The sequence below is a fragment of the Callospermophilus lateralis genome, chromosome 16, assembly GCF_048772815.1.
Source record: "Callospermophilus lateralis isolate mCalLat2 chromosome 16, mCalLat2.hap1, whole genome shotgun sequence".
Taxonomy (NCBI): Eukaryota; Metazoa; Chordata; class Mammalia; order Rodentia; family Sciuridae; genus Callospermophilus; species Callospermophilus lateralis.
In genome coordinates, this window is record NC_135320.1 from 72,409,201 (window position 1) to 72,958,775 (window position 549,575).

Here is a 549,575-nt window from a genome sequence, read left to right on the forward strand (position 1 = left end):
GGAGGGAACAAGGTCAACATACAAAGACAAGCAGATCCACAGTAAGAGGAGACGACATCATTTGAGGAGATGGCATCATTTGAGTCCTTTGAGTGAAGTGGGCCTGAAGCCTAATGTCTCAGTTATGAGATCCAGTAAATTCCCTGAGATGAGTTGGGCCAGAGTTGTTTTTTTTTTTTTTTTTGGACATCTGTCACTTGTATTTGAAATTCCTGACCAAAACTTACATCGCTAGTATGTTTTCTTTAAAAATTGTTTTAAGGCCAGGTGTGGTGGTATACCAGAAGCTCGGGAAGCTGAGGCAGGAGGTTCTCACAAGTTCAAAGCCGGCCTCATCAACTTAGCAAGGACCTAAGCAACGTAGAAAGACCCTGTCTCAAAATAAAAATATAAAAAGGGCTGAGGAATGTGGCTCAGTGATTGAGTGCCTCTAGGTTCAATCCTGGTACCAAAAGAAAAAAAAAAAAGTTAAAAAATGTTATTTACTATTAAATAAAGATTAATTTCTAATGTGAAAGAAGAGAATGTGTGTACATTTCTGCCTCAACCACACATATCTTTGAAGTCTGGCTTACCTGCTTTGAAAAGCCCTTGCTGATCCACCTCTTCTTCCTGCCCACCTGTGAGGGCTGGATGCCCTCATTTTTGTTACAGAACACCTGGGCATTTCTTGACTACATCACATTGTATTGAAATGCCCTGTTTCTAGGATTACCCGTCCCTGTAGATGACAGTCTCCCTGAGGACCAGGATACCGTCACATACTAAGTACTTACACTCACAGCTGTGTCTAATGACTATATTAAACCTAGAGCTGAAAATGTGTACCCACAACTTATTATCACCACCTTGTGGTAAAGGTCTAAACTACTCTTTCATTTCCTTTGGAATATATCAACCAACCACCAAGTACCTTGGAAAGGGAAACCAGGGAATGTGCCTATTCAGCTTACTAAATTAGAATAAAATTCTCAAATACAAAATTACTGAAAGGTTTCTAAGTCAAAACTATCCAAAAATAGTACTGTTAATTTTAAATAAATCTCAAGAATGGTCAAATCACAGGAACATATTTTGGCAGATAAAGCTTGATTTATATTGTACAATTTTGCCATATTGCATTCAAGGATTTTTAAAAATTAGATTCATTTTTATATTAAAATAGTCAGAGGCCAGTAAGTTTCCAGTAGTTTCTCTCCTTGAGGTGAAAAGCAGTTTCTCTCCTTGAGGTGAAAAGCAAGGCCTGCTGCAATCACAAATCCTCAGCAATCAGTGATTCCAGCTGGCTGCATTTCCGTGTCAAAACTAAGTTTGTCCTTTGGGAAATGAGCAGACAATAACAATAAATCAAATATGAAATTTTCCACTCTGCAAAGAGAAAAACATACCATTAAAATCATTGCTAATAGGTGAACATTTGCAAGTGCTATATTTTGCATTTTCTTATATTCCTAACATCCCCAATCCCCATCCTATTGCTTCTCTGGTAATAAACACTCTACCCTCCATTTTACAAACTTCCTTTCCTAAATGATGATACCAGCTCCTGAAAAAGCATTCTCTAGCACTTTCCCATGATTGCCTCTGCCATCTGACAGGTGTGTGTCTCTTAGAGACCTATTCATATTAATAACAGCTTGAGACATATTCATGTTCTATACAATTTATCCATTTAAAGTGTAAACCTCAATTTTTAATTTTTTTTTCATAAAATTGTGCAACAATCAATTTTGAACATTTTCTTCACCCCAGAAAGAAACACTGTACCCATTAGCAATGACTCACCCCATTCCCCTCTCAACCCTAGGCAACAAATAATCAACTTTTTCTCCAGATAGATTTGCCTCTTCTGAATACTTAATTTAAATGGAATTACATAATATGTGGTCTTTTGGAACAATGTTTTTAAAAGGTTTAATAATGTTGTAGCGTGTATCAGTATTTTATTTCTTTTTATTACTTAATAATATTCCACTGTATTTATTTATCCATTTATCAGCTGATAGACATTTGGGTTGCATCCACTTTTTAGTTTTTAAAAATAAAATTTTAAAGAAAATTTGGGTACAAGTTTTCAAGAAATAGATTTTCATTTTTTTTTAAATACATTTCCTAGGATTATAACTGCTGGCTTATATGTTTAATCTTTCAATGAGCTGAGAAATTATTTTCCAAAGTGGCTATACCATTTTACATGAATAGTGTAGGAGGGTTCCTGATCCACATTTATAATTGCCTTTATTTTTAATATTAGCCATTCTAGTAGAAGTGCTGCTAGTTCATTATGATTGTGATTTATATTTCCTGTTCAGCATCTTTTCCAGTGTTTACTGGCCATTAGTATATGCTATTTTGTAAATTTGATGTCTATTCAGATCCTCTGCCCATTTTAAAATTGGTTTGTCTTTTTATTTTAGAGTTGTAGGAGTTCTTTATATGTTCTAGGTACAATTCCTTTTGCAAAAAAAAAAAAAATCTGATTTTGTAGTTGTTTTTTTTTTTTTTTTTTCATTTTCTTTTTGTCCTTTGAGGTGCAGTTTTTAATTTTATTCAAGTCTAATGTATCTACTTTTTTTTAACCTTATGATTTTATCATATAAGTGTCAAATGAAGGTCACAAAGATTTAGATTTGTTTTAAGAGTTTTATTACTGTAATTCTTACATTGAGTCTTTGATCCAATTTGAATTAACGTTTTGCATGTGGTTGGAGATAGGGATCCAACTTCATTACTTTGCATATGGTTACTGTGGCTCCCCCGTTGTTCCAGCACCTTTTGTTAAAAGACTGTGTTCTTTTCTCATTGAATTATCTTGCCACCTTTGTTGAAAATCAATTTCCTGTGAATGTAAGGGTTTGTTTCTGGATTCTTGATTTTTATGCTTATGCTTGTACCCTATTGCCCTGATTGCTATACTTTGTAGTATGCTTTGAAATTGAAAAGTGAGGATCCTCCAATTTTGTTCTTATTTTTCAAGATTATCTTTGTAGACTTTGGTCCCTTCCATTTTATATGAGTTTTAGGGTCAGCTTGTTAATGTCTACAAAGAAATCAGCTGGAATTTTGAAAAGGATTATATTGTTATCTGTATGTAGATCAAGTTGGAGGATATTGCCATCTCAAACACATTCAATCTTTTATACATGTGCATTGCATTTTAAATGTTTAAAATATTTATTTGCTTGTTTTTATGTATAAATGGAATTTCTTGAGTGTCATCTTCAATTTATTCACTGCAAACATATACAAAAATCTTTTTAAGTCTTTTATGTGATCTTATATACTTCAATACTGTTTATTAATTACAATATTATTTAATGAATTACTTTGAGTTTCCTATATATAAGATCATGTATTCTGCAAATAGAAGTAGTTTTTTGGTGTTTTGTTTTTTTTCAATCTAGATCTTTTATTTCATTTTCCTGCCTAGTGATTCTGGCTGGCAGTTGTATCACAATGTTGAACAAGAGTGGACAGAATGCAAACCTTTTTTTTTTTTTACCTGGATATTGGTGGGGAAAGATTTAGTCTTTAACCATTAAATATGATATTAGCTATTGGGGTTTTTTTGTTAATTTTTAAAAAAAATTTTTTAGCTATTTTTTTAACTTTGTATTTTATCAGTTCTAATCAGTTATATATGACAGCAGAAGCTTTTCGTTTGATTGTACACAAATGGAGCATAACTTTTCATTTCTCTGGTTGTACATGATGTAGTCATACCACATGTGTAGTCATACATGTACCTAGGGTATTGAGGTTTGTCTCATTCCACCACCTTTCCTACCCACCTGGTCTCTTCCCCTTTTTTCCTTCCCCTTGGTCCAATCAAAGTTCCTCCATTCCCCACCCCACCCCCCATATGGATCAGCATCCATTTATCAGAGAGAACATTCGGCCTTTGATTTTTGGGAATTGGCTTACTTTGCTTAGCATGGTATTCTCCAACTCCATCCATTTACCTGCAAATGCCATAATTTTATTCTCTCTTAATGCTGAGTAATATTCCATTGTGTATGTGTATGTGTGTGTGTGTGTGTGGGTGTGTGTGTGTATATATATATATCACATTTTCTTTATCCATTCATCTATTAAAGGGCATCTAGGTTGGTTCCACAATTTAGCTATTGTGAATTGTGCAGTTATGAACATTGATGTGGCTGTGGCTCTGTAGTATGCTGTTTTTAAGTCCTCTGGGTATAGACTAAGGAGTGGGATAGCTGGGTCAAATGGTGGTTCCATTCCAAGTTTTCCAAGGAATCTCCATACTGCTTTTCAGATTAGTTGCACCAATTTGTAGTCCCACCAGCACTGTATGAGTGTACCTTTTCCCCTACATCCTCGCCAACACTTATTGCTGTTTGTATTCTTAATAGCTGCCATTCTCACTGGAGTGAGATGAAATCTTAGAGTAGTTTGGATTTCTCTAAATCTTAGAATAGTTTGCATTTCTCTAATTGCTAGAGATGTTGAACATTTTTCATATGTTTTAGGATAAAAATTAGCTACTCTCAGAATGGAAAATAAAAATCAAAACCTAGAAGCACATTGTTAAGTATTAACATGGAGTGGTGATTATGGGGGAAGCTTTAACATTTCAATATAAACACATCCCATAAACCAGGTGCCAAAACTAATGCCAGAGAGCTTTATTTAAGAAACTTCACTTCATCTTTCAAGTACCACAAGGAAGGTGATTAAAATCTCTGAGTCTGAAGTCAACCTTGTGGGATCAGAAATCCAATTCTGTCGCTAACTAGCTGATTAAATTGAAATATTTAACATCTCTGGGCTTCAGTTTCTACGTCTGGAGATTGGAGATAATAATGATACTTATTAATGTAGGAGTTCAGAATGGGCTTACCTGCAAGTAAAGGAACACCAGACAAAAGTAGGTTAAGCAAATAAGGGTATTTTTACATAATCAAACTTCTAGTCAGTGAGTGCACTTCAACAATGTCAGGGATGGTATCTGTGATTCCTTTGGCCTTTTCTTCAGGAGCACAAGATGGCTGCTGCAAACCACACATCATGTCAACAAGGCAGGCAGCAAGAGGGGCCAATTGGAACTAGCTACGTGGTCCCCACTTGGGCAGCAAAGCCAAGGCAAAACCCCACAGATTTTTATTTATGTCTTCATGGCCACACTATATCATATACATCCATTTGAGATAGATATATGTAGGAGACATTCTTCACCCACTCAAAATCTATAAGCAAGTGAGAAGAATTACTGTTAGATAAGCACCTAAACAGTGTCTGCCATGTTATTCTATGAGGCTAGGGGAACTGAGGGAATTCATGCTCTTAACACAGTCCAGGTACTCATCTACTGCAGTAGAGGTTACCTGGGTTATTTTAATGTTTGTTTTTTGGCAGACAAAGAGTTTGAACAATTTGTCTCAAACACACGGTTTCTATACAAAAGAGCAAGATTCAAGAGCAGCCCTGTGGCCTCCAAAACCTAAGCATTAATAATGTAAAAAGTCATTAGAATACCCAGGTAGGAGCTTTTTAAAATATTCCTTTGTTCCTGCATTCCTCTGTATACTCTAAGACTCACACATTTTTTTTTTCTTTCATAGATATATTAAAGTATACCTCTGCTGGAGCCCCTGCAGGATTAATGGAACAAGAAGTGAAGAACAAATCTAGTGTTTAGTCTTCTGAATCACCAAGCAACCATCTATAATGCAGTAAAAAGACATGTGCATTTAACAGAAAACTTTGTATTTAACCAAAAAATTGCCATGAAGCTCAATTGTTCGATTAAGTATGGAAACCAAATACTGACCTTTTAGGATAATAATTGGCTTCTCTCAGAATGGAAAATGACTATGAGAATCAAAACCTGCTGTGTGAACTATCCCCTCAAAGCAAGATATTCAAAAGATGTTAGAAGCTTTTGCCAAGAAAACAGACATCTTTATTTTTCACTTGAAATTTACCATCACTAATTAAAACCACAACATTTAAAGACTGATGTCTCCTTGCCCCACACCCCAGCCACTGCATGAAAGAATTAGGTTCATATTTGCAAGGTGTAAGGAACATGTAAGACCTGGTGACTTCATATAGAACAACTTGGTGAATATAATTACTGTGTACAGAGGTGTCTGGACAGCAGATTTTCATCAATGCCAGGACAAGCCTGTATTACATTATTAGAAATGGAGAACACATGGTTCCAAATCTGTTTTTCAACCATAAAACGAGCAGAGTATTTGTAGCTTTATTTCCTTGCAGAGGATAAAGAGAAGCTCCATGAAGACACAAGCTTCAACTATAAAGCATTGATCGCAGTGGTTACCAGACCTGGGAAATTCAAAACTGTCAACTTTCACCTTGCCAAATAAAACCAATTGTAACAACCAACAACCAACCAGCAAACTAACCACCTTCTTCTTCCTCCTCCTGCTCCTCCTCCTTCTTCATCATCATCATTTCATAGAAGGACTTTTTAATACCAAGCAAGAACAATGGACATGCTTATTCTCAAAGTAACAGGCAATATTTAAGCACAATGAGTTTCATCAAAGTCTATTTTTAAAAAATTATTGGATACGAACAGATTAGCATTCGGGAATCACAGGGTCAGTCTCTGCATTGTTCTCTCTGTCCTAGATCCATTTTCCAGGGATTGGATTTTAAGGATAAGAGAGCTCTCTAGTATAAGATTATAAGCAGGACCCAGAATTTTCAAGATGCATGCAATGAAAAATTGTCATTAGAAGTTTTTAGAGTATATTTTTTAATTGGAGCAAAGAACTTGACAAGACTTCTCATACTCCCCACATGTATATGCCCTAAAGTATCTTATTAGTTTTAAGACTGAACTTATTCATACTAAAGATTCAAGTTCCGGTTATTGGTATTTTTTGCAAACACCTTCAACATACAACATAGCCTCCCTGAAGGCAGAGGCCTTCTATTCTTCACAGGATCTCCCACCCAGCAGGAATCTAATGGTGCTTACCTACTCCAAGTGACTCAGCATGATGGTGAAGCCTGTAAAAGATCTAAAAGGCAATCAGCAGCTGGTGAACATCACTGTGAGCTAGTTTTTTTGGGGAAAAAAATAAATCTGTCCAGAGTTAAGAGAAAACAGTTTACAGAAAATTAAAAACTTTCATGCTCATTCACATATCTTAACTATAGTATTTTGTCCATATGTACAAAGTATATGCAGATGGTGTGAGGCTGAAATATTAGTCTTCAATAAAGATTTTCTCTATGCATGTAAGATTGGGTGACTTTTTTTATTGGTGCATTATAATTATACAAAGTAATGAATCCACATAATAGTGAGATTCATTATGGTATATTTATGCACATAACATAACCTGATCGATTTCATTCCCTAGGTCCTTCCCATTCCCTCCCTTCCACCCTGCCTCACTTGCTCTGTACTACTGATCTCCCTTCTATTATTACTGCTATTTTAGTGTTGTAATTATACAGATGCATGTAATTATACACTCATATGCACGTGTGTGTGTATGGTTTGTTGTGGTATATTCATACATGGACACAGCATAATTTGGTAGATTTCATTCTTTGGGTGACTTTTTTCAGGTCACAACACAAAGCTCTCAGAGTTGTGACACAGAACCCAATTCTGTTTCCCAGAGTCATGATCTCTCTACATTGATCTCTCTGCTTTCTGATTGATATTTGACAAAACCAGAGTTCATGTTAAGTGCAAAAAGTGACTTGCAGTGGTACTGAATGATTAAGAGAGAACAAGCATCTTAAACAGGATAAGGACATGACTTGTGCACTCAGTGACTCAAGTCAAATGGAAAGGATCCTCAGATACCCAAGTAACATCTTTTAGGGTAATTTAGCATCATAAAAATTTTCAATTTTTAATTCATCTAATTTGCTGAGCCTTTCCACTTTCTCTACCACATTCATAATATCTAACATGTATATTATACAGAATACCTTCTATAGTCAATTAGGTATCCCTATTGGAGAGTGAAATAAAAGCCCTCTCTAGAAGCTGCATCTCAATGCTTGTGAGTAGGAAAATGAAATAATATATTTTATATTAAATATATTTATATTTATATTTCGTGCTCCTTTGCACAAAACCCTGCACATTTAACCTACACACTGACATGAAAACTTGCAATTGTCACATTAAGAATTCCATTGAATGTACATCAGTGTTAATCTAATCAATGTTCCAAACAACTATCATTGTAACTCAAGAACACAATTCCTAGCAACTATAATGAAAAAGAAGTGAGTGAAAGATTAGTTCTGATTGGCATTATCCTTGAGGATAGGGGCTATCTGTCTTCCCGACTGTTTTAGAACAAAGAAAATAGTGGGTATTCAAAATACTGCATGTGTGAGTGTAAGGAACAAAGGAAGGAAGAGGAGGGAAGAAGAGAGAATAAAAGGAGGGAGAAAAGAAACAATGGTTGTGTAGTTGGAACCTGAAAATCTCATGTCAGAGGAGGCCTGAGTGGGGTCTCTGAGCAAGGCAAGATGCTGAGAAGGGGAAAGTAGTGGGCAAGTCACCCAGGCCATGCAGGCTGTGCGCTGTCATACGCCTGAGGGCTGTTTACATAAGACCCTGATACTCTGATTTCTCTTCAGATCATATAAATCTTTCGCCTTTTACATAAGACCCTGGCACCCCTAAGGAAGATGAAATCTATCCATAATGGTGGATATTCCCTAAATGTATTTATAGTTCATCAATCGTGACTGATTTGGCTTTTTCTTCCAGAATATAATTTAGGTGAAGGTAGTGGTAGAAACTGAGATGAAGTGCTGTTCTAGAAATGATATCTAGGTTAAAAACTTGACCCTTCTTCTCATTTAGCTGTCCAACAAGCTCCTTGAGAACAAAAGTGGCATCTGTCTTGTTCATGAATTTACCCCAATGCCTAGCACACAGACTATAGCTAACAAATGCTGGATGATAAATTTTAATCACAAATTACATACTTGTTATGTCATCTATAAAACAAGGACATCAGCACTTATTTTACATGGTACACTGAATATGAAACACAACAATGCACACGAAGCAGGTACCAGGCACAGCACAGACGGTTAATTATTAGAAACAATATGAATTTGTTTATTTTAAATAATGAAACCAAGCAATTTTCTGTCTTGTAAGCTGACAGACACTAATGAGAATCTGGAGAGAATACTGTTAGCCCAAGAGTTTCAAACGTGAGCAATACTTTCACTAGGGGATGATAATATAAAGACAGGTAAGGAGTTCATGATTGTTCCAATGACTGGGCATGCTATTGGCATGCAGTGGACAAGAACCAGAGATGCTAAATATCCCATAAAGCATAGAGCAATGCTACATAAAACACCCAACATATACAATCATGCTGTCATGAAAAGCATCACATTCTTTGAGATAATGATGTCTACTGGTTTCCTACCATCTTTTACTTTAAAATACTATATCCACAACAGGAAGTATATCTTAAAAGTACTTGCAAATCAAATTTCCACATTGTTCTCATACATAGAAAAATAAATAGCAGGTCCCATCATATTATAAAATAAATTCAATTAAAATGTCACAATTGCCAGGAGTGGTGGCACACACCTGTAATCCCAAAGGCTTTGGAGGCTGAGGCAGGAGGATTGCAAGTTCAAATCTAGTCTCGGCAACTTAATTTTGTGAGGCTCTAAGCAACTTAGTGAGACCCTGTTTCAAAATAAAAAGCTACAAAGGGCTAGGGATGTGGTTCAGTGGTTAAATGCCCCTGGGTTCAATCCCAGTATCAAATCAAATAAAAAGGGCTGGGGTGTATATCAGTTATAGAGCACTTACCTGGTATGTGCTAGGCCTTGGGTTCAATCCTTAATACTATCAAAAAAAAAAAAAAAAGTCATAATATTCTTATGAAGGCATAAAAATTTCTAATAATAAAAAATAAAGACAAAATATGGCCCTATAAGCAGAAAATATGTCTGTAAAAATCATTAAGAAGAATTTCATCTCAACACAGAAGCAACCAAGAATTTTTTCCTGAAGAAAATCAAATAAAAGCAATTTTGAAGTATTCCTATATTTATCCTTTTATTTATTGTATCTTTCTGGCCCTATATCTCATATAGTAAATATTTGTGTCCCCTTAAGATTTGATTCTTTCAAGGGATGGGCTAGCTGATGAATGCCAGCTAACAGAAAGGACTTCTGTTTCCTTCTAGGTGGTGGCCCAGCTGCAAAGCAGAGTTGGCCTTTTCCTGAGTGGGGTTCCAACCACCCCTCTTCCTGGACCCTCCCCCGCTGATTGCCAATAGCAGTTGGGGCCAACTTTCTTGGAGATGGACACAATACCTTTATTTATCTATTTTTATGTGGTGCTAAGGATCAAACCCAGTGCCTTGTGCATGCTAGGCAAGCACTCTACCACTGAGCCACAAGCCCAGCCCCTCTGACTTTCTTGGTGTGAACTGTATTACAAGTTTATACTTGGATTTGAGGAACTGTGAACAATAGCAACAAGTTTTTGTTTCTTATATGGTTGAAGAGAACAATGTTTGACTATTAAGTGATTATAGTAAATAGGGCTCAGTGGCATCTCTTAAAATAATTGAGATTAGCAGAGGTCATCATTGACTTAAAATATCATTATATCGATATTTACCCAACCCAGGGGTCTTAAGAGAAAGAAGCTCACAAAGTAGTCTATTAAAGAATTGGAGAACCATACCAATAGATAGATGGGTAGCCATATAAACAATATGAAATAAGCAAGAGAACAAACCATCCCAAAGAGCCCAATAACTGATTTCCTTGACACCACAGTGGAGTAAATGTCTGAGAAGGAATTTAGAAAGTTCATAGTTAAAATGTTCAATGAACTAAAAGAAGATAGAAAGTGAAATCACAGAGAAAATACAGGAAGTGAAAGATTATTTCAAAATAAAGAGAAAAAGATTCTAAAAAAGAACCAAATGGAAATCACAGAAATAAAAGAATCAATAAACCAAATTAGGGGATGTAGCTAAGTGGTAGAATGCTTGCCTTGCACATATGAGGCCCTGGGTTTGATCTCCAGCACCACAAAAAATAAATAAATAAACAAATAAACAAATTAAAAATTTAAAAAAATAAATCAAACTAAAAATTCAATGGAAAGAATTACTAATAGATTAGAACATTTTAAAGATAGATTTTTCAAGCCTTGAAGACAAAGTATATAATCTTGAGTATAAAGTCTACCATAAAGAAAACAGTGTTAAGAGAACATGAACAGAATAGTCAAGAAATCTAGTATAACGTTAAAAGGCCAAATTTAAGAATAATTGGGATAGATAAAAACTATGAAATACAAGCTAAAGGGATGCACTTTCTTTTCAACAAAATAATATCAGAAACACAGAAACCACTCTAACACATGGAGATTAAAGAATACATTTTTGAATGATGAAGAGATAGCACATGAAATCAGGGGAGAAATAAAAAAAATTCTTAGAAGTAAATGAGAATAGTGATGCAACATATCAAAATCTCTGGAACAGAATGAAGGCAGTTCTAAGAGGAAAGATCATAGATTGAGCTCATACATCAAAAGAAGAGAAAGATACCAAATAAATAAACTAACATTACTTCTTGGATCCTAGAAAAAGAAGAAGAAACCAACACCCAAGTCAGTAAAAGACAGGAAATAATTAAAATCAGTGCCAAAATCAATGAAGCTGAGATTAAAAAAAAAAAAATAAAAGATAAATGAAAAACAAAGAACTGGTTTTGTGAGGATAAACAAAATTGATAAACCTTTAGCTAAACTAACCAAAAGAGGAAAGACTCAAATTAACAAAATCTGAGATGAAAAAGGAAATATTACCACAGACACTACTGAAATCCAGAGGATCATCGGAAATTATTTTGAAAATTTATACTCTAATAAGCTAGAAAATCTTGAAGATACTGACAAATTCCTAGAGACACATGGCCTACCCATGAGGACATAGAAAACTTAAATAGATCAATATCAAGTAATGAGATTGAAGCAGCTATTAGAAGCCTTCCAACAAAGAAAAGCCCAGGACCAGGTAGATTCTCAGCGGAGATCTACCATACCTTTAATGAAGAACTAATTCCAATCCTCCTCAAATTATTCCAAGGAATACAAAAGGAGAGAACAATGCCAAACTCATTCTACAAAGCCAATATCATACTGATACCAAAACCAGAACAGAGATACACCAAGGAAAGAAAACTTCAGACCAATCAATGTACTTGATGAACATGGATGCAAAAATTCTTAATAAAATACTGGCAAATCACATACTAACACACATTAAAAAGGTAGTGCACCATGATCAAATGGGTTTCATCCCAGGGATGCAAGGTTGGTTCAATATACAGAAATCAATAAATGTAATTTACCATATAAATAGACTTAAAGGCAAGAATCACATGATTATCTCAATACACGCAGAGAAAGCATTTGACAAAATATAGCACCCATTCATGTTTAAAACACTAGAAAAACTAAGGATAGAAGAAAATTACCTCAACATTGAAAGGCTACATATAAAAAACCCAAGGCTAACATTACTCTGAATGGAGAAAAACTGAAAACATTTCCTCTAAAAACAGGAACAAGACAAGGATGCCCACTTTCACCACTTCTATTAGTTCAAGTCCTTGAAACTCTAGCCAGAGCAATCAGGTAAGAGAAAGAAATTAAAGGGATACAAATAGGAAAAGAAGAGTTCAAATTATCTATGTTTTCTGACAACATGATTTTATATTAAGAAAATCCAAAACACTCCACCAAAAAAGACAACTAGAGCTCATAAATGAATTCATCAAAGTAGCAGGATACAGGATCAACATTTAAACCAATTACATTCCTATATTCCAACGATGAGTCCACTGAAAAAGAAATTAGGAAAACTCTCCCATTCATAATAGCCTCAAAAAAAAAAAAATCTTGGGAATCCATCTAATAAAAGAGGTGAAGAACCTCTACAATGACAACTATAAAACACTAAAGTAAGAAACTGAAGTCCCTAGAAGATGGAAAAAACTCCCATGTTCTCAGGTAAGCAGAATTAATATTGTCAAAATGGCTATATTACCAAAGTACTATATAGATTCAATGTAATCCCAATCAAAATGCCAATGATATTCTTCACAGAACTAGAAAAAGCTGTTATAAAATTCATGTGGAAAAAGAAAAGACGCAGAATACCAAAAGCAATCTTTAGTAAGAAAAGTGAAGCAGGAGACATCACAATCCAGGATCTCAAATTATATTACATTACTGACACCAAAACAGCAATGAAGACCAATGGAATAGAAGCCATAAGAGACAAACCCACAAAAATGCAGTTATATCATACTAGATAAAGATGCCAAAAACATACATTGGATAAAAGATAGCCTTTTTAGCAAATGGTGCTGAGAAAACTAGAAATCCATATGTGGTAGAATGAAATTTAACCCCTATTTCTCATCCTGCACAAAACTCAACTCAAAGTGGATCAAAGACATAAGAATTAGACCAGAAACCTTGCAATTCCTAGAAAAAAAATGTAGGTCCAACACTTCAACATGTTGGCTCAGGAAGTGACTTCTTTAAGACTTCGAAGGAAGAAAAATAAAAAAAACAACTAGTGGGATGGCATCAAATTAAAAAGCACTTCACAGCAAAGAACACAATGGAGCATGAAGAAAGAGCCTACAGTATAGAAGAAAATCTTTGCCACATTTTTCTCAAATAGGGCATTAATATCCGGGACATATAAAGAACTGAAAAAACTTAACCAAAAATAAATTTTATTTTTTTTTGATTAATGGGAAAAGGAACTAAACAGACACTTCTAAAAAAGAAAGAAAGAAAGAAAGAAATACAAATGGTTAACAAATATATGAAAAAATGTTCAACAGCTCTAGCAATGAAGAGAAATGCAAATTAAAACTACACTGAGATTTCATATCACTCCAGTCAAAATTATCAAGAACAAAATAATAATAAATGCTGACGAGGGTATAGGGAAAAAGGTACACTCATACCTTCCTGGTGGAACTGCAAATTAGTACAACCATTCTGGAAAACAGTATGTAAATTCCTCAAAAAACTAAAAATGGAATCACCATATGACTCAGCTATCCCACTCTTTGGTATACATCTAAAAGTTTTAAAATGAGCATATAATAGTGACAAAGTCACATCAATTTTAAAGCAGCACAATTTACAACAGCCATGCTATGGAAGCAGCCTAGGTGCCCTTCAACTGATGAATGGATTTTAAAAAATGTTATATATATATATATATATATATATATTTTCCACATACATACACACACATACAAGGGAGTATTACTCAGCCATAAAGAATAATGACTTTATGGCATCTGCTAATAAATGGATGGAACTGCAAATTATAATACTAATAAGCCAGTCCCCAAAAAGTCAAAGTTTGATGTTTTCTCTAATATGTGGAAGCTAATCCAAAATAAGGGGTCTAGGGATGAAACAAAGAGAATAGAAGAAAGATCAGTGGAGAAGACAAGGGGAATGGAATGAGAAAGGATGGGATAGGGAAAGACAGTGGAATGAATCTGACCTAATTTTCTATGCACGTATATGAATGTGCTAGAGTGAATCTCACCATCATGTATATCCACAAGACACTAATTAAAAAAAAACTAAGAAAATAGCAAAACATCAGTAGAGTAGAGGGAAAGGAACAAGCAGAGGAAGAAGAGGGTTAAGGTAAGTACTGGGGACTGAATTAAAACAAATTATATTCCATGGTTTTATAATTATGTTAAGATGAATCCTATTGTTATATATAACTAAGAAAAATAAAAAAGAAAATTAGTTTGTAAGTAGTGTTTAGAACTCATGGACATAACATGTTCTATTTTAACTTGGCTTGTAGTCACTTAGTTCTGGTAATAGTTTACTTTATTCATTTTGAAATTCTGTATAGGCAGAACTTTATGTTCAAGTATAGACAGCAGAATGACATTCAGATAGCTAAATAATTTCACTGAGGAAAAATAAATGATGTAGGTTCTTATCAAGAACTTGTTTTAACATAATGAAGACCAGGAGAATAGAGGAAGGGTATCAGGGGAAGGGAGGACAAGCAGAGGTATCAGGAATTAAATTGATCAAATGATGTTATGTACATGAACACATATGCCACAACGAAACTCACTCTTCTGTATAATTATTACGCACCAATTAAACAAACAAACAACAACAAAAAGTCTTATTTCAGCCAGCCACAGTGTACCTGTGATTCCAGCTACTCAGGAGAATGGGGCAAGGGGGTCATAGGTTTGAGTCAACCTGGCAGTTCAGACCCTGTCTTAAATAAGGAGGATGGAAGTGTAGCTTAGTGGTAAAGTACATGGGTGAAGCCCTAGGTTTAATCCTCAGTACTGAAAAGAAAAAAATACTTCCATTCTGAGAATTATCTAGGGTAGCTATTACCCATTTACCAAATCATCCATTAAAACAACCTCAGCATGGCATTTGTGGAACCATCTGATTTTGAAGTACTGTATACTAATCAGTCTGTTAGAATAAGTTATCTGGTCATGAATAAAAGACCAGAGTAAGTTCCAGTTCTGTGCCATTAATCAGCTGTATGGCCTTAGTCAAATCTTTAACTCCTTTATGCCTTAGTTTCTTTAAATCTATAAAAAGAAGTGATCTCTGCTATCCTATTTAAAACAAAGTCCATTATTGTGAAAAATTTCTGCTTGTGTCTATAAAATTTTTATGTGGTGCTGAGGGTTGAACCCAGTGTCTCATGCATGCTAGGCAAGCGCTCTACCACTGAGCTACAACTCCTGCCCTGGTTTTACTTAGTATAGTTGATTCTGAATTACCTACCCTTTTTCTAAGAAATATTTTAGAGAAGTTTTAGGCCAATGGTTTGGAAGACTCTTTTGTTCATGCTAAGGCCCACATCGATTATTTTTACAAAGAATTGAATGAACAGTTCAGAACTCTTCAGATAACCATTAATCAGAAAATTAAAAAAAATCTTTCTATTTCCAATTCAAATTAAAAACAAGCAAGTACTGGGCACCATGGCATGCCTGTCATCCCAGCACCTTGGGAGATTGAGGCAGTAAGACTGTGAGTTCAAAATCAGCCTCAACAATTTTGTAAGTCCTCAAACAACTCAGTGGAGACCCTGTCTCTAAATAAAATATAAAAAGAGCTTGGTATGTGGCTCAGTGGTTAAGTGCCCCAGGGTTCAATCCCTGGTACCAAAAATAAAAATAAAAAGCAATTAGGTATTACCTGTGTGTCTCAGTCCTCTGCTGCTCAGTTACTGTCATCCAATCAATGGACTAAAAGGCATTTTGCAGGGCCAAGTACCACGGACTTCACCTGATCATTACTTTTATATCTGGAGCTTCAACTATATCCTCCTTTCTGTTTTAAAACATGATGATCAACAGTTTTGAAATCAGTTTACAATTTCCCCTTTTTCATATGAATTGCTCAGAGGCAGTTATCTAAGTAACAAACTAGGAGAAATTCTCATGATAGAACCAAAGGACATATTCTTGCTTCTCTTTACCATAATTCATGAAAATTACCTTTTGCCAATGAAAACCCAAAACCTTGCAGTCTGAGGCCCTAATAGTCAGTGTTGACTAGGTTAGCATATTCACACAGGGAGGAAGCATTGTGACGTGGCAAATAGCCAAATAACACCCCCAATCTGGTGGGTAGGATTGTACAAGGGTCCCCTGACTATTGAAAAGTCCATCTATTGCGTGTTTTTTTGGTTGTTGTTATTTTTTTTTTTTTCCTGTACTGGGGCTTGAACCCAGCAGCCTTTGCATATGCAAGGCCCTGGGTTTAATCCCTAACACTAACCTCCCCTAACCCCTACTCCAACCCCCCAAAAAATATATAGATAGAATAGATAGATAGATAGATAGATACATAGATTACCTCTCAAAAAGATGTACTGCCTTTTTTTCAGCGCTGATGTTGGGCGCTTGGGACCAAAAGCCAGCCTCCTGCATGTTAGACTGGAGCTCTACCACCCAGTTACAATTCCACCCAGATGCACCAATTTTTCATTCTAACAGGGAAAAGTGCCTATTGTCCCTTACCTTCTCCACTTTTTGTGATTTTTGTTGTTATTAGTGAATGGTGATCTTTGTCAAATGGGATAAAAGTGGTATCTTTTAAAATGTTTATTTCTTGGATCACTAATGAGATTTAATATTTTTATGTATATTTGCTATTAATACTTCCCATTTATAATTTCCCTGTTTTCTATAAAAAAAAAAAAATTCTAGTTTTCTTGCTGAGCATTAGTCCTGCTGGTTGGTCCCTTGCCCTAAGACCCGCCTATTCCTTAGCAAAAATGGAAATGGAAGAAAAACAATGATGAAACATTAAGGCACTGGAAAAGCAGGAAATAGGTTAAGGATATAAGATAAAAGTGCAGAACAGTGGCCTCCAAAGCAAAGTGCTTATATGCTTGGCTTATATTTACATATATAATTGATAATCTGTTTATCATGCCAGAATATCATATTGTGTCTTTTAAAGTTTCTGAGCCCTGAGTATTCCACTGGTTTATATAAGCTGTGTGACCTCTGGTTTAACCTTCTTATGCCTAATCATTTGCCTATCTTATGTGGTTATGGTTCAAGTTAAATTAGTAATACTTAAAAAGTACTTAAAATGTTAGCATGGTATACGTAAGTTTTTATGGTCTCCTAATCAGATTCTGAGAGAAAGGAAAAAATAGAAGTAAATTATTAAAATAATTTGAAATATTAACAAATTTTTGTTTCTAATAAATCAGAACTGAGTTTGTATTGGCTTCAGTGTGTTATGTTGTTAGTATGAAGTAATTAAAAGCATCAGAGTAACAAATAATTCAGTTATTTACAATAATTCAGTTCATCTTTATTTTAGCCTTTTTATATTTTATAATAAACATAATATTAATAAAATCTAAAAAAACATACATTAGTAACGCACACTAAACTTTTTAAAAAAGTAAATGGAATAAACAATCAAAAATGTTTGGAAAACACTGATAAATCAAGAGAAGTTTGTTTCAGCAAGAAAACAGTCTGGGTAGATAGGTATTCAGTTACTGCTTTAAAGTCAAGTAGATAATTACTGAGTTAAAAATGTTTGTACAAGGAATCCTGATTACTCAGAAATTTTAAAAATCCACAATATTCAGAAACTTTAAAAAGCCACAATGTAAATTATCCAAGAACAGAGGAGGCTCTCAGTAATTATGTCCCTTTATTAAACACTAAAATATTTTTGAGTAAGTCCTGAGAATTGGCAAAATTTCTAAAACGAAGGACTTTTCTCAATAACTGATTGAGAAAAATCATACTTTGGCCTTGAAAATAGTCCAAATAGCATAAATTATCAGAATAATAATGAAAACTTATGTCAGACAAATAGACATTAAGTCAAAAAACTGTAAAATGAGACAAAGAAAGGACATTATATAATGATAAAAGAGTCAATTCATCAAGAGGATATAACACATGTTGGAGCATCCAATATATAGAACAAATACAAAGGATCTGAAAGGGAAGAAACTGCAATACAAAAACAGCAAGGGATTTCAGTACCATACCTTCAACAATAAATTAATCATCCATCAGAAAATTAATATAAAAACATTGCATTTGAACACCATTTTAGGCAAAATGGACCTGATAAGTCATATACAGAATGTTCCATGCAATAACGACAGAATATGTATTCTTCAAACATATATTGAATGTTCTCTACATTATATTAGGGCATAGAATGAGCCTAAGCAAGTTTAAGAAGATTGAAATCTTTTATCTTTTCCAGACCTAATGGTATGAAACTAGAAATTAAATATCAGGAATTTCAGAAAATTCACAAATACATGCAAACTAACATGACCAACCTGAACAACCAATGCGTCAATGAAGAAATTAGAAGGAAAACTTTAAATTATCTTGAGACAAACAAAAATGGAAACACAACACATCAAAACTTATGGGATACAACAAAATCAATTCTAAGAAGGAAGTTTATAGCAATAAGTTCATACATTTAAAAGAAAGATCTCAAATAAACAACTTCATATTACTCTTCAAGGAACAAGAACAAGGTTCCTCAAAAACCTAAAACCAGAATTACCATATGATCCAGAAATCCTACTCCTGAGTATGTACCCAAAAGATCTGAAATCAATTTGTCAAAGAAATATCTGCATTTCCATATTCGTTTCAGCACTATTTACAATGCCCAATTCATGGAATCAACTTGGTATCCATTAATAACTTAACAGATAAAGAAAATGGTACATATACACAAAGAAATAATATTAAGTTTTAAAAAGGAAGGAAATTTTGTCACTTGTGACAACCGGATATAATTAGAGAGCATTAAACTACATCAAATAAATAAGGCACTGAAAGACAACACATGAATCTAAATCAATTGAACTCACAGAAGCAAAAAGAATAGTGGTTACAGAGGTGGGGTGGGGGTGATGGGAGGTATGGTCAAAGTTCAGTAAGATAGAAGGAATAAGGATTTTTTAAATTCCATTGCACAATTATGATGAACAGTGAGTGAGTGTACTATATATTACAAAATTGGTAAAATCAAATTTTAAATGTTCTCACCACAAAAAATAAGTATTTGAAGGAATATATTAATTAATCATCCCACATCATATTCTTAAATCATAGCATCACTGTGTACCCCATAAATCTGTACAATTATAAATTGTTAACTTATAATAACAAAAAAGACTACTTATTCCTCAGCCTTTTCATTTCTTCCTTGGAAGAAATCCTTTCACAATTCTCTCCTGATTACAAATTTTGGACCACTATCATTGGTACCTTTGACCTTTCTCCAAATGTACTTCCAATAAGTGTACAAAATTTTATTCTAAATCCTTGAGGAATTTAGAATAAATTGAGGAAATGAATTTTTATATCTCTAAGAAGTAAATAATTTGGGTCATAGAGACAAGCAAAATACACTCATATTTTAGGATTACAATTCTGTTAGCAACTCTTCCTTAGTATTCCCACATACCCTTCACCCAGTTTTCCCTATTGTTAATATCTTATATTACCACAGAACATTTGTCAAATCTAAAAAACGACTGTCCTACTACATGTAAGTGGTTGGACTAGGTATACTTTTAAGTAGCTTATAAAAAAGAAAAATTTATCTCAGTTCTGGACTCTGGGAAGTCCAAGATCATGTAGGATGCTAGCAGATTCAGTGTCTAATAGGGGTTTGCTTCTAGATTAATGGGTGTTGTCTTCTTCCAGTGTTCCCCTCTGTCTGAAGAAGCAAGCTAGTTCTCATGGCTTTCTTTCATAATGGAAACCCTCATGACCTAAAAAGTTCCCACCTTCTAATACCATCACATTGGGGGTTCAATTTCTAACATCAATTTGGGGGCGGGGGGGGGGCAAAAACACTCAAACCATAACAGCAACATCAGTACATTAATGAAATTCCAAAATGCACTAGAATTTCATTTGTTCTTCCACTAAAGTTATTTTTTTCTTGCAGGATCCAATCCTGGATATCACAATGCATTGTTGTTATGGTCTCCTTAGCCTCGTCTGGTCTGTGAATTTCCCAGCACTGTCTTGTTCTAAATGATGTGAAAGCTTTGAGATTAACGGACAACTATTTTCTAGTGTCCCTCAGTTTGTCTGTTACATCTCTTATGATAAGTATGATTAGATTGGGTAATCAAGATTGTAGGGTTTTTTTTTTTTTAGTTGTTTAATATTTTTTAGCTGTTTTGTAATATTTGTTTTTATGTGGTGCTGAGGACTGAACCCCATGCCTCACACGTGCCAGGCAAGCACTCTACTACTGAGCTACAACTCCACCCCTGATTGTAGGTTTTTATACCTACAGGTCAGTGGCCTTCTCATCATATCACACTAAGAATTCTATAAGATATTAATATAACTTGTCACTATGATTACTTGGTTAAGATAATTTCTGTCACTTTCTTAACAGTGAAGTTCCTATTTTTCCCTTTATGTACTCAATTCTTAGAAGCAAGTCTAGCACACACTTTCACAAAGGGGAAGGTGCTTGGAGTTTAACTTTGAAATAAAGTTCTGCTTAGACCGGTAAACATTTGATCTGAGGGAATTTCATTTATTTATTAAAAAAATAGAAAGGATGAGAAAACTAGTAGCTTTCCAGTCATTTCAGATAAGGATTTCAAAGTAAGGATGATATTTTGATCAAAATTGTCTTCTTATGAAGTTGCATGACTTTGGTGGTAGATAAGTAGCTTCTCTAATCTCTATGAAAGCAACCAAAAGAAACACAAAGAAGCCAGGCATGATGGCGCCTTCCTGTAATCCCAGCAGCCTGGCTTGGGGCCAAGACACGAGGATTGAAAGTTCAAAGCCAGCTTCAGCAAAAGCAAGGCGCTAAGCAACTCAGTGAGACCCTGTCTCTAAATAAAATACAAAATCGAGCTGGGGATGTGGCTCAGTGGTCGAGGGCCCCTGAAATTCAATCCCCAGTACCAAAAACAGACCCCACAAAGAACAAGAAGCAAAACCATACCAAGGAACTAAAAGAAATGTGAATCTCAACCCATGACACATGAGGAAGGGCTGCCAAAGTACACAGGGTGCAGGAAGACCATGAGAGAAGATGTTCATCCTCGCAACTCTCAGGCAAACTTAGCAAGAGAAAAGATGTCATACAAAAGGCAAAATTAGAAAACTAGTACATGAAGATTTGAAAAGAGGTAATAATACTTCCATCATTTACAGATGTAATTATTTTCAAGGACAATTGAAGAAATGCTTTAAAATGTTGCAAATAATAAGAATTCAGGCAGATAGTTAGGCACAAGTTTAGTATAAAGGAATAAATAATCTTATAGTGAAAAAAGACAATTTTTAGAATATCAAATGATAACTTATAATGATTTTACAAGAACTATTATATTAATAGTAACATTGACATCTCTAATATGAATCAATAGCAGGATATCAACTCTAAGTTACTTCCTGATTTAACCACAAACTACAAAAATAATTTTGAGGAGAAACTAGAAAAACTGATTTCATATTAATACTGAAAATAAACCCATAAAACGGAAAAAAATCACAGGGTGGAAAACTGATAAGTATACGACAAGGAGTACATTTTACAACATATAAATTAGAAGATAAATCAAAGGAAAAAAGAAAATAGTCCACAAGAAGAAACAAAAAATTCTGAAAATGAAAAGTAATAAAACATTAGTTATATCACAGTTCTATAATAATCTAAACAGTATGGTAGTGATAAGAAGACAGATCCATGAAATCAGCTATAAAATAATTTAGTAAAGAATATATTGAAATCTAGAAATTAAAGACAAGAGTTTTAAACACATGGTGTTGGGTAGCATTTGGGAAGGAAAAAAAAAAGTGGATCCCTAATATTTTATCAAAACAATTCAAGATGGAATCTAGTTAGACAAAGGATATAAACTTGAAACATTTTAAAAACTAAAAGAAAAAAAGAGGGAAATTCTTTTATAATCATGGAATAAGAAAAATTACTAAAGGCAAAAAAAAAAAAAAAGAATAAAATGGAAGAAAAAAAAACCCTCACTTTTTTTTTTGTACTCTGTTCCAAAGATTTGAAGGCAGCAGCAGACTATCTTACATGAGACTATGTGTCTTTGTTTTTCTATGTATCTTATTTAGACATTTGGCTTCAAAAGTCTAGTAGATTTAGGGGCTGGAGTTGTGGCTCAGCAGTAGAGAGCTCGCCTACTATGTGCTAGAGGCTGGGTTCAATCCTCAGTGCCACATAAAAATAAATAAATAAAATAAAGGTATTGTGTCCAACTACAACTAAAAAAAATATTAAAAAAAAAAAGTCTAGCAGATTTAAAGAAAATCCACAGGACACCAGAGAACTGAAACGATATAATTATATCTGAATAGCATTTCTGTTCCTCTCTTTTGTTGCCATTGTTGTTACAATGGCTTTGCATTAAAAATATTAAAAGCAAAAAGAAAAAAGAAAAACCACCACCAACAAAAACTGTATAAATATATATATATACTTGTAAATGTATATGGACTAGCTATAGAAAGGCACTAAACACTGCCAGCAATGACTGCTTCTATGGAAGGAGGGAAGCAGACTGAGATGTTTACCCTGGAAGTTTATATTGTTTGTGTATAATTACCTATTTTCAAAAACCTGAATAAAGTAATTTTCACATTGTCTGCTCTGAACTATCAGCCTAAATAATCGAGAGTGAACTATAGAAAAAGTTCTTCACAAGAATAATACAAATATCCAATTTTGCAATAGCACATATAATAGATCCTAGTTTAAAAGCACAAAAGGTGCTTTTAAATTATAATAGAAAGCTATTATTTGCCACTCTTCCTACAACACAAATAACTGAAAACTTGTCTGTAGAATTTTCAAAGCTGCGAGTTCTACGTACAGTACCACTGTGGACTCTATCATAAAATATCCCGTTTTCCAAAAATAATTTCAGTTGGTCAACATTCAATTAATTAGAATCTTTAAATACCTGTCATTTAAGCACTTCAACATCTGAATATATTCCTTTGCATTCACATTCCAAGCCATCTGTGCTTTCTAATTCCCAAATATATCCTCACTTTGCTCATGCCTTTGAAGATACTGTTTCTTCTGCTGAGACACTTTTGCCTCACCTTTACCTAAATGATCCTTGCTATTGGGGCCAGCTCAAATTCACCTATTTGCAAAGTGCTCTGCAAACCATGTGGATAATACATACACAATAAAAAAGGAAACAAACAACATAGAAAGATACAAAGGCAGAATGGTCAATTTAAAAAGTTATTTATTAAACAAGTTAAATACAACTAAAAGTATACTTAAAAGTTTAACAATATTGGATCCCTTTTGAAATATCTGTTCAGGGAACAAGTATCTTGTCAAACTTTTTAATGACATGGGAAATGATAAAAATTGAAGATATAAAAAGCATTCTTAAACAAATAATAAAACACGTGGTAAATCCAGAAGAAAAAATAAAAACACAAAACCACACAGATTATTAAACCATGAAACCAAAACGTTTCACATGTTTGCAAATGCTTCTGTTACACTCACATGAGTACTGAACTGTCTTCATCCAAATTAATAAACAAATAAACTCACCTTAAGGTCATACATTGTGGTATACGATTTTAAAAAGAATACATGTTGGGTGTGTCCACATCTAACAAAACATTTTACATATGAACCTATTCACTTACACTTAATGGAAGACAAAACAAAACTTATAATTTAAGCATCTTGATTTGAGAACAACTGTGGATTTGGTATCTCTGTTAAATTCCAACATCATAATCACCAAATATGCTATCAAAAGATAGTTATTCCAATTTTTGCTAAAAAGAACTTCTTCCAAAAATTGTAGTATTTCAGGATAAAAGGAAACACAAGATATTCTTTGTTCATAAATTACATTGCTTAGTTTCTACTGTTAACACAAAAAATAGTGCAAGAGGGAAGACTCCTATAGAAAAGCCTCTGTCTTTTCAGTAGTTTCAAATGGCATTATACAATATTTCACTGGAAATAGTGGTTACACCACAGATTTGGCAGTTGCTTCTGTTTAAACCATAACTCTGCCCCATAACATCCATCAAAGGTTTTCAAACATAATTGGTTTTGGCAGTACACATAGAGATCATGATGTGAATGGGGACTGCCCAATGGACACGAGGGCTTTCGTAAAAGAAGTTTTCTCTGTGTGTCTGTGTGTTTTAAGTAGGAAACAGGCGATGAAATAGTTTATCCAGAACCATAAAACACATCTTCCTAATTAAATCTCAATTGTATAAATAATATAAATCAAATGTCTAGAACTTAAATGGATTCTCAATTTATGTAAGAAAAGCAAATCCTTTCCTGCCTTTTATCATTCTCCACAGAGGATAAAGCTTTAGTTATATACATTCTTCTGGACACAGAGGGAAAGGGCTCTTTGTCCCTTTTTCAGTCTGAAAGAGAGGAGAACGAGCAGACCTGCCACTGGCAGGGCTGGAGTAAGTGAAAGGATCCTTGTCCTTTTCTTTGCTGTCGTGCTTATGCTTGTGTTTATGTTTATGTTTGTGCTTCTTCTTCTTTTTCTTATGCTCATGGTGATGGTGGTCACTGTGTTTGGAGGATGTAGATTCCTTAGTAAATACTGAGAGTGGAGCTGTTGCCACTGGATGCATACTCATCTCCAAAGGCGATTGTTCTTTACCTTTAAGATTAAAAATACCAAATGAATTCCTGTTGATACCAAGGAAGACAAAACTAAAGTAAGAGGAAGCTGATGACAGTATTATGGAAAGGGAGATTCCTAAGTACTTATCACTTCCATCAGGAATGAGGAATATCAATAAGATATCCAACCAGTTATACAAAGTTTTTAGTATTTTTGGCCATGAAGTTGAATGTTTTAGTTTCTTAGTTTATACAAATTATGATATATACCAATGCATATATTAAAAGATGACCAAATTACCTTTCAATATTTTTAAGTATTACATGGTATGTCACAGATTAAGATCTACATTTGTCAATGAAAATATAACTACTTCCAATACAGTTCTGCCCTATGTATTATATGTAGAAATGGCAGTATTGATTAGTGCCATTGAAAGAACTATTCACTCACAAACGTGTTAGTTACTGACAATGATATTTTAGTGAAAACTGAACATTCTTATGGTCCCTTAATACCATTTCTGGGAATAGATGGGCAAAAGTAAACTCTCTGAGAGGATTCATATACACAGTTTTAGAAACCCAGAAAAGACATAGTGTCATTGAAAAAGAAAGGGTCAAGAATTGGGAGACTCTTGCTCTAGACTAGGTTGTCCTGCTAGTCTTTAGTGTACTTTATCTCTTAGAGCAGTAAGTCCCTCATCTAAAAATCTAAATAGAACATTCTCTCCAGTTCTAACAATCTACCAACCTAGGACTCTATAATAGTAGTTCCGAGACTTGAGTAAAAGAATTTTCTTCTTGTCCTTTGACCATGCTTTAAAAAATAATTACCTCTTATGTTACTTCAGGTTAATGGCATTGCTTTAGATGCAGCCAACTAAGGAAAAAGTCTGAGATTCATCTCAGATCCCATCTCCTTCAGATCTAACTGGTCACCAAATCTTGTTAATTCTCACAGCCTCTCTTAAATCAGACCCCACCCTAATCCTGTCTGCAACTGTATTAATTCATACCTCTTCATCTCATCTGGATTACACCAATAGTTTCATATTAACTGATTCCTCTGCCTGAAGTATACCCTAACTATACTTTATACAGTAGCACAGTAGGTTATTTGGCAATATCTGGAGACTTTTTTTTGTTTTTGTTTTTTTCAACCAGTATGGGGATAGGAAATGTAACTTGGCATTGTATGAGCAGAGAACAGGGATACTGCCAAACGAACAATCTACAACCCCCTACCCCACAACAAAGAATTATTATGCCTAAAGTATCAATGATGTCCAGGCTGGCAAACCCTGTTCTATAATAATCTTCCTAAAAACAAAGCTGACCATGATATATACTTAAAAGGTCAGTTGGTTCTGCTGATAATATATAAGCTTGGGACTGCAGTGTAGAAGTCTCCCCCATTACCACCCAAATTAACAAAGAAAAAAAATTCAAACTAAAAATAATCCAAGCTTTTCATTAAAATAAGCTTCAAGGTAACTGTTTGTATTTTAAAAAGTAATTTCTCAGCACAAATTCTGATCCAAACCAGCTCCAAAACAGTAGTTTTCAACAAAGTAGGACGTTTTCTAAAAACTATACCATAGCACTAATTTTACAGACAATTCACAATGTGTCCTAAAGTTACCTTTCCAGTCTTATCTTCCACTCTTCCTCTAGGCAAAAGAGAATATTTGTAAATATTATTTCCTTGTGCTTGGAATAACCTCCCCTTTTTATTATCTGGCTCACATACTCATTTAACAAATATCAGAAACTATAGGGGAACTAGAAAAAACAATGATAAATTGGATGGATCTTAGCTCTTCTGGAGCTTACAAATCAGAAAAGAAAAAAGAAAGTAAGTACACAGGACTTAAAGATACAGGAGCCCATTAGGGGACTTAAAGTATTTTGGAGGCAGAACTAGAAAGACAAAGTTCCCCAAAAAGTAATAGTAAAGATGTAACCTAAAGGAGGGTTTAGAGGATCACTTTAGTCTCTTTAATCGTTTAAAAATAAATTCAAATGTCTCTTTGGGATGTTTCCCCAATGTCAATAAGGAATTAGTTGTTTCAGTTCCCACAGTATAATACAGATAAGGAAAATAAAGTAGTGAGATTAAGTAATTTGCCCAAGGTGGTACTGACAGATCTGAGCTACAAACCCAAAAAGCCTGATTCTAAAGTCTCCTCTTAACCCTTTATGCTATGGGCGCGCCCTGCATGCAGACAGACTAGAATGTTTCTTTTTACCTATTAGTCTCTTCTATTAGCCTGAAAGTTTCTTGAGGGCAAGGAGTAGGTCTTTTTCCTCTGTGTCCCAGTGTGCACACAGTGTCTGACATCCCCTACCTGACCCCACTCTTGATAAAGCTTGCTAAACAAATTAATGAATTAATATAACAAAATTATATAGGGTTTCTTTTCAAATAGGATGTCAGCTGAACTTAGTCCTTACATAATTTGAGGTTCACTAGTTTTGATGGGAGGGGGATAAAGTACAAAAACTATTATAGATTATAATTTCTTTTTGGAAAGCTAACACTATTACTTCTGGAAAAGCTAAATAATTCTTTCTATGGAGAAGCAAGTTTGCAATATCTGAATCTTCTGTAATAACTAGTACCTAGATATTCTCTAGAAAAAGAAAAATAATTGAGATCATCTGAATCAAATGTACTAAAATGTGATCTTAATTTCAGTTTTAAATAAATTAGATGGGTATCCTCCCAAAGCTATTAATACAAGAAAACAGCTCCATGCCTAACAGAATGCAAAAACTAGGCAACAAGGAGAAGTAATAACAGACTTGAAAGCCTCAAACGATTTAGCTCCCAGCTCATCATTTAGTTATTCTACATAACAGACTTCTGCAACTTTCTAATTTGCTGTCTGCACTCCTGGGAGACTGAGGTCCTTTTCTGGCTTGAAAAAAAGTTTCTTCATCTAATCCTAAGTACCTGCCAAGCTACTTGGATTGCAGAAAAGCCAATAATTATACTGGAACCTGTAGTTCCCAGCAGAGGCAAGTACCAAATGAACAACTGAGTGTTTGTGGTGTACTCTTTTCTAAGGAATATTTAGAACCACTTTGAAAGTGATTCCAATCTTTTGTCTGCAGGTCCTAAAGTTTAAACTAAGGTTACACTGATCATAAATCTTGCACTTCATTTGATTTACATAGGGTCTATTTAAAAAATGGATTAGAGCTGGGGCTGTGGCTCAGTGGCAGAGCACTTGCCTACTATGTGTGAGGCACTAGGTTCGATTCTCAGCACCACATAAAAATAAATAAAGGTCCATTGACAACTAAAAATATTAATTTAAAAAATGGATTAGAATACAAGTTAAGAATACAGGTATTAGGAACCAAGGTCCTAGGAGAAATCTGATTCCAGGTCCGAGGCAGAATATTTATTTACAAGATAACCTGAAATATCATGTATAATAGGAAGGAAGTTAAAAGTCTTGCCAAACAGATTCATGAGTCAGCTTAAGAGGGCATTAATGTCCAAAGACAATTTGAATGCTGATAAAGATAATGATTATAACAGACTCAAGTGTCTCACTGAAGGATCCTAGTCAACCAATTCATTATCTTTAAATGTAATAAGTTTGTTATTTTAAAAATTATTGAATAAATAGAATCAAATATTTATTTTGACTTTTCTAAATAATTTATATCATTCTGTACAAATGAGAAAGAATTTAGCTTTATAGAAGTAGCAGATGAGTGGATAAAGAAAATGTGGTATGTATATACCATGTGACATATATATGTATTACTCGTAATTTCATTCTTCTTTATGGCACTGTTGATAAACGGATGGAACTGGGGAATATCGTGCAATATCACCATACCACCATAAGGACATGGTGGTAGGGAAGAATAGAAGGACTTTGGATTAGACAAAAGGGAATGAAGGGAGGGAGGGAGAATGGGAACAGGAAAAATAGTAGAATGAATCAGACATTACTATTCTATGTGCATATATGTTTACACAATCAATGAAATTCTACATCATGTACAACCAGAAGAATGAGAAGTTATACTCCATATATGTATAACATATCAAATTGTTTTTTAAAAAAAAGATGCCCTTGGGGAGGGAAAGGGGAAATACTGGGGACTGAATTAGAGCAAATTACATTCTATCCTTTTATAAATTATCTCAAAATGAAATGTAATGTTATGTATAACTAAAATCAATCAATAAAAAAGAAGGGCTCGTTTTTTTTTTTAAAGTAACAGATGAACAAGAATTTTACTTTATAGAAACAATCCAGCTTATAAATAAAAATAGAAGATGAATTAGAATATCACTATCTTGCAACCCTCAGGAACCTAATGAATCTACAACCTTGAACATTTACTGTGGTTAACCTCACGAAAAGGAATTGACCTGACACTGTATGCTTCCAGATGAAGAACACACCACCACGTGTAAATATGAACCCAATTACGTTCCAGTACAACTACTAATACTATAGAGACTTCTAATATGTTATACAAATAGCAAAATACAGACTTAAAAAAATACAGATCAAAAGCCTGGTTTCTTTAACAAAAACACTATAAGCTGCGGTGGGGGGCAGGGGACTGGAGAGAGAGGGATTGGAAATTTTAGAATAAAAAGGATATATTAGCAAATTGAAATGTGGACCTTACATGGACACTGATATAAACAAATGAATTGTTAAAAACAAAGCCAAAATAATGGGTTGGGGATATAGCTCAGTTGGTAGAGTGCTTGCCTTGCAGGCAGGCACAAGGCCCATGGTTCAGTCCCCAGCAACAAAAAAGCACCAAAAACAAAATAAGTGTACCTATGAATCAATTAAAATTGAAGCAAATTAGATATTTAATAGTATAAAAATACTAATTTTTAGGTATAATAATTTTACTGTGCTTATAAACTTTAAAATTTTTATCTTTTAGATACATATTAAATTGTGGATGGTATGACAAGATTTACTTCAAACTAATTCAGAAGGGTAGAAATGAGTAAGAGTACAGATTAAATAAGACTGACCATGAACTGATCATTGTCAAAACTAAGTTAAAAGATAAATGAAAATGAAGTTCATTGTACTAGTCTACTTTGTTGTTTTCCATAATAAATTGTTTCTTAAGAAGTAATTAGGGTAATTTAGCAATATATATGAAAATGTTAAGTGGCCATATCTTTGATATAGGAAAGTTCATTTCCAGAAACTTATACCACTAATATGTTCATGAAAATGTGCGAACACAGAGAAATTGTTTTTAATAGCAAAACATCTGCCCACATTATACTATCACCACAAAAAAAATTGTTAGCTCTTAGCTCTTATGTTTTTTCATTTGTTATAAACTGCATATATTTGCTTTTTCTCTATCCTTCTTGAAAACCTTTACCAGGTCTAATCCAAAGTGATAAGAAATACAATTTCCTTCTCATGTAGATCACATTAACATTCAGATTAAGTACACATGAATTTACTTTCACAATAATATAATGAGGTTACTCAAGGACTTTCATGAATATGCATGTATTAATCATTTCCTGGACAGAAACTGACACACAATTTTAGAGGTTTATAAAATGCTTAGAAACTTGAGGCCCAACCACAGTTAAGTGTCACTCCTTTTTAAGCTAATGAAAACCATTTTAGTGACCTAAAATATGTATTTCTATTTAAGATAGCAGATAAATCAGAAGAAAATAATACACATAATTCAAAATACTACAATTTTCCTATTTCATATTATAAATAGAAAACAAAAGACATATTCAGAGTTTTGTTGTTCTGAAAAATTTTTCCCGAAGACCAAATAAAATACACCATGAATAAAGGTTATTGCAGCAAATTTAACAAATGCAAAACAAAGAGAGAGAGGCACTTACTATAAGTTTAATATAGGTTTTTAGTTCACTTGATAAAACTGCTACTGAGAAACAGTGAATAATCTGCTAATTAATCTATTAAATTTGTTCATATTAAGTGCTTGGATTTAATCAAAAACCTGTAGGTTCTATTAGGAAAGGTATGAAGTAATTTTTTTTCCTCAATGCTTTAAAGCAATATAAAAATAAAGTGTTGAATTATACCATGATGATTTAAGGATAAAAAGATCAAAGTCTAGGGCTGGGGTTGTAGCTCAGTGGTAGAGCACAGCTTCTCATGCATGAGGAACTGGGTTCAATCCTCAGCACCATATAAAAATAAATAAATCAAGATACTATGTCCATCTACAACTAAAAAAATTAAAAACAAAAAAGAAAGATCAAAGTCTGTTTCTCATATTTAGTACCAAAGAAAGACCTACAGGGAAAGTTTCCAAACTTAAAAAAAAAAAAAAAAAAAGCTTTAACTTAAAAAATCAAGCACTAGAAATATGTTCTTCTGATTTGCACAAGAAGAATTACATAACATAGTGGCCAAAGTTAAGCAGCTGCAGGAACTTGCCTTCTCTTCCCCACAGAAACTACTAGGAATTCCCAATGCACCTTGTTCCCCTCACCTTCCTCTCCTCTTAATCACTGTAACACTGTAGCAACCTGGAGATAGCTCTGTCACCTTAAGCCTTTACAGTGGTGGAGAGAGAGCTGCAGTAGTTGGAAGGGAGGGGCTTCAGTATGTTCAGCCTATCACCAAGAGTACCATTTAGCCCTTTCTGCAAATTCCCTCCCTTACCTTAGCAAAGGGAAAGGAACACTCAGGTAACAAGGAAAACACACTTGCTACTTTTCCTTTCTTACCCTAATGGCTCAACCTACTACCCACATATGACTGATTACACCCTAATATGCCCTTTTATCATATACAAGGAAAGGGAAAATTGTGTATATGTGAGACAGGAGGTAGGGTGAGGTTTAGAAAGTAAAACCATTACTGTTCTCTACTAAACAGCTTCCATTTCCTCTTTTACCTAAATCCTCATTCCTTTTCTCTGTCTTCTAGATGAATTCTGCAACACATTTTAGTTCTTAATTCCAATTTGGTTCCCTGGTCCTAAGCTTAAGAAATCTGAGACTTCATCTCAGCTCAGGAACAAACGAGGCAGGGACCCAAACAAAAAAGCTTTAAACCCAAGGAAAAGTATAAATAAGCAGACTACAGGATGCAGCATAGGAAAAGTTTGAACTGGAAAGTACATACTCTCCCTATGAAGTCCTCTCAGTTAAATCTTCAAGAAAAATCTAGATTATGTGTGATCTCTTCATTTTTAGTCAACCCATTAAAAAATTTTTGTAAGAATTACCCAGATTAAATAAAAGACATTTCACCTGGATGAGCTGAATGTGCCTCCCCAAACCCATGTGTCCTTAATCTAGATTCCAAAGACTGAAGAGAGATCACCTTATTGCTGCTCTATCTTTCTCTCAGGAGCCTCTCATATGACTTTCAATCTCAGAAGATCCCCAGCTGTTACTGGGAGACAGGAAGAGAATACATTCCTTTTTTACAAAGAATTTCACATGACTTTATTTAGGTTAGGCTGAAGTTGTGCTTCTGACCTCCCAAAGATGAAGCTGAGTGGCCTGCTCTCACAGAAACTTTGTTATACACAATGGCTAGATTTGATACTTCTATTCTCCATCTGTGGTATGTGTTCAAAGGGCTTTTGGTAGGCTAGTTTGGGAAAGTTACAATATCCAACATTATCAACAATGTATTTATGGAAAAACTGCATTCAAAATTCTAAAATCAATACACATAAAAACAAACTTTTGGGGCTGGGGTTGTGGCTCAGTGGAAGAAGAGTGCTTGCCTCACATGTGTGACGCACTAGGTTCAATTCTCAGCACCATATATAAATAAAGGTCCATCGAAAACTAAAAAAAAAAAAAAATTAAAAAACAAACTTTTGGAACACTACCCTTTGTAAAATGCATGTTTTCTAAAATCTAAATATTGCTGTTGAGTTTTAAGAGATGCTCAATGGTTTTAGGGTACTGAATAGTCCAAATATACTTAAAGGAAATTATAAAGGCATATCAAAGAGTATATTTAAAATTAAAGTTTAATAGATCAGTCTACATAACTGCCATATATTTTGCCTTATGATATAAAATAGTTCTACATGGATACCAATCAAGGCTAAAATTAAACACTTTATTATTTTCCACCACTAGCCTGTATCTGTCTCTCCCCAGGCTTCTCATATGATGCAATGAGAACTACAACAAAGATTGGGGGTAGGGGGATTTTAAAAAGCAATATGGAACAATGATACAAAGCACACTAGTGGACATAAAAATGTATTAAAGTTTGCTTCTACATAGGTCTGTGGGCCACATCATTAAGAAAATCCAAACAATGTACTGAACTTCTTTTTGGACTAGAAACTGATTTGACTCTTAGAAATTCAGACAGAACTTATTTTTTCATAGGAAAAGAAGGCAGGCAGAAGCACCATAAACTATATCAATAAGTTTTAATCCCATATACTTTGTAATTAAAAAAAAAAACAGTAGAAAATTATTCATGTCCAGTAAAAGTTTAAAAAATACATTGATGATAAGGCAAAACTATACCAAAACCAAAACTAAAACCAATACAAAGCCCTGAGTGGTTGAGTGCTTTGCTTGTCTAGAATGTGTCAGGATCCAGGTTCCCCCTCTAGTACCAAAAGAAAAAACAAACAAAACCCCACAAAACAATAACAAAAAGAAAAAACAAAACAAAAAACAAACCCAGAACACAAAATCAGCAGAGGCCAAGAAATGAGAAATGTGAAAATTCATTCATCAGAGTAAACACCAAAGTGCAATAGTCTGGGATCTCAACATCAAAATATTTTGAAATGTCACTTTTATTTGAAGTCGCCTTTTAGTCACAGTGACCCCTAAGCTCTTCAAATGAATAAACAGTACTCTACTGCTTATACTGGAAAATAATTTTGGTTACATATCTTGTTTTTCACTCCCTGTTTCTTGAAAACTTGAAGACTGATGAATCTTTATTTCATGGTAGCTCATCATCATCTAAAGTTTATTACTCTTTATTTGGATTTTAACCTCTTAGTAAGTAACATAAGAACAGAATAAACAGAAAAATATGTAAAACCATGGAATAGGTAACAAGTACATCTGTATTGAATTACCTTTCATAAACTTAAGCCTAATTAGTATACAATAATTTAAAAGATATAACATTTGAATTTTCTAGGTAAATCATCAAGTCTTCATAAATGAATCACCAATCATGAACACTGGGTATATGGAGGGAATAAGCAGCTGATTTTCATATTTTATAAAGTTATAATGAAACAGATTTGATGGTTTCTACTTAAGTTAGTATTTGTCATAATAATTAGAAAATGTACTATAAGAGCAAAATATTAATTTAAAGGATATATATAATGGTATCAGGTGGAATGATTTTTATTTTCATTTATTTTTCTGTTATTTTCAAGTTTCCTGTAACAAAAGTACATTTCTTTTGAAACAGAAAAAAGTCTAATTTAAAAGTCTTTAAAGTTAAATAAAGTCAAATGTACTTTAAGGAAAGCAACTCCTAAGATCTATATTTTTAAAGTATTTTTTCAAGTTATTAAAGTAACTCTATGTAGTTTACAGATTTGTTCTTGAGGGGAAAAAAAAAAAAAGGAAATTAGTCGATTGATTTTTACCTGTTCCCTTACGTGTAAGTTCCATACTCCATGGGGGTTTTGTGGTAGCTGTGCTATCACAACCTGATGAATGCTGAGGCATTAAAGCAGATCGAGAGCTAGCTGGTCGATATTTGGAAAGTCCTAAAATGCCAAACAAGAGGAAAAGGATGGATTTACTTCCTTGTTTCCTAAAAGCTGAAAAAAGCCTGATGGGTTTTTATAAGTTACCCTTAAAACTAGAGGCAGTGGAACCACAGTAAAATTCTGATAATAAAAAGAATATCCTTTAAAAACTACTAACAATCCCATTTAACTTAATCCTTTGTCACAGGTCCTGTAAGTTTAAATCTGAAAATAATACACATTGAAGAGAGACAATATGGTGGAATGACTTGGTAAACATATAAATTAGATTCTATATTCTATTACAGAAACCATTTCATAAATTTTTTTACATGGAACTTTGCACATAATAAAATGTGCCCACTCTCCCAAAAATCCACTAATAAATTACAGTATAAAATTTATTTTAAAATAGATCAAAATAATTTAGGAATTACAGAAGACATTTAAGAAAGGAAGTGAGTAGGCATGGCTGCTCACATCTATAATCCCAATCCCAGTGGCTGGGGAAGCTGAAGCAGGAGGATTCCAGGTTTGAAGCCAGCCTCAGCCACTTAGCAAGGCCATAAGCAACTTGGTGAGACCCTATCTCAAAATAAAAAATAAAAAGGGATGGGGAGGGGCTGGGGATGTGGCTCAAGTGGTAGCGCGCTCGCCTGGCATGCGTGCCGCCCGGGTTCGATTCTCAGCACCACGTACAAACAAAGATGTTGTGTCCGCCGATAACTAAAAAATAAATATTAAAAAAAATTCTCTCAATCTCTCTCTCTCTCTCAAAAAAAAAAAAAGGGGGGGGGGATGGGGATGTAGCTCAGTGGTAAAGCACTTCTGGGTTCAATCTCCAGTGCCAAAACAAAAACAAACAAAAAGCAGATAGTGGTTTAATGGTGTAACACGATCAGTACCTGATACCAAATTTATCAACAAGTATCTATTTGTGTGTTAATTCCTTCACCTATAATATGGAAAAGTTCTAAGATTTGGATGTAGTTGGCCATTACATGTGTGTGTCAGTTCAGGCAAATCATTTAAATATCTCTGCTCAAGTTTACCACTTAAGTGAGCAAAACAGGTCACTATTATTATTAAGATCTCTTACAATTATAAAAGCAAAAGAATTCAGGACCTATTAGTTTCCAATTATATCCTAGGCTCATATTCTATGTGAAACCAGTTCTCAAATTCTTTAGTTCATCTTAGATTACCAGATCATATAAAATAATATAGGTCCCATAAATAAAAAGACAGACAAGCAAATCAAGGTGAATAGTGGGGACTTTAGAACTTAAAAAAAGTAAAATTAAAAAAACCTCACTCAAGCTGGGTGTGGTGGTGCATGCCTGTAATCTCAGCAGCTCGAGAAGCTAAGGCAGGAGGATCTCAAGATCAAAGCCAGCCTCAGCTAAAGCTAGGCACTAAGCAACTCAGTGAGATTCTGTCTCTAAATAATATACAAAATAGGGCTCAGTGGTCCAGTGCCCCTGTGTTCAATACCCGGTACCAAAAGAAAAAAAAAAATCTCATTCAAATGTAAAAATTATTATAAACGACAACTACATGGGGTATTAGGATTTTCAAATAAGAAGAACATAAAAAAGAAGCAACTCAGGAAGGACATAAAAAGAAGAAAAAGAATAGTCATATTCATAACAGAAAAATGCATTAAAAGCAAACCTGAATAATAACAGTTATTATTATTGGTACTGGCAACTGAACCCAGGGGTGCTTAACCACTAAGCCATATCCCCAACCCTTCTCATTTTTTGAGACAAGGTCTTAATAAATTGCTGGGATTAGAGATGTGCACCACCACACCCAGCATTAAACCTTAATTAATCATTTTAGAGTTCCTAAATAAGAATCTTAACTTATTACACTGAGGATAATAAAACAGTACTATGACAGATATGATAATGATACATATAGATTAATAGATTATACCTTATGCATCCATATTAATTTTAGAAACAACGTTGAGTGAAAAAAGCAAGCCATATTATCATACCATTTTCATAAAAATTCAAACAATAAGAGCAAGTAAACACAGAATAATACATCTGTGCTGTATACTATCAAGAAAAGCAACAAAACTAAATTTAGAAAAAGAAAATTCAAGATAGTAGTTAACTACGGTGCAAAGACAACAGAATAGAACTAGGACAGAAGTCTACAGGAGCATCCACACGTGCACTATGTTGTACAGGTTGAGAGATGATCAAGTTCACAGATACTTGTTCTATTTATTACTGTATTTCATGACTTATGCACAAGTCATATCAAAAGCTTTAATTATTCCTTAACAATTAAAAAAATGTTTACATATACTGATATAATCTCTTCAAAAAGTACCATGGGCATGCACAAAGCAATAGGTCCAATTTCCAGCACTGAAAAAAAGGCGGGGTGGGGTGGGGTGGGGGAGAGCACCATGACAACAAATAACAAGAGATAAAAAAGCTAGCCTGTAGTGTTAGCTACTTGGGAGGCTGAGCTCAGCCTCAAGGGATCCCTTGAGCTCAGCAGTTAAAAATCAGCCTGGGCTGCATAGTGAAGTGAAATCACCCCTCACAAAAAAAAGCTGTATGAAAATCTTAAGACGAATATCTCACAATATAGCTACTATTCTTTTCAATAGTATTTCAGGAATATATACTAAGAACATAATTTAAAAAGTAAAAGTATCAAAAGCTTTCTTGTAAAGATATTCAGTTCAGAATTGTCTATAATCAATAAAGACTAGAAACAACCTCAATATCTGCCAACAGGGAAATAATAAGGCAAATTATAAGCATTATCAATTCAATAGTGTCTTGGGTAGTATTTCCAAAAGAAAACTTGCTTTGAGAGATACATGCAAAAGTCTAGAATATATTACATGGAATAGGCAGGCACAAAGAGAAAGTAGTGTTATGGGCAGCACTAGATTTAGTTTTAAAAAATTAACGTAAATATAGTTACATTATTAAAAACTCAATGAGACCTAATTTTTCATTTCAAAGCTGAGTCTACCACACATGCGCACATACACTTAAAGAAATTAAAGCTATTGGGCTGGGGTTGTGGCTCAGTGGTAGAGTGCTCTCCTAACATGTATAAGGCACTGAGTTTGATCCTCAGCACCACATAAAAATAAATAAAATAAAGCACCTACAACTAAAGAAAAATATTTTTAAAAAAGAAAAGAAATTAAAGCTATTGTAAGGAATCTGATAAACAGGTTTTACAAAAAACAAGTGCAAAAGCACACAATATTTTAAAAAATTAAAATTAAATCAAGAGAAACACTTAAAATTTTTTTATTTTGCTTATGTGTTTTAAAATCTGGTATCATCTAATATTTTGTACTGGCTGCCTTTTCAATTTTATAGGTTTCACTTGAAAACAAAGCAACAAACGTTCAAATGGAGATATCATGTGAACTCCTTCTTCTCAGTGAGAGTAGAATATTAATCTTACCTGGAGTTGATGGTCTTTCAAGCATGTTCAGATGATGGGAGATGAAGGCCTGACTATCATGAACAGTATCCATGTCAATCTCCTCCTCATCTTGAGAATTTGAGAACTAAACATAGGCACACAAAACAAACAAAATAAAAAGAAGCCATTACATCACTTTATATTTAGATCTTATCTTTTAGAAAAAGTGGCAGAGGCAATAAGAATATAACCCCTTATAATCTTAAAAGGAAAAGCAGTCTCTTTTCCTCAAAAGGTATTTAGAGAAAGGAAGGATTAGGTGGTCCAGCCTCCAAAAGAAGCTGATTTAGAAATTACTGGAAATGTAATAGCAACTAAAATCTACTCCTATATTGTGGGAAGAAGTAGTGAGTTGTGGTGAAACGTGCACACATAGTTCCTTCCCCAAAGAGAGAAGAAATATGTGATAATAGAAGTTAAATAATTGGATGAAATGACTTGGAAGAACATTTGGGTTGTTTTATGATTCAGTCTGTCCCACATGTTCCTGTTAAGGAAAAACCATTCCAAGTATTCAAAAAGATTTATGAGAATGTGAATACCCTACACTGTTAATACAGGTTGAACCTGTATTTCTTACTCTGATTTTGAGTTTGACTTTACTGCTATCCTCATTCTTCTCCAGTATTTGACCAGGTTCTAGTGGGGACCCCAGTGGTGTATCAGCCTTCCTCTTCACTCCCTGCTGATGAGCTGATACATTACATGATGCTTCCTTGGCAAGGTGATCATCTTCCTGTGGCAATATTTAAGATCAAAATTAGACTTGTAAAGACAAGTAGCTCATATTATAGCTGAAAACTAATAGCTATAACAACCATGCAGATTAGAGCACGCCCAAAGGCTAAAAAATGGGCTTAAAAATATAACCTTTTTCTGTGTGTTTTACTTTTGGGGTGAGAATATAAGTATTTAAGTGAATTTCCAGAGCTTTTCCAAAAGAATGTCTTTTAGTGTCACTTTCTTCATTTATCCTAAAGTGTGAATGTGCACAATTAACATATGGGCAAGAACTATAAACTATTTATTTCCACAGGTTTATAAATATCTAAATCTAAAAGAGCTCCTTTTTTAGACTTGTTTTTCCTATGTAATAATTGGCCTTACTTCTTTAAAATCAAACTCTAAGACACATGTAAAATTTACAACAAATAAGTGTGGTTACATTTCAAAAAAATTTAGGTAAATAAGTTTAAAAATTACTTAGTATCATAGAGAAAATCTGAGTATCAAAATGTTAAAACACCAGTAGGGCTTTGCCATGCAAGTAATCTGGTCTAAATATTGGTGAAAAATGAAGCTTGAAATACTAAAGACACTGTCATCAGTAAGAAAATTGTTTCTGGAAAACTTTGTTTATAGTCAAATAATTAATATCTATCCTATAAGTCCTTTTACAAAAAGGCTGACAATTGTATGATGTATAGTTAGAAAAGCTTTTCTAAAGGCAAACACACACAAATATATAAAAATTTTTTAAGACAGTCTTCTCCCAAATCGGCAGCTTATTTATTTACCTGATCATTCATTCATTTATTTATTTTCATTCAATAAGCACTTGCCAGGCACTTACCATGTTTAGAATTGTGCTAGGTACTACACAGAGCAAAAATTTAAAAAGACAGGGCCTTTGAGTTCAAAAAGCTTGCCATGAGCACATTTGGACAAAACAGATTAATATGTAATAGATTAACTATTCATTTTTATTTTCTACTACTCAGAGGAGAAATTCTATGCTCAAATATTTTTTTAAATGATTATGTCATCACAAAAGAGAGTAAATGGACTGATAAAATGCTAAACAAATGTTAGCTACAGGTTTTAAAATGGCACTGTGAACTGTTTTAGTTGCTATAAAATTTACCAGTTCACAAGAAGCAATTCTTTCCTCTAGATGGCTCTATATAATAAAACTATATCTTCTGTATGTAATACTTGTGATTCTTACAGGATTCTGAAATCCAACTAGCTGTGCATGACTGCTTGGATTATTCGCAGCTTCTTGGTTGCCTGCTACAGCCTCTGGAATTATAGTAGGATTCAAGACAGCTTTTTTCTCCTTCAGATTAAGAACCAACCCAAGCTCTGGTAAGGGTAAACAGGAAGGTCTACTGAGGCCAAAAAGTGTGAAATACAAGTCCACAGCACCACACCGCAACCTCCAGTCATGTGAAGTACCTAAGATATAAATAATAAAGAAATTTTATTATCACACCTTTATTCTTACAAAATGAGTACTATACATCAACTAAAAAAATCTAATATTCTAAAAACATTTTTTTCCCTCTGGCTTTCAATACTCTTTTACTTCTTCCTCACCAGTAATTAGTTATACCACATTCATTCATTCTCTGTCCAACTTGTCTGATTCTCTTCATCAACAGACTGTCAAGCAAACATCACTCCATAATCCTTCATGTACCCTATCACAGAAACAAAGTTTTAAAGTATTTAAAGTATTAAAACAAATACCTACTGCTCTCCTACCTTTTATATATAACAACTATTTATATCTAATAAAACACATTTCAACCTATCTTTTGATTGAGTCTTTTTTTTTAATTAATTTTTATTGTAGGTTGTTCAAAACATTACATAGTTCTTGATATATCATATTTCACACTTTGATTCAAGTGGGATATGCGCTCCCATTTTTACCCCATATACAGATTGCAGAATCACTTCAGTTGCACAACCATTGATTTACATATTGCCATTCTGGTGTCTGTTGTATTCTGCTGCCTTTCCTATCCTCTACTATCCCCCCTCCCCCCTCCCCTCCCCTCCCCTCTTCTCTCTCTACCCCCTCTACTGTAATTCATTTCTCCCCCTTATATTTTTCCTCCTTTCCCCTCACTTCCTCTTGTATGTAATTTTGTATACCCCTGAGGGTCTCCTTCCATTTACATGCAATTTCCCTTCTCTCTCCCTTTCCCTCCCACCTCTCATCCCTGTTTAATGTTAATCTTCTTCTCATGCTCTTTGTCCCTACTCTGTTCTTAGCTACTCTCCTTATATCAAAGAAGACATTTGGCATTTGTTTTTAAGGGATTGGCTAGCTTCACTTAGCATAATCTGCTCTAATGCCATCCATTTCCCTCCAAATTCTATGATTTTGTCATTTCTTAATGCAGAGTAATACTCCATTGTGTATAAATGCCACATTTTTTTTATCCATTCGTCTATTGAAGGGCATCTAGGTTGGTTCCACAGTCTTTTGCTATTGTGAATTGTGCTGCTATGAACATGGACGTAGCAGTGTCCCTATAGTGTGCTCTTTTTAGGTCTTTAGGGAATAGACCGAGTAGGGGAATAGCTGGATCAAATGGTGGTTCCATTCCGAGCTTTCCAAGAAATCTCCATACTGCTTTCCAAATTGGCCGCACCAATTTGCAGTCCCACCAGCAATGTACAAGAGTACCCTTTTCCCCACATCCTCGCCAGCACTTGTTGCTGTTTGACTTCCTAATGGCTGCCAATCTTACTGGAGTGAGATGGTATCTTAGGGTGGTTTTGATTTGCATTTCTCTGACTGCTAGAGATGGTGAGCATTTTTTCATATACTTGTTGATTGATTGTATGTCCTCCTCTGAGAAATTTCTGTTCAGGTCCTTGGCCCATTTGTTGATTGGGTTATTCGTTATCTCATTGTCTAATTTTTTTAGTTCTTTGTATATTCTGGATATTAGGGCTCTGTCTGAAGTGTGAGGAGTAAAGATTTGTTCCCAGGACGTAGGCTCCCTATTTACCTCTCTTATTGTTTCTTTTGCTGAGAAAAAACTTTTTAGTTTGAGTAAGTCCCATTTGTTGATTCTAGTTATTAACTGTTGTGCTATGGGTGTCCTATTGAGGAATTTGGAGCCCGACCCCACAGTATGTAGATCATAGCCAACTTTTTCTTCTATCAGACGCCATGTCTCTGATTTGATATCAAGTTCCTTGATCCACTTTAACTTTTGTGCACGGCGAGAGAAAGGGATTCAGTTTCATTTTGTTGCAAATGGATTTCCAGTTTTCCCAACACCATTTGTTGAAGATGCTATCCTTCTTCCATTGCATGCTTTTAGCCCCTTTATCGAATATAAGATAGTTGTAGTTTTGTGGATTGGTTTCTGTGTCCTCTATTCTGTACCATTGGTCCACCCGCCTGTTTTGGTACCAGTACCATGCTGTTTTTGTTACTATTGCTCTGTAGTATAGTTTGAAGTCTGGTATAGCTATACCGCCTGATTCACACTTCCTGCTTAGCATTGTTTTTGCTATTCTGGGTCTTTTATTTTTCCATATGAATTTCATGATTGCTTTCTCTATTTCTACAAGAAATGCCGTTGGGATTTTGATTGGCATTGCATTAAACCTATAGAGAACTTTTGGTAATATCGCCATTTTGATGATGTTACTTCTACCTATCCATGAACAGGGTATATTTTTCCATCTTCTAAGATCTTCTTCTATTTCTCTCTTTAGGGTTCTGTAGTTTTCATTGTATAAGTCTTTCACCTCTTTTGTTAGGTTGATTCCCAAGTATTTTATTTTGATTGAGTCTTTATACTAAAACCAGTGTTAGTTTCAATCTATCAGAGACATCAGGCAAATTTGGTGAAATGTATGTAATACTTACAAACCCATAGAAGAAGAACAATAACCTGAATAAATAAAAATGACTTAAAAAAGACATAGGTTTGGGGTGTGCTCTGTGGTAGAGCATTTGCATAACATTCACAAGGCCCTGGGTTCAATCCCCAACACAGGAAAAAAAGGAATTACAAATATCTAAAATATAAGCAGCATAATGATAATATCATCACTACACTTGTCTAACAACATTTTTAAGTATACAATATAAGCCAGATACTGTGCTTAACTCATTTTAATTCTCAGTTTACAGGAGTTGATATAATTATCATGTGCATTTTATAAATGAAAAAAGTTTAGAAGCTACACAGTGAGAAAATAACTAAGACTCAACTATCTGCAAACTGGTTTCAAAGATAGTGCTCCTAAGCAGTGTTATCCTACTTCTTGACCTCACTCAAATAAATTAAGTTAAAACTATAATATACCATGAACTCCAGGGTGCAGACGAAAAACAATATGCAGTTTTAAAAAATGGAGACTGATTCTATATGCACTGACTGCCCCTGCAAGGATAAGAAATTGGTTACTTATGGGAAAGGCCACTAAGTGGCTATGGAAAAGAGGTGGAAAGTTTAAGTTTTCACTACTACGTAACACTTTGTAGGGTTATATTAATAGCCCTTTAATCATCTGAAACACTTTAAAATAAATTAATCTTTTATTTCGTTAACCTCAGTGGGGAGCAAAGTGAGCATATTCTTAACCAATATTATAATACCCATCACTGTAAAAGTGTGATATTCTACTTGGAAAAAAAAAAAAAAAGGCAAAAACTAAAATCTTCTGTTCTTAAGTGCTATTGAATTGCAAGTCTGCTATAAAATGAAAATACTCTAATAATAAAAATTTCTTTAAAAATCACTGCTCTCTTACCAGAATTCATAAGTTTCCAAAGTTGATCTACCAGGGCTTCATTGCATAATGGAGACTCCATGTTCTTTGTAAATGGTGGATTCTTAGTCAACATATTTAGAATCTTATGCCTGAAAGAATAAAAAACAAATTAGTTAATTAATTTTTGCTGACCATCTATTGACTGATACTGAGTCAGAGATACCACAAAACAGCTGAAAATTATGTGTACTTCTTCCTTGCTAATTTGCCACTTTCCATTAGGCCTAGTTTTGTGACTAGATTAGTTTGATTTCAGAAGACTTTGAGTTACATCCTAAATACTTCCTACTTGTTTCAATTAAAAAAAAATCTGGTTGTTTTGCTTCTAAATCAACTAACTGTGCAATAAAAAGCTTCACTACACAATCTTAACCAATCTTTACCATAACATTTTGTGTGTGTGTGTGTGTGTGTGTGTGTGTTAGTAGGCCTTTGCATATTTTAAGCAAGTACTCTACGACTTGGTTATATCCCCAGCCACTTTTATAATTTTGAGACACAGTTTCAAATGGCACAGGCTGAACTGACTTTTTCCTCCTGCCTCAGACACCCTAGTAGCTGGAATTATATGCTTGGGCCACTGTTGAACTGACTTTTTCCTCCTGCCTCAGACACCCTAGTAGCTGGAATTATATGCTTGGGCCACTGTGCCTAGCTACACCCACCCCATGTTTTAAAATAAACAATCTACTCTCCATAGAAACATGTACAAAAAAGAAAACACACATAGACTGGTCAGTTAAGTACATCTTAAAAATGAGGCAAAAACCCCCAAAACCCACAAAATACATAATAGACCTAGAAGTCTACACTTGAGATAATAAAATGAATATAGACATCATTATTCTATCTTTGTAGAGAATGTGAGGGAGCATTTTAAATGCGGTACCTACAAAAAGATTCTTCAAATTAAGCTGAGGTAAAAAAGAGTCAATTAAGAAAAGTATTCTCATAGGGGTAACTGTTAAACTCTACTAAGTCATTTAGTCAAAATACGGCATATGATGAAGAAAAAATTTGAAAAAGAAGTATCTGATGGTATGAAAATAAGACATCATAAAGTATATAGAGAAAAGACAAACCCAGGTCTAAGATCAAGGAAAAATTCAAGGTTTAAGAGTAACTGGAGAGCTGGGGTTGTAGCTCAGTGGTACAGCACTCGCCTAGCACGTGCGAGGCCCTGGGTTCGATCCTCAGCACCACATTAAAAAAAAAATAATAATAATTAAATAAAAAAAGAGTAACTGAAATTCTACAATATAAGTGAGAGGGAAAGAAACTGAATTTTATCCTTATGGTGCTTAGCAAATCTTGAGAAAAGGTGAATCTGGGAATTTTTTTACATTTAATTGTTGGTGGTAAGACACCAAAATAGACTTGAAACTAGGAAAGAGATGGGAAGAAAGCTGATCTGTAAGTGATAATTTCTTAGACATTAAATGCTTATTGGCTATAATTTCATATTTATAATACTGAGATGTGGATTCTGTTAAATACACTTTGGGGCTATGAAATTAAAGACTATAAAATAAGACTGCTAAAAGACTACAAGAACAAAAAAGCAAAATGTGGTTATAGATACAACTATGAAGTGTGGTATGAATTTTTATAGATATCTACTTTTGTCTTTATGGATAAATAAAATTCCTGTCCTTCAAGAACTATTACTCCATTTCTAAGAGTATAGAACTGTATTTCTGGGCTTGGGCCACTGTGCATCCTTAAAATGTGAGTGAGTCCCAATCTGGTCAACTATTTTGACCATCTCAGTTAAGAAGGTTCTTTCATTCTTCATCAAGATTTTAAAATTTTTAACTAATTGATTTTATTCTTTCTGTGTGTTGAGGGAGATGTATTCTGGCTGTGCTGATTGGTTCAGTGATATATATACATACACTTATTTCTTTTTCTTTCATTTGTAGTATTTTTAAAAAATGTAATTATTTTTTCCTAGCATAGTCAAAATTTTGAGGGTTCAAGTATTCTAGATTGTACAATTTGATTTGGTCCTGTATTATTTTCATTTGTTTATTTCTATTGTTTCTCTTTTTCTCTTCTCCTGCTAACAGCCAAATTCTGTTGTTTTTTGTGGTACTGACAATTAAACCCAGGAGCACTTAACCACTAAGCCACATCGCTGAGTTGCTTAGGGCTTCAATAAGTTGCCAAGGCCAGCTTTAACAATTTTCCTACCTTCTGAGCTGCTGAGATTACAGTCATGTGCCACCGTGCCTGGCCAAATTCTATTATTCTCTTTCCCAATACTTTGCTTTCCCCCCAACCCCTTCTATATAAACATCACATCTACATTTCTTCTGCATTTACTCCGTTCACTTTTTAAAAAATTTTTAAATTTTTGTTATACATGACAGCAGAATGCATTACAATTAATATTACATATAGAGCACAATTTTTCATATTTCTGATTGTACACAAAGTAGAGTCATATCCTTCATGTCTTTATACGTGTACTTAGGATAATGATGTCCATCTCATTCCACCGTCTTTCTACCCCATGCGATCTCCCCTGCCCTCTCCTTTTCCCCTTTGCCCTATTTAGAGTTCATCTAATCCTCCCCACCCCCATCACATTATGAATCAGCATCCTTAAGTCAGAGAAAACATTTGGCATTTGTTTTTTGGGGTCTGGCTAACTTCACTTAGCACTAATATTCTCCAACTCCATCCATTTAACTGCAAATGCCATGATTTTATTCTCTTTTAATGCTGAATAATATTCCATTGTGTATATATACCACATTTTCTTTATCCATTCATCTACTGAAGGGCATCTAGTTTGGTTCCACAGTTTAGCTACTGTGAATTTAGTTCCAGAAGATCTTTAAAGAAGAATTAATATCAATATTCTTCAATTTATTTCAGGAAATAGAAAAAGAGGGAGCACTTCCAAATTCATTCTATGTGGACAATATCACCCTGATTCCAAAACCAGGCAAAGACACATCAAAGAAAGAAAACTTCATTCACTTTTTGGAACTGTAAAGTCTTTTCTCACTTCCTAACACATTTACTTTCCCCCTAATTAAATGTACTTTTATTATCTTTCAGAACTAATTGATTTATATAATTCCTCCCCCACCATTAATGCTAATACAGTCATTACTGCTATAGATGATAAGGTTGACACTTGCCATTTGCTTCAAAGCCATATTCAGTTCATGGTTATGGTTTTTACTGTTGACAATTGCCCGAACCAATCTTTCTTTTTTATTGGAGGCAATTAGTGTTGAAGACTTCACAGTAGGGACTAGGTATTTACTAAACACTGTATATTGTTTGTTGTTTGCAACCCTTGTTCTGTTGTTTATTTCACCCCATTCTGTGAGGTGCTAAGAACCTATGGGTACACTAAAAGTTCATAGGTTAGAGATTCTGCTGCTGAACTAAATATTCCTTAACATTACTTCTACTCAAGGGAGGAAACCAAAGACTCAAACCAATAAGGACTCAAGGAGGGAAAAAAAATGGAGAAGGAACCCAGGTCCCATTCCTTGGCATCTACATATACATCAAAAACAGAGAGAAGTCCCAGAACAAATAAGATTAAATAATAAAAGAATACCCACAATAAAAGAGGTAGAGGAGTCCATCTGAATTGATGCATAAGACTACGACATTTGAAAACATGAGAAAACAGGTAAACAGATCTCTCAAAATCCACAATCCCCCAACAAAGATCCAGCTGATACTAAGGTGGGTGCAAGCCTAGAGAAAGATTATTTAAAAAAACCCCATTCTTAAAATGTTCAATGAACAAAAGTAAGACATAAGGAAGGAATTGAGAGAGCAATTACAGAAGATGAAAGAAAACTTTTAAACAGAGTGAAAAGACCAAACAGAATTCCTAGAAATGAAAGATACCATCAATCAAATTAAAAACTCACTTGAAGGCTTCACTAACAGATTAGACTGCAGAGAATATACAACCTTAGCCCTTGAAGACAGAACTTTAGGCCTTAAAGAGAGGCTATATTATGATCTTGAGTACACAGAAGGCAATAAAAGAGAAAAAATTATAGAACATGATCAGTATATAAAAGACATCTGGGATAACATTAAAAGACAAAACCTGAGAATCACTGGGATAGAAGAAAACATGGAGATAAAAACTTAAGACATAAAGAAAATTTTCAATGAGCTAGTTACAGAAAATTTTTCCCATATCAGAAATGGTATAGACATTCACATACAAGAGGCTTACAGGACCCCAATTAGACCTAGTCAAATGAAAAGCTCACCAAGACATATCATAATCAAAATGCCTAAATAGAAAATAAGGAAAGGACACAAGAGAGAAACATAAGGTCACATGTAGAGGCAAACCAATAAGGTTCACTTCTGATTTCTCAGCTGAGATCCTAAAATCAAGGAGGACCCCAAAAGAAAACAACTTTCAGCCAAGCTCAATTTCAAACTCAAGGGGGGAAACAGAAACATTCCATGACAAGAATTAACTAAAAGAATTCATGAGCACCAAACCAGCACTACAAGGAGTACTCAAAGAAAAACTTCACACATAGGAATAGAAAAGGAATTCCCAAAGCCCATAAACAGAGGAAGTTAACAGAAGAATAATCCACTAAATGAGCTCAAAACAGGATAAAATATAGCCGAAAGAAAGAAAAGAAAGAAAGAACGAACGAGCGGAAAAACACAAACACATATCCAGACTAATGCTGATTGTTAATAGTCTCAAAGCCCCAACTAAAAGACACATATTAGCAGACTGGATCAAAAAAACAAGATACAACAAATCACAAGAGACTCATCTTAAGGGAAAGACAACAGGCTGAAGGTAAAAGGATGGAAAAAATATTCCATGCATGGTCCAAGAAAACAAGAAGGAGTAGGTATTCTCTTATCCAACGAAGCAGAATTCAAACAAAAATTACTGAGACAAAGACCACTACATTCTAGAAAGAGTATAATCCAACAAGATGATATAATGAGGGTAAATATTTAAGCCCCAAATGTTGACACACCCAATTACATGGGAAAAAAAATTCCTTGAAATTAAATTCCATGACACAGACTCTAACACAATAATACTGGGTAATTTCAAAACACCCTCATCACCAACTGGTCACCAAAACATAATATCAAATAAAGATATCTCCAACTTAATCAACATTATAAATAAAATGGAACTAAGGGACATCTACAAAATCTTCCACTCCAAAATAGCTAAATTTACCTTCTTCTTAGCTGCACTTGGAACTTTTTCCAAAATAGATCATATTCTACACCAAAAAGTAAATCTTAGCCAATACAAAAAAATGTGATATAGTCCCACACATCCTATCAGATCATAATGGAATGAGGCTAGAATCCAACAGCAAGAAAAATAATAGAAACCACATAAACCATGTAGACTGAACAAAGAAAAAATAAACCAAAGAATAAATCAAGAAATTCTTATAGGGCTGGGGATATGGCTCAAGCGGTAGCGTGCTCGTCTGGCGTGCGGGCGGCCTGGGTTCGATCCTCAGCACCACATACCAACAAAGATGTTGTATCCGCCGAGAACTAGAAAATAAATATTAAAAATTCTCTCTCTCTCTCCTCTCTCTCTCTCTCTTTAAAAAAAAAAAAAAAAGAAATTCTTATAAATGAACAAGAATACAGATACAACATATTAAAATCCCTGAGAGAATATGAAAGCGGTTCTACAAGGAATATTTAGAGCACCGAATTCGTAGTTAAAAATTAGAACTAAGTAAATAAGCTTATGCTCTACTTCAAGGCCTTAGAAAAAGAACAAATTAACCCCCAAACCAGTAGAAGACAGAAAATAATTAAGATCAGAGACAAAAATGAATGCAACTGAGCATGAGAAAACAATACCCAAGGATCAATGCAAGGAAGAGTTGGTTCTTTCAAAAGATAAGATTGAAAAACCTTTAGCCAAACACAAAACAAGGGAGGGGGGTGTGGGGAATAATAGGAATCCATTGGATTAGACAAAGGGAAATGAAAGGAAGAGAAGGGGGAGGGGAATAGGAAAGACAGTAGAATTAATTGGACACAACTCTTCTGGCCATGCATTTGAATACACAACCAGAGTAATTTGGCATCATGTACAACCACAAGAGTGGGATCCAAAACAGAATAAGTTATTCTCTATGTATGTATAATTTGCCAAAACACATTCTACTGTCATATATAACTAAGAACAACAGTAACAACAACAACAACAACAACAAAAACCCTTAGGCCAACTAACCAAAAGAGGAAGAAGATACAAATCAATGAGATCAGATATTTAAAAAAAAGACAAAAATTAAGTAATGAAATTGAAACGGCAATTAAAAGCCTTCCAAAAAAGAAAAACCCAGACCTGCTGGATTCTAAGCTGAGTTCTACCAAACCATTACAGAAAAACAACAATCTTTCTCAAATTATTCCAGGAAACTGAAAGAAAACATTCCTAAACATATTTTATAAAGCTAGTATAACCCTGATACCAAAACCAGATAAAAACGAAGAAAACTACTGACCAATATCTCTAATGAACACAGATGTAAAAATCCTTAATAAAATATTAGCAAACTACATTCAAAAATATCAAAAAGATAATATAACATGAATATTCCAGGAATGCAAGCTTGGTTCAACATATGCAATCAATAAATGTAATTCATCACTTAAACAGAATTAAGGATAAAAATCACAAATAGACACAGATAAGGCCTTTGATAAAATCCCACTGCCAATCGCCATAAAAAATGAAGCTAAATCAAAACAAAAAAAAATTAAACACTCTTTCAGGATAAAAAGCAGTCAATGTAAGTTTATCCCCTTGAAGAATTGATGCATTCTATTCATAAGTATGCTTAATTACAAAATGGGAGGATAATTCCATGGCACTATTAGTATAAAGCCCACATAACTATTCTTTCTACTAATGTACAAAAGGAAATATGAGCATAGAAATAACTGAAGAGCAATAAATCAGAATAGTAAGAATTATTGTTTTCTAGCTATAACAATTATAAGCTACTATACAGCTTTCTTCTTAATATATTGATTCTGCATTTTTTCAAAATTTGTATATTTTAGAAAGTCACTCTCATTGAAACTCTGTAATTCCAAAATTTTAAGTTTTAATTTAAAACAAACCTAGGTTTACATATTTAGTTAAAAGCTAAGTATCTAAATTTATTCTTTTAATTTTAACAGACATATTAAGTCAAAAGCAAATTTCATGGGAAAAAGAAATGCTAATAGTTTGTCAGGTGATTATAAAGACTAACCAAAATGCACTTATTTAGTTTAATTGGAAAAATATAATAAAAAGCAGGCATAGAATCTGAAAATTCTCTACTAAGAGTAGATTATACAAGAAAAATGGTCATCCCTGTCCCTACATTTGTGACATCAATCACACAGAAGACCACATACTTTCCTAAACATTCTTTTCCTGGTTGTTGGTTCTAAGATTAAACTCAGGAGGAGCTTAACCAGTGAGCCACATCTCCAGCCAATTTTTGGTTGTTGTTTTTGTTTTTTCTGAAACAAGGTCTCACTAAGTTGTTCAGGCTTACTTTGAACTTGTGATCCTTCTGCCTGAGCCTCCCAAGTTGCTGCTGGGATTACAGGTGTGTGCCATGATGTCTATCCTTAGCCATTTTTATAGATTATATATCTTAAAATTTTTCCAACTAGTTGTCACAACAGAAATAAAATAAGTTTAAAACATACACACACACACACACACACGTGTGTGTGTGTTTATGTAATATATATGTGATTAGAGAAAAAAGGAAAAAAAATCCATTTTTTTAAACATGTATTTGACCAATTATGTACAAAGCAATGTGTTATGTGTCAGATATACAATGGCAGAAGGAGATAAGGCCTTTCAAGAGTTATAACCCAGCTGTACTCCAAAAATAATCAATAATCAAACTATAAAATTAATACTTAATAACTAGTCCAGAGAGTCAAGGAAGTTCCCCTGCATCAATGATATTCTAAAGTGACAAACCTAATTATGAAAGGGAAATAAAAGAAAAAGAAAAAAATTCATTTTCTTTGCTTCTGACTTTAAGATTTTACCTCAAATTCCTTTAGATAATTTTGATCACAAATCAAGAACTATAAAATTTATCTAACTCTAACCAAAGGAGTAATTCTGATATATATAATAATAAAATCAGGAATAGAAAATCTACACACTTTAAAATTTTTAATAAAGTACTTTTTTTTGGTGGTGGTGGTATTTGGGATTGAACCCAGGGCCTCATCCATGCTAAGCATGAGCTCTACCACTGAGCCACATTTACAGCCCTAGTAAAGGCAATTTTTACCATGAGTTTAATAATCCACCAAAGACCATAAAAATAAAATGCTTATGTTTGGGCCAGGAGAGGAAAATGCTACTGATTTTAAGAGAAAAACTTATCTGTCTTAATATTAAGAATTCTGTCCAATTAATACAAACAAATATAGACATTCTATATGGAAGTTATATAATGAGGTTTTAAAAAAGTAATATCAGGATGAAGAGAAAAAGAAAAAGTTCATATTCAAAGTATACAAAATGGGGCTGGGATTGTGGTTCAGTGGTGGAGTGCTTGCCTACCGCAGGCGGGACCCGGGTTCCATCCTCAGCACCATATAAAAATAAAGGCATTGTGTTGTGTCCATCTACATCTAAAAAAAAAAAAAGTATACAAAATGGAGAAACACAAAAGTCCCAAACACTTAAAAATATGTTGAATTTTTATAACTATGTGTATAAACTACATGCTAGATGATATTAATGTCCCTAAGTTTCCCTGATAGTGATATAAATGAACCACATCACTTGAGACCAAGACAAGAGGAATCCAAGCTCAAAACCAGCCTGAGAAACTTGGTAAAGACTTGTCTCAAAATAAAAAAATAAACAGATAAAAGGCTGCAGATGTAGCTCAGTGGTTTAGCACTTGCCTAGCATGTGCCAGGCCCTGAGTTTAAGACCCCAGTGCCTGAAAAAAAAGCTAAAATAATAAAAAATATATATTTAAAAAGACTTTCTATTCAAACTATAAATCACAGGATTCTTAAAATATGAATGCTTCTTAACAGTTTCAAACAGTATTCCAAAAACAATTGTTTAGATTATATGGTATACAGTTTATACAGTAATTTTAAATATTACAAAATTATGATAATCTGCTACAAAGTCTTTGAAAGAAATGTCTTTAAAACAGATCCCAGAAATATGTGTGTTAATCTAAGTTATGTTAATGTAAACTGAAAACAAATGAATGAATACCCGATCCTACTGGCTATCAGCAGGATCTTTATGATAAAACTGCCAAATGCACATACTCTGTTGGATAAAACAGGAGGCTGGTTTCCCAAACCTGTATTTTAAAACAGGTAATTATGAGGGTCTTCTTTTTTCATTTCAATCTTATATTAGCATATTGATCTCAAGGAAAACATACTTAAAATACAAGTTAGATCACAAATCAAGAACTATGAAATCTTAAAAATTCTTTTTAGTTATAAGCAAACTTTTGCACAAAGAATTTAACAATCATCATCACTTAAAGTACTTAAAGTAAAGGTCACTTAACCAAGAGCTCATTATTACAAACAATGTGAAAAATTTTTTAAAATATTTATTTTTTTAAGTTATAGGTAGACACAGTATCTTTATTTTATTTTTATGTGGTGCTGAGGATCGAAACCAGTACCTCAGGCATGCCAGGCGAGCAACTCTCTCTGAGCCACAATCCCAGCCCCAACAATGTGAAAATTTGTTAGTCAAAGACCAATCTCTGTGTTCACTTTTCATGCCCACATGCATTCTGGTGAGGTGATTAGAAGGTAAGGTTTTACTTTCTGTCATTTTAGGAGATTGTAAGACAATTAAGGTCTCAGAGTCTTATGTCCTCATTTCTAGTTGGAAAGCTATAATTTATTTTTCAGCTTTAAATTCTGTTCTACAAAGTCATAATATTAAACCAAACAAAAATCTGTTAACTATTTTCAAAGAAAAAAAGACACAGAAATGGTTAAATGGACTCATCTCAATATCCTATGAACATACTACCTTGTAAAAGAAAGCAGCAAAAATGAAGAAAATGACTAGAAGAGGATCTAAAAATAAAAGTAATTACTATGTCAGGATTGGAATTTTATTTTTTCCTCATATTCTAAAATTTTAATAATATTATCTTTAAAAATATTCTAAAATTGAGATTGTGAGACAAATAGGAAAAAAGGGACCCCCAAAACACTGCTCTTAATTACTCACAAAATTGTAAAAATCAATGAGTACAGAGGTCTTATAATTTGGGATTTGTAAGGAATAAAATCCATATTCACTACAAACTATTACATAAGCTTTTCTTTAAGTTACCATAGAAAACACACTGAAAATTACAGGGAATAAACTTTGTTAGCAATCTATTTTAAAAAACGTTTTCTTAAAGGCAAATCAAATTTTAGAAAATGAAATTTTAAAAAAGATACAAATATATTCTTAACATGTTCCCATATTTTCAAAAACTCAACTCTTCTGTATATAATCTGAAATTATTCAATTTACTTCAGGACTTACAAAAATAAAGTATTATAGTACATAAACTGACCTCACATAGGGTACAGGGTCATTCTGAATCATATTAAGAAGCCACTGCAATTCTTCATAACTCCTGTCCACTGAAAATAAAATTGAGGAAATATAGTTGTAGTTAATTAAAACAAATTAAAGTACAAGTGATAAGCAGGGAGTTTATATTTCATTCGTAGGATTCTGCTTTAGCTGGATTTCCATTCAAAGTTGAAGGCTACAATCAAGCTCTTATACTTTCTTAGATTTTTTTATGCAATTTTATATTGCATAAAATTGTATAACATTCTTAAGAAAGAAATGTTTCACAAATGTAAACTAAATTTTATTTTAGAAGCATTGTTAGACATCACTAGTTCATTTCACACATTCATCAAGTTTGAGTTATAATCTGATTTATAGCCAGGTCAGTGGAAAATTATCTTTGGGAGTTTTCTTCTTAGGTTTAAATTTTGTAAGTATTGTGACATACATAACCAAGACACAAAATAGTATCAACTACATATTCTTTACCAAAGTTCAAATCAATGGCAAACACACCATAAAGCCAATTATATTTTATTGAGTCCTAAATTAAAGAAGATTAACTAGATAAAATCTGTGTGAACAGAATTATTTCTTAAATGCTTACAGAGAGGCTTGATACCCATTGGTATCTCAACTGTATTATAGAGAATGATCAACTTTTTTGTCCACACAGTTTCTTTCACTTTGAGACCAAAGAGTAGTCTTAATTTCTCAGTACAATATAAAACACAATAAAAAAGTGCTATTAATATAACTGACATAAAATTATTCACTATTACTATTCATCTTTTCAACATGTTTCACTTTTATGATTTGAAAAGCTTTTAAATTTTATTCCCAATAGTCATTTCTTTTAATTTGACAACCAACGTTTAAACTTAAAATTTATGTTAGTATTTTTATTTTTTTATTATTAGTTGTTCAAAAACATTACAAAGCTCTTGACATATCATATTTCATACATTTGATTCAAGCAGATAATGAACTCCCATTTTTACCCCATATACATATTGCAGATTCACATCGGTTACACATCTACTTTTTACATACTGCCATACTAGTGTCTGTTGTATTCTGCTGCCTTTCCTATCCTCTACTATCCCCCCTCCCCTCCCCTCCCCTTCCATCTTCTCTCTCTACCCCATCTACTGTAATTCATTAAACTTAAAATTTAAAAAATAGTGAAGTCTGGGGATTCATGGTTTACATTTAAGCAAATTATATTATATTTTAATCATTAGTTTAACATTTTTTTGGAAACCATAATATTAATATCTACTTCATTTCAGGTTTATAAAGACATTATATACCATTCATACATCTTGGGAAACAAGTTGGGCATACCAGCAAATTTGTTGGACCTTAAGACTTCCTTTTCATAATTGGATGAGAAGTTTAGCATACTTAAATTTCTTTACTCTTCCCATATTTTAAATAATCTTGACTTCTAGATGTAGACTACATTTATATGTTTCTTCGACTTGCATATTCTTTTAAAAGAAATGTTTTACAATTGTAAACTAAATTTTATTTTGGAGGCATTGTTAGACATCAATAGTTCACTTCACATATTCACCAAGTTTGAGTTATAATCTGATTCACAGCCAGGTCAGTGGAAATTTATCTTTGGGAGTTTTCTTCTTAAAATGTTATACAGGAGATGTACTTCTAATTCTATAAGGCTACCTTAACACATTGTCACTATTTAAATCACAGTTTTCCCCTAAAACTTACATAGCAATTTTTCACTTGTCTTTGAATCTTCATATTCTGAAGAATTTACAGGCCACACTATTCTTTTACCTTGTACAAAAATATGGTTCTGATATTCCTAAGAACTTTTTTCCTTAACCTGAAAAATTGAAATTTCATCAAAATATAGCTTATCCCAATTTAATTTATACCCTTTCAGAGATTTCTATTATTATTGCTTTTCTTCCAATCCATTTAATTTTTCATGACTACTTCTTTCTTTACGTTTTCACTACTTTTCCTCATTTGAATTTTCAAAAATGTTTTAACATATATTATTCTTTTATTCATTTTTTGGCCTTCTTTTACATCTTTTTGACTTTGTGGAAAATTGCCTAATTTCCCTACTGAAATTCCTGTTTATGTCTTCTGCTATTTTTGGATATAATTTTTTTCAAGGGTATACTGCCTCTACTTCTTGAAATTTCAAAAAAAAATCTCCATTAAAAAAAAAAACACATACAATTAAATCTATAGAAAACACTGACTTCTCAAAAAAGCCATAGATACCTATAATTTTGTTCTTTTCCCTCATTTACCAATTTTTATGTGAATTCTACATTTTATCAAAAATTCTTTCAAATTCAATGTCACAAATTTAAAATTAAAATATCTATATTGTAGACTTGCTTTAAAAAGTACTTCTAAAATGACATAGCGTCTATCTTTAAAACATTACCTTTAGTATAATCAACAACTGCTTCCAAAGCTGCTATCCTGATGTCTACAAAGTGACCGTATTCAGCGTAAGACTTAAAAAGAGCTGGATCACTTGGCACATGTCCATTCTTCTGAAGTACCCGTATGGCTCTCAAGCAACTATGAAAGAAATTTTCAGTTAACTACTTTCATTGAGGTATTTTGAAACAAATTTTGTTTTCTAGATAGCAGAAATTCCTTTATCATAGTAAATTTAAAAAGAGATGATTTGAATCCACATTCGATTTTGTAATATACAATTTTTTCTATGATAAATTTTTTAAATAACCAGATCCTACTTAAAGAAAACAAATTTCAAAACTTATGGAAATTTAAGTTTGATGTATCATTACAACAGAAGAACTGTTCAGAAAGTATTTAGCATAAAATATCATTTAAGTTTAGTATTTTCTCCAAAAGCTTTAATAATATAGTTTAGTCATTTTATAATGGAAAGTTATATTATAACCTTATTATATAAAAGGCTATATGTAAACTGAATATAAAAATATATAAGATAATCATGCGTAATTACAAAGTTCTATAATTATAAAAGGGAAACATTTAGGTTATTTTCAAATATTAAAAATATATATGTAGATAAAAGAATCACAGAATTAAATTTTTCCCTTTTATTTTGTTTCCCAATTTATCTGATGAAAATAAATTTATTTTATACTTTTGTAGAGGGCTTGCATCACATGTGTGAGGCACTGGGTTTGATCCTCAGAGCCACATGAAAATAAATGAATAAATAAAGATATTGTGTCCATCTACAACTAAAAAAATATTTTAAAAACAAATAAATACATTCAAAGAAAAAGCAAAGAAAATTTAATGCTACCTGACAGTGATAGTATGTCTATAACTTGGAAGGAGTTTTTCCATATTCAAAAACCTGGTGATTTCTTCAAGAATTAGTCGCACATCAGGATTTAAGTTATCCAGGGTTCTAACTTCATTATTCACACTAACTGCAGGTGTAACAGAGTTGGCCAGAGCATCAATCATTTCTGCACGATAATAGTTATCTGAAAACTAAGTCAAAGAATAATTAACAGAAGAAAATTCTTCTAATGAAAACTTAATATGAATTACTTAAAAACACAATTTATCTGAAGATCTAATCCAGTTCTCTAGTAAATATTAAACTCTGGCCTTTGCATAGATAGAGTCATACTTCAGAAAAAGAGTAAAAGAAATTTATTAATCAGTGACTCACTACTTTACCAAATAAATATTTACTCTGTAAGACACTCTCATAGCAATCTAGCTAGATCCTCTAAAAGGAAACCATGGTCCACAGGTCCTCCTGTAACACAAAGCTTCTAATCAGCTATTTAATGTTCTCCTTTAATATATAAAAATACAACGAAGGATCACCACATATTTGAGGAAGGCTTCAACATGAAAAAGAAGTACTATGATAGGCAGGAAGCTGTGGTTCAATCTCAGTAGCACAGAAAGGGAAAAAAAAAAAATGCTGGGCATGGTGGCACATGCCTGTAATCCCAGCAGCTCTGGAAGCTAAGGCAGGAGGATCATAGGTTCAAAGACAACCTTAGCAACTTAGTAAGGCTGTAAGCAACCTATTGAGGCCCTGTCTCAAAATTTAAAAAAATTTTAAAAAGGGATAAGGATTGGCTCAGTGGTTAAGCACCTTTGAGTTCAATCCCTGGTACCAAAAAAAAAAAAAAAAAAAATTTAAAAAAGACATAAGAAAAGAACTCAGAACAAAAAAGCAACTTGTAAGATATAGAGCATGGAAGGACCAGAAAAAGAACTTCAGTAAGGGACAAAAGAAAAATTCATGAATTATCATTAATATTATTTGAGTAATTATCAATGATATGTATTCCAACAGCATAACATTCCTTTTTTTTTCAGCTTCCAAATTGTTATTTTATCAGATTGTTTAAACGTTAAATTTATTCTCATTTGCAATCCAAAATAGTTACTTGAAGTCTGCTGGTGTGTGTGTATATGTGTGTCTGTCTGTTTACTTTTGTTGGTTATTTGTCTTCTAAACTCTTTGGCACAATTTTCTGGGGGCGTTCAGACTGCCACAATTCAAGTCAGGAGAGCTTTTCTTTTGTGCTGCTAATTTCAAGCATTTAAATTTGGGTTGTGGCTTTTTTGTCTTTGAAGTCTGCATTCTTTTTTTTTTAATTTATTTTTTTACATGAGCTCTATTATTATTATTATTGTTGTTGTTTGCATTACAATTCTTAATACACCTTTATACCACAATTTATCATATCTCTGTATATAAGATATGTTGACACCAAATTCACATCTTCATACATGTATTTTGTGTAATAATGAGGGTCTCCTTCCACCATCCATGCAATTCTCCTTCTCCCTCCCTTTCCCTCCCACCCCTCTTCCCTATCTAGAGGTAATCTTCCTCCCATGCTCTTCCTCCCTATCCCATTTTGAGTAACCCCCTTATATCAGAGAAATGGATGGCATTAGAGCAGATTATGCTAAGAGTAGTTAGCCAACCCCCCTCCCCAAAAAAAAACAAATGCTAAATGTCTTCTCTAAAGTCTGCATTCTTTATTTGTAACAATTGTACTTTTATTTTTTTTATATCCTCTAACTCCAGAGTTTTATTTTTCTCCCCCTTTACTCCTACTTCTATATTCACAGTTGAACCATATTATTAGGAAAGGCACCCTGATGAAAAGATCAAGATTAGGAGCTCTGACCATTTGTGTTTTCCCTAAAATAATTAAAAACAAAAAACAAAAAAACCTAAAGAGCATCTTTCCTTTTTTCCCCCTCTTTTTTACATGTCTTGTGCAGCATCAGTAGACAGAACTTCGGTTCATTTTATGAAATGCAACATCTAACCCCTTGTTTTCTGGGAAAAAGAAACTGCAATAAATTTAAGTTGATAATATAAATATCACCTCACTTCACACATACTCATACACAGACTGTAATAATCCTTCACTCGCCTTCTAGCCTGCTCGTGTACAATACCATGTGGCAAAGGTACAGCCACAGGTGGGCTTGAGAACCAGGCTTATTCCAATAACATTACTTTTAAAGAAAGAAATATGCATAGAAAAGGACCAAATATTAAATTGTGCCAAAATTCAGAAATCCTGCCAGTATGACTATGGGCTGGGGTTGTGACTCAGTAATAGAGCACTTGGCATGTGTGAGGAGGCACTGGGTTCGATTCTTAGCACCACATATAAATAAATGAATAAAATAAAGGTCCATCAACAACTAAAAAAAATATATATATATAAATTTTTTAAAAAGGAGTGTTATATGTACATACACATTCATACACATACTTTCTGACTTACACACATATACACCTTCTTAAACACACTTATCGTCTGATTCAGTAAGCATCCACAAATAATTTTAATGTATAGTCAGAATAGCCACTAGCAATAGAAAATAAACTGAACTTTCTTTCCAATTTCATTAACTCTGATAATTCTATGCTTCAGCTTTGCTAAGGAACTGTGTATGAAGTGAAATAATAGGAGAAGTAGTGCTATGTTGGGCAAGTACTCTACCACTGACTATACCCTCAGTTCTCCTGTTTGTTTTTTTTTTGTTGTTGTTTTTTTTAAAGAAATGTAACCATGCTTGTTTTTTATTACTTTTTTTAAATTAAATCTAAGCTTGATTTTTCAAAAATGTTGCTGATGTACGGTGTTCATTTATCAACTACTTAGTAAATTCTTGGTACCATAATAAGTGCTTTTCTTACTGTCTTATTTTTTATAACATTATTTCATGGCTATTTTAATGTAACATTCATAAAGGAAAAAAACTTCAATGAAACCTAACAAGAAAAAAAAATGGGCTTAATAAATATAAAAAACAATTTGGAAGTCAAATCCCCAAAGATTAAAACAGTAATTAAAAAAAATCATGGTAATTATGTTTCTATGGGAATACTGAGTGCTTTCCCAAGTAGGCCACACAGTTTAGACTGGTAGGTAGAAAAACTTTCTTCAAATTAAGAACTTTGAAAGGAAATAATGAGAAATATAAAGTCCATTAGATTAAATTTCCCTGGAAACTAGTTACCCAGCTATGTACTGACTAAAATAAAACATCAGATGAAATTAAAGATTTTACCCAGTGTTTTATTCCAATTTAGTGTTAAGTTAGATGAAAATCTTAGACACTTAAATGAAACAATAATGCAAGAAAAATAAGCAAATGCTTGTTACAATGGGTCTGACAACACAAGCTACTCATTTAAAAAAGCCAGACCCATGAAAAAGGTAACTAAAAATTATCCTTGGAATTCTATGATCCTAATGTCCCTTTTCTGGGTGACACTAATGATCATCTTATCCCAGCGATAAAGTCAAAAAGTATTTAAAAATAGCAAGAAAAATGAAACCTGTTGAAATGTATTCTTTTAAAACACTTAAGTTTTAAGGAGACTTTTAAAATTTGTTCTTTATAGATATACACGATAATAGAGTATATTGGGACATATTATACACACATAGAATAAGAATAACTTTTTCCAATTAGGATCTCATTATTGATCGGTTATATATTTATAAGAATAAGAAAGTTATGACTAATTCATTCTATTGTCTTAAGAACATTTTTAAAATATTATTTAAAAAGGCAAAATTTGTCTTCTTAATTTTCATAAAAAGTCATCTTGTTTTAACTAGAGATCATTATGTTAAGTGAAATAGCCAAACTCAGAAGATCTAGAGTATATGTTCTCTCTCATATATGGAAGCTAGAAAGGAAAAAGGAAAAGAGGGAGGGTGAATCTTATGAAAATTAAAAGGACATAAGTAGAGGAAAGGGACCAGTGGGTGGGAGGTAGGGAGATAGCAAAGAAGGAATGGGGAGTGATACTAGCCAAATTATATTGTTACATTGTAGACATGTATGAATATGTAACAATAAATCCCATCATTATGTAGAACCACAATGCACCAATAAAAATGTGGAAAAAATAATCTTTTAATAGTGCTGACTTCATTTTTTTACTGTTACAGCATTTTATTAAACTTCATAATTTTGTTCTACCCGTCACATGTGTCTTTGTATGTGATATTCCTTCAATCCGAAATGACCTTCCTAAATTAGCCCTATTCATAGACAGGGAAAGTCCTATTCAGCTTTATGATTCAGTTTGAAGCTCACTACTTCTCTACAAAACTTCCCTACATATTTGGAAGCTGTCACTACTTCCTGAGATGCCCCAAGAAATTATGTATACTTCCATCATGGAAGTTATCCTGAATGATTTGTGTTTACTTATCTGATTACCTACTAGATTTAGTCCTTGAGGGCCCAAAATTAGACCATGATTATATAAGAGTTGTTCAATAAATGTTTAATGAATAAATGAAGTTCCAGAAGATGTCAACTGTGTCTTCTATTTAAAATTGTACATTGCCTATTATAACATATATCCACAAAAATGCTTGATTATTAGATTGATAACCAGTAAGATGAAAAAACCTTTGAAGGATAATATCTAATAACAATTGCTAAGTAAATGAATACAAACATAAAATGGTTAAAAAAAAACACAACAACATCAAATAAACCAATGAACAAGTTAATCCCAAGCTTCCAAGCGGTAACTGCTTATAAAAGGTATCATTTTATTTATTTTTATTAAAAGAGTATAAATAATATTGTGCTGCCAGACTTCATCAAACCAAATTTTAGCTGGCTCTCCCAAATACAATGCACTGCTATCTCCCTACAAGAAATTTGAGGAACACTTAAAAATTCACTGGTTATTCTAATAAGTAATGTTTCTAAGACTTTAACTCTAGAAATTTCAAGTATCATGGACTCAACAATGATTATACAGACAAATCTCTCTTTCCTTTCTTCCTTTATTTATTTATTTTTTTTGGTGGTGTTAGGGATTGAACCCAAGGCCTTGCACATGCTAGGCAAGAACTGCACCACTGAGCAACACCCCCAGTCCCCTAAAAATTTCTTTAAGAACAAAGTATCAATGGTTAAATTTATAATATTCATTAAGAAAAGTTTCTTACCTTATTTTTCCTGTTGTCATTGTACTTGATTAAGTCTAAAATAAATGTTAAGACTTCTTTGGGACAAAGGTTATGAACATCCCTTAATAAAGCCATTGCAACTGGCATAGTCTACAAATTAAAAGAAAAAATTTTAAGCATATAACCCAAATTTTTCATTATGACAATTTTTTTAACTATATGTAGAAAAAAAATTACTCTAGAGTTGACATACATATGTGGATAGAGCCTAATCCTTTGGCTCCCACTTATTCCCATTGAGAACATCTCTCTAAGCATTCTAAGAACTTGGTAGGAAACCAAAAAAGAGAACTGTATGACTGGATGTACTATGTAGGACATGAACCTGTGAGTTCATTTGCTATAGGAAAATATATTTCATGTAAATTATATAAACTCAGTTCTGAATGATACAGTAGAAAGGAATAGATTTTAGCATTGGTCATTATTCAACTCCTAACTCCACTACCTACTACCCTGTAGTGTTATTTATCTAGTTGCTTACTAAATAGGAACCTTGTTTACCTGTAAGCATTTTTAGGGTTAAATAAATAGTGGTTGGAGTTAGATTGCATACAATAGTCCTCAATCTCTATTATTCTCCAGTACTACCTAACCCTGAGACTAAGGAAAAATAGTATGTTATCTGAAACCTAACCTATCTTTTCCCCTTTTCAAAATTTTCAAGTGCAATTTTTCTATGTAAACAGAAACATGATTCAAATAGTGGTACACCCTAGGCAAACTGCAGATATCCTTAGTACATGGCAAGATTTGCACTATCCCATCTAAACTAGGAGGACAGAAAGAAGAATGGCTCATTTTTCTTGCTCGAAGGAGCAAAGGCAATGGAAGCAACAACAGTGTTCAGATTCTGTAAAATAAACTGAGGGAAAGTTTCTTTTCCATAGAAATATCTATCCTACACAGTTCTGTTCTCTCTCTGTCCCATCCACTACAAGTATTATAAGAAAAGTCAATTAGGCTAAAAAGGATTAGCTTTCCAAGTTTTTTGACTGCAATAAGAAATATATTTTATAACACAATCTAACACATGCACACACATTTAGAAGCAATGTATATAAACTAAAAAATAAAAGGCTTATAATGAACCTCATCACACATGATACATTTTGACACTGGTTATTCTGTTTTATTTAAAAAAATAAAAAGCAAACAACAAACAAAAACTTCTAAATTAATTTCAAGGTCCCTCACAAACTATCCACAACTCTAATTTGAAAGATATTCAGAAGTCCAATAGTGTAATCCAGAGAATAATTAAATAGACACAGAAATTAACTTTCACAAGTCTGTGAAACAGCCAAGAACTGGGCAATATGTTTGAGTACTTATTATCCAATGTTCAGTTCTTAAAAATAAAACAAGATGCCACACACTTCTTTGATCACACCTATTTGCCTTTCCCTACAGCTGGGTCATCATCAACCTATTCTACTAATGAAATTTATATAATTATACCATGATGGCCCCTCTCAACAGGCACCCCAATGTTACCAGAAATCCTTTACTATTCATTATATTGTACATAAATCAACTTGTCTAACATACTCCTCAATATATCTTTTTACTTATTTTTAATGTGCTTTTCACCTTCTTTAGAAAAAGGAATGTTCCTATCTTTTTTACAATTGTCCATGTGTAAACTGGTGGTGAATTATAGAACTGGGACAAAAACTAGAGGCCTATGCTGTATCGTTCCTGACATGGATATGCCTGTCACATTCTAGAAGGACTGCAATCAGAAAGCCTTACCAATTCCTCCATTCACCAGAGAACCAACCAAAGTCAAGTCATCCATTTCTACTCACTTGAGTACAATATAGATAGTGAGTTACTTGTATAAAATTCATTTTTAAAACGAGAAAAAAATCAAAATTAAAGTTCTGGAAGAAATATTACAAGATCAAAAGCAGACTTGTAATTAAAAAAAAGTAAACACATTATCTGAACAGTTTCCAAGTTAAACTACAATATACAGATTATGGCATTAAAGTCCTAAAGGCAAGCATAAATAAAATTAAATGTAAAATAAATCATTAGAATAGAACATAAACTGTACCTTTTGTAGAAAATAACTTTGAAAGCTCATGAAGTTGTTTGTTTTCACAATATTTGGACAAGTTTTACAACAAAACATTCTAGTAAAGAGTGACTTCATGGCTGGTGGTCCTGTCCACGTGCTCACCATTGAATTTGCAATCTGCAAATAATCAGAAAATGAAGTATTTTTCCATCACTACTACAAACATATTTTTAAATCAATAAAATATCTTTACAAAAGCCAATACTATATTTCTTTTAAATTAATAAAATTCGAGCCAGGCACAATGGCACACACCTAAAATCCCAGCAGCTTGGGAGGCCGAGGCAGGAGGATCACAAGGTCAAAAGCAGCCTCAACAACTTAGCAAGATCCTGCCTTTACAAAATAAAAAAAAAAAAAAGGCTGGGGATGTGGCTCAGTGGAACAATGTCCCTGGGTTCAACCCCTCTCGTGAAAAATAAATAAATAAATACACACACACACACACACAAAACTTGTCCTTTTATTATCATCTCCAAGAATATATACAAACCCACCCTCCAAAAATAATTCTTATGTACACTTATAGTTATTTTCCACAACTTAATTTCTAAACTGCAATAATCAAGAAATATGTTTGCAAAAGGCTTCTTCTCTGAGTAAGTTTGTCTCCATCCACTTAAAATGGACTTATAATTGTAATATTTTAAATTTATCAGGCAGAAACATCACCATAAATTTTAAATAAGGTTTTTCAGTATACCCAAGTAATTCTTTTAGAATGCTTTACCAAAAAAAAAAAAAACGTATCTGGCTTCTGATGTGTTCAGTGTATATAAAAAACATGTCTGAAAAAATAAAGTTATGATTAACTTTAAGTAACATATTCCTCATTTAAGTGTCACAAAGATCTTTACAGAAGCAATAAAATTTTATCTCTAAGATATAATCATGATTTTCCTCAAATACGTGAGAACACAAGAATTGAACTACTCATTTGCTATCATTAAACAAAACAAAGCTAAACTATTACCATCTGCTGAAATGTAAGATAAATGAATTTAGCAGTCAGAAAGGGAAGAGGTCACTATATCAGAATGAACTTTTTATAAAGATGCTTTTTAAATACCTGTTAACCAATACTTCTGTCTAAATATTTGTCTGCATTCTTCTGGTTTTCATTTTTTCTGCCTTCAGATTTTTTTTTTTTTTAATTCTAAAGACAGATATTTAGTGTTTTTAAACAAAATAACTTTTCCAGAATGTTAAATTGTAGAGCCAATCAGTAGTAAATTACATGTCACAAATATTGGTTCCTAAGCCAAATCAATGTGAAATAACTGCTACAGAGGGATAATTAAGATTGATTTCTATAATTTAAAAAGGAAAACTCACACCAGATAATCTTTTTTAAATATATTCTTTGCTTTAAAAATATAATTGGCGTGAGCACGGTGACATATGCCTGTAATCCCAGTGATGTGGGAGGCTGAAGCAGGAGCACTGCAAGTTCAAAGCCAGCTTCAGCAACTTAATGAAGTCCCACGCAACTTACATGAGACCCTGTCTCAAAATAAAAAGGGCAGGGGATTTGGCTCAGTGGTTAAGCACCCCTACGTACCAAAATTTCCAGTACCAAAAAATGAATAAAGTTGATTGGTCATTTAATACAACAGAGAAAATTCTCTTTGGTTTTAAAATCTGGTGTTTCAGTTTGACAGTCATCACATTTTTGTGCACATGTGCTTTTAGGTTAAAACATGTTTCTTCCAAATCAGTCCTGCTAAGTATCTGGCAGAAGCTTTCAAAGAACAGTTACCAAGTAAATTTAGACTATGGTGAATTGTAATTCATTTTCAGAAATTAAAAAAAAAAAAAAACCATACGATACTCATCTTGTTTTCCTTCTGCTTATATAATCTCACCTTTGCAAGACAGAAGCAAGCTGCCATCCTTACTCGGTAGAAACACTGCTCTTGTTCTAATATGTCAGTGAGAGCAAGCCGAGATGCTGGAGTAGGAAATTTTTCCAAAGCCAAGATGGATTCCTGCTGTGCAACAACATCCCTCTCATAGCGGAGTTGATATTGCCACATAAAATCAGCTTGCTCAAATTCTACCTTTCTCAATACTGACATATCTGGGTCTATCCTTATCCACAGCAAAGGGGAATCAGCACTGAAATAAAATGCAATTTTCTATTTTATTTATTTTAACTTAAAAAACTTAATCCTTATTCTTAGAAAATAAAAACTAAGAAATTATTAATCATATTCTCCTTTAGATATAGTATTTAAACCATTGAGTGAGTTTCTGTATGTTTTTAAACTGTACCAACAAATTTTTTATTATTTTTCATATATGTCAACTTTCTCACAATGTTTAATTTACATAAATCTTAATAAAAAGATCTTTTAAGGACAAGTCAACTGCTATCACATAGGATACTGAATCCTTCATTTGCCATCTGAAAATATTATTTTTGGCATTTTTATTTGTGATTATGTGATGTGAAAAAGGAAGATGATATGAAATCTCTCTATTTAACCTTCTATTTGATAATGGCCTCCTAAATGATAATGGCTATGAATACTACTTTTTATTGGAAATCAATTTGTGACTAAAAAAATGAAAACATCCATTTAACTAAATTTATTCCTTTAGTTGACTTTTAATATTTTTAAATGCTACATTAATAATTACATTTCTCAAACGGCAAGTTCTGAAACTATAATTCTAAAGAATGAGTTTATCTGCATGTATTTTTCAAGTCATAAGCACAGCTCTAAAACTGAGTCTATGTCAACAATTCACCAAAAAAATACCATCTGTAATATTAATTCAATTCAACAAATACTACAGGGTGTTTACTATAGGCAAGGTACTTGCTACGGAAAAATTTAGATTAACACTGATATTAACACTGATATTCTACATGTAAATAGTAATAAACAATCTGGTGCCCAAGTCAGTAAATAACTACAGATGTTTATAAAAACATACAGGCACAGGGTAAATGAGCAAAATAACAAAGTTTGAGTTATATTACCTTTAAAAATGAAGCACTGTCAATCAATAAATATTATACTACATAAAATAAAAAATGTTTTTTAAATTTTTCTAATTTGGTTGTATATGACAGTAGAATGCATTTCAATTCATATTACACATATATAGCACAATTTTTAATATCTCTGGTTGTACTCCACATAGAGTCACACCATTCTTGTCTTCATACATGTACTTAAGAGTAATAATGTCCATCTCATTCTACTGCCTTTCTGAGAACGTTGGTTTTTAAATTATGTTTTCGCAAATACAGGGAATCTCAAAGTGTTCTGGAGCATTATCCCCAAGATAATATCATGTGACAGTCATTACTATACAAAATACCAGGTCCCACAAGTGAAGTACTGAGTCAGAAACTACATTTTAAGATCCCCAAATGATTCATAGGCACATCAAAGTTTAAGCAGCACTGCCTGAGAAGCCACCTAAAAGGAGCAAATAGACTGCTCACTTGAGGCTTTCTCAACTCCCCCACAATCATGCTGCATTTCCTCTTAATTTCACTCAACCAGTCCAGATATATAATCTGATCTCTTTTTTGAGTAACGATTTTATAAAAATTGTTTCAAGCACAGAATTTATATTAACCTTAAATTTTTTTAAAATTACTCATTTCAAGGATAATTACATACTTGTAAGTAACTTACTCCATTGCAGAAAGATCCATGTCAACTTCTTCTCCATTCATTAGTGGAATTTTTTTCTTCTTATTCCTATATTTAAGGAAAAGTAAGTTTGAAAACTAGATTTTCGAAGATAAAGAACAGCTAGAGATCTAAAAAAGAACCTCACATAATATTAAAGATGTTCTAATGAAGAATGGATAACAAATGTAAAGGAATTTAAAAACAATAAAATCTATTCTGAAGCTAGAGAAAATACTAAAATCTTTACCAGATCAAAGTTTAACAAAAAGCAGAAATATATAATTAAATGTCAACTGCAATCATGTATATTCTCAAGAACAATTTTAAATAGAAAAAAAATAAGAGGATTTACCAATAAAGAAATCCTTTACAACAAATACAAAAAAAATAACTAGGCCTGAAATAAGATGTAAATCATTTCAAACTGAATTATGTGCTTCATCTGCAAGGCTGTGTCCTATATAAAATGAAGTGATTAACTATTAAAACATCTTAAGAGTATTAATTAACACTATAGTTGGATCTGAAATATCTCCCAAGGACTCATGTGTTAAAAGCTTGGACCTCAACTGATAGCACTATTAGGAGGTAGTGGAAACTTAAGGGGGTAGGGCCTATTTGGAGGAAGTTCATTGAGGGTGTTATGTTGAAGGGCATTTCAGTACACAGACCCATTTCCACCGTAGACCCATTCCTACCGTCTCTCTACCTCTTGGCCACCAAGAAGTGAGCAGCTTTACTTGATCATGCACTGCTTACCATAATATTCTGCTTTACCACAGGTCCAGAATCAATGGTGCAAAGTGACCATGGACTGAAAACTTTGAAACCACAAGCCAAATGAATTTTTTCTCAGGTATTTTGGCACAGCAATAAGGAGACTGACATAGAAAATGGTGCCGAGCAAGGAGGTCCCTGCTGGGACTATTTCTGACCATGTGGTTTAGAAGTTTTTGGAACTAGTCTGCAGAAATTTGGAAGGGTCTGGAGATGTAGGTTAGAAAAGCCCTAGAATTATTGTAAGCAGTGTTTAATGGACTAGTCTAGTGAGGGGTGGAAGACCAGAATGCTGATAGGACTATATACTGTAAAGAGCATGTTCATGAGGCTTCAGATGTAAATGAGGACTCTACTGAGAACTGGACTACAGGCCACACTTGGTATATTCTGGCAAAAAAATCCTGTCTAAATTTTCTCTATGTCCTGCGACTTTTTGTGACACTGAGTTTAAAGAGGGGTTTCTATGATAACTGAAAGGTAGTTGGCAAAGTGGTTAATCGCTGCCAGGCTCCTGGCGATGCCACTTCTATGTGTTTTGCAGGAGGAAGCACTTTGCCTGTAGGACATCAACGCAACCTTAATGAAAAAGAATTTATTTCCTCTTTCACCATGTCATATTAGTAATCCAGAAATACCACTGTGGGAAACAGTCTTCAGGAAAGCCTAAATGACTCATACAGTCTCAATAGGTCATCCACCTGAACTTACCCTTCAAGTTCAACTTCAGTTTGATAAAGTTATATAAATTAAAGAGTTAGGAACAGTCAGTTTTGGGAGAATGCTCTATGTAAAGACTCTGCAATAATGTGTGGACTTTTGTATTGAATGATGTTGAATTCAGAGAGGTGAACTAAAGTAGATAAAGCAAAAATTGTAGCCTGTGATGGTAAAAATATTGGCTCCAATACTTCAGAATGACTAGAAAAAACATTTTTAGTACATCTACTGTTATTCATCACTTTTTGAAAAGAAGCAAAGAAGAAAAAAATTACTCTAGCACTGCATGAATGATTACACTGTGCTTTAGTATCAGAGAATTCCAGCATATATTATAGCTCAATATTCTCTTACATTATACAGTATGAATATAACTTTTTTAAAAAGGACAAATCAAAAGTTACTGCTGTAAGAACATTCTTTAATAAACTAACTTTAAAACTTGAAGAAAAGAAAAAAAGATGATGAACCAAATCTGACAGAGGAATTTTCAAGGCAGCACAGCATTCAGGCAATAGCATCAGTATTGCTGGTAGCTTTTAGCCAGATATACTGTGAGAATAACAACAAGGAGTAAAGAAAGATTTGAAAAACTTGCAGTTTGGCCAGAAAACAGGCACTGGTGAAGTCAGGGCAAAGGAAAGTGTGAGTGCTTAAGAGATTAGCACCTTTAAAAAGAAATCAACTACTTTGCCCTGGGATAATAGGGAAGATGCCTAAGGGCATCTCAGGAATTGGCCCGGTTCCATCCACTGCAGACACAAGAATGTTAACTGTAAACCTTTCATTTGAAAAGAAGAGTAGGGGGCTCCCAGGTCCCCAGGGAAGCCTCAGAAGTTGTTTCCCTAGGAATCATTTCACTGTGTTCAGTCATCTGTGCACAGAGGTCTCTGCAACCATGGTCCAAGCATGCCTGGCTACAGCTCATTGATGGGACACCTTACTGTCATCCATGTGATGCTACATGCCTGGGGCTTACAGAAATGCAGAATGCAAGAGCTATAAGGTCACAGAGGTTTCCACCAAAGACCTGGAAGGCCAGGCAGTATGTGGTAGGGTCAGAATCCCTGCAGGAGCCTGTTATGGTTAGGATAAGAGGTGTTCCCCAAAAGCTCATGTGTAAAACAATGTAAGAAGGTTTATAGGAGAAATGATTCCAGTTATGAGTCTTAAGCCAAACAAACAATGAATTAATCCCCTGATGGGATAAACTGAGTGGTAACAGAAAGTGGATAGGATGTGGCTGCAGAAGGTGGGAATTAGCAGCATGCCTTTGGGGCATATATTTTTTATCTTGCAAGTGGAGTCTCTAGGCTTTCTGATCATTTTGTGGGCTGCTTTCTTCCACCACCCCCTTCTGCCACGGTGTTCTGCCTCAGTTTGAGCTACAAAGAATGAAGCCAGCCTTCTATGGATTGAGACCTCAGAATTGGTGAGCCCTCAAAATAAACTTTTCCTCCTCTATAATTGTCTTTTAGTCACAGCAGCAAAAAAGCTGAGTAAAAGAGACCCTGAGAGGGCCATGCAGAAACCAGTGAAAGTGAAGCCAAAACTGCAAAGGAGATTCCAGGAAGTTAAGAGATTCCAGGAACGAATGTCTGCCAGGGAATGCTGCAGCAGCAAGCCAATGCAGCCCAAAAAAATGGCCATGTGGGATGCAGTAAGCAAAGCCACAGGAAAGGGGCTGCACAAGCCCTTTGGGGCCCTCAATGCCAGACATGGGATTATAGGATTTAATGGTGGCCTCCTGGATTTCAGTCTTGCTTTGGTCCAATTCCTCCTTAGTATTCCTTCCTTTTGGAATGAGAATGTTTATCCTATACCTTTGTATATTAGAAGTATGTAACTTTCTTTTTGTTTGTATAGAGGCTTACAGCTGAGAGTTTACTTTGAGCTTCAAAGGAAACTATGAACTTTTAAGTAATGCTAGAACTGTTAAAACCATTCGGACTCGTGATGATTAAACTAAATACATTTTACATTGGGAGTTGAACATAGGCCTTTGGGGAGCAGGGGTAGAGTTTTATACTTTAGATCTGAAATATCTCCCAAAGCTTGGTCCCCAGATGGTGGTACCATAAAGAATAATAAAATCCTGTCACCTGCAGAAAATGGATAGAATGGGAGAACATCATGTCAAGTGAAACAAGCCAGACACAGAAAGATACATGTGACATGTTTTTTTCTCATATGGGTAAACTTTAAAAAAAAAAAAAAAAGATGATCTTAAAGAAGAGGGATTAATTATAGGGTCTGGGAAGTGGGAGGAGATGGACATGATCAATGCACAATATAAGCATGTAAGAAACAGCAAAGTGAACCCCATTAATTTGTACAATTAAAATGTGTCATAATTTTTTTTACAAAGCATAAACCTAAATTGTTTTCCTTGAGTGTTTCCTAGCTTCAAAGACAAAACTTCCATCCTCTTCTCCTACCTGCTCCCTCCCCACAAAATAAGTACCTCAAACCTAAATTTAAAAAATTAACGCCATGCCAAAGCAATGGCACATGCCTGTAATTTCAGCAACTTGAAAGCCTATGGCAGGAGGATGGCAAATTTAAAACCAGGCTCAGAAACTTAGCTGAAACCCTGGCTGAAAATAATAAAGTATTGGACATATAACTCAGTGGTAAAGCATCCCTGGGTTCATTCCCCAGTACCTCCCACACACACACACACACACACACACACACACACACAGTATTAATTCTAAAGATAAAAAGTCATTAGAAACAGAAAACAAATGAAGACTATTTGGTAATGCTAACTTGAGGTAAAATAAAAAGAATAGATAACACGTTTAACGTTCTTTACTTTAAAAAATTGGAATACAAAAGGATTTTTGTTTTGGCATTTTTATCTGTGAGATTCATAGTTTAACCTTCTGTTTTTAGCTATGATTCAATGCCTACCTTCTGCTTTTGGAATGGCAAGGTATATCGTGTTTAAGGCTGTTTTCTTCAATTTGCAATGTATGATTGAAGGATCCATCTAATTCCTGTACTGTCACTTTAAGTGGTCCCTTAAAAAAATACAAACATACTGTTTGAAAATTGTGCTAGAAAAAACATCAATATGTATACTTACGTGTATAGACAGACACATGTATAAAGATATAAAACAATATTATCCAAGATGTGTATCTACAAACACACAAGAGCATCTGGTGACAAAGAAGAGAGGAAATGGGAGAATCTGAAACCTGCTCTATAGCCCCTCTTCCCTTCATGAACTCATGGTATTTTTCAATTCATTCTCTGCAAACAAAATTCTATTATGAAATTTCTAACCAGTAACCTTATACCTAAACCCTTCCTATACTGAAAATGGAGAGCAATACAAAAGGCCCCTTTGGAAAAACAACACTTACCACATACTTCTGAGTTCCAGGAGATGTATAATCTTGTTTTATTTCCAACTCTAAGACATTTCGTTTTCTATTAAATGCAAAACTTCCATAAAATTTTACCACTCCACTTTGGTCTCTGAAGAATTGTAAAGGAAATTTTACATGCTGAAATGAATATATACTAAACAAAATAAGTTATTCACTGTAGTTTAAAAATTTTCAAATGTATTATCAGGAGTTCAAAGCTTGAAAGCAGACTTTATTATAAACCAGGTGGCAAAGTATTCAAAAACCTTGTGAAAAATGCTTCCCCAGATTTAAACAAAATTTTTGAAACACTGAGAAATTTGTGTTTTGAAAAAAAAAATTCTACCAGATTATTAAAATGTTCTTAAAATGAAAAATGCAAAAACTGCAAAATTCCAAGATACCATTCAAGTTGTGCCAATTTCTAACCACATCTAAAAGTCACCAGACCATTTCATCTTACAAGTATGCTACAGGCTGTCTGGTAGATTATTAACCTCATCCACTAGCAAACCTATTTTTTTTACTTGCATATTAAAAAGTACTTAAAATATGACAAATTTTATAAAAATAAGCATGTTTGTGTATATGTGTGTGTGTGTGTGTGTGTGTGTGTATCTCAATGATTAGCAGCAGTTTTAGAGGAAACAATTCACAATGCACAGCCATTTCCACTATTTTTTTACAAATATTAACAGTTCATACATACTCCCCCTACACCCCAAATCCCTCTTCTTTCATCTTCCCCTTAAACATACCTTACTCCCCACCCCACTCTGTAGAAATGCTATTGAAAAGGATACACCCACTGCTTTATTAAGGGCTGGATATCTTTGCCAGAGACATTTGAAATAGATTTCAAAAACCCAGATGTGGAAACCAACATCTGACTCCACATATGTGACTGGAACTTCTGAGATGAAGCAGTACTTGCCAGGCTTAGCAATTTATTGAAAACCTTTAACAATAAAAGTATCATTTAGTAAGTTCATATAACACTGCTTTCTGTTGTATACTGTACCCACTTGGCATTGTAACCTCATTATAGCCAACTGTAAAAGACAATAATTTCACAACTTCTTATATAGATTGTTCTAGTTAAAGACTACAAGCAACAGAAACATGAAAAGATTTAAACAGCCAGAATACAAAAGCATTCTAAATGTAAACATTATTGAATATTAATAATACAGTGAACAAAAAATATTGTGTTTACTAAGAATTAGATCAACATCTAGTATCTACAATTTATTCAGTTGAGTTTTATAGAGAAACTAAAAATTAAGGACTTCAGAATATTCATTAGCAATCTAATACACTCAAGTCTTAAGCATAAGTCTTAAATTTTGTGCCTCTTCTATTTACAAAAGGTGGGGAGACAGCTGGGGGTGTTCATCAGTGTTAAAGAGTTCCCCCCAAGCATGTGTGAATTCCTAGGTTTGAGCCCCTGAACTACAAAAATCAAATAAAAAGTAAATACACAACCAGAGAAATGAAAAATTGTATACCACTTGTGTACTATGAATCAAAGTACATTCTGCTGTCATGTATAACTAATTAGAATAAATACATAAATAAATTATTAAAAAAAAAAAGTAGGTCTAGGGATATAGCTCAGTTTGTAGAGTGCTTGCCTTGCATGCACAAGGCTCTGGGTAAAATCCCCAGTATCAAAAAGAAAAAAGAAAAAAAAAGTAAATACAAATAGTCACTAGGATTTATACTACTGTAAAAAGTTGAATGGCTCTTTATAGATCATTTTCTCATTTAATATTTCCTTTTTCCAACCTAAAGGCAAAATGAAGGATAAAAGAATTAAACTTAACTTTAAGGTAAACTTAAAATGCTTTCTCTTTCTGTTTTGGGAGACTAAGGAAGAAGTATTGCAAGTTCAAGACAAGCCCCAGCAACTTTATGGCCCTAAGTAACTTAGTGAAACTATGTCTCAAAATAAAAAATAAAAAGGGATGAATATGTGGCTCAGTGATAAAGTGCCTCTGGGTTCAAGCCCCAGTATCAGGGGGAAAAAAAAAAAGGCATTAAATGTTGTTTTTTCCACCTGCCTCTCAGAATGCTACTATCATTTATAATGTACCTATATGATCTCTACTATCTCATCTACCATACTGTTGACTACTTACGCCTGAACATGTTTAAAAGTATGGCAGAATTTAACAATAGCAAAAAATAAGCACCTGTTAAATGGGTTTGTTTTTTTTCTATTGCTAGTATTTTTAAATGGAATTTCATCCTTATTCTTTAATTACTGCAGAATACAAAATAATGACTAAATAGGTTTGACCTTCATCTTCACATCCTAATTTCATCTTCATAATAATCATGTGCTAAGTAGCTTAGGTACTGACACCATTCTATTCCTGAGAAATGCAAATTAACAAGTTATTTAGTGGCAAATAACAGTATAAACCCAGATTCCTAGAGAATAATATTCATTATAAACATATAAATTTATCTCTTCTATTGTTAAGTTCTTAATTTTAGTACTTACTTGTAGCATAAATTCCATGCTGATTCTATTTTCAATCAATCTCATCACAAGATGGGCTTTACACTGAAACATAGTGTAGTATTCCCAGGAGAGTGTATGTGGATGCTTTATGGAAAAGTGTAGATGGGATGCTGGACTAAAAAACAACAACAACAACAAAAAGATTTATTTAATAAAACACATTTGACTATTAATTAAGCACTAAATTTCATGGCCACATCAAAAGCCTCATGGGAATACCTAACATATTTCCTTAGTACCAAGAAACATCTAAAAATCAACTTAACTAGAAGAAAAGTATGGGGCTGGGGATGTGGCTCAAGCGGTGGTGCGCTTGCCTGGCATGCGTGTGGCCGGGGCTCGATCCTCAGCACCACATACAAAACAAAGATGTTGTGTCCGCCGAAAACTAAAAAATAAATATTAAAAAATTCTCTCTCTCTCTCTCTCTCTCTCAAAAAAATAAAAATAAAAAATAAAGAAGAAAAGTATGATATTTTCCTAATGCACTAAAGGAAAACTTGAAAAAACGGAAATACATGACAAACTCATAGATGGGAAGACATAATACTGTATATATAAATTCTCACCAAATCCAGAAATACAATCAATGCAATTCCAACCAATATCCCAATGCTAAAGCATGCAAAAAAATACATTCAAGGTAAATTGCATAAAGTATAAATCTACCAATAAAAAAAAAGAAATTTTTCTCTTCATAATTCCAGAGTAGGAGAAATTTTCCTAAGAAAAATGTGAAATCTGAAGAACATGAATACCAGATTGACTATGTAAAAATTTGAAATTTTGACAAGATAAAAAAGATCATTAGTGAGAGAAAGGTACAGTCTAGTAGAAAAGTAGAATTTCTACATGATCATATACCTTGAAGAAGAATTGGGTAATCTGGAAATTACCAATTTTTAAAATTTGAATCAATATATTACCAAATTATACTCTTTGAGTCAATATATAAATAGTGGCTCTCCAAAAATTCACATTAAAACTTAATCCCAATATAACAGAATTAAGAGGAGTGACCTCTGGGAGATGATTATGTTATGAGGGCTCCCCACCCTCCATGAACAGGATCAGCACCTTAGTGAAAGGGTCTCAAGGGTAAAGGAAACTTATTTGCCTATCTGTCCCTTAGATCATGTGATGACACAGTGTTCCTCCCCTCTGTAGGCTGCACAACAAGATGCCTTCTTGGAGGCAGAAAGCAACCCTCCTCAGATATCAATTTTGTCTGTCCCTCAAGCTTGGACTTTCCAGCTTCAGCTTCCCCAGGGTTAATAACCATGAGAAATAATTTCCACTGTTTATAAATTAGCACCTATGTGATCTCTAATATCTCATCTACTATATTAACTACTTAGTTACAGTAGCATAAACTAAGACAAGTACTATGTGTGCTTAAAAGCATGGCATACTGGAGCTGGAGTTGTGGCTCAGTGGTAGAGCGCTTGCCTCACATGTGTGAGGCACTGGGTTCGATTCTCAGCACCACATATAAATAAATGAATAAAATAAAGGTCCATCAACAAAAAAAAATTTAAAAAATCGCATGGCATATTGAAATTTAAAGTATTTTTACCAATCCAATATTTATAAAATTATTTTTATATTTTACTTATTACTTTCAACCTTTTGGGCACTGTGGGTTTATAAGCTTTAGAAATAAACAGTAACATGGCAAATGCTAAGGCAAAATGGAATAGTATGTAAATCTTAAATGGAATGAAGCAAGTTAATGTAGTTACAGAGATTGTTTAGCAAGTATACTTGATTGTAAAAAAAAATACAAAGTAGAATTCATGATTTTTTTTTGTTTGTTTTTGTTTTTTTAATGTCAGTTACAGAAAAATAAAAGCCAAAAAAAGTCTTGATGATACATCAAATTTATAATCATGGTTATTTCAAGGAAACGAACTGGTGGGGTTTTCAACAGTGGTAAAAGAGGATTAAAAAAGAATCTCTTTATTCCAATACTTCTAAATTTTCTTGAACTCTTGAAAGAATATTTTTCACGTACAAATTTTTAAAATTAAACATATAACAAAAACTAATAAATGAGTGGGACTAATATAAAACCACTGAGTGTAAATACTAAGGAACAATGGGAATGCCCTAATTATACTAGGAAACTGGAAGCATCAGGCACTCAGGAGAAGAAAATAAAAGAAATTAAAATATACTGAGTGCTTATTATATATATAGCTTTACCTCAAGAAATCCTTCACAACCAACCACTTTAAGGTGAATCATTACTGGTAATGTATAAATACATTAAAACACACACATGCACATACACATAAAGGTTATGTAATTTTCTTTAACTGCAAATTTAACAATAAAAATCTAGTTTGCCTAACTCTATAAATTCCCTATACTTTGGAATATTATTCAGCCATAAGAATGAATGATCTTATAATTTTTGCTGGTAATTGGATACATCTAGAGACTACCATGATAAGTGAAATAAGCCAATCTCAAAAAACCAATGGCAGAATGTTCACACAATGGGGGCAGGGAAGAGGAATAGAAGTTAGGTGGATTAGACAAAGGGTAATAAGGAGAAGGAAATAAGGATGGAAACAGAAAATACAGTAGAATGAATTAGACATAACTTTTCTGTGTTCATATATGAATACACCACCAGTGAAATGCCACATCATGTACAACCACAAGAATGAGAGCCTAACTACAGTAAGTTATACTTCATGTATGCATAATATGTCAACATAAACTCTACTATCCTGTGTATCTAAAAAGAACCAAAAACAATAAAATAATTAATTCCTATTCTTCCCTATTGACTTAATTTTATCTCAGTGACCATCTGCAACAACAACAACAAAAAGGGCTACTACTTACAAAACTTTAATTATCTTAATCTTTGCTGTTCTCTGAGCACTTCAGGGACTATGATTAACCCTATGAGTCCTACGTAAAAATTTGCTTTTAAATTACTAAAATACATAGGGTTATAAAGGAAACTAGTTATAATGATATAGTTAATCAAAATATTAAAAATTATGATACTCCACTGAATATGCAAGTTTACTTATTAAAAAAGAACAAGATCTAGCAAGAGTCTGCTGTAGTAATTTTGAGGTAGTGATGAATACAAGGATATATAAACATATCTGCTACCAGCGATAATGTGACAGAAAAACACCTATGATTTCTACTGCTGACAAAGTAACACATACTGTTAATACTATCATAGTCTATTGCAAACATCCCTAATGAAGGAAATGAAAAATTTTAGTTTATGGTTAGGAAAATTAGGAAATTTTCACTTCACTTCAATCCATAGTCCTTTAGAGAATCTATGAACTTTAGATGAAAATCCCTGCCAGCAACACTGTGTTGTTATAAGTGACTATCTTGAGAATCACAGCCTCAGGAAAAGAGTCTCCTGTGTATCTCCTTTGCTAGCAAAGCAAAAAACTTTTTTCCTTTTTCTGAAACCGTGTCCTCATTATTGGATTGGCATCAGGGACAAGGACCAAGTTTTCAGTAACAAACTGGTAACCTAGATGGGACTTGAGAACACTTCCCTCTCCAGTTTTCTTGAGCAGGTCTAGTATTCCCAGCAATCCCTCTTCCATACTGAGGATTCAAGGTGGCTGGTCAGCTTGTTGAGAGCCAATGGCTAGAAAATTAGGAGACACGTTGAGTCTGCCTCAGGCTGAACAGGAGGAGCTGTTCCCATGAGTAAAGGGAAGGACTGAGGGACCATCTAAGCAGCTATCAAGCTCTTTTGGCTTTAGAAAATTCTTGCCTTCTCTCTCTGAACTGTATAGGTTGCTCCATCAATTGTTCAACTGCGAGAAAAAGGAAAATGAATATTGTAAAGTCGGGACACCCTTGGCCATCTGGATGATTTCTGCCCTATGTATTCCTTGTCCAGTCACCCACCAACTGCTACCACAGATATCTGGACTGCCACGATACTAAATATCCTTAACTATCATTGTCCCACCTGATAAAAGAAGAAGGACTTTGTGTCACTTCTCTCCAACTTTGCTCTCTAGAAGGAAGCAACTTGGAGATGTAGTCACTCATTTTTCCATAAAAATGGAATGTAGAAACTGACAGTAGGGAAATGTAACACTGCTTCACTTCATGCATTGAATATAAACATTTGCTGCCCTGCCGCTGTGACTTATTTTTAAAACAGACATGTTTCTTTCTTTTCTTCTCCCCTTCTTCCTCCCTAATCCTTTCTTTCCAATCTGGGGAGGGAGAGGGTAGGATTACCTTTCTTCCTCATTCTAGGCATTCCTGTGTTTAAGCACACACAAGAATGAAGTAATCAGGTGATGCCAGAAGATCTAAGAAATCTCCCAAACTAACAAGCAAATTAAGACCCCCCCATCTAGGGTACACCTAGAATGTAGCGTTTTGAATCCCCCGATAGGCAGATTCCTTTAGGACCAGAGTCCCATTTGTTTCTCCTTTCCTAACAGAGTAATAAAGCTTTTTTTTTCCTTTTTCCAAAACAAAAACAACAAAAAGTGGCTGTCTCTTTTAGTGACTTGATAAAACAGAGAAGAAAGGGAGAAGAGTGAGGGAAAGAAAAGAAGGAAAAAGGAATAAATGAGTGTCTACTTAGGTAGCTACTCAGGTAATAGGTAGGGGTAGGATGTCTTGATGCTAAAATTATCTACTTAGACTTAAAAAAACAGTGGTATAAAAGCAAAATACTCGTTTCCATTATTTTTAAACTTTAATAAGAACAGTATGACACAATAGCATTAAGAAGTAATCACAGAAAATAATCTAATTTTTTTTAAAGTCTTTTTTTTTTTTAGTTTGAATCCATTTGTAGCCATCTCATGAGATAAACATAGAAAACAAATGAAAGGAATATTCATAGCATTAATAGTTTTGTATACTATCAGTACTTCTTTGGCCTTGCATGGGGCTCAATAAAAACACAAATGATTTAAGAGTGACCCCATGAAATAAGGCTCATATCTTGGAACAGAAAACTTACTTATCCTTCTCTTTTCCTCCACCAAATATGGGATGTAGTAAAACTCCCCCAGTTTTTAGTTCATATGCCACTATTTTATCTAGCTCCTAAAAAAGACACAAAAATAGGAGTTAAAAACTTTCACACATCAAATTTTAGAAATAAAGCATAAATTCTCTTTCCTGGCACCAGAATATAAATTTTATAAGATAAATGAAATGCATCTGCAGAATAGTTAATGTTCTTATAAATAAAGCAAACTATACAGCTGGCTGAATGCTAAAAGCCAAACAGCATTCTTTACTTTGTGACTTCAGGGCTGGCCAGTAGCCTGGCAACTTTTCCTTATGGCTCTTCTCAACCTCTCTGACCTGTCTTCCAACTTTATTTTTTCCTTCTCAGTATTTTGTTTCTGAAGACTTAGACAAGTAAAAAGAAAAGGGGATAAATTATGTTAGAAATCTATAATTTTAAAACATCTCTAGTCTTCTCTAATATGACATAAATCAAACTCATGAATAACTTAAACAATATAACAATGCTTGACACAAGTAGGATGTAATTTTTTTTCTCCTTCTGAAATGAAGAACTGGCTCTAACAGTTCTGAATGTGTAAATTCTTTCAACAGTTCTAGATGTGTGAAGTCTTTTTAACAATTAACTTTTGGGCTTGCCTGAATGATAAAAATATATAAAATAATAAAATGGGGAAAGTGAAGGAGGCTATTTAATGAGAAAATTACAACTTGGATTTTTATTTACCCGAGAAGAAGAATTTATAAGCATGACATAATTAAAACACATATGACTAGAATGGAATATGCAAAATAGATGTTTTAATTTTTTCTAAATGTCTAAATAACGGGAAAAAGGTATAACAATAGAGAACATATAAGCATTAAAGGGATAACTAGCCTGTAATAAGCATTCATCATGTGCAAAACGCCATGCATGATATAGTGTGCCACAACCCTTGACAACAGGGTAAACACTATTTCACTCCTTACACAGATGAAGCTTAGAAAGATTAACCAGTCACAAAGCCAGACTAATTTGCAAAGCACAGGTACAAAAGACCACTATGAGGAGCTGGGATATATCTATTGACCAACTTGATGATTAGAGAGTTTAAATATTCTTCTCCTTAGGGAAAAGTTGTTAGGGGCCGACACTGACAATAAAAACTAGATAAAATAGATAACTAATTTTTTTTTTCTCAGTGAATTGACACTCATTTTACGAAGGAAAATTAGAGATTTTTCAAGTTATGTTTTACAGTCATTAAAAATAAAGCACATTATGGGAGCTGGGGTTGGTAGAGTGTTTGCCTAGCATGTTGGGAAGATCTGGGTTCAATCCCCAAACCAAAAAGAAAGCAAAACAAAATGAGCACATATAACTTGGAAACCAGGAAAATATTAATGTATCTTACTGACTTTTGAATGTGTAAGGGATCTAGCTATTATTACCTCTTTAATCCAATGGTGGTACTCATTAACACCAAAAGTTTTCTTCATCCAAAGTCCATAAATATAGCCTGAAATTCCCTTCAGCACCCATTCATCAGACCTAAGCAAAAAGTCAACATATAAACTTATTTTTAATCATAAAACTCTTCAGATGAAGTAAAAAAGAATAATGCAACTAGTATGAACCTCCTCCAGCCTTCTCAAAGAAAAGGAAAGTGATTAACAAATTATTGGGCTCCTAACTTCCTCTGTCTGATTTGCCCATTCATTATGCCTTTTTTTTTTTTTTTTTTTTTTACATCTGGCTTAATCTTTAATTATAAGACTACTTTCCAATCTTATTTCAAGTATAATTTATCAATAGATGAGCTCTATTTCAACAGTGTCGCTTCTCTCCTTACCAACTCTGCTCTGACCATCTGCCTCTTTAGAAATACTTGTGAATAACAAGGATTGCACTGCTCAGTTCAACATTCCACTTTCTATTACTGCTAATCCAATGCATAATTTTCTTTTTCTCTCTTTTTTGGGGGGCAGGGGGAATTGAACTCAGAGGGGCTTTAACACTGAGCCATATTCCCACCCTTTTCATTTGTTTGTATTGTTTTGTTTTGTTTTGAGACAGGATATCACTAAGTTGTTTAGGCTAGCCTCAAACCTGTGATTCTCCTACCTCAGCCTCATGAGTCTCTGGGATTACAGGCGTGTGCCAATGTGCCCAGTTCTATGCATAATTTTCAATGGTATCCAAAAAATGAAGTTGAACTATTAATTACTGTTATGTTTCTCCAGAGAAAAGACAACTGGCATCATTCACTCATTTATTCATTCATAAATATATCCATCTGTCCAGGCATCTACCTATCATGTTCAGGCACCAATCTTTAATTAAACTATATAAAATGTTAGGAAAATTATAAATCAGAAATGTTCCCCTTTCCCATTTAGTCAGAAAGAATAACAAGCCAGGATTTATACAATATGTAGAGTACAAAATGTTTGCAATTGGAAATTGTAATCTTCAAGAAATTTTTTTGTATTCTTTCAAACTCATCTCAAGCTAAACAAAAATAGAAAGGTTTGGTGGCTTTTTTTTTTTTTTTTTTTTTTGGCAGTGCTGAGGATTAGACCCAGGGCCTGGTACAATGCTAGGCAAGTACTCTATCACTGAGACATACTTCTAGTCCAAAAAAATATTCTCATCTCTCCTTTCTTTCAAGCAATGTGGTACACAGTTGAATACTAGCAAGGAACTCCCTATATCATTAACACTATTGTAGAGAATTATTTTGCTTTAAACATTACCTTGAACATTTCCAACTGCTATGAGCACTAGCATCAGAATTCTCACTGTAGTTTTGTGCATATTTAAGTTTATTCTTTAAGAAATTGTGTTTAAAAATCTGACTTTATTACAGAAGCAATTATACTGATTTTTACAGCCAAAAAGCTAGGATGAAATTTAAATTAATTACTTTTCTAAGATATACACAGAGAATAGTATCTTTTAAGTTAGTTATCTATAATTAGAGCAAAGGTCAGCTTACACTGCAAGAAAAGAGAAATAAACCTTTCTGATTCAATTTCTTATTTGAATTGAACCCAGAGGTAATGTAAACATTAAAATGACTTACCAAGACATTCTAGATATGAAACATCCAAAAAACTGCTGGGCCAAGGACTGGGCTAAACACCTTCTAGTCAAAGGTGTCTCATCTATAATCATGGCACTGTGTAGAAGATTTGTGCTGAAATTTAAATGAAGAGGAAGTTAATTAAAATCAAGAAATCATTATTCAGTCAAAATAAAATAATTTATAATAATCACATTTTTAAAATAATCGAATTAAAGTTAAACACAAAAGATAAAAACCAGAAAAGTTTCCCAGAATACTTTCTAATCTTTTCAGAACTTGGCTCAAATTTATAGTCTTAACTGCTGCTTAACACAGGGAACAATGCTGGGCATAGTGGCACATGCCTGAAATTCCAGCAACTGGGGAGGGTGAAGCAGAGGAATCTCAAGGGCCACCCTGAGCAACTAAGCAAGAATCTTTCTCAAAATAAAAAATAAAAAGGACTGAGGATGTAGCTCAGTGGTAAAGCTTCCTGACTTCATCCCCAGTAACAAAAAACAATAAAACAAAAAAACAAAACCTTTCCTAATAATCACTAACTTTGTTTTATTATTTATCTTTAAACACATTATCTCATTGGACTTTCCAAACAACACTCTGAGGAATGCCCATTTTACACATGAGAAAATTTAGAAACAAGGAAGGTAAAATAACTGACTTTGAAACATAAAACAGACATTTGGAATTTTCCAAAGAAGGAATAAAAGAAGAGAGGCAGGTAAGGAAGTTTAAGAAAGAAGGAAAAGGAGAGAATGAAAAACAAGTCCTCTCTACTTTTTTCCATGAACAAGTTTCTGATGATATCAGCATATTTTTAAATATTACTAGAAAAACTAAATTATGGGTATGATTTTTAAAAATTTATAAACAAAAAAAGAGACTAAAACACGCAAAATATTAACATCTATTAATTCTGGATGAAGATAATGAGTCTTTAAAGTTACTTTAAAATTTTCTTCATGTTTTTCTACAATTTTGAATTTTAAAAACACAATATTTTCTTCAACTCAATTACATTTAAATTAAGGGGAGAAAGTTCATACCTCACAGTAACGCTGCCCATAAAATCAGAAAGCTTTCCTCATATCACTATTCTACTTTAGGCATTTCAAATGTGAAGAGATACCAACCTAAAAATGCTCATGGAAGCATAAGCAGCCACTTCAACATAAGCCTCATCAATGAATACAGTCTTAAAACACGAGTATGGATATCGACATGTAAGAATTTCTTCATAAAATTCAAAAACTTCATGAAGGTATGACGTGGTATGTTTAAGCAATGGAAGAAGTTGGGGTAAACAAAAATGAGTAACCTGAAAATAAAAAGCCAGGGAGGTCATCTAAATGTAAGGGTTAACTTTTATATTTTAAATTTCCTAAATTTCAATTCTCTCTCTCTCTCTCTCTCTCTATATATATATATATTATAAATTTCATAATCCTGACAGCAAATGCTATGATAAAATATTAATTATTTTTTTAATCACCTTTACCAAATATTCATTGTATTGAAAATACTAAATTCATGATTGATTATAAATCTGTGAACTGCTTAGACCTATTAAAAATAAAACTCTGGTTCCAAATTAAACTAAAATTTCTTCTGATAGGAATACATAAAAAGAATTTTCAAAACCTACCTCTTATTTATAAATATCTAACCTGTTGAATACTATGCATTTTATAGCACTCTCTTAATAATTTTTCTTTTGCAGGTGCTGGGGATCGAACCTAGAGCCTTGCACATGCTAGTCAAGTGCTCTATCACTATGCTATATCCCCAGCCTCCCACCCTAGTACCTTAGTTAATGCTAACCAACTGCATATAAAGAACAATTACTATATTTGGCCTCTAAAATCTCAAATACATAATGAAAGCTACAGAAGTTTATTGGTATTTAGGAGATAAGAAATGCTCACAATACAAGTAGCAATTTTGGTTTTCTTATTAGGTAATAGTTCACCGGTCACCGAAGTATCACTGACTCATATGATAATTCTATGCCAAATTAATGACTTCAACAACGGCACAGAAGAGAATACCCAGGAAGGTTTCATATAAGAAAAAGAATCTGAGGTAATCATTTTAAGTTAGATAAAAGTTTGGTACATCACAACAGGAAAAGTGAATATCTGAGATGGAGAAAGAACTATGTTATAATAAATAGACCATTTCAAATATATTAAAATTTTAGATTTTTTACAACATGGTGCTTAGTATTCTAAAAGATTCAAGTATAATCTGATTAGAGTATAGACTGATGTCTACTAATTCTGTTCGCTATTAATGTCTTCTTTTTCCTTAACATGTGTTTATGAGTGTTCAAGTCCCATCTCTGGAATCTGGAAAATCACATATTCAAAATTAAAAAGCAAGCCTGGTATAGCGGCCCACGCTGGCAATTCCAGCAACCTGGGAGGCTAAGCCAGGAGGATTGCAAATTCAAGGCCAGCTTCAGCAACTTAATGAGACCCTGTCTCAAACTAAAAATAAAAAAGGGTGGGGATGTACCTCAGTGGCAAAGTGGCCTTGGATTAGAGCCCCAGTACCAATAAATAAATAAACAGAATTTTAAGCGCAAGACTTATTCTCACTTCATTGTATTCAGAAAAGAGAAAAAAAGACTGAGGCAGGGTTCAAAGTCTAGTCAGCAAACTCATGAAGACTTCTTTCCTTTTGAGAGGAATTCATTCAAAAATTCATGTCATTAAAATGTAATTAACATAGTTTCTAAAAATAAAAAATAATATATATTTTCTCTCTAGTGATATTCTTGATAGCTGGAAGATGAGTTAAGAAAAACATTATTTCATTAATACTCTTCATTTAACAAGAAGTGAAAGGATAGAAGAGAGCAAGAGGGGAGAAGCTATGACTTACCTCATGCATATACGGATCTACAAGTATTTCAAAAGGTCCAATGGCCAAGGAAATGTTTGATGCTGCTGTAGGAATGGTAAGCATGTAATGGAAGGTCTTCTTCCTCATATCATGGGTATACACTGTCTCTACCAAATCTCCATTGGATATAGCCACCATAGCAGCATCTACTGTAAATTCTAATTTCCATGTACATAATTCAGAGTATGAATCAACACACGGGAACCAAAATCTAGAACAAAGATTGACAGTATAGAAAACACATTGAAAGTGTATTCTACATTGTTGTCTCCACATCCAAGTTATTTTACCATTTCTAAAAATGTATAAAAAGATGAATCTGATTAAAAAAAAAAAACTTCCAAAAATCATTTGGCAATATTTAAAAAATATATTGTGTGGCAACTCCAGTTCAAATGATAAACAGTTAAGCAATTCCTACTTTCCAATTTTTAAGTTAAAAATATTTTTAACTTGTAAAATCACAGTTATTTTTTATGTAGCATTCATTTGCAGAAATTAAAAAGTTTACAATTAAGTTTTATTAAACATAATTAATATTCAGAATCTAGTCTATAAGTATGGAAGTTGCTTTTTGATATTATGTGATATACTGCATAATTTCACACTGAGTACTAATAAAACAAGATACAAAATTTATTTGACTGTCAATTCAGGTCAGGTCTTATTATGGTGTCAGGGTTGGTATTTGGTAATGAAATATAAATGGGCTTTGAGAAGTTAATAATCTAAGGAGAGTAAACTTACTATAAAACATTCCAGTAACGTGTAGCAAATTACATAGTATATGAATGTATGAACTACAATTACACACAAAGATGTAGGTAAATTTCACTATCAATTTTGAACAAAAACAGCCAAATATAAAAGGCGTAATACATATGACTCCATTTATATCAAATTCAAAAACAACTAAACTGGCATTTTAGAAAATAATATAGTTGGAAAACAGAATGCTCTGTGGAAACAATGAATGGAGGCAAGCACAAGGGATGTCTGTGATGCTGGTAATGTTTTTCATCTTAATTTGAGATATGGATTAAATGGGTTCATCACTTGTGAAAATTTATTGAGCTTTACACTTAAAATTTCTGTAATTTTCTTCATTTTTTTAAACTTCCATATAAAGTTAAAGAATCAAGTAAGATAATTATTTTAGAACAACAGACTTGCAAAAGAAAGAGGAAAAGGAAAGACACAAGACTGAGGAGGAATAACTAGATTAGGAAGAGGTATATGTTTGGGGAAATCAAATTCATACTTCTCATTTTACATTAAATGAATATATTACATGTACATTTATGATAAAATAAATTGAAAATAAAATTAACTGAAATATATAAGAATTTATAATCTACCTTGTGGAATTTTGATACCCGCAAGAGAAGACATGAGCACCTCTCTCTGCCATACTCCCCTCTACACTGGGTACCACAAAATGAAGACCTCCTTTTGGCTGATCCAAAGAAAAATTAATGTGTATCTTCAGAACCTTTAACTCTGCAAGAAATAAATCCACACATCTGTTGATATATAAATAACAGTGATCTATATAAAGAGTTACACTGAATATAAAATGGGAGTCAAAGCCTGAATTTTATATTAAAAACCATACTACGCACCTTAGTTAGGCCTATTATTCTCTCTCCACTTATATTAACCCAAGAGCCTACCTCTACCAGTGTTCCTACTCCAATCAGTTTAATTGATGCTTACTGCTTTTCACAAAATACTGCTGCTCTGGTTATATCACATCCTCCTCTCAACATTTCTAACAACATATAATGCTCAAAGAAAAAAGTTCAAAATTCCCACAATGCACATGCAGGCCTTTTCAATCCAATCCCGAATTTTCTTTTCAAGTTTTTTCTTCTTTTATATTTCCCTAAAAATTGTTCACTATAGTTGACTCTGGAGAGCACAAAAGAAAGACGTATACGAACAGGACTACCCGAGAATTTGCATTTTCTTTTAAGCTTTTCATTATGTTTGATAAACATGTATTGCTTTCATTAATATTTTTAAAAATTTTACTTCAATTTATCTCCAAATATTACAATCATTTCAACAATGATAAACTTTAATGGCTGGTCCCTATATTGTATAACCTCCCTGAATTCTCCCACCCCCAGTCATATAGAAAGCAAAACCAAAAAGTCTTTTAATTTTTTTTATCTCAGTTAATTTTTTTAAGGCTAAATGAAGGCAGGCAAAAGCTTTTTATAATAATTATAATGGCTGAAAATGTAAGATTTAGAAAGAATATGCTCTAAAGTATATAGAGTAAGTACCAGGAATCCTATGTTCCAGTTTTGACTTCACTAGTAATTAGCTAAATGAAATTCAGTAGGCCACTTACTCTCAGTAGACTTCAGATTATTATTCTATAAAATGAAGAAGCTGAACCAGATTATTTTTCAGGATCTATCCTGCTATAAGATGCTATAATTCTAAAATGATTTAATATGGCATAGGCTCTCAAATCTTGACAATTTGTTCTGTCCATCTTTTTTTAAAGTAAAAATTTTAAGTTTAAAAAACAACAGTGATAGTGGCATGCCTATAACTCCTGATACTAAAATAGCAGAAAGACCGCAAAGTTCAAGGCTAGCCTGGACAACTACTCAGCAAGACCCGGTCTCAAAAAAAAAAAAAAAAAAAATTTATAAAAGGGCTATAGATGAAGTTTAGTAGTTGAGTGCCCCTGGTTTAAATCCCCAGTATCACAAAAAAGACAAAGTTTCCAACTCCTCTTCTTCCTCCTATATATTTAAACTGATTTATTTACAATTTAGATATCATTAATTTTCAAAAATTTTCTAATCTCTGAATTTTACATGAATTTAATGTAGTAAATATATTCTTGGTACTTTACCATCAACGTGCTTCCATAGCTCTGATGGAACCTTAATGCAAAGTTCTCCATTTCCTGCATCAGGATCCACGGCACTAACTGCAGCTGCATATGCATTGGAAAAATAATTGAGATTCCTCCTGGAGAAAGAGGGGAGAAAAAATGATTTCTAATAACAGTAAGTTACAAATTTCACCAAGATTCTTCTTAGATCTCATTTGACACCAATTGTTTTTAAGCATAATGTAATTCATAAGAATTACGATTCTTACATAGCTCCTAAGAATACTTTTTATCCAAGTTAACTATTGCTCTACTCACCATGTTAGAAACTATTAAACTACAAAGATAATGACATATATATATTTCGCTCACTGTTACATGACTATTATCATGAAACTGACACATTGACTGATGTGCCGAGAAGGCTCTTGAATGACTATTATTACGATCATCACATTCTTCATTAATTTTGGAATGTCAGAGTCACTATACTTTTCTACATTCTGAAAGTAAACAAACTACTCAATATATTAAAAATATTTTTCTATTATGATAACTATGTAAAATAAAAGCTGTAAAACTTCAGAGGCAACCTAAAGACGAACTGTGGTTTTTCTGGTGCTAGGGATTGAACTCAGGGCCTTGCACATGGTAAGCACAGTTTCTACCACTAAACTACATTCCTTGCCAATAACTGTGTTTTAACATATCATCTATTTCTTTCATTATTATCATACAATAAAAATGACCTTTTTCTTTCCTTTTGGTATACAGTTCTATAAATTTTAACACATGTAGATATAAGTAACCACCACTATAATCATGATAAAAAACACTGCCATCACCCTAAAAGAGTGCTACCCCTGTGTCAAATAAATGGAATCACACAGAATGTGACCTTTTGAAACTGGCTTGTGCTATTCAGTATGTCTTCGAAATCGAGCCAAGTTTTTAGACATATCAATATTGTATTCCTTTTAACCAATTAATAGCATTATATTGCCTGACTCTACCACAGTTAATTTATCCTTTCACCAGCTCAAGCATACTTAGGCAATTTTCAGCTTTTGGCTGTCACAAATAGAGCTGCTATGAACATTTGTATTGAGGTTTTTGTATCAATATAAGTTTCATTTCTATAGTGTAAATAAAATACTTGTGAGTGACACTGCTGAGGCATATGGTAAACATGTTTAACTTTCTAAGAATCTGCCAAACTGTGTTCCAAAGAGTTGTACTATTGATATCCTTACCAGCACTATATGAAAGTATTAGTCTAAATCCTCACTAACATTTAGCATACCATCTCATTTTAAAATTATTTCATCTACATATTACAATGACTTTTCAATAAAATTTAAAAAACATGAAATTTGAGAGATAGCGACAGAACTTTTATCCCATTATCCCCAGTTATCTGTGAAATTCAAAAATAAAAATATGAAGGGCCAAGGGTGTAGCTCAGTATTAGAGTGAGCTTAGCAAGCATTAGACATTGGGTTAAAAAAAAAAAAGAAAATATCCTTTAGACAAAAAGTAATCCAGATTTAAACATTACACATTAGAGTGCTTAATTGTTCTTTATTAATGGGTAATTATTTTTACTTAATCTCATTTCCTGAGAAAATGTAAACGGTCCAAATAAAATGGGTAAGTTATCTTAAATGTACTCTACTGGGAAGCCAGTCATGAGGAACAATCTTCTGATAGTTTGGTTTTAGTATAGAAATGAAATGTCTTCTTTCACAACTCATGAACTCAGAAATTACTAGAGCAAGATTATAGGCTTTTGAATTTTCAGAAAAATTCTATGATTTTTGCCCTATACTACCACCATCTCCAACTCCCAGCTCTCCTCATGGAGACACAACTTAAAAAGGAACAATGCTATAAAGGAATACTAAAAAACTAGTAAATTAAAGGAATCAAAAGAATTCTAAGAACCTATTACAGGTTAAGGACTCCTAATTCAAAAATCTAAGATCCAAAATGTGAAATATTTTGACCATCAGGGATGGTCAACCAGTAAAATCTATCTATGTAAATACCCCCCAAACTGAAAAACTCCAAAATCTGAAACATTTCTGATCCTAAGTATTTCAGGTAAGGGATAACCAATTCTTATTTATTAAACCATATTAAATTAAAATAACCTGATAATCCTTTGTTGAATAAAGAACATTTGTTTTTTAAAACTATAGGTGCAGATTTTTGCAACAGATATCAGCCATATTGGCTACCCATCCACAGTTTCCTGTGGCAAAATCTGTTTATTTTACAACTAAGAAGAGAGAAGTCTAACAAAGCAACAGACAGACACATACACAAACACACACACACACACACACACCCCAAAAAACACCCACAGCTCCTTTGGAAGTGAACTATATCTATATCTATTTTATAACACATAAGATTCAAATTTTAAAAATGTATTTGGAAAAATTTCCAAGTGCTAAAATTATTTTACTGGAAAAAAATTAACCAAAAAAGGGGGGGGGGGAGGAGAAATGTTACATAACCAATATGGTTTTTAATTCTTAAAGGCAATTTAACAAGTCAATTAACATACAGTTGAATAAGCAGAAATGTCTTTTCATCTCTTATCTGAAATTTTCCTTCTTGCATATCCTTCTACAGTTCAAAGATGCTAAATCTGAGAGCACATTCTATCAAAACTGAGAGGAGCTGGTGCCTCAACTTTAAAACAAATAAGAAAAAATGTGATAAAATAGTACATTACTTGTTTTGAGTATTAAGACATTTAGGGCTGGGTTTGTGGCTCAATGGGAGAGCACTTGACTAGCATGTGTGAGGCACTGGGTTCAATTCTCAGCACCATATATAAATATATGAATAAAATAAAGATCCATCAATGTCTAAAAAAAAATTTTAAAAAGACATTTAAATGTATTAAGATCAAATTTTACCATGGAATTTTAAGTTTTATTTTTTAATTTCAAAACCACTACAAGTTAATTCTCATTTTAGTTTTACTGGAAACTTTATAGGTACATTAAAGAAAAGTTATTTTAGAAACAAGAAAGATAACCGTAGTGTCTGGGAACATGCTAAAGATGTTAACTAGCTGTATTTCCCAAAGTTTCCTTTAAAAATATAATGTGATCCATGAGACATATTTTTTATATTCAATTGCCAAGAAAAGTAATATTTCTCCTGAATAATTGGTATGTTTCTGTCTTGTGTCTTCTGAGTCTCATAAACAATGTTTCCCACTTTGTTATGACAACTAGAAATGAGACCAAACCTGCAGTTTTCTTCTAAGAATCTTGTGGTAACTTAACAATGTGTATCCACCAACATCCATTTGTTTATCCTTTATGCCAATTCCATCATCTACCTTTTACAACTTTTGTCTAATAAAACTCTAAAACCAATTCCAAATTCTTTTTAAAACAAGTCATGGGATAATAAAATCAGAAAAAAAAATCATCTCTCTTTAAAGAGTAGTAAAGATTTTGAAGTTAGGCAAAAAAGCAGGGGATGCTAGTTAAACATTTACTAATGACCATGGCCAATAAAATTCTGCTTCTAGCTGGAAGGAAAATTTAAACTATATCTTTCCTAATTTCCTAACATAATCTTTGAAAAGCTTCTCCTTTATCATTTCCTTTATTTTTAATACTAAAAGTGATAAGGTGCCAGGTGCAGTGGCACACGCCTGTAATCCCTGCAACTTGGGAGGTTGAAGCAGGAGGATAACAAGTTGGAGGCCAGCCTCAGCAATTTAGCAAGCCTGTTTCAAGATAAAAAATAAAAAGAGTAGGGAATGTAGCTCAGTGATTTAAGCAGCCCTGGGTTCAATTCCCAACACCAAAACAAAACAAAACAAAGGGATAAACCATCATCAATATCACTAGAGAAAAATTTTAGGAGGTATATCAAAGTAAGTAGCAAAGTAAAGTTTGCTTCCTTAATGTAACAGGATATCCACTATAACAGATTATTTGCTATGAGTCCTGAGCATCAGAAACAAATCATTGGTAAAGCATATGTGCAAATAATATGTTTTGTATCTGGCTTCCTACCCTATCATCAAATGCAGGGTTCTAGGCTAAATATGATAGATATGTTTTTCCTCTAGAAAAACAATTAGTCCCCTTATAAGCTCATTTTAAAGATGTCCTTTCCATTCATTAGAGGTAAACACTTAGTACTCTAAAGGCAGATTTCTTTTCTCCTGAAGAAAAGGGGATAGAGAAAATCTTGTAATGAGCCTTTTTATGTAAGTTTCAAGGGCAACTGTAAAAACAATGTAATTTTAAGAACTCACCTATGTGAGATGGGAAATTATAGGAGTAACTCAGAGTCCCTGGACTTTTCAACACCATTTTCAGGTCTCCTCTCTGAGTTTGAAAGATTCTGAAGCAATGATTACTGAGATCTTAAATATGTCACAAGTTAAGTTTCCCTTCTCAACAGTCCCCAAACTCTTATGGCAGTGTTTCTCAAGCAACAGCTTACAGCAGAATCACCTAGAAAGCCTATTAGGACACAAATTGTAGAATGCTGACCACAGTCTCTAATAGGTCTGGGTTAATGCTTGGGAGTTCACAGTTCCAACAAGTTCCTAGGTGATGCTCATGTCGCTCAATTGGGAACACAACTGAAGAATTGATTGATGCCTTAAGGCAAAAATTATATATCCTAGACACTCAGGAGGTTGAGGCAGAAGGATTACCAGTCTAAGATCAGCCAATTCTAAATAAAAAATAAAAGAGAGCCAAGGATATAGCTCAGTGGTAGAGCAGCCTGGGTTCAAACACTAGTACCAGAAAGAAAAAAATAAAAATAAAAAGATTACATACACTACACTGGTTAATTTTTTAAAATATCATATTGATTAAGAAGAGTATATGACTTTTGGTATCTACCTCCAAATACCAAGAATCACAGAAATGATATGACACAATGTTACTGAAGCTTTGAAAAAACAGTACTCTCAAATGTATTTATAATAGTAATGGACATGTTTTCAGGGCAGCAATACTGGGTTTGAACCCAGGTATACTCTACTACTGAGCTACATCCACAGCCCTTTTTCTTTTTTTGAGAACAGATCCTTCTAGAGCAGCTAAAATTACAGGTATACACCTCTGTCTCCAGCCTACACATAATATTTTCATATGATATTTTAAAACAGACAAAATATTCTATAGACTATTTTAAGTTAGTCTTTGACCTAAGAATTATGGTGACCACCCAACACACTGAAAATCACTTTTATTTTTTATTAAGTAAATAGTTTAAAATAATTTAAACCAGGAAAATGGCTAATAAGATTTAACTAAGTTCTTTGGTAAGAATAAAGGAAACTTGGCACCATACAATACTGATAACAAAACCACCTGAAATACATGTACAAAGTGGGGGAAAAAAATCCAGAATCTAATAATAATCTGAAAAAACAAGTAATCCAATCATTAAAAATAATAGCAAAAAGATTGACAGAAATGTTGACTTTTAAAGTGTACAACTTACTGTTTTGATTCATTGTGACAAACTTCTAAGGTTGGATCATTATAAATAAAAGCAGCCTCTAAATCATTGATCCTTACTCGATAGATTCTACACTGTTTGCTGTTCAACTTGATTCTATTCAAGTTTGCAACTGTAGGAAATATAGTCAGTTCCACAAAGCCCTAAAAGATAAAGAATAACCGCTTTATTATAAAGATTGGTATGTTTTAGAACATATACCTTTGACTTCTACTACTTAGAAACATACTATCCTCCAGGAATAACATCCTAAATAGCTACATACACACAAGTTCTCTACAAATATTTTAATTTTAACATGATTGTCCTAGTGAAGAATGGGGTCTGAGTTATGTATACTATACCATCTTAGTTTTCATATGAACTATCAGTAAAAATTAAGTTAATACAAGTTAATACAAGTATTCAATACACTCAAATACAACAATTTTTAGATAGACTGCAACCCAAACAGAGAATAAGAAGAAGAAAATAAAAGAGCAGAAAGAATCAAACAGGTTGGTAAGTGAAAGAACATGGGGAGGCAAAAAAAAAAGGAGGGAAATAAAAACCTGTCTTACTGAAGCCAACAAGTGTGAGTCCCGGCTTATAGGAGGTAAATCAGGACATGTGAAATAGCAAGTGCTAAAAGAAAATCTCAGGCATGTAGGTACTTCAAAATGCAGAAGAGTTTCCTACCAAGTAGTCCGTAGTTCTACCATGTTAGCTATGTGGTATGCAATCTATCTGAAGCATATACCTAAGAGATGACAGACAGATAAATAAATTGACCATTCACCATTTGTTGATTTGTTCAATCAAATGGGAAAGACAGACAGATGAAACATGGAGTACATCACCAGTGATTTTAGTATAACTATTTGAAAACTAATATACTCAAACATGAAATACGAGAGAGTATAATACAGTAACATTTTAGGGGCTGCAAAGTGAGCAGGAAAACTTAAGAGGATATAATGGGGATATCTACAACGAAACTCAAGCAGTCTCCAAAGAGAACTAGATTACAATGGCTTCTACTCTATGACAGATATTATACTGTATACTTTCATTATGTATTCTCTATTCCTAATACCAACTCTGAGAGATAAGTGCTACTTTATGCTTTTTACAGAGAGGCTCTAAGAGCTAAGTGCTATTGAAAAGTGCAAAAAATAAATTAACTTTTTACAAATAAATGAATAAAATTTTTAAAAAAATTATCAAGTGAAGAACTCACAGATACATTTAAATGATCCCAATAGATTCCCACTATTCCATAATGCCCCTGGGCACAAAGGCTTTAAATATTTTATTTATTTATTTGTTTGTTTGTTTGTAGTTATAGACGGACCTCACACATCTGCTAGGCAAGCACTCTGCCACTGAGCCATAACCCCAGTCCCTTAAATATGTTTTGAAACAACCTTAAACCCAATTGTTCAAAAGCCTGGAATTATACAGACCCTCTGCCCCCTATTCCCAAAGAGAATCACACACTCTTAAATTAGACCATCTATACAGATCCATGTGGAAGCAACATAGAAAACAGGTCAAAGGCAAAAATATTGTTAATGAAGGTTTTATGTTTAAAAGTGTAAGCCATGAGCAATTCTAGCTGGAAGACCAATATTTTCTTAAATCAGTAATTCAGTCATCCATTGACCACTCCAAATAAATGAGCTTCAATTATTTGAAAACCAGCAAGTAGTAACAACACAACAATGTCAAAAGTGAATTGGAAGGGCTGGGGATATGACTTAAGCGGTAGCGCGCTCGCCTGGCATGCGTGTGGCCCGGGTTCAATCCTCAGCACCACATACAAACAAAGATGTTGTGTCCGTTGAAAACTAAAAAAAAAAAAAAAAAAAAAAATAAATATATATATTACAAAAAAAAAGTGAATTGGAAGTGTCATCAATATGTACTTGAGCAAGGGTGGGTAAGAAAATGATTTGGCTTTCTACAGTAAGGTAAGTAATAACAAAAAAGTAGACAGAGAATATTTCAGGAAGACAGGGAAAGCATGCCCTGATACCACCTAACCTCTACAAGCCTCCTGTCATCATTGGCCACTGGTATAAACGCAAGTTCCCCAAGTATTCTAACCTCATACTTTTTTCATTCTTGCTGCTTGACCCCTTCTGACCATTTCACAGCTTAACCATACTGTGTTTTCTATCTTTTCAAAAATCTTCTTTTCACTTTCTATCCTTAAATGAAATATCTCCTGACTCCCCATTGACAATAAACTACTTATTCTCTCACTCACTATAAATTAAGATTGGGGAAAAATACAAATTCTCACTGTTACTTCTAGGCCATTTATAGGATTTTATACAATACACACTACAAGAGCCAGGAGAATGGTGTTATAGTTAAATGAATGTGTTATGGGGGTAAACTCCTATATTCAAGTATCAGCTCCACCATTTAGTAATTTTATGCTCTTGGAATACTCTATTTTTCTGTGCCTCATTTTCCTCATCCGTGAAACAAAAATAATGATACTAACTACCTTGTACTGATATTATGACAACTGCACAATTTACTACATGAAACCTACTTAAAATAGCTAAGGGACATTGGTATGGCTCAGGGGCAGAGTGCTTGCCTAGCATATGTGAGGCCCCAGGTTCTATCCCTAGCATCAGGAAAAACAAAATTGTGGTTGGCATTTAGTATTTGCTTAACACCTAAATGTTTATATTCTTTTTTTTTTCCTACTTCTTGTTTTTTGTGATCACACTAATACATCCTCCACAATTGATTAAATCCCCCTACATTCACTGAACACTCCTTCCTAACATATCTTTGCTATCTTTTTAAGTGACTTCAATATAGGTTTATCTGATCCTTCCAATAACACCACTTTAAAGTTCCTTAACCCCAGATCCTACAATTTTCATTTTCATTCCTGGACAAAAATCAAAACCACAATCTGAGTCCAGCACAGTGTAATCCCAGTGCATGGCCTGGGAGGCCGAGGCAGAAGGATCACAAATTCAAAGCCAGCCTTAGCAATCAGTGAGACCTTAAGCAACTCAGTGAGACCCTGCCTCTAAATAAAATAGCAAAAAAGGGCTGGGGATGTGACTCTGTGGTTAAGTATCTGAGTTCAATCCCGGGGTAAGGGTGAAAAAAAAAAAAAGGAATCACAATCTGAAAGGTACCTCATCACAGCTCAATCCTGACATCATATTCTTGACTATCCAGGACAAGACACCTATTCCTGATGATTACTTCTCTCCCAGTCCTTCTGTTCGATCACCTACATGATTAAGAGTTTCTCACCCCAATCCATTCTAGTACTTCTGGGGTTTTCTTCACTGCTCCCCCCTGAATCCTAAACTTCAATCACTTTTCTGCCAACTACCAATTCTACTCTGCTGCTGTGTTCCTCCTCCTTTTCTCCCTAAAATGATCCTTCTACTAGTCCTCTGGAGTTCATCTCCACATTTTTACCTGAAATATTACTCTGCTTATTATCTTTGCCTCAAATTACAATCTTTCCTCTCTGTAGAAATTCTCCCATGAACGCCCATGAACACGTTGAAAACTCACAAACAAATCCGGGCACAGTGGTACATGCCTGTAATCCCAGCAACTTAGAAAGGTGAGGCAGGAGGATCCCAAGTTCAAAGCCAGCCTCAGCAACTTAGGGAGGCCCTAGACAACTTAGTGAGACCCTGTCTCAAATAAAAAACAAAAAGGAATGGGATGTGGCTCAACTGTGAAGTGCCTCTGGGTCCAAACCCTGGCATCAAAAACAAAACACACAAAAAAAACACCTCACAGAAAAGTAGGCACAAAATATACCATAGAAACAGACTGGGTAAAGATAGTGGGAGGTTTTTGTTGTCATTTTGGTTTGGTTTTTTTGAGACAGAGTCTTGCCATGTTGCCCAGGCTCGTTTCAACCTCTCAGGTTCAAATAATCTTCCTTCCTCAGACTCAGTGCTAGGATTACAGGTGAATGCCACTGCACCCAGCTTAAAAAGAGTTTTTGATTCACAGGGAATCTAAGGCCAATGATTACTGGGTCTAGAAGAATGAAAACTAAAGGTAGTTTATGATGTTTCTCAATAATATAAAAAGTATAGGTCTAATAGGCAAAAACTTGACTCAAGGTGCAAAAGGAGGAATTTATGACCTCTTATTCAGTTCCTAGACCTCAGCCAGTTCACAGTTCCAGAACAGAGCCCTTTGAGTGAGTTTGATGAGAGGTCACACAGCCTCTAGAGTTTATCTTCTAAGACTACCACAGAATGGCCTGTAGCCGAATTGCCAGGTACTGATTCATTCTGGAGAAAAGAAAATTTCCAAATCTTCCTTGAGTTATTATATCTTGGTTCTGATCTGACGTGAATACTAAAGTCCTGAAACATTACGACAGTCCATTAGTCAGACTAAGTTTTTAGAGGTCAAATAATAAGTGGTGTTACAGACCAAGTCAATCACACAGAAAGACTTCTCCAATCCTATAACATATACTATATATTTTATTTAGTAGTTGGCAAATATCCTTATTGGATACCTATAAAATGGAGTAAGGGCTATTATGGTAAGGTTAAGTGGAGACCACTGGACAAACTATTTCTTTACTACAATATAGTAAACCAAAGCAACTAAACAACCCTGGGGAATTGCAGATTAGTGCCAAAAAAGACTGGAAAAATGCTGATACCAAAAGTTCCTCTCTGCCAGGATGCAGGTAAGCAGAAGCTTCATTGATATATTACTATTTTATCCTTCTACTTTCCTTTAGGAAAGTTACTTAACCTCTATTCTTTCAGCTACCTCACTTATAGTTACAATTAAAATATTGTCTACTTCATGAGATTCTGGTGAAGACTCAATTACTTAATATACATACAATTTAGAAAAAGTTTCTACCATACATGTTCACTGTAATTCAATCAACCATGTCAACTCCTTCTATTCCATTCTCATAAATGCTATTATTCTTGAGGGTGTCACCATTTCCCCACCAGACTACTGTAGTAACCTGTTATACAGACTCCAAATTTTCATACCTTTTCTACACAATTCATACAACATTATACACCTAAAGTATTCTACCACAAGATACAAAGTAAATAATAATATGTGAGGAACACTGCAAAAGAAACACCACAAATGGCCAGGAGTGGTGGCGCAGGCCTGTAATCCCAGAGGCTGGAGAGGCTGAAGCAGGAGGATAACTGTTCAAAGAGTTCAAAGCCCACTTTAGCAACCACAAGGCGCTAAGCAACTCCATGAGACCTTCTCTCTAAATAACAAAAAATAGGGTTGTGGATGTGGCTCAGTGGTCAACTGCCCTGAGTTCAACCCCCCAGTACCCATCCCCCCCAAAAAAATAAATACCACAAATGAATAGATGAACTTAATGAAATGTTTAGAATCTTTACAAATCTTGACCATATCTCAAATATTATATTCGAAACTTCACTAAAAAGCAATACCACCTAAACTAGGTCAGCTAAGGATCAGAAAACAAAAGAAGTGGCATATTAGAAGCTAACTAAAGTGAGTCCACTCATCTTAGTTTTTTCACAGAAGAGATCTCACAATGGGCTTACTGTTATTTCATGCACAACTCTAAAAAGCTTGGTTATACAAGCTTTCATATTCCACAATAAAGAAATAAATTGTAATCAGGCAAAAGAAAAGAGGAGGAGAAGGATTGAGAAATGTACAGAAGGACCTCAGAATCAAACAGACCTGAATTCTAATTCTTAGCTAGTCTTAAAACATCATTATCTGAAAGAATACACAGTGTTCAAATACTGTGAAAGGTACACTTATTATTCATTATAATTTTCAGAAAAAACTTACCACAACAGACTTCCTCTGGAAATTTATGTTGTTGATGCAGACAACTTGATGGGTTGTATATTAAAAAATACAAAAGGATAAAATAATTCTATTATTACATGAAAGCAAACTCTATCCAAGTATTAGTATATGTTCTAAGCATGCGTTTGCCTTTGTGTGTGTATAAAAATCATATAATCCACATAAATTCAAAAATTACACGTTAATCTTTCATTTAAAAACCCTACAAACTGGAATGATTTGCTTGTTTTAAATCTAGCACCAGCCACAAAAACCAAATTTCTTTAGGCAGAAATAATTTAGCACTTTAAGAAAAAGATTTATTAAATCTGCATGGTGAACTATATCTGCTAATTGACACTGCCATCCATAATGATCACCCTACAAAGACCACTTCCATCACAGCGAGAGGACTCTCGTTTTCCACCGTTTCCAAGGCCCACCAAGTCGGTTTCAACCAATTACAAACTAAATAATGAGAAAAAAAGGGGGAGGAATGAAAAGATACTTATAATTTATATGGCCTTGGGCTTTCAAAGCCCTTGTCTCCTTTCTTCCTGTTCATTCTGAAGGGCTCCACACCGGTCGATGGCATATAGCGGCCCGCGGGGCTGGGCTTCCCGGCTTCCCCGGGGGCTGCGGGGCATTACCGGTCTCGGGAGCCTAGCTCTTCCCTGCCTCGACAGTCACGCCCCGCGTCCGGGACACCCTGGGCACCCAGACCGGGCTCCGCCGATAGACTAGACTCCTTTCAGCCTCCAGCGCCCAGCTTCTGTCACACGGACGCTCCTCTCTGCAACCGCTCAAAGGGAGCGCCAGCCGACATGCTACCGGTCGCCTTTAACCTCTGCCGTCAGCGGAAGTGGGACGCCTCCGGGGGCGGACCCGGAAGTCTCCCGTCAGTGGGCGGTGCTTGCGCGATAACGCGGGAATTTTCTCATTTCCTTGCGATTGTTAAAACTTAGGAGAATGGAGAAAATAATGGATGAGAGGAGAAGCGCAGTTAGGGAAGAGACATTAAAGTTCATTATTATTATTATTATTTTTTGTACTGAGGACTGAACCCAGAGGTGCTCAACCACTGAGCCACATCTCCGACCCTTTCTCTTTTCTCTTTTTCTTAGTACCGGGGATATAACTCAGGGGCACTCGACCAGTGAGTCACATCCCCAGCCCTATTTTGCATTTTATTTAAAGATAGGGTCTTGCTGAGTTGCTAAGTGCCTTCCTGAGTTGCTGAGGGTGTGTTTGAACTCGCAGTCCTCCAGCCTCAGCCTCCCCACCGGCTGGGGTTACCGGCATGCGCCATCGCTCCGGGCTAAAGTTTTTAAATAAAGGTCTACCACACGCAGGTTGTGAAGTGCGGGGGAACAAGGTTTGCAAAGAGCCTAGAATAAACAGGGTAGGGGCCAATAATTGGGGCGCTTCTCAAAACCAAGAGGAGGGATGTGCTTCTGGCTTGCTGTGTGGAGACACCACAAACTCAACTCATTTATACCCACTGATTTAAACTGTAGGTAATGTCCCTATACTACAGGTAGCCTGACAAACCCGGAGTCCATAGTAGGCACTGCTGACTCAATATATGCTGCGTGTGCCTTTGTGTATAAAAATCATATAATCCACATAAATGCAGAAAAATGTATTGAAAAAGATTTTTCATATTCTTATTGGTGAATTATAGCTGTGCAAAATAGTGATTTTTTTTTACATGCTCTTATATAAACACAAATATAAATTAATCAATACCATTCCCCAGTATTTCCTCTTTCCCTCTTCCAGTCTCTTTATTCTACTGAACGCCCTTTGATCTGCATATTTCCCCAATCTTTCTTTTCCTTTTTCCTCTCTAGCTTTCACATAAGAGAGGAACCATACAAGCCTTGACTTTGTGAGTTTGACTTATTTCTGTTACCATAATGGTCTCTAGTTCCACCCACTTTCCTGCAAATGACTTCATTTTTCTTTATGGATGAACAAAACTCCATTATGTGTATGTCACATTTTCTCTACTCATTCATTCATTATTTGGCTATTGTGAATTATGCTGCTATAAACATGAGTACACATGTATCATGGAGTATGACCACTCTAATTCTTTAGGATAAATACCAAAGAGTAATAGAGCTGGATCATATGGTGATTCCATTCCTAACCCTTTGAGAAACTTCCAGACTGATTTCCATAGCACGTGTACTGATTTACATCCCAACAATATTGCAAAAGTGTTCACGTTCTCCACATCCTCTCCAGCCAGCTTTTATTATTTGTATTCTTGATGATTGCCATTCTGAGTGGTGTGAGGTGAAATATCAGTATAGCTTTAATTTGCATTTCCCTAATTGCTAGTGATGTTGGACATTAAGATCATTTGCTCATTTATTAGTTTATTTGGCGTTTTTGTTGTTGTTGTTTTGAGTTCTTTATATATTCTGGACCTTAAATCTGTCAGAAGAGTAGCTAAAGATATCCCCATTCTGTAGATTCTCTTTACATTCTTTATGGGTTTTGTTGCTATGCAGCTTTTTTTTTTTTTTTTTTTTTTTTTTTTGGTGGAGGGTGGGGATTTGCTGGAGAGCTAACCAGTGGCACTTAACCATTGAGCCACTTCCCCAACCTAAGTCACTGGGATTACAGGTGAGGTGTATGCCACTGCACCCAGGGTGCAGAAGCTTTTTGATTTGATATTGTCTCATTAACTCTTGTCATTCTTTCCTGAGCTTTAGGGTCCTATTAAGAAAGTGGTTTCCTGTGCCTATATATTGGAGTGTTGACCCTGTGTTTTCTTCTAGGAACTGCATAATGTCTAGCCTAATTCCTAGGTCTTTGATCCATTTTAAGTTAATTTTTGTGCAGGGTGAGAGATAAGAGTCTAGCCTCTTCTAATATGGAAAACCAGTTGTCCCAGTACCATTTGTTTAAAAGGCTGTCTTTCTCCAGTTTATGTTTCTGGCACCTTTGTCAAAGATCAGATGACTGTATGAGTTTGTCTTTGTGTCTTCTATTCTGTACCACTGGTCTATGTGTCTGTCTTTATGTCAGTACAATGCAGTTTTTGTTACTATATTTCTGTAGCATACTTTGAAGTCAGGTATTATGAAGCCTCCAGCATTGCTTTATTGGTTTAGAACTGCTTTGGTTATTCTGGGTCAAAAGACAAGCCTTGACCTTGTGAGTTTGACTTATTTCTGTTACCATAATGGTCTCTAGTTCCACCTACTTCCATTCTTCCAAATGAAACTTAGGACAGTTTTTTTCTAATTCTGTGAAGAATATCATTGGTATTTTGATGGGAATTGCATTGACTCTGTACATTGAATTTTGGTAGTATAGCAAATTTAACAGTATTAATTCTGCCTATCCAAGAACATCAGAGGTTTTCCATCGTCTTATGAAAAAAAACATATTTTGAAGCCATCATGTTACATTTCACATGCATGAGAAAAAAGCTGGTAAACTTCAGTAACAGTTAAATCTTGTAATTATGTATTAACACTTTTCGAACCTTGGACCAGATTTAACTTGGCCTATCCTTTCTTTCTGTCCTACTGGAAAGCTTATTAACTAAAATAAAATTTGGTCTAAACAAAAACAAATTTTATCAAGCATTCCAACTCCAACTAGAAATTACCAGTAGTTTTCTAATGAGTTTTATTTGTGCCAGGATTATAAACCGATCTATAAGATTGAGGATTAAACCCATTTTGTTTAAAGTGCATGTATATACCAGCTAAGTGAACAGGGAAGCAATTACCAAGCCAATTTCACAAATCTTAACAATATACTTAATAGCACCTAGTGACATCCTGTTTCTGTGAAAGGTTGAAAGTAGAGAAGAACTCAATTGAGAAATAGCATGTAAGTGACTAGATCTCTTCTAGACACTTATTTTCTTATCTAGAAAACTTTTAAATAATGAGAACATCAAATCCTAATTAAAGGTGTGAAATTTATATACAAAAAGCAATATCCTTTCTATAAATAGAACCATGTAGACATCAGAGACTACAGAATTACTTTTCTATTAAATATAGGAAATAATACTTTCTTGTGCTCTTGTTTACACTGAGTACATACAACAAATGTAATCTGAAGAATATTAAAATATCCTGTTACACTTAAAAAGTAAGTAGTAATAGTTTCAAAACATTAAGATGAGAACAAAAAAATGCATTCAAGGAGTAGGTTTTTAAAAACCAAAATAAAAATACATAATAGAATCTTTTTCTTATATCTAGCAACTTTATAAAGCAATTCAGTTCCAAAGAAAAAACTCTTGTTCAAATTTTAAGTAATGGGTCTTCTTGAATTATAAACTTTAATTCCATTTTGCATCGAAGAACGTGAGTATTTAGTGAGTAATGCACCTATGGTTTGCTTCTCTCCACACAAATCTCTGTGGGAAGGAAAAAATAAATGAATAACATGAAAATCTTAAGAAGCATAATATAAAGTACTAATTATTTTATCTTTCTTCCCCTTAATCCATCTTTCAAGTAGGCATAAGGGTATGTTTTGCGGGGAGAAACAGGGTGGGGATTGGTTAAGTCTTAATTGAATGGGTACATTACATTATTATTTTATTGAATCTTCACAGTAGAAGTAAGAGTGATATATTATTTAACCCTACATTAGATAAGAGGAAGAGGCTCAAAGATGATAAACAACAGTCAAATTTTACCACCAGGTCTTTATGACTTCAGAGTCCATGTTTTCTATAATATCATACAATTTCTAAGGTTAGAATTCCAAGCAATGTGATACCCTAGAGTCTGGAATGAGAAAACCTAGATACTAGGCCACCTGTGTGAGCCTGTCTATGTTACCTGCCCTTTTTGAACTTGAGCTTCCTTTTCTGTACCTCAAAGAGGAGAAGATTATGTCCAGAACATAATGCAGGGAGGGAAGACATGATGAAAGGGGAAAGGCCTAGATCATAAATAACCATGAGGACATGAAAGGGAGCTGTGACTTAATTCTAAATAAATAAGAAGCCCCTAAGAGAGTTTTAAATAATAGAAAAAAAGCATAACGTGATCTAAGTTTTAAATAATAGAAGCAACAAGTCAATGACTAAGAAAGATGGGTGGGGGTATGTGGAGGGTTCACTATATTATATTGCTGCTTTTGAATGCTTAAAGCTTTTCAAAATAAGTAGCATAAAGAAAGGAGAGGGAAAGTAAGAAAAGTAGAAGGAGAGAGCCCAGTTCAAAGATGACCATCAGGATTTACTCATACTTTGCCCCAGAAAGTGAAGGAAGGCAAGGACAAGAATGGTTTCTAGACTTTTTGCTTGAGTAATGGATGAGTGGAGGTGCTACTCACTGAGATGAAGATGAAGAGTAGAGGCAGGAAGAATCAATGTTCTATTATGAAATTCCTATTAGATATCCAATTGGACATGTTAAGTAGGCAGCTAAATATAACAATCACAGAAAAGGTAAAGTATGAAGATAAAATGAAAAAGTCACTAAATTTAAATCCAAGATGAGGGCTCCAATGGAAAAGCATGCACAGAAGAGACAATAACCAAGAATAGAGTCCTAGAGCACTTCAAAATTTAAAGATGGGGAAGAAAGGGAGAAGTCAGCAAAAAGACTTATAAAAGGAGCTGCCCTGGGGAAGAAAGGAGAAACCCAAGATGTTTCAAGAAGGGGAAAGTGGCCTACTGTGTCAAACAGTGCTAAGAGGTCAAGTAAACAAGGACAATTGGCCACTGCATGTAGGAAGATGGAAGTCACTGGAATCAGGAGATGTCACTGGGTAAAGGAAAAAAAAAACAGAAGATGAAAAAGCAGAGAGTAAATATACACATTTTTAAAAGGTGTCTTCTTGTAAAAGAGAACGTATGTAGCCAGTGTTTTCTTTCAAGACGGACAATACAGACAATATTATAGATATTGGGCTGATGGAATGATCCATCCAATCCCAATAATAGGGAGACACTGATAATAAGAGTGGGAAAAGGGGATAATTAAAGGAGCCATGTCTTGAAGAAGACAGAGGAAATTAATCTATTGCAGAGGAAAGACTACCCTTAACAGCAGGGACAGTTCATGCACTGCATAGGAAGGACTGCAAAAGAAGAGGCGCAGACATGAGGAACTTGCAGAGTTGACACTGGGATAAGGTGGTGTTATGGTTTGGATGTGAGGTGTCCCACTAAAGCTCATGTGTGAGACAATGCAAGAAGGTTTGGAGGAGAAATTATTGGGCTATAGCCTTAACCTAATCAGTGAATTGATTCCCTGATAGGGATTAATTGAGTGCTAACTGAAGTGGTATGATGTGGCAGAGGAGGGAATTGGGGCATGGTTTTGAGGCATATATTTGTATCTGATGAGTGGAGTCTGTCTCTGCTTTCTGATCACCATATGAGCTACTTCCCTACTTCCTGCTGACACACTCTTCTGCCATGATATTCAGGCTCACTTCAACCTCCAAGGAATGGAGCTGGCTGCCTACAGACAGACAGAGACCTCTGAAACCATGAGCCCTTAAAAAAAAAAAAAAAAAAACAAAAAAAAACTTTTTCTCCTTTACAATTGTTCTGGTTAGATCTTTTAGTTACCTCAGCAAAAAAAAAAAAAAAAAAAAGCTGACTAAAACAGGTGATTCTGTCTAATTGCTCTGATGTCTTCAAGAAATAATGTCATAAGCTAGGCACAATGGCATACATCTATGATCCCAGCAACTTGAGAGGCTGAGACAGGAGAACAGCAAGTTTGAGGCCAGTCTGAACAACTTGCAGAGAGCCTGTCTCAAAAAATAAAAACAGGTTGGGGACGTAGTTCAGTGGTAGAGCACCACTGGATTCTGTCCCCAATACCATGAAAAAATAAAAATTGTAAAATAAAGAAGGTCCTAAGCTGAGGGCAAAGAAGAAACAGGAGATGTTGCTGGTATGTAGAGATAGAAAAAGATGTAATTGAAGTTCCAACAGCAGAACAATTTCAATGAAGAGATGGTGCCTAGCCAGGGGCTTTGGTAAGTTCCTCTTACATTTTTGGGGGTAGATGGAGGGGGACCAGGGATGAAACCCAGGGGCAATTTTACCACTGAGCCACATTCTCACCCCTTATTTATTATTTTGAGACAGGGTCTTGCTAAGTTTCTTAGGACCTCACTGAGTTGCTGAAGCTGCCCTTGAACTTTCAATCCTCCTGGCTCAGTCTCCCAAATTGCTGGGATTACAGGCATGTGCCACTGCATCCGGTTTCACTTACATTCCTTTTTTTTGGTTGTCGATGAACCTTTATTTTATTTATTTATTTACATGCAGTGCTGAGGATCCAATCCAGGGCAACACACATGCCAGGCAAGCGCTCTACCACACTGAGCTACAATCCCAGCTACTCTACTTACATTCTTAACCGAAAGTGATAGCCCCATTATGTTCTCTCTGAGAAATTTTAGCTGCCCAGGTATAAGCATGGAATAAGCAGAAAGTTGTATTAAATCTTTGTAGATTTTTACCAGAGCAGTATGAGGAAGAGAGGGCACAGTGAGAGAGTATAAATAGCAGGCGTTAGAGACACTGGCCACAGAATCTAAGCTGGGTGAACAGAAGAGAGATGATCTGTTAGGTGTGACACATAGGGATGAAGCCATAGTGTTAGTGGATCTCAAGTGTCCGTGCGCTTGAGATCCTCTAAACAGTGACTCAGGGTTAACACATTCTGCCACAGTTTGGCTTCTACCAAAATGTTAAAAAGTAAGGCAATAAATAGGCGGCAAAGAGAGGTGACTAGAGTTTTAGTGAGGTATATATTCTGTCCCTCAAAGAACTGTAATTTTGTAGGAAGGAGAGCAGAAGTGTTCTAGGAGTTGTAAGGAACAAAGCTAACACATATGCCACCTCCAGGACCAGTAATCATGGAGACTACCTGAGCAAGTGTGGAGGGAAGCAGTGTTCTCAGGGAATGCAAAATAACAGTCCTGGTAATAAATCTAAAACGCTATGCCACTCTTTGTAAAAAGAATGACCCTCAAAATCCAGTTTTCATAAATTACTTACCGGATATATGGAGCAATGTCTTCTTCTGTCCACTTCTCCCTTAGAGAAAATAGACTATTAAAACGTTCCTGATTTCCCTCAGGTAAATCATCTACTTTCAGCATAAATATGATTTCTGGTCTTGAGTGTCTATCCACCAGTGCTAAACCCTATAAGAAATGACAACAACAACAACAACAACAACAACAATGGCAGTTAAAGTAATGATCTAATATTCAAACATGACTCATTCTTTTACCACTAGATTTAGCTTAGCCCATAGTATTTAAAAAGTCAGCTACATGAAACTTACATGAACCATCCAGGGATTTATAATAGTCTTTTTCATGAAAAGAGTTCCTTTAAGCAGTCACCTCTTCTCCTTGTATTCCAGCTTCTACTACCATCAATTTATTAAAGTAACTTTAGTTATTTTTTCTTTTTAATAGTGCTGAGGATCAAACCCAGGGCCTTGCTCATGCTAGCCAAGTACCATACCATTGAGCTACATCCCTAGCCCAAGACAGCTTTAGTTATTAAGGTCACCAGTGACCTGTCCTTGCCTAATCCAGTGGGCTCTTTTCCTGAATTCATCTTACTGACCCACTGCTTCTTGTTAATGTTGATGACTCCTTTATCTACTCTTATAGATAAAGGAGTCATCACTGAGTAGATAAAAGAGTCATCACTGACATCACTCTCTTATTTCCTGCATTACTTGATATGGTAGTTCCCTGGGCCTCTATCCTGACCCCATTATCTCTTTCACTGTCACTCTTCTGGGAAACCTCATATTAACCTGTGGCCCTGCATTACCTGCTAATGACTAACATTTGTATCTCACTCTCCAATGTCTGAGACCCAGACTTTTATATCCAAATTTACAGAGGAGCTCATGTTGTTTATCACACCACCCTGCTATAGTCCCAGTGTGTTAGGAAAATAGGAAACCTAGGTATCATCGTAGATTTTACTGTTCAAACCCCAAACCTAAGTGGTTAACAAATCCTGTAGATTTAGGGCCTCAAGATTTCTCTATCCATTCCCTATTGCCTATTTCTTTGGCCAACACTCTTTTAAACAGGAGTATTTAAGTGCAGAAAGCTTGGAATGTTCTTTTTCATAATCTATCCAAACTTCTATCCATCTAACTTCTTTATTGTTATAGTACAGGCTGAACATCTCTAATCAAAAATGCTCAAAAAGTTTCAAATTTTGGATTTGGGAGTATTTGGGATTTTGGATTAGAAATGCTCAACCTGAAGAATTTATGCAAATATTCCAAAATCTGAAAAATCCTGAAATCTGAAACAGACTTGGTCCCAAGCTTTTCAGGTAAGGACACTCAACTTATATTTTCTCCAAAAGGCAAATCTGATAAGCACTTGATGAGGCAACTCTTCTAACCAATGTCACTGAACGGCCCCAGATCTTTCAGAATTGAAGGGTTTTTTACACAATCCATAGTGTCCCTAACTATCTCGCCAGCACCCTTCATTTAGCCACTATCCATACTAACGATACCCCAATTTTTTTTTAAAGAGAGAGAGAGAGAGAGAGACAGAGAGAATTTTTTAATATTTATTTTTAGTTTTTCGGTGGACACAACATCTTTATTTTATTTTTATGTGGTGCTGAGGATCGAACCCAGTGCCCTGCGCATGACAGGCAAGCGCGCTACCGCTTGAGCCACATCCCCAGCCTGGTACCCCAATTTTTATACTTCTATACCTTTGAAAATACTCTCTTGGTACCTGTCTCTGCCCTTCCTACCTAGAAAGAAAAAGTTCACCCTTCCATACCCAGCAAGTAAAGCACCTATTACTTCAAACAATCATCTGATTGACCAGTCTGATTGATAAACTCCTTTTCTTTGCTCTCATACATTCTGTGCATGCGTTTTCGGTGGCAACAATCACTGTTTGTAAGAACAGATTTACTCATGAAATGTGCACCCCACCATTGCCAATTCCCAGGCCAGCTCTCAGCACCTGTATGGTGGTTAGCATCTAGTTTGGTACCTAGACATAAGAGGAACTTTGTAAACATGGAATAAATTCTTTCATTTATTTTCCAAGTACTTATTAAATATACTACATCCCAGGCAGAATGCCCCACATGGGCAAGCAACAATAAACAAAATGCTATCAAAGCAGACAGTGAGAAACTATGTAATTAAACACTTTTCCAAAGCTAAGGGGTAAGTGTCATGAAGGAAAAACTACAGGGCACTACAGAAGGAGGAAATGGGAGGCATTTTTTTTAGAAAGAAATAAGTAAGAGTTGGTCAGGTGGAATTAGAGTGAATATCATTCTAAAACAAAAGCCTTATATGAAGGTCCTAATGTAAGATAAGAGTTTTAATGATCTTTAAACCTTCAAGGAGGCTGTTATGTGGTAAGCCAGAGAGAAAGCAAACACATAAAGCTTTGGGCAGATCAAAAAGGGCCTAGGGGCTGTGGTTATGGCTCAGTGGTAGAGCGCTTGCCTCGAACGCATGAGGCACCGGGTTCGATCCTCAGCACCCCATAAAAATAAATAAAATAAAGATATTGTGTCTGTCTACAACTAAAAAAGTATTTTTTAAAAAAGGGGGCCTATAGGCCAAGATACAAAGTCTGTATTTTACATCTTAAGTGCAATGGGCAATCATTAAAATGATTTAAGCAGGACATTCATCTAATCTGACTAGCACTGTTAAAAGATCATTCTAGGGCCTGGGGATGTGGTTCAATGGCAGAGCACTAGATTAGCATGCTCAGTGGCCTGGGTTGGAATTCCAGCACCATACATACACAAAATTCATTCTAGTAGTACCACAGGAAGGGACTGAAGGTGGGGAAAATGAGAAGTGCAGGAGCCTGCTGAGGGATGCTACTACAGATGCAGGAGACCCTGGTAGTTTCAACTAGGACAGTGGTGATGGAAATGGAGAGAAATGGAATAAAATGAGACACAGTGGGTAGGAAAAGAGATTATCTATGAATGGGCCCAAGGGATATTAAGGAGGTGATGGAAGTGTTCTAATACTGGATTGTGGTGATAGCTATAGAACTAGTCAAGTCACTAAAAATCATTTTAGTTGATTCATTTATTTTTGGTGAGGATCAAACTCAAGGCTTTGTGAGTGCTAACACAAGCTCTTCCATTGAGCTAGCTCCCCAACCCTTAAAGTCATTTTTAAAAGGTAATGTTATGAAATGAAAATTATGCCTCCATCAAGTATTGGGAATTCTAAAAGGACTCTGAGATGAATTCAATGGGCATTATAATCCCCTTGGTGTCTAGGAAAATAATCAACTCCAAATTCAGATCCAAGACAAATACTATCTCCCCTAGTAAGTAATCACCTATTGAATCACGTAGCAACTTTGACTGATATTACCTTGAGCTGATCAAGCCTAGTTATCATTCCTTCAGGAACACTCTGTTGCCACACTTCTTGAAACTCAGCCAGATTGAATTTCACTGCATTCTGAAGTAACATTTGTGCTGTTGCTCTGCATATTTTATCAGCACTCAAATCAAAATAAACTTCACCTAAGGAAAAGATAGTTTCAAATTATCCACTTACAATTAAATGTAGCACTAATGTTTTCTTTTCATCTATACTACTTCTAGGAAAGAATTATACACCTCCACTCACCTCCCACAGTCCCACTATTATTTTTAACACCAGCATGCTTTAGAAAGGTATACAAATTTTAACATACAAAAGTTAAAATACCCATTAAAATACTTTAAAAACTTACCTTCTTCTGTATATTTCTTCCCATAACATTTAAGACAGTGTTCTATCATTTCCCTGAAAAATTTAAAACAATCTTTGACAAATTATCAACATTTTTATACACTGTATTTTAAACCCCATTGCTAATTAGAAACTAAGATAAAAATTTGAGATTTGAGATACTAAATTATTTGGATGCCAAATAAGACTTTATTTAAATTGGGAACTAAATAAAATATACTGGGAAGCTGCTACATGCCAAGCCCCAGGCTAATACATTTTTACATGAATTATGTGAGCACAATTTTATGACTGTAAAATAGCTCAAACATAACAACTCTTTCTATTTTTAAGATAAAAACAAAATAGAAAGGAGAAAACATGATGTAAATTTATTCAGCCAGTTACCAAATTTCCCAAATCCTTTTTAGTTCTATATTTAAATTATTTTTATATTGAAATACAAATACTCTGTCCCCTGGATTTAGTTTTGCTCTGGAAAAGAATTTCCTTCCCCTTAAAGAAATCTGGAGGGACAAGTAATTAAAACACTTACCCTGGTTCCAATGGTCCAAGTTCCTGAAGGCATATGTTCAAAGGAACTTTACTAAAAGACCAAGATTCAGAATCCACCAGCTGAGTTATATGATTCAGAAGTTTCATCTCATAGTCAAAGTCAAGAATCCTCCAATAACCTAAAAATTCCAAAAGTTATATTTACCAAAGAACATTTAAACGAATTAAACATTAAATGAATTAATTAGCTAACATATTGTTAATACAGCAGCAGCATTCTCTTGCCCATTGCAAAAAAAAAAAAAAAGGCACTAAAAGTCTTATTTTCTTTAAACAATGTTTTTTTTTTTATGGTTTTCTCCCAGGTTTTGTGCTGGTGGGGATTAAACTCAGGACTCCATACACGCTAAGAACTCTACCATTGTGCTATAACACCAGTCCTCTCAATCATTTAAAATCTGTCCTGGGGAAAATCAACCGATTTTTATATAGTATTTTTTATATGACCAACACTGGGCTTCTTCAAGATGTTTAATATTCTTTTTTGTAATATTTATTTTTTAGTTTTAGATGGACACAATATCTTTATTTTACATTTATGTGGTACTGAGGATCGAACCCAGTGCTTCGTTCATGCTAGGTGAGCACTCTACCACTGAGCCACAACCCCAGCCCCCAAGATATTTAATATTCTATTATCTCACAATAATTTTCTTGTTCTGTGAAAGTAAGGAAATCTACAGCTGGTATAGCCATTTCATTAGCGAACATTTTCAAACAAATGAAGCGAGGGTCATAGATTCCAGGGTAATCTACAGGGTAATCTCTGCTGTGCAGCATTGCCAGGTTATAATTCCCCGGTCATGGCTATTTTGCAGTGATATTCTCATATTCATAAAAATGTTTAGCTCAATTGAGATATGGCAGACTCTGATACAGTATGGGCAAAGGAAAATAAACACTGGACACTGAGATACATTATCCCTGTAACTGTGCAAGACTATAAAATGCCATATTAAAATTGATAACACAACCACCAGCCCTGGAAAAAGAAACTGAGCACACGTCCGTCCACCATTTCCAAGAGAAAAGGTTTCTATTTCTATACTGAAAAAATAAAAGCAACATTAAAAAATGGATTGTGTGATGTAAAACTAGAGGAGAGAGCTAGGAGTAATCTATGTATCCCTCTATCAAAATTTTATCCATTCCCATGCAATCAGTGAATAATGTAGAGGGCTACAGAAGATACATGGTTTATAGCTGGGTGCGGTACCACACCCATGTAATCCCAGAGATTTTGGAAGCTGAAGTAGAAGGATCACAAGTTCAAAGACAGCCTCAGCAACTTAGCAATGCCCTAAGCAACTTACTGAAACCCATTCCAAAATAAAAAATGAAAAGGGCTGGGGATATGACTCAGTGGTAAATCCTCTCTGGGTTCAATTCCTAGTACCAAAAAAGAAAAAAAAAAAAAAAAGAATAAATGGTTTGGTTTGCCACCACCCCCCACCTTTTAAAACTAACATTCAAGGCATCCATACACCATACTAATTAGCAGCAGGTATACTTAATTAGAAACTGTTTTAGATGCTCTAGACAGAATGAGTCTCAAGAAACCACAACAAAGGGCTAAGTGATACCAGTTAATTCCAAGTTGTGTGAAGTTGCTTTATTCAACAAAATTTGCCACATTGAGGGGTACAGTCTCACAAAAGTTAATCTTGTTTGGAAGATTATAAGCAAATTGAATCGTGTATCTACCAATACATGCTGATTTCCTCATCCATAACACATGGGGACAGAATTAAGCTGCTTCTCTAGGCAATAATAAAAATAATTTAAAAATTAAAAAAAGAGAATGCATGCAAACATCTACTGAGGATCACCACAGATCCATGTGCTGAAAAGAAGCTCCGATAAGGTATTGCACGGTTTCTCCATCAAGCCCTCCTGTATCCTTTATACAGGCTTAAATGATAAATACATGCTTAGAAATACATTAAAGAAGAAACACAGCCCCATCTCCAAGCAATTTGTAAATACAATGAGATTATTAAATTAATTTTAAACTAGGAATTCAAATACATGATTCTTTGCCATATCCTATCACTCAACATGTAGCCTTGGACAAAGTCGTTTTTTAAACTTTGTCCTAGGCCTTAGTTTCCTTACCTATTAAAAAAAAAATAATAATAGACTGCCTGATATATCAAACCCTTTCTCAAACATGGTTGTTCTATTACCACTTAAACCAAAGAAAAAGGCTACAAGGAATGGTTAAAGTCACTGGTAACCTTCTGTATGATGATCACACATAGACTCTCCCATACCCAAAAAGACAAATCCCATCCTATTTTCTTCCTCTTCTTCTTTATTTTTTAGTTTTTGGTGGTACTAGGGTTGCAAACACAGCGCCTCATACGTGCTAGCCAAACATTCTACCACACAGCAACATCCCCAGTCACTAATATTATCATATTTGAACACAAAAGATTAAATACGCCAGGAGAAATGGTGCACACATTTAACCCCAGCTACTTGGGAGGCTGAGGAAGGAGAATATCAATTTCAAGGCCAGTCTTAGCAACTTAGTGAGACTTTGTCTCAAAAAAAAAAAAAAAAATAGCCAGGCTCAATAGCTCACACTTGTAACCTCAGCAATTCAAGAGGCTGAGGCAGGAGGATCACATGTTTAAAGCCAACCTCAGTAACTTAGTGAAGCCCTAAGCAACTTAGCAAGACCCTGTCTCAAAATAAAACATAAAAAGGGCTGGGGATGTGGCTCAGTTGTTAAGCTCTCCTGGGTTCAATCCCTGGTACCAGAATAAATAAATAAATAAACAAACAAACAAACAAATAAGCAAGCATGCAACAGGGCGAAGCTGTCCAAAAACTTCTCGATTCATACCCAAATCTATCTTTAAAAATGATAATAATAAAAAATGCTACCTCCAATCTCACAGGCATTTAAAACTTCTAACTGGGTCATTATTTCTCCTTCACTTGCCTGAATTCGATCAAGCAAATCTTCAGTGGTATACTGAAACAAACAAAAACATTTTAATGCTTTGAAGAATAATATTTTAGATTCCTCATTGAATTTTGGGAAATAAATACGTAGAACAGATTAAGGCAATATTTATGGACTAGTCCAGTTTCTTTTATTAATAAATAATGCTTATAATACAAAATCAATAGAGAGCAGAAAACAGAGATAAATGTTCGTGTCACTGAAATTGGTAACAGTTTCTTTCTTTTTTTGTCATGCTGGAGATTGAACCCAGGGCCTCATGCATGCCAGGCAAGCACTCTACCACTGAGCTTCATCCCCAGACTTCACTGAAATGATGAATTTTTGTATCAAAGCACTATCAAGGGGCTGGGTTGTGGCTCATCAGTAGAGCGCTTGCCTCACTGGGTTTGATCCTCAGCACCACATAAAAATAAATAAACAAAATAAAGTTATTGTGACTATCTGCAACTAAAATATATTTTTAAAAAGACACTAACAATGCAAAAGAACAAATATTATATGACTCCACATCCATATGATATATTAAAAGTACTTAAATTCAGAGACAGACAGTAGAATGTGGCTGCTATTGCTCAGGGAGAGGGAGGAATCCATTGGGGAATCCATTGTTTAATGAATACAAAGTTTCATCTTCCCAACATCCTCCATTAGGAAGATGATAAAGTTCTAGAGAAAGATGGTGCTTAATTTGCACACCAACATGAATGTACTTAGTGCTACTGAATTTATATTTTAAAGTCATTAAAATGGTAAGTGTTATGTTGTATCTATTTTACCACAATAAAAATAAATCAAGAAATTAAAAGAACAACCTGCCAAATGGGAGAAAATATTTGCATATGATATATATGATAAGGGTTCATAAATAAAAGACAAATAATTAAAACACAGGCAAAGAAAGTAAGTAGATATATTTCTCAAATGATATACAAATTAAATAAAATCATGAAAATGTGCTGAGTATCATTAGTCATCAGGGAAATGTACTTCAAAACCACATGAGATACCATTTATTTATTTACATATATATGTATATTTTAAGCCTACAACACCCAGTATTCCCATGTGTTCTCCCATTCAAGAGCTGACCAGGCCCAACCCTACTTAGCTTTCAAGATCATAAAAGTTCAGGTATGGTCAGGGTGGCATGGCCCTTGAAAAGTTACCATTTTAAGCCCATCAGAATGAGTTTAAAATTTTCATAACCTTTAAAAAGTAAGAATTTCACCATGAAGTGCACCTTATAAAAGTTTTCTAAATTTCAAATCAAGAACTGAAAACAGGAGTCTTACTTTTGAGCAATTTGAATCCTCTTCTTTTTGACTGTCGGGTCCTTCATAGGTATTTTCCATTAGAAGTTTCTTTAGCTTCTTTAATTTAGGTCTGCATCTTCTCAATTCCCAATAGTTATTAGAAAAACCAAAGATCTAGAAATCATATCATAACCTCTTAGGGTCCATTCTAAAAGAGAGTTCATAAGAAATTCCAACTAACCCATCTTTCCTGACCAAAACCAAAGAAAAAGGAACCAAAGTATTCTACTTTTTATCAGGAAGATACCCATCCAGTTGCATCAAATAGATGGATAGATATCTTTAACAAACATCTTTTCTCAATGTCCAATTCAGAAATTGCTGCCAACAAATTGAGAATCAATAACTGAGCATCACATCTCAAGAATAGTCTTAGAGGGGCTGGGGTTGTGGCTCAATGGTAGAGCGCTTACCTAGCATGTGTAAGGCCCTGGGTTCGATCCTCAGCACCACATCAAGATAAATAAATAAATGTATTGTATCCATCTACAACTAAAAAATATTTTAAAAAAGAATACTCTTAGAAACTAAAGTCTGCCCAGAATAGAATGTGCAGAATGGTCACAATTCTGCAAATCTGGTAGAAGCAAACTGAAAATGAACATGGTTATGAAAAACATAGTTATGAAAACATATAGTCTGAAAAATAGAAAATAGAAACATTATCATAGTCATCAAATAATGAAGGAATATTAAAAGGAAAAGGAGGTACCCTCCTTCTATCTTGCTCAGTTTGGGGAGGCTTTTGTTCAGTGCAAGAATTTCTACTATTTCGAATTACAGCTAATTTGATTGCTGGACTTGTTGAGAGCCACAGCAGAGTCAGAATGGCACCTGGCATATTACCAGAAGGAGTGGTTGAGAGGTGACGCCAGGGAGCCATTAAGATGATGATAATTAAGTTAAGCTTCTTCTCATGCTCTTCCTCCCTGCTTTGTTCTTAGTTGTTCTCCTTATATCAAAGAAGACATTTGGCATTTGTTTTGTAGGGATTGGCTAGCTTCACTTAGCATAGAAGAAGATTAACATTAAACAGGGATGAGAGGTGGGAGGGAAAGGGAGAGAGAAGGGAAATTGAATGGAAATGGAAGGAGACCCTCATTGTTATACAAAATTACATATAAAAGGAAGTGAGGGGAAAGGGGAAAAAAAACAAGGGGGAGAAATGAATTACAGTGGATGGGGTAGAGAGAGAAGATGGGAGGGGAGGGGAGGGGGGATAGGAAAGGCAACAGAATACAACAGACACTAGTATGGCAATATGTAAAACAGTGGATGTGTAACCGATGTGATTCTGCAATCTGCATACGGGGTAAAAATGGGAGTTCATAACCCACTTGAATCAAATGTATGAAATTTGATATGTCAAGAGCTATGTAATGTTTTGAACAACCAATAATAACAATTTTTTAAAAAAGGCTAAAGAAAATTAAGTTAAGCTGTGTATAATTGCTGTGACTGGATGATGCTGGATTGAAACAGGCTGTGTATTCAGTTGTATATGGACCCCTGCTCTCCGGCAATAGGGTGGCTCCTGCTGCCTCCTGCTGTTCTAGCAGAGCCCTGTGGAGGGTGGAGGAAGTTCTGGGGGAGGGAGTTCCGGTTGGTGTGGTGTTCCTGGAAGGGCCAAGTGGGTAGCGGTCTCGGGAAATAAAGGACTTCCTATTTGAACCTAAAAGTGCCTCGTGTAGGCTCGGTTATTTTGTGCCCAGCCAAACTACAGCATGGACTTGTGACAGAGATCTATCACTTGAAGAAAACCAGGTCACAGAGGCTAGATGATGAATGAATATGTTATTTCCCCCTAGGTTTTCAGGATAGCCCAGTGCCGAGCACTGTTTGCCCAATAAATGTTTGCATGAAAGGAGAAAAAGCTAAACTGGATTATCTCCAGGATGCCTTGCAACTCTGAGATGGAAGGACAGGGGATGCTTCTATTCTCAAAATAGGAAAAGGCTTGACTGACAAGATGAGGCTACAGCCTGAAGGAGATGCTGCTGAATCTAAGGCCTTCAAAAGAAGAGGTTGGTGCCAAACAAAAAAGATGGAGTCTAGCCGTAGTTCAAAATGGCAGCCATCTGACTATCTCCAAGGCACAGATGTTGGCATATGGTTTCGTGTGGTACAGGAGAGGAATCAGGTTTGGCCTTATGTTTAAATTAGTTGCCAATAAAAAATAAAAAAAAATTAGAAGATTTTATCCCCAAAACCTAAATTTCAAGAATAACTGGAAAAAAAAAATCACAATGCTGGGCCTGCTTACCTACAAGTCAACTGAATAATGGCCATCCATCTACTTAGGGCTTATGGTGTCCAATTTGCCACAGACCCAAACACTACTTGCTACTCCTGGGTATCCACTACCTTTTGTCAACCCCAGCCTTGCTGATGTGCATTCTCATCTAGTCCTTTTAGGCATTTCTCTGCTGGGAAGAGCTACCATGGATTATGGCTTTGGTTAGTGGATTTTTAAGTTTTACCCAGTCTCATCAACCATAATTCCCACAACAAATAAGAGCTCAAAGATACTTGTAGATATATTATGTTCTCACAAAAACACCAACCAACCAAGTTAGTAATGAAAAATATAACATCTTTTACAAAAGAATGAACTATTAATATATCTAGTTAGTTACAGTGAAAGATTTGTAACCCGACAGAAACCAAAATAAAAATTTTACTGGAAATTCCTCTATTCCAGTAACATCACATGAATCACCAAAGCTTCCCAGCATTTTCCCTTTTTTCCTCTCCAGTTCTATTTTTAAGAAAATAGTTGGCCTAAAGTCATCCTGAAAGAATTAAGAGCTATGCTTTGATTGTTACATGTGTAATGACCTAGACAGGATGGAGACTTTTGTTTGGTAACTACCATTAGTATTCTCCAAAATAATTAAAAATTTGTTATACTTGGCTGCAGATATTAATGAACTAAACCACACTTAAAGCATACTTCATTCAAAAAATCATTTTCTTCACTTTTCTCCCTTGTAACTACTTCCACATACACTAGTTATGACTTGAGGGAGTTTCTTTTCAAAACACATCCACAACAAAATTCACTGAAATTAGGTAAAACTTTTTGAATGAGTCACCTAATAGCAAAATCATCACATCAAGAAAAAAGATCAATTTGAGACTTAAAAATCAAATTAGGTGGCTGGGGAATGTGGCTCAGTGGTAGAGCACTTGCCAGGCATGCATGAGGCCCTGAGTTCAAACCCCAGTACCACAAAAGAAAAAAAAAAAAGAAAGAAAGAAAAGAAAGAAAGAAAGAATTAAGTTGAGAAACTAAAGACAAGTTCACAATACTTCAAACAAAATAATAATAATAATAATAATGCTGAAAAACTTTTGAATTTCATTACAGAGGGCCAAGCAAGATGTTGCACACCTGAAATCCCAGCGACTTGGCCTTGGCAGGAGAATGGCAAGCTTGAGGCCAACTTCAGCAATTTAGTGAGACTCAGTCTCAAAATAAGGGCTGGGTATATATAGCTCAATGGTAAAATGCCCTTGGGTTAAATCCCCAGTACCAAAATAAATGAAAAAGTAGAAATAAATTTCATAACACAACTTCTGCAATTCCCCACGATTATACATTTTATGCCAAAAGTTTTAATAAAAGGCAAGATTGGCACATGTGTCATCAACCTCAGATTTATATAAATGAGGGGAGAGAAAACAGTACCTCAGTGTGAATAATGTTACACTGTGTTTCCTCCATCTTCAGCTGGTCTGGAGTTTTACAGCCAGGAATAAAAAGCAACATATTTGAAGTATCTGCTATTTTCAAGTCATATGTTTTGTCTTTACTGCACAACACAGCTTGTTCATCTTTATCTCCCCGAATCACAAGACTGCAGGAAAACAGAGGGAAAATACATGGTTTAGGGCTGGGGTTGTGGCTCAGTGGAAGAGCATTTGCCTAGCATGAGTGAGGCACTGGGTCCTATTCTCAGCACTGCATATAAATAAAAAAACAAAAAAAGGTCTATCAACAATATATATATACGTACATACATATATATATGTATGTATGTATGTATGTATATATATACATATATATATGAAAACATGGTTTATTGAGACTCCAGTGGACATCTTCATTTTAACTCACTTCCCGAATGTTCTGGCTTGCAGAATTTAAAATTAAGCCTTGATGCTGTGTCCAGCCTTGTGGTACAATCATGGATTCCAAAGAGCAAATACTGGACCAAGTGAGAGCCAGACAGGCGCCTGGTGCCTCACTAAGGAAAACAATAACTAAATATGGGCAAGAAAGACCTAAAAGGCTACAAGGCCAAATGTCACCCAAAGACACCTTTGTGCAAGCTACTGGGAAGACCATAAGTATCTAGAGGCTTTAGTCAATGTCTCACAACTTTCTAAAACAGGCTAAAGTTGTGCTTATGAAACATGTGCATAGGAATCTGGTTATAAAGCAAATTGGGATATAGTAGGTCTGGGATGGGACCTAAGCCTCTATTTCTCTAAAGCTACCTAGGATAAGCACACTACTGCTTTGATGCCCACTCAAATGTTTTCGGTGTTTTGTTCTGAGCAATCAAAGGAGAACATCCTAGCCTACCCATTAGCTATGTGGCAAAGAAACCTCGGCCTTATGAAAAGAAGATTGTATGCTGAATGAAAAATAGGACAAGGATATGTATACAAATGAAAGACTCTGAGAAATGGAATTTAACACAGCTGAAGAAAAGCAAAAAGATAAGGATGAAGATGAGGAGGAGGAAGAGGAAAGACCAGATGATGGAGATGACAAGAGTTGATTCTCAAGTTTTCCTTGTGTATGGAACATTAAACTCTCCTGTGCACAACTCACTTATTTTAAACAAATAATTACAAATCTAAAATAGAAGACTGCAATTGTCTTTGTAACTAAGCCGTCAGTTAAGTGAAAAGAATGTGGTAGATTCCTGTTGCTAATAGTTAATAGGCCCAAATGTCTACCCTTTAATGTTTGTTTCTACATTGCACTATCCCCAATAAAATGCACAAGTTTGTCAGCTTAACCAGATAAAGAGAAGGTTCTCATACCTGAAGTCTTTTTGATCTCCATTAACTGAGATGGAATGGAAACTAATAAGAGAACTCTTTCAGTTCTCTTAAGAGTACTCTGATTAATACCACAGATTGGTCAATTGACTAGAACACTGTTTGAAAGAGTCAGATATGAAGACTGAAACACAGCCCAAAGGGCCCAACTAAAAGGAACCTACAAATATGTATGTTGGAGAAAGAGAGGCACAAAAGAAAATCAATTTGCAGGAGTTGGGACTGCACCAAGTTGACAAGCAACTGATTGAAGGATTCTCTAGATTTCTCAAGGCTGCCTTCACAACTACCAACTTCTATTTTTTGTTGTTGTTGTTGTTGTTTGTACTGGGAGCAAACCCAAGGCCTCTGCATGTTAATCAAGCACTGTACCACAGAGCAACACTCTCAATACCTGACTATGTTTTTTAATCCAAGAGGTTGGCAGCAAATTTGCAGCTGACCTAGAATTAGAAATAGCTTTAAGTCCCCATTAAATGACCCCAAACAAGTCTGCTTGGGGCCCTAGCTCAATTATCAAGTCATAATTAAGGCTTTTTTTAAAAAAAAAAAATTATAATACCTTTATTTTATTTATTTATTTTTTATGTGGTGCTGAGGATGGAACCCAGGGCCTCACACTCTACTGCTGAGCCACAACCCCAGCCCCCCATAATTAAGGCTTTTAACTTATTGCCTAAAGGTCCTATCCATCGTTTGAGTAAAAGTAATATAAGTGGGAAACAAGACGTCTGTAAAGATCAGATATTATCATTGTACTTTAAAGTAGAACGGCAACAGAATGTATCAAACATGACTTTCCTATGTTAATATATGAGTTCAAGAGCAGTGTAACTCCACATCATGTACAACCACAAAAATGCTAAGTTTTACTCCATCTAGGTATGATGTGTCAAAATGCATTCTACTGTTGTTTGTAACTAACAAGAACAACAACAAAGTAGAATGACAAAGCTTCCGGTGGAGTCCCTGGCATCACTGTTAATGTCTTCAAATTTTTAGTGGGGTTCTAGTTGCCGACAATTCCGCTGACACAGGCCTCCAGGTTCGGCTGACCCAGTCCTATTTATCACCTCAGCCCAGCTAACTGCAGGGCCATGCAGGGGCTGGGGATCCTTCTCGGGAGTTGGCAGCACGCGGGATATCAGGCCACCAGCTGGCTGTGAGCCTCTGGCACTTCTCCGGCCCAGATTGCTCCGCCTGAATTTCCGGGTGAAAAACAATCAGAAGGCAGCTGGCCGCAGGCGGGCTCCGCTGCGGGGCGTCCTGGGACCCCGGCCCCCGGCCCCCCGGCTCACCTGTGTCCGGCCTCCAGCTGCTGGCACAGCGCGGGCTCCAGTTCCAGCAGGCAGAAGTCGCCGGCGGCCGCGCCGCTGGCCCCCAGGCCGAAGCCCAGGCAGTGCACGGTGGGCAGCAGCTCGGCGGCGTTCAGCTTGGCGACCTGCAGCGTCGCGTCCACCTCCTCGCGTGTCCTCATCGCGGCGCGGCGAGGGGAAGGCCGAGCACCAGGGTCGCGGGGGCGGGGGCGGGTGCGACGGGCAAGAACTAGACACTCAAGCAGCAGAAGCCGGCCAAACGGACACGAAATATACACTCTTTCAAAAGCGCGCCAAGGCGCTGGAGACGTGTTTCCGGGGCGGAGCGCGCCGCAGTACGCGGGAAGATCCCAAAGCTTCAGGGCGCGCCACCCCTAGGAGGCCGGGTCAGTCTACAGAGTCCTGACGGCTGGAAAGCAAATCGGCTGCCTGCGGGCGGGCTGCGTGGAAGTTCGCGGAGCCGAGCTGAGACCCGGCGGGGCCTGACACAACCCTACCCAGTCCTTCCCCGCCCTACCCCGCCCCACTCCGCCCCAGTCCGTTATTCCCCGCCAGTGCTCCCGGTCCTGGCACGTAGGATTTCATTAACCCTTTAGGACGACCCTGCGAGGTGGGGCGTGGTCATCCTGTTTTCTGCAAACGAGGAAACAGGACCTTTGCCCGTGGTGGCAAAGACAGGAGATGGCAGAGTCTGATTCCAGCTTATTGTATCATGGCTCTAAAAGCATCTTGCGGGGGTTTTGTGCAAAGGATGCACCACCAAGAAACAGCTGATAAGAATCAGACTGGGCATCCCACGTGTTTGTGCCCAACGACCATCCTACCTGGGAGACAGTGACTTGGACTAGTCTACCCATTCGTTTGTTTCAGCTCTTCAGATAATATGAAAATACTAAAATAGGGAGTCTCAGGTCTGTGAGATGCTTCAGTTGGTGGTGGAAAATTTGGTTTATTACTTCTTCATTAACCTTCTCATTCTGCTCACCCTGCCTCCAACACTGGGGATTGAACCCAGTGGTGCTCTACCACTGGGCTGCATTCCCTGCACTTTTTATTATGTGTTTTATATTTAAGCATTATAACTATACATAATAGTGGGATTCATTACGCCGTATCCATACATGTGTTTGGGGGCAAGGGCCTGCTGCAAAACAGGCCGCACAGAGGTCCCCTCACCAGCTCTTGAATCATGACACACAGATTTCAGACATGTGGCTCAGAGTACCAGGCATAAATTTGTTAGAAGGGGATAGAAAAAGGGACCTTCTCAATGGAGACAGTGGGTCTTCTCAGAAGGCCAGAGTGCCCCTCTTGCCCTCCAGGGAGGTTTCCAGAGAGTCCTAACAGGTCTACCTTTGACTTTTGACTGAGTGGGACGAACATTCTTTCATTGTCTCATGAATGAGCTTTTGGGGGCCCCTCATCTTCAAATCATAAAAAACATATGGATCCTGACCTTCTGAGTTTGATTTATTTTACTTAGCATGATGTTCTATAGTTCCATCCAGTGAATGACATAATTTCATTCATCTTTATGACATCCTTCTTATTTTTTATTTTGATTTAGGGTCTAGCCAAGTTGCCATGGCTGACCTCGAATTTGAAACCCTCCTGCCTCAGCCTCTCTGGTATAGCTGTCACGTGCCACTGTGCCTGGCAGCCTACTCTTTTAAAATATAAGAACACATAAGGAAAATAATAAAACAACATGCTGAATAGGAAGGTGATTACTTCATGAGCATATATTATTAGGAAGATAATCAACCATTGCAGATGCACTATTAAATAGGAAACATTCTCTACAGCTAGTAGAGATCTTACATTTTCATTAGACAGGCTTGGCTGGAATCCCAACTCTACCCTCAGAGCTTTGTGATCTAAGGCAGTTTGCCTATTTTTTTTTTTAACTGCACTTCCTTATTCTGAAATTCATGTAAAGTACAATCTGTTATGATTGGGAAAATGTGGTGTATATACACAATAGAATATTACGCAGCCATAAAGAAGAATTGACTTTATGGCTTTTGCAAGTAAATAGATGGACCTGGAGACTATCATGCTAAGGGAAATAAGCCAGTCCCTAAAAATCTAAGGTCATATGTTTTTGCTGATATAGGGACGCTAATCCACAATAAGGCAGGAGAGGGGAAGAATAGATTCTGAGTAGATTAGACAAAGGGGAATGAAGGGAAGGGTTGGGGGATAGGAAAAGGAAAGACAGTGGAATGAATCCAAAATTATTTTCCCATGTACTTATATGAATATGCCATAGTGAATCCCACCATTATGTACATTCATAAGAATGGAGTCCTAAGTAGAATGATATATATTTTTTAAACATTTTTAGTTGTAGATGGACATGATATCTTTATTTTTTTATGTAGTGATGAGAATGGAACCCAGTGCCTCACACATGCTAGGCAAGCACTCCACCACTGACCCACGACCCCAGCCCTAGAATAACATATATTCCTTGCTTGAACAATTATATCAAAATGAATTTTACCATCATATATAACTAAAAAGAACCAAAAAGTCTTTTTCAAAAGTACAGCCTGGGGGCTGGGGTAGTGGCTCAGTGGTAGAGTGTTCACCTAGCACTTGGGAGGCCCTGGGTTCAATTCTCAACACATCATATAAATAAATAAAATCAAGGTATTGTGTCCAACTACAACCAAAAAATAAATATTAAAAAAAATTACAGCCTGTTTAATAAATGGCAGCTGAAGTTTTGGGGTTATTCCCCCCTTCTTATTTACTATAGCTAGTTATTTAATAATTTTATTTTAATTAATGATATTCGATCATTACCATTAATTCAATTGGACCTAGGTTCTCTTAAAATAGAATGATAAGGGGCTGGGTTGTTGCTCAAGCACTGGATTCAATCCTCAGCACCACATAAAAAATAAATAAATAAAATAAAGATACTGTGTCCATCTACAACTAAAAAAGATTTTAAAAAATTAGAATGATAAGGTTGGGACTATTGCTCAGTAATAGAGCACTCTCCTAGCATATAGAGTTGGTTCCCCAGCCTAGCCAATAAGTAAATAAAGCAAGCTTGCAAACTGTATCACCTTGTTTTAACTTACAATAACTTTAGATAAAAGTCCTAAATTACAGCTAAATTTATTTTATTCTGTGGGAAATACAATCACTTAAATGGTAGTTTCACATATTTTGTGAAGTAGATTTTTAAGGTTTTGCTTATATAACAATCAAGATTTTTTTCCACTAGGTGGTGATATTGTGTCATGTTTCATGAAGCAGCCTGCTTCTCTATTTTTCCTCTGTTGCCTTAGAAAAGCAAAGAAATCTTTACTGTTTACTGCGTCAAGCACTAGACTGAGCTATAGGGCAGGACCCCTTCTGGAATGAGATTCTTATGACCTATGACAAACAAGGTAGACCAGAGAATTTCTTTGTGGCCAGCTCTTACACAGAAAGGTGAAGGAAAGTTAAAGTAATATTTTTAGGTTTTATGTCTGGCTTAAAGTCTTTACTTTGGGGTACTACTTTCTGATCCCCAAACAACCTGATAAGGAATGTTTCAATTAAATGATTTAACAACTATAACATATATGTAAGTGGTATAAGTAGTACCTGGCACATATTAAGTGCTCTACAAAAGTTTATAAATAAAAATTTTTAAAAAGCACTAACTCCAAGCTGTTTTGATTTTTGTTTGTTGTTGTTGTTTTTTTAATCTATTTTACTTTAAATATCAGTATTTTATTTTGGTACTCATGGTTGAACCCAAGGGTGCTTTACCACTGAGCTACATCTCCAGCTCATTTATTTTTTATTTTTCAGGCAGGGCCTCACCAAGTTGCTTAGGGCCTCATTAAGTGACTGAAGCTGGCAATGAACTTGTGATTCTCCTGCCTCAGCCTCCTGAGTTGCTGGAATAACAGGCATGTACCCCTGTGCCCAAGCAAGTATTAGGACTTTCTATTGTTGACAGCCTACAAAGTTCTGAGCTTCCTTTCGTTCAGAAGGAAGGGATGGCTCTGCCATCCAGCACAGCCCTCCAGTGCACACACATTTATATCAAAGCACAATCATTTTCTAGATTATCTCTCATGATCAATGAAGGTAGATATCTGATAACTTCTTTTTCTTCCTTTGTGGTATTTTTAATCCAGAAATAAAATGGTATTTCCACACACAAAGTCCCTGAACAATAGTTCAAGTGCATTTTCTGTGCCTAAGCTTTGGGTGAAATAACTCCACTTAGGAAGGAGGAGAAAATCAGAGTGCAATGGTGCCCAACTTAATCCCAGGGACTCGACTCTGGAGACTGAGGCAGGAGGATTGCAAATCTGGCACCAGCCTGGGCAACTTAGCAAGACTCTGTCTCAAAATGAAGAGAGCTTAGAAAATAACTTAGTGGTAGCATGTGTGAGAGCCCAGATTCAGTCCCAGCACCACATAAATGAAAAAAGAAAAAGGAGGAGGAGGAGGAGAAAACTGTGGGGCATATTCTTATTTACAATCTAGGTAGACAGAGAAGATACTCACTCAGGAAACAAACAGGGAAAATCTAGGCCACGCTGTGCCAACAGAGGTCATGGTAGTCCCACGGCTCTGATGTGTTCAAACTCAGGATTGACAGCGCGGAGGAGGAGAGAACAGGGATCTCAGAGAACCAGCAAGCTTTCCCTTTCTTTTATGCACTTGATAGCGCTGGCTAATTGTCCAAGCCTGCCAGGGGACACAGATAACACCATTATTGCATTTGCCAAGCTCCCTCACACTTCCTCTTTCAATCCTGTGAAGAGGCTGCCATCCTATTCCCCAGTAGTGAGAGCCTGGGAGTTCTCAGCAGCTGGTCTGCCTGGAGGTGATAACCCCGCCTTCAAAGGGCTTAAGGAAGACTCCAGTAAAGCACATCAGAGCATTGGCCTGTGGGAAGAACTGGCGCTCAGGGACTTGCCCCTGTGGAGAGGCAGCAGAGGGAAGGAACTACCCAAGTGGCTTCTAAAACCAGCAGAGCTGGGTTCAAATCCAGGCCTCACTGGTTTTTGAGGCCTCACTCATTTGCTCTACTCTGGAAGTCTCCCCTTCCCCTAGCCTCAATTTCTTCTTCTCAAAAGTGGGAAGAAAAACAGTTCAAAGGGTTATTTTGAGGAATAAATGCTTAGCATAGACCATACTTTGTGAACATGCCCAGGAGCTCAATAAATACCTACTGTTATAACCTTTAAAAAACTCCTATCTAACTCAATGTTTCCTTTAAAGCTAACAGATGTAATTATCATTTCGTTTTAATGTACTTAGTTTGCAGGTAATATAACCTTTTTGTGTGTATGTAATTAACCAAATATCAATATGTTGCCCTTACCAGAATATATGGAAGAAATGTAAAAGGGAAATCATACATAATAAAATAATGAATACTTCAATATTTAAATGAGCATAGAAGACCTAAGGAGGTAATCATACTCAGGTGTTTATAATAATTTTACTTATTTATTTAATTCGTGGTCCTGGGGATTTAACCCAGGTGTGCTCTACTACTCAGTTACACCCCCAGTCCTTTCTTATTTTTATTTTGAGACAGGAGCTTTCTAAGTTGCTGAGGCTAAGCTTGAGCTCACCATTCTTCTGCTTCAGTCTAAGGAACAGCTGGGATTACAGGTGTGAATCACCATGACCAACTTCAGGTTGAATAATTTTTAATTAAGAGAATTAAGAAAACATTTTGTTCAATGTTTCCATACTTCATGTATGCATTTGTCATTTTAAAAAGGCGAAATAATTTATTCCTACTCAACACATACAGATGATCACTGTGAATGCTGCATTTACTGAATACAGAACATAATTGTGCCATATGCAGTGAATGTCACACAAATGAAATCACTTTATGAAAATTCAGGGTCAGGTTTGGAATAGAAAAAAGTACAGTCTTTTCTCAATGTACACAATAATTGCATTCCTGATAATTCAATATTATATTAAAATTGTGCAAAATGACCACCTAAGACAGACATTCCGGATTTGGGACAATGCTTTGTGAGGTGCTGTCCTAAGTAAACGAGAATAACTAGCATCTCAGTCCTTCATGACTAAATGTCAGTAGCACACCCCCACCCCACCCCCAATAGGATAAACAGCAACTTCTGCCCTAAACTTCCCAACAAACTCTCAGGAGGTAGCCCTTTCCCTATTAGCAATCCACAATCATTTCATGTCATTGTGAAAAGAAATCGGCAGGTGGCAGCATACACCAAAGTATCAAGCATTCAAGTCCTGCAGGGAACCAAAGTTAAGACCCAGGGGATTTCCTGGGAAGGCAGAGTTGGAACTGGAGAACAAGCGACCTCAACTTTATTTGTAATGCTTTCTTTCCATTCCTATGAAGTCAAATATAACAAAAATATTTAAAACGGGGGTGAATAGGCTAGGCATGGTGGCTTGGGAGGCTAAGGCAGCAGGATGGCAAGTTCCAGGCCACTCTGGGCAACTTAGTGAGACCCTGTCTCAAAATAGAAAAGGTTGAGGATGTGGCTTGGTAGTTAGGCACCCCTGGGTTCAACCCAAATTAATCAATTAATTAATTTAATGTGTGTGAATAATGAAGGTGAGGGAATTTTTTATTTTTACTATCTTTACATTTATTTTTAAAAGACAATTCTCCTAACAGGATCTAGCAATGGAAGTATCTTGACAGAATACTGCCAAATCAGTTTTCTTCTAATCACAAGAAGAATAAAAATTATAGCAGCTAAAGAATTGGGATTTCCACTAATGGTTAAGAATAGTCTTAAATCTGTAAGAAGATGTAAATTCACAGGAAGGTGCAACACACTGCTTGGGAAAGTCCAGGAAGATCACATAGAGATGGAGGCGTCTGAGTTAGTCTATAAGATCAGGCCAGAATAAAACAGATGTACATTAAGAGGCATCAGTAACACTCATGACAACTAGTCTATTATGAAACTTCATAGGTGGCCCTATTCTTTTGCATATTTTATAAATTTAAGCCCATCCCCTCACACTGCCACTCGCCTTTAGGAAAAGTTTAGTACACCAGTACCACTCACAGTGTGGTCAGCCAACTGGTGGCCATTACTTGTGGTGAAAAACAACCAGACATAACAACATTGAAAAATCAATTAGAAATGTGTAGAGCAAACTGGGTGTGGTGGTGCGCGCTGTAATCCCAGCTACTTGGGAAGCTGAGGCAGGAGGTTCACAAGTTTGAGGCCAACTTTTGCAAGTTACCGAGGTCCTAAGCAATTTAGCAAAACCCTGTCTCAAAATAAAAAATACAAAGGGCTGGAGATGTAGCTCAGTGGTAAACTACCGCTGGGGTCAACCCTCCAGTAAACCTTCTCCCCACCCAGCCAAAAAAAAAAAAAAAAGAAATGTGTAGAGCAATTTGACAGAATATTTCCATTTATTGATCCCTACAGAATTTGGGATTTTGCTTTATAGATAGTTTTTAAAATCTCATTTTATTATATTTCATCAAAGTATCGGGCTTCAATGGGCTGAAAACACAAATACATCACACACCCACACACTACATACCACCATCAAAATTTTGAGAAACATTAGCCCCCAAAGTACCAAAACATACAGAAAGCATGAAAGAGGCGAGGAGACCTGGAAAGCTCACATTTAGTAATGTCCACCTAGGGCTGGGATGTGGCTCCGTGACAGAGTACTTACCTAGCATGCATGAGGTCCTGGATTTCAATCCCAAGCACTGGTGGGGGGGGGGGGGTTGTGGGGGGAACTATCTACCTTTAATAAAAGCAGTTATTAAATTTCATTTAATTCTCCCAATAATCCAATGGGACTGGTGGTATAATCTTTACATAAGAGGACAGAAAATTCAGAGAAGATGATGAACTTGCCCAATTAGAGCCAGGAATCAAACCCAGATCTGTCAGAATTTAGCTCTTCCAGAATCTTCATGCTAGAGTAATTGTCACATTGGTGTCCTTCTCTCTTCCATCAATACTCATAGGTCACAGCTGACTCTGGGACCACTTGCTCCAGGGCTCCTGGTCACAGGCATTGGTGCTAACAAGTCCTCAGGAGTCAGTTCATCAATTTTCCCCTATATTAGGGAAAAGAGTTTTTCTCCTTACCCAGTGAGGCATGTTATATCTCATGTATCAATGAAAGGTTAAAACAATAGCAGCAGAGCAATTCTCATTTCCTATAAACATCTACAACCATCTACACACTACAACAACAACTATCTTGTCAAGTAAGAAAAATTAATTATACTCTCTCCTGCTTATTTTCCCGACTCAATTTTTCCTTCCATATGTTAAGGCACTTTTCAGAAGGAGCAGCCTAAGGATGGAACCCAAGGTTTCATGCGTACTAGACAAGCACTGAGCTACCTTTCCCCAACCCTTTTTAGTTTCTTTTGAGACAGGGTCTCTGTAAGTTGCTGAGGCTGGGCTTTAACTTGCAAACCTCCTGCCTTACTCTCCTGAGTTGCTGGAATTACAGATGTGTGCCACTGTAGCGGGCTTAAGATACTTCTTTTTTAACTTAAAAAAAATTTGGTTACTGAAATGAATCTTTAAAATTTTAAATAATGGAAATTTTATATAATGCTATTCATTTAAGCCACGTGTTATAGGTTAGATATGGTGTGTCCCCCCAAAGCTTAGGTGTAAGAAAATGAAAGAAAGTTTAAAGGTAAAATGATTAGACTATGAGAATCTACACCTAATCAGTGTGTTAATCCTCAGATAGGGATTACCTGGTAGTGTCTATAGGCAGGTAGGATGTCCCTGGAGGAGACTATAAACCCTGGAGGTTTATATTGTGTCAGTGGTAAGGGAAGCTGTCTCTCTCTCTGCCTCCTGGTGCCATGTCCTGAGATGCTTTCCTCCTCAACACTCATCCCCCATGATGTTTTGCCTCATTTCAGTCATAGAGCAATACAGTAATCCATCTGTGGATTGAGATCTTTGAAACTGCCCCAAATAAACTTTTCTTCCTCTAAAATTGCTCTTGTTTTGATGACAGCAATGAAAAAGCTGACTAAAACAGCACATAACAGCCCTATAAGGGAGAAATTACTATTCCTGTTTTGTCAATAGGAAATTGAAGCCCCCAAAAGTTAAGTGACTAGCAAAGATTACAAAGTTATAAATTTTGACAGAATCAGGATAGAAACTCAGCATTTGAGTGAGAATCCCCAAAAAACGATTTGCTTGATGTTGTCATTTTAGCACTGGGAATTAAACACTGGGAATACTAGGCATATGCTCTACTGCTGAGATATAAATCCAGACCCCAAGCAAATTATTGATATTCTATATAATAATCACTGAATTAAAGCATTAACTACTTCTGTTAAATGATTTTTATGTTTTATGCAGAATGAGGCTCTTATTTATTTATTTAAATTTGTTATGTATAACAGAATGCATTAGAATTCATATTACACATATAGAGCACAATTTTTCATATCTCTGGTTGTACACAAAGTAGAATCACATCATTCATGTCTTCATATATGTACTTAGTGTAATGATGTCCATCTCATTCCACCATCTTTCCTACCCTCATGTCCCCTCCCTTCCCCTTCCTCCCCTCCACTTTTCTCCTTTGCCCTATCTAGAGTTCATCTAATCCTCCCATGCCCCCATAACCACATTATGAATCAGCATCCTTAAATCAGAGAACAGAATAAGGCTTTTAAAATCACATGTAACTGAAACTATGACTCCCTGGGTCTACATTTCCACCATGATTTACTTAGAAAGTTAAGAACCTTAAAGAATTTCTTTGAGCAAAAGAGTTGCCTGATGTTTAATGTTGGATATGAGAGGGAGTGTTATCCTGGAGTCTGACTGAGCACCACCTTGGGAGTCAGCAGAATTAGGGTTCAAAGGCTGCCTAACCTTCTATATAAAAAATTTAGATAAGCTTTACCTGTCTGTGCTTATGCATATTTTTCTTTTTGGTGCTGGGGATCAAATCCAGGGCCTCATGCATGGCAGGCAAATACTATGCCACTGAGTCACATTCCCATTCCTGTGATTAAGTTTTGTTAGTTGTAAATTGAAATCAATATTTAACTCTTAGGATTTTGAGGATAAATTAAACAATATAAACAAGACGCCTGTGGTATATAAAACACATGATGAATGCTTAATGAGTTGTTGCAAGTTTCAGTTAATGTTAACACGAACATTGCAGCAGTTTGGCAAAGACTTGTATGATCTTCCTTTAAAAAAAAAAAAACAAAAAAACGTGCTGAGTGAGGTGGCATATGCCTGTAATCCCAACAGACTTGGGAGGCCAACTTAGAGGGCAGCCTTTAGAAAGAGACCCTCAGTAACTTAGTGAGACTCTGACTAAAAATTAAAATTAAAACGGGCTGGTGAGTTAGCTTAGTGGTTAAGCACCCCTGGGTTCAATCCCCAATACCAAAAAAGAAAAGGAAAAAACATGATCAAACAAACATGCCCTCCCCCAAAATAAAATACAATACACTTGTAGAAGGGTAAATATAAATACTTTGAAATAGCAGAATTGATTGTGTGTGTGTGTGTGTGTGTGTGTGTGTGTGTGCGCGCGCGCGCGCACGCGCATGTACGTATAAACATGTATATGTAGAAGTTGGTTTTCAACTTCCTTGCATTTTCATTCTGTAAACAACGTCTCCCTGCTTCTCCTTCTTTTTTGTTGGCGGTGCTGGAGATTGATCCCACGCTACCCATTTGCTAGTCTGTAAACTTCCACTACATACCTGCAACTGAAAAATTATGTCTCTCAAGATAGTTGTGGAGTTCGATCCCAGATCTGTTTAATTACAGGCCAGCGTTATGTATTGATCACACCGTCAAGTTATGTAAGTTGTCTTCGGTGAGAGTGGTCCGGGTGGAAGGAATGCTTAATTTTTCCCTGCCTCGGGGTTGTGAAGGCTTGTAATACCTGCGACTCCGGGAAGCTGAGACAGGAGAATTGCGAGTTCAAAGCTAGCCTCAGCAAAAGTGAGGCGCTAAGCAACTCAGTGAGATGCTGTCTCGAAATAAAATTCAAAGTAGAGTTGGGAATGAGGCTCAGTGGTTGAGTGCCTCTGAGTTCAATCCTCGGTACCACTCCTCATCCCAATTTTTTGTCCATGTCCTACAGTGACATTTATATCCTCTCTTGTGCACTACTGGGTGTACTGTTCTCATTCATTCTCTGCAATTTGGGCATGGGCAATATAATAGAAACGCAGGCTTTCATAGCAAGACCTTTGTAGGGTAAAGGAAGGAAAGTCCCGGGAATTCATCCACAGCCAGCACACACAGTCCTGAGCCTGTGCCCAGCTCAGATGTTGATATTTTCCTCCCTCGGCCCCGCCCCCAGCCACGAGGGGCTCCAGCCACGCCCCCAAGCTGAAGTTTCTGGGGCCGGACTCGCCTAGTGCCTCCGCTAACTCACAGGGATTCCCTCCCTAACCAATCACGTCAGAGCATTGGGACTGCCCCGAACAAAGATGGCGGGAGAAGCCTCGGTGAGGGCAGACTGATTCCAACTGCAGAATCCGAGGCGGATAGCCCAGGCAGTGGTAGCGGCGTGGCCCGGACCATGGAGGAGGGCGGCAGCACTGGCGGCGGTGGCAGCGACAGCAGCACTAGCGGGAGTGGTGGGGCGCAGCAAAGGGAGCTGGAGCGCATGGCTGAAGTCCTGGTCACTGGAGAACAGTTACGGTAAGACCAGAGACAGAGAGGGTGGGCTTGCTGTGGCACTGCCAGCCCGTGCCCGCTGCAGTCCTGCACGCACGCGCGCCGTGTGTGGTGGCTTGCGAGTCTCTCCGGGCTCTGGGACAGGTGCAGACGCGTGGACAGTCCACGCTGCGCCTCGCCTTGGTGCTGCAGCGGCTGGACACGCACAGCGCGCGAGGCTGTCCGGGCAGGCACAGGCGAGCGGGTGGTGCGCGCTGCGCCCTAGCCTGGTTGCTGCAGCCCTGCGCCGGGATGAGTAGCCACCACCCGCTGCGCGCTCCCTCCTCCGAGGTACTTGGGCGCTGCCAACGCTCCCTGCTGATAGCCTGCACCTTGTCCGCCTGGAGAACCGAGGGTCGCTGTGGGGTCCGAGCTAACCCCTGCCCCTGTACTCCTAGAAGTCAGCCCAGTGATTGCTTCTGTTGTTTTCCTTTTTTGTGTCTGTTGGCAAGTCATACCTTATTCCTCATCTGTAAAACGGAGTCCACGCCTCCTTTTAGGGTTGCTGTGGAAGCTAAACAGAATTTTTCAGAAACCCAACCTATCTATCCTTTAATTGGCACATCATAATTATCGTTTGAGTCCGCCAGGGGGCGTGGAGGCACCTTGTCTAGTGCCCTTCTGCTGTGCCAACTTTCTCAGAGGTCACGTTTTGGGCCATGGACTCCATTGATCGCCCCAAGTCTGCAGCAAGAATTAGAATTTGTTAGGTCTCACAACACCCAGAAATGAGCGATGGTTTTCAGGGTCCTCCTGCTATTTCCATCACTTCCTGTTCTGTGTTTGAGGATTGTAGTTATGGTCAGACTGGTTCTGCAGCTGCCCTTCGTGTGGCCATAAATCAGTTTGCCAGTAAAAAATAATCTATCTTTGCAGTGTTTCAGCCTCGACTTGCACGTGGGCCCCTGGCCCCACCAGAACCACGTGGGCCCTGGTTCCTTTTAGGTCTTAGTTTGAATTTCCCAGCTCATTTTGGTTTCTAGATGACTGTTTCAGGACCTGATGGAGAATCTTGCAAACATTCCTGAAGGTTGGTAGACACCAGCTTGCAGCGTTTAGTTTGAGGAAGTAAATTTTGGACGTCAGAATTCATGTTACAAAAGACAAATTGCACATTTCTATACCTTGTAGAATTTTTTGACTGTATAGTCAAAATTAAAGGGACTAAAAACTTGTTTCCCTTCAAGAATGTTTTCTTTTTTTTTTTTTTTAAAGAGAGAGTGAGAAAGGGAGAGAAAGAGAGAGAATTTTAATATTTATTGTTTAGTTATCGGCGGACACAACATCCCTGTTTGTATGTGGTGCTGAGGATCGAACCTGGGCCGCACGCATGCCAGGGGAGCGCGCTACCGCTTGAGCCACATCCCCAGTCCCTCAAGAATGTTTTCTAACTAAAATCTGAAGTAAAGCTCTTCTGAAATGATCTAAAATACTTTGTTTTTAATAGTTTGATTTCTTTGTTTTTCATTACTGTATTGTCTTTTTTAGAGTTCTCCCTTGGATAAGGTTACTTGCTTTTTATTTCTTTTACAAATACTAGGTTGTGTAGTAACTCCCTTTGTCCAGCAAGCTCTTTGTCCTTCAGAGTGCAGCTTAAATGTCCTTTCTTATGGGTCTCCAGAGCATTTGTACTCCCCTCTTCCCTGGCTCCTCTCCACCCTGCAGCAGATTTGAGGGTCATCTATGGGCAAGTGAGTGAAAAGATAGAAGGCTGTCACTCAGGAGTTAGAACTGAGTTTGAATTTCTGCTCCACCACTCATTCCAAGGGTCATCATTAGGTTTTGAGGAGGCCTTTGAGTTGGAGTGAATCCTGGCCATGTTAGCCCTCCACTAGTATAGGACCTTGGACAAGTTATTTAATTTAGAATGATGATAATAATGAAATTTTCCTTGTAGGTTGTTATGAAGACTAGATGCATTAGAACTTAAAACAGAGCCTGATATGTAAGTATCATATCAGCATTAGCTATTGTAATTAATTCATTCATTTCTCTGGTAAGATGGCAACAGAGATAAGAGTATTTTATGGGACGCTCCTGAGAATTGGCCCTGAGCTTCCTGTAACACCACATGTCACTTCCAGTTACATAAAACCTGGCAGGAAGGACTAGAGCTGTTATGAGCATACATTACAGACCCAGGCTGCCTGGGTTCTTGTTCTGTCTCCACCATTTATTAATTTTTGTGACTTTGGGACAATTTACTTTTAACCTCTCTTGCCTCTCCTCTATGGAAAAGAGATTCTTTTATATAGACTTTCAATATTTTAATTGATTTCAAAAATTTTCAATTCCTTTTAAATCATTTTTTATAAATGACAGTAGAGTGAATTTTGACATTATACATATATGGAATAAAACTTCTCATTCTCTGGTTGCATGTGATGTGTAATTACACTGGTCATTACTCTATATGAACATATATGATAGAAGTATATGACATATATATGAAATAAAAAACATACATGAAAGATTCTTAGATTTAAATTTCCTTATTTTATTGGTATTGGGGGTGGAACCCAGGACCTCAAACAAGTTAGGTAAACACTCTACCACCGAGATCTATCCCAGCCCTTTTTATTTTGTTTTGAGATAGGGTCTTGATAATTTGCCCAGGCTGGCCTTAAATTTGTAATTCTTCTGCCTCAGCCTCCCCAGTAACTGGGATTACAGATGTGCACCAACACATCCAACTTAGAAAGGGAAGTCTGGTGACAGTCCTCCCTCAGAAGTTTTGGGAGCATGAAGTGAGATGCTACATGTAAAAGTTTTAGTAAATGTTAGTCATTTAATTTTACTTTGGAAAATTTTAATCATTCTATTTGTTATTTCAGTCATTTTACTACTGTGACTAACACATAGTAATTTCTTAATAAATGTTTGAATGAGTGTTGTATGTAATCCAGTACACTTCTATTAGTACAGCTTAATATGATATTTAATTAACACTTAGGGATCAGCGTGGCTGTATGCCTGGCTTCCTGATTACTGGAGAGTGGAAACTTGATCATCTTTTTGCTACTGTCACAATGTGTTCTTCTGTCCCCAGCTTGCTCTCTTAACTGTATGATTGTGGCCACTTTGTGATGACCAGGCCTCTGGCCTTTAATTGTTTCACAAATACCCCGGGTTCACCTCTGCCTTCTCTTGCCTTTGCATTGGTTTCTGGGTCATCATTGATAAGGTTGGGATCATGAGGAAAGAGGAAGCCATCGATTGAGATGTGAGATAAAAAGTTGTGCTTCTAAACTCAATTCTGTTCACTTCCTTTTCCTTTCTCTTTATTTTTGTCTGGTCCCTGGGGCAATTCAGTGAATCTTTGCAGCCCTTACACCCTTGCAGATTGGAATACTATCCTCCCACATAAGATTTGTGGTGTTGGATCAGATGGGGTACGATATGGGAAGGCTCCCTGTAAAATAAGTCAATAGACCCAGAAGAGTGTTGTTGTGAATATTATCTGCTCCAGATGGGAAGCTGGAGGCTGGCTGCACGATGCTCACACTTTTCTGCAGTTCATTGCATAAGAATAACACATCTAACATCTGCTGCTTTCCTTTCCATCTCAACTGCAGGACCCTTTTCCTTCCTTTATGCTTTTCCCTTGTCTTCAAAGATTTTGCTTCCTTGTCCAATTGTTTCCTATGTTTTTGCATCTAGGAATGCATTTGGATCTCTGCCCCCAGGTTGGGTCATAATAAAAACGTCAGATAGTAACAAGTGTTGGTGAGAGTGTGGAGAAATTAGAATTTTCTCACACTATTGGTGGTGATGTAAAATGGGATGGCCATTTTGGAAAACAATTTGGTAGTTCCTCAAAGATGAAACATAAAAACCCAGAAATTCCATTCCTTGGCATATACTCAGAGAAGTGAAAGCATCTGGCCACACTGTTATTCATGAAAACAGAAACAGCTCAAATATTCATCAGCTGATGAACGAATAAACAAAACATGATCAGTCCTTTAGTGGAATGTTATTCACCAATAAAAAGGCAAAGTACTGATGCATGCTACAACATGGATGAACTTTGGCAAGATCACCCATAAAAAAAGCCTGACTCAAAGGACAAATATTGTATGACTCCATTTCTATGAATTGTCCAAAATAGGCAAATAAATAAAAAGACAGAAAGTACATTGGCAATTGTCAGGACAGCAGAAGGGGGAATGGAGGGTAACTGTTAATGAGTATGGAGTTTCCTTTTGGGCTGATGAAATGATCTAACCCTGATTTGTATGATGGTTGTACACACAACTCAGGATATAGTTAAAACCACTACATTGTGTACATTAAATGGGTGAATTGTTTGGCATGCAAATTATATTCCAGTAAAGCTGTTACAAAAATGCATTTAGATAAAACATTGGGATGGGAGAAGACAAAAAATATTAAAACTTTTTAGTTGCTGTATTTTTATTGCCCCCAAAATACAATGATTTTTTTAAATCACTAATTAAATAACATTATTACAATACCACTGGGATATGTGTGTGTGTATATTTTTAGTGGTGTATAATAATTATACTTAATAGTGGATTTTTTTTTTACATTCTTGTACATGTACACGATATAACAATATAATTTGGTTGACTTCACTCCTTAGAACTTCCCCTTCATTTCCCCTCCTGGTGGGACTGATATTTTACATATACATTATCATAGTGTTTTGTTGACAAAAGAACAGAGAAGAGGTACTAGTCAAGAAAATATTCTCTGAGTGTTCTTAATTTTTTAAGCTCCTTTTTAAGAAAGTATTTTTAGTTGTAAATGGACACAATACCTTTATTTTATTTATTTATCTTTATGTGGTGCTGAGGATCAAACCCCATTCCTCACACATGCTATCAAGAGCTCTACCACTAAGCCACAACCTCAGCCCCAAAATATTCCTAATTTTAAGGTAATCAACCACATATAAATAATTCATATTAAATGTCTTATGCTATGATTTTTCAAATCATTAGTTATTTTTATGGGTTTTAGATGTAAACCTATTATTTTGAAATTTAGTTATTCATTTGTAACTATGATACTAATTGGGACATCCAAATTCTACCTCCTGTTTCTTCCATGGACTAATCCTGGAGGTACTTACAGAGAAAGATGTTTGTAATAGAGCATTTTAAAACAAAGAAGCCTAAAAAGATTAGTTTTTTCTTTTTGTAGTAATGGTGAGAATTATCCTCAAAACAATAACAATAACCAGGAATGGTGGTGCATTACCAGTGATCCCAGCTACTCCATAGGCTGAGTCAGGAGGATCCCAAGTTAAAGGTCAATCTGGGCAACTTAGCCAGACCCTGTCTCTAAATAAAATAGTTTAAAGGGGCTGGGGATGTAGCTCAGTGGTAGAGCATCCTTGGATTCCATCTCCAGTACCACCAAGAGAAAAAACAATAACACTTAGACAGCAGGTGCCTAGGTCTCTTCTAAATGTTAATGGCTTAACTCTTCATAGCAACTCTGTATAGTAATTACTCTCAATACCCACATTTTACAGATGAGAAAATGGAAGCACAGAGCATTGAAACTGGCTATAGGTCAGTCAGCCAGAAAGTGGTAGAGCTGAGAGTCTCTGCTCTGAAGCAGGATGTCAAGCTGCAATTTAACATTGTCTCATCTAGTGACTCAGAGGGTTAAAGAAAATAGAACACTAAAATTTAAAACAGAATCATGTGTATGAGACTGGCACATTTATAGTGTGACAACTTTTGCAAACAAAAAAAAGTCGACAAATGGTTTTTCCATTCTGTTGGGGAAAATCTAATTTATTCCTAGAAGTGTTTATGTTTTGACAAGACAGGATTCTCATTTTCTTTACTAAATATTAAACTGGGTCTTTTTTGCCATGTGGTTTTGAAATTTGAATTTGGACTTCATTTATTCTGAATTTTGTCACCATTTTAATGGGAGGATAAATTGCAGTTAGTTCACTGTTTTGCCATGGGTGAGCATGGGAGCAGGATGGAAAAGAGAATTAAGAATATAAGAGTAATGCTTAAGTAATGAGAGAAAATGTTTTTAGCATTTCAGTTATTCTGTTCTATCTAGACTAATTATTCTAATTACAACAATCTTATGCAGTCACTAAAGCCAGTTCCCTAAAAGCAATTTACTAGGCAATGAGTTTTAGCAACATAGGAAATCACAGTTTTTTCAGAATTTTTGCTCTAACAGACTGTGTTCCAAGCTTTCCTTGCTATTGCCTTTTTTATAAAAAATATGTTCACTAATGTATTGTCTTGCTGTCCTGGATTTGCTTTGCAAATGTCAAGGCACTGTGCAGATAAAAGGTAAAAAAACAAACAAACAAAAAGACAATTGATTCCAAAGACCAACATGCAATAAATCAAATATAAGATAAGGAAATTAGAAAACACCAAATAGGCAAAGGAGGAATAATTTTTTGGGAGGAGGGCGTACTGGGGGTTAAACTCAGGGACACTCAACGACTGAGCTACATCCCCAACTCTATTTTGTAAGAGACAGGGTCTCATTGAGTTGCTTAGTGCCTTGCTATTGCTGAGGCTAGCTTTGAACTCGTGATCCTCCTGCCTCAGCCTCCCAAGCTTACTGGGAGGAGAAATGATTTTTTTAAAACTTTGAACCTAACAAACTCTTCAGGTTCTTTAGAACCCTAAGTATGTCTTAGTGGGTTGGTAGCCCTTATTGATGACATCAATCCGGAAGCTTAGCTCCACTGGATACTCTAACAGAAGGGAACTGCTGGCAAGCTACCTCCCCAGCAGCTGCTACTAAAATCTAGGTACCCAAACATGGGGGTGATGCAATTTTATTCTTTTATGTAACAGAGAAGTCAAGAAATTACTGCCTGTACAGATTCAAAAGTTGGTGGGGGCAGGGGGGGGGGAATGGAAGCTAAGTGTAGAGTATTAAATTGCCTTTGGGTCAGCATACAGACCCCTTTCCTGAGAATGTCATTTCTGCTTCACAAATTGGATCTGAGGTCAGGGAACACAATCCTGGTGGATAGGAGACATTCAGCAAAGGCTCCTTTCTTCTGTGGAGGGAGAGTATATAAAACTACTTTGTAACTTGCAAAAATATGCAAATGAAAGACACCTAGTAAATGTTCAATAAATGTGGAATTTTACCCCTTTGCAGTTATTTTTACATATAACTTTTTTTAAAAAAAATGACCTGAGTATTACTTGTTTATGGATGATATGTGTGTGGTTGTTTTTTAAAAGGCCAGTGCTGATGTTCAAATTATGGCTTCTGTCAGTTTTGGAATCAGTAATCCTGAAAATAAGTTAAATAAGAGAATTCAAGGTGAAGGAAGATCACTGTCTTCTCCTGTTATTTTTAGTACTCATTTGGATCAGGAACTTATTTCCTTTTATTAGGTTGTGACTCTTAAGTGGTGAGTGTCCATGAGTTCAGTGATTAGGAAGAGAAAGGAAGCAGCAGTCAGTCCCTATGTGTATGGAATATTCACACCTTCCCTCCCTCCCTCCTTCCCTCCCTCCCTCCCTCCTTCCCTCCCTCCTTTCCTTCCTCCCTTCCTTCCTTCCTTCCTTCCTTCCTTCCTTCCTTCCTGCTGGTGATTAAACCCAGGGGGGCTCTATTACTGAGCACATCCTGAGCCCTTGTTAATTTTTTGTTTTGAGACAGAGTCTTACTAAGTTGCCCAGGCTGACTGGCCTCAAACTTGGAATTCTCCTGCTTCAACCTCCTGAGTCACCAGGATTGTAGGTATGGCCACCATGTCTGGCATGATCATGCCTTTCTAGCAAAGAGTGGTAGCCACCAGATCTGAGTCTTTAACTAAACTTGGAAGCTTATGTCAGGGACTATTTTTATGGATTAGTAGATACTTGGGGGCCACAGTGGAGATGCTGTGGGGGGAGCTGGCTTAGTGGATCAGGCAGCACGCTTGCAAGCAGCTGTTCCCATGGTGATACCAGCAGGAGCAACTTGAACTATTGTCAGCAGGGCTGGCTGGAATGGTTTCATCCTTTGAAGTGTTCACAGCACTAACTTACTTACGTCTGCACACAGTCATTTTTTCTGTGTCTTTTATGCTTTGGTTTGTTTTTGCTATACTGGAAATTGAATCTAGGAATGCTTTACCACTGAACTACATCTCCACATCTTTTAATTTTTTTTTTTTTTCATTTTGAGGCAGAGTCTCACCAAGTTACCCAGGCTGGCCTCAAACTTGTGGGTCCTCTTGCCTCCAGCCTCCCTAGTAGCTGGGATGGCAGGGGTGCGCCTGGCACTTTGCTCTATCTCTTCAAACATTTTAAAGATTTGATAGGGAAGCCAAGATGGAGCATTGAAACACACCAGGGAGTATGGGCTAAGATACCCTTTTGCATCCCTAGTTTTAGATACCAGCTGTTGCTGTGGTGTAGCGAAAGGGGACAAGTGCCGGGGCCTGCAGCTTGAGGAAGCCCAGGACAGCTGCAGAGGCAGGGAGCTTGAGCCAGGAAAGGCTGAGGTCTGTCCACTTCTAACCCCCAGGCTGCTTGCTGATGGTTCTGTAGTTTGATTTGATTCTGTCTCCTTACAGTCCTTCTACTACAGATTTCTAATTCTACTATTTTCCTAGGAACTCTCTTTATTGAGCAAACTTAACTTCTTGAAGGGGTGTGTACGCTAGAGGAGTGGGAGTTGCAAGGATGCCTGAATGAAAAAGACAAATGTCACATATTCTACGAATCTTAGGTCTCATGCCCCAAATAACAAATTTATTTTAATATCTGGATTTGCAATAAGTATTAAGCTCATATTAATAATTATTCAATATAATGCAATAAGCAGAAAAACCTGAGAAACATTGCAATGAGATCATTCAAAAATCCAAGCATGGGTGAGCTGAAGATGCTTTTGGACATTTGGGTCAAAGAACATTTAGAAAAGAGAATTGTGCCTCTATCATAGGGAAGATAACTTCCATAGAAACTCTTGCAGGGCCAGGGCTTAAAAGAAAAGAATCACACAGCCCTTAAACACAGGATGTGGGATGAAAAAAACAGCCTGTATTGTGGGAAACTGGGCCAGAAGTGGGCTGTCAGGTTCTGGACTGCCCTGACTCTGAAGTGTTCTTCTGACCTAACAAGCCTGTGGTAAACCACTTGATCTGGAAATTTGGGACAAAATCTTAGAGGTGATGATAATCATCTAGAGAAGGGGCCTACGGATGATAGGGAAGTGTCGGGTCCTGGTCTGTGCATTTACTTTTGTATTACGTCCTTGACTCCTTACAATAATTCTGTTACTGCCTTTTTTAAAAATGGAAGAGATCACCACATAAGCAGTTTGCCCAATGTCACATAAGTGGTAGGTATGGAACCTTGTTTTGGTTCCTTGATTTTGAATCCAGGGCTTTCAGAGTCCTAACAAGGTGCAAGCAACTGTGGAAGTAACCAGCCAAAATATCAAGAATTAAGGTTCTTGCTCCTTGCCTTCCAGCCGCAGTCTATGGTAGCAGGCATAGGGAAAAAGCATCATGGGCATAATAATTTGAAAGTAATAATTTGAATGGACAATGTATACGTTGGTTTAAACAATGAAGGGCATTTCTTAGTTATGTAACATTAATTTCAGGTGAGCCTGGGTCAGAATTTCAGGTCTCAGCTGGGCACGGTAGTCACACCTGTAATTCCAGCAGCTCTAGAGGCTAAAGCAGGAGGATTGTAAGTTGAAAGCCAGACTCAGCAACTCAGTGAGGCCCTATCTGTAAATAAAATATAAAACAGGACTGGGGATGTGGCTCAGTGGTTGAGTGCCTCTGAGTTCAATCCCTGGTACAAAAAAAAAAAAAAAAAAGAGAGAGAGAGAGAGAGAGAGAGAGAGAGAAAGAAAGAAAGAAAGAGAAAGCCAGGTCTCCAGATCTCTATCTCTTCAATTCTTGATTCTCCTCTGTGCATTAGCTTTGTCTTGATGGCGACAAAGCTATTGCTGTCGTCAGGCCGTGGCCATCAACCATGTGATAGGAGATTTTACTATCACATTTATCTTAACTTCAGCTTTGATCTTTTTAGACCATCTTAAATCAGACCTGCAGGATCTTAAGGCAGAGCAGCATCCAGCATTGGTTGTCTTCACCTCACCATTTGCAGTTTTGTGGCCAGGAGGATGGTGTTCCCCTGGTTATCTTAGATCAGTCAGAATCCCCCTTGGTAGCTGCTGTCCTTTGAAGAGGGAGTGAGTGAGTGGCGGAGTGATAGGTAAGCACAGCTTCCTCTGCAGAAGGTCATTTGGGCTTAATGATGAGACACCAGAGGAGAGTATGATATTATTAAGGCAAAACTTAAGGAGAAATACTTTAAAGCTGGGAGGGAAGGAAGTTTATACACAGACAAAAAAAACACAGAAAAGCCTCAGAACTGACACAGAGTGGGAAAGGTCGGGAGCCGTTGGCATGCGTCTTGGACCTGACTGCTTTCAACATAGTTCCCTACAAAAGTCCTCCAAGATGGTGGCCTGTTGATCATCCCCACATTTGCCCCCTCTGATTCCTCATTTGGAAGATACGGCCCTGTTGTTCAAACATTTACTCAGTGATAGAGGAAAAATAAAACTCTCAACACATGACTACAGTTGCAAATGGCTCAAGTTCAGTTGGAAGGAATAATTTTTGTACTACTTGAATTTTGATGTCTTTCCAAGAAACACCTCCACCCAGAGAGAGTCCCAGCCAAAACTGTCTATAAGTTATTTCTTTGTATAAGCAAAGCTGCTCGAGGAATAATTAAGATGCAGACTTTCTGGGAAAGTTGCAAAATAGTGTTTACTTATATAACTCAGCAGAGGTCACACGTGTCAATATAATTTGTCAATATTTTTTCTTCCCTCTCTATAAATTAGAAATGGAAAGTACCTTTGATGGCCACGGGGGCATTTTTTTTTTTCTAAATTTGATTTCAGCTTTTAACTCTGTTTACCATTGCACTGACATAACATTCTTCACTCTGGCCTTGACTTTGTGCTTCATCTTGCTGTAAACATAATAGAACTAAATAGAAATGAAACTGGTTTTATTCTTGGTTAATAATGTATGAGTTTATCTTTTATTTTTTAAAAATATGTAGCGTGTGCACAAACCCTTTATGCTGAAGTATTGACAAGCAATTGTGACATAAACAGCATGATTTTTCTTTACTTGTGTCAGCTGCGAAAGAGAGAAGCTCCAGTTAAACCCACTGAGAAGCATCTGCTGTCTAAGAAACAGGGCTCAGAGTTGGCACATGTGTCTACTTGTTCATCACTGGCTGACTTCACACTAGCCAGAGCTTTAAGCCTAGAGGAGCAGAGTCCAATTACTGAGGACTTTATTATAATTTACACTCGTGTCTTTCAACTGAAGGTGCAACAACTAGGGCCAGAAATTCCTTAGAAACCACTCTTCCTTATGGGCCGGGACTTATTGATTCTTATATTACCATGGAACAAACAGTCTAATTATTGACATGTTTAATTAACCAAAAGGGGTCACTTCAGTGATCTCCCTATTAGCTCTATTTTGGGTGGTTATTTTGCTGCTAGATTGCTTCTTTTCTTAAAGGGATAGGAGAGGAAGTTGGTTTGGCTATTTATCAGTTCTGAAAGAATGTTTATTCATGGAGGCATTTGAAATCTGTGAGGATTTGAAGATTTTCTGGACATTTTCAGTTCTTCCATCTCTTCCCTGTCCCATCTGTATTCTTAGATTTCCTGGTTGAAGCCAGATCTTCTGGGAGTGCTGGGGGCAGGGTTATAATAAAGATCTCTTCTCCCCGGGTTCTTGAGATTCAGAACATCTCCCTGCCACCTGTAACTTCTGCCTGATACAGAATTGATCCTTCAGCCTCTGCCAGAAAAAAACCTCGGTGGCCTGTACTCAATCTCTTCCTAATGAGCTTCTAAATAAATGGGCTGAGGGTGGGGGCCCATCACTGTAGCACCCCTGTATATGGATTCTAACACACATATTGTGAAATCATTGCAATCTTTATTGATGGCTTATGTGAAAGGAGATTTTACTGTCACATTTATCTTAACTGTCCTTAAAAGACCATGTACCTATAATAAAATAGGACAATTTGTTTTACTTACTAAATGAAAATGCTATTATTAATAGAACATAGCAAGAATTAGTTAATGAAGATGTCTAAGGTTCCTGGGAATTCAGCCTTCATGGAGATTACAATGCAGTGTGTAAAAATGCTTATTTAAAACTACACTTAGGGGGCTGGGGCTGTAGCTCAGTGGTAGAGCGCTTGCCTAGCATGTGTGAGGCACTGGGTTCCATCCTCAGCACCACATTAAAAATAAATAAATAAATAGATAAATAAATAAATAAAAATAAAGGCATTCTGTCCATCTACAACTACAAAAAAATTAAAAAGATAAAACTACACTTAGATCTATTCAGAGTCTTATTCAGAGGTTATATCTGAAAAATGCAATTAATCACTTAAAACTACACACATCAGAGTGCAGACATTTATGAAGCATTAGGCTGCATGGCTTTGAGACTCATGTCTGAATTACCTGCTTAACCTGAAGTGCCTTCCATGGTACAAGGTTGTCCCAGTGAGTGTGTGTTTTTCACAGGGCAGATGTTTTCTTCTCCAAGAGCCTTTATGTCTTACTTGATAATTCTCCTAGATGAAGATCAAGGCATTTGGTGACCTATTTTCCCTAACCCCTGAGACTTTAGGAATGGGAGAGAAGTTTTCTAAATCAGAAGGCCAAATCTCACTGACCAATTTCTTATTCTAGTGCCTTGAAAGAATGGGTTCTCTCTCTGCCGTGAGCCTCTTGGAACCTTGTGCAGACTGTCACCATGGGGGCTACAACATTTTTGCCCCCTTATATGGTGAGGTGGGAAAATATATAATATGTTATAGTGCAGATTAAGAAATGGTGTTTTAATCAACTTTTTGTAAACAAAAGACCTGATAAGAGCAATGTAGAGGAGGAAAAGTTTATTTTGGCTCATACTTTCAGAGGTTCAGTCAGTAGTTATTCAACCAACTCCATTGCTTTGGGCCCAAGGTGAGGCAGGACATCATGGTGGAACTGTTGGCAGAGGAAAGCAGCTTAGGACATGGAAACCAGGAAGCAAGAGAGAGCAGCTCACCAGAAACAAAATACAAACCCCAAAGGTATGCATGCCTCCGGTGACAAGTTTCCTCCAGCCACACCCTACCTGCCTGCAATTACCACCCAGTTACTCCATATCAGTAAGTTAATCTGCAGATTAGGTTACAGTGCTCATAATCTAATCGCATCACCACTGCACATTTCTTGTTTTGTCTCCATCTTTGGAGGGATGACTCATATCTAAATCATAACAAATGACTTTATTAGTAATCCACAAATACAGATAATGGTCAAGAAGGGAGGGACTCCAGGTCCTCCACTCTCTTAGTATTCTATAAGAGCTAGGTATGAATTGGAAGATTCCTGGCACACAGTGGGTTTCTGTTCCACAGGGGGAACCCTGTATCTCTGTCACTGTATTCCTGTAGTGCAAGCATGAGAATGACTGAATGACCTTATCTCTGCTGGGCATTTACTGTAAACTCAGGCACTGAAGGGCCTGAACTGGAAATGCTGAGTATCTAGCACCTGGAAATCTTGGGGGCTGAGTTGAAGGCACAGTCTTTTCTACTGGGGAAAGTCCCTACTCCCTGTCCACCAGCACACTGCCTGACAAATCAAGCTGAGCTTCTGAGGTCATATCCACAAATCCTGCATGTCCCTCCAGCCTGGCAGGACTGTGCACTATCCAAGGTGAGGTATGGCACCTCATTCATTCTTACATCCAAAGCTTCCTTGCTTAAAGGCCAGAAAGAAGCATATCATTATTTCAATGCCACACTTGCATTTTTTACTTACCCTGAGGTTTTGAAACAAGGAATTTTGCAAATGAGAGTGTTAAGCCAAAGGTTACATTAGGTTATATCTTTTAACCTTTGACTATTTTTAATTGCTTAACACTGAACTTTCATCTGTTTTTCTTCTGCCAAGATAGAAGGATAAATTATTCATTGGGAGCAGATTTTAAATTTTATTACTAGGCTATCAATTGCAATATTTGTTGGTTTGGTGTTATTTTAATTTTTTTTAGCTTTTTCAAGAAATAGTAATAGTATAATGATAGCTAGTATTTATTGAGCTCATACTGTGTGCCAAGTAGTATGATAAGAATTTCATGTGAATTATATCATTTAATTTAAGAGTAGGTAGCATCTGTTCCATTTGTGAGTTGGGGATGCAGAAGCTTAGAGCTTAAGAAACTTGTCCCAGGTCACAAGGTGAGCCAGTGGGAGCTGGAATTACAATCCACAGCCTCATTTAAAAGTCATGCTCTTTGATGGTTCTGTACACAGTTGGGCTCAGCCTTAAGCCATTGAAGCATGGAGGTCAGAGGTAGAGCATGTGACCATTGTGGACATGGAGCCTGCACCTTTGAAATTTGACTAATCTCTGAATATTTCTGTCTATAATGGACAAAAATTAAACTTACATATATGATAATCATGCCAGCTACTTATATGAAAATGATCTCATTAATTCATTAAGAATCAAGAAATATTTAAAAGCTCTAAAAGCTTAGGTTGGTTATATAAATAATTATTTTTCTCTGCCATGTATGTCTAGTTACTGGTGAGTATGAATATAGAAAATATGTCAGATTCACTTTCATGCGTATTACTTGGAGTTACTATTATGCATTGTTGATTAAAAATACTAGTAATTGTGAATATGAACCTACTGGTCATATTTTAGGCTCTGGAAGAAAACTTATCTCTGCTCTTTTGTGTGAAATTTAACCCTAGGAAAATGAATATTCTTAGACTGAATATGCTATACATATATAGAATAAATTATCCAGTAGGATTTCATACAAGAAACATTTTTATGTATTTTAGAAATTATTTAGTACTGTGTAGATCAAGAATATCTTAAGATATTGCTCAACTTCTGTTTAGACATAGAAGCCTGAGATATTTTCACTTAATTAACTGTAAGATTCTTACTATAGATGCCATCTCATAAAGACTTTGACTCATTATCCTCAAAAAGTAAAAGATTAAAATAGCAAAATAAGCACAGGACATTTAGTTTAACACCCTCGCACTTTCTTTGTAGGCATGGACAAGGCCATAATTTTATGATCATAGATTTTCACACCAGATCTCGAGATGTGGTGGAAAATAGGACCTGTAGTTTAGGGGCTGATTTTAGGGTCAGAAGAATACAAAATTCTAAGGATCACAGATTCTTGGAATCAAGATAGAAAAAAAATATAAAGATCTTCTAAGTTCTAAGGGGATGTTTGGGCATAATGCTACAATTTTCAAATGTCCTGAGAGAAGGTTCATTTGGGGAAAAAAGAGGATAAAGAGTATTTTTAAGGGGAATATGTAATCTTGCATGGTTTTTGGATAAATGGGCTCTCTAAGCAGAATCAGAGGCTGTCTCTAACTGAATTCTATTGACTAATGCAAATTAAAGTTCATAGTTTCCTTTTATGTAAAATGGGAAGAGTAAGTAGTGTGTTTGAGTTACATGCCTAGCATGTAGGAAATGCTCATTGTTAGTTGTTACTGTTATTAATAATGACAAACAGGCTAACATATCTCAGTTAATATTTAGAAAGCACCTTTTCTTCAATTATGAACTGCAGGTACAGAATTTATTCATGGTATTGCACACAGGACTTAAAAATGATATATGAAAATCAATCTTATATATGTCAAAGATAGAAAAAAACTATGGCTGGTAGGCCATATGTGGCCCACTGCTCACTTTATAAATAAAGTTTTATTAGAATTCAGCCATTTTATATTATGTACGCTGCTTTTGTGCTACAACAGTAGTTAACGGCAACAAAAACTGTATTACCTCTGAAACCAAAAATATTTACAGTCTGTACCTTGATAGAAAAAAATTGTATATTGAAAAGTGGAAAAAAAAATTGTATGTGTATGTGTGTGGTTTGTGTATAGATACACAAGGAAAACTGCCAGACGTTCCTGACGTTCTTCAAGTGAGATATAAATCCTTGGCAGACTTATAAATTGATGTTTATGTGATCACTTCCATTTTAAAAGCTTTATATTTTACAGTAGGAAATCAAGCATAGAAACATTCTGATAATTTTGACCAAGGGTCAATAAGGCTTTTACTTAAATAATCAGTCATGTGGATTCTAAACCTTCATTTTCTAATTATTTCCCCCTTGTCATGGATGTGTAATACCAATTTCATTGATGGAAAAGATAACATTAAAGTATTTGCAGCTACAAACTGACTTTCTATGCAGTTGTGGCAAAAAGTCCACATTTCTTCTGATGAAATTCACACTAGACAACGTATGGGGCGGGTAGTTCAGTGGTAGAACACTTGCCTAGCATGCAAAAAAGACTCTTGGTTCAATCTCCAGCCCTGGAGAAAAAAAATAAAGAAAAGAAATGGAAAGATGACACATGTGTTGCTGTTTGAACCAAATGTGAAACTTGATTTTCTCCTATCATTTTTGGCCTACTGTCTATCAACCACTATAGATCTTGAAGTGTTGCCATAGGTATAAGTCATATTTCCCTTTTACTTCCCCTTATCTAGTGATATAATGCTTTCTTTATTTTGTATTCTCTGAGCAGCTGCTTGTGTTGATGTTATCAGACTTCCTCACATCGCTAGACATGAAATTAGAAGCTGTCATTAGGTACCTGGATTGCAGTTCTCTACATGGGAGTCTCTACTTCTCTAAATTCTTGTTCTTGGTCACAGATCTCATCTAGGAAATGAATGTTGCCTGAAAAAGGAATTACTTACTCTTTTTATTCATTCCTTTACCTTCTTTAACTGGAAAAAAACAAATCAGCTGGACCCAGAAGGCACGCCTGCATTCATTCAGACCCAACATACTCTTAGTGAGGTGAATGCTTTCCATCTGTGCAACAATCTGTAGACGTTGAGATTGTTAGCCAAAAATCTTGGTTAAATAAGAAATTTGTTTTCAGAAATATGTATTCTGGCATTGGCAATTGGAATGGCTTTTAGTTTGTAAAACTTGTTTGATTTATTATTTTTTTCATGACAAATCTGTTATGAAAAAAATTATAATTTTTTGCTCGGAGAAACCTGCCAACGTATTTCAAGATTATGCAGCCTTCATCATTTAGAAGTTCCTAAATGTCTCTGAAAGTCTCTTACCTATCTAATTTCAGAAACTTCCAGCAGTTCGTATGCTGCCCTGATGTGATTCTGGAGCATATTTGCACACTTGTGCAGTTTCTGGGATTTCAGAGACTGGATCTTCAGCCTTCCCTTGAACTTGTAAAAGCCTCTTTATCCTTCTGGTTAAATCCCTCTTTACTTAAATTAGCTAGAATTAGTTTCTGTTTCTTTCCTTTCTTTAGTACTAGGGATTGAACCCAGGGGTACTTTATGACTGAGCCCCACCTCCAGTTCTTTTTATTTTTACTTTGAGACAGGGCCATGCTAAACTGCCGAAGTTGACCTGGAACTTGTAATTCTCCTGTCTCAACCTCCCTATTTGCGGGAATTGCAAGTGTGCACCACTGCACCTGGTTCTAGGTTCTGTTTCTTATTTACAATCAGATATCACAGTTGACACAAAAATTGGTACCAGAAATCTAACAAATAAATACTGTGTTAAAAATTATAGATGTCTTTTAAACCCATTTTTTATTCTTAGCTTTTGCTAGAAGCACAAAATGGGGATATTTATTTTAAAAATATTTCCTGTTAAAAAGTGTAAATGAAAGCTAATTCTGCTTGGTATAGAATAAACTTTCACATTTGTATGTGCTCTAATAGATGAAAATGTTTGACTTCTGACAACATATGTTATATAGAGGGTTCTGTTATTCTATTTTTGTACTAACTTATAACATTTCCACTGTTCTAGGAATAGAGTGAAATATAAATAAATATTTATAAATTGATCTCTAGTGAAAAGGGAAATTGCTTTTATTTTTCAAGCAATGTTTTTTTTTCCCCTTTCAATTCTTCCTTTGAAAATAGAGGAACTCTGAGATTTGAGGAATTGAACTTCTGTGTGCTTTGGAATTGACATTGAGCAAGAATAGTGTTTTTATTAAATTGATTTTATTTATTATTTGCAGTTTATTTATTTATTGCAGTATTGGGGATTAAATCCAGGGGTGCTGTACTGGTGAGCTACATCCCCAGACACTTCCCCTCCCCTTTTTAAAGTATTTTTTTAATTTTAATACTTTTTAGTTGTCAATGGACGTTTTATTTTATATTTATATGCAGTGCTGAGAATCGAACCCAGTGCCTCTCACCTGCTAGGCAAGTGCTCTACCACTGAGCCACACCCCAGCCCACTAATTCTCCCTTTTTATAAACTTTTGAGACAATTTGTCCCTAATTTATCAAGGCTGGCCTCAAACTTTCCATCCTTCCGCCTCAGCTTGCCAAGTCACAGTACACTAAGTGCCTGATTTCTTTGCAGGTTTTGTTTTTGTACTAGGGATTGAACCTAGGGGCATTTAACCACTGAACCACATCCCAGCCCTTTTTAATATTTTAGTTAGAGTCAGGGTCTTGCTGAATTGCTTAGGACCTTGCTAAGTTACTAAGACTGGGCTTTGATCTCATGGTCCTCTTGCCTCAGCCTCCCAAGCCACTGATTACAGGTGTGTGCCACCATGCCTGATTTCTTTGCAGCTTTATCTGTATGCATGGACAAAGACACAATTCTATTATGAACCAGTTACCAGTTTTTGGTCTTTGTATATTTCAGTGTGTCACTTCAGCGTGGTGTTGAAGTTGCTAAACGTTTAGGTGCCAACACAGACTTACAGTTTGGAGTCAGCTGATTATGTAATCACAAGTAAAAAGATAACACAAAACATACTAAATTTTAAGCTTTCACAAATGTTGTTAGAAATCCATGAGAATTTCAGCTTCATGGATTCACAGCAGCTATTATAGTTGATGGCACAAATGCTCTCTGAAGAAATGGGAACAGGCATGCTTAGTTTTTGGTCAGAAGAATCAAATAAAACATTTGCTGGGGGAGGTTGACTTGTGAGGAAATGCCGTTCTTTCTATAACAACCTTCCTTTCCTAAATCTCAGATTTGTTGTATTTGTGATACACATTATGAGCATTAGCTAACATTTAAATAGCATGTTAGTTGGGCATGGTAGTGCACACTTGTAATCCCAGAGACTCTGGAGGCTAAGGCAGGAAGGTCACAAGTTCAAGGCCAGTCTGGGTAACTTAGTGACAAGAGACAGAACTCATGTTTAAAATTTTTCTATTCCAAGTTCTATATGCAAATAAACTTACAATGTTTATGCTCCTAGAGGACAACTGAAATATTTTTTACTGATGCCAAGTACTTTGATAAAGAAACACATTCAAAGTCTTAAAAATGCAGATCTCTTAAATTGGATAATTATTTCACACCTATAATTAAATTCTAGAAGTTCTGATATGTTCAAGTAGAATTATTTTTTTAACTATGTGAAGTTAGAGAAGAAATCCTGAGATTCTATCATTCTGAAATTCACACTGAATCATTATATATATTTTACATGAAAGAACCTTGTATGGTCTCTGAGGACAGGGTCCCTGTGTTTTATCTTGTTTGTCACTGTATACTCAGCGTTTGGCACAGAGCCAGTATATAGCATCATGGGTGTTAATATTTGTGAACAGGGTTGAGATCCAAAAAACTGAAGTAGTTGCCATAGTTACACATTAATGAAGGTCTTCCTTAAGGTTGGTCACACCATGGTTGAATAATGTGCCATCTTCATGTCTTCAACATAGTGAAGTTGTCGAAGTTGAGGGAATTTAGCAACCATCTCTTTCAACCCATTTACGTGGCTCTTGCTTGGCCATCTGATTTGGTACCTGAGTCGGAATTAGAACTGTTGGTCTTGGTTCAGCCACCTTCCTTCATCATGTCAACTCTGAAAATATTTATGAGGAATCCAGACTAATGAGGTCTCTCAGGTGGCCCCTGAGCTGGCCTCTGTCAAGCTGAGATAGGACATGAAACTTGTAGCTCCGTCCTGGACCCTTTTCTCTCAATCCCACAGGCTTTTCCAGAGGACATTTCCACCCAAACAGCATCTCTCTGCATTTCTGATTTGTGCCTTCCACTTTAGCGAAGCTTAGTTTCCAACTTTAATTCAGAATGGAAACTGGGCAGCCGTTACTGGTGAATTAGAAATGTGTAGCGTTCTCACCTCCTAGCTGTACATTTTCTATTTAACTGGGGATCAGGAGCTGTAGTCTAACATCTGGAGCATGAACACCCTTCCTAACCTTGGAGGGGTGAGGTGTGGGCACCTCTGCTCTTTGAGGGGTTGGTGGGAAGAAGGGAAATAGAGTACCCTCTGTTTGATTGACTGTGTGAAACTTCTGTTCTCTTCAAGTTCCTTGCAGCTAGAAAGAAAAATTGTGAATACATTTCTCACATGGTTTATAAGAGTAACTTATGAGCCTGGCACTGTTGTAGCCCTTGAGAACAATGTGTAATCTGTGAGAACCATGCCCTCCAGGAACTCACAGCCTGACGCCAGCCATCCAGGTTCAGGTGCAGAGGTAGGAGGAAGAATAGCTGTAATAGAAATATGTCTGTAATAGAAAGATGTCCCGTATGATGGGAGCTCTGGGTGGAGGTGACAGACTCCTCCTGGGGGAGAGGGGATGGCAGAGACTTCCTCAAGCAGGTGACAGCTGAGCTGGGGAAGAGAGAAGCTACCAGGAGCACAGTGAGGAAGAGAGCACTTTAGTCACTTTAGCAAGGAGAAAGATTTGCCAGTGTGACATGTCCTGGCATGTTCTTCAGAGTCCTAAGAGTTCTGTCATCCAGTGAGTTTCCAGTGTCTCAGCTTGCCCCTCCTTATCTGTGTAAATATCTTGATGTAGATTTCCTTAATTTAGGCATGTTAATGTAACAGTTATATACATGCAATTCTCTCCTAATGTGTTTGTATTGTAAACAAACATAGAAAAAAATTTTTTTTCAAATCTTTTAAAGTTTAAGATTAATTAATTAATTAAACATAGACATTTCGGTATTTTCTAGCTTTTTCCCAGTGGATGGTCCTAGGCCCTCCTTTAGAAGCCATTCTTTAGACTCTAAGCTATACGACAAAGGTCAGTTATGTAAGATTCACTACTGTATCCCTCAGATCTTACAGTCTCTAGTATTACTGGGAACCCCATAAATATTTGTTGGACTGAGCTTATTTGTGGTATTGCCATACCACAAGCCTAAGGTGATGAGACAGTAGCAAATGTGTCCCAGGCTTTAGTGAAGGAAGCACTGTCAAATCCTTTCCCAGGACTCTAAGCAGGACTCGAGAGCTGAGTTCAAACTCCGACCCTTGCCATTTGTCTTAGTGTAGTCGAGTTCATCATAATTTCTCTGTGTCTCCTATGCATTCTGGGTGTTCAACTGGGCCAGTAATATTCCTGTGCATTACATGGTGCTTGTGGTGTGTAATTAATAAAAGGGATATTGTGACTCACTTGGCACAGATGAAAGGCCTATCAAAATGGTAAATAGCCCTTATATAAGCAGGCGGAGAGAATGAGGCTATTCTTCCTCCTACCACAGCTCTTACTGGTAATGATAACAACATCAATAGCATATTTTTCTGTTTGACTTTTGAATCCAGGGGTCTTTGATGTTGTAGTAACAGAACTGTCTTCTTCGCATGGCAACCAACAAAACACAGAATCTGAGATAGCCCTCTAGTGAGTCAGTGGATCTGAACAAGCTGTAAGGCAGTGGACCAGAACTTTCTATTTTCAAAGCACAGTAAACATTTTATTATGCATTAGTTAATTTGAGGCTTTGGGGGTGTATATAAGGCACAGGTTATTCCCAAATACCAGAGAAACCTGAATATATCTTTTTTCATTTTTTTCTGCAAGAATAATTTTCTCATTCCTATGTGTGCTCCTATGTATAACTGTTAAATTAATATGCCTAAATGTTTCTCATAACATTTTGTCTTTAGTCAGCCTACAGATGTTTATTGAAAGCCTGTAAGATTGGCTTTTGATAGTCTTGAACAAGATATAAAGAAATAAACAGCATGATCACTGCCCTCAAAGAGACAGCTTTTCTTTGTGTGTGTTTTGGGGATTGAGGGAGATGACTTAGGTAGAGAAAGAGAAGAATCCATGAGTTGATGGAGGGCAACTGAACAAAATATCACTGTGGTAAAATAAGAAAAATACTTAGTCTTTGTCCTCTGTTTTAGACCCTGAATCCTTAGTGTTTCTGAAGTTATGGGAGTGTCCAGTGTTATTTCTAACACACTCTTCTGATCATAACTGTGTCTGTGCTAGTGAAGTGACTTACACATATGTGACCCCCTCAGGATGGGGCTGGTCACTAGAAAGACCAAGTGACCAGAGGATCAGAGGGTTGGAACTTTCAGTCCTACCCACCAACCCTCCAGGACTAGTGAGAGGTTAGAGATTAAAAAAAAAAAAAAAAAAACCTGGACTGAAGTCAAGAGAATAAACACAGTCATTGATGTTTACTGTGGAATTGATTATATAACACCAATAAAAAGTTTGGAAGTACCATTGGATGGAACGTAAAGACTAAAGAACAGTTGATTTTTGTGCAGGGCACTAGAACAGAGACCCTACGCCTAATAGAAGAAAAAGTAGGCCCAGATCTTTACCATGTTGGCCTAGGATCTGACTTCCTTAACAAGACTCCTAAAGCACAAGAAGTAAAATCAAGAATCAATAAATGGGATAGACTCAAATTAATAAAGCTTCTTCTCAGCAAAGGAAACAATAACGTGAGGAGAGAGCCTACAGATTGGGAGAAAATCTTTACCACATGCATCTGAAAAAGCATTAATCTCTAGGATATATAGAAAACTCAAAAAACGCCAAAAAAAACCAAATAACCCAATCAATAAATGGGCTAAGGAACTGAATGGACACTTCACAGAAGAAGAAATACAGTTGATCAACAAATATATGAAAAAGTGTTCAACATCTCTAGCAACTAGAGAAATGCAGATCAAACTACACTAAGATTTCATCTCACTCCTGTCAGAATAGCAATTATCAAGAATACAGGCAACAATAAATGTTGATGAGGCTGTGGGGGAAAAGATACGCTCATACATTACTGGTAGGACTGCATATTGGTGCAACCACTATGGAAAGCAGTATGGAGATTCCTCAGAAAACTTGGAATGGAACTGCCATTTGACCTAGCTGTCCCACTCCTTGGTTTATATCCAAAGGACTTAAAATCAGCATACTATAATGATGCACCCACATCAATGTTTATAGCAGCTCAACTCACAATAGCTAAATTATTGTGGAACCAACCTAGCTGTTGCCTAGGTTGGTTCCACAGTTTAGTATTGTGAGTTGATACATATATTCAATGTATATGGGTATATACATTCAAGGGAAATTACTCATCTTTAAAGAAGAATTAAATTATGGCATTTTCCAGTAAATGGATGGAGTTAGAGAATATCTTGCTAAGCGAAATAAGCCAATTCCATAAAAAAATAAAGGTAGATGTTTTCTCTAATATGTGGATACTAATTCACAATAAGGCGGGAGACACTAGAGAAGAATAGTATTACCTTAGATTAGATAGAGGAAAGTGAAGGGAGGGGAGGGGAGGGGATGTGGGGATAGGAAAGATACTAGAAGGAAACAGACATTATTACTTTGATTCTACAACATGTACACTCAGAAAAATGAGAAATTATATTCCATCTATGTACGATATATCAAAGTTCATGAATGCATTCTACTGTCATGTATAACTAATTAAAACACAAAAAAATTTTTAAAAAAGACTAAAGAACAGGTCTAGGGTTGAAGCTCAATAGTAGAATGCTTGCCTCGCATGGATGAGGCACTGGTTTTTTTAAAAAAAATTATTTTAATTAGGTATATATTACAGCAGAATGCATTTTGATTCATTGTACACAATTGCAGAACAACTTTACATTTCTGTGAGGCACTGGGTTTGATCCTCTGCACCACATAAAAATAAGTAAATAAGGTATTGTGTTAATATATAACTAAAAATATTAAAGAACAACAAGAAGAAAACTTGCATGTCCTCCAAGTGCAGTAATGCTTTATTATCTGGATTTGTTTTGTTTTTATTACTTCTTTCTTTCTTTTTTGTTTTTTGTGGTGCTAGGGATTGAATCCAGGGCCTTGTGCATAAGGCAAGCACTCTACCAACTGAGCTATATCCCCAGCCCATTTACTACATATTTTTTAGTGCAAGGCTTTTTCCTTTCTTTTTAGTAGTAATGGTCGCCTTTTGATCTTTAGCTTATGCATTGAAGAAATGCAGAATGAACTTTGTGCAGTGGTGCAGACCAGTAATCCCAATGATTGGGGAGACTGAGGTAGGAGAATTGCAAGTTCAAGGCCAGCTTGAGCAATTTAGCAAGATCCTATCTCAAAATAAAAAACATAAAGGGCTGGGGATATAGCTCCTGGTAGAATGCCCCTGGGTTCAGTACTCAGTAACCTCCCCCCCATTCCCTTCACCCTTTCCCCCTCCCCGTCCTATTGAAAGGTCTGCAGCATAGAACTCAAATATCATGATGCATTTTGGGAACAAATGGAATTTATTCTCATTTAATGAAGTGAAAGTCACACGATAAGCCAGACATTTAAAAAACAAACAAAAAACCTGGGACTGGGGTTGTGGCTCAGGGGTAGAGTGCTTGCCTAGCATGTGTGAGGCACTGGGTTTGAGTCTCAGCACCACATACAAATAAATAAAATAAAGGTCCATCAACAACTAAAAAATATATTTTTTTAAAAAAACTAATTGCATATCCAATGCAATGGATGGATTTTATCCACTGATACATGATTCAACATGGGATGTTACACTGGCTGAGTTTGGTTTGGGTGAGAACTTCCCTAGTCTTCAAAGACCATGTTAAATACATCAGGAGAAGATTTAGGAAGCTGGATGGTGTGGTCATTTCAATAAATAAAATATGGTGGTGAAAACAGGAAAAAGAATATTTTTTATGTGGTAGAACTTTGTTGTTGTTGTTTTTTAATTTATTTTTTAGTTGTAGTTGGACACAATACATTTATGTTATTTACTTATTTATATGTGGTGCTGAGGATTGAACCCAGGGCCTCACACGTGCTGGGCGAGTGCTCTACCACTGAGCCACAACCCCAGCCCCAAGGTAGAGTTTTTGAAATCCAGTAACGAAGACAAGGTCTTGAGAAAAAGGAAAAAGAAGATTTATTGCTTTGCTAGCAAAGGAGAAATGAAGAGGACTCCTATCCCAAAGGCTGTGATTCTGCCCATTCGCAGGAACAGGGGGCTTTTATAAAGGTGATTCAGAGAAAATGAGATTCAAGAGGAGAAATCAGGAAGGAGAAGATCATGGAAAAGAAGATCAGGGAGAAGTTTAAGGAAAAGAAGAACGGGAAAAATAAAAAAAAAAATATGTAAGTTTCGAAGCCACAAGGGATATAGGGAAAGCATTAAGTGAACCCCTGTTACAGAGGGTTCTGTGATTCTCTAAACATGGACATGTTCTGTTGTATGTACTCAGCAGCTCATTTCCAGCAAGTATAGCGGTTGTATTCAGACCATCATTTTTTCTATTAACAAACTAATACAAAATGCCTATTCTTTGGCTTACTTTCTTTCAGAAGTTGGGAGGTGAACTCAGGGCCTTGTATACGCACTAGGTAAGCATTCTACCACTCAGCTGCATCCCCAGCCCCTGTTCTGTGGTTACTTGATGTCAATTTATCAAAGTGCATGTTTTATTATTGTTTTAGTCTTAAAACCTGTTCATGGGTAACTTGAGTTGCTATTGAAGCTCTTGTCCCTGAACTTTATTGAGTAATCAGTGAGAAAGTTAAATGGCTGATGAATGGCCACTCATTTGCAGGACATTTTAAGTTTCAAGGAGGAACAAATGAGATCCTTAACTTATCCAAATACTTCTGGGCAGCTGTAAAGTGATATAAATCAGAGTCACCAAGGAACAGTCCACTACGCTAAAATAGAAGCCCCTTAAAAACCAGGACAGCCTACTAATTCTCAAAACACAAATATTAACTTTTTGGTACCCAGAGCTAGAGTTTGTCATGTTGGATTTTTTGTTAACCAGAATCTTTCACACAATAAAACAAGGGATGGTATGGGAAGATATTGGAAACAGATACCCATACCCGTAGTAGGGTGAAGTTCAATTAAGTCTTTCAAAGGCCCTGTAGAATCCTAATGATTTCCCAAGAGTTCCCAATGAGCTTACCTGCTTTGCCTTTGCTAGCCTGATTAGTAGAGTTTAACTTTTTAGCTGTTGCCAAGTGCCACTCCAGTTCAAATGACAGCTGTCAGGAGAATGTGGCTAAGGGCTGATGGGATCTTCAGTTACCTAGCTATCTTTAGAAGATACTGTGTTTGGCTTAATGAATACTCTATTTCATAAGTAGCCACAGGTGTTTGGAGGCATGGTAGGCATTCTTGGGGCTCCAAATAAGGTTTGGTAAGTTTTTAGATTCTTTATATAATCATCAGCAGATTTTTGAATACCTGCTCATAGGAGTTATAGAGAAAACAGTGTTGGGGGTGCTTATAAAATAATGGAGAACCCATGAAAAACCTGAATGTGGAAGAAAAAAAAAAACCCACTACAGATAAAACCATGAATGTAACTAATAGCAACCATGCAGAGATATTCTTATTAGTGAGGTTGAATGGACTCTTCTAGAGAGTCTTGGTTGCTGGGTATGGTGGTACCTGCCTGTAATCTCATCTTGGAAGGCTGAGACAGGAGGATGGCAACCTGCAGACCAACCTGGGCAACTTAGTCAGATCCTATCTCAAAAAACAAAGAGCTCAGTGAAGTGCCCCTGGGTTCAATCCCCAGTACTGCAAAAACAGAACAAAAAGCCAGCAACTTGGGAGACTGAGGCAGGAGGACCACAAGTTTCAGACCAGTCTCAACAGTTTACTGGGACCTTAAGCAACTTCAGAGCTTATCTTATCTCAAAATAGAAAATAAAAGGGACTGGTGAAAGCACAGGAAAGGAAATACAAAAAGAAAAAGGAAATGGAGGGAGACCTCATGGAGCAGCGATGGTTTATTCATCCCTGGAGAGGCACATCTTGGTTGCAGGTGCAGGGGGTGGGGTGGGCGGCAGCTGGCTCCCAAGAGGGTCTGGTTTTTATAATGTGTAGCAGAGCTAGGTCATGGAAGAGTTCTTTTTGCAGACAAGGCCAGGTAATGGGAGGAATTTAGGGTGGGGCAAGAGGACTGATAGGTAACCTTCAACTGGGACTGCAGCTCAGTGGTAGAGCACCTCTGGGTTCAATCCCAGGTACCAAAAACAGTTGAGTGGTGGTGAGAAACATTAAGTTCTGGGTGGTGTACACAGCATTGCCATGTGCAAGCTATTAGCAACTGATTTCAATCACCAGAGAAAACCTCCTCTGTACGCAGGGGTTAATCATCTCTCTCTTGTCTTTTAGATCTTCTCAACAGGTCTTCCTGTGACCAAAAGTTTTGGTTCTTAGTGTTTGGAAGTGTGTGTCCCCACCCGGCACTGACACCCTTGGGTTCCTCTTTTATGGGTACTGTCACCCTTTCACAGAGGGCTGCCTCTACACTGATGCCTCTGTCTCACCGAACTTCAGTGACCACAGGTGCCTTCAGTTTGGGCTCCTTGTCCTCGGGGCTGACAGATACTGAGGTCTTCTGCCAGTTTCTTTCCTGTCTCCTTGTCTGACTCCCTTGCTGAACTCTGAGCTATCAGTTGACACCCAGAAGGCCCTGTCCACCAGCCCGAGCCCCACCTGTCCAGACAGTAGATAGAGCTCCAGCAAAAGCTCGGCCCCCTGCTGTGTGTACTCTGGAAAAGTCCAGCTCTTCCTCAAGAAAGCCATTTTAACATCTCCTCTCCCAGGGAACCAGACCAACATTCAGGTGGTCCTGAGACTGCGTCTGCATAGAAAAGCAATGGCAGAAACCACTAGAAGTGCTGCTGGCTGTGTTCAACCTGGAAGAGGGTGTACAGGTGCCAGAGGGCCAACACTAGGACTAGAGTTGTGCATTCTGTACCGTGCTGTTGTTTCTGGTCAGCGTTAAATAAAGATGGACACCCCACCCCTTTTATTTGGTGTCATTTAGCCCTATCCCAGATGCTCTGGCAAAATATGAAAAAGGAAAAAAATTGTAATATAGTTGAAGAGAGAATTAGCGCAAAGAAGTGTAAAGCAATACGAAACAGTACATGGGTAAAAATGAGCACTGGAGAAAATAGATCCTATTGGAAATTGCATCCTGCTGGCTAGATGAAGGATGGTACAATGGAAGGAGGTTGAAGTGAACTTGAATTTGGTGACATAAGAACATGTCCTCCAAGGGGCTGGGGTTGTGGCTCAGTGGTAGAGCGCTTGCCTAGCACATTAAGTCACTGGGTTCGATCCTCAACACCACAAAAAAAAAAATAAAATAAAGTGATTGTGTCCATCTACAACTAAAGAAAAAAAAATTAAAAAAAAAAAGGAAGAAAATGTCCTCAAAAGGAAACAGAAGTCTAGAAGTCGAGCGCAATGGTGCACACCTGTGTTTCTAATGACTTTGGAGGTTGAGGCAGGCAGATCACAAGTTTGAGAGCAGCCTCAGCAACTCAGTGAGGCCCTAAGCGAGTTAGTGAGACCCTGTCTCAAAGAAAAAATAAAAACGGCTGGGGATGTGACTCAGTGTTCAAGTGCCCCTGAGTCTAATCCCCAGTAGCAAAGATTAAAAACAAACAAAAACAAAACAAACAAAAAACCATTCATTTAGAGACAGAGGCAGAAGGTGAGACATTTGGCTAAGACAGAGAAAAGAAATAGGAAAAAAATAATGTGGGATAGATTTTTACCTATTTTGGAGACACATATACTGTATATAGTATATAGTATATACTGCCTCTATACGGAGTACACATTTCATGTGGAAAAAACAACACCTGTTTCAGTTCCATTGCCCTCAAACTACAGAAACTAGCCTATCATAAACAGTTTTTTAAGCTATGCCTGGTATGCAGTTGGGAGTCAATAAATGTATGTTGGTTGAGAAATATTTTTTACAAGCTCCTTACCCAAAAGCCACCTTTAGTATAGATACAGATGTCACCGATAACACTTTTGAAGACTCAGAATATTTTTAAATCCTGAGAAACCTTGTGCATTATCGTGAAAAAAATGTGCAAAACCCAAAGCCAGTGTCACTCTGGCAGCCTCAGCATCTGTCCTGGGAGCTGAAAATAGACGATGGTAACCCTACACGGTGTTTGCACAGCATGCTTAGCACAAGATTCCCTTTAATACGCTCATCCTTGTTTGGAAGCCCAAAGGAAATGAAATTTGCTGTTCTGTGTTTCCTGGCCCTGTGGTTTGTGGTTGATCTTTTCAGTACAAAATGTGCCCAAAACTCTCTGTTCTATTTTGATCCTGTGAGAATTTACCCTGGAGGCTCATCAGGGTGTCTGTGAAAACACAGAAGTTATGGGTTGAAAGAGATACATGGAGTCAGCTTCCTCATTTTCCAGATCAGGAAATGAATTGGGTCCTGACTGGAGAGACCAATCTAGATGCCAAGAGACTGCTCAGGTACCTAGATAAAAACTGCACACACTGTGGCTTAGGTGTCCTGACTCCTCCCAGAAATGACACTCTACCTGACTCCTTCTCTTCTGCCCACTTATGGACCACGGTCAGGGCAACTTCCTGAGCCTGGCTTCCGCTGTGTTCATCTTTGCTTTCCAGTGGGACAGCTCCTGCCTTCTAAATGAAGAGCCTTCCTATTTTAATTTTCCCCTGTCAAAATGGGAAAAGGTGCAATACCTGCCATTAGTTAAACCAGCTGATTAACTATTCACCTTGTATAGGAGTGAGCTTATGTTCCTCAGCCAGAGAACTGTCTTAATAATTACACAACAATTTTTAAAACACTGTCTTAAAAACAAACAAACAAACAAAAACCTTTATGCCTTTTTATTGGAAGGAAAGGCCAGGCCACTGCCCAAAGAAGAAGCAAGCAGGAGGGAAATGCATTTAAAAGGAAGGGACCTAAAAGCAGGATAAACCTGGTTCTGAGTTGAGTTCACTGATCTATGGGCCTTGGGCCACAGGTTCTGATTCTCAGAGAGGGGTACTTCGGTTCCCGGAAGCCGGCAGGGTGGGGAGGGTGTGTCCTTGACCACACCCTGCCTGGCTTAGATTTACTTGCTCAACTTCACCTTGCTTCCCTCCTTCCTGTCATTTCCCATTATTCTTCTGAGGCTGCTGTTTTTCTTTTTTCTTTCTTTTTTTTTTTTTTTGGTAGTGGGAATTGCCCCCTGGAGTGCTCTACTGCTGAGGTACAACCTCAGCCCTTTTTTATTTTTATTTTGAGACAGGGGCCTTGCAAAGTTGCCCAGGCTGGCCTTGAACTTGCCACTCTCTGAGCTCAGCCTCTCACCTGGGTCCCATTATTCTTTTATTCTGTTGACTCCTCAACACAACTGTTGGCTCTGTTAGATCCCAACCCAGTGATATGCAAAAGTGTGGTCCCTAATCTGCCTCACTCAGGCACGCATATTCTTGGGCCCACCCAGACCTATTGAATTAGAAAAGTAGGCTGTGTCCCCAGTGTCCCCCCTCCTCCAGCCTTGTTTCAACCAGCCCTTGAGGTAATTCTAGTGCTGACAATCCAGATCATCTTGCCTGTGTTTTTCAGATTTCATGGTGGTAGTGGTGGGATGTATTGGACAATATTTTGGGTATTTGATGATATTTTGTACTTGATCTTTCTATTTATTTTCCTTTGTCTAAAATAGTCCCTGAGGTACTGTCTTCTCTGGGAAGAGGTTTCCAGTTTCCATCACTAAATGTTTGGTTGGGAGGCAGCATGTTGCTGAAGAATGAGTGTGTTCTGGGGCTGGAGATGTGGCTCAAGTGGTAGCGCGCTCGCCTAGCACGTGTGAGGCTCTGGGTTCGATTCTCAGCACCACATTAAAAAAAAATGAAATAAAGATATTGTGTCCACCTAAAACTAGAAAAATAAATATTTTTTAAAAAAAGAAGAAGAATGAGTGTATTCTGGGTGCCACCACGGTTTAAGTTCCAGCTGGGAAAACTTGAGCAAGTCACCAAACTTCTCTAAATCTCAGTTTTCCCTTCTGTAAAAACCAATATGAGGGAAGGCGTGATCTGGATTTGCCTGCCAGTTCTTTCCAGTTAAAACACTTAAGTGACTTTAATTATCAATTTGGTTTTCAGAGAAGAGTGAGGTTGAGCCTCCGGTGTAGTGGTGTAGGTCTATAATCTCAGTGACTCTGGAGGCTAAGACAGGAGCATTGCTGTCTTATTTTGAGGCTAACCTAGGCAAGGTAGCAAGACCCCATCTCAAAATAAAAAATAAAAGGGGTGGGGGATGTTACTCAGTGGTAGAATGCCCCCAGTTTTCAGTACCTCCAAAAAAAGAAGAGATGAGGTTGGCTCTAGCAAGTGTCAAGGAAGAGAGGGTCTCAACCTATTTGTAGGGAGTGAGCAAGGAGTCCCTCACCTCCAGTGCCCTGGATTTAACCCGCCACTCCATTAGCAGGGCTGTCTTTCTAATTCTTTATCAAAAGAGGCCAGACTCTTCAGTAATTACTAGCCCACCCTGATTTTTCCCTGATTCATGACTACATTTGTTTTGCAAAATCACCAAAATGCATATTTAGGGACTTCTATATGCTTGCAGCAAAAAAGACAATTAAATATATATTACATAATAATAACTGTAATGGGAGTTGATATTTATTGAGATCTTCTTGTGTGCTGAGAATTCTACATAGTTTGTCATTTATTCCTCACTATAATCCTATGAGTCATGCTTTATTATTCCCATTTTAAAGATGAGAAAGTCCAGTCACCAAGAAGGGACACTGAACTCTAGTGTCCAAAGTTAGAGGGAATAATGGATGGAAGTTGTATTTGAACCCTGGCTCTCCAGCTCCATAGCACTGCTTCTGTGTGAATAATTAATAGTGAATGAGGAGGACAGAAGTTAATTTGCTAACGAATGTAACTGAGCCCCTTAGACCTACCTGGGAACTTTAGTTTTCTTCTCCCCCAGTTGCGTTGTCACCTGAGCAGCACCATTTATTGGCTCACTGTCAGATCTTGGGATCCCGTGTGAAGGGAGGGATACAGTGTATCCTGCTGTTTGGGAAACCCTGCTCTAAGAGAACATAGTTCACCCTGTGTTTGTAGAAGTCAGGACAAGCATCCCTTCATGACAGAGAGGGACAACAGGGACAGGGGCCAAGAGTGGAGAACGCCGCCCGGTCCTTTACCAAGACAGCCGGGGCTGATGGACACTGTAACCAGTATTGGTCCTGTGAGTCACGCCATGTCTTCAGCAAGTTCTCCGAACCATTCTGGACTTGTTTTTTCTCCTATAAGAAGGCAATTAGAGGCCCAATGCTCCTGGGCGAGGTGTGTAGACAAATAATGGCCTGTTTGTAAAACAGAAATTCTTGGTGCTTCTTGGAAAGGTGCTTCATGAGCAGGAAGAGCACATTTCTTCTGACTCATCAGAGGACAGATCAGACCTGGAGATATGGTGCGCTTTTGTTTCTTCAGAAGGAGAGAGCTCTTGAGAAAGAGCTCACGTGGAGAAAGAATAAGTGAAAATCACAGGTTTAACCCACGATAAAGAAAGCTGACCTAAAGAACTTCCCATCCTGACCCTGTATTTTCCCTCTTATCTCAAGAATGAGGTCAGAGATTAGAAAGGCCTCACAAGCCTTCAGGCAAACATCATGGAGAAGCAGATGTCTCACATGAACTGACCTACTCTCTGAACGGTCTAATCCTCTGCCCATTTCCTGCCCCCTGGAGTGTCATGTTAATCATATGACATCCTCTGGATGCAAACGTGAGGACAGGGGGATGACTTCTTTTGTAGGCATTTCTGTTGAGTTTGACCTGTATATTGGTGGCATTGTCTGTGATGTGTAAATTGCATAAGTTCTCACTTTTATTATGGCAGTTGGACATACCTAGAATGTTTCTTCTTTGAGCACTGCTCCAAACAGATGCTCCTACCACCAAATAGTTGATGACCTGAAAGCTCTTTAAACATAGCAATCAGAAGATCTGGGTTCAAGTCCCGATCTCTTATTATTAAAATGTGACTTGATCAAGTCTCTTAACTTTTTTGAACTCCCTTCTTTATCTATCAGATGAGCCTGACATTGCCTTCCTGTGAGGCTCAGCTCTGGTGGTGTATGGCTCCATCCAGATGCAGCATATTACTGTTATTTTGGCTGCTGATACTCCTTCATCATGATTTAGAAGGGATTATGTGATATATGAGATTTGGAATAAAAATTCCTTCCTGGGTGTGTTTGCCATCTCGATGCATTGCCATGACCTGACACAGCTCACAGGGGATTTTGCTTTGTGTCGACTTCACACGCTCCCTAGAAGGAATTGGTGTAGAACTTTGATTCTGGCTTTGTTCTTCATTCACAGAACAATTGCCTACAACCTCCTGAAAAGGATTTGCTAGTGGAATGTTTGGCATGAACATTTTTTACAACAGTGAACTGCAGCTGGGCATGGTGGCACACACGTGAATTCCCAGCAGCTCAGAAGGCGGAGGCAGGAGGATGGCAAATCTGAGGCCAGCCTGGGCAATTTAATGAGGCCCTGTCTCAAAAAAAAAAAAAAAAAAAAAAAAAAAAAAACAAAATTAAAAAAAGGCTGGAGACAGAACTCAGTGGTAGAGTCCCCCTGTGTGCTAAATAAATAAGCGAAGTGGGTACTGCCACTTTTAGCCTGTTGTGAGTGAGTGAGTTAGTGTGTGTGTGTGTGTGTGTGTGTGTGTGTGTGTGTAGTCCCAGACCAGTTCCTTCTGATTCACCAGAGTCACACATGCTCTGTTTACAGTTCTATACTCTTTCCTTCCCATTCCTGTCCGGATTCTATTGTTCTGGTCAGGCTGGGAGCATTCAAGTAGTTTCTTGAAGCAATACTACAAAATGTGCATTATGATCCTATTTCATATAAAAATATACTTATCAAACCATATGTGTGTGTATATGTAGCAGATTTCTGCAGAATTACATAAGCAACGATTAATATCAGGTTTTTTTGGGAAGGTGGAGAGCAAGGAAAATGTCATATCAAAGTAGATACTACAGTATACATAAGCACACTTTCCTGTCAGCTAGCTTCAACAATGATCAGTTTATTGCCAGTTTACTGGCTTCAATAATCCAGGAAGGAGGCTTTTAATTTTCATTTAGTATGTGTTGAATTTTCTCTCCTATGAGAATTTATTTTGATAATTTAAATTTTTAATTATAAAATAAATCCTAAAGGTAATGCAGTTGTGTTAAATTTCATTTGTCCTTTTAGTCTCAGAGCCTTTCAAGGATAGTGACTTAGAGTGACTTTCTCTGGGTTCTCAGGTCCCCAAGGACACTTACTGGCTGTGGCAGAACATGTGGAAAGGACAATAGCTTTGGCTTAAGGCACACCTGTGTTGGGGCTGTTGCCCACATCACAAGGCTCTCTGTTCTGTTTGCTGGGTTCTTAACTCAAAATGTTGACTTTGGCTGAGATTTATGACACTGTTTTTAAATGAGAATATGTGCTTTCAGTCTCTCCTCTGTTTTCTGGGTCCTGCAGCCTGCTGCAGTTCTCTGTGAGCTATTTTTTGAAAAACAGTTTCCACATTTCTTATCAGATGGACAGTGATTTTGTAGGTATTATTAACACCCTGCACTCAGTAATGTTTGTTCTCCTAGGGCTGAAAGAGGAAATTGTCTGATGCAATTTTAGCAGCTGGTTAGCTAGACCGGAATAGAACATTACAGAATCACCTTGAATCTAAAGCCTGTGAACCAACTGACTGAGATGAAGGATGGAATGGTGGGGTTTGGTCTTTCTTTCTTTCTTTCTTTCTTTCTTTCTTTCTTTCTTTCTTTCTTTCTTTCTTTCTTTCTTTCTTTTCTTTCTTTCTTCCTTTCTTCCTTTCTTCCTTTCTTCCTTTCTTTCTTTCTCTCCTTCCTTCCTTTTTGTACTGGGATTAAAACCAGGGGTGCATTAACGATTGAGCCATATCCCCAGTTCTTTTTATAATTTGTTTTGAGACAGGGTATTGTTAAGTTGCTTAGGGTCTCACTAAGTTGCTGAGGCTGGCCTCTAAATTGTGATTCTCCTGCCTCAGCTTTCTGAACCACTGGGATTACAGGTGTGCACTACCATGCCCTCCTCTTTTCTTTTTTTTGATTTAAATTCCATGACCAGTGGGATTGAAAATGCAGCTAAACTGAGTGTGGTAGCGCATGTCTGTAATCCCAATGGCTTCAGAAGCTGAGGCAGGAGGATCTCCAGTTCCAAGCCAGCCTCAGCAATTTAGTGTGGCCATGAACAACTCAGTGAGACCCTGTCTCTAAATAAAATACAAAATAGGGCTGGGATGCAGCTCAGGGGTCAAGTGTCCCTGAGTTCAATCCCCGGTATAACAACAACAACAACAACAACAAAAATGCCATTAAAACAGAGTTGGGTTTTCTCCCCAGTGTGTTGAGTATGGGTTGCTTTGGACTCTGTTAGTCCAAAGACTATTTTGTCTATGCTTCCCACAGTGCTGAGAGTATAGTATGTGCTAACTGATTTTCCCATCTAGGATTGGTCCCCTACCATTTGCTGTGCACTGGAATTGCAACAATAAATAAGCAATTGTCCCCTACTGTCCATGATCACATATATCTGTAATAGGTTGGGATGAAAGCTCTACTAGTGGCACTAAAATACCTTGTAGGAGAATGGAGGAAAGAAGGCTGCTTCCTGGTGTGGGGAAATGTTCACAGAGGAGGTGCCCTTGGAAAGCTGACCCTTGAAGAGCTGGTAGGGTTTTTTTGAATTGCTGAAGGTGGGAAGAGGGCGTATTCTAAAGCATGGTGTCCTCAGGAGCTCAAGGCGTGGAGAATCAAGAGTGTCCGAGAAGTGAGAAAGAGGCAAGGCAAGGGAGCCTCAGAGGGGCCTGGGGTGAGAGGAGGGGCTGCTTGGAGCCTGGGTACTGTGAATTTTGGATCTAGGGAGTCAAGGCTTACTCAGCCATCTGAGGGGCAGGGTTGTGTCCTGGTTATTAAAAGGTGCACAAGGCTCCAAAGAGAAACTGGAACCCTCTAAGGAGCCAAGGCACTCCAGAGCCTGCTGTCCCTGACCACCCCTTGTTGGAAGCTTCAGCGACCTTGTCTCCCTTTCTTAGCTTCTCTGTGCTGCCCCCTCCCCCAGCCATTTTCTCATTCCTTTTTTTTTTTTGGTACCAGGATTGAACTCAGGTGCATTCGACCACCGAGCCACATCCCCAGCCCTATTTTGTAATTTACTTAGAGACAGTCTCACTGAATTGCTTGGTGTCTCACGTTTTGCTGAGACTTTGAACTTGAGATCCTCCTGCCTCAGCTTCCCGGAGCTGCGGGGATTACAGGTGTGGGCCACTGCGCCTCATTCGTAATGGTCAGGTTTCCTCGACTTCCTCAGTTTCTTCTCTTTTCTTTTTAACCTTTGTTCCACAAATTCTAGGTATTCTGGGGCTGTGGAGGGTGTGTTAGAACACCAGGGAATACTGATACTGCCGGTTACCGGTGACGAGTCCTGCTCCCTCACAGGTTGAAGTGTAACATTAGAGAAACGAAAGCATATAAAGCAGGGTTTATTTAAAAAGGGGTGTCAGACTTCTCCCAGAAGGGAGAAGGGGGCCATAGCTGGGATCCTGGTATCCCAAGAAGCCAGGGTGTTTTGCCTTTTTTATGTGTCCTAGACCTTTGTTCTCCTCTTCCCTTTTCCCCTTATCTCTCTCCTTCCTGTGTGTGTGACTAGTCCCAGGAGATGCTCAGGTGCCATGGTCAAAAGGTGAGAAGCACGTGGGTCTGGAGGAGCCAAATTGGAGTTATCTGGGCAGGAATCGGGCGTAATTAACAACTCCTATGGGGAGGGACAATCCCTGAGACAGGTTACTTTAGCAACAGGTTGGAGCAGGGGCAGGTTATCTTGATAAGGGTGGAGGAAGGGCTCTGAAGGAATTAGCAATTCAATTCCTCCATCCTCTGGATCTGACCCTTGCGTGTCTAATTCTGGCTTCAATGCTGTGGATTGCACAGCAGAGCTGCCTCTTAATCAGAGCACCCTATCTTGCTCTTGATTTGCTGTTTGGGGAAGTTTTCACTGGAAGAAAATGTGCCATGGCATAGAGTATGAAAACCTCAACTCTGGTTTAAATCTGGCAAGGGGTCTTTGGGCTTGCTGTACTTATTACTGTAAGCTGGACTGGGGAGGATCTTGTACCCTGTGCATGTGTACAGGGACCACCAGAGGTCAAGGGCACTTCCACTTAGATCCTGCCCTATGCAGACAAATGAGCATGTGTTCTGAGCACTAAAGAGTGCTATTCATGAGAGGCTGTGCTCTGTAGAAATTTGTCTTTTCCAACAAGGCTACTCTCTCCCTTTCTTTGAGATATGTATTTTCAGGTTTTGAAAAGTTGTGAAAATTTGAAAGAAAGAAGTTTAGTTCAAGTAAAAGGAAATGTTTTTCTTTTTAAAACAAATGATAAGAAGCAAAACTTTGGCAATCACTTTACCACTGAGCTACATCCCAGCCCTAGTAGTAAACCTTGAGAAATCAATTACTCTAAAAAGCGGAGATATAGTTTTTAATTTAATTTAATTTTTGCAGTACTGGGGATGGAATCCAGGGCCTTGCACATGCTAGGCAAATGCTCTATCAATCACTGAGCTACATCCTGAGCCCTTTTTTTTTTTTGATTTTTGAGACGGGGCAATACCAAATTGCCCAGGCTGGCCTTGAACTCATGATCATTTTTGCCTCAGTCTCCTGAATACTTGGGATTACTGGTGTGCACTACCACACCCAGTTTGTGATATGCAAATTTCAGTGCTCATTTTCAGAATTCTGTGTTTCTGACTATAAAAGAAAAAAGATGGTAGCACAGTTATTGAGCACTTTTAACCCCTGGTAACTTGTCTAAAAATATCAGTGTTCATATAGCCAATATCCAGGATCTAAAAATTCTTTCTCTTTCATCTTATTTCTGCTCAGTTTTTGTAAACATGGAAAAGTACCAGGGTCTGGTGGGGCAGAAGGGGGAGTGTGCCACCCCTGTCCCACTGCAGGGTGGGAGTCAGTAGGCATAGAGACTTCTCCAGAAGGGCTCCAAGCTCAGGGGTCGTGAAAGGACAGTAACTGAAAGGCTCTGTTCTGTAGTATTTAAAGATAAACACTACCTAATAATTTTTTAATTTGGAAACTTTACAGGAGCTAAAACTCCTCTCTTGGCTCATAACTTATTCCTCCTCCTCCAAATTATATGGAAGCTTATTCCACATTTCAATTTCTAAGTAAATTGGTCTTCATTATTCTTGGATTCCTGACAGACATCATGTCTAAGAATTAATGTTTTGCATTCTGCCACTCTGTGCATGTTAAACAAATTACTCATCGTCATTGTCACCGAATTAATTAGAAGGATTCATGTGATGACTTCAGCACACTTATGTGAACTTTTTTTTTTTTTTAATTAGGGCCCATTTATTTTTTTTACTAATAATTACAGCTCTACATGGGTACCATTTGTAGTTTAGAATTACCTGCCTTCAGGAGTTGTCACGAGGATCAATGCCCATGAAGAAGTTTCAGCTGTGCCTAGCACATAGTTGGGCACCAGTATCTCTGTTTTACCGACGCGTAGAACTCCAATGCTTGGAAGTTGATTGTCACAGAATTACTGACAATCCAAGTCTTTGTTTTGCTGAAATGACACTTGGGGGTTAAACCTGTGTGCCCAGAAAAGAACAAAGAGCTATGTGGAATGGTTTCCCAGGGGTCTTCTGGGTCTATACCTCCAGAAACATCATCCCATAACTAAAACATGACCTATTGCAAGAAAGAACTGAGCCTCATCAGCTTGCCAAGAAATACTTGGACAGTCTCTTTTTTTTTTCTTGAAATACCCAAACTTTCCGTAGATCTAATATGAAGGTGGCTATTTGAGTTGGTTGCTGAAACTTGAGTATACTGAGCAAATATTAGGAATTAATTTTGTAGTTAAAATATATATTTCTACCTGCTTTAATTTCTTTGTTTTTTCCTCCTTCTTTTATTAAAGTCTTTTTTTCAATCAGAATTTCAATTTTTAGCTATGTAATTTGTTTGTCCTTGCAGTTTGTAATTCATTCATTTGACAATGATGATCTTACTGCAGTTTTTTTTCCCTAAAAATTTCTTTTCATAATGATTTCATCTTTGAGTTCTTATTTTACTGAACTCATGTTCTTTTCAGTTGTTTTTTTTTTTTTTTTTTAAATCAGAATAGGGTCATTTCTTTCGGTTTCCTAAATTGTTTTCTTTTAGACTAGATTCTTATTTAATCTATTGCATGATCTCTTCCTTTTTTAATTTTTGTGAATTGTTATTCAATTTTGCATAGCTCTTTTTTTTTTTTCATCATGTTTATGTTTATGTTTAACACAAGCAGCTCTGTCCGTCTTTGGATATGTTCTTTTTTCCCTAGTATCTGTTCTAACGTAAGACAGATGACACCTCTTTGACCCGTTTCTAGGTTATCTCAAAATGAGGGGAGGGGAGAGGGGATAGGAAGGGGATGGGAAGGGCAGCAGAATACAAGAGACACTAGTATGGCAGTATGTATAAACGTGGCTGTATAACCAATGTGATCCTGCAGTCTGTACACGTGGGAATAATAAGAATTCATAACCCATTTGAATCAAATGTATGATATATATGTCAATATCAATGTAATGTTTTGAGCAACTAATAAATTTCTGATGTTTAAAAAAAAATGTTATTTCCCCACCTTGAGCTTCTCTCCACCCAGTGGGGATTGAACCCTGGATGTCTACCACTGAGCTACATCCCAGTCCTTTTTACTTTTATTTTAAGACAGGGTCTTGCTAAATTGCCAAGGTTGGCCTTGAACTTGTGATTTTCCTGCTTTAGCCTCCTGATTCTCTGGGATTACAGAAAGGTGCCCAACCTGAATTAATTTTTCTTTTCTTTCTTTTGTGTGTGTGTGTGTGTGTGTGTGTGTGTCTGTGTGTGTGTGTGTGTTGTTGGGGATTGAACCCAGCTCCTCCTAAGCTACATTCCACTGCCTTTTCTACTAGCCCTGAATCAGAAGACAGAAAACTCAGGTTTTCCTGTTTTTGATTTTCTTTTTTCCTAAGCAGTGAGAGCCCACTTTGCCTTCCCTGGTCACTCCCAGAATTTCTTTCTTTTCTTTTTTTTCCTTAGCTGATGTTTTTAAAACGTTATAGAGTTAAGACCTGGTATTGATACCGCCAGTTACTGGTGATGAGTCCTGCTCCCCACGTGTTGAAGTATAACATTAGAGAAGCATGCTGAGGCAAGCATATAAAGCAGGGCTTATTTAAAAAGGGTAATAGGCTTCTCCCAGGAGGGAGGAGGGGGCCATAGCTGGTATCCTGGTATCCCAAGAAGCGAGGTGTTCTGTCTTTTTTATGTGTCCTAGGCTTCCTTGTTCTCCTGCTGTCTTCCCTCTATCTTTCTCCTTCCTGTTCATGACTAGGCCAGGAGATGCCTAGTGGGATGGCCAAAAGGTGAGAAGCAGATGGATAGGGGAAGGTCCGCCTGGAGCTCCCAGGACACTATTAATTGACGACTTTATAACTCCCTGTGGGGAGGGGCAATTCCTGGGACAGGTTACTTTAGCAACAGATTGAAGTTGTGGCTGGTTATTTTGATAGGGTAGAGGAAGGGCTCTGAAGGAATTAACATTTCAATTCCTCCATTCTCTAGATCTGACCCTTGCCTATCTGCCTGTCTAATTCTGGCTTCAGTGTGGTGGTGCATGCCTCTAATCCCAGCAATTTGGGAGGCTGAGGTAGGAGGATTGCAAGTTCCAGGCCAGCCTTAGCAACTTAGTATAGACTCTGTTTCAAAAAAAGGGATAGGGATGTAGGTCAGTGGTAGAACACCCTGGGTTCAATCTCTGGTACCCAGGAGGGAAACATTAAGCCAGATAATTTAAAAAGTAAAGCATAGCAAAATTTTGGCTAAAAGTGGCCAAAGAAGGAAAGCAGTAAAATCTAATTGCATATTTTTTCTCCTAGTACTGGGGATTGAACTCAGGAGTGTTCTACCACTGAGCTACATCCCCAACCCTATTTTTCATTTTGAGACGGGGTCTCTCTAAGTTAGAGAGCCTGATCTCCTGCCTCAGCTTCCAGAGTCACTGAGATTACAGGCCCATGCCATAATACCCAGCTATTTGGCTGAATAAGATTCTGTGGTTTGATTTCACTCCACCCGCTTTATAATTTATAATCTACAGTTTGTATTTCCTACCCTGTCCTCAGCACATGAAATCTGTGGTCTGGCCTCAAGCACATGGACCAAAGTATTTTCTGGAAGAATCAGATAAACATGATGAGTCAAGTACTCTACATAACTTTCACAAGTAGCTTCCCTTGAGGAGAAAGCCCTGAAGACACAAGAGTGCCCTCTAACATCCTAATATACCAGCTTCCATGTTTAATAAGACACATCCCAGATAATATGCAGGGTACTTAGTAGAATTTTAATTGAAGATCCAGTGAATAATAGGGTTTTTTTTTTATTATTATAAGTAGGTCTCATGTAACATTTGGAATGTTTGTATGAAAATTTGTTGTTTCTCTGAAATTCAGATTTAACTGAGTTTCCTGGATTTTTTTCCTGCTTAAATCTGGCAATGCTATTCCACCACTACTATTTTATAAGCATATTTTCTGGGCCTACTAAATTCCTCCTCTTTGATGTTTTCCTAATATTACTGACACCCTCATCTCTTTTTCTAATAGATTTATTGCTGTGCCCTTTCTGTAGCCAGTCTTACTAATATGTCTGGACTTCTAGTTTTTAGATGATAGAAATTTACAAATGGTGGGGTGCTGAAGCTGTAGCTCAGTGGCAGAGTGCTTGCCGGGCATGTGTGAGGCACTGAGTTCAATCCCCGGCACCATATAAACAAACTAAATAAACAAAATAAAGATATTGTGTCCATCTACAGCTAAAAAAAAAAATATTTTTTAAAATATGGAATTTACAAATGATAGAGCATTGTGAAGTAATTAAGCACAATTAACATTTACTCTCAGTTTTTTAGCCCTTAGTCGAGGATCAGTAATAAAGTACACAAAACAACCTTTTAGTGACCAAAATAGATGTCATACATTCCGTGCATGACGTGCTTGTTCTCTTTATTCCTAGATGTTCATATCAAGCTTTTGCTCAAAATCTTTGAGTTCTACATAAATATTTTTACACCAGCTAGCTTAGTGGACCCTGGCAGAACAGAAGCAGGAGATTAAGGGAACTGTTGGAGTTCAGGAACAAGGACAGTGATTTGCATGACAGCAGAACACAGGAGGAGACCAGAGAATGAAAGACCTTGTATCTGACTCTAGGAAGTTCTGGGACAACTGGGTGCAGGATCAGATAGCTCTAAATGCACCAGTTTTGTAACTTTCAATGCCACAAAGCCATTAAACCATTCACCTGAAGGATGTTTTAGGATGATTTTGGTATTAGATACCTAATTAAACTTACTTAAGCATAAAGGAATGTATTAGTTCGTGTAATTAAATCAAGGTTAGGCAGTGTCTTAGCTTTTGCATTGCTGTGACCAAAATACCTGACAAGAATGACTTAGAGATGGAAAAGTTTATTTGGGGCTCAGGCTTTTAGAGGTCTCAGTCCATGGACCTCAGACTCCATTGCTCTGGGCTCAAGGTGAGGCAGAACATCATGGCGGAAGGGCCTAGCAGAGAAGAGCAGCTCAGCTCATGGCAACTGGGAGGCAAAGGAAGAGAGGGGAAGGAGCCCGGGGAAGATGCACCCTTCCAGGGCAGACCCCTGGTGACCTCCCTCCTCCAGTCATGCCTCCCCTGCCTACAGTTACCACCAGTCAGTCCATTTAAACTAGGGTGGAATTATTAGTTTATAGTTCTCATAATCCAATCATTTTACCTCTGAATGTTCCTGCATTGACAGTAGCTTCTGGGGATACTTCCTATCCTAATCACAACAGTTGGTTTTATGAACTTCTGAATTCAGTGCTCAAAATTGTTTGAAACATTTCCCTCCCCCATCTTTTTTGGGTACCAGGAATTGAACCCAGGGGAGCTTCACTACAGAGTCACATCCCCAACCCTTTTTATTTATTTATTTATTTTAATTTTGAGACAAGTTCTCACTGTGTTATCCAAGTTGGTCTCAAACTTAGGATCCTCCTTGCCTCAGCCTTTTATTTCTTCTCTATTTTCTGATGCATGAATCTGCTGCCTCAAAGTTCCTAAAAGGCAGGTGGCAGTCACTCATGAGTATTTGTTGTATGAATGGAGGAGTGAAATTATGGTGGACCCTGAGCAATTTGTGATGGAGAGAGAGTACCTTGTTTCAATAAGTTTCTAGAGTTTTTATTTGTGGGTTGAACCAATAACACCAGAGGTAGAGGGAGAAAGAGGAAGGGAATAAGGTAAAGTAGAAGATAAGAGAGCTTTCTTTGATCTCCTGAATAGCTGGAGAGTTGTAGGTTGGCCTTGTGTTTTTTTCTTCTCACATTTACCTGTATCATCTCTAGATCTCAGGGTGGAATCACCTCCTGGAGCCTTTGAGCTCTGACAGTATGGAAATCACCAACTGACATGAAGATATTTTAGTACTACTCTGATGCATTTAGAGCTTCTGTTTTGTTAACTTCTCTCTGGGATTGGTTTAATTATTCATGTGGTCTTCCAAATTCCTAAAGTAAATTGTTCATTGTTTTTTCTAGACTCAGGCTGCATGAAGAAAAGGTCATTAAAGATAGACGACATCATCTCAAAACCTACCCAAACTGTTTTGTTGCAAAAGAATTGATTGACTGGCTGATTGAACACAAAGAGGCTTCTGATAGAGAGACAGCAATTAAGCTCATGCAGAAATTAGCAGACCGGGGCATTATTCATCATGGTGAGTGAGGTGGCTACAGTCAAGGTGACTTGAGAAGAAAAATAGGGCTAAATCTTTCATGAATTTAAGAAATGCAAAAAAGAAAAAAGAAATGCATATTTTACTTTAAGTTGTCTTTTGTGTACCTCTTCCCAGTTGCATTTCTGTCCTCCTGCCAAGAGGTATTGGCTTATTTCCATGTACTTTTTTATACTTTTCCTTTCTATGTATACATCTCTTAAGTAGCTTGTCATGTTGTTTTAAGTGTTTTGAGCCATTATAAGGATGCATGTTTATTCTTCTGTGACTCAATCAATACACTATGAGATTCACTCATGTTGGTAGTATATCTGTTCATTTTGCTGCTATCATACACTTATCCATTCCTCTGTTGATGAAGATCCAGGTTGTTTACGTTTTTGCCATTTCTCTCAATGGTTCAGTTAACCCTCATGAACACATTTTGAAATCTCTCAGCCTCGTTTGGACCCATGGATGTGCTCCTCTTCTCCGGGCTGGGATACCAAGCCTCCTCCTTTTTGCCCAGTTACTACTTACTCTTCAGATTTCCATGTACAGACTTTTCAAGGGAGCTTTGTTTCCCCAAAGTTGGGGCCCTGGGCTCTCCTTTTCCCAAAGTTGGAGTCCTGGGCTCCTAGGCACTGGTCTCTCTTTACCTCCTTTTTGTTTGTTTGGTTTTTTCCCAGTACTGGGGATCAAAAACAGGGTTGCTTTACCAGTGAGCTTCATCCCTAGCTCGTTTTGTTTTTTGAGACAGGGTCTTAACTAAGTTGCCCAGGCTGCATTTGAACATGTTGAGGCTGGCCTCAAACCTGTGATCCTTCTGTCTCAGCCTCCCCCTGGGATTACAGGCATGCACTACTGTGCCTGACTCTCCTCTCCCCTTCATGGCCCTGTCACACCATGTTTTAGCTCCATGCTGTCATTTCTCTTTGTCTCACTAGATTGTGCATTCTTTGAGGCTAATGTCTGCCTTAATATCATCTTAAGAAGAGTCTGTAGAATAAATGATGAGTTTTGTGAACCTCTTAATAGATAATAATGATGATGATGATGATAGCTAGTCAAACTGAGCACTTACTGTGTACCAGGTATCGTGCTAAATGCTGTGCATGTATTTACCCGTACAGTAGCCATTTGTGTGCTTGCAGAATTAGGAAATGAAATGATTCTTACTTAGCAACTTACATCACTTGAGTAATTAAATACAGAGTGATTCGTTTTCCTCATTTGCCTCTCTGTACATGTTGTGTTTCAGTGTGTGACGAGCATAAGGAGTTCAAGGATGTCAAACTCTTCTACCGCTTTAGAAAGGACGATGGCACCTTCCCGCTGGATAATGAGGTGAAGGCGTTCATGCGAGGACAGAGGCTGTATGAGAAGTAAGTGTGTGGGGACCCCGAGCTGTCATCCTGACTGGTAGAGAGAAGCAGGGCGGTCTCCGTCTTCTGTTGACTTCAGCCTGGCTGCTCCACGGGGGCTGGTTACATAACTGTTCCTTTTAAAAGGAGAAAACGCTATCACCCATTTGCTTTTCTCTGCCAGAAATTAAGTTGATTTCATAAGATTCTTAATAAAGAATGAAGTCATCTTTTCTATATTTAAGTCAATTTAACAAAAACTCCAAAAGTGAAAACAAAGGATGGGGCTTGGCGCTCCCCTTCGGTGAGGCCGGTGCCCTTTACCATGTGTGAAGAGGAATGCTGCTGCAGCAGCAGGAGGCTCGGGCTTGGAATTAGCTAGAAAAGCAGAGTCAAGGGCAGGAGAAGATCAGGGCTCATCAAGGGATACTTGAAGTAGCAAGAACTTCAAGTAGCATAATGTCTACAGGAATCATCTTTCTACTCTTCTTTTATATATACACACACACACACCAGGGATTGAACCTGGGGCACTCAACCACTGAGTCACATCCCCAGCCCTTTTTAATATTTCATTTTGAGACAGGGTCTCATTGAGTTGTTTAGGGCCTCACTTTTGCTGAGGCTGGCTTTGAACTTGTGGTCCTCCTGCATCAGTCTCCCGAGTTGCTGGGATCACAGGTGAGTGCCACCATGATCCTCTTTCTGCTCTTCTGAAGAGGATTCTGTTGTTGGATCTTGAACCCCCAGGAGTCTGTCTCTGAGCTGACCTGCTACTCTGTAGCTTCTTCCTCATTCTACCTATCTTGTTTTTTCCCCCCAGGGTAACCATTAGAGACAGGAGTGCAGAGGACTTAGCTCAGGGGTGGCAGGTGTGTCTAACATGTGCAAAGCCCAGGCTCAATCCCCAGTACCACCACCACCAAAAAAAAAAAAAAAAAGCAGAAATCAGAAGCCATGCCACATCCCAAGTGTGTAGCTCAGATGTCTGGGACATAGGAAGACCCCATGGGTGACAGCCATTCCCGATGTGAACTCAGTATTGATGACCACCCTCAAATCTGTCCTTCCTGTGCTATGTGCTCTGTCCGACTTCTGTTTGCCTGTTTCTGTGCTGGTCTTGTCTCACTGTTTTTGGTTGGTGTTATATCTTATTTGTTTTTGGTACTAGGGATGGAACCAGGGGTGCTGTACCACTAAGCTATATTTTTTATTTTCTAAGAATGGCCTTGAACTTCAACCTCCTGAGGCACTAGGGTTACAGGTGTGTGCCACCACATCCAGCTTGTCTTACCATTTTATGTCCCAGTATGCACTAGCTCTTCAGTCACTTATTTTTTTAACTTAAAGTATAGAAAATCCCTCATCTCCCCGACTCACCTGAAGTTGAATGGAAGGATCCACCAGCACCTCTATTGGAATATTTGAGCTTCTACTTGATGTTGTTTTCTTTCACTTTCTTGGTTCCATTTACAAAATTCTAAGAGGTATTAGATATTTAGATACCATAACTTCAAACTACGATTCTGTGTTGCCAAAGCCATTCATGCCCTCTCCCTGCAGCTTATCCTTTGAATCTGGATATCCACACTTTAGGACAAGTATTAGCAGTAATGTTAAAAGTCTAGAAGAAGGGTTAGGGCTATAGCTCAATGGTGTAGTGCTTTCTAGCATGCAATGAGGTCCTAGGTTTAATCCCCAGCCTTATAAGGAAAAAAAAATGTGAAAATGTCTGGTGTCAGCTTTTATTGATAACATGAAGATTACGATGGCAAGATAATAATAAGAAGAGTTCAAGTTGTTGATGCCTTCTAGAAAAGAGACTCCAGCCTCACCTTCTGTTGCTTCTCCTCTCATCCTATCTATGCATATTCACATGCATATCTCTGGACTATCTGAATATTCTGTCTGCCTTCTGGAAATATATTTACTCATTGATTATTTAACAGATCTATCTTGAGCCTTTACCCCATGCCAAGCACTGGAAATGGACCCTGAGCTGGGCTTGGTGGCCACATGCCAACTTGGGAGGCTAAGTCAGAGGATTGCAACTTAGAGGCCAGCCTCATCAAGTTAACAAGATTCTTTCTCAGAACAAAATAAAATAAAATAAAATAAAATAAAAAGGGCTAGGTATATAATTCAATGGTAGAGCATCCCTGGGTTCGACCCCCAGCACCTCCCTCCCCACCCTGCCATACACAAAAGGTAATGAAGCATAATGCTGGTGGTTGTCACTGTCAGAAAGAAAAGTAGACCTACTGAAGGTGGTGAGGTGTTTTAGACAGGGGGGTCAAGGAAGATGTTCCCGAGGAGATGCCATTTGAATAGCATGAGTTTTGCAGATGTCTGGTGGAAGGTGACCCAGGCAGGGGAACAGCAAGGGTAGAGTTTTTTTGTTTTGTTTTGATTTGTTTTGGGATACCAGGGATTGAACTCAGGGGCACTCGACCACTGAGCCACATCTCCAGCCCTATTTCATATTTATTTTAGAGGCAGGGTCTCACAGAATTGCTTAGCACCTCACTTTTTCTGAGGCTGGCTTTGAACTTGAGATCCTCCTACCTCAACCTCCCAAGCCACTGGGATTACAGGTGTGTGACACTGCACCCAGCTGCGTGAACTTTTTGATGGGTTCCTCAATATTGCTGTGCTTTTTCTGTGTGCATTTTACTTTCCAGTCATTAATATTCAGTGTCACAATATCTAAGGAAATTTATTTCTTCAAATTGCTTGTGAAACTAGAACTAGGAAAAAGTAATTTAATAAGTACTTAACCTTGGATGACCTAGCTGCCTCCTAGCAATCCTTGGCAGTCCCTTCTGGTGGCTGGAACACACCTGGAACAAACTTGAGGACCTTTGGAGCTGACATTTCTGTTTACCTATTCTATCTGTTATTTTTAGCATGTATATTTTATGCACTTTTCTTGTTTTCTAGGCTTTTTGTGAATTTTGTAAGTTTTAGATACCTTTTTAAAAATAACATTAGAAGTTGGAGGTAGAGATGTAACTTGGTAGAGTACTTGCCTACCATACCCGAGGCCCTGGGCTCAGTTCCTAGCTTCTGAGAGAGAGAGAGAGAGAGAGAGAGAGAGAGAGAGAGAGAGAAAACAACCATATGAATAGTTGGTTTTGTTTATAGCTCATTGTTTCAATTATTTTAATTTTTTAGTATTGACATTTTGCTCCTACATTCTTTTTTTTTCTTTTTTATTTGTTTTTTACTTGTAGGTGGACACAATAACCTTTATTTTGTTTTTATGTGGTGTCCAGGATCAAGCCCAGTTCTTCATGTGTGCTAGGCGAGTACTCTACCACTGACCCCCAGCCCTAGCCCCAGTTCCTACATTCTTTTCAGCAGAATACTTATTTGGGATATCTCTTAAATTTATACATGAAAGATTTGCAAGATGTGTCCCTTTTGCTACTTTCCTTCTGAGATCTTAACAAGAGATATTTGCTGATTGCTGACTGTGTATCAGACTTCCAGACTAATCCACTTTACTTAATTGTCATAACAATACTGAATTAGATGATGCTGTTGTCTGTTTTAAGAGTAAAATGTGACAGGGAAAGTTAAATCTCTTATCCAAGGTCATTTCAGTAGTAAATAACAGCTGGAGCCCAGACCCTAACCTCTTTGTCACTAGGCTATTAATAAATTCTTTGTATTTCTATTAGTAGAGATTAGATGAATGAAATCAACATTTACTTCAACATATAGCTTCCCATACAGAAGGATTTGTAAGTTGTCAGGGTGAAGAACTTTCTGTAAAACTTCACTAAAGATAGACCAGGATGTCGATTTGGGGAAATGAGAGCCAACTCTTTCTCCTTCAGGGTAGGTCTGCAGGGCATCCTGTAGATCTGATCAAGGCAACAGCAGCGCCTTTTATTTGCAAACTAAGTTCCTTTAAGCACTCTTGTTAGATTACGTCATCTGAACTTCCTTACAAAATGGGGTCATGACCTCTTCATCTTGCTTTCAGAAGGAGCATCAGAGACCCAAAGCAGTGAAGTCATTAGATATGAGGTGACACAGCCTGAGAGAACGGAGGGGGGCCTGTACCCAGCCTGCTGCTGTCTGCACCCTTCCCACCAACTCCGAGGGACGGAGGGACCGAGGGACCGACTGTATTACCCATGTTTCCTCTTAGTTCTTCTCTTGCTTATTCTGTTATTAATAGGACTTGGAAACTCAGTGGTTTCTGGCTGAGGTTTTACTGAACTATGATGATTTTAAGGTGCCCTGGTTTTCTACTCTGTGGCGGTGTCTGCTGTTTAGTTGAACAGAAACTCTGTTTTGAAACTAAAAATTCAATCACTGCTGGCTCTCTGTGTTTATGTCCCCCAGTTACCTAATATCAGGGATTCTGGAACGAGTGACAATAAAGAGTTCAGAAACTTCCCACTGTGATGAGAGTTATAGGGGAGAAGGAGACAGGAATCCTCCTGCATAATAAGTGACAGTGAAGGTGGGCTTTGGAGTCATAAAGCCCTGGTCTCCAATCCCAGACATACATATTGCTCTGTGACCTTGAGCAGGTTGCTGTGGTCAAGACTCTGATCTGCTGTCTTCAATGACCGTATGACCAGAATACAGAAGGGACAGCTGGGAAGATTATATATGAGATTTGTCTGTATAGTATGTGGCATGGAACAAGAGATTAAGAATTTCTACCTGCTCTATTAGAGTAGTAAATAATAATATAAATAAATGATACCTGTTATTCTTGGTTCATCATGTCATTATAAGATGCAGCCTAGTAAGAACCCAGGAGCCAGGCTGCTTGGTTGTAGATCTTGGCTTTGTGCCTTGGAGCAAATAGCTTCACCTTCCTCTGCCTCCATTTGGCTGTCTAGTAAATGGAGGTACTGATTGTACTGACCTCATAGGCTTCCTAGGCGATAAAGTGGACCAGCATGTACAAGCACACAGCATAGAGCCTACCCCCAAGTGGCGTGCATGCTGCTGCTCATCTGCTGCCAGCTTGGAAAAAAGAGAGAGGGAGTGCCCTGGGTTGATGCCCCAGCTTGTCATTTTGAGGAATTCATCTAGGTGCATTCAGGGCAGAGTGCACTTTCATGAACACGCACCACCCACGTGCACTATGGCCTGTGGATGGCTAGGCGTGCAAGGAGTGAAGCGGAACACAGCCTGTCTCCAGGAGAGCCTTGCCTGTCCACTGCATTGCACATGGGCGTGTGTACCTGAGACAGCCAGCACACAAACAGAAGGCACATTCTCCCCAGCAGGACAATTTTTAGTTTTCAAAGAAAACTTTTGTTAGCAGGATAAATATGCATAACTTAAAAGAGCAGCACTAAATCTGTGTACGCTGCCTTCAGAGGCTAGGAGGTGTGGTGCATCCTCTAAATGGCAGAACTAGTCATTTAGCAAGTGGCAAAATAGATCTCTTTAAGAGAAACACTGAACTCTAAATTATCAAGTGCTGGGCTGGGGTGCTCACCTGGCACACATGAGGACTGGATTTTAATCCCCAGCACTGCAAGAAAAAAAATACTTAAAAAACGATATCAAGGGCTCTGTATACTGATGAATAGAATTAGCTATAAAATAGAATATGACTTAGAGGTACGATTTGCACTTGCCTTACTAAATGTAGTAGTTGAAATGCACATTTTCAGCTAACCATGATTTCATCTTTAAACTTAGAGGGGATATCTCCATTCTTATTTGACCTCAGTCTTCATATGGAGTTAGAGCCCTTCTAGGGCTGGTTCCTGGAGACATTTGTCTAGTTTTTCATCCAAAGGGCCTTGGTATTCTTAGCAGCAGGAGTTTCTCTCTGCAGCCCCTAGTGGTCCATTTATCCTGCAAAGGGGTTTAAACCCAGCTGAAGAGTTGGTTTCAAGGGCCGGTATGCCATCAGATCTTTGCATTCCCACTGCTTCCTTTATGCTCTCTTCCAAGGACAGAAGAGTAATGAAAGAGAGAAGCTGTATCCAAAGCGCAAAGCCCCTTGTGTGTTTTATCTTATCAGAGGTTTCTCCATCATGTGCCCCAGTAACACTCCTTTGTTCTCTCCCAGTGCCTGGCACAGTAAATATTTGTTGAATGAACAAAGGACTCTCCATGTTGTGACAGCTATGAGCTGCTGATCTTGTAGTGTGAAAGAGCCACAGAGAGCTGGCTTTTAATGACAAGCAGCAGCAGCAGCCAGAGGTTTAGCTTGCCTGGCTTCTTAGAGTTGACAAAGCATTTTACGCATTATTTATTTGATGCTCTGTACAATTCTGTGAGCTGTATACCCAGTGGGCATAACCAATCCTGTTGTAAAATGGGAAGCATGAGTTATAGAGAGAGTTAATAACTGATATAAACCCTGAGAGGGAACTGGAATTAAAAATAAAGGTCTTTAAGCTTTCCAGCTATTTATTCTATTTTGTTCTATTTTCAATATGGAAGTGGTTTTGTTTATTGTTTTTTTGTACCAGGGATTAAACCCAGGGCTCTTTATCACTAAGCTACATCCCCAGCCCTTTTTATATTTTATGTGGGACAGGGTCTTGCTAAGTTATGGAGGGAGGGTCTTGCTGAGGCTGGCCTTGAATTTGTGATCCTCCTGCCATACCCTCCTGAGTCACTGGGATTTTAGGTGTGTGCCACGTGTTTGATTTGTTTTGTTATTTCAAACTGAAATCCCAAGTTCTATAACTTGATTCAAAACAAATGAACAAAAAAAATTTAATGGTACCGGGGATAAAACCCAATAGCACTTTACCACTGAACTATATCCCCAGTTCTTTAACTTAAATTAAAAAAAAAAAAAACTTTTACATTTTTAAATTGATTTGTTTAAAAAAATTTGATACAGGGACTCACTAAGTTGCTGAGATTGACCTCAAACTTGCCATCCTCCTGCCTCAGCCTCCTGAATTGCTAGAATTACAGGAATGCACCATTGTTTTAAGTCTGGCTTGATTCAAATTTTATCTTTAAATATTTTAAAACTATTTTGCAAACTATAATACATTTTCTTTTTTTTTCAATATTTTATTTTTTGGTTATAGTTGGACACAATACCTTTATTTTATTTAATTTATTTATATGTGGTGCTGAGGATTGAACCCAGGGCTTCCAACATGTGATGCAAGCGCTCTACCGCTGAGCCACAACCCCAACCCCAATACATTTTCTAATATGTGCATATTTGCATTTTACTTGTGCCACCTAATTAATTAGTGGTTTAATAGAATCTCCTAATTAACATTTTCTACCTTCTTAGGTTTAAGTTTCCTAAGGTTACAATGTTAGTGGGTTAAAAGCTATTAGGTTTTGTAACTATTTGTGTGACCAGGAATGATTTTTCTTCTTCTTTTTTTTTTTTTAATTTGGTGTGGGGATCTAACCCAGGGCTTTGAGGCAAGCACTCTACCAACTGAGCTATATCCCCAGCCCTCAGGAATGATTTTGATAATGTGTAACTAATGTCAAGAACTGATAAGAGCTGGGCTCAGTGGCACATGCCTGTAATGCCAGTGACTTGGGAGGGTGAGGCAGGAGGATCACAAGTTGAAGGCCAGACTTAGCAATTTAGTGAGGGCTTAAGCAATTTAGTGAGACCTCAAAATAAAAAAAATAAAAAGAGCTGGGGATGTAGCTCAGCTAAAGCACCCCTGGGTTCAATCCCTAGTACAAACAAAACAAAAAACTGTTAGGGGTCTGACCTTTTACTTGCAAGCTACCAAATTTGCCTGCCATTTCTTCATGGATACGGTAGACGATAAGAAACCCCTGGGTCAGGACAAAGATACCTTATTATTCTTAGTAATAGCAGTAACCAGAGTATTATAATTTTGTTGACTTAATTCTCAAACCTTAGTTCCTATAAAATAACACAATGAACTCTGGGGACATTGCACACCCAGTGGGTTTCGTGATAGAAGAGGAACCCTAAGCTTCAGGGACCTGAATTTTTTTTTATCATGCTCTTCTTCAGACCCACCTGCCCTCAGTTCCAGAAGGAGATATAACATTGTTGCTTCTTTGGCAGAGAAAAATCTACCTTTTTTTTTTTTTTTTTTTTTGCTCTAGGGAGAGCCATAGTCTTCCAAGTCTATTTACTGTATAAGCATCCTTGAGAAGCTAGTCTGGAACAAAAGCTGTTAGTACTTCTATTTGTAAAACATAAAAAAATGAGAGAGATTCATGGAGAATTCTCTCTCAACAACTACAACAAAATGCAAAAATTGAATTTTGTAGCTAAACATTGGGATAGAAATGCTTATGCCCCTACTCCTCTTCTTATTTCTATATTTTTTTCTGTTAATCAAAAATGTTTTATGGGTTTAATTGTTTAACTTGTAGTCTCAGCTACTCCGAGGCTGAGGTAGGAGGACCATGTGAATCTACAAGTTGGAGAAGACCAGCCTTGCCAATGTAGTGAGAGCCAATTTTTTTAAAAAGAAGAAGAGCCAGGTGCAGTGGCACATGTCTGTGTTCCCAGCAGCTGGGGAGGCTGGGGCAGGAGGATTCCAAGTTTGAGGCCAGCCTCAGCAATTCAGCAAGGCCCTAAGCAACGTAACAAGACCACGTCTCAAAATAATAAAAAAAGGGCTGGGGAGGTAACTCAGTGGTGAACCATCCCTGGCCCCAGTAAACTCCCATCCCCCCAAAGTATTTTTCAGACTGAAGCTTTTACTTCTCAAAATTTCTTTAGGTTCAGTCTAGTAGCCATAAGGAATACTGTTTAATAATAGTGAATGATATGCAGCTTAATGGATTTTTAAATGAGCTGGAGGAAAGTGTCCATCACTTGGCTCACACCAACTCCTTGCATCTGGTTTTGGAAATCACATTTTCCTAGTAATACACCTTCCCCCTGCTGTGTAATACATGGCAATAATGTTAGAACTTCGTTATTATGCAGATCAGGCAACAGGCCAGCTGTGCTTGTCAGAAGTCATCAGCCCTAGGTTGTCATCGGCAGATTTCTAGCTCTGGTTGATTATTTAGAAGTGACTTGATTTAAAGGTAAACACACTGCTGTTCAAACAATGGCCTGGACTTGTTGACAGCAGAGATTGACTGTACTGGTAACTTCTGCTAAATTGTCCTAATCCTGTGTAGTGTCAGGGGTACAAACCAAGTTTCTGTAACATTGATTTTTGCCAGTCAACCTCTAGAGCTACTTTTCAACTTGGTAGAATGCAAAATACCATTTAAGATTCCTGAGCTGGAGAAGTATGGATCAGAGTTCTTCTTCTGCCACTTAAGACAAGACATTTGTCCTTCCTGAGTCTGTTTTTTCTTCTGTGATCTAGAAAGAAGATGCCCATTCAGAGGCTTGTTGTGAGGACAAATGTGGTCAAGTCCAATGGAGTCTTACTAAAGCAGGACCATTAGGTTTCCGATATGTAAGGAAATACATAGACTCAAAAATATCCTGTTATTGCCAGGTACGGGGGCACACATTTATAATCCCAACTACTTAGAAGACTCTGGCAGGAGGATCGAAAGTTTGAGGCCAGCCTGGGCAACCTAGCAAGACCCTGTTTCAAATAAAAAGGGCTGACGATGCAGCTCAGTGGTAGAGCACCCTGGGTTCTGCAAAACAAACAAACAAATAACAACAATAAAAATCCCTCTAGAACTGGATGTGGTGGCACATGCTTGCAATCCCAGCAGTTTTGGAGACTGAGGCAGGACGATTGTGAGTTCAAAGCCAACCCCAGAATTTAGTGAGGCTTTAAACAACTCAGTGAGACTTTGTCTCTAAATAAAATATAATAAAAGGGCTGGGGATGTGGCTCAGTGATTAAATACCCCTGGGTTCAATCCCCAGGACTAAACAAACAAACAACCTTCTGTTACCCAAGTTGCATCAAAACCCAGCCTTTCTACAGTAGAGTTATATTCTACACGATGTTCAGCCTGTATATGGGACATTTCTGTCTGTCTTCTAGATCTATTCTCAGCCCTTTCCAAGTTTCTGTGTTCCCAGGAGGCTGGCCTATATGAACAGCTTTAACAGGCCTCATTGTCTTCTGCCTCCTGGTTTGTCTCAGTCATTGAAGGGACTAGCAGGACATTCCTGTTTCCTCTGTACTATTGAAGGCCACAGCTCTTGCCAGGCAGTCCTCTCCTTATTCTTATCTATCCTCTGTGGGCTCTGGATACCCTACCTCCACCTGTACCCATAACCCTTGGGCCTAGAGTTTTTAATGGCTGCCCACCCATTGAACTTTACCATCCCTCCTAGTTTCCGTTAACCCTTCCCAAAGCTTTAGTAGTTCCTGTATTATAAGCCGTCTTCCATTAATCATTGGTATGATCTTTTTTTTCCTACTAGGACCCTGATTGACAAAGCCTGTGAGACTCACTTAGGGAGTCAGATGAGTTCTTATCTCCTTTCTCTAGGAGTTGACAGGGAGGCTGAATTGCCTTCCCCCTATGAGTGGAAAAGTTACTTGATCTTTCTGTGTTGTTGTTTGGATAGTGTACTACCTGTAATATCATAGTTGAACCTGACACATGGAACTCTGAGTGGCTATATTTGTAGAGGAGAAGTTCTGTATTATGATGAATTATTCTGGCTCCTTTCCTCTCTGCTGTGTTGCCCTGGGTGCCAGCCTGCCGCCATCTCTCCAGGGTAATTGGTGTTTAATATTTTAGTCTCTCCAGCATGCCTGAAAACCTCTTTGAGGGGATAGACCTTGAAACCTTACCCCATGATGAGATCTCAGTACCCAACACAGAGCATGTACTTCTAAATGCTGTTGAAGAGATGAAAAGACAAATGAATGTTTGGTCATTCTTATTTAGAAAAAGAGTCAATGGGCAGCCTCTTTCTCTCTTTCCTAAACTTAGGGATACTGAAGTGTAAATAAGATGGCAAGTAGATTTTTACTATTCTGGCCAGGCATGGTGGAACATGCCTGTAATCCTAGCAACTCAGGATTAAGTTCAAGGCCAGCTTTAGCAATCTAGCAAGGCCCTAAGCAATTTAGTAAGCTCCTGTTTCAAAAAATAAAAAGGACTGGAGATGTGACTCCAGGTTAAGCCACCCCTGGGTTCAATCCCTGGTACAAAAAAAAAAAAAAAAAAAGTTTACTATTATAAGATCATTCTATTCATGTTTATTAATTATAGCTTCTGATTGTATATATTTGGAAGATATTATTTATTCAGGACTTCTGTGTTCTACACACAATCCTTTTGGGGGCAGGTACCAGGGATTGAACCCAGGGGCACTTAACCACTGAGCCACATCCCCAGCCCTTTGTATATTTTTATTTACAGACCAGATCTCACTAAGTTTCTTAGGACCTCATTAAGTTGCTGAGGCTGGCTTTGAACTCACAATCCTTCTGCTTCAGCCTCCCTAGTTGCTGGGATTACAGGTGTGCATCACCGTACCTGGCTATAATCCTATTTCTTACACGTAATTTCATTCAGTCCTTCCCTTACCATCTAGTTTACTGGTAAGGAAAGTGAATTTGAAATGGGCTAAGTAACATGCTTATGATCTTTCAGTTACTGGCCAAAAGTTGCTCACAGGGCTGGATCTTTATTTTCCCATAATTGGCATTGAATTTTTCAAATTTTAATTCCTTGCAGTGAACCTGCAGAGACTGAATACCATGTCCACCATGTTGAGTCCAAAGACCCCAGCTCTCACTGAGTGTTGGTGGATTCCATCTGGAAGAGATTTAGAACCATGGAATCCTTTCTAGACAAAAATCACTCTGGCTGAATCAAGGGGGAGGAGGCAGGGTGAGCCCTCTATGGTCAACAGGCTGCAACAGAGAGCACACACACAAAGCTGAAGTGAGGGTGGGACCCTCTGAGAGAAGAGGCACATTGGCATAAAGTAAAAGGGAATATCGGGGAGAGATACCAATGGAGCCCTGGCCGGGAGTTTCTAAAGACGGAGGCTCCCTTGTGTGATGGCTTCTTGTTAAGTGCAGAGATGGTTCCAGGAGGTATACTTGCTGCGTTGTTTTTCTTGCTTTGTTTGCTAAATGAAAACATCCCTGCTTAATTAAGGTCCCTTCACACACAGCTTGGGAGGGAAAATGAGGGCATTGTTCCACCAAACGGGAAAAGCACCAAATTGACAGAAAGCACTTATTAATTTCAGAGCCCCTAAGAACAGTTTTTCATACCCTGAAGAAAGAACATCCAAATAACATTTTTAACTTTACTAAAGTAAATTTCTAGCTCAACTGTGAAGTTAAATGTATTGAAATGTAATATCCACAAAGTCGACATCTTAGTAAATTTTCATAAACTGAACACACTCGTGAGACCACCACCCGGATGGCATTTTTTAAAAAAATGTCTTCTGTATTCTACTGTGGCCCAATAAATATCCCAAACAAAATTACCTTTGATATCAGCATTCGAATTCTCTAGAATATAAAACTTACTTTTAAGTAACTTAACTTTGCCTTTTCTCTCTTTCACCCATCACAAGACACCACCCTCCTGCAGATACCCGGACATGGCCTCCCGGCCAGTCTGGACTGTTTTCAACCTCTGTAAGAATCAACCCTTGGGGAGGGGTATGTGGTACTTGTATCATTGCTCATTGCAACTGTGTGCCAGGGAGTATGGTAGATGCTTAAAACAGATTATCTCTAATTTTTACAGTGACTCTGATAAGTATCATTGTCCTCATCACTTTGAGAAGAAGTTTACTATCCTAGAAACCAACTACAGCTTGGAAACCACAGTTCTGAGATTTAAATCTAGGATGGCTTCCCCTTGTCTCTCCCTCTCTGGAGCTGTGTGTGTTGACAGGCCAGGAGGGAGGAGAAGGTAATCAAGTGGATCACCCCCACTCCCTTCATCTGGCCCTGGGGTATTGATTTTACTCGTTTTGTTTCTTTTCTGCCTAAAACAGATAGATTCAGAAATAACTGAATCACATCCTGCTTTTGTGGATCCTGCTTTTCCCTCTGGTCATGCTAAGTGGTGGCTGAGTATCTGCCCACACACAGTGGCTCCACTTTTGTGTTTCTTTTTCCCATTTCCCTGCACCAAGATAAGCCATTGGTGCTTTGGTGCTGATGACCTCTTGCTGGGTTCCAGCCAGAAGGACAGGTCAAAATTCCTACTGAAAAAAAAAAAAATAATCCCAGCTTTCAGAGAATGTGTGTACTCTGCTTCTTCCAGATCTTCCAAAGTAGGAACTTTGCCTTATCTATTGTGTTCCTAGTGACCAGCATGGGTCAGGGTATCTATCCAGTAAATGCCTGATACATTTGCTGAACTGAAAAGCAAGATTGCTGTAGTGGAAAGTAAGAAGGTGACTGATCCCATCATGCAAAAGGATCATTATGCTGTCATTTTTTTGTTTTGTTTTGTTTTGTACTGGGATTGAACCCAGGGGCTCTATACCAGCTCTTTTTTTACATTTTTATTTTGAGACAGGGTCTTGCTAAGTTGCCGAGGCTGGCTTGAACTTGCCTGCACATCTCCCCAAGTCCCAGGGGTTACAGGCATGGGCCACCTTGCTCAGCTCATCTTTGCTATTCTGATGGACACTCCTGGGCTCAGCATTTTTCTGTGGCTCTTCTCACCTGTAGGGTAAGAAGCCTTTCTGACCTCATCACTTTCTGGTACCCATGCATCCTTCTCTCTGCCCTCCCCTCCTTCCCCTCCCCATCCTGCCCTGACACCTTGTCCTGATTTTCACTCCTACCAAGAATTTGTACTAGCTGACCTCGACTCTGTGCCCTCTCCCTGGCTCCCAAGGTCATTCTTGGAGCTGGAACGCTCCCTTTGGCAGACTTGGTTATTTTATTCTCTTGCTTCTCCTTTCTCCTCATATAGACCTCCACCTCTGTTAAAGCACTTATGTGCTTGTCATAGGTTTGTTGATGTGGTGGTGGTGGTGGTGGTGCTGGGGATCGGAACTAGAGCCTCACACATGATAGATAGGCACTCTACCACCAAGCTACACCCCAGCCCCTGGCACATGGGTTTTTAGTGTTTGCTGCCCCATACAATAGTAAGCAACTTAAGGGTAATGGCCATGATTTTCATTGCTTTAACTCCTGGGACACAGAATTAGCTCAGTAAATATCTGCTTCATGAATAGAAATGACTTTTAACAGCTTTTTTTGAGATATAGCTTGCATATTATACAATTTGTTCATTAAAGCCTATAATTCAATGGTCTTTACTATATTCACAGATGCCTCGTCCCTAGTCAACCACTAGTCTACTTTTTCCCTATAGATTTCTCGGTTCTGAACATTTTATATGAATGGAACCAAGTAAGGTATAGTGTTTTGGGACTGTCTTTCTTCACTCAGTGTTTTCAGGGTTTACTCATGTTATGTTTCAGTACTTTGTTTCTTTTTATAGCCAAATAATATTCCATTGTATAGATAGGTGACATTTTCAGTTTTCCCACTTGATGGTCATTTGAGTTGTTTCTTTGGGGCCATAATGAATGATGCTGTTATGAGCATCTCTGTGCTAGCATTTTCTGTAGGTAGATGTTTTCATTTCTCTTGGACATAAATTTAGGAGTAGAATGACTATATCAAATGAGTAACTGTGTGTCATGATTTGAGGAACTGTGAGATCTCTCTGAAGTGGCTGGACATCTTACGGTTCCTACCAACAGTGTAGGAGGCTTCCATTTCTTCAATTCTTGCCAATACTTGTTATTATGTAGCTTTCTTAATCTAGCAAAATAATGGATGTGAAATGGTATCGCCTGGAACCAGGGGTACTTTACCAGTAAGCCATATCCCCAGCCCTTGTTGTTTTTAATTTTGAGGTAGCAAAACTCCTGAAGTTGCTTACGGTCTCACTAAATTGCTGAGATTGGCCTTGAACTTGTGATCCTCCTGCCTCAACCTCTCGAGCCACTGGGATCACAGATGTGTGCCGCTGACATCCAGCATCTTTCTCTGTACTTATTAGCCATTTGTGCATTGTCTTTGATTGGTTCAGATCACTTATTTGCTGTTTTATTGGGTTATTTATCTTTTTATTATTGTACTTTGTGGCTTCTCTGTCTATTCCAGATACAAATCCCTTATCAGAGATATAACCTGAAAATATTTTCTCCTATTCTATGACTTATACTTGCCTTTTCGTCTTTTTCACTTCTCTGCTGGTTGTTTTGGTTTGGTGGTTTTGTACCAGGGATTTTGTTTTGTTTTGTTTTTGTACCAGGGATTGAACCCAAGGACACTACCACTGAGCTATATCCCCAGCCCTTTTAGTTCTATTTCAAGACAGGGTCTCATTAAATTGCGAAGTTCTCGCTAAGTTGCTGGCCTCAAACTTGCCTCAGCTTCCCAAGTCTCTGGATAACAGGTGTGCACCACTGAGCTCCCTTAAGCCACACAAGTTTTAAATAATGATTATCCCAGTTTAATTTTTTTTTTTTTTTTGGCATGTGTGCTTTGGTGTAAAATCTAATGTTTCTTTGCCAAACTCAAGGTCATGAAAACCCCCATTTTTTTTTTTTTTTGGTAAAAGTTTTATGGTTTTGGCTCTTACAGTTAGGTCTTGAATCTATTTGGGGGTAATTTTTAATATATAATGTCAAGTGAGGGTCCAAGTCTGTTCTTTTGCATGTAGCTAGTTGTCTCCTCACTGTTTGTTGAAAAGACCATCCTTTCTCCATGAGATGGCCTTGACACTCATCAAAACTCAGCTGACAGCCAGGCATGGTAGTGCATGCTTATAATCCCAGCAGCTTGGGAGGCTGAGGTAGATCCAGGATCTCCAGTTCAAGGCCAGTTTCAGCAACTTATCGAGGCCCTAAGCAACTCAGTGGACCCTGTCTCTAAATTTAAAAATACCCCAAAGTTGGGGGGATTGCTGGAGATGTGGCTCAGTGGTGGAGTGCCCCTGGATTTAATCCCCAGTACCTAAGAAACAAACAAAACAAAACTCAGCTGACCACAGACTATCAGGATAATTATTTAAAAGCTATCTTAAGCTTTTATGATTATACAAGATGGTGGTTGACTAAGGAGAGAAGGGACACTCTCTTTCTCTTTTTATTGGCACAGAGGATTGAACCCAGGGATGCTGAGTCACATCCCCAGGCTTTTTTATTTTGAGACAGGGTCTCTTTAAGTTGCTGGGGCCTCTCTAAGTTGCTGAGGCTGGCCCCAAACTTGAGATCCTCCATTCTCAGCCTCCTGAGCCACTGGGATTATAGGTGTGTGCCTTGGATCCGGGCTGTCTTCCCTTTATTTGATGGTTTGTTTTTGGTAAGAGGGTTTGAACCCAAGGACCCTTAATCACTGAACCACATCCACAGTCCTTTTTATATTTTAATTTAGAGACAGAGTCTCTCAAAGTTGCTTAGGACCTGCTAAATTACTGAGGCTGGTTTTGAACTCACCATCTTCCTGCCTCAGCCTCCCAAGCTGCTGGGACAGGTGAGTGCCACTACACCTGGCTATCTTCCCCTTTTATATGGCTCCCACATGCTGGGTCCTCTAGTCACCTCGCCTCTTCACTTATATAAACATGGTCCTGTTGTCCTTGTATTGAGGTTGTTTTTTTTTTTTTTTTCCTTTTTTCAATATGTGTACTCAGTTTTTATCACTTTCTTAACTCTCTTAAATATGTTCACTTACTTTCTCTCCTTGGTATTGTATTTCATTTTTCTTCATCACTTCACCTTACACCTCCTTAATTTCCTCCTTTACCCCTCATTTTTTCTTTCTTCATTTTGGGTGACAGATCCTCTGATGGTGACGAAAGCATCCAAAATAAATAATGGCCATGTCTCTGAAAGAGCTTTTATAAAACTCAGCTTCCCTTGAGAGTTGTTCGAAAGGCTTAGGAAGGTTTGGATTGTTTGGATTGAGGGCAAGGGTGCTTGGTTTCTCTCCTTTTTGTGTAATTTATTGGTTATGAAACCGCCGTTGAATGTAGCCTTTTCAAATAGCCCTGGACTCAGAATCTGCACTTGGCCTCTGTCTAAAGCTGATTCAAGTTCTGAAAATGACTGTTAAGACAACATTAAAAACCCCAGGGAATGTGGAAATCACAGTTTAGGTTTTATAATCTCAGTCTCTTTATAACATAAAACCAGTACTAAAAAGTTCTTGGTTTTCTTCCAACTAATTTAAAACAATAAGCAAAGAGGAAGGGATATTATCTTTCAAAGACAATACTTTCCATTACTGTTTCTTATGGTTTCTGTTTAGTTTTTGTCAGTTGATAAGAACATATTTGTGGAGCATCTAATGTATACTTCTTCTCTGAGTTTAGTTTTCTAAGAAATAAAAGCATTTAAGGCATGCTATCTCACCTTTAAGAGCTTCTAGTTTGGCTGGAGGGAGGGGTAAAAATAGCATATTGAAAATTGAACCAGGCATGGTGGCACGTGCCTGTCATCCTAGCAACTCAGGAGGCTGAGTCAGGAGGATTGCAAGTTCAAGACCAGCCTCAGCAATTCAGTGAGATCCTGTCTCAAAGTAAAAAATAAAAAGGGCTGGGTATGTGACTTGATAGTAAAGCATACCTGGGTACAATCCCCAGTATTTTTTTTAAAAAAAAAAAGAAAGAAAAATTGAGCCGAGTACAGTGGTGCACGCCTTTAATCCCAGTGATTTGGGAGACTGAGGCAGGAGGATTGCAAGTTGGAGGCCAGCTTCAGCAATTTAGTGAGTCCCTAAGCAGATTAGCAAGACCCTGTCTCAAAATAAAAAGGAGCACTGGGGAGATGGCTCAGTGGTAAAGTACCCCAGAGTTCAATCCCCAGGACCAAATAAACAAAAAATTGAGATGATATGTATGTGTATATATATATACATATATATATATATATATATATATATATATAGCCTTAGGATTTAATCAGGTTATTTAAAGTGCAGTTGCACTATCTCATTTTTTTTGTACCAGTGATTGACTATCCAGGGGTACTCCATTATTGAGCTGTGGCCCCAGCCCTTTTTATTTCTTATTTTGATACAGGATCTCACTATAAGATTGGCCTCAAATTGGCAAGCTTCCTGCCCTAGCCTTGTGCATCACTGGGATTACAGGCGAGTCCCACTGCACCAGGTCATTCAGCACCTTGATGTAAATGAGCGCCTGATGTCCCTCTGCCTTTCCTTCAGGCTGCTGCAGCCCCTCATCCCACAGGACTGATCACAGGGAGCTGGACAGCAGCCCTCCTTTGTCCCTGAAGCCAGGTTCCCTTGCCTAGTAAACATCCTGTATCACTGCACCAGCAGCCCTTGTTTTCAAAGACTAGCCCAGGTTTCTCCAGGGAAGGGAAAAAGAGAGGGGAAGAGCATGAGGAAGGGATACGGCAGAGAACGAATCTGTGCATGTAGTGTGGAGAGGGGTGAAGGGAGGAGCAGAGACTTGGTGGTGGAGTGTGGAATGCTGTTTTGCCCTCCCCGCTTTGCTTTTCCAGTATGCATTGCTTTTACTCATAAATATTAACTGAACAGCTTTCTGTTTACTGGTTCTTAACCTAATTATCATGAAAATTATATCAGTTTATCCATATAATATCTGTTTTACAGATAATGGCATAATACTTAAAAATACCAGTCCTGGGGTAAACATGGATATTTTCCTGTTCATCACACAAGTCAATAATAGATGTTCAAAACTCTTTGTGGGGAGCATCTACAACATCTAAATGTTTAGTCTAAACTTTGGAAACTAGTTTATTATATTGGGTATAGAAATATAACCCCCCTTTTTTTTTGCAAGGTGTAATGGCACACCCCTGTAAATCCCAGCAGCTGGGAAGACTGAGGCAGGAGGATCCCAAGCTCAAAGCCAGCCTTAGCAACTTAGCTAAGGCTCTAAGCAACTTAGGGAGACCTTGTCTCAAAATATAAATAACAAGGGCTTGGGATGTGGCTCAGTGGTTAAGTGCCCCTGGGTCTAATTTCCAATACCAAAAAATGAAAAAGAAATATAACCATTTTCACTTACATTTTGTCAGGAACCACACATCTGGTTAAACATAAACTTAACCTTAATTTAACTTCTTGATTGATAACATTTTTCCCAGTTATAAATGTAGTACATTTTCTTTGGGGCAGATTTTGAGTAATAGAGAACTCTATTTGGCAAAATTATTCATAAACCACCTTCAATCTTTGAGTGAATTAATTTTTAAGTTTTAAAGCCAAATAACAGTTATCATGTATATAAACAATTGATTATTGTATTAACTCCTGACTTTTTAACTCTTTCCCTAGTTTCCGCTCCTGTGCACCATTCCCATACATTCTCATTTTATATAGGGTCTGTTCAGATCTTTTGAATTTTTTTTCAATGTACAAGGAGATTGCTATCAGCTTGTTTCTATTCCTGTACTGGCACCTAAATGTAGCAGTTCCTTCTATTGTATGCTGCCTTCCCTTTGGTTAATGTGAGTCTGGGAAATCTGACTCAGATATAGATGCAGGAAAGGTTGAAATCAGTTCACATGTACAATCAGCCTGCTGAATGCTTGCAGGAGACAAGAATGATGAATGCCAAAACATGTGTAGAAATGGTTCTGTGCTTTGAGGAGGAATTATTGTTCTTGTCTATAAAAATAATACAAAAGCTTCATTCATTTTGATGCAAAGAAAGTTTTTTTAATCAAATAATGGCTCCATCTATAAAACTTATATAGTAGTTATCATCATTGTCAACACCATCATCATCATCATGGATTAAATGTATTCAGTGTTTGCTGATGTTATGCCAGGCATCATGATTTTTATGTCTCATCATATTTAAGGTCACAATTCCCTGAGTTGGCACTGTTACTACTCCCATTTAAAAAAATATTTTTTAGTTGTTGATGGACCTTTATTTTATTTATTTGTATGTGGTGTTGAGAATAGAACCCAGTGCCTCATGCATGCTCAGCAAGCTCGCTACCACTGAGCCACAACCCCAGCCTATTACTACTCTCATTTTACACATGAACAAAGAGAGTCAGACAGACAACCCAACAAGTGTGCAGAGTTAAAATCCGTCTGATTTTAGACCATCATACATGTGGACTCATGGACTGAAATGTCATTATGGAACTAAGGACTACACAACTGTTCATAGCAGTGTTATTCATGATAATTAAAAATGGGGAAAAAACCCAAAATGTTTACCAGTTGATGAATGGATAAGCAAAATGTGGTATACCCATGAAGTGGAATATTATTTGGCAATAAAAATCATAATTGGTACAATGCAGATGTAAACATTATGCTAAGTGAAAGAAGCTAGTCACAACAGACCACATGTGGTATGAGCCATTCATATGAACTCTCCAGAAGAGGCAGATTCAAAGCCAGAACACCGATTAGTGTTTTGTCTAGAACTGAAGAGATGGGGAATGACTTAATGGGCTTAGAGTCTCCTGCTGAGGAGATGAAAATGTTGTAATGTGGATTGTGGAGATGGTGGTACAAGTTGTATATATATTTAAAAAAAACCCCACTGAATTGTGTACATAAAATGGATTAATTGTATGGTGTGTGAGTTATATCCAAATAAAATTGGGAGGAGGAGGAGTTGACATCATTTCATCCTGGTAGCCTCTGCTTCCTCCTCCTGAAGCCCTGTGGCACTAGGTAGGAAGTCCAGGCTGCCTTGTTAGGCAGAGGAGCACCACAGAGGCTGACCTCCAGCCCTGGCCACCCTCTGCATGCAGTTGTGTGTTACTCCAAGCCAGAGCCATCCAAAACTAAAAGATGATTAAATGATGGTTGTTTAAAACCGCTGCATTCGAGGGTAGCTTGTTATCAGGCAAAAGAGGATGGGGACCCATTGTATGTCAAATTCTTGCCTGAACACTGTGACTACATAATAGTAACAAAATCAAATCCCAAGAAAGACTGGGCCTTAAAAAGGGGAACCGGGATGGAGACATATTTCCTTGATTAAGGGGAAATGAAATAAGGAAGAGTCAAGGGTGCTAGGGCATGTTTTAAATGGCAAGCCGAAGCCACCCAGGCCGCCTGCCAGCTGCTCTCTTTCCTGAAGCTTGCCTTGGCAGAAGCAGCGAACCAGCCACTTTGGACTCCAGAGTCTACCAGCTCCTTTGCGGGAACTCTAGAGGACTGGCAGATCTTGATTCTGAAAGGAGAATCCCTCAGCTGCAAGGGGCAGAGTCATTACAAGCAAGGCTAAAGGCCAGGAGTCTGTCTGCAGTGGCGAGTGTCAGCAGTACAGACTCATTTCCCCCCTCACTGGTGCTGGGGATCAAATCCAGGAATTTATGCACATTAGACAAATGTTCTACCACGGAGCTACACTCCCCCACTGGAACTCTCTTGATTTGCCTCATCTCTACATAGACTCATCCTAAGGGGGTCCTTTTCTTTCTTTCTTTATTAATACATGTGCTCACTGTGTTGTCCAGGGTGGCCTTGAACTCATACTCCTCCTGCTTCAGCCTCCTGATTAGATGGGATTGTAGGAGTGCCCCACTATGCCCAGCTGCAGGTTTCTTAGGGGGAGTCCTGGGGATTGAACCCAGCAGGGCTTAACCACTCAGCTACATCCTCAGCCCCTTTTTATTTTTTGAGGCAGGGAATCTCAGTTACTTGGGAAACTGCGGCAGGAGGATCACAAGTTGGAGGCCAGCCTCAGCAACTTAGACTCTGTCTTAAAATGAAACAAAAAATAAAGGACTGGAGATATAGTTCAGTGGTAAAGCACCCCTGGGTTCAGTTCCCAATACTTGCCCCACCAAATGGATGATGACAGGAAATGCCTAGAAATGAGTTTAATTTATTCATTCAGCCAAAATTTTTAGTAAACCTATTATGCTAGGAAACAACCATGAACTACATAAACAGGGTCTCTGCTCATCAAAAGCTTACAGTCATGGGAGCAGGCGATTCCCCAAGGGCTCTGGAAGTGGCATGGTCCAGATTTGTAAGAATCAGAGATTTCTCAGAAGATATAATGTTTATAATGGCAAAACTGAGGCTAGTTATCCAATTTTTTTGCTCCATTCTTTGAAGGTCAAAGAAATGAAGGAAGGGTGGTATTTCTTTTTTTTTTCTTTCTTTCTTTTTTTTTTTTTTTTTTTTTGTGGTGCTGGGGATTGAACCTAGTTCTTTGAGCATGCGAGGCAGGCACTTGATCAACTGAGCTACATCCCCAGCCCCAGGGTGGTGTTCCTTTTTGGAACATGCACATGAATCTCAGATTCTCATCACCAGCGCAGGCTCCCAGGTCTGGCAACATGTGGCTTTTTTTTCTGTGTAGTTTATTTCCAGCACCCTCCACCATTCCTTATCTTGCCCTCAATACTTTCTGAGCTGTGTGATGTGTCCCTGTGTGTGATGTTTCACATATTATCGCCACCTTCTGTTGATAGGAATGTGTCCCAGTTATCCATTCCTGCAAAGCAGATCACCCTAGAACTTAATAGTGTTATTTTTCCTGATTCTATGGGTTGGCGTGGTGGTTCTTCCAGTCCTTTCTCCAGGGCTTGCTCCTGGAGGGCCAGCTGGTCCAGGATGGTCTCATTCACATGTCCAAGAGTTGGTGTTGGCTGTTGCCTGGGCACCTTGGTTCCCCTCCTTGTGCCCTCTCCTTTTCCAAGAGGCCACCTGCTCTCTTACATGGTGGCACTACAATGGAACAAAGGAGGAAGTTGGCCAGGCCTCTTAAACTTCACTTTAGAAGTCTCTATAATGTCACTTCCACTGCATCCTGTTGATCAAAGCGAGTCTCAAAGCCAACACAAGTTCAAGGGAAGTTGAAACAGACTCAGCCTCTCGATGGGAGACACAAGGCAGTCACAGTAGAAGGCAGGTGAGAGGAGCTGTGTGGCCTCCGTGCACTTGATCACCTATAGAATGCCTTCATGATTCTGACACTTGTGTTGCCCTTTACCTTCTAAGAAGGGGCTTGCTAGTATTATATTAAATAATACTTAAATAGCTCTGAGCTCTTATTGCCCACCCCAACTTAGCTGTTATTAACCCCAGGCAAGCAGCCTACTTCTAAGTATGAACAAAAGTGCAGAAGAGGATTGACTTAGAGAGGGATTTAAATAAGGAGTATTTAGATGAGGGCATCCTGAATTAGAAGATTTTAAATGAGAAATTGTAGCTTTTATAAATTCTCTTTATATAAAATATATATTTATATTCTTTAAACTTTTAGTGTCCCCCCCCAAAAAAGACTTTTGATGATAGCAATAACCCAGTGAGAAAAGTAGAACAGGCGTTATTTTCCTTATTTAATATGTTTGGAAGACACTGAAGCAGTGAGAAATGGCATGTGGCAGTCTGAATTTGTGGCAGTCTGAATTCGGGTCCCAAGACTGCTGCCTGCTAATCCTATGCCCTTCTGTGACTTGTATTTAACAAAACTCCTAATTCTTCTGGGAGGAGCAGAGGGAGTTTGAAAGAGTTTCTGTTTCCATCAGTTCATAGCCTTTAGGAACAAGGCCGTCGTGTCCTGGTGTGGGCATTGGGGGTTACTTAAGTAGTGCAGGCCTTGGCATTTACAGTGACTTCTGCATTATAAAGTCATTCACTCACGTGTGATTGTTACAACAGCTCTGTGAGGGTGTCATTGTACTCCTGAGGAAAATGAATCTGGAAAAAAATAAAGAGGGCTTGCCTGATGTCTTAAAGCAGCTAAGTGAAAACCTTATCTGATTCCTAGACCAGTGTTCACTCTGTAGCATGGTTGGGCTGTAGGTCAGAAAGCACCGAGGATGGACACCATATGGCACTCAGGTGTACTGTGCAGTTATCCCTTACAGTGAGGGCTATTGCCCAGTTTTCCTCATCTGGATGAGAACTGAATTTTTCTTCTGTAGATGAAGAGGAAGCTGGATTACAAAGATCTCTAAGGTTTCTTCCTGCTCTAAAGTGAAGTGGTTCAATTTGTATTGCATATTATAGTTTGAAAGGAAACGAAGCTTTTAAAAAGAAAGACGAACTTTCATATGGAAGACAGAAATTACCAGGCACAGTTTTACAAAAGAAGATGATACAGCCTTGTGTTTGGTTTTTGACCTTGGTATTTGATGAGATTCTGTTTTTCATAAAATTTTGTGGATGAACATGGACCCTACCCTCCTGGAGCTTATATTGAATAGGGGAGGTAATCCTTATCTGGAAATCACACAAAATGCAGAAGATTCTAATAGAGAATGAGAAGATTCTAATAGAATCTTCTAATAGAGACCTGTCAATAAAGATGTGAAGGATAGGAGTTAAATAAGCATGAAAAATGGAGGCAAGATGGGGAGAAGCAGGAGAGAACATTCCAGCATTCAAAGGCCCTTTGGTAGATAGGGTATGGGATGTCTGTGGGACTAAAAGAAGGCCAGTGTCCCCAAAGAAGTGAGAGTGATTACTCATTTAATACTGGGGATTGAACCCAGGGGTGCTCTACCACTAGGTTACCTTCCCAGCCACTCTCCACCACCACCCTTTAATTTTTTTTTTTTTTTTTTAATTTCAAGACAGGGTTTCAGTAAGTTGCCCAGACTGTCCTCAACCTTGTGATCCTCCTGCCTCAGCCTCTCAGATCTCTGGGATTATAGGCATGTGCCACCAGGCCTGGCCACAGCAATGATTCTAGTGAGAGGGCAGGATTTTGCATGCATTATAAGCCATGTAAATGACTTTGGTTTTTATTTTAAAGGCAATGAGAAGTCATTGAAGTATATTTTCTTATTTTTTCTTTTTGGTTCTGGGGATTGAACCCATGTACTTTACCTGAGAGCTACATCCCCAGCCTTTTTTAATTTTTAATTCTTTTTTTTTTTTTTTTTTGCAGGGGTAAGAGGCTACTCTTTATTTTTTTATTTTGAGACAAGATCTTGCAGACTTGCTGAGGGCCTCGCAAAGTTGCCCAGTCTGGCCTAAACTTTGCAATCTGCTTGTCTCAGCCTTTTGAGTGGCAGGGATTATAGGCATGTACCACCACACCCAGCTCACTAAAGTATAATTTCAACAGTGGCAGGACATTATCAGATTTGAATTTTTGAAAGATGATTTTAATTACCATATCAGGATGTAGGTGTATAAAGTTGGGTTGAGAACAAAAGTGGATGGATAGATACTCTAAGAAAACACTGTCATTATTTCATGGTGTTTTCAGCTAAGGTGGTGGCAATGCAGAAAGAGACATACATGAGAGAGATTTAGGAAATAAAATCTGCAGTTCATCTGACAGATTGTGGGGGTGGGAGGCTGGTAAAGATGTAGGTATTGGGGCTTTTTTTTTAAATTACTTTTTCCTGTTCAGAGAGTAGAAGCACTCACTAGCACAGAACCTGATTGGGAGGAAAAGACAGGAGCTCAATTTTTGTTAATTTTGAGGTGTCTTTTAAGCATTTATATGGATGCAAATGACTGGAGTTGGGTGTAGAGGCTCTGTCTGGGGATGTATATTTGGGGATCTTTGAGGCACAGATAGTAACTGAATCTATAAGGATGTTAGAGTTCACCCAGGAGATTATGGAATGAGAAAAGAAGTATTTGGGGTTTGAATATCAAATGATTCCAGCCTTTACATTAATGCATAATGTATTATTCCAAAACTTAAAGTTCAGGGAGATGAGGAGAAACCAACACAGATGCGCTGAGAAAGAGGTGGGAGTGGAGGAACAGGAGAGGAATATAAGTGTGATGTCCCTTTAGCTGTGGTCAGTAGCATCTAATGGTACTTATGTCAACCTTAAAGAAGACTTAGATTTATGTTACATTGTGTCATATTTGCATGCATAGGAGAATGCTGATGGCCCCAGTGAAGCGATTTTGAAGGGCAAAATCCCAAGGAGTAGAGAAATGCTTAGGAAGCGAGTTAGGTGAAGATAGGAAGATTGTAAAGGACACGTAGCTGTCTTAGCTCAGGCTATTTTAGCAAAATTACCATAGATTTGGATGGCTTAAACAAACAACAAGTGTTTGGGAATTTCAAGATGAAGGTGCCAGCAGACCCTGTATCTGATGAGGATGGCCGACTTGTCATTGCATCTTTGTATAGATAGAGCAGAGAGAGAGAAGCATGCTGTCTGTGTCTCTTCTTGCAAGGGCACTAATTCCATCATGAGGGCTCCAACCACATAAACTACCTTCCAAAGACCCATCTCCAAACCATCACATTAGGGATTATTCAGCATATACAAAGAATTGGGGTGTGTGTGTGTGTGTGTGTGTGTGTGTGTGTGTGTACGGGGGGTTACAAACAGTCTACAGCAGAAATCTTGTTAGCACAGTGATTTGAGAAATAGATTATGTCTTTAGGAAAGAAACACTAGCCTTTTTAGAAAGGTGGGGTGGGGCTACTACTTTGCAAGGTGACTATCTTGAATATCATCTACGAATGGTAAAGTCTTAGATTTTATTTCCAGTTTTTTTTCCTTATTACCAGAAGAAAATGCATCTGTTCACTTCTGAGCAGATCCTCTCTTAGAATTTACATTTGTGGCAGCACATGACAGCCAAATCTGTCTGTCTGACAAGTGCCGTGATACTTCACAGAAGTCTATGATTTAGGATTTCAAATGAGCTACGCTCCTTTTGTGTTGGTTTTTCTTTATATTTCTTTCCCCCTTTTTTCCTCCCAGGCTGATGACCCCTGAGAACACACTCTTACAACCCAGGGAAGAAGAAGGAGTCAAGTATGAGCGCACCTTCATGGCATCTGAATTCCTGGATTGGCTGGTTCAGGAAGGTGAGGCCACCACAAGAAAAGAGGCTGAGCAGCTTTGCCACCGGCTTATGGAGCATGGCATCATACAACATGGTGAGTGTATTGGTCAGCATTTGCTGCAGTAACAAACAACCCCACTATCTTGTGATTTATAACAAGCACGTTTTTTCTCAGTCATGGTTCTTTAAATCTGTTTTACCTCTGCTTGGGTATAACTTGGCTTGCCTGCAAGCTGAGAGTCAATTTCAGATATATGTATCATGCCTTCTTGTTCTGGCACACAGTCTAGAGGAACATCCACTGTCTGGGGTATGTTGTTTTTACAGATGAATGCAGAAGCTGAAAAGGACAGGCAGATTCTTGTGATGCTTTCAGAAGCTTCTACTCAGATGAGAATGTAACATCACAAACAACTCCATGGCCTTGGGAAGTAGATATCTTGGGAGGAGAAAATGAAATTTTTCTGAACCATGATACAAGTAGCCACAGTGAAGGGTTAATCAAAAGAGATTTCATAAAGTTTTCATTTTCTTTATAGGGCTGAATCATAATGATGCAATATAACCTATTGGTTCAGAGCTGTATCAGTTACCTTTCGCTACATGACAATTTATCCTAAAATTTAATGCATAATGTATTATTCCAAAACTTAAAGTATCAAACAACAATAACTTTTATTATCTCACACAGTTTCTGTGGAATTTAGGAGAAGCTCAGCTGGGTGGTTCTGGCTTGGGTGCCACCTGAGGTTAAGTCAAGACATTGGCCAGGATGATAGTCATCTGAACATCAGCCAGGCTGGAGGACTCACTTCCACAGTGACTCACTTGTTGCCAAACAGGTTGGTTCTGGCTGTTGGCTAGAGGCTTTAGTGCAACACTGTGTGGACTTCAGCAAGCTGCTTGAGGATTCTGGTGACCTGATAGCTTGGCTTCCCCCAGAGAGGGAGGAGCCAAGAGAGTGAAAGGCAGAAGCCAGGGTGCTTTTTCTAACTGAGCCTTGGAAGTCAGACTCTGCCATTTCTTCAGTAGTCTATTGGTTACATGGTCAGCCCTGTTCAGTGTGGGAGAGAAGGCAGGGATACCAGAACACAATGACCACTGGAGCCATCTTGGAGGTGGGCTGTCGCAAATCGTAGCCTCCCAAATCCCAGCCCCACCATTTGCAGCTGCTTACCTTCCCCTGTCTCAAAAATTGGGATAATCTCATAGGGTGGCTGTGTGAATAAATGGATAGATGTAAAGCACTTGGATCAGCGCCCTGCTCTTAGTAACTGCTTAGTCAGTAGCTATAAAGGTGGAGGCTTGGGGCTGGGAGGAAAGAAATGGGAACAGGACAGCATTTTGCCTATAGGCAACATGAGAGGTGATCCTTGAGTTACTTTTTCCCCACTCCCTTCCAGGCCTACATAGGATTTCTATTCCAAGATTAGGAATTATAGACTTGAAATAAACTTTAGAAATTATTTGGAGCAATGTTTTAAAACGTGCAGATCAAAACCCCTTCGTGGGTCCTGAAATAAGTTTAAAGGATCATTTCTAGCATTAAAAAAATTTAAAATAATATAAAATAACTTTAAATAAACTAGACTAGGCTCTTTCAAATCAAAGTATGGTCCATGAACCTGCAGTATCACCTGGGAATGTGATGGAAAGGCAGAATCCCTGACCCTACCCAAGTCCTGCTGAATCCGATCTGAATTTTAAGATGATCACAAAATTGGAATGTATATTAAAATTTAAGAGGAACCAAATTTGATTTAACTAGAAAATAATGGGGTATATTTTATAAAATAAAGATAAATATTTTTTGCAAATTTTATTTTAGTTAGGTATACACTATATAAATATGTAGATAGTATAGGTACCGCATGTTCTGTAGTATCTACATTATATGTATATGTACTATCTAGATAGTATATATATAGTACAATATAGATATAGATAGTTATGTAGTATTCAAGCATGTATTGAATTGCAACCGAAAAGCACCGTGTGTTGGGGTCAGATGCTTGGAAAGCCACTGCTGTGGAGGCATTGACTGGAGTGGCACTGGACATATCCCAGGCGCTTTGCTCCCATGTGCTACTGCCACACTGAACTCACAGCTGTGGATAACCTGCCTCCAGTGGAGCTGAGTTCACTGAGGGAGGGAAGATGAAAAGAAAGGATGGTACCAGTGTGGTCCCTGAACTTCAGAGGCTCAAAGTCTTGTTGGATGAGAAGATGGTTATAGAAGCAATTAGAGGACAGTAGAAGGTGCACCATATATTTTTTTCCATTTGTTTATTGATTTTACATGGTGCTAGGCACTGTTCTAATCATTTTACCCTTTATTAATTTATTAAAACTGACAAGATAGCTATTAATCTTTTAAATCTTATTTCATTGTGGTAATTAAGAACACTTAATGTGAGATCTGTCCTCTTCTTTAAGGGTACAATACAGTATTGTTGACTATAAGACAGGTATTCTTACTATCTCCATTTTATAGATCAGGAATGAAATCACCAGTAGGTTATATAATTTGTCAGAGGCCATTCAGTAGTAATGTCCAAATGGACATTAATGCTGGTAGGTGTGAACTTGGAGTTGGTTGGAGTGATAGGGTTTTCCCGGTGAGCCATGGTATGTTTGAGTTACAATTGGTTCTGCCATCTTTGCTCAAGCAGAAAAATTCAGGTGATAACCAGGTTCTGTGAGAAAACCAGCCTCTTGTACTATGATTATGACTTCTCTCATGACTCATACTGTGCATGAGAGAAGATAGAGGATGTCATGAATTGTTTCCAGATGACTTCAAAGGAATGACTAATTACACCTCAATTACAATGAATTTTATATGCTACAAACATAAGTGCCATAAAGATGCAATTCAGGGCTAGGGATGTGACTCAGTAGCAGAGCACTTGCCTAGCATGCACAAGGCCCCAGGATCAATCCCCAGCACCACAAAACACATACATACATACATACATACATATAATGTAAAGGATAAAATTAAGACTTTGAGAGCAGATCTTAACCACACCAGTTTGCATTCCATGATTTTAGGAGCATTGAATAGTCTGTATAGCAGCTGGACTCATCGAATACAACACAGCAATTCATTGCTGGATTGCTAATTTAGAGTTACAGAAATGTAGCCATCATATCTATATATGTTAGGGCTCATGATAAATACCAGTTAGTGTCTTAAACTAAGTGAGACCCTGTCTCAAAATCAAAAAGAAAAGGGGCTAGGGATGGAGTTCAGTGGGTAAAAGGCCCTGGATTAAATCCCCATTACCAAAAAAAAAAATAAAAAGTGTTTTCATCAATGGAAACCAGTTGGTATAAAAATCAGGCCCACTTATGAAACTAACTAGCTTCACCTATGAACGGTGAATGACACTCTGTTATCAAGGCTGAAAATTTGTTAGTCATGTAATTCATTTGCATGCATATTTATGTTATGTGTTATGTCTGTGTGATTATATGTATATACTTATTTTTGGTACTGCAGATTGAACCCAGGATGGCTTTTCCATTGAGCTGTATCTGTAGCCCTTTTATTTTCCATTTTGAGACAGAATCTCAACATAATCTTATCAAATCCTCACATCAATTCTGTGACATTGATATTACTATGACAGTTTTATGGGAAGAAATCTGAGGTCCAAGTCTTTAAGATCTTTTTCCCAGGGTTGCTTTGCTGACCAGTCCCTGCTAGGCATTCAGCCTTAGAAAGAGGCTTGCCTATATCCAGTAAGCATGTAGCCAGATGTGGGCTGCCTGGCACCGTGGCAGGAGCACAGTTTTTAGTACAGTGTCTAACTCTGATGGCCTTCAAATGCTAGCTCCTGTATATGATCTGATCAATTCCAAATCATAGCTAGCATTTATAGAGCTCCTACTGTATGCTAGCAGTCACTGTTCTAAGCCTCTACGCCTTTACTCTTTTATTTGTCTGCATACTGAGTTAGTTAGAGATGAGGTTAAGTAAACTTGCTGAAGATGAAAGCTAAAAAGTGATAGATTCAAGATTAGGGATCAAGCCAGTCTAGCTTTAGAGGCAAACTCTCAAATACTAAAGAAGATAGGGTGCTAAATGTAAGTCATAGGGCACTAGGGGAAAAAAATTCAACTTTTATTATATTAGCTCGCACAACTTGGCAGAGGTTGCAACTATAAAATACCTTTAGCCCATAAAATCTAAAAATTCCCTTTCTCCAAACAATGACTAGGTGCTTTGAGATTTTTGTGTAACCTTTGCAAATGGGATGAACACGCTTCTTTACTCATATTAGACACCCACCACCCCCACTGCCTTAGCTGTCATCCAGCTATCTCAGCCTTAAAAGGAGGGAGGTGGAAACTGGATAATCATGTGGGTGAACTGCTCACAGCTGCAGCAGCTGACCCTGGATAATCAGGCTATTGCTGCTGTGTCCAGGCGTATAATTTTCTGTTTTAGAACTTTAGCTAGAGCACTTCAACAATTTTAACACTCCAGAAAGCCCTCTTTCTTTTTCTTTTGTTTTAAAAAAATGTATTTAGATAACATTGTGCAACACATAAAGTAGTTTCATGTGAATTAATTTTTCCATTCCCCCTGCTGCCCCAGGGTAGTAAAGATTATCCCTTCCCCTGGTGGAAGAAGACTGCTGAGACATCTACTCTGAAAGCCATAAAGAACTTGGGAGGATAGATGCTGTCAGGAACAGACGGAATGAAGGAAATAGAAAGCAGAGGCAGCTCAACAGTAACCCAGGTTTATTCAGGACAGAACTGCAGTTGGGGGCCCAGTGGAGACTAAGATCTGTCTTCCACTGAGGTAATGACAGGCGAGTAAGGAAGGAGGGGATTTTTGCGATTAGGCCTTTACCAGGTTAGGGGTTGTCAGGGAAGAGTTGATTCAGGTGTTTTTCAGGATTTCTCAGTCCCAGATAACAATTTCCTTTCTTTGCATGATAATGGAGTATTGTCTGGAGGACTGGCCAGGCTGCCACCACTCTGGTTCTAAGATTGAGGCTAAATTTCCAAATGGGGTTGCCTGTGTCAAGTTCTCCTTAACAAATGCTTGATCCTGACGGGAATCAATGTCATCTTTCCAGTAATCAAGGTCATTGACAGAGTTCAGCTTAAACCTGCCTAGAGAAAGACAAATAATGAAGAGAAATGAAAAAAAGGAGAGAGGGAAGGAGGAAGAGAAGATGAGAAGGAATAAACAGGGAGGGAAGGAAGGAAGGACTGATGAAGGTTAAAGGTAAGATTGTGTAGGGGAAGAAAAATAACTTTCTACCCTTTGTGAGTTGTTGTTTGTTTTTTTTTTTAAACTGGGAATTGAACTCAGAGATGCTTAATCACTGAGCCACATCCCTAGCCCTTTTTTTTTTTTTTTTTTTAAATTTTGAAACAGGGCCTTGCTAAATTGCTGAGGCCTTGAACTTGAAATCCTCCTGCCTCAGCCTTCCGAGTGGCTGGGATTATAGCCTTGGGCCACTGTGCTGTGCTGTTCATGAGTTCTTCACTGGATTCTTGTAACAACAGGAGAAAAACAAGTTTAGTAACATGCATACCTCTTGTATACGTGGGAGATAACCCGGAGAAATGAGTGGACTTCTAGGGTAGATCTCAAAGGCGTAGTTTAAACTTTAGACCTAAATACCATCCTTATCTGAAACAAGAGAACAAAAAAAAAAAAAGGTAGTGAACACCTGGCTAAATGAAAAGGCCAGGCCCTGGAGCACAGCGCAAACAAAGTAAGGTTTGTTCCGTAGATTTAAACCCAGGCCTTCTCCATTGGCTCAGAGTCCCTCCTGGCTTAGTCATCCTTCCCTGTGCAGAGGGAGACATGCTTATGCTTACACATGGACGGTTCTTTTATAAAGGGACAGATTTTCCCAGCTACTGCTGTGTCTGCTGATCCTAAAATAACTAACTCAAAATAATCCTCATGGCTGCCTCTCCCTCTGGAGATGGCCTGCATACTCCCTGGAGCGCGTCTGTCTTCCTTGCTTTACTCCCAAAGGCCTGTCTGTCTCCCCCGCCCCCCACCTCCACCCCTTGATTGCCCCCATTCTCCCTTGAGTATGTATCTGCTTTCCTAACTAAACCGCTTTCTCTGCCTCTGGGGGAAAACAAAATTCTGATGTCAGAGAGGCATGTTGTGAGGTGGGATACTGTCTCCTGCAGTCATATTTTGGGATAGCATATTGTTTCCTACAGTGGTATTTGGGGATGGCATTTCCTGAGCATCATCAATCGCAACGTGCCCAAGCCACTGAAGAGAAGCTATTCTAACACTTGACAAAATGGTGAGAAAATGGTAAAGGCATCTTTATTCCAGACTCCTGCAATGGAGGCATTGTGGTAGGGGAGAAATGGGCTGAATTCTAAGCAGACAAGGACAAGTGAGGATTTATAGCATGATGACAGGGTCCCAGGAGGGAAGATCACTAGGAGGAGACATCACTAGGAAGGATTCTTACTAAACTGTCCTTCCAGGTTGATTTTTTTTTTTTTGGTACTGCGGATGAAGCCCAGTGGTGCTCTACCACTGAACTGCATCCCCAGCCCTTTGTATAAATGTTTATTTTGAGACAGTATCTCAAAATAAAGACCAGTTGTCCAGGCTGTTTTGGACTTGGAATCCTCCTGCCTCAGCCTCCCGAGTCGCTGGGATTCCAGAATGCGTCCCACCTGGAAGGCCCAGTGTTGTTGCTACAGGCAGGCCAAGGACTCACACATCAAAGATGGGAGATGAGGACCATGAAAAGATACTTCAGATACCAAAGGTGGGAGGATTCTTGCTGAGATAGTTTAGCAGGATTCTTTGCTAAGACTGGGATGGGCCAGCCAATGACAATAGGATAGGGATTGGGAGAAGCAGCAGCAAGGTCAAGGCTGAGTAGAAACAGGGTTCAAGGAAGCCGACTGAAGTTTGGTGGAGGAGAGAGTTTTTTGTCAGAGCTGACCTATCCTTGCTTGCCTACCTGCTCTTCCTTTCCACAAGGCCCTCTTTACTCAGCCTCTTTCTTTGGCATGTGGTGACCTTTTGCCACTTCCACCATCAAGAAATGGAGATTTTCTTCTATTACAAATGGAAAAAATATACCTTTCTTTACCCTTACTTAACTAGTGCCTAGGTGTTTTTAGGACAGAATTTTTCTCCATCTTTGTATCTCCAGTGACCTGGACTTTATGTATATTAATTATCCCTTGACCAAAATGCTTAGGACAAGAAATGTTGCAGGTTTCAGTTTTTTTTTTTTTTTTTGTTGTTGTTGTTGTTTGTTTTTGTTTTTGAGTTTGGAATATTTGCATAGACTTTATCAGTTGAGCATCTCTAATTTAAAAACCCCAGTCCCTAGTGTGTACACACACACATACTCACACACCAAAAAAAAAAAAAAATAAAATAAAATAAAATAAACAAATGAAAAAAAGTCCAAAATGCTCTGAAATTCAAAACTTGATGCTCAAGGGTTTTAGATTTTTGAAGCATTTCAGATTTGGGATTTTTAGATTAGGAATGCTCAACTTGTAATAGCCACTCAGTAAAAATGTATTGAATGAACAAATGATAATATTGACCATTTGTTGAGAATTTGACATTTGCTAGGCACAGTAGATGTTTATACCAGCTAGAGGTCTTTGAATATAAGCGGTCCCAGTCATCCCAGACTCAGTTAAAGAAAACACTGAAAGAGCAAGCTACTCTAAGAAGAGGAACCAAAGCAGCTACCAGGAACCAGTGTCTACATGGTAGTAGTCTATCCTTCCAGCCTCTGATGGCAGATAAATCTGCTCTGTTTTCTGTCTGTTCAATTACTCTTATGATGCAGATATTCTAGAGAGGAACCCAATTGGCTGATTCTGGCTCACTTGTTCCTCCTACCCTTGATCTTGAGTAGGCAGGACACTTTGATTGACAGACCTTCTAAGTGGGATAGATGGAGTAGTTGCATCAAAATCAAAACAACAACAACAACAAAATGCAAGCTCTGTTACTAAGGGAAATGAATGCTAAGCAGGTGAGCACAGTAGCAGATAAGCTGGTTTAAAAAAAATTTAAATTACATTTGACTCTAATCTTGACAAGCAGTCAATAAACTCAATACTGTCAGCTTATTTCTTTTGATGAGGATGTTGAGGAAATTTCAAATGATATAATCATTCTCACCTCTAAAATATTAAACTTTGAATTAAAAAAACTAAAAATGGGTAAAATATTTTCTCATTCTACTTTCAATATTTAATGTTTCAATCCATAATCAGCCACTATAATCTAATTTTTATTTTCTCAATTTAGAATTTCTGGGAATTTTCCACTGTGCTCCCTCATGTGTTTGGCTGTTTGCCTTTTTATTATAGCTGAATCCAAAGCAGGAAGAAAAATAGACAGCCAGAAATTTGTTGTAATATAAATATAAGAGAACAAGGTTGCTTGGTAAAGTCATGCACTGAGACTTTGGCACACATTATAGTGTTGATTTTGGTTAAAGGAAAACAGACCGGTCACTGTATCAGGTCTTAACTTTTTACAATGTGTGAAAGGACTAAAAGGTGCCTACTCTGTATAATTGTCCAAAAGAAAAGTGGTATACATGGAACAGAAGTGTTTCTTTTGTGAAGTGCCATAACTGTATTTCTTTTCTCCTTGACATTAGTATGGTTTTGTCAGGGGTCTATAAACTAATCTCTAGATTCATATCATGTTTGGCTCCCAGGCCTGTGTAACTGCCCTTTCCTGCCTTGCCCCTGACAGCTTGTCACCCAGTGTCCCTTGCAGTATATAGTTCTCAGTTTACCCAACCATGCACTATTTCCAAGAGGAAATCTTTTGCTGGGAATCAAACCCAGGGCCTCATGCATGCTAGGTGAGCACTCTCCCACTGAGCTACATCCTCAGCCCCTATAAGAGGAAGTCTTAAAACACAAGCACATATGCTGGGGATATAGCTCAGTTGGTAGAGTACTTGCCTTGCATGTACAAGGCCCTGGGTTGTAATCCCTAGCACCAGCAAACAAACAAACAAACAAAAAACAAGAAACAAACAAACAAAACACAAGCACACAATCTTTCTACAGTTCAAGTAGAATCAGCTGTCTGTATTCTTGGTTTCTCACCGGTAGATTCAACCAACTATGGATGGAAAATATTTGGGAAAAAATTGAATCAGTATTGAACACATACAGTGTGTCATCATTCCCTAAACAATATATTTTAACAACTATTTACAAAGCATTTACAGTGTTTTAGGTATTATAAGTAACCTAGAAATGATTTAAGTACCCAAGAGGATGTGTGTAGGTTATATACAAGGACTATGCCATTTTATATGAGGAACCTGAGCATGCATGGATTTTGGTACTATAGATCCCCATAGGTACCAAAGGAGAACTGTAATATGGGAAGTACATAGTCTACTATTAAGTACTTAGCTTGGCCTTATGTGATAATTTAAGTATTCAGATGGGTTTAAGTGGTCATTTTTAGTGGGACACATAAGTTGAGTTCTCAGGTTTATTAGAAAAACATACTAGGATCTCTCTGGTGGACTGGAAAATTCAAAGTATGGATTCTGATAAGATTGCCCCCTTTCCTCTTGGTGGAGGAGCACTGTGATGTTCAATTCCATTTACTGAGCTTGACCACAGCCCCCAAAGAGGCAGGGCTCAGGGGGACAAGAACTTGGGATCCTTTCCTTTAAGCAGTGAATTGTTCCCATGCTGAGAGCCATTAGCCAAGTAGGTATGACAATTTCCTTGCCAGCATACCCCATGTTGCTTACAGGAAGGACTCGTGGTAAAATGGACTTGCCTTGGACATTTGCAGTGACATTGCATGTAAGGTGACCTTGCTCAAGGACCAGGGCGGATCAGGGTTTAGGGCTCTCCTTGGGTTTAGGGAGGTTCCAGGTTTAAGGTTATTCCTGCTGGGAATAGGGCGTATCCTGCTGCCTCAGGCGCCTTGAGTTCCCGTTGAGTTCTCGTGGGATTCAGAGAGTATTTGGGATTTTCCCCCAGAACGCGTTTTGTGGAGTGCCGGTGTGAGATCGGGAATAAAGAATTGCTGTTTGAATCTACAAAGCTGTGAGTGGCTCGTGATTTTGTGCCCAGCCAGACTGCGGCATTCCCATACTTTCCATCACAGGTCTTTTTTCCTGTCTTTGTATCTTGTGCCAATCTGGGATGAGTGCCTTGGGTCAGCCTGACCCAGCCAGGAGGTTGAGGGCTTAGTCAGGGATTCCAGTGGGGACTTAGGCTCTCTTTGGCAGTAGACTTGTAATATTTATTCTTGCAGCCATCCTTGTCAGTCTGCTGTCACTTCTTCCTCTAGAAACTCTACCACCAGCCTTTTGTGGCCTGATTCTGAGTGTCTTGCCATTTTACACATTCTCTCAACTGATAATTCCGTCTCATTACAGCTGGGCTAGACCTATTTCCTGTTTAGACCTATGGTTCTTTGGAAAAATTGCTCCTACCTTCCCCCTCCTTGCCTGATGCATAGTTCCACTCCAGCTAGGAATGGAAGTTCAAGTGTATGAATCTCTTGGAGTAACTGACCGTATGTAAACTCTGATGAGTGCAACTATGAAATGATTAGGTTGAAATTTACAAAGGCATTGTGCATGCACGTACCCACACATTGGTCCTGCTTATAATTGGATAAATATGTGTTTTTAATCTTTATAATAATTTTTGATTTAATTTTCAGTACCATTTAAAAAATTATTTGTATGCTATTTTAAATTAACATAAAATTTTAACCCTAACATTTCGTGTAGTGTTTTTGTTTTGTTTTCTAAAAAGCTTCCCTCTTTCTTTCTCCTGAGTGTTGACATTTGACCTAAAAAAGGGCACACACCCTCACCTTTCCTTCTAATCGAGGAAGGTCTGCAAATCAGGATTTGGTTGTTTGGTTTTGGAGGGTTTTATTTATTTATTTATTTATATTTATTTATATATTTATTTTGTGTGTGTGTGTGTGTGTGTGTGTGTAAGCTAGGGATGGAACCCAGGGCTTCACAAATATGAGGCACATGCTCCACCATTGAGCTACATTCCTAGCCCTAGAATCTGTATTCTTTAAATTTTATTCCAACCATGTCCCCAGCTATTTCCCAGGTTTCAGTCAAATTGGAAGTTGCTAAAGGCTCCATGCCCGCAGGGAAGGGGTGAGTGCTGATTTTGCCTCACTGGCGCACTCCTCTCTCTCTAGTCCTCCAGGTTGCTTAAATCATAAACTCATGGAGATTCCTATTGAATGGGTACATAATGTGCTTCCTCAACAAAATGAGGGAAATGGGATGGGAGAGAGAGAGAGAGAGAGAGAGAGAGAGAGAGAGAGAGAGAGAGAGAGAGAGAGAAAGAGAAAGAGAGAGAAAACCACCAATGCTCTTAATTATTTGCCTTTAGAAGCTCAGGACAAGGGTTATCTTCTCTGCAGGTGCTGCACCTGTTTAAAGGGATGGATGTTATTTGTTGGTTGATTGGTCCATCTTTATGGGAGAGTAGCCTCCACGTCAGTGCTACCAAATGGAAATATGACACAAACCACAAATGCAGTCCACATGTGTAATTTTAAAATTTCCTAGTAGCCATGGCAAAAATGTAGGAAGAAGTTAAATTCATCTTTGTAATACATTTTGAATCACTATCTCTAAAATATTATCATCTCAAAATGGAACTAAAATAAAATGTTAATCTTGAGAGTTACATGTTTTTCATCTATAATCTTGAAAATGCAGTACTTATTTTATACTTAACATCAGATTCACCATATTTCAAGGTGAAAGCTCAGCAACCATATGTGGCTAGTGGCCACCATCATAAGGAGTCCAGTTCCAGACCTTTTGGAAACCAGCACAGGGCAGGGTAGCATCCTCTTGAATGCAAGTTTAATTTTTCAGTCCTTTATCCCAGGAATCTTTCTTCCTCTGTGGTTGAGACTATGGAGAGCTGTATTTTGCAGTACCACTTTGGAACTAAAGAAGTGGGGGACCAGCCCCAGAAGCAAAAGCAAATGTTCTGCAGGTGCTGCACCTGTTTAAATCCTCAGCACAATGATTCCACAGTCAAGTTTTCTTACCCATTTTATTGATGAGGAAATGGAAAAGCACAAAAGTATTAATTACCCCAAGAAGACACAGTATGTGAATGGCAGAGACAGAAACACAACTATAGCCAGGAGCAATGGTGCATGGCTATAATTGCAGTGACTCTTGAGTCTGAGGTTAGTAGGTTTCAAGTTTAAGACCAGCCTCAGCAATTTAGTGAGAGACCCTGTCTCAAAATTAAAAATGAAAGGAGCTGCTGGGAATGTAGCTCAGGGGTTAATTGCCCTATGTTCAGTTCCCTATACCATAAAAAAAAAATAGACCTCCAGTGTCTTACTTCACCGTCCAAGTTCTAAGCCACTATCTCTACGATAAACAATTCCTGTGTTTGTTGAGGTTCTCATAAAGAATTGAAAACAATGTCCTATAAAACTGCCAGTGTATGGCTACAAGACTAAATTTACACTCAGTTCTATGCTATCATTTGTATCTTGGAGTCTATTAAGGTTTATTATTCTATTGAAGTTTAATTTAAAATTTTTCTTTTTATTCTTATCTTTAATTGAGGGGGGGGCTCTTTATCACAGAGCTGCCTCTCCAGTCATTTTTATTTTGAAAAATTTTTTTTTGAGAGAGAGAGATCTTCCATTTCCAATACCAGAAAAAAAAAAAAAGTGTGTGTGTGTATTTTTTAGTTTTCGGTGGACACAACATCTTTGTTTGTAGGTGGTGCTGAGGATCGAACCTGGGCCACACGCACGCCAGGCAAGCACGCTACCGCTTGAGCCACATCCCCAGCCCTTTACTTTGAATTTTGAGATAGGGTCTTGCTAAGTTGCTGAGGCTGGCCTCAAACTTGCGGTCCTCCTGCCTTCACTTCCCAAAATGCTGGGATTACAGGTTTGTGCCACTTGTTCTTACCTTTGATTTTTTAATATTTCCACAAGTCAAAACTAGTTGGTTACCATTATTTAGACTGGGACTGATCTTGTTAGTTCTCATGTTTTTACATAGAAAAGATTTATCCAAGATATGATCCAAAATTCAAATAATTCCTTCTCAAATTCTATTCTTCTTTGTGGGGTCCTTTGAAGTTTTACTGTAAGTGAAACGACATTCTCTCTCTCTTTCTCTTTATTTATTAATTTTTTTCCTGGCAGAGCTGGGGACCAAGGAATCTTGTGCATGCTAAACAATGCTGTACCACGGACCTACCTCCCCAGTCCACAGCAATATAGTCATATGTATGCTTGTGTCCCTGCGCACGCGCGCATTCACACACACATACACACACACACACACTTTTTTTTTTTTTCTGCTATTGGAAATGGAAGATCAAGCCCAGAGCACTTTGCTACATTCTTACCCCGTTTTATTTTTTATTTTGAGACAGGGTCTGTCTAAGTTACTCAGGTTGGTCTCAAACTTGCTATCCTCCTGGCTCAGCCTCCCAGGGATCACAGGCATATGCCATTGAGTGTCCAGCTTAGGACAGCATTTTCAATGGTGTATCATTGAGACTCTGTCTTCCAGAGAGCTATTAGTCTCCACATGTTTTCTTTCTCCCCTGCCTTCTGATTTAGCATCATGGCATCTTTGAGTGGGAGACAGTCTCGTGGGGTAATGAGGGTATGGGGTTTGAGTCCGTCAGTGTTTATGAGTGATAACATGCAGAGCATAGACAATATATGCTTGGCTCATTAGTTAATAACTCTGGGGACCCTTTGGCAAGTTTATATGTCTATTCTCCACTTCTCCCATCTTTAAAATGGGAATAGTTATAATGACTCTGATAGTGATGCTATGAGAACTAAATGATAGAACCATCCCCTGTGCTTTAGCACATGGCCTGGCAGAGTGTTACTGGGTTGGCTAATCATTATTATCATTGTTTTCATTCTCAGTCTTCCTCATCAAATTCCTTGGGGGCAAACTTTAATATAAAGTTTGATGACCTCATTCACTTCTGGACTTAAACAATACCTCTTACACATTGTCTGAATACCTCTTACACTGAAGTGCTTTGAATAGGTGTTTGGATTTATGCCAACAATTTCAAAAGATTTAAAATAGATTTGCAGATTTTTTTTCATTGAGTCATGTATCTGAGATATTCATTTGCTTGACAAAATAGATTTTGTTTTGCTTTTTTTTAGGATATTTTTACCTTTACTGCATGATATAGTCTCTGAAAAATCTAACCTATGCTCTGCATGTTATCACTCATAAAGAATGTTGTCAATATTTGAAATACACACAGCTACCACTTGCTGATGCATAGAGAAGAATGAAGCATAGTTTGACCTTCTGTCTGTTTAATACCTTTACGTTTCTGCCAGGAAGACACAGAAGTAGCAGAAACCTGTATAATCAGAATGTCATGTTTGGTTTCTTCTGTTACCTTTGTTAAGGTGACTTTGAATCCTTTTTCCTTTTCTCTTTCCCATCTTCCCTCTTCCCTACAATCAATTAAATAAATTTTAAGTAGGATATAATTTGGTGTATGAAGTGTTTCATTTTAATATTAGCTAGGAGAACTTTATGCCCTAAAAACCAATTTCCTGCTTTTACATCCTCTTCTTAATGTTGTCAGTTCTAAGGAAGTAATTATTTTAGCCTCTGACTCACTGCTGCTAATGCCTCTTGAGAAGCTTTATACCCCAAATACCTAACATGGTCCTTGTTGAAGTAGGCACTCAAAAACAATTGCTTTATCTTCTTGAACCAAGAATTTTGCTGCTTCCGATGACAGGGCTCCTTCAATTACTGCCTCCTCTCAGGATGATATGAGGTGGCTAATTTTGGCCTGTGATTCAGCTCAGATTTTCCTGAAAAAAATAGCTTTCTAATTCATTCTTAATTCATGTTTTCTTCCAAACACATGGTTAAAACCACAATATTAATATTTTTTTCAAGTTTGGCAATTTTTGTTTTAAATATATAGTATTAAATTACATCAATTACCTGGGTTCTGTAGGCCTTTGGTGTATTAGGGGTAGGGAGACAAACCACTGCAGATCCAGCCTGGACATGTGAAGCAGCTTAGCGCTTACATCTTGTTGGCAGAGAGGGTATGGGTTTCTTCTATGCAGAATCCATTTGCCTTCTAGAAACACCGAGAATGAAGAAAAGACCTGCTACCTGCTTATCCTTGGAAGTTTGTCTGTACTCTCAGGCAATGTCTGTAGTACTTGGTGGATCTTTTAGAACTCAGTAGAAGCCAGGTGCAGTGTCACACAGCTGTAGTCCTAGGTACCTAAGAGACTGAGGTGGGAGGATTGCTTGGGCCCATAAGTTTGAGTCCAACCTGGGCAACATTGCAAGACCCCATCTCAAAAACAAATAAATAAATAATAAAAAACAAAAATCAAGATAAAGAGGTCAACAGGAGATGTAAAAGCAGAAGAAAAGGGAGCAAGTGGTTATCACTGACCATACAGAATGATGCTTCACCAACACAACTCCACCACCAGCCTCGTACAGTTTAGTGAGGTGATGGGCCGTGGCCACCCTGGCTGTGGAGGAATGTAGGGTGATAGTGATGTTGGCAGTGGCAGCTCATGAGCTTCTGTCTGTAAGCCTACCTCGATTCCCTTTTTAACTTTGACACTGGTTTGTAGTTGTAGTCATAGCTCCTTTAGTTCTGTCCTTGCTGTTCTCTCTTATTGCCTTTGCTGTTGAGGCCCCCTCTTACTCCACTAAGTTGCCTACGTGATCCCAAATCCAATATTGTCTTTTATGGCTTTTTGATGCTGAGGTTGCAGCTGAGGTCTACACTTGCTGTGTGGTTGTGAGACTGCTGGGCTAGTTCACTGATTTCATCAAGCCTGTTGGGTTAGGTCACTTTACAGTAAGCATTTCACGAAGGGTAAAAGTATATGACCTTCCTCCTTTCAACAAGATAAGTAGCCTAAAATGTCTTTTATACTCAGCTGAACTTGTAGAGCTCAAGGTGAGTTTTTATCTTTGTCCTTAGACTACATGTGAATGGAATGGAAGCTGATTTCCCCCCTCTTACATCCTCAGCTTTTCAAAATTTCTTTATGTCTGCTAGGGTCACCCTGATGGATAGCTTATCATATATGAGAAAAGAAAACATCTGTATTGTATCATCATTATTTTGGTAGGCCAAATGACATCTCCCTCATGCTTTTTGTAAGTCAAAACATCCAGTCAGCAGGGATCTGTTTCTCTTTAAACAAACCTGAGCTCAGTGCTTCCAGAGCCCCACACATCCTAAGCAGTAAAATTCTCTGTGTTTACATGGCCCCGGCTTTCTGGCTATGTCTGCCTTCCCTATTTCATACCCCAAGCCAAACCCCTAGAGAATTCCACCAAAGCAAAGGATGTCCCAGAAATTATAAATCAAGTAACAAAATTAGTTTTTTTTCCTTTTTTTTTTTTTAAAAAAAAGTTGTCGATGGACCTTTATTTTATTCACTTATTTATATGTGGTGCTGAGAATTGAACCCAGTGCCTCACACGTGCTAGGCAAGTGCTGTACCACTGAGCCACAAGCCCAGCCCCATACAAAATTTGTTTTTAATTATAGCTGTTGATAAGATCACAACTGTGGGCTTCGAACATGTGTTTCTTCTCATTGTCTCCTGTTTAGAGATGAATAGTGTTTAAAAGGAAAGAATAAAACTTATCAAACCGTATATGTTGCAACATTTACTATAATATTAAGATCTTCCATAATCTGAGAAATGGACACCGGGAGCACCTATAAGATTTAGAGTCACCTGTGAACTGTTCTGCTTGATTTTTTTTCCTTCCCTCTTTTTGTTTAGATCATGCATTATTTTTCTGTTTATTTTAAAAGGTTAAGTAGCTTGTATAGCAAATAATTTTTGTATTGAACATGAAGAATATCACATTGAAATGTAGACAGAATTAACTTTCTCTATTTGGAATATAAACGATTACATTTACCCATTGTTATTTCTTGGATCTCTGCTTATATAAATTATAATTATAAAAGAAATGTTTGTCTTAATATTGTTAAGCTTACTGTGTCTTAACATACTCCTTTATTTCTTGATTTCCTTTGACTTCAGAACTTTAAATATCTTCAGTGGGATTCTTGCTAAACTTGCTCTGGATGTCCAGTTAAGAGATCATATTTTTCATGCATCATAGGTGACAGAATTGCACATGAGAGAAGGGCAAAATGTACTCTGAAAGAAGGGCAGAGAAGAAAGGAAATGGGTTCTGTAAAGGAAGGTAATGATCTAAGGCTGAAAGTCTTTAAGACAAAGAACATGTGAAACCCTGTAAGTTGGGCTGGGAATGGAACTCAGTGGCAGAGCACTTCCCCAGCATGCACAAGGGCCTGGGTGTGATGCTCAGCACCACCAAAAGAAAACAAGAAAAGAAAGAGAAGGAAAACACCATATAGAGAAAGAAAATACCATATATTAGTTGCTATGCCATATCTCTTGCATGAGTTACCCCATTTCTTCTTCCTATAGAAACTGTGCAGAAAACAGTGGAGATTTGAAATGTTTAATAAGTTGCCCAAATCACTCACTCAGCTACTCAGCAAACTGGGATTGAAACCGAGACTGTCTGACTATAAAACCTGAATTTTTCATGGAGAGGTATTATTTTGTAAGACTTTATTTAACATAAGGGAGTTTTCAGTAAAGGCCTTGTTTAATTGTTTTGTTTTGATATGAAATAGTGTCTCTTTTGGCAGACTTTGGTGTTAATGAGCTTTCCAGTGGCAGATCGCTCTTGATCACAGTGCTGAGATAGACAGCTGGGACCATGTGTGACTCTAGCAGCACTTAGCACTGGTTTGTGGAGTCAGTGAATTGGTGTGATTTATTGAGGCTATGATACAGCTGCCAACCTGCACTCCTTCAACTTTTGAAGCTACAATCACATGTTCCATCTTCCAGTTACTCACACAAAGCAAGTGCATGAAACTCACGTTAAACTTTTAATGAGAGAGAAAGGATAAAGAATACCTTCAAGGCAAAATTAAGTATTGACAATAATGCAGGCGATTTGTGCACCTGTCCCTCCTCTACTAAGAGGAGAACTTGACTCATGTGCCAAGGCGCACAGCTGGGTGGATGAACACATGGTGACCTTTGTTTCACAGAGGGACAGTGGCTGCTCCTGAGGCATTAAAACTCAAGTCAGTCTTTGGAAACTGAAGTGGGGCATTCAGTGTAATGGCTTCTAAAATTGAATTTTCATAAGCCAAATGGCAGTGTATCATCAGCAAATGATAACAGTAAAAACAACAACAGTGGTTGTAAAATAATTAAAGTGCAATTTGTTGGGTTCTTACAATCTGTTTGGCAATATGTGATGATTAAAGATTATTTAAATTTAACCCTGTCTCTTTATCTTAGACAGTATGTTTTCCATTTGGCTGCAGATGGTGTAGAGCTGAGGAGGTGGAGGATGGAGACTGGGAATTAAACACTAGATTGGTAATTAAAGCTGGAGGAGACACATGATTAGATTAGCAGGCGAATTTCCACTGCAGTTAAAAAATACCTTTAATATATTTTCATGTGTTATGGAATTTGTTTGTATTCAGACTATTTTTTAGGATTTATTTATACCAGAGCCTACACTTTTATGTAATACACTGTGCCAAGAGAAAACAGTAGGTATTAATAAGTATATATATAGATCTGTGTATTTGCAGGTCATAATTTAAGATGTCATTGCTAAAGTCAGCTTGAGGGTTTTTTAAATCAATAAATTCAGAAAATATGGCCAAAAATAAATAACTTATCTCTAAACTTTTATTATAGTATTACTCAGTGTTGTGACGGAAATTTTTGTTAAAATCTGACTGTGAACAAGGGAAGCAGTAATTATAGAGATCACATCAAAGTATAATTGGTTTATTTCTTGGTCCAGATAGCATTAGGAGAGCATCTTGTGACTCTAACAATAGATTATTTACTGAGAACATGTAGAATTACCACTGAATTAAGTGTATCTTTCTTTAAGGCCAATATTATTCATTTGACGAAAGTGAATAGTTTATCATCATTTAAAGACTGTGAATCACCCATATGAATCATTAGGTTAAAAGTTGGCTGGAATATTCTCATTACAGGGATTTCGAATTCTGAGACTCTGATCAAGTGCCTTGTAAGCCCAAGGCATTTTACGAACTGGCATCGGCTTTAAAGGTGCTAATAAATTATTCTTCCGTTTCAATTTCCATTCCATCATTCACATTTAATCTCCAAGATTAATGTTTAACCAGCATAAATATACATTAACAAATGTGGGTAACAATTACAGTTACAACCCTAGATTGCACTTTTGGTGTTGACCTAGAGAGGATGTAATAATGTTCATGAAACACCAAAGGAGGGCGTGAAGAAGTTAGCATTATTGATTAAATGGTTAATGTGAATTGTACTAGGTTACACTTGATTATTTTCCTAGTGGTTTATGGAATTTTGAATCTCACAATTTAAAAAAAGTTGCCATTAATGAGTATTTTTTAAAATTTTATCTTTTCTCCCTCATTTTGTAAAACACTAGGTGTGAAAAGTACCTGACGTATAGTCTACCTAATTCCATAACTGTTAGCTAAGTATATGGATAGATGCTGGACAATAAAAATGTAATCCTGGTATAATTTTGAACAAAGGAAAAGCCTTCAAACTAGGAAAAACCAAATTCCTGTCCTTCCTGTCCTTTCTTCCCAGGGCCCAGCAAGCCCTTCAGGAACTACAGGAGCACACAGATTGGTTTGGGTGGAACTCCTGCACAGACGGCTGCGAAAGGGTTCAGAGTCAGCTCTGTTATGTGCGTGGTGCTCATCCTTCTTACCCATCGTGCTCAAATCTCTTTCAGCCATTTATCCAGTACCTTCCCTGAGCTAAGCATATATGATAGTCTAGGATTTGAGGATGATAGAGTGGCTAAGCCAGTCTGGGCTCTCAGGCAGAGTGACTTAGTTGGGGAAAGAGGTATGCTCTCCCTCTGCCCATCTCCAGAAAACCCTTGTAACACAACAGTATGGTGAGTGTCACAGTCACAGAGAGATGTCCAGTCACTAGGTGTGTATGTGACAACACACTCCATGATGAGCCTGAAGAGTGAATGTTGGAGAAGGTGGCATTTTACCATCACTTTAGTCTTTTCTAACGGTCTGTGGCCTGTGACTTGTACAATTCTGTCAACGTGTGGCCCATGTTGATTTGGGCTCAGAAGTTGTAGCAGTGTGGCCTTGGGCAAGTTACTAAACCAATTTGAGTCTCATTTTTTCCACAATGAAATGAAGGGAAGGAAGAAAAAAAAAAAAAAAAGGAGCAGTCACATTTACCTTGCAAAGTGATCATGAGGCTGGGGTCTGGGTCAGTGGTAGAGCACTTGCCTAGCATGCACCAGGCCCTGGGTTCAACTCCCAGCATTGCAAATGAAACAAAAGAGAATGAAATTGTCTCTGTGAGAATGAAATTGTCTCATAAAGTGCTTAGTAAAATGGCCTGTAGTAAGTGAACAGCTGTTGTCACTGTCATGACTAAACTTCACCAAGGTTAGCAAATGAAGCTACGATCACTGCCCCAAATAGCCTAGTGTTTAGGGGGAGAAACAGGGAGAAAGTGGACAATGACAGTGTAGGGCAGTAAGTGTGGTGATGAAGGGGACACAGGGGCCAGCAGACCACCTTGAAGAGAATAGCTCAAGTTGGGGGTGAGGTCAGGGAAGGTTTCCCTGAGGAACTGCTCAGCAAATTTTTAAAGTGCATGACACATGGAAGCAATTGGGACTGCAAATTGTGTAGAGACCACAAGCCCATGTGGTAGCTATAGAACTAACCTCTTTCTAGAGGCTTCTGCCTCTGTTGTCGGCATCTTCTGGCCTCTGGCTGCAGTGCTGGGTGGCCCCAGGATGCCAGGCATCCTCACCGACTCTTTCTTCTCCCCAGTGTCCAACAAGCACCCGTTTGTGGACAGCAATCTTCTCTACCAGTTCAGAATGAACTTCCGTCGGAGGAGAAGACTGATGGAGCTTCTCAATGAAAAGTCCCCCTCCTCCCAGGAGGCTCATGACAGCCCCTTCTGCCTGAGGAAGCAGAGCCATGACAATCGGAAATCTACCAGCTTCATGTCAGGTACGCCGGCCCCATGATGTATGTGAACCTGTATTTGCCTTATGAAAAATGGTAGAATTATAATTCTTCTTTGTGAAACTGTTTCTCCAGCAGATTTTTATTTAAGAATAACCAAGAAGTATGCAGATAAACAAAACAAAAAGCAAAAAACAAGTTGTTCTCAGGCTTAAATACCGTGAAGTCTGTCTTATGAAATTATGTACTTGAATTAGAGAAGATCACTCGAGCTCATTCATGCCTTATTTACTTTTCATTTACAAACAACTCTCTTCTTCCTCCTTTTTTATCTTTTTATTTTTTTTATACTAGGAATTGAACTCAGGGCACTTTGCCATTGAGCCCCATCCCTAACCCTTTGTGTTTTTAATTTTGAGACAGGGTCTCCCTAAGTTGCTTAGAGCCTCTCTAAGTTGCCAAGGCTGACCTCAAACTTGTAATCCTCCTGCCTCAACTTCCCAAGTCACTGGGATTATAGGTGTGTGCCACCACACCTGGCTCACAATTATATGTCATCAATGATCCTCCTTCTTTCTTCCTTCCTTCCTTCCTTTCTTTTGGTACTTGGGTTTGCCAGGGCACTTGACCACAGAGCCACATCCCCAGCCTCTTTTATTTTTATTTTAAGACAGGGTTTTGCTAAGTTGCTCAGGGCCTCACTAAGTTGCTGAGACTGGCTTTGAATTTGCAATCTTCTTGCCTCAGCTTTCCGAGCTGCTGGGGTTTCAGGTGTGCACCACCATACCCAGGAATGACTAGGTTTTCTAAACCTTGACTTTAAAAGGCTATTTTAAGGACAAATAAAGGAGTTATATATGTGTGTATACAAAAAACAATTAAAAGGCAACTGATTGTCAACCCAACATCAAGAAGTGACACAAAGAAAACTAGGAAAAGCAGCAGCAGGAGCTCATAAAGCACACAACCTGTGGTAATGTGTAGAATCAAGCTGTCTCGGGTTTACAGTTACTAATTGTATGTCACCAGTGGTGTGATTGATATCCACAAAGATAACTTAGAAAAGGTGAACTTGAAGAAAGTGTCATTTTGTTTAAGAGGGTGAGATGCTTAAAGGGGTGTTTGCAACTTCTCGGAAAACTTGGCTTTCACTCAAGGAACTTGTTGGCTGAAGGTCTGGAAGTACTGGGCCTCCCCCAGCACTAGTGGAAGTGTCCTGTCTTGGTTCTGGGTAGGATTTGACTGAGAACACTTACAAGTGTGTGCAGAGATGTTTCTAAGTCCCAGGTACTGAAACAAGATAGGTCGGGTGAATTTTCTCATTTAATTGTTACCACAAACCTAAGAGGATTTTTCATATCTTTATTGTACAGGCAGAGAGGAATTGAGTGGCTTACCCAGGGTTTGAAGTGGCGGATGGAGTTCTCTTGGCTCCTATGTTTACTTTCTCCTGGCCCTGACCTAAGCCCCAGGCATACCTGGTTCGTCAGACATTGCTGGGCTAGAGGAAAGAATGAAGCAAGAGCTGCAAAGGGAAAATAAAAGCTAGCCAAAGATCAGCAGCCTAAGCCTGTGCTCCAAGGTCAGCCTGGACCGACTCAAAGGACACCTAAAGTTGTGTGTCTTCTGAAGGTTGTAGTCTAATGCAAATGCAGAGTTAAGTTCACTTTTGCACTGGTACAAAGGTTTACCTGTTCCTCAAGAGGCCTCAGCAGACTCAAACACATGAAGCTGTTGAGAAGGAGGCTGTAGTCATCATAGTCCCCCAAAAAGCTAGATTTATTTTTTGCTTCTTGTGCCAGGCAGTGGGCAGAGTGCTCTCCATAGCCTCTTTCTTTCATTTGTGGCCCTTCCCCTGCTTGAGAGCCAGCCTGTTCCACGGCAGGAAGAACCAAATCAGAAAATTGAAGACACTGCCTCAAGTAACACTTTGAAAGTATGAATATGTGCTCTCTCTAGTTTTTGTTTTGAGAGAGAGAGAGAGAGAGAGAGAGAGAGAGAATTTTTTAATATTTATTTTTTAGTTATCGACAGACACAACATCTTTGTTTTGTAAGTGGTGCTGAGGATTGAACCCGGGCCGCACGCATGCCAGGCGAGCGCGCTACCGCTTGAGCCACATCCCCAGCCCATGTGCTCTATATTTTAAGCCCCTTCTTTCATGATTCTGAATGATAAATGATTTGATATGAAGTCAAGAGCCATTTACTATCACTGTTTATTTATCACACGTGTAGCCAGCACTGAACTTACACCCTGGCCAGGAACGCTTGGGTTTGGTCATTCCTGAAATAATATCATACTTTCATGGACATTCTATAATCCTTCTGCTTGCACTAATCCTGTGAGCTCACATGGTTACTTTACATCAGGGAAATCGAGGGTCAGAGAACTGAAGACAGTGGCCAAATTGTGCTGTAAGTGGCAGAGCTGCCCCTCAAGTTCCTGCTTTTCTGACTCCAAGGCCAGGGTGTGTTTTCCTGGCCAACGTGCCTTGCTTTGCTGGACCTTGCCTCTGGAAGAAGTGTGGGTGCTCCAGGGAGCCGAGGTGGCCCCCGCAGTGAGTGTGTCTGTCTTCCCTTCTGCAGTCAGCCCCAGCAAGGAGATCAAGATCGTGTCTGCCGTGCGGAGGAGCAGCATGAGCAGCTGTGGCAGCAGCGGCTACTTCAGTAGCAGCCCCACCCTCAGCAGCAGCCCCCCTGTGCTCTGCAACCCCAAATCCGGTGAGTTCACGAAAGGCGGTCCTGCTCCTGGCTATGGGGACTGGGACAGATGTGCAGGCTTCTCCCTGAAATGGAGGGACAGTGCAGGAATCTTGTGAGAGCTGGCTCTTAGGGGAGAGAATAGAACTGGGCAGAGGAGAAATTAGATGGCGAGTCAGTCTCAGTGAAGGCTGCATTGGACCCCAGTGGAAGATCTGTGCTGGGTGGCCCCGTAGAGTCACATGGAGTTGTGTTGAGAGGGCTGGGCTTTTTACCCACCCACAAGTTAACCAGATTTTAAATGTTGCTATCCCAGAGAGGAAGCCATGACTGGCCAGTGCCACTCTCTTCAGAGAAGTGGTTCCCAAAGACAGCTGAGGGCCATCTGCTGTGAGCTCTCCCAGCAGCTGGGAGGAGCCCTTCAGCCCTTGAGGGACAGCTGCTCACTGTAGTAAGAGAAACAGCGCTTCCCCAGGCTGGAGGGTACAGAGACACGTCAGAGGCTCCTGCTCTTAAGGAAGAATGGATCTATGCAGATCCACCTGTCTCTGGAATTCCTGGGTACCTTACACTGTTAAAATCCACTCATCAACCTCTATGGTCTCCGTATGCCTGAGAAAAAAATGTAGGTTCAAAGAATGTTGAATTTGTACTAAGAAATAATCCTCCCTTGACCTCATCACCCAGGAACCTGCAATCCATCCACATTACCCCTTTCTCACTCCCCCTACCTGCCCGGTCCTCACTCTTCTTCCCAGGAGGAGATGGTATGTGACATCATTATAGTCATCACCTGAGAACATCCTCACCTCCAGTTGTTCAGTGCACTTTCCACCTTCCCTTCAGTGTGTCCTTTCAGGGGACTTTGTTCCTTCTGTTCATGTTTCCCCAGTATCAGATGTTGGGGATACAGAGACGAGAGGCCATGACCCCTTAGCTCAATGAGAGCCTCATCCCCGTGGAGGAAAAATCAAAACATAATAAGATGAAGGGCTAAAAGATGTTGTTCAAAAGGTTTAAAGAGAAACTGGTCATCCAGTGCTACTGTCTGGGAAGGTGGCTGCTTTTCCTGATCTAACTTTTGTTTCCCTGCCTTCTGAGAACTGGTGGCAAGAATAAACTTGCAAGCAAATGAAGAAACTTGCTTCCATCCTGGTCCTGGCTGCAAAATTATTGAATACCCATGTTCTACTGGGTTTTGCTGTTACTGGAGTGTGCTTGTAAGGGAGAATGAGAAAGGAGAAGGACTTCCTAGAAAAAGGATATTCAGGGCTTGCCTTGTGTGTGCTAGGCCCTGAGTTCCATCCCCAGCCCAATAATAAAAGAAGAAGAAGGATATTTGAAAGCTGGATAGAAATCTGCAAGGCCTCCTCAAAGTTAAAAGCAAAAGATCTCAGTTTCAAAAAAAAGGACAGTCATGCTATCTCCATTTTTCCATATATATTTGTGTGTGTGTGTGTATACATATATTTATATTTGTGTATATACATATGTATATATTTGCACATGCTAAACAAGTACTCTACCACTGAATTACATCCGCAGCCCCTACCCGCAGATGGATAGGTAGATTAAAAAAACTTTTTTTTTTTTTTTGATATCAGAGATTGAACCTAGGGATGCTTAACCACTGAAGCACATTCGCTGCCTTTTTTACTTTTTACTTAAGACAGGGTCTCACTAAGTTGCTGAGGCTGGCCTCGAACTTACAATCCTCCTGCCTCGGCTGATATTACAGGTGTGTGCCACCAAGGCTGGATATTTATTTTTTTTTGATTGCATATGATAAAATATGAGCAAAGGGGTAATTATTTAAATTAGCAACACATCTGTGTGCTCCAAGGTGGGTTATACTATTTCCTGTTTTCCCCTTTCATCCAGATCAGAGGGAAGAATTCACCGATAAGTGGGCAGAAAAGGAAGCTGCTTTTCTTGAGTCTCTGAGGCCTGGAGCTGTCAGGACTGAATAGTGGCTCCTGCATCTCACTTCTTACCCATATTTTGACAAGCTTCTCCTTCACCCTTGTGAAGGTGGTCAGTACTTTGTGAGCTCATCTATGATCTTTTTTTTTCTCAAGCAGATAAACAGGTCTTCAAAGTAAAGAATTTAAAATTAACCACCCAGAAATATCAATATGTATTTTTTGGTAGTTTATAAAAAAAATGCCTTAAGCCAGACATTCCGCCCAAAAAACTATAGATATTATGACCATAATCAGTATCCTGCTGAAGTGTTATCTTCCAAGGATATGAAAAAAAGAACTCTAAGGATATTTTTTCAAGCCTCAAAAGTTTCTAGTTTTTCAAAGTAATAAAGAAATAAAGTACATTAAAATAAATGGTCAGTGTGATGGTGTCCTGTATTCAGATTCATAAACTCCATGAGGATTTGTGGGGCATGGAGAGGAATTGTCTGCCAGGATTAAAAAATATCTCAGCCTTCCAACATGGACCACTTTTCTTATCTCCTTTCCGTCTACTGAGAGATTCTGTTCCCAGCTGGATATTTAACCTACTCCCTTTTGTTTAGTGAACATAAAATCATTTGCTGTTTTATAAGCTTCTGAGAGCAAAAGTAGTAATCTCAGCCATCTGTCATCTCCGCAGAAGCATTTCACTGCCTTTAACTGAGAGATCTTGTTAGGCCTGGGCTGCACCCAACAGACAAGACCCAGCTGCTTGGAAATCACTCATGCCTTGCCCCACACTCCTGCCCACTTGTGAAGGGCTGGTGTCTGACCTCTGGTTGCCACTTGCAAAGGGAATTAGAGCTGGCACTTGTCCAGGCTGGCCTGGCTCTGGCACTTTCCATTTCTTTGTGGCACTTAAGTCCCTGATTTTCATATAAACTAGAATGCTCTCTGTCCCCCATCAACTATTCTAGAAGGAAGGGGAAATCCTTTCTCCAGTTCTTAATAGGCATACAACAGATGATAAAGTTATTTGTGGGTGTTTTTTATAGCTGGCGGGTCAGGAATTGACTGCTGGCTTTTCCATCTTGGTAGGCAACAGCAACAGGTGAGCCGCTGAAAACAGACATCTTAGGATGAACAGACACCACACCACAGCACTGTCTTCCAGAGCTTCTGAGCCCTTCTGTCTACCTACAAGACAGCATAGTGCAAGGGGTCAGTGTAACACAGTGGCTGAGAGTGTGGGCATGGCCATGCAACATCTGACTTTGGTCCTAATTCTGGAAGCTGCTAATTAGCTTTAGGTCCTTGGCCATAAATACTTTAACTATTTTAGGTTTGTTTTCTCACATATAAAATGAGGATACTGATGAACCTAACTCATTAGTTCTTGTGATAATTAACTGAATAATGGGTTACCTAGCATGATACTCAGGACATGCTGAATTCTCAGAAAAATTCACCAGTTTTATTACTATGGGCACAAGGCAGTATTATATGTATCCCTGTGTTCCTATGTTATTTAGGAAATGAGTAGAGCTTTAATGCATGGGACAAGGGCAGTGTGGGAATGGGGCTGGATCGGGTTAGTTCTTAAAGCTTGACTATCAGACTGCTAGAGCTATTTTTTCCTACCTTTGAAACATATAAATGCATAATAGATTTATAAGAGAGAAATGGGAAAAATAGAAAACATGACATTTTCCTTTATAGGAAAACTTTGACCCTGTCCTTTGTCCCTTCTGCTTCTATTCCTTTTGCTACCCACCAACTCCTTAGCTCTGTGGGTGGGTTTAGGGTTACTTATTTGCTGATATTTTAGTACTAACAGTGGGGCAGGGGCTTGGCCACTGTAGTTCACTGATGGTCACGTATCTGCTGAATGAATGAAGGAAGGTCTTTCAAGTACTCATTCCCTGACCCTGTGTCTGCTTCTCAGTGCTCAAGAGGCCAGTCACTTCTGAGGAGCTCCTGACTCCTGGGGCACCGTATGCAAGGAAGACGTTCACGGTATGCTTATGCCTTGTTTTGTCTCCTGTGATACTCATTTTTCTGTCATGTCAACATGTTGATGTGTAGCTCATGGACTGAATTGAAAACTTGTCCTAAATTTCCTTTGTTTTTCACGTGTGTCGTGAGCAAACTATGTTAACATAAACAAAACACATTTGTGTCTTTCCAGACTACCACAATTTATTGAATAACAGTAAATTCACAGGCTATACCATGCTGATCAGTGGCAGTTCACTGAATATTTGTGGGTCACCTGGTAGTCATAAGCCAGGAGATCACAGGTTCTTTTACTCTAATCTTAGTTTCTAGTATCTGTAACACTCAAGTTATACTTTATACAATTATATATACAGTTTACAGAAAGGTCAAGAAGAAGTTAAGGTAGCCATTGGGGTTCAGGAGGCTGCACTGAGAGCAAAGGCAGAGAGAGACATGAATGCAGAGTCAAAGAGTCAGTGGAGGTGGTCGGGATACAGAACTGTCAAAGCACAGGAACTTATGCTAGGCCAAGGTCTGCCTGGACAGCAGGTTCACAGTGTCAGCTTGAGATGTTAGCTTGGAGTGGGTGTGCTTGGTGATTGCTGGCAGGAGAAACTATGCTCTGCTAAAGCCCAAGGACAGAGATTCAGAGGTTCATCACTGTGGGTTTTCCTGGGCAAGCTTGGGATGAGTGACAGGTGACAGGAAAAGGGTGCTGTCGTGACCAGACTCAGGGTTCTCTTCCAATTTGGGCCTCAAGTAGGGGGTTGCTTCATTCAGTAGTCTGGGGTGTTCGATTAGCTCATGAGCCTGTTTTATTTTTCCCCCATATGAGTTTGATACACCTGTCCATGTGCTTCTGATTAATTTGATGAGTCCATAGGTGGCCATTTTTTTCTTTTTTTTTAGAGAGAGAAAGAAAGAATTTTTTAATATTTATTTTTTAGTTTTCGGTGGACATAACATCTTTATTTTATGTTTATGTGGTGCTGAGGATCGAACCCAGAGCCCTGCACATGCGAGGCAAGCGCACTATCAATTGAGCCACATCCCCAACCCAAGGTGGCCATTTTTATTAGTGCGATTAATTTTTCAGTTTGTGGCTTATGGTTGTTTTATGTTTGTCTGTTTGTACAAACAAGGTATAGACTCATTCTACCAGAGCACTTAAACTCAACATTGCGTAGCTTATGGCAGATTACAAAATGGGGCAGCTCAGGTTTAGACCCAGCCTGAACACTGCTGTTTTATATATCAAGAAATAACTCAGAGAGGGCACAGCCTACTCTCCATATTATGATAGTAGGCTTTTTTTTTTTTTTTTGGCACTAAGACACTAAAACATAAAACACATTAGGACTTTACATGATTTACATGTTATTCACATAGTATTTTAAATTATTTTTGATATGTCTTTTAAAAGAGATTTCCATTATGCCCTTATGCTAATGTAATTATGGAATTCTAAGGCAAATGGTAGTTCAAATAATGCTAACAATTTCTTCTGCATTACACTTAATTTTAAAAATCACTTAAAACAGAAGAACTCTTGAATAAATTGTTCCACTGTAAGGAGTGGTGCCTTTTACAATATCAGCAAACCCTGAGTTGTGAAGGCATCTAATTTGGGGCCCTGTGTGGCTGTGAGAGGCTCCTGAAGACCTACTGGGGGAAGGCCCTGCAGCCTTAACTCTGCCTCCCTCAAGGCCCAGAGGTTTTCTTCAGAATGTGGAAGTCTTCTGATTGACAGCACCTCCCCCATCCCCTTCCTTTCAAATTCCTCAAATGTACATCAACTTCCTCTTTTATGCACTTCTCTTTCCTCTTGTTTTCTAACCGTTCCATTACCTCAGGTAGAAACACACACACACACACACACACACACACACACACACAAAAGCTTTCCACAATCATACACAATGCAAACATTTTTTGATGGCTACTTCTGTTGCTGAGCTGGAGGACTTAACGTGCATTTGGGAGTCAAATTTTGAATAATAAACAAAATAATAGCAAACCCTAAAATCACTAAAGTGCCTAAGAATCTTGAGAATTTCCACCAAATTCCTGCTTTCCCCAGTCTCCAGCTTTGAAGAGACGGTGGATTGTATTTGTTTTAGGCTTTTAGTTTTATGCCAGCATTGCTAGTAATTGATTGCGAATGCGAGCACCCAGGGAATGTAACTGCCAATTATATTAGTTATTCTATAGGAAAAGGTTATGTACTATTTCTAAAATAACTTTTAGATTGGAGTCTACTTATAAATTGAGAACTTTATGTACCTTTCACTTCTTTTTTCTCTTCCCTTCTTTGTTTCTGTTGTTGGTACTTGGAATTGAATACAAGGGTGCTCTACCACTGAGCTATATTCCCAACCCTTTTTATTTTTCTCTTTTGAGATAGTCTCTCTAAGTTGCCCAGGGTGACCTCAAATTTGCAATCCTCCTGTGGAAGTCTTCAGAATCACTGGAATTACAAGTGCATGCCACTGCGCCTGGATCACTTTATTTTCTTGGTATAGAAAATTGTTTCAAGAAATACTAGGCTCTTCATATTTCTCATTATTATAATTTAAATTGTTATTCCAGACATGAGTGACATAGCTAGATAATAGTGTATTGTTTGGATCCAGATGGAAAAGACAAACTTGGGGTAGAGATTGGATTTGGAGAGAAATTTCAACCATGTTTTTAAGATCTTCTAAACTTTCTACTAGATTTTGATATTGAATCGTCGAGCAGCCTAAGAAAGAGGCAGTCTGCCAATTATTTATTGAGTAGTGCCCTCCCAAAAGCAACTTCCTTCCGCCAAACAGGTTCTGTTTCTCAGCCACATTTTCCACAGAGCTCTGCCTGCTTTCATGATAGAAGCAAAGTATTCCATCCCCTTAACAAGGTGGCGAGGAAGTGGAGAAAGATGTGTCATGGCACATGCTTAATCCTGTGCTGGTTTTCTGTCTCTTGGCAGGACAGGCAAATTGCCAGGGACTGCCTGTTGATTGCTAATTGTGGTTTTCTTCTCTAGATTGTTGGCGATGCGGTTGGCTGGGGCTTTGTGGTACGAGGAAGTAAGCCATGCCACATCCAGGCTGTGGACCCCAGTGGCCCTGCAGCGGCAGCAGGAATGAAGGTACTCCCAGGTTTTTCTGACTTGGTTCGTATCTGTCCTGGGTTTGGCCTGCATTGGCTGCAATTCTGTCATGGGATCCAAAGCCCTCTCAGGTTGTGTCCTTTCTGTTTCTTAATCTCCACACCCTTTACCTGTCCCAGGTAACACTTCTAGCCTTATTTAATTATTTGATGCCATCTATACTTTCTCTCCCTAAGTGCTTTTGTTCCATTTTTGTCAAGTTTTCTTTTCCCTTTCTGAAGACAAACTTGGGGTAGAGATTGGATTTGGAGAGAAAAAATAGGGTCGAGATGAAGCCAACCAGGGAAAAAGATTTGCCCACTTCTTGCCTCTGCTTTGTAGTCTCCAAACTCCCATTGTTTTTCTTTGTTTTTTTTTCCACATTTCTCTTCTTAATGCTGAATTTGGAGGAGAGGAAATAAATATATATATATACACATATTTATTTATTTGTTTGTTTGTTTTCAGCAGGGAGGGATGCTGGGGATTGAACTCAGGGGCACTCAACCAATGAGTCACATCCCCAGCCCTATTTTGTATCTTATTTAGAGACAGGGTCTCACTAAGTTGCTGAGGCTGGCTTTGAACTTGTGATCTTCCTGCCGCTAGGATTACAGGTATGCGCCACCATACCCAAGTGTATTTATTTTATTTTTATATATTTACATAAACATATGTATTTCTTTTTGCTTAAATCTCATATTAAAATCTGCTGTTTATATTGTAGGCAAGGTCCATTCTGTGGATTATGTGCCATGAGTAGGTCATACTAGACTATAATGAGCACATATTGAGAAAAGAAGTCATGGAATTTGAAGAGAACTATATTCATATCTTGATTCTGCTAGTTACTGGCTTTTTGAGCAAGTTTGGTGACATCTCAGAACCTATTTCCTCTTCTCTGAAATGGCATTAATCTTTCCCTTAACTCTTTTATGGATTATATATGTGGACATACTTGATAAAGTGCAAACAGCTACACAAATATCAATTCGATATTGAATGAACTGAAAGATTTTCTGGCAATAATTTTACATATTGTTTGGTACTGAAGTGATGTGTGTCCAAGAAAATTTGGAAAACACAGACAAGCCTAAAAAAAGTTGAAATTGCCTATCATCTTTCTTAATCCAGAAATGACAACTATATAACCTTCTAAAAGCATACCTTCTGGATGGATAATTAGCACCCTGTAGAGTAGTACCATTTGCGTTTTGATTTTTATTTTCCTAGACTTCTTGTATGCATATATGGAAATACATTGTCTTTATAACAGAAATTAAAGAGAATATTGAAAGCATTGGTTTTTCTCAGAGCTTCGAAACACCTTTATCTAGCACAGTTTTGTTCTGTCATCTGTGAAACATTTCCCAGGGCGTATTGATCTCAGTTATCTGGGACATGGGAGGGTTCAGCAAGCTGGAAAGCTATAGATCACTCTCACCATTCACTCATCAGTGCTTTCATCCTCTCCCATCAGGCTTTTTCTGGTGCAGCAACAGGCATGATTTGATTCTCCACCTGTCTGGTTTGCAGCATGTGCCCTCTGGCGTTGGTGTACACACTGGGGAAAAAGAGGGAGCAAAGAGCTTCACCTTTAGTGCCAGTCTAGGTAATCAGGCTGGTATGATTAGGTGCTGGCCCTGCACCCTGATTTCACAACCTTGTCCGAATGGGGGAGGCACAGGCCTGATGTGCCCTGTGCCCCACGGCAGCTTTGAAAACCTCAGAAGACCTTCCCTACCTTCTCAGTACCACAGCAGGCACAGCACCAAAGAAACTCAGCAGGAAAGTTGGCTAGGAACATAAAGGGCAAGCACTTGTGTCTGTGCCGAGGCTGAATTTCTCATTTTCTAATGGAACTCTTGGCTGTGGGAAGGATCTTACATTTTATTTCCACAGTAAAGTACCCAGTATGGATGATTTTGGCAGAGAGCTTCGATGCTGAGCGTGCATTCGTTCACATGAGGACTTGGCTCTAAGCACATTTCCTTTGAGGAAAACAGTAGATTTATATTGCAGCTGAAGAACTTGCTTTGCCTAGCCAAGTGTATAGGGAATTTAATTGATTTAATTCATCTCTGTCAATTAACATGCATAATTGGCATGTCAGTTAATTAACTATTTGCTGTATGTACCTGGATAAATGGGTTTCCTGATATATGTATTTTTTATTTTATAAACTAATACATCATATGGTTTATATTTTTATTTTCATTGGAAGTTTATAATGGTTTTCCTATATCCTGGAGCTGTATAGAATTCATCAGAGTAGCTCTTCTACAATTGCATAACATAGCACTCTTATTCAGCAGAATGTTCTATCCTGAGCTTCTCAAAAGTAGCTTTATTTGTATTCTATCCCATTTTATTTTATTTGCAGTACTGGGGATGGAATCCAGGGGTGCTGCACCACTGATCCATATCCCCAGCTCTTCTTTTAAATTTTTTAAAATTTTGAGACAGGGTCTCTCCAAGTTGCCAAGGCTGAATTTGAACTTGTGATCCTCTAGCCTCAGCATCTGGAGTTGCTAGGATTATAGGCTAACACAAAGCAGCCAGCACCTTGCCAGGGTAATTCTTCCTGAACAGGAAGGAATAAGCCACAGGAGAATGAAAGTCTGAAATAATTAGTGAAGAAATAAGACAAAGTCAGAATTAGTTTTAAGGGAGCGCCAGATGGGTTCTCCCAGTCCTGGTGGAAGCTGGAACAGAACAGTTAGAAAACAGCTCCGATTCTTTCTTTCTTTCTTTCTTTCTTTCTTTCTTTCTTTCTTTCTTTCTTTCTTTCTTTCTTTCTTTCTCTTTCTTTCTTTCTCTTTCTTTCTTTCTTTCTTTCTTTCTCTTTCTTCCTTCCTTCCTTCCTTCCTTCCTTCCTTCCTTCCTTCCTTCCTTCCTTTCTTTCCTTCTTTCTTTCCTTCTTTCCTTCCTTCTTTCCTTCCTTCCTTCCTTCCTTCCTTCCTTCCTTCCTTCCTTCCTTTCTTTCTTGGTTGTTCAAAACATTACAAAGCTCATGACATATCATCTTTCATACATTTGATTCAAGTGGGTTATGAACTCCCATTTTTACCCCAAATACAAATTGCAGAATCACATAGGTTACATGTCCACAATTTTACATAATGCCATATTAGTGACTGTTAAATTCTACTACCTTTCCTATCTTCGATTCTTTATTTAAGGGAGAGCATCAAAGGCGGGGATAGGTTTCAGTGGGTGGAGTCTTGCTTCATGGTGTATTGCAGTGGACAGGTTGATTGGCATCTTAGGAAGCCACACCTATTTCTGGGAGTCTGTGTGGCTAGGTGGCTGCAGCAGGTCACCCCATCTCTGGTGCTGTGTGGAACCTGGCGGAGCTGAATAGAACTCATATGTATCTGGGCTGTCTTAACCAGCAGAAGTGCTACTGGAAGTTTCCAGATACCAGACCTTCCTATTCATTGACTACAATGCCAGTTTGGTCCATACATAGTCCACGATGGCTCTTGACAACATGTGTGTGCCACCTCATCCAACTTAAAACCATTTTAAACTGCACACACTTCATCTCCTTGGAAATTAATAAAACAAATCAGCATATTAAAATTCTAATCTTACAGAGGGCTAATTTTGTTTCAATTGTTTAACAGCATTTTATCACTTAAGAGAAACACTCAAATGGAGTCTTTATTGGTTAAGATAGCTCTCAAACTGTTAGAAGATGCCTTTGGCCAAACTGTATTGGAATGAAATTTATAGAGAGATAGTTTTGAATTGCACTGTTGGTTTGCTGGTTAAATGAAAATGATGGTGAATATCATGCCCTTTGAATAATTTAGCTGTGTTTATTCATTAGAGATACTTTGTGCATGATTCTGTGATCTAAAACACTTAGTAATCTAATATTTTACCACCTGTGTTAGTAATAGAATGTTTCACTTCTATAATGTAATACTAAATGCTTGTTTTCACCAACCTGTCTTGCCATAAGGTTTTGATTTTGCGGTTCTCTCAAGGGGTCTAAGGGAAGGTCTGCTTATGTCTCTACAACTCTAGAGTGGAGTATGAAATATGCAAAGTGTCAAAAGTGTGGTGCACCCATGGCTGCACGTTTTCTATCTGCTGACTTTTCACTCATCTTTGGGATTTCATCAGCAGCTACTGTTCCTTTCAATACAAAAGGGGAAGGGAGGAAACATGAAAAGGAACACAGTTTCCTGAATATCTTCTCTGCCTGTTCCTTACTGGCCCTTCTCTTCATGAGCCCATTTAATGGCTACAGCAAAATACTAATATCCTGGGGGAGCAGCAATTTCAGGATCTCTGTCTTCTCTGTCACTCCAGTTAACTCCATTTCTGGACCACGCTATGATCACCTTGTCCTACATGATCCTCTAATAAATGGCCTTCTTTCTAACCAGGCAGACTTTTTACATTTCACTAGTATCTCATGATCGCGCCTATGTCCAGCTCTTAAGTAAATCTAATTAATTGACTCTGGCTATGAATGCTCTAATGGCTTCCTGTCACAATGAGAATAAACTCCAGATGCCTTTTGTGGACTGCAGAGTCCTTGATCTGGTTCTGCAGATCAGAACCTCATCTCCTGCACTGTGTTGCTTATAGCACCCCTGACCTTCTCTTTGTGCTTCCCAAATATCAGGTTTGTTCCTACTTGAGGAAAGATGGCTGGTTCCATCGTTGTCTTTCTAATCTCAGGTTACATGTTGATTTTTCAGAGAAGCCTTCCTTAAATATCCTGTGATATTCCCCTATCTTCCACCAGCTGCTCTTAATCAGATCATCCTGCTCTCTTAGTCATTTCAGTCTGCTGTATCAAAAATAATATAAACTCGCGGCTGAGGTTGTAGCTCAGCGATAGAGTGTTTGCCTAACACGTGTGAGACACTGGGTTTAATCCTCAGCACCATATAAAAATAAATAAATGAATAAAATAAAGGTATTATGTCCAATAATAATAATATACACTGGGAGGTGTAAATGACAAGCCTTTGTTTGGAAAGTCCGAGATCAAGATACTGGCGGATCCATTGTCTGTCAAGGCCTGCTACCTGGTTTTCAAAGGCCGCCTTCTTGCTGTTTCCTCACGTGTCATAGAGCAGAGAGAAGAGCAAGTCTTCCTGTCATCTTCTTATAAAGGCACCAGTCCCATCCACTCTCATGACCTAATCCCTTCCTGAAGGCCCCGCCTCTGTGTTCTTCTACAAAAGGTTCAGGGAACTTACATTCGGAGCCACCTGTATCATGAACTTGGGCCTTTCCCATATATGGTCTTGACTTTTGAAGGTGGGTGGGTTACAGTCTCTCTACTTCACAAGTGAGGAAACCCAATTAATTCCTTCCTGGTTACCAGTTTGTAGATATCAAGAGCTAAGATTCAAATCCACATGCTTCTCATAGTATTAGTTCAAGAAATACAAACCGAGGCACAGCCCAATAGATGACATGTCCCATTAAAATCTTAAACCCTAGGTCGACTGCTCTTGGATTCATGACCTTTCATGTCTCCTGTGCAGAGACTGTATATTCTATTCAAAGTACATTGGTAAAGTGGTCACATGTTCATCTGGGTTGGCTTGAAGAAGATCAAATGAGTAGTTTTAGTCCCTGGCTCTGGCCCCTCACTTAGGTGAGGACTAGATCTTGCAGTGTCATCCAAGTGAAAAATCTAAAATACTCACTTTCGTTAGTTAAATGAAACACTTGTTAGAGCCAACAGTTCAGCCTTTAGGCTATGAAGGAATCTGAGCCATATTTACAAGTAAAGGACAAAAGATATCCTTGCTTTTTTCTGGAAAGTTTATTTTTCTTGTGGGAATAATTAAATCTTGCCAGAAGCAGTATTCCAGTTTTCATGCTGCCCCGTGCCAAGTCTCAGAGGGATTTCAAGACTCCTGGCTTCTTTTCTTGTTTCCTGCTGTGATGAATTGATGGATATGGACTGACTCCATCTCTTTTCTCTGTTTACTTACTTCTTTGCATGTTTATATAGAAACAGAACTATCTGAGTCAGAATAAGGAATTAGTAGCCATTATATCTTTTTTCTCCCTTAAAAATTGACTTGTTTTTTACACAGAGAGAAAAAAATTTCAAAATCCTGCCCATTGATCTTTCCTCCCCAGGGACAGAGTGCTGTGTTATTTCATGGAATTTACCTACTGCACCCATAGAGGCCAGATTCTTACCTAATTAGCCAAGTCAGTTTGGGCACTAAAGTAAATTATGGAATGACCATCCACAGAGATTTTTTTTAAAATGACTTCATTTGATGTTTTTAAAAGTAGCTCCTTTCCAGGTGACATCAGGGTGCTCGGTGCCTTGGCTGGCCCTTGCAGAGGGTGACAGGAATAGTGGGGACGAGAATTCTCCGCTTGCCACCGGGCAGGACTGGGAGGGAAGAGACAATTCCTTTGCCTGGGAAGGACCTGCCAACAAGCGAGGGCCACTTCCCGGGCTCAGCTCACATCATCTCCTGCTCTGTCCCCTTCCTTAGCAGGGAGCCTTCCCTGTGCCAGGCTCCAACAGTCCTCAAGTGCACATTCACCTCTACCATGTGCTTGGCATTAGGTTAGGCCATCCTGGGATTTACAGTTGAGAGAGGAAAAGAGACATTAAGCAAACACTTCCCCTAATGAAAGTAGAATTATTGTAGGAAAGGAAAGGGGGAAAAAAACCTGATGCTTCTGTTTTTGCAGAATAAAGGAGGAATGAGCAGGAGCACTCCTCCACCTTCAGGGGAAAGAAGGCCTGAGCTGAGACCCAAAGAATGAACAGAAACTAGCTAAGTGTGTGTACACCCTGCATGTGTATGGGTGTGCACAGGATTGGGTGTTCACATGGGTACACACACACAGGTTTTATTCTGTATGGAGGGAACCCAGAAGGTAGCATGGTGTCTTGCAGAAAAGAATGAAAGTCATAACCAGACTGCAGTGTGAGGAGAATTGGGAAGGAGGGAGCTATGGGTTAGGGAAGTTTCTTGCCTTTTAAAAAAATTATCAGCCCCATGAGGAATATGTTTTTTTCTAGTTATCCCTCCCTGTGAAATGTAGATCCCAGTGATTTACAGAGTGCCTGTTCATTATGTTCTACTGTATATTTGTATACAGTGTGTGTGTGTATACATATATATATTCTATTATATATATGTCTATACAAATGCACATATGCTTTATACTTAAAAATAGGATAAGCTGGGTGAAACAGGTCACAGCTAAAATCCCAGCAACTCAGGAGGCAAAGGCAAGAGGATTGCAAGTTCAAGGGCAGTCTCAGCAACTTAGCAAGGTTCTAAGCAAATTAACAAGATCCTGTCTCAAAATAAAAAATAAAAAGAGGATATAGATCAATGATCCAGTGTCCCTGGATTCAACCTCCAGTACTGCCAAATCAGTCAAAATGATTTAATCAACACACACACACACACACACACACACACACACAAATACATACATATACACATATATATACATTTTTTCATACTCTAAGAAGCAATATTTATTCTTTAGGGGCTATGTCCCCTTTCCTCCATGAGAAAGCATGATTTAGAGGAAGGAAGAGGCTCAAGAGCTTTATAAAATTATGTTCTGAATTGAGGCATAGTTTTCATGCATTAATGCACATGGCTTTTTAGTGTGTAGTTTACAGGTTTGGTCAGATGTGCACGCTAGTGTCACTACCAGTCAGACTGTAGGACATGTCATTCCAGGAAACTCTTCACATCTCTTTCATGTCAGCCCCTCTACCAGAGGCAGCCATGGATATGATTTCTGTCATAAGTAATTGGGGTTTTGGAGTCAGATGGATCCCGGCGCCCCTCCTCCTGCCTGTGTAAGGTTTGGCACATCATTTAGCTTCCCCAGACCCCTCTCTCTTGTCTGCTGACTGAGGACCTTTGTGGCTCTTCCTCAGGGCTAGGTGAGGGGTTGAGGGAAGTGGTGTACAGAGCCCCTTACCAGGCTGGGCACCTGGTCCTCCCCTCCATCCCACTCTGAATAATACATGGGTGCATCTCTAAGAGCCCAGCTACAGCCAGTTTATAAAATAAAGCTGAATGTCTCTTCAGTCTTGGACTTTGTTTAGTGCCTCTGAATGTCATGCTTGCCAGTCCAGTTGCCCTGTGCTCTGCCCTGCCCATTCCAAGGTCACTTCATGGTCTAACATAACTGCTGACGTGATAGTGATTAGGTTTGCATTCTAGCCACACTGAAGGGAAGAAAGGAAGCGGAGGGCACTGCCCCTCATTTAAAAATACTTCTTGGGAGTTGCACAAACTACTTTCCATTTCCCCACATTTCTATTCCTCACCTCATCTTGAGAGCCACCATCATATTCCGCTGGATATAGGGACACAGGCTCTGCCTGACTAACTTCATCTTGGACATTAGTAGCCCTGTCCCCACATGCCATTTTCCACTTCCAGAAATGTCCAGGAGCATCTCTGCTTCTTCTGGCCATCTCTCATTCTTTTCATCTGGCCTATCTCTTCCCCACTCTCTTCAGGCCCATGTCCACCTTCACCTAGAGCTTGAGACTCAAGTGTGTTATTGCCACTAGGTCATGTGATGGATAGTCCAGACTTCAGTGTCAGACTCCTGGGTTTGAGTCCCAGCTTCACCACTTTTTCTTAGTAACAAGGATAGTTGCTTAAAGTCTGAGCCTCAAATTCTTCATCTCCAAAAGGGGGCTTATAAAAGTCATGAGCAAATGTAATTTGTGTTCTAGACCATGGGACCCTGTAATATGGGTCATGCTAAACAGACCAGAGCAGAATATCTGGTGTCTCTTCTTCTAATCCTATCAGGACTCCCCCTTTATGACCTCATTAACATTAATTACTTCCTTATTCTAAATACAGTTGCACTGGGGATTGGGGTGTCAATATATGAATAGAGGGATAGGGTAAGGGGAGCACCCCATTCAGTCCATAGCATTGACCAATCCAAGCGTCTTGGGGATTAAAGACAAGCACAGTAGTGTCTTTATCTACTAGGATGAGGAAGGTGGCTCAGAAGATTCTATAGTTTCAGACTGTATATCTGTTTTGATTAAGTTATGAGTGACAAAATCCTTCAAAAGACATAAAATCCTTCAACATATATAGTTACTATTGTCATGTAACATCTGGAAAGAAAGCAGCCCATGGCTGAATTGTGTCTCTGTGATTTTGATCACCTATTTTGTCTTTTCACTGTGTTCCATCTTCCATTTCCAAAGTCACTTCATGGTCTGACATAACTGCTGACATAATAGTGATTAGGTTTGCATTCTAGCCACTCTGAAGGGAAGAAAGGAAGCAGAGGGCACTGCCCCTCATTTAAAATACTTCCTGGGAGTTGCACATACTACTTCTTTTATATCCCACTGGCTAGAATATAACCACACATGGCTTGGATGCAAGAAAATATGGGGAATGGACATTTTATTTTGAGTGGCTGTTGCAAATTCACATTGTACTTTAATTGGGGACTATCCTCCAGTCCTAACCCCTAGAGCCTCAGAAGTGGAGTCGACTTTATTTGGAAACAGGGACTGAGGTAAAGTTAAGATGAGGTTATTAGAGTGACCCCAATCTAATATGACTTGTGTCCTTATAAGAAGAGGAAACTGGATGTAGGGACAGATGCACAAAAAGATGATGTGAAGAGCCCCAGGGAGAAGATGTCCACATAACAGGAGTGATGGAGCTACATGCTAAGGAATGCCAAGGATCGCTTACAAACTTAAAAAACAAAACAAAACAACAACAACAACAAAAAAAAAACAACCTCGACAACCCAAGGAAGGATTCAATTCTAGAGCCATCAGAGAGAGCAAGGTGACACCTTGATTTCACACTTCTAGCATCCAGAGCTGTGAGACAAAATGTTCTTGTTATTCTAAGCCATCCAATTTGGGGGACTTTGTTACAGAAACCCTAGGAAATAAATACAGTTGTCATGTCCAGAAAAAAATGGGGGTTCTATTAATAAAGAGAGGATAGTGGATATTGGGGAACAGCTAATAATTTCTGTCATGACCTCCCCCCCAAAAAACCTGCACAAATATCCTACAACACATATTTACTGAGTACCTACCACACGTGATGCCCTGTGGCAGGCACCGGGGATCCAGTAGGGAGCAAAGGCAGCAAGGTCCCTGCCTTTGGGGCTTCAGGTTTAGTGATGAGGCAGCTATTAATGACCTGCAAATATCTATTACACACAAATATTTAGTTATAAACTGTGGAACATGTATTTGAAAGGAACATTCCTGAAAGCAAGGCTTCAGTTCCTACTTTACAGATTTTTGCGTACTTACACATTTCATCCATTGTCAGAGTTCCACAGTGACAACTCTGAAACATGCATCCAGTCTGTCCTTTTGCCTTTAGCTTCAGAATCCCTTAATTCAACCCACTGTACTTTCTGCCAGATGAAATGATATTATCATTGGTATTACTGTTAGAACTCGGGGTCCTCCAGAAGAGCCTCTAAGAGAAAGTGAAATGACGGAAACTGAAGTGGGAACATTGGTTTGCCACAAGGTCAGATCCCTGGAACAGATATTCTGGGTATTGAGTTGATTGAAGGCTTTGTTTTGCACATTCCTGAACCTCCTCCACTCTCTTCCATCTCAATAAATAACATCAACATCCACCCAGCTGCCTGGGCCAGAAATCTAGAAATCAGCCATGCTTTTCTCTTTTTCCTCTAGTTTAAGATGCTTCTAAAATGTATCTTGAGCGAACGAGTCTCATTTTTGTTTTCTAAAAGGATTTGAGCATGTCAGCAGATGTTCAGTTAATATAACGAATACAAAAGTCACAGATGGCACTGAACCTATAGACATTACTAAAAAGGTATTTTTTTCATTTAATGATTGGGAACATATTCTCCTCTTTCAGTAGGTTTAATGGATAACTGATTAAAGCTCTAAGATATATTAAAGCAATACTTGCTGAATGATATGACGCACCAAGCACCATGCTAGGTATATTATATCTGTCTTACCATTTAAGATAATAATCCTCAAACATAGTTATTGTCTCCATTTTTACAGATGGAAAAAAATAAGATTCAGAGAGGCTAAGAAATTCACATAAGGTCAAGACTTGAATATGAATTCATGTCTGCTGGGAACTTGATCCTGTGCTTTGGAATTGTTATTTCTCATGTATGGAGCTGATTATCTCAAATGAAGGCACAGGCCAGAAGTTCCCTTTGTATTGTAGGGATTTAGATAGTCTTGTAGCCTGAGCACAATATTACACTGGGGCCACTCTACATGGGCTCGTACTGTAAAGCCATATTCTCCAAGAATATAATACCAATAGATGGCATTTTGAGGAAGTGATAAGTTCATATCAATAACATTTTTTAAAACTGAAAGTGTTGTGTTTTGGAAACAAGGAAGAACATATGCTTGTCTCTGATTTTTCTGTACCCCAAGGATTTGAGCAGCTCAAAACAGTTCACCTTTAGGATACATTTGAAAAATCAGCATTTTAGCAGGTCTCCTGAATGAATATTTGCTATTGATCTGATCTAAAAGCCTGAAGCCTAGCCTCCCAGGAGACCATGTGTAGATCCTGATGACGCAATTGTAGAGAGCCTTAAGCAAAGTTTGGACACAGCATCTGCAGACACTTTGTTCCACTCAGGGCTTAGCATCTTTTTTTTCCTTACTCTGTGCTTTGTGTGACAGTGGCTCACATTCTTACTCAGGTTGAATGCCACAGTTAAGACTTTTTTCCTTTTGCCCCAAGGATTCATTTTCTTCCCCATCCATCCTCCAGCACAACATGCTTCTCCCACCAGCACCATTGTGGGATGAGACATCAGCAAGCACAAAAAGCCTCCAGACTGGCAGGGCCTCAAGGATGTCCCAAATCCCACAGGGCTGGTCTTCTGAGACCACTTTCCAACCAACTTGATTTTTAGGAAGTAAAGGCAGCATTGACAATGTTTAATGGGCATTAGCTCAGCTTTTGATTTTGACTCAAATCTAGTGTTTTACATTAAAGAACTTTATAAAAGAACTATAATAGGGTAAAGATATCTTTGCCAAAAATGTTTGAAATCCACTCATAACTAAATGGCTATGGAGTTTCCAAGGCATTATTTCCACTACTAATAATCAGAAAACTTAAGAGTTGAGAAGGTTTCTTTGATTCTTTTTTTTGGCGGATAGAAGCAGGGATGGGGATTGAATTCAAGAGTGCTTAACCATTGAGCCACATCCCCAGCCCTTTTTTATATTTTATTTAGAGAGGGTCTCGCTGAATAGCTTAGGGCCTCACTAAGTTGCTGAGGCTGACTTTGAACTCGTGATCCTCCTACCTCTGGAGCTGCTGGTATTACATGTGTGTGCTAGCATGCCCGGCAGATTCCTCTGATTCTTAACATTATTTGGAGATCATGTGCCTCTTTGAGGATCTGATGATAGTTATAGACCTTAATCCCAGAAAAAAAAGTCGTGCATATGTGTGTGTTACATTTGCACAATTTGATGTTTTACATGAATCATACAAAAATTTATTTGGGGACCCAGGTTAAGAACCCCTGGTTTGACCTCTTCAATCAACAAAAGCAAGGCCTTCAGAAGTGAAATTTCTCAAACAGGGTCAAGTGAGATGAGCAGAAGTAAGATATGATCAGTTCTGACCATGATGTTAAGTGTGGGGGAATAGACCAACTGCTGTGGTTGTGTTCTGATGGTCACTCATTTTATATTATTTCCATCCGTCTTCTTCCATCACCGTGATTACAATATCTGATATGAACTGGGCTGTTTTACATTTACATTATGTTCAACTGTTATAATAATAACAGTATCGATAACAATAGTAATAAAATGATGCTTGCTTTTGTAAAACGTGTGTGAGGACATCACGTTTCTCATTGTAGTCTCACAGCTTCAGGAAATAGAGATGAGGAAATACTGCTGACTCCATTTTACACATTAAAAAATGAAACCCACTGAGCTGTTCATGGCCAAGTTGAGAGTCAATGCCATGAACTGCATTTTAGGGTACTGGGCTTGATGGAATATAATCATCTTGTTTAAAGCAAGGCATAAACAAGAACAAGGATTGCCCAGACCAGGGCTTCTCATCTCTCACTATGCATCAGAACCATCTGGGAAACTCCTAAAAAGTACTCAGAGATATAGACACGGTTGATCTGGATTAAGCCCCAGACGTCAGCTCTCTGTGTAAACTCCCAGGTGATTTTCATGCACAGCCAAGTGTAAGGATGTCTGTCCCGGATCTCTGGAGAGGAATACAATGCTGTTTGTTCTGCATATTGCTGGACCAGGGGCTACGTTGATTTTCATGCCTCAAATTCAGATGGAAAGCGGTGTCCTATGACTTGTTTATGAAATCTTTTGTTTGATGTACTTTTGGTGTTGGGGTATTTCCTTGCAGAGTATCAGTTACACACATTGGAAAACTTTCTAGCTCTTAATGTCAAAATTCTCATGGAGCACACCAAGCCAAGCAGCAGCCCCTAATTCCTAATAACAGTCTCTAGAGCCAAATATTGCTCATGCCTTCATCCTGGTTGCTTTGAATCATCACAGCTGGGCCATGTGGCATTTAGGAAGCCGAGCCTGCCCCAACTAGCAGTGTAAAACACAGTTCACATCTCAGGCACCATACCTAGGGAGGCTGCCAATGAGCACCTGTGGTCTTGTACCCTGGGAAGATTCTACTGTGTCCTGTTTTTGTTTTTTTTAAGAAGCAGAGCCTTTGTGAAGACAAGAAAAATATACTTCCTAAGGAAAGCTTAGGACTAATTTGAGGAGGTCAGTGTTATTTATTCATATATGTTCTGGGTCTTTTAAAGTGTGGATGTTCCTCCATAAAAGGGTAAATATTTACTTTCCCCACATGTGTCAACACCTAGTCCTATACCCTCTCAGTGTTGGCAAGAGTTTGTGCAGACTGGTAGAAAGTTCACATGCAGGGTTTTAAATGGGGCTCACTGTTGGGGCAGGGAAAGTGTGGGATGTCAGCCATCTGGATAAGGAGTGTCCACAGAGCCCTGTGCATCTCAGGATAAAGCTACATTTGTGACAGCCACGTGTGGACAGCTGTGTAATCACTGCAGACAAAATAGGACCTTAACTATACTGGGTTCTGGGCAGGGTAGCCACCTGCACATGTCCACCCTGGGGTTAATGGGATTCAATTCTACTTTCTAAAACCAGAGTAATCCAGACCAGGCATCGATCTTATCTTTATAAGCCCAGAGGTTCCTGACTGTCCCTGCCTTGATCAGGCCTGGGGAGGCAGTGGCCCACATGTGGAGAGAGGTCAGCTCTCTTTAGGATTTTCAAGTCTTGTGGAAATAGCATCTAAATGGAGAGAAATAACTGGAAGAAAAGGTCATGTTTGATTTCGAGGTGGTGTTGCTGCTTTGATACTGTAATGGTGGGTATGTGCCATTAAACGTTTGCCCTTATAATGGGATGTGCAGCAGAGAAAGTGGTCTCTATTGTGACCACGGACTCTGGGTGATAATGATGTGTGGTGTGGCCTCTTTGGTTCTACAAATGGACCTCTTAAGAGGAAGATGTTGATAATGGGAGAGGCTATGCATGGAGGATTATAGGCAAGGGGATATGGGTCTGTGCTTTCCTCCCTATCTTTCCGTGAACCTATAACTCCTCAAAAAATAGTTCACTTAAAGTCATGTTTGTATATGATTCAGTGCTCCATTTTGCTGTAATGAGACCCTGTCTGTCCCCTGCTGTTTCACCATTCACCTTTGTGTCAGTGATTGGAAGTCAGCTGACTGTCCACCCCAAGCTCTCTCAGAGCTCCTCGCCCATACTCCGTCTCATCCTGGACACTGCAGCAGCACATCTCATCAGCATGGTCATGTTTCCAAGCCCCTCCTTAATGTTGCATCTCCTATTAATCCCCTTCCCCATGTCTGTCCTTGCCATCATTATTCTCCTGGCCAGCCAGGTTTGATATCTGGAATTCTCTTGTGTCCTCGGCCTCCATCCTCATTTGTCAGCTGTGTCTGTGCAGTGAGCTTCCATTTTTATGCCCCCTTTAGTCTTCAGCCTGGGTGACACGTTCCTTTTGACACTGATTTTAGTGGGTCTGAGCTTTTCTTAGCAGAGGCAGCAGGTGATATGAACAGGTGAATATAGAGTGGAGGAGAATAAGAGCAAGTTGGAAGTTACCAGCACTTCTGCATTTATCTCTCACTTCATAGAAGAGTGACCTCAAGTAATAACCCATCAGCCTCTCTGCATCTGTCTTAGGAACTTCTCTTTTTATAATACTTCTTCCATATGCCCTTAGTCCCCAGAAAGCACCTGGGTTGCTTTTGATTCCCAAACCTTCATTCTGCAATTCTTCTTTCTGGGTGACACTAACTTTCATTCCTGAAGGTTGTAGAGTAGGTTCACAAGGGAAGCTAGTGACAAAGAGTCTGGAAGACTCCGGCCTCATCAGCTGGTGGGATTTTGGAAGCCACTATTGGTCAGTGGTGCCATCAGTTGGGGAGAAGAACTGGATGTGAAACAATAGAGACCAGGGACAGGTACCCGTGTGTCCACCCTTCATTGCCATGAACCACAGTAGCCATGAGCAATGGTAGCTGTTTCACTTCCACCTTTCAGATATTGTGCACAGTTCTCTTGTGGCCAAATTGAACCTGGAACTGCACAGGAAAGGGAATCTGAGAATCTGGGAATCTAGTTCTAGATTAGCCAAGTTGATACCACAAAACTCCACCCTCTTATTTGTATTCATGTTCTTCTGCTACAACACATAACATTCATCTGGTCACTCCAGATGAATTTGGGTTGGCACGAAATAATTGCACACAGACAGAAAATACTCTTTTCTTTGGGTTCTGTGACGGCTCTCAACCTTAGGGATCCATTGGAAAAGAGAAGCAGCACACCTCAAACCCTGATTTTATTGGAGGAGGCTCTTCAGAAGACCATTCCATCCATATAAGGCAGAGGGGTAATGTTAGAAGGGGCAGCCCACTCCCACTGGGTAACATCTACTCCCAAAGCTTTGCTCCTCTGCTCAGCAGAGATGGGGATCCACCTGCTTCCATTGCTCAAACCTAGGGGGCTCTCAGCTCCTATGTGGCAACTCCTGACATTCTTCCTAATGGCCAGTCCAGAAAATGATCAGTATAGGAAGAAGGGGTAGAGAGAATGAATGAGGCTCATCCAGAGAGCAGTGGTGAGGATGCCCTGTTAAAGGAAGTTGACAGCTTTCCTTGAGCATCAGACCTCATACCTACTACCAGAGATGGAATTCTACATCCAGAGTGAGGCTGCTTCCACAGTTGTCTCTGTGAGCTAAACCGTCTCTGTCTTATTCCCTCTGGCTCTTTGAGACAGGGATCCGAAAGGATGAAGTTTTGAAGAGAAGAATCCTTTTCACAGTATTTTCTCTCTAGCCTCTAAAAGAACTGGTCCCAGCAAACCCTAGTTGTGTACTCGACATGGTTTACTTCAGCCACTGTAAGAGACAGAAGAAATACGACCAAGCTAAATGTGGCTGTCTGGAAAATTTTCTGGGAAACATTTTTGAATGTCCAAAATGTAGTTGGTTTTCCAGAGTTAGACTATAAATTAATCGCTTTCTCGCATAGAGGCTTAGTAAAGGAATTTGGTCCTGGCTAAGATTCTAGTGGTTTAGCATTTAAAGTAACTATTATAGACCTGGGAACTAGCCTAGAAGGTAGAGTGCTTATGTAACTTCAAGTCTAGTGGATTCTAAAGGGGATAAAGGAAGGGACCACTTTTTGTTGTTCATTATGTTGGTTACTGTGCTAGTTGCTTACTGAGTATTGTCTCCTTTACTCTTTCTCGCAACCCTGTGGACTGAATATTAATTGCATATTATTGTTGAGGCTGAAAGAGTTTGAGCCACAGCCATGGGTGGTGCAGCTGAGTGTGAGAGCTAGAAGCCAAAACAGCTCAGGTTGGTCTGGCTTCAGAGCTCATGATTTCCCCATCGTACCCTAGTGCCCTTCAAATGGGTTGAAATTATTTTACTTTCCTGGTCCTCAGTTACCAGAGTGGGTAACGTATAGCATAAGGTAACATAAGTTTCTTTTTTTTTTTTTTAGTTTTATTGATTTTATTTTTTTAAATACATGACAGTGGAATGCATTACAATTCTTATTACACATATAGAGTACAATTTTTTATATCTTTATATATGGAGTATGTTCATGCCAATTCATGCCTTTATACATGTACTTTGTTTTGTTTTGCATTACAATTCTTATTATACATATATACCACATTTTTTATATCTCTGTTTATATATAAAGTATGTTGACACCCAATTTGAGTCTTCATACATGTACTTTGGATAATGATGTCCATCACATTCCACCACCCTTGCTCATCCCCTGCCCCCTCCCTTTCCCTCCCACCCCTCTTCCCTATCTAGAATTCATCTAATCCTCCCATGCTCCCCCTCTCTACCCCACTATGAACTCTCTAGGAATATCAATTTGAGGAACTTTATTCCGCAAATTCATACAGTTCTCTGTGACTGGTGTCCAAGGCTTCTAAGAATGATATGATCCAGATGACACACTGTCCCACACCTACTTTCAAATACTAGACAAGGCTTCACCCCCAGTATCTCACCAAATCAGCATGGAACACTTTCTTGAACCCTAAGTACAAGTTCTTGAACTGGGACAGTCCTGAAGTGGGCCAGCTTCATGGTCCTAATGATAGCCATGTAATGGTGGAATAAGGAAGTGGTTCTAGAACAGAAACCAGCTTGATCCTTCCTCTGTGGGCATCCAGGAAAGGATAGGTAAGGATTCTTAGTCCAGCTCTGACCACACCCAAAAAAGGGTACCCTCTGGTCAATCCTATTTGAATTCTTTTGTTTTTCCCATTAAAACATTACAAATTAGGTGGCAACGTCCTTAGGCATATCTGCAATATGCATGCCCCGCCCCCATTTTGTTCTTGAACCATATCAGAGCACGGCCACCTTAGAGGAAGAATGAGAAAGGTTGACTCATTTAGAGGTTAGATCCTAACACCAACACACTACAGATCATCCCTTGTGGGTGAAGTCATATATGAAAAATGCCTTGTGCTTATGAGAACAAAGTTATAACTCAATTAGTTGCCTGATGAATAACCTTAATATTCTGTATCTTGGTGAAGAGTCACTCTTTTAAAATCTTTGGAGGGGGAAAAAAAGTCTAATAATTTCTGAGTGTTAAAACAGTTAATAATAAACATTTTAAAGCCAAACAGATAACTGGGTAAAAGGTTCTTATGGAGAAAGGAATTTGGGATCAGGGAGGAAGGCTGACCTCCTGGAGCCTTGCATTTGAGTCGACGTGTGGAGGATGTGCCTCCCGCTGTTGGAACCTCCCCTCAACCCACTCATAATTGCAGGGAGTTCTGAGGAGCTTTCTGTATCCAGAGTAAGCCAATTTTGTGGTGGCTATTATGGTTTAGATATGTGACATCCCCCAAAAGCTCATACGTGAGACAATGCAAGAATTTTCAAAGGTGATATGATTAGATTATGAGAGGTGTAACCTGAATGGAGGATTCATCCGATGATATGGATTAACTGGTGGTAACTGCAGACAGGGAGGGTGGGATACAGTAAGTAGGGGGTGCATCTATGCACCTTGTGGGGTTTATATTTTGTCCCTAGAGAGCGGAGCTCACTCTCTCTGCTTCCTGTGTCTTAAGTTGCTTTCCTCAACTTCCCTTTCTGCTATGATGTTCTGCCTTACCTGGGGTCTAGAGGCATGGAATCAGTTAAACATTGACTGAATCTCTGAAACCATGAGCCAAAATAAACTTTTCCTCTTCTGAATTGTTCTTGTCATTTGTTTTATTGACGCAAAAGCTGACTAGGAGCACCTTAGGAGTGTGAGAGTGAGATTTCATCCTAAGGTGATCGGAAACGTGCATACATTGCTTCTTTCCAGTGACTGGACTTTTCTTATGGCTTTGGGAAAGTGCCACATTGAGAATATGCTGTATGCCTTGAAATGCAAGCAGGCCTTGCAAGTGGTCCTAGAACAGTCCTGGGCTGCCTGTGGGAAGTGGACGTGAACTGTCAGTATGGGTCACAGATCCTCTATTTGGCTTGATCCATATCTCTAGAGAAAATCCCAGGAAAACAAATCTTTTTGTCTTAACTTTGAGAATCAAGTTCCACCAACTGAGCCAGCATTCCCCATTCTTGCCCCTCCTTTGGGTGTACCACAATCCCCCTGGGGTTGATTTACCCAGCTGGGCAGAGTGGACCAAGGGTAAGCCTAGATCTGACACACACCAGTGATTGATGGGTTCAAATGGGGCAGATTCTGTGCAGGGCCAGCAGGCACTTTGAATTTCTCAATTTGAAACAAACATGCTTTTGTGTTGCTTTGAGTCACTGTCATTGTTGTTTTATTGTGAAAGATAGTCACTCTTATGAACAGTTGGCCTTCCTTCAAGGCTAATTGTGCACTGTTCTTTGGGGACACTACATAGACATATAGCATGCTTAAAATGCATGAGGCTTAGAGAAAGACTAATTCCCTGGGGAGAGAATCCTGTGCTTGTCCAAGAGCTGGACCTCTACCTCCTCCCACACCCGTCACTCCAGCCAGTGCATACTTGGAGAAGAGATTTATGGGGCTGAAGATACAGCTGCAAGTTTTCTTCTTCTTTCTTTCTTTTTTTTCTCCCTCCTTTTACCCCTAAGAACAGTGTTCTGCTGTCCTGGCTATTCTGCTAGAGACACAAACACACAACTTATTTACAACAGCAGCATCTGAAAATTCTAAGTCGTGTCCTTGATGAGTGTGAATGTTTTTATAAGCATAAAGTATTCCATGGATGTAATGAATTCCTACTTACCAGCAAATCTTGAGCTGGCTTATGTCTCTAATATTTTGATGAAGGACCATCTTTGAGTCTAATTACACTGTGCAACTGTTTCAGCTCTGAAACAGCTTTGTTAATGTGAATACCTTAGGGACAGGACCACGGATTCCACAGATTCTGCTCTGACCCCTCTGTTTACTTTCAAAGTATACTAATGGATTACTGTGGCTTCTGGATTCTCTGTCTTTGTAGGGTTCTCTTAGATTGGAGAAAATTCTCTTTTCATTTTTTAAACATGCTTCATCTGGGGGTTGGGGCTGTAGCTCAGTGGTAGAGTGCCTGCTTCACATGTGTGAGGCACCGGGTTCGATTCTCAGTACCACATAAAGATAAGTAAATAAAGATACTTAAAAATAAAATTCTTCATCTGAGTGAGGCCATCACTTGACAAGTTTGCATTTCCCAAACTAGAATCCAGACTGGCTTTCCTGAATAAGAAGCCTTGCCTTCAACAATTTGCTTTCACTGGGCTATATGGTGGAAGAAGGATTGCGTAGGAAGAGGAATGAAAGAGAAAAGCCAACATTTATTTAATATTTACTGGTATTAAACACTGAGATTAGTACTTAATCAGATTTGATCCTATTAATAAACTTGATCCTTACTTTACATATGAGTAAAGTAGAATTCAGAGTTTTCAACTTGCTCACAGTCACAAAACTAGTAACTTATAAAGGTAGGGGTTAAAAGGAAAATGTTATTGAACTATGTAAAAATGTACAAAGTATTTAAGTACATCTACAGTTATTACAAACTGAATTGCTAGTGTAACCACTACCAAGGAATTCTAAATCATGGACTAGTTATCTATTTTTGAAGTCTTTATAAATTAGTCATTACCATAAGCATGATATTGTGTACAATATAGAGCGGAATTGCTGATCATAGGCTATATATATGTATTACCTATGTCTAAGGTGACCTTCTGTGTAATTGCTCTATCCTTTATTGAAAATGGGACAGAATAGTCTTAACTGTTTTTGTGTAATTGCCCATTTATCCTTTGAATTCTGTGAATTTTGCTGTGTGGTTTATGAGACTTTTTTTAGGTGCATAAGTGTTTTCAATTTTTTTTAATCTTCCTAATAAAGGTTCAAACCTTTGATCACTATAAAATGTTTCTCTTTTCTATAGTGCTGTTTTGGTCTTAAGTCCAATGCACATGTATGGGGGTCAGTTACTAGACTTTTAGTCCTGTCACATTCTGCCTACGGCTATGATAACTGTCTTAAGGGAAGAGAGCTTTGTAATATGTCTTTTTGCTTTGTTTGTTTGTTCATAAACCTAAAATGCATTAAGTGCACGAAAGAAACTCTGATCTCATGTTCTTCCATTTGCTTGGCACTGAAACTTCAGTTTACGTATCTAAGAATAACATTTCCTTTACAAATTTAATAGAAACAAATGCCTGGCCTAGTTCTTGGCACATAAGTATTTAATAAACCAAAGGCACTTTTAATAGTAAACATGTTGTTCAATCACCATTTTCTTTTCCACATAGAACATTAGAGCTAAAATGTACTTTAAATTTTCTAAAAATGTTTTTTTCCTATCTAATTTATCAGATGAAGAACTAATACCCAGAGAAGGGAAATAGCATGCTCCGTAACTCAGTTTATTGGGTGTAGAGTTGAGATTAGAATTTATCTCCTGACTCCCGCTTCTGCGCTACTTTTCTTTTACCCTGTGCTTGAGGGTCCTTGGAGAATCCCTCATCAGAAAGAGAGGAAGGAAGGAGAGAATAAGAATATCCCCAGGGATAAACTCCATAGGAAATTGATTTTTGCTGTGGATAAACCAAGTTTTAGATGCACTTAAAGGGTGTTTATTATCAAGCATGGTGACATCTATGCTGTGTTGATCATGTTATACCCAATTTCTCACCCACCTACTCAAGACAGATGCTATATTTAATCTTTTGCTCTTCTGTTTCTATTATGAAGCAGCAATCACCACAACAGCAAAAAAAGCATTGTGAGTGGAATTGTTCATGCTGGGTGAAGGCAGAGATTAGGTAATATAATCGATTGTATGACAAACGATGTGGTTTAGGGAACTTGCTGGCTGAATTATATGTAGCATTGCCATCAAAGGTGATTGTACCCTTCTCTATTCCTCTGGAATCTTTAAGCTCTTCATCCAGAAATCATTAATCTTCCCCTCATTGTTGCATCCTGGTTAATTCTAGCAGAGGAGAAGAGCTGCCAACAGTGAGAAGGACCTTCCTCGTCCTCCTTCAGGTTATGAGGAAACACGGTTATCTGAACTGTCTTTGGAGATAAGATGGCACATAACCCTGCTGGATCTGACTTACGTTTGCCTGAGTTATTGTTTTCTTTTCTTTCCCTCCCTCCCTCCCTCCCTCCCTCCCTCCTTCCCTCCCTCCCTCCCTCCCTTCCTTCCTTCCTTCCTTCCTTCCTTCCTTTCTTTCTCTTTCTTAACTAGGGATTGAACCCAAGGGCATTTAAACACCGAGCCACATCCCCAGCCCTTTTTATTTTTTGTTTTGAGACAGGGTCTTTTTGCTAAGTTACTCAATGCTATGCTAAATTGCTGAGGCTGACCTTGAACTTGTGATCCTCCTGCCTTAGTCTCCCAAGCAGCTGGGATTACAGGCATGAGAGTTATTTTTAGGAGAATAAATATGTCCCCTACCTGTTCTTATTTATTTTCTTCTCTGTATAAGGATGATAGTGGTAATAATGATGACCATGAAATGAGCAGTGTTCCATATTCAGGGATAGTAGAAGGAAAAAGCAAATGTTGTGTTCTTGAGAAATTAATTATGTCTAAGAGGCACTTAGACACCATATCAGAGTAGAGTGTTCATCCATAGGGTGTTAGTGCCAGTTTTAGGGGAGTGGCTAGCTGATTGCAGGATGCAGAGTAATCTAGGATGTAAATCTTCAAGTTCAAGGTCAGAATCCTGGCTTCACCACTTGTAGCTACACTTGGGCCAGTGAAGTAACTTAAGTTTCCATTGTAAAATAAGAATAAAAATAATTAACTGCCTCAGGAGGGTATGATGAGAATTTTAAGTGAAATCACACACATCAAGAACTTTGGAAGAGGGCTGGGCATGGTGGTGCATGCCTGTAATCCTGGTGGCTCTGGAGGCTGAGGCAGGAGGATCACAAATTCAAAGCCAGCCTCGGAATTTAGTGAGATCCTGTCTCAAAAAATATATAAAAAATGGGCTATGGATGGGACTCAGTGGTTAAGCACTCTTAGGTTCAATCTCCAGTATTTAAAAAAAAAAAAAAAGGAAAAGAAAAGAAACTTTGAAAGAAGGTTAGGCGTTCTTAGCTATTATAGCACTGTCCGTGCTGATTAGCAAGTTGTGACCTAAGAAGTGGTCTGGGGTAAGGACTGCTGTGGAATGAATGTTTGTGTCTCCCAAATTAACATATTCACACATTGAAATCCTAGGCCCCAAGGTGATGGTATTAGGAGGTGAGACCTTTGGGAAGTTATGAGCTCACGGAGGTGGAGGTGGAGCCTTCATGAATGCCGTTATGCGCTTATAAAAGTGTCCTGAAAGAGTGCTCTCACCCCTCCTGATATGAGGATGGGAAGGTATCATCTGCAAGGAAGCCATTGGCCCTCCCCAGTACCTCTTTGTTGGTGTGGTGATTTTATAATTCCTGCCCTCCAGAAATGGGAGACAAGTATTTGTTATTTGTAAGCTACCCTGTTTATGGTACTTGTTTTCACCTCCCAGACAGATTAAGTTGTGGACCAAATGGCTGGGCTTTCAGAAGTGTGCATTGGAGAGGAGAGATAGTGCTTTGGGGAAATGTGTCTGCCATTGCTTCACATTATTCAGGATCCTATTATGACAGTCACATGTACGATTTGAAGCAAAGATTAAGGAAATAAGAACAATCAAAATATAACTTGTTTTTCTTTCTGAACACTAAATTTCAATATTTTTCAAATATTTCTTAATTTACTCATGACTCTTTTTGCTGTGGTTTACCCCAGCCTTCTTTTCTTTTTGATGTTTTGGCCTTCAAAAATTGTAACTTTATTCTCAGTAGGCCTGACCATAGTATTAATTTGTGACATCAACAGTTGAGATATAGCTCATAAATGTCATTAAAGGTATGTGTGGACTAACATGACAGCATGTTTTACTTTTTGTGTTGTGTTTTGGGAAACTTAGATGTTATCTCTGATTGTGGCTCTAATCTTCAGCATTTTATAATTATTATTAGCGTTGAAGCCTAAAAGGTAGCAAAATTTGACTCAAGTAAAAAACTGAAATGTGATTTTTTTTCTCTTGTTTGAAGTTGTTAATACTCATGGTTAAAGAATATAATGTTGTAAGACAGGTGGGATGAGCATTTAAACTAAGGATGTTGGAAACATTTTGACTAGATGCTTTGCAGCACTGTTTCTCGAAATGGTACCTGATATGCTCAATGAAAATGGAAATTCTCAGAGCACACTCCTGGAGAGTCTGATTTGGTAGGTCTTGGGTGAGATCTGAGAGTCCACACTTGAGAAAACTCCTCAAAGTAACTTGTATTTGCAGTGCAGTTCGCAAGCTAGCATTTTATATCTGAGTGTGCTTTTTGCTTAAGCAATTGGCATTAAAAGTGACTTAGATAATGTTGATTGCACACATAGCAGGAACAGCTACCATGCAACTGCCCCCAGCCCCCAAAAGCCTTCCTTATCATTTGCTGCATTTCCTGACCTAAGAAGTGTTTAAGAGAAGATAGGCTGGATGGCTGGCAGGGTCTGATAGAACAGGGTTTCACTTTTAATGGGATCTTGATCAGGATGATCTCTAGAGCACAGTAGAGCATTCTGCTTGGTTGAGAATTTTAGGTTTGCTGCCTGGCATCTGGTTCCTGCTTTCTGTCATTTAGATGGACAGGATTCCCCACCCCATAACTAGGAACCAGCTCTTCCTGATTATTTTCTGCATCTGTTTCTGTCTCTTTTATCTCTCTCTTCCTTCTGATTTTGTCTCCAAAACTTTATCTGCCTCTATCTCTCTAAACATTTTCTGTAATCTTCAGAGAAAGTCTGAAGCAGCTCACCCTTCAATCATTTCAAGATCAGAAAAGAAAGAAAGAAAGAAAAACAAAAGAGGCAAAGACAAGTCAAAGTGCATTCATAAGAATGAAGCAGTGGCAGGGTGCACCATTCTGAATGGATACAGATTGCCAGGGCAGGGAGAAGACCTTCTTGTAATTGTAGGTGCTGTGTTTCTCCCCAGCCTCGCTCCCACTTTGGATGAATCAAGTTGAGTAATTGTGGGACTTCAGCCATGTAAGAACAAATGTGCAGTTGCACAATCCCTTGGGAACTCAGCCTGTCCAGAGGGTTATCATCCATCTGCCAGGACTGGCGCAGGGAGAGGAATTAGAGGCAAGATTATTTAGTTGATTTGGCTTCCTATCAGGAGGAAGGCTGGAGTTCTGCCTAGGTATTTGTTCCAACCTGATCACACCCTGAAATGTGCTTAGTCCTGCCTTCCTCTTGTTAACTCTTACAAGGCCCACTCAATTCCTTACACTTTTCTCCACTGCTTGCTTGCTCAGAGACATTTCTTTCCTAAGCTTACTGTGACAGACGAAGGTGTTGTTCTTCTTTTCATTGATGATAACATGTTTCGTGTCGCTTCATTTAAAAGTTAGCAGATGGGAGAGACTGGATCCTAAACTTTGCCAGGTATGGTAGCAAACACCTGTAATCCCAGCTATTCTGAAAGCTGAGGCAGGAGGACCCCACATTTGAAGCCAGCCTGAGCAATTTAGTGAAATTCTGTCTCAAAATAAAAAATAAAAATGGCTGGGGATGTAACTTCAGTGGTAGAACACTTGCCCAGCATGCGTGAGGCCCTGGACTCAATCCTCTGCAGCACACACACTCCTGGGAGATGAGTTACAGAGCAGCTGCACAAACTCATGATTGATCGCTTTTCTAAGAATTGGGGAAATGAAAGAACTGCAGCCCAGTCTTTGAAAATAGACATGATAAAGATGATTATAAGGAAAAGTGTTCTGAACACGCTTGAATTCTCATCTGAGCCCTCCAGCCCAGGTAGGGGGTAATATGTTCCTCAGGTGGGCCATTTCAGAGGCACCTGTTCTCTGTATTGGGGTCTGTTTGCTTTTTAATACAGAGAAGTCATTTCCCCCCAAGCTGTGTACTTCCTGTGGTTACTCATAATGCATGTTGATTTGCAAAACATAGTGTACCATGGATGCTAATTGGAGGTCCATTATGACTGAATACCTTACACTGTAAGACTGCAGTTCTAGATCGTTTTGTACATTTTTAGTAACAGGACATTGGAACTGCAGGAACCACAGTGTTGAGAACACTTGGGGAGAGATGACGTCTTTCTGAAATCTAATTCTAAAAATACTACCTTGAATATAAGCATGATAAAGGTTTTGAAGCCTTTTTTTCTTCCTTTAAGGAAAATTGTGAAATAAGTGTCTAACTCTACATGTTGTTGAGAATGACAAATGATACACATAGCAACCCAGTCCTAATTGAATAAAAACCTTCTTAAAAAGTTGAAAGATCCTAAACATCAAAACTGTAAGAGATTTGAGTGGATCTACAACTATTTAACAGTTAAAGAGAAAAAAAATACCTATCTTCCACTCTTCTCTGCATCCCTCAGAATTCACGTGTACATACTGTACTTCATAAATTTGTATCTGTGTAATGCTGTGGATTCATATGGAGTTTAAATTCCAGATGTGGTACTTAGCTGTGTGACCTTGAGCAAGTAACTTGACCTCCCTGACATTCAGTTTGCTCACAAGGATTGTATTGGGAATTATGGGTTGCCAATGAGAGATACCAGCTATGATAAGAAAAAAAAAAAAAAAAAAAGAACTGATTAGAAGGATATCAAGTACATAAAACAATCAAAGGCAAATCTAGAGAACCACAATTGATAAGCAAGGGACAGGAATAGAGATGACCTGGAGACCTAAGAACCAATGCAAATGAAGTTTGTCTTTAGTGTTACATCCAGATTCAGTGCTTCAGGGAGAGTGAGTGTGAATGGCCAAGCTTGAGTCAGGTGACCCCATGAATGAGGGAGGTGACAGGGCACCTCCGTTGACATTCCTATCCATATTGCCCACAGTAGAGACAGAGGGAAGGTGATTTCTGAAAAAGATATCAAGCTGATTTTAGGATGACAGCTGGGTGTCTGGCCAGAACCTAACATATGTCACTACATGGTTATTAGGAAATTTCTTTCTTTTTTTATTGGTTTGTTTGTTTGTTTGGTATTGGGAATTTAATCAAGGAGCATTCAACCACTGATCCACATCCCCAGCCCTTTTTATTTTGAGACAGTCTTGCCAAGTTGCTTAGGGCTTTGCTAAGTTGCTGAGACTGGCTTTGAGCTTCCTGTGATCTTCCTGCTTCAGCCTCCAAGCCACTGAGATTGTAGGTGTGTACCAATGCGCCCGGCCAGGAGGATTTTTTATTAAGTATTTAAAGTACCTGGATTGGTGCTTGGAAAAGAATATGTTTTATTCTCCCGTCTCCTGTGTGTGTGTGTGTGTTACTGGGGGGATTGAACCCAGGGCCTCATGTATACTAGGCACTTATTCTACCACAGAGCTATATTCCCATCCCCAAAGACAGGTTTTCAGTCAATGGACAGACTTTACTGAAAAGTTGCCCTCAATTTTGAAAGGACCCTACCTGTGATATTCTGCTTCTCCAACTAAATTGTGAGCTTCATGAAAGCAAGGACTCTGGTGGTTAAATCTTTTTTTTTTTTTTTTAAGTTCTTCACACTCACTTTGGTTCAAGATGTCTTAGCCTTTTCCCCTTGGTGGCAGAGGTCTCCCCTTGATTGTTATACTCCCAGAGGTGTACCCAGGTGTTGGCACAGGTAAAGAGGATTGTGGGGTATGAGCTGTTCACCGGGCATTTGTTCTAACCCCCTATTGCCCCTGCTACTTTGCAAGGGAGTGAGAATGTCTAATTGCCCAGTCTTATTGCCTTATTTTATGAGAAAGCAAATAAGTCACACTTTGGTATTTGAGAAATGTGCCTATGTGTGCACATGCATACAAACCAAAACCCAGAAATGATCCTCTCCCTTTGCCTAAAATTAAATTTAATTCAAGCCACCACTCACCAAGATTTATGATGTTCAGATCATAAATAAAATCATAAATAAAAGGAAACCCCTTACCCTTTAGCAATCACTCCCAGGTCCTACCCCTGTTCTCCAGCCCTCTGCAGCCCATAGGACTCAGCCACTCTAAACGTTTCCTACCGATGGCTCCTCTGAAGTAGTCCCTGGAGGCATGGATATGGGGTATATATTTTGTATCTGGCAAGTGGAATCCTCTCTCTCTGGGCTATTGTGACTGGCTTCTTTCACTTTATATGTTTTCTAAGCTCATCCGTGTTACAGCGTGTGGTTTGTTCCATTTTATGGCTGGATAACATCCCCTTGCATGGATACTCCACATTTCATTTCTCCTTCAGTTCTTGAAGCTTCAAGCCGCTGTCTCTTTGGCTTCTTTTCTCTGCTGGTTCCAGATAGGGGACTTCCAACTCAAATGCCCATCAGCTAAGCATAAGTTAGGAAGTAGAAATTACGGTGGCAAATGAGAGGGTGGCGTATGCCCCATTGAGAAGGGGCTGCCCTTACCCAGCCCCTGTCCAGTGGCCATCCAGGCCTGGTGTGATCAGGTCTTCCCCTTGTCCAAGAGAGGCCCCAATCTGGATTTTATCTGAAGAATTTCTATTTCTTTATTGTTGGTCAATTAAAACAAACTATAGACAAAACCCAGTGTGGTGATGACTCATTCTGAATGTGACCCTGTGTGATGCAGAGACACATTTAATCTTGGGGAACCTGTGAAGGGTGAGCTGGAGCTGGACTTCCTGGAAATTCTTGCCTTCAAAATGACTGGATTATTTGGCAATACAAAGAGGAAAGAAGAATCAAGCTCTAAAGACCAACTCTCTGGTATGGGAGGGGGTGAAATTCCTCCCATTCTTTGGCTGGAGAGTCTGCTCTGCAGAAGAAAAACAAAAAAACAAAAACAAAGCTCAGGCTAATGCCTATGTGAAATTAGAGCTAAACTGTCCTGTGCATTACTGTGACCCACTTGGGGAGGAATTAGAACCTGCTGCATGATCTCCATTATGACTCTGACCTTGACCATGGATGACAACTGCTGATTTTATATAAGACATGCCCTGAATCCAAGAGGAAAGACTAATGAAAAGGAACAGGAAAACTGGTGATCATGGGGTGGCCTTGGGCAGGTGAAACACCTTAGTGATGTAAATTGGGGAGTAGAAAATTCAAGAAGAAATAGCAACTGTTCACTGAGTAAATAAACAGTCTGCTTATGACCTTCCACTCTCTATTCTGTTTTGTATGTGACCTTGAAGGGAGTGTTTTTAAGGAAAAAGATGAATAGAACCCAGCACTACTGTATTGCTTGGTGTTAAGGAAAAGGTTTTAAGTGCATTCTCTAATCTGAACCTGTGAGGATGAGCATGTTTACCTGACTCTTTTAAAAATAAGACATATCATGTTATTGTTTGGATGTGAAGTGTCCCAAAAAACTCATGTGTGAAACGATGCTAGAAGGTTTGGAGGAGAAATGATTGAGGAGGAATTAGTCCCTCATGGGATTAACTGGGTGGTGGCTGGAGGCAGGTGGGGTATGGTTGGAGGAAATGGTTCACTGGGGGTGTGGTTATGGGGGATATATTTTGTATCTGGCAAGTGAAGTCCTTTCTCTCTCTCTGCTTTCTGATCATCAAGTGAGCTGGTTCCGTCTGCCACAGTCTTCACCATGATAACTGCCTTTTCCTTGAGCCCCTAGGAATGGAGTCTTCTGTCTGTGGATTTGGACTTCTGAAACCATGAGCCCCTAAATAAAACTTTCCTTCCCTAAAATTGTTCTGGTAAGACCTTTTAGTCACAGCAACGAAAAAAATGACTAAAACATATTCTGAGACATAGAAGAACAGAAGTGATTGGATTAAAGTCGTCCATCAAAGGGGCCAAGGCTGTCAATCTAATTGTCGGATTCTAAATCCCACATCTTTTCTGCAGAGGCAGAACTGACCTTTTAGTACTTTCAAACTTGGTGTACCTAAGTAGTAGGTATAGATTGTTTGGGACTTAATATAATGTTTAAATTTAAATTGAAATTATCCTCTGTTATTGTTTAGATGTGAGGTATCCCATCACCCTGCTCCCCCCAAAGCTCATGGGTGAGACAACACAAGAAGGTTTAGAGGTGAAATGATTGGATTATGAGCTTTAACCTAATTGGTGGGTCAGCCCCCCAATAGGTATTAACTAAGTGGTGCCTGGGGCTGGTGGGGTGTGTCTGGAGGAGGTGGGCCATTGGGCATGCCTTTGGGGTGTATATTTTGTGGTGTGGAGCAGAGCTCTCGACTTCCTGGTGACCATGACCTGAGCCTCTTTCCTCCACATCTCTTCCACCATGATGTCCTGCCTTATCTTGGGCCCTGAGGAATGGAGTCAGCCACCTGTGGACAGAGACTCCTGAAACCATTAGCCCCAAATAAACTTTCCCTCCTCTAATTTTCTTGTCATATCTTTGGTCACAGCCATGAAAAAACGGACTACAACACCCATTCAGAAAACACCTAAAGGGAAATGGTAGTTTCAGAATGTTTTTGTATTTTCCACATTGTTTGGTTGAATCCTTCAACACTAAATTAATTAATAACCAGTTAGGAGCAGGAGCACACATTAGTTACTCAGGCTTGTACTAACAGGAGTGAGATGATGAGAACCACAGATATGGGACTCATCACTCAATTAGTTCATCTCAACCATCTTCCATCCTTCCTTTTCCTTCTTTCTGTTTCTATCCCTTCTCCTGCTTGCTGTCTTTTCCTTCTTCCTATTTTCTTATTTTCCCAGTGAGAGGAGAGATTTATATGGAGCAAGAAGACCTTCAGACTCAATCCTAATTGTGCTGTTTTATTTATGCATTTAGTTATTCAGTTCATTCAACACTGAATATGTATAAGTACTGCTGCTATAACAAATAAGCACAGACTTACCAAACTTAACTGATATATACAGAGTGGGCGCACATAAATGAACGGTGCTTGTCATTGTTTTGTGGTTCCCTCTCCTGCCCATAGGTTACCACTCACTGTAAAAGTTAGCCTTTGTTAGCCTCATCCACTTTTCTGGGGATAGGAAGTAGGGATATGTGTAGAATTTATCATTACAACTGGTACACTTCAGCCAGGTGTGATGGCACATGCCTGTAATCCCAGTGACTCCAGAGGCTAAGGCAGGAGGATTGCAAGTTTGAGGCCAGCCTTAACTACTTAGGGACATTTTGTCTTAAAAAAAAAAAAAAAAAAAAAAGTAGGAGTGGGGTGGGGATTGTGAAAGTGGCTTTCTTGGTAAAGTGCCCCTGGGTTCCATACACAATACTGGAAAAAATGACTGGACCCCTTGACAAATGGAAGGAAGTACTAGGAAGCACTATTAATAATCATGTAGAAACAATATTTATAAAAAGAGAACTGTTTAGAGAACACTGGACCATAGGGTCTTCTTGTCTACTGAGTCCATATGAATAATTACAGCCATAAAAAAAAAACACAGTGACTGTAAGGAGACATTGCATCTCCACAGGTTTGGAGCACTGTAACGAAGCTTTGTGTATTTCATCTTCTTTAATTCTTGCAATAACCTCATAAGGTAGGTAACATCCCTATTTTAGAATTGAAGGAAATAAAGCTCAGAAATTTAAATAACCTAGCTTAAGGTTCTGAGTTAGGATTTAAGCCCAATTTTGTGAAACCCTAAAATAAATGCTTCTTCACCAGGCACATTATTGACGTACACCTGTAATTCCAGGAACTCAGGAGGATGAAGCAGGAAGACTGTAAATTGTTTGCCAGGGCAACTTAGACCCTGTCCCAATTTAAAAGGGGGTGGGCCTAGTATTGTAGCTCAGCAGTAGAGCACCCCTGGGTTCAATCCCCAGTACTGAAAATAAAAACATAAAATACATGTTTTTTCCCATCACAATGCCAGGAAAAATGTGGCTTTTTGGAGATTGTTGAATTGGAGTTGTCAGTGGGTTTGGATGGATATTTTAAGAATGACTTACCTGTTATGGCTGCACACTATCTTTATGAAAGGTCTGTAAAAACCTTGCAGCTATAACTGATGTTCTTTCTTTTTCTTGTTCCTTTAGGTCTGTCAGTTCGTCGTCTCTGTCAATGGGCTCAATGTGCTGCACGTAGACTACCGGACCGTGAGCAATCTGATTCTGACAGGCCCACGGACAATTGTCATGGAAGTCATGGAGGAGTTAGAGTGCTGAGCAGCTGTCCCTCCAGGCCTCCAGTGGCCCATGGGTGACCAGAGTGACACAATAACACAATGACAACACTTCATGCGAATGGATGGCTTTGGACATAGGACATTTTTCTTTGTGCATACACATCTTAAAATTGAGTTTCATACACTGTTTGAATGTGGAAGAACCGGGTAACACATCTTTTTTAAAAAAAGTCAATGTAGAAAACATTTGGGAACTAGAGTTTTCCTACATGATGGAATTGCCTTATTAGATTTCTAGGTGTAGTTCTCATTCATCTTTTTTTTAAATCTTAGTTTGCAGAAAGTTGTTAAACTGTTTTTCTACCCAGAATAGCAACATGCTAAAATTCCCCTTTTAGGAGTCATTAGTTGTTACAGACTTTAAATTGTACTTTTAAGCTGAGCACAGTAGTATGTACCTGTAGTCCCAGCTACATAGGAGGCTGAGGCAGGAAGATGGCTTGAGCCCAGGGATTCCAAGGTCACAAGGCATGATCCCATCTCAAAAAACAAAAGCAACAAACAAACAAAAACTTCCACCCAAATTAGCAGGGAATTGTTTAATCAAGGGTCTAGATTTCACCAAGCTTCAAATGAAAGTGACATCCATAGGAATATGACCTGTTAACCAGCATTTCCAGAAAGGTTCTAAAGCATTTAAGTGATTAAAAGCCATTATAAAATGACAAATTTCTTAATTACTGCCTTCATATCAACTTTTAACTTAATGTTAATTAGGACATTAGATTTAAAAAAAAAGAAAGAAAACTTGTCATGCTGTGAGCAGGTAGATAGGGAAATATTGATCTTTTACTGAGATGATTATTCTTCTTATGAGCCTAAATCATTTGGTTCTATAAATCAGCTATAACCATTTTCTAGAATTAATCCTAAATATATTGAATGTGAAAAGAAGAAGTTTGTGCATAGACGACACGTGAAGCTCAAAATCAAGCCTTCTAGCAAGGGTTTTACTTTGCAAGTGTCCACTTTTAAGGTAAATATTCTAGAACTCAGCTTCTGTGTGATAAAACTTGAAACTCTAAATTGCTTTCTCAAGCCCAAATTGTTACTGGCCTTCTAATGCAACATATTCCAAGGACATGACATGTTGCTCATCAGGGGGATTATTTTCACTGAAATTGCCATCTGGGGTAGGGATTTTTCATCTTCGTTGTACATATGCATGATTCCTTTTTTGATCTAGGAAAGAGTACATCTTGCGTCTTGGTATGTAGAGGTAGTTCCTCAAAGTGCCAAATGAGGGAGTCTGGGAATGCTAAATTCTTTTTATCTTTTCCCATAAACAACAAGATTGCTTTCTTAATATGCTCTAACAAAGTAAGAGTGTTGTACCTCAGTCATTTCTTGGTGATAGGTTATCACCATACATAGGTACCAGCGGATGGGAAAACATGCTGAAGATTTTATACACATATATATATATATATATATTTTTCCTGGTAATCCAACTTTTCTAGCTGTAGTCAGAGGATAGGATTTTGAAGTGATATTGAATGTCTAGCATTAATATTGTCAGTGTATATTTGAGAAAGATGATTGCCTCCACGTGTGTGTGCGTTTCTACTGCATGTCGGGCTCTGTGCTGTGGTATTTGCGGTGTATGATTTCCTTCCTTCCTCATCACAGTCTTTTGAGGTAGATATCACCACCCACATTTTTTCCGATGTGGAAACTAAGTCTGAGCAAGACTGAAGATGTTCTCTAAGCTCAAACAGCTGCCCAAACTACTGCATCATCCAGCCTGAGTTCAAACACCAGGTAGTTTCATGCTAAAGCCCGAGTTACCCCTCCCCTCCAAACGTTCCCCATGTAGGGACCTTATATTGGAAGCTCTCCTATGCCAGGTGCCATGCTAACACTGTACATGTTTGTCTTTAATGAGCTGTGAGGTCAAGGCCAGAGTTATCCCCATTGTACACGTGAGGAAACCCCCTTGTAAAGAGGTTAGTCGTATGCCCAAACCACACAGCTAGTCAGTAGGAAAACATACCACCTGGGTTTTTTTTTTCCATTTTTTATTAGCTGTTTATATGTGTAGTAGTTGGATACCACCTGGTTTTTAACAACATTTCTTGTAGCATCTTTTAAAGATGGGTCTTAGATGCTTTGTTTCTCCAGGTCTTCATTAATTGACAAGAAAAGAAAGAACGCCTTTCAAAAAATGCCGTCTTCTCCCCTGCTGCTTGTACATTTTACTGAGATCCCAAGGCCCACCGTCTTGAACCCTGGGAAATATAACTTCCCTTTAGCTAATCTGAGCACCAGAGAAGCACCTGTACTCCACACAGCCTCCTCCTGCCAGGGAGCGCAGGCAGGCAGGCAGGCAGGCAGGGAGAGCAGGTTTTCTTCTTTGGTTCTCATCACCCTCAGTTTAAAGGCCAAATGCCAGAGGGTCTCTTAAGGCCACAGGAGCTTTACGTTAGCCACTCCTCGGCCCACCCCAGGGTCCTCGTACATGAGTCGCAGTGAATGCCCCTGTTTCCCAGGTCCTCATCTCACTCTCTTCAGGGGTTGCACCTGCTGTTTCTCTTTCCTAGAAGGTTCTATCTCCTTCTTTACCCAGGAATCTCTTTCTTCTTATTAACCCACCCCTTACATATTATCTCCTCTGAGAAGCCTTTGTTGCCAGTTTCCTAATTCTGGCATTCATGCCCCTTCTCTGAATTCCTACAAACCTTGAGTAAGTCCCCACCCCAACCCCGTTATAGTACCAATGACATTCCTTTGAAATTGCTCTGCCTCCGGACTGTCTCCCAGCCTAGAAGCTGAGCATCTGCAGAATAAGGATGTCTTGGTACCCAGGAGGATATCCCTTTACCTAACATGGTTCCTGACACAGAGGAGAATTCCAGCTGTTTATTGTTGCCCAACAACCTCCCCCTAAATTTTTTTGCTCCCGACCCTACGGGTTGTCGTCGGTTGGGGCAGAATTAAGCTGAGGTGGCCCACCACTGCCCCACATTTGTGGTTAGTGAGCAGGTGGTGGAGGCTGCTTGATCTTGGATGGTGCTGCAGTTTCAATCTTGAAAACCCCCGAGGTCCCATGTGTTGATCCCCAGAGTGATAATATTGGGACAAGGGTGGAAACTTTTGAGAGGTGGAACCTTGTAGAAGGTCCTTAAGTCATAGGAGTATGTCCTAGAGAGGGTCTGTGAGGCCCTAGCCCTTCCTCTTTTTCTTCCTAGCCATCAGTTGAGCACTTTTGTTTCACCATCTACTCCTGCTGTGATATCCTGCCTCACCATAGACCCCAAAGCAATGGCCGATTGATGGCCTGGAACCTCCCAAAATGAGCTATAGTAAACCTTTTCTCTTTATAAGTTGATTATCTCAGGTATTTTGTTATACTGATGGAAAGCTAACACAGATGGTCTTATGCATATGTCTTATAGTGGGCTGGGACTGTGGGCCAAATTGCCTACATTTCCACTTCATTTGACTATTCCCCAGAACTAGCCCAGGCTGAGATTAAATATACTGCAATACCTTTCTTCTACTTGCTTAGAAGTTACATAGTTTAACTTCCAGACCATTTTATGAGCCAAAAGGAGTCATAAAGTTAGTCCAGAACTAAGGGGTGGGAAACAAGATGCCTCCTTTTTATGGGTCAATTTCAAAGAATTTGTAGCCATTTTTAATCCACCTAGAGTGGGACACCACCCCCCCCTCCCCCCCCCCCCCCCGCCCCATTTGTTAAATAAATCCCAACAGGTAACCTAGCTACAGAAAGCTGTTCTCTATCCAGATGCAAATTACTAGTCAGCATCCTGGGTAGAGTACAATATTGAATCAAAGCTGTTTCTAATGAAAACTTCAAGTCAGAAAATCCTAAAATGATAGTGCTATGGGAGGCCATGTGGGGCATGGCTCAGTCTTTTCATTTGATGACCAAGGAAACAGAATGGTCACGTGACATGCTCAGACCCATGAAGCTTGCTGGGTGAGAGCTTAGGCCAGAGGCCCTGCTCCTCCAAACCAGGGCCTTTGCAGTCCTGCTGTGTAGCCCAGGGTAATGTTGCCAGAATGGGCCTTTGGCTTGCGGGTATTCAGCAAAGGAAAGAGGTCTGTAAAGGCAAGGGAATAGAGTTTTAATTGATCTGTCTTGAATTGTTAAATCATATCATAAAACAATAAGTATTCTACCTGATATTTTCACAGTTTTCTGCTTTAAAATTTAAAAATCCATTTTTAAATGTAGCACAAAAAATATCTTAAATGAATAAGAGCAATGTTTCTAGGAGCTTTTATTTCGTGTGTGTGTGTGTGTGTGTGTGTGTGTGTGGACTGTGCCTTCCCCACATAGGGCACAGGTATTGTGTGAGGTTTTACTCACACCGGGGGGCCTCTGATATCTTTCTTTGCTCCCTGAAAACACTTTTGACTTTTCAGGTGTTTGTGTATGTGATGAGTTTATCTTTTGGTGATGGGAAGGAATATAGTTTTTGTTTCTTCATTAATTCAATGTGTGCAAATTTGAAAGCCATGTTTTGTTATAGAGAGAAATGCAGCTACCTTCTGGGTTGAGTCTTGAGGTTTTATTTGTAATCTTTGTTAAACAATTGTATAAAATTAATAAGACGTTAAGTTGAAAAATGGGGAATAACTTGGAGATGATAATCATTATGTGTGTGGATTAGTGTGGTCGACTTCACACCATCTTATAAAAGGTGGCTATACCACAGGGACAGGTAATTCATATTTAAAATGTTACTGCTGAAAGTTTGTTCATATTGGAATCTCACATTTTTAAATACTGTTTCCTTTCAAATGTATTGTGAAAATAATCTGCTGTCTTAAAGAGAGACCTGTTTTAAATTGTTGAGATTAACTATTCTCTCCTGTTGAGTATTAATCCTGTTTATTTTTTTTTATTATAAATGATCAGAATAACTCTAGAACATGTTGGTTTTGCTAATTGGTTGAAATCTGTCACTGTCATTGACCATGGTTTTAATCACTTAAGGCAGATTTTCAGGTGCAATGTGTCTTTCTTCATTTCAATACCAAAACACAAATGCGCTATGTACCAAAATGAAGTTCATTGTCAAAGATAGCATATGGTATTGTTAAATGAATTAATAAATGTACTTAATATATATCTTTAAAATTGGGTTGAGATTTATTTGCCCTTTATTAAAATGGTAGTATAATACTTAGAATTATTTTATAAAAAACAGAGGCATGTGGCATGAAATAAATGGAACATTTTTAAAACAATGACTTTAGGGTTTCAGCTTTTCCTGTCATTTAAAACAAATTAGCCAATTTTTGTTCAAAGAAAGGGTTGCATTATAAGCTGATCTACTACTTACTTATCAGAGAAAACACATGGGACTCATATCTAATTCTCTAAGGTAGCCAAAAATGCCATTTTTAAACCTACTTCTTGATGGATGTTTTCTGGAGGTCTTTTGCCTGGAAAAAAAAATATGCATTAAAAAGTTTTTTTTTTCTGTACTATATTTGATTCAGAATAATTTTCTCCTATATAGATACCCTATATGATGGGTATTGTAGGATGTTCTATATGGAAAAATACCATGTACTTGTCATTTTAAAAAACTGATTACAATGGATTAGGAAATAAGTTAAATAATTCTGTGTTTGGGGGGATGTAAAGTTTTGGGGGGTTACTGGTTATTCACACTATACTCAGAGTTAACCAAAAGGACATTTAATTTTCTATTGCTTATTCACTTATTGATTCATTCAGGAAAGCTTACTGAGGACTTGGATTTTAGACACTGCACGTAGGCACTGGGAATACAAAGGGAGCAGACATACAGCTCATCCTTCAAGAGTTACCTTTGGGCTTGTCTCTTAAAATTACTCTCTCTGTAGATGGGGGAATAAGAAAGCAAGGTGTTAAAACAACTGGGTTTTTTTTGTTTTGTTGTTTTGTTTGGGGTACCATGAATCAAACCCAGGGGCACTTAACCACCGAGCCACATCTCCAGCCATTTTTATGTTTTATTTAGAGACAGGGTGAGCTAAGTGCCTCACTGAGTTGTTGAGGCTGACTTTGAACTCGTGATCCTCCTTCCAAGTCGACGGGATTACAGGCGTGTGCCACTGCACCCAGCTAAAACATCTGGTTCAATGCTAGAGAGCACCACCCAACTCAAGAACCACAATACTGATAATACTTTAATAATTTAATTGTATTTTTCTTCCCACTCCTGTCTCTGACTTTCCTTTAATCAAGGAAAACACAGTGATGAACATGAAGTTTACCATTCTTCTTGCTTTTTTTGGTTCTTATTAATTGTTTAGTTTTTTTTAAATAAATTTACTAAAAGAGCATCGAGTTTTATGTAATCTGCAATTTGCATTTTATTCTCCAGGTTTTTGTGTATAGTAGTTCATTCCTTTTTCACAACTCAGTAAAGTCTGTGCCACAAATTCTTTAGTTTCCTGTCACTGGGCATTTGAGTCATTCTCATTGCTATTGTCATAAGTGTGGTTGCTTTGAACATTCTCATGCCATCTCCAAACAATAGAGGAGTTTCTCTTAGATGTCCACTTAGGAAAAGAATTGTTGAGTTGTAGGAAATATGAACGTCCAACTTTATAGAGTTATACTAATGAGCTTCCAAACTGACTCAAAATACAAAAGTGGTGTATATTAATATCTTCTCCAACTCTTCATGTTTTGAGATTTCTTGAGGTTTGTCAAATGAGTGTATGTGTGGTCGATGATACTGAGGTTTCTAAGGTGCTGCAGAGCTCGTAAACTAAAGCACAGACTTACCTAAGTTTGCCATCCTAATTTACTATATGTATGCCTTCATCATATGCAGGATGTCTTCAACCTTTGTATCCTACAACTCCATGAATCAATTGAGGCAAGGATTATTGAGAGTTTGTATAATATATTCGGGAACCTCCAACAAATAATCTGTTACTCTACATTCAATTGAGTGTCTTAAAAAGGCCCGTTCTGTCACTTATTTTTTTTACATTTTTTAATTTGTACTTTTTAAATATATACATGATAGTAGAGAGTACTTTGACATCATATATACATGGAGCATAACTTATTCTAATTAGGATCCCATTCTTGTGGTTGTCTATGATGTGGAGTTTCACTGATGGTATGTTCATATATGAGCATAGGAAAGTTGTGTCCAATTCATTCTACTGCCTTTCTATTCCCATCCACTGTCCTTTCCCTTCCTTCCCCTGTGTGTAACCCAGTGAACTTCTATTCTCCACCCCCCAACCCACACACACACACACACACACATTGTGTGTTAGCATCTGCAGATCAGAGAACATTTGGTCTTTGTTTTTTGGGGGGATTGGCTTATTTCATGTAGCATAATGGTCTCCATTTCCATCCATTTACTGCCAAATGCCATAGTTTCATTTACCAACTCCATAGCTTGGCTGTTGTGAATTGAGCTGCCATACACATTGACATGGCTGTGTCACTGTGTTACGCTGACTTTAAGTCCTTTAGGTATATGCCAAGGAGTGGGATAATTGGGTCAAATGATGGTTTTGTTCCAAGTTTTCTGAGGACTCTCCATACTGCTTTCCAGAGTGGTTGTACCAATTTGCAGTCCCACGAGCAATGTATGAGTACACGTTTCCACGCATATCCTTGCCAACATTTATAATTACTTGTATTCTTGATAATTGCCATTCTGACTGGAGTGAGATGGAATCTCAGTATAGTTTTAATTTGCATTTCTCTAATTGCTAGAGATGTTGAATATTTTTTTCATATATTTGTTGACCAGTCATATTTCTTCTTCTGTGAAGTGCCTGTTCAGTTCCTTTGCCCATTTATTATTGGGTTATTTGTGGGTTTTTTTATATTTTTAAATTTTGGGGTGTTAAGTTTTTTATATATCCTGGGGATTAATGTTCCATCTGAGGTGCAGGTAGCAAAGATTTGCTCCCATTCTGCAGGCTCTTTCTTCATGTTTTTGATTGTTTCTTTTGCTGTGAAGAAGCTTTTTAGTTTGATACTATTCCATATATTGATTCTTGATTTTACTTCTTGCGCTTTATGAGTTTCGTTGAGGAAGTCAGTTCCTAAGCTGATGTAATAGAGTTGGGCCTATATCTTCCTCCTCATAGGCCCAGAGCTCTGGTCTAATTCCTGGGTCCTTGATCCACTTTGAGTTTTGAGCAGGTGAGAGACAGGGATTCAATTTAATTCTGCTACATATGGATTTCCAGTTTTCCTAGCATCATTTGTTGAAGAGGCTATTTTTACTTCAATGTGTATCTCATTCTGTCACTTTGACTATTTTTTTCTCAGTTACTGAGGAATAAAGAGATTCACAGGTTAATAGAAAACATAGCTCTGAATTTTGGATTGTAAATTGGGAGGAAGCCAAAATAAATTTGCTTTTGGATCCTTATCTTACTCAGATACCTAGCTATTGAAATTAAAACATATGTGGAAATGACTCACCAAACATAATCTTTAAAGTTTAAAATTTCCTATAGAATAATTTCACAAACAACAATATCTATTTCTTACCCTATCCGATTCCCAGCAGTTTTACAGCCTGGTAGGAAAGCAATAAAAACAATCGACATGTTTTCACTATTGTAGGTCATTGTATCAGATGGCAAAGCTCTCCGGGGGTATTGGAGAGTTCATCTTGATGATAGAGGTGGTTTCCCCCCAATGCCCCTTGAACACACCTGAACTGAGACATCGTTCTTCATTAGAATTACATGAGCAACACACATCCTTGTGCTTCTGTTTGCATAAGCTTTCTGTGGTCAGAGCGGAAGCACAGGCTACTGCTTGCCGTGTACGTCTGATGAACGTACTGAGCAAAATAAAGGAAGGTTTGTAAAGAACTTGGCTCAAGTGTCTCCTTTCTTTAGTTTCCAGAAGTTGACAACTCTCTTTTTCCTCGGCAGGTTATTCTGTCTTTGTGGCTCTCTCTTTGAATCCGGGGACTCCATATCTTACTCTAGATGTCCTTTGCTTCCTCAGAGTTAAATATTAAACTCATTTCTGCGAGTCTGAGTTGCCTGGGTCCACAGAGGTCAATTCATAATTGGGGCTTTATGAAGGTGGACAGTGACACCTTTCCAGGTCCAGTCTGACTCGATGGGACATCGGGTGACTAGCACTCAGGTAACTTGGGAAGAGAGAGAGGACGTTGGCTCTGTGACCACAACTTGAACATGGATGTGTGAGTGTAGCCAAAACTGTGAGCCCGGAATTTTAAAAGACCCAGATGTTTCTGCTGCTATGAATGGTAAAAAGCAGAATACTAGCACCTACACCTGAAAAACTCACGAGCTGCGTGACATGGGGACACTGAGGCTAGTTAAATATTAAGTAGGGAGCCCCCCAGATCTGTTATGTAGCGGCACAAAGGGAGGAAAGCAAATCTGATGAGCTGTAAGGAACATGGGAGTCTGAGAACATGAGACCAGCCTGTTGTGTTAAACAAAGAACCCTTGTTTTTTTCAGATTTTACTCCAGCCAGTTTGAGCTACATCAGTTGCGAGAGCTTTCTGGTGCTTTAGGTATTGACGTGGAATGGGAAGAGGTTGGGTACTATCTTCATTAAAGTTCATGTTCTTTCTTTACGAGCAAAAGAAAATCCACTCATTTTCTTCCCTACATCCACCTGTTTCGCTTTCTTCCCACCAGTACTGTACACACTCCCAACTTGTTCTATAAGTGCAAAGTGCAAAGAAATGAATAAGATAAACTTTGTTAGAATCTAAGAGATGCTTTAAATTTTCTGGTAAAAATTGCTATTTTTTTATTCCCAGACAAACAGTCTTAGAAATAACTGATAATGGGGGCTGGGTTTGTAGTTCAGCGGTAGAATACTTCCTACCACGTACCTGTGAGGCACTGGGTTTGATCCTCAGCACCCCATAAAAATAAATAAATAAAATAAAGGTATTGTGTCCATCTACAACTAAAAATAAATGTTCAAAAAATAAATAACTGATAATGATAGTTACTATTAGTACTATTACACTGAGGATGCTGCCTAATGGTAGAATGCTTGTTTAGCATACTCAAGACCTTGGATTCAGTCCCCAGCACTGCACACAGACACACACACACACACACACACACACACACACACAGTGGGGGGTAGGGGGTTACTAGTATTTATTGCACTCTAAATACATGTCAGCTCCTCTGCTAAATGTTTTCTACAGATGATCTCATTTAATCCTCACAATTCCGTGAAGTATGTATTAGTAAAGTTCCCATTTTACAAAGACTGCAGTTCTTTAGTCATTAAGTCAGTGGAGATCACATATTGGCCAAGTGATGGGGCCAGGCTTGAAACCTAGCCCCTGACTACGGAGGGAATCTGCCATCCAATTTGAGCATGAGATTACACATGCACAGAAATGGAGAGAACAATCTGGAATAAGAACTTGCTCCTTGAGAGCACCCTACTTTCTGCTGGGGAGCTACCCAGTCCCCTCCTGAGCCATGAGGACCTAGGCTTATTCCTCTAACCTGGTGCCTGGATCGCATCCTTGCTTTTCATCTGCACACATGGTGATTTTATCTGCTTCGCTCTTCCTTCTCGATATCACTACTATCACTTGACTCCTTCCAAGAGTCTCCTTTGCTCCAAAACTGGGGGTGCAGTAGCTTTTTCTCTAGCTTCCTTGACAGTTGCTATTCTAGAAGCAAATGTTTTCATATGTACATTTCCTTTCCTTTCATTTCATCTAGCACAATCATCTTTGCTGGACCCCTCTGCTGTGTTAAATATTAAGTGCTAATCACTAGAAGCAGCAATGAAAAGTAACCTGGCAAGTCCACGAGTTCTAGTGGACAGAAACTGCATTAGTGAATACTTATATACCCAGGGCCTCATCGTACCCCGACACAGGAGCCACTTGATGAATATTTGCTAAATAAAAGCATGTGTTTGTAAAAATGTCCCTCAGTTTGCAGTGGTCCTTAGTCTTCCCTAGAATAGAAGTCTTGCTGATGCCTGTTTCCAGCCTCCTTTCTTAAAGATGGCCTGTCAGAGACTCCACTCCCCTTTTCAATCATTCTTGGAAGCAGGCTTGTGTGTCTTCGCTTTCTCTTGGTCCTCCTTAAGGCACCAACAAGGCCAGACTGACATCTGGTGGAGCACAAGGGGACGTGGAGTTCAGAGAGAAAAAAATGGTGAGCGGATAGAAAAGATGGAGGAGAAAGAAGCAAAGGAACTTTTTTTTTTTTTTTGAAAGAACAGACCTTCAGGATCACCTATCCACCACAAAAGGAGTCCAGGCAAATCCCCCACATTCTAGGCTATGAGAAAGAACATGGTTTTCATTTATAGTAGCAATAGTTAAGTGTCCACTATGTGCAATGTAACAGACATGCTAAGTGTTTTATGCCCTCTATTAAGTGTTTTATATTTACTTTGTGTACATTGTCCAAGCAACCACTTTCTAATGCAAGTCAGCACTTGGTAATGCCTCCTACAGCGCTTCAATCCTGCCCTAAACTCTGACCTTTGGCTTCCTCTTTGACCTCCAAACATGCAAAACAGATTACAAAGCAGGCTAGTAAAGCTGGAATTTTCACCCACAAATGTTTGAAGGGGAAAAAAAGCATTCTTAACAAAGTTGTGGCTGTCTTTTAATTCCTGACAAATTCTTTATTTTGGGATTTGTCATGCTTTTCTTACATGAATGAAAGAAGTCAAAAAGAATATGTTAGTTTTCATTTAGAAAGATGAACATGTTAAAGGATTCTTGGGATCTACCTCAGTCTTCTAGCTAGGTTATTGACTCTCACCGAGTTTTATTAGGAAAGAACGTGACTGTGAAAAAATCAAAGATTGTTAGTGCCCACAGAGGAGGAAGAATAGGAGGAGGAGGAAGAGGAAGAAGAGAAAGGGGAGGGGAAGGGGAGAGGAGGAGGAGAAGAAGGAGAAGTAAACAAATCTCAAAGGACATGCACATTTATGGTTTCTTAACATAATGCACACCATTGTTGGGGGCTTCCTGACTCTAGTCCCAGTTATGCAAGGGGGCTGCCAGGATGTACACATCGGCCATCAATCAGTTTCAACCAGGGGCTGAAGTGCTCTTCTCATTCCTTGGAAATGACTGTTCACATCAACTGTGTTTGGATGACTTGGAGTGATGTAAACCTCTTACTATGAAAAAGTAAGTCAAGAAACAAAGAATGTATTGGCTTGTCCAGCAAATTTTGTGAGGGTCAGACAATGGGAGGGCTCTGTGAGGGCTGAGACCACCACTTGCATGAACAGAGGCTGCCTCTTTTGTGCCTGCTGGAGTCTCCCCCACTCCTAACCTTGCCACCCCAAAGAGAATTCTGCAAAAATAAAAACACGGCTCACAAGGCTTCTCATACAATATGCTCCTTTCTTGGAAACGTTTCTTTATAGTTAGTGTCTAGGCTCTAGATAAAAATCAAGTAAAGCTTCCTTTTTAAAAAATTCATGCAGACTGGGAGTTAGAGTGCAAGGCTATTTCTTTTGATTCTCCTTGCCTGTTGTGCTCCTGGACCACCAACTGACTTTGGCCCTGTCTTACCCTTTCCTTCCCCATTTTGACTCAAAATCTGTTATGTTTCCCTATCAGCTTTTTCATCCGTCTCTCCCAGCACTCGTTGAATGTTGAACTCTGTCTCAGGGATGCTGTCTAAAATTGGGCAAGAATAAATATGAGCTTGGGTTCAAAGATAAGTAATGGAAGAAGCACTGGGTGAATCCACATGGAGAGGCTGCCTCCTATGGTCGGTCTGTGTAAGATGGCAAACAGGAAAAAGAGTGAAAGTCAGCACCCTGGCAACAGAAAGATCGCAAGCCCAGGTTCCATCTGAATTGGAGAAGGAGCCCTAAATCATAATCTGGACAAGGGGAAATGCATTAGGAGAAAAAAAAAAAAAAAGAAGGAAGAGGGCGCAAGTTCTTTTATCATGAGCAACATTGTTCAGAACACCTTTCTCCTCTTTACCAGCTCGGTGGTGTCTTGTGAATCAACCTCAGTTAAAGTTAAATCCCGGAATTGAACAGATACCTCTTTATACCCTTACAATGGTGTCTTTTGTATCAATTCTATTTATATATACTGTTTTGTCCTATCATTGAAGACCCTAGCAGACTCATCTTGGTATATCCTACAATCTCTTGCATATAACTCCATAATAAAGTGATTCATCTTACATGAATTAAATATGAGTTAAAGACAGTATTCATCCAAGCGCTGTTTTAATATGCTAACTTGGGCAGTTTCCTCGTAGAATGTGAAATGCACAAAAAATGATATGAGTAATTGTTGGCATCCGCTGTTTTCGCATTTGCCTTGTTTAATCCTTACCAAACCTCATAAAGTTGTTATAAAATTAAATGAAATGAGATAACCCAATGTAAAAAGCTTAATATGTGTTTGGCATATCAATGCATAATATCATTATATAAGTTATAATAAGTATATAATATCATTATGTGGTTTTATTTTAACACACATCAACTGTAAGATGACTTTGTGGTAGACTGACTAGACACTTGCTCACCAAATCCTGCTTCCTCCTTCGGGCACACAGGAAGTGTACATTTCCCTGCTCCTCTTGCATGTGGGTGGGACAGTGTGACTCAGTTCTGGCCAATGCTATGTGGTTAGAAGTTAGCCCTACCATGTCCTGTAAAACCTTACACTCACTCTCTCCCCTTTCAAGGGCCTGAAGAGAAGGATTCTTGGATTGAGGAGATGCTTGATGGAAAGGGCTTGGATCCCTGAGTTGTGCATGGAGGAGACCATCCTGACTCACATGAGGCAGAAATGTGCCAAACCACTTAGATTTGGGGAATTTATTTGTTGTTATAGTGTATGTGAGCCTATCCTTATTAATACAATATGTATTTATTTTGACAGAACTAATTACCGAATAAGGCAGAAGATTTGCACATAAAAAAAATCTTCAAAACTGTGGGATTTTTGGAAAGCTATACAGCATCATTCTGCTAGAGGTTAAGTTTCAGGTTTTCACAGTGACAATAATGGCTGAGCTGGGACATAAATCAGGTGTGCCTGACTCCAGGACCAATAACTTTCTTCCTCATGTTTTCCATCAGTTTGAGGGGAGAGCCAGAAAAAAAAAATGCCTTCTGCTAGCATCAGTGCTAAGGCTTAAGGTCTCAGGGGCCAAATGAGGGTGAACTGTGGATTAGCCACTAGCTTTTGTAGATGAAAAATGGTGGAGAGCTCTAGAGGCAGTGCTGAAAGGTCAGAGCGGTGAGATGTGCATTACTAAGGAGATCAAATCGTGAGGTCAGAAGCCAAAAGGGGAACAGGGCAGATGTGTAGAGCCCTGGAATTGACATCAAGAAAAAAGAAACCATGGGAAGATGTTGGAAGCTGGTTCTAATGTGATATTGACTAAGGGGGAAGCCATGAAGGACAGGACCCAGCAGGGTGGATTTAAGGCAGAGGAATGAATACATCGGGAAACCTAAAAAAAAAATTCTACAAACACCAACCCCAAATTTTTACTCAATCATTGCAGAATGCAGAAATGCAGAATACATATAAATATTAGCTTCATCATCACTGGGGGTGGTCATATTTGTGGTTCTTCATTATTCCAGAAGGATCAACTATGTCATCACCAGTTCTTCTGAGCACCAGTCACATTTGTTACATAAGAGTTCATTCATCTCTTGTTGGTATAGACACACAAATAGCTGGTTAAATAAGTAAATGCACATTGTTAAATATATATTTGGTCTCTTAGAGGGTGGATTGCCTCTCCCTAATTTCATGTAGTTATAACGGAATATCTATCATGATACCCACTGTCTCCTATTGAACCAGTGGGCCCCAAACTCAACTTATGCCATTTGATCCTTTTCCAGGACAATGAATTTTGAGCTGGATAATGCAATTATGGAAAACACAGTTGAAGCTAATTCATCCAGGTGGTCTCTTAGGCTAACCTTGGCTCTTATCCTTTCTAACCATGGTCCCAGAGCTTCCAGATGAAATTTGTGCACTCTGCTGACTTTGGGGTGAGGTATGAAGCAAAGGAACTCATGATCAGGCCATGATGGTTGGAAAGGTTTCGGAGGGTCCAAGAAGCCAATTCTACAAAGTAAGTGGAGACCAAGCATCAGATGTAGAATCAGGAATCTGCCAAGGAGTTCAAGAAAAAGTGTAAGTAATCAAATCCAGAAATCAGTTTGGAAAAATTCCCTGATTAATTTGGGAAATAAAGGTAACTCAGTAAGACTTTTTTGTTGTTGCAGTGACAGAAAACCAGTTTAAATTAATGTAAGGGAGAAAAGACTTGATTGCTTTAACCACATCGCACAGAGATAATGATTAAATAATTTATGGGACACTCTGAGAATGAAAGTGAGAGCTGTTAATGATTGAGCTGAGACAACAGGGTGTAAGCTAGAACTGCCTGTATAGACTGGGAGGCCTGCTCATTTTAGTACAGAAAATCAGGATGAATACAACCTAAAAAGCTGCCGAGTTTCTCTCCCCCTTTCTTTGCTGCTTTTTTTCTGAGTATCTAGAGCGAGCTATTTCCAATAAGGTCATATAGCAAGGGACACAGCTGGCAGAAGCACCAGGCTCGAATTCTTTTTCCTTAGTTTTGGGATACTAGGGATCTGACCCAGGGTTACTTTACCACTGAACTACATCTTGGTCCTTTTTATTTTGAGATGGGTCTCAGTGATCTCAAACTTGCAATCCTCCTGCCTCAGCTTTCTGGGTCCCTAGGATTACAGATGTGCACCTCCTTGCCCCGCTCTCTCCAGGGTTAAATGCATACAGCTTACCAGTCAGAAAGGAAACAGTGCTGTTCCATTTGCTCCACTGAGAAAATATCTTGTCCGTGAATTCCATGTAGTCTGGCCTACTTCACATGAATTTCTGGATCCATCTCTGAAAAAAAGATGGATTTCTACCACAAGTTCATCTTGGCTTATATGTCCTTCCTGCTTGGAGGACATGGGAGAACAATGATTAACAGTCCCAATAGCTTGAAGCAGCATTTCCCCAAAGAGAAAGGCTGTTGTTATGGAAGACAAAACCATAAATATCCACGAAGACAGTCTTTTTATAGAGTGCCTGCTGCCAAGTCCGCTGGCAGTGAGAACTGTTAACTGTTACATAAAACATGCTGGAGCTACCTGGGAATAGGGTAAAAACCTTGTGGCCCTGGAAGCCCTTTGAAATCTGCCTTTTTTAGGGAGGGTCTGGTTTGGGATTGAACCTAGGGCCTCAGACATGACACACTTTCACAGTGAGCTACACCCCTACTTCACAATCTTTTTAAACAAAAAGTCATAGGCCTGTCCTATTCACTTATTATCCAGTATATAATACTCAATTACAGATGTGTGAGGCCCCAGAGCTGAATGCTCCCATGAGCAACAAGCACCTTTCAAATGAAATGACAGTAGGAGGTGACACAGGAAGGATGGATCTGGATTCTGCTCTGCTTTTCTCATTTGGCTTTGCCCTGAAAAGCCATTGGCAGAGCCATGAAGACACTGGGCACCTTGAGTTTTAAATGGAGAGTTAGGGAACAGGAAGGAAAGTAAGGACTCCATAGAAAATGATTGAAAGAAGAGGTTTGGTAGAAACAACTTTCTTTCCATCCCAGATTCGCCAAGCTCCTAGTTCCGCATCCACCACATACCCTCCTTCAAATCCATTGCTGAAACCACAACCATGTATGATGAAATTTGGAACAGAAAGAGGTGCTACTTTTCATCCTGGTATGATCCTTCCCCCTGTGAAGAGTTTTCCTTCATGTTAAAACTCATCAGAAATCTGCTTTTCCCCGGCTCAACCCTTCCCTAGGAGAGGGAGTGGAAACATGTGTGGGAGGCTGTCTAGATGGCGATGGGTCCCACACCTGCAATGAGGTGGCTCAGCCCGGCGGAGGAAGGGGAGCACAATCCAACAGAACATGATTCCACAGTGGGCCTCGCCACTCCAGGGAACACAGCATTTGCTGGAGAGAGCTCTTTAGCCTGCAAGTCAGCTGTGTCTTCCAAGAAACTGCAGCCTTAACTCCAATAATAATTAACCAGCTCAGCCCAAGCCCTGTTGGAGCAGATAGGATTATTCTGGCCACAGTACTGAACAACACGACCATCTGCTGCAAGCCCTGCCCTCTGACAGTAGCTGACAAAACTGAAAATGCTGGAAGCCATAACCATTGTTTGGGGCTCCACATTATAAAAGGGAGAGTCTACCAAGGGCTACTAATAGGTACAGTCTCTCTTGCTAGGCTCTAAGGATCTGTGCAAACCACAGAAATTCTTCTTGGAATTAAAAAATGTGTGGCTAGAAAAGCATTTGTTAGCATTTGGTTTGTAATAAATTACTAACAAAATACGCCATAGGCCACCTTGGCCCAGGGTTCAGGATAATGAGACAAATTACTGGTAATTGTTTTAAGCATTTCAGTCATGGTGTGTGGTCAGTGTGTACATTGCCTGCCCGATCTTGTTATTCGTTCTTTCGAGTGTTTCTTTCTTCTGTCATCGTTCAAGTCAGAATCTTTGTTGTTATGCTTTTTATTCAAGTATTTAGTGCTAGTTGTGTTTGCCTTCCAGACTGAAGTTCTCATGTGTGCCTGGCCAGTAGTTCTGGACTGAGCCTCTCTCCAGCACAAGCCCTCTGCTAAAGAGAGATGCCTCCTCCCAGGTCCTGCTGCCGTCCTCATGGCAGCCCACATTTTAAGAGAAAGGACTGACTTTTTGGACAGAAATTGCAAAGACCCTGCTTAAAAGAGATCATGTGATCAATAGGGGCATGTAAATATCTAACCTCCAAGTCCCAATTCATCACAACCCCTGAGGGGATTGTCTGAGGGCTTTGTGATGACATTTCATATTTCACCTGTTCTCTTTGCTCCTTTAAGCCTTCCTTTGTCACAGATATCATTCTGAAGTGTGCCTTCCCCAATTAACTTCTAGCTTTTTTCCCCCCAGAACTGGAGATTTGAACCTGGGTTTCACAAATGCCAGGCAAGCACTAGTACATGGATGTCTATCTCAGTCTGCTTTCCAGCAACCTGACCCCAATACCATACATCATAAACTCTGAAGAATGCATTGGTCATAGTCGTACCACTAGATGAATTTTTACAAAATGAGCCCACCTATATAATCAGTCTCCAAATCAAGAATATACCACACAAGTTGGGTGTGATGTACACACCTGTAATCCCAGCAACTGGGGAGGAAGAGGCAAGAGGATTGCAAGTTCAAGCCCAACCTTAGTAATTTGGTGAGTCCCTAAGCAACTTAGCAAGACTCTGTCTCAAAATAAAAAATGGCTGGGGATGTAACTCAGTGTGCCCCTACATTTGCAATCCTCAGTACCACCCCCCCCCCAAAAAAAGAATATCCCACATGATTTCTTCTCATCACTTATCACTTCTAATAGATTGATTTCCCTTGCCTGTCCTAGTATTTTATATAAATGACATCATATCATACATTCTCTATCTAGCTTCCATTGCTCAATATTTTGTTGGAATTTGTTGGTGCTGTTGCATGGGTTTGTGAACAATTCACTACCGTTGCTGTCTAGTATTCCACTGTGAGGATGATACAGTTTGTTTTTTAGCTTTTTGGTTGACAAACATTTGAGTAGTTCCACTTGGAAGCCAATCTGAGTGGCAGCATAATGAACATTCTAGAAAATGTCTTTGGCTGGGCCTAAGCACTCTTTGTTGTAAGGAATTTCATTGTTTAGTTTTAGTGGGCACAGTTCTGCCAAACAGTTTTCCAAAGTGATGATACTAGTTTATACTGCCATTTGCAGTACAGGAACATTAGGACCAACACTTGGTGTTTTCTGTCCTTTTAATCTCAGCCACCATGGCCAGCTGTGTGGTAGCTGTACATTGAGGCCTTTATTTGCATTTCCCTGGAGCCAATGAAAATGAGCATATTTTTACGTGCTTATTGGCTATTTGAATAGTTCAAAGTGTTGCCCATTTTCTGTTGAGTGGTCAAGATAGTCTTCTCTTAGCCTTTGACCACTGGGATCCCCTACAGAGGCCATCTTTGGTAGAGAGGGAAGGAGGAGTATTTTGTTAGAGGACAAAGTTGGGAATAGGTAAAGAAAACGTGCAGAGGAATAAACAGATGATAAAGCAGGGCTTCGAAGCTGCTGGAGAAAGGAAGTAGACATGAGATTCATCCACAACAGCAAAGCCATAGACTCACGTGGGGAACAGTAGATGGAGTTGGTGGAGAGAAGCTGCCGACACAGATGGGGTCCAGCTGCTGGACTCAGGAAAGCCAAGTGGTGGCTTTGGGCAGGTGCCAGCAAGAATCACAGGAATCCACTCAACATATGAGACTCTGCACACATGAGAAATGTCCTCCTGATTGCCAGAATAGTTAGAAAAGGCTGTTTCCTGGATAGTATCCAAAAAAGAGATTAGCGTGAAAAAGAATAGTTGTCGTTGGTCTTGGGTAGCCGGTGGACTTATGAGATGAGTGAGTGGATAGTGTGGTTTTCCAGCAGAAGAGAAGGTACAAAGTTTTTCAGGCTCAGTCAACCACCACATTTGAGCAATAAACAACAAGGGCAGAGTGACCTAGAACACAAAAACATCGTTATCCAGGCAGTGCTGTCCCGGGGAGCAGCCCACAACCCTGACTAGCAGGAGGGGCTTGGAGTCAAACCCATAGTGACTTTGAGGCTTTTTTTCTGCCTTTCTGTGAAACTGACCCTTCACGTACCTGTCCCGACCTGATGCAGAGAATTTTTTTTTTTTTTTTTTTTTGATACACAAGTCAACTTTATTAAAAGAAAGCAAGTAGCACACACTGGCAGAATAGAATGTGGGTGGGCATTAGAGAGGAACTCACTGGTTTGATCTGGGCATCGATATGTAAAATCTATGGTTTGTTTGTTTGTTTTGTGGTATTGGAGACTGAACCCAGGGGCGCTCTACTACTGAGCTACATCCTCAACCCGTTTTATTTTTTGTTTTGAGACAGGTTCTCAATAATTTGCACAGACTTAACTCAAACTTGGGATCCTCTGCCTCTTGTCATAGGCCTGATGCTTCTGTGTCCCAGCTAAAATCTATAGTTTTATAGACATGATCTAAGAAGGTGATTTTGGTTCTCCTTTCTGTTAGTTACATGACATGCTTACTGGGTTTTTTTCTTTTTTAATTTTAATTTGTTATATATGACAACAGGATGCATTACAATTCATATTACACATACAGAGCACAGATTTTCACATCTCTGGTTGTACATAAAGTAGAGTCACATCCTTCAAGTCTTCATACATGTACTTAGTGTAATGATGGCCATCACATTCCACCGTCTTTCCTACACCTATGCCCCCCTTCCCCTTCCTCCCATTTGCCCTATCTAGAATTCATTTAATCCTCCCATCCCCTGCCCTGCACAGCATATTATGGATCAGCATCCTTAAGTCAGAGAAATCATTCAGCATTTAGTTTTGGGGGATTAGCTAATTTCACTTAGCTTTATATTCTCCATCCATTTACCTGCAAACGCCATGATTTTATTCTCTTTTATTGCTAAATAATATTCCATTGTGTGTATATATACTATATTTTCTTTATCCATTTATTTACCGAAGGGCATCGAAGTTGGTTCCACAGTTTAGCTATTGTGAATTATGCTTCTGTAAACATTAATGTGGCTGCATCCCTGTAGTATGCTGTTTTTAAGTCCTCTGGATATAGACTGAGGAGTGGGATAGCTGGGTCAAATGGTGATTCCATTCCCAGTTTTCTAAGGATTCTCCATACTGCTTTCCAGATTGGCTGCACCAATTTGCAGTCCTACCAGCAATAGGACTTTTTCCCCACATCCTCGTCAACACTTACTGTTGTTTATCTTCATAATAGCTGCCATTCTGACTGGAGTGAGATGAAATCTTAGAGTGGTTTTGATTTGCATTTCTCTAATTGCTAGTGATATGAACATTTTTCATATATTTGTCATTGATTGTATATCATCTTCTGAGAAGTGTCTGTTCAGATCTTTGGCCCATTTATTGATTGGGTTATTTGTTGTTGTTTTTTTTTTTTTTTTTTGATGCTTAGCTTTTGGAGTTCTTTATATATCCTAGAGATTAGTGCTCTATCTGATGTGTGAGGGGTAAAGATTTGCTCCCAAGATGTAGGCTCTCTGTTCACCTCACAGATTGTTTCTTTTGCTGAGAAGAGACTTTTTAGTTTGAGTCCATCCCATTTATTGATTCTTGATTGAGTCTTATTAAGGAAGTTGGGGCCTTATCCCACATGATGGAGATTTGGGCCTATTTTTTCTTCTATTAGACACGGGGTCTCTGGTTTTATTCCTAAGTCCTTAGTCCATTTTGAGTTGAGTTTTATGCATGCTGAGAGATAGGGGCTTAATTTCATTTTACTACATACGAATTTCCAGTTTTCCCAGCTATCTTTTCTCCAATGTACGTTTTTGGAACCTTTGTCAAATATAAGATAACTGTAATTAGGTGGGTTAGTCTCTGTGTCCTCTGTTCTGTACCATTGGTCTACCAGTCTATTTTGGTACTGTTTTTGTTACTATTGCTTTGTAGTACAGTTTAAGGTCTGGTATAGTGATGCCACCTGCTTCACTCTTCCTGTAATGATTGCTTTAGCTATTCTGGATCTCTTATTTTTCCAAGTGAATTTCATGACTGATTTTTCTATTTCTATGAGGAATGTCATTGGGATTTTAATTGGAATTGCATTAAATCTGTATAGTGCTTTTGGTAGTATGGTCATTTTGGCAATATTAATTCTGTCTATCCAAGAACTAGTTAGATCTTTCCATCTTCTAAGGTCTTCTTCAATTTCTTTCTTTAGCATTCTGTAGTTATCATTGTAGAGATCTTTCACCTCTTTTGTTAAGATGATTCCCAAGTATTTTATTTATTTTGATGCTATTGTAAGTGGGGTAGTTTTCCTCATTTCCCTTTCAGAGGATTTGTTACTGATATACAGAAATGCCTTTGATTTATGAGTATTGATTTTGTATCCTTGATGCAGAGAATTTTAAAGCTATGTTGGATCCTGCTTTGGATCCAGTTTGATCTGAAAGAACTCTCAGGTCCCTATGAATGACCCTGGAAACTAGGATCCCATTTTATTCTTTTCAGACCCCCATCCTGGCACTTGTGCTCTGGAAAAGATCTTACTATTTTGCAACAATAGGTTCTCTTGAGAAAGAGTTTATATTAGGGATGGGAGGGAAGGGAGATACTTTCCACAGACCTAGTTGAACCTATGGAGCCTATAGGAACCTTATGACCTATTAGCTAGCAGATAGGGACTGCAGAAAAAAAATGTTATTTCGTGAATTCATTTAGAGAGGTTTTTACTGAACATCTGCTATGTCCATGGTGATTTGCCCCCTGTGGACACAGTAGACAAGAGTACCTTCCTGGAGCTTTTTTGTTCTGGTGGGTCAGGTGGACAGTAACCAGGTAGCTGCAATAAAATATAGCATCAGGGAGGTTCAGACACCTTTCCCTCGGAGAGAAACTTGTTCAATGTTTTATAGAAGAAATAATTAAAAGACTCAAAGCCCAGGGTCTCCACCAGTGGTTCTCAAGTGGGACTGCTTTTGCTTTCCAGGGATATTTGGCAGTATATGGAATGATATTTGGTTATTACAACTAGGTACTATGAGCAACTGGTGGACACAGGGACACAGCTAAACATTTTATAATGTACAGGACAGTGCTCCAAAGTGGAGTGATTCGGCTTGTTATGTCAGTAATGCAGGATTTAAGAACTTTGGTGCCATGTGGGCCAAACATTAATATAGTTCCTAAACATTCTGCAGTGCACAAGGCAACACCTCCAGCCCTGCACACCACAAAGAATTATCTAGTCCCAAACTTCAATAATTCTGTAGCCAAGAAATCCTGTTCTGCATGAATTCCTGGCTCTTCCTACTCCAGTTGATTAGTTCCCGTGGACCAGACCTGGTGCTAAGAATTTTCATTGTCTCATCTGCTCATCAAGAAAGAACAACGAGTTCTGTTGTTATTTCAAAATGTCCCAAGTTAAAGAACCTCTTTATGAATCATTATAAATAGATTTATGGAACAGAAAGACCTTCCTATTTAAAGTAGATACATTCACACCGGATGTGGTGATACTTGTCTGTGATCTCAGTGATTCAGGAGGGTGAAGCAGGAGGATCGCCAAGTTCAAAGACAGCCTCAGAAATTTAGCAAGGCCCTAAGCAACTTAGTGAGACCCTGTCTCTAAATAAAATATTTTAAAAAGGGCTGAGGATGTGTCTCAATGGTTAAGTGTTCCCGGGTTTAATCCCCAGGTCCAAAACAAACAAACAAACAAACAAAATCCCCCAAACTCTTAATACTGGGAATACATAATTGAACATAGGTATAAAAAGGTAGAAGAAATGTCTAAATTTTCAATGAATGTTGCAGTTCAGTTTCAGGGAACTTGACATGACTCATGATACATGAGTACAAAAATATAAAATAGTGTCATCAAGAGCTTTTTGCTCTATCTGAAAAAAAAAAAAACATGGAATGCCAAAATAGTGTCCTAAAATTCAGAAGTGTCTTCCATGTAGCTGGCAGCTGGAAGTTGTCTTTGCCCTATGGCTTCCCAGTGAATCAGAAAACACCTGAAAGTCTGGATCTATCTATTGCCACGTTGTCCACTTAGGCCAATACCAAACCAACAACCACCGTGTTGAAGAATTACCAAAAGAAACAAGAAATTCGTCTTATCTATTTCAAAGGCAAGAAACATTGGAAAGGTTTGTGGAGACGCCTCTCCTCTGCTGAATGCAGCCTGCAACCTGGCTGGTGAGCTGAAGGGGAACTGTGAAGAGGAAAGAGGGAAGGGCAGATTTGGGAATTGGTGAATCTCTTGTGTGTGCCTTCTGCGGTGGTGAGAGAGGAGGGACAATGGTCTTTTGAAGAAAGAGACTAGTTTGAAAAATTCTCTCCGCCCAAGGTCATGTATTTTTTTGTTTTATTTTGTTTTAGGTAAACTCAAAAGCTTTAATAGCAGGCGATATGGACATGTGGGAAGACACAGGACTGAGGCAGTGGGAGGTAGGGCTATGTGAGCCCTAAAATGCCTGCTCCTTCTAAGACATTCCAACTCCATTAATGTTTGTGTCAAAACAAAATAAAACAAAACCACAGCCTTAAGTGAAATGAAACACCTCTGCAGGCCCAGGACCCTCCTCAGCCCACCCGTTTATAATCCCTGCGAACCGGGATCTCAGCGTCTTCTGAAGGTGAGGATTCTCCCATTGAGTGCTGCTGCCACTTGCCACGATATTCCTAGGTACAGTCTCACTGGGGCAACTTACCAAGAACGTTGTGACAATTCTTCCTGAAGATGAGGGTAGAATGAATCATGTCAATATATTCAGACTTGGCTGTTTAGCAGGCTAGGGTTTAGAATATATGCCAGTAAATAGAAATTAAAGGCAATTTTGTACTAATCAAAGTCTATCTGGATATGAACATACATTGGCTTCTAGAGTTATTTAGGGGCCGGAGATGTAGCCAAATGATAGAACACATGCTTATCAGTCACAAGAGCCTGGGTTTGATCCACAGCATCAATAAAATAAAATAAAAATTTTAATTTTCCCTTTTTACTAAAGCTAACACCATTAAGCCAATAATCATAATATACATTTTCTCTCCTTTCTCTATGTTGGGCACCACATGCTTCTTCCTTCTTTCCTTCCTTCCCTCCTTCTCTTTTTCTTCCTTTCACATTTAATCCTTGCAACAACCCTCTAAGGTAGGTGGTGTCACTCTCCTCATTATACAGATGAGGATGCTGAGGACAGAAAAGTTCACCTGTTCTGTCTCATCATCCCAGATGTGAGATAAAAACTTAAATATAGAATAGAATATATTAGATAATTGTATGATATTCAGCATAATATAATCAGTTTATATTATAATTATAATTATAATGTGATTATTTAAATTGATATAATAATATATATGTACTCTAGATTATGGTTTCCAACCTATGTGAATGCCCCTAAGTCAATTTGGTTGAAATGATCACAGAATGACACACTTGGGACTTCATGGGAGAAGCAAGTTTCCAGTCATTCAGTAAGTGGCAGAGATGGGACCTGATCTCAGGAGGTGTGGCCAAGTTATCATCCATAAATCCAACTAACTATTATCAAATCTCTTCTCCCCCCAGGAGTTCTACCAGTGGGGGGAGTGACCCCAGAGCCTTAGACCTACAGGCACCCCTTGTTTTGTTTTAGGTAAACCTGGCAGGAAGAGATTTCAGAAGATGAGTTCTTTGTAGTCTCCTGAGATGTTTCTTGTGGAGTTATCATTATCACTGCTGAAGCCTCTCAGAACAATGGCAGGGGGTTCAGAACAAAGGTCTAATTACCTGCTGATGACTATTCATTTCACTGGGCACGGGGTGTGCATGGGCAGGGCGCCAGGAGTCCTGCTATCAGGAGCGCATGATGCACCCTGGGTGGATGAGTTAGAAGTGATGGCTGGACCTCAGGGTGAAGGCTTCCCAAACACTGGAGGACCAATGGCTTCCTTTTGACCTCCCAGACAGTGTGTCAGATACACAAGGCACTTTCCATAAGGGGTGAAAATGCTCTGGGGTGCAGAAGTTTAGGATAATATCTGGGAATTAACAAAAGTTTTTGAGACCAATGCCATGCAAGCTGTTTTCTGTCTCACTACCCCAGGGACTTGATATCAGGCCCCTAGTGAAGTAAGGACATAAAGAAACTATTAGTAAATTCAGTAGAATAAAAGAGATAGACTAATAGGCACCCTCAGGAAGGGGAGGCAGCAGTGCTGTCCTGCTATGACTTAAAAAAGGAATTTCGGTCCAGATCCTAGAGCCTAAACATGGATGCTGAGGAACTTCCGGACCCGGGGGCTTAAACATGGATGTGCACCTGGGGAACCTCTGGATCCGTGGGCCTAAATATAGATGCCTGAGGAACTTCTGGATTGGGGGGCCTAAACATGGACGCTGAGGAACTTCCGGATCCTAGAGCCTAAACATGGACGTGCACCTGAGGCACTTCTGGATGCTATGGCCTAAACATGGATATGCGCTCAAGGAACTTCCAGATCCAGGCACCTAAACATGGACGTGTACCTTTAAAACTTCTGGATCCGGATCCGGGGGCCTAAACATGGACATGCACCTGAGGAACTTCCGGATCCGAGGGCCTAAACATGGACACCTGAGGCACTTCCAGATCTTAGAGCCTAAATATGGATGCTGAGGAACTTCCGGACCCAGGGGCTTAAACATGGACATGCGCCTGAGGAACTTCTGGATGCTGCAGTCTAAACATGGACACCTGAGGCACTTCCAGATACAAAGGCCCAAAGATGGACGTGTACCTGAGGAACTTCTGGATCTGGGGGCCTAAACATGGATGTGCACCTGAGGAACTTCCGGATGCTACAGTCTAAACATGGAGGACTGAGGAATTTCTGGATCCTGAGGCCTAAACATGGACACCTGAGGCACTTCCGGATCTGAGGGCCCAAAGATGGACATGCATCTGAGGAACTTCCAGATCTGGGTGCCTAAAAATGGACATGCATCTGAGGAACTTCCGGACCCGGGGGCCTAAACATGGAAGTGTGCCTGAAGAACTTCCAGATCTGGGGGGCCTAAACATGGACGTGCACCTGAGGAACTTCCGGATGCTACGGTCTAAACATGGAGGACTGAGGAATTTCTGGATCCTGAGGCCTAAACATGGACACCTGAGGCACTTCCGGATCTGAGGGCCCAAAGATGGACATGCATCTGAGGAACTTCCAGATCTGGGGGGCCTAAACATGGACGTGCACCTGAGGAACTTCCGGATGCTACGGTCTAAACATGGAGGACTAAGGAATTTCCGGATCTGAGGGCCCAAAGATGGACGTGCACCTGAGGAATTTCCGGATCTGGGGGCCTAAACATGGATGCCTGAGGCATTCCAGATCCTGGGGCCTAAACATGGATGCCTGAGGCATTCCAGATCCTGGGGCCTAAACATGGACGCCTGAGGCACTTCCGGATCCTAGAGCCTAAACATGGATGCTGAGGAACTTCCGGACCGGGGGCTTAAACATGGACGTGCACTTGAGGAACCTCCGGATCCGTGGGCCTAAATATGGATGTCTGAGGAACTTCTGGATCCTAGAGCCTAAATATGGACACCTGAGGCACTTCTGGATGCTACATCCTAAAAATGGATGTGCGCCCGAGAAACTTCCGGATCCGGGCACCTAAACATGGATGTGCACCTTTGAAACTTCTGGATCTGGATCCAGGGGCCTAAACATGGATGTCTGAGGAACTTCCAGATTCGGGGGCCTAAACATGGACGTGTCCCTGGAACTTCTGGGTCCTTGTGCCTATAAAGAGCAGGGCGTGACTCTCAGAAGGGACGTGGCCCATGAAGGGGAGCTGAGTATGGGGCCTGTTGGGAGGCAGACTGAGCTGTCGCACCCTGAACTTGAATGTGACGGTGGCCTCACTTCCTGGCCTTCCCCTGGGTGTCACTTCCTCCCCTTCCAGGCGGTGCAGGGGAAGAAGTGAGACCAGGTGCAGGGGCCAGGCCACCGTCTTTCTCCTCCCTTAGCCAAGTGCCCAGCTTGGCTGGGGATGGGGACGTCTTATGACACTAGCTGCCTCCTACATCCCTGCCCCAGGACCTCAGGGACCACAGGTGGGGACAGTCGTTGGTTCTCCCCTGGCCGTTGACCCTCAGCCCTGGGGTCTGCCCAGGGAGAGCTCTGTCTCCCAGAGGGTCAGGGGGCCTCTGTGACCTGCTGCTCCTTACCCACTGTCATCCTGGGCGAGCACAGGTCAGGATACCAGACTCTACTGAGAGTGACATCTCCTGGATGGGCGGCTGGGGACTTTGCCTCTGTCTCCAGACCTCAGACACTGGATGATCCCCCCAGAGACAGAAAATAACCCCACACTGCCCAAGACTTTTTTTTTTTTTTTTTTTTTTTTTAAAGAAAGAGTGAGAGAGGAGAGAGAGAGAGAATTTTTAATATTTATTTTTTAGTTATCGGCGGATACAACATCTTTGCTTGTATGTGGTGCTGAGGATCGAACCCGGGCCGCATGCATGCCAGGCGAGCGCGCTACCGCTTGAGCCACATCCCCAGCCCCCAATACTTATTTTTAAGCTTTGGATTCTGAAATTTTCCTGCTGCCACCTTCTTTGTGAAGCCAGTTTTTCAACAGAGACAATATTCTAGGGGGGAAAAAAACAAAATATGGAGTCAATCAAACCAAGCTGACACATCTGGTCCTCCAAGAGAAATCTGGATTGGAAGGAGAACAGCCATTCTCAACTGGCGAAATAGTGAAGTTCCCTTGTCCTTATTTTGTGTAAGCAAAATAAATACTCTGATGTTAACTCATCAAAAAAAAAAAAGAAAAGAAAAGAAAAGAAAAGAAAAAGAAAAAGAAAAAAAGAAAAAGGAATTTGGTCCAAGTGGGAGGGTATTTCTTCAACTTCAGCCTTTAAATAGGCTGTAGTTGTTGTCGTCTGTAATCCATTTTCTCTCTGCCTGGTGAAGGTCCGGGTTGGTCTTTGGCAGTCTGGTCTCACTTTGGCTATTTCTGGACCTACAGATTCCCTGGCTTCCACTTTGTCTTCCACCCAGCCCTCGACTCTGCTGTCCACTTGCAGGACCTGCCTCGTCCTGAGGATGGTGGGCAGCAGCCTCAATCTTTGCCACAGTGGGTGTGTGTGGGTATGTAGGCTCTCCCTCTCTACCTTGCTGCCTTCCGAGGTCCCAGGAACCTCAGGAACAGAGAATTACCTAGGGAGGCTCAAAGCCATTCACTCAGCCAACCACGATGCACTGTCCGATTTACTGTGTTGTGGTTGTCGCACAGTTGGGCGGCCTGAGAAGTGGCTGTTGCTTCCTTGGTCTGACTGAGGAGGAGGAGAGAACTTTCTCTTCTCCAGAGCAGGCAACAGGGCAAGCATGCTGATCACTTCATCTTTTGTCTTTCTTTCTATTAAACTTCTCCCCATAAGAAAAAGTGACATTTTTCTCTTATTTCCTGGACTCCAGGGTCATCTTTAAGCAAGGAGCTTCAAACTTCTTGGCCTGCTTGTTATGGGAAGGGAGAGAAGCTTCAGAAACTCTGCAAACGAGTCCACCAGGCCTATCTTTGATATAGTACCAGGCTCTAAAGATAAAGAGCTATAGCAAACCCTCATCTTCTGTCCCCAGACAGCCCCATTTTCTTGTCTTTCTAAAGAGGGAAAGTGCACCATATCTATCACCCCGAGGCTTTAGAATGGCTCATCCTCAGAAGTGAGAGAATACAATAAAATATGATTCAAGGGAGAAATTAAAGGACACAGCTTTAATATTTGTAAAACATTTTGAAATGCTTATCATCTAACCATTCCCTTCAGACCTCCTTTATGTTGAGGATTAATGCAGAATTACACTGGAAGCCTATTTCTGTTCTGGAAGTTGATTCATGTTTTGCTCAAATGAACTATGCATCTTCAGTAACAAGGTGTCAAGCTCCTTTGCCCTAATCAGGGTCCATGGGTCTTTTGGTAAAAAGTCAGTCACCATCAGCAAGTGACCAAGGGAAACAGTATGATAATACAGGGTTGAAAAACCCTCAATTGACAGTCAAGAAGAACTAACAAGTGTCCTGTTTTGCTGTCTTGAGCTTTGGGATTTAAATTAATTTAGGGTGATTTATTTGAGGTATTTGGACTTTGTTTCCTTATTAGATAAAACACACTCTTTAAGGAGGTCTATTCTCCATCTATGAGGCTGTACAAAAGAAAAGCCCACTTACTCAGTACTCTTCATTCATAAGGTTATGAAATACTGCCCCCTGGTGTTTTTCAGTGTTTGCTTAGTTTTAAAATAAAATTTTAATTTTAAACACATCGAATGTTAAAACTTTGTTTTGATCTTTTTTTTTTTTTTTTTTTAAGGCTTACCTGTTTTTCTCAACTTCTAAAACAAAGCAAGTAGTTATAGGATCACAGCTACTGCTGCAACTAATTCAATGAAAAAAAAAGTTACAATATCCTTAAGTGAAATGTAAATGCAATTGTTCCCATTTTAATGATAAAGACAGACAATAAGGGCTAGGTTGTGGCTCAGTGGCAGAGCACTTGCCTTGCACATGTGAGACACTGGGTTCGATCCTCAGCATCACATAAAAATAAATCAACAACATAAAGATATTGTGCCCATGTATAACTAAAAGAAGGAGAAAGAAAGAAAGAAAGACAGAAAGAAAGAAAGAAAGAAAGAAAGAAAGAAAGAAAGAAAGAAAGAAAGAAAGAAAGAATTGCCAATCCTCATCCATAAGGATTCTCTTGAAATCTGTTCATTCCTGGACCTGTAACATGAACTTAGACTTACTCAGCTTAGATCAAAGACTCCTGATCTTTGGTTTAGAAAAGAACAAAGTCCCTTCTAAATGCCAGCCTTGTTCTGCTAAAGCAGTCATCTTTTCACTTGTGAAGCTGAATCTGTGCAGATGAACCACACTGTGATAGCCCATAAGCCACTTGGGGACACTGTCCCTTAGAGGGTTCTCTAAGGGACAGTGGAATTCTCTAAGGGACAGAGAATCATAGCCCAGGAGCAAATTCCAGTGCCTAGGAGCGTTCAAGGACTTTAAAATGATTGCCACTGCTTAGTTCCCTGAGTCCTACTGTATGTGAATCTCCATCTCATCTTTCTTTTTAAACAAATTCACTGAAATGATTAAAAAGTAAATTTTCTAATAAAAGATAACCTACATGTGGGAAAAATACACAAATAAGTGTACAGCTCAGTGAATTATCAAAAAAATAAGCCCAACCCAATAACCTACACCTGGGTCAGGAAAAAAATGTTACCAGGACCCCAGAAGACTCCCTAGATTGCCCTCCTAATCACTACTCCATTAGTAACCTCTGTCTTGACTGCTAATATCATGGACTTATGCTTTGAAGGTGAGGGGTGTGGTCTGCTTAATCTGGGTTAAAAATGTGAGGGGATATCACATGGGTATATTACATATGCATGAATACATTGAACTCTGTATTCAAAATTTGTGCATTTGCTGCATGCAAATTATACCTCATCATTTATTCCAGCTTTTTATTCATTTATTCCCAATGGTAGGGTTGGCCCCAAATAACCTTCCCATTATGCTAACACCTTACATAATCACAGTACAAGTATCAAAACCAGGAGAATTAAATTAAAATCAGTATTACAGTGTTAACTAAAACGCAGACTTCAGTTAAATCAGTTTTTCAACTATTGTCCTGTTACCGTTTGGATGTGAGGTGTCCCCCAAAATCTCCCATGTGAGACAATGCAAGACAGTTCAGAGGAGAAGTGACTGGGTTGGGAGAGCCTTAACTCAATCAGTGAATCGTTCCCCTGATTGGATTAATTGAGTGGTAATTGAAGGTAGGTAGGGTGTGACTGGGGGAGGTGGGCATTGGGGGGCGTGGCTTTGGGATATATATTTTGTTATCTGGGTGGTAGAGTCTGTCTCTGCTTCCTGATCATCATGTCAGCCACCTCTCTCCCCCATATCTTCCACCATGATGTTCTGCCTCACCTTGAGCCCTGAGGAATGGAGCCAGTCTCCTATGGACGGAGACCTCTGAAACCATGAGCCCTCATATAAACTTTTCCTCCTCTACAGTTGTTCTGATTGTGTCTTTTAGTCACAGCAGTGAAAAAGCTGACTAAAATATGTCCTCTTTCTGTTCCAGGATCCTATTGAGGATTGCACATTCTATTTGTCTGTTATTTCTCCTTAGCCCCTTTCAGCTTATAAGAGTTCCACCCGTGAGCAGAACATTCCACACCTTCTTTTTTAGATAGACCCACAAATCCACTCACACTCTGGAACTTCAGGACGTTTAGCAGCCTCTCTGGAGGTTGGACCTGGAGTTCCACTTTTCTAGGTTTTCTCTTCAAGGTCCACTTTGTCTCACTATAATCACCCTCCGCCACCAAAGAGATGTGTCCCCATTATTTCTCTCAAGGAGTAGCTGACCCTACTCATTCCCATGGGCATTTTCTCCATCCTATAACTTGGAAATTCAAGAGACATCTTCGCTGTTCCCTCAAGGCTGGCTAAACGGTGGCCCCGATGTCCTGCCATTTTTACTACTGCTTACCTTTGTCAACTTTGGCAGGGTGGCAGGGTGTGGTGAGCGTGGAATGGCTTAGATGTCACTACTGTAGCCGGAAATCGCCCCGCCACCTATGCCCAGGTGAAGTGGACTGGTGAGAAGGGAGTGGGGAAATGCAGCTGTGAGTGCAGAGCGGGAAGCCTGTGAAAGGGGAAGGACACCTGTTCAACTCCTGCTGTGTCAGGCACTTTATCCACCAGCTCATTTAAACCCTCACTGCAACTCCATGTCGCTCAGTTTTGGAAATGAATAAGCTGAGAGAGACTAAATAATTTACTTAAGGTCAGACAACTGAGTGTCAGAATTTGTGATGATTGCACAGATTGTCCATGACACATGACGTTTTGCGCCTCTGTGAACATAAATGAGAACAGCAATATAAGAACAACAGAATGAGATAGCCAGTCTTCCTAAGAATATACTGTGTCACTCAATTCATGCACATTATCTTAGTCCCCATGACGGCTCCATCAATTAAGGTCTACCATTATGCCACGTACAGACAACAGAACTGGAGTTCAAGGGCTGGTATATGTTTCCCATAATTAATTCAAGTTAGATCATAAAATGGCCAAGTGCCTGAGCTTCACTCTCATTGCTTACAGCAGTGCTCAGGCCTGGAGAGACTGTAATGTAGGTGCCAGGAGGGCGGCAGTAGAGGGACAGTATCTGTGCACTCGACCACTACTTCTCTACCACTGGGCAGAGAAACTGAGTTCCAACCTTTCCACCAAAGCTCTTATCTAATCACTCCTCCATCAGTTAGGATAGGCTAGATTTTAATGCAGGAAAAAAAAATCTCAGTGGTTTAAAACAAAAGTTTATTTCCAATGTCAGCTGAAAAGCTCTGTTCTGAGCTGTCTGTCCTTGGACTAACGGAATGAGTAACATTCGTCATTACAATGGAAACACACATACACCCCCAAAACTCATAAAACTGTGCTGTCCAATACATAGCCTCTAGCTCATGTGGCAATTTAGATCTAATTTAAAAGTCACTAAAATAAAATAAAAATTTCAATCCCTAGTTGCACTAGACACGTTTCCGGTGCTCAATAGCCAACAGTGGCTCCTGCTACCATATTGCACAGGGCGACTATCCCATCCACAGGACATGCCTGTGTTTCATCTGTGGACATTGTTGACCTAGACTAGATCCCATTGTTCTGACTCACAAATAAATGGCACATGTTTTCTTCCAAACAAAATTTGCTAGTCAAAGTTTGGGGATCGAGAGCTGAAATGTTAAAAATTAAGATAAAATTTAGATAAATACAAAAAGCATAAAAGCAGTCCATTTTTAAATTATCTTTCTGATCCTAGCAATATAACTTACTGTTTTCCTATCCTCTATCCTTAGACATCAAAATAATGTAGGTTGGCATAAATATGTTGGCACCTTATCTAGATTCCCAGCTTTCTGGTCCCTAATAAACCTTTACATGACTACAGCTCTCTTACTTGTTCTTATCACTATGCATTTAGAGCTGGGATGACTTAGTTTTGAATTCCAGTTCCTAACACAAGTGGCTTTTTCCATATGCACTTCAGTTTTCTGTAATGTAACTCTAATAAACCTTTCCTTACATATTTACTTTGACACCAACATCTATGACATTAGAGTGCTTGGGTGATGAGGCAATTGTAGCTATTATTTACTTCTATTGCAGTTGTTATTGCAAAGAATTTTGCTTCCCTATTACTTTTTTCCAAGCCCAAGAGTTCTAACTCTGCTAGGTTCTCTAAAGCTGTTTTACTATTCCTTAATAACACACCATTTTACATCTAACCATTATGTATGTATGTATAAACTCTATCCATTACACATATCCTTTATATATACATATGTGTGTGCATGTTTTATTTAAAAAATTTTTTTATTTGTTCTTTTTAGCTATACCCAACAGTAGAGTCTATTTTGACATATTTATACAAACATGGAGTATATTCTTATTCTAATTAGGATCCCAGTCTTGTGGATGTACACGATGTTGAGATTCACTGTGGTTTATTCATATATGAACATAGGAAAGTTCTGTCTGCTTCATTCCACTGTCTTTCCTATCCTTATCTGTCCTCCCTTCCTTTCATTACCCTTTGTCTAATCCAATTAACTTCTATTCTTACCCTACCCATTCCTTTTGTAGGTTAGCATCCACATATCAGAGAGAACATTCCACTTTTGTTTTTTTTGGAATTGACTTACTTCACTTAGTATGATAGTCTTCAGATCTATCCATTTACTGGCGAAGGCCATAAAGTCATTCTTCTTTATGGCTGAGTAATATTCTATTGTGTATATAAACCACATTCTCTTTTCTTTTTTAAAAATTTGTTCTAATTAGTTATACATGACAGTAGAATGTCTTTTTGACACATTGTACACAAATGAAGCACAACTTCTTCCTCTGGCTGAATATGGTGTAGAGTCACACCTGTAATGTATTTAGGATAATAATGTCTGTCTCATTCCACTATCCTTCCCATCCCCACAACATCCCCTCCTGTCACTCTCCTCTGCACAATCCAAACAAAGTTCCTCCACCCCCATACCTGCATTATGAATGAGTATCTACTTATCAGGAAAAACACTCAGCCTTTGAAGTTTTTTGGATTTGACTTATTTCACTTAGCATGATATTCTCCAACTCCATCCATTTACCTGCAAATGTCATCATTTCATTCTTCTTTAAGGCCAAGTAATTTTGCATTGTGTATATGTACCACATTTACTTTATCTATTCATCTGTTGAATGGCACCTAGGTTGGTTTCATAGCTTAACTATCATGGATTGAGCTGCTATAAACATTGATGTGGCTGCATTACTGAAGTATCCTGATTTAAATCCTTTGGATACACACCAAGGATTGGATAACTGGGTCAAAAGGTGGTTCCGTTCCAAAATTTCTGAGGAATTTCCATATTGCTTTCCAGAGTGGTTGCACCAATTTGCAGCCTCACCAGCAATGTATGAGTACCTTTTCTCCCACATCCTCACCAACATTTATCGTTACTTGTATTCTAAATACTTGCCATTATGACTGGAATGAGATGAAATCTCAGTGTAGTTTTAATTTGCAATTCTCTAGTTGCAAGAGATGTTGAACATTTTTTCATGTATTCGTTGACTCTTCATATTTCTTCTTTTGAAACGTATCTGTTTAGTTCTTTTGCTCATTTATTGATTGGATTATTTGTTCTTGTTGTTGTTAAGCTTTTGAGTTCTTTGTATATCCTGGAAATTAATGCCTTACCTGAGGTGTGAGTGGCAAAGATTTCTTTCCCATTCTGTAGGCTCTCTCTTCATGCTGTTTATCATTTCTTTTACTGCAAAGAAGCTTTATGTGTTTTAAATTATATATTTTTATATAATTATATATTTATATATAAAATGAATAGGTGTGAAATGCATATATTTGATCACATATATAATTTTTATAATGGTGTGTAACATTCTATTGTGTGTAACATTCCATTGTGGGTCTGAAAGGCGTGTATTTCATTTCATTTCATATTTATTTACTGTGCTATAATTGATCATTATTAAAAGCCCAATATCAACCTTTAGAAAGATGTTATGGAAAAGTATCTCATAAGTTTGTGGAGAAGGAATAAATTGTCACAACCACTTTGAAAAGGAATATGGCAATATCTCATAAAGTTGAATATTCTTAAGCCCTAGGATCCAACGATTCCATTCCTGTGTCAGCATCACTATTCACAGGAGAAGAAGAAAATTGACAACAATCTAAAAGCCCATTGTTCAAAGCATGAATAACTAGACACATTTCAGTACAACTGAATGTACACACCACTGAAAGTCAATTACAGGATAACTGAACCTATCAATGTGAGTGAATGTTTCTAATATCGATTTCTAAAATTTCAAGATAACTGGAACTAAATAGTCCATATATATGTGTATACATACATTTATGTCTATGTATGTGTGTAACGAGTATGTACCTATTGCATACGTGTGTGTGCACAGATGCATATCTGTAATTAGTTATCAGTATTCTGGTTTTCAGTGTGGTGCTGGATTCATAGATGTCGTTTTATTATATGACATCATTTTAGGGAAAATTGGCCAAACATGGAGCACAATGATAGTGGTGTGTCATGAACTGAGAAGATTAGATGAATCCAGTAAGAGCCCTTTATGCACATGGACCGCCCCAGCCTTTTTATGTACCATCTTCAATTGCCTCTGTTGTTCTCTCTCTTGGTGGTACCCAACTTGAGCGACGTTGGCCCTTCATTTTAAGGCTGCGAGGAAATATCACAAAATAGAGGAGAGAGCTGACTTTCTGAGCAGCCGCCAAAGGTTAGAAACCACACCAGGAAGTACAGAGGAATTAGCTTCTTACAAGGTAAAACAAAAGGAAATGGGGAAGTGGAGTGAATCAATTCCCACATCATTTTTTGAGTTGTAGGTGGACTTACAGTATCTTTACTTTGTTTATTCATTTTTATGTGGTGCTGAGGATCGAACCCAGTGCCTCACATGTGCGAGGCAAGCGCTCCACCGCTGAGCCCCAGCCCCAGCCCCCCCACTTTCTCCTTCAGAGGCTGCTCTATGTGCAGTTGTTCCTTGTGACCCTCGTAGAGAGGTCCCCAAGCAAAGCAAACTTGCTGTGTCTCTCGGCAATGTGCAGTGAATCAGTCCCAGGCAGCATGGAACACAGCCCTTGGTGTGCCTTTGTGTCTTTTCTGTTCCCACGTTCTCTTCCCTTCTCCTCTCCCTGCCCTGGCTTTTACTTTTAGGATCTTAATTCTTATTTCAGTCTCTGCTTTCCGGAGGACCTAGTCCCACACAAAAGATTTCATTTAAGACACTAATATGAATTGCTCTTGTCTCAAAATGAATTTAAATTGTGCCCTCTTAATCCAGCCCTCTTTCAGGAATACCTTAAATAACCCTCCCAATGACTCTATGAAATGGTTTTATCTGGAGATGAGGAAATGGTCCCTTGGAGATTCCATAAGATTTAATACCATATGATCCCTGGGATTCTTCATTTTAGGATCAACTGGTATTCAGGTCTGTTTTTACACAGGAGTCCTTAGAGGCTTGCTGCTTCTTAAATCCACAAATATTAATGTCTTAGACATGCAATGTCTGAAATATTCATGTAACCAGGATTCTACACAAGGAATTCAAGATGATACACTTAATGATAAAAAAATTGAGAAAGTTTTGTTGGAATGAGGAACTTATTAGCAATGTGGACAAACAGAACAAACTCTCTGACCTTTTTGTATTGATAACAGAAGCACTGGAAAATATTGATCAAAAGATAATTTTGTGTCTAAAATAAACCCATGAAAATGTAAAGGCTAATTTCAGAAAAAAATTGCCTAAAGCAAATTACATAATTGATGTAGGTGGGTTTCCATCTATTATTGGGTTGAGAAACTATGTAGTGGGTTAAAACCAGCCTCCAAAAAAAAAAAAAAAAAAAAAAAGATAGAAAAAGAGTAGAACAGTTATTATCTGTTTGCACATGAGAAAAAGAGTATGCTGAGCTGGGCTTGGTGACATATACCTGTAATCCCAGTGACTTGGAGGCTGAGGCAGGAGGATAACAAGTTGAAAGCCAGCCTCAGCAATTCAATGAGGCCCTAAGCAACTTAGCAAGACCCTGTCTTAAAAAAAAAAAAAGACTGGCGATGTGGTTCAGTAGTTAAACACCCCTGGGTTCAATCCCCACTAACAAAAAATGATGAGAGAAAAAAGAAGAAAAGCATATACTGTTTTGGGAAGTTTTTCTTTTATGTTTTAGAATGTATGTAGGAGGTAATGATATAAATGTCTTTACTGTGATTAAAAAGTTTTGGGTTCTTTTTGTTTGTTTTGTTTTGTTTTGTTTTGGTACTAGGGGCTGAACTAGGGCACTCAACCACTGAGCTACATCCCCAGTCTTTTTATTTTTTGAGACAGGGTCTTGTTAAGTTGTGTAGGTCCTTGCTAAATTGCTGAGCTGGCCTCAAGCTTGCAATCTTTCTGCCTCAGCCTCCTGAACTCATGAAATTACAGGCATGTGCCATTGTACCTAGAAAAAGTTGTTTTTAAAACACTGATGTATTATGTGACAATATCACCTGGCTTAAAAGAAAACAAAGCAGAACGTGTTTTTGGAGACAGAGATATCTAGGTGACTTTCCCAACCATAATTTTTATGAGTCCAAGTCAAGTTGGTGTTACGGTTTAAATATTAGTTATCCCCGAAAGTTCATGTTGAGACAATTTGAGAAAGTTTAAGAGATGAAATCATTATGAGAGACCCGACTTAATCAGTGCATCAGTCCTCTGTTGGGATTAACTGGGTAGTTACTATAGGCAGGTAGGATGTGACTGAAGGAGGTGGGCCATTGGGGTTGTGCCTTTGTCTCTGCTTCCTGATTCCATGTCCTGAGCTGCCTTCCTCCACCATACTCTTCTGCCATGATGTTCTGCCTTACCTTGGGCCCAGAGCCACAGAGTCAGACATGTATGGACTGAGACCTCTGAAACCATGAGCCCCCAAATAAAGTTTTCCTTCTTGGGCTGGGGCTGTGGCTCAGTGGTAGAGCGCTCACCTAGCATGTGGGAGGCACTGGATTTGATCCTCAGCACCACATAAATAATAAATAAATAAAATAAAGGTATCATGTCCATCTAAAACTAAAGCTTGCTCACCTACTACTCTTCAGTAGGAGAGTGTTCTGGGAAAGGCTGAGAGAGTCTCCACATTTTTTCTTCACGAGGAAGCCCATGTCTCCTAATGTACAAAACATCACTGGAATGCATTTAGTATGCTCCCAATATGCTTCTGTCCATGATGGACAGGACTCTGTTGACTGTCCCACCTGGTTCTCACATAACCATCCATCATGACAACTTTCTGATCCTCTCCACTCCTGGGGAATCTTAGAGCTATTTAGGGACCAGAAGTAACCCTGGATTCAGAGTCTGACACATCTTTGGTATGGAAAAATGAGTATTCGCAGGATGATTTCCTTCCAAGTGATTCACACCTGAGATCTGACTAAATGCCCAAGCTTAAGGGAGATTCTTGGGGAGGAGAAGACAGGTTGTCATCTAGTCTAGTGAAGTGGAAAACAAACTCAGAAGGAATTTGAACTCATTTTTGGCAAGGATCCTCCTTTTTTTTTTTTCCAGACTTGCTGCCAAAACAGATTCAATCTGCCTTTTGCAGGTGTCTGTGTGAAATAGTGGGAGTATTTCATGGCAGTAGAAGAGTGGGCTGGACAAGACCTGATGAAATGTCAAAACAGTCCGAGGATGTCCAGACTTCCCTGTGCAACTAGATTCTTCTTCCCTAAAATTTTAACTTCTTACTCCTGGAGCAGAGAACATTTTTAAATGCTTTTGAGCTCAAAAAAAGGCACAAATTAAAAAAAATAAAAATAGCAATTGTAAAAGTAAGGGAAAATAACCTTAAAAAACATTAGCAATACAAAAATAAAATAAAATCTATATTACCTATTATCTCATCATCCAGAGAAAATCATGGTTTATACTTTCACCTATATTCTTTCAGACCTTCTTCATGCACATAACACATACTTTGTTTTGTTTTGTTGTTAGAATTATTCTTGTCTCTTAAACTTCATATACAATGGTCTTATCTCTTTCCGGATTCAAACAGTGCACATATTGTGAGGGTCCTCTCTTCAGTTTACATATACATCCTTAGTCTTCCCTCTCCTCTCAAAGCTTCACAATCACCCTGGAAGTATGACAAGACTCAAAGAGCTGTTGTTGTTCTGTTATAGTCAATAACATGCCCATTTGATGAGGAAGTAATTGATTAAAGACAATGTCTGTTCATTCCCCCAAATGCAAATATTTTTATCCATCTGTATATGATTAAAATGAGCTCACAGGACAATCTTGATGATTATATATATATATATATATATATATATATATATATATATATATATATATATATCAAACTGAAGTTCATGGATGCATGTGTTTAGACACTGAAAGCGTAACCAGTTAGTAGAGGGGAATTAGCTTTTTATGGAATGAAACATGACCAATGACAAGGCAGTCAAGGGAACTTGACTTCTAAAGGTTATCACTAAGAGGAAAAAACTGAAGCCAAAAAAAAAAAAGTTGCAAGGTAGCAAAAGCAATTGGTTTGTGTATTCACAAATAGCAAATTTCACATGAGAAATCCAACTAATTGTGCTTTGAGGTATGGCTCAAATTTCATTTTCTTAAAAGAGACTTTTTTATCAGTGGGGTGTAGAGAAATTAGGAGCTATTATGATCATTCATGATCTTTGTAATGCTACTGCCTTCAAATCTGATGGCTGAGGTTGAGATCTGCAAGGTAGTTGAGATCAGGAGTGTGAGCAAGAACAAGAGGGGACCTGAAGCAGCAAACTGGTGTTCAAGGCAGTTCTCACCACTTCCAACCTTATAATGTGGGTGTTTTGCCGAACACCTGGTGCCCTTCTTCACCATGCAGCAAAACCTATGCTTGGCCCAGAAATCAGAGGAACTGAAGAAAGATCCAGAAAAAGGGGAACAATGTCAGACCTGGCCACTGCCTCATGTGGTAAACCACATCTTAGTAGTAAAATGTATATGCTGCAAAGCCTGCTGCTTCATTCCTGCCTTCTGAAAGTCCACAAGACTCTTGTGGTCCCCCATACAGGGAAAGGAATTCTGCAAAGTGTAATTTAGCCTGGCCAAGCAAATTCAATACAAATCCTGATGGGGCAGCCCAGGCCTTCAATCCCAAAGTGTCAGATGCTTAGTAGCCATGCCTAGTGGGTTTGTTACAGTTTTCCATTGTCTGTCTGTCTGTCTGTCTGTCTATCTATCTATCTATCTTTCTATCTATCTATCTATCATCACCATCATCATAATCTCTCTGTCTATATCCATCCGTCTATTTTTATGGTGCTGGGGATTGAGCCTAGAGCCTCATGTATTCCACCCTCTAGCTCTCTATTGACTTTAATCATAGGATGTTTAAACATTAAGAGATTCCCTGCAAGACCTCCTTCATTCCAAACATATTTTTTAATCCACAGTGTGTAGAAGCAACATTATAGTCAGAGAGATCATCTCAGCCCATGTAATCATATTCTTTGCCTGTAGATTCACTAGCATGAGGAGCTCATGGTGGCCAGTGGTCTGTTCCTAGTTCAGACAACTGTTGTATGCCTTGGTAGAAATGTTCCTCCTTTTGGAAACAAGGCCTCTAGAGCAACAGTCTGAAGTTCCAGGGATAATATGCAAAAATTTTGCTAATGGTACTGAGTGTAAGGGTGAGAGGAGTTAATTTCCAGAGTTTAATTCCTGGGTTTAAGAATTATGGGTATGGGAGAAACAGCCTCATAAATTGGAGACTGGTTTAGAGCATGCTATGGTTTGGATGAAATTTGTCCCTTCATGGTTTCTATGTTGGGAGTTTTGGTCCTAGAAATGGAGTCTAGTGAGAGGTCATTACTGGCCCCTCCCACACTCTGGCTTCCTCTCTTAAGATAAGACCTTTCCCTTATACATGTGCTCCTGCCACGAAGTCCACCATAACGTGATATAGCCAGGGGACCCTCACCAGAAGTAATGCTGTGCAGTTTGGACTTTCAGCTTTCAAAACTGTGAGTAAAATATATCTCTTTTCTTTGTAAGTACCCAGTCACAGGTAAGTTTTTATAGCCCAGACAACAGAATAATAGAGAGCACAGAACATTTCCTCAAAGACATTGTCCAGACTTACAAGATGTTTCCACCTAGCTGGTACCATAGCTGATCCTGTAGAAAGCCATCCTTTATTTTATCAAGGCTATTGGCTCAGGATTTTGGCCAATGTGGTAAGATACTAAAGTGATTAAATGATTCTGAACCTCAGGGAGATTAAATTCTAGCTAGAGAAGACTTACATTAATGTAGAATTATAAGAGGTTTAAGTTCTACAGAAGAGCTAATATGAATACCTCCAAATGGGGAATTTGATCTGGTTCTAGAGAGTCAGGAAGCTTTACCATGATAGTGGCCTGAGATCTGAAGAAAGTAGGAGCTACCTAGATGAAGAATAAAGAGAGAAGTATTCACAATGGAGAATAGGAAGCTGACATAGGAGGAAACCAGGGGATTTAAGAATTATGGGTGTGCTGGAACAGAGGCAGTATGAGAGAGCAGGGGTGTGACGAGTTGGTGAGTGGGGAAGGTGGGTGTGGGCTGTTATGTCAGATCTTTCAGGTTGTATTAAAAACATTTGACTTGATCTTAACAGCAATGAGAAGCCACTGGAGGATAATGCCAGTAGTTCCAGCAAATTGTTTCTTCATTTTTCACTGGTTTGCAATGTGCCAATAACATAATTTCTTAGTGTGTAAATATCTTGTTCCACCACTTAATAACTTTAGCACCCAGTGATGTTTCTTGTCTAAGTCAATTTTTACTACATATGGTGCAAAATAGGGAGTCCCTCTACAACCATTATTTGGCATTCTACAGTAAGGAAAAACTTTTCTTTGCTGTCTATCTCCAGACCCATGAATTTTAAAATATTTTATCCAGTGAATTATAACCCATTACTATTATAATTTATTTTCATTCTCAAAATTATTCCAGATTTGGCTAGGGGAACCACTTCAGACCGGCTGTGTCTGTTTAACATGACCTCATCAGTCTTTGAGTAGTTCTGTACTTTCTGGAACAAGATGTTCCAGGCTTATTTTGTATTTTCTTTTCTTATCTTGGAGTCAGTTATTTCTCCAAACTGGCTCCTTTTATTGGGGCTGAGTACCTAGAAAGCAAGCTCAGGGCACCATGGGGACTTCATTGCTTCTTGGTTCTTCCCAGCTCATTCCCACAGGGTTTTTCCTTGGCTTCCCTCCTTCTGTATTTCTATCTCCCTTCTCCACAGTGGGAAGAAGAACTCCCCAAACATCAGTTTATTTCCTGATTTACTCACTCACAATGCACACAAGATAGCATCAGATTTGCTGCACCCATATTTCGATCAAAAGCAAACCCATGAAATAGAATTCAAGATTTCTTAGTTGTTCTTTTGTCTTTATATGAGTAACATGTAGTCAAAGAACAGTGGTAGAGATGTGATTGGACTGTTTTCATTTTCCCCTTGGTGTGGCTATATTATTCATTGGAAATATTGTAAAGATCAGGTTTTTTTCCTGTTTATATTAAATTTTAGGTTTTAGATCCATCCTCGTTGATCCCATTTTGTATTTTGATTATGCAAAACACGAAATAGTTTACAATAGTGAAAATTATAATGAAAGGTTTATTTGAGAAGTCTATCCTCTTCTCCTATTATTTTTTTCCTAATTTATCTTGTGGATAAGGATTTTCTTTTTTTTTTTTTTTTTTTTTTTTTTTACAACTAAACAAATATTTATTTTTATTTTTTTTTTACATATATCACTAGAAATTTTTATTCCAATGAATTTAATTACAGTATTAGAGATACTAAATGAGTTCAGTTTTGTCCAAAATTCAATCACTAAGCATCAGAATTAATGAGACTTTATAAAGAAGTTCAACAATTAATAATTATGGGCTATGAAAGTATATGTGCTTAATATATCAATTAAAAATACATTATGCCTATTATTTACCTTCCCAAACCAAATCACTTCACAGGGTGAAACGATGTTTTTGTTTCCATGTATATAGATACCTGTATATTTCTAACAATTTCAAGTCAGTATAAGAATAGAGCTCTATTAAGAATACTTTGAAGGAGGAAATGCCAATTGTTTGATATATCTATTTTAAGTGCAACCTGTTAAAATTTGAATTATATAGTTAATATTTGAATATTTTGTTCAAATACATGCAGTTAACATTTAGGTGTTTTTTTTTTTTTTTTTTTAATTCAAAACATTACAAAGATTTCAGAATCACATCGGTTACACATCCACATTTTTACATAATACCATAATAGTAACTGTTGTATTCTGCTACCTTTCCTATCCTCTACTATCCCCCCTCCCCTCCCCTCCCATCTTCTCTCTCTACCCCATCTACTGTAATTCATTTCTCTTCTTATTTTTTTCCCATTCCCCTCACAAACTCTTATATGTAATTTTGTATAACAATGAGGGTCTCCTTCCATTTCCAAGCAATTTCCCTTTTCTCTCCCTTTCCCTCCCACTTCATGACTCTGCTTAATGTTAATCTTTTCCTCCTGCTCTTCCTCCCTGCTCTGTTCTTGGTTGCTCTCATTATATCAAAGAAGACATTTGGCATTTGTTTTTTAGGGATTGGCTAGCTTCACTTAGCATAATCTGCTCTAGTGCCATCCATTTCCCTGCAAATTCCATGATTTTGTCATTTCTTAGTGCTGCGTAGTACTCCATTGTGTATAAATGCCAGATTTTTTTTATCCATTCATCTATTGAGGGACATCGGGGTTGGTTCCACAGTCTAGCTATTGTGAATTGTGCTGCTATGAACATCGATGTGGCAGTATCCCTGTAGTACGCTCTTTTGAGGTCTTCAGGGAATAGTCCGAGAAGGGCAATAGCTGGGTCAAATGGTGGTTCCATTCCCAGCTTTCCCAGGAATCTCCATACTGCTTTCCATATTGGCCTCACCATTTTGCAGTCCCACCAGCAATGTATAAGAGTACCCTTTTCCCCACATCCTCGCCAGCACTTGTTATTGTTCGACTTCATAATGGCTGCCAATCTTACTGGAGTGAGATGGTATCTTAGGGTGGTTTTGATTTGCATTTCTCTGACTGCTAGAGATGGTGAGCATTTTTTCATGTACTTGTTGATTGATTGTATGTCCTCCTCTGAGAAGTGTCTGTTCAGGTCTTTGGCCCATTTGTTGATTGGGTTATTTGTTTTCTTATTGTTTAATTTTTTGAGTTCTTTGTATACTCTGGATATTAGGGCTCTATCTGAAGTGTGAGGAGTAAAAATTTGTTCCCATGATGTAGGCTCCCTATTTACCTCTCTTATTGTTTCTCTTGCTGAGAAAAAACTTTTTAGTTTGAGTAAGTCCCATTTGTTGATTCTTGTTTTTAACTCTTGTGCTATGGGTGTCCTATTAAGGAATTTGGAGCCCGACCCCACAATATGTAAATCGGAGCCAACCTTTTCATCTATCAGACGCATAGTCTCTGATTTGATATCAAGGTCCTTGATCCATTTTGAGTTAACTTTTGTGCATGGCGAGAGGAGGGGATTCAGTTTCATTTTATTGCATATGGATTTCCAGTTTTCCCAGCACCATTTGTTGAAGATGCTATCCTTCCTCCATTGCATGCTTTTAGCCCCTTTATCGAATATAAGATAGTTGTAATTTTGTGGATTGGTTTCTGTGTCCTCTATTCTATACCATTGGTCCACCCGCCTGTTTTGGTACCAGTACCATGCTGTTTTTGTTACTATTGCTTTGTAGTAGAGTTTGAAATCTGGTATCGCTACACCTCCTGATTCACACTTCCTGCTTAGAATTGCTTTTGCTATTCTGGGTCTTTTATTTTTCCATATGAATTTCATGATTGCTTTATCTATTTCTACAAGAAATGCCGTTGGGATTTTGATTGGCATTGCATTGAACCTATAGAGAACTTTTGGTAATATTGCCATTTTGATGATGTTAGTTCTGCCTATCCATGAACAGGGTATATTTTTCCATCTTCTGAGATCTTCTTCTATTTCTCTCTTTAGGGTTCTGTAGTTTTCATTGTATAAATCTTTCACCTCTTTTGTTAGGTTGATTCCCAAGTATTTTATTTTTTTTGAGGATATTGTGAATGGGGTAGATGTCCTCATTTCCAGTTCAGAAGATTTGTCGCTGATATACAGGAATGCCTTTGATTTATGCGTGTTGATTTTATATCCAGCCACTTTGCTGAATTCATTTATTAGCTCTAGTAGTTTCTTTGTAGACCCTTTTGTGTCTTCTAGGTATAGGATCATATCATCCGCAAACAGTGATAATTTAAGTTCTTCTTTTCCTATTTTTATGCCTTTAATTTCTTTCGTCTGTCTAATTGCTCTGGCCAGTGTTTCGAGAACTATATTGAATAGAAGTGGTGAGAGAGGGCATCCCTGTCTTGTTCCAGATTTTAGAGGGAATGCCTTCAGTTTTTTTCCATTTAGAATGATGCTAGCCTGAGGCTTAGCATATATAGCTTTTATAATTTTGAGGTAAGTTCCTGTTATCCCTAGTTTTTCTAATGTTTTGAACATAAAGGGATGCTGTACTTTGTCGAATGCTTTTTCTGCGTCCACTGAGATGACCATATGGTTCTTATCTTTAAGTCTATTGATGTGGTGAATAACGTTTATTGATTTCCGTATATTGAACCAGCCTTGCATCCCAGATGAATCCTACTTGATCATGGTGCACAATCTTTTTTATATGTTTTTGTATACGATTTGCGAGAATTTTATTGAGGATTTTTGCATCTAAATTCATTAGGGATATTGGTCTGTAGTTTTCTTTCTTTGAGGTGTCCTTCTCTGGTTTGGGAATCAGGGTGATATTGGCCTCATAGAATGAATTTGGGAGTTCTCCCTCTTTTTCTATCTCCTGAAATAGATTATGGAGTATTGGTATTAGTTTCTCTTTAAATGTTTTGTAAAACTCTGCTGTATATCCATCCGGTCCTGGGCTTTTCTTGGTTGGTAGTCTTTTGATGGCTTCTTCTATTTCCTCCCTTGATATTGATCTGTTTAGGTTGTTTATATCTTCCTGATTCAATCTGGGTAGTTCATATGTCTCAAGGAATTTATCTATGCCTTCACTATCTTCTATTTTATTAGAGTATAGGGTTTCAAAATAATTTCTAATTATCGTCTGTATTTCTGAATTGTCTGTTGTGATGTTGCCTTTTTCATCCCGTAAGCTAGTAATTTGGGTTCTCTCTCTTCTTCTCTTTGTTAGTGTGGCTAGTGGTCTATCAATCTTATTTAATTTTTCAAAGAACCAACTTTTAGTTTTGTCAATTTTTTTGATTGTTTCTTTTGTTTCGATTTCATTGATTTCTGCTCTAATTTTAATTATTTCTTGCCTTCTACTGTATTTGCTGCTGATTTGTTCTTCTTTTTCTAAGGCTTTGAGGTGTAGTATGAGGTCATTTATTTGTTGGCTTTTCCTTCTTTTAAGGAATGAACTCCATGAAATGAATTTTCCTCTTAGTACTGCTTTCATAGTGTCCCAAAGATTTCGATATGTTGTTTCTGAGTTTTCGTTTACCTCTAAGAATTTTTTAATTTCCTCTTTGATGTCTTCTGTTACCCTTTGTTCATTTAGTAGCATATTGTTTAATCTCCATGTGATGTAGGGTTTTTCCTTTCTCATTTTATTATTGATTTCCAATTTCATCCCATTATGATCAGATAAAATGCATGGTAGTATCTCAACTCCTTTGTAATTGCTAAGCTTTGCCCTGTGACATAATATATGGTCTATTTTTGAGAAGGATCCATGTGCTGCTGAGAAGAAAGTGTATCCGCTTGATGTTGGGTGGTATATTCTGTATATATCAATTAAGTCTAAGTTATTTATTGTATTATTGAGCTCTATGGTTTCTTTATTCAATTTTTGTTTGGAAGATCTGTCCATTGGTGAGAGAGGTGTATTAAAATCTCCCATGATTATTGTGTTGTGGTCTATTAGACTCTTGAACTTGAGAAGAGTTTGTTTGATGAACGTAGCTGCACCATTGTTTGGGGCATATATATTAATGATCGTCAAGTCTTGTTGGTGTATGGTTCCCTTGAGCAGTATGTATTGTCCTTATTTATCCCTTTTGATTAACTTTGGCTTGAAGTCTATTTTATTTGATACAAGTATGGACACCCCTGCTTGCTTCCGGGGTCCATATGAGTGATATGATTTTTCCCAACCTTTCACCTTCAGTCTGTGTATGTCTTTTCCTATCAGATGAGTCTCCTGTAGGCAGCATATTGTTGGATCTTTTTTTTTAATCCATTCTACTAGCCTATGTCTTTTGATTGGTGCATTTAAGCCATTAACATTTATGGTTACTATTGAGATATGGTTTGTATTTCCAGCCATATTTGGTTATGTATGATACTTAACATGATTAGTTTTTCCTCTATGCTTAGTTTTTCCTTTATTGTACTACCTCCCGTTGTTGGTTTTCATTGTTATTTTTCATTTCCTCTTCCTGTAATGTTTTGCCAAGGATGTTTTGAAGAGCTGGTTTTCTAGCTGCAAATTCTTTTAACTTTTGCTTATCGTGGAAGATTTTTATTTCATCTTCAATCCTGAAGCTTAATTTCGCTGGATACATGATTCTTGGTTGGAACCCTTTTTCTTTCAGCGTTTGAAATATGTTGTTCCAGGATCTTCTAGCTTTCAGAGTCTGTGTTGAAAGATCAGCAGTTATCCTGATTGGTTTACCCTTAAATGTAATCTGCTTCCTCTCTCTTGTGGCTTTTAAGATTCTCTCCTTATTCTGTATGTTGGGCATCTTCATTATTATATGTCTTGGTGTGGATCTCTTATGATTTTGTATATTCGGTGTCCTGTAGGCTTCTAGTATTTGGATTTCTTTTTCATTCTTTAAGTCTGGGAAGTTTTCTAGTATTATTTCATTGAATAGATTACTCATTCCCTTGGTTTGGACCTCTGTACCCTCTTGTATCCCAATAACTCTTAGGTTTGGTTTCTTGATGTTATCCCATAATTCTTGGATGTTCTGCTCATGATTTCTTAACATTCTCGCTGAGCTGTCTATGTTCTTTTCAAGTTGAAAAACTTTGTCTTCGTTGTCTGAAGTTCTATCTTCCAAGTGTTCAACTCTGCTGGTAATACTCTCATTTGAGTTTTTAATTTGGTTTATTGTTTCCTGCATTTCCAGGATTTCTGTTTGTTTGTTTTTTATATCCTCTATCTCCCTATAGAGTTGATCTTTTGCTTCTTGGATTTGTTTATGTAATTCATTGTCCAAGTGATTTTTCATTGTCTGAATTTGATGAATAATGTCTTCCTTGAGACTCCAGATCATCTGAAGCGTGTATATCCTGAACTCTTTGTCTGACATGCCATCAGCTGCAGATATTACCTCATCTAATGTTGAATTGACCTGTATTGTTTGTGGTCCTTTCTTTCCTTGTCTTTTCATACTGCTCATGATTCTTTCTAGCTTTGTGAAACTGTTGAGCTAATGTTTTTCCCCTTATATATTTGTATTGTTCTTGAATAGCTCCAATATCCCTCTTTTTCGGAGAAAGACAATGTTAACAGATCCCAATATCAACAGTACATTATCTAAGGACAAGTTTTCATTATTAATACATTTATAGTTAGATTCTAAGACTATAGATGTTGGATTTAATTATTACTTAAGAATATATTCCTTAGTTTCATAAAAGGCATACCATATCTGGTGGCATATAGAAAACTTAATTTCAGACGAAGGATGTTATATTTAAAGAGAAAGGAGTGAGGGAATGAGGTTAAACTAACTTAGCACCTTTGGAGAACTCTAACCACTCGACTGGTAATTTATGGAAGAATGTATAGACTCAACCTCCTATTTAGATAGTTACCCTATGTATAGATAGCAAAAGTTAGGAGATTGAAAGTGGTATAGAGAGAATATGAATTTAAAAAAAAAAAAGAAAAGAAAAGAAATAACAAGGAAGAAAAGAGAAATAAGAGAAGGGAAAGGGAAGTAAGATAGAAATACAGAAAAAAAATGGGGGGGAGGTGGGGTATATGCAATTCCTCTATATTATATTACTTTGGTAATTCAGTTGTTCATGCTCAGTTCTTGGTTTCACATATGCTGAAGTTGTGGAAGAGAGAGAAGAAAAGAGAAAGAGAGGAAAAAAAAAAAAAGTCTCTCAGAACACTGTTTTCCTTGCTTCCAGTAGGTGGCGTTGTCTATTCCTAGTTTGAGCCTCTGTATTCAGGGTGGTGGGTATAGCCAGTGTGAAGGGAAATGAGCTTCCACCTGTATCTTCCCTACTCTAGTCTCTGAGGTAGAAACCAGGTGCCTCTACAGTTGTTGTTTTGTGTTGATAGCTACAATCCCCAAAAGCTTGTGGGAAATATTTTGAGTTATCGCAGCTAAGGGTGGGGGAGTTGGAAACCGGGTACCTGGATCAGCCGCAACTGTGCTGGTAGCCACACCCACTTTGATGGGTTTTAAGGGTTGATGGGCTTCCTGGAGACTAGCGCTCTGGGCGGGACCGGACTTTCTCCTCCGGTCTGGCTGGCGGCTGTCGCGGCTTCCTGCTCCGGTCTGGCTGGGCGGCTGTCGCGGCTTCCTGCTCCGGTCGGATTTTCTTAATTTCTAGTTTTCATTCCTTTTTTGCTTTGTTTTGTTAAATAATCAGAAACACTGCCTCCACGCCGCATATATTATTTTCCCTCCTCTCTTGTACAATAAAATAGCATTATTGTATTGTACATTATGGTGTACTCTTCTGTATTTTGCCTTTTTTATTTAAAAATGTGTTGTGGAAGTTATTTAAAAACCAATACTTATTTTTTTTCAAAAGACACACAGTATTCTATTGCGTAGGACAGCAAATTGGTAACCTTGGAAAGCAGAATGGAGATTCCTCAAAAGATTAGTGTTGGATTCATCATATGAACCAGATATCCCACTCCTGGTTATTTATCCAGAAGAACTAAAAGCAGCATACTATAGTGATACATGCATACCCATGTTTACAGCAGCATAATTCATAACAGCCACATTTAGGAACCAGCCTAGTGGTCTCTCAGTAGAAGGTTGGATTAAAAAATGTGGTATACATACACAATTGAGCTTACTCACCCATAAAGAATTAAATCATGTCATTTGCTGGCAAATGGATATCGATTCTTTATCTGCAGTAAAGAAACATTTTCTCCAGTTTGTTTTTTGTCTTTATGATTTTGAGTTTTGTGCTATGCGAGTTTTATTTTTTTGAAAAATAAATTTTTTACAGTTGGATTCATGAATCTTTCATCATATCTGGATTTGTACACATATTTATAAAGTCTTCCTTCACTAGATTTCAAAGGAATTTATCTGTTTTCTCTTGGTATTTGCATGACTTAATTTTTATAATTAATTTTCTCATTCATTTTAAAATTTCCTTTTGTGAAATGTGAGGAAGGGATAGAATTTCATCTCCTAAGGGCTTTCCTCTCTTCCTAACCCAATTTACTAAAAAGCCTATGTTGTTCCCAGTAATTGAGATGCCAACTTTATCATACATTAGAGTTCCATATCTTTTTATGCTTTCTAGTTTCTACCATTAGTTTGTCTATTTATTCATGCTTCAATCTCTCAAATCACTGTGAATATAGGCATGCACCACCAAGCCCAGCTGTCTTTTCAATAGTATCTTTTATAATTTATCAGCTTTGACTTAAAGCCTTTCTTTTTTTTTTTTTGGACTTGTAAAAACATTTTTTTTTTTTTTTGAGACTCTGGGAAAAAATCGGTGGAGTATAGGCTTCTATCTTCTGTAGGGCTCTTTGATTTCCAGAAATGGAAAGTTTTCCCCAGTAATGAGGCTATTGATGGAAAGGGAGCAGAGGGTGTGGCTCTCTCTTTGGAGTCTTCCAAAAGTCTGAGGAGTTGAAAAGGCTTAGATGATGTCTTGCCTGGAAGCAGAGAACAGAGGAGGTCATCAGTCCCCCAGGTGCTTTCTGGAGGACCATTCCATTATTTTGTGGGAGTATCCCCTGACTGGAATTGTCTCTTGTTTTTTTCTCCACTACCTCATTATAGGAAACAGTAACTCCAGATGAAGCATCTTACAACTTTGCACTCTTTTGGAGTTCTTGTTCATGGGTCTTCCCGGAATGGAGCAGAGAAGCATATAAAAAAAAAATTTTAGGGTGAAAACCAGAAGATCGTGAGCTCTAACGATATCATAACACACCCTTTTCTTGGGCAAATGTGCAAGAAAATGCCACTCCAGCAAGATCCACTGTATGTGGAAGCAGGTGCTGTTACAAAATAAAGTTTTTTGGGAAAAAAAGTACACTTGAGACTTTAGGGAAATTCCACTTGCATACATCATAAAAATATACAAAAAAAGAAAGACAGTTGCTGGCAGTCATTTAAACTATGAAGTTCAATTGTGTAAATATATAAACCATATTTATAATTTTTTTAAAAGAGAGAATTTTTTTAATATTTATTTTTTAGTTTTCGGTGGACACAACAACTTTCTTTTTATTTATTTTTTTATGTGGTGGTGAGGATCAAACCCAGCACCCTGCACATGCCAGGCGAGCGTGCTACCACTTGAGCCACATTCCCAGCCCCATATATTTATAATTTTTAAAGAGAATGTCTTTTGGAAGAACAATTCAGATTTATCACCATTTAACACTCTCTTCAACAGAATAATTTGCTTCTCCAAGATGTGGATGGGTTTAGGTCCTCAATAAAATAACTGAAAGTCCTTACAGAATTACAAATGAATATTAACGGCACCCTGTAGTTATATCAACTATCCTGCATGTGTTCATTTGAACGATCAGGCAGATTCATTTGTTTTGATCATCGATTAAAACCTCTCTGTTGAAACTGCATTTTTGTCCTGTGGAGTAAGAAAGAGTTTCAAACTCTGTTCAACCCTCTCATCCCAGGCTGCCTCATGAATTACTTCATTATCACAAGTGTTGACAGGTCAGACTTGGCAAGTCAGCTTTCCAGGAGGTTTGGAATGAACTGAGAGTTCGTCAGCATGCCTTCCTCAGTTCAAGGGGAAGGCCCTGAGCAGGATCCATCTAACCCTTTACGGATCTGGAACCTCCTCTGGATGCTTTGTGCTGTTTGAGAAATCCAGCCCATTAGTTCTCTCGCAAGTTGACCCCCATATTGGTGAGGAATCTTGGAATCTGCCACATGGTCACAAGACATCCTTCTTTCTGCCTCTTTTTTCTCTTTTTTTCCTAAATGGATGATACTAAGTGTTTTCCTGTACCCACAGGATCATGATGAGGATCATGTGTGATGGTTTATTTCACAAAGATTTGAAAGCAAAGTAGCCAACTCATAAAAATTATTCTTATAATTGTCTCTCACAAAACAAGATTTTCATAAGAAGAAAATACAAGAAAGCCAGATCTGAATGCTTGAATGATCTTTCTCATAGTTAAATCATACCATATTATTGTTCTGTTCACAATTCCCCTTCTTGCACAGAGAAAAAATTCAAAGTCTTTGTCTACAATCCCTGGATTTAGCTACAATATTGACGGCATCTGGAGTCAGTTTCCTCTCTGACCTCACTCGGTAGCCACGGCCCACTTGCTCACTCCTCTTAAGTCTCTGTGCCTCCCTGCTCTTCTCCCATCCTCAAGACTTTGCATTCATGTTTCCTTTCTTTTCCTCCTGTTAGTTCCACTGCAGGCTCCCTGTCTTCATTTGGTGTCTGCTCACCCTTACCACCCCATGCAACACAGCAGTTCGTATCCATTTTGACCTCCTGGTCTTATTCTTTCCACCTCTTACCAGTGAAGTTGTTCTACGTATTTATTTGTTATGTCTTTTCCGTCAATCTCCCTTATGAGTAAGCTCCAAGAGAGCAGGAACATCTTCACTGCGTGTTCCTGTTGCCGTGAATCTCACCAGGTAGGGCAAAGGTGGTAGATAAGTATTTCCTGGTTGGATGAATATGTAAATAAGTGTATGGGTCCTGAGTCTAGAGCCACCAGCCCTCTTAGTTAACCCGCATGTGTTACACATATGGATTTAGATAGATGACTTACAACTGATGACGGCCACATGGGAAGAATCAAAGAGCTATAACTGATTAATTTCATCCTACTCAGTATAGTAAACATTTAGCAAGCCTTTATTATGAGCAAGATTCTATGTTGGAGATGCTATTAGCACATCTACTTCTCTAAAGAAGCTTATAATTGATGTTTTCTACATAGGAAAACCCAAAAGTACAAAGACTTCCAGACACTTGGGATTCCCTCTTCTGATCTCCGTAGAAATAAGTTTAGCTTGGCAAGCCTTTGTTGAAACCACACTATGAGCAGGGCACTGTGTCACTGATAATCTTTATCGACATTCTTCATATCAGCCTCACTTTTTCAGCTTTAAATAATGGAAAACCTAATATTGGGGAAAATTCAGTACAGCAATATAGCATAAATTATAGGCCTTTGCAGAGCTGCATTAACTTAAGTGCTTCTAGAAGTACAAATATTAAAGCTATTAGAATTCTGTTATGGTGATATGTACACACATTGTTCACTGATGAGCATTTTTGGTTGAAATGAGCAATACGTGTGTGTGTGTATAATTAATATTTTTATAAGTTTTTCTTATTATTGTCTGAATATTTAGGACCCATTTTTTTGGCAAATATTTTTATAGTTTATTTCTGGTATATCCATCTAAATCATTTAAAAGAGTAATTTTTTGGGGTACCAGGGATTGAACCCAGGGACCCTCTATCAGTGAGCTACAGCCCCAGTCCTTTTGATTTTTTATTTTGAGACAAGGTCTTGCCAAGTTTCTGAGGCTGGCCTCAAAATCATGATCTTCCTGCCTTAGCCTCTTGAGTAGCTGGGCTTGTGCCACTATGCCCAGCCCTAAGAATAAGTTTTAAAAGCACACATATATTAGACCTCATCATATAAAAGGTACTGGAATATAAATAGTTCAGAATTTGGTTTCAAGTCTTGCTCCTGTTAGTAGTGTTTTAAATATTGTTTTGGTCTTGGTGGGTATATCTTGATGGCTTTATATTATCTGGAATTTTCTCTGGGGTGTGTATTTTCAGAGGAAGTCTCATGGATACCCATGGAGTGTGCCATCTATGGGAGCAGGAACAAAAACGGAAGGGAATAATTTGTAGTTTTTGGCTCAATGTAAATGCTTTTAACTTCTTCCTTTTCCTCTAGCAGCCTGGCTTGTCCACTAGGAGACAGGCAGGAAACAGTACTTCATCCTTGTCATTAGTTTCTATGGAGCTCTTTGGGGTTATCATTATTATGATTTCCTCAGAATAGTCAATTCTCCTCAGTTGACAGGAAAAAGCAATCCACATGAATTTAAGTTGATTAAAAGAATGTTAACAAGGAAGAATTATTAACACAGTGATAAGGATATTAGTTCTTTTGGTGACAGGTGATATTGGCCTTGGTGACAGGATTTTAGTTGTATCTCTTTGACTTACTACCTCCAAGATAATTTCCCCCTCCTTCTCAGTTCCTGCTTCTGCAAGAGTATAAGTGTTCCACCCCAGAGGTCTTTTGAGGTGCTTCTTAGCTGAGATGGTATCTTGACCATACACATCTCATAGTCTCCTCCTCCAAACCTTCTGAATCTAGGTGATAAAAGGTACTAAGAGAGAAAATGTTAGCATCACAATAAAAGGAATGGATGAGTTGGTGACAGATGTGTTGAAGAAAATCTAATTCTAAGGAGCAGTGGAGTCAGGTAAGCTGAGAAACCACTCAGTCTACATCACAGTCTCTTCAAAAGCCTGAGTCCAAAATAGCAGCATCACAGAATGTCTTAGCTGGTTCAGGTCGCAATAATAAAATACTGTAGACTGGGTGGTCTAATCAACAAATGTTTATGTCTTGCAGTTGTAGAGATGGGAAATCCAAGGGCAAGGTTCTAGAAATTCAGTGTCTGGTGAGGGCCTGCTTCCTGGTTTGCAGTTGGTTGCCTTCTAGCTCTATCAGGAGGGAGAGGAAGGGAGGGGAGGGAGGGAGAGGGAGGGGAAAGTTCTGGTCTCCTCTTCTTATAAGGGCTTTAGTCTCATCATAGGGGCTCCACCTTGTGACTCATCTAAACCTAATTCCTCCCAAAGGCACCTCTTCCCAATAACATTTCAACTTGACAAATTTGGGGAAGACACAAGCATTCATAGCTTTGGGATGAAAAGGATTGGTGTTAAAACAAGGAGGATTGAGTAGAAGCTGTTTGAGAAATAAATCAACAGAAAAGTTGAAAGGTTATTATGAAGAAAACCCATACAGTTTTTACATTGGTTCAGCAAAGGTTAACATTTTTTTTCAATCTCTCTCTTTACACATATTCACTATTTTCTGAATTATATGGTACTTTTTCATACTTAATACTAAGCAGACCCACCAAGGAATAACAGAAATCTCAGTAATGTTTCTATGGAAGATGGAATCCCAAACTAAGAAAGAAACAGTCTTTTGGGAAATAGTTTACACAGAGAGAAAGTCTAAGAAAAAAATTATCATTAATATCTTCAGAAAAAAAAGAATAGGATGCTATTTGAAAAACTATAAAATGATAAAAATTACTCTTAGAAATTAAAATATTATAGCAGAAATTAGAGACTAAAATAAAATTTAAATACCCAGGGACAAAATCCAGAAGGAAGAACTAAGAGACAAAGAGATAGGAAACAGGAAGAAAAAGGGGAAAAAAGAAATATATATACATATATATTTCTTTTTTCTCAGAGGCTTACTAGGCTGATTATCCAGACATAGGGAAGAGAAAAACAGAGGGGAGAATTTCATTAGTTCAATGCTTAAAGAGACTTTTCCAGAACCAAAGGGTATAAATTTACAGACTAAAAGGATGTATGGAATTCAGAGTAAAGTTGATTAAACTAAATCCATAATAAAGCATATCACTGTGAAATTTCAAAACGGGAGGCAAAAAGAAGCTTCTACAATATTCTAGAATGAAAAGGTTGGTGAGACGAACTCAAGGATGACCAAAAGTCACAATGGCTTCTCAATCATAGCAGCAATGCTGAAAGCAAGAAATAAAGAAGCAAAAATTTCAAAAAATTTAAAGGAAAATCATTTCTAAACTAGAATCCCATGCCCAGTTAAGCTAGTAATGAGATGTGAGGGCAAGCTACATCCAAGGCCTGAAAAATATATCTCCCGGGCATCATGCACCTACCTTAGGCTACCACTAGGGGTTGTCCCTATTGAAAACTAGAGGGTAAAACAACTCAGAAGACAGAAAAATTGAAAGGGGAGTATATAGCACAGGAGAGAAATAGGGAGAACCTATGGAATAATGATTGTGGTGGCTGGCTCAGTCCCATTATCTGACAGTATTTGAAGGTGGGACCTTTGGAAGATTTTAGATTATGTGAATGGAACCCTCCTGGGCGTGACTAGTGTGTAAAATGTGTGATCTTTCTCTCCACCATATGAGGACACAAGATAATTGCCATCTGCAAACCAATATGCAGTTGTGGGATCTGGAGCTTTCTTGACATTAGTCTTTCCCAGCCTGTAGACGGTGAGAAGTAACTTTCTGATGGTTCAGCCATCCAGCCACCCAAACTGACTAAGATAGAAACCTTTCAGATTGAAGTAGCATGACAAAAGAGAGGCTGTTCAGAGCTGTCACTATGCCTGCTACTATAAGCCCTTTTTTTTCTTTCTTTCTCTTTTTGCTTTATTTTGGTTATTAAGGAAGTGTATGGTTACATTGCTGCTAGCTTTCTAAGGTCAAATGTATTTATCATCATGCAATGAGATCAACTTTGTGAGAAAACAAACTTAAGAGGCCATATTTCATTGGAGAAACTCAAAACACATGTCTTTGGGTCCCTTTATGTAGCTTACACCAGAAAATGATGTCATACCCGTTGAACCAGCTTTTAAACCAGAGAAATTCATGGAGGACATACTCTACCAAATCAGAGGGATATACTAAAAGAGAAGAAGAAATGATATCCAGGAAATAAGGAATCCAATCGTGGAGAAAGGCAGAGGGAATGTTTAGTAGAAAAACAAAGGCCAGGATACAGCTGTTCTAAAAGGAACCCTGTCCAGAGAAGGAGAAATGGCTTAAAACATATCCCTGGTCTATGTGATCTTATGGATCATTGTACTAAGACATTAGCGGAAATAATAGGAAGAAATGGCAAAAAAGCAAAAAGAAAATTAAGTAAATAAAAAAGCAAGATAAGGTAAATATTCCTTTCTTTAGTCAAGTTAATTTTGGGAAAACTGAAAGTAGAAAGGGAAACTAATCATAATACATAATGATGTTTTTATATAAGTGATATTTACACAACATAAAAATGGAAATTCTGAACATGAATTTTACCAAAATTGTAATCCAGTCACATACAGAAAATAAAACAGGGCAGCATACAAAAATTTCCTCTTCTATCATAATAGAAAAATAAAATAGATGATGTTTAAGATAGTAAAGACACATAACAGTATATACATATTATTTAGAAGTACAGATACTCGAAAATGTCAGAAAAAAATTCTTACCTTGCTGAAACTAAAAAATGGGTTACTTTTAGAGAGGAAGACAGTATTATTTACATTTTGCAAATGTTCAGTATCACTTGACTTTAAAAATTACACATATGAATTATTTTCATAAAATAATAAAAGCTAAAATAGCCCATGCTAGCTCTCCCATGTGTGAACTCTTTTCATGATGTTATTATTATGTGAACCAGTCTTGCTTTTTCAGATGACACAAGATCTAACAATATCTGCCACTGAAGTTTTCGGGGGATCTGGACAGGGATTGGACCTCAGATTCTTCATTGTAAAGTGAAGGAGGTTTGGCAAATATGTGATCACAGGCCTGTGCCAGCACTATTATGGTATGAATAGAACCTTTTATGCAATATGCATATGCTGACAGGGTGCTGTCACACGTGAAAAACTTGGCTGCGGTCAAAGTCGTGACTTTGATATGGGCCATGGAGCTGAAAAGATGAAGAATGTCTTATTCACTGGTCCAAGACCATGAAGTGAAATTATGAGAAGAGAACTCCATGACATTAAGAATAAGACGACATAGTTTGAACCCCTGGAATGATTCTTACCTTGAAGAACTAATGTAATAAAATAGAGTGATATACTTCATCACACTTTGTAAAGCAAAAATTCTGTATAGGCATGAGAGGTGTTACTAATGTTTGAAAAGTCGTTAGCACACTATGGTAGGAAAAGCTCTGGCCTGGGAGCTAAGAATTTTGAATTCTAGTGTTGATTTTTGCTGTTAGCAATCTGGGGAAACATGGACAACTTCTCTTATGTCCTTTGTCCTCACTTCAGGACTGGAAAACTAAAGGATGACTTGGGTGCATTTCTCCCATTAGCAGGGGAATAAAAATAAAAACTGGCATAAGTAGGGTTGCCCACTGGACTAAGAGCAAAGCTTCAGGAAGGACAGGAGTCAGGTAGGTGTTCAGGAGCTCTGGGCAGCACTGGTATGCCAGAGATTGAGCAACCAGGATGGCACACGGACCATTCAATCAGAATGAATGCCTACAGCCAGACTTCAGCAGGGACCTGGAGGCCCTAAGCTGATCCAAGGACCTGTTGGTCAGAGAAAAATCTGGGCAGTGGCCCCAGAAAGGTGATAGTAGAGAGGATATTCAGGGTTGTGAGCCAGCAGCTATCCACCAACTGGCCTTGAAGCATTTTGATATTTTAACAACCAGTAAGCCACTTTGGAGAGCTCCTACTGGGTATAAGAGAAGCATCTGAATGTGGGGAGCTGGCATTCCTACCATTCTCACTGTTAGGATGAGCTGAGATAAAAGTTTAGCTAATACATTTTTTTTCTGCTCTTGTTTCCCACCACTTAATACTCATATTTGAGGGAGGAGAGTATTCAGTTGGCTTAGTTTACAGTTTATGCCTATACTTGGGTGGGGAAACAGGGCACTGACACCCCCAAATGATAGACACCCCCCTACATCCTTGCAACTGCATCCGATGAAGTGAAGGCAGTTTCCTAAAGGAATGCAAAGCTCTTCATATCTCACTCTAGGGTGAAATACAAAATATTCAACAGCTGCTATGGCAGGTCCTTCTGTCAATTAGGAAGAACATGGATCCTTGAATTTGGGGCTGGGTCCTGAAGGCTCCCTACTATGCTAAAGTTAACTGTAACCAGCTGTGCTGTTACAAGAGGAAAATACCAGAGTCACAGGAGCAGGAGGTCAACTTTGAGTAATGGAACATCAGAACAGGGATTGGGGACTTGGGCCATGGCGATTGGTCATAGGCATGGCTGGCTCCTATCTGTTGATTGAGTATGAAGGGAGAAGGGGTGCTGGGCTCTAGGGGATCACAGCTGACTGTTATAGAGCCACTGAGGTAGAACTGCAAATAACTCATTCAGCTGGGCACTGTGGTTTGCTACAGCATGCTTGAGATGTGATGGTATTATTGGTTTTCATCATGACTAGGAGATAGGGTGGCTGCTACTAGAATTTGGCCTATGGGACTAGCAATGGCAAATATTCTACAGAGTTTGGGATAATGCTGTTATCCTGCCCAAAATGACAGCAGCACTTCCTGTAAGACACATCGAGAAGCTGGGATTTAGCCAGTGGTAGAGCACTTGTCAAGGAGACCCAGGGTTGGATACCCAGCAACAGCAGCACACACAGGATACATTGAACAGAAAATCTTTCAGAAGGAACTGCTGAAGAGTGTATAGCCATATGCAATGGGCAGAAGGGGTAGAATACCAATTTGAGTAATGTAGTTTTCATAAACTCATGTCATTTAATCCATTGACAATCCCCTAAGATTTAAATAACCACCTCCTTCTTATACATGAAGAGTTAGGTTTAGCAAGGCAAAATACTTCAGCAGGTGAGAACAGGTAAAGGACAGAGCCTTTCAATTTAGGTTTAAGTCTAAAGCCTTCCTGCAAGACTTCAGGGGACTAAGAGGAGAGGGGCAGGGTGTGTGTGTGTGTGTGTGTGTGTGTGTGTGTGAGAGAGAGAGAGAGAGAGAGAGAGAGAGAGAGAGAGAGAGAGAGAGACTGGGGAGAAATGAAATAGAATTATAGTCATGTCACAAACTCAGGATGAGCATCAACTGTGGGAAACTGGAATTCCTAGATGGAAAGGAGAGAGATTTTTGCAGGGTCTTCTGGTCTTGTTTCTATGATTCAGTTCTCTGTACTCTACCACACTCTGAGGGATGAATTTAAGATAAATGTTGAATAAACACTCCTGCGAGGACTGGAAATTTACACACAACTGCAACTATATGGAAAACTGACTGAAACCAACTATGCTGAGCTAACATTAACTGAAATTTATTTACTAACAGGTTAAAGAGATAAAGGAAGTATGAATTAGGTTTTTTTAAAAAATAAGATTTTATATGGTCATTAAATCAATACAAATCATGTAAGACTTTTTATTTAACAAACACGATTTCTTTGTAATTATGGGATTTTGTATATGTTTTTTTGTTTTTAAAACCATCAGGTAATCTTCTTTTCTTAATTTTCTGTAATGAAGCAATCATACTCCCCTCCCATCTTTTCCTTTCCATCTGTGATAACGTGCAACTCCCTCCCCCAAGGGAATTACAAGAGAAGTTTGTACCCGTCATCAGCATCTTGGTAAGAACGAAGAGCATAAGAGTAAATTTTCGTTAGTTAAGTGGGGAATAGAATAAGCACTTGTATTGAGGGGGGAGGGGAAAGATCTAACCAAAGTAATAACTGTCTCTAGGAATTGCATTTAGGGAATGCTACTTGTCAATCTCCTGAGTTGGTAGGCATCTTTCTAGTTCCCGCCCTATTCAAAACCCCGCGCAGACACCAGGTGGCGCTGTCGCTCTGGCAGTACTGCGTCCAGAGGCCTCGGTGGGCGCTGTTCTTCTAAAGGGCTACTAGGCTGGCCATCTGACCCCAGAGGAAGGGGTTCAGTGAAGCGCGGAAGCAGAACGGCGCCTTATTGAGGCCGCGCCCTGTGGCTGAGCAGACGCCAATTTCCACCCCAAAGTCATGCTGGGCGACGGCGGGAGCTGGAGCCCGCCCTTTTCACTCCAACCGCAACACGAGGTGAAGTTGAGAGCCTGGGCAGGGGCGCAAACACTAAATTCGAGGAGCGTAGAGGAGGCGGCTCTGAGCAGTTGGGGTGGTTGGAGTGTGGGAAGGACCACTTTGCAGGGTGTCAAACATTACAGCTCCTTCTGCTGGATTCTCAGCTGAGCATGAAGGAGGCAGGTTCCAGGACTTTCTAAGGGTACCCCTTGCCCTTTCTCTTCTCTCCATCACCAGCTTTCCGCGGTGACGAAATACTGTCTTTTCAGTTTTCCAAGGCGAGAAGGTGATTTCTCAAAAAATAGGGTCTTGCTAAATCCCCAGTTTCTACGCAGCCTCTCTTAACATTTGTGAGCAAATCACAAGTAATAGTGTAAAGAATTGGACGCGTGGCGTTTGTTAAGTTGGGTTCAAAAATGGGAAAGATGACTTTTTAAGAGGGCCCAGAGGGCGAGAGTGTAGGCCTGATTCCCCAGGGAACCAGCGAGGGGCTCTGGAGCTCCTGGAGTTGATGATATTCAAGCCTCAGGGTAGAACCTCCCAAAGAATGATCCGCATGGATCAGAACCAGTGTTTGATAAATGCAGTCCCTGGTCCCAGGACAGACCTGCCAACCAGAATCTCTGCGCGTGGTCTAACCACACGAACCTGTCGACATTCGTCTTTTCATTTCCAACAAAAATGGCCAATTTAATACCCCCACATGATTCTCCTGTACGTTAAAGTTTGACAATCGTTGCCTTGGCGTTTATATCCCACTTGGACTAGTTGGGAAGGAGAGGGGGCTTTTATAGGAGCCCAGTCTTTTCAGGCGAAGGAAAAGAAGGCGGGTTTTGGGGGATGGAGAAGTGGACCCAGAATGCCTGAAAACAGGAGGACACAGAGACCTTCCGTAGAGCTCAGGGGGGCTGTTTTAGGAGATTTGCCTGAGCCTCGGTCCAGTCCCTGGGAGAGAGTGGCTCGCTCCCGGTGCACGACACACCGCTGCAGTGCGCACCTGGGGCGGTCGCCAGGTCTTAAGGGGAGAGGGTGTGTGGCGGGGACCGGGCTCCTCTGCTTCTCTGGTGGAGGCGGGGATGCGGGAGAGGAGGAGGAGGGAAAGTGGGGGGCGCTAGGGGCTTGGGCCTGCCTCCCACCTCCTCACCTCCCGCCCCCAAGGCCACCGTCCGCTTTATAATTGGCTGCCCGTAGCCCTTCCTTTTTCTCTTATCTGATCCTGGGCGCACAGCGGGAGGGAAGCGCTGCAGAGGCGGAGGCACCTCGGGGCGGAGGGGAGCGGGAGAGGGAGAGGAACAAGAAGAGGGAGAAAGGCTAATAGAAAAAAATTTCAAAAAGAAAAAAAAAAAAAGGAAAGGGAAGCGAACAAGGAACCGTGCGTTGCGGTGCGCCGCTGGGAACCAACTCCAGGCGGATCTTCCTTAGTCGCCAAGAGATTTCCAGCCTGGGCTGGAAGCTTGCCTTGCACAGGTCAGTTCGACTTTCTCTGCTCTTCTTTGGCTTGGCTTTGAAAAGACTCTTCTCGAGAAAGGAAAAGTGGAGAAAGCGAGCCACCTGCAGACGCAGTGCAATTCCCTGGACCTTCTCTGAACGCGCGCGCTCCCAGGATGGCGTGGGGAGCCTTGTGGTGGGACAGGACCATGCACCCAGATCCTCTTCGCCAGGCTCTCTGGGCAGCGAGATGAGGGTGCGGTGACAGTGGAGATACTGTTGCTCCTGGGTGCTTCTCCCTGGGCTTGCTCGCAGGGAGCACGCCGCTGAAGAAGCCGGATTTGGCTGGGGGAAGGTGGGGTCTCCAGTATGTAGAAGGGGTTTAGTAAAGGCGACTATATAGCGGACAAGGGGCTTAGTGATTTGTCTTGAAGAGTTGTGTGTGCATAGTGAACACACTGTTCGTATTTAGTCTGTATTTGGTGTAGTTTGGGAGAGCAGCCCATGGAGATCATGGGAGGCAAGACTCACGCAACCATCCACTGTACTGTCACAGATTTGGGTAGCCAAGGACCAGGTGCTGGAAGTAAAGGGGAGCAACCAGGCAGAGCTTAATGATGGAGGATGGTGGCGCTGATGCGCTCCTCCATGTCTCTGCTGCAGGAAACCTGGACACAGTATGCTTTGCTTTGGTGTTTGAATCAAGGAGGTTGTGGCTTTGAGCTGAAGTGCACTTCCATGCTCTGATGTTGGAGGACCCTTTTTGCCTAGCTTCTTCTTCCCTCACTTCTTTTCTTGTATTCCTCTAGATCCCTCCCAACTTTTATGTCCTCTAGTATGCAGCACCTGGGTGGAGAACCCGGACTTTGGCTCACAGTGCACACAGCACAGGCAGAACAGGGTAACAGCTAGCTCAAGAGCAGCAGTGTGTGTCCTTAGAGTAAACTTAGCCAGGACATGGAGGCCTCCTGCAAATTTGAGACTACAGGCACTGAATTCTGGGGGAAGCATGTCCGATGTTGCAAAAGCCAAGGGTTGCTCAGCTAAGATCCATGCTGGCTTTGGACCTGGCCTTAGGGAAAGGGTCCAAATGAAGCTTGTGTATAGCTCTCACAGGGGCCTGATTTTCCCTGAACATTGTTTCTGGGGGTTGCTGTTGACAGTTCCATTCCTTCTGAAAGTTTTGGACTCCCTTCTGTAAGTTTTGGAGAGTCCCCTGCTGGCGGCAGCTAAAGGGGTAGGGGTGGGGTGGAAAAGGGGGGAATATGGTGGCTCAATGGAGAGCAGACATGAAAATGAGTTTTCCTGATTCCCCTTGATAGAAGCATAGGACCCCCTCATAGACAGAGGGCCAGGAGGGCACTTTGCATTTGCAGCATGTGGTCAAGAGACCAGTTGCCAGTTTAGTCCAGGGAACAGGCTTAAGCTGCTTGCAACAAGGAGGCTGTGTTTGATTGCTAACAAGTAGTTCAGTTCTGCACGCAGAGAGCTTGCTGGGCAATTTAGAATGAATGAATGAATGGAATTTGGATTTTTTTTTGTTGTTGTTCAAAAGAGCAATTTGGATGAATCACCTCTGAACATGGATCCAGTGACTTGCTTGTTGTAAGATAGACTTTGGGATAGTTTTGTTAAAAAAATCTTTATTGAGAAATAATTTCCATACCTAACAATTTGCCCCATTAAATTATACAATGCAATGATGCAATGGTTTTTAGTATCTTCAACTATATTAGTATATTGTGCAACTATCACCATAATTTAAGAACACTTTAGTACCCCCAAAGAAATACCTGTTTGCAGAATTATATACCTACAGTAGAACTAACACAGGATTATATACCTATATGCCTATAACTGTGGAGTAAGCAGTGACTCTACAATTCTTCCTAATATGCCACCGTGGCTCTATGGTTTTCATAGGAATGGATTATACCATAGGTGGTTCTCTGTGACTGATTCTTTTGACTAGCAAGATATTCTCAGGCTTCATCCATGATGCATAAGATATATTTTACTCTCTCCATATCAGTGGGCAGCCGTCCTTGTGCTTGAGGAGGCTTGAGCCAGAATGGACCTGGACCTCCACTGTAGCCCTGACCTCCTGTAGGTCCCTTTGAAATGAGGAGCCACAATGGTGAGGCCTCTTAGTAATTCCCTGGGCAGGATTCCTTGGAACCTATCAGGATTCCTGGAGCAGTTTTGGATGGGTCCTGGGCTTTAGGATTGATGGGAGGAGCTCTTTGGCCCTTCTCCTGTTGTTAACAGTCCAGCTGAAGATTTCAGAAAACGCTTGGGGCCTCCCCATGCTTCTCAGACTCAGCCAGGGTCAGCCTTAGGAATGCGCTGAGCAAACTGATGTGATTTAAGGGGTACTAGGGAGAGTCCTCAGCCTGTGAAGAAAGACCCCTAGGGGTGTTCTCCCTTTGGATCTAAAATATTTCCCAAGGTCACCTAGTAAAAGGTCTTTTGCTTATTTTCAGTTGCCAGTCTCTGCAGTGATGTGACTAGAGCCACATTTGCCATCAGTTTTATCCAAATTCAGCCAAATGACTGCTGTTTTCCTGGCGGATGGAGTATAAACTAAGATTCCTTTAAAGAGACAAGAGCCGCTTTGAATCGCTGCAGGATGAGGCATTACTATTTAAAAAAACTCCAAGTTAACAAATTATCTGGGATTATGGCAGTTTGTGGAGAACAAAATTATTGGAAATGAGACATAAGATGAGTCCCCCAGGGGAACTGGCATTGGAGTGGGGGCAAGGGGAATAGAAAGAGAATTGACAAAAATAAATTTTCTTCTTGGGACATTTGCCCCTAGATAGTGCTGAATATCAGGAAAACAATCATTCTCCTTTACTTTTTCTATAAGTAAATAAAAAGTGGCAGGTATCCACTTTGAAACTCTTCTACATACACTAAACTTTGAGTGGAAACTGCTTCTTGTTTCTATGGGGGTGACTGGTGTGTCTCTCTGTGTGTGAATGTGTGTAAGAAACTGTGCTACTCATCTTCCTGTTACTATAACAAAATGCCTGAGATAACAAACTTATATAACAGAGAAAATGTTTATAGTGGCTTGCAGTTATAGGGGTTCTAGCCCATGAGCAGCTGGCCCTGTTCTTTTGAGCCTGTAGTGAGATAGTATATCACAGTGGGAGCATAGTAGAGCAAAATTACTTATGTCACAGGTCTGGGAGTTAAGAGAGAGAGAAAGAGAGGAGGGAACCAGGTTCTCACAACCCCCTTCAAGGGCACACTCCAATGACCTTAAGACCTTCCACTATGCCCCTCCTCCTCATGTTTGTACCACCTCCCAATAATACACCCTGAGGACCAAGCCTTTAACCCGTGGGCCCTTGGGGCACATTTATGATCCAAAACATAGCAGAAATCTCAACATAGTTATTTGTTAGGTATCTGTCCTTTTCTCTTTTAGAAACACACTTGTCTTTCATGTACTTGGAGAAGTAACTATTTCTCCTTTAGTGATGAAACCACTGAGCTTCATGGAGATAAAGAAACTTTTGTGGGATTAAGATGAAGATGATTAAGAAAAGTCTACATGGAGATTTGGACCCAGATCACATTGGACACTGTCTTGAACAGCTTCCCTGACGGGGGAGTCACTTGTGATTGCAAGTGGCTTGGGAATGATGGAACTGAGGCCACCCAATCTGGGCGCTGGAGCAGCGGATGGAAGGCAGCCACGAGGGAGACGTCAGCTTGCTGCATCTGTGCTCTTATGCATGTTCCTTTACATCTCTAGTTTTATTTTCTCATCTGGAAAACACGGATAACAATAGCCACTTCATAGGGTGGTTTAAGGTGACTTAGTACAGAGCCTGGGAGACAACAATGGGTTCTCTTTTCTCCTGCTTCTTTTTCTTCTTTTCACATAAATTTCTTTTCACTATTTTCTTTCCTGCCTCCACTGTTTTGTGGGCATAATGAATAGAAAGGAGAGTGTATGGGAAGTTCAAAGACTCTAAGCTAAGGTATAGAGCTTAGAGTCTCCATTTCCGCAAGGTCATATTTTTATCAGTGGACTTGTTGCACTTTCTGCCCATGGGCCTTTGGTGGCACTCCCCTGGTGGTGTCTTCAACTTTGAATTTTAGGGAGCAGTGTCTGATCTCTTTCCTCCCAAGAATTGCCTGGGTTGCTTGTGAAAACTGGTCCAGAGGGAGGCTGGACTTTGCCAAATCTGTTAGAATGTCTTAGGACACATCTGTCTAGGGGTGGTCACGAGACCGTTAATGGGATGAAGATCTGTTCCTTTCTGTCTCTGCTTTTGCAAAGAGGAGAACACTGACTTGATCTCCAAAAAGGATATTCTTTTTTTTTTTTTTAAGAGAGAGAGAGAGAGAGAGAGAGAGAGAGAGAGAGAGAGAGAATTTTAATATTTATTCTTTAGTTTTCAGCGGACATAACATCTTTGTTTGTATGTAGTGCTGAGGATCGAACCTGGGCCGCACGCATGCCAGGCAAGCACGCTACGGCTTGAGTCACATCCCCAGCCCCGAAAAAGGATATTCTACTGATGATTTTTTTCTATCATATACTGGCATTGTGCTAAACTTTCAAGAGAGAATAGTGCGTAATACAATTGGTTAAGTAGAAATGAATAGAATCAGGTACAGTACAGTATTAGATGCTACAGAATGGGAAATAAAGGTTATTCCTATAGGAACCAGAAAACAAAAGCAAAAATGTGGAGGATCAGGGAATTCTTCCTGAAGGAAAAGATGTCTAAGCTGAGAAGCCCAGCTACCTTTTATACTGACTATAAGAGATTTGGTTACAAATAAAAATCTCCCATTTCTTTGAAAGAGGCTCTATGTCAGTCCTTAAAAACAGAAAGGGTGGGGAGGGCGGGTAGAAGCCAGATGATGGAACATTCCTGTGTCAGGGAACTGTCAGTCCAATTTGCCTTACTTTTGGAATAGCTCTGGCTCCCATCACATAGAATTTAGAGCATCTAGTTTGAGACTGCTGGAACAGATGCATTTCTGAGGCTAATGTGCAGTCAAATGTCATGCATTTGAGTAACTCATAGGACTGCTAACTTAATAGGGTCTTTCTGTCATTTAGAAAAAGTCAGCCCCTCCGGGTCCATGCCATTGGGAGAAGGAAGCATCACTGGGTAGCAGAGCTCTGAACTGAGTCACACACTGGCAAGGAGAGTACTAATTTCAAGTGTCATTACCCTAAACCAAGTACAAATTGTGCAGTACCTCAGCTTTGGACTGTATGTGCATCATCCCTGAGCATCCAAACATTGATAATTAAATCATTATTTATTGGTTGCCCATTATGTATGAGAATTTGTTTCATTATGAGTTCAACTTCCCATCTAGAGGTGTTGTGGTGTCCAATATCCAGATGGTAAGACCAGTTACCACGGCCATGGAGTTAACTGGAGAGTTGCAATGGGATGGAGAACAGATGCATTCGTTGGAGGCCTGGTTAGTGCTACTGCTAGTTGGTGCCCATGGGAATTGCTACCTGCTCCTGATGAGATAAAATTGTGTCTGGATACAAATCACATAGATCACTAAGCACGCTGTTGGTTCAGCTGAGGTATTTTTTTCATGGTAAAGCTTTCCTGATGAAGGAAACAGGGCAATTCTTCTATTTATATTTTGTAATAAGCACCTTATCTCACTGTACCAGCAACAGTTTAGAGACTGGCTCTTTGAAGTAGAGTCCATTGTGGGGACAGAAGCCTGCATCTGGTGAGGAAGGGGATTCTTCCTATTTCTCACTCCCTTTCCCCTGTGTCCCCTGCCTTGCATCCTCTTCTTTACCATTTCTCTTTCTCTTCTCCCTTTTCTCACTACCACTTTACTATTTCCTTTCTCTTCTCTTTTGATGTTTCTATCTTGTGCAAAAATTACCATGAATTTGAGCTTTTTGTCTTTTAAAAAGCAAAACCAGGAGAGCCCTGATACCCAAGGTAAGAAATGAGAATGGAAAACAATCACACATTACTGGCAATTTAAAACTTTGGTAATTAAAATAAGTATATGTCAGTAAATTACAAAAACTGGACAAAATATAAGTCATTGCGATTCATCCTAGGTTATACAGAAATTATAAATAAATAGGAACAAAATGTGAAAAAGTTGTTAAAACCTCATCTCCCCCAAAGTACCAAATCTTATGGTTTTGCAATAGCATACTAACAAAAAGGTGAAAGCCCCATGATACCAATGTCTTCCTACTACAGCTGTCCCATCATATGGTATGTAGAAAAAGGAAAACTGAAGCCTTTTGTAAAACCACCAAAATAAAACTAATATAAAAACTTGACAGCATAATAAAAAATGAAGCTATTGACTAATCTCACTTACTGGTCAATATAGTTGTTAATAGTATATTAACAAAGAAAGCCCAGTAATACATCAAAAAAATAATCCACAGTGATCAAATTGAGATCACATTTTCAAATAAAAGTTTAGTATTAGAAATTGATTAACATAATTCATTGTAATGATAGATGAAAGGGAAAAAAATCACATGATTCTCTCTATAGAGAATTCTCTCTATAGCCCACTACAAAAATTTAGCATTTTTTCAGACTGATGATAAGGTCTACACAGATGGCTATTCATCTATATCAGTATATATATGTTTGTCTTCTATCTGCCTTTCTGTGTAACCACGTATCATTAAAACCAAAGTCATATTAAAGAAGCGTTTCTATGAAAAACAAGAACAAGACAAGATGGCCACTATTAATATTTTGGAAATAGTAGCCAAAGCAGAAAATTTAGAATGTATAGGAAAGATATCATTTGCAGAAAATGTTTAGGAAATCAACTGTTATACTTTGACAAAATATTAAGCTATTATAAATACTAAAAAACTTTACTAAAGTGATAGATTACAAAACTAATATTAAAACAAACAGTTTTATTAAGCAACAACTTGTTTAAAATCTGGTTAAAGAAAAACCTATTTATGCTGTGAACAGTGGCACAGGAGAATCACAAGTTCAAAGCCAGGCTCAGTAACTTAGTGAGGTCGTAAGCAACATAGTGAAACCCTGTTTCAAAATAAAAAATAAAAAAGGGATGGGGATGTGGCTCAGTGGTTGACTGTCCCTGGATGATTCAGTCCTTGGTTAAAAAAAAGAAAAGAAACATATATGTTTTTCTTTTCTAGATTTTATATATATATATATATATATATATATATATATATATATATATATATATAATCTAGAAATAAATTTAATTGCCAAATTTATAAGTCTAAATACATAAAATGCCTGTGAGAAAATGAAAACGGTCTGAATAAACAGAAATATACCCATCTTGATAGATGAAATATTATTTAAAAAGTTACTGTGTTTAAATTGATCTAATTTAACTTAATCCCAATTTTGAGGAGTTTCAGTAACAAGAGTAGTCAGAAAGAATGTTTAAAAGAAGATATTAAAAGGTATCATAAAATTTTGATATTTACATTATTTGCTAGTCACTCATGAATGGACGGATCAATAGAAAATAAGATCTAACAGTTCTAACCTGTATATAAAAAACAGAGTTTTCCATAAATAGTATGGGAATAATTGGCTAGATACCAAGGGGGAAAAAAGTTAAAATCTTTATATTTACATCACAATGAATTCTAGTAACTAAAGATTTAAGTGTAAAAATTGAATACATAAGAATAATAAGAGAAAATATGGGAAATGCTATAGTTCTATTCATTTGGGGCTCTTATATAGGAATAGAATTGACTTTTTACTACTTATCTATGTCCTTCAGCCTTTCTAAATTTACTTACTAGATCAAATAGGTTTTCATAGACTTTTTTAGATTTTCCATGTAATAATCATGTTAATTGTGACTAAATCACTTTTTCTTCTTTCTTCTCATTCTTTTATTTTTATTTTTTCTTATCTTATTGCACTGGATCAAACCTCTAGTACAATGATCAGTGGAAATGGAAATAGTTAACATCCTTGTCTATCCTTGGTCTTAGAAGGATGGAATTCATTATTTCACCATTAAATATGATAATAGCAATGGGTTTTTCATAGATCCCCTTATCATATTGAAGAAGGCCCTTTTATTCTTAGTTTACTGAATTTCTTTTTAATTTTGAATGGGTATTGATTTTTTTCAAATCCTTTTTTGTATTTATTAAGATGATTGTTTTTGTCTGTAAACATGATAAATGATATTGATTTTAAAATATTAAATCAATCATTTACATTCCTGAAAATAAATCCCACTTGGTCATGATTATTATCATTTTTTAACATTTTTATCATTTGTTGAAAATTATTTGCGAACAACATTCCTTTTGTAAGGATTTTGTACCCATGGTCATGAGGGATATTTTTACATAATTTTTATTTTATATAGTGATATTTTGTTTTGATAGAAAGGTTATACTAGCTTTTACCTCTTTTTTCTAAGAGTAAGTAAGATTGGTATCATGTCTTCCCTAAATATTTCATAGAATTTACCAATGAAACTATCTGGGGCTATAACTTTCTTTGGGAGAATAATTTTAATAAAAATCCAATCTTCATAATACATATAGGACTGCTTGGATTTTCTATTTTTTCATGTATCTCTTTCAGCAAATTGAGTTTTCAACAGTTTTTTCTACTAACTGTTGATTTAAATTGTTTATTTAATAACATACATTTAGTATGTTGCCCTTTTTAAAAATCAGCTTTTAGTTTGTGAATAGGTAGTGATATCTTTTTTTATTTCTTGAATTGTTGATTATGTTTTCTATCTAGGTGTGTTTTTTGATCACACTCTAGAGGTTTATGATTTTTATTAATATTTCAAAGAAGCAAATTCTGATTTTGCTACTTTTCAATTAGTTTTATATTTCTTTAATTTTTACTTTTATCTTTATATTCTCTATCAAATTAATTTCAATTTAATTTGGTCTTCTTTTGCTGGCTTCTTCAAGTGGAAAGTTAGAGCATTGATTTAAAATCTTTTTTATACAAATTCTTAAGCCTATTAATTTCTCTCTAATTCTTTAGTTACATTTCACAATTTTTAAATGAATTTTGTTTTAACTTTTATTCCTTTTGAAATATTTCCTCTTCAACCCATGTATTATCTAGATGCAGGTTGTTATATCCCAAATAGTTTGAACTTATATTTTCTTTATCAATAATTATTTTAAAATTAATTCTTTTGTAAGAAAACATACTCTGTAAGGTTTCAGTTTCTTTTTTTCTTTTTTTAAAGAGTGAGAGAGAGTGAGAAAGAGGGAGAGAGAGAGAGAGAATTTTAATATTTATTCTTTAGTATTTGGCGGACACAACATCTTTTGTCTGTATGTGGTGCTGAGGATCGAACCCGGGCCGCATGCATGCCAGGCAAGTGTGCCACTGCTTGAGCCACAACCCCATCCCCAGGTTTCAGTTTGTTGAAATTTATTGTGCCTCATTTTATGGTACAGAGTCTGGCCTATTTGGTTAAATTTTCTTGATACACTTAAAAAATGCACATTTTGCAGTCGTTAGAAGTATTATTCAATGAATATCAATTAGTTGATGGAGTTGTTCACATTTTTACTAATATTTTGCCTATCTGTTCAATTCCTCAAAAGAGTGTTAAATCTCCAATTCCACTTATGACTTCTTTATTCCTATCAGTTTGGGCTTCATATTTTCTAGTAGTAAGTACTTATATTTATCACTGAGTTGTTCTGATTAATTGATCCTATATCATTCTAAAATGTCCAGGGTTTGAGGGGGATGGTTTATGCAGTTTTGGCCCCCTCTTGCACTGTGGCTCACTCTTTTCTGACATTTCCATTCTCACTTTTCTTTTCTCTGGCATTTATGAACTTTGCCCTTTGACACTTCATGCTAATAAGACTGTTGTGCCTTCTGCCTGGGTATAGGGAAAAGATGTCAGTAGCCACTTCATGCCCAGTGGAGAGTTTCCTCAGGAAGAGACAGGCTAACAGCTAAGCTGACAGTAATAAAAGTAGATTTTCTTTATTCCTTCCTAAATTATCATTTTCTTCTTCTATGTTATGATGCTAACAGATCATGACATTATCAGATGGGTAATAATTAATGGTTTCTGTCAGGACTTATTAAAAAATTTTTTATCGGTATATTATAATTATACATAATTGTGGGATTCATTGTAACATAGTTATATGTGCACGTAATATAATGTGGGGTTGTGGTTCAGCAGTAGAGCACTTGCCTAGCATGAGGCACTGGGTTCGATCCCCAGCAATATATATATATATCTCCTAAATAAACAAAATAAAGGTAAAAAAATATATCTATGTAATGCAGTCGATTTATTTCCCTGGTACCTGCCCTTTCTCTGCATTCTCTTCCTTTCTTCCCTGTCCCTCTTTGTCTACTCCTCTGGTTCTAGGGCTTATTTTTAAGAAGACCTCATTAGCTAATCCTGAAAATGTTCTTTATGATTCTGTCTGTGGGGAGGATGGTATTTTCAGTAGAGAGAAGAAATAAGGAATACCCAAAATGTATGATACTAGGTTGGGCCTATTGTTGTTGTTACTGTTTTTTTTTTTTTTTAATTTTTAATGCTTCATGACCTAGATCATAAATTGACTGTAAAGTTCTACCATAAAGTGAATATTAAAATATTAAAAATCTACTTGGGGAAGGCAATTTAGAGGCCATATGATCACTGCCCCAAGTTGGATAAAAACTTACCCATCCTATGTCCCCAAACTTATAATAAAAGAAAAATAAATTCATCACAGTTGCATACCCCTGTAATTCCAACAACTTGGGAGGCTGAGGCAGAAGGATTGCAAGTTCAAGCCCAGCCTCATCAACTTAGAAAGACCCTGTCTCAAAATAAAAAAGACTAGGGATTTAGCTCAGTGGTAGAGTGCCCCTGGGTTCAATCCCCAGTAGCAGTAAACAAATAAACACACTATTCTTACTGTTAAAATTAGAATTTGGATTTGGATCATACCACTTTTTCAAGTTTTGTTGTCAAATCTGCACGAAAGAAACCGGTTTTATCTTTTAGATGAAAGCTCTTCAAGTATACGAAGAAATCTGTTATGTGCCTCTGGTTCTTAGTTTTCCTAGGTTGAAAGCCTGCTTAATTATTACCTTTCCTTCAAACTTTGTTTGCATGAACTTGTCAACTAACTGCTAAGTCTTCTTCTAAGCCAGTGCATTGCTCTTAAGTCAGGTTTCCCACATTTTCATACAGTTGATTTTTTAAAACCTCTATAGAGCTCTCCTCTGGAGAGTGATAAAAATGGAAAGGAATGTATTTCAAAAAATCTAAAGCAAGTCACTCATGCAAATAATTGATGTGCCTGTACTCATCTGAATCTTCAGTTTCTGCTTAAGCCTTTCTGCCAAGTAAGTCCCATAACCTTAATATGATGGAGGAATAAAAAGTCTTTTGTTCCTTCTGTCCTTCCTTCTTTAGCATCTGCCAACTAACAAATTCATTGGTTATTATTATTACCCTTTCTTTTGTGTTCTTGCAGCCTGTTGCTGACATTGCTACCAATTAGAACATTTTGAGTGCTACTCTGTCAAATAATCTTAAAGATAGATATTATCTTCTACGGTTTTACTGATAAACAATCATAGAGTAGTTAAACCAGTTAGTTAAGGACCCCAGCAGATTATTGTCAGAACTGTCCTCCTAACTCCCACTTAGGGGTTAGGGGTGATGGCCTGCATCTTGTTGGCGGGCGGGGGGGGGGTCTTCTTCTTGCCAAGGATATAAGCCACCTGAGAAATTAAAGTCTAGAATAACTAGTGAAGAACAAAAGACAAAGAGTCAGAAATATATATTTTCAAAAGCAGAGCCCTGATAGGTTTAGTCCACAAGGGAGCTGGCACTAGACAAAAGACAAAATGGCTTCTGTGGTTTATTTAAGGGGGTACATAAAAGGCAGGGGTAAGGTTTCAAGGGCAGAGTCTTGCTTTGCAATGTCTTGCAGTCAGCAGGTTGATTGGCATCTTGGCAGGTCACACCCATCTCAGGTGCTGTGTGGGACATGGCAGAGCTGGATAGCAATTCGCAATGTCTCTGGGCAATCTTCCACGGAGGAAATGTCCACTGGTAGTTCCCAGACACCACATGTTCCTATTCAGTAGCCTTCGATGCACGGTGGCCCACACACAGCTCATGGATGGCTAGTGACATCCGACTTTTCCATTCATACCATCTGTGCTAACTTTCCTTTGTATTTCATTCTTATTTCTTTTAGTTTTTCAACATGTTTGCTTATAGTCTTCCTTCTCAACTAAGTTGCAAGTGAGCTCCCTAAAGGGAACTCATGGCGTAAGGTTTTGTATCTTCTTTAGTACCAAGTACAATGTTTTTGTTATTTGAAGGACTCTCAGTAAGTGATTGTTGGAATGAAGATTCCAATACTAAAAAATCCTCTCAGGGCATAGAGTTTCTGGGTGTGCATGTGCTAGATGGCTAATGGCAAAAGTTTGTTTACATTTATAGTGTATTTTGGGAAGTGGGAGTCATTGAACAGAATGTTGCCCAAAGTTTGTATGTGTACATGTAGATAACTCCTAGAGGTGGGGGATGAAAGAGAGGGAGCTCTGCAAAAGCTTTAGAAGAAATATTTTAATGCATTTTGATAAAATGGTTGTGTATTAGGTCAGAGGTTTTGTAGATACCCTTTAAAGTAGTATCATGTGATGTCTGGGATCACTGGCTAATGGCTGTACTCAAGGTCTTTGCTCTTTATAAAACCTAGCTACACAAATAAAATTACAGATACCAAACATCCAGAATAGAGGCAGAACAAATTAGCACTAATGAGGCTAATTTTAAGTTACTGATATTTAAGATTATGATCGCTTTTTTCAAGTTATAAGGAGTTTTTATTACTCTGGATATAAGTAATTTAAAAGATACACAATTTGTGGATGATTTATACCAGTCTGTGACTTATTTTTCATTTAGGATATCTTATGTTACATATTATCACCTCTCTTCAAATTTAGTTTATACCTCTGAACTCAGAGCTAGGTAGCCATTTCTAGCATGATGCTTTCAAGCAAAATAAAGTTAGATAAATAAATAAATAAATATTAAAACCCAGGGGGGGAAAATAAAGGCAGGATTTCTTGTTTTGTACAGGCTTTTGGGCAAAGTTTCAACAAATTTGACTTTGACATTTTGGTAAACGTTAAAATATCTCATGGCATGTTAGTAGAATTTGGGATTTTTCTTGCCCCTACTTTTCAGTCCAAAAGTTTTGGGACTTAGCAGAAAAGCTTGGGAAGCTAAAATTCCACTTTTTCCAATATGTCATTGCTCATCCTAATTTAAAATAAACAACAAAAAAGAGCAGAATTTAAAGATAGGCTCTGCCTACAATTTTTTCCATGTAAATAATACTTAGTTCCCCCAAATGTTGCCAAGGCTAATGTAGCATTGATTTATTTGTTTAGTTAGCTCTTAAAGCCAGTGAAAGCAGATTAACTTCCAGTGTTATATGTTAATTATTGCTTGGAAACATCTGCACACAGATATTTCAGTGCTTGGATGAGAACAGAGAAAAGACTGTTCACCTGACTATGACTTGAAAAATAACCCTTTAAAGTAGTATCATGTGATGTCTGATATGTGTGTCCTGATCCGTTTTTTTTTTTTTTTTTTTTTGGTACCGAGGATTGAACCGTGGGGTAAACCACTGAGCCATATCCTCAGCCCCTTTTATTTATTATTTTGAGACAAGATCTTGCCAAGTTGCTTAGGGCTCCATTAAGTTGCTGAGGCTAGCTCTGAACTTGTGATCCTCCTGCCCCAGATTCCCAAACCACTGGGATTATAGGTCTGAGCCACTGACATGTCCTGAACTTAAATGTGCATACCTGAAACCCAAATGTAGCCTGTTTCTTTACCTTTCGTCTCATGCCTTGTTCTAGCTGACCCCTCTGGTTATATCACTGGAGACAGATAATTTTAGAACGAACACTTCATTTGAGTTGAGAAAATGGTTCTACCGCTATATTTTTCCTTGAATATATGGGATAGCTACCTGTGTGCCTAGCATATTTACTGATGTACTGATTTGATAGGGCTGAACCTGGCTGCTGTATCTTTTGGACCACCTGTATTCATGCCTTCTGTCTACATACGAGTTGCTCACACCCTTCTGGATAATCCACTAAGCTTGATTTACCTGCCTCTGTAGGGTGAGGGTTCTATGTATGTTCCAGGACTTTTCATCTGATGTTTTATCAAAACTTCTATACTATTTACTCCATGTCTTCTCTGTCCTAACAAATAATTGGTTTGCTAATATAATATGTAATAAATTAAATCAGGCTAAAATGACTTATAGATATTGGTCACTTAGTATGTTATCTATTCTTTTCAAATTTCTTTATTATTCATTTATTACTCTCTATATACTATGTTATTCTGGAATGAAGCTTGAATGTCAGGCTTAAGTTGTAAACCATATAGCTTTGAAGGTTAACAGAATTGTTTTGGTATATTCACTGTACTAACTCCGGGGTTAAAAAGGAAATTAAAGGTAATATGATGCTGCCAACACATATTAAGTGGTGAATTAATGGCCTCAACTACAGAATGGCATTATATTAATTAAGGATTAAACAAAAACAGCAATGATAAAAGAACAACAAAAACTAAAAAAAAAAAAGTGCATAAAAGCATAAGAAAGCAACTATAAGTGATAAATGCAAATTTTTGGTAAACAAAACAGTACCGACAATTTAGCAAAATAGTTGTTCTAAAATATTGCAAATTGGACAATCTGTAGCTTATTTACGTAGGAGGGAAGAGATAAGTCAGAAAAACACCAACTTAATACACACAATATAGCGATAAACAGAAAAAAAAATTTAAATTGAGAGATAATACAACTGTGTTAATAAATATGAAAATCCAAATAAAAAGAATAATTTCATGGAAGAATATCCAAATTAGAGATAAGAAGTGGAAAACCTATGTAAATATATAAAGAAACAAAAAAAATTTGAAAAAGTTGTATAAGAATCAGCATCAAAAAATAAAACAAAAAAACCCCCCAAACCAAGCATGTCCATTTGATGTTCTTACTCCTGTTACTTACAGGTTTTCATAGGTAAATCTCAAACTACTTAAACTATTGCAAAACACTGAAAATAAAGAAAGCTTTAATTTATTTTCTGAAGCTAGAAATATCTGGATACCAAAATTTTTTAAGAAAAGAAAATTGAAAGTCAGCATTGGTTATTAATATAAATTTGAAAATTACCTATGTGAATTTGACATTCCATAAAAATGATACTACATTGATACAGTGAAGATAAGAGAGGGAGGAGGGCTGTCCAGGTGGTTTTAGACTCCAGGAAATGTCTGATTGGTAGTTGTTAAAAGAGATTCTATGGTAATCTGGTGTATTACTGGCTGCACAAATTCAGCTCAGGACTGAGAGTTCAGGCATCAGAACACTCTGTGCAGGAGGCCCTCACAGATGGACAGAACCTTGGAATCCCTGAGACACATCCTTGTCCAAGTCTCTCCTCACAGGGACCCAGGTCTAGTCTTCAAAGCTTTGGATGTTACGGGAATTTGGTTAAAGCAAGCAGCAGCAAAGGGCAGCGTTTCCAAGAGAAGGCATAAGCGGAGGCCATCTTCTGGACTCTTTGTGAGTTATGCAATCCTCCTGTGGAGAAGCTATTTTGGCAACATTGAGTGTTGCTTTAGTTAAGTACAGCAGAGGCCCAATGGGAGGCAGCTAAAGTGGTCCTGATCAAATCCTTCTCCACTGATCCGGCTTGCAGGATCAACCAAGAAATTAATTCATTATGGGAAGCGTTCAGGAAGCAGTCACCTCCTCCTGTGGCACTTTAGATTTGTTGATGACCTGGCATCAGCACTGGACTCTATATATCCTTTGGAATCAAATAAACACAGGGGAGGCTGCATTTGAAATTTGAGGAGCAATGCCCATTTTGCAACTACTGCATTGGAATGGAATCCTAAAAAATCCCTTCTGAAACAAAGTGTTCTAAACAGGAATTTATCTCCTAAATTCCCAGCTCTGTGATGAAAAGACACTCAGCTACAAGGCCATGGACTAGATCATGAGGGAGTTAGAAGAAGCCAGGGAAACAGAGGAGACGTATGGTTTTACAAAGAAAAGGAAGGAATCCTCAGCTTACCCCTAACTCAGATCCAAAGTAACACTGACACTTCCTGACCTGGTGATATTCAGCTGAACCTAAGGCCATGTGTGACTATCACTATCAAGGTCAGGTCCAAGTGTCCCCAAAAATGTCCCCAAGAAGAGGCCAGATTTAACTTTAGGAGTCTCCTCTAAGGGGGCCATCAGGGGCTTTAGTATCTATAGCTGCTACATGACATGGTGCTAATCTTCCCCGTCTATTCCATTCGTCTATTCCATTGAACAGGACTAGGACTCCTACAGGATCCAGCATACCCCTTGGTGACAGTGTTTCACTGCACTGTACGGACAGAAAGTATGGAAGCAAACATTGACTAAAATTTATTTCCCATGCTGGGCTCTGACCTAAAGCATAGTTGCTCTGTACCTTACTAGATTATATAACCTGTCTCCAAGAGTGGGCTGGTACAGCATCCCTCAAAAAGAATACCATCCAGGACTGGGAGAAGTAGCATGGTAGCAATTTCAAAAAATATTTGAGATTAAATAAGCAATATGGAATTTTTAAAAAAGAAATTCTGGTACAGGGGGAGTTTGGTAAGAAAACAATAAAGTCATGAGTAAAAGGAATGCATAGAAAAGTTATCTGGTCCTATAGAGTTAGTAGAGGTGACTATGAATTTGACCACAAATTTCTGACTATTATAAAAAAAAAAGAATATGCTAAATTTCAAGACTAAAACTAAGAAAGATAGAATATGCTAATTTTAAGACTACTATATTATTATAATAATTTTAAAAAATTTTTTATTTGTTTTAATATTAGATTAAATTTTAAGACATATGTTTCAGGAGATGTATAGGTTTTCCTCAGACTGAAAGCTGAGCAGAATTTTCCTCATGGTTCATCTAAAACAGTTCCCTGTTTCTTATTCACCATAAAATGTATTGAGCCCTCTCTGAATATAAAGATGATTCTAAGTACATCTTTTTAATCTCTGTGGACAGGACTCAGAATTTCTCCTCCATAATGACCTGAAATAGAATTTTAGTGTGTGGGTGGACCTTGAAGATTAATAGTAAATGATGTCCTTTTTGACCCTTTCCCTTCCCTCCCTCTCTCCCCTCTTTTTCTTTTCCCTTTCTCTCTCTCTCTCTCTCTTTTTGGTAGCTCTTTCACTTATATTCTAAGGAAAAATAAAAATCTGGAAGGGTTTTATATTCACATATTAGGAAAAAAAGAGCGATGAGAAAAGACGAAAAGATTAGAGATCATTCAACTGAATCAAGAGAACATCGATCAATGATGTCATAGAGCACCAAGTGGGCTTACAAGGGCTCCTTGATCGCTAGTAGAAAGGTCCTGTATATTTGTACTCTGTAGGCAATCTAAGGCGGTGGTCGGAGTTCTAACTAACTATAGGTGATAAATATGAGAGGGACATGTGACCGGATAGGACATTGTGACGGGTTTTACTGCTCACTTCAGGTAAACTGATGGAATTTATCTCTTTGGGAGATCTGCTATGCGATTGATGTCCTTAGAGAAGTGTCACAAAGCACATTCTGAACCGCTCTCCCGAATGCCTTCAGATCACTATCTCCATTTACAACTTCCTCTAAAAAATCTTTCATCAGTTTGCATTTTAGACTGTCATCCACAATGTTCTAGGGAATTAATTATTTCCTAACAAAGCCAATCCACATTGGCTATTTGCCTGTCCTAGATGACCATGTATACTTACTCTCAGCTTCTAAAAAACCGTCCCTGTGCTTTCTGTTTCCAGGCAGCTGCTACACCCCATGTAAAAGGCAGAAAATAAAATGAAGATTTTTCAGTGCAAGATGCGGTACTGGCTGATTCCAGCTTTTCTGGCAATTGCATATTTCTGCACTCTCGTCCAGGGTCAAGGTAATTGAAAATTTTAATCAGTAGGGCCGGAGAGTGTAGCTCTCTTGGTTATGATTATTGTTTTAATCTACTAGGATTAATAGTGCTTTATTGGTTTTAATTGTGTTTCTAGGCAGACCAATATGTCAACTCAGTTTTACAACTGTTTGTACTGTAGAAAGGTACCATAGCTTTGATGAGTGTTACCACCTCACCATTTAAGTAGGTATATTAATTTTGAGGTCATTGCTTAAGTAGCTCCTTCTGAAAAGACCATGCAAGTTTAATCAGTGAAAAACAAATTTTCATATTACAAGATCAGTTCTTTTAATAGAGCTATAATATGCATGTGTGTCTATCCTAATTATACTTCATCCCCCATATAAAGTGTCAATAAAATATTTGTACCCACTCATACTTGGTCCTTAATTTTGCTCCTTTCCTTGAAAATGGAGCACATAGTTTAAAGGCTCCTGGCAATCCATGTTAAGCATTTGTAATGAATACTAGCTTTGTTTTAATTGAACTTTGTGAGATCTACTCTTTGCATTATTACTGGGCTCCTAGTTTTTATTTTTTTATTTCAATCTTATTCTATAACCTAAATCTGTGGTTGAGAAACTATAGACTTGGCCCATTGCCGGTTTTTATGAATCAAGTTTATGGGCTCACAGCCATGCATATTTGTTTACATATTCTCTGTGGCTGCTTTCATGCTATGATGGCAGAGTTGAGTAGCCATGACAGAGACTGTATGCCCCTCAAAGTCAAATATATTTACTCTCTGGCCCTTTACAGAAAAATCGTGCTAATACCTGAAATAAGTGCATAGTATTCATGAGTGTGTAGTGATGTAACTAGACAAACATGATAATCCTGCAGAGACTGAAGTGTTGGTGATGAAATGTCATTTATCACAGAGCAAGGAAATATAAGTGTGACAAAGCGTTTTTAGGAATGTTAATGCCTAATGTTTGGAGTTGAGTGTTGTGGAAAACTCAAATGCATGAACCACCACACCCTGCTTCCTTAAAGGGAGGCTTATCTGTCTGGAAAGGAATAGAACTAAACTCTTTGCAAGCTCAAAAAGCTTTTACAAGGTGTGTTTTTATACCCGTATTTTCAACGGCTTCATTTTGCACATAGTAGGAAATTAGGTAGACAAATTCTGCTTTCTTTATTTATTTACATTGGTAAAAGAATGTTTTCAGCAGTGATGATTGGAGAAGCAATGATAGGAATCATAAACCATTCACTCTAAACTCAAGGATGCAAGATACAGGTCCTGAGGAACAAAGCATGGGCATGTTGCTCAACTCTTCAGTGTTGTCGTCTCAGTCTAGCTTAGTTCTGCAGTGGTCAGTCATGGAGTAACTTATCATTAGAGCTCTTCTGGGTTATTTCCAAGGGTGCGCTCTACCAGGTATTCATTGTTAGCCAGTTTAAAACAACACTTATGGTGCACATTCTGTGTGTCCAGTTCAAGATCTAGAGCCAAATAGGATTTTATTTATTTTACCTTCAAGCAGCTCGCTGTCTACTAGAGAGACAGACATATAGGCAGATAAGTCACAATATAAACTTTGTGCAGTTGTGGCAAAAGATGAAGGGGGAAAGATAGATGGAAGCCAGGTTATGGAAGATTTTAAACAATTATTATTATTTTTTTTTTAAGAAAAACACTTTGATAACAATATTGGTGGTTCTACTTCTGTTTGTAACTTATATGGGTTTGAGGGATTGGAAAAAGTAAGAGAAGTTAGACCATTAAAAGACATAAAATTGTTAATGAAATTGGTGTGGAGAATCTGAAGTAGGTGATATGATAGAAAGAAGAGAATGAATCCAATAATCATTTAAGATTAAAATGGTTCAATATGGAGACGGGTGCAGAAATGGGAAACATCAGCTACGAGTCTGGGTCTAAAACCCCGGGATCGAGACCTGAGTGGATGGGACCTTTCATTTCAACCCTTTTGTTAACTGCTTCTGCTTGTTTGCCTGATGATGGCTTACTATACCTCATTACAGGCAGTGAACTCTCTTTTGGTGTCTTATCTCCAGTACAGAATGATTGCTTCAGTCATAATAGACATTTGTTGAAGAGATTAATAAATGAAGCAGATATTTGAAGGGGAAACAATGAGTTCAATCCTAGAAAAATATATGAAGCTGAAGTTGTTTGGAGGGGAATCCAGGTGGAGATGACTGGTAGACACTTGGTGGGGAGTTTAAGAGAAGGAGTTCGGGACAGGAGATTATATTTGAATTTCTTTGTACCTGGGAATTAGCTGAGAAAAACCTTTGAGGTAGAGTTAGAAAGGGATAGCTCATGGGAAGAAGGAGTGTGAAGTCTGCAGAGAATTACCAGTTAAGAGTTTAGTAGAAGAAAATGACAATTCAAAGTGTCTAAAACAAATTCAACTCTCAGGAGGGTCAGGAGAGTGCTGTGGCCTAGAAGTGAAGGCTGAAAACGACTTTCAAGGAGGAAGATGGCAGCTATATGCTGGAGGAAATCCCAGAAAGAAAAACTTAACATCTATTGGCTTTAGTGTTTAGGAAAATACATGAGATCGTTGAGAAAACTCATCTTATTTCTACCATAACACCTTTTAGTTACATGATTAATTTTGAGCAAGGGATAAAGAATATGAATTGCTTTATTGGATTTGTTTTCTCCTTCTGAAGCAAATATAGTTGTGAGTTCCTGTGAGTTAGCTATGCTGATGCTAAATTTCATTCATGTAGGCATGTTAAAAGTCATGTTTATGAACAAAATTGAAAAAAGGTCATGTGGTAGGCAGAATAATGTGCTCACAAAATAGTTCACTTCCTGGTTTCCAGAAACTATGAACATGTTATAGCGTATGTCAAAGGGGAATTAACATGTTGGATTGAATGAAGTTTGATAATCTTCTGACTTTAAAATTACAGAGATTATCCTAGATTATCTGGGTAGCTCCAATATAATCACAAAGTGCTTTAAATATGGAACATGGGGGCAGAGGATCCAGCGTCTAGAGTACCATGCTAGAAAGACTTAAAATATGGCTATCTTTGAAGGTGGAAGAGGGCCATAAGCCAAGGAATGTGTGTGACCTCTAGTTGGAAGAGGCTAGAAAATGGATTCTCCTTATTCCTTTCCTCAGTCTATACCCAAAGAACTTAAAAACAGCATACTACAGGGACACAGCCACATCAATGTTTATAGCAGCACAATTCACAATAGCTAAACTGTGGAGCCAACCTAGATGCCCTTCAATAGATGAGAGGATAAAAATAATGTGGCATATATACACAATGGAATATTATTTAGCAATAAAAGAGAATAAAATCATGGCATTTGCAGGTAAATGGATGGAGTTAGAGAAGATAAAGCTAAGTGAAGTTAGCCAATCCCAAAAAACCAAATGACAAATGTTTTCTTTGATATAAGGAGGCTGATTCATAGTGGGAGGAATAGATGAACACTAGTTAGGGCAGAGGGGTTGGAGGGGAAGGGAGGGGCATAGGGTTATAAATGATGGTAGAATGTGAGATCATTATCATCCAAAGTACATGTATGAAGACACTAATTGGTGTGAATATACTTTGTATACAATCAGAGATATGAAAAATTGTGCTTTATATGTGTAATAAGAATTATAATGCATTCTGCTTTCATATATAAATAAAAAAAGAAAAAGGAATATAGCCTACTGGTACCTTGATTTTAGTGCAGGATACCCATTTCAGACTTCTGATCCCCAAAGCTATTAGATAGTAAGTATCTATTGTTTTAAGCCACTAAGAATGTAAAATTTGTTACAGCAGCAGTAGGGAACTAATACAGTTAACATTAAAAAGGCATACAGGCTGGGATGGGGTGGGGCTGTGGTTGTGGCTCAGGGGTAGAGTAATTGTCTAGCACATATGAGGTATTGGGTTCAAACCTTAGCAACCACATAAAAATGAAATAAAGATATTGTGTCCACCTATAAATAAAAAATAGACATTTTAAAAAAAATTACAGGAAATCAATTCCCTCTTAAATTGTTGATCAACAGAATGTACCTTATCACTTGGTCTCTTCATGTAATAATTCATAAAAATCTTTCCCCCTCCAAAAACTATAAACCCACATTGGCTTGAGGAGTTGCATTTACCTGGATTATTCTGGCATCTTCTTTACAAGACAAGTTGTAAATGAACTGGTATGCAGGAAAAGTAAGGTGTTGACTGTAGGGAAAAGATGTATATAGCAATGACAGAATGGTTGTATCAACACTTTCTCCGAATTTCACAGTAAATATGCTTTGGTTTCAGCAATGTTTGTTTTGGATGGTTAAAAAAAGGAACCACAGAAGGTAAAGTGACTGTCACTTAAAAACCTCAAAACATATGAAATTGGAGACTTTTTATGGAGACTAGATGTCACTTTATAAAGGCCTCTGTGTCCACACATTTCGTATGTATTTTGCAGTAAAACATATTTGAACATTGAGAGTATTTTCCTTACTGCTTTTTTTCTGCATTTTTGTAATGGATCATGAAATTATAAAATATTAGATTCCAGCATGATTGAAAGAATGTCTCTCAAAATTTAATTAGTCCTATTTATAAGATATTTGGGCAATGTATGTAACAGAAAAAATAAGTGACATAAAAATTAAGGGTCTGGGCTGGAATTGTGGCTCAGTGGCAGAGCGCTTGCCTAGCATGTGTGATGCACTGGTTTGAGTCTCAGCACTGCATATCAATAAATAAAATAAAGGTCCACTGACAATTAAAAAAGACTAAGGGTTTTGTTTTTTGTTTTAGATTCCTTAGAAAAAATAACCAAATAACTCTCTGCTATTTAAAGTTTTTTTCAAAAAATAAATATAATAAATTGTCTCATTAATTTAGGACCCTTAACTGTGTTCATAGAGGAAAATTCTCTCAGTGTGACCTCTACTGTAACGTCTCTATCAAAAAGAGATTTTTGGTTGCACATAAAAGGAATTTTTTTTGTTGCCATCTTAAACAAAAAATGTATACACTAGTAGGTCATGCAGTAGCTCAAATAATTAAAATAAAATTTAAGTAATCAAACTTGACAAAGATAAGAACATGGGAACCCATGGGGATACAGTTTGTGGGACTGATAACAATTTTGCACACAGCATGAATAAATGAAATAAAGATATTGAAATGAGACATTTTTTCCCTTCTTTCATAACTGGACTCAAGTTTCAGATTCTGGGGGAGTCAGCTTGAGCTGGTGTGAGTCGTTTTCCCACTTACCCCGGGGAGCATGGGGAGTGGCAGTGCAGCCAAGGTTCCCTGAAGTAGAAAGATGGTTTTCCTTGGAAGAAAAGCAGGGTGCTGTTTGGTAAGGAAGAGGGGAGATGTTAATGGGTACTAGGAAAGACCACAGCTGTCTGTCGCAGCAGTGTTGTGTGTGGAAGAGCGTGTTCTAAGAAACAAATGAGAATATTTCGTTAGAAATAAATCTTTACATCTTCATACATGTATTTTGTATAGCAATTAGGGTCTCCTTCCACCATCCAATGTGAGAGAAAAAAAAAAAAGAATAGCGTTACCCTAGATTAGGTAGCGAGAAGTGATGGGTGGGGAGGGAGGGGATGGGGAGATAGGAAGGTTAGTAGAATGAAACAGACATTATTATTACTGTATGTATATACGTGAGTGTATGACCAATGTGATTCTGCAACCTGTATACTCAGAAAAATGAGAAATTATATCTCATCTGATTCAAATGTATGATATGTCAAGACCATTGTACTGTCATGTGTAACTAAGTAAAACAAACAAAAAAAGAGATAAATCTTTACATAGATTACTACTTGTCAAAACAGCGAGATTTCAAAATGAATTGAAAAGAAAGAAAGAAAAGGAGGAAACAGCAGAAAATTGCCCTTTAATTAGCAGTCAGATTGTGAAATAGAATTTCATAAATGCCGATGACAGGGAGGCTTCAACAGAATGACAGAAAATGCCTCTCCTGCTTTTGGGCTCCTAAGGGAAAGATTGCAGTGAAATGCTTTGGCTTTGAAGAAAGCGTTCCTTCTGAAACAAATCATGATCCAATTATTATGGTTTGGACGTGAGGTGTCCCCCAAAAGCTCACGTGTGCGACAATGCAAGAAGGTTCAGAGGAGAAATGATTGGGTTGTAAGAGCCAATGAAATCACCCAATCAGTGATTTAATCCCCTGAAGTGGTAGGGGGTGGCTGGAGGAGGTGGGAATTAGGGCGAGGCTTTGGGGTATATATTTGTATCTGAAAAGTAGAGTCTCTCTCTCTGCTTCCTGATCACCATGATGTGAGCTGCTTCCATTTGCCACACACTCCACTACTATGTTCAGCCTCATCTCGAGCCCCGAGAAATGGAGGCAGCCTTCTATGGACTAAGACCTCTGAAACTGTGAGCCCTCAAAGAAACTTTTTCTCCTCTGTAGATGTTCTGGTCAGATCCTTTAGTCACAGCACTGAAAAGCTGACTAAAACACCCATACAGCAAACCAACCAACCAACTCTATACTTTTAGCAACAAGACTCACTCTGCACCAGAAAAGATAATGATTTGGATCCTCCACCTTCCCTTTTGGGGTGAAGGTCATGTACTCACAAGTGTTCTGTTGGGCCTAACCTGGCAAGGGGAGTCTTGCTTCCCCACGCAAAGGATGAGTTTGTCAGCTACCTCTAGATTCCTGGTGTGTGCCAGAAATATAACTATACATTTAACTTTTGTTCTTTTTTTTTTTGAAAAATAAGGACATAAACTGACACAAGTTAGCTTTTGAGTCAAGTTCAGGCAAGCATTTGTACTTACTGGAAGTTAAGTATAGTGTATATGCAATAGAAAGCCTTTCCTTTGTGCTTGCTAAAAGAAAAAAAAATCATGGGTCTGGTATTAACTATATACAAATTTTTGTTCCATGAGATAAGAGCAATTATTTCTCCATGAAACTAACAGTGTTTCTGTCAATTTTGCTGCCCTTGGTTTTGGCTCAGGTCCCAGGACCTTCCAAAAGGGGAAAAGGACTAACTTTGAAATCCACAACTGTGACCTCATGCCTCTTTCTTTTTTAACTAGCATTTCTTTCTTCAGTGTTTTTTCCCCAAAGGCAAAAACTTAAAGGGACTGTGAACTTTGTGTCTAATCATGATTTTCTTGTAGCAATTATGAGAGTTATCTAAATCCTATAGACATTAATGTAATGTGTTGATAAAAGGTCACAAGTGATATTGCTTTTTGCTAGCGGTCACAATGCAGCTGTAGTCATATGAATCATTTGTAAATTAAGAAAAACGTTGACTGTTGTTGGATTTGGCTGTTCATTTTCTCCAGACTTTGTGTCCTTCAGCAATCCTATGCAAGCCAACGCTAATCTGGTTTCTAGAGCACCATCTGCATTGTCTGAGCACTGTCTATGATGTCCTCTATACTTTTTGCTGGGGGTTTAGAAGGTTAGCAATTGAATAAAAAGATGTTGAGGGCTATTAACACAGAGAAAATAATAAAGCAGTAGCCTACAGGGAAAGGCTCTATAGATTTAGAATTTCTCTGCTCTCTGTGAGATCTCAATGCACCTGGTAGGGGTAGTGGGGTGCTGGTAGAATCAGTTGACTCTTTTGGAACCACCTAGATTGAGGCCCCCATCTGATGTACTTTTCCACTTGATGGTTCTCAGGCTGTTTTTCTTTCAACTGCACAGTCAATGCAGAACTTGGCCAATGATATCTACCAGCCCATTGAGTTGATTTGACTCAGAAACTTGGATCTAGTATTTAATTTTTTTAATTCTTATTTTTAATTTTCTCCCATAAGTAACAATAACTTATCATGAATAAGGTTTCTTCCCAAGTTGAAGACAGCAATATACTAAAAGTTTCTCTATTCATCCTAGGTTTAGCCACCTTCCACTTCCATTTGAAAATAGTTGTCCTTATGATAAATTTCTACTTTCTGATCAATAGAGGGAGGGAGAAACAGTGAGTAGGGAGGGAAGGGGAAGGAGAGGTACTGGGGTTTGAATTAGAACAAGATATATTCCATACTTATATAATTATGTCAAAATGGATTCTACTGTCATGTAAAACTAAAAAGAATCAATAAAAAATTCCTGCTTTCCCATTAACCAATGAAAGGTAAATTCTTTCTTCTGTTCATTATCAAACTCAGAATGGGAAGCTGATGTGTACTGCTTGGTTCCTTTATCCGTAGAATTGGGCTAGCAATACATTTTTGTGAGGACTTAAATGAACTCAACAGATGTTTGAGGATTTTTGAGCTCAAAGTTAGAGGAAACAAGGGAAAAGGGGAGGAGATATTTATTGACCACCCATTATAGTACATTATATCCATTAGCTTATTAAAAATTATCATATCACTTGTTCCATGTTATTTAGGCAATAAGTGATGGAACTGGGAATCATATTGACATACAAGCCCCATATGATGCCACATGCTATTTTATAGGACACTTGTTTCCTTCCCCTATACTCCGTTTCCTGAGATAAAAAGGCTGGGTATAAGAGTGGGTAATGAGTGCTAACTTTACTGTTATTTATTAACTTTTCTTTTTTTCTTTTTTTATAAAAAAACTAGATATTTTTAGGTAGTATGTAATAAAAACCTTCTTAACTAAAGTCCTTTTTTTAAAATTCTGGAATATTTATGGAGGGTGCTGAAAACGTGTTTTAAAATTTGAATGACTTATTCAAAAAGCCACTACCCATTTTGATGATCTGTCAAAAAATGATTATTAAATATTCTGGGTGGAATCATGACCCATGTACTATGTATCTGACAGGTTTAAGTCAGTTAATCTTGAAGAGTTGATCCAAGTTTCCAAAACAATTATCTTTTATTTGATCCTGAATGCCTTTGTAATTTTTTTCTCATATGTTTTAAGTGACTATCTTATTACCATAATATGTTCTAATATCTTTCTCAAATATTATATCATTAAAAATATTGGATTACCACAGTGAGAAACCAAAAGTCATGCGTACAGTGGTCCCAGTGGAGAAGATTATAAATGCTCACAAGTTCCAAGTAGGAAATTCATCTTTACAATATAATAGAGACATTTTACAAAATTGGCTTCAATTATTAAACTAGGATAGAGAATTAAATTCTAACACTAAGACTTAGTTCTTTGTCATAAGGAGTCATATTTGACAAATAGGTGTCTGTTAAGTAAAAAACAAATGCCCTCCCATTTGCCTTATTTTACAAACTGAACATTAATGGGATTTTAGAGAGAGCATAGTTTGAGGTTGATGAAGCATGTATATTTTGAATGTTACTTTGATTTTTCAGTTTAACAAATGAAGTGTGGACATTTCCAGGTTTAAACCATTTTATTCTTCCTTTTCAGTGGCTCCACCCACACGGTTAAGGTATAATGTCTTATCTCAGGACAGTATACAGATTTCATGGAAGGCTCCAAGAGGGAAATTTGGTGGATACAAACTTCTTGTGACTCCAGCTTCAGGTAAAAACAATCAACAAGAGCTTTAGCACCTTCTTTTGTATAGGTAGTTGGAAGTGTTGCTTTAGGGATCATTTGAAAGCTCTTTGTTTTGTTTAATCTTTTGAGCTTGAAATCTCACCTTGCAATCAAAGAAATTATGTTCTCCAAAGTACAAAAAGTGATCTTGATCTCTCTGTAATTAATTCTCTTCAGGTCAAATTTCCAGAGCATGGAAGAATCTCTGTTCAAGTCCAATGATGCTTCAAATGTATAATAAACCTAGGTGTCATGACTATTTAAATACATTATAATCAATTAACTTGATAGAATGTTATTCAGAAATTATACCTTATTACTGTAAAGGCTAAGTAGACATTGTAAAAATAAATGATAAATTAAAGCAGGAAAAAATACAAGTTGAACAAACTTATCAATCGTGAGTATAAAGTAATATGTAAAAAAATTTAATTAAATTTTAGTTGAATTTTTCTTTCTCATATTTATGCTTCTATTATACCAGTATGATAAACTGAACAGAGGGCATGTGGGGGGATTGCATGGGTGTCGTGGAAATGAAGAAGGAATCAACAACTGAACTTTTTAGTTCAAACCCTGGTTTGGTCATTTTTAAGTAGTGTGATTCTGGAGAGGTATTTAATATCTTAGTGCCTCTGTTTCTTCTATGCAATGTGTCAGGCAATGTTAGTGACTTCCTTGTGAAGGTTTCATGAAGGTAGATTTGGGGACCTGTAATACTGGCATTGGAGCTTGTTATGAAATGCTAAAGATTAGGTCTCAACTCCAAAATCCTGAATTGGCATCTGAATTTTAAGAGTCCCTAGGCAATTCCTATTAGTATTAAATTTGAGAAACAAGACAGATAGCTGAATCACCTGGCTTCTTGCTTGGTCACTAAAAAGGGCATTTTTTAAAATTAAGAAATACTATGCATAGGCTCATTAGAGTGACTTTCAGTTGAATGACAGCAGATGCCAACTTTTCCTGTGGTGGCCTAGAGAAGTGACTCACTTGGAGAAAGAAGCTCTTGATTCTCAAGACTGGGTCAGACACTACATTTTGGAGTCTGTCCCAATTTTGAATTTTTTGGACTTTTAAAAATAGTTGGTTTAGGGGCTGGGGCTGTGACTCAGTGGTAGTGCACTTGCCTGGCATGTGTGAGGCACTGGGTTCAATTCTCAGCATATAAATAAATAAAATAAAGGTCTGTTAACAACTAATATATATGTTAGTTGTATATATGTGTGTGTGTGTGTGTGTGTGTGTGTGTGTGTGTGTGTGTATATATATATTATTTGGTTTAAAAGAAAAAGACAGCATGGAAGTTTAAAATTTAAGAGATTCTTGAATACCATTATGATTCTATCTAAATGTCAGTATACAAGTTACTAATTTGTGGTACTTTTGAGAATTCCCTATGTCAGATTTTGGAATGTAATGAGGAACCATGCAATCTTAGAAGTGATTTGGATGGCTTCTGAGCCAAACCTCAACCTGATCCTTCAATCCCCTCTGAAACTGTGCATCCAAAAATGTATGTGCCCAACTCTTACTTAAATGTCCACAGTGAAATAAAAATAAAAATATGGATAAAATGAAAATAAAAACTGGGGTGAAAGCAAATTATTTCCTGATGAATGTTGAGTTTACTTTGCATAATGTCCTTATTACAGTGCCCCAAGTCAATTGAACAACTTGACACTCTGGTATCTACTCGACTAGACATAGTAAATAAAACTGCAATAAATAAATCTAGACACATACTGTTTATAGATGTTTTAGTACTTTGAAACATAGTCCAAGTATTGTTTATGCCAGTCTTTCATCATGATATTCTGCAAGGATGCTAATAGCCCTTATGCAATCAAATGGTTTAATAGTCAAATAGATTTGGGAAATGCTAGTTTAGACAGAGTTTTAAACTTTTTAATGGAAGGATTCTCAAAGCCTTTAATAAAATAATACATTATGTAACTCTCAACAGAAGACTCTAATACACAGGGTTTTACACGGAACTTTCTGTTTTTAGGAAAGCACCCATTATGAGAATTTACTTTTGGTGAATTTTGTAGTGGGTGAATTTTAAATGATAGAAATTTGTGAAACCAGATTTAACATCTTGGATGCAAATGCATTTAAAGAAAGGGACTTTGGCAAGAGAAAGACCCAACTTTCTGTTCTAGTAGCAGGCAGCATGAAAAGTAACAGCAAAAACACCTTTCAAACTTAATGACATTCATTTTATTAGAACATAATTAAAATATATTATAATCTGTGTTACCTTTGATTAATTTGGCAAATTTCAGACCTCTCTTGCTGTTACTGCTAGAGGGACAGAGTTTTAAATTAATTTCCCTTTTCTCAGATGCAGTAATCCGTACCAGAAACTTTTAAGTGGGAAGGCAATGCATGATCTCTTCAGCATCCTGAGCCCATGGTGGCTAGATTTAAGATAATTCAATTGTTCATGTTTCCAGGATGCTTTGAATTACTTAGAGAGGCCATAGGAAAAATTCCAGTGTGGATAATTATGTTCAGCCTGCTCATAGCTCCCTTTTCACATTTAAGAGGAACTCTTTTCCTTGAAGAGTATATCTGATATTGGGGGCCTGCTGTCTTCTGCCTTTGTATCATGGCTTTGCCTAGAGAATACAAGTCATAGTATGTTGTGATGGAAGATTTTCATTAATGTGCTTTTATCTAATTTAGTCAGTTGTCCAAGTTTTCTAGTAAAAAAAGAACAGCTGAAAATGAGAAAGTTGTATTCCAAGGAATACAACTATATCCACATACTATTTATTATATGCATTTTTATACGCCTTTACCTTTCAATGTACATCAAAACATTATGCTGTACACTGTAAAAGTAAACAGTGAAAATGAATTTTAAAAGTGTCTTAGCCTTTTAAAATCTTGTTTTATTATTTCATAATGCACATAGTTAACCTTATGTAGAACTGTTTATCTTTCTGTTTTATTACAGGAGGAAAAACCAATCAATTGAATCTCCAGAACACTGCAACTAAAGCAATTATTCAAGGTCTTATGCCAGAGCAGAATTACACAGTTCAACTTATTGCATACCATAAAGACAAAGAAAGCAAGCCAGCTCAAGGCCAATTCAGAAGTATGTATTTATGGGTCTTAAAGAACCACTGTGGGGCTCTGTTCCAACATTGGATTTGAATCTGTCGTATATATTCTAAATGCTTACAAATGTAGATTTTTTTTTTTTAAATTTGCAGAGATCTTAAAAGAATTCACTCCAACCTTCTATGTATTCCTCCTATCTCTACCCTTCCATTTCCTTATTGTGGTGGATTACTCCAATTCTTCAAGTTTTACTTTCCAAATGCTCTCCCTGACATTGTTTCCTGAGTTTTACTTACTCATCTCTCCTATGTACCTTCTCTGGTTGTACTAGCTTCCCCTCTGGTTCAAATGACATTGTATCACAATGCCTTTTTATTTCTCTGTGTCCCTGACAAACAAGCCTATAAGGTTTGAGAAGTCAGAGGTTCAATTCCTTCTATTTTTCATTATATTCTAACTGCATATCATATGCATGGCATAATAGGTGCTCGATAAATACTTAAAAACTATATGATGATGCCTGCATCTCCTCTGTAGAATCATTTAGCAAATGTAAGTGTGCAGGGGATATTGTAACCAGGGGATAAAGCCCTGAAGTTGCCCAATTCAGGTCTGCATAGTTCTATTAGAAAGCTTTCCCCTAAAATAGAGTTTAAAATTAGTTCACACAGACCCTGGTTCTATAACTATCAGGATGCATTCATTTATTTATTCACTCCTTTTTTGATTAAAAATATATACTACATGTCTACCACGCAGCAGGCCATATTCTCCGTGCTAGACACATGTTAAATCCTTGCCTCTATGGACTGGGTATTCTAGTTACCAGAGAGGCGCTCTTCCCAGAGGTGATCTTTCAAATGTGAAGGACAAAATTCTTGTATTGTGAGTAAGAACAGAAGAAATCCATCCTGGTTAACTTTCTGTTACTTCATTGCCAAAGAGCAATTTAAAACATAATATCCCCAAATCAACCAAATGGTACAATAAACCCCTAAGTTTTCATCATCCAGCTTTAGCAATTAGCCACTCATGGTCAGTCTTCTTCCTATATAGGGCCACACTCTCCTTATTGTTTTGATGCAAATAATAGACATTATTTAAAATAGAGTTTCCTTATATCAAACAACAGCTTTTTCAATTCTGCTGTAATATCAATCCACACATTCAGGAGGCCACAGAATCTGAAACTCTGTATATCAGTGTTCTGTCTGGATTTACTACACCATGTTTCCTATTTTCTTCCTTCCCTGAGTAATGTTCTGTGTGAACATTTGGTGACTTAAAAAAAAACCCTAAAAATGAAATCAAACAAAACTTTGTTAACCTACTACCTCTTGAAACGTGTGAACAAAGACATTTGATATATTCACCTATAATATAAATATATATTATATTCTTTTGAGACTCTCATTGTCCACAAGCTCTGGAAAAGTTTTTTAATATTATTTTTAGTATAAATCAGCCTCTTGTCTTCTTTTATTCAGTTTTTAGCATCTTATATCTCTATATAAGTGAATGAAATAATTTAAAATCGGTGAGAAGCAGTAAAAGGTGAAATGGTTTGTTTAGCTGAAGTCCGAAGGTTTTGCAATTGTATATTTCAAATATTCCACCAACAGAGCAGTAGAAGAAACAAAGACCCTTAAAAAAACTTTCTCAGTAGCTACTTATTCAAAGTACTCAAAAAGAAATTCATTTGTTTACAGCTTGATTAGCTCTGAGGAATAATTGTAGCAAAGGTCTAACTGGTTAGCTAGAAAAATTATATGCAGACTTTTTCTTAGCTATGTTATTGTTACTGGCAAGAAAGAGGGATTAGTTTGACTTCAATAACAGTTTCTAAGAAAGAAATTCAGTTAACTTTTTTTTGGCGTGACTTCCTTTTTAATGTTGCATGTCAGTAATATTCTTCCTCCCTGTAAGATGGAGTTAAAGCCTGGTTTCTATGACTTGAAATATTTCAAACTTAGATCCAGGAAAACTGTGGTCAAGACAAAGCTTTGTGGGTATAGGTTTGCAGCTAGTGTAGGGATTTGGATTCTTTATGAGCCGTCTTCTTTTGGATATATAGGAAACCTATACAACCTTTGGATTTTAAAGATAGAAGGGCATGTCCAAACGCAGGATATTAGGCATCCAAATCTGCCACACATGAGAATCACTTCCAGTCTTGGTTTCCTCATCTGCAAATGGGGATGACAGCATGTATGTAATGTTGTGTGGATTAACTTCAGCACATAGTAAGACATAGTAGTTACTGTTGTAAACCACTTTGCTCACAACAGTTTTCTAGCTATGTCCTTCCATGAATAGGATAGCAACTAGGTGTGATATATCTGCTGCACCTTCTAGGTGACCCATTGACCCAATTTTCAAAGTGATTTATTTTTCTTTTTTATCCATAATTGGGGTTATGGTGTGTCATGGCAAACTTTCTTTTCAGTGACCATTTTTCCTTTTTGGAATGCTCTTTTGCTGTTCTCTGCCTGCAAAATTCTGCCCATGTGACTTAAATGTCACCTTTCCAGTGAAATTTCTCCAAACTCCATCTTTGGAATTATTATTCTTTCCCAGATCTATTTCTACCTCCGGCTGTACTCAGCACAATGTTTCTTATATTAAATTTGCCAACACATATTCTTTGAGAAAATATAAGTAATTTGGGGCCAAAGTCCATGTGTGGGTGGAGTTGAAGATGTAGATTTGGAAATTATTCATGGGAAGATGAGAACTTAGATTGTGTGATAATACAATTACAGGCGGAGTTTACAGAGATGCAAGGCAGCTTTTGCAGATGATCATTTTTTTTTTCTCCTGGAATGAAATAGAAAAAGATCCAAAGAATGAGAATATAAAGGAGGGGTTATCCAGGATAATGCCTTTGTAAAAGCTGAGAAAAAGATTTTTTAAAAAGCTGTTTTTGTCAGTTTTTTCACTGCTATGACCAAAGGATCTGATAAGAACAATCTCAAAGGAAGAAAAGTTTATTTGAGGGGTCACGGTTTCAGAGGTCTCAATCCACAGATGGCCCATTCCATTCCTTGGGACTTTAGGTGAAGCAGAACATCGTGGTGGAAGTATGTGGGTGGAGAAAAGCAGCTGGGGACATGGCACCAGAAAGGAGAGAGAGAGAGAGAGAGAGAGAGAGAGAGAGAGAGAGAGAGAGAGAGAGACAGACACACCCCCAGGCACCCCCCTCCTCCAGCCATACCTTACCTGCCCACAGTTACTGCCTTTTAATCCTATGAGTGAATTAACACACTGTTTAGGTAATACTCGCATAATCTGATCATTTTACCCCAAAGCTTTCTTGCATTGTCTTGTACGTGAGCTTTTGGGGGACAGCTCATGTCTAAACCATAATAAAAGTGGTGTTCCAAAGGGCCCATGCTTATAAAGAAGCTAGAGAATGAGCTCTAAAGTGAATGTAAAAAGTTAGGTCAGTAGGACTAGCATGATCAAAGTATCTAACTACTTTTTTTCTTCTAAATCTTGTAATTTAATTTCTGGGAACCAGAAAGCCAAGGAAGGTTTTCAAAGACAGGAACAATGGAGTTGGAGTGAGAATTTCTTGGTGGATGACAGGTCTCAAACTCTTTCGGCAGAGGGATAGAAGCCAGTGGAAAGAAAGAGGTGGAGGCTATGAGAAGGACAGGAGCCTTGGAACCACATCCTGGAGAAGACAGCAAGGAAGGGTGGGAGAGAGCCATTGCTTTCCCCGTGTAGCCTACCCGGTCCTAAATGTGCTGATTCTGTGAGGTGAATGTACAAGTAAATGAAGTGTGTTGCTGTTGGCTTGCTCCTGCATAGTCACAGGGCATTTTGTTTGTGCAGAACTTGCCATTTGGTGGTGGTCGTGAATGACTCCAACTGTTTAAGCTTTCAAGCAACAGCAGGAAAACTGTTGTGGATTTTAAGCAGAGAATACAAATACAAAGTTAAGCTAATGGTGTTAAGATGGTAATGTATCAAAGGGCCAAAGATCTTTTTTTGGTCTCTGTTTCCTATTAATGTGACAAAGAAACACTTCCCTTTGTTAATAGAGAAACAGTTTTTTTTTTTAAGTTTGAAAGAAAACTGTTATGGGGTTCTCCTGTTGCAGATGGAGTCATTTCAAAGGAAACTATTCATGGCTAATATCTTTCTAGAAAGGGGGTCAAGCTCATAGGCCAAGTCCAGGGACATGAAGATATGGCATATATCCTAGGCCAGCACCCATTGTTTTTATAAGATGTGTTTTGGCCTCCTGGCTTTTTATACCCTTGTGTATGAGATGGGAGTAATATGCTAATTTCGCAGCGGGTATGAAGGAAGAAATTTAGTGGATACCTCTGTCAGTACTCAACACAAATTCCTTAAGTGCTTTCTGCACCTTCTCCTGAAAAGGTTGAAAAAACTCAGCAGTTCTAATATTTGGGGACGTGCTTGTGCCATGGAACTGATTTCTATTAATATTCTAAGGGTTTTCAGGGGTTTTAGTAAAAACTTATTGAATATTTTTTCTTTTGGACCTTAATGTATAGCTGTATTTCTACTTTTCTTCCAGTTAAAGATTTGGAGAAAAGAAAGGATCCAACAAAGCCCAGAGCCAAGGTTGTGGACAAAGGAAATGGGACTAAACCCTCTGTACCAGGTCAGACTTGCTTTTTTTTTTTGATTGGCTCACTTTGGGAGTTGATTGTTTCAATGAGGCAGGCTGAACATGCATGCGTGGTTGTTGGTGGCAGCAGAAGAGTATACAATCGACTATAAAAATCACCTTTGGGGCCTTTCCACCCTCTTCCTTCCCCAACCTAATGACAGTCAACACTTAGGCATATGACTCTCTGGTCACCTCTCTTCACATTCATACATGTGCAGCCTTCCCATTCTGGTCTTTGTTCTGTGCCTTGCTGTTTCCCAAGGGTACTTTCCCCATCCATCTGTAGAGGAGTCAGGTGGGGCAGTGGTAAGCTTCTCAGGCTCTCCCATTTGCCTCCTGAATGCAACAAGCCTACTGTTGCATTCAGGAGGCAAACAGGAGAGCTTGAGTGATCTTATGCGAGTTACCCAAATGATTGTGTCTCTAGTTCCTCATCTGCAAAATAGGAACAGGACACCTTAGAGAATTCTTTGGGATGAATCATGTCGATATGCATAAAATAGTCAGAATGCTGCCCACCCTTGAATATGTTAGGTGTTATTATTAGTCTACCTCATTTAAAAAAAATGGCCAGATAATCTTTGTGGGATAGACTATGAAATGTACTGCTTATTCCCCTATGATTGGGCATTTAAATGTTTGCTAATTCTATCATAAACATACTGCAATGAGCGTATTTCTAACTGTGGCACTGCAGGGCTAAAGGATTTGCAAATTTTGTACTGCCAAATTTAGAGTGTGCTAAATTGTCTTAATTTTTTCTATAATTTATAATTTTTTATATAATTTATATTTCTACCAACAATGTATGACAGTGCTTATTTCTATATATTTCTAACATTTGAAATACACAATATTTTGAATTTTCCCCAATAATACTTAATTACTTTAATTTTCATTTCTCTGATTACTAATGAAATTGAGCATTATTTTTTTTAATCTTAGTAATCATTAGTGTTTTATTTTCCTGTTCATTTTTGTTTTGTGTTATCATTATTTGGGGGCAGGGACCAGGGATTGAACTCAGGGAGACTTGACCACTGAGTCACATCCCCAGCCTAGTTTGTATTTTATTTAGAGACAGAGTCTCACTGAATTGCTTAGCACCTTGGCTTTGCTGGTAAGCTGAGGCTGGCTTTGAACCTGCCATCCTCCTGCCTCAGTCTCCTTACTTGCTGGGATTACAGGCATGCACCACTTCGCCTGGCTTGTGTAATTGTTTTTATTAATTTTTTATTAGTGCATTTATTATACATAGTATTGGGGTTTATTTTGACATAATCATACATGCATAGAATATGATTTGCTCCCTTTCAGTTCCTAGTGTTTCCGCTTTCCGTCTCCTCCTCCCTCTCCCTGTTCCCTTTCCTCTACTCTACTGGTATTTCTTCTACTTATTTATAGTTTTTTTTTTTTAAATTAGTGCATTATAGACATACATAAAGGTGAAATTCACTGTGGTCTATTCACATATGTACATAGGAGAGTTTGGTCGATTTCATTCTACCATGCCTCCCTATCTTCTTTCCTCTTCCTTCCTCTTCAATCCCCTTCCTCTGCTCCACTGACTCCCTCCTATTTTCATGGGATTCCTTTCACTAACTCACACACACACACACACACACACACACACACACACACACATCTTTCTCCTTATTTTGGAGATAGCTTTTGAATATAAGAGAAAATATTCAACCTTTCACTTTCTGGGTCTGGCTTATTTCACTTAACATGAAGCCCTCCAGTTCTATCCATTTACCAGCAGATGCCATGATTTCATTCTTCTTTATGGCTGTGTAATGCTCTTTTGTGTACATGTACCACCACATTCATCTTTTGAAGGGCACTTAGGTTGGTTCCATAATTTGTCTAATTGTGAATTGTGCTGCTATAAACATTGATATGACCATATCCCTATAGTATGCCTATTTTAGATCTTTTGGATATATACCAAGGAGTGGGATGACATTCTAATTTTTTTGAGGAATCTCTATACGGCTTTCCAGAATGTTTGTATTAATTTTCAGTCCTAACAGAAGTGAATGATTGTACCTTTCCTCCCACATCCCTGCCAGCATTTATTATTATTTGTATTAATATTTGTGTTGTCTTTTCAAAATGAATATTTGGTGACAAAAATATTTGTGTTGAGGTACCTTTTAAAATATTTTCTATTTAATACCTGAAGTTCTTATTTAGTATTATTACTTTTTGTCCCTTGTCAATATCTGGAATTGTTTTCTTATTGGTTCTTTTAAATATTATGCATTGCTAATTATCTGTAATGAAATGGAATGTATTTTATTTGGCCTTTTAGTTCCATTCTGTAATACTTTTACCAGAAAAAATTTATTCCAATCACTTAAAAAATGAGTATTTGGAAGCTTTCTAAGTATTTTGTATATAAAACCCTTTTCTGTTATATTGCTATTTATCTGCAAATATCTTCTCCTGGACTGAAGTTGGCTTACAACTTTTGCATCTCTTCTCCCTCCCTCTCTCTCTCTCTCTCTCTCTCTCTCTCTCTCTTTCTTTTTTTGGTGCTAGGGATTGAACCCAGGGTTGCTTTACCATCGAGGTACATTCCAATTCTTTTTTTTTTTTTTTTGGAGACAAGGTCTCAATAAGTTGCTGATTGTCTTGATAAATTACTGAGGGTGACCTTGAACTTGTGAGGTTCCTGCCTCAGCCTCCCACATAGCTGGGATTACAGGCACGTGCCACCATGCCTGGCTTGCTTTATTCTTTAATGTATTTTCCTTTTGTAACATCATGAACTGAATACTTATCTCATTAATTTTTGGTCTTTCTTCCTTTCTATTATATGCACTTTAAGGCTATAAAAGTATAAGTTCTGCTTGAGCTGTATCATATAGATTTTGATATACAGAATTACTGTTTTCTAATTATTACTATATTATCTTCTTTGATTCACAAATTATTTGAGATATGTTATTAATTTCTAAACATGGAGATATTAAACATATTTATTTGTTATTAATGTCTAACTTTATTGTACTGTGGACAGGGAATATGGTGTATAGGGAAATTCTTTAAAATTTGTTGAGGCATTTTATTACTTAGATATTGTCAGTTGTTAAAAACATTTTATTATTTAGATGTAGTCAATTTTTAAAACCATTCCACATGTCCTTGAGAAAAATGTGTTTTAGTCTCTATCACTAATATTTATCCATTTACATCTATAACTCTTGCAATTTTGCTTTCAATAATTATAATGATAAATGAATACGCAATAAGAGTTATGTTTTCCTAGTGAATTTTTCTTTTTCTTGTTTTTTAATGATTTCTTTGTTCTTAGAAATTCAATGTTTGCCTCAAAGACTATTTGGTCTAGTAATAATGTAGGTGTAACACCTTTATTTTGTTTAGTACTCAAAAAATACATCCCTTTCCTGTTCTTGAACTTTCACTCTATTTGTGTTCTCAGGTTTAAGGTGAATAGTTTTATAAAGAAGATTTAGAGGCATTTAAATATTCTGTCTGACAATCTCTGTGTTTTACTTGATAACTTCAGTTTACTTGGTAGAAGTTACTGATAATTTTGGGGCTTACCATTTATTTTGTGCTATTATCTCACATTTTCCTATCCTTTTTTTTTTCTCCTTTATGCTTTACTTAAACTCACTCAAGTTTCTTTTTTCTTTAAATTATTTTTACCCCTCTATTGACCTGAAAGGTATTTGTGATTTTCATATTTTCTTGTATGATTGTAATCAAAAAATTAACATGCGTATGAAAGATATTAATGAATTAGCATTTTTTGCCACTCAGTGGAATGGTGATGATTCCCATGAGGTGGGGAGGGAGACAGTGAGGATGTTGAGGGGCCTGGTTGTGTGGGGGGATTGTTTTAAAAAGTGAATTATAAACACTGACTATCCAGGCCAGCTTAGAGCTCCCAAGGAGTTGAGTGGGGAGCACTAATGGAAGCCATGGAGATCAGGAGACCCTCCCCATGCAGGTCTTTCAAGCAGGATTTAGCATAAGTATCCCTCCAAATTGTGTTAGCCTCATGATTCTCTTCTAACTGTGCTGCTCATTGTTTGCCTTACAATCTATAATTTTCTGGTACGAGAGACTACTTTGACAGTGGCTCAGATATAATCAGACATAGTTCACATATTTTAGAATTTTAGTTTAAATGCAAGGAGCTGAGATCCTTAGCAGAAGTTGCGATGCAGTTAGTTACTTGTTTTTAATCTACTGTACATGTTTCTTCAATAATCTAAAACTAGCTTGCAAACAAAAGTGGAATTTGCCTTTGAGCATAATATTGGCACATTTGCATGATGGCTATTTCTTCATTGTGTCCAAACAGCTTTTTCTAGTTATTTTTGGAGTTTTGCATAAGAACGCAGAACCTGATTTAAAAAGATTATGAGACAGATAGAAGCAGCATGGGGTTTCTTTCTTTCTTTCTCTTAATCACTTTTTCATTTGTGATCACTGATTCTCATTCTCTTTCTGTCTCAAGTTCTCTATAGGACAGAGAAGGGTGGGTCCTACAGCTCTCACTTTTTAGGGGAAAAGTATGAGATGAGTTTGTTATTCTTTCCAGAAGTCAGCAAACTATGGCCTCATGGGCCATGTCCAGTCCTCTATTTTTTTTTTTTTCCAGAAAGATTTTTTGGAACACAGCTCTGCTCATTCCTTTACATATTGTCTATGGCTGCTTTCCCACAATATCAGAGTTGAGAAGTTCCGACAGAGATCATATGGCCTGAAAAGACTAAAATATTTTCTGTCTTGCCCTTTTTAGAACAAGGTTGCTGATTCTTTTCCTTAGAATGTTTAAAACTTTTGAATGTTTTGGAATAGAACCCTTCACTATACTGAGTGATTAATTGCTATTCCAAGGACAGCGTGTCTGTTTTGCTACTTCTAGTAAGAATTGTAGAGGATGTACTCTCATTTATATACCTTTGAAGGATTCTACTTATATGCTCACATTTTATTTTACCTGAAACTAGAGAACTCCCAGGAGTTAGTTGTGAGGATCGAATGAATTAATATATGTAAAGTACTTGGAACATAGTAAATGCCAGATAAGCATATGCTGTTTAGAGTGCATATTTTGTATGAGTTGATGCCATCATAGCTAATCTTTCATGTTGATTTAACAATGACTGCATAGCTGAGGTTTGATAATTTGCGCCTAGTCCTGAGCACTGAGATAATGGCTGGGGAGTAAATGGTGAGCATGGTCACCAAATTCTGCCCTGACAGAGCCTAGGTGGCCCAGTGGCAGCTTAACATATGTACCCAGTGCCTCCTCTTGCTGAAGAGCCAGTTCTGAAGTATACACAGTCATTATGGTTGAGTGTGACAATCTTTAGAATCTGAGCTGAGCTTATGTGCCTGAAATCCAATTTTGTGTTTGCTTCTGCTAGGCATCCCTGGCTTTTAGCTGTGAACACACATGATTATCCTCAAGGTGTGTTTTCCACTTACTGGGATCGCTGATCTCCCATAAACGCTTAATGGTCCTTGACTCATAGTTCACAGATTGATTTAAAATTCTGTCTCCTTTCCTGCTAGGTATTCTAGGCCTTGGATCTGCCAAACCCAGGGCTGTGAGCTCAGCTTGAACAGATGGAGATTTGAATTTCAGTTAGGCAAGCGTCAGAAGATCAGCTAAAGCACAGGGGGATAGGTGGGTTTCACAAGTTAATGCCAGTTAGATCCTGACTCCACTCCTAGAAGCAAGGGGCAAGGGGCTGGTTCTGGTCATAAATGGGACATTGGGGTTAAGCTGAGGGGTGAGATTCATGCATTAAAAGGATTAGAATGTTGCCTGGCTTGTTGAGTATCCTCTGTAAGGGATTTTTCCTTCTCCTCCTCCTCTTCCTCATTCTTTCTCTTCCTCTTCCTCTTCTTGTCCTCTCCTGTTCTCTCCGTTAATGTAATCACCGTTGTCTAGACACTCGTCACAGCATTCCAGCTCAACCAAGGTGGACTAGAACATCATTGCTAATCAGTTCAGGGGAATAGGAGGAAATTCTGCCTTTGTGCCTGGGCACTGCATTAGGGAAAAGGCCCCTGAGAGTGCGTCGCCACAGGCCTTGGCCACACACAGCTTCAACATTCAGTTATACTCTTCACAAACTCGGGATCCTCCCATTCAAGAAATGAATATAAAAAGCGCTCAGGGCTGCTAAAAGCCATGGGATGCCTGGCGGGAGCAAACATAAAATCGGATTTCAGGCACACGAACTCAGCTCAACTTCTAGATTGCTGCAGATATAAAATGAATGAAGAATTCATAACCAGTATTTCAAATCACAGAAATAAATCATGAGCTGAGTAAGAGTCAGAGAACACATACTGGGTGGTCTCTGGATTCAATGAGTTTCAGTTATGGAACTATTACCTAAAGAGTATATAATAAAGAACAATATTAATAAGTAATAGAAGTATTCAAAACAGAAGAAAGAATAAAAGACTGTAACAAAGGATATAGATAAATTTTAAAAGGGACCAAAAAAAGAGTGTATGTTAAAAGATGGTCTCACTCACTACCATGTTATTGAGACTGTAGGACACCAAGGACAAAGAGAAGATATTGAAAGAGGAAAGAGAATCAAGTAGGAAGAAAAGGTCTTGTTGAACCCTTTTTTAATTGATGGAGATTTAGTTATCTGTGATGATTTGTTCTTCAGTACCTTGAGATGTTGAATAAAACCACTCTTTTTATTTTATTCCTTTATTTATTTTCATTATCAGGGATTGAACCCAGGGGCACTTAACCACTGAGCTACATACGAAGCCCTTTTTTGTTTTTTATTGCAATCTTCCTGCCTCAGCTTTCCGAATCCCTGGGATTACAGGCATGTGCCACCACACCCAGTAAAACCACTGTTTATAAAAAGTAATGTCAGTGACTTACATAAAACCATGATAGCAGAGATAAAAGAGGACAGGAATCCCTTCCAGTGAGAATACTCCTAGTCCATAGCATTTCCTGTGTTGTCACCTAAATGTAAGAAGGCAATTGATATAAACCTTGGAATTCACCCTGTTTACACATGGTTCCTCACAGAGCTAATTGAAATCCTTTTAGTTCTCAGGATCTGTGTGAGAACTAAACTTTTCTTCTTTAGACTGTTTCCCTTTTGTTTATGATCTGCCTTCACTGAACAATTCTAGGTAATATATTAGTCAGGAATCTTTTGACTTCAGCTGAAACGCATTGTAACTAGTTTAAGCACAAAACAGTCCATGAAGAGTTATGTCTTGTTTAACCACAGGACACGTTTGGGGAAATGTGTCATTGGGTAATTTGGTCATTGTGCAACCATCATGGAGTGTACTTACTCAGACTAGGTGGCTTGGTGAATGATCCAACCATTTTCAAGTGTTGTATGTACACGTGATTGTACATGCTCTGCCTTTATATGACTGGTGGTGCACTAGGCTTGTTCACACCAGCATTGCCACAGACACGTGAGCAATGAACTGTGCTGTGGCATTATAATGGCTGTGATGTCATTAGGAACTTTGCAGCTTCAGTATAGTTCCACGGGAGCACCATCACCTGTGGTCCATTGTTGATGGACATGCCGTCGTGCAGTACATGACTCTATATGCAACCTCATTGGATCTCTATCTGAAATAAATTTTGGTGTAATCCATCTCTCAGGAATTCTGGAGCTTGGCAATTGATAACTTCCTTCTTGTTGAAGGATTTTTTATTGAACATCTTGTCTCTATACCTTCAGGATTGACTGCATCAAATTGAGCAGGCGTTTTGGCTTCAGAAATTGCAAAATTTTACAATCTGTTTGTTAATGATTTGGAATAACAGGGATGGCTGAATTGTTGCATTTTGCAGAAAATCACTAAAATCACCTAAACAAAAAAAGTAAACATATAGTCAAGTCATATAGTACTATATGCAGAACTGCAAATAAATGGAAATGTCATGTGCTGGCTTCTAAAGTGGAGCAAATATCATCTTAAAATAGTGGTGGTCAGACAAAGTAGACAGGTAGATTTCGGAGAAGATATGTGAGAGATGAGGGGGATAGAAATTGAATTGCAAGTCTCAGAGATGGTAATGCTTTTCAGGAAAACAAAGGTAATTATATTGGGACAAAGGGAAAAATAAACATGGATGAGTCAAGTGGAGTTGAATTCAGGAGAGCCTTGAAAAGCACAACAGATATTTCAGGTGTAATTCAGTAGGTGGGGCAGGGAGGAAGTAATCATAAACACCAGTGCTGGAAGTTCCTGTAGCTGAGACAGTTGAGAGGTCTTGAATCTGAGCATTCCATCGGGGGTGGTCCTGCACCTGCTTTTGTGAACAGCAATCTCACCGTTTCCCCAAGCAGACTTCCTGTCTGTAATTGAGTGGAGATCCGTCTCCTCGTACATGCCTTGTGGGCATACGGAATGTTCCTAATCCCTCTTCCATATGACAGCCCTTTCAATATTTGAAGACAGCTGTCATGTCTTCCCCATATCCTTACGGTTTAGAGCAGAGAAGAAATGCGATGAATGTGGTGTTTAGTAATTGCCAGTTACTATGAAGAGGCGGGGCTCTGAGTGACAGCGGAACAGTCTTCCTGCTGTAGTGCAGCCATTCAGCTCCACACTCCTGGAGGCTGTCATGGTGGAACTCACTCCAGGTCAAACATAAGACCATGGCTTTGATTTCATGCTGTCTTTAATTCCAAGGCATGGGAAGCTTTCTTTCCCTCTTTCCTTTCTACCTTTTCATCCTCCTTCTCTCCTTTCTTCCTTCTCTCCTTTCTAATGCTTCTCTTTGTTGATAGAACCTGAACAGCACAACAGCTAAACAGTTCAGGCTTTGCAAGTCAGTCCTGGATTTGGATTTGGTGTTTCTACTTCTCAGTGTGTGACAATGAGCACATTTTAATCTCCCTGGTTGCTTAGCCTTTCCTCCTGAATGAAGGGAGAGAACACCTGCCTTATAGGATTGATATTGAGCATAAATGGAAAAGACAGGTAGGTAGAAAGAGGTTTATGATATGGAATTGGATTGTGTGATTATGAAGCTGAGGAGTCACAGCCGCAACCTGGAGGCCCAGGAGAGCCAAGGTGTCATTTCAGCACACAGAGGTTATTGGTGTAAGTTCCCATTCAAAAGCTAGCAGGCTTGACACCTAGGAAGAGCCGATGCTTCGGGTCAGGTCTGCAGGCAGGAGAAGACTGATCTTCCCCCAGGAGCCAGGCAGGAGCAGCTCTGGCCCTCTCGCCCATCCTTTTTTGCCCTGTTGAGGTGAGTTTGTGAGTCGCTCCCACAGCAGAGCAGGCAATCTGCTTTGCTGCTCACCCAGAAACACCTTTATTGACACATCCAGAATGATGTTTGGGAAAATGCAGAGGCACCCGTGGCCCAGTCAAGTCAACACAAGAACTGAACCATCATGCTTAATCATCATGCATATTTCTAGGAAGAAAGAAGTTCTAGGAAGAAAAATAGAAGCAGGTAAAAGAAGAGAATGTTGGGGGAGAGTTGTTTCATATTAGGGTAAGTCATCTATCAGGGATGCTTGGACAGGTACCTCTCCACCAAGACTGGGTTAGATGAGCACCAAGCTCACCTTGTTGAAGATGAACTCCAAGCATAGCTGAAATGAGCCCCTAGCTCCACATCCACTAGTCCAATGCTATTTCATATAACAGTGACCATTCATGCTGCCTTTGTGAGGACACCTGTGGTAAAGAAAGCGTGGTGCATTAGAAAAGGCAGATTGGACCAAACATTTAGAAGACCTGGTGTCCTGTCCTAGCTCGGCTCGTAACCAATGAGTCCATCACTGATCCTCTCTGAACCTCAGTTTCATTTTCCAAAAATGAGGACAATAGTTGTTCTTTATGGGAATGTTGTGAGAAACAGAATATGCCAATGTATCAGAAAACTTTTAGAACAATTTGAGCTCTTGACAAATAGAAAATGATCTTAACTCTTTTTTTTTTTTTTAAATGTCTCTTCAGTGAGAAGTCTGTAGCCAATCATGGCTTGGTAACAGTGAACTTCCAAGAGTTCTGCTGCACCAAATTCTTAGGGATTTTCTTTTGCTTTTGGTTAGGAAACTTGAAGTCAACCTCACAGGAGGCTTAAGTGAAAAATTGTTCTGCAACCACAGTTTTTTTTTTTTCTTCAAATGTCTTGATTAATGAATGGCCTTGCTAGATATTTTGCTAGTGGCATAGAAAAAATAATTCAAAGCCACTAAATGAATCCTAGACTAGTTGTGGTGAAATCATTATGAGGTTTCCTGACTGTATATTAAGACAGTGTGAGTAAAAATAGTACACTTTTGCTTTTCATTCAGCTTAGCCACTAGCATTGGGAAAACATCAAGGAAGATAAGCAACTCTGATAAAACCTCCTGATCTCTAAATAACTGTAGCCTACTTTCCCAGTGCAGTTGCATGGCAGGGCAGGAGGAGAGACCACATTTAACTGAACTATCATGGTTCATTTCTCTAATGCTTAAGTTATGAATTACACAAAAACATAATTTTCTTAAAGAACACAATTCAATTTAGTTCACATTCACTGATGTGACAAGGGTTGAGCAGCCCAAAGGGTCTAAAAAGGTAATGCATGAAATTCCTTACTTCTCAAAGTGTTCGAGGTCTAGTCAGGGAGATAGAAATATTTGCAAAATGCAATATTCCATTGTAACAAGTACAGTAACTATATAAAAATGCTAGGAAGGAAATGAGGGTATTTAGAGTCCCCTCTGGGGGCAGTGGAAAAAGATTCATGGAGGTAGTGAAGGGTAACCTGGGTTTTGAAGGATGAGTAAGAGTTCACCTGGCAGAAAAAGTCCTGTAACTCCTGTAGTCCTTTTTATTTATTTTTTTGGTATTTTTATTAACTTCTATGGGTGAATATTTTTCTCCATAAATACACTTTAAACATTTCTACATAAACCCAAACTAGATCTTTAATCTGAATGCCATTAAGACAAAAGAACTAATGTGGCTTAAAGGGAAGACTTTTAATTTGGTAATTTTATACCTTTTTCATTAAAATAGCAGCCCCACCCTCACATGTAGTTACTCTTTATAAGATAATAAGATTTTGTTTATTGTTAATAGGCCCCTTAAAAAATCTGAGTGTATGTTGTCTTAATATAGTTATTTTATATTACTGGGAATTTAAACTGCCTGTAAGGGGAAATTTGTCACATTCCTTACATTCCTTCCTTGTTCCCTAGAACAGTGCTCTTGGTACTACACAATTAAAATATATATATATATATATATATATATGTGTGTGTGTGTGTGTGTGTGTGTGTGTGTGTGTGTGTATACACACACATAAATTTCATCTGGGAAATTGGTTGTACAATCTCAAATTAACAGACACAGATTTAGAATTTCTCATTATGTTAATAACACAATTAAATTAGTATGAAATTATCGGTAAAGAGCCACTTTTTACAGGCTACTTTTGCACCAAGTGCATACCTTTAAAGGAGAACACAGTTCTGGACAGACAGTTGGAGATTCTTGTATATGACAGCACATATTAGCTGCAGACACAGCAGGACAAGCCTACAGAGACACTGCTTTATATTAGAGGCTCCCCCTTCCCTTCCTCCCTCCCTTCCTTCTTTCCTTCCAAGTATTAAACCCAGGGGCACTTTACCACTGAACTACATCCCTAGCCTCTTCTGTTTATTTTGAGATAGGGTCTCACTATGTTGCTGAGGCTGGGCTCAAACTGCGATCCTCCTGTCTCAGCCTCCCAAGTCTCTGGGTTATAGTTGTATACAACCACAACTGTTCCCCCCCCCCCCGCCACTTTCTAAGTGTATATGCTGTAGAGTGCCTTCATGAGATATGGGACATGTTACCTGGGTTCAAATCCATGCTTTGCCACTTAGCTATCTGACACCTTGGGCAAATCACAGAATTCTTATATGACATACTTTTCAGGACTGATAATAATAGTACCTGTCTCATAGTACTAACTATTAAATCAATAGATTGATGTGAAGGGCACGCCGTTCAATATAATGATGAATGTAGCCTTCAGATATGGAATGGCAGGAAACTGTTAGTTCTCCCAGGCTTCCTCACCTTGCAGCTTTAGAAGGTGCAGAACTGAGTGAGAACTGTTCTTTCTCTACTTGGGCAGTTGTTCCTGTTGATTCTATCTGATATCAGACAGTGGTGAGCTTTGCAGTCTGCCTCATATATTGAGTGTTGCATTTAGCTGTTAAAGCATATATCTATATTTTTACTCTTTCTGTTTTTTTTTCAGAGTTGTGTTTTTGATAAAGTTTATGTTCTGCCAAAAGCTGAAATAGAATATAATTCAAGAGGTCATTCTCCTTATCCCTTTGCTTAACTTTATTTTTCTTTTTGGTGTATGCAAAAACTTACTGACTAGGATGTTTGTCAAAAAATTGCAAATATCCAAAGTGTACAATATTTCTCTATGTTTTAACTGTACATACAATATTGAGGGCAAAAGGGATTTAGTTTATTTAAAAATGAATCACTGAATATTGTCTTTTTTAATTTTTTTAGTTGCTGATAAGACATCTGTTTTATTTATTTATTTTTATGCGGTGCTGATGATTGAACCCAGTGCCTCACACATGCTAGGCAAGCACTCTACCACTGAGTCACAACCCCAGCCCTGATTATTATTTTAACAAAAGAGTATATTACTTATTCCTCTTTAATGCAATTTAAATTATATTTTGCTACTGGGTTTTATGCAATATTAACCTGGTCCCCCAGGCATATGTATTTTTTCCCCTACCATCTGATTCATTTTAAGTCACTTGCTATTTTCTTTTTGATTGGCCTCTTTCCCTTAATGAATATTGAGATGGATAAGGTGTTTGCCAGTGGAAGGTGATAGTATTTTGTCTTCAGTTTTGAAACTGGGCTTGTTTTATCATGACAAGAATTTGGGTATATTTCTCAAAATATCTACTAGAGCAGCTAGAATTATGTTTGAGATGTGTAATCATAGAACTTGAACATAACAGCTTTAAAGCTCTTTAAATAGCTTTGGTTAGGAAACTTGAAGTGTCTAGATGCCTCTGGCAAAGGTAAACCAGCTGACAGGACAATTGTGACACTTGTCTGTGTGCAGGTCCACCGACACTCACCCGCCTGAAGACCTATGCACTGCCTTCGTGCTTGTTACAACGGAAAATAGCCACTAGGTTTCATCGTGTTTGGATTTATCTTAGAATAATAACCTGGGTTTAGGACTTTTGGGGAAAAAAAAGTTTTTATAGTTCCCTTGTGAGTGTGTAGAAAAATCATACTTTGGAATGCAGAACCAGTAGTAGATTTTGACATCTGAAGTCCTTGAGAAGAACATCTTTCTGCTGATGTAACAGATGCTAGACTTTAAATTAGGAAACAGGGCACCAGTCTTAATCTCAAATACAATATTCTAAAATCATAGCTTGCGTTTAGGATTTTGGGTGCTTGCATTATATGACATAAACATAAAAGTATTTTCCTAGATAATGTCTTCTGCAAGCCAGCTAGAATTACTTCACTATTCTTTTAATTAGTTAGTTTGAATATTTGTGTGTGTGGCCTACATAATAAGCAGCCCACCCTTCCTCCTCAAGATCTCAGATCTTGACTACCACCCACATCTATCCACCTGGTGCTGGCACTACCCCAGATCCATGGTCCTCTCACCCAAGCTGTCCACCTTGGATCCCTTCTTTCCTGATCCCTTGCTGTCCTTTTTACCTGGGTCTACCATTACATTTAAATGTAATGTTCTTGTACCTACATTTTTTTCAACCACCAAATATTGCTATTTTCCAAATGGCAGTAGGTTGCTGAGATTCCTTCATACTGCTGTATTTCAGTGGAATAGCTCATTTAATTTTGCTGTTATATTACATTCCATTCAATGCCATAATTAATGATCCTCTCTCATATTAATGGCATTTGAGTTGTTTCCAGCTTTTTACTACTGTGAACAGTGCTACTGTTAAATTCCACCTACTTATCTCCTGTTGTATGGGTGAAAGAATTTCCCTTGTTGTAGACTCAACAGTGGAATTGCTGGGTGATAAGGTCGGTTCAATATTTAACTTTAGAAGGAAATGCCAACAATTGCCTACAATAAAAACAGTGAATTTACAAATGGGTTTACAGTTTTGAATGTTGGACAGGGAGAGAACAGAAGTGGTTAGGATGTGATGATTATAAGGGAGGAGGAGAGAAGATATAAGTAAAAAATAATGAAAGAGTGAAAGAGAGAATAATAGAGATTGATTGTTAACAGCAGAAAAGAGAAAAAGAAAATCAAGGGAAAGAGATATGTGAGACAAAAAATGTATTTAAAGTAAACATTTTAAAATTAAAATTAAAAATAAAAATAATAGACTACAAAGCAAAACTGAAATATATGAATCAAACTTCCTAGTCTTCATAAAAAATGATCCATAAAATAATGGCTTCAGAAATGCTAGAAATAATAATAAGATAAAAAAACAAATGTGAATGTGTATAAATGGCTATGAACCATTAAGATCAATTAAACAGAGAAAAGAAAAAAGGAAAAATCTTGATGAAAAGTTAAAGAATCGTCTCTGTTGGAGTTCAAAGGATTTTCAGTTTCCCTCTCAGAAGTGATAGGTGGGGTTGTCTGGAGTGTGATGCTTGCTCCACCCTGGGGTTGGGGGTTTGTTAGAAAAGAGAGGTTATCCTATAGGCAGAATTTCTGGAGTCAAGGTTTAGGCTTAGGTATACTCCAGGCTCTTTGCTGAATGCCAATTGGTCTGGAGATTTTTGTTTGTTTGTTTGTTTTAAGTACCGGGGATTGACCTCAGAGGCATTCAACCACTGAGCTACATCTCTTTGAACACAAGGATATTGCGTTCAGCTCTATTTTGTATTTTATTTAGAGACAGGGTCTTACTGAGTTTTACTTAGCAAGCCTTGCCATTGCTGAGGCTGGTTTTGAACTCGTGATCCTCCCGTCTCAGCCTCCCAAGCTGCGAGGATGACAGGTGTGCACTACCATTCCCGCTGGTCTGGAGATTTTAAATCTGCACACTTCCAGGGCCCAGCAGTTGCAAGTGCACACTGGAAGATTGCATCCCAGAGATCACCCCCTGGTTCCACTCATGTGGTGGAGGAGCCAATTCTTAGTCCACTGGATCATCGGCAGCCCCCACATTTTCTGGTCTCGGGTGGGTTCACTTTCCAAACTCAATCTCTTCCAACCCTGCCCTTTCAAATTCCTGGCCAGGTGCTTTTCTATTTTTCTATTCTGCCATCTTGAAAACCCTCTACATTCATTTATTGACCACGCATATTTCCTATTCTCTATAAAATCTGTTCATGTTTCTTAATATAAATTCTTTTTCTTGGTTTAACAGATTACACAGGTATTTTTCCAGCTGGTCCTGAAAGCGGCAGGATTAGAGGGGGAGGGGAGAGCCAGATGGGTTTATATGATCAACTGTCTCCTGTGTAAACCTCTCTCCATGTTTGATTTTCTCCTGGTCACTTAGGCACATTCTGTGTAGTGCAATGTTGGTTTACCAGGCCTATATACTGGGCCAAACTCAGGTTTGCCAGGAATCGGCTCCCCCAGCTGCTGCCCACTGTGCTGTGCTTTCAAAATAGTTCCTTCCTCTCTCCTCCACATGCAGGTGGGGGAAATGGGGCTCCCCCTGTCCCCCACAAAAGGATATTGTGTTCAGTGTGCCTTTCAGTTTAGTCAGACGGTGTCTCTGATCTCTAAACTCTCCTTACCCAGACATGCCTCAGGCCTCCTAAAAATATGGGTTTCTTTAATTCCCTTTTCCTTCCACTTTGCTCACAGAGGGACTGTTGTGGCTCCTGCCTCTGGCTGCAGTGGCAGCTGTAGCGCTGGGGATTTCTTCCTTATTATATCTAACTTCCTGAGTCCCTAATCTGCTTTGAATATACAGTATTAAATTCCAGGATAACCCCACCCCCAGCCCCATTTTTGTTCACCCACCTTGCTGAGGGGCTGCCTATCTGCTTTCTGGGTTTCACACCACAGAGCAGCCAGGAAAATGACCTCCATTCTGCCATCTTGAAAACCCTCTACATTCATTTATTGGCCATGTGTATTTTCTGTTCTCTATAAAATCTGCTTATGTTTCTTAATATAAATTCTTTTTTGGTTTTACATATTACACAGGCATTTTTCCAGTTGAACTCATCTTTTTTATTTTAAGGTGTTTTTTGATGAACAACTTTTAAAATTTTAGTATTATTAAAGTTATCTTTTGTTTTATAGTCAGTTAATTTTATACCTTACTTGGGCTAGATCTTATTTATATCTCTAAGTTACTATGACTTCAATGTGCTCAATAAACAGAACATTCTTATTGGAGATCATTTTTCAAGACATAAAATACCAGTTTTCTTACTCCTCTTCCACATAAACAGAAAGTGTTTCTTTCTAAGAGGTTTTCTGCATTGTTCCTTAACAATTGTGTGAGTATTTCTAGCAGTTTTGGAAGAGAACTACTCTTCATTTGGGAGTAGGCTTTCCCCAGAAAAAAAAAAAATTAAAGAAATGGGTCCTTAAAGCTTAATCAGACCTCAATTTTCCCTGCTTATGTCCAAAACCCACATTAATTTTTATCCCATGATTCGTGGCAGTATTCCATTTTAGACTTTTCTTGGTTTGTTACAGTAGGGCTGACTCCCAGATACAAAGCTGGTAGCTTTCTTTTATTAAAAAAATGGGAATTTATTGCCAAAAAAATATAAACTATTAACTTTTGGAGTGAGGTGTACTGTTGAGCTCCATAGGAGACTGGAGTGTTTCATTGGCAAATATATTCCCCCCCCCATCTGGTAAAAGTATCTAGATGTTCCACGCATATTTATTTCTGGAAAATAAAACAACCCGAGACCCTTTAAGGCAAAGTGGTATGGTAGGTGCAAAGGCATATTAAGCTGCCAATGCCAACCATAGTAGTTCAGCTATTTTTCTTTAGGTTATAAACATATTGGTTTTGTTTTTTAACACACCTGTGCTTTGGTTTTCAATATACAAATTATATTTTAAATATTTTTTTGTCTTTTTTTCATATTACAAATTTAATTAGTTAGCAGGACGTACATGGTTAACAATGCCTTTTAACAACTAAAGTTTGAAATTTGAGAGTAATGCCCATCTTCCAGTGGGTATAACCCTAAGTTTTTTTTATTGGTCCTTTTAGTTATGACAGTACAATTCATTTTGATGTAATTATACGAGCATGGACTGTATCTTATTCTAATTAGGACCCTATTTTTGTGGATGTACACAATGGTGGGATTCACTATGGTGTATTCATATATGAACATTGAAAAATTATGTCAGATTCATTCCGCTGTCTTTCTTTTTCCTTTCCTCCCTCCTTTCCCTTCATTCCCCTTTGTCTCATCCAATGCGCTTCACTGCCCCCACCTTTATTGTGGGTTAGCTTCCACATATCAGAGAATACATTGGACCTTTGGTTTTGGGGGGACTGGCTTATTTCAGTACCATAGTCTCCAGATCCATTTATTTACTGGCACATTTCATAAAGTCATTTTTTTATGGCTGAGTAATATTCTATAGTATAAATATATCATATTTTCTTCATCCATTCATCTGTTGAAGGACCCTCACATTGGCTCCATAGCTCAGTTATTGTGAATTGAGCTGTTATAAACATTGATGTGGCTATGTCACTGTAGGATGCTGATTTTAAGTTCTTTGGATATATACCAAGGAAACAAACTAAGTAGGGATTTTCTAGGCCTTCAAGAGACAAAGTGGATAAACACATATGCACACACACATACACAAACGCAGCGTGATCTCCTCTCTTAATGTGTAATTGCCGCCGAGTCAAGCAGTGCTTTGGAAACACAGACTAGAGTATGATGCAATGCTCCTAAAGGCACTAAAAATACCATGACGTGTTAAAGGATTTGTAAAACACTTCAAGAGTATTCCCTCATGCTGGCTGTCTGTGAACAGTAGTGGTGGTTTTCAGCTTGTCAAGCAGCCTGCTCCTTGTAGCAAAAACATGGCCGGTTACTCTCATCTCCCAGGATTCCTGTGGGTGGGGGACATTCTCTGGTGGACAAGCTTCTGTCATGCCACTCCAGTCACTGGGCATCCTTTTCTGGATCATGATCTAGAGTCTTCATAGAGCCATTTAAAAAGTCAATTACTTAGCCGGGCATGGTGGTGCAGGCCTGTAATCCCAGAGGCTCCGGAGGCTGAGGCAGGAGGATTGCGAGTTCAAAGGCAGCTTTAGCAAAAGCAATGTGCTAAGCAACTCAGTGAGACCTAAAGAAAATATAAAATGGGGCTGGGGATGTGGCTTAGTGGTTGAGTGCCCCTGAGTTCAATCCTTGGTACCCGCCACCAACAAAAGAAAGTCAATTACTTAGATAATTATCAAGGAGAGAATCTTGCTTGGACAATATACATTTTTTTTTTTTTTTTTTTGGAATTAGAGGAAATTCTTGGGTTGTATTCCAATTTTCTTTCTCCAGAAAACTTTCTACTTTAGCAGAGGTCTGTGTACCTTTCTTAGATTAAATGCTTGGCCTTGACTTTTCCTTGAATTTGGGGAAATTTCTCTTTCCTATCACTTCCTCCAGCATAGACTTACCAGACTAGGAGTGCCACCTTTTGGCTTCCTGGCCATCTTCCCATCTTGGCGGACTGACCTGCACTGGTGTTGCTAAGACCTTTCCTGGAAAGAATCTGCAGGCCAGAGCCCAAAGTTGGATGATTTTGTACAGACACTACTTTCTAAAACACCCAGAAGGACGAGTTGCCAGGTTGGCAGGAACCTGCCAGTATTTTGCTAACTATTTCCAGAACACTGACTCTGCTGCCAACCGTTACCACAATTTTTTCCTAGTAAGAATGCATCTAAGGGCAGGGTTGTAAAAAGATGACTGCTTTAATGGGAACTTTATTGTAACCTTAGCACTGTTATTTGAGAGACATTAAAAGAAAGTCTTTTAGAGGTTCCAACAGTAACTAACATGTGTGCTTTTCTGGTTTTTGCTTCACAGAAGTGAAATTTTTCTGTGAAACTCCAGCGATTGCTGATATTGTAATCTTGGTTGATGGTTCTTGGAGTATTGGAAGATTCAACTTCAGACTGGTTCGGCTTTTCTTGGAAAACCTGGTTACAGCATTCAATGTGGGCTCAGAGAAGACACGAATTGGTATATCTTCTGTTACTGACAATACTAGTCAGCTATCAGTATAAAACCACTGGAAAACTCTACAAACTGCCTTTTATTTAGAATTACAGTAGCAACTATACTGATGTTCCTTAAAGTGCATGTTTGGATCAATAACTATTTATTCCTAACTAATTTTTGCTATGGCAATATCATCCCATTAATTATTGAATACATTTTAATTTTCTGAAAAGTCAGAATCTTCTCTATTAATAACAATAATAAAGTTTTAAAGGTATAGCCTATTTATGATTTTGTCACATAGCAGCTTTTATTTAAAAAAAAAAAAGATAGCTGAATCCAGGGAAATGTTGAAAAAAATAGAATTAGTTTTATTGTACAAGATAATCTTTGCTAAGTTAATGCTAGCCAAGATTAAAAGCAAAAAATTACAAATCTTTGAGTAATATTATATATAATAAAATAATGTATTTTTATAATATAAAGTCTCATAGTTTAACTCATATTTAAATAGAAAAATTGAGGAAAATCATTCCTTTTAGATTTAATATGAAAAAATAATTCTAGACCTTTTATCCACATATGTGACCAGGGATTTTTTTTCTTTTGAATGTCAAATACCTAATTAGGTGCTAACTTCTAGAGGGTTAGAAAATTTGTACCCTCCTTCTACTCCTGCATACATAAACTTAATTTCTTTAATTGATGTCAGGAATTCTTTTTGAAAGTCTATAGTCAAGCCAAGAAAAAGAAAATGTTGTACAAAATTAGGCCCTCACCCCTTCTGATTTCTTGAGTGGTTGGTCTGTGACATTCTTGAGCAACACATCATTGCTTGTGGGATTTCTCATCTTTTCCAGGCCTTGCACAGTATAGTGGTGACCCCAGAATAGAATGGCACTTGAATGCCTTCAACACCAAAGATGAAGTGATTGAAGCTGTCCGGAACCTTCCATACAAGGGAGGGAATACCCTAACAGGTATGTTTTTCTCAATCCACATTTTAAGCAACATCTATTTCCAAAGAATAGTTGTATTACCATATTTGGCTACTTTTAAAGACTTAGCATACTGATTTTTTTAACCAAACAGCACCTGTAATTCTTAGGTAGCTCTTTGAACTCAGTGGTAAGAGTTAAACCCCAGACCTCTCATTTGTCCTGCTATAGGAACTTCATGTCCCTGTAAGGGGTTGATTGGGCTAGAAGAAAATAAAGCAATCACCCAGGCCAGCAGCCTGCTGGCCTTCATTAGTTCATTTTCCTTTCTTTCCCCCTCTTTTCATGTATATTCATCCTGGCTCTTAAATTAAAACAAATTTCTCTCTTATTTTTAAAGAAGATACTTTTTTTTGCCCTTATTCTGAAATCAGTAGTTATCAAGAAAATATTTATGGACTTTTGGCTCATTAGTATTTTTGAAAAATGATTAATATAATAATATTGACATTACAATTATCCAAAGGGTTTGTGTAGTTTTGTTGTTTGTAATTATTATTATAATTATATTATTATTATTATTATAACTTTTTGTGGGCTGGGACTGAACCCAGGGCCTCATGCATGTTAGGCGAGTGCTGTACCATGGAGCTGCATGCACCTCAAGCCCTGTTCTTCTTATTTTAACCCTAGTACAAGTTATTGTCTAACACATGATATAGATACTCAGCTTCAATAATGAAGATTCTCTTATTAACTTTTTGGTAAACCACTGAAATCTTGATAATTCTTTGCTATTTTGATGCAAAATGTAGCAGAATTTTTGTTAATAAAATGGAAGTTTATTAAGCACAAATGCTGTAACAGTATTGCAGTATTTCTTATTTCTTTGTGAATGGAAATTGTCTCAGAAGGTAGGAGTTTTATGATTTTAGATATGTTCCCATTACTTGTGTGTGTGGGGGAGCAGAGAGGAGTGGGAGAAGAGGGGAAGGAATAAAGGGAGAGAGAAATTTTTGCTTCTTAGAACATCATGAACAAAATTGAAAGTGTAGTGATAATATTTTGGACAGTCACTAATGTGTGGGAGTTATTGTTTCATCATAAGAATAAAGGTTTGTTTTTCTTGAACATAAGCTCTGTTAGCATCTGTTGCCATGAATTCAGTGTCTTTGCATCTACAGTTATGAAGTAAAATATTGTGAAAGCCCACAGTGGCAGGCAGAGGCCAGGAATCTTCTCTATTTATTCCTCTCATCTGGGGGTGAAACCACTGGGACGGTATCTTTCCTCGTTTTCCTCTCAGCTCTTGCTTTGAACTACATTTTTGAACATAGCTGTAGACTAACAGCAAGTCATGTGTCACTTTCATTTTTCATTCCTATCATTAGTGCTCGACACAGAACAAGCGTCCAGCAAATTGTTGTGCAATGATTTGATAGACTAAAGGAATTCTAAGATAGCAACAGTACCCTTAGTATTAAAAATCAAAATGCACATGAAAGATAGACGTAGGAGAGGTATTTTGTTATCATTTGAATAAGTGAAGTGCATTATTCTATGTCAATATATTCAATTAAGAGTATATAATAGTCTATCTCAAAGATGCACTATTCAGTTACTTTATTGCCTTTATTCTGATGGATTTTAGTTTTTCTTCAGATATGTCAAGCACAAGGTCATTTTGAAAATGAAGATTCAACATCTAATAAAACATCTTTTAGCTCAATAAGTTATGCATCTTGTGGTTACATTTTTCAGATCAGAAGGCTTTTGATTAGAGACAGTAGCTTTGTGTTGATTTTTCTTTGTTTTCCTCCCAGGTCTTGCTTTGAGCTACATTTTTGAAAATAGCTTTAAACCAGAAGCAGGATCAAGGACTGGAGTTTCCAAAATTGGCATCTTAATCACAGATGGAAAATCTCAAGATGATATTATTCCGCCATCTAGAAACCTTCGTGAGTCTGGTGTAGAACTGTTTGCTATAGGTATGTGTTCTTCCACTGTGGACCGAGACACCCACTGATTCATTTGTTATGCAATGCAAGGGTCAGTTCCTGGAAAGCCATACACCGGAGTGCTTTCTAGTCCTGGTTCTCACAGTCAGCTGTTCTTAGATCTCAACTTCCTTGCATTTAAAATGAGAGTGTTGCAAACTGTCATGTACTGCACAGTGACAGGACCTCTAGATGGGATATTGACCATAACACATGAAAAACATGAATTGACATAAAAGGTCAGGTGCATGTCTGATACCATTTAATTAGTTAGGACATTCTCTTTAGGATCAGTTTATCTCTTTTTTGATTGTCTAGGGCAAAACCAATTTATTATTTTCAAGGAATTAATGTCCTGCAGCTATTTAAAGAAAGCCTGGAGTTCTAGATATGCAGTATTACTGATTTGAAACTAACCCCTTAAAAGGAAGTGTAGATATGACCAAAGCATGATATCCTCAATGTGGAAATGTCATGTGAAACCCATTAATTTGTGCAATGAACTCCACTTGGAGTTATATATCAATTAGGACAGACATACTGTGTTTGGTATCTGTTTTTCACTAGTGTCCAGCCAAGAACAGTCTAAGAACAGCTGCAGAAGTTGTAGAAACTGTGTTCTTTCCTCTCTTTTTCTTATCTCTATAGCATTTCTAAGCAATGGGTTCCTTATGGGGGAAGATTGCATCTTCTTCATTCCTATCACCTAATCCAGTGCTCGACACAAAACAAATGTTTAGAAAATGCTTATGGAATGATTTGATGGCCCAAGGATTTCTAAAATAGCCATATTACCCTTAGTATTAAAAATCCAAATTCTCATGAAAGATACATGTAAGAGAAGCATATTATTTTTATGCAGATAAGTGAGGCATCTTATCCTATAGAGTTGGCATGGTTATATTTGCCATTCACAGAACATAGAATAAAAAAATCTAGGGGGAAAAGAATGTATTGTGTTCCAACTTTGTTTCAGTAAATTATAAGTTTATTACTTTAATGTGTTTGTGTTTTGTGGAGGGGAAGGCAGTGTTGTATCTCAGTGGTCTGCAGGAGTGGCTGAGACCAGTTTGCAAGAAACAATTGTGCACATCTCTTCCTACATCAGTATCCTGTGACCTCACTTGGATAGTTTGAAATAAATCATAGTTACGTATGTATACTGCAGTGATTGGCAAACATCACAAATCTGGGCAGAAAGAGGACTGTTAAATATTTGCCATATTTACTAGCACACTTATGGAACTTAAATGGACAATAATCTAAGTGACTTTTAACTATATGATAACTTCAGTCCTTAAAATAAATGAGGAACTTAATTTAAACTTTCTTGGCATTAACATTTATCATTCTGAAGTTACCACAATACATCTTTCAGCGTTATCAATGAAAGTAAAAATTCCTTTGGCCCATTATTGGTTTGCTGCTCAAAATGTGAATTTTGGAATGTTTTATTCAAGAAGTATTTGCTTTTCGGCTGTGTTTTAGGCATTGTGGTGTGGTGCAAAATCCTTACACAATAAATTCCTTCAAAGTCACTATCACCATTTTCTTTCTTTTCCATGCAGTTGCAAGGCAAACTATTTTATTCAGAAAGGAAGATTGATTAATTTCAGGATATGTTTCTTAAAATATTCTTATGAGTCCAAACTTGTCAGTTTCAACTGAGTGTCATGAGAAAGCACCCATGGCTGATTGCTTCAGTTGTGCACTCAATTAATATGGAATCATATGTGCATTTTAGAATAAATCCTCAGGCAAAAAACATCACAGAGGTTTATTTTTTATTTTCTTGTCCTTTCATCCAATAAAGGAAATCTCTACAGAAGACTTAAACTCATGGGGGATTAGCTTGTGTGTTTACACTCCATTCTCTTCTCTTGTTAATAATGAATGGATGAGTTTTTAAACAAAACTTTTAAGTCAATTCATCCAGATATGACTTGTATTATTTTTTTTCTCTGGAAATTACCTGGAAATCATCTGTATTTATTATCTTAAAACCTTCTAAAGAGAAAAGTTCAGAGACAACTAGTGCTTTGTTACTCAATATGTCGAGACTGACAGCTAAGTTACTTGGCACGGCTAGGCATCTAAGAAGTAATTCATGTTGCTTCAGGTCATCTCTCTTCCTTGCTTCCAGACTACCTCCTTTTAATACTTCCAGATGATTGAAATGACAGGGATTTATAAAGAAACCCTTCTTGTCTGTTAAAGCTTGGGGAAGACAAATCTACCTTAATACCCATAAAACCTAACCTTGGACCTCTCCTTTTCTACCTCTAATTGCAGTGGTAAAACTTTACTAATTTTAGCATGTACTCTTTTGTGATGGAGCATGGCATAATAAAATCCAAGCTGTACATTCACTAGCTGTGTAACCTCCAGCAAGTGAATTAAACTCTCTGCATATTTATTCATCTGGAAGTTGGCAGAAACAATAATGCTGACCCCACAGCTTATTATTAATATGTAATAATTTACATATTAATATATGTAAAATACTCAATGCTGCGGGCATAGTAAACATTCTTCCAAGTGTTAGTGTCCACTGCTCTCTGCCCTTCTCTGTTCCCTGCTATGTTACAGAGACTCAGGATTTTGCTTGGCCTGTGATAATGGAATTCAGTAGATATTGTGGAAGGACTGGAACTTCCTTTTTGCACAAGGAAAATTTCAGTGGTTATTAGGCAGCAAGTTGTTTTTGAATATGCTAGAAACAAATTCCCCCTAAGCTTTCTCTTGGCTCACTCCTATATAATAATAATTTTAAATGTATGTGATTTTCATTCTAGGAATATCTCTCAATTTAAGTAACCTTATTTCACAGAAATTTAAACCAGAAGCTTTGATAGTATAGAGTCCTGGTTTAATTACTGTTGCTTCTGCAGTATTCATGAAAGCAGAGGTTAGTTTCATTAAATGATCTTCCTGTTAGGATGTTCTGAGCAAAATTACTATCTAATCATTTAAAAAAAAGGCTTCAGAAGCTGACTTTTAAAAAACAATCTGACATGAAACATGTCTCTTTAAAGTAGCAGATGCTTTCGACTGACTCTAAGCCTGCAAGTCTATCAGCAGGGGAAGTGTAACCAGTCGGGACCTGAGATAGGAGTCCCAGCTGCCATTTGTCAGGACACAGGCACATAATAGCTTTCATTTTGTTAACAATCCATATTCTTACTCTGGCCCTTTCTTGTTTATTTTCTTTCTATATACATTCTTTGTTAGAGAATCAAAGCTATTATTTCCTGTTATGACATAGAAGATTTAGGTATATTTTTCATTTTTCAATTTATTTCAAATACATTTATTATGTATTTATTTAATCATTCATTTCTTTTGATAAATGTGAATTTTTTTTTGGCAGGCAGGGATGGCTGGGAGTGGAGTTTTGGAGATCCAACTCAGGGGCACTTGACTGAGTCATGTCCCCAGCCCTATTTGTATTTTATTTAGAGACAGGGGCTCATTGAGTTGCTTAATGCCTCGCTTTTGCTGAGGCTGGCTTTGAACTCCTGATCCTCCTGTCTCAGCTTCTTGAGTCACTGTGATTATAGGCCTGTGCCACCATGGTGGGCTCATTCATCCTTTTGAGATGTGAACTCCCTACATTGTCCAGGCTGGCCTCAAACTCCTGGGCTCAAGAGAATTTTCCACCTCAGCCTCCTGAATAGCAGGGACTGCAGGTGTGCAACACCACACCCAGCATGCATGTGTTTTAATTTAAAATAAAAATTTTCATTACTTATCAAAATGAACAGCCTGGGTCAAGCCAAGCCCCCTGCAGTTGCTCTTTCCAATGAGACATGAAGGTCACCATTGTCCCTGCTGTGCTCAATGCCAGGGGTGAAAAACGCTGACCTGAACGAGCTGCAGGAAATCGCCTCAGAACCAGACAGCACGCACGTGTACAACGTTGCCGAATTCGATCTGATGCACACGGTGGTGGAGAGCCTGACGAGGACCGTGTGTTCCAGGGTGGAAGAACAGGACCGGGAAATTAAAGGCAAGTGGGTGACAGAGCACAGTCCCAGGGATGTGAGTGTCGTCAAGCACAAAGTCTCTGCCAGACTATAAAAACCCTCGCTATTCCTACTTTCAAGCTTCTTAAGGCTCCTTTTGGTCCTAACTCATCAGAGTAGACAGGGAGCATTGTGACAAACGTTGTAGGGCTGATGGAGGGCTGCTATGACCACTAGATTTTTTTTTCTCCATAGTGTTCCATTTAGACCACCACAGTTTTTAAATTAAATTGAATTTTTTTTTTACCATCATGTTTTTAAAATTAAACTTTTAAGTCTTAGGATAATTGTGCATTCACATCCAATTGTAAAAAATAATACATAGAGAGTGCATTCTTTACCAGTTTCCCCCAATGGTAGCATCTTACAAAAACTATAGCCTCCATATCACAAGCGGTGGTACAGTCTAGGTACAGAACATTTCCATCACCGCAACTGTGGCTCCTGTTACCCACTTATAACCACCCTGACTAGCATCCTTCCCAAACTCTTTCCCCCCAAATTGTTCCCCATCTCTAATTTTCTTTTATTTCTAAAATTATGTGAGTGAAATTATGCAATATATAATCTTTAGGCACATTTTTTCCCCATGCAGAATGATTCCCCAGAAATTCCTCTAAGTCGTTACATGTGTCAACAGCCCTTTCCTTTTTATTGCAGTGTCATATTCCCTGGTATGGATGTGTCATAATTTGTTAAATCATTCTCACATTGAAGGATATCTGGATTCTTTTCAGCTTTCCGCTACTGTGAATAAAGCTGCTGTGAATGTTTGTGTATGTGTTTGTGACTCATCCAGTCCATGAACACATTGTGTTTGTTTACTTGTGTGTTGGTTTCTCGAATGAACATAAGTTTTTGTTTCTCTGGAATAATGCCCAGGAGTATGATGGCTGGATCATTTCCTAGTAACATATTTAGTTTAGTTTTCATTAAGAAACTGCCAAACTATTTCCAGAGTGGCTGTAGCATTTTTTGCTCTCACTAGCAGCGTATAAGTGACCCAGTTTCTGTGCATTGTCACAACATTTGTTATTGCTACTACTTTTTAAAATTTAGCTCTTCTGAGAGGTGTGGAGAGATGCAACACTATGGTTTTAATTTTCATTTCCCTCATGGCTAAAGAACATCTTTTCACATACTTATTTCTTCCTGTGTATGTTTTCATTGGTAAAATGTTTCTTTATGTCTTTTGTCCATTTTCAAGTTGAATAATTTTTTTGTGTGTGGGTTTATTTCAGAGTTCTCTGGTCTGGTGCACTAAATCTACTTGTCTAACCCTCTTCCAATACCATCTTGAATTATTGTAGCTACATACTAAGTCTTGAAATTGGGTAGAATTGAGTTCTCCTACTTGATTATTCTTTTTAAAAACCATTTTTACTCTTCTGATTCCTTTGCCTTCCCATTAAGTATTAGAATAATCTTTATAAAAAATCTTACTGAGATTTTGATAGGAATTACAATAAATCAATGATCAATTATCAAATATCAATTACCAAATATCAATATGGGAAGAAGAATCATTTTTACCTTGTTGAGTCATCTAATCAGTGAATACATTTGTGCCTCTTTATTAGACATTCTTGATTTCTTTCATCAGCTTTTTATAATTTTCAGGACTTATGTGTCTCATATACTTATATCCTATACAGGTTTTGTTAGAATTCCACTTAAGTATTTAATTTTATTTGGGTGATTTTGGTTGTATTTTAAATTTTTTTTCAGTTGTAGACAGACACAATACCTTTATTTTATTTATTTGTTTTTATGTGGTGCTGAGGATTGAACCCAGTGCCTCATATATGCAAGGCAAATGCTCTACCAATTGAGCCACAACCCCAGCCCCTTTGATTGTATTTTTAATTTCAGTGTCCACATGTTCATTGATTATAAGGAGAAATAAAGTTGATTTTTTTTATGCTATGATCTTCTGATTTGTACTTGTTAAGTAGTCTGGAAGTTTTTCTCTAGATTTTAGAGAGTTTCTATGTATAAAATCATCTGCAAATATGCAAGTTTATTTGCCATAATTTTTATTTCCTTTGATCTCTATAAATTTTATTTCCTTTTCTTGCCTTATTGCATTTGCTATAATTACTCATACTGATTGAATATAACAGTTGTAAGTAAGCATCTTTGCCTGATTCTCAATTGTAGGAAGAAATTTTCTGATTTTCAAAGAGTTAATCCATTTCATCAGGCTTGTAGGATTAATGTGTGTGTTCTTCAGAGTATTCTTTTATTATTACTCTGATGTCTCAAGGTATTATAGTATACCTTTCTTATTTTGATGGTATAGGAGTAGAAACCATACCTGTTTTCAAGTCCCTTTATCACCATGTCTGTGTATCATGTAATTGTCTTAAATATTTATGTATATATAGAGAAGCACATCGGAAATTTTATATTTTCTGCTTCAACCATCAAACATAATTTAGAAAACCCAAGAGAAGTAAAATGTATCATACTTCCTTATTTTTATACTTTCTGGTATTTTTACTTTCATCATGAGGATCTAGGTTTTCTTCTTTTTAAATCATTTTCTTTCTGTTTAGACAACTTTCTTTAGCCATTCTTTTAGGATATGTCTGTTGGTGATAAATTCTCTTAAATTTCCCCCATATGAGAATGCCTTGGTTTTCCCCTAATTTCAGATATTTTTGCTCAATATAGGGGTCTGGTTGGAAAGTTCTTTTCTCTCAACACTTGAAAAGTGTTGTGCCTCTTCCTTCTGGTTTCTGATGAGAAATCTGTCATTCAAATGGTTCTCCTTTTCTAGGAAAGGTCTCATTTCTCTCTCATTACTTATCAGATTTTTTTTTTGAGTTTAGTTTTTCAAAGTTTTATTATAGTATATCTTAGTATGAATTTCTGTGTGTCTGTCTTGTTTGGGGGTGGTATAATCATTTTCTTGAATCTATAGTTTGTGTGATTTGTCAAATTAGGGCCTTGGAGATGTAGTATTTCTTCAAGTCCTTTTTCAGCCCGGACTTCTTTCTCTTTTCCTTTGGGAATCTGATATGAATAGGTATTTCATTATAGTCCCACATATCTTTAAGGCTTTGTTAATTTTTTAAGTCTACTTTTCTTCTCTTATTCAGATCAGGTAATTCTATCAATCAAGTTTATGCTGCTGTTGCGTTCATTAACTTTTTGTAAAAATGTTGGTTGTTACATTTTTTTATTTCCAAAATTTCAACTTGGTTCCTTTTCATATTATGTACTTTTTACTAAGATTTTCTATTTCTTTGTTGAGAGTTTTAATTTTTTCATTTGTTTCAGTTGTTTGTAATTGTGCATTGAATTATCCGATGATGACTGGACTCTGATTTATCTGGTTTCCTCTGGTACTGCTCTGGCAAGGGAGGTAGGGGCACTGCTTCACTTTTGCTAGGTAGGGGTAGAAGTCCAGGTTCCTGACTAGGTCTCCTTTAACATCTTAGAAGAAGAGGCTATTTACTAGCCTTCCACTAATGCCACCCTAGTAGAGGAGCAGGAGTGCCTCGTTATTTGTCCCTGGGTGGCTTTCACCAACACTGCTGTGAAAATGACCTCCTTACTGCTGAACAGTGGTAAAAGCTCTGAGTCACCACTAGGTCATCCTGACACCCTCCAGAGTGAAGAGGTGGCCCTGGTTAGAAGACCAGGCAGGCCCTTTATGTGGTCTCCACTGATATCACAGGTAAGGGTGTGGTAGAAAGGATTTATTACTCCATGGACCACCCTGACTGGGGTGCAGGGATGAGGAGATGTTGATTATAGCAAAGAAAGGGTAGAAGCACTGACTCCCCATTTAATCTTTGCTGTCATGGATGGTGTGGACACAGCTTTTTCGTAGTGTTTTCGGGAGTAGTTAATGCCTAAAAATTTTCTGTCTTGGGAAGCTGACTTTGTTGCAGCATCTTTCTTTTGTCTTTATCTTTTGATGTTTCTGGGTTGACAGATACTTTAGTTCCATGACTAGAATATATGAGCAAAAAAGAAACAGGAAACTCACCCCTGGGACACCACTTGAGTCCTGCAGTCTCCCAGGCCCCTGCTTCCTACCTTTCTTCTAATTTCAGTGTCTTCTTCTGCTTGTCTCTCATGCAATTTTCAGAATTTTAAGTTATACTCTGAAGGAGGAATAGAGAAAATTACATCTGCTTTGTCTTCCCAGGAACAAATTCATTATGGATTTTTAACATTCGCCCATCATGATATCATGGGTCTGCAGGTTGTACCTGGCTTATGTGATCTGGAAGAGGGGCCAACGTTGAAGTCTTATTTTAAGAGTCTGGTTTTGTTTCCTGCCTCTATTGTATCCAGGAATGTGATATGATTCTATTTGGCTCATGTCCTTCTCTTGCCTGTCATCCCCTTTTCTCTGGGCCAGATCTCTTAGGATTGGGTTGGGTGTCTAAGCAGTAGGATCCTGAACAAACTTCTCTGGACTTCAGAGTAAGACTACTTTAGATCCCAGCTTCTCATGCACACAGAAGAACTCTACATGTGGTTGATGATAAAGCATGCAATACAGTTCCTGGTCATAGTTAATGTTCAAAATTTTTGTGGTTATTAAAGTCCCTTGGGTAAGTGCTCTTAAAGGTATAGAGAAATCCTAAAAGTCAAACTTGTTATTCTTGTTTTCACCTTTTATTCTTTCTCCATTTGAATTTTACACATCCAAAGTCTTTATAGAACTATTTGTTTTAACATGTATATAACATGCACAAAATGCTTATCTAGTATTTTGACTCAGAGTAAGCATTTAATATATATTATTTGCTTTTTCTTCTTTTTAAATTTCTATACCAGACATTTCTTTAAGCCTTTATGATTGAGGTTGTATCATCTTCTTCTAAAAAACACATGCTCCAGGAAGCCCAGATACCATTCTCAGCTTTAAGACTTACTATTGATGAGATCTTCATCAAATTCATTATCTTTCTTGTGCATTGGTTTTCTCAGCTACAAAATGTGAATGATATTAGTAACTACTTAGAATGAAATAGATAATACTTATGAAGAACTTAGAAGGATATCTTTAGATTGCACACATGTTCAATTAATGCTCACTTTATTATTTATTAACAATGTTCTTAAATGTCTTTAAGAACATTCCTGGGAGTCAAGGACTGTGTCTTATTTACGTTTGTACCCTCAGAACCTAGCATTGTGCATAGTATCTAATGGACACTAAAAGGTTTGAATGAACTATTACAGACATTAATTATTGTATCAACTTACCTAGAGACAAAAAATATAAGAGGTAGTACAAAAGCAACAGTCATTTCTGACTAATGAAATTTGTTAGGCTTACAGGGATAACTTTGGGAAAATGGTTTATTTGATATATTTCTTTGCTTTAGCCTCAGCCCTCACCACCATTGGGCCACCTACGGAGTTGATTACTTCTGAAGTCACAGCCAGAAGCTTTATGGTTAACTGGACTCATGCCCCAGGAAAAGTGGAAAAATACAGAGTTGTGTATTATCCCACCAGAGGTGGAAAACCACAAGAGGTAAGAAGGAAACAGTATTTTTAAGCTATACTTTCAGTTCTCTGAAGTCTTCTATAATAATGAGAACAAGACCTATGTATATCTGAAAGTCGATTCTGTCACTAATATTTTGAATCATTTGAAGTACATTTCTATGTGTCTACATTGTTCTCCCATCTCTCTGAATTATGGTGGTTCCATCTTCTTCTCTTATCCCTCCATCAAATAACTCTCAGGACTGATCAGGTATGCATGTCTAACTTAGCTTATTCTTCTTCTTAAAGCTAGTGAGTTCTAAAGTAAAACTTATCAGGGGCCAATTATCTGGCCAGCACCTCTTTTGATATTCATTCATTTTTTTCCTACTTGGGAGTAATGAGATTTCTGTCCTAGTGAATGAAGTCTGTGTGTTTCAAATTATGAGGTGATATGATGGACAAGTCCTCCAGGATTTGGAGTTTCCTAACGTTTGTAGAGATCAGTGCAATTAAAAAGTCATAATAAAACAGCTGTGGCCAGCATTTTTCAGGGGTTGGCCAACACAGAAGAGAATACCTTTTGCCAGATGATTGGGTCCTTCCCAATCCCTACTTTTGATACAGCTGTTCACAGGGAATTAATTAAAACATGGTGAAATCCCCATCTCCTTTTGTTGTTCTAACCTCTGATTGACCTCGGCAAGTTTCATAATTTTCTTCTGTATTATTATTTTTATGGCAGGGTTTGCAAATTTTTTTCTTTTCAAGTATTAAAAATAAGAAGTAAATCATTTGGTCAGAAAAACAACCAGAGTGCTTCCAATCATTCTATCTTTTTCATGACTAATAAACCTTTCAGATGCTTCCCAAATTTCCAAGGAAAAAAATAATTTGTCTCCTATTATGTAGTGGATATGAGTAGGATAATGATTATCTCAGGAGTGACACAATTTCCATTAGATAAGAACTAACAAATGACTTTGGCCACATTCCATAAAAGATGCTTCACTTTATGTGGTAATTTAAGGAGAGTTGGTGGCCATAAGAGTAAGGAGGATGTGTTACAGATAATAAAATAGCCAATGAAATGTTTCTTGCTGGGGAAACTTTTGCCTTTTGGGTTGTAGTTCTGCATATGAGATATCCCATACTCTCATTCCTCAAACTCTCAAACTGTTCTTCAAACAGGTGGTGGTGGATGGAAGCTTATCTTCCACAGTGTTGAAAAATTTGATGTCTTTGACTGAATATCAAGTAGCGGTATTTGCAATATATGCTCACACTGCTAGTGAAGGCCTACGAGGAACTGAAACCACACGTACGTATTTAATCCTACACCACTTCTCACTTGGCCACTGCTTAGGTGGCCTTCCTACATCAGGCTGCTCAGGTTGTACTGGTATATATCCTAAGGCAAATTCATAGGAAATAGTGGTACAGGTCCCATGATGTAGCTGCTGCTTTTCAGTGCCACATATGGAAATGGGTGTTATAACTCTCTGGAATGTTTAGGAGAGAGCAACCTTGGTGGTAAAGGGTGCAGAAACATTCATTTATTTATTAAACAGATGGCTCTTAGGAGCCAGGAACTGTGTTAGAGTCTGTCAGTAGAAGTAGAGTGAGAGTTCTATGGCTCTTCTGTCCAGTAGACTACCAAGAAAATCATGTTGCATCTTTCTTCATTGTTCATATCATTGTCATAACCAGATTCTGAATACTATGACCATGATAACACATATAAACAACACACACAAGATACACAACTCATGGGAAGAATGATGGGAAGAAATATTGTTTTTAAAAAGATCAAGCATTCTTTTAATAATTTCAAATAATGAATTTCTACTACATGACAGACACTCTGAAAATTTTGTCTAAGAATATCTACCTCTGATGGAGCAGTAACAATTTAAAGAACACTAAGAACAATATTCCAGGCACTGTGATAATCATTCTCTATACATTTTTGGATTTATGGCTGACAAGAATCTGTAGGGTGGGTGTTATGCCTCGACTTTGCAGAAATGTTTGAGTGGTCATCCTTGCTCTCGAGGATGTTTTAGTCTAGTAAGGGGTGGGCATGCAAACCAAGGACATATAAGCACACTGATGCAATGAAATGCTGTAGACACATCAACAAAAGTTTGCAAGTGTAAGCAAAGTTTTCAGTTTGCGAGCGTGGTGAGAAAAGTAGGCAGGGCCACATTTTGAAGGATATAGAATTATATTTGAAAACAACATTTCGTGTTTGTCATTAGCATTAAGCTAGGAGCTTGCAACTTATCCCTTTCTGCCTCCTGCTTCAACATGGCCAACCTTATTTCTTGGTTATTCCATTTTTCTCAAGGATACTTATAAATAGCTGAACATTTTTATTTATTTATTTATTTTTTTATTGGTTGTTCAAAACATTACAAAGCTCATGACATATCATCTTCCATACATTTGATTCAAGTGGGTCATGAACTCCCATTTTTACCCCAAATACAAGTTGCAGAATCACATCGGTTACACATCCACATTTTTACATAATACCATATTAATGACTGCTGTATTCTGCTACCCTTCCTATTCCCCACTATCCCCGCTCCCCTTCCCTCTCATCTTCCCTCTCTACCCCATCTGCTGTTGTTTAATTCTCTCCCTTGTTTTTGTTTTTGTTTTTTTCCCTTTCCCCTCACAAACTCTTATTTCATATGGAAAAACAAAAGACCCAGAATAGCAAAAGCAATTCTAAGCAGGAAGTGTGAATCAGGCGGTATAGCGATACCAGATTTCAAACTATATTACAGAGCAATAGTAACAAAAACAGCATGGTACTGGTACCAAAACAGGCAGGTGGACCAATGGTACAGAATAGAGGACACAGAGACCAATCCTCAAAATTACAACTTTCTTATATTTGATAAATAGCTGAACATTAAAATGAATCTCCTCTTGCAGTTGCTTTACCCATGGCTTCTGACCTTGAACTATACGATGTGACCGAAAACAGTTTGCGTGTCAGATGGGATGCAGTTCCTGGGGCCACAGGATACCTGATCCTCTATGCTCCTCTCACAGAGGGCCTGGCTGGGGATGAAAAAGAGGTAACCCTCTGTGTCCTACTGGAGTCCTAGAGTCTTTGACTTTTTAAAGATATCTATCTATCTATCTCTATATATATATTCTATAAAATTGAGTGTATAGAACTTAAAAAATTCAGATTAACAACAAGAAAAAAATTATTTGTAATCCTACTATCTAGAGATAATGATTTATTAACATTTAGCTAACAGTCTTATGAATGCATTTTTTGGGGGGTATCAGAGATTGAATGCAGGGGTGCTTAACCACTGAGCTACATCCACAGCCCCCTTTTGGTATTTTTTTCTAGAGATAGGAGCTCACAGAGTTGTTCAGTTCTCTGATAAATTACTGAGGCTGGTTTTGAACTCTTGATCCTACTGCCTCAGCCTCCTAAGCTGATGGGATTACAGGAATGTGCCACCACACCTGGCTCGAATGCATTTAAAAAAAAATTTTTTTTAGTTGTAGTTGGACACGATACCTTTATCTATCTATCTATCTATCTATCTATCTATCTATATATTATCTACCTATTTATTTATTTATGTGGTGCTGAGGATCGAACCCAGCGCCTCGCATGTGCTAGGCGTGTGCTCTACCGCTGAGCTACAACCCCAGTCCCACAAATGCATTTTTAATACAACAAATGAAGGCAGTTTTGTAGCTTGTTATTTTCATCTCATTTAATGTGAATATCTGTCTGTACCACTAGAGAATATTTTATATAGTCATTTTGCATTTATAGTATCCATTGTTGGTTTGTACAGATTGTGTTTATACTCATATTATTGGACATAAGAGATAACTTGTATAAATTATGCTTGACGTTCTTAACATTCTTTGCATAATTGTGAATCTTTGCATAATTTCCCAGTTATTTCCTTGGGATAGATTCCCAGAAACGAAGTTTCTTTTTTCAAAGGGGCATGCAAATTATTAAAGCTTATCCTAGATATTACCAGATGGTTCTAGAGGAAGTTTATATAATTTGTCTTACAATATACAGTTCATAAGTGGTTATTTCACCCATGAATACTGAATCATTATTTTTTTTACTAATTTGAGACATAGACAAATATATCTCATTGGTATGAATTTTGCATTTATTTTAAATCATGAATATTTGATTTCTAAATTATTTCTTTCAGTACTCAGGACTCATTTTTAATGTATGAGGTCGGGGGACTGTTAGAATGCAAACATTTATGGAAAAAAGAAGAAGTGTCTTGACCAGAGAGAAGAGAGGCAATTTGGAATTTGGTTCTCTAAGATTGTTTAAAATCTGCCTCTGCTGGTTGAAATCAGCAAAAATTAGTGAAAAATATGGTGAATCTGAGTATTCAGAACAGAGCATTAGTCACCTGCCTTTTCTTATTTCCAAGACTTAAAAAATGTTTTTCATTCAGATGTAAAGTTGATCTTAATTGTTTTGGTAGAAGAAAAAGTTAAAAATGATGCTGGAAAGATGCTTAGCTACACTAGAAAAGAGAAAAATCATAATTAAAGGAGCAATGATTCCAACAGACTAGTGAAGTAGTCTGATAACAGCATGCAGCGGTGAGCATATGGGAGACAAGCACTCCTCTACTGCTGCAGGTGTGGAAGCTGCTGCAGCCGCTTTGGAGGATATCTTGAAATATTTATCTGTTAAAGATACATGCTGTCTGGATATGTATCATAGGGAAGTGTTTTCAAAACCTTTTTTCAGTGAGGCTACTTGGTCAGGACAAAACCTGACAAAGAACTAATATGACCATGGGTAGAGGAATGGAAAACAGTAATGTAGTTATAGAAAAGACTCTAATAAAAGAATTAATAATGTAAAATCTGTCCCTATGCATCAATGAATCTTGAAACATTATTGACAGAGAAAAAATAACAAATTATAAAAAGATCATGTTGATAGGGTCTCATTTATGTGTTTTGTCAAACATATAGGACCATAGATTCAGACACATATGTACAGAATTTTAAAAAGATTATATATATATATATATATATATATATATATATATATATATATATAAATCTCCAAAAGATTGAGAAAGAACTTCTGTTTTATTTGAATATATTAATTCTTTCTAAAATAAGAACTGAAATCGGTATGACAAAGTTTTCATTTTGAATTTGACTAAGGAGGTAAGGGATACACTGGAGTGTATTATATTATTTTCTACACACTCATGTTATATGATGTAATATTTAAAAGTTTAAAAATCTAACTTGTCAGTAACACTTGTAGTTGTGGGGCTGGAGACAGTTTATGAAGTTTTTTCTTTCATCCTTTCCAAACATAAAGTGAACCTGTCACACAATTGGCTCTTGGTTGTTGCACAACTGAGATTATTGGCTAGTTGACCAACTGCAAAGATTAGAAATAGTATGTCAGAATCAAGAAGCAAATTGTTAACTCAGGTATCAAGGTGGGCTTATCATTTCTGAACACTAGAAGGGACCTGCAATCCAACCAGATATGCCTCATATTGAATGGAGTGGTAAAACTAGCCCAACTCAATTGAGCTCAAAGTAAAAACTGGGCATCTGGCCAGAGTACTGGTTAGAATTAGCAAGTAGTGACAGATGCCCGCTTAGCCCTGCCTCCAGCATGCTGGCCTGGCTTTTTATCTCTACAGAATATTTCTGATTCAGTTCCACCCACACTCTTCTGGGGCCCAGATACCCAACATTGTTCTTCTGGTTGGAATTGCCATTTTTCCATATGCAAAGAGTTATCCTAATACAGGATGCATGGGTATGTTCAATTTTGTGTAGTTCCATATTATGTGTTCCCAATATAAAATACAAAACAATTTAAAAAATGATGACTGAAGCCTATTTGATATAGAGGTTGTGAGGAGATACAAAGTCTTATTCCACAAAGCCTCACCTTTGAAAGTTCCAGTTGGATCAGCAGGAATAAACACATTGGCAAATGATCTAATTACATGTGTTCTTTTCAGATGAAAATTGGAGAGACCCACACAGACATTGAGTTGAGTGGGTTGGTCCCCAATACGGAGTACACAGTCACAGTTTATGCCATGTTTGGGGAAGAGGCCAGTGATCCTGCTACAGGACAAGAAACAACATGTGAGCATTTCAGTCATTTTGATGAAATACTGTCATAAAAGTTCAAATAAATGTTAGGATTGGAAGTACCAGTTTAGGTTGAAATCTTTTAGAAACCTATTGTAATATAAAAAAATGTGTATTTTATCTAGGGGAAGGAAATGCATTTTTTAAAAATATATATATTTTTTAGGTGTAGACGGACATAATACCATTATTTAGTATTTTTTTAATGTGGTGCTGGGGAATGAACCCAGTGCTCCACACGTGCTATGCAAACACTCGATCATTGAGCCACAACCCCAGCATGAAAAGGCATTTTTTCTATCTTGTATTATAATGAGTGAAATGGATATCAGAACTGAACTTGAGTATCCTTCAGATAATTCCACCTGTGTCTCTGTCCGAATCCAAATGCTGACTCTGGATGGAGAAAGAAGAGCTCTATAAGGGTTTTAAATCACAACAGCTGGGATGGGAATTTTAGCTTAGGTCGTATTTCAGCTGGGTGACAACGGGCAAATATCGTAACTATTAAAAGAAGAACAATATCTTACAACATGTGGTTGATATGAGATTAAGTATAGTACTACATGTGAAAGCACTTAGCACATAATTACTCAATATCTGTTTTCCACATATCAAGATGAATAATTTTTTTTTCTAAAAATCTTTGCTATCCTTTTATCTGAGCCTATTATTGTATTTTTTTTTTTTTTTTAGTTGACTAAGAAATTTTTGGCAAGGCTAGTCTTGACTTTTTGTTTGGTTGATTTTTGCCATGTTGGGGACCAAACCCTGTACTGCACATGTTAGGCAAGTGCTCTATCACTGAGCTACAGGCCCAATCCTATAGCTAATTTTTAGTAAATACATGGACTTTATAATACTTTTAGGAAATCTAGACATTATCTATATTTTAAATATATGCCAATAGTCTGGTTTATGTAACTACCCTGGTTTACTAATAAGTCTTCCCATAAATTACTGAAAACATGGTTCTATTCATCATCTTTTGAAACATAGGAAAGTTCAGGAGGCCCTGGGTACTTTTCCACCACTCTGGGCCTTGGGAAGAGATGAGAGCAACTTTCTGTAGTGCCTTGGAAATTCTACTTGGGAAATACATAAGTTTAATGCTAAGGAAAGATGTTTTCACACCTTCATTCTACGTTAGTTGATACTGTGTTCTCACACTTCAGAGAAAGTCTGATGCAATTAAAATAGCAAACAAACAAACAAAACAGGGACAGAAGAAAAGAAATGAATCTTACTAGAAAGTATCTAATATACCTCTTGACTTGATTAAAAAAAAAAGAAAGAAAGAAAGAAAAGAGGTACTAAAGGTGATGTTCTGGGTAACAGTCCCCGAGACTGGCATTTTTCTGTATTAAGGAAACTGGACTTTATTCTGTTATGTTACCAAATACAACTGAATTGCAGAAAAAATGTAGAGTGAAGTGTGCAGAATGATTGTTATATTGCTTTTCTCTTTCCTATACTTTCTCTCTAGCCCCTTAAGTATCAAGAAGGTCACTGACTCCTATAAGTTCTTTATTAGCAGGAAATCAGTATGTATTACATTCAAGAAAGAATTGGCATTTGGGATAGGGAGTATTATGCCTGTGACTATGGCCTGTAATTGTCAAATTTGTCTTCAAAGTTTTTCCTCTGTTGGCTCTATCAGCACCGTTGGATATTGTGGAGTGTGTGTGTGTGTGTGTGTGTGTGTGTGTGTGTGTGTGAGAGAGAGAGAGAGAGAGAGAGAGAGAGAGAGATTAGCTAGCATACTGGTCAATATCACCAGCTCCTATATCAACTCCCTGGGTTAAATTCTTACTGGTCTTCTGCTCCTAGTAACTGATTTTGACCAAGCTACCTCCCTTTAGTTATCAATATAATGGGAATGATTACAACTTCATCCTTGCAGTCTAATGAAAGGTTTAATGGGATAACATGTTATGTGTCACACATACCCATGGAAAGTACTCAATAAATGTTAACATTTATTGATACTAGAAATCTATACTTGAAGTCTCATGAAACTCTCAAATATTATGAACAATTTTCAATATGTTGAATCAGAAGAGGTTCCTTGAAGAAGTTAAAAAAGCTATGGAGTTAACAGCCAGGAGTCTGCAGAAATATTTCTTTGAATAATATTAAAGTAAAGTAGAGTAAGAGAGTATTCAATTTTAATTTAGTGTCAAAAAGCCAGTATGATTGTCCAGGGCAGGTAATTATTCACTGATTCCTTGAATATTTATTGAGTATATTATATATTGGAGTCAGAGCTGGGAACAAAATTAAGCGAAATTCTTCAATCCCCTGATATTTCAATATAGGTGAGGAGGGTGGAGAGAGGTGGGGAGGGGGGAGGGAGAATAAACCAAAAAAAAAAAAATGTGCAGAGAAAAGCATAAAATGAGAAAATCGCTAGGGGAGCATCGGGATGGAAAACCTCAGCACGAAGGTGGTGTGTGTCCAGGCCTGAAAGAGGTGAGGACAGCAGCCATGCAGGTACCTGGGGAAAGAGCCTCGTAGGAGACTGGATAGCAAGTGCAGAGGCCTGTGTGAGTGTGCTTGGAGGTTCCTGCACCAGAGGAGATGCCAGCAAGTGGCATGAGCCAAGGGCAGGATGGTGGGAGAGAGAGCAGCAGTGGGCCAGTTATGGAGGGGTAGATGGTCACTGTAAGAACTAGAGTTCTTATTTGGACAGATTTGCCCAGAGGAGCAAACGTATATGGCATTGAGTTTTACAGGAGCCCACTGGCTGCCCACTCATGGTGAGCAGCTAGAGACCATTGAGAGCTCTAAGCCATGTGGGGAGAGTGGCTTCCGTCATGTCAGTAGCAGTGGGCGTCGAGGAGAAGTGGTCACGATCTGGATATTTATTGAAAGCCCTGATGGTGGATTAAAAGTGGGTTGTGAGAGAAAAGGAATCCAGGACGACACCAAAGTTTTGGGCCTGAGTGACAGGAAGCATAATGTTTCCATTTGCTCAGAAGGAAAGACTGGGGAAGAAGTTTGGGTCCGTGGGCCAGGTTTTGAAGTTATTTAGAGATGCCTAGTAGACACCCACAGGGAGATGGCAGATGGCGTCTTCCTTATTTTACACACAGAAATCCTGGAGCTGAGAGGTCAAGCGACTTTGCCAGAGTCACATGATAGTCAAGTGAAATAGCTGAGATTTTGTTTCAGTGTCCTTGTTTTTAATCCGTTAGGATTCTTATTTACACTAGGCTATGATGATGGCACTGACCAGAGGAAAAAGGCACAAAATATTACTTAAATCTTATTTATTTCTAGGGATATAGATCTTTATTACTTTAATTCTTTATCAGGAAAACTTTTTCTTTGCTAAGTAGACGACTCACTGTTTATTTTGGATTATAAATTCTTATCCTGGTGACATTTTTCATATGAAATAGTTCAGAAGATAGTGTTTCTTGTCTTTTTTATATGATTTAAAATTCTAATTATTTTCTATTCCATTTACTGCGAAGTGCCTTTATCTCCACCAAGAAACCTGAGAATCTCCAATATTGGCTCTAACAGTGCTCGATTATCCTGGGACCCTACATCAAGAAAGATCAGTGGTTACCGGATTTTATACACCAGTGCAGATGGGACTGAAATCAATGAGGTAAGGTACAGAACAGGATATGAATTTTTTCAGGCCACTGTGTGGAGTTATCAGCTGCATATCCAAAGGCTACTGGCTTAAAGCAATACTAATTATATTCTTTCATCCTCTCTATGAGTCAGAAATTGAGACTTGCATGTGCAGTTGTAGCTGCAGGGTCACACATGAAGTTAGATATTAGCTGGAGTTGGCATCTTCTCAATGGCTTCTTTTTTTCATGATTGTTTTTGGTTATGCATGATAATAGAATTTATTTTGATATAATTATACAAGCATGGAATATATCTTATTCTAATTAGGACCCCATTCTTGTGGATATACACAATGATGGAATTCACTATGGTGTATTCATATATGTACAAAGAAAAATTATTTCAAATTCCTTCCACTGTCTTTTCCTATCCTCCCACCCTTCTCTTCATTCTCCTTTGTCGTATCTACTGGATCTCTATTCTTCCCTTCTATGCCTTATTGTGGGTTAGCTTCTACATATCAGCAAAAAACATTTTACCTTTGGCTTTTGGGGACTGGCTTGTTTCACCTAGCACAATAGTCTCCAGATCCATCCATTCACTGGAAAATTTCATAAAGTCATTCTTCTTTGTGGCTGAGTAATACTCCATTGTGTATCTGTACCACGTTTTCTTTATCCATTCATCTGTTGAAGGGTACCTAGGTTGACTCCCTAGCTTAGCTATTGTGAATTTGTATGTCTGGTACTTGCTCTGGGAAGACTGGAACAGCTGGAGTGTCTCTAAGTAGACCTTTCACATGACGCTTCTTGCATGAAGCTTTAGGGGAGTTGGCACAGGAGTCCACAACACATGTCTAGGGAGAGAGAGTACAAAGTGGAAGTTACAATGACCCGGGCTCAGAAGTCATTCGAGATTTGCTCTACCACATTCCTCCACTAGGAGAGGTCACAAGCCCCTGCCTGTATACAAGGCAGAGAAACAGATTCCATCTACCACAGGAGGCTTGTCAGTCACATACGAGGAGCATGTATGATGGGAGATGTACACTGACGTGACCATCTTGGGAAAATGCCATCTTCCACGGTGGATGGGGCTGGGAAAGTGTGTACTTTCATGGACGAATCAAACTAGAAACAGAGTCAACATTATCCAGTTTATCTCTGCTTTTGAATAAACTGACATCTGAAAGAGTTAGATGAGACAAAATTAAAAAGATGAACAATTCTATTTTTGTATAGAAAGGTGCTTTCAAATAATAGAACTTAGTAAACTCATAAAGAAGCAGAATCATGCGTGCCATGACTAATACTTTCAGAAATTCTTTCCTTGGAACTATGTTTTGGTAAGATAGCAAAGTTATTTTTATTTTATTTTTCCTCATCTTGGTCCAGGAAGTTAGGACAAATAAATATGTTGGATTGCATCATTTCTATTTTATCATCAAATAAAGCAAGTATTTTTCATATATCAAGATAAAAATTTTCTACAGTTAAATCTAGGCAATAGTTTATGGAATGCACCTTTTACAAGGGAACTTGTATATAATGCATGGCCCATAAATGCACATTTATAACCTACAGGAATACAGCTCAATAGCTCTCATTAAGACTGCATAAATTCTGAGGGTAAATAGTTTTGATGAGTTGGGGTCATTGGGACTAGTTGCTTTGTGTTTGAAGACAGGAACCTAGTGCAGTAAAAAGATTGAAATGAAAACCGCTGAGTGAGAGGTGTCTCTCTTTCACCAGTGATAAAGAAACCACTTTCCCAAGAGTTGCAAACCTAACCCTGTAGGAGGATCAGATGGATAAAATAAATATGCACAAACAGATACACCTGCAAAGAAATACACTTTCACCTGTTTTTCCTGAAACATGAGGTTAAATTACGCTCTATATTGCGTTCCCATTTTGAGGACATAGATGTAGAAGAAATTCTCTACTGGAAGGCAATTTGAGACCAGTGATCAAGGATAATGGACAATGGGCTTTGAAGAGCACAAGTGCCATCCAAGATGCAGCAGGTCTCAGCTCCAACCACGCCCAGGGAGCTGCCAGGTCATGGGACTCTTGAAGAGATAGACAGACTTCTATTTCTGTATAAAATTTACCAATTTAAAAATTGAACATCCCAAATAACATGACAGCTATATTTACCAATAAATGTTTCTTTATTGTGGAGCATGCTTTTTTAGTAATAACTTCTATAAAATAGAAGTACCCTTTATATGACATGAGTATATAAAGAAAAAGACTGTTGTCTTTGTCCATTCAGGCTGCTGTAGCAAATTGCCTAGACTGAGTAACTTATGCCTAGACTGGGTAACTTAGAAATTTACTATTCATAGCTCTGGCGGCTAGGAAGCCCAAGATCAAGGTACCAGCCGACTTGGTGTCTGGTAAGGGCAGATTGCTCATCATGGACACCCACCTGTGTCCTCACATGGTAGAAGGAGCAGATGATTCCATAGAGCTTACAAGGGTGCTAATTCTTCATGACCTAATTACCTCTGAAAGGCCCCTTTTCTTACTATTATTACACCAGGAATTAGTTATCAACTTATGAATTTGGGAGGGGGTACACAAAGATTCAGATCCTAGTAGCAGTTATGGCCTCATTTAGTATTTTGAATTTTTTATTTTTGCAAAGAATGGCCTTTCACAAATATATTTGTTGAGAATGTATGAATGACTTTTTTTTTTTTTTTTTTTTGTAGTTCTGTTCAACCTTAGGGATGCCGTTAGCATTTGTTATCTCTAATTTGTGTTTTTCTGGGAAATTAGAAACTATGGTAAAATTGAATTTAAAATATGAATCAATGGACTCTGAATGAAGATCTAAGAAAATTTTATTTGAATAGAATGCTTGGATTAATTTAATACTGCTTGGATTTTTTAATATTTATTTTGACTGGTACATATGTTTTCTCATTTCTTGATCTTTTTTTGGGGGGGGCAGTAACTGGTGGTTAAACTCAAGGGTGCTTAACCACTGAGCCACATCCCCAGCTCTTTTTTGTATTTTATTTTAGAGACAGGGTCTCACTAAGTTGCTTAGGGCTTGCCAAGTTGCTGAGGCCAGCTTTGAACTCATGATCCTCCTGCTTTAGCCTCCCAAGCTGCTGGTATTATAGGCTTGTGTCACCATGCCCAGCCTTTATTTCTTGATTCTCAAATCCAACATTGCTGCATAAGTATATCTTTTACTTAAATGAGGTACTATTTTACCTGACCTGGGAATATATGATCTTTGAGAGTGAATATTTCTACCAGTTTTGCTTTAATTTCTATGAACTTAAGTTTTTACGTTTACAATTGGGACTTTAGGAAATCCCCCTAAACATTCTGGAATGAACTAAAATCTACTTTGAAGATGACATGAAAGCTTTTATTTTAAAAGCGGTTAACATTTCTCCACTTCCCTTCCTCCTCCCCTTACCTTCCCTACCTAACTTCCCCTTCTGCCCACTCTTCCTCCTTCACTTTCTTTCCTCCCTCTCTATCTTTTCTGTAAGGTCCTCCTGCCAACTTTTTGGGAAAACAAAAGTAAACCAGGACACATCAACTGATGATGATCACGATGGTGGCAGTTGTGCTGATGATAACGGCAGCTACCGCTCGGATGTTTACCATGAGCCAGGAGCTGAGTGTTCTGGAGAGAATCTCATGCAGTCTTTACGGAACCAAATGCTGGAAAAGCATGACTTGTCAAATGATGGACAGAGGCCATCTCAGTCTGCATTTACTGTAGAAGGATTTGGGAAGTACACATACGAGATGGAGAATTAGTGCCGCCGTTTGAATTTCATAAATGCAAAGGCCACAATTTTTAGACCCTTGAGAGTGTGGTTCCCATCAGCAATGACTCAATTGCACAGCCCAGAGAGCAGCCCGAATCCCTCATCGAGGACAATTCATCCTTCCCAAATTAGGCGAAGTTAAGCTTTTAGCTGGTCTCATAAAATTATTCTCAAAAAATAGTTGCAAAACAGTGAGATCATGATCATTTGTTACCCTTTCTTCAGATTCTTCTCTTACATCTTTAAATCACCACCAACGAAACCAGTTCCAGAACTAATATTTTAACACCTATTATTATAATAAAAATAAATGATACCTAAAATCTTCATAAAATAAAATAATCAATGACTAAATTGTCTAAAATAGTCTATTCAGTATCAAATAAAATGTTTTAGTAAATAAATTAGATCCTTTTAAATAGACTATCTATATAAAAGACTCTGTATCTATCACTTTTTCCATTTAGTCTCTCAGTGTATCTAAAGAAATATGATTTTAACAACTTTAGTGTATGTTTGATATGTTTTCCTTCCTATTTGTCACAGATTTGAGACTTAGAAATCTGTGGTCAAGGACTAAGGGAATTCCATTTGATAGTTTTATAACTACTGAAGTCAGTTAACTCTTTGGACCTCAGGTTTCTCTTCGGAAACCCATTCTTGAACATGGGAAGGACCTCTAAACAAAATAACGTGTCAAGTTCTTGATACTAGGTGCTCAATACATCTTAGCTATGAAGATTCAAAGCAGTAGAAAGCAATATCTAAGTATAATTTTGGAAAATGTGTCTGGAACTCATATTTTGAATATGGATTTATGTTCTCTCTGAGTTTAAAAATTAAAGCCATACTGGAAAAAGAGAATAGGATTTAGAGTTGGAAACACCTGGGTTTAAGTCCTTGGCTTCAGCTGGTTTCCTCTGGGGCAAGATCCTTACTCTTCCCATCTTCAAATTGGGGGTAACAGTCAGTGACCCTACAGGCTGTGGTAAGGTTCAAGTGCCTCTGTGTGTATAAAGCATGCAGATAATGCCAGGCTGGGGCAAACACTAGATGCTAAGAACAAGCTACAAAGTTATTGATCCCTGTGTTAGGAGAAGATAATGCAGAGTTTCAGTGAACTATTGTTATGTGACAGAAACTCAGCTTAAAACGGAGGACCGTGCTCAGACAGTGTGGCAAAGCTCAGCAGGGACGGCTCGTCTCCACCCTGTGGGTCAGCTGAGGTGACTCTTGAGTCCCTCTGGACTTGGGGGCTGGAACTGCCAAGATGACGTCTCCCCAGTCTAGTAACTCAACTGGGGTGACCTGGAAGGTAGGCGTGACTGGCCCTCCAGCAGAGTGGCTCAGGGTTCTAGTTCCATAAAATGGAAGCTCTGCTCTCCAGGTGGGCACCTTTGGGGACCTACAGTTGATTCTTTCTGTGGTCTCTGGACCAGATCTTAATTTATATAAGCCTTTTCTTTTCTTATCTCTTTTTTTTTTTTAAAAAAAAGCTTTTTGGATTTTTATCTTCATTTTCATTTATTTTATTCATTAGAGAATACAATTAAACATACAGTGGCAAAGAAATTAATCGAGGCCCTGCCCACAAGGGCTCAACAGGGGACAGACATTAAATAAACAAAGAAATAAAAAGCTTTCAAATGTCACTGTGCCAGAGAGGAAACTACAAGGGCAGCGTTAGAGAAATGTGGAAAGAGAAACCTAAACCCTCTGAGGAGGTGATCTTTAGGGACATCCTGCCAGATGAGGAAGACCTAATTTTGAAAAGAGCTGAGTAATAGGGTCACAGACAAAATGAATTGCTTGTGCAAAGGCCCTGAGGTGGAAAAGTTGAGTCTATCACTGAAACCATTGTGGCTGGAGCTTAATGACCCGTGGTTCATTAGGATTATAGCAGAGAGGACTTGTGCTCCAGATCATGCAAGGACATCCAAACCCAAACCCCAGGTGCTTGGCTTTGGTTTTGGAGGCAATGGATAGCCAGTGAAGGTTCCAGTGGGTAAAGGTTGTTTTGATTGCCACGAGCAAACTCAAAGGCTGAATGGTTTTCTTTTTAATGTTGGGTGGCCCTAGCTGGTTTCCTCTGGAGCAAGATCCTTATTCTTCCCATCTTCAAATTGGGGATGACATTGACAGCACTGAAACTAGAGAACTTATTGATGTCACTCAACAGTGTCCCCTGAAACCATTCTAAGTGAAACCTAATTTGGCAGTCTTCTCTCAGATACATATGAATGGTCTAGACTATTGTTTCAATGGTCTCGACTATTGCCAGAGCTAAGGTACCTTGTTTTAAGTTATTGCAAGTTTTCATGAGGATGAATTGAGAAGGCGTGTGAAGGCCTAGGCTTTGCACCACATGTAGGTTCCCCAACATGTTCCTGTCCTGTGCCCCTTGGCAGCCCAACACCTAGCTTCTCAAAGATGAAGATGGGTCCACTCCTCTTTCTCTCTCCTTAAGGGTGACTTTGACTAGGACTCTGCCTGATAGATCCTCCTCTCCTCTCCTCTTTGTTTTCTTTCCTCAAAGTCAATTCTTGGTTGTGTTCTAACCCTTTCCTCTTCTTACATTCTTTGTTCTTATCCTTAGGATTTCATCCCTATGTACCCCTAAAAGGTTCATATATATTTTCCCAAATAAGTCTTTCTGTGAAAGATAAAGGGATATTTCAAATGTTTACTAGTTTTGACTGTTTTCTTTAGTATTAATACCCTTCCTCTGCAGGCTTGGGTTCCTGTGTCTATGCATTACTCTGCCCTGGAACCAGCAGAGCCCAGGAAGTAAGACCAAAAGCCAGCTGCTCCTAGTAGATCTGTCTGGAAACATTAAAAGTATTTATGCCTCTGAGGTTGTGCACACTTAATGTCCTTCGGGAATGGAAACAATATTGGTTTTAAAGTTGTCCTGAGAATTAACCGGCAGGAAATCTATTGAAGGGTGTAAAATTTTTAGAATAGTGTATATAAAAACTGACTGGTCTTATAATTCAGGAGGCTTTTCTGAAGTATTTTATAGCCCTGCTGTCTGCCAAGTGAACTACAGACCATAATAAAATGATTGCTGTATTTAGAGAACATCGGATACAGCTACTGTGACGCTTTTCTCTTGCAGGTTGAGGTGGATCCGATCACTACGTTCCCTCTGAAAGGTTTGACGCCCCTCACCGAGTATTCCATTGCCATTTTCTCCATCTATGAAGAAGGGCAGTCTTTGCCTCTGGTTGGAGTTTTCACCACAGGTAAGCCTCGTTAGGTTTTGGAAGTTTTGCAAAAGTAATCATATAGAAACCAAAACCTAAAACAGCTTCTTCAGTTGTGATTTTAAAGATATTGCATTTTCACTTTTAAAATATTATTAACAAACAGTTACATAGCTAGCATATGTACTAATTGTTTTGTACCAGAGTGAAGAAAAGAGAGAAGTTTGTCTCCCTTTAAAAGGTCTAAGTTTTAAAAAGCATGTGCGTTCTTCTTATTCTAACCTCACACCTTCTTCTTTTATTCCTTGATGTAAACATTTTGCTTCCCTTTTCCATCCATGTGTGTTCATTAAGTTGCACTTCCAAATGCTGATATCCAATCATTTTTGGCCAACAAAAAAGTGACAATTTCTTATTACTTAACCTAACGCATCATTATAGCTATTTCTGTTTTCATGGAGCCTAAAAATATTAACACAAGAAAGAATGTCTTAAATGCTAAACTTAAATAGAATGTATGCATACTTGATTTTCCTATTCTATATTTACTCTGTAGTTGCCCAAGAAATTATAAAACATTTTGCCTCTTGGAGCAATAGCTGTGTTGTTTGCCTTCTGAATCTGTCAATTGGCCTGAGACACAAATTTAGTTCTGTATTGAAGAGATGACAGGTAATTCAGAAAGAAATGAGAGTATTGATTGAGAAATGTTTACAGAAAGATGCAATAATTTCACAAAATCTTCTGAGGTCAACTCTGGTTGGAATTCTCCTCGTGTCCTGTCCGAGTTTCAAAATCCCTCATATGAAATATGAAAAACCAATGACTTGAAATTTTATTTTGGATTTTGCTTTCACTGACATCCCCAAAGTGTGTAAGATGTGACATGGTGGAAGGTCTGATAAATAACGTTTCCCTCCTGATGACATCCATGTGAATACATTAGAAAGATGAAGATTCTTCCCCAGAACGTAGTATCAGTGGATAATTTAATCACCGAAGCAAAAAACCTAAAAGGAAACATTTCTCCAGTCTCTGGGGTACCATTTTGTTTATTTGCTCAAAATACTGGGAAGATAATATCTTTATAAAATTATGAATATAGCATTTTTATTTTTTTTCATACTTAAAAGAGGCAAATAAATAATCTAAGAGTTCCGGAATTCCTGGGACAGAACTTGAAAGTCTGCTATTTCCATGGTTTTCCTAATTTATGCTGTTGGTAGATGCTGGACGTTGAAATGTAACTGATGGGCACTGCCTTTCCTTCTATGGTTTTCCAAAAGCAAAAGATTCCTTATGGAGACTTTTCTTCCCACAGCCCCTGGGAGCTGTTTGGTTTTGACTTTCTTGCCCTTTCATTTCCCTAACAAAATCTTCCTGTGCTTCCAGAGGAAGTTCCAGCCCAGCAATACTTGGAAATCGACGAGGTGAAGACAGACGGCTTTCGAGTGACCTGGCATCCCCTCTCTGCCGAGGAAGGGCAACACAAGTTGATGTGGATTCCAGTCTACGGTGGGAAGACCGAAGAGGTAAGTCGTCTGAAAGAGATGAAGATGGATCCGGAGCATGTTCTGTGCTGCACCGGAGTTGGTCTTCATTTAAAAACAGATTGGGAATCCCAAAGGTCATTAATATTGTGCAAGGCATGGAGTGTCACAAAGGTCAAACCATATTATTTTTCTAAGACTAAAATGCATTGTCTCCAGGGCTTCAGTCATGTATCTAATATATTTCTAGATTCTTTTACTTTCCTACAGAACGTGTAATAAAAACTTCAAAGAACCACCTTTAGAATATTAATAATATTGATAATTAAAACTGATCTTAGCAGCCTTGGAATTCGTTATGCTTCATTATTTCTTGATTACACTCAGAATGACATTTTTTTCCAAAAGCGCATTTTCCCCCCTTTTTAATTCAACTAAAACTGATTACTAAGCACTACATGCTTTTTAGGTTGATCTAAAGGAAGAGCAAGACTCATATGTTATTGAGGGTCTGGAACCTGGCACTGAATATGAAGTCTCGCTGTTGGCCGTACTTGATGATGGAAGTGAGAGTGAGGTGGTGACTGCTGTAGGGACCACACGTAAGTCTTGTTCTGGGGCAAGTGGGATTTCAGCAGCACCCACCATCCACATTCACGCTCCCTTCACCACACCAGGCTCCCTCTCTATCTGCCTTGTCCCTGGCTATGGAGTCTTCAATTATTCTCTGTCCTTCAGAGTTCGCCATATATCCCTGTCTTCCGTGAAACGGACATGTGAAAAATCTTAACATTCTGAATCCTTACACTGTGAGGAAGTGATCATATCTGTCTTATTCATTATTGTATTCTCCACACGTAGCACAATTGTTGGTTTGTTTTCACTGGATGATAAATATTCATTGGATTGATGGATGCACAGATGGATGAGTGGGTGGAAGAAAGGATGGAATAATTTTTGAATGAATAAATTGGCAAATAAATAAACCTATGGCTAACAGGTCCAAGAGTTTCTGGAATTTTCCAAGTTGATCATGGTTCCAAGAATTTTGTACAAAAAAAAATTACTCATTGATTGATTTATTCCTTCATTTATTAAAATGTGAGCTATTAACTGCGTATTAAACTGTCTTAGATTGGGTTTCCTGGAATCAGATTTTGAGACAGAAAATTGCATCCAGGAGGTTTATTGAAGAGTGCAGTTAGGAGACACTTATGTAAGAAACTGAAAACTGTGAGATAGGGAATAGGGAGAAGCTGAAACTGAGCCTTCAGCTCATCCTGTTAAAAGCTCTAGGGCTAGAATCACCCTTCTGAATTGCCCCAAATTGTGGCAAAGGAGCTGGGCCTTTACATCCGCACATCACCAATCATTGGAGTTGTATTGTTCCTTGGTGGGGCAATTCCTAGAGCTATTGAGACTTGGCAGCCAGTATTCCAGTACCTGGTGAATAGATGTGTTCGTCAGCACATGAATGCAAAGCACCTCTGCTGCTCCATTCCATGTACACCCAGGGAGGGTACTGGAAAGAGACCATGCACTTCTTGCCAGAGCACATTGCCCTCCTTGGTGGTCTTGTTTGGCAGCCCTTTCACAACTTGGTCTAGCAAGTCGGTTTAATTTCCTTTAATTATCACGGTTATGCCACTATTTCAAAATAATTGGGAGGTTTCATAATTTTGTGGATGTAATTCAGATGTTTATATGAAGTCTGGTATCTGTGATGTGAAACCAGCCTCTTTGGGCTTTGGTTTCCTTATTCATGGAACAGATATGCCTGCCTTACTTGTGACTCACTTTTCTTGTCTTCCAACCGTAGTCAAGTTTGTTGTAGGAAGAAAGTAAGATAATGGAGGTGAAATTTTCTTGAAAAGTCATTAAGTGATTTATGCAAATATATAGAGGTATTGTCATTATAAAATTTTAAAATAATGAATTTTTTTTTTAGTTGATAGTTTTTGGACAGAACCAGCCACAACCATAGTACCTACCAGCCCTGTAACTTCAGGTAAGAACACACAGGAGCCCATTTTTCCAATACAGAAGTCATATTTTATTTAATATTATAATTAGGGAAGAGATGCTGCCCTCTTCCATGTCTACCAAACCGGTTCACATTTCCTGCCACTCAAATTCTCAAAATCTTCTTTACCATGATACTCCAGCCTTCTATTACTCCAGCCTCCCTGTTAAATCTCTCTGCCTTTTTCATCTTTACCTTAGATTCCCATTCACCTTCCAGAGCATGTTAACATAATAACATCACTGGGGGTCTTTGCCCCCCTCTTTATCTTAGAGATATCTCCTACTGCTCTGTTGAGAATTATTATGTCATGGTGTTTGTGCATTTTTGTGGGCAAATAAGATTTGGCTAGTCCATCAGCTATTTCCTCTCCCCTCCACTGCATTACACCTCCCAACTAGCTACCAGAGGTGACTAAGTAACATATACAATCACTTCAGTGGTTTACAGTCACCCATTCATTCATTCATTCATTTCCTCTTCAACTAATCTTTACTGAGCCCTCCTTTGTGCCCTATTGTCTCTTTATTGTAACATCCAAAATCTTTCCTGATAGTTCCTGCTTCCCTTCCTGTCCTCAGCTGTATTTCCTACTCTTTCTCCATTTCCTCCTCTCATTTCAGAGCTCCTTGCCTTAAATTGAGGAGTTCCCTCCCATTCCCACACCCTGGTATCCTGCCAGGTAAATGTCCATCTTTTATCTCTTCTGCGACATTCTTCGTACTTTTGTCAAGGTTATGTCCTGTATATCTCAAAAGACCTAACGAAGTCAAACACACTGGAGGAATGCAATGGGTGTTTTCAGAAGAAGTGAATAAATGCATGAAGAGGAAGATGTAGTGGAGATGAGCAGGGGAAAAGACAGAGCAGAAGGGAGAAAGGAGAACAAAAATTGAACAAATGAAGGAGCAGGCACCTCCAGAGATGAGGACACAGGCGAAAGAGTTTGGACAAGTGTCAGAGAAAAAAGATAAAATCTGTGGGCTGAATGGATAAAGGCACTCTGGATGTTCTTGAATGACAAGTGTCAAAACCAAAATGGGGCACAGGTAGATGGGATGCGTGTTGGATGCTGATTGCACATGAAGGGTGATGAGATCCGGTGCAGCAGGACCACTTCTCCAACACAGCGGTAGTGTGACCTGCTTATGTCCATGCTCCCCTTTGGGTTCATGGGTTGATTTTTCAATCCAGGATATTTTCCCAGGGTGTCCTGAATAGTGTGTATGCAAGGCTGATAACCTAGAGCAATCCATGACCTCATCTTGTAAACATCTCTTTAACCCATGCTCTCCTAAACCTGTAGCTACCTTGTCTTCCCATGAACCACTAGAGTGCAGCTGTTCTTGCTTCATGTGGCTCTGCATCATAGATCCATCTTCAGTGATGCTCCTTGCCACTCCACAAGTAATCTCCATGGCTCATTTTGGAATATGAAGGGGTTGAAAGTTCTTTAATCCCCGGTTGTGTTTATTTCAGCTTTCCAGACAGGAATCAGAAACCTGGTTGTAGATGATGAAACCACTTCTAGTCTGCGGGTAACATGGGACATTTCTGACAGCAATGTGGAGCAGTTTAGGGTGACCTACCTGACAGCACAAGGGGACCCTGCGGAAGAAGTGGTAGGAACGGTCTGTATAAATACAGCTAAATAGAAACTCCACAGACTTTCCTAACAGAACTAATGAAACAGTCTCCAGAGACTAACTCAAGCTTTACTGCTCATTGCTTGGTGACTCTTCCATCTCCAGAAGCTCATGTTCTTGATAAACTCAAACTTCACTGCTGATTTCTTGATTAGCTTTCTATCTCCAATTTTTTCCCACACATGTGCTTCAAGCTATAAAACCTCTAAATCTTGTTTCTAACATTGCTTTGCTGCCTTGAATGACTTGGAATACCAAAATTGGGTCATAAAAGGTCTATCACATACTTATATCTGTAGATAGATAGGTGGATAAAGTTTAAGATAGGTATTTAACATTTTTTTGCACTTGGCAATCAGATAAAAAGCTTTTCAAGCAATACACACATGAAAGGTCCTTTTTATGTAGTTGAAATGTTTCTAACAAAATGCCATCCATTAACAAATAGTTACATATTTTTTTAAATTTTACTGATATCAATTCATTTCAAGATTTATAGTAATTTCTTATATATCTTAATCATGGGTATCTCTCCTCAGGGATTTAGATTTTATATGTCATGTTTTCTTTAAGTTGATCTATCTTTATTTCTTTTTTCTATATTTCAAAAATGTCACCCTCTTAATCATGGCCTCCACATGTTCTCTTAATTTATACCAAATCATTTAACTTGAAACTGTTTTGTAGATGTGGATCTAGGAACCAGATAACTCCAGTTTTCAGCCAGAAGAAATTTGTCTTTTTCATCATGCAGTATGATTTAGTGAGTCTCATTAGTTGAAGTTTTGGTCTTATGCTGCATTAGTTTTGACACTCTAAGAAAGAAATTTTTAAAATTCATCACTGCTCAAGAATAGCATTATTCTTTTTTTCCCTTCCTTACTTAAAAAGTCTTGGGTGGAAAATCATTTTTATTTATGTGTATACATAAACTATTACTTGAGTTCAAATTTTTTTTCAGGAGAGTACTGTATTTCTAATGGAAAGAGGAAAGCTTATAGGGCCCAATGAAGGCCTCCACAAGAACACTATCCCTGTGAACAGCCAGAAGATCCATAAATTGCTCTGGGGATACTTATGGAAAGTGAATGATCTCAAACAAAATCCACTCTTACCATACATTTCAAATGATTCATGACTGGCAAATTTTTTTTAAATGTACATAAGTATGGCAATTAATGTAATAATTTGCAGTGTTTTATTTTTCCTAACATTGTCCTCTTCTTGTGGCTCAGTTCCTAAAAGTGAGATCCATAGAAACTTTCCAGACTATGAGTTTTTCATTTTTGTTTTTGTGAATTTTTCTTACTCTTTCCAAGAAACACATTAGCTTCTTGGTGAATTATTCCTGTTAATTGGGAAACAGTAACAATTTAATCTCACACATGCACTTGTGAGCTACACAAACCAAGGTGAAATAATAATAATATTTACTTTGGGTTGTTTCTAGATAATTTTCCCTTTGCTAGTTTCTTTCCTTTAGCACTGTTTATTTTTGAAACACTTGGACACCTACACGAATGGGGAAAATGATCAAAGTCTTAGTCTGCCCCAGTTAAACAAACCTTTAATAAAAATGAAAAATATTGATATATTTGGTGGTGATTATTTACTATGCGGAAGTATTTGTTTTTGTATTTTGCTTTTGCTGTATTAAAAAATGTACTGTAGTATTCATTAAATATCAAACTCTTTTTGTGCATTTTAATTAAACTAGATTTGTGCACACAGCTTATAAGCACTTTCTTAATTTATATAGGGACTCACCTGAGGATAGATTGAGAACTTGTTTCCTCAAGTGTTAGTGCTATACAAATGGATTAGTGTTGTTATTAGAAATAGAAAGTGGGTGCATCTAAGTTTAGATTATGAAGCTAAGGTAGGACCATCAGATGTGGACCTCTGCCAAAGAACATTGGTCTTACAATCACACAGACCAAATGATACCTTAAAATAAGGATGCATACAGAGAAAGACAGATGATAAAAACATATTATAAAAGCAAAAGGAAATGTGTCCAGAGAAGAGGTATGACTCCTAACATGTTTCCAAATTTTCCTTAACTATAAACACTGATTGTATTTATATAAGGAAAGAATAATAGAGCGTTGGAGAATAGTACAGGTATACAGCATTGCAAACCAAAGAAAACAGGGTAATTAAATTTTAAGTTAAGGTATGTGAATTATTTATGTAGATTCTAGGTATAATCAAATCTACCAGACACTTTCAAGAAAAAAAATTTAAACTTAGAAATAAAACTGCCTGCCAATATTTCATAAAGATTAACTTTCAACTCTTTTGTGAAATTAGAAAAAGTGGCAACGACATTGTCTCCATTGTGTTAGAGCAGGGAGATCTCTTATTTATTTATTAAAAACCAGACTTTCTAGAGCCTGGGTTTCAAAAGCATTAACCATGGCACACCTATAATCCCAGTGGCTCTGGAGGCTGAGACAGAAGGATTGCATGTTCAAAGCCAGACTCAGCACAAAGCAAGGCACTTAGCAACTCAGTGAGACCCTATCTCTAACTAAAAATGCAAAATAGGGCTGGGGGTGTGGCTCAGTGGTTGAGTGCCCCTGAGTTCAATCCCTAGTACCTCTCTCCCCCCAAAAAAAGCATTAACCATGGCCTGCATTTTCAGTTGTAAGGAATTTTCTAGAGTAGGACTACTCAAAATGGGCCTTGGTCTCCTACATGATAAGTTCAGATTTAACATTAAGCTTTTAAAAATGTGGATAGCCATTTGACATTGCTGCAACCATCCAAGAACAAGATGATGATCACTTTTCTAGCAAACTGGTATTATTGTATTTTATGCAGATATTGGTCTACAGTGGATTGGAGTTAAATCAAAATACAACCATTAACTCTTAGTCTTTAATCACAGAGAGTTTGAAAACCACTGTCTAAAAACAGATAGAACTGTTATAAAATGAGACTCCAGTGAGATACAGAGGATCCTTTTTCTACTCCAGGTAAAAATTTGCTGCTTGTGGCCCAGTCTGCTCTGAAGAAATTTGGGTCATAATGGAGCCAGATAAAGTTGCATTTCTGCAAAAATTAAAAACATGAAGTTTACAGGCAAAATTTTCATTCTATTTAACCATGAGCATCCTTTATAGATTAGTTTTATAAATACAACCACCGTCTGCTTTTGTCTATATATTTGTGCACACAACTTACAAGCACTTTCTTAATTTATATAGAAACCCAATTAAGGATAGATTGTTTCCTCAAGTGTTAGTGCTATACAAATGGATTAGTAGTATTATTAGGAATAGAAAGTGGGGTGCATCTAAGTTTAGATTATGAAGCTAAGGTAGGACCATCGGATGTGGACCTATGCCAAAGAACATTGGTCTTACAATCACACAGAGCACAATAACACTTGAGGAACACACACACACACACACACACACACACACACACACTTGTTCGTTTGTTTGTTTTACTCTGCGTTACCTAAACAAGCAGAGGCCAAGCAGATAGAACTTTGCATACTCCAGAAATTTCCATTTCACTTTTCCAAATAAGTATCATGAGCGTAGAAAGTTTAAAGCAATACATTTGTGTGAAGTAGGAGGCCAATGTTAAAGGAAGGTGTGGACTCTATTCTCACATTTATGTTCCTTTACTGAGCTGGGTGGGCCTCAGTTTCACCATATGCAAATGTGTGAAATGACAAGGTGGTGATAAAGATTAAGTGAATAACTTATTCAAATTCTTGAATGGCACCCAGCACATATACTTGCTAGATAAGTGAGAGCTATTGTTCTAATTCACAGCGACAACTTCCTGGCAAGCAAATGAATTCTTCAAAATAATCACACCACTTTTCAATATACCACAGGCTGAACTTGATTGGTTGGAAGGTCATGTGCTTTTCAATATGAAAGATGACCTTATTTAAGGAACATCCACATGGGTGGTTTGCTAGAAAGACAGCTTGGAATGAAAACCCTGGCTCTGTTTTCTGAAAGAGTTATATTTAAGAGAAATACCCCAAAGGAAGCTGCACTGTCAGAGTAATATAAGTCAGGGCACCCACTGTCACAGTTCTTCCTTAAAAGTCCTGAATGCCAGGGTCGTCTGACTTTAGAATAAAGCAGAGCCCCTCTTTTTCATTGCTCCTTCCCAGGACCCTGTGTACACACATCAGTGCAACTCTGTACCTTTCAATGCTCCTTCCTATAAGGAACAGAATCTTTTTAATCTAATATAAAATCATCTAATTCAGACTTCCTTTTTCATATTAAAAACATTGCTTTTTAGAGCTTTGCAATATCTTAGCAACAGCTGCTTCTGGGTTCAACTGGAGGCTTTCTAAGGCTTATTCCATGATTTATAGGTTTCTTCCTTCATCCAGGAGTAGACAGCACCACCCTTTGCCTGCTGGCATTTCACCCAGCCCTTGAATGGAAAAGTCTCTAGCTGTTCTGGTCTTGTGACTCCCTTCAACCCATTTGGGTTAGTTCTTACATCCTAGTGTTTTTTCCAGGCCTGATTTTGTTCCTTAAATGGTCCAGAGATGTGCCAGCATCTAACTACTGGAGCACAGGCTGCAAGTTTTGTGCTTTCAGCATTGAGCATATGGGGCTTTTCTGGTCCACACTATGCTCTTAGGGATGTGAGGTTTGCACTGCTGCATACTATGGTGTGTGGCACTTGTGCTTGAGCAGTTAACCCTGGTGCTGCGTTTCTGTTTTTGGCATCTTCTTAGAAACAGAAGGATCATGATTGCAGATTGAGGAAGACATCTCCTTTTGGAAATAAAAAAAATTGCAGCACTTTTTAGTGCTGGTAAATATGTTTCAACTTGGAAAACTTGGCTCCCGTGCATGGCTCTGTTGCTCTTGGCTAGCATCCATTCTTTCTAATTGAAAGAATAAAAATGCTGGGGTCAGGTTATCTCTGAGGGAGGAAAGCAGGGGAGGCTGAGTTTGCAAGAGGATACTTAAGTTGAACCCAGCTGATAAGCAGCAGTATGAGTTATAAAATGAACACTCCTAATCCATAAACACCTGCTAGGCAAACAGACCATTATTCTGTCTTCTGAGGACTTCACAAATGCGGAGAAGATGTTGAGAGAAGAATACTCCTTAGAGTTTAAGAGCTTCAAACCTGAGCCTTCTGTATCAGTGGATATAGACTAAGGGTTACTGCAGAGGGGAATTTTAGAGAAATGCTCCTGCATGCATGCCCTTTCTATTCTCACCATGCCCTGAGCATGTCCCCTGCTCTGATGGTCTCTGAGTGTCTACAGTCTCTGATGATTTCTAAATGTCTCCATTAGTAGGTCAGTGGGAAGAGGGATCTTACTAGGACGATGGTTCCTACTTTTCTGTTCAGGTTATGGTGCCTGGGAGCCAGAACAATCTCCTTCTGAAGCCTCTCCTTCCAGATACTGAGTACAAAGTCACAGTGACTCCTATCTACACTGATGGCGAAGGTGTCAGCGTCTCTGCCCCTGGAAGAACCTGTAAGTGACGCTTTCTCCTTTTGAACATGAACTGACTCATAAACTGGAAATGTCTTTTCCCCAGTAATGTATCCTGAAAGATACAGCATAGTGACATGAAAAGAGCAAAAGTGATTTGGAAACAGAAAAATCTGTGTTTGAATCTTGTCTTCACACGCAAGCTGTCTGGCATTGGGCAAGTTGCTCAACAGCTCTGGGCTTAAGTTTTCTTTTCTATGAAAACTAAGACTTGAAAAGCAAATAATCTCTGTCCTCCAGCATCTGATTCATCACAGGCCTGTGGATTCATCAAAATACTCTCATTCCCCACTAGACTCAGGATAAATCCACCATCCTTCCAATAGCTCTGCACAACTGTCTGACCTGGACCCTGCTGATCTCTTTGATCTCACCTCCTAACAAGTCCTAGCTCTCGCCCGCTTTCTGCTGGGCCTGGGACTCTATGACTGTTGCTCCTTGGGCTATAGCTAGTCAGTCCTCTCCTGTGGAGTGTCCTTTCCCAGATATTGGCATGTTTACTTTTTCTTTTCACTGTGGTCTTAGTTCAGTATCAAACCTGCCCCAGCCTTTTTTGAACATCTCATGCAAACTAGTTTCCACTCTGTGACATTGTCCTGTTTTTTGTTGGCCTTTTGTTTTTGATCATGTGATGGCACGATTTACTGCCTTGTGTTCCCTTTTTTTTGCTCATGGATTTCTTCACTGCCCATCTCCCATCTCTGCAAGGCAGGAGTCACAAGAGCCTTGGAGCGCATCTGTGCCCTTCGCCTCTGCATGCGAAGCTCCCACAGCAGAGTGTGGCACAGAGGAGACATCGTGAAATGTTTATTTAAGATAACTTGGCCATAGAAATCAAATGAGGAATGGGTGTGAAAACACTTGGTTAAAGTACTCCAAAGTCTCAGGGGTCTTCATCACTGTAATGGCTATCTAATTTTGCATAAAGACTAATGTAGGGCATGATGGTTTCAAACAGTGACCATTTTATTATTGTGTGGATTAGGAAATTAGGCAGCTCCACATGGTATCAATTAACATCACCCAGTGGTATTCACTTGGTGGCTGCTTTGGTCTAGAGGGTCCATGACAATTTACTAACCTAGCATCTTAGTGGGGACAGCTAGACTCAGTTCTCTCTCTCCTTTCTCTACTAGTGCCAGAGCCTCTCCATGTGGTTCTCTCAACAAAGTAGCCATATATCCTCATGGCGACTCGGGTCTATGAGAACAAGATATCCAAGAGGCAGGAAGTGGAGACTGCTGGACTAGTTCAGGGCTCTGGATGAGTGTCACTCGTGCTGCAGTGTATTGGTCAAGGTAGTCACAGATCCCTGCCAGAACTAAACAGAGAGTTGTAGCTTCCACATCTCAATGGAAAGACGATCAAAAAAAAAAAAAAAAAATCTATGACCCTCTTTAGTCCATCATAAATACTTAGTAGTTACATGAGACCATGAGCAGAAGAGTGTCAGAGACTGAATTCTGTGCCTAGGGCAGCTGAGTGTAGATTTTTCTTCCATCTGAGTCTCCGCAAGTCATTAAAATTCTGCTGCTCAGAGTCCTCCACTGAGCAAACAGCTATTAGCTAATAGCTCCTCTTCCAATGGCATCGGCATCTGTCTGTCACCCCTGTGTCTGAGCTATTGTGCCTCCACCCAGACTCCATCCAAGCTGGCATATTTTTCTAAAGGTCGCCTAGAGTAATGTGATCTTCCTTCCATATTTATTTCCTGTGGGGTCATGCGGAAGGAGAGATGGCCATGGGAAGAGCAGAGCAGTAATGGAGTCTCCAGCTTGGCCCTCCACTTTTGCCAGTGCCAGTATCTGGATTCGGTCTTCTCCACTGGATGATTGACTGCATTGTCTGCACTGGATACAGCCTCCCACTCTGTGGATAGTGGATATCCATCCTCTACACAGGATATATTGTATGTGTCAAGAGGCTCGACAGTGGCATCTGGATTTGACCTATACAATGGGATTTTTACTATATATTTTTTTATTTTGCTGCTAAATAAATGTGTGGAACCCACATACTTAAACAACATGAAGAAAAATCAATCAGTATTTACCCCACACAAGTAAAGACTAAAGTAGACAATTACTGTAGAAAACATGACTTGAATCTCATTACAAAAGTGCCATTCTATGCAGCAGTCTCTCGATAGTAAAATTATTTCAAAGTGTGAGTAAATGGTCCACGTATTTGAAGAGTAATTAGTACAACAACTATGTTCTATCAACAATGATATAGTGTTACTGTCAAGACGCATCACAGTTAGCAGAGCTCCTCCATATGACTTTAATGTTTTTATAAAAATTGATAAAACAATAATACAGAATTTAAAAAACATATAGACAATATGAAGCTGAAAATATAGAAATCCTTAGACACTTGCCCCCAAGAATAATCATTATTCGTTTTGTGTGAGCAGCATCCTCAGTATCACTTTGATCACGTGGAGCAGAGGGTGGTGTAGATAGTAAATTTTAATAACACTGTCCAACTTGATGTTACCTCACATTAACTGAGGAAAAGGGAACCAGCATGATATTGAATGGATTTCTGAATTCCAGACAGAACCCTTTCTTCACAAGAGGAATTTTCCATATATTTAATATTTAAAGCAACCGCAGATTCGAAGGCTTCCCACTGTGTGTTTTGGTGCACTTCACCCTATGTCTTTAACCCTGTGGGACGTTATCTTAGCTTTTGTTGACAACAGTGGAGGTCCTCAAGAAGGGAACTACACTGAATCTCTGTTTCTCCCTTTCCTCCCTGCTCAGTGCCCTCCTCTGGTCCCCAGAACTTGAGGGTCTCAGAGGAATGGTATAACCGGTTGCGCATCACGTGGGATCCTCCATCTGCCCCTGTGAAAGGCTATCGGATCCTCTACAAACCTGTCAGTGGTAAGTAATGCTCCGTCCCAGGAGCAGGGATCTAAAGTATATTTTAAGACAATTTTTTTGTTCTGTTTATGTAACTGTTTGTTTTTCTATTTTAAAGAAATAGGAAGAGCCTCTTGTTTTTCAGAAAAAAAAAAAAAAGGTGTTTTTAGCATGGACAGTGTTCAGACCAATATCGTCAGAAGGGCGGAGCATGACCTATGCTGCCGGCACAGCAATGACGTACACCTGACCTACTCACGCCCTAGACAAGGAACCAGCCTAGGAAACCTTCATTTTCTAGGATAGGAAACTTTATGGCTCTATGGATATGGAAGTTCTAAATATTTGAAATCTCTAATTTTGATTTTTTTTAATTCTGTCTCTTTGATTAGTTGAAAAAAAATATCATTGATCAACTTCTCATTCTGGAAACTAGGGAGATAAAACTCAGCAAAGCAGAAAGATGCTTTTACAGCAGCCCCGTAGTTCAATGCCCAAGGAGACCCTGCTCCTCTGCCTTCTACATCATTATATCTTAAAGGAAGGAGAAAGATGTAAATAGGGGGTGACTGTGCCCTCGGCCCATATGCCTGTGAAGAGGAGACCATGTGGACTGCACCACAGAGTATCATCTTCCTATGTTTAGCGTGCTCATGGATGTTTAAGCTGGAAACTGAAAGCCTATTGTAAACCTTTTTGCAATTTTCTAGTCCTGGACCTTCAGAACTCTGGTTGGTCAACAGAGTTTCTCTAATTATTCTTAACTTAGCAGGAAAATTTTAAATTTTGAGCCATTACAAAATGCTTTCTGCCTTTGAAAACTCCATTAGTCTTGATCTAATGATGAGATGAACCTGAGATGTTGCTCTTGTCCCTGTATCAATTTTTAGCCTCTTTTGTTATGTCCAATTAATTATCCAGGAGCGGTTGTCATGGTGCCCATACAAATAAGATGGTCTCACTTCCAGTTTCTCCAGACAAACACCTTTGTGAACCATGACAGATAAAATAGAAAGGATAGAGCACGGATGCACTGGCCTGCTGTATATTGAGTCTTTGGAACCCATTATCTATATATTTGTCTGCTTTTTGTTTTGTCTCTTTGCTTCAGTACTGAAGCTTATGTTAATTTGCAAGATATCTTTGCCCAAGTTCTTTTGATCATTTTACAAATATTTATCAATTTTTCTGAGTACAAATAGCTTTGGTTTTGAGTGGTGGTTCCCCAAATTGATGCAATATGCCCCCAATGGGGATATTTTGGATCATCACAACTTGGGGGCATGAGGATTTGCTACTGGCATGTAGTAAGTACTGCTAAACACTCTACCACTCACAGTGGTAATAAAGAAGCATCCAGTCTAAGTGTCAATAGTGCTGAGGTTGAGAAATCCTGTCCAGGCCCAGTGGGAGAATTGTATGTGGCCATTTGCCCTGCACATATGGAGCAAGGGAAAATAGCTACTGATTGAACACATACAAACAAATACATGAATATATTGTTGGAAAGGGGCTTCTGGAGGAACATGATGAGTATTTCAAGAACTTTCTCTAACTCAGAGCTCTTAGAGAATGGGCACATATGGAAAGATGCCGCACACAATAAATTTGTGTAAAACTTAGCAAAGAATGCTTTTAATGTGAAATCAAAGGCACCAACCAGAAACTGAGTTGAGACAGAGTTGAAGTTATAAAGGCATGCAGCCAGCTGATCAAGGGCCTTGGGATACAGCTTCATCTGTCCAATATTAAAAACCCTACAAGGGGTAGATAAAACTGTAGCATCTACTTTCACAGCTAGTCTCCCACGTGGCAAGGTCTGGTCTGGTGTGCAGGACAAAATCTGCTGTTCCTTCCACTTGGTGCTTGCTAGGATGAAGCTGGGAAAATTGATAATGTTTTCTTTAATTGAGCAAGTACCTCAAATGTCTGTTCCAACAGAATAACTCCTAATAGGGTGGAAGGTAGATTGTGAGGTGGATTAACTTGTTTGAGTAAACACAAAGGGAAAAACCGTAATGGGAAAGGGACAGGTGCCTAAAAATAATCTCCAGGCCGGTGGTCAGGTACGGGTGTTAGAACTGGATGTACTAGGTTCAGAATCTCAGCCCTGCTCTCTGCTTGCTGGACATCCTGGGCAACTGAAAAGCAGCTGACTGAGTCCAATTTGCTCCAAGAATCCTTGCATTTTTGCACATTCTGTCATAGCTGAAAGATATACTCCTTCTCCTTCAGTTCCTGGCCCAACCCTGGAGACTTTTGTGGGCGCTGACATTAACACCATTCTTATCACCAACCTCCTCAGTGGAATGGACTACAACGTGAAGATATTCGCCTCCCAGGCCGCAGGTTTCAGCGACGCGCTGACAGGCCTGGTGAAAACACGTAAGACCGACGTCCGTCCCCTTGCCCCAGCTCCGTGTGGGGCTCTGCTGCTGGTAACCCAAGCCCTGCTTCAGCATGGCAGTTGCTTTCTCTTTTCCCCGGTGTCGTCCTTTCTGGATGGTGTTTCCTGGAAAGAGAGGTGTGCTCTTTCCTCAGGGGAGTCCCAGGCCTGCTTGGCAGGCGGCATGTCAGCACCTGGCTTTCAAACTGGCTCCACCATCTCGGATAGGATTTCCTTCTGGAAAGTCTTCGCTGGCATTTCTCAAAATAAGTGAAATTTTCCAAACAGCAAGTAACTAGGCATGGCCAGTGCCAGTCAGAGTTGGGCCAGGGGAAATTTACCTTTTTTTCAAAACCATTCTCCTTCCAGCCTCTGCCCCCCACCCATACACCATCTATTAAAAGTATATGACACTCCACTCTAAGAACTTTTTTCTCTTTTATGGGGTTTTATGCTGTCTGCGCACTGTCTGGGACTTCTCATTGGCACACAGCACCACAGACACCCACGGAATATGCAGTATTTTCCAAATTCCAGCATATATGTTATTATAATCATTGTGCTTTAGATGCTGGACACATAACCCACCCTCATCCCTAATCAAATAATTTCTCTGATAGGCAATATCAGACAAGAAAGAGCCTCTACTAAACTAGACCCCAGCCATCCCGGATTTCATAGAGGACTTCCCTTCATTAAACGGGGCTTCCTTAATTCTCCTTTGTGGAATATATTGAGGTCTTAAAGGCTAGATGCTGAATAAGTTCAATCTCAGTCAGTCTCTGTATTTGACAGGTCTGGGAAGGCTTTCGTCTGTGGTTATGACCTTGAACTTGGCTGCTGAAGTGACACTATTCGGGGCCCTGACATAAACCTCGATGTATTTCCGTGTTGCTCTATGCCAGCACCCCACTATCCCTCCTTCAGCTCATGTCAGATCTGCTGTGCATCTTCCCATCTCTCTCTCCTCTCTCCTTCTCTTGGTTTACTTTCCTCTTTGGATTACACTTCTTCAGTCTCTGTGATATTTTTCTTCCTGGCCTCTCTCCCTATCCTCTCTTCTCTCATTCTATCCTTTCTCTGCCTCCATCTCTTTTCTTTTCTTTCTCCACTCTCTCAATAAACACTGAACATTCCAAACATTTTGTAAAAAACTGAGAGTGTTAAAGTTTCATATATTCTTATCATTAATGTAAAAAAATAGGCTTATTATTTATTATCTTTCTCCTTAACAACAGCAACAACAAACCTCACATAATGGCACATAAGTAAATTTAATGTTTTTTTTTAATTTAGTATAGAAACCATTATTAATTTCCTTTTGTTGTACATGAGAGAAGTAGTTTAATTTGGTTTAGAAAAAACTTCCCTCTCTGCTATAAGAATAAGAAACAATCTACAGATAGAAATTATGTTTTATTTTATGAGTTACCTAAAAGATGGAGAAATCAGAGAAAATTATATGGAAGGAAACAGTCTAAGACCATTAGGAAAGTAGATAGTATTAAAATTTTCTGGGTTTTTTTTCTTGTTTTTCTGTTTGAATCTGAATGATAAACCCCAGATGCCAACTCTTATCTTATCCTAGAGAAACAGTATTTTTATATTGCTTGTCAAAATAATCACTTTTGCGTATTAGTGTTCTAAGATTAATACAAATCTATGTGTTTTTAAGCTATTTGCACTATAAATTCTTTCATTTTAAAAATTTCAAAAATGTGTTCTTTCTCATTCATTCACATTTTGTTTTGCTTTTATTTTTGATTGGCAAATAATCACTACCCATGTTTATGGGGTGCAATGCAAGTTTCAATACTAGCATGCATGGTAAAGATCAAATCAGGGTAATTAGCATATCCATAACTTTAAATTTCATTTTTTTGTGGTGATAACGTTCAAAATCCTCTCATAACTATTTTGAAATATGCAATGCATTTTTATTAACTCTGGCCACCCTTCCTGCTGTGCACATACTATATTTATTCCTCCAATCTAACTGTAACTTAGTCCCTGTGGACCAAGCTCTGCCCATTGCTCTTCATCTCTCCAACCTCTGCTACCCACCCCTCTCCTCTCTGCTTCTATAAGATCAACTTTGTCAGATTCCACATGTGAGTGAGATCACAATGAAATACTATTCAGCTTTTAACAATGATAAAATCCTGGGACTGGATTTCCCACCTCAGTGTGGAGCTTGGCATAAGAATTTTACTACAAATGTCTTCAGACTTGGGGACATTTGTGGCAACATCTTCAGTGTGACGCATTTATCTTTCTATTTCATCATAGTTTTCTTGGGTGTGACCAATCTCCAAGTCAGCCAGATTGAAATGACCAGCTTGTGTGCTCGATGGGAGGTGCATCGTCATGCCACGGCCTACAGGATAGTTCTAGAACCCCTCCAGGGTGAGTACAGCCCATCACACATGTTGTCCTTGAGTCCTTGTGAACTTGGTTCCATGCAGATCACTGTGAGCAGCACACAAGTTACGTGAGACAATAGCCCTCTTGAAGAACAATTGTGTGATGGTCAGCCATGCAGTATGTTGAGCCAGACTGACCAGCACATTGCCACGTGTCCTCCCCCAACCTCCATTTTTCTCAGCTTTCCATAGGTACAAGGCCAGTGCCAATCTGTGTCAATCGGGTACACACATTTGATCAACACACTCTCTGTCTGAAGGTGCAGTGTGTCCATGTTGCCACAAACAAGTTCTTCAGCACCACAGTTCTGAAGGATAACAGTGATATGGAACTTAACCCAAAAGTTGAAACACTAGAAACCTTTCTTCCCCATTAGAAATACTGACAAGAGCCAAATGCAGTGTTGCATGCCTGTAATCCCAGCTGCTCGGGAGGCTGAGGCAGAAGTGTCTTGAGTTAAAAGCCAGCCCCAGCAATGGCGAGGCACAAAGCAATTCAGTGAGACCCTGTCTCTAAATAAAATACAAAATAGGCCTGGGGATGTGGCTTAGTGGTTAAATGCTAACCATCCGGTGGTTAGCCCCTGCCAAAAATATAATTACTGACAAGAGCAACAAAAGTCTGATTCCCCAAAACTGAATGGCAAGGGCTGTTAATCCTCTTTTCCTGGTATTAGGATGGATGGCATTCAAAAATGAAATAAAATGATAACAATTACTTTAATTTGATTTGTAAAAACATTAGAAATGTCTTGTTATTTTGTGGGGGATTATAGGAGACATTAGAGAATCCCAAAGGAAAAAAAAATTATGTTCCACACTTGATAGCAAAGTTGTTAAAAAGCTGCCTGTTCTTTCTAGACAAATGACATTGGTTTCCCCCTTGTAAAAAAAAAACAGAAGGAGTCAATTTGTTCAGGTCCAGATAAGACTGGGTTTACTAGCCCATATCTCTCACTATAATGACATTCAAAAATCCACAATTTGCACTTTTGAGCCAATCCATAAAGGGAAAAACAGTTTAGGAGAGCCCTGAGACCATTTCAAAATATAAAATACAAGCTGAAGCAGGAAGAACATTCTAGAAGAATTTCCTGCCAGTCTCAGCCCAGATATTGTCTCAATAGCTTTGTTGTGCCACCACTTCCTTGATTCCATGTGTCTAAGCCTGACTCTGGCTCCACATATGGGAGTGGTTTAATATGGAATAAATAGTGAGGAAAGAAAGGAGAAGACAAGAATTTTGTGATGTGTTAAATCTGATTTATGGGATGCTTAGCCAAAAGTAGATGAAAGATATAAAACTATTTGAGGAACAACTACAAAATCACGAATCATATTTTATTTATCTTTATATGTCACTTTCAATATGGAAGGGTAGTGTTTATTAGGCTTTTAAAAAATACTAAGCAGGGCTGGGGATGTGGCTCAAGTGGTAGCTCGCCTGGCATGCTTGCGGCCCAGGTTCGATCCTCAGCACCACATACAAACAAAGATGTTGTGTCTGCCAAAAAAATAAATATTAAAATTCTCTCTCTCTCTCTCTCTCTCTCTTTAAAAAAATGCTAAGCATAATAATCACAGTCACAAACTATCCTATAATAATTTCCTCATTTTACATAATTTCAGAAGTTGGAATGGAGGAAACATAACGCCTGTAGATATTCATTGTCTTTCATCAAAATTTTAACTGTATAGATTGATTGAGAAATATATGAATTGAAACTAGCTCTGTAAATGGAATTGGTAAGATCTGTACATATTTTTTATTCAGTGATTTTAATGTGGCATATTTGCAAGCAGCATTGTGATTCTTTATCAGAGCACATGATTAATGTGTGGGATACTGTTGATCTGGTAATCCAAGACCGCAATAATTTATTTCTAGAGCCAAGATCTTTGCTGGCCACAAGCTGAGTTCGTATATGTACTGTTTTAATCTTCCAGTTAAGTCAGCTTGTGCACCCTCAATGTCATGTTCAGGCTGCCAGAGAACTTTCAGCTGAGCCTCTATAGACTCAATTAAACAAGAGTGTGCAAAAGTCCTGTTCAGTTTACTTCTCTGCAACATTTATAGCTGAGAGATTTATGAGCAAAATTAGCCTGTGCCTCATTCTCCCAGTTGTCTAACTAAATATTATTTATCAGCAACAGATTCTAATCGACAGCTTCAAAGAGGAACGTTGGTGGGGGTGTGAACATGGGGGTGTGAACATGGGGGTGGCAGTAGGGAACATGTAAATATGTTAATGTATATGATTTAGATCAAGGAATAGTCTTTCTGCTTGGGAGTGGGGCAGAATTAGGCTGAGCTTCTTTACATAACAGAGAAATGTGATGTCCATTCTGATTCACTATCTCTGGAGGACTTGTGGCGAGATGTCCCTTCTTCTAAGGGCATGAGAGTCCCACAACCCAGGAGTTAACAGTTCTGGGATGCCTTGCATTGACTCCATGTGCTGCTTCTGTAGAAATCTCTACTCTTCTACCCTAGCCAAAGGAGATACCAGGGGTAAATGTGACCCGATTCCTTCACGTGTTGAAGAAAAGCTTTTATCCCAGGTTGACCTATTTCTGAATGTCTCAGACAGCTTTCTTCAACTTAATGGATAAATTTTTCCCATGGCCCGATCGTGTGCAATTTTTTTCTGACATGAAGTCAGTATAGACAGGTCTCTGCTATAACCACAACTGCTGGTCAGCTCTCTTCTCTGAACTTTCATTTGTCTAAAAATGACTTGATTTGAAGTCATTAACTGAGGCAATTACCTGTACATTGCTTTTGTGAATAAAGTTTCCAGGCTGTATCGTTCACATTTGTTAATTTTATTTATGGAAACCTAGATAAAAGGAACTTAAACCAAAAGTTCAAATTATTGGTTTCTATGTTGAGAAGACTAGAAGTATTCAACTCCAGGAGTGTCTGTATCTAGGCATTCAGAGTCATCAAGAAGAAGTCTTTCTTAAATTTTTTAATTTGTTCTTTTTAGATATACCTGAGAGTAGAGTGTATTTTGACATATTATACACGGAGTATAACTTATTTGAATTAGGATCCCATTCTTGTGGTTGAACAGGAGGTAAAGTCTTGCTCCATCCTCTGCTCTGTTCTGCTCTCCTCTGCCTTCATTCTCAGCCAGGCTCTGTGTGGGCCCCAGTAAGATCCAGAATGACATCTTCTCAAATTCTCTTTCTCAATATTTCCAACAGAAGTCCAGGAACTGAGTCATATTGGCCTGGTGTGGGTCACATGCCCCAAATCTGTCATTGAGTTCACAGGCATGAAATAAACTGACTTGGTTGGTCCTGGTTGCTTTCCACCCTGTATCTGGTGGTGGTAGCAAAGAGGGGTGGAGTGGAATTTAGTCCTCTCCAACTCATACAGACCAAGAGTGGGCAGGAATAGATCCAAAGAAAGGAAGATTAAATGCAAGACAGGCAGAAACCACAGATGTCCTCTACTTATGTAAATATTAAAGCTTTTTTAGGGCCAAGAGGAAAAACAAGAGATTACCAGAAAGACTAGGTCCTCCTAGGAGGGACTGGAATACAAGCTGCCAATCATCTGCTTGCCAAATTCAATTTTAGACTTTTGGGCAATTCTAGGTCAGAACAAAGTGAAAGACCTTTAATTGGATTTGTTAACTCGGAACCCCATGAGAAACCCTATTAATTTGGTGGGTTCTCTGGGGCTCTGTCCCTCTCTCCATCTGTTTTTGAGTTGACTTGGCACCTAGGATTGGATATAGCATTTCCCTTCAAATTTATGTATTATATGCCACAAAGGCTCAAATACTGTGTTCCCTACCTAATCCCCACAACTTGGTGAATTTCTTTGTAGTTTGCTCCGAAAAGAGTTCAGAAGATATTCTACTGGTTTTTTTTTTTTTTTTTTTTTTTTTTTTTGTGTGTGTGTGGTGCTGGGGGTTAAACCCAGGGCCTTGTGCATGCTAGGCAAGCACTCTATAAAATGAGCTATATCCCCCACCCTATGTATTTCCTTTTAAAGTATTGAAATATCAATTTTGTAATAGCATCTACTAACAAGGATAGAGAGTTCATAAATGGAGAACCTGTCTTTCCAAGACCAGATCCTCCCCCCCCCAAAAAAAATCATATGGAACAAAACCATTCTCAATACTTTTTTGAAACAGTGACATTATGATTTGGGAACTTTTGAAAGTTTTTGAAATTGTTGAAATGGTGACATTATGATTTGGGAACTTCTGAAAGTTTTTGAAATGGTGACATTGTGATTTGGAAACAGGGTATTTGAGGGATTTGGGGAGTGGCAGTATTCATATCATCAAGTTGCAGTGTACATTTTGAATATCCTTCATGGTTCTCAGAAACAATTCTTGTTACATTTTAGGGAGTCGAGTTGGTGGCATAAGTATCAAAAGGATGATCATTCAGAGGAAGTATTTATCCCTGCTTCCTAGAAATGAATAGACAAATATAGACAGATTTTTCAATGTTCAAAAAAACTGACATAATGTTTTTGGCATAAGGGGTTGAAGAAATTAGCCATCATTTGATCAGTTTAGGTTTTATTTTCCTTTGAAGAAAAGCCACTGGACTTGAATTGCACATGCCAAAAGCAACATGGATACAGCTCTGTTCACGGAGCCCCTCTTTGTTAGTATTGGGAATCAAACTGATATTATTCGCCATTGATTTTATAATGTCTGTTCCAGTTTTCCAGTGGCTTATGGGTTTATTATTTTTAGCAGTAAAGCCCATTAATGTTCTATTTTCAAAGGTCTTTCAAGTATCTATAAGAAATAGGAAATGGCAGAAAAGCACATTTCTAGAATTGATTCCCTGGAGAATTCTTAGAAAATTTTGTGGACATAGATTAATATAATCCAGGGTATGCACTGTTTGTATCATGGGTGGCTCACAGAGGCCTCCAGGAAGCTCCAAAAGGTGCTTAAGGATAAGAAATAAAGAGTTATTATGGGTTTCCAAGCCTGGGAACCAGAGGCTGAACTTGGACTTCAGCAAAGCAGAGCACTGGATTTTCTAAATTTTACTTACTATCAAATTTCCTTCACAGTAATAATATAATCTCATAAACACCCTAACAGTTTTTATTTCATCATTTATGTAATATTCAAAAAATTATCAGGGAAGACAATATTTCATTATAAACAAATTAATAAAGGGTACATTATAAAATTTTCTGAAAATCTTTAATATTCATAATATATAAGAATGTTTTGAATTTCTTTTATGAAATGGATTTAATGTAATCAGATTTTTAAAGGTCAGGATTTTTCCATAGACAAAATTTAAAATGACATATATCATGTTTATTCTGATATATACATATTGAAGTACACAGGTGTTTTGTTCCAATATCTGTACATTAAAATATAGATGGAAGTTTGTCTAGTATTATACTTTCTGAACAAAAATTATTTGACATTTTCACAATTTGCACTTAAAGCAGCTAGTCTGTGTTTAGATTTTCTATTTTTTAAAATAAAATTTTTTGCAAATAACATTTTTGAGAGGTGAATGTTTCTTTTTAACCATTAAATATATGTGTAATGTGTTTAGTCAATGTGGTTTAGACGGTATTTTAAAATTCTTGGAAATAAAGCTTTATAAGGCATCAATTAAACACTATGTATCAAAAGAGCATTCTAGAATTGGGTGTGGTGGCACACACCTATAATCTCAGTGACTTAGGAGGTGTGAGGCAGGAGGATCCCAAGTTCGAGGGCAGCTTGAGCAATTTAGTGAGGCCCCAAGCAACTTAGTGAAAACCTGTCTCAACATAAAAAAAAAAAAAATTAAAAGCTTGGTACATGATTCATTAGTAAAGCACCTCTGGGTTAAATCCCCAGTTTTAAAAAAAAATTGTTTTTGAGGGAAACTTGAGTAATTGCTCTTTCATGGTAGCAATGATTCTTCCTGTCAGCTAGTTATCTATTATGGTCAAATATAAACATTCTATGCCTAAAAGAAACTGTATGTGAAACTTTACCGTAATTAGAACCACCAGAGTAAACCATGTCCAAATGAGTGATAAAACACTGAGTCATGAGGCCTCACCACCTGATCTCCAGCTGTTGTATTTGCACATTTAACATGCACTCAGAGGCTCTCACAAGGGTTTCATTGTGAAAAAATGATCCATTTAATTTACATTATTTTATGATACTTTAGTGGAAATGAAAACAACACCCTCTGACACTGGATTTTAGAGTACTGAATACAGATCTCATTTCTACTGAGTTATGGACTGGACAAATGACTAACTTTTCTGGCCTCCAATTTCTTGTCTTTAGATTGGGGATAATTATAAATATTGTAAGGATCAAATGAGTTAATACAAATAAAACTCTTAGAATATTGTGTAGCACATGATAAGCACTCATTAAATATTGCCTATGTTTATCTTTGTGGTTGTTCTTATCATTCATACCAACACCTGGCTTGATGGGCCCTCAAGGAACGAACATAACAATCCCAATTCCTCAAGCTCAGGAAGGACCTGGACCAACACTAATTCTTCCAGGACAGGCATAGCGATTTTGCTGTGGGTGTGGGAAAGAAGAAAGGTGCTAAAGGTTAATTGGACCTCGAGTTCTTTGTGCCTCATGGTGGAGAAGGCAGTAGACGGTGCCATGAGGTGAAGTTGGCTGTGGCTGGACTCCTATCACCAATGTGATCCTGCAATCTGTACATGTGGAAAAATAAGAATTCATACCCCATTTGAATCAAATGTATGATATGTCAAGATCATTGAATTGTCTTGAGCAACTAATTAAAAAAAAAGAAAAAATTGAAAATAAAAATAAAAATAAAGGTCCCTCCAGGGGCAGGGAGATGTCTTCTGGAGGTTGCTCATAACTTGCAAAAAAAAAAAAAAAAAAAAAAAAAGGACCAGCAGGTGGGAGGCATCTCTACAGTATGTTTGGTCTTAAGCCACTTAAGTACCATGTCCTGTTTCTTCAACTATGATTTTAAAAGAATAGAAAAGATTTTCAGAGTGCATACAGGGAGTTTGGAGAGGCCCCTCGGAATTCTACTTTATGATGGAAAGAAATCATGGATGTTCATTAAAAATCAGGACTAAGAGAGAGGAAATTGGCTAGTCTGGGGTCTCCTTGGTTTTCCACTTTCTGCTTCCAGATCTTGCTAATATTTTAGGCAGCTTTGGATAAGGCTTTTGAGAGCCTGGAAGCCCACCATCCTAGAACTTTATATTTCTAACTCCATTTCCCACATCTTGGCTAAATGTATTATTGCCTAGAAGGACATCCTATTGAATGATAAAAAGTTATAAGGAGTTAAAAGTATGTGTCCTTTGATGTCATTTTATGATCAATTACTATTCTGAAGAATCATGTTGAAAAAAAGGGAGTTCATATTTTAAACAAATGAATATATTCATATCCACTGCCCCCTGCAGCGGATCAATTAAATCATATGCAATGTATTCATATAATTATGTATATTAATAGTTCTACATTCACTAGAGGGCTGACCTCAGGAATCTTTTAAGTTTTATTTTTATACATATAAAATGTGACTTTTGAAATAATGTATATATAAAAATCTTTAGAAAAAGATTTAATACTTCACACAAGTGCAATTAATGCTGCATATATTTGATATTGTGCATATTAAGCATTATAGAAGCAAATCATCTACTCATGGCTTTCTAAAAATTTTATATGTGTATGTTTTGCTTTGTTTTTATTATAGATACACAAAAGCAAGAATCTACCGTAGGAGGAGGTACAAACAGGCATTGCTTCTATGGACTCCAGCCTGATTCAGAATATAAAATCAGTGTTTACACCAAGCTCCAGGAGTTGGAGGGACCAAGTGTGAGCATCGTGGAAAAAACACGTAAGTCTGGTGGCCTCTTTTCTGATTCCCCTCACTATGAACCAACATTATTCTAGCATTCTGTTTTGGGTCTAAAACTTTGCTCCATTTAGAAAAATATAAGCTGTCGCTGCCCAGCAATATATGTAATCCAAGTTTTGCTCCTCTTTTCTAACTCCAGAATTCTTTGCCTATGGCCCACTGATGTCATCAGTATTTTTTTTCTTCCATTCTCCATATATGTGTCCACAAGGGATTGTAAAGCTACTTGATGGCAAAGTGCTTGAAACAATGACCTACATTGTGATCCTTACCCATTTGTGGTGTGTGGAGTGGGAAATGAAGTTTTAAGGACTGGGTCCTGACATTAAAACAATGCCACGTTACCCTGCCATGAGGGTGGGAATAGAGCCAAGATGTTCCAACTGGTTGACCCTAGAGTTATTGCTTGCTTAAGAGGATATTGTGCTTTTTTTTTCAAGTTGGCAGTAGATCTGATGCACCGAAGGGAAAGGAAATGTATAAAATTAAACAAAGCACTTTTTACATGTTCCAAAGGAGGGTGTCAACCTCTTGGAATGACTTTTAATAAAAGATTCCTGACCTGGAGGCCACAAACATTAAAATGGTTTCAATTTTAATGAATTCTAGGGGACACCTGTGTATTTAACTCAGTATCTTAACTTGGTGGGAGATAGGCTTTTGTGGTATCCCACCCATGTTTAGATTTTTCAGCCTCTCTGACCTGCAGAAAGAAATCATTATGAGTGTATAATGTTAACAAAACAGAGGTGAAAATATAATTAATTGAATCATCTAATTTTCTTTGTTTATAGACTTTATTTCTTAACATTGATACAATAACATTATCTATTGCATGTTCATTTTTGAGGAGTAATTTATATATCATAAAATATAAGGGATATTTTAAGTGTACAATTCAGTGATCTTTTAAAAATGCATTCAAAGAGTTGTGTAACCATTATTACAATCCAATTTTAGAAGGATTCTATCAACCCAATAAATCTACTTTATTTTATTATATATTTGTCTTTTGTGGGAATTTCAAATAAAGGAAAATATATAATAGGTAATCTTTTACATCTGACATCTTTCACTTAGCATATATCTTTGAGACTTATTCATGTCATAGAATTTATCAGCAGTTTATTTTTGTTGCTGATTAGAATCTCATTTTACAAAGATAACTTAATTTTTAAATTAATAAGGCTTTGATAGTGCACAAGACTTAAAGTCAAACAGGTTTGATTCGGTCTCTTCTTCTGCCCTTTCGTAAGACTGAGACCTTGGCAATTCAATACCTCTAAGTTGATTTGGCTGGTCAGTAAAGTTAAATATCTACTCTCTTAACTCCAGTGTTGGCAGGAAAGATCCAATAAAAGAGTACCTATTAAAGAGCTTTTCAACCTGTATCTCAGTGTACAAGAACTTTTGATCATTACCATACTTATCTGTTTGGAAGTCACAAACTGACTGCCATTGTGATAGATCTCACTATCAGACAGGTTTTCTCTTTTGAAAACTCAGAACATCTTATAGCAGAGGGCCCATGTATCCTTATAGTGTTAATCTGCTGGAACCAATTAACTCCTGTCTCTAGTGCAGGTTTGTAGGCTAAGTTCTTTATTCATTTTCATTGCTCTCTTGACCTCTAAAAACATTTCAGTTTGGGATCCCTGATCTATGTCAACATCCCCTAATCTTAATCCCATGACTGTTAACTATCAACCTAGGGTTAATGCCAATTTGGATAGCTCGTTTGATATAAATGTTTTCCTGATGTTGGAGACATCTGTCTCCTTGTAGTTTCTACCCATTGGCTTTAGTCCAGCCTTCTGAAGCAATGGAGACCGTGACTGTTCCTTCTACTATGTGACAGCCTTCACACACTTGAAGACAGCAGCCATATGTATGCCACATATGAATTAAAGACATGTGTCACCAGTACACTGTGATTCTTCTTATCCAAGAGGTTATTTGACTGGATGTTCTACCCAAATATATCTGTCTACCATAACCTCTCATTGATTAAATTCTTGATTTGTTGACTAAATTTGGGATATGTCTCAAATTTTGACATTAAAAAAGGGGAACATTTTAAAGATGATTTTCTATTTCCATAGATTTTTAAGGTGCATAATTTTGGCTTTGGAAACATTTTTTACAATCCTGTTTTTAATGATAAAATTTTTATTTTTTTTGGTTTTACTTGGAACTTTTTAGCTTCAAAAAAAAACCACCTTGAAAAATAAGTGATGCATATATCCATAATTGTATAATAGATGAGTATAAAATATATTGTCGATTTCTCTCTTTTAAGTCTTCCTTTCTAGAAACACACATTTCTACAACTCTCATTTCCTCCTGATATTCTTAAATTCTATTATTTTTTCACAAATGAGATCATTCAATGTTATTCTATGACTTGCATTATTTCATATAATAATTAATCTTGGACATTTTTCCATATCAGTAATATACGGTTGTTGCGTTCCTTTAATGACACATCATTTCATTGAAATAATTTTTATTTTACTGGATGTTAGAATTGGAAGACATCTTAAAATTCATATCTTCCAACCTTCCTGCCAATGAAGTAAATCCCTTTACAACATTTCAGGCAAATAGTCATTCTGCCAAAGCTTGAATCCTTCCAGTTATTTGTTACTTACTGTCTCTTGAGACTAGATACCCCCTTTGTGAATGGCTATGATTTTTAGAAGGTTCTCCCAAATATAAATTGGGATAATAAAAAGAATTACTCAGTTTTTCTTAAGTCTTTATGTCAGAAATAGAAATGAAGACATTATAAAATAATATTTTATGTTTACCTAAATGGCACCATGACTTTCAGGTACTTTGCCATATGAACTGTCATGAGTTGCTCCTCAAATCTTAAATTTGTCCCTAGTACCTTAGCCAAACTGTACCCTCTGCATAGTATGTAGACTTCTCATCCCACATTACCAGGTTGAAAAGATCTGAGCACATTCTAGCTTCTTGGTGTTTACATTTGGTCCTCAAAACTGAAGGACATTTTCCAGATTCAGACTGAGCAGAGTCCAGAGTGAATCAGATTCCACTAGGCACAAACATCATGAGGGAAACAGGGTGGGGAAGGGGAAAGTGCCATGGAATAAGAATTGATGGTCAGTCCTTAGACAGAATAGAAATGAAGTTAATTATATGTGTGAAAGCAGTCAAAGGCTAACTCTGAAATGGGTTGGCAGGATTCCTGCCTTAAATCAACGCGGGGACCACTTTGTAGTTGACAGTTTGATTGCATTGACTCCTGCTGGGTAGGCTGAATTGTGACAAAAATGGCCTTTTAAGCCTTTGGTCTGAGGTTGAGAGGATGGTTGGAGTCTGTTCACAGGCTGTGGCTGATTTATAGGAGACATTAAATTCTCAAAGACAGTTGTCAAAATCATTGATACCTCTGAAGAATGATTACTCTGCCACTCCCCATCTTCCATGCAGATGGGGTGACTGACTGATATCCTTTCTTCCTCACAGTGTCACTTCCCACTCCACCACCAACCTTTCCTCCAACCATTCCACCTGCAAAAGAAGGTAAGAGAATAATACAAGGGCAGTGCACTCCTGTTTAGGAGTTCTGCTTGTTTTATTTGTTCATTCATTTAAAAAAAAAACCAAGGTATTAATATGAGCTATTTATTATGATACCTGACTTTCCCCTTAATATAAATGATTATCAAACTATGGTGTGACTTTCTTTTAAAATAACCACTTAGTAATAAATCATATACACAAAACAGAATTGCTTAATATGGATTTCATGAAAAAGCAGTGATGATTAATTTGCTTCATTCCACTAATGAACATTTATTCCCTATCGTTAATTTTCCAAATAATAAGGCAGAATTGAACTCTGCTTATTTTCAGTATTATAAGAGAAATAGGTGCTTTCATGGGTAATTACCAATCAAGGATATGAGTTATACAATATACTGTACTAAGCTAATCCAGGAATGAGAACAATTAATATTTACGCAGGCTCATAAAGGAGGAAAAATTTGATATACATTTGAAGAACAAGCTTGAGTGATACATAATGGGATGAATAACACTTATGATCCAAGTGCTTAAAGTACTGGGGGAACTGTCAATTCTTTAGTGTGACACAGACAACAACAGTGGGTTTAGAGTAGGAAGTGGTTTGTGTGCCAGAACAAGGAGTTGGGCTTTATCCCATATGAAATAGCATGCCATGAGAAGTTTGCATACAGGAAGGGAGAGCTGATAAAAATCTTTGTTTAAAGAAGAGATTGGTGGAATTGGGAGGATGAGCCAGAGGGAAGAAAGGAGAAAGAACATGTAATCGGAAGGTTGTATTCACCATTCATTTTAAAGTGCTATAACCTACCAGGAATATAGTGAAAAATAAGTTGTTCCTGCTGTACAGGAGCTAAAGTCAGTGAGGTTATATGCTACATAGACTGGAAGAGTCAGGGAATTGAAGAGGCAATGAGCAACTCTAATAAATCTCAGCACCTGTCCTGGCACAGCAGGCAGTCTTCTCTGAGCACCAACTTTGCAGCATCATTTTCTAAATGAGGTTATTTATGTAGGAGCGAAAATGTACAACTCAGGTCTTTCTGTGCATAACTTATGCTGTCCTGCATCTTTGTGTGTGTGTGTATGTGTGTATACCAGGGATTGAACCCAGGGACATTAAACCACTGAGCCATATCCCTAGTCTTTTTTTTTTTTTTGGTATTTTATTTAGAGACAGGGTCTCACTGAGTTGCTTAGGGCCTCACTAAGTTGCCGAGGCTGGCTTGGAATTTACCATTCTCCTACCTCAGTCTTCCAAGCCACTGAGATTATAGGCATGAGCCAATACGCCCAGCCATCCTGCATCTTTTAATGTTGTTCTCTCTCCTGGAGATGGTTCTTTCTTTTTCTATCTTCACATCTAACTTCTAATTTCAGTATCTATGATTATTCTGACTCTTGGAACTAAAGCTAGAATCCTAATAGATGATTTACTAATTAGGCAATACTGCTGTAGATACTACAGAATGTTCAGAGGTCAGAAAATCATTTTTACATATAGCTGAGCATGGATATAATTCAATAAATAATCACAAATACTCCTGGAGATAAGTGATTAGGAAAGGTCTGTAGGTGTAAGAATTGACAAAGTGGAAACATTAATTTTAGATTTTCCATCATATGGTTTTAGTGGTAGAACTTTTTGCAACTTGAATGTACTATTCATTTTAAGCCATATTTATCCTGAATATATTTAATTTAAAAGCCTATCAATTTTACTAAAGTAATACTGAATACTTATTAAACAAACATTGAAAAGTATAAAAATGTTTTAAAAATTAAAAACACAATTTCCTATCTTTGAGATTATTTCTTCATGAATTTTGATATATTTTTTTTTCTTCAAGTAAATGTTTCATTAGCAAATTCTTAAACAGATTTTGTTCTTTTTTTTCTTGTACTGGGAATGGAACTTAGGGGCACTCAACCACTGAGCCACATCCCCAGCACCCCCCACTCTTTTTTTTTACTTTATTTGGAGACAAAGTCTCACTGAGTTGTTTAGCACCTTGTTAAGTTGCTAAGGCTGGCTGATTTTGTTTTCATTTTGAAGGTGAAAATTAGCAGATACTGTGATTCTCTCAACTTTAGATTCAAACTACAAATCTGTGAAATTTTGTAAATCACAGAATTCATGAGAGTGTATTAACTCACTTGGAGATGGTTTATTTTATACTATAAATAGCTGTCAGGAAGTAAAGTTGCACTTAATAAGATAGAAGAAACTGAATGTTTTTCTTTTAAATAAGGATAAGAGCTTATTATCTCAGGATACCATGTGCAACTGGCCTAACAGTAAAAGACTTATATTTTTGAAGAGCAAATTGTTTATTGTTTACTTCATCATAAAACAGAGTGAACCACAATGAGCTACACTCATAAGGAATAGAGAAGCAGAGATGACCCAAACAGACTACGAATAGGTTTTTATTGGTATTGTGTAGGGGTTTTGTTTTTGTTTTGGCTTGTTTGAGTCTGTCGATATCCATGATACCTACTGATAGAAGTTTCCCTTGCTAGTATTGTTGTACATGTCTTGACATTTAGCAATGTGCAATAAAAGGGCATGAAAAGATTTTTTTGAACAAGGCTGAAATTAATGTTTGCTTATGGCCTCAATCCAATGTACATTGAATTATAGATTAATCAGCTTCCATTGTATCAATGCCCTCCTTCTGTGCTTCAACATCTTCGAGGCTAATTTACTGACTCAAGAAGTGGAGGTCAGAGTGAGAGCGATAGCATGCCTTCCTTCCAGTCAGTAGGCACTGGACAATGTTTGCTCATAATTCTGTCTCTAAATCCTGTGTTTTCCTCTTTCTTCATTTTTATTCTTTGGTGCCAAGATTGGGGGACTTCTTTTCTCCCTGTTTCCACATGTCCGATAGAAGCTTTTCGATTGTGAACAGGAAACTTGGCTATAACAGAGAAATGATGTGCAGAAGCAATGTGCAAGAGAACAGAAGACGAACCTTGGCAGGTTTAAACCTTTGCTTTGGGAACAAGCTTTAACTACTAGAGGGCAAACCATTATCCTTTTTTGCTGGCTTAATAGCTGCTATATTTTCCTTTTATCTCTGATTCAAAATGTATTCTTGATCATCAGTCTGTAAATCTGCAAAGGCGGACCTGGTGTTGATGGTGGATGGGTCTTGGAGCATTGGAGACGACAATTTCAATAAGATCATCAACTTTTTGTATAGCACTGTTGCCGCCCTGGACAAGATTGGTGCAGATGGAACTCAGGTAGAGTTGATAGACTAACCACTAATTCATTTTATGCTTTCAAAAATTATTTCTCAAGCTTTTACTATGACTATTTGTCAGGGGATATGGGTAAGGAACTATAACAATAAGATGCTAATCCTTAATAGCTATTGAATTCAGCAAATAAGACAGGGGAGAGAGGCCTTGACAGGAATGTTTCTTTTGTATTCTAGGACAGAGTGTCTCCTTTAACTATACACACAATATTTTCTCTGCCCTTAGGACATTAAAATGTTGAAGGGAGCAGTTATAGCTGCACATTACTCTAGATCAAAACATGATACTCATTTTTTGATTCAACAACATTTATAGTTTTCCTATAATTCCAGGGATTTGGGAGACTGAGGCAGGAGGATTACAAATTCAATCCCAGCCTCAGGAAGACAATTTAGCAAGACCCTGTATTAAAGAAAAAAGAAATTTAAAAAGTAGGTCTTTGGTAAAGCACCCCTGGGTACAGTCCCCAGTAACAAGGAAAAGAAAATTATAGATAATACCATGCTACTGTATGTGTTCTCTGACCAAGTGGAAGTCTACACATGTGTAAAAATGAATGCACCTTCTCTCTCTAGGTGGCCATGGTTCAATTCACTGATGACCCAAGAACAGAATTTAAATTAAATGCTTATAAAACCAAAGAGACTCTTCTAGATGCAATTAAACACATTTCATACAAAGGAGGAAATACAAAGACAGGTAAGACCAAAAAATGTCCAGCTAAGGCTCAAAGTAATTAGTTATTGGTAACTACTGAAATGACTTTTTTTTTTTTTTTGAGGTATAAATTTTTTTTTAAAACTTCCTTGATTTAAGAACTTTGTTTCTCCCCTATTCCCCTCTAACAAAACAAAAACAGGAAAGAGAGAAATTGAACAGTTGCCTTCCTTTGTTTCAGGAAAAGCAATTAAGTATGTTCGAGATACCCTATTTACTGTTGAGTCAGGTATAAGAAGAGGCATCCCGAAAGTTATTGTGGTTATAACGGATGGAAGGTCACAAGATGATGTAAACAAAATCTCCAGGGAGATGCAAGCAGATGGTAAGTTTTACCTGTACAACAAAAGTGGCCATGCGGATAATAATGTTAGCATTATTATTTACTAAATACAAATCTATAGGCTACATCAGTTTTACTTAAATGTTTCCAACTCTTTATCAACTGGACAATGTGATTTTTAAAATATCTTCTTCTTTACAAATTTCAATTGTACTATTTTACTAGAGAACATTTGTCATTGTCTCTAATACATTTATTACGTGCAGGATGCCCTGGATAAGGAGCTCCAATAAATAAGTGCAATATTGTGAAAGGACCATTGTAAAAGGCCAGGGAGGGAACTCATGACAGAAATTTCTCAGTCTCTTAATCTGTAAAATGGAGATTCTCACAGGACTATTGTGAAGATTCACTGGCATAAAATATGGCTGGCAGTTAGAAGTTAAATATTTATTTGCCAACTTTTGCATGATGACTGGTCTAGAACGGGTAGACTTATCATAGTTTCAACTTCTGAAGAAAACACTGAGATAAATTCAGTTTTTCTGTTTCAAATGTACCCCATTCCATAAATGTTAAGATAACCATTAAAAATATACAGCCATAAATATGTTGCTGAAATGGGAACTGTTTTAAGTGCTAATTGGAGCATTGACCTTATTGAATTTCTTTAAAATGGAAAATTTCTTTAGGGGATGATGGAATGATTATCACATAATGAAATATGTGCATGCAGAATTCTGATGAGCTATAAAGAATAAATCATGTACCCCCCACTAGCCTTCCTAAATAAACATATTTTAAACATTTGGATGTTTGAACTCTTGTATTGCATCTTGTCTTTTGGGTAATTTCAACTAATAAAAAATCTGTTTTCCTTCTGCCACAGGCTATAACATTTTTGCAATTGGTGTGGCCGATGCAGATTACTCGGAGTTGGTTAGCATTGGCAGTAAGCCTAGTTCACGCCATGTCTTCTTTGTGGATGACTTTGACGCCTTTAAGAAAATTGAAGATGAATTAATTACTTTTGTCTGTGAGACTGCATCAGCAAGTCAGTTCTTTGGACTTTGTATACTTACTAATGTTGTTTAAGGTTTGAAGTAAATATATAATACTGGTTAAGTAATGAGTGCCATCTTGAACTGAAGGAAATGTTAACTTCCAGAACTGTTTGTTTTGGAGACGTTAAATTTTATGGTTTTGATCATATGGAAAAGCCTCCCCTCCCTTCTGTTTAGAGTTTTAGGTTGATAAAGATCTTCCTCAGGCAGATGAAAATCTATGTTTAAAAGGCACTATAGGAAATAGTTTTCAAAAATGTGTCAATGAACTGCCAATGAGGGCAACACATTAGAAGTGAGACATCTTCCTACCTAAGCTTACAAGCACAGCCGTTGATTTTAATGGACCTCCAAGAAAGGAAAGAAACTGTGACTCTTGGGTTTTAAAAGGGGGACTTTACAGCACTTTAGTCTTTACAAAACCAGAGAAAACCATAGCCACTTCTGATTTGGAGTCCTTTCACTTGCACTTCCAGAAAGGTCATGTTAGTTTCCTGTTCTCAAAATAGGGAAAGAGTATGTTTGGAAAATATCTAAGCTCGGTTTTATATTGCTTGTTTTGTTTTTCAGCCTGCCCAATGGTGCACAAGGATGGGGTTGATCTTGCAGGTATGCATTATCAAAATTTTTAAAAATGTAAATAAATATATTAAATAACTCCCATTTGGGGTTTAGGTTTCCTGTTTTTGGATTTCTTTTTTTTTTAAGTCCTTAATAAACAAAACTTGAAATTTATAATTGTAAACCACTCATTTATAATTGTAAGCCACTCATTTTCTTTCTCTCTCTCCTCTCTCTGGTTATCCCCCCGCCTCTCTGCCTCCTAGGATTTAAGATGATGGAAATGTTTGGTTTGGTTGAAAAGGACTTCTCATCTGTGGAAGGGGTTTCTATGGAGCCTGGTACCTTCAATGTGTATCCATGTTACCAACTTCACAGAGATGCCCTGGTATCCCAGCCAACCAAGTATGTTTCCATTGCAAGAGGATAAAGCCAATCACATGCTTATTATAACTCAGAATGAAAATTATGTCAATTAAAAATGCCGTGATAATTCATGGTAGGATTTTTTCATAAGGTTTACTTTTCTTTGTGTAAAAACATCTGACTCATGTATAATGCTTGCTGAAATTTAGCATTCATCCATCTGAGAAAATACATAAAATAGTTGATATTTACATAGCACAATATATGTAACATATTCCTAAGTGTATACATATGCTAATTCACTCAAACCTCCAAACAACTATGAAGCAGATGCAAACACTATATTATTTTTACAAATGATGAAATGGAAGCACAAAGAAGCTAATGATGTGAGTGAAATCACATAGTGTAAGATTGATGCTGGGCTCTGCACCCAGTGGTCAGGCTCAAGAGCCCAAGTCCTGAACCATTGCATGATGGTGTCATGATTCAGATGGTGTCTATCCTTGAGAAGTTACAGCAGCAACTCTAGAGCACTAAGAGTAATGTTAGGTTTATTTGAAAGCCACACTATCAAGCCTCTTTGCAGAAGACTGGTTATATGTAGGGATACGGGGCCATTTGCAACAATTCAGCAGATTCCAGAGGTCCTCAAGGTTTTATTTTAGGGATTCCTTGGATTAAGAGTTTATCCACTTCTCAAGATGTCATATATTATTTAAATTCCAAATCAAGATCTGTTTTTCTCAAAATACCATTAGTATTTCATGTGAAACATTTTTTGATTGTTCAAATTTTGATTACTACATGCGTGGACATCAAACAGTGGGAGAAATCACATTAGAATGTTAATTTTTTCTTTCCAATTTATTTAAAATATTTGCTTTTAAATTTTCTCCTAAGATATCCTTTGTTAAATCCTACTTTAGTACTATTCAAATTATTTTATTGTATTCTATTATGGGGAATAATATTTGAAATAAGTAGACTTCTTCTACTAATTTAACATATTGGTCATTATAGGAAAAATGTTCCATTTTCTAAAAGATGTTAGAAATAACTTTGACCTACAGACTACATGTATTTTTAGATAAATCTAAAATCCAGTACTCTTTTTTGGCAGGTTTTTTTCCCTCCACATTGTCTAGTCATGAATATTAAAATGAGTAGGCCTTGGAAGCCTTGTGATGAATGAGAATTGCTAAAGAAAAATCCCTCTGCTGTTTCACTGAAATTACTCATCCCTCAGCAAAGGCCTCCACATCCAATCATCAGTTCCCAGCACTTATCTTACTTGACTTGTCAGCACATGTATTAATCAGCTTTATGTTGCTGGGACCAAAATACCCCACAAGAACAATGTAGAGGAGAGAAAGTTTATTTTGGCTCACAGTTTCAGAGGTTCGGTCCATAGATGGCCAACTTCATACCTCTGGGCCTGAGATGAGGCGGAATATTATGGAGAAAGGGTGCAGCAGAGAAAAGCTACTCATGAGAGCCAGGAAACAGAGGGCGGCTGGGGGTAGGTACCAGGGACAAAATGTAAATCCCAAAGTTATGCCTCCACTGACCTATTCCCTCCAGTCACACCTGCTTACAATTATCACCTAATTAATCCATTGGTGGATTAATCCACCAATTCCGTCACATCTCATAATCTAATCATTTCACCTCTGAGCATTCTTTTGAAAACTTTATTTGTTTTACATTCCTGATCCCCCTCTAGTACCGGCTTCATTTACTATTTTTTCTTCTGTAATTAAATATAACTGTATCTAACTAGTTTCTTAGGAAAAAGGGCCTGACTCCTCTCTGTCATGTCCCACATCTAGTCTGCTAGGAAATCCTCGTGTTTGACCTTCTCACAACCTCAATCTGGGTCACCACCATCTCTTCTTTGTCATTACAGCAGCCCCCTGATTGGTCCTCCTGCTTCTACCCTTGCCCTCTTGGTTTCTATTCTTCAAGTAGCAGTTACAATGATGCTTTTAAAATGTCAGGTCAGATCATGTCACTCTAAATCGTCTGATTTCCTATTTCCCTTACAGAAAATATCAGAGCTCCTGAAAGGCTTACAAGGCCCAGCATTATCTGGGCTTTCATTTCCTGACTTTTTCAGTTTTCTCCCGTAACACTGGCCTCGTTCTTGTTCCAAAACACACCAGGTGCATCCCACCTTGGTGTCTTTCCATTGGCCATTCTCTCTCCCTGAAATACCCTTCCTTCAGTTACCTACCAGGCTAATTGTCTTGTTTCACTTTTGTGTTTGCTCAAATATAGTCTTTTCAATGAAGTTTTGCTTGACTTTAAACTTTTCAGTGAACCAACCTTAATTCCTTTAGGGTTTATATCATTATATAATCCTTGTCCAATAGCCCCAGTCTATATTAAGATGCTCTGTGTTTTTGTTTGTCTTCGAATGGAACTTATTACCTTCTAACATAGTGTATCATCCACCCTATTAGAATTTGAGTGCTACAAGTATAGGATTCTTTGTCAGTTTTATTCACTGATGAGATCATATCTGACATCTAGTAGGCAGGCAAATATTTATTGAAAAATTAAATGAGTTAACTAATACATAAATAAATGAAGGAATGAAGCATTTCTTTCTTTCTCTGTAAACTTACTTTTCATTTTCAAACTTGTGCTAAATCTCCACATATTTATAACTGTACTCATTCAGTTAATAACCATTATAGAGTTCCTATTGCATGTAGGGCTTTTTTTTTTCTTTTTTTGCTTAGGGGAAGATTAAAAGTAAATAAGTATGTGCTTAGTTGTTAGAGAGACATGATTATATAAAGGGTTGGTTCTCCAGGAAGCAGATTCCAAGGAGGATATTAGTATGTAAGGTGATGAATGACAGAATGCTTTTGTGGAAAGGATCAGCAGAACACAGGACAGGGAAGCAGGAGGAGTCAAACTGTGAAGCAGAAATCTCAATATACTTCTTTTTTTTAATTGGTTGCTCAAAACATTACAATGATCTTGACATATCATATTTCATACATTTGATTCAAGTGGGGTATGAATTCTTATTTTTACCACGTGTACAGATTGCAGGATCACATTGGTTATACATCCACATTTATACATACTGCCATACTAGTGTCTGTTATATTCTGCTGGCCTTTCTCAATACTCTTCTTAGCTGACCACCCAGAGGAGTTCTGGACATGGGATGATCCTTCAGAGCTATCTCCTACTGGGATGTGAGGTTCCGGTCCTTATGTGGAAACTGGTCCGTGAAAAGAGATGCTGTGTGTTAGTCAGCTTTTCATTGCTGTGATCAAAATACCTGACCAGAGCCACCTAGAGGAGGAAAGATTTATTTTGGCTCACAGTTTTAGAGGTCTCAGTCCATAGTCAGCTGATTCCATCAGAAGCAATAATGGTAGACATGGTGGACATGTGGTGGGGAAAAGCTTCTCAATTCAGGACAGTGTGCATTATGAGGTGTATTTACTTGATAATCAGAGGGATGACCTTTTGAGGAAAGATACAGTAAAACGTGATTCTCTTTACACCTTTAGGTATTTACATCCAGAAGGATTGCCTTCTGATTACACAATCAGTTTTCTGTTCCGGATTCTTCCTGACACTCCAGAGGAACCATTTGCTCTTTGGGAGATTTTAAATAAAAATTCTGATCCACTGGTTGGAATTATTTTAGACAGTAAGTATATTTATCTATATAACTTTTGAGCGTGCATGTGTGAATAATGTATGTGGCATACCATCTTGCCTGCTTCATGTATATTGCAGAATAACTCAACTTGTGAAATGTGTACTCAACAGTGAGTTAGGTAACAGTAGATTTATTCATTTATCTACTTATTCTTTCAGCAAATAGTTCTTGAGTTCCTACTTTGTGGAAGAATTAATTCTGAGATACAATACTGAGCAAGGTGAAGACAGACAATTTTAATTTAATTTTTTTTTCAGAAAAATTTTACTAAGATAGTACAGACAGTCTCAGGAGGAGCAAAGCTGATGGAGGGGCATTGAGAGAGGTGAGAACAGACATTCATTTTTGGACATGGATATGATAAATATAAAATGCCTATTAGGTATCCCAGAGTGGATGTCAGATGGTCAGTACATTTGGGGAGAATTCTGGGACAGAGATATATAAGCCATGATACTAGGTTAGAACATCAAGAAAGTGACTCTAGAAAGAGAATAGAATAGATATAGGAACTGGGAAACTCCACTGTTTTTAGGTTAGAGAGTTGAAGAGCAACTGGTGCAGGAAGCTCTTCAGTACCATGCTATGGAATATTACCTATGTGATGATCATTTAATAGATGGTCGAGTTTTGGGTTAACATCACTCACTTTTCTAAGTCTTAAGATTAGAATGAAGCTAGGGACCAAAAAATGGAGGGTATTGCTTAGTGTTAGTTAAAACATTGAATAAGGTGACAATTTTAGACTTATTTCCAAATCATATTTCTTAGTAGATATTTCAGTAAATGGAAAGGACTCAACAACTCAATAGAATATGGTAAAACCATTTTGCATGGACATTGAAATTAAGGGAAAGCTATAGATTATGTGGGTGTAAGTCACTAACTCTGTATTTATCTTGCACTTAAAAACAAAGAAGTCCCTTAACATTATTAAGGCTAGCTTGTCTCTTTGAAAGCAGAATAAAGAGTTAAATTGTAATGTGGGAATGTATTAGTGAGTAATGCTTTACTTTATTTATTTAAAAATATTCCTTAAAGATCAGGAAAGTTTTTGTGTGTTTGTTCATAATAAACGACATATCTGAATGGCTTAAGCTGCATGTCTCAGGAAAAGTTGGTTGCTGCAGTGGGTTAATAAGACAAAGGGTCTAACTTCTCCATCTTAAGATTTGGTAAACTTTATTCTTCTTGTTGTCCACTTCCACTTCAAACTTTGGGCTCCTCTGAAGGGAGTGATGAGGATGAGAGTGTGGGCAAGGAAGTACAAAGGAAGAGTGTGCATAGGTTCCCCCGCTCATGTCACATGGTTAGTCAATTTGGATAGCTGAAAGCCTGTGGCAATCTGAGAGCTGTCAATCATTTCCTGACCTGTTACTTTACCTTAAATACAGTCTCAAAATACTGGATGTATTATTTTAAATATTGAGTTGAATTTCAGAAAAAAATCTTCACTAATTTTAATTCTTTCTAAATTATTTCTGTTTTTCTTCATTTGAATAGATGGTGGGAAAACTCTAACTTATTTCAACTATGACCAGAGTGGGGATTTTCAAACCGTTACTTTTGAAGGACCTGAAATTAGGAAAATTTTCTATGGAAGTTTTCACAAGGTTAGTAAGGTTTTTGTATGTGTATATTCTTTATTCTATTTGGTGTTGGGAAAAGCAATGGAGTGAAGTTAGCCAATCCCAAAAAGTCAAACGCCAAATGTTTTCTCTAATATAAGGAGGCTGACTCATAGTGGGGTAGGGAGGGGAAGCGTGGGAGGAATAGACAAACTCTAGATAGGGCAAACGGGTGGGAGGGGAAGGGAGGGGGCATGAGGTTAGAAATGATGGTGGAATGTGATGGACATTATTATCCAAAGTACATGTATGAAGACATGAATTGGAGTAAATATACTTTGAATACAACCAGAGATATGAAAAATTGTGCTGTATATGTGTAATAAGAATTGCAATGCATTCCAGTCATATATAAATAAAAAAATTAATTAAAAAAATTTATGAATTAAAAAAATCTTCAGCTTGCTTGCAATCATTTAGTACTTGATAGAAAATGATAATATAGTAAACTCACATTCTTTATATTTATTTATGTATAATTATATATGTAATTGAATATTTTACTTAACATTGAATATATTTAATTAAAATATATAATTTAAAAAATCCATAGAACTTTTTTTTCTATTTTATTTATTTATTTTATTTTTAATTTTTTTAGACAAACATGACAGTAAATTATACACACCTGGAATATAATTTATTCTAATTAGGATCCCATTTTTTATGGTTGCATATGATGTGGAGTTTCACTGGTCATGTATTCATATATGAGCCTAGGAAAGTTATGTGTGATTCATTCCACTTTCTTTCCTATTTCCATCCTCCCTCCTTCCCTTCATCCCCCTTTGTCTAATCCAGTGAACCTCTAATCGCCCCTTCCCTACTCTCCCTTGTTATGGATTAGCATCTACTTATCAGAGAGAACATTCAGCATTTGGTTTTTTAAGGGACTGGCCTATTTTGCTTAGCATCAAAGTCTATAGTTTCATCCATTTATCAGCGAATGCTGTAGTTTCTTTCTTCACTGAGGCTGAGTAATATATACCATATTTTCTTTATCCATTCATCTGTTGTAGGGCACCTGGGTTGGTTCCATAGCTTGGCTAGTATGAGTCAAGCTGCTATAAACATTGATGTTTGTATCTCAAGTTTCAGCTGAAGTAAGAGTTGCCACCTTCAGTGCTTGTTGACCAATGCCCAGAGATTCTGATTAGGTGCTTTTGAGATGTGGCCCTGAAACGTGCATTTTCAGCAAGAACTCCAGGAGACATTGGTGGAAGTGGTTCAGCTTCTGCCTTTGAGGAAACATGTGGGGGAGGGTAGCATATTACTAAGCAGACTGTTGCTGCACAGTATGTGATGTAGAAAGGATTGCTGGTCTACCTGGCCACCAAAGTATGGGAAGACACAATCATCTTTAGGGAATGAAGCTACAGATAATTGATTATGCTGCATTGTTACATATGTACAGAGAGAATCAGTCACTGCCATTGTAAAAGTCACCCTGGAGAGAATTTTTGTCAAACTTAACTTTGTCAAACTTTATTTGTTCTTATTTTAGTAACTTGGCACTTGTGATAGAACTCTGCTCCTAGAATGTGCTCAAATTTATCTAATTTACCAACACTGCTGCTCTCTGGGGGTTTGAATGTCATAATCATATACTAAATAATTACATAAAAGTCACTGCATAAGCCAACTTATTTTTCATGTTTGATAGGACTGGACTACCTGAGAAGCACATTAGACACAGGCAGGGATTTATTAGTTCATGGTTCAAAATGGTCCCATTAGCAGCTCCTTGGATTTAATATCATTTACTCATCAAGGTCTTCATGATTCTTTGTTATGTGGAGTCTGCTGGAGTCTGTTGCAAAGCAGTCAAGAAAAACTGTAGGGGAGATGAAAGCATTTGAATTTCATGAGTGTTAAAAGAAACATTGTCATCTTAGCCTGCGGTTTTGGCATGAACTTGCATTTCTCATTCCAAAGAATACTTTATGAATCTTAGGTGAACGTCAAGCTTTATTTACCTTACCAGAGCTCAAAGACGTAGAAGTAAGGTTCATTAAAAATGGGTTCTAAATTTATAAACCTTCAAGTTTTAAAAAATTATATGAAGAAACATTTTCCTTCACTTTGTTAATAAAGCCAAACAGCCAAATAAGAAAAGCAAAAGAGAAGAAGGAGGAGGAAGAGGAAAAGAGAGGAAGAGGAGAAGGAGGAGGAAAAAAAGAGTGAAAAGGAGAGCCTTATCATGTAATACACTGCTTAATAATAGATTTAATAACAAAAAATTTCAATGCAAATTTATTTTGTAGAGCTTTGATTTGTTCATAGACTTGCATTGTAAGTGAATACATACCTTTGTCTCATTGTTTTTATAAGAAAATGAATAATGAATGCTTATTACAGAATTTCCACATATAAAAGAGAAAATACAATGGCTACCTATTTATCCATCACTCAGCTTCAATAATCATCAAAATTTCAGCAATCTTGTTTCTCACTGAGTTTTAATTGGCTCTATTTTTACAACTTGGAATATGAAGTATAGCCTCAAGGTCTCTTTCTATAAGTACATCCAAAGAAGCAAAATAGTTTTAAAATTGTTTCAAAGTCTACTTTTGTAAAGCAAAAAGTTTTGCTTTAATTATTTTTATTCTTAGTTGTACATGAGAGTAGAATGTATTTTGGCAGAATATGCATATATAAAGTATAATTTGTTCTATTGGGTTCCCACTCTTGTGGTTGTACATAATGTGGAGTTACCCTGGTTATGTATATGTATACAAGGCTAGGAAAGTTAGGACCAATTAATTCTACTGTCCTTCCTATCCCCCCCTCTCCTCCCCTCCCTCCATTACCCACTGTGTAGTCTAGTCTATTTCTATTATTCCCCTCCTCAACCTCCCAGTTTAGGTTACCATCCACAAATCAGAGAGAACATTCAGTCTTTGGTTTTTAGGGATTGGCTTATTTCACTTAGTATGATATTCTCCAGTTCCATCCATTTACCAGCAAATGCCATAATAAGTTTTGTTGTTGTTGTTGACACGGGAATAGTCTCCCCACAGATTAATCATTCTTAAAGTCTGGGTTTTATATCCCAGGTTTATTAGCACCTAGCATGAAAACTTCTGTATTTTATAATAATGAAAAGTACTCCACGGTTCAAAACCACACAGGAGCCCAATTCTGCCCTTCCTAAATGATCACAATTATGATGCTGGTCAGAAGCAGCAGGGTAGTGGGGTGTTCTGTACCAGCATTATTCTCACTTAAATAAAGGTGAACTCATTTTTTTGGGGGGGGGGCGGCGAGAAGAGTCTCAGGAACTACACTGATATTTTTATCCTGTTATAACTAAATAAACATTAAATAACAATTGGTATAAATTCATGAGTTTTCAGCTTATGTAACAATAAAACAAAAACAAGTTGAAGATAATCAGTAAACTTAAAAGCAATATTATTTTACTATGAAGCATGATGTTATGCCATTGTTATACAACCTGTGCATCAATGTGAATGCAGAATTAGCTGGTAGAACTCTCAGACCTAGGTTATTTTGTCCAATACTCTTTTTCATTGAGCTACCAGGGTTCCTTGCCTTAAAACAACTATTCGAACATTTTGCTTTCACTTGCAGTAAAGTCATTATTTCCCTACTGAATTCACTGTTCCATTCACAAACTGCCACAAATAACTACCCCTCCTGAGGCAAATGCCATATAAATCAAAATGTGTTTATAAACATGGAGATTTTATAGCAGAACCTGGTTACAATGTTCAAAGATAAATTTACCTTGATTATCACCTAAATGATAACACAAGGTTTTAAAAATTTTCCCAAAGTGTACACTCCTGAAAATATGTCCTGGAGATCCTGAGATTTTAGTTTGAGAAAAGTGTATGAGATATTAAGCCAAAGGGCTTGATTTTGTTTGGGCCTGGAGTCATTAGAAAGCATCCCTCCATCCCATTGGAGTCTAGCTTGCCTTTCCTACCTTATTTAAATAAATATGTAGTGTCATTTCACAACCACTGCTGGTACCTTAGGTGACTTTAATGGTAAATTACAAGCACTTTTCAATTTGAGTAATGTAGTGTTTATTTAAATATACATCTAGTATATGTATAACTAAGTAGCAATTCTATGATTTCAAAGATGTTGTTGCTTTAGAGTAAGGCTAGATTTTAAAAGTTGAATCCTTTCAAAGTTTTTTTAAAAAAGAGTTAATTAAGTAAGAATGGAGATGGTTCCTGCAAGTGAAGCAATCATGGAGGTGGTAAAAGGAAAAGAATTCTCTTACAACAAAATGCATGGTGACAGAAGTCCTTCTGTTTCCTTCATACTATTTAATGGTGACTCATATAGTTATATGGGTTTGGTTGATATTTCCTCTGGCATATTCATCTTACATCCTAAAACATCTTGACTTTTACCCAGCTACATGTTGTTGTCAGCAAGACTTTGGCCAAAGTGGTTGTCGACTGCAAGCAAGTGGGCGAGAAGGCAATAAATGCATCTGCTAATATCACATCAGATGGAGTAGAAGTCCTAGGGAGAATGGTTAGATCAAGAGGACCAAGTGGAAATTCTGCACCAGTAAGTAGATGAACAAGAAAAATTGTGTTATTGTTGTAGGGAAAACCACCATTGATGTACATTTAGCTATTTTACAGTAGGAAAGTTTGGTAAAGGAATGGATGGATGGGCGAATGGATGGGTGGGTGGATGAATGGGTGGATAGATGAATGGATAAAGAGATAATGGACTCTTAAAGTGAACCAAAACATGTACCTTCAAAGCTCCCGGCAGTCTACTGTCATGTGTGTCTAGAACAAGTTAAATAAAACAAAAACAAATAATCAAAAAGCTCCTCACAATAGGATTCTGCTATATTATAAGAAAAATACTCCAGGAACTTGGCTAGTTTATTTTCTTCGTGCAGTTTAAAATTCGGACAGTACAATATACATCATCTGATTTGTGGCACAACTGGTTTTTTAATTGGAAATCAAAATTGTAAATGAACTTCATTTACATAAGCAATATAAATCCATACAAAAATTTTGAATATTACACCTAGGAAATTATTTTAGTTTGGTTTAGATTTGAACATTTTAAAATTTAGTTTTTGCTATCACTAATGTGAAGTTTTCCCTTTAATTAGCAATAGTTAATTTGCATAACAGTAGCATCTTAGGATAATATTTTTTTATCATACAAAATGGAGCTTAAATTTGGGAGACTGTCAATTAGCAAAGAAATCACATTCCATTCACTTATTACCTGAAAAAAAGAACAGCATATACAGGTTTTTGTTTTAACACCATGCATTCACAGCTAATTGGCATCACTTTGTAATTTGAATCATTCTTTAATTGGTAAGGTATGTTTCATTATACACAATTCCTTCTATTCTAATCTACATTTCTCTTCCATGTAACAGATTAAGATAATTGTGAATCATTACTATTGTCTTCCACTTTCATAGATCTATAGAATTAGCCAGTTATATGGAAATTTAGAAAGATCTGGTAGTTCTCAAAGTCTTTTTAAGCTGATAGTAACCCACACAAATGAATTTTTACACTATGTCCGGTAAATAAATAACATTGGGAGGGAACATGAGGTGGCATGTATCTCCACTTTCCAATCCGCCCTTTAAGGAATGCAGTTGTAATTATAGTCTGTTCACTTTCTATATCAGGAAACAATCCTTGAGGGAAGAGTTACTTATTTGGGGGCAATGTACTACTTTGTGGCATTTTTCTTTGTGCAACCTCTACTTCCAATGTGAGTCCTCAACCTTGATGTACAATCTTAGTTCAAATTGTCTCCCCTCTTTTTCATTGAACTACCATGATACTTTTCATTGATTCTTTTAGGACCTTGAGAGTAGATGTGCACTGATTAGCTTAACACTGAGTTTTGAAGTATCTTTAGAAGCTCTTTTGTTTTTACCTTGCCTTGGAGAACTATGGCTTAGATGTTTAGAAAGAGAATATGAAACCTATGGAAGGCTGTCTTGTTTTCAGTTATGTTAGGGATGTTTTACTTTTACTGTGTGGTATTTTATACTGATTAAGATACACATAATCTTCTGCTTAAAGGAAGATGCTCACAGAAATTTATAATAATTCTCTTATATAGATAAATGAATGTATAGATGGATCATCAGAAGGATGAATGGATGGTAATTTAAGAGTAAGAAACAATTTAAAGTGTATCAGATTCTAGGTTCAAATCACTGAATACTATTATGATTTTCTTAATTATTTTATTAAAATAATTGAAGTTCCTGACACTTAGTAGGCATTCAAAGACAAGAAGCTCTTTATTACTGAACTAAGTTATTAATGCCTTCTTCATCCTCTGTCCTACCTGTTATAGACCACTAGTACTTGTTTAAAACTCCACTATTGATAGTCATATACATTTTATGTTCTTTCATAATCCTCATTTAACCCTTCTAGCCAGAGTACTATATTCTCTAAAATAGAAACCGTGACTTAGTCTTCTTTTAAAACCACCCTGTTCTGCCCCACAATTCAGTATCTAGTAAATTTCTATAACAGACTAAGTTTTTAAGAAACACTTGATAGAAATTAAATAGAAAATTGTCTGAATAGTATCCTGTCTTTTCTTAGTTTTGTTACACCTATATTATATCTCATGTGTGACACTGACAGCAATCCAGTAACATGTGACATATTCTCACTTAATAATAATTTATAGTTTACAATTACGGCTCTATAATAATGATGACAGTAATTGCATTTCAAATTGCACTATATGTAATATTTATATTCCAAATACATGACCAGTGAAAATCAAAGAATCAGTTTCTGAAAGCAAAATGCCTATAGGTTTCAGGTTTACTAATGATAAATCTTTACTTTGGGCCATGAAAGAAATGCAGTTAAACAGAGTCCCCTCTGTGATGACTTCCAGCTAGTGTAGACAAAAGGGAATTTATAGAAGTTTATAAGTAAAGAGTTCATTGTAAGGCTGGTAGGAAAAAGTCACAGCTTTTGTTAGAATCGAGAAGTCCACAAAGATTACTAAACAGATTTTCAGTCTGCCCACTTATAAAAGAATTTGATTATGTTGAAATGGATGGTATTAGGTTAGATCTCAAGAATGTGATTGGAAACTCAGACTTGCTTTCTAGGGTATGAGTTAATTGTTTCAATACGAGGTAAGAGAAGCTCTTGTCTTTAGTTTCAATTTAGAAATTTATACATCTTGAAATACATCTGTATTTCAGTAACAGGAAAAAGGGAATTTATAATGCACAAATTTTAGATTATTCCAGGAGAGAACAGTATAGTGAGAGAATAGTAGCTCACAGATCAACAATCCCTGCCAAATTCAAAAAGATTCAATAAGTACCAGATGGTGGGAGAATCTAAAGATTCCATCTTTAAGGAGAATAACTTGTTTTAAAACCATAGTTGAGTGGAAGATGGATGAATGGATTTGGGGATACAATAACTACTGTATAAGTTACACATATTCTTAATAAAAATAACTTGTATTCAGCCATGCAAGATTTTATAGGTGGCGCTAATCTCTCCTGGGACTAAACTAACAGGCAGGCTGAATTTAGCTGTAAAACAGATGTGGAAAGACACTTGACAACTGTGCTTCTTCTTTCCAATCTTTTTCCCTCAAAAAAGTTTTCTCTCCCTTTTCTGATACCTAATGAGATGCTTCTAGAATTTTTTTTACATAGATCATGTTTCTTAGATTCTCTCTTCTACCTTTTCAAAACTAACACTTAGGTGGTTATTTAACTGGAATTTATTTAGTTCTCTCCTATTCATAGAAGAAAAATATAGTCTATGTCATGGAGTCATCTATACTTTTATCCATTGAGTTAAAGCTTTTATGTGAAAATCAACAGTAGACTAGCCAATAAGTCTATAAAAAGCAAATGTTATATTAGAAAAAAGATAGTGTGAACATTTTCACATTAATTATCTCTTCACAACCTTAAAATGGTAATGGCAGCTAATACTTACATATGCCTACTATGGGTTACATATGCATATTTTCTGAGTTTATCAATTTAATTTTCTAACAATCCTAGGAAGAGATACATTACTCTCACTCTAAAGATGCAAAAATTGAGACTTGAAGAATTTAGGAAGGGGTCTCCATCTCCTGCCTTCCATTCCATTCCTTCTCCCACTGGAATCAGACTTGGATTCTATAGAATTTAAGACTGAGAAGGGAGTCTGGTCTCCACCTGTGATCAAGTGCCTGTATGTCTGTTGACAGGTTCGAAAACTCACCATTTGAATTACAACCTTGAAAATAAGTGTGATTCAAACTTTTATCCATAGTGTGTGTCTGTAAACATTTTAATTCCTACCAACAAGTATGACAGTTGTTAACTTTTATTACCTAATTTAATTTAGAACCTTCACAGTTTTTCTAAAATCTAATCAATTGAGAACAAGTTAAAACACTCAGTTCAACAGCTGACAAATGCTGTGTGCTCAGTACTATTTGGAATAGAGTCCAAGTTAAGACACGAAATTAAAAATAGAAGGTGGCTTAGTTCCTGGACCTTTCTATAGTATTTTTGTGCCATGGAAACCTCTCTATTTTTATAAATTCAGGTACAGCTTGACTTCAAATCATAAACTTAGTTATATTATGCTAGAAAAAGATCAGAAGATAAAATCTGGTGTTGAGTGGAAAGTGGAGCCAGAAGTACATTTTAATTCCCATTCACAGATCAAAATGACTCAACTGCTGAGAAATATTTTAATCTTATTTTCATGTTAACATTTGACCCCAAATGACTTGCCTTTTGTGCAACACCCAGACAAAAATGTCCAGTGATGAAAAATGAATATTTGTAATTGGTTAAGTATTCCCTTGAAAGAGATTTTAAATAGGGAAAGTCAGAGGTTTTGTGTCTCTCTCTTTATTTCTTTCTTCTTCTGACATAGCTATGTCTTTTTTAGCATTCAATTAATAACAAAAGAAAAAAGCCATAGATTTTTAAAAGATGTTGCATCATGCAGGATTTGCCTAAAGCATGATTTATTTTTGAACTACATGGTCATGCCTTTTAAGGCCCTCAAATATGGAGATATTTTGACATGTCATTTCTGTATACTGTGTCCTGTATAATTTGTACACATGTGTATGGTTTTTTTTTTTTTTTTGCTTTTGGAATAGAAGCCAGGTGGTTTTGCTTTTTGTTTTTAATGAATCCCCAGAAATATGTCTTGAAAAAGAAGTTCCTAAATACTGCTTGAGGAATCTAAACTATTACAAATGCAAAACAATTATGAATAAATTTGTTGTCCTCAAAGAAAAAGCTGCTGATTTCATCTAACTTGCAAAAGAAAAGACAGCCCACATAATAGCATTCCTCAAATGATAGCGATGGATTCATTGGACACTTAGTAGGCACTCAACCCCTCGAATAAATAAACTGAATTCATAGGAGCCCCAGTAACTCTATAGGGTGGAAGCCTTGCCAAATGTTTGTATGTAGACATTATGCTCTCACAAATGGCTAGATGGTGAATATTTATTTGAAAAACTTCAAGAAAGCCTGGTGCACATTGAGGCTAATGAAAGACCTTTGCTTTAAGTCAGTCTTTCCATTTACGAAAATGTTTTTACACTGGGGGCTCTGTTCAGAAGTGGAAAATTTCTTAATGGATGAATGAGTTGCTGACTTAGCTGACACTATCGAATGCTTTCATAATGGGACCCATTAATAAATGTCCCCAGATGAAATGGCATTGTAAATTTAGGCTGGGATATCTGCATTTTAAACATTAGAGCAAAGATCCTTTTTTTTTTTTTTTTTTTTTTTTTTGCAAAATAAAACCACACATTGGTTGTACTGTTAAAATCCCAACCCAAACTGAGCTTTCAACATGTGGTTTAATTACTTAAGCTTTTTCATCCCAGGTCCTATGCTACTGAAGGGACATTAATATTAACATACCTCATAGTGGTGATTTGAGGATTAAACTATATAAATGCAATGTTTACAGAGTAGGCTTTCAACAAACATTGGTTGTTATGGTTATTACTTGCTAAGATTTTTCTCAATCAGAATATCTAACAGACAATATTATTGTGGAAACACACAACTATTATATTTTTGCCTTCAATACTGTCACATTCATTTTGATTCTACTTTTTTTGGCCTCTGTATTTTACATAAAATACAGTGTTTAGAACTTAAAATAATTTTATTATTTATGAAAATTATGTTTCAGGTACTGCTCTGGATAATTCTCCATGCTATCTCACTTGTTCCCCCTCAACAAGTGAGATAGCATGGAGAATAGCTACTACAGATGGAGTATTCTCCACTGGAAATACTCAGAACTAAAAGTGTTTCAGATTTTGAATTTGTTCAGATTTTGGAATGTTGTATCACCTCACCAAAATATCCCATTATGTAACATTCATAATGGGATATTTTGGTGAGGTGATACAAATCTAGATACGAAATTCATTGATGTTTCATGTTTATTTTATACACATAGCCCCACAATAATTTTATCCAGTATCTCTAGTGCACTGGCATTTTGACTGAGACCCTCTCATGAAGTCAGGTGTTGAATTTCCCACTTGTGACATCACACTGGCACTCAAAAAGTTTGAGATTTTAGATTATTGAATTAGCAGTGGCTCAACCTGTATTACTACATTATTTTTTCAGATGAAAAGACTGAGCGTCCAAGACAAAATATTTTTTTCAAAACAGCTGTCGGTGGAGGAATCAGTGACTATACCCAACAGTTAGTTCCACAGGATCCTAATCCCTGTGCTTGAAATATTTAAGGCTCTTCTTTATTTTATATAAAATTCAATTGTAGCATACTTTTTAAAATGTTTTAATTTTAAAAACTTGATAGATTTTTATTGGTCATGGTTTTATTTTATGTTTGCACTATCCTGGCTCATGTATTGTACCCTTAGGAGGGTAGGAGGTCAGGCCATCTGGCAAGGGGGAGAGACAGTGAGCCCTGCAGGTATTTCAGCAGACAGCACATTAGATGTACACAGAACCAAGAAAGTAAGATGTTTCAACTCATCCATCTGCTTCCAAACAAAGGCTTATTTTGTTGATTGGTTAGAATGAAACTTTGCAATAAGTCACACAGTTATTCTTGTGCTTAATGACAGAAGGCTCGATTTCATTTTCTTTACTGTTGGAACTGGCTTTCTTGTGACACTGCAGGTACCTTTAGTAACTGCTCCATGGTGTTGTCTCTGGGGCATTCTAGTTTTCATCTAGAGGGCTCTTGGCATGGAGGAGTAGCACTTCATAGACGAAAATAAGGGCCCCCGAAGTTTCCAGCCCTTGCTGAAAACACCACCTGCTGTAGGAAGATTTCAGGTTTAGAATGAAGAGTTTCATGTCTGTCCTGGCACTGTGATTGATGACACTTTCAATATTTGTGAATAATATAGAAAGGAATTAATTAGAGATGGTTGAGTTATTAAGTTAGTGTTAGCACTTAATGATATTATAGAGATGTTTCTGTATGTTTCAACATATACATTGAGTAACTGCCAATATACATGAATAAAGCAAGATTGTCTAAATATTTCCAGCATGATCAATGGCTCAAACAAAATACACTTAACTCACATTCTCACAATACCAAATATGAATCTGTCATGGCACATAACCATTTTTCTGTACAGTATCTATGTGCTGGTCTCTAACTGCCTGTGAATTCTTCTGGGGCAGTTGCATCCCGCCCCCCGATTTTTGTACCCTGAAAGGCTGTGTAACATCTGGCTTACATTATGCACTGAAGAAAATTTGCCGAGTATATGCACAAAAGAATAAACAATTAATTAAAAAGGTTTTCCTGGATGCTTATTATATGCCTCATATTATGATACATGATACAAAAATGAGTGTTTGCCTGCCCCTTAACTCTGAGGAGGAGGCAACATGAATAATTGCACTGTATGGTGGCAAGTGGCAAGAGACAAGTGTAACTACAGGGCATTGAGAGTGGCTGTGGTGGTCCTTACAAGGAAGAATTTCACAAAGGAGCTCAGCTTACTCTCTAGGTAGAAGTGGAAAGAGGAGGTTGTGATAAGTAAGCAGGTTTAGATGGTGGAATAATTTGAGAAGAAATATTATATCATTGTATTTAAGGAACAAAGTTAGTTTGATATTATTGGATTTATTTTAATATACTTTGGTTATAAGTGTCTTGGTGTTATGTAATATATCAATCATTACAATGAAGAGCATAATTAATTTATATCTCTTTTATTTCCCTTTTAAATCATAGTTCCAGTTACAGATGTTTGACATCATTTGCTCCACATCATGGGCCAATAGGGACAAATGCTGTGAACTTCCAGGCCTGGTAAGAATTCTTCATCTCTATTGAATTTTTTAAAAATGATATTCAATTTTTTTCTGAAAATGAGATGCTATTTCACAATTCTTAATTCATTGTGATGATAATCAAAATTAGGAAGAGGTTAAGGAGGAGACAAATAAAAACAAGAAATCAACAAGATGACAGCAACATGGTGTGACCTGCACAATCTGGGGATGCTATTGACACAGGGTCCAGATGGTACCACATTTACTAGTTCACAGAGCCCTTCATATCTCAATTTTTTCATAGCACCCCAAGTCAAGGGAAATATTTGATAGTGCATTTATGAAATAATGAGGTCCAAACATCTTACTAAGAATTTCCTAACAACTCAATAACTATAAAAATACTTATGAATTGAAAATTGATAGTTGTATTTTATTCTTAAATAACTATAATTGTTTACTCATGGGATGAGTGTATCTACTGAGGATTCCAGTAGCTTTCTATTTTGAAAACAGGTAAAACATTTCCCTCCCTGCTTCTTTCACATTATTTTCTCCCATGGTACTTGCTTTTCATCATAGCAACTACTAAAAAATCCAGTAAATATGAAATATAAAAAAGTTTTTGAAATATACTCTTGAAACCATGAACTACCTTGAGCTAGTCAATCACATGAAGTCCAATGGGTACCAAATATTGCTGTGTTTCCCTTGAATTTTTTAAAACACTCCCTGTGTCCCTATGAGCTTAATACAGTACCCAGAGCATCCTGACATACCTTTGTGGAACTATAGTCATAATCTGTATAACCCCTGTAATGTTATTAGTAAACTAAACCATTTTCATTATTCATATAGAAGGACATATTTGCATATATAAAACAAAAAAATATGTTTGTATCTTAGGATCCTCAGGATAAATGAGCTAGAATGAATGACCCTATGTGGTTGGACATAGGGTCATAGATGTGTCCTAATAATTAAACATGCAGAATGAACATGGATAGGCCTTCATGAAATCTAAGATTCTATTTTATAAGATTATACACCATATCACATGTATTTCAGGGAATAAATTCATGGCAACCTGTGTTTAAAAGGACTATATAACTCCTTCATCAAAATAAATTTTTAATAGACTCTAGTGAGGAATTAAATTAGACACCTTGATGTTATGCTTAAGTGCAGATAGATTGGAAATCGGAAGAGGAAGCATTCAGAATCTAACGGAGTTTCAAGCAAAAATTAGATTGCCACTTCTCCCAGGAAGGACTAGCCCTTACTGTTTTTTTCCCCCAACTTCTATCACTGAAGATGTATAAATTGCATAGTAGGAAGACACAGGTGGAAGTGTGGTCAGTAGTAAGGGCAGAACCATCACAGAATGGACCCCAGTGGCCTGCTGGTTGCCTTATTTTGGTGATATTTCAGGAGAGTTAATCTTGTACTTTAGTCTGACTGACCAGTTGTCAGGCTGGAGGTGCTTAGCGGGAGGTAGAACTGAAATCTTTGACTATAGTCATCAATTTAGAAAAAAAGTGTATTCAGCATACACAGGCCATTTGTTCAGCATTTTTGTGTTTATATGGTGAGTATTTTAGAGACTCAGATTATTTTTGGTTGGTAATTTAATTATCACCTGTGATGTACTCTCTTCGAACCTTACTGCCCCAAAGTCTTAAACAATGAAGCTCATTTTCTCTCTATCTAAAGGGACTGATGATCTTTGCAAAGTTCTATAGTTTCTTATCCTGGTGTTAAGTTCATTTTGGTGACTGCTCCAAAAAGGATATTGACCAGTTGTTCAATAGCTGTTCCCAGGGGTTCTGTCTTTCTCTACACTTTCTTGCCCCGTGACACAACAGCATAGATTAGTGAGTCTGACATCACTAATCTATCCTGTTGTGTCACGGGGCAAGAAAATTCTCCAAGAGAGAAGAAAAATGGCTGCCTCTCCCAATGATTGAGGTCAATGTCATGTTTTTCTTATCTTCAGCCACAGAATGTAAGCAGTTGATGAAATTGTCACAGGGAATCGATGGTGTGTTTAAACACTGTTTTAATATTGTTTTATTTCTTTGTTTGGTTTAGTACAGATGTGGCTGTTTTGATTGAGTTTTCCAACAAGTTTTCTTTTATCCTTTTAAGTGGAAAAATAGTGTGGCTTAAAGGAAGTTTTCAGGACCTTTAGTTCATAAAGTACTGTTACTCCAAATGAATTAAATAGTACCAGGAATAGTTTGTACCCACTTCTAACTCACTATCTTCCCTAGGATTCTCAATCCAGCTTTAGAAACTCCTTTGCTGTGGTGATTGTCGATGATTCATTAGGCCCTCATGCTGTTTTGTTTACAGAAAAGGTGTGATTACTGCCTTTTTGGCCAAATGTTCACTTAAAATTTTTTTAAAATATCTTAAAGTGTTTTCTTTGGGTTAGCAAAGCCATTTGTTTAGACTGTCTTGTTAACAACTGTGCTATCTATTTTCTTCTCAGAGGGATGATGAGTCCTGCCCAGACCTCCCACATTCCTGCTCCTGTTCTGAAACCAACGAAGTGGCTCTGGGACCTGCTGGGCCACCAGTAAGTCATTCTAGTTTGGCCTCATTCTAGTTTTTCTGACTGTTGTACTAAATGACTTTTTTCCAACTTAATCACTTGAGTACAGAGGTGTTTAGTAACTCAGCTAAAGAACACAGCTAGGAGAAGCTGGACTTCAAATCCAAGTCTCTGTGACTGTTCTGCATCTTTCCTTTAAGCTATTGTGGCTTATCTTTAGTATGAGTATTTCAGTTCTTGGTCCTCTCCTTGTAACCTGCATAATTTGCATACTCTCCCTTTGCCCATTCTGTCTCAAAATTTATATATGAAGGGGCGATTTTTCATTCACCAGGAAAAATACCCATCTGAGAACAAAGTTCCTACAGTAATAAACTTCTTACAGAAAGAAAGGAAAGAAGGAGAGAGAAAACATTTTTGTAAAATAGAAAATGTAAATAATTGCACTCTCTAGGTCTTTGAATTTACTATGATAAACTTTTTGGATAAACTTTTTGTATTCTGTTTAATACTCATGATATTTCTTACCTGCTAAACTGGGGTTATTGGTGTTTCTTAAGATAAGATTGATCTAGCTGCTCTGTGGTCAGGAAATGGCAAAGTATTTAGGCAGAAAAACAGATAATATGTAAAAGATGCATTAGCAAATGAAGAAACCCAGACCGTGCAGGAGAATGTGCTCATGTGTGGCCTGCCCTTGCATGTTGAGTGCCAGAGGTGGCCTGGCACAGTCAACTCATGTGCAGCAGGTAACCCACACTGGCAGCTGGCTTGCAGCATGCAAACTCCCCCTAGGGTGGCTCCACCAACATAATTTTCCTGAATTGAGCAAAAAGAAAGAGATCCTGCTGAATGCATCTGAAATATATCTCAAAATTCCTCCTATATCTCTGGCACATAGAACATTTTTTTTAAAACTCTGGATGTAGAAACCAAGCACTGTTTTGTTTTAAAGGCTCTCAAAGAAGTAGAGTAATGGTAGAAGCATTAAACTTAAACAATAAGTCCCTGAACCACCTGTATTCCTGTCTTCTCAAGTATAAAATAATACCCACCTCTTTAACTAGTTTTATGAGAAATACAGTAGACAATGTGTATGTATATACTCTGCGCATTATAAAATGTTAATCAAATGTAAAGTATTGTGTTTAATCTGGAAAATGGAAGAAAATATTTATTTTCAACTCTCTGCCAAATTTTCCTTCAGACTTCAGGATAATACAAAGCAATATTATGTTACGGTTTATTAGATATAACATTTATTAGAATCTATAGACTCTCCAACATGACAGTGTGGGAATCAATAAGTATTAGGCATACTAAAATATGAAAAGTGCTGGATGCTTTTCTTTAGAATATTAGAAGTTTACTAATTTGTGGACAAAATTTGTTTATCACACCTATGTATATGCCAGAGAATACTTTTGTTTCCCCCAGAGAAAATCCTCATGTATTTTTACTGTATGAAGGCAGGGTTATATGGTTTTGGTCAATTTTTCTGTGAACCTAATAAATGAAGTATATTTTAAAATAACTCCATAGACACTTTTGTACCCACCTTCAAGATTGATCATTTTGCCTTTGTTTAGCTCACTCTGTGGTTTCAGGTTGCAATAAGTTACCTATGCATCTAAGACCTTAGCCCATTCCTTTTCTTCCCACCTCTCTTTTCTTTCCTTCCCTCAGAGTTGACAGTTTCATTACTATATGTTTTTGTGCTCCTACTATATAAGTATACATTCCTAAAATATATCACACGTTATAATAACATTTATGTAAATGTTATCAGGGTGTGCTTTTTGCACCTGCCTCTTTTCACCTAAAATATGTATTTGAAATTTATCTCGGTCAATATTTACCATTTACTTCATTGGTTGAAACTGCTGTAAGGCATTCCACTCTATAAACTCCATTTTATTGACTCATTACAGTGGAATATTTTCCTACAGCAAACATGGTTACAATGGGCATGTTGCACATATATGAGTATTCTGGAAAGAGCATTTAGACTCGGGCTTGCTGGAGAATAAGGATGCATCTTCAACCTTGTGAAGAAGCCCCTAATCGCTCTTCCAGGGCTGTCCCAACCTCCCTCTCAGAGGCTCTGTGGCAGAGATCTGGATTCCCTGCATCCTCACTAGCTCTGGCTGGTGTTGTCAGAGAAGAGTTTTTCTTATTTCCTATGTCACTGTTATTTTAAATGTGACTGTCCCTCAGTGCTAATTAAATTGAGCAATTTTCCATTAGTCTACAAACCATTTAAATTTCTTCTTTTACAGATATCTATTTAAAACGCTTTTGGTTTTCTGATGTTCATATTGTTATTTCCCAATGAAAGATAATTTTTTAAGTATTCTGAACACAAATTTTCTATTAAAGGTAGGGTTTACAAATATCTTTTCCAGATCTGTCATTTGCTTGTTGCTGATTATGGAAATTTGTATTCTGTACACATTTTTAATTCTAATGTGGGGAAATTTAATATTGCTGTGAGTTATTGTGTTTATATTTTTCTTTATCCCTTCTTTTACCTGTAATTTCTCTAGAAGTTTTTTTTTTTTTAATTTCCAGTCGTGGGTTTTTTGATATCCAGTTTTATATTGACATTTTTTGCATTTGATTAGGGAAGTCAGTCTCTATAATTAATACCAATGCTTTGACATGTGTTGATATTTGCCATGTGTCAAATTTTTTAGAACTTTCGTCAAGTTTTGCAGATGTTTCATGTGTGCTTTAAAAGGGTTTGTGTTTTCTAATCGTGGAATTTAGAATTCTATAGAAAAATCTAGTAGATCCAATTGTTGGGTTATTCAAGTCTTTAACTATATGAATTCTTTATGTTGCTGGGAGAGATGTTTTAGCAATTCCAACTCCAATTGTTATTTTGTCAAATTCTCTTGTCGTTGGGTCCTGAGGTTGTGTTAACATGTCAAGAAATTTTCTATTATCTGCATAATGACTTATTATGTAAATTTTGGAATGAACCCTTTAGATGTATCTATGCTTCTTGCCTCAATTCCAGTTTGTTTAATGTTAATATAGTTTCAATATTTGTATTTGGTATTACTTTTCTGGTATATATTTTTTTATCCTCTTTGTTACAACATTTCCATGCTTTTATATTTTAGACCTTTCTAAATAAGATATGCCAAATTTTACTTTTAATTTGATCTTACAATCTTTCTTTTAAAGTTTAGTCCATTATATTGTTTTTGATAATTATTTGAATTTATATTCACACCAAATATTTGCTTTCTGTTTGTCATACATATGTGTATATATAATGTATATATACATATATGTGACAAACATAAATAATTGACATTTTATATACTTTTTAAAAATTCTCATTCTTTTTCTTTACACTCCACTAAATTTTAAAATTATGTTATATCTGTCATATTAGTTGTTTGCCTAGAAATCTTAGCAGAAGTACTTAATGAGTTTAAAAGAATATTTTAGCCTCTTTTAAACCAATATGATATCCTTGGAATTCTTTAACCTTGGATCATCCTTTCTGTAATTTATATTGTTTTGCTATCCAGTATTTTAGTATTATTATCATAATTAGACATCTAAATTATTATTACTACTTATTACAAATTAATATTTATTAAGACTTGCCTACATTGTTTGATATTTCTTACAATTTCTTCCAGTATCATTTTTTTTATCTCACTTATCTCATTTGAATCTTCCTTCAGAAAGAAACTATTGGTAGTAAATTCTTAGTTTTGTTCACCTGAATTGTTTTTGTTTGTTTCTGACAGCATCTGGGATGTTGTCACCAGACAGTTTGATGGTTATTACAGATTTTCCTCTGTTCCCATTACAACTGTAGAAAGAACATCTGACCATTCACCTGACAGTCACCCATTGTTTTTTCCAACGTATGCATAGCATATCCTTTTAAATTTCTCATTTTAGAAAAAGCATTTCCCATTCAGCTCTTCCCCGACCCATCATGGACCCAAGTTCACATTTCAGTGCCTTGTGTGGGCTCTAAAACACAGCTCTGCTGCATGCCTGGGCATTCTTCTCTATCCTCCCCAAGGGCAGTCTCAGTACTCACGTCTGCTATAGTTTTTTAAATTTCTTCTCTACTCCTGGCACTTAAGGATTCAGTTCTTAATTATAATAATACATATTTTATTTTAACAGTGTTAAATAATAAACATCTGTAGCTTGAGGGGTTTCAAGTGTTTTTTCTTTGTACTACTACTGCAACCAGTTGTGAAATATTTATGACCTTAGAGTCAAATGAGAAAGTAGCAACAGAGAAGTGAAAGAGAAAGTTTGGACTCTGAATTGAGAAAAAAATTATAAAATAAGAGAAAAGCTAGTGAAGCTTTCAGATATTTTGATTAAAGAATAATAAATTCTTTAAGATAGGATATAAATAATATTTAATAAATTCCATCTGATGAATTGAACATGGTTTGATTATGTTCTCACTTAAGAATTCAAACAGTAGTATAGTGTTCCCATTAAACCATAAGTTAGGAGTATAAGAAGGTCCGTGGTTTTGAGAAATGATACCTCTGGCATAAATATCTGGGAGATAGTCACATTTGGACAAAACTTTCAGATCAAACCAACCAGTTAAGATGCAGAATTTAAGAGTTGTGATAAATGAGTATGTTAACTGGCATATATTTCACTGCAAGGAACAGAAATTTTGATTAATATAGTGATATAACAAGATTGATAATAAGGCATTTATCATTTGTTCAACAAAATTTAAGAGGTAAACGATCCCAAGACAAATGACACTCCTCACCTTCTTCAAGGACCTGGGGTGTGCCAGCTTCCACACTGCTTGCCTAGGCTCTGTTTCTTGGTCCAGTTGGTCAGAGCTATTGAACATGACCTTCCTTCTACTTGCAGAGAAAATCTGGGAAAACAAATGTCTGCCTTTTTTTTTAGTCTTTCTAGAAGCAGGCATAAAAAGGAAAAGAGGGTCAGGAAAGGTTCCTCCATAGCCAGCTGACAGTATGTGATACTGAGTAAAAACCTTTACCACATAAATAAGAGGCATGTGTCTACACAACACATATACATGTGCATATGCTCATATGTGTATCTCATATGTAAACACAGGTATAGTGTTCGGATATATGAAGAATTTCTACACATTAAAGAGAAAAAAAATCAGATAACCCAATAAAAAAAGGCCAAGTGTATAAGCAGGTAGTCATTATGAGGATAAAATGCAAATGGAAAAACTTATGAAAATATATGTAATCAGTAGAATTTTGGGAAGTGAAAATTAAAACAGGAATAAGATTTTTTTTTACCAATTAGGTTGGTAAAAATGTAAAGTTTGGTACTCACCAGTGTTGGTTAAAATTTAAGGAAACTATCAGTAGATGCATAAACTAGCACAGCTATTTTTGAGTACAGTTTAATAATATATCTTCATATTCATCACATTCACCTACAATTTTATTTCTTGGCACCTTCTTCTGAGAAACATGAGCATTTTTACTTAAGGGATAGATGAGGATGTTAATTGAAACATTGTTTAAATAATAAAAAGTTTAGGGGGAGGGAAACTATATAACTCAAATAATAAAATAATGGCTAGATAAACTATTACATGTTTAACATGTGGATAATGTTATGCATTGGTTATATACAATAGTTAAGAAGAATGAGTTAATATTTATATGATATAATGCAGAAAAAAATCTCTAAAACATATTTAGTTGAAAAATTCAGACCTATATAAAAAGAATGGCATTACGTGTTTAAATTATATACATCAAATAATACCACAATAATGTCATAGGCAGTATTTGCTGTAGATACATATACACATACATATAATGCAGTTCTTTATATTAAACACCTTGAAGATGAGCAACCAACTGATGTTGATGAGGGAGTGGACTTAAGTGGTTGAAAAGAACAGAGAGAATCTTGAGATCACCTAGAGCAGGGTATTCCCAGGCAGCTTGGGTGTTCTGCTGATGGTGTACAGAACCATATTTAGTAATCCTGAACATTGCATGAAATACATTGGAATCACACAGGATGAAAGTTATCTTGTCTTAAATGATCTGTCAATCCTTCTGCTCAAGTAAAAAGAGAAATTCTATCTGGTTTTACATAGGTCTTTTAATACAGTTACTTCCCTTTTATCAAAGAGCTGGTTCAGACTTCAATAGGAGAAAAATCTAGCTCAATTTAATAATTCCATTTATACTATATTTATTTTTAAAGTGACCCATGTTTAGAAAGTGATACTTTTTTCCATTTACTGTAATGCCATAATTGATTTTAAAATAGATTTATTAAATGCAATAGTCAATGAAAATATTCAGAGACTATATATACATATTTATTCATATGTTTAGACACATATAAGCATATATCCAAATAATATACACACACATATTACATATGTATATATGTATCTACAGATAACTGGTAAACAGTTCAGGTGGTCCATTAATATGTCAGAAATCTTGGAGCAACTTCAAATGACTAATGACTAATCTAATTGTCTTTATTTTCTGTGTAAATAAAAACATTATTATCGTTACTTTCACAGGTTTTTAGCAACTTTTTTTTCAAAATACAAAATAATCTTATTAATGCTAAAAGGAACATATGTTGACATGATTCATTTAGCTACATACTTAAGTGAATAAACAAATACTTTTTAGAATGTTCTTTTTTTTTAAATTTACCTAAAATGGTATACATAATTTATATGGTCCACAGCCAGCATAACTAAATTTTTCTTATTCTTCTTCCAATTATTTTCTGTTTCCTTCTTGCTTGCATAGAAATTTCAGATGTGAAAGTGTTAATGGGTTTTTAGCAACTTAATTGAAGAATTGAATCTGAAAGTTATAGTATAGAACCTACATAATTTTAGACCAACAAATATCTTATTATTTTTATTCACGAGTAACAGTAGTCTCATATAAGCATTAAATAAATAAACCTATAATTTTTTCAGGATTTACAAGGATTTGGCATAGAAAGTTTCCTCAAACTATGAAATCATCCACAGGGAGGGCTGGAGCTGGGTGGCAGAGCTCCAGTTACAGAGCATGATGAACATATACCAGTACACAATGTGTGGGCTTTATATAAAATAATAATGACATAATCCAATATTATGAAGAAAAATGAATGAAATGTACTGTTTTGAGATTTGTCTTTGAGCTAATACTTAACATCTGTTTGCCAGGGTGGTCCAGGACTCCGAGGACCAAAGGGCCAACAAGGTGAACAGGGCCCAAAGGTAATATGCATTCTCTGTCTCTCTCCTCCTCCTTCTCTCCCTTCTCCACCTACCTCAACTAGTTATTGTTTGGAGTTAAGTCTGGCCTAATTTATCTTTGTGATCTATATTAAAGTTGCATCTAGTCCTTTCTTTTTTATTTTGTGAGTCTCATGCTTTTTAATAAAAGTATTTAGTAATTCAGCCAAAAGAACAATCTCTGGGTCAGAAATAAGAGTGTTAATGTTCTGGGTGGTTTAATCTACAAGGAAGTTCTCTCTTTGGAACATTTTTGTCTTCATCCATCTATAACAAAAATGTATCTTAAGAGGAGTTGTGCAGAATCACAGCTTGACATCAGTCCCTTCCAGGTAATTTCTCAGATTTTATATTCTTCCTCTTCCTTTACCACTGTATATTTCAAATACACAGCTTTGTTTTCCATTCTTACTGTTCAAGGCCACTAAGTGTGGTGGTTTGGGTTGTATACTGTACAAAAGCGCCAACCAAATAGACCAGGCCATGCCAAGCCATGTCAAGAAGCATGTTTTTCTACTTTACACAAAGGCATCCTAAGGACTGGCAGAAGCCCAGCCACTAATTGATTTCAGGCCTCATCCTTTTCTCTCTGTCTTTTGGAAAATCTTCTAACTGGTCTCATGTCTCCAGTGGCTTGACTTTCTGATTGATTCTTCACATCTGCCCCCAGATTAATCTCCCCTAAGTCTATGCTGGATCTTATCATGCTCTTTGAAAACCTGCAGAGATGTGCTATATTGTCTTGAAGATACAATGCACCCTCTTTGGCATGATGTTGAAGGTCCTTTATAATTTGACTTCCCATCTCATTTTCATGATGTTATTCCACATGCTCTCTTCTCCATCCATCTTGCTTGATTTACTGTTTCAATATGGTAACTTATTAAATTTATGTAACATTTACTCATAGAGAAAAGAACATTACAAATTTTTTATTGTCAATTGGAAACAGATGAAGCAGGGGAAAATGTGGGGATAAATCAGAAATAAATAAAGTTGAACGTAATTAATCAGGTCCTACTCAATTGAAAGCTCAGATCATAAGATGTTTCCCTGTTTGTTTCATCTTCTGGGATAGACTGATGTCTTTCCATAAACTCCATCGCTAACAGCACTGTAAGAAAGGCCCATGGTTGGAAGCCTCTTTTCAAAAGGATGCTGGTTGGTCCTCCTCTGTTGCACCTGCAGGCAAGGCCTGTGAGCTCTTGTGGATTCTGGTTCCCTCCTCCCAACACGTCTGTCAGCCCGATTTCATTAATTTTCTAACCTCTTACTGGACAATGGTTCCAATCATGAAGATAAATGAACTTGTAGATGTTTGGTGATCCCAGACTCACCTACTTAGTCCTGTTATCCATTCCCACAGGACTGCAACTGATATGGTTTATCTCTGTATGACAATTTTGACAAATCCCAGATACTAGAATGTAGAAGGTTTTGGAAAAACTCTTATTGGACAAAGAATGATCACATGCCCACTAGTGTGGAGAGTGTTGGAACAGACCCTACCTTCAATGTCAAAAGCCCCATTATGTATTCTGTTTTATATTGTTGCAGAAAATAGTAGAAATTTAGAAGCACAAAGCAACTGCGCTGATGGAACCTTTCAGTCAATTTTGTCTCATATTTTATAGAATGGATTGGACCACCTTCTTTCTGCCCCATTCTTATTCTCCATTCCTTAATAACATTCAAATGATATATTACTACACTGTTATAAATATTAAGTAATATTTGTGTCATCTCCTCTCTCCTCCAGTCTATTTTTTTAAATCCAGATTTATTCCTGGATTCATTCAATGCATTCAGTGCATCCATATCCTCACCTCCCAAACAAGTCTAACCAACATATGAATTCAGACCCCCTAAGGATCCTGTGAAATTGCTCTCATTAAAGTCACAAATGATCCATTTGTTACCTATCTTTTGTTTCTTATGTCACTTGAGATCTGTACCATCATTGGCTTGCTTGGATACCTTTCTCTTTGAATTTTTTCCTGCTTTGAACTTTTCTGCATCACACCATTTTTATTCTCCTCCTAATTTTAGGCTTTCCCATTTCAGATTTTTTCCCAGGCTTCTCTTCCCCTCCTTTCTACCCAATTTTTATCCAATTTTTATTTACTTTCTCTTTTTCTCTATCAACATATTCTCCTTAATAACTGCAACCATAAATAGATCTTCAAGTACTCCAAAATCCATTCCAGCTCAGAGCTTGCCTGACTCCTGAACCATTGGACATTTCCTGTGTTTATCTCCATACCACCTAAATATTAACTCAGTCTGCACTTATTATTTTGTATTCTTTGTCCCGAGTCATGGATTCACTAATTTCACATGATACCCAAGTTATATATCCAAAGGAAATTAAATCAGTATGCCCCAAACATCTGCACTTCCATGTTTATTGCAGCATTATTCACAATAGAAAGGAGTAGTAATAATTCAAGTGTCCATCAGCTGGAGGAGACTATGTGGTACATATAAACCATGGAATGCTAATAAACCGTAAAAGTGGATAGGATCCTCTCATTAATGACAATGTAGATGGAATTCTGGAGGTCATTATGTTAAATGAAATTATCTAGGCAGTTGAGAGTAAAATCATGGTTACCAGGGGCTGGGCAGAGTATTGAGGAGATAAAGGTTGGTCAACAGCTCCTCAGTTACAATTAGGAAAAGTAAGTTCTGTTGCACAGTAGAGTAGCTATGTATAATAAGACTTATTCAGTTGACTGTTTTCACCCCAATGAAATGATAGGTATTTGAGGAGATAGCTATGCTTACCCTGATTTGAACATTACACAGTGTTTACATGCATCAAAACATTTCATGGTACCCTTTTAATGTGTACAATTATAATGTTCCAATTAAAAAAATAAGATACCCTTTATCTTGGGGGGTCTTATTAAAAAAATAGCTTTAGGTGGAGTCACTGAGATAAAGAAGAAGATGAAGTTGAGGATAAGTAGATTTTTCTGGGTCTAAGTTTATAAAGGTGGTGTAGTTTAAACCCCAAGGTCCTAACTACAGAAGTAAGGGTTGCTGAAGTAGAAAAGATGCCTGATCCAGAAAAGGAAGGAAATTAAATAATATTGAGCTTTGGGTCCTTTGGTGGATGTTGAGGACGTGCAGGGTGAGGGCAGAATCAGGATAAGGAAGAAAACAGGTAGGCAACAAATCCTCTGTGCAGAGGAGTGTCCTGAGGGGACTTGACAGGGGTGAGGTGGAGAGGGTGCAGCTCCTCTGCTTCACCTGGAAGGCTGAACCTTCGCAGTCCAGGAGGCTGGTCTTGAAGCTCTTACCTCTGTGGAGTTTGTTATGGAGTGTGGAGGGTCTGGTTACTCACATCATAATTATGCCATAATTGGCACAGCATTCTCCTTTGTGGAAGCAAATAAATAAATAAACAAAATTGCAGCAGCCCCTGTGTGTGCTGATGACCTTTTGCCTGGAAGGTAAATCATTTGGTCTTTATTTTTAATATCTTGGGGAAAATTATATAGAGATAAATTATCAGTGCTATGAGTAGAAATATCCTTTTAGGTAGCAGAGGTTCTAACGTACTTCTAGGATGACTTTCCTCCCTTGCCTTCCAGGGACCGGATGGCCCTCGGGGTGAAACAGGCCCTCCAGGACCTCAAGGTCCCCCTGGGCCCCAGGGACCAAGTGGTCTGTCCATTCAAGGAATGCCCGTGAGTCTGGTGCACATATTCAAATGGGTTTCATTGTAATCACTCTTCCATGAAGTTATGCAGAAAGAAATTTTGCCCTCTGTCCCTTTGAAAATAATAATTGATTCAGAGTTCCTTCATTAGTTATGGCTACAGTCAATTTTTTGCTTAATGATGGTGGTCTTTAAACAAACAGGTGCATGTGCCAAGAGTACATACGTCCACAAGCATTTTGTTTACAAAGGAAAACCAGGGTTTAATATATGTGCATTTCTTGTTTGACTAAATTCTTAGTAAATGCGATAACAACCAGAAAATAACAAATGTTACACAGATGTAAGCATTTGTTATTGATTTGTAGTAATTGTGGATGAAGATTCATGAAAGCTGTTTAATTATGAACCTTATTTCAATGGGCATCAAAGTGCAATCCATTGACAGTTTTATATTTTAGATGATATATGCTATACAGCTGCTTTTCTTTAAAAAGCTATTTTATACCATTGAAAAAAATGCAATTCCATTAACTGATCTTCATTAATGTTACTATAGGAATCTAGATTTAAAGACTAATACTAATCTTAAATTAACATTTGAGACACAGTTTTTAGCAATCTTTATGTCCCCCTAGCTGAAAAGTTTTCCCCTTCAGTGTTGTTTTGCACTTTAGAAAATATTAATATGCCAATTTGTATAATCATACTATTAATAGTAAATATTTGTTGTAATGTTACCATCTGCCAGGTTCTGTTTTTGCTTTTCCATTCTATGTTTTTCTAGCCAAATCCAGATCTCTATAGATATGAGATCTTAAAGTATAAACTACAAATCACATTGAAATGTTCAACTTTCCCCTTCACGTATTTACGGTCTCAGCTTAGCCAAATGGGACTGTATATTTTGTGTTGAAGCTGTTCTCATGTATTAATGTTCAGTTGGATGGAAAGCTTTACATAGATGCCCTACATTATATGAGAAGTAAAATATACTGTTTGGATGTTACTGTGAAAACAGTTTAATATTGAAAATGTTATAACAGTGGGGGGTACGGTGGAGAAAAGACTAAGAATTTGCTTATGTGAACTTAACTCTGCATTCTTTTGGCTATTCAGGGGATGCCAGGTGATAAAGGAGAGAAAGGAGACACTGGCCTTCCCGGTCCACAGGTATTTTATGTTTGTAGTCTGTTGCTCTCGGCTCCAGAACTTTGGCAGGGAGGAAAGGTCGTGGCTTCTGAAGTCAGCTGTGACCTTGACAGTGGTTCCTGTATCAAAGATGTTGGTTTGTGTTCATTTACATTAAGCCCTTTCTGAGAGCCATTGGATGCCCTCAATGTGAGCTCTTGTGGAGGATGTTCCTTCTGGGGGAATAACTTCTGGGTCAGAATTCTAAGTTACCAAGGGTTCCCCTTTTTGCTCATAGATTTGTTTGGAGCCCTTGATCCATTTCAAGGAAGCTGGGTGCTAGGATAAGTCATGCTTTAAATCTGACTCTTCTGCCCAATTTTTCTACCTAGGGTATGCCAGGAAGTGTGGGTTCACCTGGACGTGATGGCTCACCAGGCCAGAGGGTAAGAATTTACCTAAGGTTGGTTCTTAGCAAAGGGGACTTCTCCCAAGTTGCTCTACTGCTGACAAGTTCTTATGTAAGGAAGGTTTTGTTTTTAGTTTTCTCTTGTCAATTTGTATTCCACCTACTGTGCATCCATTTCCCTTCACTAAGGAATAATGCCTTCTATGTCCATTACTTCCACCAAACTTTCCCAAATTAGCAACACCCCTTTCTAAATGCTCCCAAACTTGAACATAATTTGCAATGAACTGCATGCATTGATTTAATAGATTTTTCTAATTCTGTCAAATCTTTAAGGCACAAACCTAAAGGAAATCAACAATCATTAATTGAAATTTAAGGAATATGGTTTATAAAGAAACCTCTCTATTTATTTAGTATGTTTCGATTGTCTCTTCTTTTGACCTGTTCAAGTGGATAGCAGTAAAATAAGGTATAAAATCAGGAAAGATGTAAGTTAACATCCGTTTTTTACATAGTCAGCAAGTTTGCACCAAGCCAGGCTTGAGGTTTTTGTTCTCAAAAAATACTTAGCATATTGGCAGGAAATGCAACTAAATAAGAAATTATATCATATGCTATGATGGGGTTAGGACCTTTTGGAATACAAAGAATCCATGGTTATCAATAACTAGACCAGACTTAGTGGGTCAGGGAAAGCTTCCCACAGGAGGCACCATCTAGGCTGAGACTTGATGGAAAGACAGAAGGTGGCCAGGTGGTAAGGAAAGGAAAACTTGCAAGCAGAGAAAACAGCACAGACTAGGATGGAAGTGAGAAGAAGGTGGAGCACTCCACCATTGCATATAGTTGAAGTGTGGCTGGAGATGAGCTTGCATATGTTTAGATATAAGGAGTTTGTCAAGAGACAAAGCTGGAGAGGTAAACACAAATTCATTTAAAGCATCTATTGCCAGGGATTTATGTAAAACAAGTCATTAAATTTTCATCAAGGGAGGGAAGGACCATCTTCTTAATCTGCCACATGTTTACACATGTTTCAACAGCTCCACAGTTTCTAACAAGACTGAATTATAGAGAATGGCAACCACTTAGAGCCAGCAAATAACACATTTGGTGTTCACTGAGGTTTCAGTACAATATTCATGAGGCTAGCAAACAGTTGCAAGGAAGACTCAATTAATTCTCTGCTCAAAGCCTGCCTTTAGGTCAGGGCAACTATGCTGCTTAAGAATATGGAAATTGATTTTTTTCCTATGGAAATGTAGGTATAGGCTCTTAAGTCCCTTTCCATTTTTTTAAAATATGAAACTTTCATTTGCCTAAAATCTCATAGTAGTCTCTGTTCATCCAATGGAATTAGTATGTAAAATATGTCTAGGTGAATGTCTAAAGAAGTCATTCTGTGAAAGTCAGATTTATGTAGGGCTTTTGCACATGTGGAGGGAGTGTCTAGAAGTATTTATACACCTTGGCACAGGGCTTCAGTTAAGATCCTGTGTGGTTACACACCTAGATTCCTTCGTGGTTCCTGAAGGTCTGAAAACGGCAAGTCCAAAGATTTGGTTGAGTGAGTTTATTTGATTTATCTATGCATAGAGCACAGTGTTGGCGAAGAACTCCCAAATTAAACATGTTAGATTGGTGTTTGAATCATTTGGTTTTAGAATTCTTTCTTTTAAAATCAATATACCAACACAGAGTTCTTATAAATATTTTGCTATTCCTCCAAACATGTTGTGTTCTCCTATAGGATTAAAGTCTTAGAGTTGTAATAAAGTGATAAGATATCTTGGATTTTATTTTCCTCTCTCCCTCAATCTAGAAATAAAACTTTGAGGGTGTGTCTAATTTCTACTTTGAATACTTGGATAGGAATGGGCTTCCTTTTTAAATATGGTTTTCAGAGAATATTCATTTATTATAGGGCCACATTTAAAATAAAAAGATATTTTTATTTTATGTATATTTTATGTATAAATCTGGTGGTTATTGTTTTAGAAAAGATATTTGAGGGCAACACCATTCTGGTACACATCTTGAGGGGATGCCATCCACACAAAATGGAACGCTGGAAATGTACAACAGACAGCTCTGCCTGGACTACACATAGTTTTCAATTAGCCATATCTTAACTGATACACATATAATCTTAACTATAACATGCCATTGACTACACTCAGTCTGCAAAGAGTTGCTCATTATTGACTGCAGAGAATAGTGAAGAGGAGATAATTTCAATAGTTAAAGGAAATAATTTGCAGACCAGCTACCTGGAGGAGATGGGAGGATGGGGTTGGGTCTAGAGCATGACTGTTCTCCTGGGCCAGAAAAACAAATGGGTTTTCTCACGGATTCTAGAGAAGAAATGAGGGAAGGCTGTATGAAAACACTCTTATTCAGTCTTGTTTAGTCAAGTGATTGGAGGGCTTAAGTATAGTAAAATTCAAAAACAATAAGATAGATACTGAGGTGGGGTTGTAAGGCAGAAGGCGTGGGGCCGACTTTAATGGGGGTGAACAGAGCTAAGATGAGAACCACCCCAGAAGACATGCTCTGCTGAAGGGACAGGTCTCCCTGATCAGGCTGCTAAGAGTGCTAAGAACAAACACCTCAGGATTACTCATGCTCTGCCTTAGGCCTCTAAGCCCAATGGCAGGAACTGTGGCATAGCCCAGACTGAGCACTAGCAGAACGATGAGTCTTGCTTCTGCAAAGTACCTTCCAGAAAATTTCCAAGGAGAGCTTTCTCCAGGAAATAAGGAAGCAAAACTGTTTTTCCCCTTCACTGTCAGAACTTAGATCACTGAGCAGTACTTCATTTCCCTTGATCCTGAGTGAGCAAAGCCTACTCTAGGCACAGAAGGAAGGAGCTACAAAGGACTCTTGGTGACATCCAGTGAGTGCTTCTGCTCCTTGGAGAGTCACCAGGGGAGGGTGTGCACTGGCAGTGGTGGCAGGCCACCATTCCTTACTGCACAATCTTTCTTTTTAATCTTTTCCTTCTCGTGTTAATTTCAAGAACTCAGGGGCAAAGTCTAGCACCATCACCCTGAGTGTTAACTCGGGAAAAGTGAGCACCTCTTTTCTGAAGCCGGTGCCAGTCTTACACCGGAATTTACCTGAAAGATGGGAGATCTTAGCAAGTAATAAGAGAAGGTGAAACATCTCCTCTTTGAATATTTCTAGCTTATTCTGGCTTTTCCCAAGGGGAATCTTGGATTCTAAGAGGCAGCTCTTATTCAACTCGGCCTGAGGCCATAAGCAAGTCCAGCACAAGCTGGACCTCTTTACCCAACAAATTTCCGCCTCTGGCTGGGAAGCCAAAAGACCACTGTGCAGGCCACACTGAACAACAAAGCACGTTCACATTGAACTTCTAAATGCAGTTCTGTGTCCAGGGTTCATTCCCAGTTATTGCAACTAAAACCATTCTGGTCTTATCTTTCTTTTCTACTGTAAATCTTGTCATTTCCCTCTTATCTCCTTTCTCTCTCTTGGTGTCTGTGAGCTCGGGGCCTCTCTTGTGATTTCTGAGTTCTTCTGGTATATGTTGGACTCTGCAGCCTCCACCTTAGACATCCAGATGGTCCTTAGGGCAACCAGAAAGAACAGACAAGATGATCGATTGAACAATCAGTCGATAGATAGATAACTGTAAAAAAAATAAAAATAAAAATCAACTGCTCTTCTAGTTCTGAGGGTTACTGCCAATTATCTGGCCAGTAATCCCAATAGATGCTTTAAAATCATGTTTAATTTCCAATTCCTAAAATTTCTTTATAAAGTCAGAGAGAGGAGAAATAGAAGTCATAAAGAGATTTGTTTTTATAGCATCTGGAAGGCACTCGTACAATATGGCCTTTGTGTATATCAACCCCACATAATTAGCAAGCATGTTTTAAGTGTCTTTTCAAGGCAGAATCCAAGAAAATATTTTAGAAAACCAAAATATTGTACTGGAAGGCATAAGATGCTAGCTTCTAACTTACAAGTGAGCTTAGTTCGGGTGCTTCTTTGCCCCCAGGTTACTGCTCCCTGCATACCTATGCCATAACCACAGCCTGCCTTCCTCATCTATAAAAGATGAAATACTGTGGAAAGTATTCTGCATCTGGATGCTGCTGAACCCATGAGGTTACCGAGGAGCAGGATGGTCCTGTGGGGAATGGCATAGACTTCACTCCTAGCCAGTCCTGGGCTTAAACTCTGGCTCATGACACTGGACTAGTTACTTACTGTTTCCAAGACACTTTCCTTGGTTGTAAACAAAAAAATATAATATTTGACTCTATAGGGTTGTTGCGAAGATTAATTTATGTAAAGCATTTCCACATGAAATGTTATTTTAGGTATGTTAGTAGTGTTCATTATTTTTAAGGTAAACTTAGTGAGCCAGAACATTTTATAATGCCTATACTTGATATATTAAGTGGCTTTAGAAGTTTGTAAAAAAAATGTCTAAAAAATGCAAGTTTGGTTTTCTAAAATATTTTCTTGGATTCTGCCTTGAAAAGACACTTGAAACATGCTTGCTAATTATGTGGGTTTGATATACACAAAGGCCATATTGTACTGAATGTCCCATTACATTAAAAATGAGAAGGACTTAAAGTGTACTTGAGAAATTGAGCCTGAGTCAACTATTTGAATTTTATTCCTATCATAAGTGTTAGGCAGTAATGAGAGATTCTTCTACAGGATATTTTGTGAAATACTGAGATTCGTGATTATTATCCCCTTGAGTGTCTTCCTCTTTCAGAAAAGGAAATGTAAGATTCTATCATGAAACTTGTGAAAATGATTTGATTTTTTTTTTCCTTTGTGAGTCTAGATGGATTTTTTATAAAATCCCAGGAAAAAATCCATTCAGTCCCAGCAGTGGTAATAGTATATTCAATTGGGACTTGACAGATTATTTTAATAAAAACAGCTGCAACCATAGCCATTAAGTATTGAATATGTGAAAATGCTTTGCAAGAGTCATGTTCATTAATGCTCAGGATAACCACAAACATTAGGCACTGTTATCCTCACTTTACAGACAAAGAACCTGAAACTCACAAAGTTGAAGGAACTGGAATGCTAGGAAGTGTCAGACTTCCAACACCACACTCTTTCTTTCCACAAAATAATTTTTTTTTTTTACTTAAGTAGAAATTGATGCTTCACCAATAAAAACACAGTTCTTTGATCACTGTACTTTACTTAGATAGGAGCAAATCCGTGTGCATCTTAGAAGGGCACAGCTCCTAGAGCCTTTAGTTCCATGTTCTTACTAGCTTTAGAGATACTTCTACTGCAACTAGAGATGAAAAAAGGAGAAACCACCACAGACATAACAGAAATCCAGAGGGTCATTAGGGACTATTTTGAAAACTTATACTCTAACAAATTGGAAAACCTAGAGGAAATGGATATACACGACCTGCCAAAACTGAGTTGAGAGGACATAGAAAACCTAAACAGACCAATAACTAGCAGTGAGATAGAAGCAGTAATAAAAAGCCTTTCAAAAAAGCAAAACCCAGGACCAGATGTATTCTCAGCTGAATTCTACCAGACTTTTAAATAAGAACTAATGCCAGTGCTCCTGATTATTCCGTGAAATAGAAAAGGATGGAAGATTTCTAAAATCTTCCTTTGAAGCCAGGAAACCCTTATCCCAAATACGTCAAGGAAAGAAAACTAAAGACCAATATCCCTAATGAACTTATATGCAAAAGTCCCCCATAAAATATTAGCAAATTGTATTTGACAGCATATTAAGAAGATGGTACATCATGACCAAGTTGGTTTTATTACAGGGTTGCAAGGATAGTTTAACATATGCAGTTAATAAATATAAATCACTACATAAATGTAATTAAGGACAAAATCACATAGTCATCCCAGTAGAAGTAAAGAAAGTTTTTGATTTATGATTTAAATCAAATTCATGATTTACAGAAAACACTGAAGAACCTAAGGATAGAAAGAACCTACCACAACATCAAAAAAGTTTTATAAAACAAACCCAAGGCCAACATCATAGTGAATGGGAAAGAGTTGAAACTGCTTCCTTTAAAATCTACAATATAATAAGATGTCCATTTTCACCATTTCTACTCGATGTAGTCCTAGAAATTCTAGCCATAACAACTAAATAAGAGAAGGAAATAAGGATAAAAATGGAAAATAAAGAAGTTGTCAATATTTGCAGATGATATGATTCTATACTTAGAAGATCCAAAAAGCTCCACCAGAAGACTGATAGAGCTAATAAACAAATACAACAAAGTAGCAGCCTTCAGAATCAACAGCTTTCTTGTATACCAATGATGAATCTGCTGAGAAAAATATAAGGAAAGCAGCCGCATTCCTAATAACCTCAAAACAAACAAACAGACAAAACAAAAACAAAAACAAAAAACCCCTAGAAGTAAATCTAACCAAGGAGATGAAAGACCTCTACAATGAAGACTATAGAATGTTGATGAAACAAATTGAAGAAGACACAAGAAGATGGAAAGACCTCCCATGTTCATGGATAGGCAGAACTAATATTAAAATGGCCAGACTACCAAAAGAAATATACAGGTTCCATGCACTCCCTAGTAAAATACCAATGACATTCTTCACAGAACTGGAAAAAGATAAACAGTTCTAAAATTCATTTGGAAGTACAAAAGACCCAGAATAGCTAAAGAAAGTCTAAGCCAAAAAAAAAAGCAATGCTGGAAGCATCACAATACCTGACATCAAATTATACAACACAGCTACAGTAACAAAAATTGCATGGTACTGACATAAAAACATACAATCACTATGGTAATCATAGATATAGAGACCAACGGCAGAGAATAGAGGACACAGGGACAACACACCTGATCCTGCCGTCTGACCCTTGGCAAAGGTGCCAAAAACATACTTTGGAGAAAAGATAGAATTTTGAAGAAATACTTCTGGGAAAACTGGTTATTTATATGTAGAAAAAATGAGACTAGATACTTATCTCTCACCCTACACAAAAGTCAAATCAAAATGTATCAAAGATGAAGAAATTAGACCAGAAACTATGCAATTCTCACAGGAAAATGTAGGATCAACACCCACAACATGTAGGTGTAGTCGACAGCTTTCTCAATAAGATCCCTAAAACTCAGGAAATAATTCCAAGAGTTAATAAATAGAAAGGCATCAAATTTAAAAATCTTCTGCACACCAAAGAAAATAATTAAGAATGTGAAGAGAGAACATACAGAATGGGAGAAAATCTTTGCTATATCCAGAATACATAAAGAATTCAAACTTAACACCTGAAAAGCAAATAACCCAATTTAAAGATGGAAAAATGAACTAAACATACACTTCTGAAAAGAAGAAATATAAATGTCCAACAAATATATGAAAAAATGTTCAATATTATTAGCAGTTAGGTAAATGCAAATCAAAACTACTGAGACTTCATCTCACTCCAGTTAGAATGGCACCCATCAAGAATGCAAACAATAATAAATGCTGAAGAGGTTATGGAGAAAAAAATGTAGGATCAACACCCATAACATATAGGTGTAGGTGACACATTTCACTGTCTTGGTGAGACTGTAAATTAATACAATCACTATGGTAATCATTATGGAATTTCCTCCAAAGATCATTAAATTCTTTAGTATCTTAAATAATTAAAATTACTATATTATAGAATACATGTGTACCTGTTTTTATAGCAGCACAATTCACAATAGCCAAACTATGAGACCAGCCTTGAAGGCTGTCAATTATGAATGGATAAAAAGAATACACACACACACACACACAGACACACACACACACACACAAAATAGAGTTTTATTCAGCCATAAAGAATAAGGAAAATTATGATATTTTCAGGAAAATGGATGGAACTTGAGAACACTATGCTAAGCAAAATAAGCCAAATTCAGAAAGTCGATGGTCATATGTGTTCTCTCATATGTGGAAGGTAGAGAAAAAAGAAAAGGAAAGGTGGGGTGGGCAGGTCTAATATAAATCAAAGGGAGAGCAGTAGAATAAGAGGAAATGGACCTGGAGAAGGGGAGAGAAACACTGGGGAATAATATTGCATTCTGTTATGTTGTAGGCATATATGAATATGTAACAATGAATCCCATCATTATGTAAAACTACAATACACCAATAAAAATATGAATAAAAGAGAAACATCTATTGGGCTATAGGAATAGCAGAAATAACATCTACTTTACATTCTAGTCTTAATGCTGTCCTTCAAGATGTGGCCAGATATTTTATATTTGAAAAATCAGCAATTCTACTACTTATGTCAGCAGCTTGTTGTGTTATGTTTTGTTTTTTTTTAATATACAGATTCCTGGACTTCAACCTCAGAGATTCAGATAGAGATGGTCTTAGGCATGACTTAGGAATGCATAGTTTCAAAAAGCTGAATGATTCTGATAACCAACTAGGTTTTGGAATCACTGGCTAATATATTGTGTAAGATCTATTGTATGTCAAAGTAATTTATTTGGTGGAATATGATTGATGTTTGTGTTTTAATTTTACTTTAATTCTCTGAAGTCATCACTACTGATCACTAAAAATATCTGTGTTTATATTTTATATATCTATTTAAGTTGTATATAAATATCACATACACACACGTACCCTATACATACATGTTTAATGTATGTGTCTTTGTGTTAATGCAAATTCCTCAGTGAGACCCAACATGGTATCATACATAAGGATCAATCCTGGATCTTTGGCCTGGATCAGTGTTTGCAGGCTCTGTTTGCTGCTTGGCCTCTTAATTTGGTGTTAGTCTTAATCCTGTACAACAAGTAGTAGCCTCACTTCTGCTGGCTGACTGCCACACTGGTCTGCTCACAGCAGTCCAGAGTCAAGCCAGTTTTGCAATTATGCATCAGGGGTTTCTTTAAGTATTTCTGTAGCCCTTGCTACTTGAGTCTGGCCCCTTTCCACCAACTCTTCAAATTCCAGCTGCTTGCAGATCTCACTCCACCAGTTGAAGGACCTTCACAATTGGCCGTGTTCCAGAATGTTGAAGCTAGTATCCATTGTAGGCTTCAGAGAAGGCAAGGGTGATTGAGTAAGGAGTTCTGCCTGCTATTTCTAATACCACAGACATAGTGTGTTGGCTGCTGACTTCGATCTCAGTTGCAACACTAGTAGTTTGCAGGTGGGTTTTATCCTTCAGATGATATAGGCACAGAACCTAGAAACCATAAATTTTCTAAGAGCCTACAAAAAAAAAAAAAAAGCCTACAAAATTTTTTTTGAAACTTGAAAAAAGCATATATATTTGCTCTAGAGTATGGAAAATAAAACTGAAAATTGGAATTAATAAATGTTTAATTAAATGTTTATAAAACACCACCTTGCCAGTTTCAGCCATAGGTACATTTAGTGTTTATTAGAACATTAGTAATTTTGAAAGTAAATTATAGGTAAATTTTGTTTTGCTAACAAATTATAGCCAACCATAACTAACTAATGTACTCATAGCCAAATGTTTTAAAATATAAATTATAAAAATCCTTTCAAGCTTTTATAAGAGAATTATTTTTAATGTGGGATATGGGTGTATATTAATATTTTGAGGTGGGAATACCAAAAAGGGAAAAAATTCCTGGAGCTGTGGGTGTTATAAAACATCCCAGTGTGTGGCTGATTTCATGCACTTTAAAAATACATATTTGTCAGCTTAAGTGCATTCCCATCTTATGCTTATAAAATTTCTATTTCCAAATATTCATTCTGTTACTTAACTAAGGATTTCTGCTTTTTATGAGGATACTTAATTCATAAACACACTTCTCAGATTGCTCTCTGTTATGAAAAGGAAATTTTATAGATAAAGGAAAGTTTGGGGAAATCTGAACACATTTTTCTCTGTTAATGGTTGAAAAATATTTTGTAAACTTTGGTTGCAGTTCTACTATGTCATAAAACTCGAATCTGCCAATTATTTTTCTTTATAAAAATGCACATATTTTTCTAAATTGCACACTTTACCAAAAATTTCTTTTCACCAAGTTCTTTGCTTTTATATAAAAAGTTTCTGCTATTGCTGCTCACTTAGGGATGAAGAGGTGAGAAAGGGGGCCTGAGCCTAAGTAGGAGTTAAGCCACTTGCCCAGCATCTGCTGCCGTGCAGGGACACAGTGGTACCTAAGGAGGGAGACCCGTGTAATGAGTGTGTCTTTGTCCATTCTATACTGCTACAATTGAACACTTAAGACTAGGGGATTGATAAAGAGCAAAATTTATTGGGTCATGGTAATAGAGACTCTAAAGTTAATAACTGAGGCAGTGCATCTGATTCTTGCTGTGTCATAACATGGCACAGGGCATTGTGTAGGAAGCAAGAAAGCAGGAGAGGGTCAAACTTGGCTTTCTAACAAGCCCATTCTCATGACAACAGCACCCATCCAGTCATGAGGGCACCTTTCTTAAAGGTCCTATAGCTCAGTACGTGCATTCTGGGGACACACTCAAACCACAGCAGAGTCCACCCATCCTGAGTCAGTTGATTTAAATGCCATGTCTTCTGTGAACACTTCCCTGTGTCCCTAAGCCTGGGTTATGGATCTTCCCATATGTTTTCATGGAACTCTCTGGTCTACCGTCATAGCAGCTTGTTGGTTGGTTCTTTTCATTGTTTGAAAAACCATGTGTTCCTTTGTCATTGTCATTAACCCAAAATCTAGCAGAACACCCAGCAGGAAGTAGTTCTGCAAGCATTTCTGAGTTATGTGACTAAGGTGAAGCTTACAGAGAAAATATTTCAAAGATAAATTTACTTATAATCCAGAAGTTAAAAAAATCAAATTATTTTATGAGCTGCAAAATAGGAGCCTCTTTTATTTTCTAGGGATATGGAAAATTTTGGAAAATGGCTTTGACTGTAGCATTAAGACTAACATCTTCTCAGTTATGATGTTTTATAACACATAAGTTTTAATTTGGGTTGATGAAAACAGATAATACACAGTAGACTTAAGATCACCTTTATTCTTGAACTTTTATATCAAATAATGTTCAATTGTTTATGATGGTCCAAGAAGAAAAGTGCCAGAATAACATATACTATAGTGTATGCTGTTGATACCCTGATTAGATCCCCTTTATCTGGCAGCAACCCCTAGCTTCTGTAAGTGTTGACTGCTACCAATTTTCCCCTTCCCAAAAGAATCACCCTTGGAAATCCCATACCTGTCCCTGGACAGTGACTTTCCATGGGTCAACTCTGATCTGTAATTCGTACTCCAGAGCTTCTCATGGCATCAGGCTGAGAACAAACTTGAGATAATTCACTTCTCCACCTGGATTCTTCTGTCCTCTCCTGATTCTTTCACTGTTACAAGTTTCTTACAAGAACAATCCTGCAGTAAATCAGCTACACAAGAATCTATTTTCAGTTTCCTTGGAAACTGCCCCCTTTAAATTTAATATATTAAATGCTTTAATGTATTAGTAATACATAGACATCTTTTTTTTTTTTTACATTTTATAAACCTAAATGGAAATTTTGGCTTCTGAGGTTAGACGATTCCTGATATCTTCCTACATTCTTTTTGAGGGCTCAAGATCAATGAGGACTGATGCCTGCATTTCCCCCTGCCTTATGCATTTCCATACTCATCATATCTCCAAGAAACATTGATTTATTTATCATGATAAGCAGAACACTTCTTCTAGGAGCTTCAATTTTATTCAAGTTAAATGTTTATATTGGCACCTATTTTATGCCAAAAATGTGCTAGGAAGGAATTATGAATGTAAGAAAGAATAACATAATTTCTGCCCTAAAAATAGGAAGTAGAAATTTCAACTTCTGGGGATACTGATGTGAAAGAACACAGAGCAGACATCTTTTTTAGGATGCATTTGTTCCCATTAAAATACTAGGTCCATCAAACCCCAGCACCACACATACACACAAAAGTCTTAAAATACTAGGTCCTCCTACTCCAAATTAAGCTCCTAGGTAAGAACACATTACATCATCTTCTTTTCCAGGTGAAACACTCAGGGTCTATAAATCAGGTGAACTGAAACCTGTTCATAGCAGTGTCCTTATAATGTCATCATAGACCCTGGGCACAGAGCCATGTTGCTTTTTTAAACTCCTTTACACATGATGGGGAGAGGAGTGTCAATGTGTTATTTCCTGTGCATCCTCCTTGGAACAATGCAATTTTCTGCAGGCTTCTTTTAAAAAAATCTGTCATGGCTCTACTCCCTCTGTGATTAAGTTTGTCCCTCTTTGTATTTGCATTTTTTTTTCCTTCTGGCATGGCCTAGAAACAGTCAGGGGAGATGTTTGGATTGCCGGGCAGTCGCGGTGGCTGGGTGTCATGTGTGGGCTCACATGTGGGTGCATGTTCCCTGCCTATCTTGTGCTAGAAGACATTTAAGACAGGAAGAAAAAGTAGCCCTTTAAAAAATGTTATCTTAACTTACTGAATATGTGTCCAAAGGCCATTTTTTTCTTATGAGAAACTCAACTAATAAAAAGGAATATGTTATCAAAAAGATTTTTTTTTTTTTGACAGCTAGATTTCGTAACTTGTTCTTGGCTCCAAGTTTTCTTACTTGGAGTATGAGGGATTTGGACAGAATGAGTTCTATGTTTCTGTTCATCTCTCACCTATTCTGATTTTTATATGCCTTTCTTCCTGGACATGCTATATTTAAATTCCCTTTGAAATGTTTTTTTTGTTGTTGTTGTTTTTTTTTTTTTTTTTTTTTTTTTTTTGAGGGCTGGGGATATAGCTCAGTTGGTAGATAAATTAATCTACCAATAAATAAATTAATTAACTAAATAATAACTTTTTTTCCCTACTAAGGTCAGATTAACTTTTGTTGTTGCATTAGCAGATCCAAGGCAGGTTGTATTGTGTAACTTAATTTGTATTAGGGCTTACCACAGATTTATTAATATTTTTACTACAGCAAAAGAACAGAAATAGTAAAAAACACAAAGCAAAATAATACTAGCTTTTATATCAGTATTGGATAACACTATAATCCTAAAGTCTAAGTGGTTTTTTTTTTTTAGTTGTAGATAGACACAATACCTTTATTTTATTTATTTATTTTTATGTGATATTGAGGATCAAACCTAGTGCCTCACTCATGCTAGGCAAATGCTCTACCAGCTGAGCTACCACCACAGCCCTCTAAGTGGTCTAAAGCAATACAATCAAATAGAATGAAATAACATAAAACTGTATTGCTTGTTGACAGTCCCGTGCTGTCCTCAAGGCTAGGTGGAGGAGAAAGGAGGGCACTTTCTGCTCCACACAATCATTCAGGGACTTTGGGTCTTTCTTGGAACACACTTATCTTCAACATGTGACTTCTAAAGTTGCTGTGGAAGGGGAAAAGAAAGTAGAAAATCACTCAAGGAAATGTTTTTGGCTAGAATTGGAAGTGGCCCCTTTGTATTAGCCAGAATTCAGGCATGTGGCTCCAAACTAATTGTGAGAAAGCTTCAAGACCTAGCCAAGCAATGTACCCCGGAAGACCCAGGAAGCCAGGAATGCAGGAGGGCTCTAGATTTCCCTTCCTTCTCTGGAGTGATGAATATAAGCCTGAGGTTGAGGTGATGAAAGAGCCTTTATGACCAGCATTTTTCATATACAGACATCCTACTCTGCTCCATGCCATTTCTCACAGCGTCTCCTGTCCTCATTCCACTGACCTTTACCATCTTTTACTTGACATTTTGTGGTGGGAGAGACAATGAGAATATGGATGAGGTTCCCCAAGAAGATGCGTTTTCCTAAGTAAAATAAAGAAAAGAGCAGCTCATAAAAAGATTGGAGAGATGTCAGAAAGGGAGTTGAGAGAGGCATTAGGAAAGCTGGATGAGGTAGGGTTCAATTGATATGAGATGGGAAATGATGATTTCAAAGAAGTCAAGTCCCATTGTGAAAAGTCTATTTGTCCTTGCAGTAGGAGGTAATGTTTTGAACAAAATTTTATGAATCTATTATAAAATTTAGATCGAAGACCTCATCTTATGGTAACTGCATTGGAAAATCCAGCAGTCACAATTAAGAACTAAAATCATTTAAGAGTAAGTCATTCCAGCTCTTATGTACTCACATAAAAACCACACACACACACACACACACACACACACACACACACACACCCTCACATCCAGTAACTTAGGAAGATGCTTTTAAAAAGAACATCCATCATTTTCTTTCTGCCTTACACTCTTCCAACATGGAATGGGAACATACATGTCTCCATTTATAAGCCCATGATGACAGACATCACCGTGTCAGATCCATATCCTTAAAGTAGAAAGCTTCTCCTATTCTCATTTTCTCTCCCAGTCTGCTCCTGGAGTTGCAGAGTTTTCAATATTGCAATTTTCCTGTTGCAATAGAGATTTCTGTTAGGTATTCCTTGCTTAAGAACCTTAGGTCGTGAAACACACTAATTCATCATTTTGTCTGGTTATTAACTACAAAAAGTTGATCCTCCTCATTTGTTTTGCATGGTTTAATAAAAACATTTTCTTGAAATAAATTCCTGTTTAAGTTTATAAGTGGCATTTTTTTTACACCCAAAATTCTTGCACTGAACAATTTAGTGGAGCCAACAGACACAAAGGTCTTGCCAAGAATGATTCTCACGAAGAGTTTGAAAGCAGTGAACCCTTGGTAGTCCAGAGTGATTCCTTGGTACTCCACCTCCCACCCACCACAGATATTAAAAGGAATTAGATGAGCCCATTCTGAAAGTCATGTAAAGTACCCCCTTAGTTGACACAATGTGTTTCTTTTCCCCAGGGATTTCCTGGAAAGGATGGTTCCTCTGGCCCTCCAGGACCACCAGGGCCCATTGTAAGTATTTCCAGAAACTACTGGGTGCACTCTTCTTTAAGTCATTTCATTTCTTTTGAGAATTTTCATTCTGTCAGAACTTTCACTCAACAGTCATCTCTCCTATGGTATAACAACTTGTCCCTTGGTATAGAGCTCACCTTAAAGCATCCTTTAAAAATAATGTATCCATATGGCTTGATAATTCTATCTCCGAGACACGGTCACCTTTATTGATTTAGCTTTTAGTTGACACAGGTAAGGCTTGAATGTGAAAGGACCATACCTGGCCAATAGTGTAGAGACTTAACATCTTCCCATCTTTGGCAGTTGGGAACAGGAATGAACAGAGCTCAGAAGCCTTGATGATAAGCGGTAGGGGGCTGTTATGTGTTTGTTACCCTTGCTTAAAAGTTGGCTGTCATAGACGAGAATGTGTGAGTCCTCACCTTTGTTCCATTTTCCTACCTCTCTATTAGGGCATTCCTGGAGCCCCTGGAGTCCCGGGGATCACAGGCAGCATGGGACCACAAGGTGCCCTGGGGCCACCGGTGAGTTTGTAGCAGTCGCTGATCAGTCACCACATTATTTCTGTGTCTAAATTTGCTGCCACCTCCATTGGTCAGAAACATTTATTTAGTATTGGACTCTAGGATTCCACAAAGGAACCTGGAGAAGCTCCTAGAATAAAGATTTAAGTTTGGGTTGTGCATATGTCATGGCCATAGTCAAACCATCCTGATGGAATGATCAATCATGATTTTGCTTCTATGTTTCTGTTGCTGGTTATTCTGTATTTGCCTAAGTTAACTCAATGTTATCCTTGCAAGGGTTTGGTACAACAGCTAGGTGTTAATTCAGTCTGGCTCCCAAGAGAAAAAAAAACACAAAGCTCAAGGAATTCATGGTTTAATGAAAGTAGGAATAGATTTTGCTTTGCTAAATTCTACCAGGAAGACCAAACTTTTCATTAAAACACATACTCATAAATGATCAGTGGTGTAAGTGGAAGCACAATCCTTTTTGTCTCCTGGGTTGGTGTTTAAATGTAAACAGTGTGAGGGGATGGGTTCGGGAAGATGGGGAAGTTGTGGGCGGGAGGGAAGACCAGTGAACACATCTGTTTCCTCATTTGTAAATGAGGTGATCGCATTCTGAGGCCTCCGAGGCTACACTTCCTATCTTCTATGACTTGCAAGCAGTTCCTTCTAGGTATTGGTACTAGCAATCTGGTATCATCTGTGTTGTGCTAAGTCCATGACCATAAATGAAAGCAATTGAAGTACAGGCATGTATTACAGAAAACATGCTGAGAGGTTGTGGCACAGTGAAATCTGATGGATGAGGATAGAAAAAGGTGATGGGTTAGATTTCTATTGATTCTTAATGGACTATTGCAATCTCATCGGCTTGCAACAACACATATTTACTGTCTTACTGGTCTGTAAGTCACAAGTCTAGCCCTGGTCTCACTGGGTTAAAAGCATAGTGCTGGAATTTCCTTTCTGGAGGCGCTAGGGAAGAGTCTAATTCCTTGACTTTCTGACTTCTAAACACTGCCCACATTCCTTGGCATATGGCCCACTTCCAGCTTCAAAGCCAACAGTGCTGTCTGCATCTCTCTGACCCTTTCTCCAGAGTCACATCTCTCTCTGATCACAGAGGAAAGGTTCCTGCTTTTAAGAACCTGTGTGATTACATTCATCCTACCCAGATAATCTTAGATAATCTCTCAGATAATCCTCAAATCCTTAACTAAATCCCATTTGCAAAGAATCTTTTGCTGTGTAAGGTGACACATTCACAGGTTTGGGGATTAAGTGTGAACATTTTGGGGGGCTTTTTCCTGCCTGCCATGGTGAACAAGACTTCACAGAAGTGTTGGCTCTGATTCACAAGGTGCCTCTCTTTCTCTCTCTACCATTTAGTCCTGTTACTGCTTATTCTTGAATCTCATTTCAATAAAATTGTTTTATCCTCAGGGGCCTTTGCAGGCTATGATTCACATGGAACATACTCACACACACACACACAAGGTATGCACATAAAAATGCATCTGGATTTCAGCAGACATATTCTAACTTGTATTTGAAAATAAGTGCTATCCCTAGCATCACTTTCCAAAGCAGTATACTTGTTCCAGCTGCATTGTAGTTGTCCAAAACGCTTTTACATCTCTTCTTTTTAAATCAAACTATCAGGTCACAGAAGAAAACTGGATAGCTTTATCTTCAGACATTTTATTATTTTTTATCCAAAAAGATGTTATTAAGCATGATTCTGTACATAGAAACATACACTGATACCCTCATGTGAGCAATTACACACACAAACAGTCTCTGTTATCATTTCATCACAAGCTTATCATTTCATTTGATTCTGGGCTATTCATTTTTAGGAAAGAGACTTACAAATGTTCTGTCTGCTACTAGGTTTCAGTCTGCTTTATAAACCGTGCTTCTAGAAGCTAGAGTTCCAGAATATGTCAGCAGTACTTAGGGACCAACGGGTTCTGGTCAAAGAAATGTTAGAGGCAGTTCATGTGTAGCCCAAGAGAGGTATAGGAAACATTAGGCTAGAAAAGGCTTCAGAGCATTCTGAAGTACAACCAGAAAAATACCAAAGTACCACTTGAACTTGGTTAGGCAATAAACAGACATATTTGTACCCTAGGGGATCTTCTTGTTCTTATTGGCTTCTCCTAAAACTAGTTTCCCTTAATTAAGCTAGCAAAGATCCTGATGCAAGAAGGATTGACTAGGAAAGGGCTAAGGAATAAAGAGCAGGAGATGGGGACTCTGGGGGAGTTTTAGTGGGGTGTGGAGTGGTAGAGTAAGACCTGGAATATGTTAAAAAGTATAACATCACCTCACGAACTCACCTGGCGTTTTGTGGTGCAGAATTGGACTCAAAATATGGGGGATACAGAAATACCTGGCTGGGCATAGTAGCACACACCTAAATCCCAGATACTCAGAAGGTTGAGACAGGAGGATCACAAGTTGGAGGGATAGCTGGAGAAACTTTAGTGATATCCTGTCTTAAAATTAAAAACAAAAAATAAAAAAAAAAAAAGTTTGAGGATGTAACTCAGTGATGGAAAGTCTGGTTTCAATGCCCAGTACTGCAAAAATAACAGTATTTTTTGCTCATAAATAAAACATTTGTTGATGGTATTTTTGTTATAAATCAGCAGAAAAGTAATTGTCAGAGATGGAAACCATTTGGTCTATAGATACTGGGTGAGGATCCACAGTAGGATTTCCCATCAGGAGCAAGTTGTTCTCTGAACTGTCCAGCCAGGCTTTCCCCTGCCTGGGGCTGCCATTGCTCACATGCCTGCTGGTTGCCAGGCTGGAACAGTGCTAAAGCAGACTCTGTGTCACGGTGCTGAGACCTTCATTGATTTCCCGTAGAAGTCTGTCTAGGAAGGCGAGGGAAAGAGACCAAGGGGGACAGACTGTACCACTGAAAATAGCAATGTGCTTCCCACAGTGTGTGCCAGAAATGCTTGCTTTCCTGTACTCCGCCTCCGGCTGCCAGCTCCCAAGGACAGATGTGCATTAGTGTTGCTGAGTTTTTAAGCACCGGCTTGAATACAGTGCCTCCCTGCAGTGGGGCAATGCAGGATGGGCGTCATGACAGAAGGGGCTCCTTGCTGCTGGGGCCAGGTGCTTAGCTTGATCTCAATATAGGTAGGCCATTTAAAAGTTCTGTATTAGAGGCCAGGATTCATGGGTTCTAGATGTGAGTCTGGCCATCTGACTATGGGAGGCACATCACTTAAAAGAAATCACAGAGCCTTTCTAAACAGGTCTCTAAATCAGTCATTTATATGTGATGAGTACGCACAATATGTGCAGGATTACATGGTGCAGAGGAGTCATGAAGGGTATAAGAGGTGACCAACACTATTCCACAAGAGTTAAAGTGGCCCTTTCCCACTTTAACTCTGTCAATGTCCCTTTACTTGGAAAGTTTAGAGAGAAGGGCATTTTAACATAAGAAGCTATAATACAAGGCAGAAAATGTGAAGTGCCTTAAGGGAAAGACAAGGAGTTTTCTATGCAAGTTCCATTGAAGGAGAGAAGTGAGAGAGGGGAGAGGAGGGGAGAGAATGCCCTCAGCTGCGGGTGGTGTAAGGGCTACAGAAGGATGCAGCCATTTCAGTGGGATCTTGAAATATGGGTAGAATCCCCACCCACAAAGACAGGCAGATGGCTTCCGTGGATGGGGATGAGGAAAACACAAGGCAAACACAGGAGCCCCCTGTTGTTTGCACATGTTGTTATTTTTAATTTCACCTCTGTCGTGGTGACCCTGGTTTTATTTCAGGCCCTTCTTATTCTCCACCAGTCCCATCGCAGGAAGCTCTAATGGGGCCTGGTCTATCTCCTAGCTGATGGACATCTTTAGGACAACTCTGATGTGTCTTTCCCTGGCCCGACTCTCCTCAGTGGACCCCAGTCCTCAGAGGCTGGGTCCCATATGTCCAGTGTAGTACACATGGTTTCTCCATGGTCCTTTCCCGCTTTAACTCTGTCACTGTCCCTTCACTTAGAATTGAGTCACATCAAACTAGGTCAAGCTCTCCAAATATATGCCACTGTGTCCAGTGATTTTTTGTTGTTGTTGTTTTGGGGGTTGCTTTTGCTGTCTGGGATGCTCTCCTGTCACCATCTGGTGAGCCCCAGGTTTTTTTGACTTTAAGTGTGTGTGTGTTCCCTTGTAGGAAGCCACCCTCACCTCCGTAGGATGTTGGTATCTCCTCCAGTGTTGATGTCTATCTTTGCACAGCAGTGATGGCTCCTTAAGGGCAGAAATTTTTTCATGCTTATCTTTCTAGACCTCAGCTCACCCTCTGAAACCGAGAGTACTTCATATGTAAGGAGAGATGAGAGAAGGAGCGGGTGGGGGAGAGGAAATGAACATTTGTGTGTTGTGTTTTAGTTAGGCTGATGTTCAGGGGAGTATTAGATTATTCTTATAGATGAGGGGTCTCTGAAGACCTCTGAAGCCAGCCTAGGAGGTTTCAGTTTGGCTTAGCAGGCATCTTTTATATGTGGAACTTGGACCATGAGATCATTTCTCTTCCTTCCAGTGCTAAAATTCTTTGCATCTATGAATGTAGCTACTGTATTCTCTTTTCTTTACATTTCAAGTGTTCCTGAAATGAAAGGAAAATGTGCCACTTTTTCCTGCCTACATCTACAGGGACTGTGTGTTTTCCCTCAAAGCATACCTTGGTGGAGTTATGGGCCTTCACTTGCTCAGGAATTTTTATTTTGTTTTTGTTTTACTTTGCAGAAATCAAAGGAAAGATGTCAGAGAAGTTGGAATAAAAAATAATTTCTTGCCATACTCATATTTCACTAAAAAGATCTTTCATCGAGACTGCCTACTATGTCCTTTAGCTACTTAATAACAAGCATCATAAGACTGAATTTGAAGAATTTCAGGCCCAATTAAGCAGCTCCATCTCTACCTACCAGAAAGTGCCAATAGTGGATGCTGCTATTGACCTTACAATCAGCTTGGCACTGTGATTTCTTTCTCTAAATTTGAAACATTTTCAAACAAGCCAACATAATAAATCATAGCAATGGAAATACCAAAAGTTGTACTGACGCAAAAATAAAAATATTCAAGGTAAAATGGATTTTTAAAATGACTCAAGTTGAAACCTATTTCTGAGTTACTAGAATTAGTTTGGTGGTTGGTATGTTTGCTTGTTTTTGTTTTGTTTCATTTTGTTTTAATTAGGAAAATATCATCTTCACTGGAATGGAAGATATGGACTAGCAGATGTGCTAATTAGTGCCTTCTTCCAGCAAAGTGCAGCTTGTACTTGAAGTGCATGGATTCTGGATCCCACAATTTGGGCTCTGTTTCCTGCTCTTCCATGTCTCTCTTATGTGACCTCCCACAGGTCATGGTGCATCTCATGGTGCCTAGTGAACTTCCTGGTGTATCTTTTCCTAATGTGTAAAATGGAAATACTCTTTCATACCACTGTTATAAAGAACACATGAGTTAATCTCGCAGGAGCATTTCAAGGTTTAAGGGGATAATCTTACAAGACAGTTAGAAGGGTTAACTGAAAGCACTGGAGCAGTCCTTGGAATGTAGTAAAAGCAACTTATGAATGTGCAGTGTCTTAATATATTAAAAATGTGGAATGTGTGCTTCTTTTGGGTTGCTGATTTTTCTTTTAGTTTTTCATCTGGTGCTTGAAAAGCCTATTTCTGTTGAGGACTTACTTGGTGGTGACATAAGTAGCTCTAATCTCCAGCTGGACCTATACTAGTGGACATTGCTGCCTCTCTGGAGACTTACTATTTGTGAAAACCTAAGGCATAAGGGAAAAGGACACAACCAGTACATTCATTTCCCAAAGAGAAGTGGAGCTGGTATGGGAAGAGTGCTATGTAAATCTTGTTTTTTCAAAAAAGTTTTTATAATGGAAATTAAGTATCTTTTTTAGCAGAATCAACACTTTTTCTAGTGCTCTAGAAACTTACACTGCAGTGTGTCTTAAATATTTTTCTTCTCTTTTTTTTTTTTCAAGCAAAGTATTGAAACAAAACATAAATTGGCTAGGTATGCAGACCTGAAGTAAAATTCAAGCATTCATTCACTTGGTGAACACATATTTTTGAGCTCCTGCCATGTTTCAGGCAGTCTTGGGAGCTGAGGACAGAGAAGTCCACAGCCAGGCACGGACTGTCCCATGGAGCTCCCATGCTGAGAAGAACCTACGTTCCCTGTAGAAGTTGGACTCCTTCTCTTTCAAGCACATGCTTTGCATTTTTCATCAATTTCTATTTCGTGTGGTATCTATTGCCAAGTAATAAAAAAACATGACATCCTGAAGAAACTTGCTTTGCATTTTAAGTGTGATTTCTTTGCAGAAAAACTGAACATGACATTTTTTTCCAGTAACTTTTTACAATAATTGTAAAAATTTCTTATGGGTCAAAGAGTAGCTTAGCCACATTATTAAACCATAACTCAGCTGAGATCTCATGTATATATGAGTGCCTCTATTGTAGAGAATTAGAGAGAATTGTGTGCCATTGTGCTGGACAAAAAGCAGAGAGAGACTATGGGATTTCCTAATATTATTTGAACTTGAACTCTCAGGTTGAGAGGATATTTTTTTCCCTTTCTCTTTAAAAATGCTCTTTTAAAAATTTAAACAGTTTAACTAGTTAGAAGAGATTCCTGAAATTAGTTATGAAACCTCCTTAAGGTTCAATACCTATGGAGTTCAGTGTAGAAAAATGTAAAGGACCTTTCTGGTGAATACATTGGTTACAAAACATTATTGTTGCCTGACTTCAATTTCTTAGCCCCAAATACCACATCTCATCTGCAGATAAAAAGCCTGGGGGAGTAAATGTTTATGTTTGGTGGGATTATAGGTCACTGTCTGTTTTATTCTTGATGTTGCATAACTATTTTTGCCAAAGCTAAGAAAAATGTCTTTATCAAATAAGAAAAGATGCACTACCACTACTTTTGACTGAGCAGCATCATAAGTTAACTTGATTTTTTTTTTTTCCATTTGTATAGGGTCTTCCTGGAGCAAAGGGCGAACGCGGAGAACGGGTAAGTCTCTCTGGCTATTTGGGGCTGGAACTGCTGAACAAGCCATTGCCTAAGCCTGTGAAAGAACTGCATATATCTTCGTGGTTACTCATTGCTATTATACCAATCTCTCTCCCTTCCTCTGCCCTGCTCCTGACTGTTGTTGTTAGCACATTTCCCAGTAGGAACAGCCCCATGGACTTGAGGTCAGAAGAATGAGTTTTTATTTTCATTTTTGTTCGATGACCTTAGGCTCCATTCTTTCAGGATAAAATGGGCAGAATCAAACTCATTTAATTCACAAAGTGGATTTGACAAGGAAATTATATAATGATGTAGAAGAACTCCCAAAGGTATATAGGTTTATACAGATTCCAAATAATAGCTTTGAATTGTTTTCTTGATGGTCCATCATTGGCATCCAAGAAGACAGTAGCTGATGTAGAACTAAAGAACTGGCCCCCAAACTTAAATCAATTTATTTTAGGGGACTTCTTTCAGAAATCGTGCAGTTGCTGATATAGTTGTGTTATTGACTATAACAGAAACGGCACTGTCTTTAGGCTCATCTGATTACCTCCATGAAGCTTGGGCAATGTGTTTAATGCTGGTCAACTATAAAATGGGTTTATTGTGTTTCCTCTGAGTTGTTATTAGTATCAAAGGAGCCACTACTTGAGAAAGTGCTATATTTTATGAGCTCTAAAGAAATATAAATGAGGCATTAAACATATATAGGTTTGTTTTAAAACTATTAAATATTTTGGAACCTGGGACCAGAAATGCTGAGTTGAACTTTTTAATGTAATAAGGACTCTCAGGAACTTTGAACCCTGAGTGCATGTAGCCTACTGCTCTGTGGTGGTCAGTCTGTCTTGTTGCTAGGAGCCTAAGAGCCCTGGTGGGAACAATGGATCAAGTCATCCATATCCTGGTAGACCTGGTATGTGGCTGTGCTTTAGAAGTGTGCTTTTCTCTCATCCAGGGTGACCTGCAGTCTCAAGCCATGGTGAGGGCAGTGGCACGTCAAGTATGCGAACAGCTCATCCAGAGTAAGTGTGTCATAGTTGACCGGGTTTTACCCCCTTGCTGTTCACATGGAGTTTGTCTTTCCTGTGACTGTGAGCCCCAGGAAAACTCCTTGAAAACTTGTTGGTGAAGACTCTGTGAGCTTCATATGGCCACTTCTGATCCATCTAAGATGTCCTTACAGACTACCCTTGGCTCAACATCCATGGTCCAGGAGCCAAATGCCTGTGTTATCAGTCCAAGATCTCTGGGTTTGCCCATGTGGATTTAATATGACTGACAGGTCAGATCTCATATTCCTTTCTTGCTGTACAGATAGATTTCTTCTCAAGTGTCAGCACTTGAAAGCTACCAAACTGTGTCTTCAGAGGCTACCTTCATAAAGATGATTCACCTTAATTCACATGATTCTTATTAATTCACAAGATTTAAATCAGTATCTCCTTTTTATCTATTTTATATCTGTTATCTTTTGGTTAGGCTAAAGTCCTTCCCTTTATTCCTTAGACTTTATACCAATGCACACATACACACACACACAGTGACAGGGTAGTTATGACATTGGATGGGACACTTGGAATTTGTGCCAAAGATTATGCTAGAATACAGTTGTTAAAACACTATGTCTTCATTTTAAACTTGCACCTTTTAATGGGACTGGATTTCATTTTGCATGTTTGCTCCTGCCAACCGACTGTATATATTATCTCAGTAATTTAACCAGAAGGTTGCTAGACTGGTGGACCCTTCTCTTTTTCCAAGTGATCTGTTTAATTCCAGAAGAACTGAATAAAGACAAAATATTCCTTGAAACCCACCCAGCTCTAGCCTAGCTCTGCCATCTAAACCCCACCCAGAAAATACCCTCCTTCTCTAGGACCAACATTGGCAGAGTGGCTGCCTTGTCAGCCTCAGGGTTACAATTATTTTAATCCAGGAAAGTTAGGGAGTGAGGCCAGGAGACCCCTGAAAATGTCCAAGGAGGCCTAAGGGTCTGATCCAAACTTCCACCTGAGTTCTGAGATCTCCCTCTCCGGGAGGCGTGGAGTGAAACTCCCTGCATGAACTTGGAAGAGCTTTCATTAAGACACAAATATCAGGACAAACTGGGGACAAAGGCTACTATCTTAAGATACAGAGTCTTGCTCGATGTATTTTAACTCAATTTAATTTAAATAAGTGCCCAGGTTAAATGTATACAGGAGAGACAACTTACCAGTTAAATGATATTGTTTCAGTTTTGTGCCAAAACAGGTTCTTTAAAACCAATACCATAGAAAAGGGAAATTGAACTTGAATCTCCTCTGGAATAGAATACATTCAAAACTCTCCCATCTCCTTCATTATTTCATAGGTTTCTCATTTTAATACAGCGTATATGAATAGACCATTATAATAAGAAATCTTGCATGACTTGCTGAACATCACATGAAGAAAACTTCACAATATTTGTTGCCTTATTCCACAATAAAAATGAAGCCTTTTATAATATATAATTATTTAAAAATGGAGGGCTCAAAATTTATTTTTCTCCCTTAGGAATTCTCAGATTGTTGTGAATGACTTCAAGGAGGTAGAGTCAGGGAGTTGAGACAAGAAAGTTTTAAATATGTCTGTAAAACAGGGAAGCCCTGCCAGTCAGTACAGCTTGGAGATGGAAGAGATTGTATGCAACCCACTCAGAGACTGTATTTCTGGCAATTCAGTCATCCTCCTTAATATGGCTTTGGTCTTCCTCTGGGTTCCCTATTTTATTTCTTAGGCTCCTGCTCAGGACTTGATTTATCAGTTAGTGTATAATTCCTTACAAGCTCAGTCATCTGCTTTTTAGTTTTCCATTAACCAGAAGAATTATGCTAAGAAGACTCACTTGGGAAACTTTGAGGCCAAAGTGACAAGAGCTGGGGATGTGATAAAGGACAACCCTGGTCAGTGAAGGAAGCTGAGAAAGCAGATGTGGACACACTTACCTGCTGCAAGTGGGCTGTGCCCACAGAGAGTCCTCTAGTCTCCAGGAGAGGGTCCCTAGTTGCAGTCACAGTCCAACTCTTAAGACGGCATTGGAAACATTTTAGAAGTACTTCCTCAAAAAGTGGCTTCTATTTTTTTACTTAGCTTTAAATATTGAAAACGTTATAAGTAATAATCACTTTTGTAAAGATCTCATCTCCTGATGATGTTGGATAAAAGAGGGATTCTGGTGTCAAGTGCTTTGCAAATCTATTCTTCTAATTATTAAATTGCATTCTTACAGTCACAGCTGGGTTAAAGGATTATGGGAGAGAATGCCAGATTTTTATTATATAAAGCTAGTAGGAGTTTTTGCAGCTGGGACCTAAGAAAAGTTTCCTGAAAAAAAAAAAAAAGGCTTGGCAACCAAGATGAGTCGAGACAGAGAACTTGTCTGGGGATTTGTGAGCAAGAGGGTGGGGCTGGCTTTGTAGGTTGGAAAAAAGACAAATAACAAGGGGGGGGCAGTGGTTGTTGTAGAAAAAGGCAGCTGGGAGAGGTTTAGGGGTCAGATAAATGTTGGGGTGAAGATAAAATTTATGACTTCTGCTCCATGATGCTTGTTGCGAAGCTGACGTGAGCTCTGGAATTCCAAACACATGAGATGTGACTCGAATACAATCCAGCAGTTAATATCATCCAAAGTAAAATGTAAAAAATCCTAAGTTGGAAATCAACGTATTTCAGAGGGTGTGGTTTTTTTTTCCTTCCCCTTGGTGGGTATTGAATAGAATTGTTTGAGGCCTTCATGGAAAGTACCCCCATCCTCCCTTTCTTTTTGTGACCATTCATTGAATGCTGTTTTCTTGCTTCATACCTCAGGTCACATGGCCAGGTACACAGCCATCCTCAACCAGATCCCCAGCCACTCCTCATCCATCCGGACTGTCCAAGGGCCTCCTGGGGAACCTGGAAGGCCAGGCTCACCTGGAACCCCTGGTGAGCAAGGGCCCCCAGGTGCACCCGGCTTCCCAGGAAATGCAGGTGTGCCAGGGGCACCAGGAGAACGAGGTAAGTTGGGCCACTGCTCTTATGGCAACTCCTCTGAGAAGGGGACGATGACACAGAGCATGGTACTTTTATGATGATAAAGTCTGAAGTAATAGACCTAAATTCATTCTACCCCATCTATTCTTTTAATTTTTTAGTGGTGGTGGTAGGGATTGAACCTAAGGCCTTGTGCATGCAAGGAAAGCACTCTACCAACTAAGCTATATCTCCAGCCCCTGCTCCATCTATTCTTCAATTTCTTGTTTATCTGTCCCTGAGTTGAGAAAATTGAGCAGTGTACAAGGCATTCATCAGGAGCCACATCTGTTTGTATGACACAGAAGGGTCAGAGCCCCTGCTCACCTCTAAGAGGCTTTTGAGTTCATGAAAAGAGATGTCCCCACTAGATGGATGAATTAAGGAGCTCCTTCTAGTGTTAAGAATTAGAAAATGCTCCCTCACTCTGGGTAGATGTGGCATCCCGTGTGTGTCATGGCGAGCCGGGAGCTCACTCTATACACAGATACGGTGCTTTGTGTGTGTGCACAGTGCACAGATTGGGCAATAGCCAGTGGCAATCCTGAGAAGAGTCCCAGTCATATCGACCTGTGACTCACACATCCTTGTATGGAACATACAGCTGTGAACTTAAAATTAAAATACCATGTACAGCTCAACTTCCTATAATACGAGGAAATAATTATTTAACAGTTTCTTGGCCAGTGCTTTATCTTTTTCACTGAAGTCTCTATAAAATAGAGGTCTCCACTTCACCTTCTCTTTTACTATCTATGGCTCTTAAAAGTATTATATAACATATGGTGTGACACTACGTTGTGTACAACCAGAGAATGAAAAGTTGTGCTGAAATGAAAATTGTGCAGAGAATGAAAAATTGTGTACAATGAATCAAAATGCATTCTGCTGTCATATATACTTAATTAAAATAAATAAATTAATTTAAAAAGTATCACATAACACAAAAATAAGACACCTTTGACCAGGCTTGGTGGCGCACGTCTGTAATCTCAGAGGTTCCGGAGGCTGAGGCAGGAAGATAGCAAGTTCAAAGTCAAACTCAGCAAAGGCAAGGGGGCACTAAGCAACTCAATGAAACCCTGTCTCTAAATTTAAAATATATATACAAAATAGGGCTGGGGATGTAGCTCAGTAGTTGAGTGCCTCTGAGTTTAATCCCAGGTACCAAAAAAAAAAAAAAAAAGGACTGTTGAATTTCACCTAGTTTCATTCATTGATCATTCTAGAAGCAGATAAAAACGATGTAGGAAGTTGGGGTCAAATATTAATCTTGAAGAAATGAGGGGCAAAATTGTCAGGAGATGAAAGTGTGGTCTGAGACACTATTTCTAGAACTTAGGTCTGGGAAAGCTGAGTGTTGCCTGTCTTCTCTGCAAGTCATCCTGCATTTGTGGGAGGAGTGAAATTAATTCCCCTCATAAGATTTGGGATATGACTGGAGATAACAAAGACGATATCTCACAGTCATCGTTGACTCATGCCTGCAGGCCCTGTGCATTTCTGCCTCTGCTCTTTTGTACACAGTGTCTTTCCCTCCTGGGAAATGTCCTCTCCTCCCCTTATCTAGCATACATACGTCTTACTTTTATTTCAGGGCTCAGCTTAACTTCTGTCTCATGCATGTAGCTTTTCTTGATCATCCCAGTGTATGGAAACCTCCGCCCTGAACACCTGCTGCACTTTCCGTCTCTCCCTTCCAATCTAGCGCCACTCTTCTTGTGATAGTGAAGGGCTAGTTTGCTGAACACGGGTCAAGTGTGAATTGCTCTGCCTAATGCTTTGCATTTAATAGGCACATGCTAGATGGCAATTGCTTTGATTATGATCCAGATATGATTTTTCTTTCTGGAGGTTTTTTCTAGTGTCAGGGCATAGAATCTGCAGACTAGAGAAGGGTCTTATTCCCTCATAATGTGTCACAGACTTGGTTGCCTGGCAGGTGGCCCCCTCTGTCAGCAGAGTACCTCTGATGGTGTTGGGGATGGAGAAAGTGTGACTCGGGAAGCACAGAGCCAGCATGGGGGTCACCCCCGGCTGGTCACTAGCTGCCTTTGTTCCTTTTGGAGGTTGTGGCCCTGTTCTTATTGAATTGAGACTTTCCTGCTCTGTGAGATTGCTAAGTGAATAGACCTGAGAAAATCACCCAGTAGTTCTCAAAGAGTGGCCCAGACAACCACTGGAAATAGGAAATTCCATGATGTGATTTTCTTACCCACATGTAGGTAAGAATTCCTTAAGATGTAGAGGATGACAATAAGACAGAAAATGAGAGATGCCCTTTCAGTGTGGGGAAGGTGATTTTAATTGATAGATGATAGGGGTGTTTGGAGATTGCTAAGTTGGGGTTTATAGGCCAGAGTCCAGCAGGCTCTTCATTTACAGCAAAGCCATTTTGGTCATAGCTGGGATTCATTTCTGTAAGGTGTGCAATGATGTTTTGCTCTTTGCCTTGTGCTCCAAACACCCCAGGAAGGATTGAGAGAGAAAAAATATCTGTCTTTACACTGAGCCAAAAAAATAGACTTTTACAAACAGAGGTCTTCAGCCATCTGTTCTCTTGATGCTCCCATTTTGCATAAAAGGATGCAGATGAAGTTATTGAGGCCTAAAGAACTCAAAATCAGTTCATTGCCAGGACCGTGTTTTTATTCTACTATGTACAGTATGATTATCATGATGCTACATAAAACAGTCTTAAAGAATGTGCCATTGAAATGAGCAAAAATAAGTGCTATTACTAGGCAAAACAGTAAAGTATAAAAGCAAAATTTAAAGGAGTATGACTGTATGTGTGGCTTAGCACTCACATGGACCTTACTTTCTGCTGAGGCTCCATGGGTTACACTAGTTCCCCCGCCAAGCTCATGACTCTATTCACACTGGCTAAATTTTCATCAGAAATGCACCAGCTGATTTCTCTACTATCATTTTTTTAACTTTTAAAAACTTGATATATAGTAAAAAATGTAATGCAGAATGCTTATGAATCTGTGTGCATGTAAACATATACAACTGAGGCAAAAGAACTAACTATAATTGTGTTCTATTTTCTTCTTTCCTTCAAAGCTTTAGGGGAGATCTTGAATATTATGATCATGGTTTGAAAGGCACTATCCTGGTACAATATCTTTAACTCCATCTTTATAAGAGAAATGGCCATAGAATATGTGTTTAGAGAGCTGAAGAAAACTTACAGGCGTCCCCTCCATCTTAGCAATGCAACAGAGATGGCTTTTCATGATTCTCCTTATTACCAAATAGAGAGAATACAGTTTTTGCTCAGTCTGATTATCTCTCCTCATCAACCCTTTGTCTCTTTAATTTAAACAAAATCTTGTTTATAAATTTGTGGGGAACAATCTCAGCTATCTTCTCACTGAGATTATAATACATAATCCTTAGAATGGAAAGATTCAGAGGGTTCTTATGGCTTGTGCTGGTCAAGTTTTCGGTCTAAAGCTTGAACTCGAACTTGGATTTACCTAATTACTGGTGCTCAGAATTTAAGAGGCTTAATTTGCATGATGCCATGTTATGCAGCTTCATTTCTCACCTGCTTTTTCTTATCCTGTTAGTTTAAGTTCCTCCAGGGATTACTGTATTGGTTACTTCTTCCTAAACCTGGCACTGTCTTCGGATAAATAGTTTTTCATACCTGGGTCCTTGTTATCCCAAAATTCAGAAAAAGGGTACAGTTAGCCCTAAAGTTCCTCCATTGTTCCTTGAACCTAGTGATGGCTCTTCTTTACCTCAGATCCTTCTCCAGTCATGGTCTTGGATAATCCTAACTAGATCCCCTTCATAACAGACCCATTTTTTTTGGTATTTTTGTATTTATTCTTTTTAGTTATACGTGACAGTAGTTATATGTGCATTTTGATATTATACATACATGAATATAACTTCCTATTCTTGTGGTTGTATGTGATGTGGAGTTTCACTGGTCACGTATTCATATATGAACAGAGGAAAGTTATGTCTAATTAATTTCACTGTCTTTCCTATAAACATCCCCCCTCCCTTCCCTTCATTTCCCTTTGTCTAATCCAACAAACTTCTATTCTCTCTCCACCCTTATTGTGTGTTAGCATTCACATATTGGAGAGAACATTCAGCCTTTGGTTTTTGAGGATTGGCTTATTTTACTTAGCATGATAGCCTCCAGATCCATTCATTGACTGGCAAATGTCATAATTTCATTCCCGTTTCTTTTGTAAATTAGTTTTTTCTTGGTGCATTAAGATTGTACATAATAGTGAAATTTGTTGTGACATATTCGTACATGCATATAACATAATTTGGCCAATTACATTCTGCACTACCTCCCCTTTCCTCTCCTCCCTCCCCCTAGTTCCCTTCCTTTACCCCTCTGGAACAGCTCCATTTCTAATTCCAACTCTGCACATCATTCTCACATGATTCATCTGTTCATTTCCTTACACTGTTTATTTAAAATGTTCATTATTCACACTACTATCTTGAACTAAAATTAACCAAGTTGACAATGAGTTTGTCGGTCTGTAGCTCACAAAATTAACTTTATATTTACTTGAAAAGAAAAAGAAAGTACTCCTGATTTCTGTCTTCATGCAACTCCTTCAGTTTCAATGATTCTTCAAAAATGATTGGATCAGAGGTACCATGCAACTGAAGGTTTTCATTTTTAGGTTTTCCACCCATAACAGCTGGAATTCATATCTGGTTTGTTTTGTGCAATAAATCAGCAAATATGTATTGAATGTAGGGCTTATGTAAGGCTTTTTGGCTTGGCCATATGTAAGATAATACCATTATTTGTGGCTTTCACTTATTAGGCACCAAATGCATTTGCCAACTATTGTACTCAATTTGTGTTCGTACTATCTCATTTGGAGAAAATAAAAGACATGGTTTGATAAAGAAGAAATATGGACTGTTTCTGAATGTTCAAGGTGAGAGATAGTAAATGTTATGTGAGTTAGAAAATAAATGATTTCAGAACGTAGAGGGAGATGTCATTGTGGTCTTTGAAAAGAAAGTGTTCAAATACTGGGTATCAGTTGCTTAGCATGCTGTGTAACCCTAATAAAAATCTTATGAGATCAGGATTAGTCCTGTTTTTAGGTGAGAAAACTGAGGCTGTGTTTCCTTTCCTGTGCCCTGTTTCTGTCTGTGAATTATTTAGTGAGTTTCATAAAGGAGAGTTCAGAGCTGTGCAGAGTCCGATGAACCCTCTTTCAGGATGACTCCTAACAACCACAAATTCAAAACATGTGACCTGTTGGATTGGCCAGAATGTCCTGGTGGGCTGTGGCCGGACTATTTGCAAGCTCTTTGTGCACTCTGATTTGGTATGTTTGGATAGCATTGGGGCATCTGTGACTGATCCATTAGATAAAAACGAATGTGATAGAAACCATTTGGCATGGTTATACCATTTGGCACATGACAGTTCTCCCAGCAACTTAGCAAATACTCAACACCACATAACAGAGTCCATCTGGAAGAATTACCTGTAGAGAAACTGCTCATAGATCTGGCACTTTGGAGGACAACTCTAGAATTTAGACTTCTATTAGGATATTTGATTTGGAGGCAAAGAGAGAGAAACATGGAATTGTAGAAGTCAATCCTTTTTAGAAGAAAAATCATTTCGCCTCTCTAATTCGTGAAGCTGCATTATCTGAGAGTAGCATACTAGTTTGAACAGAATGTGGTTTGGGGCCTCAGTGACATATGGGTTAGGATCCTAACTCTGCAACTAGTTACTAACTATGTAATCGTGACTCCCTAAGCTTAGATCCTAATTTCTCAGAATTTTCATTTGTTCAACCAATGCTTACTGAGCATCTGCTACATGTCAGGCAGAGTGCTTGGCATTGACAGCATGGTCGGTAAGGCAGGCATGCATTTCCCAACTTTCAGGCCACCTTGCTAACTATGGGCAAGACAGATATTAAACAAATAATATATGAATAATTTTATTTCAGTTGTGTAAAGTGCTAAGAAAAAAATGTGGGTTGCAGTCTGAGCAAAGGAGACTCTGACTTAAGTCTACAAAGTCAGTGATATTTTAACTGAGACCTGAGAGTTTGGTAGGAATTTGAAATATCAATGAGAGAGAGGGGAAAGCATTGTAGGCAGGGAAACATCACATGCCAACGTCCTGAGGTGGGAAAGGGGTTGAAACATAAAGCCATGATTCTCAATCCTACCTGACATGTTGTCCCCTCTTTACAACAAATATTTGTGACACCTTCTTTACTTTTCCAAAATGGGATTCAGAGGTAATAAATGCAACCTATCTTTACACACAAACAAATAATACCAAATAAAGTACCAAAATGTACTCTTGTATAACAGAAAGGGAACTAAAAGGATATCAATCTAGGTCAAATAATTTATTTCAGTATGTAGTTAAGTGCCAAAAAACCCTATATAATTATTTCATCATCCAAAAATTCTTCTAGAAACAACTAAGACACATAGAAAATAGCACAGGCAGAACGTGGGGGTGAGGAGGAGAATAAGAACCCAGGAGAGGAGAGGAGCAGACAGGGGGCTCATGAAGCAACCAACACTTTGTAGTTCTGGGTGAGGAATTTGAACTTGATCTTGAAAGCAACAGAAACTTCCCCATTTCTCCTTCAGAATGCCATGATAAAGAATTGCGCCATCTGCATTTGTCTTTCTTGTGCTCACAGTGAAGATCTATTACGGCAAAACACTTGATTGCCATTATGCAAATAAATGTAAATGATCTCCTCGCCTTTTTAACCCAAGGTTTATTGGCAGGGAGAGTTCCCCCAGGGAAACCCAATAGAAAAGGAGCTGCCTTGCTCTGATGCCATAAATAAATCACAGTCCCTTTCATGGGTGGCAGTGGGGGCAGCAAACTGCGACCCTACACTAAAGCTAACCTTTTGTGCCTAATGCTCATGAGAAACCGAGACAATAGGGCTGAGAGAAAAAAAAAAAAAAAAAGTCCTGGATAGATTTAAAGTTTGGAGAGAGAAATAGGGTTTTTTTTTGTTCAGTATTCCTGTGGTGAAGAGATAGAAGGGCTGAAGATAAATCTAGCAGAAAAATTTGATAAGAAATCAAAATAAAGGTATAACAACTGTGAGCCAGGATCACTGTCATGGTAGACATCAATTCTGTGAAACTTCTTAATGCCCCATGTATCCTGACTTATTCCTGGAAAAATGATCTGTAGGGGGCAGGCCAACTTGATTAAAGGTAGAGCAGGTTAGGGCTTTCATTACAACTCTGGTTGGCACTTAAATATGGACAAGTCTTGCTGTGATTTTGTACGACACTTGATACTCAGTTGCCTGACTGTGCTCTCTCGTCTCATTGCTGTTTGAAACACATTTTCCTTCTTCTGACTTGAGTCCCATTCTAGCCCCTCATTTCCTGAGAGAAAAGTCAAGATAGAGTTTGCCCTTTTCTCTCCCAGTACTATCTGGTAAGTCCAATTCAAATGCCTTTTAGATAAGACCTTCTGAAACTCTGCTGGATTAGCTTTTCCTGAAGTGTGGTCACGTTAACGCATGGACAATGAATGCTCTTTCCTTTTTCCTCTTTACATCATCTTTCATTTTTTAGGGTTTCTCCCCCACTCCCACCCCCACCAGTTGTGAAGTGACTCATTACATTGATCACTGCTGCAGAAACTTTTTGCGTTAGTAATCTGCTGCTGTGTAACAAATTTTACCTTAGAACTTGGTGGCTTAAAGCACTGAACATATGTGGCCTCCATTTTTGAGGGCCAGGGATGTGAGTTTATCTGTGCTTTGGGCCCAGGGTCTTTCACGAAGTTGAAGTTGATAGTCATCCAGGGCTGTAGCCAACCAAAGCCTTGACTAGGGCTAGAGGATCTGCTTCAAGATGGGTCCCTCTATTCTACTTTGCTCAGAACTGGTGCTGAGAGAAAGAAGGAGAAGGAGAAGCAGAAAAAGAAGGAGGAGTTGTCATTATTGTTCCCAATGACTTCTTTGGAGCTAGTCTCAGGAGTCACAAGCCTTTCCTTCACCATGTTCCACTTGTCTGACGGGAGTCACTGAGCATCTCCCACACTCAGGCAGAGGAGAACTGTGCTGTGCATTTGTGAGGGAGGTATATCAGAGAATTTGTGAGTATGTAGTTAAGCCATCATCTACCTGTAAATCACACCAGGCCTTCTGGCCTTGCAGTGCAAGCTGGAGGTAGCTTTCATTCATCAGAGTGGCCCCTCCATGTGTGACTTCCAGTATGCTGAAGAATGAGGGAACTTGGGAAGGGCCAACCCATCCTGTACCTGCCTGTTTTCACCATCTATGTGTGTTTCCTCTCCTCTAGACTTTCAATTCAATGCCAGGTGTAAACTTTTTAGTGGGAAGCAGATGCAAGTTTAAACACCTAAGAAAGAATAGCACATATTGCAAAAATATTTTTGTAGACTACTAGCATCTTTTGTATTCCTGTTTCTGAGATTTGTTGTAATCAGGACAAAATTGTTCTCCAAATAAACAAAAAGAATGATTTAAGAAAAAAAAAAAGTTGTTGACAAAATCAAATTCTGTCTTCATTCCTTGTAATGAATAAAATTTGACTTTATTACAATGACCAAAATCTGTAACTGGTGTCTATCAAAATGTTCTTTTTGCCATGGAAATATAATTTGTTCCTGTAACTTAATTCCAGTAATTTAGGGGGCTTGCACAAGAGGATCCCACAAGTTCAAGGTCAGTCTCAGCAACTCTGTGAGACCTTGTCTTAAACTAAAGCAGTTAAAAGGTCTGGGGATAGAGCTCAGTAGTAAAATGCCCCTGTTATAAAAAAAAAATTTAAAGAGGAGGAGGAGGAGAAGGAAAAGAAAAAAATAAAACCATGTAGAGTCTGTATAGTATGTATATTAGTTATGAACAAACATCTGATAAATCTGCATATTACCAATCCTAGCCCATTAATCTGTGATGCTACTACTCAGCACCCACATGGAATACCTCTCTTGAACTGATCTTTGATGGTTTCACCTTGTCCCATCTCACTAATGAGACTGCCTTCTGCAAAGACCAAAGTTATTGTATATTTTTCTTTTATTCCTCAAAATACCTGAGATACAATAGTTACTTCCTGAATCATAAATGATGTTTATTACTTTTGGCTGGCATCTCTATGGCTGTTCCTTGTTCCCGCTTGTGCCACGATGAAAGTCGAAACACATGTGGTTATAGCTCATGAGTCCTGAGATGTCAGAGACGTCATGTGAATAGCAAAGTACTGCCAAGTTCACAGTGCTGGCCATCACCGAGCATCATGGGGTGAAAGTGGTCAAGAAATCAGCGTGAGATGTTTAAGTAGGAGATTTGGTTATGCTGGCTAGTAGAAGAGAGAGACAGACTGCCTTTTTGAACTTGTAGGAATGTCACCATTATGTATAATTATAATGCACTGGTGAAAAATATGGAAAAAATATCAGAATATTGTTTTTTTATTCTAAGTTTTTAGGCCTTTCCTTGAACATAAATAAGTGCAGTTGAAATATAGCATGTACTAGTTTATATAATAAAACAAAAGCTGTAAGCAGCTTTAGCAGTGATAAACCATGTTCAGTGGTTTTTTTGACCTGGCTATCAAAGCAAAAAATACATAATAAATAAATATGTTGAAATACATTTTTAAGGTGGGCAAAAGCATGTATAAAAGAGATATATGCATTAGTCTATTCCATTTTAATTGGTTCTAGATTTAGCTTTGACATGAAATTACTTGGTAAATGTAGCAAAAGAGTTTGACTTTTCTGAAGTTCTTTGAAAATTTGGAAAGACATGAGAAGGCTCCTAGATATAAGATGTGCTTATTTAATAAATAGGCCTTCTTGATTTTTATGAAGGGCTGTTGGTTGTAATACAATTTGTTTTAACCTTGTAGATCTTGACCTTATCCTAGTCCCCTGACATAGGTCTGTTCTCTCTCAAGGATAGAGGTCATTGTATCAAGACCAAGCTGTAATTTAAGTATCATCTACTTGTTCCATATTCATGTTGAACCTGAAATGTTCATTTGCTCAAGTCAAAGAAATTGACTCATTTTCCCACAAATTTTTAATAATTTTCTTATTAATCAGCATTGTAGATAATATAAGACAGAATTCAAAGAGGAACTGTCAAGACTTTGGAGCTGAGAGAAATAGACTGGCATTTGCTCTGATATTTTTGTGTACCCATGAGGTCAGTGGCCCAAACTGAGTGGAAAAAAAACAAAAAAGCCAGGATTCTTGGTGCCTGACAATTCTGTTTCCTCCAGCCACTTAACTGCCACTGTGAACAGTCAACCTGCAGATGAGAGTGGGCTGGTGTCGCTGATGCACTGTGCACCCCCTCTTCTTTCTTCAATCCCCCACTGGCCTCTCTTCCCCCTACTGTCCTCCCTTTCTCGGCCCAAACTTGAGTGAGTGTGTGGACAGACACTAAAGCATCCTCTGCCTGTAGTGTCTTGCCTGATAGAAACTGATGGAAAATCCTGAAGTGCACACTCCTGTTGCCTTGGCCTGGACACGGGGAATGGATTCGTTTGACCACTGGGTTTCCTTGTTTAGTGATTCAACACATTTTCCTCTGGTGTTTCTGTGGGGCTGACACAGTGTTTTCCTGGATGACTTGAGCTCTGTGGGACTCCCATCTGCCTCGGTTATTGTAGCACCCAGCAGAGCAGATTCCAGATTTTGTGGAACCTCCAAACGTAACTAACTTGGGGTTCCTCTTTCAGAAGATAAGTCCCAGTTATGAACATGAAATAGGTACAGGGTGTTGAAGGGGACTGTGCAGGCAAGGAGCCACATCCATTTACCTTGAAGTCTGATCCCCAAAGCTTGACCTGACCTGGCCTCTCTCCTTAACCCTACCTCTGCCTCTCTGCATCTCAACTTGACAGCTGCAACCCTCTGTGGCTCCTGATTCCAGTGGGCAACCAACATGCCTCTCTGCTTTGAATCCTGCCTGAAGGCCTAGGCTCTGTGCTTAAGCCACATCATTTTTTCCTGTTGTTTCTGCTGCCCTCCTAGGGGTGACAGTGGCTTCCTGCTATTGTTTATTTATAAAGCTTCATCTTTATTTGACTCTGGAGGCCATCTATTACCCATCTAATTGAGTCTCTTTCTGAAATTCGTCTGCCTGAAAGACCTAGAGTGGCTTATATTTCCCTGGCTCAGCTCTGAATTATATAGTACGTGGCCAGTTACTAATATGAAAAGAGCAACAGGAAATGAGACTTTTAACAAAGTTTATTTACACTTAAAGCAACTGTATATTTTCTACTCTGGGCCACTATAACCCAAAGCATGGATCTCTACAGACTGATACTAGCCCTGTGGACCAGACATGTGGAAATACCAGAGCTTGGCAAAGGGCATAAGATACAGTTAAACTGAGTCCAATTTCTTTGCCTTCTTGTAACCAGGTTCTTAAGTACATTGTACCTAGTAGGCATTCAAGCATGCACTGTGTGAAGAACAGACTGAACTTGAAATTCATCGCCAGCATTTCCCAGGCAACAGACAAATATAACACAGCTGAAGTCTTGCTCCACAGTCTCTGTGACTTTTTGGTACAATTACAATGAAAGCATTCCCCAGGCCTTGCATCTCTGCCTGGGCATAAATCCTGGGAGTTCCTCAGAATGTCTGGGATCAGGAAGCAGCAACTGCTCCACGGAGTAGCAGAGACTCCAGCCTGGAGTGCTTGGTGTGGCTGGGGGGCCATAGAGATGAGTAAGATCTTCCTATTCAGAGGCCAACAGGCCAAAGAAAATAGGAAACAGACAACAAGGGGCCAGGCCCAGGACATGTGGTCAGTGTGAGCAGGATAAATCCTCCTAAATTCAACCCCAGATCTTGCTCAGAGCAGAGGATAAGTGAAACTGAGGGACACAGTGAAGAAGTGGGGTGGCACACACAGACTGATAGCTGAACGTGAAGGCAGAGAGAACCATGAAGACGGATTTGACAGTTCAGGAAGCCACAGTTGCACCAAGCCAGACAAGAAGCGCAGCCTGCATTCCCAGGCTTTGGTGAAGAGGCATCTAGTACAGGCTTCCTATAGAGGCACCCACACCAACCTTTCCTGGTTGAAATGTTGGCTCTGTTCTTCTTAGCTAAGGACAGGTGACTTGGCCTCTGTATCACAGTCCTTTTTCAGGGTTAATGACAGTTGCCCTCTTGGTTCCTATGAAAACGGAGTGAATTTGTACATGTAAAGCATCTGACTTCAAAACCTAGTTAAGTAGCTTAAGGCATAGCTGACGCACCATAGGCCACTTTTTGGTTTTGTCTCAGTCTGCCATCAGACTCTATTGCATTCATCCATCCATTTTTGTTGGTAGATATTTTTAAAGTGCTTGATATGCAACTGGCTCTGGGGATACAGTGAAGAATTAAGACACACAGATACCGCTTTCATGGAAAATATTGGAGGGTCAGTGTTAGCTTACTGGTAATGGAGAGTCAGGTAGTCTCAAATGGCTTCTAATGAGAATCTGAAGAATGAATCACAGTGACCAGTGTGCCATTCTAGTGGAGGATGTTGATAACGGGGGTATGCTTATGTGCAGGCAGGGGGCATATGGGGAATCTCTGTTCTGCTGTGAACCTAAAACTGCTTTGAAATGTTAGAAACATAATAATATGAGAGACTGGGGGTGGGGCAGAGAGAAAGAGAAGAAGGAAAGGAAGAAATGGGTTCTCTCTGATGATCTTAAATATTTTTGATAACTACAGAAAACTAATGATATTTCAATCTTGGTTAAATTACATTTGGGGTAAATTACATCTTCATTTATATTAATTATGCTCATAAAACATTTCCGAAGCTTACATTTAATTGGAACTAATTAAACTCATCTATAAAAAGCACTAGAGTCAATTTCCCCATGCAGGGAACTTGATTTTTAAAAAGCAGTGTTCATGTAACCCTGGAGTGTGAAAGTAATACCAAAGCTCCAGCGTTTTTGTTTTATTTTCAGTCTCTAGATCCTTCCAAGGTTCTACTTTGCTGCGCAGCTGAGTGCTAACGTAGGCCTCTCCATTCTGTCAGTCTTTCTGTGTTTACTGGGCCACCTGTTATGAGATCCTTCTTGGCTCTGATACTGGAGAGATAAGTAAGGCATCTCCATCAATGGGCTTATAGTTTGGGGACTGAATGGACATGAGTAAGAAATACAGTTGGATACATGGAGCTCTAGAAGGTACAGATATTATGGAAACAGAGAAATCATTCATTCATTCATTCTTTTATTAGTTCACTCAACAAAATATTTGTTAGTTATGTATCATGCGAAGACACCCTACAAAGTATTATGGATAGAGCCAGGAATAAGATAGATAAGCATTGCCCCCTTGGGTCTATTGTGGCTCTGCCTATTATGGATACAGAGAAGCTGAAGCAGCATCTTGAAGAATGGTGTGCACTTATGCAGAAGGCAAGGTGAGAGGGTGCTTCCAGAGGAAATATCTCTTGCACTCAGATTCAGTGCATCTCCTGAGTCTCAATGCCTTTGTGGAAAGGATTCTGGCGTCCTTCTGTGATGACCCCATCTTGGCACCTAGGGGCCTCACCTCGAGTCTTTGCAACAGAGATTTATTATAGGCGATGACTGTTTGTTTTGTTTGTAAAGAATGACTTTGTGTCCAGGCTCTGAGGCCCTTAAGCATCTTATGAACAGTCACAGGCTGACTTTTAGGACATTTGGCTTCCTTCCTTTTAATCAGGGTCTACAAAACTTATCAAAAATATGTCCACATCTATTTTTGAAGCACTGAATTAATTGTTTAAGCCTAGACTTTAATTTTAATCCTTATGATTTTAAACATGATTATTGCACTCCCGAAAGAAGACATACAGCCAAGTTCACGTATCAAGGAATATGAATATTCCTTTGGCAGGAGAACCATATGTATACATATGTACAAATATTAATATATTAGCCTATATGTAGTTTGGAACATATGATAACTTTAAGGACAATAAAATCTAAAATTTCCCGTTAATATGTAATTGTATCTTTAGATTTCCTGTTTCCTTTTCTGAAACATTTTGAGAAGCTAGACTATTTTTGTGATGTTCTTTATTACTTCCCTTAACTTGGGTTACAGATAATATCAAATTCCACTGATTTTTTTCTACATAACTAGAAAATTAAAGCAAACAGATTTTCTATTCTGGGTCTTGCCCACCTTTTGCTTTCTTACAAATCAGCTAAAGCAGGTCAGGAAACTCAGAGGTTGATCCTGAGACCATTTTCCTGGGTGTCCTTACAGCCTGCCTTTGTCTTGTACTGGTGGAAAATCCAGATGATATTGTAGGACCAAGAGGTGGTGAGAGGCCTCTGAGTCACCCTGCAGTTAATCAGGAGCAGCTTGGAGTTAGTCATCAGTTTATTTTCTTATGTTTTAATTTTTTCAAAATTAGCAGTTCTCATGGGGAATGTAATGCCAATTCTAATAGAAAAAGAAGGATTTTGCTAAATTCCCAGTTGCCTGTTAGGGTGCTGGCATTGACAAGTGAGAGAACACTGTCAGCCAGAGAGAACCAACTCAGCTCCTCAGCTAATACCTCAAGGACTTACCCAGGTGGCTGTCTGTCTAAACCATCTGATTAGCAATCAAGCAGTAAAGGGTAACTAGTTTGAGTGAAGCATGAACTTTTAAAACTCAAAGGAGATGTACTTTGACTTTTGAGAAATCACCATCCTCCTTATGGGCTCCTAAAAGAAGCAGCAGGCCCTACCAACATGTCACAGGTGTGTGGTCTGCCTTGGACTCTTATTGAGGCACTGGCCTTAACATCACCAAGGGCACATGAAGTAGGTCTGGGATTGTGGGAATCACAGCAGTGCTAGACCAGACTGGACCACTGAAAGCAAGGAAGAGTGCTTTTTTATTTCAAAACACTATCTTGATCCCAGGAGGTGGTTACTGGGAGCACAGAAGACACCCACAGTATATAGACAATAATTATATGTGCAGTGTAAAGAAAAACTCAGCTGCTCACTACCTACTTTACCAACTATTTTCAGAACAAATACTGTACTGATGCCTTTCTTTATGGAACTTATAAACCAAGATGTTAAAAGTGAATATTTTGAAGTGCTAGAATTCTTACTTGTTGTGACTTCTAATTTGTCTACTGTGAATATGTATTATATTTGTAGTAAGAAAATTAAGTTATTTGTAATTTAAAAAACTTTTAAGTTCCTTGCATGACTGCTGTCTATCAAATTGGCTATTTTTATTTATTTATGTTTTCTTCTAGGCTTTATTAGTAGGTATAATTAATCAGAGATGCGGTTCGGCATTCTTCTCTTTCAAAGAATTCTTGTTTCTGGAAAGTGAATAGCAGAGATCTTCTATGATATGAGCTAGGGTTACCTGATTCTAGTCTAATGCAGTCCTATCATGGTCTTTAGTGGTCAGGACTCCAATAGGTGCCTTCACTGTCCAGTGACTGTGATAGGACCTGTCTGGATGATGAGGTGTCAGAGTATGTGTTGTTTTTTTTTTTTTTGTTGTTGTTGTTGTTGTTTTGTTTTCTGCCAGTGAAAATGTATAGTTTGTTAAAAGTATCATAAATTACTTGGAATAAGAGTTCTGCTCAATGGAAAAGAAACTCAAATAGGTTTAGATTTTTATGGGGCTGAATCAGCCAAATCAAACACAGGCTTTCCTGAAGCTTCCAAGTTTTTAATGGAAACTCACGCTCTTCAGAACTTTGCTGCCTAATTATAATTCATGCCTTTTGCAGATACATTACAGGGTGGACCAAAAGGAAAATGTTAGATGTGTCCACTTGTGATTTCTATTGTGCTACTTGTGGAGTGCCAACTGCATACGTCGAATGGCCTGGTGCGTGCAAAGATACTGGCCAGCTGTGTGCAAAGACACAGGCCAGCTCTTGGCAGGTCAGACCATTTCAGGAAGAAGTAGCAAGAGACCCTGGCTTGCAATTTGCAGACTACACACTCAGATGCAGAACCAGACCACTGGAATATGATTTTGCATAAGCTACTAGGGACAGAATTTAATTTAAAAGTCCTTTGGTACCCATAACTAACCCAATTCATTATTGTCATCAGAAAGATGCTTTTGAAACCTCTAAAATTTTATTTTTAAAAAAAGAACTTTTTCTCCCCCCACCTTTTTTTTTTAAGGTTTAACTGGTATCAAGGGAGAGAAAGGAAATCCAGGCATTGGTACTCAAGGACCAAGAGGACCCCCTGGACCAGCAGGTAAGCCTTGCTACTTAATTTAAAAAAAAAAAAAAAAACCTGTAAAATATAAATCTTTATATTCACTTGTTATCACAGGTGAGAAAATGGCCATATTTATATCCTTGTATCTAAGTGGAGTGGTTCTACTTCCCATTTATTTTACTGAGAAGCCAATTTGTTAGTAATAATCCTTCCCACATATGAACCCCCAAAGTTACAGCATTTTCTGAACTCTTGGTGGATATATGAGTTAGGCGAGGCTAGGCTAGGCCTAGTAGCAAATCCCAAATACTTTGTGGATTGACATAATAAAACTTTATTTTATCTTCACAAAGTTTGATGTGGGTAAAGTAGTGCCTTTCCATTTTGAACCCCATGACCTGCATCATGGGTCATATAGACCCTGAGAGAAAGATAAAGAAGGCCCATGAGACTCAACTTCCTAAATATAATGATACACTACTTCCATCCATATTTCAGTGGCTGGAACCAGTCACACATACCCAGAGCCACTGGCAGGGAGGCATGGAATCTCTAGGAACATGAGTGAACATCACGAACACCAGTTACTCCTGCTGTGGTAGTCTCACCAAATGAGTTTCCTGAAAATTTAGTTTTGTGTGCAAAATCCCACACTCTTAAGATGATCTCCAGATGATCAGACCTGCTATTAGAATTACAATTTTGCTATTGTATGTTTAGAATCTCAATCTTAGCCCCACTGGATCAAATATTCTGATTTTTCTTTCCAGTCTAACAATGCTTTTGGAATATATTTCTAAGAGAGATTCCTGATGCAACAAGTCCATTGCCTCAGGGATAACTTCTGTTATTAGAGATTTGGATGAGGTCCTTATCTAGCATCATGCAGTGCACTGAATAGGTAGTTATGAGCATTGAGTGAATAGAACTGTATGTGTCTGAGAGGAAGCACATGACTCAAATACAAGGGGATACTCGTTCCTACTTTTCAGTTCAGTTCTTATTGAATAGTGTTATTTCTAGTTGAAGAATTTTGAATATTGTTGGAACCCAGGCCTAAATATAAACAGGCACCTCACCGTCTCCCCCCAAAACAAACCCCCCCAAAACATAGCCTGACAAACTTCTTAAATACAAAAAATATTTTAACCCCCCTCCCATTTTCACTCAATCTAAGATCTCAGTTGATATAAGATAGATGAAAGAAATTTTAGGTTGATGTATTGTATCTAATTTTAGACTTTTATTCCTCCAGGTAATTTCTTTCAGACTTAGACTAATTTATTTTAATTATCTGGGGCCACAAGCCAGCACTAATTTGCGTGACTCTTCTAACTAGATTATAAGGTTGAGATTTGCAAGAGATCATGTGTGTGCAGATACAGGCATGTGCACGCCCATACATTGGATTCATAAGGAGCTGTACTGGAAAACAAAAGCCCCATAGAGAAAGCAAGACGATAGTAGTTTGCTCCTCTCCATTAAATGCCCAAAATGCTCTAGAGAAGAATGCACTTTGCTTCCCAGTCCTGAGCTATATGCTCTTCTGCCCAGGGAATCCAATGTAGGAATAAGAACTGAGAGAGTAGGGAGAGGCTGATTAAGCCAATTGTTAAGATGCATAAGGTTGGGCTGGGGATGTGGCTCGAGCAGTAGCATGTTCCCCTGGCATGTGTAGGGCGCTGGGTTCCATCCTCAGCACCACATAAAAATACAATAAGGATGTTGTATCCACCGGAAGATAAAAAATAAATATTAAAAAATTCTCTCTCTCTTTAAAAAATTATTAAAAAATTATAAAAAGATGCATAATTCTTACATCTAAGAATTAGTTGTAAGAATTAGTTGATTTCATGGTGATCTCAAAACTCACCCTATGTGGTAAAAGATCTGTTTTTTCCTTTTGTGGCTGCTTCTTAGGACCTTCAGGGGAGAGTCGCCCTGGCAGCCCTGGACCCCCTGGCTCTCCTGGACCAAGGGGTCCACCAGGTCACCTGGGGGTACCTGGACCGCAAGGTCCTTCTGGCCAGCCTGGATATTGCGACCCCTCGTCATGTTCTGCCTATGGTGCGGGAGGTAAGTGCTAAACTCTTGTGGGCTTTGAGCAGGTTTACTATGGTTAGGACCCAAATAGGGAGGGGGCACTATGAGAAACAGAACAGTTATGAGAGGGAAACAGAGCATGACTGCTTCACAGTCCTACCTTAGCCCAAAAGCATGTTCTGTAAAGTGCCTATTACTGTATAGGCTATTCCTATAGAAGCCTTAAGAGGACTTTAAAAATAATCTCACATCTAAGGCTTCCTTGATTTCAAATGGTGATCCATATAGACTTCGACCTCCCATTTGATTATCTGGGGGATAGGGGTTAACATTTTGGGAGCCCTCATTCTGTTACTGCTGGGGTGTGATCATGATAGCCTATAAGAATTTATTTTTAGGGAAACCCCAAACTATGACTTCCTCCATAATTAGCAGGGCCTCTCAGATTCTTTCAGGTGACATCCTGTCTACCACATACATTTTAGGTGACCAAGGATAGTCTTAAGAAGAAACAAATCTGGCCATGCTGTCTTAGCCTCATCACTAACTACTGGACCGAGATTCTGAAATATTATGCTTCCTAAAAACATCTGCAGTGCATGCTGATGTGCTGAGGGGAGGGGCGGCTTTCTGACGCAATTATTTTTGGAAGTTCAAGAGAGAGGTTCTGAGATGGTTCTGGGGCAAATGGACTTTTTAATCAATGAATTTAAATTTTCTGCTTTAGGAGAAATTTAACCTTAGATGCCAGAGGCATTGGTCAAAGTTTTGCTGATGTGTTTTTCTCTGTTCATCTTTTCCCTCCCCATTCTCTCATATTCCCTTGTCCCTTATTAAGATCTGATCCCTTACAATGATTACCAGCACTAAAATGGAAATCCTCCACTCTGGCTATATTGGCCTGGGCATTTGGCTATGAATACAGAACTGTCCTGTTGACCACCACCATTAAGCCCCAACCCCTAACAATGGATACTCCCCTTTCCTGGCTCACCTGCTTCCCTTCCTTCCTACTTTGACATCTCTTGCTCTCTCTTCTCCAAACATGATAGAATGATAACATTGGAACCTAACCCAATAATATGTCAATTGTAACGGAAACTGGCTGTTTTAGGTCAGCCTGGATAGAGGGATCTGATTGTGTACCAAGGATTCATCCCAAATTCTTCTATGCAAAGGCTTTGTAATAAAGTTACTTATTGTGCCTTCTCCTCTTTCCTGACCCTGCCCAAGATGGATGAGCATCTTTCTCTCTGACCTCTCCACTCTTCCTTCCTCCCCCATCATTTCCCCTCCCCACTCATCCTGGTGATGGACTTCTAACATGAGATCGGTTTTTAAAATTTATTTTTTTGTTCATAATTCTGCTACATTTTCAGGGTTTCTTTTGTAAATAAAACATGTAATATTTAAGCACTTGGCTGTGAGTCTAGTTTCCTAACAATTTCTCTAACATATCTTCCTGTTCCTCCTTTTACTAACCAGGAAGCCTCATGGAGAAGGTACAAGAGGCATGGTGGGTTAGGCAGCTACAGCTTTCTACCCAAGCAGGATATATCTGTAGTTTACTGACCAAATCTCTCTCTCTAAGGACCCCTATGAGGGGAGAATATTAGTTCATGGTTCCTGGGTCCTATCAAGTCCCCACCCCCACTTTTCCTCTTTAGCTCCCCATCCGGATCAGCCCGAATTCACTCCTGTCCAAGATGAGAATGAAGCCATGGAACTGTGGGGCTCCGGGATCTGATGGCCTCAGGAGACATTTGAAGACCAACAGCAAGACCTCTTAAAGACCTTTATTCATGAAAATGTTAAGTGGTTTGTATGTTATTTGGGGGGAGGGCCTCATATCTGCATCCCAAATTTCCTTTTTGGATAACATTCATATTAGAGTTATTATTAACAAAAATTATGGGTTTTTTTTAAAATTCACTTAATCTATGACAACATTAGAAATGATTTTCCCTAGCTGTTTTAAGGATATGCCAGATAATTTGGGGTTTTTTTTTTTGGAGAAAAGTCCTCAAAGAAGAATTGAGAGAAAGTAGATTGAATTCTGGAATCTTTTCTCTGTGAGATGATCTCAAGTTCTGAAATGCACAAGAGAAATATGATTGGGTTGGAGGGAAATGGGGCCCCCACAGAAAAAGAATGAATTCAAAGAGATTCATAGATTATACCATTTGCTCTGCCCCATGGGAATGACTTGCTAATAAGAAGAAGGATCATTGTTGGTGAAGCTACCTCTTATATAATTGATCTGTCCAACTCTAAGATTACTCAGTGACTGGTTTCACAGGTATCCAAAAATAAGTGCTAGAATATAACTTTAATGGATTTGATAATTTTAAACATAGATTGAGTTTTTCAATGGTTTTAGACTCATGTAAAATAATGATTTTTCAGCAGCTCCAATGAAAAGTGATCTATCTTTGATGAAGGATTTGTTGGGCAGTATGTTCTAGGGCCTTCCTCTCCTACAGGGATTACTTTATGCAGATAGTTTTTGCAAATCTGTTTTTATTCTTTTTGTAAGCAAATAAAAATTTAAAACAACATGTGGAGTCTTTGTGCTGCCTTTCTAAATGTCACCTTAAACTTTTGAGGTCCTAGTTGAGTGTCTGACCACCAAAAAACCAAGAGTTGCCTTGCTTTACGTGATCTTTCCAGCTCTCGATCCCTCATTTGTTCATTCTGGAGTAGGAAGCTTAACAGAAGACGCAGTGGGCTTAAGACAAGGCCAGCAAAGGTCATGCAAATGTATGAGGGATCCTAAGTCAACGCTTATCCACGTTTGACCAAGGGACCCCTCTGTCTTTCAGTTTTGAAAAAGCCTGAAAAACTCTAGAAGACAGAGTAGAAATGAATTTAGTCTAAGAGACTCTAGTCTTCAACTAACTTGTCTTTTTCTTATCTAAGTATTTGAGGAGGATTTGAGTCTGGTGTTTGCTAGTTGAAAATGGAAATGAAAGAGAACCATGACTTAATGTATGCTCTTTCCTCTGCAACATCTCCCTGGTAACAGATGCTTTTAAAGAGTTGGAATGAGGACATTTAAAACCAGAATCTATGTACTTTCTGGGTCAGGAAAAGACTCATTAGAAGGATGGTGTCTTCTGACACCTTTTACTCTCACCACTGCACAGAGGGGTAGAAGACCTCTGTTTTCCAAAGGATTCATTCAATGTTTTGGGTCTGTGTGCCTTTGGGGATTCAGACAAGTAGTTTTTTTGAGTCTCTGCAGAAAATATATGATGAGTAGAAAACCAGTAGCCATGTCCTTTCTGTTATGGTGTAGGAATCCATGTTAGCAAGCAGGACCAATAAGGGGGAAGGGAAGGTTTCATGAGGCCAATCAAGACAGCCTGACCCAGAATCCCTTGAGAGAACTCTTCCAAGTTAAATACCTAGTGTGTGATTAATCACTTCATAGCCTGTTCTCAGATTTCTATCTATGACATGTAGTGAATGAGCATAGAGGAGGACAGTCTATATATTTTAGGGTGCCCTTGTAAACAAATCGTTTAACATTGTGTCACACCAAAGACTCTCTAGATTGTCATAAGTGGTGAAATTTAAACCACTGGAGGTTCTAATCTCTTCCCATCATTCTCGAGTTGTATGAATACCTTTGGCTTTGATTTCTCGTGGTAATCTAAATTTGTTTATTTAAGCTACAGGGAAGTTTCATTAATTTGGAATGTGTCATCACTTGGACCCAGTGTATCAGATTTTTATTGAGTGAAATGTTCAAAATAAAAGGTGCAACTCAGATTTTGGATTTGTGTTTACAATGCATTGCCTGTAATAAAAACTGATTTTGAAGTGCATTTTTATTGAATTGCTTATTTTGGCAAGAATTACATCTTAATTCATAGCGTATATTGTTTTCTTAAAGTAAGAAGGCATCATTTCACACAAAACAAGACATTACTCTTCAAAATTTTCATCACTTTGCTAGAGACTCTCAATGTCTTTGGGGAATAGTCATTTTAGAGTATTTTAGAAGAGTGCTTTAGGGTCATTTTGTGCTCAGACAGGCTCTACCTTCCTTCCAGGACAACCCTCTTTCCTCCTCCCTTTTTTAATTTTTTTGCCTCGCCCGATCCTTCCATATCTAATTTTGCTGTGTAGCACAGATTTTTTTGGTTGAGGATAAAACCCCAAAGAAGAGCCATGTGAACTCTGGCCTCATGGAGCTTCCTTTTTGGTGCTGGAGAAAGACCAAGATGCAGGAACAGACAAACAAAATAAATTATAGATCATGATAAAATATATGAAAGATGCAGAGAAGAAGCCAAGGCAGGAAGAAGGAAAGGGAATAAGGGGTGACTTCTTCTAATTAGGTGGATACAACGTGCTTATCTGCGGTCTGATATATAAGTGGAGTAATGTAGGTAAGGAAAGGTGTGGAGGAGAATTCCGGCCCCTGACTTGTCCTCAGTTGAAAAGGTGCTTGCCATATGCAAGGAACTTAAAGAAGTCCAGGCGGCAGGAGAGTGAATGGAAGAGTGGACAAGATGAGGCTAGAGAAGAGCACAGGATTTTGGTGATTTGGATTTTATTTCAAATCCATTAGAAGCCATGAAGGGGTTTAGAACACATTGCCTGTAATAAAAATTTTGAAGTGTATTTTTATTGACTTGTTTATTCTGGCAAGAATTATATCTTAATTCATAGTGTATACTGTTTTCTTAAAGTACGAAGGCATCATTTCACACACAAAAAGACATTGCTATGTGTGTGTGAGTGTGTGTGCATGTGTGTGTGTGTGTGTGTGTGTGTGTGTGTGTTTGAGACAGATCTTGTGTGTGTGTTTTAAGTTAGTGGAGGCAAAGGAGCTCTTTTACTGTTGGAGCCACACTGTTGGAATTTTCTTCAAAAACTGTCTAAAGCAGTGCCATAGGCCAGGCGCAAGCCAAAGACTTCAACATTGTATCAGTTATAAAGCTGGGTCAGGTAAAGGACCATCCTTTGAATCTCGGGAGTTGAGCACAATACACATTTATTTCTTTCTCACAGAGGAGATCAGAGCAGCTGTCACTGTGTCTTGGCTCAGTGTTCCATGCTGCTTCTGTCTGGGACATGTACTTCCATGACTGCCATGGCAAGGGAGGCGGATCGTGGAGAATCGTCTCCCTAAGCTTCTCTCAGAAGTGACGTTCTGTGCTCCCACTCATGTGTCCTTGGCCTAAGGAAGCCTCAGGACACACTCAATTTCACAGCAGAGGAGTAGTAGGTCAATCTTTCCACGTGCTTCAAAGAAAAAGAGAACTGGAAATACTCGTGAAAAGTCGTAAAATCTCCCATTTGAGCCTCACAACAGCCCCAAACCTAGTTCACTATTATCTTAATCCTCCCAGTTAGAGACAGAAGCCCAGGCTGTTTAAATTACCTGAAGGCTCACAGTCTGAAGTCAAATCTAGGCATTCTGGCTGAAGATACCCACTCTTAACCTGTAGTCTATTCAGCCTCTCATATTGGTGATTCTTCAGGTTTAATGGCAAAAAGGAGAGGAGTGGACAAAAGCTTACTCATGTGCAGATTCCTAGACTCTGAAGAACTCCCAGAGATTCTTTTTCAGTTGTCTGAGCTGAGAAGTAGATTATTTGTTTTTCTTTCTTTCTTTCTTTTTTTTTTTTTCTAACCAAGCACATCTATGGGTTTCAGCTTGAGAAACACCATTTTGAGATCTTTCTAATTGTGTGGTCAAGAGGGTTGGAGGAGATCCTAGCAGATGAGAACACATCAGTGACAGAGATAGACGACGAGGACCATCTAAACCAGTGGGAGCAACATGGCTTATGAATGAATCAACTAGAAGTGGAGACTTGGAATGTACCTAGATTACCCGGCTCTTGAGCATAAAATGACAGGGTGCATGGAGATAAATTGACCCCGTAGGGAATTTCGAATTTGGGGCAGGGAAGTTGAAGAGTTCCGTTTAAGAGATAAGCTCAGCGTGAGGTGTTAAATAGGCAAGTTGGAGCTTGGTAGAGAAATCAGGGTGAAGATCAATAAAGCAGTCATGAATGTGTGGGTAGAATTTAAAGGCTAAAGACCATAGAGTGGAGGTGGGATGAGTGTGATCACGGGGGTGGGGAGATTTCTCACTTTCTACACTTCCTTTTTCACTTTTGTTTACACAAATTCTCCAACTTGGTTATGCATACTTTTTATTAAGTATATTTAAGTGTATCTCCCAACCATATATTTTACAAGCTGCAGTTGTGTTGAACCAGTTGCTAACCCCTGAATGCATGCTCTGTCATGTTCCTGTGCCCTTGTCATGCTTTTTCTTCTGCAGGAAAGCCCTTCTCTGCCCCACCTCATTTAATGGCGTACTTAGACCCACTCTCAACTTTCAAGACTCTCCTGAGGTTCCCCTTCCTGCGTGATGCCTTTCCTAAGTCCCACTATGATCACTCGGACCACCATGACACCAGACTTTCCCTCTCTAGCTAATTCCTTAACCTCGTGCTCCCATCTAGTGTGCATTCTGTAACACATCTGAGAAATGCTCAGAGTGTGCTTGTCGCTTGACAGCAGTTCCATAAAGTAGTATTAGTAGAATACTACTAAGCCTCTCATCCTAGAATATTTTCATCCATAATCTGAGCCGGATCATATACTCCGCTTCTACCCAGCACAATTTTCTCTATCGTTATAAATTTGGGAGACAGGAAAAATGTCTCGAAGAAGTAAATGATCAGCTTCTATAGAGGCTTGCAAATTCATAGCTGTTAAATGTTTCAGAATATGAAGGAAGCATTTTAGTCTTGTCTTCCCAGAAATTTATTCATTCATGTGTTCACAGATTCATCTGTCACTCCATGCCTACTTGTATCCACCTACCAAACTTTTAATAAAACCCAGTGTTGGTTCAGTCATGTCTTGGGATTCTGGAGAAGAATAGAAAAATATAATGTCATAGGAGGTCCTAACTTTCTACTCCAAGTTGAAGCAGGGAAAATAGCTTGGACCAGATATTGGAAGATTTTCTATTCCATACTAAATGTTCAGATTTCTACCTGACGGCAACATGAAGTCAGTGCATATTTTTAAGCAGACAAGTAACCGGATTCTAGTCATTACTTGGAAGAACAACTTTGATTGCAATACAAGATAGAGTTAGAAAAAAAATTAATGAAGATCTCTGCTAGCTTCTATTTTGGGCAATTCATATTAAGTTGATTTTCACATATTAAGGTAAGTATTCACTTTATCACAAATTTTGGGATATGGAAAGGAAGTAACATCTCAGTTTACACACATACACAGAAGAGGCAAAGCAGTAATTTTAATTCTTTTTTGTTTGTTTCCAAAGTTTTTGAGCCCTTCTCTCTATATACTATGCTGCCTGCTACCATGGTTCAGTAGATGAGGGTCTATACCTCAGCAGTGTAGTGGTGGAGCAAGAGGAAGAGTCAGTTTTCAGGACTGTCGAGGAAAAATTATGGGCAGGATTTGGTGATTGATACAGAGTAGTGGGATATGGAATAGAAAGTAAGAATGGTTTCAAGATTTCAAATTTGGGAGATTGGGTGAAAGGTAACTTCACTAAATGAGATGGAAATTTGACCAAGGGGAGAGAATTATTTTAGAATGGAGTATTAGCTATGAGGTTTTTCTGCTTTTTGCAGACGATGTGCATTATTAGCAGAGAGAGAGAGAGAGAGAGAGAGACTTAAAAAAGAAAAAGAAAAAAAGCAAGATGGAATGATTTGGGATGACTCATTTAGGCTGTGACATCCAGTCAGGGCTTATTCCCTCTGGACCTGTCCCTACCAAGAAGGGTTGCTCAAATGCAGAATGGAGGTTTCCAAGGTCTGAACCAAAATATTTAGTTTAAAAAGAAATCATAACTTTTCATTCTAATTTGATCTGGCATTGGAACACTGGTGAAAAGTGTATATTTTTGCTAGACAAACTCAGAGTTTAGAGAATTCCTTTCCTCACAAAGTCCTGGTTCTTCTACACTCTTTAGAATGACTATATTACCAGTAATTAAGTAAATGAATATACATGCAATAATTTTTATATTATTTGCTTAAATAATATTAGAAATTTGGGTGATAAAACATTTAAATATATTATTAAATGAAAAAAGCAAGTTTCAGGAGAGTATGTATATTTATTTATTATTTTGTTCATATTTCCACATTAAAAAATCTAGTTGAATAAACTCCAAATACTTAATAGTGGTTACCTACTGATTTGGGGATTGTGTAAGACTTTTACTTTTTAAAGTATTTATCTCCCTTAAATATTAATATTTAATACTTTATATTGTTTGAAAAATATTTTGCAAAAAGTGTGTGTTCTCAGAAGCTCAACACTACTGGAAAGTCACAAAAGATTTTAGAATAAAATCATACTTTACAAAAAAAAATCTATTAACTTTATATCATCATAATTAATGATGCACAGAATAAATGAAGAAAAATTATCACTGATATTTTGCAACATAAATGTTCATTTTAAAAGCAGTATAAAAGGGGATATATATATATATATAGTACCAAGAGTGGTAGGAGGATTTGCTTGTTTTGGTAGCATTTATAAATGCATAAATGCTGCTAGTGGTTTGATTTCTCTCTGTATCTTACTATGCAATGAAAAACACATGCTGACATGGGTGACCATATTTCACTGTTTGTTTCTTTGTTTCATTTCATTTTATTTTATTGATTAAAAATATCCATGACCAATCTAGTAAAATCCTACTTTGTTAGCCTAACTGACATTTTATAATGGAATCCAGAGCAGTAAAAATATTTTCTAAGCTCTAAAATGAACTCTGTATGGTAACAAAGCAAAAATAAGAGTGAGACAGAAAAAAGAATCATAATTACTGAAGACATTTATCTCTGTTTTTCAGTGTTCTGTCATCTGGCTCAAATTCAGTGAATCCTGATAAAATTTTGTCCTGATTATGCTTTAAAAATTATGTCATAAAAATCATTAATTGGCTCAGCTTTCACCATGAAAAATCATTAATGTTCAGATGTGCTCAATTACTGAGTAGACATTGAAGAGAATTTAGTTTTTCAACAATTCATGTGTTTTCACTTTACCTGTCTTATTTTCATATGCAAATTTACAATATGCTTTGAACTGAGAAGTCTGGTGCCCAAAAGGATTGGACTTCACAAAGTTCTTTTTATGAATATTCCAGTATCAGATTTGGATACCACAAGAGAAGTCCTGCTAACTAAATCTCCAATGTCTCTGGCTGCCTGCTGGTATTCTTGGAGTCTGGCTGCAGGTCTTATCTTTGCTTCCACTCTCAAGTGTGAGTAAGTCTTATCAAACAGCAGGAGGCCACAACTCTGGAGATTGGGAGCAACAAAAAAGCTAGAACAGTGGATACAGTTCAAAAGCTAGCTGTGCAGGTAGCCATGGCAGTTTGCTGGTATCTTGGGGGAAGTTTACTTTTCTTCTCCATTTCTGCAAATGCTTTCTGAAGGAACTGGGTGGATACTGCATACTAAAGATAGCTTTTAAGGATGGGGAGTGATAAAAGTGACCATTAACTTAGCAGCCCATTCATCCAGCAGCTTGGCAGTGTGGAAATAGGCTGATGGTTTCTGCTGTCACATGTCTAGACAGCTCAACAGAGACATTCTGGGTACCAGGAAGATTGTAGTTTGTACAGAATTTCTGAATCTGAATATTATGAATTCTTTAAAAATAGATTCTATGTCTATCAAAGCAGGTGCTGCCTGCTGTGGGCTCAGATGTGTTTAGAAGTAATCACCTGCTTTGTTGCTTGCTAAGGACCTCTATTAGCTTGAAGCTGCTGTCCCTACATTCTCTCCTTAACTCAGTGAAAGCCTGGATTCTCACCTCCCTAACTCAGGTTTCAGCAAAGAGACACTCATGTCCAAGTCACAGAGAATTTTATATTGGTTGCTGTGCCTGAGAATGTCTAGCTACCACCAAATTTTAGGGATGCAAATTAGATTCTTTCCCAGATGTCTACATGCCAAGTTCTCAACAGTGAAATTGGTATATGACCTCTTAATGAAGAGAGTTGAGACATGTAGTGTTGCCATACCTGCTTTTTTCCCGTCTGACACCTGTGTGCAGAAGACTTCCAGATCTTGCAAGAGGGTAGAGCCATAAGACAGAAAGTGTTTTATTAGCTTTTTTGTTGTCATGACCAAAAGACCTGACAAAACAATTTAAAGGAGAAGAAGTTAATTTTGATTCAGTTTTCAGAGATCCATTCCACGGCCAGCAAACTCCATAACTCTGGAGGCAGAATTTCATGGTGGAAGAAAGCAGCTCAGAAAATGGCAACCAGAAAAGAGGGAGGGTGGGAGGAAGGGAGAGAGAGAGAGAGAGAGAGAGAGAGAGAGAGAGAGAGAGAGAGAGAGAGAGAGAGCGCCACTCTGTTCACCAGAGGCAAAACATAACCCCAAAGGCATGCTCTCAGTGACCCACCTCCTCCATCCACACTACCTGCCCACAGTTACCATCCAGTTAATACACATCAGTAAATTAATCCATGGATTAGATTAAACTCTCATAATCTAATCATTTTATCTCCGAACATTTTTGTATTGTCTCACATATGAGTTTTGGGAGGCACCTCATATCTAAATTATAACATTCCACCTCTGGGCCCCCCAAAGCTCATGCCTATTCCCTAATGCAAAATATATTTAGCCCGTTTCTAAGGGTCCCATAGTCTTAACAGTTCCAGCATTGCCCAAAAGTCGAAGACCAAAATCTCAGCTGAGACTCAAAGCAAACTCCTAGCTGTGAACCCCTGTAAAATTCAAAAGCAAGTTACATAAATCTAATACATAATGACACAGAGTGAACATTTCCATTCCAAAAGGGAGATATAGGAACATAGAAGGAAAGCATGGGTCCAAAGAAAGACTGGAAGTCAGCTAGGCAAACAAGTTATGTAGCTTCATCTCTAGCTTCTAGGGTACATGGTATTGTGATGTTTTCTCCAAAAAGCTTGTGTAGCTCTGCCCAGCCTTGCTGGATGCAGACCAAGTGGCCTCTCTTGGCTCATGTTCATCAATTCCTGCAGCTTTTCTCAGCAGATGTTCCCCATTATTGGTATCTCTTAATCTTGGGGGTCTCCACTGCAACTTTGGCTTCCTCCTCATTTCCTCATGCATCACCCTCTCAGGGACAGTCCTCAGGGACTCCAACGCTGCTACACTTTGGCTACACTTTGAAATCTCAGTGGAAGCCTTCACGACCCCTTAAGTCCAGAATCCTGCAAGCCTGCATGCCCAGTTGATGCCAAGGTCTGCCACCATCTTAAGCACAAAATTAAGGTAATCACAGTAATGACCCCACTTTTAGGTACCAACTTCTGTTTTAGTTTGCCTTTTCATTGCTGTGACCAAAAGGCCTGATGAGAACAACTTAAAGGTGGAAAGTTTATTTTAGTTCAGGTTGCAGAGGTTCAATTCTCAGTTAACCCACTCGGTATCTCTAGACCTAAAGTGAGGTAGAATATCATGGTGGAAGAGTGTGGTGGAGGAAAACAGCTCAGAACAAGGCAACCAGGAAGGGAGGGGGCGGGGCGGCAGAGGGAGAGAAAGAGTGTTCTTTTCATCAGAAACAAAACAAAAGCCCCAAAGACACCCCCTAGTGACTTACTTCCTCCAGCCACATCCTGTCTGCCTACTGTTGCCACTTAGACCCTACAAACCACAAAAAGATGAAGTCTACTAACAACCAGAATGAGCTTGAAATTCACTGTAACTGAGACCCCCATCCCTGGCCAACGCTTTGTTCGAAGACTTTCAGAAGATTTAGCTGACCCACTCCCAGACTCCTGACCCATAGAAACTGTGTTGTTTTAATCTGCTAAGTTTGAGATTTGTTAGTAGCATGACTCATATACTGAATATGGCAAATTCAGGGTGGAGAATAAATTTAATATGCATTTTGAATTTCTGACCTATGCAAATGACAAAGAAAAAGTGATAGAAAAACAGGTTGAATTTTATATGCAACATGTTATTTGACAAACTGAGAAGATTATCAACTGAGATATCTTTTGCACCTTCTACACTCAAATGAATAGAATTCCTTGTCTTTGAGGAATCTCTCTAAAGGCTGAAAGTGTGTCTCACTAACCCTGCATTCCCTGTGTACTTGTGCATAGAACTTGTGCATAGAATACACCCAGGAGATGTTTGCTGAGTTGGGACTTACAGCACTGATAGTTTTTTTTTTTTTTTTTTTTGGTCAGGATAAGACATACACACAGAGTTATTTAAAGTTGCACTGTCAAACCCAGCTTCATATCACACCAATAAGGAACTGATAATATTCATATATCACACTGGGGTATAAAAGTTCAGATCTAGGAAAGTCCCCTGAAAAGAACATATAATCTTCTCTATAAGAACTATAATCTTGTCAGTAGATTAATCATTCATTTGAATTAATGATTTGAATGGAGTACTAGATGGGGCTATGTAGATAGGTTGGGGGCATGGCTGGAGGAAGTAGATCATCTGTTTGGTTCCCTTTCTCTCTGCTTCTTAGCTGGAATGAGCTCAACAGCTTTTCACTGCCACACTCTTCTCCCCTGATGTTCTGCCTCACCTCCGGCCCAGAGCAAAGAAGTCAGTGGACTATGGACTGAGACCTCTGTAACTGTGAGCCTAAAAACAAACTCTTCCTTCTCTAGTTGTTCTTGTCAGGCATTTTGGTCACAGAGATGCAAAGCTGCCTAACACATGGGGTAAATGGATGAGGTTGTGTCTTAAGGGCTTTGACTGCCCCAAGGATTAAAATTCAGTATCATGGCACCTCTGACTTAGGCACAGCCCACTAAGGCATTTCTTTGGGGTCAGTCTGATTAAACCCCTTGTTTGGGTACTTTCCTTAGGTAGGGATTCAATATATACCCATTCTCTTCCTTGTTTTACCCTCTTTTTTTTAAGTATATATTTTTAGTTGTAGATGGACCAATACCTTTATTTTATTTATTTTTATGTGATGAAGGGGATCGAACCCAGTGCCTCACGCACGCTAGGCAAGCACTCTACCACTGAGCCACAACCCCAGCCCCTTATTTCACCCTCTTGTTATCTGGGGTGAGGGAGCTCCAGGTGAGTGTCCCACAGGCCAGTTAAAGGATGAAAGTGGATCAACCTGGAGCCATCCTGACTCCTCCTTCTCATTCTTTTCCATTTATCAGAAACCCTATAGGTTCTAAATTAAAAACAGATTCTAACCTCTTTCCTCCACTTCCACTGCTACCACCTGGGCCCAAGATGATTTCTCTTTCACTCTTGGCTAGTGTCTCTACTTCTGCTCTTGGTTCCCTACAGTCAATATCCAGTACTTCAGCCATGATGATCTTCTAAAAGGTAAGCCTCTTCATGTCACTCCTTTCAAAACTCCAGAGATTTTACATTTATAGGATCCTCCTTACCTCTCTAAACTCTACACCTACTAGTCACTTCCTGGCTTACTGTTTGTCACAATGGTGTCCATGGACTTCTCCAAAATATCTGCATGACTCAAATTCTCCTCTCCCAGATATTCTTTCCTAAAGCTTTTGCTTAGCTGCCACCCTATATTGTAATATGGCTTACCCTCAGCATTTCTGATGCTCTTTAACCCTCTTTTTTTCATTGCACTTTGGAAAACTTACATATAAAAATATTGCCTGGGGTGATAGTGCATGCCTGTAATCCCAGCTGCTCAGGAAGCTGAGGCAGAAGGACCCTAAGTTCCAAGCCAACCTGGGTAGCTTAGTGAAAACTTGTCTCAAAATGAAAAATAAAAAGAGCTGACAATGGAGCTCAGTGACAGAGCTTTCTGGAGTTCATTCCCAGTACAAACAAAACAAAACAAACCTCACTCCTTCTGGCCCCTTTCCACTACTTCTATGCTGGAATACCTCCGTTTAACCCTGTGGAATGTTAATGCACACAACACAAGCAGAGGTTTGAAACATCTAGCACAATTAGTTCTGGGGCTCACGGATTAGACCTGGACCCAAGCTTTAGCATGGAGGTAAGCCCAGTTGAACCTAGTGGAAATCAGTGAAGCTCCATCTATGTTGCACACATGGACACTAAAATAAGTGCAGAAAAGAACCTCAAATTATTATTTTAGGGTGGTGTTATGCATGAATTTTGTGTTAGTAGCTATTTCATCCTTGACACCTACTATTTAACTTGTATATCCCTTATATTTAATATAAAGTACATATCGTCTATTACTTGCCTTCCTTTACTGGAATGTAGCTCCACGATAACATACAATTTTGCTTTATTTACATATGTATCTCAAGCATCTAGGATTCTATCTATGACATGTTATTTGCATGACTGAATGAAATACAGCAGCTGATCCCTTATTAATACAGACTGGAAGAGTTGGATGCTTAACCCAAGGTTTAAGCTATTAGAAAAGTGTCTCAAGAATACACATATTCACATTTCTCCCATAATTTCCTGGCTCTGCACACATACCATGCTGGTAATGGTGCACTAATAGTAAAAATAACTGGTAATATCCTTCTAACAAGCTATACCAATATTGTATTTGGACTATGTGAATTTGGCAAAAAATAAACACAGATGCTTTATCCTCAAAATGTCCTCTAAATAGTCAGACTCCTTTTAGTGTTGTGATTGCTAAAGAAGATGCCAAATTGCATCATAATTTCAAAGTGTTGATTCTAATGGATTTAGTACAGGCTGATGAGGGGGAGATCTGTAACATCAACTTATAAAGCACAGGTGTTCTACCAGGAATAGAATGGCCTTCTAGCAGACACTGTGCAATGTTTTAATAGGTATTAACTTTGGAATTGAAGTGTGAAGGCAGTGAAAGCAGAGTTAAATCTTAAAGATTTGTTTGAAATCAAAGAGGCCCTCATGGTTCAAGTGGCACTGTTACAAATCTGTCTCTTCAGAGGCCCTATTATTCTGTCTTCATGTGGAAAACATATCCTGAACCTTCCTGGCAGGTAGCCTAATGAAAATTGGCCCTCAGGTGGTGCTGACCATCTGTTTTACTGGTAGCCCATCTCAGATTTACATTCTTCCAAGGTGAAGCCCTGAGTGGAGGTGATGCTGCAAAACTACTCAATTCTCTTTATTTTAGATGTTTTGGGCAGAGTAGGAGAAATATCATTTCTCTGCAAGAGCTTGTATTTAAGTTGAAATGAGGCCTTGATGTCTGTCTTGGAAAGCTCATACCATCTTAAATAGGGTTCCATCCAATTCAAACTCCACTTTGTAGAACTTGGCAGCAGAATCACTCCAGGGGCTCCAGCTTTGCAGATTTAGACCCTGCTACCTGTTCCACGGTTGAGGGCTAGTTAGCCAGTATAGAACTGGACATTAAATGTTGTTCTTAGCTGAACATGGTTAGCCCTCTTTTCCAGAAGGTAGGAAAACAAATCAGTCAACTGCAGCATACATGAGGCACATGCATAGTGACAGTGTCAGTATTTTGCTTGGAAGAAATTAGTAATAGAAACTATAGCAGGAATCTGGTAACTACAATTTACATTGCATTTTTTTAAACCTCCTTTATTCCCATTAAATCTTACAAGTAAAACGAAATTCTACTCTTATCCCTTTTTTTAAAAAAAATTTTATTAGTGCATTATACTTGGCAGTGTTTCTTCACTACCAACACAAATCTCTGGGCCTCATAGTCCAATTTATCTAAACCAAAGAGACTTCCTTATTAACCTCTCCAATCATAATTCTTAGTAGGCATCTTGTTAATTTGGAGTAGAAAATAGGATAGGAAATAACGAAAGTCTGGGCAAAGGATGGTTGCAAATATCTCCTCCTGCCAAATCCTGATTGAACCCCTGAGATATTCAGTGCTTGGTGACAAGGACTGACTCTGGCAACAGGTGTGCCCATTCAGGAGGTATATTAGTGAGTTGCCTCCTGCGTCAACACAGGTGTGGCAAGGATATGGTACCAGAGTCAGTGTCTCCCACGTGGCCCTGTCTGCTGGGGTGGAGGCAGTGTGACTCTTCAGGACTCTGGAAGAGGAGTCAGACTAGCAGGAAGATGCAATAAGTCAATAGTTACAGTGATTATTGTTGTCCCATAGCATGGCACATGCATTCCTAAAAATCCCTGCATAATGAAAGTTTGCCTGCCAAAAATATAAGGGCCATGGGAAAAATGGAGTTGAGACAGAAAACTAAACACTTGTAGTCTTGTGACACTACGAGTCTAAACACAAATTTCTAATAAAGGGATACTACAGTACATGTTGAATGAGCTTTTAACACATGAAGTTTTCTGGAAGGAAGTGTCCATAGTGAAGGGTTGTGGCTTTTGAGTTGAGGGAGCCCCATATGAGCTATGGGGAATTTCCAGCTACGTTGGATGATCATAGTTTTTTTTTTTTTTAATGAAGTGACAGGAAGATGGATGTAACCTATTGTCCTGTTTTTAATTTATTTGAACTGGCTTAAAACAGAAACCCAGCTTTTATTGGTTTAAGTATTCCCCATTAAAAAAGTCTGGCCCCAAATTTGACTGTAAGACACAAAGTGATCTCTTCCTGTATGGGCTTAGTAGTTATTTCCAACCCTCTGAAAGTGGGTTGAAAGTCAGTTCTCTGGAGAGGAGGTGATTATTTGGAAGTTAATATTAAGCTCATTTCTTTTGTTTTAAGTGTTGTTTCCTATGATGATCAGCATGATCATTAACATCACATTTTCTCTTGTATCAAAACTTTGCAAACACTGAGAGTTGGAATACAGCAAGTTAAATCAGATAGTGCACTTGGGTAAAATGGATAATATCAGGTATAGTTTATTCTTCCCAGGCCATTATGCTCAGCAGAATGGCATTTTTCATGTTTACTTGACATTAACCAATAATGCAACACTTACCTGATAAACAATTGCTTATGAAAAAATGACTTCATCATATAATTTTTGGAAAAATCAGGATTTATTTTTCTGTAAGAATTTATTACTTGAAAAAATGTTCTGGCCAGGCATGGTGGCATGTCTATAATCCTAGTGACTCAGGAGGCTGAGCTAGGAGGATCGTCTAAGCTAGGAGGATCACAAATTTGAAGCCAGCCTCAGCTACTTAGAGACCACATCTTAAAATAAAAATAAAAAAAGCTGTGGGTGTAGCTTAGTGGTTAAGAGCACCCCTAGGTTCAATCCTCAGTACTGGAAGCAAAGAAGCTCTCTTCTATTTCTTCATTTTACTTTGGTAGGAACTGCTATTCTAGTGGTCCAGTTTCTTCCTCCCTCAGGTGAGCTGATTCTTATTTGGCTATTGTGGTTGTATTTCCCCAGGGTATGTAATTATTAGGATGTTTTACCACTTTACCTCAGTGACCATGCCGAGTTAATTTGTGTTAGCTGTTTCTGTAACAAAATACTTAACATAACCAATTTATAAAAAGGAAAAGTATATTTTGGCTCAGTTTTGAAGGTTTCAGTCCTTGGTCTTTAGCCCTGATGCTTTTGGACTTGGGGCAAGAAGCATGTGGTAGAGCAAAACTGCTCACTTCCTGACTAGAATGCAAGAGAGATGAAGAGGATCTGGGGTCCCACTCTCCTGTTCCAGGGCATGCTCCCGATAAGTGGAAGACCCCTGCTAGGTTCTACTTCTTAATGTTTCCACCACCTCCCAATAGCACCATGATGAGGCCCAAGCCTCTAACCGGAGGATCTAGGACATTCTGATCTAAACTATACTACTTTCTGTGTGCCTAATTTTAAATAGGGAAAAAACTGTATGTCTATTATATGGCTGATGTAGAGATCAAATAAACTAACTCATATGACATAGCTGTTCCTGGTACACAGCAGGTGCTTCTTACTCCACAATAGACTACATGCTCTTTGGTAGGGAATGGAGATATGAGGGACGTATGTGGTTTCTGTTT

At 38.0% G+C, this 549,575-nt stretch overlaps 4 protein-coding genes and 1 pseudogene across 11 annotated transcripts; 3 read left to right on the forward strand and 2 right to left on the reverse strand.

The window, feature by feature from the left end:
- Positions 1–23,841: 23,841 nt before the first annotated feature.
- Positions 23,842–102,245, reverse strand: Taf2 (TATA-box binding protein associated factor 2). 2 transcript variants are annotated; one of them, XM_076835413.2, is made up of 27 exons: positions 101,918–102,245; positions 101,406–101,460; positions 95,571–95,731; positions 90,087–90,205; positions 88,570–88,711; positions 87,191–87,422; positions 85,438–85,622; positions 84,305–84,418; positions 82,671–82,770; positions 81,223–81,308; positions 76,215–76,350; positions 74,509–74,663; positions 73,700–73,814; positions 73,242–73,351; positions 68,829–68,894; positions 67,038–67,290; positions 65,149–65,289; positions 63,066–63,176; positions 57,884–58,077; positions 57,020–57,159; positions 54,581–54,650; positions 43,950–44,059; positions 40,387–40,616; positions 39,019–39,174; positions 38,418–38,523; positions 34,857–34,979; positions 23,842–25,275 (listed from the first exon to the last, which is right to left on the reverse strand). In XM_076835413.2, the coding sequence occupies exons 1-27, from the start codon at positions 101,998–102,000 to the stop codon at positions 24,974–24,976; spliced, it is 3,795 nt and encodes a 1,264-aa protein (XP_076691528.2). In that variant the 5' UTR covers positions 102,001–102,245; the 3' UTR covers positions 23,842–24,973. The 2 variants fall into 2 exon arrangements, with proteins under 2 accessions (XP_076691528.2, XP_076691529.2); XM_076835414.2 differs by lacking the exon at positions 39,019–39,174.
- Positions 70,218–70,526, forward strand: LOC143382302 (transcription initiation factor IIA subunit 2 pseudogene; annotated as a pseudogene).
- A 3,447-nt stretch (positions 102,246–105,692) lies between the features above and the next one.
- Positions 105,693–125,246, reverse strand: Dscc1 (DNA replication and sister chromatid cohesion 1). Its single transcript, XM_076835778.2, has 10 exons — positions 125,214–125,246; positions 124,372–124,763; positions 121,689–121,857; positions 117,977–118,111; positions 116,600–116,690; positions 113,688–113,826; positions 113,154–113,206; positions 112,787–112,941; positions 109,423–109,571; positions 105,693–105,801 (listed from the first exon to the last, which is right to left on the reverse strand). The coding sequence occupies exons 1-10, from the start codon at positions 125,244–125,246 to the stop codon at positions 105,693–105,695; spliced, it is 1,425 nt and encodes a 474-aa protein (XP_076691893.2).
- A 10,586-nt stretch (positions 125,247–135,832) lies between these two features.
- Deptor (DEP domain containing MTOR interacting protein) lies at positions 135,833–276,366 on the forward strand. 3 transcript variants are annotated; one of them, XM_076835417.2, is made up of 10 exons: positions 135,834–136,079; positions 179,987–180,165; positions 181,424–181,547; positions 208,057–208,235; positions 229,109–229,294; positions 231,838–231,972; positions 235,804–235,874; positions 238,882–238,986; positions 239,536–239,603; positions 239,714–240,286. In XM_076835417.2, the coding sequence occupies exons 1-9, from the start codon at positions 135,958–135,960 to the stop codon at positions 239,578–239,580; spliced, it is 1,146 nt and encodes a 381-aa protein (XP_076691532.1). In that variant the 5' UTR covers positions 135,834–135,957; the 3' UTR covers positions 239,581–239,603; positions 239,714–240,286. The 3 variants fall into 3 exon arrangements, with proteins under 3 accessions (XP_076691533.1, XP_076691532.1, XP_076691531.1); XM_076835416.2 differs by lacking the exons at positions 239,536–239,603; positions 239,714–240,286 and adding an exon at positions 271,108–276,366 and having other exon boundaries at positions 135,836–136,079; XM_076835418.2 differs by lacking the exons at positions 235,804–235,874; positions 238,882–238,986; positions 239,536–239,603; positions 239,714–240,286 and adding an exon at positions 233,833–234,176 and having other exon boundaries at positions 135,833–136,079.
- A 56,785-nt stretch (positions 276,367–333,151) lies between these two features.
- Positions 333,152–534,239, forward strand: Col14a1 (collagen type XIV alpha 1 chain). Of its 5 annotated transcripts, none has more exons than XM_076835506.2 (48): positions 333,152–333,211; positions 352,529–352,653; positions 362,003–362,119; positions 365,100–365,243; positions 369,759–369,845; positions 388,905–389,060; positions 389,900–390,019; positions 391,801–391,965; positions 395,822–395,983; positions 401,354–401,505; positions 402,651–402,780; positions 404,406–404,551; positions 407,492–407,621; positions 411,107–411,246; positions 418,139–418,265; positions 419,619–419,758; positions 420,186–420,318; positions 421,665–421,724; positions 423,219–423,370; positions 428,741–428,870; positions 431,657–431,779; positions 433,994–434,143; positions 436,434–436,550; positions 444,290–444,436; positions 447,953–448,009; positions 451,122–451,261; positions 451,855–451,978; positions 452,178–452,321; positions 453,169–453,333; positions 453,914–453,952; positions 454,171–454,309; positions 457,807–457,949; positions 459,465–459,574; positions 463,985–464,143; positions 471,847–471,924; positions 474,382–474,468; positions 481,649–481,702; positions 485,320–485,415; positions 486,507–486,560; positions 486,911–486,964; positions 501,744–501,797; positions 502,256–502,327; positions 509,352–509,387; positions 510,352–510,418; positions 513,228–513,416; positions 529,599–529,676; positions 531,561–531,716; positions 533,351–534,239. In XM_076835506.2, the coding sequence occupies exons 2-48, from the start codon at positions 352,566–352,568 to the stop codon at positions 533,428–533,430; spliced, it is 5,391 nt and encodes a 1,796-aa protein (XP_076691621.1). In that variant the 5' UTR covers positions 333,152–333,211; positions 352,529–352,565; the 3' UTR covers positions 533,431–534,239. The 5 variants fall into 5 exon arrangements, with proteins under 5 accessions (XP_076691621.1, XP_076691620.1, XP_076691622.1 ...); XM_076835505.2 differs by lacking the exon at positions 333,152–333,211 and adding an exon at positions 334,530–334,660; XM_076835507.2 differs by lacking the exon at positions 333,152–333,211 and adding an exon at positions 334,530–334,660 and having other exon boundaries at positions 423,219–423,361.
- The last annotated feature ends 15,336 nt before the right edge of the window (positions 534,240–549,575 follow it).

What these genes read in the sequence shown, in the direction of transcription:
- Dscc1 (XM_076835778.2), bottom strand. Translation starts at nt 125,246, where the DNA reads ATGGGTAGACTAGTCCAAGTCACTGTCTCCCAG. An exon ending in CTTGGACCATTGGAACCAGG is followed by an intron (nt 113,207 to 113,687) that starts GTAAGTGTTTTA and finishes TAAATTTTTCAG; the next exon opens with GGAAATGATAGAACACTGTC. An exon ending in GACATTGCTCCATATATCCG is followed by an intron (nt 105,802 to 109,422) that starts GTAAGTAATTTA and finishes TCCTTCCCACAG; the next exon opens with AGATTTGTGTGGAGAGAAGC.
- Col14a1 (XM_076835506.2), top strand. Translation starts at nt 352,566, where the DNA reads ATGAAGATTTTTCAGTGCAAGATGCGGTACTGGCTGATTCCAGCTTTT. An exon ending in TACCAGCCCTGTAACTTCAG is followed by an intron (nt 421,725 to 423,218) that starts GTAAGAACACAC and finishes TGTTTATTTCAG; the next exon opens with CTTTCCAGACAGGAATCAGA. An exon ending in ATGCGAACAGCTCATCCAGA is followed by an intron (nt 510,419 to 513,227) that starts GTAAGTGTGTCA and finishes TTCATACCTCAG; the next exon opens with GTCACATGGCCAGGTACACA.
- Deptor (XM_076835416.2), top strand. Translation starts at nt 135,958, where the DNA reads ATGGAGGAGGGCGGCAGCACTGGCGGCGGTGGCAGCGACAGCAGCACT. An exon ending in GCATGGCATCATACAACATG is followed by an intron (nt 208,236 to 229,108) that starts GTGAGTGTATTG and finishes TCTTCTCCCCAG; the next exon opens with TGTCCAACAAGCACCCGTTT. An exon ending in CAGCGGCAGCAGGAATGAAG is followed by an intron (nt 238,987 to 271,107) that starts GTACTCCCAGGT and finishes TTGTTCCTTTAG; the next exon opens with GTCTGTCAGTTCGTCGTCTC.
- Taf2 (XM_076835413.2), bottom strand. Translation starts at nt 102,000, where the DNA reads ATGCCATCGACCGGTGTGGAGCCCTTCAGAATGAACAGGAAGAAAGGA. An exon ending in TAGTTGGATTTCAGAATCCT is followed by an intron (nt 39,175 to 40,386) that starts GTAAGAATCACA and finishes ATATTGCCACAG; the next exon opens with GAAGATGATCACCTTGCCAA. An exon ending in ACTTACACGTAAGGGAACAG is followed by an intron (nt 25,276 to 34,856) that starts GTAAAAATCAAT and finishes TTAATCTTAAAG; the next exon opens with GTAAAGAACAATCGCCTTTG.